The sequence below is a fragment of the Equus asinus genome, chromosome 16, assembly GCF_041296235.1.
Source record: "Equus asinus isolate D_3611 breed Donkey chromosome 16, EquAss-T2T_v2, whole genome shotgun sequence".
NCBI lineage: Eukaryota > Metazoa > Chordata > Mammalia > Perissodactyla > Equidae > Equus > Equus asinus.
The window spans coordinates 32,902,712-33,428,166 of NC_091805.1; the positions used below are offsets into that span (position 1 = coordinate 32,902,712).

General features: G+C 36.8%; 1 protein-coding gene and 1 pseudogene across 1 annotated transcript; both read left to right on the forward strand.

Annotated features, from left to right (window-relative positions):
* Positions 1 to 2,239: 2,239 nt before the first annotated feature.
* LOC123277643 (uncharacterized) lies at positions 2,240 to 285,450 on the forward strand. Its single transcript, XM_070486368.1, has 8 exons — positions 2,240 to 2,409; positions 3,238 to 3,297; positions 7,252 to 8,325; positions 63,835 to 63,933; positions 119,469 to 119,574; positions 277,281 to 277,453; positions 280,117 to 280,188; positions 285,027 to 285,450. Exons 1-3 carry the CDS (start codon positions 2,240 to 2,242, stop codon positions 7,910 to 7,912), a joined length of 891 nt encoding a protein of 296 aa, XP_070342469.1. The 3' UTR covers positions 7,913 to 8,325; positions 63,835 to 63,933; positions 119,469 to 119,574; positions 277,281 to 277,453; positions 280,117 to 280,188; positions 285,027 to 285,450.
* On the forward strand, positions 31,420 to 31,971 carry LOC106828096 (NFU1 iron-sulfur cluster scaffold homolog, mitochondrial pseudogene; annotated as a pseudogene).
* Positions 285,451 to 525,455: the final 240,005 nt, after the last annotated feature.

A 525,455-nucleotide genomic window follows, 5' to 3' on the forward strand; every position in this document is an offset into this window, starting at 1 on the left:
ACCCGTCACCGAAGAGAGTCAGAGGACCAAGCTGCTGCTACTGCTGCTACTGCTGCCGCTGCTACTGCCGCCGCCGCCACCAGAACTCTTGCTGCTGAGCCCGCCCCTGGCTGGGGCTGGGCTGAGCTTGACCGGGACCATAAATCCATAACTCGATTTCCCTAAAGAAGGATCCAAAGCTGTGCTCGGCTGCTTCCTGCCCAAATCCAACTGGCTGCTCTATTTCCAATTCTGAAAGACAAATCACAAAACCAAGCACTTTTAACACAGAGGAAGAGTGCTTTCTTCCCAGTGAGGAAGGAGGACGTGGCAAGGCTCTTTGGGCACAGGGTGGGCGTGACAAGTAACCTTTAGTTTACCTGGTGCTCTCCCAGTGCCTTCCTCTGTACTTGCTCTGCTTCATACCCCCTCTGGTCTCCGCCAGTCCACTCTAGGTGCTTTGATTGAGTGTCGTGGCAAGAGAGAGCCCTGTAAAAGACATGCATAGTTAAGCACACAAATATTACAAATGTATTTGCCTAGACAGCTCTAAGAAGAAGTGAGGCTCAAATAAAGATAGGGTCATGCATGGGTGAAATTTTCAGCAGTGTGTTTTGGAAATACATTTTCTCAAACCCAAGATTACAAAAAATAAACACTCATTCAATTTACTACTTGAAATCAAATACTTATAGATCTACAAAAATAGGCATCTCTCCTTTGAAGGCCTTCGAGCTATACAACAGTGATTTTTAAGAAAAAAAGCTTCAAAGCACAAAATAATTAAACTCATTTTCCATAGTATCAGAACTCACTGAGTTGACAAGCTGGTAGAGTTTCCATGATTTAGGCATTGTTTTGTAGCACCACAATGTGTAATTCCACAGCCCACCTTTTTAATATACAGTACGAATGCAATGCTGTGCAGTTGTTGTGAACATCTCTACAGAAAAACCCTTGAAACTGTCTTCATAAAAATTATTTTATAAAAAACAACAAAAACTCATTTGCAAAGTGACTGTAATTTTGGCTTTCAGAGAGAGAATCTCTGCGATTCTTTGATGATCAATATGGCTCTTACTAGAAAAGCTTTGTCTTAAGACCCTGCAGTGAATATTCTGATAATAAGGGTTTATTGTTCACTAAATAAAATGGACAAGTGCAACGTCACTACTCAAGCCATGTTGTAGCTCCATTAGAAAGTTCTCAATTTGTTTTTCCTTTACTCTCAAATACATGGAAGTACATCCATATGAGTGGAATAGGGAGTAGATATGGAAACATAGCAATAGACATTATGATTCCTCAAATTATGTAAGTGCAAATAGCTCTTCATCAAGGAGTAATTATATAACAGAATCTCTCCCACTACCACAACTCATTTCTAACTGACCTGGTTGCAATTTAAGGCACTTAGGTTGTGCTTGCTATTAATATTATTTTTTTAGTATATCACTTCTCCAGACACACCAACTCATAATTTTCCTGACATGTTACTTACAAATAGAAAAAATCAACATGAATTCTAGGTTTTATGAGCAGTTGTTTAATGTATACTGCCTGATGCCTAAAATAACTCAAAGAAAAGCAACATTACCCAATTACTAGCCTATTTTACAGTATTTTCAGATGACTCTTAAGTACACTTTTCACAAAAAGACAGATGCTAATTAAACAAATTAATAAACACTATTTTCTGCCATTACCTAACACAGCTATAAAGTGGAGCTTTTCTCTGGTGGTGCTACAACCACACACACACACACACACACACACACACACAGAAAGCTGACAGGTTCTCTTCAGCTTGAACTCCTAGAAACAAAAGCCCTTAGGGAAAGTAATGCAATAGTCTATGAGCAAAGTGTACATTTGCTCCTGAACTCTTTCATTTAAATCTCAACTAACATTAAAAGGAAAACAAGAAACATATTATACAGACAGATTTTGACTTACTAAATTGACCCTTCTTTTTGAATTAAAAAGAATTATCAAGGCATATATACACACACACACAAACACACACACACACATACATACACAACAATACATGGCATATCAGAATCACAGCATAAATACCCACACAGCTCTTCATTGCTTTCTGAGTAATCTCCTTTAGTTTTGCTTCCTCAGAATTGAAATAAAATACACACACACACTGACTCACAGATTTACACGCTTTAAGAAACTAGAACAACGCAGTTGATACGCTATCTTTTTATCCAAGTAGTCACTGCCAGCCCTTTTCCTACCTACCCAAATGTTCCACCAGCTTCAGCACCTGGACGAGTGGACAGCTCAGCCTGGGCCGACTGCCGACAGCACTCGCAGCAGAACTGACGCTCTGAGCTCTAACCAAAGCTCTCTCGTGCTTCAGCGGGGCAGCCTGACTTACGAGAACACCATTTCCTACGAGACCACTGCCGCTGGGTGCATATTCAATTCAAACCTCCTTAAGCTGTCGGATTTCCCCCACCCATCCACCCTCCCCCCTTCTCCACCCTCCACACAAAAACAGAAAAGGGAAAAAGCCCAATACCATCAAGGCGTTTGTTGATCAACTTACACTTGGCTTTTGAATATTTAGATACTGCTAGCGGAGCAATACCAGCGGAGGCTTAGGTCCGCATTAAGTACCTTTGTTCATCGACTCCTGCAAGCCATGTTTATTAGAATCTACATTTCTCTCGCGCCCCAATAACTAGAGGTGTGTTTTGCGGGCAGGGGGCTTTCAGCACCTTTTGATCTCTCAAGGCCACTGCGACTGATTGCCAGTCCCCACTACTTTCCCACCCTGTCCCCCACACTCCAACACCCATCCCAATCAAACGCTTGGTAATTTGCAACCAAATATACATAAAGGAAGGCGACAAAGCAATCGGTTTGAGGAAATAAGCCAATTAAGCTAAAGCAGAAATGCTTCTCTTCGCCCCCCCCCCCCTTCTCTCTCTCCTTTGCCTCCCTCCCTCTCCCTCTCTCCTTCCCTCTCAAGTAGAAAGGGGGAAACACCAAGGAGAGGGAAAAAATCGGGAGGAGGGTGATAGTCGACTCTTAACAATCAATGGAAAAACACTATACACATCTTTACTGAATAATACTCTCGTTCTCAGACAAAAAGAAACACATTTATCAATGTAAACATAGTCTCCCTCTTCCACACATCCTACATCCTTTACGTTTGCTGAGATTTGTCTTGCGGTATAGCAAAGTAACTGTCACAAATCTATCTCGATTGAAGTGCTTACCCTCTAAATCCAGGTTTCAAGCGGAACTCCAAGTGTATGTAGAAGCCAGGGAGTCATCTGATGAGCGGTTGAGGTAGGTTCTGGGCAGTGGGAGCTGCTTCCCTCGGAGTGCCGGGTTACAGTGTTAACAAGCCCTGGGAAGGGACCTCCGTGCCTCTCGCTGGCTGTGCCCCAGTGCCTTCGCGTGGTGGCGGCTTGCTCACGCTTCCGAGGAGTCCCAGGCGATAGCCTTCAGCTGATGCGAGCTTCCAGAAAGGAGTGAGGAAGGGAAAAAAATCATCTAATGCAATCAAATCGATCTGATCTACACCATCTGTCGCCTGCCACTATACACAAACGTTAAAATAGGAAAACGGAAAACACTGACAGCCCGAGAGGGTTGGTCTGCAAAGAGTTCATTTTTAGCAGAGCATAATTGGGTATGGTCGGCGTACAGTTACAAAAGCTGCTGTTAACCATCCAGTAGTGGATCCCAAACATGCTAATGGTGGATTAATTGAGGAAGATCTGACGTGCAAGCTTCATAGTCTCTTATTCATGACTTCCCAATGGGAAAGGACCAATGCCTTGTGGGACTATGGTAACATACAGTCAAAAAGCTGCTAAGAAAATGGCTGTGTGTTCACAGCACCTCTCTCTGATAACAAACATATGTCGACTAAAACGGTTTAGTAGAATGGGAGGGGGGTGTTGGAGAATAAAATTTTCTTTCCTGGTATAAGCACTCCCCATCTTCTTTCCTGAAAGAAAAGCAAAAATAGATACCATATCTTTACCATAGTGGAGGAAAAAGGATGTTCTAAAAGGTTTTTATCAAGATTAAACTCTGCCATATAAAAGAAACAGAAGAGTCCTGTGCAGCAATTAAAAACAAACAAACAAACAAAACTAATATGCTTTTCTTTCTTACTGTGATCAAAGTAGAGCCACAGCATGGTCAGTATATAGAAACTCAGCCCAGTTAATCCCACCAGGATTGAGTTGAGGTTGTTTAATGCCTGGTACCCTTTTGACTTCTTGAAATCAGGATGCCTCTTGGGCAAGACATTTTGCATCATTGAAAACTGACATAATGAATGTTCACTGTGATTCCACTGAGGAGATGGGGAGAGTTTTCTTTTTTAATTCTACAGTTATTCCCTCCAGCCAAAACCCCCTTTGGTCTGTTTCCAGTCTTTCCTGATCAGCTGATGGGGGAGGTATTGGGATTGAGGAGGGAGTAGAGATAGGGGGGAGGAGGGGAGGGAGAGTGTAGATTATCAAGAGCCAATAAGTTCTATTTCATCTGTAATAAAAAAAAACTATGGCAATAAAAGAAATCACTTACTAATCTTTTTAAAAAATTGCAAATAAAATGCTAACTATTGGAACCATTACCATTTTAACTTTAATTTTAAAATTAATCTTTTATATGTGAAAAGAAAATACATTGCAAACAGTGGATTGTCCCCTTCCACTTGTAATTTTAGGGTTTAAAAAAGAAATATAGAGTTTATTATTTAGGTATGTGGCATTCTTTTATTATCTATATCTAATATTCCACATTCCTCTGATTTTGTCATGCATTTGAACATTGAAAATTGTGTTCATTTGTATTTTGCTGCCTATTTTGAGAATATATATTACATATATTCATTGGAGACAAGTAGTATTTAGGATAATTCTTGAGATAGCTGACTATGTCTCCTGGAATTTTGATAATCGCTTTAAGGAAAAAAAAAACCCCTAACAGTTATGAATTAGATTAGTTTAAAAATATAGCTTGAAGACAAATCAAACAATTTACCTGATCTTTTGTTTCAATATACATTAATTAAGGACTCTTTCCAACCTACACAACATTCCAGGGTCATAGTCAGAAACGCAAGTCTAATAGCTCAGCAGCCTTTGTTGTTATTCGTGTCAAGCTATTGCCCCCTGCAGGTTAGGCTGTAAGTGCAAGCACAGTTTGGCCAAGTCCTCAGGAAATTCATGGTGGTCATGTTATTCCTTCTTTCCCAATATTTAAGTAGAGTCGACTTCTTAACTTTAAGTTTGTTTACATTATAGTTTATTTATTTAGAGATAGTAAATTCAGAAAAAAGTGAGATTTAAAGGTAAGTGATTTCAGTTTTCCTTCTGAGAATTTTGCTGGGTGGAGCAGACCATCCACCTTATTCTCACACAGGAAGTACTTTGATACACTTAATATAGTTTATCTTCTCTTATTTTTTTCCTACACGATCCAGCAAAACTCAAAAATGAATGCAACAGAATGGAATTATGATTTCTCAATGATAAAGAAATAATCCTGGGCAATTTACTACTCGATGTCAGTATGCTCTCTGTAGACTCAATGAAGTGCATTCAAATTAAACTCTTTCAGAGTCTTCCTACTGAGGATGTGATGGGGACAATTATACTGTTTTCCTTGATTATAAAATGAAACATTATTTCAACCTTCATTCTCCTGCCATCCTATCCTCCTTTCCTACAACTTTTCCAAACAAGGCACCTTGCCAAGATGAAATAAACTTACTGTTGGCAGAATAGAAATTAAATTACATCAACTCTTCCAGAGTATTAGAAAGTGGAGCAGGTTTATGGGAATAATTTCAGAAGGTTTATGGAAAGATTTTAAAAAATATTTTGGAAGTCATGATATAGCTGCTCACACTGAGTTGTAAAGAAGCCTGCAATGGTATTTTTCTATTATTTAAATACATATCTCATTGAGCAGTGGGATATTATTATGCAAAACATCATCAGTTCTAATGCCAAATTAGCAATCAATAAGAATTTTACCTAGTCAAACGTTAGACGTATTATTTACACATTGTGTTGAAGTAGTTAGAAACATGAAATGCATTCTACTATCTTAGAGTTATTCTGAAATGCTCACAAAAGACTTAAATAAAGGATAGCGGCTTTCTTGGAAGATTTTTTACCCTAACCACTGATGGCTTTTTCCAGATCCTCCAGGATAGAAACATGGGATAGGAACTGGGGGTGACTGTATTATGTCTTAAACAAATCCCAAAACCAAACCAACCAACCAACCAAAACCTAAATGCCTATCCTTGTTTTATTATATTTTTAAAGCTTGTTAAATTTCAAAAGGATACTATATCTATAAATTAAGACCTTCGCCGCTGCAGTTATTAACTCTGGCTCCAAGCAAAGACAGGCTTTCGATTATGCTGTTGGACTATTCATTGCCTAACTTTATAGCCAGAATAGCGGCTAGTTGCCTGCAACTGACATTTCTAGTTGTTTTTGAGTGGACATTTTTAAAGAAAAGAAAATTCACCTGTCTTTGAAAATTATATATCATATATATGATATGTTTACACATGATTTTATATATACAGAAGCACATTGTTATTAAGAGAGAAGATTTCAACTCTTCTGATTCAAATACCTATTGAGAGAGTTGCTTTTAATTAGCATCCAGAAAAGAGAGATGGTGTCATTTGACCTGTGGGTGTGAATCAAGAGTAACGTTTTTTAATTCTCCCCGTACAAGACGCAGCAGATTGCTGCAAGTGCCCTGAAAGACACAATTCTCTTCCTCTTACTGTCACGACTATTGTTCTAATTGTTTCTAAAGGATCCGAACAGGGTTCTAGAAACCTTGTAATGTTCTGTTACTGTTGGAATCCTGGGTTATTAGACATTCTTATCTTTAGAAGCAAAAGACCCAGGCAATCTTATTCATATGCATCCTATGACTCAACTCAGTTTCCACTTGGCGGGCCCGTGTGTGTGTGTGTGTGTGTGTGTGTGTGTGTGTGTGTGCGTGCGTGTGTGTGTGTGTGTGTGTTTGTAGGTTCATCCTTAAAGCGTTTGTTTCCAGAGGTTTTCAAATGCAAATTGAGTGGGAGTGGTGGGAGCGGTGGTGGAGTGCGGTGTGTGGGTGTGGGGGATTCGGGGAGAGGATGTCGCGGGCAGTAACTTTATACAAATTCAAGGCCATCACTACTACTGCAGATCAAAACAACTTAGGTCTGAGCGACCCCTTAGAAAGATAAATCATCTCCCAATCTAGGCCGAGGCCGGCTGAAGGCGAGTCCCAGGGCTCGCGCTGTTTTGAGGGAGGGTCCTGCCGACCGCCAGGGGCCATCCTCGCGGGCAGGTCTCGGGGTCCCCGCTCGTTTGGCGAAGTGAAGCACGCCGGTCGCCAGGCCCAGTGCGCCATCGCGGACGGAGGCCAGCCGCCCGGGCCCCCGAGCTCGGCTCACTTTCCTCGACGCCCCGGGACGGGGCAAGGGCACCGCTTTGGCCACAGAGACTCTAGTTTCAGCAGGTGCAGCCCGCCAGCGCTGGCTCGGACCCGGGCCTCCGCAGGGAGAGTAAGGCAGCAAAATCTCAACTTCCACTCTGGATCTCAGATCGAGGACAGGAAGCGAAAGCAAAGGTGTGGTGACACAGAACAACGACCCACAAACCGTTGCCTCTCTTGGCTAAGTCGGCCTCGCTTTGCAGCCCCAGAAGCGCAAGGTGCGGTCGGCGCGGGGCGAGGACGCGGGGACTGGCCGCGCTATCTCTCGGGTCCCCTCGCATCCCGGCCAGTGCCCGCGGCTAGCCCCCTAACGCCCTCGCGAGGAAGGCTGCCCGGGGCCAAAGGCGACCCGGGCCGGAGGCCAGAGAGAGACGGCGCTGGGGGCCTCGGCGCTGGAGGCAAGCGGAGGCTCGGACCCTGTTCCTGAAAACGCCGGACTCCTCCAGGATGGCTCAAGTATAAAGCAGCTCCAGGAAGGCTCGGCGAGCTTTCGGGGACATCCAGCGTGGCTCACCCCTGCTGGTCTCTCTCCAGCCCTCGCCTTCCTCCCGTCTCCAGATCCCCCGCCCTCCCGGGGTCCCGGGCCGCGCGGGCTGAGTCCGCCGAGCGGGGAGCAGCGCGGCTTTAGGCAGAGCGAAGGAGCCCCCTGCTGGCCAGGCCCGGCAGGCGCGGCGACCTGCTCCCAGGTCCCTCCGCCCCGCGGGGAGGCGGCCCTCCCTTGGCCCGACTCGACCTTCCCGCGCCCCCGGCGCTGGGGGCGTGTTGAAAGAAACAGAAAACAAAACAAACCAAAACAAACAAAGCGCCACAATCCTCTCTCACCTCGTCTACCGCTCAAAGGTAAGTGTGAGTCCAGCCTCTCCCTTGCCCTTCTCTGACCCTTCTCTGGTCCTCAGGGCTGAGGTCTGGGGAGACAGGGGCCACCCCGCAAAAAAAAAAAAATCATGGCTGCTTTTGAAAGCACGTTTTGCAAGCATCAAGATTAAACATACGCGCGCGCACGCACACACACACACACACACACACACACCACTCAACCAAACCCACACTTACCAGTCCGGAAGAGGGCTACTGATGTGCATGTTTCTGGAAGCATTACATTAACTGTTGGAGGAAATGTTTACTAATATTTCAGGTTCTAGGCAACAGCAATAATTCTGTGGATTGGAAGGGGGAAGAAAGAGGAAGAAAAATCCCGCTTAGTTTAATCCTCCCTCACATACCTGAACGGGAGTCTCGGGGTCTCAAGTCTTAGCATGGGCAGAAAAGTTTTCACCCTCCTACAGAGAGGGAAGAGAGAAATTCAGCCATTTCTAAGGGGTTTCCTGTATCCTGCTCCCGTTCCTGACAGTAGAACTGGGGAAGGGATTGTTTTCTTTATCTAGACAATTCGTGACTTAGTTCTGTATAGCGTTTTGAAATTAGTTTAACCTTGAGATAGGCTATACGCTTTGAGTGGCAGATTTTTCTACGCTTAGGTAAAGGTTATTAGAAATCACGTTTTCTCCTATTCAGGCAACGTTGAGGTAGAGATGGGCATAATATCTTATTATCGTGACTTTCAGTAATGTCTGTTGCCTCCGGATGTTTGCTGTCTTTGGAGAAGGAGCATAGTTAAAGAAATATTTTTTATGAGTTTAGGCAAATAATAAGTGTAGGTTCAGTAAAGGATCAGTACTATTTGTCTCTCCTTTCTTCCTACACTCTTCTGGGGAAAGAAACTAAAGGATTTTGACTGTCCTGAGACTAGTTTATAGTAGGCAAGATCTGGGAGTGTATCTTTTAAAATGGTGTCTGTTTTCTTATTTGGTATTTTCAGATGGATGGCAGAATGGAATGAGGCTGATATGGAGTGGGATCTGATCTGTCTCTTTTATGTCTACCAATCCAGGAGATCTGAGCAGACCATAGAGAGTTAGAACTTCTCCGGAAACTAACAATAATAACTATAATAATAAAAGCTAGCATGTCGTGAGTGTTTACTCACTGTCATGTGCTGTGCTGCAGGCTTTCCTGTCATTATCTCATTTAATTCTCACTGCAGGCCCTTGGATAAGGTGCTATTATAGTTTCTCATTTGACAGAACAGGAAAGGCTTGCCGAGGTTTGTTTATTTGACCAAGGTGACAACAGGTGGTGATCAGAAGAGCAAGGAGCTGAAAGCAGTCAGTAGAGGAGACACCTTGAGAAATCATACTTATTGTATTGAATTCAGGCTGGTAGTAAACATTTTAGGTCTGAGTTTTGGCTGTTCCAAGAAAAAAGAAAAGATATCTTTTCTGGAAAGAAAACATTTGATAAAATGGAAGTATTTGTTCTGAAAAATGCTTGTGATCAATGCCTTACCCCCATTTCACAGATGAGAAAACTGAGAGAATGAATCGACTTAGCCACCATAGTTAAGTGCGTAGCCAGGCCTTAAAACCAGATTTTCTGATTCCAGCTCCTCTATCCATTCCACTTAACCACACTGTCCGAACAGAGATGCTTGGTTTTTCTCGAAATGCTGAACAGTCACTCATTAACCATTCAGAGCCCATCTTGCTCAGCAGGGAAGCTTTCTTTCGTCTTAATTGTGAGTACCTTTTTCTACTGAAAGGATGCAAATATGGAAATAGTGCTATTCTCAGTGGTGAATTAAATGACATAAAAATGGCAAAAGACTAAAATAACTACATCAGCTTTACTTGAAAAGCAGTTAAAGCAGTTGAAAAGATCTCTGAAAGGCCTGTCTCAGTACAATTTTAGTTTTCTCCACCCCCCAAGACCCATCCTACCTTACCCCAGGAAAGTCATTCCACATCACATTTCTGCTAGCTTTTGTTCACAAAGGAGTTTAACACTCACAAGGGTTTGGTGCTTTTCATCCCCATTCATATATTTCTTCTTTGTTCTGTGAATGGTTTCAGTAAAAATGTTGAAACAAATCTTTGGAGTGACCACTTGAATGGCAAAAAATTGACAATATTAATTAGCAGGAGGTTTTTGACTAGCCTCCACGTTTTAACACGTACTTACAGTGCACTGAAGCATATTGTGTAGAACTGATTTACTCGGGGTTGTAAGCTTAGCTCAGGTGCAGAATGTGCTTCATAAAATGGTCTTAGGGTTCCTCCATTTTCCGTAGGCCTCAAAGCATCAGAAAAAGCCAGATGAACTGCCTTGAGTCACTGACTGAACTGCAGCCCATATGTCTCCGTTTTCCCAGGCATTTGTGTGCAAATTATTTGGCCACATGGCCTCCTGTCATGTTGGGGATCTGTGATTTTTCCAAAGGTTTAATTTAGTTGAATATGATTGTTACCGTCAAGTTGGGAATTTTCTCCCTCTCACCTCTCATTAAAGCCCTTAGTATCAATATCAGTTTAGAACTATTATGTTATATAATAAAGCTTGCTTGTCTGTGTAAATTTGTACTATAAGCACTTTCACTGATGTTTAGACTTGAAGGGCTTTTTGAAATTATCTAGTCTAATCCTTTATTTTACTGATGAATAAATTGAAGTCCTAAGGGGTAATTCAGAATTCTGAAGGTCACCCATTTAGTTAAGGGGAGATTGGGGACTGGAACCCAGATTTCTGTATTCAAGCTCTAAGGCCAGTGCATTCCCATAGCATCATGTTCCTTCTTTATTTGATTGTCAGAAATTCAATCACTCATTCAACAACTAGTTATTGCCATAAACTTGACAGCTGTCCTAGGCATTAGAAATTCAACAAAGGGAAAAATAAAACAATCCAGAAAAAGATATTAATTTGTCTAAACCTAGTGGTGGAGGAGATCAAATGCCAGTCTTAATCGTGGTTATAATGACATTTTATAAAGACATTTTTCTTAAAAAATACCTTTAATGTGTTATACTGTGCAAGGCAGACAAAAGCATGCTAATCTTCTTCTGCATTTCCTGTTAAAGAAATTTGTGGGAATCCTTAATACCAAATAATGAAATCATTGACAGAAATTAGTAAATGGATATAGCAAATCTTAACCAGGTAAGTAGGGCCCTCTCAGGTGATCCATTCTTACATCAAGGATAATCTTTTATCAGGAGTCTTTCTGTGATTTGGAATTAAATGCCTGTGAGAAAACATAGACTTGGACAGGAGCCGGGATAAAGAAAAAATAAAGAGATCAAAGAGGAAATTATTCAACAAGATGTTTTTAAGAATGAGACATTTTCCAATGTATATTAGATTGTCCTAGCAGATGAACCAAAGGGCCAGGAAAGCACTAGCTTGAGAGTTTAAGGCAGAAGCCTCAGGGTCTATTATAATTGGTTTTTGTGATTAACTCAGCTTTCCCCTTTAGAATATGATATACTGATATACTGTAGCCCCCTCCTTCCGTCCCCTGCCCGCATGGTATAATTAGGGAGGGAAAGGTATAAAAAGTTCAATCTGTAAAATTCAGAGTTTCATTACTGTGAGATTCATCAAAAACAATATTTTTCAGAACACAGAATTGGTCGTCACAAACAGAACATACACTGGACATTGAAATGAAAAACTACCAAATAATTAGGACACAGCAACTTCCTAAAATGCCTGCCCTGCTGCTTCCCCCACAAGAGTTTCAGCTTGTCAGTTTGACAGTGAGGACCAACGGTCAGTTGTCTTATATCCACACTTACTGCTAGTGAGGGACAAGTTTTTGTAGGGTTTTACTGTTATTTGACTTAGTAATGAAATGAAGTTCCCTCTTAGCTAATATACAGAGTGGAGAAGTCACTTCATTGGAGGGGCAGGGTAGGAGGACTGAGGAGGAGAATTTTGTCTGATAAGCAAGGGGAAGAGGTACAGCTACCCACTGAAGTGTCTTTTGTGCTCTTTCCTGACAATTTAATTTGTATTTTGTTCTGAGTTCCCAAAAAGCAATAATACATAAGGTGTATTAGTTATACTATAATATGTGAGTTAATAATAGAATATAATAGTTTGGCTATTTCACATTTCCATCTTCTATATGTTAGTCACGTGATAGGCAGGACAGGCTGAAATAAACTATTGGATGTCTGTTCCATTGTGAGGGCCACCCAAATCCAATTCACTGTAATGTGAACTTTCGAGGAACTCTTACAGGATTTCTCTTTCGTGTCGCCTGGATGTCATGTGTTGGCATCAACCAAGGAAATGATGAAGTTAGATCCTCAAGAGAGTCACTGATCTATTTCTTGCCTCCAAGTGCAACTGAAACCAAACTATGACTACCTGAAGTGTTGAATTGCAGAAAAATGGTTGAATTGTTATCTCTACTACCTGTATTTCTGAGATTAGAAATTATAGGGGGAAAAGTCTGAATCTCCTTTAACTTTTTCTGCCTGCAGGCCAGCTGAAGAAGCAATAGCATCTCCCCCCTCCATGATCACTGAAAAAAGTAGCAAATCGTCAATAAAGGAAAACACGAGACCTGAGATCTTTTGGGTCTGCTTTAAGATCCTAGCGAACGTGTGGAACAATGATGTTGGAGCTCCCACGTGATGTGACTAATGTTATCTTTCTGGAGGAGTGAAAAGTTCTTTGTGAACCACATGGCTTTTGGAGCCTATCCTCTGTAGAAAGAAAGAAAGACAGATGGAAGGAGGGAGGAAGGAAATAAAGAAGGAAGGAATGAAGGAAGGAGAAAAGGAAGATAGGGAGAAAGGAAAAAAAAATCTCATCTGAGGTGGAGGTTAAGTGACAAGAGAAACTTTTCGCCTTGAAGTTTATTGTCTCTGCACTAGGTATATAGTAATATGGTTTTTCTATCTTTAAATCCATACTTAGCTAGGCATTAAACTCTAGGAATAATCTGTTTATAGAAAATAAAGCCATTTTTATTTGAAAACAAATGGAAAAAATAATTATTTTTCCCCAAATGTGTACCCTTTTAATTGATCAAATGCATCCAAGAAATTCTGCCGGCAATTTGAACACTCTGTAGGTGTTGTTGCTGCTCTAAATTTGTCTGCAAGAGGAATTGTAAATGGTATTTACCTTTTAATTAAACAAAGCATCTTGCAAATTAAACACATGCTCTTGCACATCAAAATTTAGTTAACATCTTTTTCATTGTTCATCCTGCTGACACTCTGACAGCATCATGAGTCCACACACAATATAGAATCACGCTGCTCCCCCCTCCTCTGCACTTTGCATTCTTCAGAGTAGATGATATCACGTGCGAGAGTACACTCTGTAACTGTATTCTAATAACTGAACAGCTTTTCCCATTTAATGTACTTAATATTGTGTAAAATATGGGACTGCCTCGGTGTGTCCAGAACCTGGAAAGCTTTGGACACTGATCTGACATATGTCTTATAATCTTACAGTGGAAATTTGACAGTGAATGACAGAACACCTTAGAGGAATATAAGAAGCTGATAAAGGCAGAAGCACTGCACATGAATGCAGAGTCTGGTTTCTAATAGCTACATACTTTTTTACATGCATACCAGTAATTTGACATTTATAATTCACTGTGGAGCTGAATTTCTGTCATTTTCTTACTGTCAAGTCCTCCACATTTTGAAATAAATGTCCCTTCTAATTATTATATGAATTTGATCTTCAACATTCAATTTTTTCCCCTGTCCCTTATAATGGAGTACTACATTTGGCTGAAGTCTGATTTGCAAGACCATTTAGGAAATGTGATCATTTCACATGTATTCCCACAAACTATGCATAGGAACCCCTTTCTTGACTGTACTCTGCCTTCCTTGTGAAAGTACGATTTAAAACTCATCCATCAGTACTATATCCAAGAAAATAAGGTTATTAATGGCAGAATGAAACTGAGATAATTAGTTTATAGTCTTCATGGAACAAAAGTCAGAGAGAGGTTTTTCAATAAAGCAAAATTGTAGTTAACGACTGTCACTCAATTGTACTGGTGCTCATTAATCTCTTTTATTTCTGTTTATTTATGGTTTATATAATTGAAATAAAGTCATTTGCTTAGAATGTTGCCAAAGGAGAAATGCTTTCTGCTTTGAAAAGAGGCATCTCAGGATAAGGTTGAATAAAATCCAGGGTGAGGTGAGGTCTTCCCCTAACATTATGGCACCCCCAAGATTTTTCTTCTTTAAAGTTGAGGGGTTATTTTTACCGTGAGTAGTTAGTTTTGAGGTTCAGGTAAATAACATGTTGAAGAGATGCTACTCATGTAATAAATTGCTTTGAGGCGCAGAAATGATTGGTGTGGATATGAGTGGAGGAGAGGGCGAGCAGTCCCTTGGTGTCATCATAAAAAGCTTTAGCTCAAAGGAATGAACTACCATCTTGCTTTGTCTTAACCAAGCTTTAAAAAACTAAAGTAAAGCATAAAAGTACAACTTGCAGATATAGAATTTTGTGTTTTAAATAGATGTTTATAAAAAATATTGGTGGCATGATGCTTGTTTGTTGATTAAAATAAGCCTTCACACATAAAAATAAAATGTACTTTCTTGATTTCAAGGAAATGGATAGAATGAGAATGCTGAGTACAATCAAATAGGACTTAAAATAACCAAATTCACTTTCCTAAACTGAGATAAGACCAAAGAGTAGGGACTTTGGCTAGTGACACACTTTTAAAATATTATTTGCTTTTATACCAGCCCAACTTCTGTCCCCTTGTTTAAACATTTCACAATTTGACTGGATACAGTTTTCCAGCTATAAAGAAAATCTATGCCAGCCAACAAGTTTCAGAAGTATTGATTGGAACTTTCACTGGTGTGTAAAATCATCATGTGTGCCTGATCTATAGACGTAGATTTTCCATCTGAAAAAAAATTTTTTTAAGTTTCATATTGATCCTTGTGCCATTTGGTTTTTGCTAGGCTTATGAAAGATAAAGCATTGATTTAACTCTTTATGGAACCATCCAATGTGTAATAATTTTTACAAGTAATAATATATAAGGCTTCCTTTTTCTAGATTACTTTCTACAATATATTCAATAGTACACTCCTATTTTATATATCAATTTCCAAAAAGATAACTGAGAATTTTTAAAAAAATCTGCAGTGCCTTCATGAATGCTGACAAAATGGTCGATGTTTCCTTAGTTCTTGCTAAGTGCCAGGTATTGTGCTGGAGACGTCACACATCCCATGGCATCTTACAACGACTCCTTATGGAGGTCTTATGAGGTGACTGAGACTTATGGAGACTGAATGCCTTGTTCAAAGTCACTCACCTAGAAAAAGTGGAACCTGGTTTCAAACCAAGTTCTGATTTAGGAGGGATGGCTCTTATATACAATGTTGTGTGGCTGCTCACAAGTCTTATCTACTGAATACTTATCATGTACCAAACACTGTACTTTAGAAATTTACAGGCTGTAAAATGTATCTTCTTTAGCAACAAATCTAACTCATAGATCTGAGAAAAGAATTTTACTAAAAAGGCTATTCTGGGTTTAAGCTAAGTGTGGAAGTGGAAGGGTATCTAGATGGGGTCAACTTAGACTGAAACTGCAAAGTGGGCCAAGTGTGTCTTCAGTGCCTTTTTCTTTCTTCTTTCATACTCTTCCCCAAGTCTGCTTCCTATGGCTGTAGAACAAACTCTCAGAAGAAGGTACTCCTCCCCAAATTTGAATTTGACTAGGGACATCTAGAAGACCGAATAGAAGTCAAGCTGTAAAGAAATAGATTCATTTGTGCATTCATTGACTCATTCATTCATTCATTTTAAAGTGTGAAAGGGATGTGAAGACTAGAGACTGTTCTAGAAGTCATATAGCTCAAGGGTAAGAAACTGGTGGCCCTCCAAATAGGGCCCACAATGTGGATTTTCCCCAATATATTTTGTAAAATGGAATTTGAATGCCTTCAGGCGGGACGTATTGTCCAGTATACCACAGCCCCTCACCACCATTACCATATCTCATCCTTGTTCTGCATATTCTGTACTTAGTCCCTCAAATCGTTTCAAGTTTGTGACTGCAGATAGTCAAATATAGAAAGTTTTTGAGAAGGCCGAGTCCAAGTAAGTTAGATTCTCTGCCCAAGGTCGATGTCATCTTTTTCTTTTCAACACCTAGTGCTTGGCATATAGGAAGCTCAAAAAATATTTATTGAATGAATTAATTAATGTGACAGGATTGAGACTAGAACCCAAGTGTCTCTGGTTCCAATCCAGTGTTTGTTAAACCTTATCACTTAATCTTCAGGAGGAAGGGGGCGACATCTCTACTTTTGCATGCAGGAAATTTGGCTCTATCTTTCAGTACATGGTTTTTCTTTTTCTGCCCAAATCAAATGAGGCCTAAACTAAAAGCAATTCAGCCAGAGGAGATTCATTCAAAGGTTGGTTTCAAATTGAAATCATGTAAACACAGCAACTAAATGCACAATACTTTCCAGAAGACCCAGAAAATCACATTTACTTCCAATAAAGTCATGATTATTGATGTAGTGCACTATCTTCATCCCTGTGAGTGAAAGGGACAGAGAAGCAAGAGAGAAAGTGACTGACTTTGCCAGGCTTATCAAGAATGTTTTAGGAACCTGGAAGAACCTTTGGACTGAGCTGATTTTATATCCAAACATTCAGAAATAAAAATCCATTTACCTAACTCTGATTCCTCTATGCTATACAAACATCTGGCTATTTAGAAAGCAATTGATTCCCTTAGTCAGCATTCACTTGTATATTTAGTGTATTACAGCTTTGGGCTGATTCTTCTATCATTGTTATAGCATGTCAGCCATATGGATGCTCTGGAGAACCTTGGGGTGGCCATTAGGGATAATTGTATAAAGTAGGAGAAGAGTTACGACTTTTGATCAGGAATGAGTTTTTAAGGCAGTAACCATGTTTCCACAGATATGAGAGATACCCTAGTTGAGCGTATCAAGTGTACAAAGTCAAGGCAGGGTATTACATCTAATGTTGAACTGAGACCAGAGCCTCATCTGCCATATAACCATCTGCGTGACCATCACATTATCATCACATGCTGCTTCAAAGCCTTCAACACTCCTTCTTATTTTCTAAGGACAAATTTCAAAATCCTGAGCCTGTCAGTCAAGGCTCACCATGCTGGGTGCTCAATAGTATTTTTTCAGAGAGCTCATGGATATTTGCTTCCATACATTCACCCAAGAGTTCTCAAAGGCCTGTGAGCCTTGTTTTATGTGTTTTTTCCCCTGACTATAAGACATTTCCCATAGTACCCTGAGAAAGCCCTTCTCTCACTTTGTGCATGTCCTCAACCTTATCTCTTCTATGAAACTATTTGTCACTGTTCTTGAGCATCCTCTGAAAAATTTGTAGCAATCACTCTCTGCTCTCTGTTATGTTGCACTGTACTTTCTCTGCTGCTGTTACGGCTATATCACACCACCTATTGTATAGCTATTATGTACTTGCTTGTATTACCTATGTTATAGTTCTCAGGTACGTTCCTATGTTACCTATATTATAACTGATAGGTGCATACTTGTCCCCTAAAAAATGTAAACTGTATGAAGAACAGACCATCTAATTTTTAATCGTTGCTTTCCATGGCAGAGTTTCAATAAATATTAGGTCAATCAATCAATCAGCTAAACACATTGAAGTACTTGTATAGCAAACAACAACAGAAAAAGCGGAGAGGAAGTCATGATATCTTTGGAGATATATCCAGTAGCCCTACTGTTTTTTTTTTGCTTTTTTGAGTGTGACTATAAAATAGTAAATTTTCTCTTTTCTTTTTTCCTAACTTTTTTGTTCTTTCTTTTCCTTTAAAAAATTTTAAAAACAAACTATGATATTTACACAGCAAATATCATTTCGTCTTTCAAGATGATTGTATTTATTCTGTTCATGTCGACATTGTTAAAACATTTTCTTAGATCATCTCCTCTGGAATTGTTTTAGAAGTCAGTCTCATTTCTTTCTTGTTTCATTTGATTTGTTAAAAAAATTCAACTAGTGTTCAAAATTTGAAGATTTGCAGCAATTGAAACAAATCCTAAATGCCAAATAAGAGTTATTGATTAAAAAAAAGATATAACAATCCTCGCAAAGAATATTATACAACCATTAAAATAGTGATATTATGTAGGAAATTATTTACACAAAAATTGTTCATTATCTTTTTCTTTTTGCTTACTAGTGATGATTTTTCTCTTTTTATTAAAAAATGAAGTCTAGAGAATTTGAAAGAACAATTCAGTGGATACCCATATAACTTTATCCTTAGTTCAGCAATTATTAACACTTTGTGAACATTTTTTTCATGTGCTTATCTGTTTCCTTTTCTATTTATATTGATAAAGACAGGTGGGGTGTGTGTGTGTGTGGGTGTGTGTGTGTGTATTTTGCAGGCCCAGAGGATTTTTCTTCACTGTTACGGTCTAAAATCTAAAAAATACTGTTAGTAGCAACTGTCTAGGTCAGTTTTCCCAGATACACAATGGGTCCTTTGAATGTGGGAGTAAGGTCATTTTTTATTTCCAGAATTTTTTTCTTTGATAGTAATTTTATATATTAATTATATTTCATTGTTTTGTTTTTATTTTGGGGGAGATCAAATTGTTTCTATGTTAGATGTTTTATGTCTATTTTCTATATCGACCATATTATCTATGATTTGTTCTGCCTTATTTTGTTTTCATGGCCATAGCTCTATGCTTGCATTTCTTTAATATATTATAGTCACAATCTATTTTTGTTGTTGTTGAATCTGTTTTCCCCTTAGCATCTTGTAATTTAGTCTTTACTTCTAAGATGATTTTTGTCTTTAAAAAAATAACATTTATTTCTGAGTTTGTCAATTCTCACTTCATATCTTTATAATTTTTTTGCCCATTTATGTTTTAAAGTTTATAAATTATGATTTAAGTTTTAAAAAAATGTAAGTTCTTGCTTAAGGATCTTTCAGTGAATTTCCTTCTGCTTCATTTTAGTTTCATTAAGAGGAATATAAGTAGAAATATTTTGATTTGTGGTTTCTATTTTCCTTGGACAATAGTTTTGTATAAATGTTGTTTGGCACTATCTTTTTAAAAAATTTTAAACATGTTTGATTTTCTTAGACTAGAAATAAGTCTTACGCAGACCAAGAAGATAGCTTTAAGTGGCTTGTTAGGTTTCTTACTTCAAGAATACATCCTTCTTTTAATATGGTGATATTAGTTTTCTTTAATTGATTGCATTTTTTTTCTCTTGGGGAGGTGGAAGATAGTGTATTTTGGTTTTGTGACTCTTTTGCTTGTACAGGCCCTTGAACTTCCATCTTTTGCTTTCTTCTTTTTCTCTCACCCGCAAGCCTCCAAGGGGACTCTTTGCAAGCTGGCCTTTTTCTTCCAGAGGTGGTGCTTTCCCAAGAGTGCTACCTCTGGTCTTGGGCACTTTCTCACTGCTTTGTTTCCCAGTATGTGGTACTTTGATGTACCACGTCTCACACTTGTTCTTGGAGTCCTTCATCTGAAGGTTGGACATTCTCTTTCCAGGGTTATTTTATCTGTGTTCCACACCTATAAGCTATGCTCCTTTCTATGTCTTCATGGATACAGTCTCTGCTTGAAGTCGGCTCAGGAGCTGGCTCTGTTAGGTTTGGGTATTTATTCTGTGTAAGTGTGGAAATATGTGTTCCTTGTATCCTAGTTATTCTGTAGGCCTGGCTTCTGAGTGGTTTGAGTTATTCTCTATGTTGATCTATATGGTCCTTTGGACAGCAGCGTGAAGACATTATGATTTTCATGGCTGCATAGCCTACAGGAATGAGAATACCTCTTACGCTCTTGTGCCACCTATGTTCTTTTTTTTGGGAATGCTTCAGTGGTCATTACTGGAAATTTTTTCTTGAAGAGGGGATGAAAATAAATAACACTGGCTAGCTAGAGCAAAACTCGTCACAAATCCTCTTGACTGATCTCATTCCCCTCAATTACGCATGTGATATATTTTTAAATTGTAAAAGAAAATAACAAAACAGTATGAATAGCAAAACACTATGTTTATTAAAAAATATATATTTTCATAGAAAATTGTCTAGAAGCCTGTGTACATTATTTACTGTAGTTGTAACTGGGCAGTGTGATTATAAGCGGTTTTCTTATTCTTACTTTAACAAACAATAGATTAACCTCAAAAAAAAATAGAGAAAGGCATTTCCACTTTAGAAAAAAAAAAGTTGTTGCGATTCAATTAAACAAAAGTTTTAAATTTCCACCGTAGCGAAAAAAATACTGATACTGCATCGTATTCTAAATTTATTTAGAATATGTTAATTAAGTGAATTATAACTCATGAATTATACATGCATAAATGTACACATTTGTATACACATTCATGAATATTTGTGTAAAAAGGTAGTCATATCACAGTTGAGGAGATGAGCAAAAAGCAGTTGTAGGAGGCACAGAAAGTGAGTCCCAGCCAATGGCAGCTGGACCGGGAGCCACCTATGGGACTGTACTACCTGGCAGAGCGTGACAGCCAGGTCTGGTGCAGCAGGCCCTGGTTGAGCAATGAAGAGTGTACTTCACAAACATTCCCAAGTAGTCAGAGACCCTCTTCTTTTCCTAAGCAGTTCTGATCAAAGGAAAGGAATGGAATATGGAAGGAAGAGAATAAAAGTGCATTGAAGGTGGATAGTCATGTATTGCAAAATATTTGTGCAACAATATTAACAAATGCATTTAAAATATTTGGGTAATTAATCATCACAAGCCTGTCACAAGTGTTATGACATTGTTCTCCTGAAAAAGAGCATAATAGATACAGATTGAAAGTAAATAAGAAAGGCAGTCTTATCCAGGTAATATCAACCTTTATTTGCTGGGGTTTTAGAGTTCTGAAGTTTCAGAGTTCTAGAAGAAAGAGTTAAAATGAAGTAAAATTAGCTAATTCACAATTGAATTAAAATATCGACCATTACAGAATTTGATAATGTAAGATTGGAGATTTGTGTTATTGAGAATTTTTATTCATCCCATTTCATTACTTAAATGGAAAAACCTAGTGTTTTATTCTGTGTGAACTTTTTGATGACGCGATCAGAATCACTCTCCCTCCCTCCCCTGTCCTTTCTCCCTCCCTCCCTCCTGCTCTCTCTCCGTTATTTAAACTTATCAATGCTGTTCACCAAACATTTTCTGTTCTCCTTCAGAGCACTGGAGTTAGTTGTGGCCATGTTACCTGTGTTGGTCAAGGAAGTGTGAGCCAAAGTGCTGTGTGTCCTTCTCCATGGAAGTGTTAAGAGGCATTGTGCAGTGCATCACAATTTTTGCCTGGGAAACTTCTCTGCCTGGGTCCTGGTATGAGGAAGATGAAGAGCAAGGCCCTCAGCTCTTCCCACTACCACCCCCCACACACCCAGAAGACATGTAGCATGAGTGAGAAATTAACTCTGAGATTCTTTTTGGTTTTCAACTGCAATATCATCTAGCCTGAGCTATAAGCATATAGACAAAGAAGGAAAATTACATTTGTCATGCAAGCGTGGAGTTTAGCATTTTGGAGTTGGGAGAAATTTTACACCATAGGTCAATTTTATTCTAACATGCATTTCATATGATATGTATATGTAATTGTATATACATACATAGCCATATATGTTGTTATAATTTAATAACATAACACTTGATTTCTTCAAACACTCCAGGCTAACTCATTCTTGCTTGAGGATACTCACAAGGTCAGTTCTCTTCCTGAGGAAAGGCTTTTCCTCCCATATTTGTGTGGCTGGCTACTACTCATCCTTCAGGTCTCGGTTTAGATGATGTCTCCCCTGAGAACTTTCCCTGCCCCCCCATCTATGTAGATCCTGACCCGTTACCTTTGACGGCAGCACTTTACATTGTCTTAACTTGGGAGGACATGTTTATTTGCCTCTTACATGTTTGTTATTTGTCTCATCCTCCAGCCTTTCAGATCCATGTGTCTACGTCTATCTTCTTCACTGTTGTACAGGGCAAAACAATTGGTTGAAAGGAGGCAGTCAATACCTATTCGACGATTAAACAAATGACAAAATTATTGTAATAAATGCACAAGATACAGATGCAACTCTAGTTATACAATATTTTATATAATGTCATGGATTACAGCATTTTTTTCCTAATACGTCATGGCCTAAGTATGGATATAGAGGAAGTTCAGAGGTGTTTTTTATTCAAAAGGAGTTGATAATAATTATTATTGTTATTATTGTTTTTTTACTTTTGTGAGGGCCTATCAATTTCCAACAGGGAAATATGGCCATGTATTTCTCATTTTAAAATACCAATTGAGTATATTGTCAACATCATTTACATGTTAATTAAGAAGCCTGCCCGTGGTTGTGCTAGGAAATGTGCATTTTCAGTTCAGATTGACACCATAAATGATCTAGACATAATAAATGCCTCTTTAATAATCATAAACTTTATTGCAAAAACCCTGTGCACATATAATATCTAAATATACGGTTTGGAAGATTTCTGGATTATTTTGTTTTTAGGAAAAAACAAAAACATTTTTTAATTGAAATAACTATTACAGTATTACGTTAAAAAATAAAAATTATTTACAGTGTTCAATTGATTTGGCTCCACTGGAGCCAGTGCCAGCTACAACCTTCAGAGTTTACAATTTGTATTAATGTTTTTTGTTAAGGACCATAAAAGCATTTAATTACATGTTTTTGGAGTGTAGTTAGTGTTGTGAATATAAATGTTTTATGTAACAGCATTTTCAGAGAAGTTAGCACTTCAATGATTTCATATTATCAAAATCGTGATATAGGACTAGAATATGGTTAATAAAGAATAATTTCAGAAATAACTAGAACATTAAATTTGGAATTGAAATACTTAGGGAGAATAAGCCTTTTGTATGTAATCAAAATTGTAGTAGTTGCCAAGGATTTACAGATTCGACTCAGAAATTGTTTTAAGACATCTTTAATCTAAGAATTCAGAAATAGTGTACATGCACTCACACACACGTGCGCACACACACACCATTTTAGCTAGTTTAAGCACAAAATACTTTACTAGAGAATATATGTAGATGACAGAATTTTTGGAGGGCTGAAAAAACAGCCTCTAGGCTAAGCTCTCAGAAGTGACTCCAAACCACAGCAGAACCCAGAGAACTGCTGTGTCTGCCACGATCAGGAAACTGCAAAACTAGGAAGCTCTCCTCATGACTGCTGGCTCTAGCGTCTTGCTCTGTTACCCTGATCCACACCCGTACCCTGGATGGTGCCTTGTACCCTGCCTCTCTCCTTCTCTCTCTGCGTAGCTCTCTTTCAACTGAAAGAGGAATCCAAGTCACATCTGGGGCCTCAGCTACAAGGGGATATAGAATAGATCGTTTTTAGCTTTTGAACCTATGCTGCTGAAGGGAGTTGAAGCAGGTGTTAAGTGAGCCTGTACAACCTTTATAACATCAAACAAAATTAGAATTATACTATCTAGACAGCTTTATGTCTTGAATTTTTCAATTTAAATCATATCACACTCATTTCTCACATCATTAAATATGTTACGAAATCTCATTTTTGGATGGCATGATTCAATTTATTGAAATAATACTTTAATCATTTTGATTAATTAATAAGTCTAATTTTATAAATTGTTAGAACTACATATTACTTAGCACGTAGGAAGCACTCAATATATATTTGTTGAATGAATGAATGGCATTTGAGAATACAGGTTGACAACAATGATACCATCCTAAATGCATGATATCTGAGATCATCATTCCTATCCATAGGATGCAGGGAAGAACCTGGAGGGGTGTTTTGGGGAGCTGTACAGGCCAGACTTAGAAGTAGCTTAACCTACAGATAGCAGTAACTCCTGCTCACATTCTGTTGCAGATGAAAAGTCATGAAATCACATCTGGAGTCGAAGGAGAAGGGAGCTAGAAATAGCGTGTAGCCGGACCTAGCTCCAATTCTGTAACTGGGGTAGAAATTTTGCAAAGTGACCTCCACCACAGCATGAGAAGGAATTAAAGCCTGTTTTCCTACCTGTCTCTAAGGCCCTTTGCACTTGGATTATTCATTGGTTAGTATTATTTTTGAAACTGCTAATTGTTTACAATGGATACTATTATTTTCTAATTTAACCTTAACATATTTTCTCTGGAAGGAATGAATAAACATTAAGTGGAAACAGGATGCATTTGAAATCTTTTCGTTAGAGCAGTTGACTATACAGCACACGCAAACAGAATCCTTTTCAACCATCGTGATACGTGGTTTCTAACCAATGCACAACTCTGTTGAGACAACTGAAATAAGATTAGTTCTGTAAGCACCCAGATCTTCCCCGTTCTCTTTGATATAGTAAACTAGAGTAGAAATTTTCTTTCTAAATTTCCTGTAAGGAGGCTCCTAAAATACAAGTGACTGGTTTATGGTCCTCTCATCTCACTGACCTTTCAATCTGATCTAGATTGTGTCACCAACTGCTAGCAGTGCACCCTATCCACAGGATCACTTTTTCCTTTTCTTCATAAGACATAGGCAATACTCTTTCCCCCTTGTTTTCACAGCCTGTCTCTTCTATCATTAGGAAGATTGTGAGTCCTATTTAGTACATCACTAACTACATTATTGCTTAGCAAATTACTTCTATTTCTATGCCTCTGAAATACACACAGAAAATAAGACAAGGTAGGTCAGCTTGACAAATGTTGACTTTGACTAGAGAGAATTTATGTCGCCTGCATTGGCTGAGATAAATTAGACTTAATCACACTTACCATCGTCATTAATTTTCTCCCTAAATTTCTAAATGATAACAAATCATTTTGTGTATCTACTCTACAGTAAGTAACTTAGCCTTGGGGTTTTTATACAGCAGAAGGGATAGACTCTTCAAATTTTTTTTCACTCAAATTTTTTCAAAATTATTTTTGTGAATAAAGAGCAAGTCTTAAAAAGATAAAAATATGTATGAAATCTGCAAAGTAGGTAAATATGAGACTCATTGGCAAGTTATCATCTGATTTGGATAATTGGCTGTAGTTGTTCGGTTTAATAAACTAAATTGGTTGACCAAATAATTTAATGGAGTAATTTTTGGCCAATCTGCCATAGATTATAGTCTTTTGGAAGATTAGGGTAGTATTTATGTTTAAATCTTTTTTTAGTGGTGGATCTAACCAAAATTAAGTTCTTTTTCCTAAAGAAGATAATGCAGATCTTCATTATTCTCATTACCAGCAGCTTCAGGATGACCCTATTTTTAGACAATTTGAGAAGAAAATGAATATAATGAAGAAGTATAGTAGTAATAACAATCTTTATTGTGTGATTATTATGTTCCAGGTAAATCTTTATGCATTCAACAAATATTTTCTGAGTGTTTGACAGCCACTGAGGACACAGCAGTGAAGAAAGAGATACAGGCCTTCAGAGTTTACATCCTAGTGGGTAGAAACAGACACAAAGTATGATAAAGAAGTAAATTATATAGCATGTTCCAAAAGGATAAGTCCTATGAAGAAAACAGAGAGAGTAAAGGGGAACAGGAATGCTGGAATGGGGCTGAATTCTTTCTGTGTGTCTGAGGAAGATTTGCCCTGAGTTAACATCCTTGCCAATCCTCCTTTTTTATTTTATTCTTTTGCTTGAGGAAGACTAGCTCTGAGCTAACATCTGTGCCAATTGTCCTCTACTTTGTATGTGGATGCCTCCACAACATGGCTGATGAGTGAAGTAGGTCCTCACCTGGGATCTGAACCCCCAAACCCCAGGCTGCCAAAGTGGAGTGTGCAAAACATGAACCACTTGGCCACGGGGCCAGCCCCCTGACATTTTTAAGTTGGATGGTCAGGGTAGTGTTGAACACGTAGGTAGATGAGGACAATCACCCGTTTACAGACTCTCTCTATCTTTCCTGAGTTTTCCCTTCCCTTACTGGCCAAGTTTCCACATCACTGGCCTGCCCTTACTGTTTGCTCTCACCCTCACCATCTACCTTCTAGTTTGCCTCTGAGCCTGTTCCTCTGTCTCAGGATGAGCAAGGCCTTTCCATCTGGGCTACAGTATTACCTTTTCACCTCAGACTGTAGTCACTCTTCTCAAGGCCAACCGAGTCCTAGCTCCACCATAGTCTGTCCAGAGAAATTCTCTTCCAGTTTTTTCTCTTTTCAGAGCTCATAACTAAAAAGGTCAAACTCATCTGAAACTCTTAGCTTCTCTTTAGCTCTCTCTTTACTCCCCAAAGTCTATACAACTTAAAAATGAAGGGTGGGGACTAAGGTTATTGACAAATATTATGTCATAAAGTATTATGGCTGCTTTATATTATATTTATATGATATCATCTGTGTATATTAATATATAGTTAAGGGAAATGGGAGTCAGTGAGAGGTTGATTTGGGGCTCAAATCCAGGACAGAATTTTTTTTTAAAAAAGAAAAGAGTTGCTTTTCCTTGATTCCTTCAGCCAATCTCATCACCTGATTCTCCAGACACCCATTTTCTCTCTGTCACTTTTTGAGAGAATACAGTAATCAGAATTTTGTAGAGTCTGTATTATTTGAAATGGTTCATTTCAGAATTAGATTTGACTTTTGTAAGAAAATACACCTGAATGTAGAATTGTAATTTTAAAAGAATGTGAAAGTATGTTCATCCTACTGGCATTTTCAGATTTTACCTTCTCAGCAACACTATCATGTTGGTATCCTTACTGTCTCCATTTTACATGAAAGCAAAGTGAGGTTTGGAAAGGTTACATAAAATGCCCAGAGTGACGTGTCTAGAAGTGAAGGTGCTTAAGTAGATCATGAAAACGAGTAATAGTTCAACTAATTTCTTTTAAAAAATTATTAACCAAAACATGTCCTCAAATTGACTATGGAGAAAAATGTTACTACCTAGATTTTGATAAAGTATAATGATTAAGATTGAAGAAGAAAATTTGCACAAAACTCAAAACTCAAATGGGAAATCCATATATGACTATCATTTTTATTTTAGAAATTTGGAAAACTAATATGTTTTTACTGTTTCAAATGAAACGGAATTTTAAACAGTTAACAATCTTGCAATCATGTGTTAACATGCCCCTAATATTCCATGTTTTTTCCCTTTACACTTAAATATTATTTTGGCAAATATACACATACAGACACACATACAACAAAAGAGAAACAGCTTTTAATTTACAATAAACTCAAAATATAAAATCTGCCCTTATATAACGAAAAATGAAGTCATGTTTTAAAACTCTTAATATTTAAAAAATGCAAAGTCTGAGCACGAATGTTGCTTTAAGAAAGGTACTCATATTATTACAAAAATAGAACTTGTGCCTGTGATGTTGCAGTTGCCATGGTTACTACAAATTTGTTACTTAATAGCAGAGCAAATAGATTCATAAACATGCTAATTATATCTGATACATTTTTTCAAACTGTTTTATATGAATATGCATATACTTTGCATAAAAATGAATGTCCCTATCCAATAATTTTGCAAGTTTGGTAAGGTTTTGCTGTGTTCTCCATGATGTAGTGTAGGACCATCTTGACACAAGAAAAAAGAGAAGAGAAAATTTTCAGGCAAATGATTTTATGATTCACAGAGTAGACAACTGTTGTTTTTAATGTAAATAGTGTAACAATTTCCAAATGCTAAATACTTTACTATCCAGTTAGTCCTTAGAAACATTAAAGTTTTGGATTTATAATAAAGCTCTTTTTCTTCTGTAATTGCATTTAAAGAAATATTATGAAAGAAGCAGATATGACAAAGGAATGAGTTTTTGACATGAATCAGCATGCTGTAAAATTTACGCATGAAGATGAACAAAGATTTTACAACTACAGTGTTTTGCTTTCTATAGCTTACGTATTTGATAACACTGAGTGCACACTGCACATTGCAAAAACTCAAGGGCCCTGCCCTATCTTTCTCTAAAAAGCAAAGCCACTAACATAATGAGAAGGGAGGAAAAGTCCTCTGCAGTTACAAAACCACAAGGAAGGGAAAAAGTTGGCCCAGATTACCCATTGAGCGAGCACATGATATAACTCAAAATAGACGCAGGAAAGAGGCTGTGACCCTTCCTGAGAAAGAGGATTTGCTTGGGAGATTTGTGACTTCAGTCAGGGCCTTGTATAGCTCTCTGATGAAAGAGTGGGAATATATGTGTCTCCAGAGAGTTCCACCAGGAGGGGTCTTTGCCCTAATCTTGTGATCGACGTTGTTACCACTCTTACGTCTCCATTTAAAACAATGTTCCACTTTCTCTTTTATTGACACTGACTTTCCTCTCCTTTGATGAGGTTCTAGGTAAAAATACTAGCCAGGCGCTCAGAAACCAAGTGGATTCACCAACATGTATGATATTAACAATCAGCCACTTGTTTGTTTGTACTACATTTTTCACTTTCACAACCAAAGCACATCGAAGTTGGTTGCTGTATTTCAGATATTTGAGCATGTCAGAGATATTGACTGAGAAATCTCCTCTGCAGCTCACTGTCACCTAGTGATTGATATCAGCTGTAACAAGATAAAATGTTATGGCATCATAATTCTGTTTGATGCAAGGTAATCTTTGATCTTTTACTATCAACACAAGATTATAATATATACTTAGTGTGATAAATAATACCTTTTCACTGATGTCAGAGAAAGAGCAAGTTAAAATGGTAATGGTTCCAATAGTTAGCATTTTATTTGCAATTTTTTAAAAAGATTAAACACCTTGTAAACAGAAACATTAGATTCTGAAAGTATATTATTGTTAAATTATTATGGCTTCTATTTGTTAACTAATCATTAGTTATTCTCTTTTGCATTGATCTAAAGTGTGCATTTTAAAAACTGCTAAATGCATGGCGTTGAGGTAAATTTTCATTGGAGAGCATCACAGTACCAAGGCACAATTTAGAGGCAGTAATTTGCAAAAGATTATGTAAATAAAACAAATCAAGAATTGAGTAGTTAGTATGTGAAATACTCTAAAAAGTATGAAAAACTATCTTCCCTTTCCTTTAAAGTATATAGTCTAAACTCCTTCCTTGCCACCTAACAAATGTATGATAGATGTTAGCTCTCAAAATTATTATTTTTATCATTATTAATTGCAGTTTATAGCATATGCTGTGATCTTTATGATTTACTTCAAAGGTCACTTGTCTGCCTAGAAAAATTCTTCTCATCTTTCAAGATTCAGCTCAAAGGCCACTCCCTTTGAGAGGTTGTTCCAGTGCGTCTTTCTCTCCGTCTCAGAAAAGACAGTTAGTTGTTTTTCTTTGCTCCTTTACCATCTTCGCCATGTTTTCATTATTCTTGTTTTTCATTCCCTTCGGATGACTTGCTGTTTGTATGACATTCTGTTTGAATGTGAGCTCTTCGGACCGGGGACCAGATCTTGACCATCTCTGTCCTCCATGTTCACTAGGTGCTCAGTAAATGTTTGTTGGTTGAGTTACTGAACACTTGAGTGAGAAGCCCACATGGTACAAAAAGTAAAAGGGCAGAAAAATGAAAATGGGAAAAAAAATCAATTAACAGAAGAAAATGGTCATAAAAAAGAAAACACAAAGTTTACTTCTGGCATTAATTATTTTTATCCCAAACCTTACAGGTTTATGAACATGAAACAGACTTTCAGGCATTGCATTGGTTTGAGAATTGTCTTGGCCCCTCACTTTTCCTTTCCTCTGGATTTTGGCAGTAGAGATTTGTAAAAAACTTTCCACTGAATCCTCTGATTTGATCCTCACAATATCCTTGTGAAATAGTCAGGTCAGGTATCATCATCACTTTTTTATAGAGCACGATACTGCAGCTCAGAGAAGTTAATGGTTTGTACAGGGTCACACAGCTAAGAGACAGATTGTAGCCTCAACTGGATATCCGACCCCAGATAAAGGGTACTTTCACTGATGCCATAAGCCTTTCCTGAAGCTAATTGCAAATGTTTGGTCTATTTGAGGAATGTTTACATTCAAAACACTTGATTAACATTTAGCCAGCTTTAAAATAAGTATATTCAATGATGTCTACAGTTGAACTGAATTTTGGATAATACACAATATGTCATTTTTGGTTCTTGCTACCTAAAATGACATGAGAACATTAGGAAGTGGGAACTCTGAAAACTTGATGCAGCATTTTCAGTCAAATATTTGTGTTTCCACATGTTCCTCCAGTTAGGGTTTATTGCCATGGCTAAGGAGTTTTTGAAATAATTTTGCTCTAAAATCAGGAAGAGTTTAAAAGCTTCTGTAAGTTCATCTTTAGTGTTAGGTTTATACACACAGGCCAGTACAACTCACCTGATCATATTGTATTTATTCAGCTGGTAAAAAGAAACTGTCTCTCAAAATAGCAGCTTCCCTTAGACTTTTTGCAGAATCATTGTTCTCAGAGAGATAACAGATGTCATCTTCCTTTAGCAGGTGAAATTCTGGGCTTTCTAGACAGTAATAGGTGGTATTCTGAAACCAAAGCTTCAATTAATTTGGATCTACAATGGCTGTCAGCTATAGTAACTTAGAAGCATCAACTTTATAGCTGAGGTGACTTAAAATACTGTCCAATGAAATCTGTTTGCACAAGAAAAAATTGTGACCTGAAGAGGTTGAGAGGTTCATTCAGTTCCACATGGCTAATCTATGATGCGACCAGGACTTGAACACAGATTACCTTCTTTCTTTTCAATATTCTTCTCCGCAGTGTGCTGACTCCCTCTTGGTGGATGTATCAGTTGTCTGTTGCAGTGTAACACATCACGCCAGGGATAGTGGCTCGGGGAAGCTGTGGCCGCTGCTGCGGGGCTGTGCTGGTGATTCTCCCGCAATGATAAATTTGCATACGATTAAGAAACAACTTCTTTTATCAATATGTATAAAGGCGACTTTTCCAACGATCTGCCTGGTCACTAAGTCACCAAATGATATACGTATAGAACAATGATATAAGTAAAAAGTAGGGTTGTTTAGTTTCAATATCTATTTCACCAAGGAAATGATTCAACATCAGTTAGCTGGAACTGCATATGAAATATGTCTATTCAAACATAAAATATCCCTGATTTTGGCAGTTTGAAGTTTATCAGAAGAAAACCAATTTTTGAGACGAGGACCATGGGTTTACCCACATCAGCTGTGGCATTTGCTCCCTTCTGGTAAAGCGGGTATTTAGGACTTAAGGAGTCAAAAGTATCTTCTTTAACTCAAATTTCATTGCTTTCACAAATAGAAGTGAAGATGTAGACTGGAATTTAGTCAAGCCAGATATTTATGCAACCGTTTTGGACTTCTTCGCATCTTGTTTTTGAAGAAGTGTCTTCAGTAGAAGTAGGATCTGGAAAAAACAAACATGAAGTTATGGCAACAAGGAACTGTTAAAAACGCAAATGTGGCCAACTCTATGAGAAGAAGGAGATATGATCTCCAGAGGATCCGAGGAGGGTGTTGTATATCTGGAATGCCAGTGTTCTTTACTAGCTACCCTGGGCCAATCATTCCTCTGAAAAATGGAATTCAAAACATGCTCCAGCAGAAGTAGAGGGTGTAGAGCAAATTATGGCCGATACATCAGAAGAAAAGAAGTGAACACATTTTGCTATAGCTTGCTTTGTTTGGGCCCGAAAGTTGCAATTTTTAATAATATATATCAAACTTTTATTATTAATCTTTTGAATAACTTTGTTGGGAGTTAATAAAACATACCAACTTTTTCAGAAAAGAGAAAAAAACCTTAGTGGAGTAAGGTGAGCATTTTATTTGCTCTTGATTCACTTGATAAGAAATTTCAGCTGGGCTCAGCTTGGTGGCTTTTCAGTAGGTCTCACTTGAGGTCACTCAGTGAAAGCAGTAATGTGAAGGCTTAATGGCCTAATTGACGAAAGATGGCCTCACTCATATCTAGCCCGCCCCCCTCTCTCTTTGTAGCCTTTAATTGTCAAGAAGGCTAGCTCAGGCTTCTTTACAGGGTAATTGGTTTCCAAAGAGGTGACAGTGGAAGCTGCAAGCCTTCTTGAAGCATAGACTTGGAGCTCCCATAACATAATCCCCATCACATTTTATTGGTCAAAATGAGTCACAAGGCCCACTGAAGTATAAGCAGGTAGAGAAATTGACTCTACCTCCTGCTGGAAGGATCAGCAAAGTCACATTGCAAAGAGGCATGTGCACAGAGACAAGAGATATTTATGCCCCACCTACCCAGGTTTTTGCAGTCTATAATAGTGGATATGCCAAATGTTCTTACCATTCTCTTGTATCTCTATTTTCCATGAAATAATACTTTCAGGTGCAGAGAATCTAATTTCTGTTTTACTGCAAGTAACTCCTGTGGTTACACACCATAGAGACAACTCTTTACTGACTCAAAATAATGGCAATATTGATATTTTAAAGTTTTTTTTTCTCCTACTACAAGTCAACGGGATAGGTTGGAAATTTTATAAATAGAATATTTCTTATTTCTCTCAGGAAGAGGTTGAGGGCAAAATTGGTTCTCTAGTGAGTGTCCGTGTTTTGGTTTCTGTTAAACGATGATCTATAATTGATTTGTGTGCCAACTAGAACTGCCTCAGACTGTTTTCAGCTATTTTGTACTCAATTCAATATGTAGCATTATTCACAAAGAGCGTTACCGGCCCTTTCCCAGATAATCAATCGTAAACTAAAGAGAAAAAGACTGTTTTTAACGGAATATTGAGAAAAGAGGAAGTGACTAAATAACATAGCAGGAGGAGGATGGGGGTAGTAATCTTAGTAACCATAGAGCCGTTTTGTATCAGGTCCAACTTTCTAAGCATTCCCTTGTTATTTAACCTTACACTGTTAGAGATGCCAGGGCAGAAAGCAGTGTAAGTGGTTAGGGAAAAGCATTCAAGCCTAATGTGTTTAGGTGCTTAATAGAGTAAAATGTTATTTAACTCTTCAATAATTCTATTAAATAATACTATTATACCCATTTTGCAAATTAGAAAACTGAGGATTGAGAAGGTTAGTAATTTATCCAAATTCACACAAACACAAACCAACAGAGGTAGGATAACAATACAGAAAAGGTTGCCTCCAAATCCTTATTCTTTTTTTCTACTATATGCAGTCTTCTGATTTGTGGATCATAACATCCTTATCCCTAATTTTTCTGCAGTGTCATAAATAAAAGGTCATAAATAAACAGGCACAATAAGCTGCAATTGTTATATAAACACAAAGAAGACAAGACATACTGTAATTGGTAATTGTTCTACTAGAAACATTTATCCATAAGTATTGTCTACAGAAGGCATGAAAATATCTTACCCCTCCTTTCAGGGTGAATACAATTTGGCCAATTTATTTTGCTGTTTTAGAGTCACTTCTGGCAGGATTGTGGGTTGGCAATGAACATTAATGGACTGTAATTTTGTTACAGTAAATCTTTAATCTGGTCTTAGAAATATTAATTTAGAAAGCCCAGGTTGCATAGTGAGAAGGAACAAACTAACTCAATAAGAATCAAACCCAAGATGTATATTTTTTTCACATTACATCTCTGAAATTAGAATTTGTCTCACAATGAGTAAGGAAGCATTTTGTCATATTTTAACTGTTTGATGGTCCTTGATTCAAAATAATAAAGATGACAATAAGCTTAAGCAGGTTTTATCAATATTTTCTCTCTTTTATAGATGAAGCACAAAAATTTGAGTCACTTTTCTAATGCCACACAGGTAAAAAGTGGCAGACCCAGGATTTGAACCAAGGAAGTTTGAATAGCAAGAAAGTCTGAGCAGCACGAATGTCTGAGATAGCAAAACTAAGCCTTACTTTGGAGTAGAGAGTGTAAGAAGTGTAGAAATTTGGAGCATGGGAAACTCATTATGATTGGTGTGTCATTGAACAAAATTTTCCATACCCTATTCTTTATCCCAGCTTTTATCTTTCCAGCTAGTTCAGTCAATGACATCTTTAGCCCTCTCTTTTCTTCTTCTCCACTATTCCTTCCTCTGATTTTCAGTGTCTACCCCCTACCATTCAGCTTATTTTCCGTAGTCCAAAGCTTCAGCCAGACTTTAATCAAACCTTCTACTTCCTTCCCCTATTATAGTTTGTTTTCATCTGACTAGCAAGCCCAACAATGGATGAACCCATCTGTGCACTTTCTCAAACACAGAGAAAACCACATAACTAGGCAGATTCATGATCACCAACCTGAATTGGACCCTCAACATTTTTGAGAAATATACTCTTTTCCTTTTTCATCTCTCTCTTCCATTGTTCACTCCAACTCTTTTAAATATCCTCCAACTGCTTCAAGTCTTTCTTCTCATTTTTTCCATCCTTCACATTTACTCTAATATTCCTAATTTCATCTTGTTATAATTCATCCAGAAAGTTAAAACATCCTTCTAATAATAAGGCTGAAACCTTTAACATTCATTTATTTTAGTGGAATCAAGAATGAAAATTAGAGGCAGTGTAACATAGCTAATTGCAGAGAAGCCAGGCTTAGAACAAAAGTTTCCTGATGGCCAACAATGATTCCCGTTTCCATATTATCTCAAAAAGTAGTGCACACACATACACTCACGCACACAAATACACATAAGCACTTATGTATTTGGTACTTTGTTAGTTTTTGTGAATAGGTAATACTTTCCCATAGTTATAAATCATGACTCCTTCCTCAACCGCCCCACTCCCAGCTACCCACTCTGGGTGGGCTCTCTTCCAGTGTTTCTTTATGCAAATATATGTGAATCAAAACAAATATTTTTATTTCTCCTTTTCTCATACAAAAGGTAACATTATACGTATGTATGTATACATATATGCTTGTGTATATGTGTGTGTGTGTGTGTATACGTATACCTATATATAATGTTTTTGGAGAGAAAGACGGTTCTCTTGAGAGATACATATGTATATACATATACGTGTGTGTTCTGCGCATTGAGTTTTTCACTTAAAGTATGTTTCGGAGTTCTTTCCATGTCTGTATACAGAGACAGTCATCCTTTTTGTTTGTTTGGTTGCTTTTTTAGTAGTTGCATAGCATGCTGTGTATGTCTGTATCATCATTTAACAGCTCTCTATTGAAGGACTCTTGGTATGTATCCAACTTTTTGCTACTACAAGCGATGCTGCAGTGATACCCTAGTATACTTGCCGTTTTGTTCATGTGAAAGGGTATCTGAGTCAGTTCCAGAAGTGGATAAATGAGTAAAGCATTAGTAATTTTGATGGATTTGGCAACTTACCCTCCAGAGGGCATATCCCACTTTATATTCTCACCAGCAGTTTATGCAGGTGCTTATCTTCCCATAGCTTTGACAACAGAGTATATTATCACACCTCAGCATTTTTGTCAGTATGTAGGTGAGAAATGAAAATTAAGACATTGTCATGTGTTTAAGAACTGTTTGTGTTCCTCTTACTGAGATCTGTCTTCTCATCTCCTTTGCCTAATTTCTTTTCATACTGCTGGTTCTTTTCTTCTCTATGTCTTGAAGCTATTTATTTGTTAAGGGTATCAGCCCTTTGTTTCTGACATCAGTTGACATTTTTGTTCCGACTTTGTCCTTTGTTTTTGCGTTTATTTCTGGTGTGTTTTTTTTAATGCAGTATAATTTATTCATTTTTTCTTGGTTTCTGCATTTTTGAGTAAGAATTAGAGAGAACTTATTCCTCCAAGCTTATAAAGAAATTTGTCTATATTTTCTTCTAATAATTTTATGGTTTTACTTTTATATTTTTTATCTTTGATCCATTTAGAATTTATGTGACAAGGGTTAAAATGTGTCTTTTGAATCTTATCCATTTGTTGTAGTACCATTTATTAAAAATTTCATCCTCATCTCACTGATTTGAGATGCCACCTCGTAATATAATAAATTGACATTTGTATTGGATCTATTTTTGTACTTGTTGTTTTTGTTGTTTCACTCATCTGTCTGTTGATTCGTGTGCCAATACTTTCCTGTTTAGTTCTGTTAGAGCTCGGCTATCCAATAAGGTGGCTGCTAACCACATGTGGCTGTTGAGCACTTGGAATGTGGCTAGTGGTAAATGAGATGTGCTGTAATTGAAAAATATATGCTGGATTTTCGAGAGTTAGTTTAAACAAAGAATTTAAAATATACCCTTGATAATATTTGTATTTATTACATGTTGAAATGGTAATATTTTGGATATATTGGTTTAAATAAAATATATTTTAAAGTGGACTTTACTTGCTTCTTTTTCCTTTTTAAATTGCGGGTACTAAATGTTTTTAAGTTTTACGCATGGCTTTCATTCTATTTCTGTTAGACAGCACAGCTTTTGAGTCTGTTTAGGCATGTTGAGTTTAATGTTGCAAGAAGACAGTTAAATGGAGTCTTAAAGAACACTGAAAGGTTTCAATTTGTGTAAGTAATCTGCTTTGCTCATGGAGAATTAGGAATTATCCTGTCATGCTCTCACTTCCCTTCAAATCTTTTGCATGTTGCTTCTGCTTTCTGGAATGACCTTACATATACATTATATATTACATGTTATATAATCATATTGGTGGTCTAGTTGTTAAGATTCAGCGTTCTCACTGCCACCGCCTGGGTCGTGGGAACCACACCACCCATCTGTTGGTTGTCTCACTGTGGTGGCTGCGTGTTGCCGTGATGCTGAAAGCTATGCCACAGGTATTTCAAATACCAGCAGGTTCACCCATGATATGGACAGGTTTCAGCAGAGCTTCCAGACTAAGACAGACTAAGAAGAAGGACCTGGCCACCTACTTCCAAAAGATTGGCCATGAAAATCCTATGAATAGCAGCGGAGCATTGTCTCATGTTGCACCAGAAGGTGAGAGGATGGCGCAAAAAGATGCTGCAGGGTTCTGCTCTGCTGTACACAAGGTCACTAAGAGTCTGATTCGACTTGATGGCACTAACAAAAATAATCACATATCATATATTACATGTATGTATGTGTATGTATGCATATTTTTAAACATCTGGCCGCCTCCTACTCAGTTGTGACTCAGATATCCTCTTAGCTTCTCTACTGGGCTCACTGTCCTTGTTATACCTCAATAACTGCTTTTTTGTCTTTTCCCCAACTCAGTTCTAAGCTCCTTGAGGACAAGAATATTGCCTTAGTCAAACTTGTGAACTCAGTGCCTAGAACACCACATGCATAGATTAAACACAGTAATGTTTGTAGACTGAATCAGGATGAGAAGCAATGAGAGTGGATGAGTTCTCCACGATGGGAAATGCTAAAGGAGAAAGACTGAATTTTAGGAGGCTTCTGCAAGTAGATAAAGGTAGAAGGAAGAGCAATGAAAGTAACCTTAAATGAGGACTCCAAAAGGCAGGACGACAGCCAGGAGCATTGTTGTTATAAAAGAAAGTGAAGCATGGTCGAAGAGATGAGCAAACGATGTTCAGTTTGGATGGGAGCTCAGTGATAAGAAGCCTTGAGAATTGTTACATTTTCCAAAGAAACAAGTAAAGAAGAGAAGCGGTGTGGTAGGCTACTACACTCCTTAATGAATATGAAAATTCCACTACCTTGCCCAGTGTTAAATACGTTAATGAAAAAGTGCAATGCTGCTTAATCTTACTAGCTGTCTTCATCCAGAATAAAATGCAAATGATTCATGTGAAAATTTGTGAGAAGGAATATATTAATGGATCAAAAGAGTTAGAAAGGTCAAGTGAAATGATTTTTCCTTTCTAAATGAGGAAGACTCATGCATATTTGGAGACACAAGAGAAGCCCATGGAGAAGGAGAGATGGAAGGTGTAAGAGAAAGAGGGGGTGAATGTGCTCTCGAGATCCCTCAGCAGGTGAGAAGGGAAAGTATTGTGAGCCCAGGTAGAAAGGATGGCTTTTGAGATATGGGAAAAACATCATTTTCTCTAGGATCTCATTTACCCTGGATGTTGCATGAAGCAGTGGTGCTCAGGTAGTCTTTACCATAGTTATTAATTAAGCCCTTTCTACATTTTATCTACTCTTTTCCTGTTATTTGAGACAGAATAAGGAAGATAGTCAGGTTTGATGGTATTTGACCATAATCAATTTTTCTCTAGGGTTTCTGTTTGTTGCATGTATGTCTCTTTCAAAAACTAAGTTCTGGGAAAGTAGCAATATACTCAGTTTTATCAGATTCGTTTTGGAACATATAAGTGTACTGATTTCAAACTTGTTTAAATATTTGAATTTTTGATTCTCTACCAGAGATTAATAACTCTAAAAAAATTTGCTGATTGGATTAAAAGTCTCTGTGGCTTATCCCTATATTTCTTAGAGTACAGAGTAAGATAGCACATTTGCCTGACAAATATATATTTATGTCAGATAATATCAGTTTTGTTATCACCATCTGCACTCTGCTATATTTTAACAACAATATGAACAGAGATATACACATAAAATTGTGGATTTACAACAGATATCATCATTAATTTCCACATAACTAGGTGTTTTTTGTTAGTTTAGAAAACTTTAGAGTATTAAGTTAAATAGCAACTGGAGCTCTGTTTTATGTTTTTGGAAATATTATATTTTTTTAGAGGAATCGATTAAAGGATGAAGAAAATGATTGCCAAATTAAAGATAGTTTAAATGATAACGTGAAGGCAAAAAAATCTGTCTTTGATATGAAAGGAAATTATTACATAATATTGTGGTTATTCATTGAGGATTTTTATAGTGCATGACCTACAATTTATTTTAAGGTTGTTAATTGTCAAGTAACCCCAAGCCAATATCTACTGCACATTTTCTATAACAATGTATGAAATAAAATGGTATGGTTATGTTTGCATATTATTAATGATTTCAACATTAATTTTTTTCTTCAAAAATTAAAGGCTATCATAAGATTATTATTATTCATTATTCATAAGAATATGGTACCCTAATATAAATATATTTATACCAGACTTAAAACAGGGATTTTGCTGTTTTCTTAATATATGTCTAGAAGTTATGCAGACAAATTTATAATCACCGAAATCAAATAGAAAGGAGAAATTCACTCACAGTCCTTCTAGCCACAAAAGTAACTATTTTAGTATCTTAATCATTTGTAATCATAATCTAGATGCAAACTTTAACAGTATATCAGAAGAATTTCCCATGTTGCCACTTGGTCTTTATGATGCTCATTTTAATGCATCCATAATAGTCAATCAAATTAATATTTAATTTATTTACTTACTTTATTAAACACTCCCTAAGTATAGGAGAAATTAGATCGTTAACAATTGTCTCACCATAGATATTGTTGAAATGCACTTCTTGGTAACTATCATTTTTTCTCTCTTTTAGCTTTGGATTCACTGGGCCTAGGTTTAACTCAGTCACTCCCACTTATTAACAGTGGTTTTTGGCAAATTATTTAACTTTGCTATGTTTTAATGTCCTCATCTGTAGAATGGAGTCATTATTCATTATTTGGCAAGGTTGTGTGGGAATTGAATTCCAAAGATATTGCATTCATTCCACACATATTTAGTGGACACATATTCTGTGGCAAGTACTGTTCCAGATTCTATGTATACTATGTTGGAGAAAAAATCTCCTGCTAGCCTATTATATTGCTTACATAAGAGAAACATACAATAAGATGAATATGTATAGTAATGATGTATACTAAGGAGACAAATGAAGTAGTATAAAGGAGTTAGAGACTGCTGGAGTTGGGAGTAACTGTTTCTATAGAGTGGTCTAGAGTCTCAGAGAAGATAGTATTTGGGTAGAGAATTGCAGAAAGTAACGGAGGAAACCATCTGACCATCTGGGTGGATAGAGTAGAGGGTGAAGGACAATAATGAAGGCAGAGAAAACAGCAAGTGAGAAGGTCCTGAGGTTGCCTTTGTGGAACAGAAAAAAGGCCAGTGAGGCAGAAGCAAAGTAAGAAGGAGCAGAAAATATGGTCAGAGATTAATGAGGATGGGAGGTTACCCAAAGGCCATTGAAAGGATTTGGCTTCTGCTCTGAGTGAGATGGGAATTATCACAGAGATTTGAGCAGAGAAGAGACACAACTTGATTGAAGTTTTAAAAGATTCGTTTTGGCTGCTGTGCTGACAGTGTATTCTAGATTGACAGTAGTGGGAGCAGGAAGACCAGTCAAGAGGCTACTGTAAAAACCAAGCCAGAAATGGTCATAGCTTAAAGTAAGGTCATACAAAGAAGTGAAGAGGTGTGGTTGCATTCTGGATTTATTTAAAAAAATAGGGCCAACAGAATTTGATGACAGATAGTTTGTAGGATATTTGAGAGAGAAAGGAGTTGAAGATGATCTCCATAGTTTTTCCCTAAGCAATTGAATGGATGGCACTGTGACTTCATGATATATGGAAAGTTTGGGTGTGGAAGAAAAATCAGAAATTAGTTTTGGATACATTATATTTGAAATATATGTTAGATACTGTTCTGAGGTATTCAGTAGACTGTTGAATAGATTAACCTGAAATTTAGGAGGAACGTCCTATCCTAGCTGGATTATTAAACTTGAAAGTTGTCAATGTATAGATGGTTTTCCAATTCATAAGCCTCAGTGCTCATCTCGGGATTGGTGAAGTTAAGGAAGAAAATAATTCCAAAGGCTGTGCCACGGAGCATGCCAACATTTAGAGATTGGGCCATAGAAAGAAATTAGCAAAGGAGGGAGAGAATCATTAAACAGTGACTGAGGAGGACAACCAAGAGAGAATTATCTTCTGGAAGCCTAGTGAAGAAATTTTTTCAATAAGGATGGTGTGACTTATAATAAGAGCAATGAAAAATAAAACTACTATTTCTCATCTATTGTACTGGATGGCAACTTGGTAATATCTACAAAAGTTACAAATGCATTTGTCTTTCAACCCAGTACTCCCATTTCTAGGAACTTATATATATATATATATGGAATTACTGTGACTAACTAATATGGAATTATGTGTGAATAATTATGTATGAATGTTGAATATTCAATGAAACATTTTATGTATGGAAGTAATAATATAATCCACAGTTGTTACATATGCATAAAGAAACATTGGAAATAGACACAAGAAAATGGTAAAAGTGTTTACTGTGTAGTGGACAGATATGGAATGAGATGGATAGGAATAGGGGTGGGAATAAATGTTTTAAATAAATACATTAAAAAAATCATTTTGAGATTTAAATCACATTCTTTTAAAAAGGGAGGAGAAAGTAGAGAGAGATGAACTGTTTCAAATGCTGCTAATAAGTTGCTAAGATGAGCTCTGAAATAGACAGTCAGATTTGGTAAAGGAGACATTTCGTTAAAGACAATACCTTCTAGAAGTTGCATTGAAAAAGGGAGGAAAGAGATGGAATGGTAGCTAGAAGGGGATGTGAGGAAAGAATGCTGTTAGGTTTGTATAATGATGAGAATAACAAATTAGAAGGAAAATATTGATGATGCAGAGAGAGAGAGGTGCTGATGCGGGTAAAAGACCTAGCAGTGATGGAATGCCTTTTGAATTCCCATTTTCATGCTTAAGACTAATGTCAAGCTACACTCAACAGAAGTGTTTAACTGCTTCCTTCGTTCCGTTACATCTCTGCCCCTTTAAACTATTCAAAAAATAATTTCTTTATTTTGAGACTGCAGAAGAATAGATTGGATTAGAATTTTTAGACATCTAAGCCAATTGCTTTATGTGAATATCTGGTTTAATCCTCAAAAGCCATCCTGTGAAGTTCATATTAGTATTCTCATTTTGCAGATAAGGAAACTGATCTTCAGATTAACTTGCCCATGGTTTTACAATGGATTATAACACAATCTAGATTCAAATGTCAGCTTTTTTTTGAATCTAGAGTATTTATTTATTTTTTCCATGTTGTAATGACTTCATGGGTATTCTGAAAAGTCTTCAAAGAACCAGCATGTTACTTCAAGCAATAATAAATTTTCTTCTATTTGTTCATTCAGCAAATATTTATTGAGCTCTTCTCTTGCATTAGACACTAATCTGGAAATAGAGAGATGACGGAGATGAATATGACTTCTGACCTCATGATGCCTATAGTCTTTTGAAAGAGAGAGATTCAACAAATCATTAGGATTACAAGGGATGTTGACAATAGACAAAGTGCTGTCTACGAGTAGAAACAAGGTTCTATACTGAGGGAATGAACTATAATAAAAAATGCTGTGAGCTGTAAATAAAATAGAATAAACTATTCCATTTTTGTTCACATAAATTACTTGGTTAAAATAATTATAAATGATAAAAAATTAGTATTGAAAAGAATCTTTCAAGAATCACAGAATAAAATATCCTTTAAGTACCTTATATATTAGGGCTAAAAAATCAATATTTCATGATACTAAGTATGTAATAAAAACATAGTTTACCTTTTTCTTAGTTTAACTCAACATCCTTAAATAAACTCAATCACAGTTTTAGAAAACTTGAAAATAAAACTCAACCATCTGTAAGTTTTTCTTTGGTGATCTCTTAAGAATTTCATGAAAGAATTATAAATATTATCTTTAATCTTTTAAATCACATTCTTTGACCCTCTAGAGGAAACTGTGAGGGAAAAAACAGCAAATTTGTAAACACAGGATAGAATTTAATCTTAACTTTCTTGATAAGAATTGACATAAACAAAATAGCAAAGTACAAATCACAGTACCAGAATGTTGTAGGTGTGGGGAGAGACACGAGACCAAAGGAGACACAAGAAAAAAGAAAAGTACTTAACATAACTCCCTCAAATTTTTATAGCAGATTGTCATCACATAGAGAAGGTTGTTAGCATTTTTATATTTCTGATTCTGTACTTTGTTTCAGAGTCATGAGAATTAAAATGAATAACCACAGTGTTTACCTGTTAAGAATTTATCCTCCTAAAGATATGATGCAGAATTACCTAATTTTTTTCTTTTACATTTTAGTCAGAAACTGGAAGAATGTTCTCTGAGTTAGACTTGCGGTACATGCTGCTGTGCAGTTTCACTAAAATGCACGGATACTCTGACATCATGGGCACATCTGTTAGTTCAGAAAGAGCACGAGAAAGACCTGGATGTTGTCCGTGCATGCAAAGTAGTCAGAACTTCCTTCCTTCACGTTCTGCCTCCTTCCAATCTGACATCTGGTAGCTTGAAAGTTCTCTGGTGGTTCCCTTTCATTTACTGGACGGAGGATCTGACCAGGAGGGTGTACAACGCAGATCATGTCTTCTGATCCATCTCCCAGACTTACCTCCTGTACTCATTCCTTCCTATTTCTCTCCCATTCCCAGAAAATCCATGCTGTTTCTCGCTGTCCCCCATTCACGCAGTGCCTAAAATGCCATCCTGCCTGCTCTTTGCCTGATGAGCCCTTCCTTACTTGTCAAGACTCAGATCAATTTGTCACCTCTTCTGGAATGGCTTCCCTGACCTCTCCAAGTGGAGTTAATCACCTCTGCTCCTATCCTGTGTTTCTTTGGTCTCTGTTAGTGATTTACTTGTGTAAATATCCAGCCCCGTTCCTAGACTGGTAGTCCTGGGAAGGCATCTTAGTGTCACTGCCCAGAGCCTGGTCTGTACTTGTTTAAAAAATATGTGTTTAATAAGTCTTTTTTGGGTACAGTCTGGTGGCGTGAACATCAGAAAATAAAAAGTGGGCTATTAGGGCTGCTAGCTTTGAACCTCTCGCATGGGGATTTGTGGCTACTGGTGAAGGGGGAAGAGGCAGATCGTACAAATGAGCTGCAGACAAAAGGGCAACCAGAGTTGGACAAATTTCGAAAGAACTGCATCTTGTATATTTCCAGCATTTCTTTCTAAAGGGCACGGCTTCAAGAGTGTTTCATTGGAGTGTGGTTTTAATAAAGTCTAGAGCCATTTGCTTGTGCTCAAGATGTTCCTTGTAACTCTAAGGCTATATCTAAATTAAAGCTAATGACCAAACAGAGATTTTTTTTTTTCTCTGTTAATGTCTAACAGGAAAGAACCATTAGCAAATTCATGAATTAGAGTCTGTTTATAAGTTATTGAGAAGAATCATCATGTATTCCCTTAAGCAATTCCCTCTGTCTTAAAAAAGTAAGTGTAACTGATATAACTGATATGTTCAATGAGCAAGACTCGTGGGATGTAATCAAAAGCAACTTTATTTTGTCTCCCACTATTCTAATAAAATTTATTCAGTGGGGAGAACTTCCTCCTCTGACCCCGGATAAAAACTCTTGCCGTCCAACGATTTTCTATTCGCTCTTAGGTCATAAAAAGTCCTGCAGCCACTTTAAGTTCCAAACACAGTCTATATTGGATAATTAGAAATGCCTAGGGCCCCATGTAATAATCAAACCTTCCAGCTTCATTCAGTTAGGAGAACTCCTTGCCCTCACCAGGGGCTGGTTGCGGACCAGCACTTGAACTTCTCTCTTTCTTACCTTCTCCTCCCTTGATGATTGTTATATTTGATGCTGCCAGAGTCAAAGTCCTGGCAAAGAGGGTAGGGAAGAGGCCACGAAGGTCTTATTTGGCTGACACTGCTGTAAGGGGGCATTGGGGGTTTCAATCTGGTTCTTCCTCTCACGGGCTCTTTGTTAGGTTGTTTAGACTTCCTCTCACTGCACTTCCTAAGGTTGGGGTAATTGGGGATTTAGATGGTGCATTCTCCTCTGCCTGGCTGTTCCCTCATCAGCCCCTCATGAGACTACCCCATTTGGGGTTACTTTGCCCCTCCAGACAGTCCTCTCCAGCCACGTTGTCATGGGCTCCAGGCAGGCTCTCAGCCACAGTTATGAATCCTTGCTCTCATAAACGGTAGAATGGAGCCAAACCAGCGTAGACCATGTTGCTCTCTTTTGCAGCTTGCCACCTCAGACTGATAGCAGAGCCTCTTTCCTTCAGATTCCTCGGGTGTGTGTCAGATAACCATCCACTGTGGCTCTCAAACTCCAGGTGACACATATCAGAGCATACATTTTAGCCTACTTCTTCAAGCTCGAACTGATGAGAATATATCTCCTCGCCCACCCACCCACAGCGCACTGATGGCCGTCTCCAAACAATGACCCTCCTCAGAAACCCTCTCTCAGTCTTCAAAAATTTGACCTTTTTGTGTCCTTGGTGGGAGTAATGGTTTGCAAGAGACCTGTAGACACTTTTCAACCATTTCTTTTTAAATTTTGCACACGACCTGGCAGCTCCTTTGGAATGCATCCTTCATAGTATCTTGGTGTCTAAGGTGAAACTTCCAAATTAAAGTCCTGTTACTCAACTAAATATTCATAAAACAGTAGTAAGTGGAAATCTGAGTGCATTATCCTTCACTAATAGGCATTATTGATTCTTATATGTGAATTTAGGGTTAACGATATGTAGACAGGCCCCTAAGTAATGAATGAATTAATTGTTTTTTATGCCCTTGATGGAGATCTTGTCTTGATACGCTCACAGGCCTAGTGAGTGAAGAGGTGAATGAGTGAATCTTATTAATTATTCTTAAAAAGTTCCCTAGTCAATAAATGGATTAGATTCCAGAATATATCAAATGTGCTGTTTGGCCTGGGAAGACATTTTCTCGTAGAAAGTACATGGTAAGTATTTCACAATAGGTGTCTGATGAATGAATTAAACAATGATCAGCTATCTAGGCTAGCCCTAGAGGACGAATTACGTCTCTAGAAGTAGTCTGTAATCTGAATGCTAAGAACAGAGGGACATATGGTATTGGAAGGAGAAGAAGGGAAGTTTTTTTTCTCTTTCTTTCTTAGACTAAGTTGGACAAAGTGTTTAAATAGCAGTTTCTCTTTGGTATCCTTTTGCCCCCCTTTTTTTGTACATTTTTCCCCATTTCCTTGTGTTCAGACACCTGTTCACCCTGTATTCTAATATTTCTCTAAGTCCCAAGCCCAGCCTTTCTTTCAGAGTTTTCTGTGTTCCTAATTCACTTCACCTTTTTGTAACCACAGTTAATATCAGTACCACTCATTGATCTAAGCTGGAGATAGCAGAAAGTATTCTGATTGAATTAATTCACACCAATGTTTAAATGGCTGAAAACTAGTTTATCCCTGCCAGAGAGCCAATATTTGCATCTTTAAAAAAGATTAAATTAATTTAATCTGTGAAGGAAGGAGAGCACCCTGTATAGGCCTTGGCATATGTTAAGAGCTCAATATTGTTTGCTGAATGAAAGAATGAATGTTAGGCTTTCAGGCACTGTGAAAAATGAAGTGAACACTTTGTGCAATCTAGGGAAGATACTTTTAGACAAGGAGAGCACCTTTTAGACATATTGGCTCTACCTTCAGGGTCAGCTCCTTGGACTATTTTGCCTTTCAAGGTTCTGAAGATGGAACCCAGAGAATATTTAAAAATCTAAACATTTTCACAACTCACACCTAGAAATAGAAAAAACGGCTGTGGGAGATTGGGGAGGTGGGATTGGGTCAGGAAATGTCATGGCTGGGGCACTTGTTAGTCCAAATTTGTAAACTGAGGGGCTCTGAACTGAAATACAATATGAGTAGAGTGGAAAAATTGGATTTTATCTCAAGTTTATTTAGATTTTTGGTCTGAATTATCTAGATCCTTCTGTCAAGTCCATATAATATGAACTCCTTGGTTTCTTTCACAACTATGTTGCTTCTCTAGATAAACCAAATCATGCCAAAGGCTGGACCCAATGAGAGAAGGAAAAAAAAAAGGCATTTGCTTTGTGCTTACCAGCAGCATGGTCAATATCTGAAGAAGAGGCTGATGAACTTGCTTGAGCTACATCCTAGGTTGTGAGTCAGGGCTGGTGCCTTTGAACTCCTCTTCCCAGCCCAGGCACCAGGTAATTTGGCCTGGAAAACAATGAGAAAGGAAATATTGAATAATTCATACTAATAAAGTACCTGAAATTACTGTATATTCAATGCTAGGTAAAACAACACTTCACTACCATAAGGAGCAAATGGGCATAGCTAAACTGGAGCCTTTTCTAAATAAATACTAATGTGAAACATCAGGAGAAAAATGGCCTGACAAACTCAACATGTTTCATGCTAGTAAAATAAAGCTATAGGGTTAAAGAAAAAGGAGGGGAGGAGAGAAAAAGAAAATTACCGATATGCAAATAATCAGAGGCTAATTGGACTTCCCAAAGGAGTAGAGTTGGGAACCCATTGGTTGTTTAACGGCAATGAATTCTGAGCCTTTACAAGTGCACACTGAAGAAAATCAGAATTCTCCATGCACTGAAAGAGGTCATGGTGCCTTTTAATGCAACTGCAGGAATACTGCTAACAACACTGTACAGATCGTAATCTTCAAGCCTCAGAGAGAAGCCAGAGTCAGCTTTGCAATGCTGCCTGCAGAAAGAAAGATCTCATTTGTGAAAATAACCACTCTGTTTTCATATTGCCAGACATCTGCTCTTGGCTAAGAACAACATGAAAGGGAATTTGTTTTCTGGTAGGGTTCTGTCCTTCTGCAAAGGAAGATCTTCTTTGAAATAATTGACCATCTCGACAGAATGGCCTACATTCATATTTGCAAATTAATCTAATTAGAGCCTCCTTCTTGGGTTAAAATTGCCACTTAACTCTTGTGGATGCCTAATGGCATTCTTGTCCTTCCACTTTACATCAGGATCAGCAACTACAAACACAGGGTGCAAGGTATTTGGGGATACAAAAATACAACGTGATAGAACAAAGTAAGGAAATTCTCATTCAGTGGGCACCTATGGTTTGCATTTATCAGGCAGGGCACTCTCCTATATCTACCTTTGCAACTGCTTTTTAAACGTGAGCCTGAGCACAGAGAGGTTAAATAACTTGCCCAATATGCTTGTGAAGTGGAAAATTTTGGATTTAAACCTAGAGCTATCAAACTCTAAAACCCAGGATCTTCCCTCTGGATTACACTGGCTCCCTTAAGGGACTTCCGGATTGCAAGAAAGGCAAGATTTATTAACAAAAACTACTTTGAAATACTAAGCACCTATTGTGGGGCAGGAGGTCCAGGGATAAAGCAGCGTTCTAGACATTTCATCAGGTGGATCCTCCCTTGAGCGATTCTGCTGAGTACACTCTGTCTTTCAATGTTTTCCCCTCAGTGACACTGCAATTTCTTTCAGACCAGGACTTTTAACCTTAATCTGTTTCCCCATATAGGGCCTAGGAAGGTATTGCTAACAAAGGGAAGGATTGTCTTAACATGTGCTGTCCTATTTTGAATGGAGCAAAGAGGTCCAAATAGAATTCTGCTTTGTCATAAAGGTGAGCTATTTACTATATTTCACAGGCATTACATTTCGGTGTTTTAAAACTTGCAAGCATGTCATGATGTCCTTTTGATTATGAATTGTAGGTATTCCGACAAACCAGATATTTATCTAAGAAGTCCCCCTCTAAATTTAAGTAGCAAAGGGCCAGAAAGCTGTTTTCTTTGGAATTATTTGATACGGTCCGGTCAATGTTGGAATGCTACAGTTGCCTCATAAATAGCAGGTCATACTAATCTGTCCCCAAGGGTCCATTGTGATTTTCATCCCCACCCATCAAACAACCTGTTGACACTCTGGCTCTCGAAAAGGTAAATACAGTTAAGGTTGGGCTGTGAAATAAGTCTAAGTATTCATTTGGGGATGCTAATCAGATTTGGAGACCAACCTCAAAGTATTCTCAATGTTGTGTTTTTCATTTAAAAAATATATAGAATTTTGTTAAAAGCGAAAAAAATGGAAACTCCCAAATAAACATGAAGGGGATATGAAGTGGCCTGTTTACTGATTCTCAGTGAAATTTAACACAGAAGAAATGAGCTAGTGCAAAATCAGCGTTGTGTCCAGTTTCCTTCCTCTTTGACGAGCACCAAACATGGTTTAGATCCAAGGCAAAACTGAAACATAACTACCAAATCTATTTGTATAAACTTGATTTGGATGGGCTAGAAGAGAAGCAATGGGCTGACTGCAAGTCGTGAAGCAGGCTCCAGGCCTGGCTCAGTCAGGGTCTGTGCAGGAGGCCGCTCAGCCTTTTGTTGTTTCAATGATCTTATTGGGAAAATGGAGGAAATAATACCTCCCTCTGCTTACTTGGGGATGTTGCGAATATCAAACAAGATAATCCATGTATACTAGTAGTGGGAAGCATATCTTAGCACTATAAAATATGTATTATTATTATTATTATCCAGAGATAAAGCTGGAAAATGAAGATCTGATTTGATGTATCTAAAAGAGCTAAGCAATAAAATACCTTCTCAGTCAGATCAAGGCAGTGTCTTTTATTGATGAGAGCAAAATAGACAGGCATAAATTGGCTTTACTACCAACTGTTCCCTACTGTTTCCCAAGGAACATTCCCTTTCACCCCCTAAGAAAAATTAAGCTGTAGAAATCTGTTATTGTGACATTTAACCATCAGACACTTACTTTACCATTTCACTACTTTCCTTTTTATTGTCCCTGGTGGTAAATTCACTGGAGATGGAAGCACTGGTAACATGCAGGTTGGGCCTTTGCATTTCCAGCAGCAATAATTGCCTAACTGCTTGAATGTCAGTGGTTGGTGCTCAAAAGGACTCCACTAACTGAGATCTACAGGTTGCCCCCTTTGATATTCCATTAAGAATGTTGTTAAGGAAAGTGTGCTTTGAAAAACTGTTAGGAAAAACCGTGAGTTAGGTTTCTAGAGCTCTACCACATATGGCTCTAGGCTCAACAAGGCAGCTAGGTGCAGGGAAATGAGTGGGAGCTCTGACAATGAAGACCAGTGTTCAAATCTTAGCTCTGCCACTTACTTGTTGAAATGACTTTCTTTTAAGCGATTCACTGAATTATTCAGGGCCTCAAATTCCTCATCTAGAGGAAACCTTGTAGGTGCATTCATTTATTTAACTTCGGTGTATTGAGTGCTTGCTATGTGACAGATATGTGCTGGGTTCGGAGGGGCTAGTGAGGAGGAAGACATACTCATGTAGTGTTTACATATAGTAGGGAAGACAGACAATGAAGAGATAACAAGCCCCTCCTCACAGTTTAGTGAGAAATCCAAGTGGAAGGGCTATAGACTGTGAGAAGTATTAAGTAATTATGAGATTAAAATAATAAAATGAAGATAAGCAGAAAAGAGAGTTGAAGGAAAATGTTTAGAGGACTATTCCTGATAACAATGATAGCCGCCAGGGCATTCAATAATGATAAAACTTACCATTATTGAATGATTACTATGTGCTACATACCATGAAAGTCATTTACATATGTTACATACATTTTATTCACTTCACACACCAATGGGTTAATTACTACTGTCTCTTTTTATAGAGAGAAAAATAGAGGCTCCCAGACGTTAAGTGACTTTCTCAAGTCTGACAGCTAGTGAGGGATGGAGTTAGAAAACTGACCCCAGGCTTTTTTTTAACGCTAAACATTCCTGTTCTTAACCATGATGCTATACAACCATAACAACAAAAACAATCTAAGTTTTATGGAAATGTGACCTAAATATCTGTTCCCCTCCCTGTTCACCCCTACCACATGTATAAAGATGCTTCTACAGTTAAGGAATTGTGACTCATGAAGGCATTCATATTGCAATTTAAATGTCTGATTTTCTTTTGGGGTTTCCAACTTCCACGGCAGAAAGTTCTTAACTAATATATTTCCCTGACAAATAAAATAAAGCCAGTGTGTTGTTCGACCTGGAAATCTTTAAATTATCTCTTTAGACTTTCAGCACACAATTTACAAGTGACAGGCAACATATTTCATTATCTTTATGTTTGAAATAACTTTCAGAGAGTGGAGAGGGGTGTTTGACATTATTGTAATCAATTCTGTCAGAAATATTATTAGATTTACTTGATTTTGTGAGCACAATCATTTTTCATTGTTATTCTGAATTTTCTCAGATGTTTTACAGGAGGCTAACATAAATAGTAAAATATGCTTCAGCAAGACATCTGTTGAAAAAATAATGAGGAGGTGCTCTTCTGAGTAAAGGTACTGTGTAAGTTGTGATGGCCTCTTTTTATAGCAAGAAGGCAAATTCCTGTGTCCTCTGGCTAATATAAACTCCATTCTCCTCAGTCAGAAGGGCAACATGGCCTCCCATAGCCTGAATAACAGTTGGATTTGGTTGGGTTTAGGAGGAAAGCACAGTCTAGAGAGGCACTCTGAAGATTTAACCTACACAGCCTGTGAGGAGACCCAAGCCATGACAAGTTTATGAATCAGTCTATATTGGCATTGATCTAAACAGACTTGCCCAAATTGGGTACTTTATTGGGCTGAAAACCTTTGTGCGAAGGTTCACTTTTCTGCCTGGTTACCATTTATATATTAGGTCTTTCTCATTAAGTGTTAAAGCTGAAGAACGCATAGGGCAGCCATCCACATGGCTAGAAGCCCTGGATGACCCGTGTCCAACAGTCTTGGAATATTATCAGAAAAACTCTCCTTGTGTCTTCTTTTGTGTAGATGAGGGCAAACTCCTCTTAACCCTGGGCACAATTTAAGAATGAAGCAGAAATAGGCATTTTAAGTGAAAAACGTAAAATTTAAAAATAATGATCATACGTCTTTAGTTGACTCTTAACTGCTTGTAACTCTTGTTGTCTTATTTAGTTTCCTAAATAGAGATTCATTGGTCTCGTATGCAGAATCTGAGAGAGTATCTGGCAGAGGCCTTTGACATAAATCAGAGAAGGCATTATTGTCCTCGTTTTAAATGTGAAGGATCCAGATATCTGAGAACCTAGTGAAATTATCTAACGACTTGTAGCTATTAAGTGGCAAAGCAAAGAGTGCTTAATATCGAGATACTTCTCCTGCAATGCCAAAATCTTGCATTTGGAGACATTTTTTGGCACAGATCCGTAGTAGAGACGAGAGCTTTGGTTTTGCTTGTTCTAACTCTTCTACCCCCATGAGCTCATTTCTAAGTCCTTTGGTTTGTAGTACTCTGTGTGACTTGTGTGGATGTCTGATGTGATTGCATATTTGTTTAATTCTGGGAAATATCCTCAAAAGGCTTTCGGGGAGATCTTAAATGAAATTTAACTTCACTAAACATGGAAAAAAGCTAGATTAGTTATTTCTTTTCCTCAACTAATTTTTGTGGTTTTTTTTGTTATTAAAATAATATTTGGATATTGTCAAACATATTCTTTTGAGAGTATCAGAGTAAGGCAATGAAAAATAGGGCAATGTCTTTCCTATTTTCGTATCCCAAGGCCCTAGCAAAGCCTCAATAAAAGACTACTGAATGTTTAAAAGTTTGAATCATAGAATTTTTCTGAAGAAGAGCAGTTTGATTCTTTTCAAATATACCTAGCTACCCAAATTTAACTAGCATAAGCTAAAATTACCCGGGAAAGTTTCTAAAAAGATCTATTTTGATGAATAGCTGAGCATTCAGCTTTAGAGATAGCATATCAGGTATCAGGATGTAAATGAGTACTTCCAAACCACTTGAAAAGCATTTGTTCTATAACTTGTACTCTAAGATTAGCCACAGAGTCGTAATGTACAGAATTTTATACTGTTCCATGTTAGGAATGTTGTAAGAGCAAAGCAGCCTGATCCTGCCCTCAAGGGGCTGGTAAGCTGACTGAAGAAAGTAAGATTTAAAATACTCAAACCACCTAGAGACTTGGTAGTGATGAGGAATAATGTCCAGTGCCCAATAAGTCTTCAGGCAATGAAAGGTCAAAACAAAAGCAACCTAAGAATACAGGAAACGAACAATGTGAAGGTGGAGTAAGGAAGGCTTCCTGGAAGAGGTGGAATTTGAACTAGACCTTTAAAGATTTGAATTAACAAAGACAGGCGAGGTTAGACCTCACTGCACAGAGAGCTAGAAGAAAAGGACCAAGTGTGCACAAGCACGAGGCCTTCCAGGGGATACCAAGGAGCAGTCACGGGGACCAGTGTGATTGAAAAATGGTTTTCCCAGCAAAGATAATTCAGCCTTGGTTTTGCAGTCTGATCTTCCAAAAATTTGCATCCAGATTGATGAAGTTCCAATGTATGTGGTCTCTAGCCTGTTGTAAATTTCCATCTCTGTGTTTATCAGGCATCTTTCTCTCATGAGCTCCCTTAGAAATCAAGGGAAATAATACACTGTGCAGAGGAGAGAGAATCTGGTCCCTTGTGCATACCTGTTGTGGAGCAGCATGGTCTGATGACCAACGGCACAGGATCCTATTTCTAGGATTAGTCAGAAAGGATTGAGCACATGTCTGTAGACTTTTGCCTCAATATTATATTTTAGATGGTTCAGTCAGAGCTGTTACATTTGGCAGCATTCCTTGTTAGCATTTGATAAACAATTATTGCCAAATGTTAGCAAGGAAACCTGCCAAATGTTACAGCTCAGATTTAACTGCTGAAAAAAAATGCAATTCGAAAAAGCCTTTTGCTACAGAGCCGTCGCCTGGTGTGCCAGTTCTGAAGCTGCAGGGGACCCTGGTTGGGACAAATTGTGAGTCTAAAGGTACAGGGCCTTTTGCCAGCAGTCCTGGGTTCCCCTCTGAAGATATGAATTAGTTGACACCTGTTGGTTTTCAAAGCAATATTTTGGGGCATATTATTTCTGGTGACCATTTTGCACCAGGGCTTCTAGTCACACTTGCATATTTGACACATCCTCTTTCGTGGCATTTTATGCCAATAGGAAGAGTGATAGATCATCAGATCACATAATCTCTTCTTGCTTATGTGTTGGTGGACTGTCCAATTTCTTTCAGAGTTCAGTGCTATTTAGTAGCTACTGTGGGATTATGCCTATTTTCCATTTCCCCCAGGAAACATCTCCTCATCTTTCGTATACTATAAAGAAAAAATATCACTAGAAAATTATCCCTCCCTCCACCCCCCTCCATTTTTTGGATAGTTCTACTATCCTGGTAAATCAAGAGAGTATTGTCAGCAAGGTGCACCTGGATTGTAGTTGTCGGATACGATGTCAGAGTATCTGGTTAGGAGTAAGAGAAAATGGCTGGCTGGCTAATACATAGTTAGACATCTTTACAGCCCATTGAACAGCTTTCTCAGTGGGAATTGATTAAGATTAACTTCAAACTTGAGGGTCTTTATCTTTATTTAACAAAACTTTATTCTTGTCCTTACCCTGTACAATTTCGCCAGAGGCTTGTGTTAGGATAAGAAACTCTATTTAATGTGTAGGTAGTTTAAAGCTTGAGGGGATAACTAAAATGTTGGGACATATTCAAGGTACATAAAGATAAAAAGGGCAAAATCGAGGGTAAAAAACTGACAAATTTACTTAATAGGAATTGATAGAGAAATTTGCCTCTGTGTTCAAAAATCCATGGTGCAAGTAAAAGTCACATTTGTAGTTTCTCTCCAGGATCTAATCCCCCTTCCAACGTTGAATTAGTTTTCCTCCAAGCAGAAGTTCAAAATGCCAAATACTTTGCTTCCTAGGGCAATGTTCCCAAGAAGCTTCAAACTTGGTATATGACCTTGTCTTGGCCAATCAGATGTGCTAATCTAGGATTTTGAATCTAAAGTTGGTGGTTTGGGAAGGAAAGATAGTGAAGAATTCACCGTGTAGAAGGTGGTGGTATCTGGGACAAGGAGCATCAGTGGTTTCCTTAGGTCCATTCAGTGCTGGTGGCAGTGACAGGATATGCTTCTTGTAATGTGTAATGATATTAATTACCATGCTGAGTTTATCTGCTAATTATTTATCGAACCTTTGCAACTTCCCTCTCGCTTTGACAATTTTCTAGTTTATGTCTTTATAATCTCCTCCCTGAACTCGTACAGAGCCCTCTTAACTGTCACCTTATATCCTCAGATCTATTCTCCACTTAACCTATAACCTATTGAGTGATCCATATAAAATGGAAAAAAATCACCAGAATTTCTCTGTTTAGAAGAGACAGAAGATATAATTGGAAGGTGTTAATTAGTCTTCTAAGATCCATATTGACATGAGAGGGGATTAACAGCATAATTTAAAACAAAAACCTTGGTCAAAATGCAAAAAGATTAAGATGAAGGTGCGTGTAAATAATTTTGAAAGTTGAGGAAAGAACACGAGGACTGCTATATGCCCTCCCATGGTTTCTAGGCCTTTTGATATCCAGATTGTGAAGGCTTAGGGACTGAGATATAGACTGGCATTTCTTGATCAGACACCACCCTCCATCTCCATTCTTATCTTGCAGTACCCATGTTTCTTTTACCCTGCACTCTAGATCCATCTGTCATCTCAATCTCTGAATGCCATTCACCCTGCCTGGAATGACCCCATTTTCATTCTTTTCTTGGTGAAACCTTATTCATCACTCAATACCCAGCTCAAATATTCACCATTCTTGTTCCTCAAAGCAGCTTTGTCTATATCTCCTCTGTGCTTGCAGCACTTTTTTTACACTTACATTATAGCAGTTACATTTGTCATTCCTGCTAGAACAAATTTCTAAAGGTCAGTGATCTTATTCGTCTTTATATTCCCACTGCCTAGTGTAATTCTTCACGTAGGATCCAATAAATATTTTTTAAAATGCATATTTCTTTTTTTTTAAGTGTGGTGCCCCAAATTGGGCACAATACTTCAGCTGTAGAGTAGGTGGAAATATCACATCACTTGACCTGAACACTGCAACAATGTCTACTGAGGTGCTTATTTATTTGTTTTCCTGTTTGTTTGTGTGGCAGTTCCACTTTACTCATTTGTGCTCATACACAACTGCATTCCTTGTTCTTTTTCACTAGACTTTGCTGTGAAGCCAGATCTCCTCTATTCTCAGTTCCTAGCAACAGAAACTGACTCTGGCTAATTTAGTCAGAAAATAAAAGTAGTTGTTGAAAGGTGTTGTGTAGCTCACAGATGCAACTGGAAATCTGGAATTTAGAAAACAGGCAGGAGCAGGGAGAGGCCAGGCAGCTAGAAGCACAGCCAAAACCCTGGGGAACATCGACATTTAAATGGCAGATGGAAGAAAAGAGCCCAGGAAGGAAAACTGAGAAGGCGCCATCAGAGGGGTATTAAAAGAACCACAGCAATTTTCAACCATAGGCACTAGGAGAGTAGAGAAGAGAATTCCAAGAAGAGGAGGCTGAACAGTGGCAAATGCAGCAGAGATTTAATAAAACAGTGATTGTAAATGCCCATCGCATTGGGCAGATAGGCAGTCATCGGTGAGCTTAGTAAGAGTGTTTTCAGTTATACAGTGAAGATGGAAGGTAACTTCCAGTGAGAAGTTAAGACAATAGGCAGCATAGGCTAAACTTTTGAGTATTTTGGGTGAAAATCAGTGAAGACAGGAGTATGTGACACCAAGGGAGAGCTTTTGTAGATGAGAATCTTGAGCATTTTTGTAAACTGTGGGAAAATGCTGGTAAAGAGGTTGGAGTAGAGAAGAGAGAAAGGATAATTGGTTTAAGATGTGTTTCTGAGGGGGTGGGAGGGGCCCGGAGAAGTCAGAACTGTAGTCATGACTGGGAGGGACGCCTCATCCTCTGAAGTGGAAGGAAGAGATAAGGGTGTGTGAACCTAATGAGTTTGTTCGTGCGGGGATGGAAAGCTGATGGAAAACATCTATGATGGTCTCGATTCTTTCATGAAGTGGAAGAGAAAGTGATCTAATGAAGATGGAGTAGGACTCTTGATGAGTTCCTTTTTTCAATGTTTTTTTGTTGTTGGCTCTTCTTCCATTAGTCACTCTTTAATCTGTGGTATTTGGCATAGTTCACATTCTCTCTAAATAACCTAACCTAGTGCTGCTTGCAGTAGCCTGCATTATAGCACATATCATATCTTACTGTGATTATGTATACGAGCATCCACCTTCACCAATATACAGGGTACTTAAAGAAAGTACCCATGTCTGATTTGCATCCTTGGTCTATAGGTGGTTCTTAATCCGCATTTGCTGGGTGAACAAAGGATTTTCGTTTTTGTTTTTGTCTGCTGAGGAAGATTCACACTGAGCTAACATCTGTGCCAATCTTCCTCTATTTTGTCTGTGGGTTGCTGCCACAGCGTAGCTGCCAATGAGTGGTGTAGGTCCACACCTGGGAATTGAACCCGGGCCTGAAGCAGAACACACCAAACTTAATGAGTGGCCCCGGGGTCAGCCCCAAGTGTTTTTAATATTTAATCTTTTTACTCTGGTTTACGTTTGGGAGTTTTATAATTGACATATTCACAGCACAAGGAAAGTAGAGGTGGGAAAATCAAGTGCACTGTATAAAACATCACTCTGGAATTTTTACCTGAACTCAATGGTACGTCCCTTTGGTTCTTAGTATTTCAGCAACAGGCCTCTGTGCTCTGGTGTGGACGTCTTGTACTGCATATGCTGATGTGTCCATCCAGTGAGGTGGGTAATTGAAAGTTGGATGAAATCTATTGTGACAAAGACCTAGAGCTTAATTCTTCCGCCTGTGGTCAGCAACTAGGCCTGTGTGAATCTGCCCGGAGAAGTGAGGCAAGAAGCCTAACACCCCCACACCTCCTCAACGTGGTGGAGGAGGGCCCAATTCTCTAAATGGCCGCTCTATTCCTGTGACTCACCGGAGCAGCAGAGGGCAGGACACTGCTCTCGCTTTTGCTCAAGCAGAGGTGATGACCCCTAGCTCCCTGCTTTACCATTTCCACTCTCATTTATCAAAGGAATGTGTGGTCGGCAGGCCTGTGTGGGCTGTCCACTGTGACTCAGCGGTTCTGGGATAGAACTGGACGTAATTTATGGGCACACAGATCTGGAGAGGAGAGATGCTGGCTTGGCTGTGTGGCTGTGTCAGGCAATTAGCACGCCCTGTGGGGATAGAAAGGGGGCTATAGGACAGAATGTATTCTGTTCCCTTAGAGTCCTTATTTTAGGTCCTCACAAAAAGGAGCTTCACATCTGCTTAGAAAGGAGTGGAAGAATACTGGGAGTGGCAACTGACTTTTCATTGACTCTGATTCCTGGGTTTTGTATTCCTTGCCAGCTTTGTCTTCTACCTTAATTTGGAAGGCCCCAGGACTGCATCTCTAAAAACAGCATCACTGTTCAGTAGGTATGCTCCAGGAGGGCTACCTCAAGCTTGGCACCTCTTCTGATTTCTTGGTGCCTGGATGCTGTATATTAAAAATAGTAGTCCTGAACCAAAAGAATCTGTTGGAGAAGGACGCTTGACCTCACTCTCCTTAAAATATTAATAACGGTTATCATTTAAAGAGCAGCTATTATGTGCCAGGCACTGTGCTAGGTGTTTTATACATATTTGATTTTTGCAATCCCTCTGAGAAATAGATATCATTATCCTTATTTAGCCAATACATACTGCTCAGAATGCTTCAGTGAAATGCCTAAAGTCACAATTTTAGTAAGTAACAATGATTCAAATCAGGGTTGTTGGATTCTAAAGGCCACTCCCTATCTGCTTACTGAGCTCCACGAATAGCTTTGGAGAGGAAAAGTGGCACTAATAAGCTCCAGAGATCCTGAAGGTTATGTAGATGGATGAAAACAGGCTGTTTGCTTTGTAACTGTCTCCCTTCTCAACCTTTGCTTTGGTGAATATTTGGGGCAGGGCGGAGACAAGGGGAGGAGCATAGGCTGATACACAGGTGAATTTCTCATGGGCTCCTTGAGCAAGCTGGGGTGGGGGCTGTCTCTCATTCACTCTCCACTTGTTCGCCAGTCATTTTGAGGACCCCTAAAATTTTGACCAAGGATAGGTCTAATGTCTCTATGCCTTTGGAATTTTTCTACCGAAAGTGTAAAGTTATACAACGTGAGTATGGGAAAGGAATAAGAGAGGCAGTAAAAAAGATTGAAGTGGAAAAGGAACAAAAGGCGTTTCACCTCAGCCAATTTTTTTTTTCTTTATGGAATTGTCCATTAGCTGCCAAGTCTCTTCTGAATGTAACAGCTGTGTTCTTCTTGAATATATGCAGAGAAATTTAGGAAGCCTTTTCTGTTTAAACTGAATGAGTTGCTTATAAAAATGCTGATGCAGTGAAGGGTCTGGGGTTTTATTTAAGTTAATACACTTAAAAGCTGATGGGGATCAGGAGATCTGGTTTTCATTCTAAAACCATATGCCTTGTGGCTATTGTTGCTCGCTTTCCCATTAATTAGGGTGTTAGGCATGTGACTAGGACACTTAGGGTGATAAAGCCACGGTTAGGAGCCACACTGGTTGGGTTCAATTTCCATATCTACCTCTCACTAGTTAAGGGATCTTGGGCGAGTTCCTGGAACTCACTATTGCTTGGTTTCATCATCTGCAAAATGTTCATAAAATAATGTTTTAAATGAATTGACATATACAGTGTATGTATAACAGTGCTTGACATGTAAGTAGCCCTAGGTAAAGATTATTATTTTTATTACACAAAATGGAATGGCACTCTGTAGAAATGTACCTTGCTTAACCAAAATACAACTCAGACTCCCCTCTCTTTCACACACAGGAGAGTTCTGGAAGGAGAATCTCCAAATGGGAAGGAGTTGTTTGGTCCATGGATCTAACATTTTACTTTGAGATTCACCTTCCCATAGGGGTTTCTCCCTGATTGAATATCAACATCATCCCACTGACCTCAGGGGACTCTGCTTTCTCAGTAATACTATTCCAAACCCAGTGAGGGGGTTGGGTGAGCGTGCTGTTACCTTATGACCCAAGCTGAGATGAGGCTGCTCTCACCACTAGATCTTACTAGAGGCTGTTGAAAAGAAGAGGTAAGTTAGCATGTATTATCTATTTCAGTGCTATCCAATATGGTAGCCGCTAGCCACATGGGGCTATTGAGCATTTGAAATGTGTTAGTCTGAATTAAGATGTGATGTAAGTGTAAGGCATACTGAATTTCAAAGACATAGTATAAAAAGAATGTAAAATATCTCATTAATATTTTTGCATTGATTAGATGTGGAAATGATACTATTTTGCATTTATTGGGCTAAATAAAATGTATTACTGAAATTAATTTAATCTTTATTTTTTTTAAATCTGGCTACTAAAACACTTGAAATTACTTATGTGGCTCACATTTATGACTCACATTACATTTCTGTTGGACAGCACCAATATAGATAACCTGGTTTAGAAAAATATAGCTTGCTTTTCGGTTTTTCTGACATCTTTCTTTTTCTGTGACTTCTTTCCTTCTAAGCTGTCATCTCCTTCCATATCATGGCCAGCAGAAAACCCACTGCCCAGACTGCTATTACTTGACAGCTAGTTGCCTCAAAGTCAAGACCAAGAGTGTCAGAATTCACTCTCTGTCCTATAGGAGATGAGCACCAAAAGCAAACTTAGCGTTAAGGTTAGGCCCTGTTCATTGTCGGCCAGATTGCATCCTCACTCTTGGAATCCTCTCTAAAATTTCCACATTGTAATACAGCAGAAATAACTCTGATTTTGTGGAACAAAAAAAGATCATAAAAGGCACACCTATGATAATCATCTTTCCATTTGTCCTGTTAAAGAATTGCATGCTTTAGCATGTTAGACACACACAAATTCCTTCATATAGTTTATACTATATGATATTAATGAAAATATCGTAAAGTAGATAATGTTTACAAGTGAGCAAACTGAGATTTGGAACTATTAAATACTACTCCTAAAGCCACATAACTAGTCTTTGTTGAAGTTGGTTTAAATGAAAGTGTATGTGCCTTAAAGCCCATTCTGTGTTGGATGAAGCACTGTGTATCTCTTAATCTCTCTGAAAAGCTCAAAAATTTCAGCACAGATCTTGGGCTTCACCACCTAGATTTTGCTTTTCTATGTCAAATCTTCCTCCCCATTATCCAAGTCAGAGTACCCATGCTTTCCCCTCAAATGCCTCTAGAAAGATGCCATGAGGGATTGTTTGTTTTCAGATTTATGAGACTAGAGAATAGCTTCTCCAAAGAACCAAGAATTCTGGTAACTTGGAACAAGGTCAAATATAATGTCATAATGATAAAAGTTTTCGTTCCATTTGAGTATGAAGGGAAATCTTACAAGTAGGAAAACAGAAGTGCATAGCAGCCTTTTCCTGATGTAAATCTTCATTCTGAAAAACTGGAGGAAATGCTATTTCCTTGGATTGTTTGTGTGGACATGGTTGTGTGCAATGGCTCTGGAGCCAGCCTATCTTAGGAAACCAGACTCTGATGCTCATAGGCATTGGGATCCTGGTCAGGCTACTTGACTACCATGAGTTGTAGGTTCTACTTCTGGCAAATGGTATTAATAACAGTGTCTATTCATAGGGTTATAGGATTAGATCAGATGAGGCACATAGAACACTCAGCCCAGTGTGGGGCATAGTGGGTATTTAATAAATGTTAGCTTTTATTTCCATCATTCTCCATGTGTTAACATAGGCTGTGACCACACTAAAAGAAGACTTTGCTATTATTTCTCAATCTTTGCTAATGTGTTCTATGATTTATTTTTCTGTGCAGTAAAACTGTCTCAGATTTTCATGGGAAAATTATTCAAGTGTCCGTGATCCCCAGAAGGGAGGGAAGGCACACTGTGCCAAGCCCCTCTGTCTGTGCATCACAATGAGCATGCAGAGACCCAGCACACTCCTGGGTGTTCTCTCCAAGCATCACGGCAAATTGTTAGCTCCAGCAGCCATTTAGATGGCTAACTTGGGGAAAGAGTTCCTCTTCTTCTCTCATTTGGGCAGACTGCATTTTTCCCTTTTTCTTTCTGGCATTCCTGATTCTTTGATGGACAGAAATTGCAAGGGATTTGGAGCTCCAAATGGATGTGTAGTAATTCTCTTTATAAGGCTGTGATTGATTATTTCATTGCACAATTTCACTTTAATTTGTTCATTTAGTGTACCTGGCTGATATAAATACATGTTGTGGTATATAATGTATCCCCAATGTATATAAAATCAGAGCTATTATTCCATTCTGAGTTCTGGTGCTAATAAACAATCTATTCAGCTTTGCTCAGGTAGTTTACAGCATTGCTGGAATGCCTTGATGGAATTACAACATTATCCATATACAGTTGGGGGCATATGATTCCTTTTATGTAGTATAATACCCTATAATATAATGAGTATCATTAATAAAGTGACAAAATAAAACTTGAATTACCACTTCAGGATGTGCTTTATTCAGCCAGTAATACACTTTTTGGTCCTTTGTAGTTTCTTTCCTTTGAATTCATGGCTTACTGCATTCAAACTGTGATATTAACACACCAACCAAGCATACCCTGTTGTGTCATAAAGCCATGGTACAAGGTGTCAAAGGGAAAGAAACAAACATTATTCTAAAACAGAAACTAGGGAATGTTACTGTGATGCTTTGAAAGATGGTATGGCTCTCATGAATAAGCAAATTTATTTACTAACCAAAAGAAACATTTCTACTTTTATTTTGGGGAAGGCAAAGTGTTCTTTACTCAGAAAACATTTTTATATGAATTCTGTATTTCAAAAATGGAACTAAATGATAAAGTCATAAGTTAGTATTAGCCAAGTTTAGATAATAAAGTACTGAACAGATTTCTCTGAGAGTGGTGAACAATGTGGTAGCATTAAAAGAAAACTTTGATTCTCTTTTCTTTACTTCCACTTGATAGTACTAGTTGGTTAGTCCAAGGTAATTCTTGTAAAGACAGCATCTGGGGTTTTCTCTGGATAGCTCAGTCATCCCCAAAGCATAAAGGATTTAGACACATGATTGTGATGTCAAAAATATCAGTTACAAAGTGGTTTTCCTGCAGGTACAGTTAAGCTTAGCACAAATTTCCACAAAGCACAGTGACATATTCAGAAGATGCTCAGAATCTTAGAAATTTGTTTCTAATTCTAGATAGTAGGAAGCCTACATGTTCATGTGAGGTAGATGATGAAAAGATTTGAGATTCTTGATATCCAGCAGCAGGAAGAATTACATAAGTAAGAGTCTAAGAATACTAGATTTAAGAAGAGGTTCCCTGCAGAAGGACTGGAGATGAGTCATCAGCCTGGAAAGTTATAGAAAGTCTATAATCCCTGTGTCCAGAATTGTGTTTTCCTGACCATTCTGGTTGATACATCAAATGCGAGAATACGGCCTCAGCCTTCCTAATTACTTCTGGCTTTCTTTCAAGCCCAGTACAGAATAGTTTGCAAGAACTATATGAGTAAGTATGGCTCAGAGCAAAAATATGAATGAGATAATTCAAGAGTCAAGAAATAAATTATGACAATTCATCTGAGAAACTAAGATTAACATTAGGTCAAAATTAGTGACAGTTTCTTCTTTCCAAATTTTCTGGCATTAATTTCGCATGATTAGAGATTTTTTTTTAGTCTATAATGTTGTCAGACTTAACTATTAATTTTCAAGAAATATGCAAAATGTAATATTGGAAACAAGTTATAAACTGTGATTCATTTCATCTTTGGGATTCTGATACTTATTCATTGAGAAAACGATCTAGTGTGAATTTGGTGGTGTCACTATCAATTATGGAACTTGGAATTCAAGAAGTAGAAATCTTCAAGTGTTTAAATCCACATAATAATATTATTCTGATACCTGCAGGCCAAAGTAATCAGTAAACTTCTGGAGGAAACAAAAGAGAATACTGAAATTAGAAGATGACCTGTGGAATGGCTGACTTCTGTCCTCTTCTCCACCCAGGTAGCAGTATTCTCACACATAAATTCCTCTGTGGTCACATATCTTTAAATTGACTGACTGGGATTGTCATACTGCTCTGGAATATGCCTTTTCCCTGAATTACATCAACTGGCCCAAGTGAGAAATCAAACCTCATATTTGTTCTCATTAACACCATATGCCAACTATCCCAAAATAAATCTTGTGTTTACTGCTATGTAATTCACATGCTAGTAGGTCTGGAGGTCTCAGCACTAAATTGCATTATATTTTTTATTGTTACATTAGTGCACATTCTGAATATTTACTCGGTATTTTTCCCTCTTAAAAATATGCATATGATTAAAGTTATAAGGCTGTTCAGTTGACCACAGTCCTGTGAGTTTCAGAATACATAATAAACAGATCAGATGTGAGTGAATGCACATTGTACAAATCTCCCTTACACTGAGTTCAAGTTCTAACTCCGATATTTTACCAGTTGATGAACCTTGGCCAATGCATTGAGCCTCACTTGTGCTCAGTTTTCTCATCTGCAAAATGGTTTCAAAACATCCCACTAACGCACTGGATGGCTATGGTCATCAAATAGAAAAATTAGGAATATTTCAATGCACAGAGAGTTAGGTATAAGCTATCACTGTCATTATCTCAATAGAGCAGAGAAGGAAGGAGATGATGTCTCCTGTTTAGGAAACATGAACTTTTTCTCCTGCTCTAAGCTATCACTTATCTCTGGCTTGACAGAAATTCATAGGTTATAAAATAGTTCATTAGTTCTCATGAACAAAATCTGAAAGTGCAAAGTTGAGCACAAATTTGCCACAGTTTATCTCTGTGTCATGTGGCATGACTGAATGAAAAGGCCCACACTTAGTTATATCAAGCTATTCCTGACTTAATTCCCTGGGACTTCAGGTTGAAAACAAACTTCCAGAAATGTTAGAAAATATCCCTATGTTTCTAAAAACTAATGTCCCTTTTGGCTGGAGAACAATCATTAGTTCAAAGTTTACTTGTAGATAAGGCAAATTCCAACGTGAGTTATAACCGAAGGTGGTCCTGAAAACTGGCTTAGCCTCTGAAAGTTTTCTGGGATTCTTAGACTGCTGTGGAACTGAGGAGTGCTCATGGAGACGTTGTCAATCTGGAGGGTACTCTGCAGATTTACCCTGATTCTGACTTGCTCCAATTTAAGCTAAATTGGGTAACGCTGAAGAGGCCAGAACTAGACTGAGGCAGAGGAAATAGGATGGGCTCCCTCAATTAATGCTATACCCCAAAGTCTGCAGAAAACCCTCAACCCCTGCAGCTGGTTTATTTTATTTTATTTTATTTTTTTATTTACTGCAGTAAATAGGACACCAAATCTCCAAAAAGTTAATTGGTAAAATGCAAAGAAATTGTTTTGGTCTTTTATTCTAAAATGAAGGGAATCACTTTGTTTTTTAATTTTTTTTTTAGCGGGAATGAATGCACACACACTCAAAAAGTATATTTAGTTGAGCTGACCAAAAGAAGCCTTTATTGTAACAATATTCATATAGAATAGAATTACAAGATAGTAATTTTTCTCTTTACAAAGCTTATGTTCAGTGACTTTTTTTTTCCTGGCACATCCAGATATGCAGAGATAAAGGACATATTGACTGAAATAACAATCCTATGACTGAAGCTGTATGTCTAGAGGGTCATTCATATCCTGTATTGGTTACTTAAATATATAAAGCTTTATTTTTAAAATAGGAAAAAGCATAGCTCCTAGCTTATCTTTAGTTGCTGAATTTTGCACAAGACTATGGATGTTGCCTGAGATTGCTGAAATCTCTTATTTCTTGCAAAGTTCAAGCTTTGTCGTGAATATAATCTGCACTACCACCACCAAAAACAGCTGGTAAACTGAATTGGTTTCTCATGTGTACATGAAAGGATGGTGTAGGTTTTTCTAAATGTGGTCTATATTATGCAGGTTAAACAAATAGATTTGAATATTTTTCACCTTGCAATTAAGCGTTCAGTGCTGTTTCTTCTGAAATGCTTCTTTGCAAAGACCTTGCAGAGTGAATATAAAGATAGGAAACTATTTGATTATTTCAATTAGTAATTCTATTTGTCTGTGGAGAGCAGAAGTCTCAGTTAAAAAAATATATATTTTTGGTACAACTGTAACACTCTTCTGAAAATGCAGCCAATCTCTCTTTCTTTAGGCTATCATATAAAATATTATAGAGATGGTAATAAGATGATATACAAATGTCCAGATGATTAAAAATCTTGCTTTTCAGAATGTCTTTAAAGTTAACATACTTGCCAGTTGGTCTTGTCTCTCCTGGGACCACTAAGTGCCATCTATAGGAATCCCGATGGACTGAAAACTGCTGAGTATTTGTTCAGCCAGGAGAACCACGTTGGGGGGGCTCGGGGTCTTGGGGAGAAGAGAGGAATGGTGCGGTAGCAGCATCAGCGGGGCAACTGTCCAGGGTTCTGAACCATCTGCCTGCTTTAAGGCAATGTTTTCTTTCTCCTGAACTTGAGATCCTGGTGACACCTGTCCAGTTTTTCTCAGGCTCTATGTTATTTTTATTTTTTATATTGGTAAGATACATTTTAATTTCTAAAAAATTTATACAGAATAAACAGAGGTGGAATTTGTGTTTCCCCATTGATGTGTTCATTTTATTCTCTTTACAAAATTATATACCATGCTTGAAATTTTTGCATATCCTCCCTCTCACCAGAAGTGGGAAGGTGGAGAAGGCTGCATGCTAGTTTAATACCACACTTATGAACAGTAAAGTTTTTGAAATATAAAGAAAAGTTCAAAGCTGATTCTGACAGCTGTAACGGCTGTACTATGTTTATAACTGTATCCTCCCAAGGATTTGCTTCATATTCAATCTCTTTGAGATATGCTGATGATAATGCTACAATTGATTATCCTTCCTGAAGTTGTTTCACAGATACAAATACAAATTCATCTGAGCAGAACTTAGTGTATGTTACTTAGTGGTGATTTGATTACAGTGATTTTGGGGTTTCTTGCTCCAGGAACCACAATTTGGAAGATATATCAACCTAATCCAAAGAATAACTCTAATGATGCTGAGAATCCAAAAAGACAGTCCCTCTTGGGCGGAGCCATCCATAAGAGATGACTCCAGGGGATGCCATTAATCCTATGCTAAAGGAATCTGGCAGAATTTGACTCTCTCCACAATCTGTAATGAAATATTATCATCCCAGTCATGTTCTATGACCTTCCTGGGCTTCAGCTATCCTATCTTTAAATGAGAAGTTTGTATTTGGTGATATTAATGGTACCTTCAAATTCCAAGATTCCATATTTTGTCCTCTAGGCAGATGAGTTACCATAAATACGATTCAATATTCCAACTATGACACCACTCTTTGTATTACACTGGAGAGCTCATGAGTATCTAAAGGTATAAGTAATAACTACTTTTTGCTTTCCTGTGTGGTGAAACATACAAGAAGGCAGCACTTCATTTGTTCAAAGGACAAGACGTCAAACTCTTAATAAACTTGTGTGTGTGAATGTGTGTTGTGTGTATGTGTGAATTTAAGAGAAAAAGAGACAGACAGAGAGAAACAGAGATTGCTCAGTGATATTGGGAAGGAATTAATTGGTTTAGGTGAAAATAAGTAAGGAATGATAGAAGAAGGAAACATTAGCTGAATATGAGGAACCATTTCTATGGAGTTTCATAATGTACCAAATTCAGGCCCCTTCCTTCCCAAGTCCATAGATTTTATGCTAGACCTTCTCTCTAAACAGTTATAAGAATTTTGCTTTATCTGTAGAATGACTAATTCCCAATGTATTTTGGAGTTGCAATGATGGAATCTTCATTGCATTTTTTGTCTTTATGCTTGTGCTTATAGCATTACTGTTATATTAATATCAGTGACTGCAGGCATTTATAATCCTTTAAAAATTCTAGAATTCCTCATGCAACTTGAAAGAAACTGTTTTTTCGTTAGAAAATATCATGTTGGTTAAGAAACTAAGTCAATTTTTGCTTGTGAGTCTGTTGTTATGGTAATATAAATGTACTTGTAACATAAGGACAGATGTAGAAAATTAAAGAATGGAAGAAATTGTAACATTCTGTGATAGAAAGTTAGATTTCATGAAAAAATTAAGCCAGTGAAATCTAAACAACACTGTAAATTCATAGCTGTAGAGTCAGCCACCGTTGGCCAGGCTCTACAGGATCAGCTTCACACTGGGCATGTGTAGATAGTTGATCTCTGCATTTTATGGACACCCTGACCATGTGGAAGGAGGATGAAATTACTGTGGGCATTCTTGCAGTTTTGCCAACTCTTTTAAGGTCATAAATGTCTGTTATTCACATTTGCATAATAAATTAAATACCTCCAGGAGAGAGGTAAATTAGATGTTTGTGTTTCTCTTCTTTCCAACTCTGTTCATCATCTCTTTCAGTTCATGTGCCCCTGAAACTCCACGTGTCTCTTTGTCCTCCATTCCTGTGAGAACACATCTCCTTTGGAATCCATGTCTCTGAAAGAAGAAGTACAACAATTTAGGACATGATTTGGGGCATCTGTAAGGTTCATAGGAAAAAATGATTGAGTTTTCCCTAAGATGTTGATTACGGGGAAAAAAATCAGCACAAATTCTTCCTTTGATATTTTATGTCAATATTTCCTTAGAAATTTCTCCACAGACTTCAATTATTGGGGAAAATAAGTAGTCTTTTGTTGTTATTTTTGTTCTAGTGCATGATATGCTGGAAAGCCTAACAGCTGAAAAGTCAGTAGCCATTTATTAGAAGCCTATCAAGTGCACAGAGTTATGGTAAATCACAGCATGTGGTGGGAAGTACTCTTGGTGGTAGGGATATAGACGGGGATCCATGTGACGCTGGAAGGAACGTGAACTATCTCTGCTTGGGAGAGTTAGCGAGGCTTTCCAGGGGAGGTAGCCCTGGAGCTGCGCTTTAAAGAAAGAAAAAGCTTGTGCCACTTTGGCAGCGTTTGCTTTTAGTAATATGGATATGTATATATAGTTCTTAGCACGTGTAGGCAATCAATAGATCATCATTGGCTAAATGAGTGGATAAACAAACACGTGGGCAAGGCTGTATGCATGCTAATTTTCTACCTTAACTATTTTCAGTATTTGAACTAAATTTTTTTAATAACATTTCTTATCTTCCTTTTTTTCCTTATTCTTCCCTACAAAGCTTTCAAAACTGGAAATTTTCTGTAGGCTGTGATCAAACTTGAAATTTTATTTTCAAGAGAGCATTTTACTATACAGATAACATGTTGAGATGGATATGTTCTCCTCTCTTGGTTCGCATAATCCACTATTGAAAGCACTGTAAAAACAAACAAAAAACCAAACCAAACCCAAAAAGCAATAATACCTAGTACACAGAGGCTAAGTATGCATTTATAGCCTCAGCTTTGGGGTTTCTTTAAGTTTTAGCATGTCTATCATATCTCTGTCTCAGTGTTGCACAGTGAGAAATTTTAAACCTAGTTTTCAATATGCACATGTAAAATATACAAATTATATGCCCATTCATTTCCTAAATAGAAAATTAAATTTTACTGATTTTTTTTTAATGTTACTTCTCTTGCTTCTATTTCCACATCTCAAGTCAATCTCACATTTTGACCAAGACAGTAAGATTTACTAATTCTGCTCCTATCCTTGGCATCCATGGAATCCTTGTAGAACTTTAATAACTATGTTCCTTTGTAAGGAGTCAACATATAGAGATCTTTTGTTAAATCCATTCTGCTGTAATTTTAGCAGGATTCATTGCGTATGCAGGTGGAAGTATATTACCATTTAGATGTCTTTTGGTTGTTTTTTATTTGTTTTGTCATGATAATAGAACCTTAAGGAGAGGATGAATCAGGCCGTATTTGTCTTTCCCTTCTTGTAAGCTGTTATCTTATCTTATGGCCTCATTTACAGCTGGTATGATCTTTTAAGGAATTTCCTCTCCCTGAAAAACTTTCATTTTAGTTAAGTACTCTTGAAAATGAGAAGCCTTCAGAATCAAAAGAAGGAATTTTATAATGATGGATTTCAGATAGTGTGACTGACTGATGGTGAGTGTGTAAAGTTGAAAATTAATCATGGGGAAAACTATAGGGAATGAAAGCTGCAGATTAATTAAAGAGAAATCATCTGAAGAAGAGGGTAGAAATGATGCCATGATTGTTGGTAAAGAGACAGAGTGGATGATAGGAGGAAAAAGGAGAGGAAAAGAGGGCAGTTACAAGTACAGGAAAAAATTTCAGTTAACTGAAGCTGCCAGGGGTTAATACAACTACCTAAAGATTCTTGAAGGTGACTGGTATATAGGAAAAACATTTTTGAATAGAAGGGCAGTTTTGCATCCTATGGGTCATATCTGTAAACTATATTTATATACATATGTATATATTCATATGCATACCATATATATTTATATATATGAACTAAATGGTTAAACTGTAAAACTTTGAAGTAACTGCCACCAGGGTTGATGTTTCCGTGCTACTACACAAGTAACATTAGAGAGTCTCTACTTTTTTCCCGATGTAAAAGTCATGTTTTAGTTTAGACCCCAATCAGGAACAGATCAAATAAGAGAATCAGGTAATACATGTGGCTAAACATAGTGGCCAGTAGCCAGAGGCAGGAATACTCAGACTGAAGAGCTTCAGGGCCAGAAAAACACAATGAGAAGTCATTCAAGGGTTAGTAAGTGGGAAACAATTAAAGAATACATTGAGGGAGTCAGTCTCACAAAGTGTAGTTGTAGAAAGAGGGGTGTTTATCCTGGTAAAGATAAGCATCCAGGGGGGCAGCCATCAAATACTTAAAGAATCATGTAGTAGAAAATAAATTACGTTAATTTTACTGTATTTTTGAGAAGGGTATGGAATCTAGCGAAGAAGCGGGGCTGAGTGTTCTAGGATTTTCATTTCCAACACATACAACTTGGTCACTACCTGATAGAATAGAAGTAGAATTAATGGGAAGAAACAATAGGTAAGAGGTTTCTGCTTAATAAAGCAGGAACTTTCCAAGAGTTCCTGCTACCCAAAGATGGCATATGCTAGTTTGAGAACTTGGGGGTTCCTCCTCAGGAGAGAGGTCAGCTCTAGGTTGAATGATTATAGTTGGAAGATGTTGTAAAGTGATGTAAGCCTTCCTCTTGCTCAGAACCTGGCTACTTAACCATTTGATTTCTCATTGTCCTCATCTGCCAAATGAGATAGTGCTAGCACTAACCAAAATACAGTTTGAGGCGGAGTTGGGATTTGAACCAAGGCCATCCCACACCTGAGCAGAGCGCTTAACTATTATGTGATACTACTTCTATAAGTTCTTAGAAAAATGTCTTAAAATAGTTCCAGACATGTACAAAGTGTTAAAAATTTTAGCTAATAATAATTATCATTATGTACTTAAACAATATTTAGAATGTAGTGAGTACAGTCAGGTTTACTGGCTAAGAGTGAAGGTGCTGGACTCAGAGTTTTAAATCTTGGCTCTATCATTTACTAACTGTATGAATATAACTTCAGTGCCTCAGTGTCTCCAGCACTAGAATGGGACAAAAATAGTACTTACCTCAAGAGTTGGTTGTAAATATTCAGTTAAATAATAATATAGTCTTTAGAACAATAGCTGGTATGTAATAAGTACTCAATAAGTGTCACCCCATTATGATACTAGCTATGTACAAAAGACCATGTTAGTAGAGGCAGAGCAGAAGCAAAATATCAAAGATGAATATGACACAGACAAGTCCTCAAAGTTGCTTACCATTTCATGAGGAAGATATGCACAAATAATGTAGAGAATTAATCTATGTAGTTATGCTCTGTTTGAAGGGGATTCTCCAAATCGATGTCAAGTACTTGGTGAACGTGAGAATGCCCATGTTCAAGGTTCCAAATTGGAATGCTGGTGTTAAGATCAGGAAAAGCTGTGTTCCAGAGACCCACTGTGTCTTAGGGAGCATGAGGAGAGGAGAGCAGGCCAGATGGAGAGAGTGTCTCTGAAATCTGCTCCAAAAATATGATTGATGGTCAAACCTCCTGGATATAAAACATTCTATTTTTGTCTTTGCTTTAGGTTCTCATTTGTGAACACATACACTCCTCCCTGCAAAAAACCAATTCAATGATATCAATAGTCTCTTACCACACATTTTGATTATGGAAGACTCAGTGAGAAGTTTCATAAGATACTAACCTCAAAGACTGGGAGGTGATCAATATGTGAAACAATTAATATCCAATATTCAGCAAAAGATGCATAATTTCACTAGTGGGAAATGTTAGACATAAATAGTCAGTAGACTCTTGCCAGAAAAGTGCTCCTTGGCATGTGAAATAATCAAGTAAAATTCTTGAAAGATGAATTACTTTCTTGATTTGCATAACTTGGATTCAATACATTTATACAATATTTGCATTGGAAACATATCTAAAGCCAACCAATGGAAAGAATACATGATTTTACCAACATGCTTATACATTAATAACATTACTTGGCAATCTGATGTTTCAAGACCCAGGGTGAATTACTTATTAAAAACCCATATACAGCTATCTGTCTTTATCTTTCTTTCTGTATGAGCCATAATGGCTCTGATTGTTTTCAAAATTATATTTGGACAGGATATGACTGTTACATGAGACCTCTCAAACCAATATCATTTCCCTCACTCATAAAATACATTATACTGCTGTGTGCATTGAGCCAAATCATTAATGAAGGAAGCATAACCTAACCTTTATGCCTCTGATTTGACCACCAGTTACACTGTAGCAAGCTAACATCTTGGAAATTGTTTAAAAAGTGAAGCTAACATGATTATGAATATTTATGGTAGATTCACTTATTTCTTGAAAATTCATCCTGCCATCTGAACCATTTCATTATTCTTAACTATTTTCTAAGAGGCTTAACTTTGAGATAGAAAAACTGAATCTTACATTATTTGTAAAATCCAATAACTATATTCCTGGAGTACATCCCTCCTTTGTATTTATTTAAACATGCAATAGCCACAATAACTAGTTAAAATCTGTGAAATGTGCAAATTCGGAAGTACAGTAACACAATCCTCACCCTTTTCAGCTTTTAAGAAATATTTGGAAGGCAACCATTGATTTGCCATTACTCTCTTAAAGGACTGCTAAAGTTTCTGTTTAGCAGTTGAAACCAACACTTAACGGCAGACTGCTTTATCTGTAGTATTATTTGCATTTTCTGGACAAGGTAAATCTAGACATCTGAATTTATCAATGACCAGGACTTTTGCAGACACATAATGAAGGAGTTCATATTTGAGATTAAAAACAATAAATGACCCTGTGTTATGGATCAGCTATAAATAGTTCTATTTAATTACCATTTTTACCATTTTCTCAAAACAATCTTACAAAAATAGGAATATAATATGAATTCTTGCTCACAGGTATGAATGGATGAGTAGAACCTGTCTTTTAGGGAGTGTCTTTAGTTCAGAAGAAGGAAATATGAATGAATTTAATTTAGAAGTTGCAAACAAGTATGGCAGGGCTTGGCACAGAGCCTCTGATTACGATATAGGAAGGCACTAAGTAGGCAAGCAGCAGCCCTGAGATGTGGCCTGCATATGTCTTTATTTGGGCTTATACAGTCTTTTTGTGAAAAACCGCACCCTGAAAGGGTAGGAGTGGATGGGACTCCATCTCAGTTAACGGAGTGTCTTCCTCTCCTTATTGTTTCCACTCACTTATGATACCTGTTTAGCTGCCATTTGACTTAGCTGTCCTTGATTTAAATAGTGATGAGAGAAAAAAGGGGAATCCGCCTTCAAGAAAGCTGATCTCAAAGCATTCCAAGATAGATGATTGTAGATCCTCTGTTCAGAAAACAAGGGCATCAATGCCACAGATGCTTTGATGGTGAGAAAATTACCCTGGTTCACTAAGGTATATTTCATAGAAATCTCTGCAATGCTATTCTAGAAGATTCACTATTTCAGATAGCTAATGTAATCTTGAATGATTTAAGCCTTAGTTGTTTGTCGTTTTGCTAGTTATCACTTTATCCTACATATGTCATCCTTTGTAATTGAAATTGCTTTAAAGTATACAAATGTGTGCTTAGTAACACAATAGTCATTTGCAGGGTCCTTACCAATGTTTTCAAATTGGATCCTGATTTTCAGGGCCTACTCACAAGACACTCAAGCATCCATCATACCAAATTATGGAATTTAGACTCTATCGAAGGTGATTCACTCATGGGCAAATAACACATGAGTGCAGTCCTCTCTTCTGCTGGATGAATTCCTGCAATTCTAAAGCCAGGATTCATTAGGAGTAAGAAAACAGACCTGCACTAAACAGTGATTCAGTCATGAGAGATGTCTGTGTAATGGTTCCAGCTGTGACCCTTATCTTTGGAGGAGACACAAGCATCACTATCCCTTAACTATTTTTGGAAGGAAGCTGCTTCCTCCTGGCTGGGAAGGAAAAAAAGGAAGAATAGAGAGACTGATTTCCCTTTTGCCATCTTCTCCAGTGTTCCTTTTTGCTAAAGAGTATTCCCCATTCATTTAAGCAGGATGTCCTGACTGAACAGAGAATGAGATTGTGTCTGAATGATCCTCTGGACTGGTGCCACTCACTCAGGTGCATTGATATGCATGGGGTCAATAAGAATGTTCAAAGAATTGTTTTGTGCAGAAGCTTTGGGGGGTTAAAGTCCAGAGAAATGTACAAGGCAGAGTGGTTTTCTCCCTCTTCTGGACCCAGGATTTGGAGCTGAGCTCTTGTCTGTCAGTTAACTGTGAGGCATCTCTTGGCGCCATCGGAATGAGGAATGAAGATAACTGAGTGTTGTTTAGTACCATTAGAGTATTGCGGGGTGTTTTTTTTTTTTTTTTTAAGTGTTTGGAAGCACTTGGTAAAACTATTGCAGAAAAGCAGTTTCTCACAGAGAATATCAGAAACTTCATCCTTGGTAAGGTGACTCCTTAGGGCAAGAGTGGCCATAGATAAGGAACAAAAAGAGGATTGATGCCATTAGCATTCGCGACCTATCCCAGACCCATAGAAATAACTGTGATGGTGGCTAAGTTTGGGATTATGAACCAATCCATTTGGCACTGTTAATGTAATCTCCTGTGGATCCACCAGAGGTAGGTGAAGTCTCAGAATGTTTGAGTTATGCTTGTGGCTAATAATAATGCAAAAGTTCCGTTATTCACTTTGTTTGGCTGTGACATGAAATCACATGACATTGCATAATGATAAAGTAAACTGCAAAAAGTGCATTCAAATGATGCTGAGAGTCTGCCTTAAATTGCAAAAATGTTGAGTGGAAAGCTGAAAACCTGCCAATGCCCATCTATGGTTTATAGTAGATAAGCCATTAGTCTTGGCTAGGTATATCACTTCCTACATTATCGTGCATGCAAAATGTGAACTCCCAAGACCTGTGGGGTGTTTATCATCCACCAGAGATATGCCTTTAAGAAAGAGTCTGGATAAGGTCACTGTCTCAGAAACAGATATGGTTTTGGAAGGCTGCTAATCACTTGAGAAACAATGGATTGGAGGCATAGAACCTTATTGGATTAGTTAATTAAAAGCCAATTAGTTCCCTCCCCCATATAAACTAGCAAATAATCTACAACTAACCTACTAAATTCTTTTGCAAATGATTGTTATTCTAAAAGCTTGGAATGGAGAATTCTCATAGCTAAGATTGTTTCAGTAGAAATTTAATCATGTCACACAAAGATATCCACTGACATGGAAACTGACATGGAAAACAAGCTTCTATACAAAATTGGAAAATGGACTAACTATATTGATTATTTCAGGGAAAATAGAGAAAGAAAAGCTTTAAATCAAATCAAGGAAAGCCTGTCTTATGTCAAGATTAAACCAGAAACTGAAAACTCTGATATAAATTAAACCAATGTTCCTTGAGCCCTTAGAAAAAAAGAACACTAAGATCCAGCTTGAGGTTTTAAAGAACAATTCGGCTAAACCATTTCCTCTCTTTTTGTAAAGGATTATTAAAATAATAAATTTGGACATCACCTACATTGACTTCAGTCAAACATCTGATAATTTTTTATGGTATCATTGCAGATAAGATGCAGAACTACATATGTGTACAGTTTTATGAATTTGTAATTGGTTGAACAGTATCCCCAAAGACTGTGAATCAAACAACAATGTTAATGTAGAGGGAGATCATAGTAATGTGTCATCAAACTCTCTCCCCAAGGTACCAAGACAGGGCACTGTCTAAGGAATATACCAGTTACCATGGTGATAGGAGAATTTACTGATCACACTTCATCAGGGCTCATTGACCAGTGCAGCTCACTGATTGTCTGGTCCACAGGGGCATGAGGAAGCAACTCTGTCTATTAATCCACAAGAAATGGGAACAGTGTTGCCTGAAGAAAATAACTCAAGTGGTAGCCAACATAGCCAACACAGGTATTTTTTATTTTTTAAAAAAACAAACAATAAAACAAAAAAAAAGAAGTCGTTAGAGGGAAATGATGAATCAATTTCAGATAGCCAAGAAAACTTTTGAGATTCTAAAACAGAAAGACACATATAACCTTAACCATTTCAGAAATAAGGACACCTAAGTGTCAAATTGCAGGTCAAAAAATTCATTCAGTAATTGGAAACAGCTTGAGAAAGCCCGTGATGACAAATATTTTCACCAGGAATCTTCCAGGGAATTAGAAATGTCACAATTGAAAATAGCTGATCTGGGAATGATAAAGGTGCCTCCACTAATTTTTGTCATTTTGGGAACTAATTAAAGGAATGGAGCTTTGGACAAAGAAACTTCGAAGGTGGACATTAAAGAGAAGATATGAGCCTTGTAAGGACTTGAAAATCAGAAGTGCTTGTACAGAATTTTTTTTTCAATTTCTCGGGAAAGCAGGACTATTTTAGTTACCACTCATCAAAGGAAATACACTCAAGTGATAGAAATTTTCCAAGAGTGGGACTTCGTTTGGTTAGGTTCCATTTTAAGTTAATAGGTTGCATAAACTAGCCAAGTTTTATTTATGTTTGCATAAAGCAGGTATTGATTTGTTTTTTTTTCTAAGTAGGTTTAAAGCTTCTGACCCTTTTGAGCTTTCTAGGGAAATGCCGCTGTAGGAACACAGACAATTCATCAGTGGGCAGCTTCTGAAAATGGCTAAGGGTCATTGAGGATATTGCTCAGAGTCCAAGACCTGGAGTGCTCCAGAGAAGCAGATCGGAACCACAAAGTCTTTACCTTAGAAAAGGTAAACAGCTAGAGACAGCTGGAGAAAAATTAGACTTCATTTATGAGAGTAGGAACTGATTGATTGTCTTGTTCTCCAATGTATTCTCATCACCTAGCAGAATGCCCGGCAAATAAATAGGCATTCAATAAAGGCCAGTGTTCAATAAATTCAATAAATGTCAAATTTCAATAGGAGAGAGAGAGGGATTGAGAGAGAGGGAAAGAGAGACGGGGATAGATATTTTGGTCTGGTAGAAAAAATGCAGAGGAGGGTAACTAGCAGCATTTTGTATCGATGTACCAGCTACTACACTATGCTACTTGTTTTACACATATTATGTTTTTTTTTAAATCATCTTGGTGAACGTCGGTCTGTTGTTATTCTCACTTTATAGGGCATGCTAAGGCTTAGAGAAATTACAAATTATCCCAAGGTCACACGGCTAGTAAGTAGTGGTGTTATGATTTTAAACCGTATGTTTTGGGCTCCAAGGGTACATACTCTTGCCCCTACACCAAATTGTTAGAAGAGCTCAGTGATTGCAAAAGAGTTCAGTTTTCCTCACAAAGTTGCTAGCTCTCTGTCTCTAGAAGTTATAGTATCTTTAGTGTTGGAAGGGACCGTAGAGATGGAATTCTCCAACTCCTTCATGATATGGATAAAGAATTGAAGCCAAGAGAAGTAAGGAGCCATGCTCAAATGCACAGGGAGAATGAGGCCATGTAGAGCTGTGTACCTCCTTTTGCAAAACCTCCAACACACTTCCGATTGTTTACCAAATATCTATCTTTCACACTGAATAATAAGCTCTATCCATGAAGTCAGGGGCCTTGACTATCTTATTTATTTCATATCCTGGTTCTAGTATCCATAACAGAATTTCAATAAATGTTAAATGAAAGAATGAATGAATGAATGGAACCAGGACTTGAACCCAGCTGAAGTGTTTAAACAGAGAGTTTGTGATAATTTGTCAGTGATGTTCTGTGTTAGAAATGAGTTGTACCAGATAGTCACTATGGTCCCTTGCAGTCCTACCATCTATACAACTAAATCAGCTCAGGAGGTCCTGATCTTTTGCCGACTGCGTCCTATCTAGCTTTCTATTTTAGCATTTGCCATGTTGCACTGAAAGAAAATGTTTACATCCTTGTCTTTCCCACCAGCTTAAAACTGTGTGAGTATTTGGGCTGTGCCCTTATAATAGTTTCCAGCACTTAACCTGGTCCTTATACTTCACAGGTACTCAACAAATGTTGGTTGACCCGAATTGCAATAAATTCAAATAGGATTCTTAGAATGTATTTCAATATCTATCATGTTGCTTTCCATGTTAGGTACTTCTGGTTGAAGATTTCTCTGTGGGAAGGTGTTTGTTGAATTGATTGGCTTTCCAACTTGGTTTTTATTTGAACAGAGTTAGGTAGAAAGTGAGATCGGGCATTAAAAAGAAATCTGTGATCCCCTTGTCCTGCTTGACACAAGGCTCTTCACAGACCCAGGTTTCCCTTTGAATTCAGTGTGAATGCTACATCTATAGAAAGATCTAGTGCTCAGGATAAGCTTCATTAGGCACTTGGACTTTAACAGAGGCAGCAGGTGATCAGGAAGGACTCTTTTAGGAATGGGCACAGAAAGACATAGTGTGCATAGATGAATTCTCCTTTAAATAAAAACTGAGTCAGATTTTAGAATGAAATTCTGTAGTGCTGTCAAACTGTTTGAAACTGGAGTTGGCAGTTGTCCTTTCAAACTGTTATTTCAGAGCACGTGTCCCAGAAGGGACAGCTAAGAATGTTTGTCATATTTGAACTCTTTCCAGAGCCATTCAGCAGGATACTGGCAGTCCACTTTCCGTGTTAATTATTTCTGCCCTGATTGCCTGGCAACACATAACATGGGAAGTATTATGCTTTGCTATTTGTGAATGCTTCCAGCTGAATGTAGGAAGAAAATGGAATACAAAGTCAGCTGGAGATGCAACTTAATAAGTTAGGTGTTTTTTGATTGAAAATTTGTTATGGATGAAGTGGTTTGTAATCCCACGATTGTATGTGTTAATCACAGCTTCAGAGGGTTTGAGGGTATCACAGTGAGGCTTGGTAGGAAGAAAACACTGATCAATCTTAACGGCCACCAGACTAGAATCTATGAACGTGAGTGGTCTCCTTCATGGAACTAGTGGATTTTCCATAAGCCTACATTATTTCATCCTTCAAGGATTTCCTTGTTTTTTTTTTGACATTGTTGGAGTCTAGAAATTTGAGTTCAGATATAGGAAGCTAAGAATCAAGTGGAATGGGCAAAGATGTCATCACTAAAAAATAGCAACAATAGGAAAGGTTGCTGTAAATTGGAAAGTAATGAGGGTTTTGATTGGTGACTCAGGGACAATAGGAACTTCTCACCACACCACTAGGAGAAAACTCTGCCTGTGCCTGGGGTTCTGTTAAAAACTGCGATGCAGAACTGAAAACAATCTATCTGCTCACACAACTGGAAAACAATGAACTGTTTCTGAATTATTTCCACAACTTCGATAATTTTTTTAAGTGATTCTCTGAAACTTTTCTTTTTGCTGTGTTCATGAAGGTCCCCCACGAGTGACAGCTTCAAAGATGGCAGTGGTGCATTCTCTGATGCTCGGTAACGTGAGATGATGATCTAATGGAAATCAATTCCAAAATGAATTGTAAAATGCAATTATTAATGCATTTAGAGATACATTTTTTAATTGATGAAGTAAGTACTGAGTTGTAAGTGCTCAGTTACCAACCTATACTTTAAAAAATTTTTATGCGAAGATTAAGATCAATCTTGAAAATAGTTCTTTTCTGTAATAATTCAGATTTCAAACATTTATTCAGATTATTAGATTGTTACTTTCTCAATTAAACTAAGTTAAAAAAAACCCCAAAACAATAAAAAGCGCAAACATATTCTTGGAGCAGTTACACTCAGTTCCAAACATAAAAATCCCTGCAAAAGTTATACCAAATAGCAGGAAGGACAAAAAACATGAGGGAGGATGCATTCCCTTCAGAGCTGCTGCCATTTCCATTTCCATTAGGCCTACTTTCTATGAGAATTAGCTTAGCGCCAACAGGAGGAATAAGAACACTGTTCTCCCATGATTATTATAAAGATTAAATTAAGTGAAAAATCCCAAGTTTCCTTAGGCAAGCTTGGTTAAAAATGGGATAATTTTGACAGCCATATTTCGTTGCTTCTTTCTTCTCTTTTAGTGCCCTCACTGCCAATACCCAGGGCCCCCCTCTTTCCTCACCTTCCAGGAAAGTCCTGCTCTTTCGGGAGTCCTCATATGTGCTTAATGCCAGCACAGCCATTTCCTTCATGTGCTGCCTCTCTGTCATTTATGGCTGTATCTTTGTCATTTAGGACTGTAAGCAGGATTTTTCCTTTCACTTGTCCTTTCCTATACTGCCGCCTCCTCTTTGTTCAGCACCCTACCCACTGTGGGCTGCTTGTCTCCTGGGCCACAGCAACACCACAGCTATTCTAGAGGCCTTAAAGTGACAAAGCCTAGGGGTATTTGGTGGCAAGTGGAGGTGAATGCTGTTCTCACATTGTTGTGTAATGCTCCTAGGCAGTGGAGCAATGCTGCTTCCACTTTGATGTCTTATAGAATTCTTAGAGGGGGGACAAAGTGCTTCTGAACATTTAAATTTAAACTCTTCCTGAGAATTCAGACACAAGTTCGTAGAGCTTGACCCATGAGGCAAAACTGTGTAAATACGTATCAATGAATATGTTGAACTCAATTCTCCCTCCACCCTTAGACGAAGCTTGTGTGTCCAACTGTTTTTTCTTTACCTTGGGAGAAATTTCCCCTGACAAGCCATCTTAATACTTCATGCAAATAAACTTCTGGAAGGATAGCCTCATTCCATTTGACACGCCAATTTAAAAATGTCTTAATCTCACCAGTAGATACAACATAGAAAAGAGCTGGAGGTCAAATCTCTCCTAATGCTTGTGTTTGTATGGCCTGCCAGCTAATTGGTTTTTAGCTTATTAAATGGTTGGGGAAAAAAAAATCAAAATAAGAATACTTTTTGATGTGAGAAATTCCAATTCAGTGTCCATAAATAAGGTTTTATTCAAACAACCACCCTCATTTGTTTACAATTAGTTTGTTGTTGCTTTCACATGATGATGACAGAGTTGGGTAGTTGGGCCAACGCATGGCCTGCCAACCTAAATTATTTACCATCTGGTACTTTGGGGAAAAAGTTTACCTACTTCTGACGTAAGGACAGAACAGCTGCTTTGGCGAAAGTCTATATGGCAGCACTTATCTTTTAGAAAGTGCTCGACAAGCATTAGCTTTAGGCATCCATACCTAATGTATTATGGGGCCGTAATTTGTGCTCTTTTTCCTCTCCCTCCCTCCCTCCTCCTCCCTCCCTCCCTCTCTTCTTCCTTGCCTTCTTTCTTTCTTTCCTTCCTTCCTTCTTCCTTTCCTTCCTTCCTTCTTTCCTTCTTTCCTTCTTTCACCTGCAACAGCTCTTACCATTCCTTATGAACGTTTAAATCACCCCTTAATTTTTTCAATGTTTGACAGAGAAGTGGTTTTAAAATATTTTGTTAGATCAGTATCTTTTAGAGACTCCATTATAAAGTGCATTCAATACACGCTAACAGTCAAAATGTACGAAGACATTTTGATTTTTTCCTCAATTAAATGTCAAGCATGGTTAGTTCATTTACTTTCGATAGACTGTGCTAGGAAAAGCATGACTTATGGACAAATATATTTTAAAATATTGATTTGAGGACCAAAAGCATATTAAAATGTAGGTGGCAATTTAACTGTGTATTTATAATATTAAACATAAGCTGTGGTTGTTTTTATGAGCCCATGTTTTCTGTTCTTGCGTTTTGTGTTTAGGCAATTTCGTTACTTTATGTAATATTTTATATAAATTTAAAAGTTTTATATAAACAAACATTTTATATAATATTTATATGATTTACTTTTTTGTTAAATAATAGTGAAATGAGAGAGGTTTCCTGTTTATGAACACTTTAACAAATATAGCAATTTATGTTTGTGTATAATCTGTCCTTATAAAGGAAAAGGCAAAATGAGTGTTCACCATTACTTTTTCACCTTTTAATTTTGGTTTTAAAGTAATAGACATATCTTGATATTATAAAATTATTTTGTTTAGATGAATGAGCTTCATTGACCATGAACGTCTTGAAGGTGAGGATGTATTATCTTCATTTTCACATTTCAGGGACTAGCAAAATAAGTCCTTTTGGCATGAATTGATTAAGGGATGGATAGATGAGATGATTATCTCTAACTTTATATGCCATGAACATAATCCCCCAGCCTAAACATCTTCATCATCTCATCCTTGAGATGTCTTACCTTTCCGTCCCCACTCAGCACATAGCTTCCAGGCCCTTTGAGTGCTTACTTTTCCTGGAGGAAGATATTGCTTCTTCTGTATTAAAATCATATCTCCTGATAGTAGATGCTGCCACCATCCTGAAGCAGGGAAAATATGCTCCATCCATTTGTTTTAAAGGACAGCATGAGGTTACAAGGCAAAATAAGCTTGTACTATTTGTTTTCTAATGATCTAACGTGCAGTGGTCTTCAAACTTTTTTTTTTTTTGGTGAGGAAGATTGGCCCTGAGCTAACATCTGTTGTTGACCTTTCCTCTTTTTTCTCTTTTTTGTTCTCTCCAAAGCCCCAGTACATAGTTGTATATCCTAGTTGTAAGTCATTCTAGCTCTTCTGTGTGGGATGCCACCACAGCTCGGCCTGATGAGCAGTGCTAGGTCCGTGCTCATGATCCAAACTGGTAAACCCTGGGCCAATGAAGTGGAGTGTGTGAACTTAACCACTTGGCCATGGGGCTGGCCTCTTTTCTTCAAACATTTTGAGTGTGTACCTCATTCATGCACTTTTTAGAACACTCCTTCATAGCTAGGTAGATAGATAGATAGATGGATGGATAGATTGATGAGGATAGAGGGATAAGAATAAATAAATTTAGATAAGAGTATACATAATTTTTAATTGTGATAATTCTTTTAAATACATTGCTTCAAGATAACTAATGTACATAAATATAGTAGAAAAGATTTTCACATACACTCCCCGTCTTATTTCAAATAATTGTGCACATCCATTATAGAAGACAATATAACCCAGAAATCACTTTAAAATGTAGAAAATCACAATGTGCTAAAAATTAACACATGTTGGGCTACTTGGCATAGTGTATGTGATATGAGACTGATCACATGTGGCCCTAGTGTGGGTATCAGTATCCAGATGTGTAATAAAAATTATTAAAAATAGTCTTTCTTACATTTTATATAAAAAGTATAAAGAGAAATTCTAATATACTTTTCTATATTCCAGCGGATTGTCTTGCATATTCCCGTGGTAAGAGAAGCTCGTTTTTGGCAATTATTATTTTGCTATGCCTCTAGAGGTGTGGCTTTTCCAGTTCATTACATTTCTTTCTTCTCCTGATCTAATAGTTCCTAAAGATTTGTGCCAGAAGACAAATAAGAATGAACTCTAGTGTGCTCCTTTTAAAATTCTCCATCATCTGTGTCATCTGACACTAATCCTGGATACTTTGACCCTCCTTCCAAAATAATATACTTCCTCATTTAGACCGAGGCTTGGAAGGCTAAGGAATGGCAGTCACTCCTCAACAACGCAGCAGCCCAGATGTGAGTTTCAGTGGGTGTTTTCTCTGTTTCCCTTTGAGGTATAAGACCTTCCTGCAGTTAAGACACATTTAATCCCACTCCGTCTACCCACTCAAACATTGCTGGTGTTCTCATCAGTTTTGAGAGTTGGAGCTTATTCTAGGACCCTAAATAAACTAGTAATCTTACTGGAGTCTCATCCTTGGAGGGTTGAAACCAATTAGCAGGTAGGAAATAGGGGGTAGATAGATAGTATGTAAGGTTTGTCCCACATGCTAGTTTCAGCTATTTTGAGAATGTTTAGTTATAAATGGGCAATCTGGAAAGAGTTGGGAAATGGTGGGTCAAACTTCTGAGGGGCTGCTTTGATTCCAAGGTTGATATTAAATTCTCCATTCAAATACTACCCTGTATAAAGGTGGAAATAACTAAAAAGGGTCTTACAAACTTAATCTGCCCAAAATGCTTAAATTTCCATCAGTAGGATCATTCTCTTGGGCTAAGGTATTCATTACCCAGAGTTAGGATAGAAAGATTAACTTTAGAAGAAAAGCTTGTTCATTCATTCATTTATCCAAAAATATTTCTTTGGTATCTATTTATGTACTACGCACTCACTGGTTGGCCCTGGATATAAAAGAAGGGCAATGCCAAAGAAGCAAATCACAGAACTTCTCAGTTCACAAATTAATTATTGAGTATCCACTGTGCATTTAGAACTATGCTTAGGTGTTCTGCAGAAACAAGACATGAAAGGAGGTCACAAGACCTATTCTGTTTAGTTGAGTAGGTCCTGATAGAAAAATTCACTTCCCTCCAGAGATCTTGCTATCCTTTGTATACTTTGGGGCATCACTGTGAATATTTGGAGTAATAGCTTCATTACCAGTGTTATGATTTAGTTCATATACGCTGATAAGATCTTTAAGTCAGAGGCCTTCTCGGGTAAGGGGGACCACTCAAGTGTCATAAGTAGAGAATATAATTGCATTCATGTGCATATATTGAATAAATTCTACCTGGTAAACATTAACTGAGTCTCATTAAGACAAAGTAATAAGATTCTGTGCTAACAAATACCATTTTCTCAAGTGTGCATTTGCTTTTACAAGATCAAAATCCTCCTTCTGAGAAGAGTGCCAGTGACATGTTTAAAAGACCCATTTTAACAGGAAAAGTTACAAAGCCAAGTAAGTTTAATTGCATGTCACCTCTTGGTTTTGACAAAATATAATGGCACAAGTTGCTAGTAAACTTAATTATGTAGATTTATTTTAGCTGAACAAAATATATGCTATATAGAGTAAGTAGTTAGTTGTGAGCCAAGTTTGAACTTGATATTCTTTTTTTTACAGTGAAAATGCTCATGAAAGAATGATTTAAATTAATGAACTTTACCAGTGTAATTGTTGTCAAAAGCAGTTTTATACTGGAAAAATACCTCTTCCTGTGGTTCAAGGAAAAGTAGAAGGACCTCTTTTCAACATGTGAACAGAAATTTGCTAAAGATATTATAACTCTTTGCTTGAACTTGCGCCTCTGCCAAGACTCCTCAGAATTTCTGTAATTACCTCCTAAGTAGTACAGCTCAATTTTTTCCAAGCCACTTCTTAGAATGATGTATTGTATAGGGTGAGAGATTGTGAGCTAAATGAAGATTCATGATCTTTTGATGATACCCCACCCTACCCTGCCTCCCCACGCTATTTTTTCCCCATTTCCTCCGTTTCATTACTCTTCTAAGAAACAAACAAACAAACAAACTTGGAAGCATATTTGGCTCTTTCTTCTCTGTCAGCACCTGCCAGTCACCAGATCTTACATATGCTTTCTTAAATATTTTTCTGATGTCACTGCTTCCTGTTCATTCTCTTTTCTGTCACGCTAGTCCAGGCCTTTATATCTAGACAAAGGCAATTACCTTTTCATCTATTTCCTGGTCTTCCTTCTCTTCAACCAACCCATTCCATATGACTAATATTACTAAGATGGAGATTTTTGTCACTGCCCTGCTCAGTGTTTCTGTACAGCCGAGGAAAAAGTTCAGACCCTTAGCGTGGCCTTCAACTTCTTCTGTGGTATAACTTTTCTCTGTCAATCCACCTTCATTTTCATTCTAGCACAGCTTGTCACCATCTCCTGATGGTGGCATCTTTAGCTTTGATTTCCAGTTTTTGTTCATAGTGTTCCCATTTCCAGTTATTTCTGCTCCCTAATCAAATCTTCCCTGACTTTCATGACTCAGCTGAAATCCTAACTTCTTTACAGAGCGTCTTCAAGTTTCCCAGCGCCAACTGATCAATTTTTCAAGCTGAAAGGAATTCCAGAAACTATGTAAATGCACTTCTGCATTGTACAGAAGAAGAAATTGAGTCCCAGAAAGGTTAACTAATTAGAGGCAAAACTATGATTTGAGCCCCTTCACTTTTGTTCCTGGTATATCTTGTTGTCTTTCTAGCCTGCTCAAAAAAATGATAATATTTAAGAGTTATATACTTCTCTATTTGGTGATTAAGGATATACTGCCTTGCATTATTGCTGAACTATTTCATCTGGATGTTTGTTCTTTCTCTTTATTCTATAAGCTCTCAGAAATAAGGATTTGTGTATCACATGCAGTTCAGTGCTAAGCATATTTAAGCAATTTTAAATATTACTGTTTGAAAGGCTTGAATGTACCCTTTAAAATTAGATCTAAAATTCTAATGAGATCCCTTTTTTTTGCTAATGTGTTCAAGTTGAACATTAAATCGTATTTTATTCTTAAAGAGTAACAAACTTTTAGATATTTAGCATTTAGCTAAGTAATGTAGCAAAGAGAATGGAGTTTGAAATAGAGTTAGAATGTAGAATTCAGATTTGTAGATTAAGAAATAAGGCCCAATACTTTCCTTCAGTTTACTAATTAAAAGATAATTCCTGAAATAAAATTAAGATGAAATTTTTTTCCAAATTATTGGATTTTCTTCAAAGTCATTATTTATATATTTGATTAAAGATTGTTGGATTAAGGGGAAATATGGCATATGCATAGCTGTGTCACTATTCCTTTGGTAAATAAGAGACATTTGCTTTTTTTTTCTTTCCATAAGTTTAGTTTGCAGTCCATAGCACTTGGGGAATCACCAGCGTTTAACTACCTAGGCAAGCTTTTGAACTGTAGTGAGATATACTGAAATCTAGCTTCTCCTGAAATGAAAGAAATTCTTCCTGATCTATTAAATACCAACTCCTCATATTGCCTCCTATTTAAGGGTAAGCTAAAAATTATCTATAACATTAGCAAATTCTAAATATAATAACACAGCAAACATTTTGAATTTAGGGCAGGAAAAATATATTTCCTCTTGTGAAGTCCCACCTTGTCCTTAAGCAACAGCGATGACCTATAAGGGTTAATGCAAACTCAATGGAACAAAAGTTAAGTTTTTAAAATGTCATTTGCCATCCTGAAAAAGTCTGCGTGCAACATTACATTTCTCACTTTCTGTAAGTCGTCTTGGAAAGACATGATATTTTCCTGGTTTCGTCAGCAGTGAAAATGCCTTCACACAGGCCTGTAGCTGATGACATTGTAGTGAAAGCTCTCCAAACACTAATTGGAAGTTTAAAAAAAAGTCTTGACAACACCTCACTACATCATAGTTATGTTTCATCACCTTAGACATTCATTATCACTCACCACACACACATATGTTAATGGGGAAAATTATTTAGAATTGCCTTACACTGCAGAGTCAAGGTATTTCTCTCTTTCTTAATCTTGTTGAATTATCTTTGGACGACTAATAACTTGTGATGTCAAATTGTAATTTTATACATATATTATTGTGCAAAACAATAGGGAAGCCCCCACTTGTTTAAGGAAGACTTCAAGAAATGTTCTTCCACAGAAAAAAATGAAATGTGTAGGTTTCCTCACAACATTAAGAGAAAAAAATTCTGCACTGTCCTCAGATTTGTATAATTTATTAGATCAACACTATCCATGTGACTTTAAATTTCTTACTATTTGAAACTGGAAATATTAATGGACATTTTAGTGGTCATGTGATGATTAATGAAAACTATTGAAAGAGATGCATAGAGTGCATTTTAATATTTGAGTACAAAGAATAAGGACAAGAAAAAAATAGTGCTTGGTTGGTATAAGGGGCTGTAAGGAATTTAGAGTGTGATAAAGATTTAGTAAACTCCCCTCTGCCTAGTCCTCCCTGTTGTAACCCTTAAAGGGTTATATGAGGTCTTCCTGCAAAAGGGTAAACAAAAAAGATAAAGAGAGCCTCAATTTGTAGGTGATTCGTAGAATGAAGTTTACAGCAAATATTAAATACTAAATATATTCAATAATACAGTTAAATATTAAATGCATACAATATATTGTACATATTAATACAGACAATACCTTTGGCCACACTATCTGCTCTGTAGCTTTAGCTTGGGTTCTGGCTTCACAGAATCATTTGCTTTGGACGAGTTTAGAATGACCATGTGTGTATGGAGATGATTCAAAGAAAATCACTTTTATAAAGTGCATGTAGAGGATATCACATAAATATATGATATGACACGTCCTAATCCATAGCACTATTTACCCAGGCCAATATTCCATCTCTTTCCTGTCCATTCATTTGCAGGGTCAAGCACTTCTGCATGAAAACAGTAGCTATATCAGTGTATAAGATTACTGTCTTTATTAGAATAATGGAAAAGGCTGTAAGTCAGGCTCCTAAATTCTTCACAGTCTACCTATGTAATTAGAAATTTGTGACCTGGAAATAAAAATGAGCTAAAGATGTATTATCCCCAACTATTGATTGTTAACCAAATCAAGTTAAAATTCCCACATAGTGGTAGCTAATGTTCACTGGGTGCTTACGAGGTGCACGGCATCTAAGTTAAAAAGAAATAACACACCTCAGGATTGTAGGAAAAAAACTGACAATTTAATCATGGTAACAAGTAAATACTAGACTTGGTTTTAAACTTGTTTAATCAATAAATTGTAATTTTTTCGTTTAATACACATCTGAAAACCAACGAATTAGTGACAGTGTCTTGCCTTTAAAGTTAGCCAATCAGTGGCAGACTTACTTGAGTGACTCCGCTTTTAAACCTGCCACTGATATTAACCCACTCCTGCAACACAAATCACGCTTCCAAGGCTGAAGTTAATGACTCCTGCTTCTGTAACTAAGACTTCCTCCAATCAGGCATTTCTCAAGTGTCCTTAAAAGGTTCAGCAGAGTGCTCTACTCAATGAGACTATGCCTGACCAACATAGACCTTTCTTATTTCAGGACAGAATATGTTACTAAGCTTTTCCATTTCTGATATCGAGTGGTGTTCTCTTCCTGTGACAAAATTCTCCTATCAGCTCTGTGAAGTAGATACCGTTATTATCTCCATTTTAGAGAGTAAAGAACTGAGATACAGGCAGTTAAGGAATTGTCTCAAGGTTCCAACTATTCAAGTGTCACGTAGCTGGTAAGAGTCTGAGCAACCTGACTCGAAGCCTAGACTCCTAACAACTTTGCTCTCCTGCCTCTTACACGCTGTAAAAAGGCCATGGAAGCTCCCAGAGACTCCCACAGACCAAGAAAAGAAGCCAAGGTTTAGAAAAACGACTGCTGTGTTTTCTCCCTTCACCTGTAGCAGTTTGAAGCCAGAGTGATTTATGAGGATGTGGATAAAAAGTGAAGCATTTTAAAGTATTACTTGGGGGCTTGTAAAATATGAAATCATCAAAATATGGATTGCGTGTGGCTGAAGAGCTACTTGGTAAATAATCTTCCACTCCATTTGTGAATCTTTCTATAAGAAAAAAAAATCTTCTCTGATTGCTACTGCCAGACACAAACCATAATTCGACTCTGCTTTTCTTTTTAGGGCTGTTTGACTGAAAGTATGCAGTATCCCAGTACCGGTTCAACCAAACTTATATAGGCTAAACAGTATTTCTTGAGTAGAAAAGTGAAAAATGATTAAAAGAGGCCAGAGAGTTTGTTTGGTGCTTCATGATTGGGTGATGAGCAATGCAATTATTATTAGTATGTACAAAAATTTTATTAAAAGTGGTAGGTGTACCATATTAAGCAGTTAATAATGCAAAAAACAACATATAATTAGAGAATAGATAGCTATGATTACTGTGAGTTCCTCCAGTAGGCACCAAAACATTATTAAAATTAAAACAGCTTGGGGGCTGGCCCAGTGGCATATTGGTTAAGTTCGTGTGCTCTGCTTTGGTGGCCCAGGGTTTGCTGGTTCGGATCCTGGGCATGGACTTACACACCACTCATCAAGCCATGCTGTGGCGGCATCCCACATAGAAGAACTAGAAGGACTTACAACTAGGATATACAAATATCAACTGGGGCTTTGGGGTGAAAAAAATTAAACCAGCAATTATTACAAAGAACTCTTAAAACTCAACAATATAAAAGCAAACAACCCAATTAAAAAATGGGCAAAGATCTAAACAGACACTCCACACAAAAAAAGGTAAAGATGGCAAAAAAGCATATGAAAAGATGCCCATACTCGGGGCTGGCCCCATGGCCGAGTGGTTAAGTTCGCGCGCTCCGCTGCAGGCGGCCCAGTGTTTCGTTGGTTCGAATCCTGGGCGCGGACATGGCACTGCTCATCGAACCACGCTGAGGCAGCGTCCCACATGCCACAACTAGAAGGACCCACAATGAAGAATAGACAACTATGCACTGGGGGGCTTTGGGGAGAAAAAGGAAAAAAAAATAAAATCTTTGGAAAAAAAAAAAAAAAAAGATGCCCATACTCATTAGGGAATTGCAAGAACTATTCAGGGTCTTGCAGTCAAGTAAAATCTGATTGGTTTAATTGCTTCATTTGTTTCTGAATGGTATCATCCTCTTACTCAACTCCCAACTGGATTTTAAGTTCCCCAAGGGATAAGATTATTGCACTTTTTTTTGAAATATAAATTCATTATAGAGTACTACATACATCATAGGAGTGTGATACATGTTAATTTAAAGTATATCTCTTGTAGAAAAAAAGTCTTGTAGACTTTTTATCCAGTCTCAAAATCTTTGACTTTAGTTGAATTGTTTAGTTCATTTACATTTAATGTAATTATTATTATGATTGAGTTTAAATCTACCATCTTTGCTCATTGTCTCTTCTGTTTTTTCTTTCCCTACTTTTTCATATAAATTGAATATTTTTTGTATTCTATCTTCTTTTTTTGCCAATGGCTGCTCTAAGCATTAAAATATGCATTCTTAATTTACTACAGTGTGCTTAGAATGAATATTATACCAGTTACTATAAAATATAAATACCTAACAATAATATATGCCATTTACTCTCATTGATTATGTTACAGCAGTCATGTATTTTATTTCCACATAGGTTATAAACCCCACAATAAAATGTTATTGTTTTTGCTTTAAAAAGTAACTTGTCCTTTTCAAACAAAGAAATTTTTTTATATTTACCTACATGTTTATCATTTCATGTTATTCATTTTTTTCTCATAGTTTTCCATATTGCATCATTTCCTTTTTTTACTCCACTATTTCTTATAGCATAAATCTCCTGGAAACAAATACTCTAAGCTTTTGTTTATCTGAAAATGGCTTTATTTCTCCTACATATTTGAAGAATATTTTTAGATATAGAAATCTGATTTGTGCAATAATTTAAAGATATCACTTTATTATCTTTTGGGCTCCATTATTTCTAATGAGAAGTTGCCTATTAGAGTTATCATTATTGTTATACATACTATATCCTTCTTCTCTAGCTTCTTTTATGATTTTCTCTTCATCTTTGGTTTTCATCAGTTACAGTGATGCATCTAGGTGTGGTTTTCTTTGAATTTATGCAGCTTTGGGTTCACTGATTTGTATTGTCCCACAGGTTACTAAACTCTGTTTATTTTGTTTTTCATGTTTCTCTGTTGTGATTTTCAGATCAGGTAATTTCTTTTAATTTATCTTAAAAATCTGTAATCATTTCTGCAATGTCCAACATGCTGTTAAGCCTGTCTAGTAATTTTACTTTTCATTTCAGATATTGTACTTTCAATTCTAGAATTTCTATTAATTCTTTTCCATAGTTTCTATTTCTCTATTTCTATTTCTCTGAGCTGTTTACTTATATGTCTATCTTTTCTTTTAAGAGATTGGACATATTTATAAAAGTAGTTTTAAAGTCCTTGTTTATGAATTTTAACATCTGGGTCTGTTTTTATTGACCATGCTTTTCCCCTTGATTTGGAGGACATTTTCCCTCTTCTTTCATGTCTAGCAAGTTTTAAATGTATGTTTGTCATTGTTAAGGATACTTTGGAGGGAGACTGAATGATGTTATCTTCCTTCAAGTGCTGTTTAATTTTGTCCTGGCAAGGAGGTAAATTACCAGTGGATATTCTTGATCTTGTCAGGCTAGCTTTAGGATGGTTTTATTTTTTTCTTAGTCGTAGGGCATGGCCCTCATTCTAGGGTACAGCTTTTCATCCTAATGCATAGTCTTATGATGTCTCCTCTGAATGTCATAAGTGCTGGTGAGATTTCATCACTCTGGATGGTCCTAAACTATATTTTTTTCCATCCTTGCATAATTTCAGTGTCTCCATTTAGCTCTTAGTTTCATAGCAGCCACTGTGTAAGTCTTGCATAGTCTTGTGCTAGATCTCAGCTAAGAACCCACCCACTCCTCAGTCACTGACATTTGGAAAACTCTTATTCAGGCTTCTCAGACTCCTCTTTACATAGCTTCTGCTTCTTTGATATCCAGTCCTGCAAATTCTAGGCATTTCAGTAACCCTGAAGTACAATTTCTGCCTGCTCAGCTCAGCAAAACCCCTGTCTTCATGTGGGCTCCACCTTCTTGCACTGTATATTGAAAAGTCCTCCCAGGGGAAAAGTCTGATTACTCACATGGGTGGGTAAACCTTAAAAGTGCATTTTAAGTGAGACTATACCTTAATGGTGAAAGGCCAATGAAATGCAACCTCTGATAAAAATGCCACCACCAGTCATGTTTAATGATCTCTCAAATGGGATCTTAAGTCACAAGTAGATAAAATTCAAGACAGGTAATAAAGTCCTGTGCCTTTGGTAAGGTAAACTTAAGGGAAAATTTTTTAAAAAGTTAAGTGGGAGCCAAAAAAATGGAGACCCAAGGAAATGTAAAAAAAGTTAGAGATATTAGAAATAATAATAATAATGCTTGCATATAATTTCCTGCCAAGCTATTCAGCTTAGCGCCTGGTGAGCTGAGATCTTCCTGGTACCTAAGTGAAAGTTAAATGAAAACTAAAACATACTAATACTTAAGTTTTAAAAATGCTTTTACCATCTTAGAGTGATCAGAAATACTATGGAGATTTCTGTAGGTTTTACATAGAGGTTGGAAAAGAACTATTTCCGTAGAATGAGTTTGAGATGGAAATATTGGGAGACAAAAAAAATTTATTTGTAATTGCACCCCAAGGGTTGTGCTTCCTCAGTATAAAATTAACATAAGAAATCAATAGATGGGTGCTAAAATGTAGTTTTATTAGAGATATTAGCAGTAGTGGTCATAGTTTAGTAATGGTAGTAGCATTCCATGAGCCTGGTTGATATTCCCAAGGAGGAGATTATAGAATGAACTTCAGATTCTAAAAGCAATAAAATAGATGTGTTTTTCCAATAAAGTGATGTTTTCCTTAGTTTCTTTTTCATAATAACTCGATGATGTCCTCACTAATTTTAATGTTTTCCCTTGACATTACCATAAGTGTTTGAAACTGACATAGAATGGACAACTTGTCTCACCTTTTTGCGAGACTGTGTATGCATACATTTTTAAATCTTCACCCTGCTTCCCCATTTATCCTTCAACAACTGCATGTAAATTGCTAGTTTCTCCTACTGAGCTGCTTCCTTCTCAAGCCCATAATGAGGTCTGTTATGACCACAATATTTTTTCTAATGGAAACCAATGGCTATTCATAACTGCTAAGTGTTAATGTTCAAATGGAACCTTTTCAATGTAAATGCCCACTGATCATTATAGTTCATGTGTTAATTAGCCAGTTTGCTAGTAAACAAGGAAATGCATACTCTCAAAGTCCTTTGCTTTTAAATAATTGTATATTCATGGATTGGGGAAGTTCCATTCAGTAGAATCAAGGTCTGCCAACTTTAATAATATTTTTTTTTTATCAGGAAAAGATAGCATGAGAAAACTATACATAAAATTTTCACATTAATTTGAAATGTCAATGGAAGTAAATAATCAAGAAATCTCAAGTTAGCTATATTGTCACAAATGGTTAAAAGCATGGAAAAATGCTTTTTATTATCTTTTTCTTTTAAATGATGGAAAGCATTATACCTACAGGGTGTACATTCATTAGGGTTTAAAAGTACAGGAAACTGTAGACATTAGTGCCTTCTTTATTTCTTCTTCCTTCTGGATATTCTTTTCAATTGCTAGTCCCTGTAAAGTACATCAGATAAAAAAACCTAGTAAGAACATGTAAGTATTCATTAGATATCTGGAGGAGTAAATACAAAGAAATAAGTTTTCAATGAATACAAATTAGGAAATGTTACTTTCATTTTCTTTACTTCACTGTCAGAAACCCACATCACTGAACAAATTTTAAATGCTATTTATCTTCGTGTATTAGCTCCAAACTAAAAGTTTATAAAAAAGATCCAATCTGACTGACAGGTATGATCAGTAATAATAGGTTTACTTTGATTTTAACTTCGCATTAAAAGATACATCCTTTACTTGATGCCTTCTGGTACTTTGTACTCCATGTTAAAACAGGAACTATGCAAGCAATTTCAATGGATTCAGAGTGTGCTGTGCTTTTATTGTATTTGGTGTGGTCTCTGCATTCATAACTGAAACCTTTGCTAGCATTTCCATGCATTATGTCATCTAAATTGCTCAGTCTTCTGCCTGTTCTATGTCTCATATTTTGCTGCCTTTTCTAGTTATTTCAGAAGAAAACAACTATAAACTTTGCCTTTGCCTTGGAGGGTTAGGAGCACAACTGTGGAGTCAAATCCCTGATTTACGGCTTGGCCTTGGATTATCTTGTTACATCTCTGAGTCGCAGTTTTCATATCTATAAAATGGTGTATAAGAATTATTGTTTCTGGGGATTGTGTAAAGATGCAACTGATAATGGATATTTATATAAAACATTCAACACGGTGTATAGCACATGATGAGCTTATAAGAAATGGTAGGTACTTTCTTTCTCATAAACATCTGAAAGGTTGTTGAACCTCTTCACTCTTCCACATGTTCTGCATCCACAATAACATTGAGAAATAGGTAGTTTTTATTTACACGAAAAGCATCTCTTAAAATTTCCACTCCAATAATCTTAAACATCCATTTGTCACATAATATAAACTGATGTGGTCATCAATACATAAGAAGGCATCCTTCCAGTTTGTGGTAGAAGCAAGATTTAAATTTTCAACCTGTGATTTAACAATTTAATATTTTGGTTGTTTAAAATATGCATTTACACAGGCTAAAATTGACATTCACTGGGTAGCATTTAATAACACTATTTTGAATAAGATATCCAGGGTATGCAGATCTTTACAAGCCCAAAGAGCCACACTATAACTTCCAAATGGAATTTTTTACTGCTATTGATTTGCATGGTTATAAAGCCAGCAAGAAAAAACTATATTTGCCTCACCAAAGTAAACCAAAATTATGACTGCAAGTATGTTCAGGAATAATTTTTAACTGGATATTATACTTGAATTTCATTTTTTTATGTCATAAATGTAGATAGTGCCAATAATAATTGATCTGCTGGGTTCATTTTATACTATTCTGCTTTAAATATCACAGCAAATTTGGTCTCATTTTGTTTTCTGTTTAATAAATTTAAAATATTTATTTCTATTTAGCAAACAATATTATTCATAAGCTTTTCAACAAATCATTTTTCTAAGTGTTATTACAGGTATACAGATGGAGTATGATTGGTCCCTACCTGCGAAGAAGCATGTAAATCCATCAGGAGATAGACATACCCAATCATGTGTAGAAATACAAAATGGGCATGGAGGCAAATCCAGTTCTGTCTCCAAGACAGGTTACTTTCACCATACCAGACGACTCCTTACGTTACTGAGGTCATCTTTATAAAATATAAAGCATTTTGCTGCTTTGGCTCTTATGTTTTCTTCTGCTCCAGTCTTAATGAACAATCAATGTTATTTCAAAATAAGTAGTCTGTTAGAAAATGTGCGTAGTAGATTCCATATACTTATCAAACTAAGTGCATGGATGTAATTTCTCTCAGGTACAATACATTTTGACTTTTTTGCTGCCTTTGCTTTCTTTTCTGGCACATAAGATGCATATTTTAGATAAAATAAATTCATTTTTCTCCAGAAAGAGCTCATATTTAAAACTAAGCTTAAACAAAGCATAATGACCCAGCTCTAAAACTCTATATTCCTTTGCCAGTAGAAACTTCTCTCCCAATGATCAAATCCAAAACAGCCTGTAATAATATCATGAAATTCAGTAAAAGGGACCCAGAGGAACTTAAGTTTTAAAAAAAGAATATTGTTTGTCTTATCATGTATATGACATTTGAAAAAAATACATGTATGCTTGATGGCAAAGACAAGATTCTCTCTCAAAGACCAAGAAATTATGTAGTCATATTCTCTCAATGCAGAAGCTCTTCTCTTGTTTGATTAGGGGCAATGTTACTCATAAATTCTGCAGCTTTAAACCACAGCTTTAAGAGCGTATGATAATAAATTTGAGTTGAGTACTCCATATATCTCCCAAAGAGTTCTTTCATTGCGTTTGACTCCTTAGAACTTGCTTTATTAGACAGGGGTCTTCAACTTCTTTTATGCACAGAAATATATTTTAAAAAATGTAGAATCATGGCAAAACTCATTGACTTGTATCTTGTTCAAGACAGAGGATACTCATTTTTAACACAGATGCTAAAATCATCCATTTTGTATATATGGGAATAGGAAAAAGCAATCAAGAACAACTGCTTTTAGTCCAGATCTTATTACGCAGTAGGGCAAAGCACTATCAGAGGGAGACTTTGTTATTTATATGTACATATTTAATAATATATATTATATATGTAATATGTATGTGTAAATACATATACATTAATATACGTATATATTTACATGTATGTATGTATTTTCCCCCTTTCAGGATCAATTTTAACATGTGATTATTCTCATACCTTGAATCATATATCAGATACAAGTCAGTGAAGTTTATCAATATTATATTATTAAAAATAAGAACACAACTAAAAACAATAATCTGAGCTGCCTTTGTTCAACATCTCCCCTCCAAATTGTTGCTTTAGGTAGGAGCAGGCATATGTAGTATTCTGGATCCTGGCTGAACATCTTTCTATCTCATCATGACCAAGGGTCTGAAAGAAACTTATTAAATCCTGCATTGTTTACCATGTCTCTTCAGCATTTAGCAAAGTACTCTGTCCAGTGAGGCAGTTATAGATGCATTAAAACCTTGTCTCATTAAGAGCTCCATAATGCCTGGTGATAAACACATCTCCTGTTCTCAGAATTCCCATGTGGTGATAATTAGAGGCTTATAAGCATAGATCTAGTCGTCTTAAGAGGTCCTGTGGTGAAAAAATCACAAGTGCAGGACTGGGTTACCCCACAGAGCAGGCTGAACCCTAAGAATATCAGGGTTAGCAAACCCTTTGATTCAAGGTGGGCTGACTTGAGGAGGCAGAGAAAGATCTTGACTTTCAATTCCCAATATGTAATTCTGATGTGGGACCCAAAGTTGCTCTTCCCAGGCATGCCTAAGAGTTTTAAAAGTATCAAGTTACAAAATGGAATCTGGCATATAGAGCTTCTTTCTGTAGGAATTTTAAATTTCTGTAGGATTTTCACAGGGCGTGGACTTCCTTGGGGATAATAGGACAGCACTGCTCACACATATTCACACCTGTGGAAAGCACTTGGGGAGCTTGGAGCAGTGGAAGGCCTTTTAGGTCAGCTCAGTTGAGGTTCACGTTCCTTCTTGCTCTGTCTCCTGTTATTTCTTACTCTGTATCTCCACCTGTGAAATGGTGTGAGTGTGTCTCACAAAACTGTTGTGAGAATCAGCAGAGAGAAGTTCACAATGGTCTACAGTGCAGAAGGAATAAGGATAATGCTAATTATGCATTCTGACCATGAGGCATATTTGAAAAGAACATACACAGAGTAGGAAATCTCACTCAAATTTTTTTTCTCAATGGATAAAAAAAGAAAAAAAGCCCACGTCTTTGTCTGGAAATTATCTTAAAAGCCATATCCTTTTCTTTTGCTGTCAGTGGAAATGGAAAATAGGTGGCCTAATGTGACATTCTGTCACTAAAATCATATAGAAAGCATAAGGCTTGCTCTACTGCAGAAATTTAAGGAAATTAAGCTGCCATCTTCTTACTTGTGATACTTGTGTATGAGAGTATTATTCTTGAGCAATTGTTTTCCAAATATAGTCCTTTGAAACCTGCCTCAGAATCATCTGGGATGCTTGTTAAAAGTGTAGATTCAGGACCTAATCCCAAACTGACTGAACTGAAACAGGGCATTTCAATTCATAGCTCCCCAAGAGAGATGCAAGGTAAACATGTCCCCCAGGTGGCACATATGTACCCTAAAGCTGAATACTCACTACCTAGAGCAGGAGTCTTCGAGTGTAGGGGAGGAAGACATTTCCTCTCCCCAAATGTGGGTTCGTCTGGCTGGAGAACGAATTAAATTCACATGAGACAGAATAGCAAGAGAAAATTAAGCAAAGCTTTATGAGGAACCATGGTCCGGGGCCTCTCTTCCCGAAGGAAGAAAGGCCACGAAGAAGTGGGGTGCACAGAGTGGTTATATACCCCCAAACAGGGTGTTTCACATGTGATTGAAATGTCCCTCCCACAATAGTCACAAGATTGCCCTGTCGGCACAGTGCTTGATGGACACAGCAGGTAATGGTGTGCTATCTCGGTGGGCGTAGCAGGAGGCAAGTTGATTGTCTGGAGCTGGGCCGTCACAGGTGAGCGCAGCAATCAGTTCCTTCCCTAAGGAAAGATGCTTAATCCTTAAAGAAATGCCAACGTTGGGAGGGGGAGGGAAGTCAGTTACAGGAGGTTACCAGAGAAGCACAATAAAATGCAGATTTAAGTCCTTGCCTTTGGTATTAAGAGTTTCTAGAGAGAATGTCATCTCCTTTCTTCTTCCTGGTACAGAGAGGGAGGCACATTTTACAGATAGAGATTTACCTTACAAATGTAAAGGTGTCCTAACAAAGGGCAAGTTCCATTCCTCAGAGCCTCCTTCCCTGTTCCAGTTTATCAAAAGCAATCAGCCTCAAATAATCCTGATGCCAAAGAGACATATCTTGGGGTGGACAATTCCAGGTCCCCACACCAGCCATCCTGTTTGTAAACTTAACGACATCCCCCCACATCTGTGGAATATGTTCTATTCATTATGGATTATGGACACTGTCAAACGAACACAAGATTTGAAAAAATATTAAAGGTTAAAAATATGAAGATGATTGGAAACTAAATACCTTCTTTCTTTATATTGGTCTTATAAACTGCCTGGGATGCAAGAATTATACTTTGTACCTCTGACCCAAAGGTTAAATCGACTTCGAATATGGATGATAGCAAGCATTAGAGATGGGATGTACAAATTCACCTCCCTGTGTTGTTTCTTTGAGAAATATCTATTGTAAAATATAATGACCCCTACCTCTCATCCAAATTTAACAAATCTTAACATTTTGCCAAATTTACTTCAGATTTTTTAAATAATGAAAAAACTACAGAAATATTTAAAATGCTCTGTGTATCCCTCCCTGTCTCTCGTCTCTTCATTTTAACTCCAGAGTATCGATTATTCTGAAATGTAAGTATATGAGTCTCATTCGTGATTTCCTGTTATATCTACATAGATACTTATCCACAAACAGTTCTCTTTCTCCCTTCCTCTCTCTCCAAGAGAATTGTTACATGTGATTTAATGGTTCTATACAGGCTTGCATACTTAGCTCACTAATGTGGTCTTAAGATTTATCCATATTGATATATTTAAGACTAGTTTATCTGTTTTAACTACTATAATATTTCATTGTATGAATATATGTATCATTGTGCATATGTGAAAAAGTTTTTCTTGAGTCATACACAAAACTGGAATTTCTGGCTTGTACATTTAGCAGATCTACAATTTCATATTTTCAGATATCTTGTTATGTCAGTTATAAAGATGTAAAAATTGTGTCTTGCTTCAAATTGTATTTAAATCATGAAGAGTGGGATAACCATATTTTCACGTTCGTGACTATTTGTTTTCTGTTTCTGTGAATTGCCTATTCGTTTCTTTCATTCATTGTTTTTCTGTTGGGTTCTTTGGCTTTTCCTTATTGATTTGTAGATGTTTTTATGTTTTGGATATGAAATTTTTATTTGTTTGTAGATATGCAAATACCTTCTCTCAATGAGTCACTTGCCTTTTTCTTTTGCTGCACAAGTGTTTTGAATTTTTATGCAATTAAATTTACAATTTTTTCTTTCATGGCTTAGAATTTTTGAATGATCAAAATGATGATGTTAAAAAGATATTGTTCTTTGCTTTCTTCTTCTGAAAGTTTAGTGTTGATTTTATTTTACTTTTTTGGTTTTTTGAGGAAGATTAGCCCTAAGCTAACATCTGCCGCCAATCCTCCTCTTTTTGATGAGGAAGATTGGCTCTGAGCTTACATCCATGCCCATCTTCCTCTACTTTATATGTAGGATGCCAGCCACAGCATGGCTTGCCAAGTGGTGCCATGTCCGCACCCAGGATCTGAACCAGCGAACCCCGGGCCGCTGAAGCAGAACATGTGATCTTAACCACTGCGCCACTGGGCCAGCCCCGGTGTTGATTTTAAAATGTAGGTCTTTGGTTCATCTGCAATTTCTATAAAATCTATTTTTTAATTTACATGAAGTAAAATTGTAGTTTTTTCTGAACAGTTTTGAGAGCTTTCACAGATACATACTACCACAGTACTTGTGGAACCACCACCACAGTTCCATCACTCCAAGAATTCTCTGGTGTTGCCCCTATGTAGTCAAATTCTCCACTCACTCCTGCACCTTGGCAACCACTGATCTGTTCCTTCTTCCCGTAGTTTTTCTTTTCCCAGAAAGTCATAGAAATGGAATAATAAAATATGTAAATTTTGAGTCTGATTTCTTTCACTGATTTATTTCAGCCATTTTGTTGCATGTATCAATAAGCTGTTCTTTTTATTGCTGAATAGCATTCTATTGTATGGATGTACCACACTTTGTTTATCCATTAACGAGGTGAAAGATGGTTAGGTTATTTCCAGTTTGGGGTGATTATGAATTTGCTGCTATAAACATTCTCGAACAGGTTTTTATGTGAACATCTGTATTCCTTTCTCTAGGGCAAATATCAAATATCTTCTTTATAAGAATTTGCCAAAGTGTTTTCCAGAGTGGCTGCTTTCATTCTGCAGTGTATGAGAATTCCAGTTCCTCTGCATCCTTGTCAGCACTGGATATTGTCTTTTAAATTTTTTTTTTTCCTGAGAAAGATTCGCCTTCAGCTAACATCTGTGCCAATTTCCTCTATTTTGTATGTGGGTCACCACCACAGCATGGTCATGGACAAGTGGTGTAGGTCTGTGCCTGGGAACCAAAGCCTGGGCCACCAAAGCAGATCATGCCAAACTTCACCACTAGGCCATGGGGCTGGACCCTAATTTTTTCTTATTTTAGCCATTCCAATTGGACTGTAGTGGTGTCTCATTCTGGTCTTAATTTTCATTTTCTCAATGATTAATGATTTTGAGCTTCTTTTCATGTGCTTGTTTGCCATACATGTATCTTCTTTGGGGAAATGTGTGTTCAACTAGTTGCCTATTTTTGGGCAGGGGGAGCTATTTGTTTTCTTATTGTTGAGATTCAAAAGTTCTTTATATATTCTATGTATAACTCACTTGTTAGATATGTGGTTTGTAAATATTCTCTCCCAATCTATAGCTTGTTACTTTTGAAGAATCATGGCCAGTTATTTTGTAAACTGACTTTCATTTCATTTCAGATTTTTCTGATGTTTTTATGATTAAAGTCAGGTTATGCATTTGGAGCAAGAATACCATAGAAGTGATCTTGTGCTCATCTCTGTGTATTGTATCAGGTGATATATGATGTAGGTATGTCTCATTTTTGTGATGATCTTTTTTTTAATCTGCTTGACTTATCAGACTCTTAGTACATTAAAGTCTATCATTTATAAGTGTGTTCTTGTCAATTTTTTCTTGTTATTCTGTCAGTTTTTGAAGTAGACATTTTGAGGCTAGATTTTCATGACATGATAATTAGATCTTCTGAGTGGATTCCTTTTTTCTTGTGTGTTATATCTATTTTTATTGCTAAGGTGGGTTTTGGCTTTAAATTATATTTTGTTGTATATTAATATTGCTAATAATAATTAACATTTAATTTTTTGCTACTCACCCCTTTTTGACTTTCTAAGTGGTTTTTTGCTCAGTTTTGTTCTGCAATTATTTTAGTCCTTCTCTTTTAAAAAATGCATTCTTATTTATTGTGAGTATTAACATGTTTAGACATTTCTACCATCTCGTTTTGTAATTCCTTCTTGGTATTATTTTCTTTCCCTTCTTTTTCTTTCTTTTTTTTGTATTGATAAATTTTAAAATTCCTTTATATTTCCTCTGCTGGTTTGCAGGATTTGTAGTCAATTCCTATTTTAGGAGAAGTCTTCTGTAATTGTTTTCACATGCATGATTATATATAAATATTTCTAACAAAGCCTAAATTTCTCTAGTATTTCTCCCTTCCTCTCATACAGATCACAAAGATTGTAGCACACTTTCACTTCCCTTTGAACATCTCACCCAATGCCACTTGCACACATACATATATCCATATTGCTATTGTTATCCAGAGCAATGGTTTTACAGTTTTGAAAAACATACTTAATAAAATATTTCATTTTAAAATCAATAGTTAATTACTTTTTGAAACACATATTTATTAATTTATCCTTTCACTGTTGTTTTCAGTATCTCATCTTTTCTTTTCTTCGGGACATAATTTTCTTTGATTATGTATAAATTTGATAGTTCCAAACCAGTATGCCTCAGCACGCTGGGTGGTACTGATCTCAGTCCTCGAGGTGGCCTGATCTGAGGTGGCCAGGTCTTCCCCGCTGAGTGTAGCCTTGTTTGTTTACCCCCATGTGACATACAAATATTATGATGTTCCAAGCATACTATCATGTGAAAAAGTTTAGGAAATGCCACTCCAACAGCTCTTTTAGTGTGAGTCTGTACCTTCAACTCTTGTTGTCTTTGAATGTCAGAAAAGATGTTCACACTCTAGCTTTAAAATTTGTTTGATAATTATTTTTTCATCACTTTAGCAATATTACTTTATCATCTATTGTTTCTCATGAGACATATTCCATCAGATTAATCCTCATTTTTTTGTTTATAATCTGTTTTTTACTGTCTGATAGGTTTTTTTTTTTCAAATGTGGACTCTTCCATAGCTTATTTTAAAATTTATTTATTTATTTATTTTGAGGAAGATTAGCCCTGAGCTAAAATCTGCCACCAATTCTCCTCTTTTCACTGAGGAAGACTGGCCCTGAGCTAACATCTGTCCCCATCTTCCTTCATTTTATATGTGGGGAGCCTGCCACTGCATGGCTTGACAAGCAGTGTGTAGGTCCACACCCAGGATCAGAACCAGCGAACCCCAGGCTGCCACAGTGGAACATGTGAACCCAACCCCTGCACAACCAGGCTGGCCCCCCATAGCTTTTTTTTTTTTAAAGATTGGCACCGGAGCCAACATCTGTTGCCAATCTTCTCTTTTTTTCCTTCGTCTTCTTCTCATTTAAATAGGAAATTCTCTCTCTCTTTACTCCTTCTATTTTCTTTCTCTCCGTCTCTCTCCTCCATGCCTATTGCTTTCATCTGCCTCCCATGGGACCACCAGTTCAGAAGGAGGACTTGTATCACTAGTCCTTAAGCCACAAGGCATATTATTTTAAATTCTGTCATAAGGACATTTCTGGCTGTCCTCTGACCTCCGTAGGCAACATATCCGTGGAATATCTAACCCAGGAAGCAGAATTTTTTAAGATTTCTTGGTAGAACAAGGGAACTCCATCTTGGCTCCTGATTTTAAGCAGTTAGCCTGGTATCTCTCTTAATGTGAGGTACTTTTGGGGCTCATTGCCCAACAAAAACTTCCAGCTCCGGATCTTTTTCTGAATCAAAAGCTCTTCTGGCTTGCAGCTTCAACTCTGCTTACCCCTTTATCCCATTCTAGAATTGCAGGTGCATTTATCTTATTTTGGAGCCAAGTTATGTTTTTTCTCTTTTAATTACAAATATTTATTGTTGCCATCTATTTATAGAGGGAAGGCACAAAGTGTAAACTTATAATTCTTAATTATTTTGCTGAAAAAACTACAAAAAGGCTCATAACCATATTTTATCAGACATATAACTGTTATCCCGTGGATGCAATATTCACACCAACTTTTACATGTTAATATGTACTCACATACCTTTTTTTAGATACTTATCACATTTTCTGGGTATTGTCTGTTCCTTTTTTACATGAGAATAGCCGTGCATCCTTAGCATCTGTTTTATACAATGAATCCTCTTCATTGGCCAGAGTTGCTGGGATTAGTGGGTGGTATCTAGGTAACCTGGGTAAATCAGAGATGCTTCCCTGAGAATTTGAAATTGAGATGGAGAGAGGAAGACAGAGAAAGAAAAGTCAGTTGCTTTTCATGTAGCTCACCTGTATGAGGCAAAGTCAGGTCAAGTTTACCGCCACATGAAAGAAGTAGAAGAAGCTCTTTTGCAGGAGGACTGAAGATACACAGAGAGAAATAGAGTTTAGAGATGGTCAGAGGGCTTTTCAGTTCCTGATTTCCAACCTTTCCTACTTTTGCGTTTCAAGAAATACCTATATATCCTTTACAAGAAATGTATCTGTTTGGGAATACATTATTGAGTTTCTGTTACTTACAAGTGAAATGACTGTTAACTAACTGTTGAAGTGTCATCCTATTGTTCATTTGGTTAAGCTGGACCTACGTTTCCCAGATTCTCCTCCCCCTGTGGTTCTGGGTTAAAGTTGGCTAAAAGTAGTACTTGGATGAGTTTTGGGTGGTATAAGGAAAACAGTATCCAGTGCTCTCTGAAGATTGAGATGGTTAGTTGTGGTGACACACTGAGTGAGGACAAGCTGGTTGATTCCACCTTGTCATTTCCCTGCTCCAGATCCAGCTCTTTTGCCAACTGCTGACCTTACTGACCCATAGGGGCCTTAGACCTGTCACCAAGTATTTTCCAGAGACTTCTCCATCATCTTCCCCTACTCATTTCCACTTAGATGTCTGGACATGCTTGGTTTCTCAAAATGATTGGTTTGTGACTTGTCTGATTTCTTAATTCTCTCTTTCAGACATTCATTTCCCGACTCCTCCCACAATTATAGAAAGTCTAATTCCTATAATAAATCTTTTGTCCCATAGTTCATAGTCATTTTGCTTCTCTTATTAAACTCTGACTGATATACTAATGTAACTGATGTCAAAATGCTGCTTCAGAAGAATGATTTCTAGCCAATTTCCTCAACACACTTCCTCACTAAAGGACTCATGCCTTCTGTATTGCTCCTTTGGAAAGTTTTCTGTTCCAATAAAGAAATTTTCCGTTATAAATATTATTGAGTACAATGTAACATGTTTGAAATGAAAATATATAAGTTTTTACATAATATTTATTGAGAACTTACTGTGTACTAGGCAAAGCTCTAGTACTGGGGGGATGCAATAGTAATCAAAATAAAAATGTCCCTGATTATATAGGTTTTTACATTCTAGTTGGAAGTGAATGGACACAAGACACAAATAAATGAATAAGATGATTGCAAATAGTGGTTGTACTATGAAGTGGTTGTACTATGAAGGAAGATCTGAGATTGAATAACTAGCAATGGCAGTTTCTTTAGTCTGAGTGGTCAAAGAAAGCCACTCTGCAAAGTCTTCCAAACAGAGACCAAATGAGATGGAAGACTAACTATATGGAGACCTTGGGAGAGAACATTTCAGGCAGATGGAAACAGCAAGTACAAAGGCCTAAGTGGAGAAAGAATTCAACAAGTTCCAGGAAAAGAGGAGAGAAGTGATAGAAGATGAGATCAGAGAGATAGGTAGGGGTGAAATAATGTATGGTCTTATAGACCACAGAAAAGAGTTTGAACTTTATTCTAAGTGCAATGAAATGCCAGTGCAGAATTAAAATTTGTTGTGATATGTTTTCTGTTTTAAATCTTACTCTGGTAACTGGGTGGAGGATGGATGGTAAGGGGACAAGACTGGAAGCAGAGAGACTGCTGTAACTGTGTTCAAGAATCAGGACTCAAGGTGTGTAATCATGTAGCACCTTTCTTATTTTCTCTCCCTATCCCTTTGTTACTTATTTCAGTAAGGGAAGTTTTCCTCCTGGCCTTCACTGAAAATTTGACTCATTCAGTGTCTTTTCTAATTACTTGTAGATAACAAATTTCAGAGTCACTTTAAGTTACTTCAGAAATTAGAATGTGCATTCCCATGGAATAATCAACACCAGTTTTATTCAAAGCTCAAGCCTGCTGCAGGTGGGGAGCCTACGTTCTGGGCAGGGATTGTGGCTGGCTTCTTTCTCACCTCCAATTCTGTGGTTTCTGTGTCCTGGGAAGGGAGTTGAAGGGAGGAATGAAAGATAAGAGGATCTGGGACGGGAAAGTTCTGACTTGCCTGGCACCTGCACTCTCTCTGTGTCTGGCTAACATTTAGAGCTTACGCTTTCTCTTCTGGAGTACTTTTGTGGGTGAATCAGAGACCTCACCTCCACCCCCAGCTCTGTGGCCCATTCACTTGCAATCTCATTGATGAGTGATGCTCTCTCTGCCTCTTCATTCATCTACTTCTGGGGTCCCTTTGAGTGATCCTATGGGACATGCTATAAGTCAACTTGACATCAGCTCTCTTAGAGCATGTGGACATCATTTGATACACAAGAAAGATTTAGACATAACTGCCCTGAAAAAACTCTAGGAGAACATTCTGATCAATTTAACCACCTCTCCTTTACTCCTTTCTCTCTCCTTTTGGTTTCCATGCAGGAGTGAGACACCAGTTTTGTTTGCTCTTCACTGATACAAACCAGTCTTCTTCCCAAAGTCCTAACTATACTCAGTTTTATGGCTCACGTCATCAAATATTCCACCTGCTACCACCCCTTTTTCAGTCTAACACAACAAGAGCCATTCCTCACTTGTTCCATGAAGTATAGCAGAGCAGTTAAGAATATAATTAGGGATCTGGACAGCTTGGGCTCAAATATGAATTCAACTTATTAGCTGTGTGACTTTCAGTGAATTACTTAAGTTGTTTGCACTTAAATTTTTTAGTTTCAAAAATGATGATAATAATAGTAGCTTATAGAGTTGTGTGAGTCTTAAAAGAGTCAATATTAGTATAATTAGTGTTTGGCTCATTGTAAACACTCAATAGCTGTTGCCTATTATTCCCTGAAGATTTCGGTTCCTAGATCATTGTTTCTCTTTCTACTTCTCTCTCCAATACTTCTGTGTTCTTAGTTCTTGATCTCAGAGAATCTGAATATATTATTTGAATATATTAATTGAATACCTTGGCTTCTCTCTTCCTAAATAACCTCCTCTTCAATGTAATTTCCTCCACTCTACTTCAGGAATTCTCTCACTTATATCCTACACTTGTCGTTAAATCAGATGTAATCCCTGCATAATCTCCATTTATCTCACTATCTAATTTCAACCTCCTGTTTTCCCTCTGGTATCTCAACTGCAATAATCCTTCAGCCCTATCCAGAACCTATAATCCATTGCTCTTACCATATTTGTGCTATCTCTCAGCCTCTTCTTCTCAAATTACCTCTTAAATATTCTAGAGCTTACTATTTCCCTATGTATTCTAAGTTGCGTAATGGATGTGTAGACTCAATCCTTTGTCCATAATTCTTATCTTTCATGATCCTCTTGCTTTATTGTACACTCTTGGCAATACCCAGTCATGGATAAATGCATCTCCTTCACTACTCAACTTCTGCATAGGTAGCTGACTACAGCTAGACAAGTATCCTATCATTCTGACTGGTCTCACACCAAATTCATGACCACTAACCTCAAATAGGCCTAAAAGGTGTTCCTCAAATCTCATGAATCATACTTATCAGCATAAAATATGTTCTACCTCCCAGTTAATTGAAAAGAGTATTTCCTTGACCCTAAAATTCCCTCCAGCTAATGCTCTCTAGCAAAACTCCTTGACAGATTTTTATAGTTGCTGTCTCTAATTATTCTTCACCAGTTGCTCTTGATCCACAACAACTAGCTATTGCCTCACCCTTAATATCATCTAGACTCATGGCTTTAATTCCCAACTATACATTGGCAACTTCCAAATTAAATGTCCCACATGTTCATTTAGATATTGACCAGATACATCATAAAATTAGCATTTTCCCAGCCACCACACCCCACCATTCAATTCCCCTCCACTGTTCTCTTCAGTCTTTCCCAATTGACTAACACTGTCCTTCCAGTTACTCAGGCCAATACCCTTGGGGTCATGATTGCCTTCTTTCTTTCTAATGTATATCCAGTTAGTGAAACCTATCAGCTCTGCCTTATAAATGTATCTCAAATCCAAGTACATTTGAAGACCCCCATTGTTTTCATCTTGGTCTGTGCTACCATCATCTTTGATCTGGAATTTGGCAATGGCTTCCTATTTCAACCCTGACTACTTCTCCCCAGATGTCTTACAGTCAATTCTCAACATAATAGTGGGAGTGATCCTGGTAAACTCTATGGCATGATGACTAATTTGGGGGGAATTTAAAAACAAAATAGAACTAAAATACTAGACATCAATAACATGGAATAGATGAGAAGTGATAGGAATTAAAGCATTCTAAGTTTCTTCTATTAGATAACAACTAGTTAAATCCATGGTTTGCATTTGGGGAGTTTTTGGGGGAGGGGTTTTCTATGCCATGAAGCAACATTCAGTCTAATTCCCCAGTATAAGTTTTCAATAAATCTGATGAAAGTGCTATATGCTAATTAGTCTTAAAATGGAAAGAGAATTTTTAAACTTAATTAACACCATGTTGTTTTCTGTGGCCTGTTGACAGAGACCAAGTTGTGTGGGAAACTTCCTTTAAGAATAGTATGGTTACTATCTATGTTAAGCGTGGTCTTTCACATTGTGAACCCATATTTTCCACTGGAAGGGCTTATTATAAATAGGATTTTCTTCTGCTAAGAAAATTTTGTTAGTGAGGAAAGAAGGAAAGTCAAATTTGGATTGGCTAGGCTCAGAGGAAAAAAGGAGGTATTCTTTTAATATAAGTACATGAGGAATCCTTTAGTAAAGTTATAATTGTCAGTCTTCTTGGTCACTTGGTAAGTACTTATTGATATCCATTTTATCTATGTTGGAGATACAAAAATCACATAAGATATGTGAAAGTAACCTGAAAAAATGTTTAACCACGGTAGTTATTACCTATGAAGAGGAATGTTTCTATTCTATCACTGGTGGGGTGATTGAGATCTCCTGCATACTTCGCCTCACTTTCATGTTCTACAGCTCAAAGGTTCTATTAATCCCATTCCCACTTTGTGCATTTGAACTTCAGGAAGGAGGCAGACAGAGTATGAAACTAATGTAGGCACCAGTCCCATTACCGAAGAGAAACGACTCAGGTGATTCCTATCTCTTCTGAGTCTCCTTAGTTTCTCTGCTCCTCCCCTGGTGTGAGCTTCAGTAACTTAGGCAGAGCTTCATAATATGAAGGATTCTTAAATAGAAAGGTCAAGAGTCTTGACTTCTCTCAACTGTAATATGGGTCATCTTCGTATTTTCAGTCAAGTTCTTCAGCGCTGAATCACTTGTATGGTTCACGTGGGGCTTTTGTTTGGCCAGTCATTCCTTAGCTCTTACACTAGTCAGTGCTTACACAGAGTTACAGGGTTTTTAGTTTTACTTTTTAGCCATGTGACTATAAGGGAATAAGAATGAGTTTGTAAGTCACATGCTCACAGGAATCTTATCCTTTTATGGCATACCTTAAGTGGAAGTTCCTATGAATGGAATGCTCCCAACCCGGAATCCTCTATCAAGAAAGGATCTTCTTTTTCTTTTCTTTTCAGTTTTCAGTTATTTAAAATGTTATAACAATAAATTCCCCCAAAGAACTTTCACTTTGGTCTAAATGCTTGATCTTGCTAAGTTTTTACAGGTTGCAAATTGTTTACTTCAGATTCTTCAATTCCTCATTAGTTGAACTGACATAAGAGCAAGAGCCAGATCCTCTTCTCTTTGCTGACGTGGTCACATGGATGATGAAGAGTAATATGCACTCTATCTGTTAAACTCCAGTAATAATACATTAGTTTACAATATAATAATAAATAATACAAAATAATGTATTAGTTTACAATTTCACAAGCAGACCAGCTCAACGGTTCCTTTGCTTACTACTACACTAACAACATGAAAGAGTAAACTGAGTAAAAGCTACACTGACAACACAAAAGAGTAAATTGAGTAAAAGCATTGGCACTTTGAAAAGCCAACAATATCTCAAAATGGTTATTGGAATGTATACAGACTCTGTGGAACAGATGAGAGATTATGCCCACATGCTAATATTTACTCATGCATCGTATTTTTACTGGGAATATGTGATTGTTGCTTTCAATCATTAAGAAAGTGCAGAGGTTAGGGAATGGCATTCACACAACTTTCCTTTGGCCAATTTTTAGTGAAGAGGCATGTAAATATTTTGTTTTCTTGAGGAATGACAGAAGATTTCCAATTTGCACAATCTCAATTACTTTATCTACTACACTGAAATATTTCTATATTTTTGCATGATTTGCTACATAGATTAAAGTGAAATCAGTAGGCGAGGCACAGTATATATTGTAACAGAGTGAACAAATATAGCCGTGAACACTGGGCAAGGACTCTTGGCAGCTCTTCCCTGAAAGCTGTGGAGGACCTGCTGTGCGGAGCCCTAAGGCATTCTGACAGTGAAAAAGCACACTGATAAATAATGTTTTAAAACATTTAATTAATAACTAAGGCCACAGTATGTATCCCTTCTAGCTCAGACAAGAGACTTTTTTTTTTCTTTACTCTGCAGTATTAGCAACTTTCCCAAGAGGTAATATACAAAAGATATTGGGAAATGCCAGTGTCTTTTTAATTAGTGTTTTTGCGTAGAAATCCGTTATAAACTTTCCACAATGAATTATGGGGAGATAAAATGGCAACTCACCTAACAATAATGATAATAATTATAATAACAATATGATACTACTGCGTAGGAAGACAATAGAATGTTTAAAAGCTCAGACTCATGAGTCATAGAGATCTGGGGTCAAATATAACCCTGCCAACACATGAGTGAGAAAACTATGTTAACCCCCATGCTTCTCTGTAAAGTAGGGGAAGTAATAGGACCTATGAACAGTGTTGTTAGGGTTAAAATAGATAACATATGTAAACTACTTAGTACCTGGCACAAATTAAACACTCTGTATATCTTAGCTATTAATTATTATGAGTATTGGTATTTTATACAGTTCTCCATCTTGAGGAAAAGAGTGGCAGAGTATGCTCTGCACCGGTGCAAGAACTGTTTCGGATTCTGATCCATTAGGTAGTCTCCGGGGCAGAAAAGGAAGAGAACACTGTAGATCTGGCATCTATAAAAGAACTTAGAGGAGACTCCTGGTCCTCATATCACTTCATAGTTTCCTTACTAATCCTTTTGGGATTAAGAGACAGAGAGACAGGCAGAGGGAGAGGGAAAGACAGAGAGACAGGGAAAGGGAGAGGGAGGGAAAGAGAGAGACAGACAGATAGACACTCCTTACAAATACCACCTCAAAGTAGGAAACCAGATTTTCTTAAGTCCTGCTGATATGCAAACATGCCATGAATTCCTCGCTGGGGGCTGTCCTCCTTGATCTTTCAGATGGTGATTTCTTTTCACTTGTTCACTCATTCTTTCCTAGATAGGCTAATGGGGACTTTTAAATCTAGTCACTTTCCTCAAGAAAGCCTTTCTGACCACCAAAGTCTAGGCTTGTGTCCTTCCTGTGTGCTCCCAAAGCACCCTATACTTTTCCTGTCTCAGCACCAAACTGTGTGATATTTGCCCCGTTTTCGTGTCTTGCTTCCCCTCCCAGTCTGTATGCTCTGAAAAGGTGGGCAGCATTGTTTGCCCAACGCCTCACACAATACCAGGCACATTGTGGTTACTCAGTACTTTTCATGTTGCTGTGAATGAGCTGGCTAGCTGTGCAAGTAGCCATATTCCAGTGTTGTGTTTTTAAGAACATATGTTCTCCTTTGATAGAAATACAGGCATAAGGGATATGAAGTGAAGGGTTACATGTGGTAGCGATAGTAAAATAAATAAATTGGATGAGGTACACAACCTGTCCATTATTGCCCCTTTTCCATTTGCACAAAGACAAAATCTTGCTATTTGTTCAGGAGACACAGGAAGGTATGAAAATATGAGCCTTATCCACATACCTTCTTTGACTCACAAATTTGTTTAATTGTGTTGTGCACTTGCAAAATGATTGTTATCCCATTAGCATAAGGTAGTATAGTTATAAAAGGATTATGATGTTCATTGTATAGTAAAATAAGTATAAGTAAAATCTGTACATGGTTTTATATTTTACAGAGAACTTTCATATCTGTTTCATAATAACTAAAGTCTTAATATTCATTCCATCTGAATCTTCCCTTGGGTTGTCAGTTCCTTAGCCCAATGAATTTTAATAAACGACTTCTATATCCAGAGATCTACCTAACCTTCCCTTGCAACCTTGAATCTAAGGACTTGATTGAAATTCTTTTGTTTCTACCCAAAGAACAGCTCAAAGCTCTGTGATATTTTGTGCCCATTTGACCCCAGCTATTTTCCAACCAGTGGCAACAAGTTTTGTTTTTGTAAATTCAGTGTTCAGTCACATATCTGAACATACCCTCACTTCTTTCTATCTTATTAATTATCAGTCTTCAAATGATTTTCTATTCCTCTTTAATCCTCCACTAATTTGGCAAGAACCGCCTGATACCATCTAGGTTTCTCACCCTATTTCAATATCTTTGCATTGTGATTGGAAGGCTAATTTGCTCAAGACTTGTACAATGATGAGCTTTTCTCAAAACAGAAGCAGCAAGCTGCTTCACACCAACGTATACTTGGCCCCTCTCCTGTCAATCCATATGTAGCAGATGCAGATAGAATCTGTTGGTTGGCACAAGAAGCTCTACGCACATGGCTCCTATTTTTAAGCCTCTGTTGGTATCCATGTGCAGAGAATGCGGCTTGTTACTGATGGACTCTGAATCACTCCAAAAGGAGCCAGACTCAGAAATCCATGCAAGCAACCTAAAAATGAAGAACTTCCTAATGTGTGTGTGTGTGTGTGTGTGTGTGTGTGTGCGCGCGCATGCATGTGTATGTGCATTGACCAAGAAAACATGAATAATTCAACCCTCTTATACCCAGCCCCTGAGCTCTCAGTACTCTGAATAGAATTGCAATGATTCCATATAAATCATATCAGTCTGGAAAGGTCCAATGATTATATTGACAAATTTTCTCTCACTCTCCACCTTTTGAACAACACTCTTATAGAGGCACAGATATATGAATTAATGGCTCTTTGATTTTAAATAATTGATGCAAAAGGCCATAAGGGCAGCTTGCAGTAATATGTCATTGTGTGGAGAATGAAGACCCCCAAAGATAATTTCAAAAACATGTTGTGTCCTGTCATTAATGATAAAAGTGCATTAATTGATTTGGCTGTCATCAAAACAAGAGATGTTAGATATGAGATTTTCAAAGTGGTTACTAGAAAGTGAGAACCAAGTGATTACTTGATTTTTTTGGGTCAGTGATTATAGTAATTCTTTATTATAAATTTTTTTTTTTCACAAGATACCTTTCAAAATATACTAGAATTCCTAACAAGAATTTTTAGTGGAGAAAGGGATTGTTATTCAAAAAATGTTTCCTTTTTTAAACTTTCCCTTCCCATATCTGAGCTGACACTTTGCACGTTTTATCTTTATCCCATTCTTGTCCATTCTAACAGTACCTACCCTTCACATTTTATGCTTCCTACTATCCTATAATGTCTGGAATAGATTAAGGAAGACCCAAGGTATTTCAGAACTAGGAAGGGATGTGATGCAACAGAAAGATATTTTTGGGATAAGGGACTCAGAAAGTCTAGAGAGAGGCAAACATGATACAGGAGGGTTTTTAAAAATGATGCTCCCTATCCAAGAAGATGCATCCTAGAGGGCCTGATACCTGTTATATTATCCTTAATCTCAGACTTTGATTTACAATTTTGTATCTCAGTTTAGGAAGATACTGCCCAATACCCTTGACTTCTGCATCCATCTGTCAGCCACCAGTCTTTCCCTAAGATGATGCCCAGATGGAATTTATCATCTGGGTAGTAAAGCAATATTTTCAAATTATGAGTGGCTAATAATATCATTAGTGGATTTTGACCAGTACTTTTAATAAAATAGAAAACATCAGCTTGTATATACAAAATAAGGAATAGTATTAGTTGTGTGAAACATTTGTTTTGGTTATAGTATGTCTGTGTGTTTACTGAGTCATGATCCAAATATATTTATTACTATGGTCAGTGGTCAAAAAAGTTTAAAAGACACTGTATTGACCTCTTATATTCATCAAGTCAACAATGCTAGTCCACCCGTCAAGCTACTTAAGAATTGGCTAATAACAACCAGCTTAATCCTCCCGTCTAGAACCTTGCTTCTGCCTTGACTTCCCAGTACCACCCACACCCTGAGCGTGGATCAATGACTGTTTAATTAGAGTCTTTTGAGATCACCTCCACTGCACCAAGGAGGATAAAAAAGAATGTTCCTACCTCAGGACATCTGAGAGGAAGAGAGATGATGAGGGCATGCTCTCTTCTCAGTCCATGCATAGCTCTGCACAGTAAGGGAAAAAAGAGCATTCCTCCTCCCAGAACCTCCTTCCAGAACCACCTGTTGAAAGTAACCTAAAATCAATCCTGTCTCCCTGTAATTCTAACCTCACCCCTTTCATGTGCAGTTGAGGATAGAAGTTCAGGCACAAGCACCCATATTCTAAATCAGGAACACAATGGAGTATGCTACAGTGTTTGACTAAGTAACCATGGTAAAAACATGGCTCTGTGTCACCCTAGAGAGGGGATCCTATAAATCCACCTCCCATATCCACATCACAGAGGATAAGGAATATACAAAACCCCTTTAGCTCTCCTGACTCAATTTTTTTCCAGATCACCTCCAGTTCACCTTTGCTACATAATTGTTACTCCCTTCCATTGTCTCAGGCTGTGTGACTCACCTTGGCTCTGGTCTTTGGCTTCTTGTTCTTTTGTCAGATCTCATCGTTAAACACCTTATTTGGACATGTTTCTCTGACCTCACTCTCAGCCCTCTCTTTAGGATAGAACTTTATATGTAATTTTTGTCTCCCTGTACTTTCCACCTTTGCACTGTGTCACCCAGGTCAGTTGGATTACTCCATACAGCTGATCTAGAAGGGGAAACGGAATTAGACATAACTCTTTGCTTTTCCCAAGTTGAAATATATATTCTCTTTTCTACTCTGCTCCCTCCTGTCATTTTTCTCTCAAGATAATTTCAAACTAAGGCTGTCTGATGTCGGGTTCTTCTTGAAGCCGAACCTGGGCCAAGGGTTGAGGTGAAAGTCATTTTATTTCTCCAGAGAACCATTTAGGAAATGGGACCAGCAGGATAGAGAAGGGAAGAAGCCAAGTCAGGTGCAGTTTATGCAGCCCAGTTCTAGAGTATACACTACACCTCAGAGTTTGGGAGTTTGGCCCTACCTGGCAAAGGAGCAGAACTTACATACTTTCACATCAGTCCTTCTATCATGAAGTATACTGGGAAGAGAAGAGCCTGGAATCACTAGTGCTGATCTCCAGGCACTTCTGCTTCTCCTCAATGCTGGGGGTGGGGGCGGGTGGTGGGAGGGGTGGGGAGAGTGGGGGGCAGTCCTCTGAAGTAAAGCTGGTGTTGGGGGAGGGGCACAGGGAACTTGTAAAAGGGATCCTAGGGGATGTGGGCAAGGCACCATGAGTGTGCAGTACAAAGATTACACCTTTAGTCTGAAAAGTTGAAGCCATTTTCTAAAATCACATAAGAATTTTGACTAGAGCTCCCTTTCCAGCCAAAAGGAGCCATGCTTTCCCATTGCTGGTGTCAGGATGAATCAGAACCGTGTTGCCTAGACGCTGATATACTCAGCCGGGGTGGGATGAAGTGACCTAAAATTATCTAATGCTACTGAATGCTCATTATGGCCTAGGCACCATTTTAAGCCTGGAAGATATATTACTTCTTTTAACCTCATTTAATTCTCTCATCAACCCAGTGCAGTACATGTTGGTATGTGGTTGAGCCAGGCAGTCTGACGCTGGAGCCTGTGCTTCTGTTCAAAAAGAAGCTAATATAGGCTCTTCCACATTAGAAAGAAGAAACTCCTGACTCTCAGGCCCAATTTCTGCAAATAACACCTCAATCTCCACACCCCAAAAAAAGTAAAGAAAAAAGATTCCCAACTTAATGGAATGAGAGTCCCAAGTCTGACCTTATTAAGCTTGATTCTTGCTAATGTGTGTAATCCATGACCACACACACAGTGTTTCTGCGTTGGGATCAGAGGATGATCTCGTGTTCTGGGATGCTTTTCCCTCCAAAGGGAAAATCTTGTTGTCTGACTAGGCTTCAAGAGCCAAGATAGATCCTAAGCTTTATAGCTTATGACACATTTTCAAAGTGAAATTCAAACAATAAAAACTATACCAAACTATAAATAAATACAATGAGGCCTCATAATTCTCAGAGTCTATACATGATAATTACTTCTTTCCTTGTTTAAAATATATCCAGTTCTTTCAGAAATTTATTTTCTCTCTTTTTTTTTCGGCCGGGGATTGGGGGGAGGGTGTTTCAGCTCTCTTGATGTCTTAAGTACCAGTAGCTTCTGACTTTGGAGTAATCAGCTCTATCATCCTGTTTTCTCTTCTCTCCACCCCACACTTTAATGTACACGCGCCCCCCCCCCCCAACTTTACACACACATGCACACCAAAATTAGTCAGCTTTTTCAATGTTAGTTCATGGTGCTCATTAATCTCACATATAAGAAATAATATTTTCCCTTAGGAATAATGGAATTTATCTCTTAGGAATAAGATTTGAAGGACAGAATTTTTTCGTTTGCCCAGCTGCCATCCTTTACAAACAGTAGGAGGCAGGCTCTTTTTCCCCTTACTGTGCAGTGATTCTGTTCTTTGGATGATGCTCTTTGGTATCGCTACAATTTCTGCTACAAACTGAATTTTCCCCCTGTTACTGCTGGTTTATATTGTTCTCCCCTGCAGAGTTCCTTACCTGGTTTACTTCCATCAGCAGCAGTTTGTGAGTCTCAGATGCTTTGCTGTTTATATTAAACTGAGTTTGTGTCAAAGAAGCTGTGAATTCATTACCAGAAGGCTGTGATTCCGTCCTGAAATTTTATCTTAGTTACCTGGTTTGTCCTCCGTTATTAGTCAGTTTCTTTTCACTTAGAATTGTATTATATTAACTATTTTATAGTTAATATAGAAAACTGGGCTGTCTTCTTAAGCGCCATTTTAAACAAAATGCAATATAGTTCTTTAACAAAAATATATGTTTCGATATAATTATCTTTCTACTTTAAAAATTGTTTTTCCAAATGTGGAGTATATATTCTCTCCAGATCTTCGTTTTAGGTGTGCTTGTCTCTGAATTAATGAATTCCCCAGGTTTTAGATAACTATTGATAATATTTTGATATCAGCTCTCTTTACTAACATATCAAATTAATTTTGAATCAATGCCATCTAGTAATATTATAATGGAAAATGAGATTGCATTTGCTCTCTGAGAATTCTCTTCTAGCATTCACTTTGTGCTCCATGAGGAGCAAATCTATTAAAGTCACACCATCTTTGTCTTTCTAAGCCTTAGTTTCCCCAAGTGCTCAGTGAGAAATAACATAAAAGGCACCCTAGTGCTGTGTAGACTAATGACAAAAATTATTGGATTAATGTTTGGAAAGTGTTTCAGAATTCTCTCAAGAAAGCTATTATGTAAGTAGCAAGTACTATTATTATTTTGCTATTTCAGCTTCCTTACTTTTCATCTCTCAAAGTCATTTGGGTCATTTACTATGGAATTTTCTGATTCCTTGACAATTTTTAATGGCTCTTTGGAGAGCCTTTTGAGGGCTGTTTAATCCCCTTGTTGATGATCCATCTGCTTGCGGAATTCATGTGTTTTTCGCAACACATTAATATTCAGGATTTAAAAAAATAGTTGTAGCGATTTTGTACCTAGATGAAATTGCTTATCTTTTGGAGGAGAAATTTACGGTCTTGCTTTTCAAATTGGATTTTTTATTTTTTGTAGACTTTTTGATTGTGTGTGGGGAGGTGGAAATGGAGCTCAGGAATGCCAATTATTGATGATATTATTTGGAAGAAATATAACTGAGGCATGGTCCCCAAATCATTCTGAAACCACACAAATGCCTTCTTCCTAGTAGTATGTCTGTAGTATGGCAATCTTTATGCTCTCTAGATTAGAGTCACCAATATACAATGCCAATTCTTTGAGTATGGAGCATGTGCTGTGAATTCCCATCCATATATTATAAAAATTTACATTCTCTCACAATTCCCACAGTTGAGGAGAAGAAAAGGACAGCATATTTATTGGATTCCTTATCCTCTAAGCTTCTGTGAACAGGAGGTGGAACCAGAGGCTGATTTCTTCCATAGAAGCATGTAATTATAAAAGTTCTAGAGTGGGAGAGAATGATAAAACTGGTGATTAGGATGATACTGCTGGTTAGTCACAAAATTATATCTATAAGATGGTTTAGGGTTTTATTCAGCATTTATTTCCACGTTACTCCTCTAAATCTAGTCCCAAGTGAGTTTAACAGATGTAAGTTTTACCTTTAGCAGTGTTAACATAGAAAGGGAAAACAGTCAGGCTCAAGTTTCCTTGTTTAGATAGTGTTCTGAAAATAATTTTTTCTACCTGGGCAATATTAACTGACTCTGTTTTTAAAAAATGAGTAGTACTTTTTATTCTGATAATCAGCAATTGAAAGGAAATAATTGAACATTATCCTACCTTTACTATAGTAACTATATTTTAGGGTAAGCAAATAGCTCCAGCTGATGAGAATTATTCTTTTCTTTTTTTCTGCAGAAGAATGCCAGCTAATAAATGTGGAAAGAATTAGAAAATCATATGCTTGTAATCCCCAGTGAAATAATTGTTTGAGACCGTGATCTTCAATGGAATATACAATTAGGTGAGAGGTTGTTGGGGAACTTGACAGTGAGAGTTCAGCTGTCACCACCTGAAACGACGGATCAGCTAAGTGTCACTCATATGGGAGGACCAGCCAGTGTGTCTCCTGAGGAACAGCACCACTGATGGAGTGTCCTTGCCACAAGATAAGTTGACTTCACATTTAATCAAGCCTCTGGAGCTAACTCCCATTTATGAGAAAAATGGAAAATAAGAATATAAACATCATCACAAAAAATACAGATAAATCCAAAATGTGAGCCATTCTATAGGAGAAATAAGCATGTTTCTGTAATAAAGCAATGGTGTGGGGAAAGCAGGTATGAGAGACAAGGGACTGCTTCATTTTATTTTATTTTTTTCAGGGAAAGATTTGCCCTGAGCTAACATCTGTTACCACTCTGCCTCTTCTTTTATTTTTTTTTTCCCTCCCCGAAGCCCCAGTGTGTGGTTGTACATCCTAGTTGTAAGTCCTTCTGTGTGAGCCGCCACCACAGCATGGCTACTGACAGATGGGTGGTGTGGTTCTGTGACCAGGAAATGAACTCGGGCCACCAAAGTGGTGAGAGCGCTGAACTTTAACCACTATGCAATCAGGGCTGCCTCGAGACTACTTTATTTTAAAACAACCAAATGTAATGAGCACATCTTGTTTGAATCCTGCTGCAGAGAAAGGGATGGTTAGAAGGACATTTTTTTGAGACATTCAGGGAAATTTAATTATGGAGTGCACCTTGGATGATGACAGTGAATTATCATTAATTTGTAGATGTGACAATGGCATCATAATTGTTAAGAAAAACATTATATGTTTAAAAAGTTATACACTGAAATATATGAGTGAAATGAAAGGGGGTCTAGGATTTAGAATACTTCCACAAAGATTTAAAAAACCAAGCTGCATCAAATGAAGTGAAATCTTGAAGGTTGCATGGATAATCATTATACTTTCTTCTTTTGTATATGTTTGAAAAGTGTCAGGATAAGATAATTTTTAAGTGAGTAAAAGGGTATGTGCTTGAGAAAGCACTTCATATTTCCTATTTTTTCACTGGTGTAACAACATCATTGAATTCTTAAGCATTGTCACTGCTAATTAGTTCCATGAAAAACTGATGGGTTGGGGTAATCTTTTTTATTCCTTGGGACCATCAGAACCACAGAACATGATTTTTATTACTTATTTGTTTATACTTATTTATTTTTACCTTAGAGTCACATTAAAACTTTTAATGAATATAAAGCATCATGCACTTGATTTTTGAAATAAGAAACTGACAAACACTCACTTCCTTCATGCTGTTAAAGGTTTGATCTTGTACCTCTTCTCCTATAGTTCTAAATTCCAGTCTTCCTCATCTGTTCTGGGATGGGCCAGGCAGCCTCTCCCTTCTGTACTTGATACGTGTTAGTCCCTTTAGCTAAAATGCAATCTCATTTCTTAAGTACTAAGCAAATTTCTCATCATATTTAAAGTCTTAGTACAGGTACTCTACCATCTATGAAAGTCAACTTGACTCCTTCAGTCTATTTCTTCAGTGTTCCTTAGAACAATTGCTTTTTCTTACTTTTTTGTGTACTAGTCTCCTAACTGAAGGATAAGATCTTTGAGCACAGGGCAGGTACCCTATCCTTCATCTTTGTGTCTTCACTTAGCACAGGGCCTCATATCTATTAGAAACTCTAAATGTTTGTTGAATGAGTAAGTGAAGGAGAGTCTGTTAGTGTAAACTAGCTGCACATTGGGAAATCTTACAACTGAGATGTCCTTATTGCAAGAAATGTTTTTCAGTTTCTCTCCTTGTAGTCCCTGGGGACTGCGATTTTGGCATCTTAGGCAGGAGCAGTAGAATTTGGTCAGCTCAGATGTCTGGGGACTGGCTTTGGGTGCTTTTAAATTCATGGCTGTTTTTCTTTTAAAAGTCAACAACTTTGCCTTAGGAAGGGGGGCATATTTCCACTGTTTTCATGCTGCCAGCCACCTTCTTTTCCTTCTTCCAGTTTTTACCACCAACCACAGCATCCCTTCCTGACAGCCTTCCTTCCCCGCGGGCTTTCCAAAACTCATTTCTGTTTGTTGTTGCATTATGTTAGTGTGGAATGGAGGGTGAACTTTGTATTATTTCTCTCACCATGCCATGTAATATACATATCAAAGGCAACTTTCCCTGAAGCTGCGTCTGGTATCTGGGGACCATGCTTTGTAGAAGCTCTCTTTGCAGAGTCAAAGATCTGAGCCCAATGCCTATTCACAGACTATTTCCATTGCTGCTGAATTCCTGCAGGGAAAACAATGGAGAAATATTGAAACCTATGGGAAAGTTCTTAAAGCTGTCAGTTTCCCAATCCTCTTGGCTTGTTTCTGTTTCCCCAAAATGTACCATATATCTTTCCGAAATGCAAGCAGGAGGCTCAGTCTCCTTTTGAGTAGGAGCCGGAATTTTTGTGACGTTTCTCTCCCCTTAAATTAACAAATGTCCTCAATTTACCTGAGAAGCTCAATTCCCTTCACACAGGCTAACTAAAAACTCATAAAGTCCGTAAACTTGGAGAAGTTTGCTAATGGTTCCTTACCTCAATTGATATTTCAAATAATTCCACAATTCTGAGGTGTTTTTTTCCCTTCGTAGGTCAAAAGAGCAGCATAAAGGTTACTCAGGGGAGGATTCAGAGCCTAAGAATTTGAGTAAAAAAACATAGAAATTATTTAAGGAATTACCAGGAAGTGGTTCATGCCTCATTTTCAAGGTCTTTCAAAACAACTTAGGGTTATATTCAATTACAAATTGAGAAAGATGTTTTCAGGATTAGTTAAAAAAGATGACAGGGTGTACTAAGGAAATAAAATCAGGCTCCAGACAGCATAAAAGTAAGTAGAGGTTGTGAGATGGGGAAAAGAATTGTGTCCAATAGCCTCTATAGTAGCGAGGCCAAATGGGGCAGCACCACTTGGTCCCCAGTACCAATGCTAGGATGTGAGTCCAATAAGTTAAGCACTTGTTACTCAGCTTTTGGAAATGTTGCCAACTCACTTTAAAACTAAAACTTGGAGAGCCAGTCCTGATGGTCTAGTGGCTAAAGTTCTGCACTCTAACTGCTTCGGCCACCCAGGTTCGTTTCCTAGTTGTGAAACCACACCACCCGTCTGTCAGTAGCCATGCTGTGGTGGCAGCTCACATAGAAGATCTAGAAGGACTTATAGCTAGGATATACAACCACGTACTAGCACTTTGGGGAGAAAAAAAAAAAGAGGCAGAGTGGCAACAGCTGTTAGCTCTAGGCAAATCTTTGCCCGCCAAAAAAAAAAAAAAGAAACACCCAAAAAACAAAACTAAAACTTGGATTACTGCAGATGACCGTGGAAACACTTAGAGCAGCAAATGTTATTTTCTCAAAACAATTTAGTTTTAGAATTCACAAGAACAAAGAAATAACGTCAGGAACAAAAAGCAACAGTCATGGCATAAAGACAAAGGAGAGAAAAAATATGGAAGACACACTCCCGGCACTCTTCCAGTGACTAACAGGGGCCTTTGTTGCATCATCTAACCATTTTTGGAGCTATGCTGAAATATTTCCTACTATGAAATTACAGTAAAATTCTAATTAGTTTGGTATCCCCTTATGTGTGAAGTATCAAGTTCATCTTTGTTGGAGAGAAAGAAGAAATACCTTGAGTTATGCACATTAAGTTGCCTCAGAGCATAGTCAGGAATGGTGGAAAAGATGCTGCCCAAGAGGTTGCCTACTGTGTTTCTTTTTAATACACATGCCAACACGATCCACCAAGGAATGTCTCCATGTTTATAGTTACAATGATATCTTTGAAGATTTTCTACAATTGCTTTTTTGCTGCAGTAATCTGACTATCAGAGATCTCACCAATTGCTTTGTCAGTGCTGTGGGAGATCCTTACTTCTAATGAGAAAAGGAGAAATTAATGCTTTTGTAAGCAACAGTGAGTAGAAGACAGTGTAACATAAAATATAATCTTAAAAAAGAAAATTTAAATTATGGACAGATGGTTGATAAAGGGCCTGGAAGCACCCAGGAATTTTAGATTGGTGTATTGATGAATGAGTCACTGTGACCCTTGAGATAGATGATTCTCAGTAGGAAGAATAGAGTAGTAGTTACAATAGTGCCTGGATTAAAATTTTGGTGGTACCACTTACTAGCTCTGTGACGTTGGGCACATTTTCTAACCTTCTATACATCAGTTTCCATATACGTAAAATATGCTTTTCTCCCAGGGTAGTTATGAGGATTAAATGAGTTAATACTTGAAAAGCATTGAGAATGGTGCTTGACACATAGTAAATATGATACATAGGTTTGTTCATCAAATAATACCTAAAGTTAAGTAAAAGTGGTCCCTGATCATGAATATGTAGAGAAAATAATGTTTCAATTTATATGAAAGTTTTATTTCCTTCTTTGAAAAGTCATATTTTGTATTTGTTTAAAATGTGTTTTTTAAAGATAACACATTAATCTATGTATATAATTATAAATTGTAGGAGGTGTTTGTGAAATTATTTTTTGTGCTGGATCACAATTTCACAACTACTGTTCCAGATTAAGAATCTATCTGTAAAACTGAGACAGACATTGGATAGGAATATTTTATGACAGCGTCACGGTTTTTTCAACATGATTAGTATTCTAGAGATATTAGTTTGTTTCACATCCATTTCTAGGAGTATGTTCTAGAGAATCTGTACGTCACCGAGCCTCTGTAAGGGGAAAGCTGATGTACTGTGTGATTCCTGTCAGTTACCTCTGATTGGTTAATAACAGAGTTGGACACTTGACCAGCAACAGATCAGATTCTCTTTCATGAGATGTGGAGCTAAGAGATAGAAACTCCTGTCAGTCATTGGTTAGATCCTTAGTTCAAGGGTGATATAACTTTGGGACTAGTGTCAATATCACAACTATGTAAAATCATGTGCAAGTTAAAGTTGGAGAGGAGCAAATATTAAATATTAGAGGTTTTTTTAGTTACGACAATTGTGTTCTTTGATTTCCCCAAGGTAACTTTCATGCTGTCTATTCTTTACAACCTAATATTTCCAGGTTTGAATATTTACTATGGATTGAATGTTGCAAAGAAAAATATTAATAAAAATAACTAAGACTAGGGATTAATAAAGGAGCAATTATACCATTGAGGTAGTGGGAAAACTGCACAAACAAATTATTATGGTTTGTGTATCTTTGAATTAGAATTATACATTGTAGTTACATATTAATACCACCTTTTGTTGAAGTTAGATATCTCCAGGTCTTTTCCTCAAACTTAGTGAATGGGGTATAATCTTTTCAATTATTTTTGGATAATATCAGAAGACCAATAAAATTCTATAACCATTTGCTAAGAAGCTATTTTTTACTAAGTGGAATTTTCAAAATTCACATGTATTCTACTCAAACACAAAGAGAGAAGATTTATGGGGCTTCAGAAAGATTTCCACAAAATTGGGCAGATGCTCACATCTATTTGTGTACATTTTTAAATGAATGCACCTTGTTGTACTCCATCTGTTTGGTACTTTAAACTCTTTCGGGAAATGACATCTCAAAGACTTGAGGAGCCTTATAGGCACACATACACAATAAAACTTCAGACTTGTTTCACAGTGAAATAAAAGCATAGTTGCCTAGGCAGTAGAGCTTAAAATGTTTCTTTTATTAAAATTAAAACATTTTATAGAATAACACCATAATGTATTTAGGATCATTTCTCTTGTTTACTTGTGTTGCTCTGTCTTTCTCAATGTCTGTGGATATAAAAATGTCCTATTATGTTTTAAATATTACAGGCATCAGAGGGGAAAACAGCAATGATTTGTGCTTATTACTGCACAAAGTCCAGTAAAGGTTAATGAACTTCTGCTGCTAAAAGAATTAAATATTAAATTTAAACTCAGACCAGGTGAAGAATATAGTGATTCTTCTAAAATCTGCTATAGTTATACCTAGGCTTTTCAACCTTGGTCTTATTGTTCTTTGTGCCCAAATAGAACATACAAGATAAAGAAGGTGGTCTTGTTTGAACTACAGTCATTTAGTATCTATCTAGTAAATTTCAGTCATCATCATTTTCAGAGAATGTACAGATTAGGATTTTGTACACCATAAAGAAGAGCAAATAGCTTTGTGTGGCTGTTGGATGGAGACTACAAGATCGCTAAAAATAAAATAATTTTTTAGTTCTGAAACTGAGATGTGAAGTAAAGGATTTGACTTCTGTGGTATGTAATATACTAGAACTTAAACTGTCAGACTAAGAATTTGAAAAATAACACTGTCTCATCAAAATTACACTTTTCTTTACTAAATCATGCAACACAAAACTCAATTTGTAAGAAATTCTTTTATTAAGTAAAAAAAATTTACCTACTTAAAAAATAGGCATATATTGGGTTAGCATTTTAAATGGGATTCTAAAATAGGATGTCTCAGTTAAAGTTCTCTAGATTAGGGTAAGATTGATAGCCTTATTTTGCATAAAAACTGTCAGTTTTGTATTTCCTTGGAAAAATCTCCCATGTTGAATTTCCTGTATAGAAAGCATGGACATCTGGAGAGAAAAGGATGCTCCCTGGGGAAAAATTCACAGATAATTCTTCATAATTCTATTTTAAATAGAATAGACATCAAATCAGCACATTTATTCATTGATTTATTCATTGAATAAATATTTATTTGCTAAATATCTCCCATGTGTCAGACACGTCAAGAATCTTGTCATACAGCTGTGAGTAAAGCAGATACTTGCCCTCCTGGAGCTTACATTCTCACGGAAAGCATAGAGAATGGACTTGTAATGTCAGCATAGTTATGAATAGAGCCCCTTTCAGGCTCAGTGTTCTGGGGGGTGATAACTTATAAGGTCCCCCTCTATATACATCAAGTGATGATAAGTACTATTGAAAATAATAACTAGGGTAAAGAAAAAAAGCGTGGGGGAGGGAAGGCTGTTACTGTTAATATAGAATTTCAGGGAAAGTCTTTTAATGAGAAATGAGGAAGCAAGGCCTGTAGAAACCATAGGGAAGAGTGATCCAGGCAAATGCAATAGCAAGTGCAAAGGCTCTGAGGCAGAGGTGCATTTGGACCATTCAAGGACTAGCAAAGAGGCCAGTGAGGGTTGATAAACTGATAAGGGGCAAGAGGGTAAGAGAGAAGTTAGTGGGCCTTTTAAGGACTTGGGCCAATTCCCTGAGTAAATAGAACTCATTACAGAATTTTGAAGAGGAGTGACATGATTGACTTAGGTTTTAAAATGATCATTTATGTTGATTATAAGCTAAAGGAGGGCAGGGGCATAAGTAAGGAGAACAGCTAGAGGGCTGCTTGAATAGTCCAAGCAGAGGGAATGGGGGCTTAGAAGAGGTTGATAGTGGTGTTGTGTGGAAAGAAGTGGTTCAATTTTGAATATATAGGCACATCCTATACAAAATCTCCCTAATAAATACTTTCCCACTAGAACACCTCCTGGTTTTTTAATACCTACATTTCACACTATGCACATATCTCCTAATACATTTTTAAGACCATGCTAATATAGGAAAAATTAATATTTATATTCCCCAAACTCAATGAAACATTTTCAAAAATATAATATGCAGGCGAAATCTCAACTTGAAACTCAAAAACAGTTGCTAGAGCATCAGAATCATGTGTAGATGTTAGAATAACAACCACATTTCAAAAAGAGGATGTGCATCTTAGATGTTGCTGATGCTGGGAGGCATTAGAAAGTCTATAGTTAGAAGCAATGATAAACATTATTCTTAAACATGAGGATGAAAGGATGAGAAGCTTTGCTTTTTTAAAATGGTCTATCCCTTATAGCTCTGTTCAAAAGACATTGGAAGTGTAATACTCTATTTTGCATTATTTATCCAAACATGTCAAATATTTTCCTGAGTCTTAACTCTTCAAAGGTCTCTGCAAATACCCAACTGACAGAGAATCTCTGTCAGTTACTCTGAATCTGATAACTTGCCTGAAATTGCCCATTCATCACCCAAATTGTCAGTACCACCACTTTCCACGGCAAGTGACAAACAAAGACAGCTTTAACCTTTTTCCCTTCTTCCTTCTCAACATTTGCCAAGCTTCAAGTGTCCACTTCACTTGGTAACTAAACGTGCTGTAGGGAATTGTCTGATTTTTATTATAAATTTTTGCCTGCATGTTTTTTATGACCAATGTTATTTACCATGAAATATTATAAAGTATTTTACAACTAAACAACTTTTACTGTGTTATAGGTACACTTTAGAAATTTAGTTGAAGGCTTTTGGTCTTACATAATTCACTATATATATTTTTTCCACTGAAATAATGTGGTTATTTTTTGGATACAGAACATCTAATGCTCAGAAACACTAATGCTAAGAGAAGATACCTGTCTTTTGAAGGTAGGGTCTATAGAGAGGAGATGGGTCAAAGATGATTCCAGAATTTTTAGCCTGAGCTAACTGAAGCATTAAGAGTTACAGTTATATACAATGTATCTGATTACAAGAGGAGCAGGTCTTGGAGTAAATTCAGTTTTTGACATCTTGAGTTTGAGCTTCCTCTTAGATATCCTAGCTGAGATATGAAATAGGTAGTTGAATATATCAATCTGTTGTTCAGGAGAGCGAGCCAAGCTAGAGGTATCATGTTGGGAGTAATCAGTATCAATATGAAGGTTTTTAGTCCTGAGGTTGGGTGTGATCACATAGGAAGTGAGGTTTTTGTTGTTTTTTAATATGGTAGATTGAATACCACGTCTATAATAGTGGAATAAATATGAAAATGGTTGATATAAGAAAATATTGATGATATCCTTGAGTAGATGAGGGATCGGATATAAAGTGCCTGTGTGCGTGCGTGCGTGCATGTGTGTGTGCGTATTGGGGAGGTGGGATTGGCCTTAATAGGAGCGTTAACAATTCATCTTTAGTATAACAGAAGGAAAGGCAGAGCATCTGGGCACAGACGTAGGTAAGTCGGTAGATGCAGCATGGGAGCTTACTGGAAGCCTTTTCCTATTGTTTCAATTTTTCTCAGCGCACAAAGGAAGCACGTTCTTTAGTTGAGTGCTGAAATAGTGGAATGAGTTTGAGGTTATGAAGAAAATGTCTTATCTGTAGGTTGGGAACTATTAGTGACGCCATGTTCCAAGAAAGATGGACGTGACATGAAAACAGGAGTCATTAGGAACAAGGAGTAAAATAAGTGTGAGGCAAAGGTGTTGCAAAAGACATAAAAATAGAAAAGGATGTTTCTGCAGAGACTTGCTATAGACGCAGAAGAGTGCTTTTTTAACCAAGATGCCACAAGCCTTCCAAAGTGGGCTACCAAATGGTTCTCAATGTTTATAATGCTTTTATTTCAGACAAGATGATAAAATGGGACTCTTTCTGTCTCTGTTTTGGTTGAGGTCTCAAAGACTGAGAACAATGCAAAAGGTACCAAGTTACCCTATGTCCTAAATCAAAGAGCTAGTCCACCTAATCAGGACATGCTAAAAGGTTGTGAGATCAGTTCAGACTGCCTTAACCATCTCCTACCTCTAAGCTCTGTGAGTGGATGAGGTTGTAAAAGAGTGAGAACATTGTGGAAAGAGTTTCTGCAGTGCCTTAGAGTTTCACCTCCTCCCTCAAGGGGGCTTCCTCGGGAGGTTGAAATGTGTCCCCCAGAGTTTTGGCCAGGGATGGAAAAGCCAAGACAAGGAAGGCTGCTCTGGGAGCAAGCTACACTTCCATCCCAGCAGCACAAGGGTGCGTGAATTTCCCATAGTGGTCCTTTGGAGAAGGATGACCCCATATAATTTTAAAGGAACCCCCAAAGTCATCCAGCCTAGAGCAAGATAACCTGAACAGAAAAAAAGAAATAAGCAAACGAAAAACTATAGGTGAATTGTAGGATGCACCAATTCGTGAGGAAAGGAGGGGCTGGCAGAATTGTTAGTATGTAGTCATCTAAATCCACAAGCTCTGGACAGGGGTTCCCGGGAGGAGATTCTCTGAAGAAACTGCAAGAGCCTGATCAGGAAAAAAAGAGTTGCATCCAGAGAATCTTGACACCCCTACAACAAGTAGGACTGTATACTTTGCTCCTAATCCCTTCTCCAGCTGGGCTGGAGCCAGAGAGGTCTGCAACTCTAACTGAACAGAGTAAAAGAGGCAATGGAGGAGAAAAAACACCATATTCCCCTCCCCATCAGGAGCTTTCAGGCCTGAGACAGGCCCTAGCTGGGGCGGGAGAGAAGACTTTACTTGGATATAAGTTTCAAATTAGGGTATTGTATGAAAAAGGACTGGCCATTTTAATTCTTGTCCTTAATATGAATAGAGGGTTAGGAAAAACACCTTTCTTTTATGTTTGCTGTCCCAGGATATCACAGACTAAGCTCTCAATAAATGACATGCTGACCTCTCTCACCAATTCATGACCACTAACCTCAAGAAGGCAATCCTAAGACATTGACCTGGCCCATTTACTCTCCCTCTCTCTAGGAGCCATTCATACTCTTTTTCTTTCTCCTTAAATATCTAACAACTCTTTCCCCTTCTTATCTGTTTGTGAATGTTCCCGCAACCTTGGTCACTCCTTCCTGTCATTGGGAAAGGTTGTCAGTGAGTTCCTTCCTTCCTCAGACCCTAAGCTAATGGACTTCAGAGTTTTTTAGCAGTAGAGCCCCATGGTTTTTCCTAATAAAATCTTAAATAGAACGTTAAAGTAGAACTGCTCTAGTTCAAGCATAGAGTTGAGCTGGAATGTGTTGATGTCTCAGAGCTCTAAATGCTCAGCCATACCCTCCTTGATACCCTCTGTCACCCGCCCCAGTGGCTGCTAGACCAGGAGGTATTTCTAAAGAGAGCTCTCCCTTCCTGATACTCTATTCTTCCTGCCATCCTAGCCAATCTATTATCCGTGTATTGATAAATATAAAACACTTAGGCTCATGCCTAGAACTTAATAAGTGCTTGGTAAGTGTTAGCCATCATTAGTATCTTAAAGCCTGGAGTGCCCATTTCTTTTCCTTCTTTCTCCTTATCACAGACTTTCCATAAGATTTCTGGTCTTGGGCCCTTTATTTTTTATTGCACACGTCTGCCCCAATAATGTCATCATCTGGTCTGCTGCCACCTATCACTTCTTTGCAGACAATTCCCAGTTCTACACCTCTAGTCTGTCTCTTAGGTTATTGATCAACCTCTCCTTCCTCCAGAGGGTCATTGGCACATACACTAACCTAAATTTCTTCTCATGTCCAGTTCCTCTTCACCGTTTCTGTTTATGGTCACGTCATCCTTTTCCGAGGCTTAAGACATCATAGTCGTCTTCGAATTATTCATCTTCCTGATGCCAATCAGTTGTCGCATCATACAGATTCTGCCTCTGAAACTTAGCTAACATATCTCCCCTCCTTTCCTTTCCCAATGCCTTTGTAGCTCAAAAGCAGCCATAGACAATACATAGGGAATACGCATGGCTGTGTTTTAATAAAATTGTGTTTACAAAAAGAAGTGGCAGGCCAGACTTGGCCTGCCAAACATAGTTTGCCAATAACTGCTCTAATTTATCAGTATATACTTGTTAGCTTCCAGCACAGTGGCATTTATATAGAAGTCATTCAATAATATGAAATTATTATTCAACAATTGTTATGTCATATGTATTATGTCTTAGGACATATTGGGTCATATATTATGTCATATATATCAAGTGAGATAGATAGTAGAGACACAAATATAGTAAATCAATTATAATAAAATAGTGGAAATAACCATAATTTGTTGAGCACCTTGTGATGCTGCAAGTTATCTCACTTGATTTTGTTAATAGCCCTAAGAAATGGGTGTATGAAGCTCTAGGAAGTTAGGTAGTTTCTCCAGGGTCACCAAGAGGGAATAACAATCATAGCAACAATAGCAGCCAGCATTTATTGAATGTGTATTAGGTATTGGGCTGTGAACTTTATATTCATCTAAAATTTTGGTCACCAGTTCCATTGTGTGTGTATTGGGGGGGGGAGGTTCACACACATTGAAGCAATTCTTGGATACCAGCTGGGTGTCCTACAATTCAACTCAATTCTGGCACATGTCTGCTCAGAGATAGCATCAGATTCCACAGGTTAAGAGTTCATTCCTGGGGCCGGCCTGGTGGTGCAGTGGTTAAGTGCACAGGTCCCGCTTTGTCGGCCCAGGGTCTGCTGGTTTGGATCCCGGGTGTGGACACAGCACCGATTGGCACGCCATGCTGTGGTAGGCGTCCCACATATAAAGTAGAGGAAGATGGGCATGGATGTTGGCTCAGAGCCAGTCTTCCTCAGCAAAAAGAGGAGGATTGGCAGCAGTTAGCTCAGGGCTAATCTTCGTCAAAAAAAAAAAAAGAGTTCATTCCTATAAGACTGTCCCCCCACCACCACTTCAGATGCCGGTCGCAAGCCCAGGTTATCACCTGTACTTCTGACCAACCAGTTATAGATTGGAGGTTCCAAGGACTGCCTCTCCTTGACTTTGATTAATTTGCCAGAGTGGCTAACAGAACTCAGAGAAATTTACTAGATCACCAGTTTATTATAAAAGGATATAACTCAGGAACAGCCAGATGGAATGCTCGGGAAAAGGTCCTGGAGCTTCCGTGCTCTCTCCAAGCTCAACATTCTCCTCAAATCTGCATGGGTACACCAACCTGGAAGCTCTCTGAACCCCCTCTTTTTAATTTTTTATGGAGGCCTCATTACAGAGGCATGATTCATTAAAGCATTGGCCATTGGTGATTGATTCGACCTCCAGCCTGGTCTCCCCTCTCTGGAAATTGGGGGGTGGGGGTAGGGGTGGGGTGGGATTGAAAGTTCTAACCATCTATTCTCGGTTGGTTCCTCTGACAACCAGCCCCATCCTTCTGTTACCTAGGGACTTTCCAAAAGTCACCTTATTAACATTACAAAAGACACCTTTATTGCTCTCACCACTTAGGAAATTCCAATGGTTTTAGGAGCTCTGTGCCAGAAATGGGAGGAAGATCAAATATGTATTTCTTATTATAAATCACAATATCACAGCATCATATAATTTAATTTGATTTTTATAACATGCTTTGAAACAGGTAATACAATCACCATTTTATAAGGAAAATGAGATTCAGCAAGTTTAAGTAATTTGTCTGATATCACATAACTTGTAAGTAGTAAAAAAATAGAGCAAGATCTGCCTGACTCCAAACTCTAGCAGAGTGATTACTCTATTCCACTCTGAAGCATTTATACTAGGGGCACCTCTAACGATAGAGTCTCATGGTGGAAGAATGTAATATTAATGCTGGGAGATCGAGATTTATTGAATAAAATTTAAAATAAGTCAATATTACGAGTCCTTTATATTCTGGCCTCCTATCTATCAGCCTGTCTGCCACGGTGTCCTTCAAAGCCTCCCAGGTCACCCCAGCTGGATGGGAACTCATGATCTTTTGAGCAGGCCATATCTATTTCTTTTCCTTTGCTTTTACTTTTCCAACTCCACCCCCTCCCCTTTGGATCCAATCCCCTAGAATCCTCTAACCTCTCTTTTCCACTTATTCGATGCTTGATTTGCTCATATATCACTATGTCCATGAATTCTTGTTTTCATTGGTTCACAATGAAGTCTATATTTTATACAATGCTGATGGAAGAGTCATTTTGGTGCTTTTTTGCACAGTGCTTGATAATGTCTTGTTTTCTTCTCACTGAAATTTTAAGGACCAAATTCTGTCATGTCTTCTGTTTCTCCATCATAAGAACAAAATAATGACCCATAGTAGGTTCTAAAAAAATGCATATTGAACCAAATTGAAGATACCAACAATAAATAATGCTTTAAAATACATGATTAGTTTTTTTTAAAACAGTGCTTGGTAAATTAATCATTTTTGTGATCTCCTAGAAGCATAAATTTAACAAAAAAGACTAAGAAAATACAATGGAACAGAAATGCTTTTATACAAGGGTCAACTGAGTTTGGAAAAAAATGATCTCATGGTCAGGATTCATTTTCTGCTTTTTTGTATCTTAAATGAAAAAGTTCAGTACTAAAATAAGTAACTGAGTTATATTACTGCTTTAGAGATCCAAATAGTGATGTACAAAACATGTCCTCATTGTTCACTCATAAAACTGTTATTTAGCAGTCATCCCAGCCAGAACTGAACATCAGTTAATATTAAGATCTCATTGTGCATATAGCACTGTGCTAGGGATTTAGAAGGGGGTTGGAGGTACTTATTTTTATTTAATCTCTACTCTTACAAAGCTTACAGTTAAAATAAATGCATTGAAAGAGGCACACATATCCATACATGTATTAAAGAGCAGTCTAAATGATAGGATACAGAATGTGGGGGAAGAGAAGTACAAAACATTTGGAAGTGTTCTATTGGTATTCTGTATTTTAATTCCCCTTTGAATTGACTTGTAGAAAGGAGAGAAGATGAGTGGGATAGGAGATGTGGAAAAGAGGACAATAGAATGTAAATGTACTTAGTGGGAGGGCTCAGATCTTGAACTGCTTTTGTATTCTCTTGCATCACTAGCATCTAACTGGGTTGATCAATAGGTGCTTCATAATCCTTTGGTAATTTTCCTTAAAATAAACCCACTAATCGTACTTCACTGACCTTGTCACCTCTTCAGACTTGCTTTTCTTTCCCTTTTCTCTCTTCTTCTGGAGAGATTAATCTTCTGTGTGTTTCTTTATTTCTCCTTCTATGAACACTCAGATGACCGCTCTAAATTGTTGAGATTTCATGCTCTTCCTGGCTCTTTTTGGCCTCTGAAAGCCCAGTTGCATTTTTTCAACCTATAAAGAGGTACATGAAATCCAACTAGGAGTTGACAAGCCCAGATTCCCAATCTATCTTCCTGGCTGACATAGGCTGATTTCCCCAGAATGTTAGGGCACTGCTTATGATCTACAGGATCTGGCACAAACGGTGAAGATTTCCAAACCCACACAGGGAAATCGATTCTGTTGGGAATTCTGCATGGAGACACAAAAGATTTCTTTCTTCAAAATATGAAATACTGCTGCATTTACTTAGGCTTGAAGGCAAGAAAGTTAAGTAACAGCTACAGAGTTGCTGATTGAATCTAAATAGTTACTGTCAAGAAGTAGAAAACTAAATGCTTTGATGAAGCAACCTTGGGGATTCTACCGAGAGGTGAAAAGCCAAAGTTCAAGGACAAGCTGCTTGATTGAATATCTTCAATATTGGTTCTGTGCTATAAATTAAATCCTCTTATATTTAAATTCTTCTTCTTTCTCACTCTTCATGTCCCAGGAATAACAAAACCTCTTACTTCTATCTCAGAAATATCTACAAAATTAACATCCTCTCATCCACATTGACACTATCTTGGTTTGCCTTGCTTTACTCTTCATTTAATAAATGCCCACCCAAACTGAATTTTCCAGGATCTACCACCTCATTTAAATCCATGGTCCACAGCCCTGCAGGAGTTACTGTCATGCACTTCATTGTGTCTCTCCCCAGCTCTCAGTTGAATCAATACCTTAAGGCCCTAATTCCCAAGATGATGGTATTTGGAGATGGGATCTTTGGGAGGTAATTAAATTTAGACTTGGTCAGGCAGGTGGGCCTTTATGGTGGGATTAGTGCCATTAAAAAAAGAGACACCAGGAAGTTCTCTCTCTCTGTGGCCCTCTGAAAGCCAGGAAGAGAGCCCTGACCATGCTGGCACCCTGATTTCAGACTTCTAGCCTCCAAAACTGTAAGAAATAAATTTCTGTTGTTTGAGCCACTCAGTCTTTGATATTTTTTATGGCAGCCTGAACAGACTGAGTTACCTTCCTGAAAAACCTATTTTATTGTGTTGCTTCCTTGCTTATAAACTTTTGCTTTGTCAGGATATGGTTCATGTTCCTAGATGTGGAAAACAAAGCTCGTGACAATTCAATCCCTTTGTATCTTATGGGTATCAACTGTGGCATTGCACCTATATACTCAGTGCTCCCTTCACGCAAATTTTGTACCACTCCTCAAACAACTCTTGCCCTGTTGCTACTCCAGGTATTTGCGTGTACTCTACTGTTACCTTTGCCTTTTCTTGCATTTTATGTGAAAAACTTAAGAAAGATCAGGTACTATCTTCTTGATGAAATATAATAGGTGATCATTGAATCCCCACAGTGTTTTGTTTACACCTCAATCAGAGTAGTTGTTAGGCTGCAGGGACTGCATCATTAGTGTCTGTGGTCATAACTATCTGCCCCATTGGACTGTGAGAGCTGGAAAGCCAACTATTCATCTTTATATTCGCAACTCCAAGAAAATTCCTGGTACATATTAGGTATTCAATAAACATTTATAGATGGTTGGATGGAAGGAAGAAAGAAAGAAAGAAGAAAGGAGAGATAGAAGCAAGGAAGGAGGGGGTAGGAGGGAAGGCATAAGGGAGGAGGGAAAGATTTGGGGTTGGCTGCTCAAGTCAATGTGCTATGTTAGTTGATTTGGCCCTTTCTATCCCGGGAAGGCCCAACCAATGTTACTTTCTAAGTCAAAAGAAGAAAACCCTTTATTACCTCAGTAACTAATTAAGATATATATCCCCACCCATTTGTCATCCTCAGTCCCACTCTCCTAGTTCCATAATTTTGGATAGCTGTTGACAAAATGATTTCTCGCTCCTACTGTTCTTTACACACTGAGAAAGTGCATAGGAAAGTTTATTTTTGGGTGGAAATGAGTCTAGTGAACAGTTATTAGAGGAAAGAGATACTAAATGCATAGTAACCATCCACTCACCCTGACTTTTTTGGGCAATCTAGTCAAAACAAAACTCGGATATTGTTATGAACGAAAAAGCCCAGAGTCTACATGTCATAAAAGGATGAAGGAGGGATCAAGTGGCATTTTTCTTCGTCTATATTTTGACAACCACTTCTTCCCAAATCATGTATATGTGGCTGCCTATATGATTTTTCTGTTTAGTTTCATAAAATGTAAGAGGAAGGAAAGATGGTATTTAAAATTTAAACCACCTGTAGCTGTGTCTGCCCTCTAATAGAGATGGTGTAGTTTGTACCAGCGGGGGGGTAGAGCATTTATCCCCTCAGCAGACACTAGTGAAGGAAGTAGGAGCGATAAGATCCCTAGTACGTGACTCATTTAAGTTTACCAGAGGATTCAGTCTTTAGAAATGCAAACAAAGGCCCAGCGCTAGAGATAGAGCTAAAGAAGGCAGAATTTGTTGGTATAAAAAAGGAGGCTTTTGTTTTTGTTTGTTTGTGTATTTGTGTGTGTGTGTGTGTATGAAAAGCAGTGAAGAGAAAAAGAACCTAAGTGAATGGCTAGGTGGGGGAGGCTGAAGCCCAATCTGGTGGAAATATCTAACAGAACATTTTAAGAACAGAAAATTACGTATAAAATGACAAATTGAGCGTGTGGGTCTGCCATCCCTCTGCCCCAAGTTCCAATAGAATGAGAGAAAGTATATATATACATATGATTGCTATCATACAAGTGCTGGAAAGTGAAAAAGAAAGTGGGCAAATCTTCTAACGAAATCTTAGAAGACTGAAAGGAGAATGATGAAGAAACATAAGAACAGTGATCCATTTGCTAAAAACAGCAGAATAAGATGTGTCTTACCAGAAGGAGCCCCAAAGAAGCTCTAAGCTTCTTCTTTGGTTTAGAGTCAAAACAGAAAGAGCCAGAATAGGGGCAGTCAGAGAAGCGGGGCCCAGATGGCACCATCATCTCCCTCTCCCAGACATTCACAGATCATTCTAATTTTTTTCTGATAATTTTTTTTCTGCAGAAAGTGCCACCAGGTGGAGGGGCTTCTGTGTAGATATAGTAAAAGAGAAGTTAAGATTGAAGTAACGCTGCATCCTGAGTAAAAATGAAGTGAAATATGAAAGAAAGATAGTTCTTCCCAGGAGACAATGATACTAAAATTCTCCACTGCCAGACAGCCCTCAGCCTTCCTGGCTACTTTGTACTCACATACCCGAAACCTACACAGAGCTTTCTATCTGCCTTTTCATTTAAGGAAGAAGTCTGTTGGGGTAGAAGACCTGTTAGCAGCTACACTGATCAACCCATAACCATAGTCTAATAACCAAGCTTTCCTTGTGTGGAGCAAAACCAACAATAGGAAAGAGACAAAGATAAGAAATGGGATAACTGATGCCAGAAGAAACACAGATAATTCAAGACACAGAAGAGGATTCTGTGGAAGCCAATGGAAAAGTATTGGAAGACATTAGGGAGGAAGTTGGTCAATGTGATTGGGGCATCCGTGTTTGCTAATTGGTACTTATGGAGGTTAGGTTCCTACCCTCCCTTAGAGATGGGGAGATGGGGGCACTTTGATGATTACATTTCAAAGGGATGGCTCCCAGCGCTTTGAGAAAGAGATTTTTCAGTTGTAAAACTGGTAAGAGGCTGGGAAAAGATTTACATCTCATAGAAGCAGAGAAATAATTTACAATTGCAAGTTCATTAAAGTAAATACTCTAGGAAAAGGGAGGTCTAAAGAAACCTGTCTAAAGCAGCTAAGGGCAGTTAAGGCCATGTTGGTCACCACCACGCATAGAAAGTGGCCATTGGGTAAATGTTTCTTGATGGAATGTAAGCTGCCTCTCTTTAAATTGCCATAAAACATCTGTATGAATGTCCTATTGCTGCTGCAACAAATTTCCACAAACTTATCTTAGATTCTGAAGATCAGATGTCTCACTGGTGGGAAATCAAGATGTCAGCAGGGCTGGTTCTTTCTGGAGGCTCCAGTGGAGAATCACTTCTTTGCGTTGTCCTGATTCTAGAGGCTACGTACGTTCCTTGGTTTGTGACTTATTTTTGTTTCCAAACCCAGCAATTTAGGTCCTCTCTGACCTCTGCTTCCATTGTCACATCTCATTCTCTGACTCTGACCCTCCTGTCTCCCTCTTTAGGGACCTATTTATTGGGTCCACTCAGATAATCCAGAATAACCTCCCCGTCTCAAGATGCTTAAGTATACCTGCAAAGTCTTTTTTGCCATCTCGAGTAACATACGATATTCACAGGTTTGGGGGATTGGGATGTGAACATCTTTAGAGGGCTGTTATTCCTCCTCTCACCACCTTGTAGGATGTTACTTGTTTGCTGTTGTCAATTCAAGACCATTGATCTCAAGGTTTGTGTCTTTCTCACACTATCCATAGGTCTGGGAAATAGAATTTACACATGTATGTGCACATGAGCACATACTGCAGAATCACTAACAGCCCCTTTCACCTGAACTGACAGTTCTCTTACACTGTACACCCGAGTCGGTGTCTGCAGCCCCAGGGAGCATGCCCTCCCTTAGGCGAGGGACTCCTGGCCTCTCTTCTTCTCCCTGGATGGGCCCAGTATATCTAACAGTCCTACCTATCCAGATGCGTTCCTGATGATGATGCCGGCTTCACTTGCAAATTCCCATGTAATGCTGAGCCCTCTGCTTTGGGGATTTTAATTTCACTGGATAATGATCTTGGTGATTTTAAACATTTCCTGTTGCTTGTTAAGCTGCCTGCCCGATTCAGCTCCAAATAACAGCTTAAGTATACAAGTGAAAATTTAGCTCCTAGTATTTAACAACTACTATAATTTTAAAATCTACTTTCAATTAAGTAACCTTGTAATTCTAAAAAGTGGTTGTGTTCCAAAGAAGTGCTGAAATGCCAACTGAACACAAGTCCACTTTATGTCTGGCAGAAACTGTATGGTTGTCATGTGGCTTAGCATTGAAAAGCTCATTCAATAGTGCTCCTGACATGACTGGTATAGCGTGGCATTTAATGTTTGTCTTTATACATCTCCCCATGGTGTCAGAACAATCTCCAGTAATCAAAAGAAATGAAAGAGCTAGAATAAAGTATTTGTTAAATCTAAATATATACAATTGACATTTTCAAGAGAATGTGCATAAGGGATATATTGATTTAGGAAATGAAGATCATTTATGATTCTGGAAGCAGGGTAGCTTTGGAGAATATGACAGTAATCTCTTTTATGTTGCCAAAACTCTATATGAATGGAGTCAGTCTTCCAAAGAGAAGGATAATCTTTAAGGCAGCACCCCTTTTAGAGATATAGTCTAATAGGACTCAGTCATTAAAGAATCAAGCGCAAGCTTCATAGCAAATTTCATTTATATTTAAAAATTAAATTTAAGTTGAAATTAGTGCAGATATTTGATCTGAAAAGTGAGATGAAGAACTTATATAGAGTACTTGGAGATGCTATTTATTGCATAATAAGTTTGAAATCCATCAGTTGATCACTTATGGGACATTGGCTGGCCTCAGATGTTTGCGGGCATAAGAAAAGGCAGCATTGCTTTAAAAAGAATAGAATATGGCATAGTTTAATATATTTGGTAAGACCATGTCTATGTTTTAAAATGAAATAAAGAGCAAGTTTGTAGTGAATACTATAGCTTTTGTTCCCCTTGCAATGTTAATCCCCTAATTGGGACTGTCTTTTCTTTTTTAAAAAAATAAACATCATTGAAAACATTTTATCAAAACTTCATATTTTTGTTTGTTTTTTGGTAAGAAATTATGTTCCAACAGATGTAGGTCAAAAATGTGCACAAAACACGTTTGTTTTTTTCTCTTCGTTCTGTTCTCTTAGTTTTTTTCAGAGCATCGCTCAGCCTTGGAGAATTGTTTTGATTAGAGAGAGGTCTTTGAGAGGGTTTGCAGTGCTTCGTGGCTTCTGCAGGCGAGCAGGCAGTTTTCTTTTTGTCTTTTTATCTGGCCAAGGACATCTACATATTATGTCAATAGGCACACAGAAATTTATAGACTAGAGTTGAGCACAAGTTTCTTTCTCTCCATGTAAACAGAACTAAAAATATCAAATTGAACACATTTATACTTGAGAGGGCTCAGGATTTGTCGTTGGCCTGCATTGTGCACATTCTTCTTTTTAATATGTATTTTTAAAAATGTCAGGGGAAATTTAAACACTGTTTGTTAAAGCAGCAATGCATTGGTTTTTCTTTCCATCCCTCGAGTTCTGCAGTGGACAGAGCTGTGGTTCAGGGCTAGTCCTTGAAGCCTGATTTACCTACCAGTCCTTCCATTGGCTATCTGCTGGTTTGATTTCTCATCAGTGATATGGTTCTATTGCCCCCATTAAAGATACATGGTTAATCAAACTTTTAAAGAGGCTGTGAAAACATATATTTAAATACATTTATCACATATTACAAGGAACTATTTGAGATAGTCAAAAAAGCTTTCAAGAGAAAGAAAAAAGGCCTTTTTTTTCGTTTGACTGTTTCCAGTGATGCTCGATGACATTGCTTTGATGTAAAATTGTGTGATAAAGGCTGTTAACTGACTATCTTGGGTCTACCAATTTGAATTTATTTGCTGAATAATTAGCTCAATACCAAGCAAAAGCAATTCTCCGATTTCCAACATAAAGTTGTAATACCAAGCCGGGTGGGGGCGGGGCATTCGATCAAACTCATCCTGGCAGATGGGTTTCTGAGTGTGGCTTTTCCTTCCATGAAGAGAATGGACTGATTAGTTTCCCAAATGGTAAACACTTTTTGGTTCCTGAAACTGATTTCTCTGTTGTCTCTATTACTCACAGATCAGCTTGCTATATTCAGTAACAAAGGTAGGAGCTAACCTCATCTTAGTTGTTGTCCACAATTTATGAAGAGATAATCCAGTTCATAGAAAATGAGGTACTTCAACTATTCGACGAATAGAAAGTATTTCTCTGTCAGCATGGATTCAGCTTCACATATGTCTCATACTGATCTCTGGACTACTGCTGTATGCCACGTTGATCCAGGCAGGAATAATTGTAAAGAGTTTCCAGGATTTCTTTTACTATCAGAAAAAACACCCTGGAATCACTTTGTTCCTGGTTTATAGTGAAAAATATCCGTCTGAGCATTTTGAGCTTATAGTGGTGGATAAGGTGTGTAATTTGTTTGGCGCTGAGTTCTGTGACATGAGAAGTAAATTACTATCGGGAGGGGTAGTGGGGAGAGGGATCTTATTATAAAAAAAGATTTTTTTTCAGCAGCAAGAATTTTTAAGGTTTAAATTAGTCTTTTCAAATTTTCTGGCTTGAATCTACTCATCAGCCCCTCTTTGCCATCCCATGAGAGATTTTAAACTGGTGGTTTTTAAACTGATGAAACAGGTGAACACAGGTTATGCCTTTTCCTCTGTCAATGTTATGAAAATATCCTGGTCTGCTAGAAGAATTGCCGACAGATTAAAATAAATAGAATGGCATAATTTTTATTCAAATTGACTAGCAAATACATGTAAAACATTCCTAAAATTGTGCATACCCTTTGACCCAGAGAAGTCACTTTTAAGAAGATGGAAATAATCATTCGTCTGAGCCAAGATTTTGCTGCATAATCACAGTGGATTAAAACAGGTAAAATTAGGAACAACTTGAATGTCCAGTTTTGGTCTGAATAAACTTATTGAGGTATAACCTAGCAAAGATTTAAGTAAGTTATACTCACACTTCACAGCAATGATAAATTGTCATAGTCATTAAAAATGTTTCCATTACCTACTATATGTCAGACCCTACCCTAGGTACTGAGCATAAAGGAGTAAGGAAGACAAACAAGTTGTAATCTAACTGAATTTTCACTATGTATAGAAGAATTGATAGTGATAGAAAGGATGTTTAACATATATTTTAAAGGAAAAATGAGGTGTTTTCATTTGAGATTCCCAGGAAGCAAATCCAACAGCAGATGGCTTATGTACTCTTATTTTACTTGGGAGTGCAACCCCAGAATGCAGAAGTGAAGACAGGGAGGGCAAGGCAAGGAAGAAGGGAAAGTCAACTGGAGGAGAAGGCATTACTGACCTGGTCACTGCTAAGTGACACCAATGACTGGATGAGTGAGACTGAGCCCTCCTCAAAAAGCCATATAAACTACATATCTGGACTCAGCGGAGTGGGAGTTGGGAGTAGTAAGGGGGAAGAATGTATCTACCGGCTTCTGTCTCCCATTGGTTAGTTCTTCCCTGTGGGAAGTTAATTTCTGCACACTTCCAAGTTACTCATTAGTGAGGGTAGGCACTGAGTAGGTTCACCTGTGAGCATCCCCAAGTGCTATGTGAAGTAGGTCAGAGCCCAGTCAGGAGAAGCCTGAGCATCTGGTACATATAGGACATTAATTGAGTAGGTTACAGAGTAGTATGAAGACTATGATCCTATGTTTGGCATAGAAATTATTACAATATTAACAATGACTATAGTTGGGTTTTGGGAATATGGTTTGTACTTATTTGCTTCTTTTTGTTTATCTCTTTTTCTGTTCTTCCTGTAGTGAACATGATTGCTTTTGTAATAAGAAAAAATTAAAAGGTTATTTTTAAAATGGAATTTTAGTATTCTCCATATTTAGCAAATTCTCATTTTCTCCAATAGTTGGTTATTTACTTATGTTTGGCCTAATTTATCCATATTTATCTTGCAATATAAATAAGGCAAAAAAGGATTATCAACTCCAGCAAGTGATGAAGCTGCCAAATCAATTAACAATTCCCTGTAATCTATATACATAAAAATAATGGTAATGACCTCATTGTCATACGATATGTCCCAGAACACTAGGAGCTTACAAGTAATAAGGAAGATAGGAAATAAATGTAAATAAATATATAAAATATTTAGCATGTTAGATGGTAAAGAAACATTTTCTATGGAGCTAACTGAAGCATGGAGTGGAGCTGGGGAATATGGGGGTTGGAGTGCAGTTTTAGATAGGGTGGTCAAAGAGTGTCTGCTGAGGGGTTAACGTTGGAGAAAGAAGTAAGGGAAGTGAGGGAGTGATCCTAGAGATAATTTAGGGGAAGAACGTTCCTAGAGAGGAAACAACAGATGAAAAGACCTGAGATGGGAGTGTGCCTGGCATATTCAAGGAACCGCAAGGAGGTGGAGTGGTGAAGCTGAGTGAGAAGAGTAGTAGAACTACAGAGCTTTATATAGTAGGTGCCCAATAAATATCAACTGAATTGCAGTACATCCAGCTTTGAAATGGTGAGGTCCACAGTCTATGCGTTATGTGTCTTCTTAGTTCTAAGTCTTAGTATAATGTCTGGCAGAGAGTAGATTTGCAGAATTAATTCTGTCATCCTTGCATTCTCCAAGATGCTAATTTATATTTTATAATTTCACAGTTTTATATATAGGTACTTGCTGTGCTTTATTTGACTTCTTGTTAGACGACAAGTTTTGTGAGGGCAGGACGACGTATATTTTATTCATTAGTATAGTCCTAGCTTAGCACGTCCATCTTTTGAAAGAATACCTTGCCAACTTTCTAATGGAAATTTCAGGAACAAATAAGTTCCAGGTATATATAAGGTATTAGCTAGAAATTAAATTCACTTTTAAAAAATTAGCCTAATCATTGGTCTTGTAAGCAGAAATATTCTGAGATAAATTGGGTTGGGGGAGAGAAAACCATGTCAGAACTGGCAAAATAACAGCATGATGAAAAGCCCCCAGGTCAGTTTCACAGATGCACTAAGCTGGTGACAGTGGCCAATTTTTAGGCAAGTGAATGATGCTCTTTCTTCATAGCTTCCTTCACTCTGGTGTATTTTACTCAAATATGTAGAATGAAAATAAACACGTTTTTAAAGGAACACGGAGTGCCAGGCTGATCTTCTTCCCTATTCATACTTTGTGCCTCAAGGCTTTCAAATGAATTGTTCCTTCTACTCTGAATGTTTTCCTCACCACTTCTCCTTTGCCACCTAGCCTACTCAGTTTTCAGTCTTCAGAACAAATGCGATTTCTTCTGAGAAGACTTCCCTATCTCCTATGCTAGTTCGGATCTGCCTTTTTATATTATCTCTTAGCATCATGATTTCTCAAGAATACCTTTCAACTGTCCTGTAATCAAATAACAACTAGAAAATAGAAAATTAGCTGTTCAGGCTCTGTCTTCCCCATAGAAATTTAAGGTCTACAGGACGGAAGCTATGTCTGTCTTAGTCATCTCCTTGTTTCCAATGCTTGGCATGCCTTTGAAACATAGAATGCACTAGAGTTTATAGAGATTAAAATTATTATTTAGATAAGCATAATTTTAACTAAGGTCACAGAAGAGATCAGCCCCAGCTACTTTTATAAAGAGTCTTAATTTAGGGATATAAACTGAATGAGGTAATCCAGAAATAAAGTGTCAGTAAATGGGAAGAAAATAAGTTAAATCTCCGGCCGCTGGAGATACTTCAAGTTACACTAAAAATATCACCTCGTATCTTATTAATACCTTGTCGTGCAGATATAATCGAGTTAACCTACCTCACAGAAATAATGAAAATCTGTCACATATCAGCTTCTGCTTCAAGTTATACTCTCATGCCAACTATGTGTCTCTTTTTAAAGATTGTACTTCTTTATTTTTTATATTGGTTCAGCACAAAGTTATAGCAAACAAGAGAATTCTGCTACAATTACCAAACACTGCATAATTTCTGTCTAATTATACAGAACTAATGTGCAACCTCTCTGTATTAATAATAGAGCAATTAACCTAAAATACCGAATTGGTGTGAGTTCCTTGACTATTTTCTCACTACCAGTCTGTTCCTGGTTTTGAACAATTGTACATTGTACTTTGTAAATGTTAGCTCTAGATAAAGTTTATTTTTACATCTATCACAATAGCCTCAACACTCATCACCTCCAATTTTCTCATCTTTCCCCTTCCCCAAATTTCTGTGTATTAAAGGTGATGTCTGTAACAGGAGTTCATTATAAATCAGATGAATTTAGGGACAATTATGGATGTTAAGGGACATAATATTATATTATCACAGACCTCTGCATTTACTTTTCCTCTGTTTTTTAATACTGGTAGATCTCGTAGGAGACACTTTCATTGCACCTGACACTTCTGATGTTATGGTGTCAATGGAAGTATGTGTGAAAACCATTACCTTGTCAATTCTGTGATGTCAATGGCAACTTGACGTCAATGAAAATGTATAAGGTTCTTTCATTATCATTGTAACAGCTTCCCTAGTCTTTTCAATATATCAAAAGACACTACTCTGTAAGAAAGACTAACTACCTGAAATTGCTGCCTGCGTTTCTTGAAATTAAAGCTGGGATATTGCATTATGATTTCTCTTTACAGCTAGCATTAGCAAAACTATATAGAATCACAAATAAATAAAATAATAAGCAGTTATTTTGCGGCTAAGAACGTAAAACGACTTTTTAGAATCCAAATGGCTGGTGCACATAAGAGGGAAAATTCTTGTTTATAAGTGGAAATAATGAAGAGAACCTCAGTTGTAGACAATGTTATGTTGAAAATACATGAATATATGAAACACTCACAAAAGAGAAAAGGTCATTGGAAGCAATTACTTTACCTAAAATTATGCCCATCAAAAGCAGCAATGTCCCTGATGTGATATTGAGCTGTTTCATTTAATGATTTCCTAGCAAGAGTGTAATCATGGTATATCGCTAATCTTAGATGAATAACACTTAGGTCCTAGTATAATAAAATAAGTGTGGATTGCATTGTACTTTCACACCATTCATGTTTCTTTCCCATATGTACGATGTGGTTTAACAAGGCTCACTCACTTTTTTTTATGACTCTTTTTTTTTTTTAAAGATTGGCACCTGAGCTAACAACTGTTGCCAATCTTTTTTTTTTTCTGCTTTTTCTCCCCAAATCCCCCCAATACATAGTTGTATATTTTAGTTGTGGGTCCTTCTAGTTGTGTATGACTCTTTAAGCATAAATTTTGCCCTAGTTTGCTTTGGCACATGTTTAGTACTTGTAAAAATATTTGGGTGGGTACTTTTGCCATGCAAAACACACACACACACATATGCACACATACGCTCAAATAGTGGCATCATTTGCTTTAGGTTCTAATCATTGGAGGTGATAGAATTTGTGAACTTACTTATAAAGTATTATGAATTTGAATAATTATTTTCAGCAGTTTGCCTTTTAGATCTTTGGCACATGGAATTCTCAGAATGAGAAGAAATTTGTAAAATTTTAGGAATATATATATAGTGTGTGTATGTGTGTGTGTTTTATATACGCCTATCGTCAAAAACCTGACATTGTGAAGGGGGACAGTAATAAGTATATGGGTAGATTACAATTCCAAGAGATGTGTTTTTATTTATTTTTTTAACAAGTTCTATATCCTGAAGTCTTTGGAGACGTCACAGAAGAGAGCTTTGCCATCTGAGCTGTCTTAAAGGAAGTGTAGAATTTTCTAAGTAAAGACCGTATGGTATGCTATTACTGGCAGAAGAAACTAATTGATACATAATAAAAAAGCTATCAATACATGTGACTGTGTAAATGTAAGCGCATTTTTGTGTGTATGTGTATAATCACGTAACTGTGTTATGATTTGATTCATAGCCATAAGATATACATCGCATTTTTAATTTGGGGTCAAAATATGCTACGTCTATATTATTTGGGTCTAAATTTAGCATTTTCCCCTAATCCTTAGCTGATTTTTGAGGGGGCATTTCAGTGTTTGCAAAAAGGACAAAATAAAGTTTTCAGACTTCAAATGAATTCGTTTGCTACTTGTCAGCAATTGTGATGAAAATTTGAAAAGAAAGTTGAACCGATTAGATCAGATAAGATTTTAAAAACTTATCTATGTATTTCAATGAATTGTGTGTACTCCCTAATTTCCTGTTTGCAGAATAACCAAGAGTTGACTACATTTTAAAGCAGATTCCTCTGGGGGTATGTGTGTATGTGTGTGTACGCATATTGGAGGTTATAAAAACTTTTCTGAAAATGCTATTTTCTATCTTAAGCCATGAACCAAAAGAAGACACCATTAAAAAGAAAATCATCAAGCTTAATAGTCCCTTTCAAAGATAGAATCCCTGAAGATTAATTCTGATGGATATATAATGTACTTCTTTATTTTCACCCATACACAGGATTGGGAGGTGGGAAGAGATAGGCTGAGAGCAAGAGTGAGAGAGAAAGAGAGAGAGGATGAAAATGAATCTATCATCTATCTATTTATCTATCTATCTCTATATGGTATGGATATATATCTTATTTATCTTATAGATACACGTATAGAGATCTCATATCTGTCTATCATCTATCTATCTATATCTGTATGATATGGACATATATGTCTTATAGATACAGATATATAGAGATCTACATATCTATCTATCTGTCTCTCTATGTATCTATCTATCTCTGTGATCTATTTATCTAGAGATGAGGGAGAAATTTAAAAAACTATTAACAGGAGGGAAAGAGGAAAGCAAGAAACTGTTGTTACTTGGAGGAAATAAAATTAAATATTAGGCTGAAAAGCTCTGCCGTCAACCATGGGATTTGGCATCTCTCCAACTGGAGAAGACCCTCTTAGAAAACATGCTCTCCTCATCACAGTTTTCTATTTTCCCATTCGTGAGAGTGAAAAGAGAAAGCACCACTAAGCAAGATGTTCCCAAACTTACTTAACAATTTTCCAGTTCGGAATCAGGTACATCTTTACACAGCTTGAATCACATGCTGGCAACATATCTTCATACCCCAGTCTAAAACATTGCAGGAAATTCAGATGGTATTTTCATTGTAAAGACAATAGTGACATTGAAAAGAAACTAGAGCTGCTCACCTCAAAATGTGAATCAAACTGTGCAGGGGGGTGGCAGTTAAAAATATCCCCAAAGCCTGGCTTTATTTTCCTTAGGAAGGGAGGTTGTCATTCTTTCCCTAGCGTGAACAGTTTGGGTAAAGCCGGGTGCCTTTTCTTGCATTAACTCATCGTATGCTTTCCTAATCTTTCTGTTTTATTGTTGTCAAAAGGCAGAGATGCTGAAAGACAACACATTCCAAACTAAAAGCTGGCTTCCTCAGCTAAGGCAAGTGTTATCCCCGAGGTCAAGGACTGTCTGAATCAATAGCATACCATTCTATACAGTCGAATTTAAATGGTGAGTCAGTTCGCATAATCCAAATTCATGTCAGCTGCAAAAGAACTCTTTAAAAATACCTTGCTGTCATCCATTTCTTAAAACTGATTAGCAGCAAATTACCAGAGACCATTCTATCAATGCATCAATATATCTTGATGCACTAGTGATTTGGGAGGAGGTATTTTTCTTCATATTTAGCTGCTTATCAAGTACTTTTTGATACATACATATTTATTTTCAAGCACCATTTAGAAAATATTAACTAGAGTTGCTGCATCCACAGAAATTTTAAGCCACTTATTTTGTTTCCAATTAACAAATGTATTTCAAAGGCGGTGAAAGCTGATTAAAAAATCTGCCACACAGCCACTTTATAATACAAAATAATTTATCTCAAATGAAATTCAAAATTTAAAAATAGACTCTCTTTGCCAAGCATATAACAGTTAATAACACCTTGGTTTTTTTCTTTTTTATGAAAGCATTTGCTTAAACTTTGACATATTTAGCACACTAAATTCCAACTTAAAAATAATTTTGTACAATGTTGAGTAATTTCATTGAGCTGAGTGTATCTAATCACTATTTCCCAACATTCATTTAGAACTTTATAGTATGCCAGGGACTATTCTATGTTGTTTTATTCAGGCTTCACAAAAATCCTATGAAGTAGAAGCTATTATTTCCATTTTATGGATGAGAAGACTGACATGAAATTGAATAACTTGTCCTAAGATTAGTCTGGTTATTAAAAGCCATAATTGGAATTCACACCCAGTTCTGTATAATTACACAGCCAGTGTGTGTTCAACCATGCTATTCTTTCTTAAAATTAGAAAAATTTTAGAATCTAAGAAATACTCCTTAAGTATTTTTGTAGTCCATATAAGTCTGATTGATGCTGGGTTGAATTCTGTTTTTTCATTTTTAATGTAAGCAGAGTAGTAAAACTGTAGGAATCTAGGAGATGTGGAAAAGAGAGGTAGAGAAGCAGATTAGATAATGGCACCTGTGAAGTTACGTTTACGGGTGTAGATGATACCTGGTTACTCAAAGTATGGTCCAGGACCCAGTAGCTTGTTAGAAATGCAAACATCCCCACCCCAGACTTATCCAATTAGAATCTGCATTTTAACCAGATCACCAGGTGATTCATGAGCAAATTTTCAGAAGCACTAGTCTAGGTGACTGACGTAACCGAATAGCAGCTGAGTTGGTATTTTTTCTCTCTTTGGAGAGCTTGAGTTGACCCGCCATACTGTCTGTAAACCTGGGGTTCAGTACTCTAATGAAGAGGGAGATTGCTCAGGAGGGGTTGCCGTGGGATTTAGAATGGCTAAGGCACCGGCAATTTCTCTAGCCAGACTCAAGGGAAATCACATCAAAATAGTAGAGACTTGGCAAGCTGCCAGCATTATCACACTAGCTTCTTTTTCTCTGTTTTTCTCTTTCTGTCCAGACCTGTGTCTTATGCCCATAGATGCTTTCACATCAGCTCTAGTCCGGGCATGAAGGGAACACAGTTGGATGATGTCAAAAGAGCAAATGCAGAAAGATAAATAACTGGTGAGGGGAATTTTTAAAAATAAGCACCCTTAGTGAAGGAGCGAACAAGTATTTCAGAGAGGGAGAGAGAAGGAGAGAGAGAGAGGAGAACATGGTGCACGGTAGGCGAAAATTTAAGAGAATTACCCAAGACCGCTCAGAATTAATATGTTTGGAATCTAAATTTAATATCTAGTTTGTCACTCAAGCCATGGGGTTATTTTTTATCTGAGCATATAATTTTCATGCCATCAAGAGAAAGAAAATCTTGGCTAGATGTAAACCTTTACTAGTAAATGATTGCTAATGTATTAATAACCTTTATTGAATTAAAAGGGTGTGACATTAAATTATAACCTTAACTGTCACAATAATGTGGCATAATAGCATAATTATGATTAAATTGTTATCACTATTACATCTGTCACAGATGAATCTCCTAGATAGATGAAAAAAATCTAACTTGTTCATTATTTTACCTTCCCAGCAAGTGTCCTACAGTCATGTCACAAATTCATGTAATGTCCTTGAGAGCTAGATTTTCTATTAGAAATTCAGAGTTACACTGAAGTATGTGAAAACTCACAGATGGCAGAGTGGAATTCCTGCTGAATATACATTTGATGAGATTATGTGTCTCATTTATTCCAGCCACAAATGAAATATTTTGCACTTATGAACTGTGCCACAGTTAAACTTGTTTTGGTGGTAGTATGTGAATAATGATGAACTGGGTTGAAAACTTTAAAGCTCAGGGAAGCCTTGCCCTTTTTCACTCTGTGAACGTAGACATTCTACTGCCTCTCAAAGCACACTGCTTTTATGAGGTGCCATCTCTTTTCCTTTTTCCTTTTAAGTTTAGAGAATACATGTTATGATCAAATACATGCCAAGGTTATCATTAATGATTTAAAGAAAGGAAAGAAAAGAAAGCCGACATTTATATAGCATAAACACAGAGCAAAAATTACTTCTATATGTACTACCTTTCATATAAGCTTTATAATAATTTTTTGAACTATGTATTATTATTACGATTTATAGGTGAAGAAGTCAAACTTAGAGTGATTAAATGGTTTGCTCAAGGTCACATAGCTGGTAAGTGGCAGAGCTAAGTAAGACATCACCTAGATCTTAGGTGTTTAGTCTATTTTTAATTAATTAATTCATTCTTAAATGTTTATTGAGCAACTCTTATGTTTCAAGTATTGCACTACATACTGGTGTACAATGGTGAGCAAAGAGAGACAATATTTGTCATTTCTTGAAGCTTACTGTCTCATGACAGGGGAGGGATGGATGTAGGGGCAGGCACTCAGTTAAGCATGGAAAACTGAATAAGTGCTGTAAAGGAGAACTCAGGCCAGGGCATCTCGATGTAATGAGGTTCATGAATATCTCCACCCAAACTAAGTCCTTGAGCTGGGGTTTGAAAGAAAAGAAGGAGATACCTTCATGAAACAGAAGGTGTGTGTGTAAAAGCAATGTGGGAACTGGGGTGAAGGCAATGTTTTGAAACAATAGGAGCGGCATATATCAAAGCCCCGTGCAGCAAGGAGTTTGACCTTTTCAAAGAAGTAAAACATGGTCAGTGTGGCTGAAGCCTAGAAGGCAAGGGGAAGAATGGAGCAATAAGAGGTAGAAGGAGGTAAGAACTTGACTATGGCCTTCAAGACCCTGTGAAAGATTTGAGTATAAGGCAATGGGAAACCCCTGAAGAACTCCGTATGGGTTTTAGGAGTCTGGTGAAAATGGCAGGATTTACACTTTGAAAACTCACTGGAGTTGACATGTGGTGAGTGGATTGAAAGGTAGATAGGCAGTGGTGGAGATCAAGAAAAGTGAGATTTGAGACAAAGCTGGATTATGACTTCCAGATGCCCACGCTCTTTTTATTTTTTAAAAATTTTACTGCTATATTTATAAATAATATTCATATTCCACTATTTCTTGATTTACCAATTTAAGGCACTCACTTCACTTCCTGCCATGTTTTCTGAACATTTTATACTTCCAATTTTATTTTCCACTATTTGCCCATTTTAATAATATTATAATATTAGTTAAGTCAATGGTCACATTATTACATTATTATGACCATGTAAACATTATTCCCTGATGATTCATGTAATGAATTATGATTATATTTTTTGTGTCATGCAACTTTTTGTTTTCCTGAGATCAATTATTGTCTTCATTTTTCACTTTCTTGGATTTCAATGGATCTACTTTCATAGTTTTCCCAATATTTTTATAGTTTGCCAAATGTTTCAGTGCATATCTTTAATTTTTTCCAAATTCACAAGTACATCAAATGACCATTAATGCCATTCTTCTCCCAGAAACCTCCCTTTGACATACCTGCATCCTCCCTTCCCCCCTGTACTTGTTGTTCTCCAGGCCAGCTGCTTAGCTCTTGACCTGGAGTCTTCCTTTACTGTCGTCATAGAATTATTTTCTGTCCTGTCCTCTGAGCAGTCCCATGCCATTCTGACTTCTCCATTTCATATGTACTAATTTTCTCCCTCTCTTTGGAATCTTTTAGTAATTCATCTGATCTCTGATATTTTGAAACTCTATGATTGTGGGCACTAAAAGTATTATTATATATTGTTTTGAATAAGTTGTGAATGCTTTCAATATGTAGGTTCAAATTTGCCTAATATTATTTTTTTTAATAACACCTCCTTCCCTTTGGTCTCTGCTTTGAGACTCCTATTAGCTGGATGTTGGTCCTCATAGGCTCAACACTAAGCCTTCATTTTTCTTATTGAAGTCTCTCATTTTCTTACCTTTTCACTTCTATTTTCCATAGATTTTAACTTTTGTACTTCCTGTGAGAGTTCTTGATTTTTTTCAATTCCATCCTTTGTATTGATTTAATTACTATGTTCTTGATTTCAAGAATCTTTTTCTTATTCTCTATTTTCTTTGATTTATGCAGCCTACTATTTTATTTGGACAGAATATCTCTTTATCTCTTTATGTCTCAGAGAAAATAAGTCATAGAGCTTTAATTAAAGAAGTTTGTTTTTCTGAACGATCCTCACTTTTGATTATTTTTACCTTTATATTTAATGCAAGAAGCTTTCTTCAAATATCTTCTCATCTGTGGACATCCATTCACATTTCAATGGTTTGCTACCTGTAATGGCAGCATATGTGATTTGGAACAACCCTCATATTGAAAACAGCTATAAGGAGGGACACTTCAAAATAATAAAAATTTCAACTGCAAGAAATTAGAGTAACTCTGAACTTATGTTCACATAATTATATTGCCTAAAAATACATGAAAAAAATTAAAATAATTATAGGGAAAATAGATTAGTCCACAATCATAGTGAAAGAATTTCTCACCTGTTTCAGTAATTGATACAAAATGTACACAAAAAAATCAGAAATATTGAATTTGGAAGATTACAGACTTTTTAGAAGTATGTAGAATAGGATTTTGATAACGTGATTAAAAACAGACTCTATTTATTAACATTAAAATAATGAATATATTTTATATGAATTATATTCATGTGTATATAATTTTACCCAACAGCTGCAAAATACATTTCTTCTTAAATACACATAGAATATTTACAGGAACTAATGACAAACTGGGCCATAATTATGTTCTCAACAAAGTTGAAATCAGATACAGAGTATATAATCTTAGTGTAATGAAATTAAGCTAGAAATAAATAATGGGAAAATAACTAGAAAAATCCCCATTATTAACAGATTGAGAAAATTAAAAAATAAAAACAATTTGAATTAAACTATAATGAAAATACTAAATATCAAAACTTAGAGAATCCAAGGAGCTGGCCCAGTGGTATAGTGGTTAAGTTCATGTGCTCTGCTTTGGTGGCCCAGGGTTCACAAGTTTGAATCCCAGGCACAGACCTACCCACTATTTATCAAGCCATGGTGTCATGGCATCCCATATACAAAATAGAGGAATTTCGGCACAGATATTAGCTCAGGGACAATCTTCCTCAAGCAAAAAGAGAAAGATTGGCAACAGATGTTAGCTCAGAGCTGATCTTCCTCACCAGAAAATAAAAACTTAGAGAATGCAGCTAAAGTCATGGTTAAATAAATGTGTACAACCTGAAATCCATAATATAGAAGAGAAGAAAGAGTGAAACAAGTGATCCAAGGATCAAGTTCAAGAAGGTGGCAAGAGAACAGCAAATTAAACATAAAGAAAATTTATAAAAGAAAGAAAAAAGAACAGAGATTACAAAAACAGAAAAAAATATGAAAAGACTGTCAATAAGCCTAAAAGTTAGGTTGTTTTTGTGGTTTTTTTTTTAGCAGATCACCAAAATTAATAAATTACTTGAAGACTGATGAAGAAAAAATTCAGAGAGAACATAAAATGTTGGGATCAAGAATGACAAAGGGACATCACCACATGTCACATAGACACTAAAATGATCCTTAGGTGGTATTATAATTAATTTTATAACAGTAAATATAAAACGTTAAATAAAGTGGACAGACATCTGTTTCTCAAAAAGTCAGAATTTATTCTCTCACCTTACGCAACTAGGAAGCCAGAAAGAAAATCAATAAAATAACAGTTTTCAGACATTGGAAAATGGAGCATGCCAGACCATGATCCCTGAGAGAAGAGAAATGCATGAATTGATCCATATACAAGCACCAGATCACTTCCTGTAAGCAGTTTCCAAGTTTCAGCGCAAGGAGAGCGAATTCAAAGGTGTCACTGAACTGGGACAGCAGAAATTGAATTTGGAGAGGTCAAGGTGGCTTGAATTTGTGAGACTGAGTACAATGAGTGGGAATCTGCAGAGATAGAGAGATCAAGAGAAATGCAAATGGGTTCTCTCAAGTCTTTGGCTGATTGGCACATGTGTGAGAGGAAACTATCTGAGGCTGGAAAAAGATCAGTCAGAGAGGAGGAGGAGAATAATTTCTTGAGTTCTGGATTGAGAATCATTCATGTTCCCACACACTAAAGAGGAAAGAACTCATAAACACAAGTACATAGATATTTGGATAAATATTCAGAAGTGTTTTGCCTTAATAATAGGGCTAAACTAATTCTAACAACTAGCTGCACTGACTTTGAAAGAATCCAACTGGTTTTAAGTAACCAATGGGATGCTGAGAAGAAATTTGATATGATTTAAAGAAAATCTAGAAATTAAAAAGGTAAAATTGCCAATATTTGGGATCCAGTACAAAATTATCTGGCATGCAAAAAAGCCAGACAATATGACCCATAACCAAGATAAGAAACAACCAATAGAAATAGACCCAGAGATTACAGAGATGATGGTACTAGTAGAAAGAACATCAATATAGACATTATAAATATGCCCCATTTTTAAAGAGGTAGAGAAAAATATGAGCATAATATAACGAGAAATAGAGGATTTAAAAAAGACTCAAATGTCTAGAACTGAAAAATACACTGGATGGTATCAAAATATATTAGACACTGAAGAAGAAAAGGTCAGTAAATATGAAGATATAGTAGTAGAAACTAACCAAGATGAAGTACAGAGAGAAAAAAAGAAGTAAACAGAACATCAGTGACTTCTGGAATAATATCAAGTGATCTGACATACATTTAATTAGCATCCTAAGAGAAATGAGAGTCAGAGATAAAAAATATTTGAAAAAGTAATGTCTCCAAGTTTTCTAAATTTGAGGAAAATTATAAACCACATAAATTAGTTTCCTATTGCTTCTGTAACAAATTACCACAAATTCAGTGGCTTCAGATAACAAAAATGTGTTATCTTACAGTTCTGGAGGTTGGAAGTGTGAAATGGGTGTCACTGGACTAAAATCAAGGTGCAGGTAGGGCTGTTTTCCATCCTGAAGAACCTAGAGGAGAATCCATTTTCTTGTCTTTTCCAGATTCTGCAAGTTTCCTATATTGCAATAACTGGCTGAGTCTTTCTCTCAACATGGCGTCACTGCCCCTGACTCTTGCTGCTCTCTTTCACTTACAAGGACCTTTGTGATTACATCTAGGGGACCACTATTCTGCCTACAAAATGACATATCCAAGAAGTTTAATGAACTAACAGCAGAATAAACACAAAGAAAACCATATCGATGCATATCACAAGACAATAATTGAACATTAGCTGCGAAGAAAAAAATTGCTAAGAAAAAACTAGAGAAAAAAGACATTACATGCAGAAGAACAAAGATGTGAATGAAGGCACACCTTTTTCAGAAATTATGCAAGTAAGAAGATGACAGAAAGACATCTTTAAGAAAATGAAAGAAAGACTGTCAAGTTAAAATTCTATACCCAGCAAAAATATCTTTCAAAATGAAGGCAAAATAAATGTTCTTTCAGAAAAATGAAACCTCACAGAATTTTTCAGTAGCATATCTGTACTACAAAAAAATGTTAAAGGAAGACAAAACTTTTCAAGGAGAAGGAAAATGATGCAAGGTAGAAATTTGAATCTATACACAAAAGAATAACTAGCATCATAAACTGCCAATGTAAAATATATTATCTTCATTTTAAAGAGCTTTTTAAACAATAACTGACTTATTAGACAAAAATAATAATGTATTTTCAGTTTGATAGCATAAATAAAGTAAAATGCACAATGATAAGAGAACTAAGGAAAGAAGTCAGGAAATGGAAGTAAATGGTAAGATTTTCATGCCATATATGAACTGCTACAAGTATGATTTAAAGGTAAACTGCAATAAATTAAAGGTGTATTTTGTGGACTTTAGAGGAACCACAAAAACAAAAGAGAGGAAGAGAAAATAAGACAGTAATGGCAATAAACTGAAATTATAAAAAATAGTTAAAGCAGAAAAGGAGGCTAAAAGAAAAATGAAAAAGCACATGAGACAAATAGAAAACAAACAAGATGGTAGATTTGATCACGACCAATTGAAAGGCAGAGTTTGTCAATTCAGGTAAAAAAGCAAAAAACAACTCATTTCTGTGTACAACAACCTCATTATACAAATAAAGACATAAATAGGTTAAAAACAAAAGAATGGAAGGAGGTATATCCTGACACACTAATCACAAAAGCTGGCATGGCTATGTTAATATCAGAGAATGTATACTTCAGAACAAAGAATATTATCAGACCTTTCATCCTGATGAAGAGGTGAATTCACCAAGAAGACATAAAAGTTATAAATGTGTATTTACATAATAACAGAGTTTTAAAATACATGAAGCAAAAGCTGATCAAACTCAAAGGAGAAATAATAAGTACAGATCATAATTTCAAAAGATTTCAGTACTCCTCTTTTAATATTAAAAGAACAAGTAGATGGAAAATCAATAAAGAAATAGAATATCTAAGCAGCACTATTAACCAACTTGACCTAATTGACATTTATAGAGCACCCTTTCCAACTATAGCAGAATACAGGTGCATTTCACGTGCACAGAGAACATTCAAGACAGAACACACATTAGGCCAAAAAACAAGTCTTAGTAATTTTAAGAGGATTGAAATCATACAAATTATGTTTTCTGATCATAGCAGAATGAGAGTGGAAATGAAAAACAGAAAAATATCTGCAAGGTCCCAATATTTATAAATTAAACAATACATTTCCAAATAACCCAGAGATCAAAGAAAAAAATTGCAAGGGAAACTAGAAAATATTTTAAATTCAATGAAAGTATACACATAATGTAGCAAAATTTCTGGGATATAGTTAAAGCAGTGCTGAAGAGAATGTTCTAGAATTACACTCTTCTGTTAGAAAAGTAGGAGAGTCTCAAATAAAAAAACCTTAGCTTCAACCTTAAGAAATTAGAAAAAGAAGAGCAGCTTAAAATAAGTAGATGAAATGGACAAATACTTTAAAAACTGGGGGAAGAAGAAATAATAAATCATAACAGTCTTATCATGTTTAGAGACACTGACTTTGCAATTTTAAACCTTCTCACAAAGAAACTCCAGTGAAAGATGGCTTCACAAGTGAATCCTACTATATATTTTCATAACTTTTTCTAGAGAAGCAAAAAAGAATGAACATTTCCCAACTTATTTTACAACGCAAGTTTAACTTTGAAATGAAAACCTGACAAGAGCATTAAAGACAGGAAAAATACAGGTTAATCTCACTCATTAATATTGATGCAAAATAGCAAAAACAATTATTAAAATATATGTAGCAGTGGGTACATTGGGTAATACATACAACCAATTTGATTTTTTCCAAAAACGAGAAGTTATCTTAACATTTAAATATTAATATATAATCAACACATTAACAGAATAATGGAGAAAATTTAATGATTATCTGAATAGATGCAGAAGGGATTTCATAAAATTTAATGCCCATGTATGCAAAAAAATAGAATTGGAAAACTAAGATTAGAAGAAACAATTCTTAATCTGATAAATCTAGGAAATAATCTGAAACTAGCATCGTTATGCAAAAATATTGAAATCTTTTCAACTGAGGTCATGAATATGCATAAAGATGTAAACTTTCATAACTTCAACATTTTGTTAACAGTGCTAGCCTGTGCAGTAAGCCAAGGAGAAAAAAGATAAAGGTATTTAGGATTTTGAAGGAAAAAACTAAAATGGTCATTATTTGTGGATGACGTGATCATATATGCTGAAAATCTAAAAGAATTATAGATAAATTATTAGCATCAAATAAATGAGTTCAGCAAGACTTCTTAATACTGATTTAATATCCAAAAATTAATTGTATTTCTTTACACTATGAATAAACAATTTTAAAATAAAATATGAAAAAGATAGCATTTAGAATATACCAAATATTCAATACCTCAGAATAAGTCCAAGGAAAAGACAAAAGACCTATATGGAGAAAACTATAAAATACTATTGAGAGAAACTAAAGAAGACCTACAGAAAGTGATATATAGTATTCATGCATGGGGAGATTCTGTACTGAAGAAATTGTAGTTGTTTACCATATTGATCAATAAACTTAATTCATTCTCAAACAATATCTCACTTAAGAGAAATTTAATAGAATCAATACCCCATTTAATAGACAATAATTTTAAAATTTATATGGAAATGCAAAACACCAAGAATAGCCAAGTCGGTCTTAAATAAAAATAACAAGATAGAAGGACTTAATCTATTGGTTATCAAAAATTTCATAACTCTGTGATAATTAAAACTATGTGATTTGAGCTCAAGATTATAAAATAGACCAATGGACATAATTTTGAAGATCTAGAAATAGACTTGCACTGTATCAAACTCTTGATGGATAAAAAAGCTAGCTTTTCAGAGCAATGTCGAACGGAAGGTGTTTTTAAGAAACGGTTCAGTGTCAATTGGATATCCATGTGGTATAAAGAGAAACTTGGCCCTTTCATTGTAGCATACGTAGAATTATGTCCAGGTGGATTATAGCTCTAACTAGGAATAGTAAAATAATAAAGCTACCAGGTTGTGTTAATTTTGTAGTGTCCTTCAATAGAACCCCACTTCAATATAATTGTTTTCTTTTTAATGCTATATATTCTATTTTATTTTATTTTATTTAAAAACTAGTTTTAGTGATGCTCATAGATTTCTGCATACTCTCAAAGGGATCCTTGGAACAAAACGTTTAAGAACTTCTGTAAGTCAATATAAGAATATGTTCATGATATTGGAGATAGGGTACAATTTCATAAATAGGGCACAAAAAAGCAGAAACCATGAAGGAAAAACTAGTTAATGGACTATATTAAAATTAAAAATTCTTCTTTATCAAAAGGCACCATTAAGAGAGTGAAAATGCAAGCCACAGAGTGGCAGATATAACTGCAAAGAGCTCTTAGTCAGTATATATTATGTATTCCTTTAAATCACTAAGAAAAAGAAAGATAACCCAATAGAAAATTTGGCAAGAATTTGAACATATATTTTATATAGGATCCAAATTCATTAGCAATCATGGAAGTGCAAATTAAAACAAAAATGAGGCACTACAACATATATGCCAGAATTGCTAAAACTAAAAGAGTCATGATACCCAGTGTTGGCTATGCTGTTAAGTAATGGAAACCATGAAACATTACTGATGATAGTCTAAATTAGTACAACTAGCTTTGAAAATGGCTCGACATTGTCTTTAAAATTCAACATATGTATACCTTCAGCCCAGCACACGTGCACCAAAAGACCTGTGTAAGGATGTTTATAATAACAGTATTCATAAGAACAGTATTCATAAAAATTCATAAGAATTTAAGAACAGAATTCATAAGATTCATAAGAATTCAAATCTGAATATCTACCAATGATCCAACAGATGAATAAAGTGAATGAAATTTGAATGTGAATAAAGGAACTACTATTATACACAGCTGCATTGGCCAAATCTCACAAACTTATTGAGAGAAAGGAATCTATAATTTATAATTCCATTTACAAAAATTATCTATGGAATTAATTACAGGTAAAACTTATCTATGGAATTTGTAGTGAGGACAACATTACCTCTGAGGAGGAGGAGGGGATAGTTATGAGAGGGATACAAGCAGGGCTTGTGGAATGCTGGTAATGATTCATTTATTATTTTGGGCATGTTTATAAAAACTTGCTCACTGTGGCATAATTCAATGATCTTTACATTTAAGTCTGTGTGCTTTCTGTATGTGCGTCGTAGTTTAATAAAACGTCTTACAAAGTGCTAAGAAGCTGATCTGAAAACTGTGTATAAAGATAGGACTTGTCAACCAGTAAGCTTCATTGCAGGTGACTAGACCATAGGTGGCTGTTTCTCATTGTGGAAATCCCAAATGTCAATAACTGAAAGGGCCTGTTTTAGAAGGGAATGAATGGAAAAGAGTTTGGCACTACTGCCAAAAGCCACAGGTATATCAGGCAGTTGTGGTGGGCTCCAGAATTTGCATGCTGGAACATATATGGGAGAGAGGAGGCTTAGCCAATAAAAACATCCACCTTGCTCCACCTGAGTGTAGGTCGGGACATAGAAAAAGAGACCCAAAAGGGAGGTAGAAAATGTGGTCCCACCTGTAAGGACTGCCCTAGAGAAACTGGGGAGATGTGAAGAAATATATTAAATGAGTCTAAAACAAAAATGCTCATGGATTATTTTAAAAATTACAATCATTATAAAAGGTGTATTAATGTACCCCAATCCATCCCTAACTGAGATAAGTACATTAAACGGTAAAATTTTTAAACAAATAGAAAAAACATTGTTTTTACTAAAAATATATTTCATATATTTTTTCCATATATATATATACATAGATAAATGCTTTTTTGATGGTGTATAATTTTGAACTGTATCAAGGCATTTTAATTCACTTAAATGATCTATTATAAAATATTTAATTCATTCATTCACTCATTTCTCCATTCATTTATTGAAAGACACTCCTTCAACTTATGAATAGATCTTAGAGATTGGAAAAATTTGTGAATAAACACTATCATTTTACATATGTATGCAGCTATTGTAAGATAGGCCATTTTTAGGAAGGTTAAAAATGGGAAAGCAAGCTATGGCTTAAAACTAAGAAAAATGTTTTATTTGAAAAAGAAGATATACCAGAGACCCACTCTATGAGTGAAACTCGTGAGAAGTATCTACAGTGATAAAATTTCCCCCACTGTAGTGTGGTGGGCATGTGAGAAGTTGCAGCCATGGCAGTAAAGGAAGTCTGGCCTTTTCCACCTTTACCGTTTCACACACACTTGAGAACTGTCAGCATCATTTCTGCAAGGGATCTCCTGCCCCCATTCCAAATTAAAAGCACAAAATAAAGGAACACTACATGCCTTAAGATCTGTAATATGATCAAATGTGTTCATCTTTCTGTATGGTCTCTTTTTCATCTTTCTGGATCCCTAGAAATAACCGTTTCCCTGAATTTTATGTTTATTATTCCCTCGTCTTTAAAAAACATTTTTTATCACACATACATATTTCCTTAAGTAATATATTGTTAAGATTATTTTGCTTTTGAACTTTATGAAAATGATATGAAATGATATTGTATTGGATGTGGTTTTCTGTGACTTGGTTTGTTAATATAATTTTTTTCTGAGATTCATCCATGTTGTCACATGTAGCTATAGTTCATTATTGCATAATGTCACATTGTGTGCATATGTCATAATTTGATTTGATTTTTGAATGTTTGAATTCTCTCCATTATTTTTGTATAATACACACTACTGCTATGAACATATTTATACATATATCTTGATGCACATGCGCAAGAGTTTCTCTAAGGCGTGTACCTATGGCTATGGCAGGTGGTTGCCAGAAGCGAAATGAGCTGTTGGTCACAAATCTGTGAGCAGGAAGGAAGTTCACAAAATAAAAAGATAGAACTGTTTGGTGAAATCTTCAAGGACAAAATGAATATTTTACATTCTCTTAAAGATATAAGAACACAGTGACACTTGAAGGGGCAAAAATCTAATATGATAAATTGCACTACTGTGGAAACTAGTATGACGAATTCCTGAAAAATTAAACAGAGGATTACTGTATGATCTAGCAGTTCTGTTACTGAGCATATACTCTGAAGAATTAAAAGCAGGACCTCAAACAAATATTTGTACACAAATGTTCATAGCAGCATTATTCACAAAAGCCAAAAGATGGAAACAACCAAAGTGTCCATCAATGGATGAATAGATAACCAAATGTGGTATATATATATATGATGGAATATTATTCAGCTTTAAAAAAGGAAGGAAATTCTGACACATGCTACAGCATGAATGAACCTTGAAGACATTATTCTAAGTGAAATACACACAGCCAGACACAAAAGGACAAATAATATATGATTCCTCTTACGTGAGGTAATTGGAGTAGTGAAATTCATGCAGACAGAGAATAGAATGGTGGGTTCCGGGTCCTGAGGAGAGGGGAAATGGGGAGTTATTGTTTAATGGGTGCAGAATTTCAGTTTGGGAAGATGAAAAAGTTCTGGAGATTGTTCGTGGTGATGGTAGCACAACAATGTGAATGTTCTTAGTGTCACTGAATTGTATACCTAAAAATGGCTAAAATGGTAAATTTTATGTTGTATATATTTTGCCACAATGAAAAATACGAGTTACATAGCATTAAAATATCTCTAATTTATAGCCATAAATATAAAGTAGGCAGTAGTCTTTATTTGTTTTTGTTATATTATTCTTCACCATTGTTTGAATGTAATTGAGTATGAGAATACAGTATGTAAAAAAGTGTAACCAAGCATATAGTCTCAACACACGCTAGAGTTCCTTATAAGGAACTATGAATATAATAGACAATTATGCTTCTAGTTAAATTTGCATTTTGCACGTGCTTGTTTGCACACATATATAATCAAACTCAAAAACATAATCTGAAGATCAGTTCAGTAAAAAAAAAAAAGTCAAATTTATTCTAACTTATTACTTATTGATTAAGCAGGCAGGCCTAAAATGATAGTGCCATGGCTAAAAATTTTTTTGTCCATATCAGATAATATAACTTGAATCAAAGAGAGTAGAACCTACTGTTTCCTTTGTAAGTATATTGCAAAGTTTATATCACGAAGGCCAGAAACTCTTTTCCTTATGTCTGTATTGAGCACTTTTGTTTTCAGTTAGGCATCCTTAATACTAAGCATTAATTTTTATCAAGTGGAAAACAATTTGGGGTGCTTTTGTCAATAGTTCACCACCCTCTGCATTTCATTAGGTAATTTCTTTGTCATCAGTTGTGTTTGTAACACTGCCCAGTCAGCCTCATCAATGAGTTTCATTAGGAACTTGTTTGCTACTCTTTCCAAATCATTAGTAAAGTTGTTGTATAAAACCAAGCTGAACAAAGAACTCCTTGGCAGTCTGTGTAACACCGAACCTGAGCTGAAACATTTATCATTTCTCTACTCACAGACTTTCATCCAGTATTCAATCCATTTAATGGTATTTACATGTAGGGCAATTGGAATTAATTTTATTAGTTGCATTTCACGATGTTTTAGGCTCCCATCTCATTTAATGCAATGATTTTCTCAGAGTAGGGCTCTGGAAAGTCGTGGTGCAGGAGGAGAGGAAATGATCCATTTTAGAAAGTCTACCATGTTTCAATGCTAACTAAATTCATTATAGATAGAAGAAACTTTGAAGGAGTAGAGACATTGAGATATCATACACAGACACGACTTTCTCAGGCCGAAAATCACGGTGAATAACTTGATATAAAAATGAGGATATTATAGAGGTAGGAATAGGGAAAGAGGTAATAGTTGAGGAAGAGTATCATTATTTTAAGTGGGTACTTTTAGATGGGAAGTTATTGGCTATAGATCAGTGCTGACCAACAGAACTTTTTGCCATGATGGAAAAATTCTATAATCTGCACAGCCCAATAGAGTAGACACTACCTGTGGCTTTCGAGCACTTAACATGGGTCTAGTGCAACTGAAGAAGTAAATTTTTAATTTTATTTAACTTTAATTTAAATTTAGATAGCCACCTATGTCTAGTGGTTGCCATATTGGACTGCACAATTCTAGAGCTATAAGGCAGCCACATTGGAACCCACGAGGAGAAAGCAGGAGCTTTCTGTTCAAGGATAGCTCACATTTAGACCTTAGAACAAGGGCAGCCAGACAAAGAGTTCTTTAGTTTTCTTGCTTGGTGCAACCACAGTCATCAAATGAAATGAAAGCAAGCATTCACTTTGTGTGCAGTGCAATTGAGTGCAACTTCTATTGTATCAAACCCATCAGAAACTAGAACACAGTAAATGGATCAAAAGAGAATGAGGGTTTCTCTTCAAGTAATATTTTAAAATAACTCAAGGGTTCATCACCATGTTTTGCATGCATGTACTAATATTTTAATTATGTCTGGAAAAACAATTTGCCCACTATTCCATTCTTCTAGATTGCATTCAATTATTCATGAGTATTTATTGAAAAATGGTTATATAGTGGACGTGATTATTACCTTTAAGTGCTCGTTTTTATCATTTAAGGGTATTTTCTCCTTATTTTCTAATAATTTAAATTAGATTTTTGTTTCCTTTCTTTGGCACAATTCCTTTCTTGATCAACATGTCCCTATGGTGCTCAATGTTCTCAGTATTTTTATTTCTAGCTAGAAAAACAGGACTTACAGGACATTCGTTAAGTGACAATGAGCAGTAAGTTGGGTTTATATCTGATCATTTCTGCTATGTAGAGTTTATGACTTTATGATTCTATAAACATGTACATGAAGGTTTATGTATGTTCCTAAGTTGTCTTTTCTTTTGGATAAATAGATAAGAGTGGAGTTGTTGGGTCATATGGTAAGCATATGTTTAAATTTATAAGAAACTGCCAAACTGTTTTCCAAAATAGCTGTATCATTTTGCATTCTGGTGTGCAATGTATGAGAGTTCCAGTTGTTCTGTATCCTTGGCAGTACTTGGGGTTGTCAGCTTTTTATTTTAGCTAATAAATATATTGCGATAACTCACTGTGGATTTAATTTGCATTTCCATATGACTAATGATACTGAGCATCTTTCATGTGGTTATATGCCATCAGCATATCTTCAGTGAAGTGTCTGTTCAAATCTTTTGCCAACTTTTTAATAGGGTTGTTTGTTTTCTTATTATTAAGTTATGAGAGTTCTTCATGTATTATGGATACTAGTTATTTTTCAAATATGTGTTTTGCAAATATTTTCTCCTAATTTGTGGTTTGCCTTTTCATTTTCTTAATAGTGTCTTCTGAAGAGCAGAAATTTTAACTTTGAAGATGTCCAATTTTTCATATTTTTATAGATTGTGGTTTTTCTATCCTATCTAAAATATTTTTGCCTAATCCAAAATCACAAAGATTTTCTCCTGTGTTTTCTTTTAAAAGTTTTGGCATTTAGATCAAGATTTATGATCCATTTTAGGTTAATTTGTAAGTATGATGTGAGGATCTAGATTCTTTTATTTTTTAAATGCATGTCCAATTGTTTCAGCATCATTTTTTGAAAAGACTATTCTTCATCCTTTGAATTACCTGTCAACTTTGTTCAGAAATCAATGGCTTATATATGTATGAGTTGATTTCTATACTCTTTATTCTGTTTTCTTGTTCTGTATGCCAGTACTTTACCGTTTTATAGTAAATCTAGAAATCTAGAAATAAAGGAATTCATCTTCATTCTTTTTCAAAATTGCTTCTGTTATTCTAGGATTCTTCATTTTTCCATCCAAGTTTTAGAAACAGCTTGTTGATTTCTACAAAAAAAAAGAGCTTGTTTGGAATTTTGATTAGAATTGCATTGACTCTACAGACCAAATCAGAGAAAAATGAAATCTGAAGAATACTGAGTTCTCTGATCCATGAGTATGGTATATCTCTGTGTCTATTTAGGTCTTTGATTTCTCTAGTAAATATTTTGCAGTTTTAAGTGTACAAATCTTGAACTACTTTTGTCAGATTTATCCTCAGATTATCCCATTAAATGCCTAGGTATTTAATATTTTTGATGCTATTATATTTATGGTATTTATATAAATATACACAAAATGTATTATTTTATATAATAGGTTATAAAAATATTGTGTAAGTATATATATTTATTTTATATTGTATAAATTAGATAAATATAATAATAATATACATTCTTATGTAAATATATATGTATATTGTATATTGACTTTTACCCTGTGACGTTTAGGAATGGTTTGTCTTCTTGGTGAATTTACCTGTTTATCATTATATAATATCCCTCTTTATCTCCATTAATTCAGAACCTTGTTCTGAAGTTTATTTTGTCTGATATTAATGTAACCAGTCCAGCTTTTTTGGATTACTGTTTGCAATGTTTTTTAATTTTTTTACTTTTAACTTGTCCTTGCCTTAATAAATTGAATTTCTTGTAGACAACATATAGTCAGGTTTTTCCTTATTATCCAGTTTTGAAAATCTCTGCCTTTTAATTGTGGATGAATAGACATTTTACATAATTATCAATATCATTGCATAAGTTTACTACCTCACTTAGCTGTTTTCTATTTGCTCTATCTGTTCTTTGTTTCTTTTTCTATCTTTTTAAAAACTGAGTATGTTTAAAAATAATTCCACTTGTCTCCACTATTAGCTAATAAGTTATACTAAGTTTTTCCTTTTTAGTGATTGTCCCCAATATAATATGGGCATCTTTATAACATGCATCTTTACCTTATCACAGACTACTTTCGAATAAAAATGTATTAGTTCATAAGTAGCATCATAACCTTACAACAATATACTTCCCAATCCTCTCTCCCATCCTTTGTGATATTGTTGTCTCATATGTTAATATTATGTACAGTTTAAATTCATTAATGCATTGTTACAATTTTTGCTTTAAACAGTCACATGCCTTTTAAAGTGATTGAAAATAAGAAAAATGTCTTTTACATTTATCTTTATTTGTATAATTACCAGAGATTTTCATTTCTTTGTGAAGACCCAATTTCATTGTGGTATCATAGTTAATCTGCCTGAAGACTTCTGTAACATTTCTTGCAAGGCAATTCTGCTGGAAATGAACTCTTTCTAGTTTTGTTTGACTGGAAGAAAAGTGTTTATAATGCCTTCACTTTTGCAAAGTATTATTCCTTGGTACAGAATTCTGGGTTGAAAATCTGTTTTTTTTCCTTTCAATATTTTAAACATGTCACTGCATTGACCTCTAACTTTCATGGTAGAGATATACATAGAGATATACATCCTGCTTGTGTTTCTCTGGGATTTTACATCAATATTTGCCTATGGTTCTTGAATTATTTTTCTCTCTCTTTCTCTGAATTTTTTGTGTTTGTTTTGTTTTTTCTTTTTTCTTTTGGTAAGTAAGATTGGCTTTGAGCCAGCATCTGTTGCCAATCTTCCTCTTTTTGCTTGAGGAAGATTGTTCCTGACCTAACATCTGTGGCAATCTTCCTCTATTTTCTATGTGGGTTGCTGCCACAGCATGGCTTGATGAGTGGTTTAGGTCTGCACCTGGGATCCGAACTGTGAACCCTGGGCCACCAAGGCAGAGCACGCAAACTTTACCACTACACCATTGGGCCAGCCCCTCTCTCTGAGTTTTCTGATCCACAAATATGGCATATCTCCCTATTTATTTAGGTTTTTGATTTCTTTAATCAATATTTTGTAGTTTTCATATCTTACACCTCATTTATCAAATTTATCCCTGTATTATCCCATTAAATATCTAGGTATTTAATATTTTTGATGCTATTATATAATATATGTACTTTCTCTTCCTCCCCTCCTCTCATTCTCTCTTTCTCACTTCCCTCTTTTTCTTCTTTAATTTTGGGTAATTTCTATTGACCTATCTTCAAGTTTACTGATTTATTCCATTCCTCAGCTTTGTTTGATCAATAGATGAGCCCATTCAAGGAATATTTCATCTCTGATATTGTGTTTTTTATATGAGCGTTTCCATTTGATCTTTCACGTATTCCTACTTTTATGCCGAAATTCTCCCATCTAGTCATTCATATTGTCCTCCTTTTCACTAAATCCTTCAACTTATTAATCACTATTATTTCAAAGTCTCTGTTTTGCAATTTCGACATCTGGGTCATCTCTGAGTCTGGTTCTCTTGATTACTTTATATCTTGACAATGATTTTACTTTTCTTTGTGTCTCATAATTTTTTTTATGGAATTCCAGACATCATGTGTGTAACAGAAGATGCAGAAGGAAACAGTATTTTTCGTAGGAAATGGGTACATCTTTTCTGTCAAGCCTTTAATTTAGGGGTTTGAATCAGTCTAGGCAGGAGCTGGACTGGGTTTGGGTTATGTTTGTGCTATCATTACATTCAGTGCCCCACAGTCTCCAATCTTTTAGCAGTGGGCTATAACTGCTTTGTACTTCGAGTGAGGGCTGTAGTGGCAGGGGGTGTTTCTCAGTGTTTGTGCTCCACCTTCAGCTTTCAGCCATTCCTGCATATCTGTACCACAAAGGGATATATGTTCTTTCTCCTCCCCAACCAAATTGTTGCTGCTTGTCATTCAGTGTTAGGCTCATGGTAGGCGTAGAAGGGTTCTCCGTTGTGGTCCACCCTCAGGCTTAGGAAGGCATTTTGCACCTGGGCATTGGGGGTGGCTGGCTCAGCATTCCTGACTCTTAACCCACTCCATGGTGGCCAAACTTTGCCTTGTGTCTGTGATTGTCTTAGACAGAAGTTTCTCATTCTCTAGAACCAGATTTCTGCTTTATAGGGAGCTTAGAACCAAGATCATTTCTTGATTTTCCCCAGATAGAAAGCATTGTTATTCTTGCCCCTGGTTGTTCCATATGAGGTGTTAACCCAAACTTAACTTTTAACAATTTCTTAAAGTTAGATGATTTATTGGTTCCCATTTATAGGGTGGCTGCTTCTTCCTCCTGTTCTCTATCAATGGTGAGACAGTTCTTTTGCTGTTTCTCTACTTGAAGAGGCTTATCTTTCTTTGGAATCCAGTTCTCTAGTTACCTGGGAGCCTCAACTCTCTAATGGCATCAAAACCAGTTAGGATTTTGTAGTTTTTTTTGTATGTTTTCTTGTTTTTAGTGTGGGGGTGATATTCTTTGCAGATTTCTACACTCTAAACAGAAGTTGATTCTCTATGATTTTAAATAGCTGAGTTTTGAGTTACAATTGTTCAAGGCACATGAGAAAAGGGATTTTGTGAAAATAATGACCACAGCAGAAATGAAGATAATCAGAATAATAATATTGATAAAGACTGCAAACATATCCTAGCCATATACCTCAAGTATTTAAAAATGTTCTATTCTTCATCTATAACTGGAAATTTACTTAGCAAATCTGTTCCTGTTTCCACTTTATACAGGGAATTTTAGTCCTAATCATAAATATAACTCAGTCTTTATTAGTTTAAAACTTTTTCCTTTTAAGGAAATGGTGACTCAGTGAAATCAAATTTTTTACTCTTCACTCCCCCCTGGAGTGGTATCTATGCCTGTGTACACGGCATTATGGAGGAGGGTATGTCTGGCTCATGACCACCGTCTGGTGTTTCCAGTGATTGATTGTGGCATATTGGGTTTCAACTGGTCTTTATCATCTTATGCTGACATGTGCTGATGTTCAGTCCCACCATGGCCATAAGCTATCAGATCTAAGTACCCTGACTCCTTTTTCTCCATATCCCAGGCCTCTGCACATCTGCCAGTTTTCCCTTAGTGTTATCATGTTTCCCTACCCACTATTTTCCCTGCAGGAGACTGAGGTGAGGCTCAGGCCCATTGGGCAAGGCCTCTTATTCAGCTATTGCTACTCTTGCTCTGGCATCATGGAGGAGGTGGAGCTTTGGTAAAATAATTAGTGTGTCTTTCTGGTTATTGTATAGGAAGCAAATTCCATGTTCTCTTTGCTCTCAGGTTACAAAACCAAACTGAGATTTCAATTTCCCTCTGTCTACCTTGTCATAACCAACGATAAGAAGGTCAGCATTTGAGATCCTCCAAAGACATCTCCTATGTTTCATGGAATTCTTCTCCTCTATTAATTCTCTTCTTTTCCCACACATTCTGTTGATTATGTGCTTTCTTTTGAAAAGAAAAGTAGCTTTTACATGATCATGTATTCTTACTACTGTGTATGTGTTTGTGTGATTTTATGCTTTGCCTTTTGATACTTCAGGTAAACTTTTGGACTTCAAAATAACTCAAGTACCTTGTCTTCAAGCCTGTATGTTTAAACAACATCCAGCCGCTCAATAGACTTGTTCAGGCTGTATCTGCTTTCTCCCTGAGAAGACTGTTACTTTTAAGAAGCTCCTTAAATGAAGAGAGGGAAATAGTCATGGATACATGGCAGCACAGGGAATGCAGCTGCAGGGAGACATTAGTTAATATCCCAAAATATTTAGTATCAATATTGCTAATAATTTCTAAGTATCAAACACTTATGTTTTGTAGAGATTATTTCATTTTTGTTTTATAAAAAACTCATTAAGCAATTTATGTTATTTTAGAAACAGAATTAAGTAGCTTACCTAAGGGAGAAGTACACCAACATTTTCATTTTATAGATGACAACACTGAGATTTTGGGTATGAGATTAATTTGAATAATAATATGCTGTTTGTCAATGGCAGAATGATGACTAGAACCTAAGATTACCAGATGATTGCTTTGCTCTTTATTGATCAGCTAGTTCAGTGTCAGGTAGATCTACTTTAATTTGAATGAAGCTGCTAGTCACTTTGGAGATAGACATATAATTCCAGGTGATTTTTACACATTAGCTATGTGATCCCTGAAAGATAGAAATAAATATCAGGTACTAAATAATGTGATAAAAATAAATTATACATATGGGAAATAAATTTCTAGGCATTATTGCTTTGACTGTGTGCATGAAATGAATCAGCAAGGGTACTCCAAACAACTCACTTGGTTCTGGGTTATATTAACAGTAAAATAGCAAGAAATGTTTAGAAAGTAATCCTCCCAAAATGCTCAACACATACTTGAACAAAACTTCTATTTTTTATGGATTATACTATAAGGAGAATGATAATAGAATGAGGTTGGTTCAGTGAAGAGCAGAAAAAATGAAAGGGTTACTGAGGGAGATGGAATTGATTGATTTTGACTGGAGAAAATGATGTAAGAGCAAACTTAATCGGTCCTCTGAAGTTGAGTATTATTTCAAAATGAGGACAGTAGCTTTTAACAAGTTTTATTTTATAATATTTGAAATATACAAAAGAATGCATGTAAAAACAGATGTAGGTTATGATGCAGAATATTAGCATGAAATATATGAGCACTACTTAAACATTAGAACAGTACATTGTTTAGTTTTGCTTGTTTTGAGCTTTATAAAAATCGTATCATATTGTATGTGACCTTATGAGATTTGCTCAATATTTTCTTTGATTCATCCACATTATCACATGTAGCTAATAGTTCACAATTTTTTATGATTGTATAATATTCCAGTGTAAGAAAATAGCACATTTTCTCATCCCTTGTGTGGATGAACATTTGACTTGTTCCCAGTTTCATGAACATGAACATTTTTGTGTACATATCCAAGTGCACACGTGCAAAACCTTCCTGGGACTAGACTTGGGGGATTGTAAGTTACGAGGATGTTGAGCTTTGTGACGTGCCAAATTGTCTTGTAGTGAACGCATTGACTTAGATCCCACTATAAGAAGACTCCTTTGTCCACATCCTTTCTTTATGAAGGCTTTGGTGAATCAATTTATTTTTTACTCCTCAAATTTATTAATATTCTCCCCATTTAATGCTTTTTGCATCTTGTTTAAATATTTCATCTTTCATATTTAAGTTTTTAACCCATTGTGAATTGATTTTTATGTATAATGTGAAGCAGCAATTCTATTTGCATTCTTTTACATGGATATCCTATTATTGAGGTTCATTTACTTCCCTGTAATGTGCCCTGCCAACTTTCTTATATATCAAGTTTGCTTGTGTGTGTGGGTCTGTTTCTGGACTCTACAAGCTGAACCAAAAGTGAAATTTCTATTACTGCATCAGTAATACTAGATAGTTCCAATTATCATGGCCTTATAATAAGTCTTTATATATGAAAAGTCGAGTCCCTCTCCATTCTGTTCTTCTTCCTCAGGACCCTGCTCATTATCCTTTGACTTTTCCCTTTCTATATAAATTTTAGTATCAGTTTGCCTAGGTCCTTGAAAAATTCTATTTAGTTGTGATTAAATTTGACCTAAAGTCATATTATTTGGGAAAACCTGACATCTTAAAATATTGAATAATTCTATTCATGTATCTGGCATCTCTTTAGGCATTCTGTAGTGGTTTTTCATAAATTTCATATTTTTTTCTGAATAGTTTTATACAATTTTTGCTATTCATTTGCACTTATTCCTACATACTTATAAGTATCTAAATGTGTGCTTGGTGTATATAAACATATTTTTATATGTTGATCTTATATCCAGACAACTTACTAAACTCTCAAATTATTTCTTGATAAATGCTCCATGTGTCCTTGAAAAGAACATGTATTCTTCCATTATTGGGCAGAGTCTTCTATAAATATCAGTTAGGTCAAGTTGATTGATAGCCTTGTTCAAATCTTGTGTATCCTTACTGGTTTTCTGTCCACTTTTTCCATCAGATTTTGGGAGAAGAGTATTGCGATCTTTGACTTTAACTGGATTTATCTTCTTCTCCTCGTAGTTGCATCTGTTGTTACTTCAGGTTTTATGAAGCTCTGTTATGAGGTGCATCAACTTTTAGGGCTGTTATGTTCTCTTGATGAATTGACTCGTTCTTCATTATGAAATGATCCCTTTTTTATCCCTATTAATATCTTTTGCTTTGTTTGATATTAACGTAGTCACTCCAGTTTTCTTTGGATTAGTGTTGCCAAAGTATATCTTTTCCATCCTTTTACTTTTAATCTGTTTCTTTACCCTTAAAGTGGTTTTCTTGTAGGCAGCACAAAGTTGAGTGTTTCTTTCAAGGCGGTCTGACAAATTTTTTTTTATTTATTTATTTATTTTTAAAGATTTTATTTTTTCCTTTTTCTCCCCGCAGCCCCCCGGTACATAGTTGTGTATTCTTCGTTGTGGGTTCTTCTAGTTGTGGCATGTGGGACGCTGCCTCAGCGTGGTCTGATGAGCAGTGCCATGTCCGCGCCCAGGATTCGAACTAACGAAACACTGGGCCGCCCGCAGCGGAGCGCGCGAACTTAACCACTCGGCCACGGGGCCAGCCCCTTATTTATTTATTTTTTGTGAGGAAGATTGGCTCTGAGCTAACATCTGTTGCCAATGCTCTTCTTTATGCTTGAGTAAGATTGTTGCTGAGCTAACATCTGTGCCAAACTTCCTCTATATTTTATGTGGGATGCCAGTACAGTGTAGCTTGATGAGCGGTGCTAAGTCCTAGCCTGTGAGCCGAACCCACGAACCACAGATGGCTGAAGAGAAGTGTGTGAACTTGGTCACTATGCCACCAGGCTGGCCCCCACAAATTTTTATTTTAATTAGGATGTTTTCGCCATTTATATTTAATGTTTTTATTAATATCATTGGGTTTAAATCTGACATCTTGCTAATTGTTTTCTGTTTGTCACATTTATTCTTTGCTCCTCTTTTCTCTTTTTCTGCTTTCTTTGGGATGAACCCTTCCACAGAGTGAGATCTATACATATTATATGGCAATTCATAGTAAATTCAAAACAGAAATTTGGTTTTATTAATTTATTAATATTAATAATATTTATTTACTCAAACTTAATTATTTCTGATTCTTTTATCATTGTCCAAAAGCTGTGTTTTCTAATTCTAATTATCTGAACAAGTCTCTATGCCCTTCATGCTGGCCTATAGTTGTGAAGCTCAAGAATGAAAAAACATATTGAGATAATTCATGGAATTAGTCTATTATTGTCTGACCCATATTAACTAGACATTTTAATAGTTTGATTATCGTAAAAATGGATGCTGAGTATTTCCTAGATCCAAACTCCTTGAAGGCAGGGATCAGCTCTATCTTATTCTTTCCTATTTCTGGTACTAAGCAGAGAGGCACATAGAGGAGCTAGATACGCAATCAATGCTGAATAAACAAATGAGTGAATAAATGAAATAATGACTTATCAACTTTAAAATGGATAATTAGTATGCTTATATATGCTGTTTTCAGCTATATATACATCAAATGATGCTTTATTCAGTATTTCTAAAAGCTGTATTGTTACTAATGTGGCCTACATGAATGCTTAAATGCTTAGATATTAAAATTCACACCATACATGCATGTGGTGGGTGAAAGGAATTTTAGGGAGTCCTGTCAGCTCATTTTGACACATCTCCTTATACTTTACATGGTAAGGACTATAGTTTCCAAAAATCTCATCTCTATTTTCATAGCTACACAGATATGATGTGGACAGTGTCAACCTCATTAACTGCTGCTTTTTGAACGTAAGTAATTCTTTTCTCGGATTTAGTTCAAAAGGAATTTTAACACAATAGAAAACTACTGATTTGAGTTTACTTTTTGATTTAAATTAAAACTACTCCAAATCAGACTTCTGTTCTGGGTTTGATTCAACTCTCAGCTCAAGGATAAGTATTAATTTTAGTTAGTATTTTTGACTTGAATCTCAGATAGAAAGCAATTTCAAAGTACTTGTCTGAGGATTTCTTATATGAATGTGCTTCTCCCTTCTTTTTCCAATAGGCATAAGTGAAAATTCTATATAATCTCCAACATGTCTGGGTATTTCTGTGACTTTTCTTCGTCTTAGAATATGTATTGATTTCATTGGAATACAATTCTCAGCTTTTGTGTGAGCAATAAAGGAGATTCAACATTATATTTAATAAAGGATATTTTGGCTGGTAGAAGGCCATATATTGAAGATATGTTCTTGCACTGTGATCTGGAGGGAAGTGAAAATACAGCCTTTGTAGATGTTCCTCTTTACAAAGCACTATCTCTGAAATTTCTAAAAAATATTTTATAGAAATGGAATAAAATGGCAATTTGCATTTGTGAACAATTTCTATAGTTCTCTAATAGATTGTTCCTGAGAAATTTTATAGAACATTTTGTTACTTATTCTGTGGCTGTGTCATTTTATTTTAATTTAGTTCTGTCATTTGAATGGTAAGCAGTCAAGGCTGAAAATTTCCTGCTTTGCAATTCTCTGAATGTTAATAATTATACTAATTAGCTATTCACAACAAACAGGTCTCAGTCACATTGAATCATTTCTGCCACATTCGCCACAATTTTAACATCATGAGTAAATTTCAAGCTACTGTTGCTGTCTTAGAAATGCTTTTCCATGAACAAAACTCCTCCCTGAATCCATTCAGGTCTAAAAGAAAGCACAGAACGCTGAGGATGTAAACACAAACAAAAAATTACCTTCTTTTTAAGGAATGCATTTCTATCCTCAATTTATATCCTTTAAATATGGATCAAATGAGTTAGGCCTCTCATCTTCAATTGTAATGTAGATAATTCAGCAATTTGACTCAGTATGAAATAACTTTGCCTGAAAAATTCAATAGCATATATCATTTTGGGGAGACAATTCCCATGTGGCTGGAAAGACTGAATGGCCAAGTAAGTTAGGCTTTATAATCGATGGCTAAAATTGTAGACAGCTGGGACAGATGCTCTTCCCTTGTTTGCATATCTGGGTAACTCCTACTGTCCTATGCAGCATAGTAACTATCACCACTTTTTGAAAAAACTGTCAGTTACCCCCGGTAGACTTAGCTAACTGCCCGGGTTTTCTTCCCATTCCCAACTCACAGAGGAAGTTATAGTTATAGCTGTTTCAGTACTTACATGACTGCCTTTGTAAATCTTGGTTTTCCTTCTCCTTTTAGTACTGTGAGTTCTTTGAGATCTACCTGTGTATTCCCAGCATGCAGCAAAACTCCCCGTACATAGTAGGTGCTCAATGGATATTGCTCAAAGGATAACAAGACCTTCTGTTAATTCATTCATTGTCATTCATTGTATAAATATTTGCATACCTACTGTGTGCCAGGAGGATAATTGTGCAATAAGGAGATTACAGCATGAATGGCAGTTTTTGTTAACTGAAGTGATATGTGAATCTAGAATGAGTCAATATTTCCACTTCTGATCTTTCGCCTTCAATATAATGCCCACCTTCAGCCCCAACACGCATACTTTAGTCTAAATCGTTTTTAAATGGCCAGAGTGGAACTGATTACAAGTATTTAAGCAGGGCTTCAGTGTTAACTAAAAGTAACAATGTGGCACCTCCCATCCTGACCTCCCCAGACCATGGACACTATTTACTTCATCGAACAATTCAATTGGCAGACTGTTGTTCTGTGCCCACCGTGGGTCAGGCCTTCTTGTGCTTAGTGCTTGGGATAGAGCCGAGAACAAAGCAGGCACTATTACTGATCTTATGAAAGTCATAGTCTAGTAGAAGAGGCAAGTGTTTTACAAATAATTTTTAATTACTATTTTAAATAATGTTACAAAAGAGAATAGAACACAATGAGAACATAAAATGTGGATCTGGTCTTCCAAAGGAGGTCAGGGCGTTTGTTCTGTTTCCTGCACCTGGAAAGCTCTTCCCACTATCATTTGTCTAGCTTGATTTTCAGGACTCAAACTAACTGCCACTTTTCAGAAGTCTTCCTTAACCTCCTCCCCTACCTCACTCCAGGCTCATCTAAATTAGATCCTCTTTATTTTTCTCTCTCACAGAATTCTGTTGTGTACCTTCAATCTAGTTGCCATAATTATATGTGTTTATGTAATTATTCCTTTTTTATCTTCTTCATTGGAATATAAGCTCCAGCAGAGTGAAGGCCTCATCCCTTTGGTTCACATACTCAAGGTTTAACACAGTGCCTGAACTTAGCATGTGTTCAATAAGCACCTACTGCTTGAATGAATGAATAAATGAAAGAGTGAATCTCTGAATGAATGAACTGGTATTTAAACTAAGTTCTGAACAAAATTGAGTTGGAAGTAGCCAGGTAGAGAATGGGGCAAGAATGTCTTCCGGATAGACAGAAGAACATGTTTGAAAGTTCCATGCCAGATATGCCAGAAAGAGGACTGGCCATTTTTTAAGTGATTCATGAAGACTTGTTGGCTGGAAGGTAAGGGGGAAAGACGAAAGGAGCACAAGATGAGACTGGAGGAGTTGGAACATGCCACATCTTCCAGGGCCTTTTAAACCCTGGCAACGTGTTCAGATTATGTATAATATATGTGATGTATGATTATACGTATAAATATAAATACATCCATATATAGGGTACTTAATTTATAATATATTGCAGTACCACAGAGAAGAAAAACTTCATATTTCTATACCCGAAAATAGTCAAGATGTATCCTTCTTAATTCAACTCTTTGGAGCAGTGTTTTAAAAAGCAGATCGCTACTGGAGAGTATAGAATAGGCAAATGATTTTGTAAAGAGAAAAACATGGTATACAGCCCATTCAGATTCAGTGAGACCTCTGAGTGCCTGAAAAGCCTGGTGGGAAACAGCTATATAATGAGAGGCTGGCTGCTCCTGCACTTCCTCAAGTTTGCTGGCAACTGTGGCTTAGTGGTTTTTGTGTGTGTGTGTTCCCCTATGATTATCCAAAATCAGAAATGCTGTTAACCAATAGTAATGATATACTGGAAATAGAATTCCCACCTAAGGCTTCACCTAACCAGTTAGCCTCTTTTACAGAAGACTTGAACCTACAGTCACTTGCATAGTCTATACAATTACTTTCAAATACAAATGAGATTTGAGATTACATTTTATTGTGTCTAGACCCTGATGTTCAAACTCAAAAAATTATACTTTGGAGTCTAAGTAACTCAGTGATTCAATGATGTTTACAAACACAAACACATTTGGAGTTTGGCCTTAGGCAGGGAATATGCTGCGTTTACACTATCAGCTGTAACTGTGAATGGAGAAATAAACAAAGAAAGGTGATATAAACAAAAGGAATGGTATTTCAGATTTTCTTTTTTGTAAAAGTCAGTTTGAGTTCTGATAGGTCATTTTGTTAAGCTGTGAACTTTGTGTTTTCTCCTTTTTAAATCAGTAAGAGAACAGGAAGCTTTCTGTTTGGTGACCCCTTGCAAAGAAGCAAACGCCTGGCTATCGGAAGCATCTCTCATTACATTAGATACGGGCAGACAGAGGTATGTGTGCGCTCCGTGACCTCTCTATCAGAGTAGTGCCTCCTGGCGTGGTGCTGAGGTGTATTCCTTTCTGAGTTGGGGTCTTGCAGACGACAGGCTCTCAACCCACTCACGGCATTACCTTTTTGGTCATAAATAGATAATACCCTCGAGGAAGGGTATAAGCTGTTCTTAGTCCCTGAAACGCTCCCAATTTGTGGTATAATAATAGCTAAAACCAGCTAACATTCACAAAAGTCTTGTTTTGTACTGAATAATTTTAATATACTAAATCATTTATTTCTTAGAACTAACCTGGAAAGTAAATAAAGATGAGGAAACCGAGGCACAGAGAGGTCACCCAAAGTCACACAGCTATGATTCATGGAGCAGCTGGAATTTGAACACAGGCAGTGTGACTCTAGTGTTCTCCCTTTTAGAGACTATGCTGTATTGCTACTGATGGGGGGTGATATGACTTTTTAGGTGACATGCTGATGGCATTTTTCATTTTAATACTTGTGTTTATTTTAATGTATTAGAAAAATGCAATTTGCACATCAAAGTCATGATTTCATGAAAATTATTGCTCAGAACAGAGTTAAGTTTAAAAAAAGTCAATTTAGACTGATTTAAATAAAAGTATTTTTTAAAGTAGAGTGCAAGTAACACATAGATTTTTAAAAATCTGTGGCAAAATAAATGACTAAAAATTATGTAATATGGCCCAAATCTGCTGAAGTACAGAGACTCAAAGGATCTGTTTGATTGGGAACAGTACATACCACATGGAAAAATCCATGCCTTTCTACAATTTCAGGTCCTGTTATTTAACATACCCTTGTCATTAGGCTTTGTGCTCTGTTATTCCTTAACATAACGGCACTACAGAGGCAGGTGTGTGCTTTACTAAATGCAGGAAAGGTAGAAGGCTTCTTCAGGGGATATAGCTTTCTAGTTTTCCATGAGAAGACCATTCATTGTTAGGCTTTTAATGTTTCCGGCAATTAATTGCAATCTGATGAACAACTTACAAATTACATTGTAGATTGTGATGACTGAATACTCCTTTGAGGCAGGGCTTGTAGCTTATAAATTTTTGCACCCCACACTTCACAAAATTCCTGTGGTTGAATTGAATACATGACTTCCTTTTTAAAATCTGGCAGTACATAGAATGATTTCTTCCTAACTCAGATAACACCCTCCACTTGAGATATTAACTTCCCTCAAATCCCTATTCCTCCTTTCTTTGTTGTTTTCTTCCAAGTTTCTATCAAAGTGTTCCTAATGATGGCAACTCTTTCCCTAAGTATAAAGCTGATGCCAACTAGTAAAATAATAGTTGTTATGTAATGAATAAATTAAAGGACAAAAAAGTTACAAAAATTTAGATTGCTGCACTTACAAAAAAGCAAGATGATCTCATATGGCTGAAAGAACCAAGTGTGATTTTGAGTCTGCAATATTTCCTGTCTGAAAAAGGCCTCCAACTGTACCACCTGCTTCCACTTGGCCAACTCATGTCTCTCTCACACTTCTAAAGCATTGCTTCAAATTGCCTTCTTCATGAAGCTTAAACATTGGATGAGACTAGTGACCCAGATTGGGCTATAAAAAAGATCTTTGGAGAGGTTCTTCGAAGCTCCTTCCAAACTTTCTTCCCAAGTGATGGTCAAGGAGTCAGACATTCTCTATTAGAGATTTGTTTCTCCACTTTAAGCAATTGTGTTTTCAGAAATTCCCTGCCAAAATAAAAGTAATGCAAGTAGCTATACAACTATACAAACCACACAACATTTGGCTATTAAGAACTTGATATTTGTGTTGGCTGACTAGTGTAAGCTTCTAATGAAGGTGCAAATTCTTTAAAAAAATTATTTTTTTCTTTACAAATTCGTTTTAGAAAGCTAAAACTACTACCAAACAAACAGAAGGATATCCTTCATAATTCTATCATTTCTAATAATCTTTAATATTTAATTTAAATCTTTCTAAACTTGCATGTAATTTATTTATATATCATTTGGTCATTTTTCTTAACCATTCAGTGTATTTGGAACATTTTCCATGACACTTGATATTCTTCTACAGCATATTATGTTACATTATTTTGTTTCTTGAGTATACCATTGTACAACCAACTTCTCTTTTTGAAAATTAAGTTGTGTCCATATTTTTGCTATTGTAAACAACATTTCATGGAAATTCCTATTAACTATGAATATTTATGATAATTTCTTTAGAATAAATTAGAACTAACTATCCACCACCCTACCTCTCCTCCCCCCCGAAAAGTTAAGAGATGCTAGGTACAGTAATTTTTGAGGAGTGGCAGGCCGAGGTGGAACTTCAGACTGAATGGAGGGACGGTCATTGGCAGGGATGCATGAAATGATGCAAGTGATAAACTGCCTCTTTGACAGTTTTATCAAAGAATTCCTCATCCTTTACGGAGTGGTGTACAGAGTTGAAAGTTGCTTGCTCTGCTAGACAGTGCTTTCTCTTTAGTGCTCTTTCAACTGCTCCAGAGTCATTTGTCCACTCTCTTCCTTTGGACTGTAAACAACCTGATGGCCAGGGGCTATTACCAAATTAAAGATTTGATATTTTCAGAAAGGAATCTTTAAGTCAAGATATTACCTTTAGTAATACTCTCAATCAGCAGCTATTCTTTAAACTGAGGTTGCTTTATTTCAAGAAATCTAATTATTTTTGTTTGCTATCGACTATGCACTTAGCACAGTGCTAATTTTGAATAATCATTACTATCTTAAAAGAAAGGCTAATGTACTGTGATAAAAAAATCCACGCAGAAATAAGTAATGCGACACATGCTAAAAAGGGCTTTTGCTTCAATAAATATTTTCATGAAGAGTTGTCATTAGGATATAAAATATTTTTGCAAAAATGATGTAAAATCACCAAGGGACTCAAATTAGTAAATTTGCAAGTAGTTCTTTCTAGTACATTAACACTGATGCAATAGAAACCTCTGGCCATGGTGCTGACCCATTCTCTGAAATCAAATTAATAAAATGCTCTGTGCACAATGGGCTTTTAAACACCGTTGAAGAGTTCATGACATCTACACCAATGGGTTAGTCTCAGTTTAAGGGGTATGAAGTTTCTTGGAGAATTGTGAACCTTAAAGGATTCTAAGACAGTGGCTAAAAAGCTGCACATGCATGCCATATTCTTTAATGCAACTTGTTGGCATTGTCTATCTCTATTTTTGAGAGAAAGGAAATGCTAGGAAGCAATGTGTTTGCAACATAGTCCCAAGGCACAGGTTCAGTTCAATAATTCAAATCTATGAACGAAAAGCAGAGCTCTTTCTTGGTATGTTAATTATACTTTCACTAGACTTTAAAATGGAGGAGTTATGTAGACTTCTCTCCTTAATTCAACAATTTTCCAAGAGGTCACTGAGAGCTTTGTCTTTCCTACAGTATTTTTGAGGGAAAATGTGTTTTAATAAGTAAAATTATTTCTCAAGAGCTTGAGGACTTGACACTGATAGACCAGAGCTGAAGATGCTCAGTGCTGCCGGAACCTTTTGCATTAGTTCATATCCTCAGGAGTTTTGGACTGTCAGGCCTGAAGGGTTTGAAATTGGGAAATATATTACTCAAGTTTGCCCATTAAAATATTGGAGGAAAAAAAGTACCGAAGTTGCAGCCAGCATGACATGCAGTATGTGACACTGGAAAAATGCTATGAATTTAAGGGGTTGTCTGAGCGTAGAATCATGTGATGTGACAAGGGCAGGCAATACCTTTTTTTTTTTTTTTTGGTGAACAACTGATTTAACAGGAAGAGAAAACTCCATGGAAAAGCATCAGTGCATAAATTGTTCCTGTCCTAAACTCTATGCTATTAATTCTTTGATGCCAAGAGCCAAATTTTGTCAGAAATGGAATACGCTCTGACATTCTCTGCCAAATGGATAGACACCAAAAAAATGACTTTAAATGATATTCATGTTTTGACCAACTTACTAAAACAAGCCTATTCAGAATTATCCCTGGCATGAGGCTTTCCTGTTTAAAGTTCAGCAAACTTTATTGACACAGGCACATATTTTGCTATTTTGAATATTCACCATCATTTACATTGAACAAATCATTATAACACACTCTCTTTCTGATATTATAAGAAAGAAAAAAGCTAAGCTTCCAGAGAAGACAATGATAATAATGGTGATTTCACTTCCAAATGGATGTAGAATTAGTGAGAATAATAATCCTGTTCAAACAGGTTCAGTGGTTTTTTAATGTACTCAATATATAAATTAATTTTAAAATAATACAAAGCAGTTTATTTATTGCCAGGAATCTTGAAATGTTTCATGAACACCAGGCTCAATTTCCTCTTATATATCAAAAAGGGTAAAGAGCTACCCTTTGCCTCTCTTATTGTCTTTAATATCCAATTGCTCTTGGGCTCTATGAAAAAATCACTAACAGACCAACACCCAGCAAGAAGCCTATACAATTGAGTGTGTGTTCAAATTTCTTTAAATACTTCCTAAAATATAAAGCAAAAAGTGACACAAGAGTTCTGAGAACAGGAAATTTTATCCATAAGAGCATTCCCCATGGAGATTTTCTTGTTGCACTCTCATTTACAGTCAAGATAGATGTCTCCACCTTCTGGGATATCTCCCTAGAAGAATATCCTTGTTTAATTAGGAATCCCTATGTTTGCAAAGTTCTATAACATTTATAAAGAATTTTCATGTACATTACCTCATTTGATCTACCCAACAATCAGTTAATTTAGGTAGAGCAAATAATATTATCCCACCTAGAACCCACTGCTTCTGATCCCCAGGACAGGACTTCCCGTCTCACCTCCAAACTTGAGGACAGAGAATGGGGAAGGTTGTTTCAAACGTTATGGTAGTGCCTCAGTGGTGATACTCATCAGACAGTATAATTCAAGTTATGTGCTATCCAGCTGCTGTCAAAAGCCTGGATGAGATGGAGAGAGAATAAATTTCTGGAAATCAATTTGGCAGTATGTGGTAAAAGGTTTAAAAATGCTCCAACACTTTGACATAGCAATTCTACTTCTAATAATTTGTCATAAATGCTTGCAAAGATACATGTGCAACGACAGTAAGTATCTTACTATTTATAATAGGGAAAAATTTTAAACCTAAAATTAGGAAGTTGGTTAAAACACTGTGATATATATCCATATGGTGGAATATGAGAATGAAATTAAAAATCATGTTGTATGATGTTATTAATTGATTAGGGATAGTGTTCCTGATACATTTGTAAATGAAAAATCAGACATAAAAACAGCATATACAGTACAATAGCATGTTTGGAAAGAAAAATATGCATTTTATGAATGAAAAATTACTGGCTAGATACATGCAACAACGTGTGAACACTTATCTCTGGGTGGTAGGATTAGAGGTGATTTATTTCCCTTTTTGTTTTATCTGTTTCTGTGTGCGTGTGTGTATGTGTGTGCTCCCACTGGGCATGTATTACTTTTGTAACTAAGGTTCAAATGTCTATGCAAAAAGAAAGGCTGGCTGAGAGAAGAGATGCCCACAGAAGATGACAAGGGAAACATGCTATCCAGCCATTTCTTGAATCATTCAAAGTTCTAACTTCATGTTAAATTAGAGCACATAAATTATTTTTAAAATTTAATTATGGAAAAGAGTTTGTCTTTCAAATTGGGAATGTTTCTATCTAGGATACAAAATATAGAGGGATATTATACAAACCCATTTGGATTCCTTCTCCCCCTCCAGGTACCCAGATGTATACAACGTTTAAAAATAAATCTCAGTAACTCTATAACCCTTGTGGTTAGCATATTTTATTTGTCCTCTTCATCATATCCATTTTGGTTTTTTATTTCAATTTGTACAGCATTATTAGATTTATACCTTCTATTGTAATCCCTCTCACTGTTTTTGAAAAAAAAAAAGGTGTAAATTATGAAATAAATATCCCCCAAAGTGGGTTTAAGGACTATCCTTCTTACCGTTCATCTAAAAAGTTGAAAAATAATGCCTAGTTATGTGGCTATTGTAATACAGTGGACATTTTAGAGGATAAGGTCTAAAACCTTTTATTTAAAACCATTGGGATACTGGATGTTAACTCTAGGGCACTGAACAAGTCACAGTTTCTCTGGGTCTGTGACCCTATCTGGGAAATTTTTATAATGAGAACTAAAGTAGAAGCTGCTGTTGTCTCACCCTTAAGAGCTATTCCTAATCCCTTTTATCCTTGTCCTGCTCCCACTAGACAGACTGTAAAAAGTGAAGTGCTCACCCTCCCAGTCTCCTTTGTGGCTGGGTGTGGCCACAGGACTGGCATGTCTCTTGGGAAGACTTTTTTTCTCCTTTATAAAAGAAGTAAATTTCTGTTTGCTTCCTTCCTATGCCAGCATCTGCTCCGACTACCTGCTCCTGCCATGTTTTGCAGGGAGCTGTAGGAAACATTTTGCAAACACAAGATGACAAGTTTAAGAGTGAAAAATCAACATGCCTGGAATGGTGGAGGGAAAAGATAGAAGGAGCCTGGGTTCTTGATGACATCATTGAGCTACTGATGCAATGCCAGCAAGCAACTGTGTCTGGACTTACTCCTATGTGCAAGGAATAAACTCCTATATGACTAAGTAACTGCCATCAAGGATCTCTGTTACTAGCAGCTGAATGATATTAACTGGCAGTTGATGTCATAGAGTTGTTGTGAGAATTAAATTAAATGAAATAATGTATGTGCAACTGCTTCATAAGCTGTAAATAACTCTACATATTTCTTAGTTTTCGGAGAGGCAATACAGAGCAGTGGAAAAGACGTTGGGCTTGGACTCAGACAGATTTAGGTTTGAATTGTAGCCAGTCACCTTATTGTGTCTTCTTGTCATTGTTAATGCTGGTTGAGTCGATTCTGACTCCCAGCAACCCTGTGTACCCCAGAGGGGAACCCTGCCTGGTCTTTTTGTGCCATCCTGTCACCTTCCAGTGCTATATCAGACAATGCTTTGCTGCTATTCATGGCCAATTTTTTCAGAAATGGGTGACCAAATCCTTCTTCCTAATCTGTCTTAGTCTGGAAGCTCTGCTGAAACCTGTCCACCATGGAGGGCTATGCTGGTATTTGAAATACCAGTGGCATAGCTTTCAGCATCACAGCAATACACAGACACCACAGTGTGACAATCGACAGATGAGTGGTGTGGTTCCCTGACTGGGAAACAAACCACGGCTGCCGTGGGAGCACCAAATCTTAACCACTAGACGACCAGGGCTGGCTATTAGACCTCGTTCATAGGAAAATAACCTAACTTCTCTGTGTGTCCATTGTATCATCTGTAAAATTAAGATAATGTGTATTTCAGAAGCTTGTGGTGAATGTTAATGGAGATAAGATAGAGAGCTTGATACATCTTGCTCAATAAATAAATGTTGGTTTGATAGAAAAAATTAGCAAGTAGCAGTGATGTGTGGTCTGTTCTGAGTGAAGGGACTTCCTTTTTCTGAGTCAATTACACTGTCCCTTCAACATTTATATCACTATGCAAAGTTTAGAACCCCAAAAGACACTTTAGGATGCCCTATTAATAGAGCAGTAGAATTTTATTAGCTTACTAAGTGTTATAGAGCCAGGCACCATTCTAAGAACTTCACATATATTGACTAATTTAATCTTCACAGACGTTCTATGTGTTATCTTTCATCATTATCTAGATGAAGAAAATGCAGTACAGGGAGGTTAAGAAATTCACCCCAGATTAAACACCTAATAAATGGAGTAAGCGGGACTTGAACTCGGGCAGTCTGGCTCTAGAAACTGTGCTCTTCACCTCCACATGATGTTAAGTCTTCTGATGAAACTGTTACGCACATTGCACTGAGTCCTCTATTGTGAACAGGGAAGATGGAATCTAAACATCCCTGCTTACAGGCCAGGATTGTATACAAAAAAGACAGTGTAGACCTATTTCCCATAGTTGAGCTTTGGGAAACAGTTGGGGGCCAGTACATCCAGGAAATAGAGGGTGTTGCAGTTTCAGGTGAATTGAAATGGGAGATGGCTCAAAATCCCCCTGGGGCTTCATCACATTAGGCCTTGCTGGGCAAAAGTCCAAACCCAGGCTTTCTTATTAGGCTTTTAAATCAAAGGACAAACCACTCCCTAAATAGATAAAGAAGCACTAGAGGGAGCCCAAAGAAAAAGGCTTGGAATTTGCCTAGGCTGTTCCTTCTTTCTTCATATAAAACTTGCAGATACATTTATGGAGAAGACTTGCCGGCATTTTGGCATACTCTCTTAGGAAAGTAATGATATTTATTAATGCCCTTTATTCCTATAAAATGAAAACTCCTTAATGGAGATATGAATGATATGAGACTTAAGTTCCCATTAGAATATCCAGAAAATTCCCCAGAGTAAGCAGACTTCTTAGCTGGGTGTAAATCTACGTAAAGTTGTAAGAGTGAGCGTAATTATGGCCTTTCTTGAAATGGATATGGTGGTTTCGCTCTCCTAGTTTGTCTTCCTGTATTGCAGAAGCTAGAAAATTAAAATATGTCATTTCCAGAGTTTATTACCACTAATGTTCTAGATGTGAATTAGAGTCTGTCAATTAGATGCACTCACATGCTATTGAGAACATGGAAATAAGGAAGGGGAAACTTTCTTACCATTTGACTCTTTCTACTGGCTGGTGTGACCGTGTGTACCAGGGAAGCCGGCAGTGAGACACATGGGTCCCAAACGCAAGTTCTGGGCTTTTGCTCTGGGAAGAGATGGCCTGGCAGGTTGCCTGGGGACCAACTTGAAGGATAGCTAGATTAAAGTAAACTTTGCAGGCAGTATGATTAGGCAGAAGGAGAGCCAGATTTAGTCTTCAGTTCTTGTACAGACTGAACAAAACTCAGATGTTTCTACAGGAAAATGTAGGTGTAATTGAAAGCTTGTGGTCTTTCCCTTATTTTGTGCAGAGGAACGTGACAGGTAATTTAGCTACTAGGATCTAAGATGAGGAGTTTCAGTAAGGAGATACATGGAGGCCATGACAGATGTTCCAAGTAGTCTACAGAGCCTTCAAGAACCAGGTACCATATCAAGAGGGAATACAACTAAATCCTAGCAAACTGAGAGAGAACAAAAAAATGGCTACAGATATAACCTCTGCAGACTGTAGCATCAGAAGTCGACAGAAGTCCTGAGATGTTGCTAGTTCATCTCAGCAGGCAACTGGTTTATGGGGCAACCTAGAATGGCTTATCTCGGGCTGAGATCAGCAAGGTTACAAAGCACCCTGAGAGGCACCCAGCTCCAGACCACTTCTCTTGCTGTCACTATATGCTGTGCCTGTTGCCCGTATCCCAGAAGAGCAGAGGAAGGCACTGGAAAACTAGAAGACTGGACATTTTAACCTAAAATGTTTGAGTATTGTCTAAAAGGAATACTTAAATTATTGCATGAAAGTTTACTAGGTACGATGAAAATTCAGATCTCCCTCCGCATCCATTTCCCAGTAGGTGAATCGTGAGAACAATCAGAACAGGTAAAGGACATAAAGCATCTACCATTTTTTTTTCCCAGTGAAGAAAATATAAGTATCTTTCTGATTCTATGACATTGACTCTACCTAGTTTACTCTGACTACCTATAGCCCTAATTACCTGCCCCCAATCCAGGAAATATGCAGTCCACAAAATGATAGTTTTCCATAGGTTAAATATGATGCTTTCTTATCAGTGTGGAGGAGGAAGGGTTCTGAGCAGGGAAAGCACAACAATATTTCAGCTTTCCCTGTTATGATATAATGACACGATTTAATTATTTTGTTTTAAGTTTGCAGAATATTCAGAACTTCAGAATAAGCCATATACTCAAATTTATATATGAAGACGATAAGCCTAAATCTACATGGATTTCTAAATAAATCTATGATGACTTACATGGTCAACATGAGTAATCAACAGCTCATTGTATGTTTCTTGAATGTCTGCTTCCCTCCCCCACCCCACCCCACTCTCACCATAATTGCTGCAGGTGAAGGATTGCTGTAAGAGGCCATCTGTGGTTCACAGACTTGCCTGGAGTGGGTAAACACTAAATGCACACTTTGTCAGCTAACATAATGCTCATTCCCTCAGTTTAGCTTCCTTCCCAGCCTTCCAGATTGGCACAGTGCAATCCCTCTTTTCTCCTTATTTGTTTTTTAAGATTTCCGATAATGCACATAGATATATTCTTTTCTTAAGGTAACAATTGTTTTCCAAACCAAAAAATGGCTTGCCTACTGAGTACAGTAAAACTCACTAATCCTTTTGCTGCATAAATGTGTTTTTAAATGTATATCTTTGTCTTACTTTTAGCATTTCTGCCCTTATTCAGTTTAATGCCCTTATAAAAGTGACTCCTGTTTTTCCTTTTGAGATGCAAATAGTGTGGATTACTTTCTCTTGGCTTCTGTTAGTGGACCCCATAAGAGAATCATCATGCAAAGTCACCTGTGCCACATTCAGGGACATTCAGCAATTTGTCAATTAGCCCAGAGTATTGCTGAGCATTTGTCATAGAGGAAGTGTGTGTAGTCAGAGCTGGTGAGCATGTTTAATCCCTGACCTAACCTGAAACCCACTTGCCTGGAAATCCCTGTTCTCAATGAGTATTGCGGGAAATATAATCTTTTGCGAAAGAGTTATTTAAACACAAATAAACATTCAAACGATCATTACTGAAGAAAAATGTCAGTGTTCAGGATTTACTTCCCTATAGTCCCAGTAACAGTGGGATTTTGTTCAACTTAGAAATTTCAGGAAAATGCTGGTACCTATACCACATCCTGTTTGGTTAGGTGGGTCCTACCACTGCTAATGTGTTGTGAGTCCTGGGCACTCTGTACTTGCTCAGTGATTGATTAAATGACTCCCACATTCATTCATTCAGCTAGTTAGTTTACTAACAATGATGACCTCTTGGGTTCCGTCCAGATAACGTTCTCAGTACTCAGGGACTGGAGGTACAACAGTGAATCATGTATAGCTTTAGCTCTCAAAGGCTCCACAGTCTAATGGAAAAAGAAAACACACTAGGGGTCTCCAAAGTGGGCTGTGCGTACTCATAGGTTGTACTAAACTATCTGTTGGGAAAAAATAATTTCTACTTATACTTCCATCTAAAATTCAGATAAATATTAATTTACTGATTGTCAACACGTGGATTGTCATTAGTGCTGTAACTTAGCTTTTTGGTGAGATGGTCACATGTCAGTAAGGTACAAATTTTTCTTAAGGAAGGGTGGGACTTCTGCAATATGGAAGAGTTGAAGGTTGCATTCTCACTTGTTTGTTCACACTCAATTTAGTCCATTAGTTTGGAGTTTAAGTGTGCCAGGCTTAATGGATTTGTGGGTTATATTATCTTAAAGGAAGGATTTTTTTTATAATAACTCATAATCAGACACACAGTAACCATGAAGTCTTTTATATCACAGAGAAGTTCACTGATTATCTTGGGACAAAATATTCGGAAAGGCTACTGACTTTTATCACCATCAATTAGTTTTGCCTGTTCTTAAATTTCATTAAAGGAAACCTTAGAGGATGCTAGAAATGTTTTATATCTTGATCTGGTTATGGTTACATGGCTGTCTACATATATAAGAACTCATACAGCTGTATAGTTAAATACACTATACTGTATGCAATTTAGGCACACTATTGTAGGCATATTATACAGTAATAAAATTAATTCAAAGTAAAAATAAATCAATAGAACTGTCAAATTTAAAGAAAAAGTATAGGGGCAGACATGTGGTATAGTGGTTAAGTCACATGCTCTGCTTCAGTGGCCTGGGGTTTGCATGAACCTACACACTGCTCATCAAGCCATGCTGTAGTGGCATGCCATGTACAAGATAGAGGAAGATTGGCACAGATGTTAGCTCAGGGACTATCTTCCTCAAGCAAAAAGAGGAAGATTGGCAACAGATGTTAACTCAGGGACAATCTTCCTCACCAAAAATAAAGAAAAAAGAAAAAAAAGAAAAGCTATTTAATTTTCTTTTACAAAAGAGCATATATTCCAATTTACTGAATTCTTCTATATGACTGGTTGCCATGCTCATGTGCTACATAGCATATATCACACACACACACACAATTTTTCCTTTCTATTTAAGGTTGAACTTTTAACAATAAGCAAAAAGGTAACTAGTTTGCCTCATAAATTTAGGCAACAGAGAGAGCATTTTGAAAATAGATGTTTAGAACTGTTTCTGCCATTATGATATTTTGCTGAAAAAAAAAAGACTAGTACCTGTAAAACCTCTCACATTGGCATACTTAGAAAATTTTGTAGTAGAATTTCCTACCGTGTTAACAAATATCTCAAATGAAGACTTTCTGTGAGTTTTGAGGTCATTAGAAAATACTTTAAACTGCAACGTATTCCTACTGGTTTACAATAAAAATTAGTTCATATCAAGGATGAAAAAATTCCTTGATAAATTTAAAAAAATACTTTGCATAAGTGGAGAATAGGATGACCATGCTTATCCACAGTTCCAGAAATTCCACTTCTGGTATTTATCCCCTCAAATTTGTTATAGAGGCTTTTAATGAGATATATTCTACAGTGTTCATTGCACTGTTAATTGTGGCTATGGGAAGTTAGAGACAAAATGATGTCCATCACTGGGAAAGTGGAAGGATAAAAATGTTTTTGGATATTATGCAGCACTTAGAAGAAAAAAATTAAATGTACATATGGCAACATGAATGGATTTTAAAAATATAATTCTCAATGGGAGGCATGAGAAACAAAATGAGATATGTAAACCAGGAGCATTCATATAAATTAAAAATACATGCACACAAAACAATAACTCACTTCTGTAAAAGCATAAATACACCAAAAGATAAACATTGATATATTATTTTGGGAGCGTTGGTAGGAGAATGAGATGAAGGTTTGGTGACGAAAGAGAATAGATCATTAAAATAAGAGTGTATTGAGATTGAGGGCATGTTATGAATGGAAAAGCATGATTCTTAGGCTTCTACACCTGCGATGCCATGTCTGCACCACCCTTTTCAAAAAAAAAACTACAAACAAACAAAAAAGAAAAATATAAGTGAGTATCAGGAGTTTTGAATTGGAGTAAATTAACAAACTATCCATTTCAGCTATGAGAATCATTAAAACCTGGTATCAGAATAAACTGAATTTATCACTTCAAGATGGCAGTGAAGGAAGATCCTGAATTCACCTCCTCCCACGGACACAACAAATCTACAAATGCATACGGAATAATTTCCTCTGAAAAAGACCTGAAAACAGGATGAACAGAGCCTTCACAACCAAGGCTAAAGGGGTAGCATCGAGATGGGCAGAAAAAGCAGAGACATGATCTTGCCAAAAAAACTGATCCCAAGTGTGGCAATCCACTACTGGGAAGGATCTCAAAAATACAGAACTTTTCCCTGAGAAACAAGGGAATTGTGCTCCACATAAAGTACCTCGAACTTTAGATCCTTTAAAGGAGATTTAAGTCCCCAAAACACTGGCTTTGAAAACCAGTGGGGATTACATTCAGGAAAACCATAGAACTGTAGGGAATGGAGAATCTGCTCTTAAAGGTTCAGATACAGACTCACTCGCCCCAAGACCCAGCACAAAAGCACTGGTTTGAAAAGCACTTAGACCATAGGTGAAGGAGACCCACTTGCTAATTTTAAAGCGGCTGCCAGAGACACAGGAAACTGTTGGGACTCTTTTCTGGGATGGAGATACTGGGAGGAGCCATTTTGGTGATCTCATGCTGCCTTCCCAATGCCTATGCTAATGGGTGCCAATTTGAAATTCTCCCTCTAACCTGATGGAGCTGGTGGGAGTGCCTTGCTGAGAGCCCTGCTCATCCCTGTGCCACAGCCACAGTCCTGTCACAGCTGGTAAATGTGTGCAGCCCACTCAGGGCACACCTCTTTAGCACTTAGCTCTGGTGGCCAGAGGGCATTTTGCTCTGGGCCTCATGTGATATCTCCTACAAAGGCTACTCCTTCAAGACTGATTTGCCTTATACATAAAAATAAACACAGAGAGGCAGGCAAAATGAGGAGACAAAGGAATAGATTCCAAACAAAACAACAAGACAAAACTGCAGAAAAAGACCTTAACAGCAATGAGAGAAGCAATCAACCTGATAAAGAGTTCATAGCAAATGTTATAAAGATGTTTACCAAACTTGGGAAAAAAAATGGATGAACACAGTGAGATCTTCAACAAAGAGAGATAAAAATATAAGAATGCTCCAAATAGAAGTCACAAAGATGAAGAATCGAATAACTGAAGTGTGAAAAATACTCTAGGGGGTTCAACAGCAGACTGGATGAAGAAGAAGAATGGATCAGTGAGCTGGAAGAGAAAGCAGCGGAGCTCACCTAGACAGAGCAGAAAAAAAAGGAATTTAAAAAAGTGGAGTTATCTTAAGGGACAGTTGGGACAACATCAGTCGCAATAACATTTGCATTTTATGGATCCCAGAATGAGAAGAGAGAGAGAAAAGGCCAGAAAACTTATTTGAAGAAATGATGGCTAGAAACTTCCCTAACCTGGGGAAGGAAACAGACATCTAGGTCCAGGAAGCCTAGACACTTACAAAAAGATGAACCCAAAGAAATCCACATCAAGATATATTATAATTAAGATGGTAAAAGTTTTACAGCAGAAACTTTGTAGGCCAGAAGAGACTGGCATGACATATTCAAAGTGCTAAAAGGAAAAAGCTTCCAACCAAGAATTCTCTACTTGGCAAGGTTATCATTCAAAATTGAAGGAGAGATTAGTTTTCCAGATAAGAAAAGCTAAAGGAGTTCATCACCACTAAATTGGCCTTACAAGAAATGGTAAAAGGACTTCTTTAAGCTGGAAAAAAGTGGCGCTAATTAATAAGAAAATATACAAAAATAAAAATCTCCCTGGAAAAGGTAACTATATGGTAAAGATAGTGGATCAATCACCTATAAAGCAAGTATGAAGCTCAAAAGACAAAAATAGTAAAATCAACTAAAACTATAATAATTAGTTAAAGGATGCATAAAATAAAAAGTTGCAAAATGTGACATCAAAAATAAAAAACATGGAGGGGGAGTAAAAAGTAAGGTTTTGGAATGTGTTCGAATTTAAGTTGCTATAAACTTAAAACAGACCCATAGATACACAGGATATTGTATGTGAACCTCATGATAACCACAAAGCAAAAACTTATTAGTAAATATGCAAAAGAAAATGGGAGAAAAAATCTAAATATAAGACTAAAGAAATCCATCAAACCACAAGGGAAGAGAGAAGAATGGAATAGAGAGGAATTAGGAAAACAGAAGGAAAACAATTAATAAAATGGCAACATGTACATACCTATCAATAATTACTTTAGGTGTAAATGGACTAAATTCTCCAATCAAAAGACATAGAGTGTCCGAATGGACTAAAGAAACAAGAGCTATCTATATGCTGCCTACAAGAAAGTCACTTCATAAATAAGAACACAGACAGACTGAAAGTGAAGGAATGGAGAAAGATATTCCATGCAAGAAAATGTAAAGAAAGCTGATATTGCTATACTCATATCAAAAATAACCTTTAAAACAAAGTCTGTAGTAAAAGCCAGAGAAGGGCATTACAAAATGATAAAACAGTCAATCCAGCAAGAAGATACAACATTTATAAATGTATATGCACCCAACATAGGAACACCAAAATATATAAAGCAAATATTAACAGACCTAAAGGGATAAATTCACAGCAATACAATAATAATAGGGGACTTTAATATCCCACTTACATTGATGGAGAGATCATCAAGACAGAAAATGAATAAATGAATAAAGAAACATTGGCCTTAAACTATACATTAGACCAGATAGAGTTAATAGAAATATACAGAACATTCCATTCAAAAACAGCAGAATACACATTCTTCTCAAGTTCACATGGAACATTCTCTACTACGGATAACACGTTAGGCCACAAAACCAGTCTTAATAAATCCAAGAAGATCAAAATCATATCAAGCATGTTTTCCAACCACAATAGTATAAAACTAGAAATCAATTACAAGAAAACTGGTAAAACCACAAAAATGTGGAGATAAATAGCATGCTACTGAGCAGTCAATAAGTCACTGAAGAAATCACAGGAGAAATAAAAAAGACCTAGAGACAGGTGAAAACAGAAATATGACACACCAAAATCTATGGGATGTAACAAAAGTGATTCTAAGAGGGAAATTCATAGCAATACAAGACTATCTCAAGAAACAAGAAAAATCTTAAAGAAACAATCTAACTTTACACCTGAAGGAACTGGAAAAAGAAGAAAAAACTGAAGCCCTAAGTTAGTAGAAGGAAGGAAACAAAGATCAGAGTGGACATAAATGAAATGGAGATAAAAAGATAATAGAAAAGATAAATGAAACTAAGAAAAAAGAGAGTGAGCGCTAATAAACAAAATTAGAAAGGAAAGAAGAGAAGTTACAAGTGATAACTCAGAAATACAAAGGATCATAAGAGACTGCTACAAACAATTATATGCCAACAAATTGAACAACCTAGAAGAAATGGGTAAATTCCTAGAAAAATCCAATCTTCCAAGACTGATTCATGAAGAAATGGAGAATCTGAATAGACCGATTACTAGCAAGGAGATTGAATCAGTAATCAAAAACCTCCCAACAAACAAAAGTCTAGGATCAGACAGCTTCACTGGAGAATTCTATAAAAAAATTCAAAGAAAATTTAGTACCTCTCCTTTGCACACTCTTCCAAAAAGCTGAAGAGAAAGGAACACTTCCAGACTCATTTTATGAGGCCAGTATTCCCCTGATACCAAAACTAGACAAGAATACTATAAAAAAAGAGAAAATTACAGGCCAATATCATTGATGAACATAGATTAAAAAATCCTCAAAAATATTAGGAAACTGAATTCAACAACTAAAAAGATTTGCATTGAAAGAATCATTACCTATGGTTAAGTGGAATGTCTTCCAGAGATGCAAGTATAGTTCAACATCCACAAATAAATCAATGTAATATACCACATTAACAAAATGAAGGATAAAAATCATATGATCATTTCAATAGATGCAGAAAAAGTATTTGACAAATTTCAACATCTATTCATAATAAAAACTCTCAACAAAGTGAGTATAGAGGGAAGTATCTCAACATAATAAAGGCCATATATGACAAACCCACAGCTAACATCATACTCAATGGTGAAAGCCGAAAGCTTTTCTTCTAAGATCAAGAACAAGACAAGGATGCCCAAGCTCACTGCTTTTATTCAACACAGTATTAGAAATTCTAACCATAGCAATTAGGCAAGAACAAGTAATAAAAAGCATCCAAATTGGAAAGGAAGAAGTAAAACTGTTACTATTTGCAGATAACATACTGTATATAGAAAACCTGAAAAAATTCATCACAAAACTGTTAGAACTAATAAGTGAAGTCAGTAAAATTGCAGGTTACAAAATAAATATACAGATATCTGTGGCATTTCTATACACTAATAATGAACTATCAGAAAGAGAAGAAAACAATTCCACTTACAATTGCAATGGAAAGAGTAAAACACCTAGGAATAAATTTAACCAAGGAGGTGAAAGACGTATACACTGAAAACTATAAGACACTGATGAAACAAATGGAAGAAGACATAAATAAATGGAAAGATATTTCGTGTTCATGGATTGGAAGAATTCATATTGTTAAAATATCCATGCTACCCAAAGTACTCTATAGATTCAATGCAGTGCCTATCAAAATTCCAATGGCATTTTTCACAGAACTAGAACAAATAATTCTAAAATTTGTATGGAACCATGAAAGATCTCGAATAGCCAAAGCAATCTTGAAAAAGAAGAACAAAGCTGGAGGTATTATTCTTCCTGGTTTCAAGCTATCCTACAAAGATAAAGTAATCAAAACAGTATGATATTGGCATAAAAACAGACACACAGATCAATGGAACAGAACTGAGAGACCAGAAACAAACCAACACGTATATGGTCAATTAATTTATGATAAAAGAGCCAAGAACATACAATGGAGAAAGGACTGTCTCTTCAATAAATGGTGTTGGGAAAACTGGACAGCCACATGCAAAAGAATGAAACGAGACCACTATTTTACACCATGCACAAAAATTAACTCAAAATGGATTAAAGACTTAAATCTAAGAACTGAAACCATAAAATTCCTTGGAGAAGACATAGACAGTAAGCTCACTGACATGCGTTTTAGTGATATTTTTGTAGATCTGACTCCAAAGATAAGAGAAATAAAAGCAAAAATAAACAAATGAGACTACATCAAACTAAAAAGCTTCTGCACAGAAAAGGAAACCATCATCAAAATGAAAAGGCAACCTCCTGAATAGGAGAAGGTATTTGCAAATCATATATCCAGCAAGGGGTTAATATCAAACTCATACAAAGAACTCATACAACCCAACAACCAAAAACAAACAACTCAGCTAAAAAATGGGCAGAGGATCTGAACAGACATTTTTCCAAAGAAGATATACAGATGGCCAACAGGCACATGGAAAGATGTTCAAGATCATTAATTATTAGGGAAATGAAAATGGAAACCACAATGAAGTATCACATCAGACCCATTAGAAGGACTATTATCAAAAAGAAGAAATAATAAGTGTTGGAGAGGATGTGGAGAAAAGGGAACACTCATACACTGTTGGTGGTAATGTAAATTGGTGCAGCCACTATGGAAAACAGTATGAAGATTCCTCAAAAAGTTAAGAACAGAGTTATCATATGATTCAGCTATTCCACTTCTGGGTATTTATCTGAAGAATATGAAAACACTAATTCAAAAAGATATATGCACCTCTATATTCATTGCAGCATTATTTAAAATGGCCAAGATATGTAAACAACCTAAGTGATCAATGATGAATGGATAAAGAAGACACACACACACACACACACACACACACACACACACACACAATGGAATACTACTCAGTCATAAAAAAGAATGAAATCCTACATTTGTGACAACATATATGGACCTAGAGGGTATTGTTCTAAGTGAAATAAGTCAGACAGAGAAAGACAAATATGATTTCGCTGTTATGTGGGATCTAGAAAAACAAAACAAGTGAACAAACAAAACAAAACAGTGCTCATAGATGAGAGAATAGATTGGTGGTTATTAGAGGAGAGGGGGGTTGGGGAGTGGGTGAAATAGGTGAAAGCGGTCATATTGTATAGTGATGGATGGTAACTAGACTGTTGGTGGTCATCGCTTTGTAGTGTACACAGATGTTGAACTATACGTTGTACACCTGAAACTTATATAATGTTATATACCAATTTTACCTCAATCAAAACTAAAAAAAAATTCAGAACATCTTTGAATCTTTGTATCCCAAGGATTTAAAGCAAGATTTTTAAAAATGAAGTATATTTTATCACATTGTGATCACAGAGATATTACAAAATTGTAATGACATTTAGTGAAATTGAAATTGAGGTCTTTATAACATTAAAAATAATATAAATTATGGGGCTCGCCCGATAGCGTTGTGGTTGGGTGTGTGACCCACTTTGACGGCCAGGGATTTGTAGGTTCTGAATCCCGGGTGTGAACCTACACACCACTCATCAAGCCGTGCTGTGGTGGTGTTCCATACACAAAATGGAGGAAGATCGGCATGTGTGTTAGCTCAAGGACAATCCTCCTCAAGCAAAAGAAAAAAAAAGGTGAAAAAAATAATATAGAGTAAAATACTTTATAATAATGTTTACTTTAATCTTTATCTCATTCTTTTAGCTTCTATTATTTTGTATATGCATATAATGTGCATAAATATTAGTACAGTAGACATTTGTATGTTAGTTATAATTATACAAATTCACATATATATTGAATATGCAAGCAACATTTTTTTTTTACTGATAGAGACATGTAATAAAAAACTTTAGAAATGACTGATGTCAGTATCTAGAACAATATAATAAGTGCTACAGTAGAGAAGTATAAACAAAACTTGATGAGAGCCCGGTGGTGGACCAGACTCTGCCCTGAATCTTAGGAACGGTCACAGAAGAAGATCTTTGATCTAAGTCTTAAATGATGACTAGGAGTTAAACAGACATGCACAAAGATGAGAGAGAGGAATAGCACATTTAAGTTTTGCTTTCTAAGTGTAATGTGTATTTCTAAAGGTAATATAATATATACTATATTTACTAGTAATGTTATATATAATACAATATAATATTATACTAATAATATAGTGTATATTATAATATACAATATAATGTGTACATATAGTTAACATAATGATACCTTCTTTAGACATATAATTAATCACATGTGAATTTTTATTTTGTAACTTTTATACTTTGAACCTATTTCAGGTGACAATTTTTCAGTCATGAAAAAATATCATACATCATAGGCCTATAATGCCAAATGGATACAAAAGCCTGTAGGTAGAGAGCAAATCATAAAGTGACTTGCACCATAGGGACTTATGCTGATGATTTTAAGGAGCCATCTAAGAAATTTCAATAATGGAGAAACATTTTCAAGTCTGTGTTCAGAAGTTTGTCTGACGGCACGGGAGCTGGTGTATTGGCATACTGGAATAAGATAACCCACGAGGAAGCTACTGGAGTCTGGTTTCCTTAAATTTGTTTACTTGTTTCTGCTTGCTTTCTCCACTAGACTGCAAACTCCATGTAGGCAGGGACAAACTACATTCATCTTGCCTTTACTGTATCCTAGTACCTAACACAGTGTCTGGCACCAGGAAGGGGCTCAATCAACATTTGGAGAATAAATGGATGAGGCGAGAAGGGGGGGTATTTGAGAGACATTTAGAAAGTCTAAACTTGTAGACTGTACGTGATGTCTTCAAGACATTTCTGCTCCTATTCTCCCAGTCAAGACCATCAGTCATAAGGTAAAGAACAGGCATTTCCTATTTCTGTGTCCTGCTTGAGAAGGAAGAGACATTTCCTGATATTTCCATGTAAATTTGCATCGTATGTGCGTGTGTGTGTGCGCATGTGATGAGCAGTACGATGATCGAAGACTGAAGCACAGAGGCTTGGATACGTTTTGTGACCTTGAGCATGTTTCTTACTGTCTCAATTTCATCACCAGCAAAGTGACTATAGCAATCATTGCCTCAGTGAGGTAATGAAGAAGAAGAAGGTAATGAAATAGACTAAATGAAATCTCGTTTGTAAAGATTCTAGCAGCTTGTAGGACATAATCATTAGTTTCAGCTCACCACTATTCTCTCCAGAACACTAAATATTGTTATAAGTAGAGTGCGCAGATAAATATATTGCCCAAAGTGACACTTTGGAGAACACAAACTGCTACACTGGAAAGGACACTGAGACCAGAAGCGTAACTGGGACTGTGTGGTCCAGAATATACGGTTGGATATCCTATGGATAAGGGATAATCAGTTCAAAAGAACTTCTGCTTGTCTGAATTAAAAATACTACGAGTCATCATGTTGATTAAAGAGAAAATGACAAACATCTTTTTATGGGTGTATCTTATTGAAAATATAATCTAAATGTGCCAAATAAATGTGAAACAAAGGGATTTGCAGAGTTATTAATGCTGCAAAAAGAATAATATTCTTGACACTCATTTTGAATTGCTTTTGTACAGTTTTTGCTCTTATGAGCCGAAAGCACCATGAAGAGCGGCCATGTCCATGTTTTTCATACTGCTAAAATATGTCTACCACAAGTCCTGGTTCATGGTAACACAGCCAAAATAAAAATATAAAGTAAGTGAATACAAAGATTCACTGTAAGGCTTTTTCAGTGATTCTGCTATCTATTGACTTGGAGATTCTGGAAAGCTCCTTAAACTTTCTGAGCCTCATTTCTCTCATCTGCAAAATGGGGATAAATGGCCCACTATGCTTTTGTAAAGATTAAATAAAAAAATGTTTAAAACGTTTATTCTAGTGCAGCCACATAGTACATGTTTGATAAATGTTACCTATCAATAGGGCCTGTTTGAGTAAGTCCAATGGAAACCAGGGGGAAGAGATTTATAAAATATTTCTATTAGCAGGGACATTTTAGGAACTTACAGACAACACTTGAGAGTTGCCTCACTTAGAGATTGGATTCTGACCTGCCACTTTGGTACTAGTGACTTTTTGGTGGGCTGTTCATCAGAAATAAATTACCTCTGATTTTAGTTGGACAGAGTAGGGGGCTCTACAGTGGCGGGGATCAATAGATGGGGGTGGCCGGAGGCTTTAGTGCCGGCCGATTTAATGGGTCTTGGAAAGCATTGTATTAAAAGCTTTTAGGGGAAAGCTCCCTGTTGCTGCTTTTTGTACTCTGTGTAGTACCTTAATGAATGCTGCTATAAAGAGTGTTTTATCTCTGCATTATGAGCCCAGGTTTGACTGTTTGTGCTCTCAGAAGGATTTTAGCTGTCTCAGGATAAGATTTTATGAAGGGAAGAAAAACTCATATGGAGATATGATTTTTATGATGAATACTAATCTGAAGAAATTAACAGCAATCACTGGTATTAAATCCCCAAATCAGAGATTTTGGATTGATTAAAAATACACACCATTCAGACAACAGAATTTCAAACCAGATTCTGATACCATAATTGTCTCTATATTATTGTAACATTTTGGGCTGAAGTATGGATTTGTTCTCTAGGATACTAAAAAGAGCTTTGGGATAACTTAACATAAAATCCTAGCAAAGTTCTGTGTCTTCTTCAAGGTCACTCACACCTTTTAAATCCCAAACTTACTCTTTACAATTACCTAAGTGTTATATTGCTGAATATTGATTTTATTTTTAAAATATGAGGGCAATATTGTACCAAGCATACATCAGCATAACTTGCATGACTTCTAGAATGGGATGACATTCAAAATAGCAGAGCAGAAGGCACTTCCTTTACGTGTATCAAAATCCTCCATTGTCACATATGCAGTACATAATTTGCTTCTTAAGGATTTTTCTGTCTTGTTTTAGATTTTTTTTCTGGGTTGTTTTTATGACTGTATTTATATATGGATCCAGCTCTTTAGCAGAGATCATTTAGAGTCCCTTTTGATACCCACTTACGATGGCGCTTAGTAAGGCTGGGAAAGGAAGTGTGGTATTGAATGCATTGAAAATGTTCCCATTCTATCCTCTCCTATGAGTTGTTTCAAAAAGCACAAACTGAAGAGCCATTAGCAGAAGCAATGCAGCTAAATTCTTTGGTTGAAATGGATTATAGGGGGATGGCTTATGAGGATATTTCTGATAAATTGAAATTCTTCTTATACGCAGAAATTTTATTTCTATTTGATTTTATTAATAGCTTATACAATTCTAAACCTTATGCATACAGTTAATCAGTGCCTTTAAAAATATTATTTATTTAAAAAGATCAGTTCTGAAGTAGTTGATCTTTTTAGAATATTTCTGTAGCAGTGCATTTTAATACAGTAATTTATTTCACTTTGCTTTTTAAATTATCAGTATCCTACGGAAAGATGACGATAATGTCATCACTTTTAAAATTTGTTTACTCATTAATTTTATTTATTTGTTGACTCGATTACATATACTTTTATTCGGTATTTATTCTGAGTTTTGATTAAGACCATAAAAATGAATAAAACAATGGCTGCTTTTGATAACTCACAGTCCGGCCAGCGAGGGGAGGGTCGTTGAAATAAAGACAGTCTTACCAGAGACAGGTAAGAAGTTTGTGGAGTTTCAAACTAGTTCACTGGACTGACTGGATATGTGCTTTAAAAAATAGCATTTTTCATTTCTGTTTTCTGATTATAAACTTGCATATCCATTTAGGAAATTCACATTCTCAGTATTTTTGTGTATAAACTTCATCTTTTATTCACATAAAGTTATACCTCTAAATGTTTTACATGTTTGGTACATATTGCTAAGGGTCTGCTTCTTTTTCATTTAACACTCTACCATAAATATTTTCTCATGTCAATATTTATTTTGCTATAATTTTATTTTTTAGTAACTGCTCATTTCTCCATTATTTAGATGTGCCATGATTTATTTATCTGGCCAGGTCTTCACCAATGGTTATTTAAGGATTTTTTAATGCCATCATAAATAATATTCAAATAAAAATTTTATAGATTAATCTGATTACTTCCATAAGAAAAAATACTAGAAATAGAAATACTGAAAGAGTTGGTTATAAGTAAATTTATATTTCAAGCATCCTATATATCATCAAATGTTCTTTAGAAATTGTGCAGTATATAAAGGTGCCCAGGTTTTTTACCCTTTACCATTCTTTTTAGTTTCTTCTATTTCTTTTTTTTTTTTTTTGAGGAAGATTAGCCCTGAGCTAATATCCACTGCCAATCCTCTGTTTTGCTGAAGAAGATTGACCCTGAGCTAACATCCATGCCCATCTTCCTCTACTTTATATGTGTGATGTCTGCCACAGCATGGCTTGATAAGCAGTGAGTAGGTCTGAGCCCAGGATCTGAGCCAGCTAGCCCCGGGTCACCAAAGCGGAGGGTGTGGACCTAACTGCTACATACCAGGCCGGCCTCACAAACAAATGCAGTTTTGAAAAGGTACCAAATACAAATTCTAAGAATAGAAAAACATATAATTGAAATTTAAAACTTAGTGGATAGTTGAAAAAGCAGGATAGACATCTCCAAAGTGTGAGAGAGTAAGTGAACTGGAAGAGAAATGTAGGGGGAAAAACCACACTGCAGCCCAGAAAGACCAAGAGATAGGGAGTATGAAAGAGTGCTTTCAATGTGTTAATCAGATCTCCAGAGGAACTGAAAATAATGGCCCAGAATTTTCCAGAATTGATAAAAATCATATCTTTCCAAGCCTAAGATTCACAATTTCCGGGAATAATAATAATAATAAAATGGTAGATCATACCTAGATATCACAATAAAGTGAACAATACTGAAGAAAGACAATTTTTGGTAACAATTAGAAAAATGTAAATTAATTAGAAAGACGCAACAATTAGACTAAAAACAGACCTTCAGGGGCCAGCCTGGTGGCGTACTAGTTAAGTTTGCATGGCCTGTTTCAGCAGCCCGGGGTTCATACGTTCAGATCTTGGCCACAGACCTAGCACCACTCATCAGGCCACACTGTGGCAGCGTCCCACATAAAATAGAGGAAGATTGGCACAGATGTTAGCTCAGTGACAATCTTCCTCAAGCAAAAAGAGGAAGATTGGCAACAGCTGTTAGCTCAGGGCCCATCTTCTTCACACACAAAAAATAGATCTTCAACCTCAACTGTAGAAGCTGGAAAATAGGGGGGTTACAACTTTAAACTGCTGAAGTTCAAAAAGATGTCAAAATAAAAGGCTAAAATTAAGTAATCTATCCTTCAAGAATAAAATCAAAATGACATTTTTAGGGAAACAAAGACAAATTGTCACTCAGAGGACTTATTAGAAGGATTATAAAGTACATTCTTCATTAAGAAAGAACTTGAACCCAGAAGGAAGGAGAAGGAATCAAGAGACAATGTTGAGCAAAGAACTGATAAACATGTAGATAAATCTAAATTGATATTGACTATATAAATAATGATGATAATAATTGGTTTGGGTGGTTAAAAACAAGGAAGATCTAAATTACAAATAATAATGACATGAAAGATGGCAGTGAAGAAGACTTGTTATAGGGAGTGGGTAATGGATTAATTTATCTTTAGCAATATCAAATACATATGGTAAAAATTTAAGACTAATGACTGAAAAAAATAGAAGTAGAATGCAGAACTTTCATACCAGTAAAATGGAGGGGAGGGATTAAAGAAATGTCATTCATCCAAAAAATTGCAGGAAAAGAAACAAAAAAGAAGCATAGGAAAAGAATTGTAAGTGAAATCACAGCATAATATGATAAGCATATATCCAACTATCAGCATTCACATTAATATAAGTAGAAGAAGCTTACCAGTTAAAATATTGAGACAGACGTTATATATGTAAATACATATATCCAAGTATTTTCTGTTAACAAGAGATACAGTTAGAAAAACAATGACTGGAAAGGTTGAAATGAAAGTAAAAGAACAGAAAAAGATATATATGGGAAGCATTAACTAAAACAAAGCAGGTGTGACTATACAAACAAAACAAAAAGAATATGAGCCTGACTCTTTAATAGGAATAAAGAAGGGGGTGACTGAAATATGGATCAATTCATCAGAAAGATGCAACAGTACTGAGCCTATAGGCATCTCATCAGTACAGCCTCAAACATAGAGCATTATTTAAATGTTCCAAGGATGTTCATACATATCTGTTAGATTAGGTTTGTTAACTGTGAAGAAAGGAAGGGAGAAAGGAAGAGGAAACCAAGCTACCATTGGAAGTAATGTCTGGTTACATAGCATCCTTCTCTTCCTTCAGTTCCTGTCCATACATATGTTTATTTTTTTTGTCTTGGTTAGTCTCAAACACTTTTCTCCTAGCAACTCTAAAGTCATTTTGTTAAATTCCAAATCAAACATTGAGATTGTGACTGGAATTGCATCGAATTTGTAACTTAATTTTGGGGAAGAACTGACATTTTTCCATGAGTAACTGGATTTTCCATTAAGTAACATATTATATTTCAGCATTTATTTAAGTTTTATTTATGACTCATAGTATTTTTCTCATTAGTTCTACAAGTTTCCCTAAATCTTAATATTTTCCTTAAATATTTTAAATTTTTGTTGTTCCATTAATTTTCTATTCTTTCTTATGATTTATTGTAGCATAAAAAAAGCTATTGTTTTGTATATTTACTCTGTATCTGGCCATTGCATTGCATTCTCTAACATATAGTCATTTTTCAGGTTACACTCTTGGTTCCTCTAGTTAGGCCATAGGATCATTATGAAATAGAATGATTTTATTTGATTCTTTCCTACTATTCCACTTCATTTATATTTCTCTTTATTAGTGCAGCGCTGAGAAATTTAGAATGATAGTAAATATTTGTAGCGATAGTGGTCATCCTTCTTGTATTACTAACTTCTTTTTACATTGACGTCAGCTATTGGTCTGAAATATGTATCATTACTATATTGAGAAATTAATATTCGTTAATAGTTTATGAATACGTTTCTGATCAGGCAGAAACAAATCAATTAAAGTTTCTAAAAGTCACTTGCATTTTCTGGTTTTGATTTTTAAGATATGGACAATCAGCCTACTCTGCCCTACTCCCCAAATCCCAACCTTAAATAGAAATGTTTTCTTTTCTTTATTCTTTAACAAATCATATATTATATATGTGTGTGCCTTCTCAATGCCAAAACAGTTTAAGTTCATTAACTTGAGGAGAAATATTTGGTTTGTTATTGATAAACATTCACACTGACTAACTCATTTGATTGTTGGGTACAAAAAATAATACATCATGTACTTAAAGGAAAATATTAATGGTTTTGGGAAATCATTGTTTTAACAACTTTTTATTAATATTTACTATGTGTTATACACTATACTAGGCACTATAAGGAGCACACACATAAAACATTAAATTGTGAAACGGTAATGAAATATCTCAGGCTTACTTTGTTTGGAATAATAATAAAAAAAAAAAATAGGAGAAAAAAACCCCAGCAGATGAATAGCACTGAATTAGACTGAAAATCCACTTAGTTTTCCTAAAAAACGTGTTTCCTTTACATACTACACTTTGGTTATAAAGGTCTTGTTCCTTATGCACAGAAGAAACGGCAGAGATAATAATTCCAAAGATGATATTGTCTACTATTTTCTAGAACAAAAAGAGTAATACATGAAAATTTTATACAGTGAATTATCTTTCTTCTGCTATCAAGTCAGTTTCCTGATCTGTAAACGTGTCGTTGCTGCTTTTCTGTATAAGGCCTGCCTGACTTTTCTTTGCTTGATTGGTTGATTCATTGTTAAAATAGTCCAAGAGGACTGAGCTGTGGTAGACAGTCTGGGGAGTCTGGTCACTCTCAATGTAACGTCATCCAATAGTTTGACTGGGATAGCTCCTCTCTCTCACACACTTACACGAACTATTCCTTATGAAAGAATGCATTTCTAAGTAAGATAGTGAATTGGAATAATAACATTGTAGAATTATAAGCCATAATAATGGTCATCATATCCAACGCCTTGATTTTGAAGATGCGGAAACTGAGGTTCAAGGAGGCTACGCAATATCCCCAGGGTGATATGCATACACGGAAGCGTCCCTGGAACTGAGATATTTCAGTGCCCCTGAACTGCCTGCTCGGGCCTTTTTCCACCACACCACACTGCAGAATTGTGGAGGCAGGCTGTCAGCTCTTAAACTTTCAATTATGATTCAGAAAAGAAGGAAATAAGTTTCTTTATTTTTTTAGTTTTATAAGTCTCCTTACCTAACATATTCCATTCTAATGAAAGCTATATACCAAAGAAAGTGTCCAAGCCACTCAAGCTTTGTGAAGCGAGAATTTATTTCAGACTCAAATCTACTGAATTTGACAGATGCTTTAAATTTATATTGAAAGTTTGGAGAGAGAGAGAGAGAGACAGACAGAGGAAAGAGGGGAGAACGAAGGAAGGAATGGAGGGAGGAAAGAAAAGGAAACAAATCTAGCATTAGAAGGATTATCAGGAAGTGGACATTAGATATAATATTTTACTTCAGAAAGTACTAGAAATTTATCTAATTCATGAGGGGGCCCTGTCGAACTATATTTACCTTATAATCCATATTTTAATAATTTTGAATTATTTTTAATTTTTATTTATAATTTACTTTAGTGTGTTCCCTTTTGTTAGAAGGCTGCTAATCTACCTTCATTCTCCTAATAGTCATTTAAATACTTTCCCACATTCGATTTGTAATTGAGTGCGGGTGATTTTTTTCCTGTTAATAATTATTCCTTTTTATTTTGAATAAATTGTGTTTGTCCTGATTTTGGCCACTTACTTTAAAAGCATAAAGGCGTTATTGAAATATTCTGTAATTTTAAAGAAACCTATCAGAATTTATTTATGTAAATGGATCTTGGGTGTCCAGGCACAGATTTTTTTAAATAGCTTCAAAGGTGAAAATATTCATTTCTATTTTTTTATCATGAATTTTATAACAGACACTGCTAGATTTCCTTCTATATTTTCTTTCCTTTTTTCTTATAGAATCTTAGCTGGAGAAGGGTCAGATGGAAGTTTCTGGGACTTTCCTTAGGTAGGGTAAATCTGTAAAGGACACTTCATGAGGACAGATATTTTTATCTGTTTTCTGTAATGTTGTATCACCTGAACCTGGAATAAGGTCTAAAACATAGTAGGTGCTTGAGAAATACTTGGTGAATTAATGAAAGAGAACACTTGCAGGTATGTTTGCCCCTTCTTGGCTCCTTTCTCCATCCTAATTCTTGGAACATGGATATGCTGAAGTCCCGCCTGAGCCATGGATACTTGGGCCACAGAGTGGAAAGTTGGGAGAAGCATGAATCTCAGAGCCTCAAAATAGCTCTTCATGGCCTCCTTCTGCCTTTGGATGAGAAAGAAATATAATTCTCTCTTTTTAAGAGATTAAGAAGGTCAATATTATTCGGACATTTCTGTTAGTCACAGATGAACTTCATTCAAATCAATGAAGCTTTGTTTTTAAAAGAAAAACAGTAGAAAGTAAGCAGGTAAATTTGATAGAAAAGTCTTATGAATCTGAGGTAATATAGTTTTTTGACAAACACTTGATGAACCTTTTCAATTTTGTATTTTCTAAGTCATAGTGGTGGATGGAAATCCTAATCAAGACATAATCTTTTACCAACAATGAGGAACTATTTATTGAAACTGGAGTAACTTTGGGAAGAATGAAGCAGAATGAAGGCAACATGCAGTGCTAAGCACCATATCCTTATATTTAATAAATATGTACACACACACTTATTAAACCTAAAAAATCCTTCATATTCAAGTAGAATATATTGCATTCTATTTGTATATGTTTTATATATTTGTACTAAAATAGATATATATTATGCCTCTATTTGAAAGAATTAAGAAAGGAATATTCATAATATTTAAGTAACAAGCTTGAAGCTATTCAGGTGGTAAAAGGCAAACTCAAATCCTGACCTATGGCTCTGAGGCCATGCTCTTCCCTCTCGTTCTCACTAAGGGTGTATGAAACCAGTGGAAGAAAGACATCTAGCTCATTGAAGCCCTGTCTCCACCTTGAAATCATAACATACTCAGATTAGATTACAGTTAACAATCTTCTGGGTATAAAAATTATATGATTCTAATTCAATACATTTCACTGACAAAATATGGGGATATATTAGTTTAATGAGGAAATATTTCATATAAAGAGGAAAGCCAATCACCTCATTAGACCTAAACCTGTTTTATAAATGGCCAGCCAATTCCAGAATAAGTAAATAAATAAATAAACAAACAACGTTTCAGCAAGTAGTTCACTGAGAACCAGCATGGCTTAGCTAAAGAACTGAAAACAACCCGTGTTAGACTCAAGAAATTTCTGTTGGCTAGGATGATTAAATCTGTAAATAGAAAAATTCTGTAGACCCAGGGAATCCGGATTTCAGCAAGTCACTGGTCAAGCTTATGGAATAGAATGAATGATAACAGCGGAATAGTAGTATAGAATGGATGGGTTCTAAGGTGGTAAGCGGACTATATCCAAAATATTGATTAGCAGATTGATATAAATCAGAACCAATATCACTGCTTTGTATTTACATTCCATATATACTTCCATGTTGCTCTAATTAGTACAAAATAAAGAAATTATCTTAGACAAGTGATGCTGCGACATTTATGTGAGTCCAACTTTGAGGTAGAGAGAATTTTGCTCTCTAAAACATTTTATATTTTCAATCTTAGAATGATGAATAAATAATCCTTTACAGCAAGTGTCTTCTGAAACAGCAACTTGTATTAAGAGGAAATGATAACAATTTCCTAAAAAATATTAGATGGCAAAATTGTCGGAAGGATTGGAATTCTTCCCTTGTTGCAGATTTCATTATTTTGAAAGGTGCATAGTGTGATCTCTGACACCGAACACAGTGATCTGATCCTATGCACACAATTTGCCTCTTGAATGTCTAGCTAAGGAAACACGTGGAGCAGGTGCATAGGTTGGAAATCACACAAGCTTTTCCTAATTGCTAAAGCTGGTGAAGAGCATGTTTCTATAGGTGTTGAAAGAGGGTTGGGCCGTTACAGACTGATCAATCTTGCTCAGTCTGTTTTGTTTTCGCGACAATCAGAGTAACACCAGAGACCTTGGATGTTGCCAGCATTGTATAGCACAAGGCAGACAATTGTCATAATATTTCCAGCTGTCACTGAGAGACTAAGCCAGATTTAGGGATAAATGATCATAATCATTATAGTCTTTATATTTATTCCAGCCCCTTCATTATTAGTTCTGGATATGGCATGTTTATCTCTTAAATTAAGAATGATTTGTTCCCATGTAGTGCCTATCACTTGAGAATTTCAACGTGCTTTATGAGCACTGGGCTGAGTTTATGTCTAGCCCGGAACTTCTGCCAGTGCTCTTCTAAATCCCTCTGGAGTTCTACTGAGTGTGCTACTATTTCCTTAATGGCACTTCTCACTCAGATCATCTCTGTTGGGATGACAAAGAATTCTGCTGAGGTTTGGAGGAAAATGTGACTTTGAATTTGGAGCACTATTTCTTTAATCCTTTCAGCCCTCTTTGAAGCAGAGAAGCGATGAGAATTATTGCATCCATTTTCTTGACTAGATTTCAGCGTGTTGCCATTGAAACTATCTCTGCAGAGGTGACTCGCAGGCCTTCGGCTGTCCTCCACCATATGCTGCCTCCCTGATATAAATTGAAGTGGGAGGGGAACAGGGAGAGTTGGATCCCAGAGCTTGTTTCCATAAAATTAAGTAACGTTTGATTTTTAGGCATCTAAAATGGATGGCTTAGTTTCTTTGTAACGTATGAGTACCAAATGAAACATTTTAAAAGTAATTGTTTGAACTCTATCCATTTAATCTGTTACTGTAGGTCTGGTTTTTTAAAATATCTTTCGTTTGACTTTCTTATTTTTTACTTTTGAGTGAATTTGTATGTCTTACCTCTACTTTATATGCAGATTATTATTAAATTATTATTTCACAGCCATCTATTCCTCAACAAACATTATTGGCACAACTGCATGTGACATACTGCACTACGGCCTGTATCAGGAGAGAAAGGGGAGGCAAAGGTGATTAATTTACTTATTTTGGAAGCCAGTGTATACTTTAAAATAATGTTTTATATATCATCTCAAAATTGCATCATAAATAAGTTGAGGTTTATATTTCACACAATTTTTCGTCTTTGAAAAGGTTTCAAGTATATCTTCCCAACACAAACACATACACACACACACACGCACAAAGTTAAAGAAAAAAAAATTCTTGGAACTCTAGACATAATCAGCACCAAAATTCTGACATTTTTTCCCACTCTTTTCTTGTGTTAAAAACATACCACTTCTGTCAGTTATTGCTATTTTTTCAAATGCAAGACTTTTCCTTCTACCAAAATGGAAATGCCATTAAAAAAAACTTGAAAGTAGTTTTTCAAAAATCAACGTGATAGATTTTTAGATGTTTGTTCATCAATAATACCCCATCCCTGGGACTGCACTGAAAAAGCATAAAATTCTACTTGTTTGGAACTTCCGGATGCTATGATGGCCTGACAGCTAATTGTTCTATAAAACCAGAGGCAATATTCCTTACTCGGAATGCAGAATTTGATTAATTGATGCTGGATGGTTGGCTATCATAAGGCATGACATTTAGGCCAGACAAATGAAAACTGCTTGAAAAAAATTGTGTACAAATGCATTGAAAAATAAGAACTGGGAGGGTCAAGGGGCAATAGGAAAAAAGCTATTTGACAGTTAGCTCATATTTACCTTATAAATTTTTTAATAATGGTTGATGCATTTTAATCTCTGACTGTCTTACACTACAAAGTGTAAGTCAATGGATAAGCTAATTGCAGCAAGCAAAAGTGGTATTTAATGCACTGGACACTTTCGCTATCAAAGTATTGTATCTCTAATTAGTGTTTGTAACTGATGTGACAGCAGTTTATAGAGCACCAAAATAGTTCCTAATTTGTCAAGTGGGTCTGAAGCTTATGGCAGCTTTCTGATCATCTCCCTTGCCGCAGGACCTGAAAGCACCTTCAAAAAGCTTTCTCTCATTGATCTTTAGTCAGATGCTGACCGAAAAGCAGACAGCCCTGCCAGAAAGAAGATAGATAGGTGCTGCGCTAGGATGAAAAACACCGCACCCTTAATGAAAAAGGTTCCTGCTTATAACTCATGTGTGTGTACAAACACATCCACACAGGGGGTTTCGACGGGACTAGCAGTCCCTGGAAATTAAGGAGGAATGCATCTGCTATTTATTTTTTCATTCTTCTCACATACAATTGCCCACCATGAATGTCTGGAATATACTAAGCAGGCCATTTGTTAGCTCCAGCATAGTCTCTTTTTTTTGTCTCTTGCTAAGGAGGAATGCTTTAATGATTAGCTTATAATTTGCAGAAAGTCAGTGAGCTAATGCAAGCACATAAGATAAATACCAAGTTGTGGGGTTGTTCTCAGGATGAACAAAGGATTATCTGATAGAAATTTTGAACTTGTTATAAGAAAATGTAGGCTACAGATTAAAATCTCATCAATGTTTTGTGACAATCCCCGAGCTACACTTCTGATGCAAAGGGATGCCATTGACCATAATATATCAATAATATATTTGTATTTTAAAATAGTTTATATAACTTGAAAAATATCCAAGAAAAGTTACTAGCAGTATGCATTTGTCAACTGCTTTTTATTTGTCAGGTTAACAGAATGTATTACTAAAGATAACATAATGATTATCCCACCCACATCATATCTCAGCATCAGATTCCAGGGAATTACACCGGGGAAACTGTTTAGCAATTTGAAAGGGCACACTCTCAGCAGTTATGGCGACCAGTTCATTGAAAAACGCAATCACCCCATCAATAAGGACGGAATGTGTTATGGTTAGCAGGTCCAACCACTAAATTTTGCCACTTACTAGCCTCAGTGCTCCAATATTTTTATCACTTATAAATAGATCTTCAGAATTGCAAGTTGCTTTGCTCTATCTGTTAAGTCAAGATCATTTCCAAGTGAATTATAGTTTGAGATAAATTAAGGGGGAAAACTGCACACAATTTAGCTGACTATAACAGAGGAAATTCAAATTCAACATGAGAAGAAATCATAACCTCGCTCCTCATTTCCCATTCTTATTATCTTCCAGTGTGTCATAGACTGGGAGATGATCCATTCTCTTACAAAGATCAGAAACCTAGGAGTATTCCTTGCCATGGTGCCTTCCTCACCTATGCTCCCCTTATCAGTCCATACCCAATCCTTCCCCGGCTCTTAGATTTATCAGTTAGTAGTTCTCCGATCTGTTTACCACTCTCAATCTCCACTGACAACAGCCTAATTTACTATCATCTGTAAACTGGATACTGCAAGGGCCTCTTAATGAGTATCCCTTAATCCTACTCTGTCTCCCCCAAACTATTCTTTTTTTTTTTTAAATATTTTATTTTTTTCTCCCCAAAGCCCCCCAGTACCTAGTCGTATATTCTTCGTTGTGGGTCCTTCTAGTTGTGGCATGTGGGATGCTGCCTCAGCGTGGTTTGATGAGCAGTGCCATGTCCGCGCCCAGGATTCGAACCAACGAAACGCTGGGCCGCCTGCAGCAGAGCGCACGAACTTAACCACTCAGCCACGGGGCCAGACCCTCTGTCTCCCCAAAACTATTCTTAATGAATAAATCCAATCATGATACCCTCTGGCGCAAAAAGTTTGACACAGTGGTTCTTAAGATGTTGTGGCTCAAGAGATCTCCCTCATATTCTTGAAATTATTTAGTCCCAAAAACTTTCTGTTCACGTGGGTACATCTATTGATATTTACCATATTAGAAATTAAGAATATTTATTTATTAGTTTATTTAAAAATAACAATAATAAGCACATTTTATATGAAAAATAACTCTTTTCCAAAACAAGAAATGACAAGAGCAGCATTGCTTTACACTTTTGCACATCTCTTTAAGGGCTAGATTCATAGGAGGTAGCTGGATTCTCTTATCTGTTTCTGCACTTAATCTATTGCAATATGTTGTTTGAGTTGAAGCATATGAAGAAACTCCAGCTTCTGAGAGAAAAGCAGTTTGAAAAGGGGGAAGTATTTCAATAGTCTTTTCAGGTAGTCTTTTTTGAACCTATACTAAAACTTTTCTTCAAGAAGTTTTACTTGTTTAAGGAAGAAAAGGTACTTTTCAAAACTTTTACTACATCAAAATGTTCCTTGCAGGTTAGTGACATTGCGGAATCTGAAACCTATCAATGAACTTTTTGTACTCTGTTACGTTAAAATTCATTGGTCTGTCTAGCCTTGTGAATGGATCTTTTACCCATGAGTGATTTTAAACATCATGCATTCATTTGGAAAATATTAGTTCACTGAGTTATATAGATCTTCCAAATGTTGACACATTTCATTATACAATATCAAGATATCACATTTGTTACTATCATTACTATATGTATCAGAAGTCTTTAAGTATTAGGAAGCTGTCAAGCTCATGGTGGTGGATATGAGTTTCCCAAAATTCACTTGACACCCCTAACTTTATCATTTATAACAATCAGTACTTTGCTTGAAATGACAGGCTCGCTTAGTTTGTTTTTGATAAAATGATTCCCACATACCAAGTCTGAATAACCATAGTTTGTCCACCAATCTTTCTTTCAAGTAAAAATGGTGTTCTGTGAAAAGATCAGCTAGTTCGGCTTGCAACTCAAATAATTGCACAAATGCTTTTCCTCAAGACAGCTCCCATGCTTAGGTGTGCATCAAGAAATGCTTTGCTTCTCAGTTTGCATACAGAATATTTAAAAGATGTGTTCTCAAAGGTTGATATTGAATAGAAACGATCATTTTTACTACTTCGCCAGGATATTCTTAAGTGAAACTGGTTTTGCTCCTTCCCCTGCTGGGAACACACTAGAGAATTCAATGACTGTGGCACAGTTTAGAGCCACAGCCTTGATTCATGCTAAGGTACTAGCAGTTTTTCTCACAGTTGCTTTTGCATAATCAATGTCACTGGCAATGTGGCTTGTTCCAGAATAAACAATAACATTCAAAAAAGGTATTCAACTCTTTGAATATATCAGTACCATTGTGTTTTGGCCAAGAATTCACATAAAGTAAATTTCCTTCGATGATTAGTTAGTTGGTGCTGAAACCAGACACAACCACTTACTAAAATTGCGCAGAGCAGATATAAACTCAGTCTTCATGTTTGTAGTTAAGTTTTTAATTCAACAAACAACTGTATAGTTGGAAATTGACAGGTATTCAGCAGTGTCAACTCTACAAGGCTTTGTTAGGCTTTCAAGTATCGTGTGCATGTCTCTGTTCAACGCAAAATATAACTTAACCTGTAAAGTGCTTTATTGCTTTAGTGATGTTTTCATTTCTGGTCTGCGAAGTAGTGAACCATTTTTGTCATTAAAAGTTCACTTTTCCAGGGGCTGGCCCAGTGGCATAGGGGTTAAGTTCACGTGCTCCACTTCTGCAGCCCGGGGTTCATGGATTTGGATCCCAGGCGGACACCTACACAACACTCATCAAGTCACGCTGTGGTGGTGGCCCACATACAAAATAGAGGAATATTGGCACAGATGTTAGCTCAGGGACAATCTTCCTCACCACACACACACACAAAAATAATTTTTTCTATGTATAAAATATTCAGTTCCTTTTCCTTTAAACTCTGAATGATTGGTCTGAAAATGATGCCACAGCTTTACTGGCACCATAATACTATTGCAAAAGTTCTGTTTTATAAGACACCATAAGGTAAATTTTTAACATCTATAAAGCTGAGGGAAAGGTAGCTTTTTCATATTTTCAATTCTTATTAACAATTTTGCTTAGTTTCTTGGAGTAGATGCCTCTCTTCCATGAGTCAGAGAACTCTCTGATATGTCAGTTTAATCTTCTTCAGCATCTTTAGACCTAGATGTGCAGCTGTGGGTTCTAATTTCTCTTTTAAAGTCAAAGATCCATCCTAAAACATAATAAAAATATATTACAATGAAGCTTATTTTATTTTAGAATAAAATATTATTTAACTATAAAATAGAGACATTTTTGGAAAAAATCAACAATTTTAGAAAATTTTTTCAAATTAAAAAATGTATTGTAAGGCAAGACATCAAAGTATTCTTAGTTCTTTATGTGTTTCTGCGCAGGTGCAAGGAAAACTTTAAGATTTCAAAATAGTAATTTGTTGAAAGATAATGAGGTTACAAAATTATAGCAAGGATAGTCAAAAATAGCTAGTAAGAGCACAGTAGAAATACTAATAACAGAGTTAATCTCTGAAGATGCACATATTTATGCCTTAAGAAAACACAAGAATACATATAGCCGCCAGAGAAATGAGATGAGCAGTTTACGTAGCCTCTGGAAATCTCCACTATACACTGTTTGAGAAAGGACGTGTAAAAGGCAAACTGCTTTTTAGTATTATTATGAAAATGGTTTTGACCCCTGGGACCCCCTGAAAGAACTTCGAGGCCCTTCAGGAGTCTTCAGAGCACATTTCGTGCATTGCTGATTTAATGGATGTTTACTAAATGCTCCTAGGATTAAAACAAAAATCTTTAACATGCTTGAAAAAGCTCTCCAAGATTTTACCTCTCTGTATAGCTCTACCCTCACCTCAAACCGGGCTGCCAGGAGGCCGCATTGAATTCTCTCTTACCCTGGACCTTACCACCAGGCTCGCTCTGCCTGACATACTCCCTGGGTACCCAAATTGCCCCACCCCATCAGATTGACTTCTTAGCTTCCTTTGGCTACTCTGGGCTTTTTGATTCACAGCCATAAGGTCCAAAAGGGACTTTGTTTGTGCTCACAGTTATGCCTAGTTTATTCTTTTCGGATACTATCTGTGCTTTTCTTGTCACGAGTATGATGATTTAGCTCCTACACACTCCAACTCCACTCACTTCTCTAGAGTTTGTACTCTAACAATTTTTAGTTAAAACAATAACGTTTACATTATTTTGACTATGGAAAATATTGCTCACTGTGGAGGAAAGTAACGTATTAAGAATATATTTCATATTTTTTACAATTTTTCCCCGAGTTAACTAAAAGCCTTATTTTTTCACATGTGTACCATGCTATAAATATATATTTGAACATTTTAAATTTCTTTTATCAGATCTATCATACACATAGCACTGTTAGTTTTTCCAAATGTCAAAACACGTCAAAAATATATCAGTCTCCTTTTTTCCCTTTTAAAAAAATGCTTTATTTTTATTCAGATCTGTACTGGTTAATTTTTAGGCCTGCCACACAGCTGTTATCCAGGCTTCCCTTCACTTTTATCCTACGTTGAATCAACTGCTTCCTGGATCCCATATTTCATTTTCTTAGTGAAAGAGAAATTTTGCTGGTGCATACACTCTAGCAGCTTTCTAAGAAAGGGTATACGGGAGGTAAATATGCTGAGTCCTTGCATCTCAGAAAATATCTTTATTCTAGTCTGATACTTGATGGATAGATTGTTGTGTTTCTGGAAGTGGTAGAGAGAATGATACTAAGAATGTCTCCTACTGTTATGCAGACTTTCATTCGATCCTTTTGTCAGCCTAAAATGTCACCTCTATGCCCACTACCTCTAGTATCTCTAAGTCCTGAACGTCTTTGGTTCAATTTCTCTAGAGAATACACATCCTTCTGTGAGTGTGTTGGTGGATGGGAAGGGTGCTCATTTTAGCTACATGGCATGGGGAAGGCAGCTTGCTATCTCACTGTCAGTATATAAACTTTCAGTACTTTCCCCATTTGGAGCCCTGCACCCTAATCCTACCCTGCTTTAACTGGTGTCTCCAGGTCTTGATGCTTTCACGGGTTCATAGCTTACATTCCTTGGTGTACTACCCTGCTGGCACTACCTCGTAGCTTCCTCAACTCTGTTAAAGCAGGAATTATTTCTCCCTCTACTTTCTGTCTTCTAAAACACTTCTGAAATATTTTTTCCTGCCTTTGGTGATTTTCTTTATCCCTGTGTGACGGTGCCTTTTTAAAAATTTAAAAAGAAAATTCTTCATCTCACTTTGGGTTTTGGGAGAAAGAAAAGATCAATTCATCTGGCTAATCTGGCATCTTTTCTAAAAAATTATTGACCCTGAAAAAATAATTTTGGAGATATAAACCTAATCTGTAGGTCAAATATAGGTGACCAATTGTCCTGGCTTGCCCGGGACTAAGACATTCCCTGAGATGCAGGACTGTCAGTTCTAAAACTGGTAAAGTCTAAGGTAAACCGGAACTATCAGTCACCTTAGAAATGAACTTCCTTTTATGGCATACTTAGAAATACTCCATCCTTCTAAATGGGAAGCACTTCTGTTATTAAAGTGTTTCCCATGGGTCCCCATATCACCCACAAATATTTATTGGGTACCTAATATGCATAATGCGTTATGCCAGGCACTTCAGAAGAAACATGTGAGATATCAATCTTATGAACTGTTTTGATTTTGTCTTTGTCTTTTTTTTTTGTATCAGTTGAGTAAAGGCACACATCCTGGAAAAAGATCTTTCCATCTATCCCACTGTGGCAGATTCTGTCCTTAAAAGTTTTCTTCTCTCTCGATACAGATGTAGATATAGATATAGATACAGATATAGACGTAGACATATAGATGCTAAATTCGTCCATTTTTTTCCTTTATTTAATTAAACTCTTCTAATTCTCACCTTAGATTGTCACAGATTCTGAATTTTGCTGTCACATCATAAGAGGATGGGACATTAAAATGCAACCAGCAGACATTGTCATATTCTACAGAGACAATGTCTCATATTCTACAGAGAAACAAGCCAGGTGCTAACGGCATAAGAAACAAGATTGAAACCTCTGAGGTTGGAGTTTGAGTTTGTCAGGGCCTCAGAAAAGGAGTAAGAGTACTGAATAAGCTCCAGTTCTTTGGGGGGAAAAGAGTGATAAATGGGAAACTCTGTCACAAAAATAGCTAAATGGACCAAGCCAATATGGGAGGGGGTGCCATGGGTCATTACTATGGAAAGACCACGATTTACTGAGCAATTTGGTGTGGAGGGCTCAGAAGACCACGGGATTAGGGAGGTATGGCTAATTCTCAATCCCATGATCCAGGCAGGGATAAAACATTAAAGTATTCACTGTCTTGAGCAGCGTGGTCACTAATAATAATAATGCAAACACTTATTCCCTACCAGCTTCTGGACACTGTTTTTAGTGTGTCATGTATATTACCTAATTTAATCCTTACGATAACTCTATGAAGTTGCTCCTATCATCACTATTTTTCAAATGAGATGATTGAGACTCATCTAAGAGCCTTGATGAAGGCGTCACAGATAAGAAGTGGGAGAGCAGGCTTTTAAACCCAGGCAGACTGGCTTTGGAGTCCACACTCAGAACTGCTGCCCTCCTAGGAAATGAAAGTAGCTGAATAGTCCTGGGGAAGGCAGGGGCCAGAATGGCTAAGAACAGACACATTGTCTTCAGGAAAAGAGGCAAGCCATGATCTGTCACCTCTTGCCTCCTCCTCACTCATTTTGGGCTCTTTCACTTCAGTATATAAATGTACTCAAGCTTAGCACATTAAAATCCTCCACCTGTGACTCTGTATTCCTATTCATCCACCATCCTACCTCTATTTTACCTTAAGAGATACATTTTTACCCTTGAGACCTCTACTTGCTTCTTTCTCGTTCTTTCTAAAACCAACTTCACTGTCATATTTACCTCCAGCACTCCCCAGAAAATTCTCTTCTGTTGATGTTACCGATGCTTAATAGCTGCAAATTCCTTGAACACTTTAAACAATTTTTTATTGTGGGAAATCTTAAAAACATTCAAAAATGAAGAGAATGATATGATGCCCTCCTGTTATCAACGTATAATCCTGTTTCCTCTATGACTTCATCCACTACCCGAAACAAGTTATTGTACAGCAAAATTCTGGACACCATAAAATTTTGTCCGTAGATAAATACTGTTGTGTGAATCCCTAAAAGATAAGCACTTTTTTATAACCATGATATCATTGTCACACCTAAAAAAATTAACAATAACTCAATACTATCAAATATCCATTCAATTGATGAACACATCTTTCACTTGATGTTCTTATCTTTTAACCCTTATTTTCACCAGACATCTTTGTAACAATTTACATTAATATCGTGAAACCTCTTTCTATTTTTCTGTTAAAAATTTCATATGTTTCATCCTGCTTGTTTTATCTAGTACTAACCCTAGATCAGGCTATGTGGGGCATCTTGCCTTTGTTTTTGTGCATTAGAAACCACTCTTGTCTCTCTTTGGATGTGTTCTTCTCAAGAGGGTGAGGAGTCTCAGGACCAAAGGGGTGCACCCACCTGGAGCTTATTCCCTACCCACATACCACGCTTTAGGTACTTGGGCCACCACATTTCTTTGCCCATATGGCTCTGAGCCTGCTTCTAAGACCAAACTGGTCTTCTTCTCTGTGTCTGTCCTCCCTGCGAGACTGTCCTGCCAGAATGCACACTCCCTGGGCCCACAGGGTGGCAAAACAAAAGAATGGCGTTGTAGGGGAGGAGGTTTTGATGGGATTTGGATTTGCAAGTGGAGGAGTCCGCTATCCACACACATGCACAAACAGCAGATAGAGCCAGGGCTTGGAAGAGAAAGGGGTCGGGTCTTCTACAGACTGATTTTCTACTCTTGTCCTGCAAATGTTAGAGGCAGGTAAGCTCTTGCCATTACTTGCCATTAGCAGCCTCCTTTTCTGTAAGAAACACGTATCTGTCTGTTCCTCAGGACTGTGTAGATGGCTCTTTCTCACTAATAAGTTCTCTCAGGATTTTCTTATCTACTCCTTCTATACCTACATATCGATAATTCCAAGAGCTATATCTGTACCAGATTAGATTTGTTTCCCAGGTTTACAGAGATTTAGATCTCTTTGGGGCCCCTTTGGTACCTCAAGATTAACTTACTCAGAATGGAATGTGCTTCTACCACCTCCAAATCTGCTTTGATCTCTCTGTTCTCTACCTTGCTAACCAGAAACCTAAAATGCTCATGAATGTCTCTCCATCTCCCCATTTTCTTTTATAAATATCCACTTAGTATCCTAATTCCATGCATTGTAACTTTTTAATATCTGTCAACTGTGTCCACTTTCCTAACCCCATGGGCTTTACCTTCATTGCCACTTACTAAATTCAGGAGTGAATCATTTAATCAGGTGGCTTCTGTAGGCTCTTAGCTGATGTTATTTCCAGCTCTCTCCCTTGAAAACTATTCTCCATACTGCCATGACTGATTAAAATCCATCAGTACTTCATCATCATTTCCTTCCAAATAAAATCTAAACTTATCATGATTCTATAAAATACTCTTTAGGATTGACCCTAGCCTGACTTTCCAAGTCATTTTCCCAGCTTGTACACCTGCTACTTTTCTTATACAGAACTGTTTGCAAGCACCATGATCTGGAAGGCCTCATGACTCCACCCTCCTTTTTCTTGTTTCTTTCCTCCCTGCTAACATCTTCTGAAGCTTTGAACACAGCTGGTACATCCTCCATCCCTCCTGTCTGAGTTATGTTCTCCTCCCATGGTGCTTCCCTCTTTCATAGCCCACACCACACTATGGTGGAAATGGTTCTGCTGAATATCTCCCCTTCTAGGCTGTTATCTCCTGAAGGGCAGGGGTTCTATCCTGCTCTTCTTTATATTCTCATAACCTAGTATAGTTCCTGTAATTGAATAGTACTCTATAATTGAGTAAGCAAAAGAATGAATGACAAACTTACAGTCTGGTGGTAAATTAAAACTTTAAATTGGGTAGACTTCCATTAGAATAAAAACCATGGCATTTTTATCTCTGTGACTTGAAGCAAATTCCTTAACTTATTAGAGACTCAGTTTCTTTATTGCTAAAAACAGTTGATATGAAAATTATGTGAGTTAGTAAGGCTTAACTGATAGGTATGCCTTTCCCATTGATATGGATAAAAGGCAGAGAAAGTTAAAATTACTTCAGTGCTTTTGGATCTGTGAAATGGAATGGAATGTTGCTAATTCTATGAGAGCTGGGAACTCAGCAACTCAATTTTGATAATTTTCAAAATTACTCCAAAAACTTTATAAAGAGCTTTGTTCAGTGGTATCCTTGAAGTTGGTATATTTAAAGCAATTCTCTAACTTATTTACACTTAAACCTCTGATTTAGTTAGGTTTAAAATTATGGATGTCAAAAATAAGAGAGTTGAATACTAATAGTGATAATGCCACTAAAAATAAGATTAAGGTAACATCTCTAATAAAAATGTTTTAAAATCACTTTGGGACACATTGAAAACTTATTTCCAATCATGTAGTAACTTTGCGCAGTTGCAAATAGCAGCATTAGACAGATTTACTTGGTGGTGAGTAATAGAAGGGAAAGGTAGTTCATACTGCTAGCAAAAGTTCCCTTCAGTGATAACTGCAAATACAGTTATCATTTTTCGTGTTTGAAAAGGGTTACCTAGCACATTTAGATGATTCTAGTTTCCCAGCAGAGACATAGCAATCACTGTCAGTAGCATTTTCTTCAAATACAAAGGACAGCGATGTCTGTAATCATGTTTCTAAAAATTTCAGGTCCTGCTTGGATTTATTTGACTGCACACACTCAAAGGGAACTTCCTTTGATGTTTCTGTTCACCTCAAAGAAACATCTACTTAAATAAACCCTTTTCTAACAGTTCAGTTCTTGTGACTAATCTTGACCTTTGGCATGTAATCACAAAATCAAAGAACTTTGGAAATGAGGAAGAACCTCGTTGGGAACTTAGTGCTTATATGGATGAGGAAATTGAAGCCTAAGAATTTTATAGAACTTGCCTTAGGTTGCACAGTTGCTATAGCGTCAGGATCAAAACCCAGTTCTTTCGACTTTCAATTTGATATAACTGGGCTGACTCCGACTCTAAAATGTTTTGGAAGTTCTAAGTAAGTGGATGGAGAAAGTTGATATTTGTTTCAGTAGGAACTTAAAAAATACTCTGAACAGATGGATAAACCTTTCTAGGGACCAACAGTCCAGGTCAACAGGTTCAAGGCCAGTAGTAAACTTTAAAAAATTCTGGGCTAGAGGTGTTCTTCAATAGAGGCCAACCTGAGGAGAAAGGACAGGCACAATAGTTGGGCTTTTGATGGGTGGCAGATTTCAGCAGCACATTGGCTCCTGAATAGCTGCAAGGACACCAAAAGCAAATACCAGACTGAGAAAAGGAGCTAGGGCTGGGCTCCTATTCTAGTATGTATTGGCTTGATTTCCAGAAGCTAGAGGCCCAGCAGAAGATATTAGATGGATCAAAAAGATGTGATGGGTATTAACTTGGTGATCGCAGCCAAATAATCTAAGGTCGTCAAAGCTCTGTCCTGCTCTAGGCACGAAAGACGTGGGGGAAGCTGGGCAATTTCCTAATCCTGTAACAATGACTTTTGGAAGGAGCTCCCAATCTACTATTGGGCAGGATCTCCACAATATAGGAGCTGAGCAGAGCTAAACTCCAGGCCCTATCCCTGGCCAGACTGTGTAGGGAAAGACTAGGCAGCGGTGATAACATCCCAAATTCCTTCCTTTCTTCCAGACTGCCTCCATCCATGAAAAGTATGCATACTGCTGTTGGTTTTCATCTTCTTTCGTATGTAAACACATGACACTCTTCTAAATTACATGGCGCCTTTTTCAGAGAAAGGGATGGTATTTGGAGGTGGAGGCACACAATTCCCTCTGAGTTAAATCCCATACACAGTAGCTTGGGCTGTAGATTTCATTTTAAACAATTCATTTTAGCACCTAATGATGTTCATTATTCACTATTATAGTTTTTAGAAAGAAGTTGACCACCTTTGACGATGACTTGATTCCCCCAAACTGGAATACTATGAACCTTGAATCCCCTTATGCGTACCCTCCACCAATTAACATGGACTCAGAGTTGAGAATCTCTCTGGGGAATAAAGTCTACGCTGTGTTATTTGCTTGTGAACTCTAGAACCAAATATAATGTAACTTTCACAATCTAGTTACTTGGCCTAGTGGCTTTGAGTGAAAGTTTATTACGCCATCACGGACATGTTTATGATCAGTTTTAGCCAGTGCGGGCTATAAAGGTTCCCTTGACCTAGTCAGTTAATTTTAAAACGCCTTGGGCCAAAGCTTTCTGTGGGAAACAAGCTTCTAGAATCTCTAGGTAAAGTCTTTGTTTATGTCTCTTTTGTATTGTGCTATTTCACTCCATAAACAACAAATGTGGCCGACTTTTTCATAGAGATAGCTCTATGTCCTGATTTTCAAAGAATGTGGCACCTTGGATAAAAAGGAATCAAAAGGTGTTCCTTAACCTTTTGTTTGGCATCAACATGAACTTACTTTTTATTTGACAACCCTCTTAAAAAGTATCCTCCTCAGAGGTCATTTCATCATGACCATTTTTCTAAGTCACAGAAACAAAGAACCAGATCTTTAGAATTACTTACCATCTGGTGACTAGTTTCTCCTGAAATGCCTTCCACCCATCCATATTTTAATGTCTTTCTTTCAATCATGTGTAGTACCTCAGCCAAATATATTGGTTTATCAGTTATTTTCCCAGCTTCTCTAGGCAGCATTTGTTGTATGAATATTCATTCCCTTTCCTTCTAGATCTCCCTCTCTTGCTGATGACAGCTCGGCAGTTGCTGAATTACTAGGTCTATATTTTATAGGCAGCACAAAAGGTTCCTGGACTTAATGTACCCAGAGATGTAAGACCCTCCCTGTGTGAGAATCTGAAAGCTCATTTTATTGCTGTTGCTATAAACTGGCAAAACACCAGACACAGACACCAACCTGGCTTTAGAAACCAAATCGACAGCTGTAAACTAATGAGAAAAAACGTGTAAAACCCTTTTCTTAGTTAAAAACAAAAACCGGAAAACATATATATATATATATATGTAGCAAAGTTTGCACATACTCATGCTTATAAATACATAAACTACACACACTGCAACTGTGAATTTAAGCCCCAGAAATACCTTTGCACATCCCATGTGCACAATCACTGCCTCATATTTTTAGGCACAGGATCAATGCACAATTGTAAAGATAATTTCACCATTGGTTTTAGCTAACAGTCACCTGCTACCATTTCAGAGCTGAGTGATGAGCCTGTGCTGTGGCCAATTGTGGCCGTGGGGTTACATGGCAGGTTGTGGTGCTTTGGGTGTGTGATAAAATATGAGCGGACGGCTCAGTGTTCTAGTTCACCCCAGAGCTGCCAGTCACTCCTCAATCCCTCAGGTCTCATTTTTAGGACAAGTGGATAAATACAAGGAATTTAAAAAGGTGTTTTCTTTAAATAAAATAGAGTTGCTAACACAGATAAGTGAATTGGCAACACATTGGACTTGGCATCAAGCTAAACATTTCATTACAAGGTTTACACCTGACAAAGCTTTCATTTTGATTTTTGAGTTTCATGTCTTTAAAAGGAAAACAATCTGTATATTTCCACTTTTAAAAATGTAATATATATATTGGTTCTCTTCTCCTTTTCTTTTATTCTAAAAATATTTATTGAACTCCTACCGTATAGTCACCATTCCATCAGAAATAAATGGAAATACATTTAGAACATCCTTTAAGATCTAGAGCTTATCAAATGTGAATGAGGCCTCTGATCCAACTGTCGTTTTACTTTCTGTTTAAGGGAAAAGCAAGGCGATTTCAGCTATTTCACCTCAGTGTCATTTTTAGTTGCCATGACCTTTTCTTTCTACTATTCTAAATCGGTGGCTTTTTGAAATATTAAAAGTATAATATTAAGATTGGCAATGTTTCTAGTAAAGTGTTTCTAAATTCAGCTGTACAAATGTGATTCACCAGAAAGAGGAAAAATGCCAGTTACCAAACAGAAGTTGTTGCTCATGTTCAAACCACACGCCTGAATGTTTGTGTTTATTAAACAGAAATCCAAACATCTAATTTTAGTTTCCAGAGAAAAATAAAAGAAGAACTTAACTTAAAAGTGGGTCAAACTTTCTAAATTAATTTTTTGAAAAATAACTCCACAAGAAATGCTTTTAAAATTCAGGAGGAATTAAAACAAAAGAGGCAGAGGCAATATCTAAATTTACAAATTACCAGATTTGAATTAAAAAGAAATATATCCTTGAAAGAAAATATTTCCTTTTTTCTATTTTCTCCTCACATATATTGCTCTGCATTACACTGGAATTTTAAGATAAATTCAATGTTGGTGAAAGATCTGGAATAGAAACCCTAGATCTAAAGAAACAGAAATCTATCAACTACTCCATCACTTGGGAAAGTAAAGAGAGAGACTGGATGGGTCTACCAGTATCGAGGTCCCGTCTGCCCTCAGCCAATGTACTGAAATTGCAGCTTTCTCTAGCTCGCAACACCCTCTGAGGGAGGCAAAACTATAAATTAACGTCTCCACCTCAGTTCCAAAACGTTCACCCTGGAAACAGCTTTGCCTGGGCTTTTCCCCATCTTGCTGCCAACTCCTCTCCCATTCTACTGGATCAAATGCAATAAAGGGTTTATGTCCTTTAACATAAATATGACTCAGAACCTCCTTTGCCTCTTTCAGATTGCGACTACTGCTTTAGCAAATTTATTCTAAGGAAAAATTCTGAGCCTCCCGGAATACTATACAATTTTACATCTGTTTCTACTGTGATAGAAATTGCCATTTGCCCAAGTACTTTTTATATAAATGCCCTCAAATTTCTAAGATGGTACAGTATGTTCCACCCACTTTTGTGACAGATGGAAGAGACATTTGGAGTTGTAAAATGTCTGTATGAAGAGCAGAGTCTTCTAATGTTGTCATTTTACCTCAAAATAATGTAGTTTTCTCTACCCCAGTAAGGTGCTGAAGAATAAATCAATTTTTATTGAGCTATCCATTGCTTATAGCGCTTGTCCTTTTTTTACTTAGAAGCTCCTGTTCTGTTTCAATGTACTTTTGTCCTAAGGTACTTTCAGTTGTCTACTAATAATGTCTTTCTAGATTCTGCTTTAGCTAGGATCTCACTTCATGTCAACTCTATCTTCAATCTTGTTATTCTTTTAACATAGCCCACATTTCTTGCTATTTGAAGATGTTTGCATTTGAGTATCACAGATTTACCCCAATCAGAACATGTCAAAGCACATTCACCATCTTCCTGACTATTCATAGTTAAATAAATCTTTGCTACTTTTGACCCTTTATCATACTAGTATATGTATGTATATTTGTATATACACTAACATGCTATATATATATATATGAATTTGAATTTCCCTTTCTTCTGACTTCCAATATCTAATTAATACCAAATCCTGTAGATGTATTCCTTGCATTTTATCTGCTCTTTTCCCCATGTTTACAACTACGACTCTTATTGAGGCCCTAACTGTTTCAGACCTGGACAATTGCAAAATCTCCAAAGTAGTCTTCATGATCCTTCCATGCCCAGAACACCACCTTCAGAATAATCTTTCTAACATAAAATTTTCCTCACGTTACTATGGTGCTCTAAAATATTCAATGGTTCTCCATTACTTAAAGAAGAAAATTCAAACTCTTTCTGCTGAAGAAATGGCTACCTCTTCTCGCACCATTCTTCATGTCCAACTAAACTGAAAGTCATGTAGGGAAGGGGAAGAAACATTAGAGTGGGAGTTAGGAGAACTGGATTATATTATTTACTCGGTTTCTACCTGGCATATAATCATGGTCAAATAATGTAATCTCTCTGATTCTCAGACTCATTTACAATATGAAGGGATAGGACCAAAAGTAATGATCACAGTACATGAAATTTCTCCTCAGTCTTAAATTCTAAGATCGTAAGATTTGGGTTCTACTCACTATTCTTAGAGTATCTTATTTAACCTACTTTTCCAGTGTAGAATCCATGCTCTGCATACCTGGTACATCACCACTTCTTTCACCTGGAATGTCTTTCCTTTGTCTTATTTCTTATTTGAATAATGCTCTTCTTTTAGCGTCTGTCTTAAGTTCCAGTATACCCATATGAAAGCTTTCCAGATTATCACAATGAACTCACCAGACAGCTTTCCAGATTATCACAATGAACTCACCATTTCCTGAACTTCACCATATTCTATAGCACTTATTTTTCTTATCATTGATTTTCAACCCCTATTATCAACCATAACACATATGACAGATAATATTTAACATGTTTCCCACTGTACATAATTTATAGTTGCTAATATCCTGGCCACTCCTTAGTACATCCCGACCATTACATTTCAGTATTTCAATACTGTTTATTATTCCCATTATCTGTATAGAATCCAAATGATTATTTCATAAATCTGTTGGTCACTAAGCATACTTGTTTTCATTTCCAACAAATTTGACCATGTTTTTTGGCCTCAGTCATACTCTTCTATCCAGTTGCACTGCTTTTGTTCTCTTCTTTTTGAGATGGGCTTAAATTCTCAATAGTCGACATGTATCACATCAGTAGTGACTGCTGGAGCTTTGTGTTAGGAAGCATTCTGGAGTTACCTCTGGGCTCAGCAGGAAAGAGTACCACAATGGATCAGCAGTTGTTCCTCTGGTGTGGAGGTGGGAAGTGGCACCATCATTGCCATCCTTGTACTAAGCCATGGCCTTCAGTGTTCTACTGCCCTAATATATGGCACTGTCTAGAAGGCAGTGGGATAAGGTAAAAAGGGCTTTGGAATTGCCATCATAAGAGTCTGGCTTAGTTAGAATATCGGCTCTACCATGACCATTGCATGACTTTGGCAACTAACGATCTCTGTGATCTTCAGTTTCCTGATTGTAAAATGGGGATTTCATATACAGTTTTAGCCATGCAATAGGATTACTGAGTATCATTTAAAATAATATTTGTGAAACTATTCTGTAAACTGATGACATAAAAATATCAGACATTTCTATTTTTGCCTTCTATTGTCACCGAAAGTTTAGAAAACAAGGGATAATAGCATAATCTTATGTCTCAATAAAGCAATACTCGCATGTTGATACGTTTTCTTTCCCTTGCTTTCCCATATATCTTTTTACAACAGATAGCTATGGTTAAAATCATATTAAATATATTTTATCCTAGTTTTAATTTAACATTATATCATAAGTGGTTTCTCTATTTCCACATGATTTTTTACAAAAACCATCATTTTAATGATTGCATGATGTAATCATTTAGTGGATGTGACATAAATCTCTGAAACAGTCTTGCTGCTCCTATTAAAATTGTAAATATATCTCTTCTCTATTTTTTTCTTGCTTGTGAAATTAAGCTGGTTATTTGGTACAAATACATTCAGTCCAGGAATACCACCTTCATTTGTGGATTTCGCATCCATTTATTGACCACTTACTACCAGGTACGGAGTTAGATTTTAGGGATATAGCGATAGACAGAAAAGTTATGGCTTCTGTCCTTATAAAAATGTATACTCTTATGGGGGAAGGCAGGATAGATATTCTAAAAGAGGATACAAATAATTATATAATTACAAACTATAAATAAATGAAAAAAAACATAGTGTTATGAGAAGAAACATTAAGAGAATTGAAGGGGGGTATCCATTTTATTTATTTATTTATTTATTTATTTATTTATTTATTTATTTAGGTTAGGAAGATTGGCCCTGAGCTAACATCCATGCCCATCTTCCTCTATTTTGTATGTGGGATGCCTGCCACAGCATGGCCTGATGAGTGGTGCTTAGGTCTGTGCCCAGGATCTGAATCTGTGAACCCCGGGCTGCCAAAGTAGAGTGCATGAACCCAACTGCTATGCCACCAGGCTGGTCCTGGGAGTATCCATTTTAAATTATGTGTTCAAGGAACACTTTTCTGAGAATGTGTCATTTCTGAAGACAGAACAATGAAAGAAGATAGAATAATGAAAACCTGAGAGAATATAATTCCAGACAAAGAGAACTGTATGTGCCAAGGCCTGAAGTGGGAACACAATTAGAGGGTTTAAGGAAAGTGGTCAGAGATGACACTGAGGTGAGATCATGAATCGTGTTGGGCATCGTGCTATCATGGAATGTGGATTTTATTTTCTGTGTAATAAGAAGATTTGATAGGTTTTAAAGAGGGCAGAGGGATGCCCAGCTTTGTCTAGCTGCTTTTCAGAGAAAGGCTGGAGATGTGCAAGAGTAAATGAAGGCAGAACAATTGAACTGATTGCAGGAGTCCAGTTGAGAGAAAACGGTGGCTTGTTCTAGAAAGTGGAAATAGAGATGGAAAGGAAAAGATGAATTAAAAATATCCTTTGGAGGTAGAATTGATAGAAATTGATAGAACTTATGTTAGAGTGGATGTAGGGGTAGAGAAAAGGGGGATTGCAAGAATGACTCGTATACAAGCTGTGGTGGCTTTATAGTGTATCAACTCGGCTAGGCCAAATTCAGTTCCCAGAATTCCCTTTGGTACGTGTTTCTGGTTAGGGTAGATTCTTGTGAGATTTGGAAAGCAGAAGGGAAGCAGCAGCCATTTTATAGCTCACACACGTTATGCTAATCTGCTGACTCACCTCCCTGTCATGAGGCAGGGGCTGGGCCTGCAAATGCTCAACTTTCCTCTGGATCCTTCTTCGGCTTCTGCAACTCTTGGGCCAAGTCGATAGTAACATGATGAAGGGCCCTGGCTTCTGCTCGTCACCTGTACCAACAAAGTCAAAGGTAACAACAAATCATGAGTTTCACTCTGTTTTTGAGGGTTTCCAGCTTATGCCTGTGGCTTCCAGCTTACGCTTGATATCCCATGTTGCATCCATCTTCCCTTCATGACTGCCTGCACTATGGACTTCAAGCCCTAATATCAGACACAAAGACAGCAGCCTTACAGAGACAGCTTAACCGGCTCTCACAATTGCATAAGGTTAAATCCCTTTATACGTAAACGTGTGTGAGATACACATATGTATACGGTTCTGCTTCTCGAATTGAACCCTGACTGAATCACGTAAGAAAATCCTTTTTTCATTTTTAAGCAAATTGCTTTGCTTCTGAAAAATTCCTGGGTGTTGAGGGGAACAAATGCACTTTTATTTGTAGAAAAAATTTCCTATGATAGTAATGCTTTAAAGATTTTAAGAACAAAGTGGGCTCCTACTAGAAGTGCCGGAAGAATAAGGTCAAGTTCATGAGCTTGTTGTACTCCTAGAAGTGCAGAAAATTTTATAACACTGGTATGTTAGCCAAACCTGTGCAAAATGATAAGAATAAAAGTAAAAGAAAAGAGAGAGGGGGTGGAAGGAAGGAAGGAGGGAAGGAGGAAAGAAGGAAGGCCTGGTGGCACAGCAATTAAGTGCACATGTTCCGCTTCGGGGGCCTGGGGTTCGCCAGTTCGGAATCCAGGTGCCGACATGGTACCACTTGGCAAGCCATGCTGTGGTAGGTGTCCCATGTATAAAGTAGAGGAAGATGGGCATGGCTGTGAGCTCAGGGCCAGTCTTTCTCAGCAAAAACAGGAGTATTGGCAGATGTTAGCTCAGGGCTAATCTTCCTAAAAAAAAAATGATTAAAATAAAAAGGCAGCAATGATGAAAAAATCCTCAGATTTTAGTCAGATGATCTTACCAACCTATGACAATTTCAGGCAATGGATGTTGGCAAAATGAATGGAGCACAGGTTAGAAGCAGACCAAAGTTACTCTCAATTCCATTGTTACTTTAGCAAATACATGCATGCACCACATCTGTGCTTAGATCGGATGGCAAAGCATTCATATTTTACAATCACAGGAGGACAGAAAGCATGCCCACCCATACTAATTGCAATGTCTGAGATTGATAATAATAAAAGTAAAGTCTTTTCATAGTCAAAAGGGCCAAAGAAATTGCTCCTTCATTCTAAAGTAGTTACAGCATCTAATATTTTAACGTCTTAATAGTGCATCAGCATAATGATATTTTAGCATCTTTGCGGTACATAGAACTGAAAGATTAAACATGAATCAGAAAATAGTATATACTGCTAACTTTAGTTCATCCATACAAACATCTATTGAGAACCTAAGTAGGCCAGGTACTGCACTGGAGACTAAGAGTTCAAACCTGAAGAAATTTGCTCCTGGTCCTCAAGTAGCTTACAGATTAGTGTTAGCTAACTGAGCTATTCACTGAGTAATCCTAAATTATCTATTCTTCTGCCTAAGTCTCATTAACCTGTCTTCAATTTCTCACTAGAATTTTGAAAAATAAATATGACTTGAAATTGGTTGTCAAGGCTCCCAGGGAAACTACAGCAGTCGTTGTAGATGCAGAGCAGGTCGCAGTCCCTGCTCACCTTAGAGATAGGAGTGGAGCTGGCTTGAGCCGGCTCTGACCAGCGCAAACTTGGTGAGCCAGCAGTTGAAAATAGCCATAATTAACAACTAAATTATATAAACTAAGAAATTAAAACAAGGAAAATAAATACTCAGAAAGCATCACTTCCTAATTCTTTCACTACTTTTTACTATAGTTCTTGAGGGTATTCCTGTCTATTGTCCTTATGTGGTGAAAATACTATATGATGGTCTGTATGTTCCTAACTCCATGCTCATCATGTTGGTAACTTGAAATCAGTCACGCTGGGAGTATTTACACTCAGATATGTGCCAATACTACAGATCAGTGGTTCTTTTCCTCAAAGGTCTGATTGATGAACATTTTCTAGAACATCCCTGAATGGGAATGTTGTGTGTCATTTCCAGAAAGAATCGTCGTGGCCAGTGTGCTTTCTTTTCCCTGCTGAGGCGATCATGCAAGTGAGTGTTGAGATGGAGCTTCTACCAGCCTGGATCTCTGAGTCACTAGGATGAGCGGAGCCTGCACCCTCCAACCCCAATCCACAGACCCACACTTGACTTGTGGCATGAAAAAGAAACAACTTCTTTTGCTTTTTTGTTACCATAGCTTGTTTTGATTGAAAAAAAAGTAAAATATTTCCAAAATTTTGCAGAAATGTGGTACCATTATGATAGTCTAACAGTCACTGCTCTGCCCATAATCAGCTTGTGCTCCATATGACTTATCTTCATTTTTGTTGACATTTGTCACGTACAAGGAGAAAACATTCGTCAAATAGTAACTCTTTCTGAAAGCTCTGTGTTTCTTTAAGTTTAACTCACTGGGTTGTTCCTTCAAGTGGTCTCCTTTTATCTATTGATCTGACTGCAAACGACTTATTTCTTAAGTAGAGCAAATAGAGTTTAAGCGTACTTATTTTCTTACTTCTTGGTTACACTTACATAAAAATCTTTCTCTTCATTATAAGGCTACAGATTAAGATAGACATGATCACCATGAGAAAAAATTTCAAAATTCTGACATGATCATAGCCCTCATACCTTATGTTGAAATTCGAGCACCAAAAAATTAAGACAGTCAGAAATACAGATGAAATAGAGAGGGGGAGAGAGAGAGGGGGAAAAAGAGAGAAATGCGCTTTTAAAGAAGTTGAGAGTAATAGTAACTCAGAGTTGCATCAGAGACAAGGTATATAAAGGTTTTCCAATTAGAGAGATTTTCAAGGAAGAAAAATGTTTTGTTTTTGGCTTGAATACAGAATTAAGCCATTTTAGTCAATATTCTTCAACCAAGAGACTTTCAAGATCTGGAAGCTATCAATTAATATCATTACACAGATGGTGAAAATACAAGGATCCCAAAAGCATGAGTTCAAGGAGCCAGAACTGAAGCTGGTTGGCTGGGTAAGTGTCCCTTACACACTGGTGTAGAAAAAGGCTGGGCCTGACTGAAAGGGTGGAGAAAATGGGAATGCTGCCTACAGTGTAATTCACTATTGGAACAGGTCTGCCATTCTCTCTCATAATCAACTGGGGTATGAAGACAATTATCTAATTTATTCAGGGAAAATTATTCCAAAATTACCTAGATAACTAAAATTATTATTATATAAATAAGTAAAAGTCAAAAATCGAATTATTTGAACTATTTAAAGTAAGAAAATGGAGCCTGACTTGGCACCGATTAAGCTGAGTCTCCTAAAGATGATCTTGATGAGCTTTCTGCATTGTTCAAACACATTGTTTTGTTATTGAATTCTACTTCTCTTTCTGTGGGTAAATGGTCTCTCTGCTCACTGGCTCCTTCACTTCTACATTCTGCCTCCAACGCTCAAATCTCCTCCAACCCAAGTAAATCTATTGGCACTGAGTCCTACAAAGAAATATTGTCTTCTTTGGCTGAGGTTTCATGTTTTGCCAAGAGGAATTGGACTCTTCTGGTATTTTCCAATTCTAACTGGATTCAAGTAGTTAGTCATTAAGCTCTTGAACAGATTGACAGAATAGTCTGGAGTTGCGATTCCCAAAGTGCAATAACTAACAAGTTATTGCAAGCGGTCTGGTCAACCACTGGACATCAAACGATATCCGCATATTGACAAAATGACCTCTAATACATATATATTGTGTTTCACATGTATGCTGATCCTCTTTGATAAAAAAATTAGAAATTTATTTTAAAATATTCCTGAATTTGCACTAATTTTTTGAACATTTAGTCACTCCAAAATAAAAATGTGACTTCCATTATACAGAACTGCTTAATTTTAAAATAGTGCCTGTTTCTTCTAATACAATTTTTATTTTTTAGTTAACAATATATGTTATTATATAATTATTAGAAAATTTGGTAATAAATAAGATATATCTATATATACACATACATATATAGTGTTTATTTAAAATATTCAAAAATGTTTAGAGACTCCTAGTGCTAGGCTATGATTTTTTCTGCTCCTGATTCATCAATAATTACTTTTCAAAACACTTCTATTTTCCAGAATTTGGTGAAATTCTGTCATCCACTGATGCTTTTTTTTTTCTCCGTGAGGTATTATGGATTTATATCTTTGTATCCTTTACAACAACTTTAGATAGACTTTTGTTAGGAAAAATAAATAAACAAATGTTCTCAAGCTACCCAGAAGTCTCTTTTTAAAAATTTTAATGTCAAGAAGGGGTTCTCATGCTTGGAAACATTGGAAACTACTGGGGAAGAAGAAAAGAGCCCTAAGGGAGAATCAGGAGATCTACGTTCTCCCCCGGCCTCTGCCACATCCAGCAGGATGACTGTGAACCAGCTGCCTGAACTTCCGGTGCCCCAGTGCACCTCTGTGACGTGAACACTCCTGCTGGATGGGGTGCAGGTCTCCTATTCGGTGGTACTGTGCTCTGCTCGATGAATAGAATAAAGATGAGCAGGCCTCCTATCTACATAAGATATCATTAAATTGGGAACAGGAGGAGAGGAAAGACTGGGTGCTAAGGCACTAAGGCCTAAGTTGAATGGAGAGAGAGAAAACAAGGTGCCAGAAGAAGAAAAGAGCCTTGAAGGTGACAGAGTCCTAAGTTGGAGCATAAATATTAGAGAAGCTTGTGTCAAGATCCGAGGAATACATCGACATGGTCTCTACGTGAAAGGAAAATTGACTTGGCAGGAAAGACAAGAAGGAGAAAAGATGGGAAACAAAGGCCAAGAAGTAGATGGTCGTGGTAATTAGAACAGGAAATAACTGAAGCCTGGCTGTGTACCCTGGCAGGGGAAGAGCTAAGAGGGATTGTGTTTCACTTAGAGCGATAGGCATCAATACAGCCATAACCCGTCATTATTTTTCTCTAAAATATACTGGCATGTTTCTAATAAAGAGAAATTATAAAAGAGTCCAGTCAGAGATAAGGCAAGGGGGTTGAAAAATATGAGTTCTGAATGAATGCAGATGAATCTGAAAAATAAAAAACAAAAAAGAAAACTGTGAAAAGGCCAAGGAAAAGAAATAAGATTTCAACTGCCTGGCTTTCTTCCTCGCATTTGTGCGTCTAGATAAGGAGCTTTGTGGTGGTGGGAAGGCAATGAAGCTTTAATTGCCTATTAACTGGCTCCTTCTGTTTATATCTTTTCTCTACTCTGTCGCCTATCCCCTGACTTGGCCACTGCCGCCTATGCTAAATGGGTTCTGATCAGCTAAAAATCACGCAGTAATTTAAGCTGGAAATTTTAGTTAAATCCAGTCAATTCCTCAACATCTTTTCAAAAGGATGAAGGTTTTAATCAGTACAATACAAGCCATGGGGAATATGAGAGAGATCAGGTCAGAATGTGGGTCAGAAAAACTATAGAGGAAGTGCTAATGGGATAAGGACGCCTGAGCTTTTTATCTTATTAGCGCTTCCCATGTCAAATTAGCAAAATGGTTCAGGCACTAAAGTGTTGAGATAAAATGTTCATATGGTGTGTGTTCCCCAGAAGGATTCTCTATGAGCCTCTTCTAAGGAGATTTAACTTTTCTTCTCTTTTCTTTTTTATCTTCAGAAGTAAACGTGATTATGTAAGCCAGACACATCTACTTTGTATCCCAATGACCTCTGTGGAAATAAAGCTTAATCAGCGCGGCCACTGCGATACAAAATTCCAGGGGGCACCGTTCACAAAGAATATGATGTGACTGGTGCCCCCTGGAGTTGTGCAAAGTGGTGGGTCTTTATCCAGACAGGTTTTTTGGTTGTGACTACGAAGTAAAAAAAATCGATTCCGGAAGCTGCACTTTGAAAATTGACTCATCACTTAGAGCAGTGGTATTTATTTAGATAGCAGGGGTGCGTATCAGTGTCATCTGAGTATCTTTTTCAATATTCACACGCCAGGGCCCTTTCCAATCCTATATTTTGCATCACATGGATGAGTAATTAGAATTCTACAGGATGTAGACAGCTATTTTTAAAATCCATTTGTTCAATAAATATATTTTAAGGACTTTTCATGTGCCAGCCACACTAGTCTTCTCTCAGTTAAATGATGTAACAGAAGTAAAGTACTTAGAACAGTGATAGCTATGAATATTACTATTACTATTTCTCAAACATACCAAGCTCCCTCTTGCCCCAAGACCTTTTTTTTTTTACCCACTGTTTCCCTCTGTTTTAGGATGTTTCTCTCCCTTTCCACACCCTTTCCCCCACAGCTAAATTCTTCTTACCCTTCAGGGCTCAGCTTAGAAACCACTCTCTATTCTACCTAAAGTAATTTCTCTCCCCCTCTCTATTTTTATCTGTCTTAGCCCCACATTGATTTCCTACGTAGCGCTTATCACCATTTGTCAGGATCTTATTGATTTGTTTACTTATTTATTGTCTGTTTCTCCCAGTGATGGGTGATCTACAAGGTGGAGAAAGTGTGTGCACATTGTAGGGCCTCAAACAATCTTTGTTAAAAGAATACATGAATAACTTATTGACCATAGCACCTTAATTTTCCCAAGAAAAATTCAGTATTCAGTTCACCTGGAATTCTACTCATTTTATTTCTGTGTTTTTGAGTCAAATTATGAAACTAATTTTGATGAGATACAAACATTAATACGTTTACTGATTTCCTTTCAAAGTTGGGAGAGGTTTGAATTCAAGAGAAATGTATTGGTATATCAGTGGCAATTTCCTAATTTGTCGTGGGAGTAGCCTCATAAGACTGAGTGGCAAGCTCTTCACAGCAAACACCCTGAAGTCTAAAGTCAAGATATGGAACGTTCAATTATTGTCTGTTCACATATTCTGGGTTCAATCACACAAGTACAGTTTTTACAAACTACAATATAAATATACGTGTGTTCTAAGTTTTTAGGAAGAAATGGTTTCTAGGGTGTTTCATCTACCAAATTTCATTGAACTAGACAATATCAAATGCAACAAATAAAGACTATTACGCCCTGTGTAATATATAAAATGTATACAGCATTGCTTTGCTGCCACAAAAATCAATGCCATCTATACTGCTTTGAAATTTTACCACTGATTGATATTTAGACCACCTGGACCATCAAGGAAGTCAGCTAATGACAACTAAGCAATGCACTGATGATGTCTGGTACGTGCTGCAATTGTTTTTTTCATGTTAGTTACCGGAATTCTGTAACTGTGTTGTGTCAATAGTTGATATAGTTCTCCACAAGTAATATACTTCCATTGAAAATGTGAATTAACCATTGTTAGGAATGACACAATAAGATTATACAGTTTAATCAAGGCTCTTTAGTGGCAGGGAAGAGAAATTCCCCCAAGTTAGCTCAAAGAAATAATTTACTAGAAAGGCATAGTATTCTCAGAGAAATAAATTGTAACCAAACCTTTTGGGAACTAGAGCCATCAGGGACTAAGGCAACTACTCTCTCCATTTCCCTTCATCTCTTTCGTAGCCTATGTGGTCTATGTTCTCTCCTGCACCAGCTCCACTGTGTTGACTTCTCTCTAGAGAATGACATTGGTGCACCATTGCTGATAATGGCTGCCCCATATCTCACTTGACATGAGCTTTCATTTGGTGCTGTCCCCCTACCCCCATTATTTTCTGAATATGCAATTTATTGAAAGCAACTAATTAGTTGCTGGCAGATGAATAGATTGGTTTCCCTCGGTCAGAAGTTTGACTCTGACTCAATCTGTAGTGGCCATGATGGCACTGTCACATGATGGACCTAGGGTTGTCTAATCCAGCCCCTTTGCAGAGAAATGGAGAGAGGAACTGATTGCAAGAGAAAGTTGCATGGGCAATCATATACCTTAAAATCAATCTTGTACATTTACCAGCACAAAAAAATGTCTGTGGAAATGACAATAAGAGCATAAAATTTGAAGTAGCTTCTACAAAAATATAAAATAATGATTTTGGGAAAATGCATCTTGCTTCCTGCATATTTTTTATTTAAATTCACACTATCTAGCTATATATAAGACTACTTTCATTATGTAACATGGCATTCTTTGAATTTATGTAGAGTAACAATTTTATTCTAAATAATCTTCCTCATTTTAATTTTTGCTCCCATGTACACACGGGTATGCATTTCTGGGGTAATATGAGGAACGTTCTTTCAATTCTGCTCTCTCTTTTCCAGCTTTCACAGGGTCTAAGTCTCCTCAGGCATAGTTTCCTCGACTTAAGTTTCACTGGATAGCTAAGAGCCATTCCCTCCTTGATTATCCTTGGTCCACAGTAAATACCTTTCTTTCTCTCTTTTTTCTTTTCCACCTTTTCCTTTTATCTTCCAAAAACCCATTATTATTTTCTCTAAACAACAATTCTCAGTTTCTTTTGTAGTTACACAACTGTTGTGAATATTAATGGTATCCTTCAAGGGGTATTATTTATAGCAGGAAATAAGGGTCTTTGATCAGTATTTTTTCTTAAATAAAAACCTCAGCATTGTGGGTAGATTGTATTTCTCTTATCTTATGTTGGGCATTTCATTGCTCATTTCCATCTTTCCTTATATTACAGAGTTGGAGGCCGTTGGAGACTTTTAAGTTGTTCTCTTTAAAAAGCCTTTTTCCTCTTTATTATGTGATCTCTCTAATGCTGGCCCTGTGTATGGTGATGTCTGCCCTGGTTGGAAATCCTTTCGCTACACTCCCTAAAGGCAGCAAGTGATTCAGGGGGTAGTGTGTAATTTGTTTTGTACCATGGAATTCCTGCCATGCCTATATGTATTTAGACCACAGGCAAACCAATAAAGTTGTCATAGAAACAAAGCATTTCATGAATAAATCAATCCATAACAAACTTGTAAACTTCAAACAACCCACTGTGCCTTAACAACACATCCGTTACATACACAAAATAATCATGTTTGTAATGAGCAATGCACAATATTATTCTTTCCCATACATGTGGTAGTGTTTGCCATCTGATAAATATTCCTTAATGTCTTTTTATGCAGCTTGTGGATTCCTACTGAGCTGGAATGAAATAAGTAACTCTAGCTGGCATGATGATACTAGAAAAGCAGACTTTTAAAAATGTAGCTCGTGGTGAACCCCAGTTCAAACAGTACACTTGGAATAGCTAATTGGATAACCAGAGGGTATTGAAACGATAGCTAAGCAGTTTCCTCATTTTGATCTGCTCTAGTCTTCTTTTTCACTTTTCAATTTTCTAGTTTGGCTCTTGGTACCCTGTTCTGCATATAATGGGTGTCTTCCGGGAATGTTGTTGACTGGCAGGGTGAGCAGGTTGAGGAGGGGAGCTATTTGAAAAGTGACGCTGAGTATTTTAAAAGAGGACAAATAGTCTCTATCAGAATTTATCATGACTGGGTTGGAGAAAGAGCTTTGAGGAGGAAAGGAGAATGTTACTGTGTGAAACATAAATTCCTTTGCAGATGGCAAAAAGACAAGGAAAAGGCAGACAGAGAGAAGGAGGTCAGTGTCATACAAGTCCTCTGGGGCTTGCTTTTTCTTCCTGAACATGAGAACTTTTATTTTCATTCTGAGTGAAATTCTCTCTGGGGCTACTCTTAGGTCCTGCCTAACAGACATGGTAGAGATCACCTTGTTGAGGTATGTTCCTCTATTCCCATGGGTTCAGTTAAGGCTTTTGGCCATGCCTTCATTGTGATATCTCAGCCTAATTAGACATCTCCTGAATGCCTGTAATCAGGAACCCTCTATCCATATTTTGGAGTATAGATGTGAATTTTATTTTCCAATAACTGTCTTCCACTGTACTATTTTAAATCTCACCTTTTTCCCCCTCATGACATCTGGAAAGATTTCATAACTTTTTAGCCATTATCAGTTATTAAAACTTAGTTCAATCTAGTTTATAACCATAATCCCATATTTAATTCAAAACTCTCCCCTCAACCATTTAAGTGAGGAGAGTGGCTTTAGTCAACTCTCTTTTCCTCTCCTACTCCAAGAGTTTATGTTGACTCCTGGGACATCTCTTTCCCTAAGGTCTACAGGGTCTGGGCAGGAAGATGGACAGGGAAGGCTGAGATTTTCTTGAACTCCTGGGCAGACTCTTGCTCATTCTGGTCTCTGTGCTTCCGGTGGCCTCTATCAAGTGGTAGTCTTGCATAGGTAGTGTGCGTGGTTTCTGCGAGTCTTCAAACCCATCAACCACTTATGAAACCCTCATAAATGGGATGCAGGGGTTATAATGGATGGAATAGTGCCCCCCTCCCCCAACTCATGTCCACCAGAACCTCTGAGTGTGACCTTGTCTGGAAGCAGGGTCTTTGCAGATGTAACCAAGTTAAGATGAAGTCATACTGGATTAGGGTGGGCCCTAACCCAGTGACTGGTAACTTAGTAAGAAGAGGGAAATTTGGCCATGAAGACCTAGGAGAGAAGAATGCCATGTGAAGATGGAGGCAGAGATTGGAGTGATACATCTACAAGCCCAGGAATGCCAAGGATTTTTGGCAACCACTCCCAGCTAGGAAGAGGCAAGGAAGGATTTTGCCCTAGAGCCTTCAGAGGGGAGCATGGCCTGCCAACACACTGATTTTGGACTTCTAGCCTCAAGAACCGTGAGAAAATAAATTTCTGTTGTTTTAAGCCACCGAGTTTGTTGTACCTTGTTGTTGCAGGCCTGGCAAATGAATAATGGGGTGCACACCTCAAATTCCCTTTTTAGATGGAAAAAAAGAAGCAAGTGCCATTCAACATCCTTACAAACCTCCTGTTCAGTATGTTACAGACTGACGTCATTCCCTTTCTCTAAATCCACTCTTCCATGTCTATCTCTATCTCAGGCCCTGGCATCTCCACCCTCTATGACTCCAGCCTCACCCTTGAAAGTCATCTTCTACTCTTCTCCTTCCTTTAGTCATCTCCCTCCCCACATTGTTAATTCTTCATTTCCTTCAGAGTGAACTCCAGGTTCTTGGGATTTATTGTGCCTTCATGGTTTGCCCTCTGTCTACCTCACTAGCCTCACCTGCAACCACCTCTGCACATGATACCTTGCTTCTTGTGTCAAACTCCCCATAGTTCTTCACCCACCCCAGCTACGGGAACGATCTCCCTGCTTCTTCCCTGGGCCCCGATAGCACCGTGTGTAAGGTAATCCCTAACGTTTTCTGCTCTGTCTCACTAAACATTGAGGTCACTGGGGCAGGCACTTTGCCTCATTTGTCTCTGTTCCCCTTCATCCTGAACAGGCAGCCTGCTCTGTTTGGAGAAATGAAAGGAGAAATTCACAGTATGAGTGGAAGTAGAGCCAAGGGGATAAAGCTCAAGAAAAAGAAGATAAAACTCAAGAAAGACAGAGTAGCCTGTCATAACGGGTCACTTCAACCCTCCTGGAATTTCCATTTTCCAGAAATGTTAAAGGGATTCATAGGAGGTATGCCATAAACACATGATAAATGACAGAACAAATGATAACATACAGAGATGGCTTACTGTCAGACCTACGCTAAGCACTTAACCTGCATCTCTTACTTAATCAGCACGACAGCCTCATGAGAAATATGTTTCCCTTTTAGTAACGAAGCAAATGGGGCTTTGAGACATTAAGTAAATTTTCCAGGGTCACACACTTAGTAAGTGGTAGGAATGGGATCTGAATCCAGGTGTATCTGAATCTGAAGATCATGATTTTAACCGCTAAGACTTGTCTCGTGTTGCACAGGTTCTGATCATCAAGGAATATTCTCCTTCAGCTGAGCAAGTGCGGCTGCTGAGTACAGTTTTCCCCTTATTGGCACAAGATCAAACTAAAATTGGTAAGGAATATCTTCATTAAGGAATATTCTGCCCAAGTTTCATACCTCAGCAATTTATTTAAACTTTGCATCATGGAGAAGTGTGGTAAACATTTTTAGGATATTAAGGAGAAACTTTTAAACATCTATGATGTGTATTTCTTTAAGTGTAAAACACAGTTATTATTGAAGGTTGCCATGAGGATTTAATGAAATAATGGAAAATGTTAATTTCTTAGGCTTTTCTCCATCTTCCTCTTGAAATAAAAAGTTCGAGAAATTTTAACTATGGCTTGCATATAGTGCCTTATAATTTATAAAAAGGCTTTCATATATACTTAATCTCACGTGAATAAAAAATTCATATTAAGATATATTTTATGTAAGATATTAGTAGTAATTCATCTGACCAGCATATGTGGAGTGCTGAAAAGATACAGCTTCTGAGGCTGGACCATTAGGTTGGGCTAGATATCCCTGGACAGTGGGTGCCGATTCCCCGATTCTGATCAGATACTGTGCTATGGCATCCGCAGCCCCCCAGGGAGTGCTCAGCAGCTAGCTGTGGACCACTGGACACATCAGGGTCAACCCCAATCCTCAGGGAAGCCTCATGGGCTGAGGATAGTATTAAAAATCTTTCTCTGATTTATAGTTGTCTTGGATTTAGGTTTCAAAGAGACTAACTTAGAGGTTAAACTCTAACAATTCACTGGGTCAAAAGCAAGATTGATATAGAATTCTTAACCTAAGTACATATGTGCATTTTTTTCTGAGTAGAATATCCATGAGTCAACAAATTTTCAAGGTGATTTATAATGGTTAGATTCTTATCAATTCCTGGGGCCCAAGGAGTCTGGTCCAGTAAGATTCTCTCCTCCCTAGAAGCATTACGAAGCTCAGTTAACTCTGAAAACTTTTCAAAGCGTTTTTAGGCTTTGTACAATTGTCTTTATTGTACATTACTCTAGATTCATTTTGGGATGATAATTGTGGCTTTCGACTCCAGAATGAGGCTGCAGGTTTTGGCCAATGCAAAGCAGGCATTTAAGAATATGGAAATTCAGGCTGCTTTGAGGGTCTGTTCATAGAGACTCTTCCATCTTGAAATTGCCATACAGTCATCTTTCCCACTTGAATTTCTGTAAACATTAAGTTACAAAAAAAGTTTACCTATTGACGAAGGGGGGTAAATCTTTATTCACTTATTATTCATCTGTTTTAGGGGAGGAAACGGTCCATTTGATGCATCTAAGACACAATCTTAGTTCGATCTTTGTAGCCCAAGAGACTCAAGTTCACAATTTGTGTCTTCTACATACCAGCTGTTTGAATTGGGAGATAATGATAGTGGAGATAATAGTATCTAATTCTTAGAATTGCAGTGATGATTAAAAAACTACTTGGGTAATATTTAGCGCACAACTTTTTGGCTCCAAGCATTGTACTAAGAGCTTTATGTAAAATATCTTAAACTAATCCTTGGAATAACCCATGTTAAAGGTGAGGAAATTAAGTCTCAGGTGAAGTAATGGCTTAAGGCCCCAAACATGGTAAGTAACAGAGCTGAAATAGGCATCGCCTAGTGTATTACCTTGCAGACAGCGCATTCTTAAAAAAATTAGCCCTCATCCTCTCATCAGTGATAAATAGGTGAAAAGCAATAGGATATATTGGAGCATATGAGGACGCCATTTGGTGTAAAACTAATTTGGCCTGACCTTGTTTTTCCAAAAGAGTCTGACATGGCCTGTTAAGCATGCATTGTACATCTGCTTTAAACATTTACAATGTCCCAAAGACAAGAATGATGCCTTTAAAGAGGGATGTAGCTTCCCCCATATCGGCATTTCCTTAAGGATTAGTATCTCTTCCTGGAAACTAAGGATTAATCACAGACCTGCTGTGCATACCTTGTGACTGCTGACCTGCTGACCACTGACATGCTGTGTCGGCTAAGCATCTCGTGACAGCAGTACAAAAGGTAATGCTGTCATATGTGATGTATGCTCTTTGTTCCAAGATGGTATATTACCACTCTGTACACCCCACTTCTTTGGTGCCCGTCCTTCCTTGGGGAAGGAAAGCGCCAGGCTATAGTCCTCAGACCTGGCTCATAATAAACTCACCCCAACTTTGATCTGTAGATTGATTATGGATTATTTGCGTCGACATCAGTTTCTAGGTGAAATAGAAGCCCTGTGGTACAAAGTTTGATTCTTGTTTCTCTTGGCTCCACCCAACCAGCAGCTAAGCTGATGCTTGGGGCCTCACCCCACTGCTTCCCCTCTTTCCAGCTCTCTATCAGAAAGGTGGATAACTTACTGAAAGGCAAATGCAGACATTATCTGGTAATTAGGCTCATTAATTTTATAGGAAATTCTTTAATTTTCTATGGGCCCATGTTCTTGAAATGCATTATCTCCCTTTTATGACTTCACTTGCCTTAGTGTCAGTAGAGATTAAAGGTAACATGCCCTGCTGGGAACAAACACAATTTTCCAGCAGCTGCATTTTGTTTTCCTTAATAATTAACAATTGCTGCTGACTAACCCTTGCAGCATAAAATGCCCACCTTCTCACAAAAGAGTGGGCATTGGTTTGAGGAACTCACAAGGGATATCAGAAAAAGAAGTGTGATTAAAGCATTAAAGATTTAAAGGTTGACATTAGGATGAAGGTGGAATTACAGTAAATATAACGCTGTTTAACATTAAATGGAATGTGTTGTACTTGAAACAGTTGTTCATTTCAACATTAATTATTAAGGGAACCTGACAACTCATTTTTAATTCGCAACTAAAGACACAATTTCTTAAGATATAAATACAACAAAGGAGCTCAGAGGGTTAGAGCTTCTTTATCTTTAATGATTCTGCGTTTTTTTCATGATGTAATCTATTAAAAAATTACAATGGAATGTGCCTAAATTGTATAAACCAGGCATAGTTTGTGGTGAGCTGATATTACGCCACTGGACTGAGAGATTAAGAAATAAGTTAGGTCCTATTGGAAATTGTTTCACGTATTCCTCTTTATTTTGATTTGAGGGTTTTCTTGGAGATACACAATTTAAAAGGCATTTGAAGCAAACTTTATACTTTATGTTTCAAATCAATTTTCTTCATGGGGAGGGCATGCATGTTCATCCTTTGCCTTTTAATGAGAGACAAAGAACAGATAATAGTGCGATCAAATATGCATTGCCCAGATTTCTATGTGAAATTGATAGCTATTCAAATTGGATTTTAAATCTACTGTCCATTAGAATCCGCATACTGTTTGGTGAGTAAAGCTTTGGAGGAACTTCTTGATGGCCAAGTGACATTGTACAAATGTACTTGCAAAGAGAGAGGAAAGATGGCTCACTGAGGGAATTTATGGTGGGGGTGAAATTCAAAAGGGGAATTTCAGTTACTCTTTCTGGTTAAATGCAAGAAAAGTGCGCCAGTGTGTGATTGAGATTTATTTTCCACCTTAAAGAATGTCTATGGATTGGTATTAGAATTCTCAGTTTAGAAGGGTTTGGATACCTTTATTCTATGACTGGAAGCTGTAAAATATTTGGATTATCATTAAAAATCTTTGAATTTTATCTATTTAAAAATAACTGAAGAATGAAAAGAACTAACAATAAATTATTGACAAGTATGTCATTTCCTCAGTGCATGTTTCTTTTCTTTCTTCTTGATTGGCTCTCTTCCTTATAGTTCATTCTCTCCATCTGTACTGGAAAGGAAACATCACTGATGTATGATAGCTCAGTGTATTTAGCATATCATCACACACTGTGTCAGTAAGCTTAGGCCAAGTTACACTTCAGTAACAAAAGACCTCAAAATGTAGAGGCTCACATTAATGAAGGTGCAGTTCTCAGCTGTGTTAAATCTTCACTGAGTTTGGCTTCAGCTCTTCACTCTGGGACTCAGGCTCCAGGAGTATCTCCAATCTGGGATAGTATCAGTATCAAGCCAGAGGGCAAAGGAAGAGGGCAGAATCAGCTAATGGTTCTTAAAGCTTCTGTTCAAAAGTGTCATGTGTCACTTCTGCTCAAATTTCATTGGTCCATCAGTCACAAGGCCAATTCTGATGTTATTGGAGTAGAGAGGAATAATCTACTGCAGAAAAGGAACCTGATTTTGGAAACAGTAATAAAAATGTTTCCTCTCCACATACACATATCCTGAAATTTTTCTATAATTATATCACTTGAGATATGTTAACGAACATTTCTGAGGGGATTTAGGTTGGCAGCTTGCATCCATCCTCCCTCTTAGAATCTTAAAAAGAGAATGATCATGCTGATTTTATAGTATAAAAGTATTCAATAAGAATGATTTTTTATTTAGAAAAATCAAGCCTCACTCAGTGTGCTAGGGTTTCTGAGAAAACAGAATTCTGTCAACTGACCCAGCCCTCAGGGATATGGATCAGAAAAATTGCATAGGTCCTATCAATTGTAGGATGTGTTTATACTACCACCCTGAAATGCACATCTAGAATTAAACATGCCCTGTGGCTATTAGGTTGGCTGTATTTCCCAGTGTGAGAGTAAGATGAAACAGTTACTGCAAAATATAAGGTCATTACCCTATATGGATAAAGAGGTAACTGCCCCTGAAATGAGTTATAAAACCTTCATTCTACAAAATAGGAAAATAAAGCATATTTATGATGACAGAGAATAATTTTTAGAATATCTCTTGAATAGTGTTGTAGAGTTTGCAAAGTGCTTTTACAGAAATCATCATTTGAAGTATGCAGGATATGTATTATTAGGCTCATTTTCTGTGCAAGAAAACTCAGGTTCAGTGAGGTTAAGTAACTTGCCTAAGGAAATGACAGACCTGGGATTCAAACTCAGACTTACTACTCTAAGTCCAATATTCTCTCTACCAACATCAACTGCCTCCCAATACACAATGCCATATCCTACTCACTTTCTTTGTGGGGGGAAGAATGAGGACAAAATTGGAAAATATGTTACAATGGAAAGGAATATGGACTTGACCTTAGTCCTGGTTGTACTACTTAAGTAGATGTTACATTTTTAGAAAAGTCACTTCAGCTTTCTATGCCTCAGTTTCTTCACCTGAAAAATCAGGGAGTTGGATTATATTTTTCCTCAAGATCTTGTCTTAATAGGACTCTTTTATAAATTTAAAAACTTACAGTGTCTTGTCATTCACACTGCCCCTCAGCACCCAGATACCTACCAAATTAGGTAAAAGAATATATTTTCTCTAGCACACTACCTAAAAACCACCTGACACTGTAGTGACTGGCTTTGTTTTTATTGTCAGCATCAGAAACTTAAACTAGTTAAGTAGAAAAAAAGGATGCATTGAATCATATAACTGGGAAGTCTGAGTTCACCCGTGTTTCAGACATGACCAAAAGCAAAGATTCAGAAAATCTTGTCAGCTCTTGCTCTCCTCTGCTCTCTCTCTTTCTCTCTTTCTTACTCTCTCGTGTTCTGCTCTTTTGTCCCTCTCATCTCTATTTGTCTCTCAACACCTTTAGTCTTTCGCATGGTTAGCTATCTTTTTTTCATTTGTTGATATATGGGGAATGTGGTCACTGGTAGCTCCACAGATATCTTTCCAGCTTCTAGAACATAACATGGAAGACCTCTTTTCCTTGGGTCCAAATCAAAAGAGCTTTGGGAAAAACTCTGATTGGCTTGGCTTGGACTACATGCTCTCCACTAGACTAATTCCTGGCAAAATGAACATAAACTGTGATTTACCAAGCCTTTGTCACTTGCCCAGCTCCATGGTTGGGAATTTGGCATGCCCACTAGAATCACACAAAGATGAGGAAAGGCAGTTCCCCAAAGAAAGTAGATGCTGTTATCAGAAGAATGGGTGAAGGGCATGGTTAGAAAAGCACAATAAATGTTCACTGCACATTGTAAACATATATCTGAGATGTCTCACTCACAATTGGATTCCCAAATGAATGGAAAAGAACTCGATAATGAGGCACCAGATTTTAAGCTCCAAGATACAAGAGTAGAAACATTATCATGCATTAGATCCATCATCACACTACCCAATCCCTCCAACATACTAAAGAACATATGGAAATAATCCATTCTTGACAGCATTCTTAAATTTAGGAATTTATCACAACATACTCAAATTTCCCCTAGGAACCTATAAGAAAGACCTCAAATATACACGTACTCATAAGAGTGTTTCCCAAAGCATGTCTTGGAGTTGTTATGAGAAAAGGAGTTCTGTGGCTAACTTCTGTTGGCAAATGATCCTTAATATCTCCATCCGTGGAGAATCACGACGTATTTTAGCATTTTTAAAGTCACAGTAAAGAGATTTTGTTTAAACCAGCATTTCCCAAACACATTTGATTGCAGAATACCCCAACCACACAGATACAACAAACAAAGAATGGAAGAAAGAGAAGAAATAGAACACCTAATGAAATCTTGTGGAAGTTCTTTGGATTGAATTTTGGAAAACAGTGACCTAAATCATTATTGAAGATACATATATTTGTCTTCCATTCCCTGTTGTGACAGGCAATTCTTCTAGGTCTTCCCTGCTGTTTAGAGTTAACACTTCTTTCAGATTTCATGAGGAGCAAGCCAGCTTTAAGCTACTTCTGCACAACAAATATGTCAGAATTTACCAAATCCACAACCTTTTTGATATCATAAATACAGAGCTTGGGATTTAGAGGCAAGCACAAAAACATAAATTCATTAGTTTGTTAAAAACTTGGTTATTGCAAACTTATTGCAAAGGAATTATTTGTGTGCAAGAGAACATCTTGAGCATTTGGAATCTAAAGGTGAACAAGACAGATACAGCCTCCTTTGGATTATATAAACATTAGCATGTCTTTTTATTTTTCTGAGCTTCGCTTTCCTCACATGTAAAATTTAAATAATATTACTCTCCTCTCAGAGCTGTTGTGAAAAGTACATGATAAAGTGGTCATGAACACTGAACTTAATAGCTATTAAATATGTTTAAATTAACTTCTTTCCTTAGAATTCTTTTTTCCCAGGCTGAATTTCTAATTCATAAGATTTATTGAAGAAGAGGACAGTGTCAAGATGGCACTGTAAGTGGACTCTGAGCTCACCTCCTCCCATGGACACAACCAATTTACAACTACTCTTGGAACAATTACCCCTGAGAGAGAACTGAAAACTGGATAAAAAGAACCCCACAACAAGGGACAGTGCTGATTGAGGTGGAAGAGGCAGAAATTCCTTTCTGGAGAGAAAAAAACCACTTTTGCAAGTTGTGGTGTCTCACAGCTGGCTAGGAGCAATCCTAAGGTATGCAGCCTGCCCTGGAAGAGCAGGGTATCTGAATGGGGGAGCGTTACCTCTACAAGCAGCTTTTGGACTCAGCACAACTGAGATGAGTGTCAAAATATCTTGCTATGCTGGCTACCAACAACAATGGAGAATACCCCCAGAAAAGCTATTGGACATAAGGGAAAAAAAGCTGGCTCTTAAAGGGCCTATGCACAAATTCATCCATTTTGGAAAGCAATCTAAATCACCATAAAGAAAGGTATACAGTCCTTTGGGGAAAGGAGACTCACTTGATAGGCTCTGGGTGCATCTGGGGTGGGGTGAAGCCTCTCCAGGGACTGAGACATTGGCGGCAGCCACTATTGTGACCTAGTATAGGAGTGCTGACACAGATGCTGGCAGATGCCATTGGAGGTCCTCCCCTGGCCTGTTAGCCCAGGGTCTGCCATACTCAGTAGAGCACTGATTTAATCCAGCTCAGACAGGGAAGGCAGCCCACCCTAGGGACTGGCCCCACCCAAGAGCAAGCCCTCAGGTAACTTGTGGACCTGCATAGGTGTGGTGCCTAGAACCTCTGCAGCCAGGTGAGGGGGTCTACCCTCTGCAGGGCAGGGTGTGTGTGAGGAGTGGGTAGAGTGTGTGGGGTGTTGGTGGAGTGTGTGAGGCCTCTGTAGTAGGGCAACTGGGTCCACTTCAGTGGGCCAGGGCACACTCATGGGGCAGGACTGTGTTGACAGGGTGTGTGGCCTTCTGGGTAGAGGGGCTTATCAGCTGCAGTAGACTTGTACTTCTCAAACAGCCACATAGGGTGTCAGCTCCACCTTCCAAAGCCTGAAACAATTGGGCACTCCCATGCCTGGGGCCAGCCCCACTCAGCTGCAGTCCTAAGAGAGCTGACAATGACCTTGCAGGCTGGAGGCCTACAGCAACTATAAGCTCCTGAATCTACCAACCAGCCACACTGGGGGCCTACTCATTAACAGAAAAACTGCAACAGGAATGTGGCATTAGACCTTGCAGCCAACTGTGCTGGGGCTCCCCATCCTCCATAAAGTGACTGAAGGGTCAATAGCAGCCACACTCCAGCTGAGCATTACAACCAGCTGGCTGGGAGAAAGGCCTAGCCTCCCTGGGCACCTATAGCAAGAGCAACCCTGCTACAACAGGGAGAAGCATATACCCACAGAGGGGACACTCCTGGAACATGTGGAACTGGTGACAAGAAGGAAGCACACTCCTAGGCCTCATAAAGCATCTCTTACGTAAGGCCACCTCTCCCAGATCAGGAGATGTAGCTGACCTACCTAACACATAGATATAAGCACAGAGAAAGAGTCAAAATGAAGAGATAAAGGAACATGTTCCAAGTAAGTGAACAAGACAAAACCCCAGAAAAAGAACTAAACAAAACAGAAATAAACAATCTACTGACAAAGCGTTCAAACAAAAAGTCATAAGGATGCTCTCTGATCTTGGGAGAAGAATGGATGAACTCAGTGAGAGCATCAACAAAGAATTGGAAAATATATAAAAGAATGAATCAGGAATGAAGAATACAATACTGGAAATGAAAAATTCACTAGAGGGACTCAATAGCAGAGTCGATAATACAGAAGAATGGATAAGTGAGCTGGATGAAACACTAAAGGAAATCACCCAAGCTGAATAGATAAAAGAAAAAAGAATTAAAAAGAATGAGGACAGTCTAAGGGAGCTCTGGGACAATATCAAGTGCACTAACATCCATACTGTAGGTGTCCCAGAAGGAGAAGAGAGAGTCAATGGGGCAGAGAATCTATTTGAAGAAATAATAGCTGAAAGCATTCCTACCCTAAGGAAGGAAACAGACATCCAGGTACAGGAAGCAGAGAGCACCAAACAAGATAAACCCAATGAGGCTCACATTGACATACATTATAATTAAAATATCAAGAATTAAAGATAAAAAGAGAATCCTGAAAACCACAAGAGAAAGGCAACAAGTGACATACAAAGGAAACCCATAGGGCTATCAGCTGATTTCTCAGCAGAAACCTTATAGGCTGGAAGGGAGTGGCATGATATATTTTAAGTGCTGAAAGGAGAAAACCTGCAACTAAGAATACTCTACCCAGCAAGGTTATCCTTCAGAATGGAAGGAGAGAGAAAGAGTTTCCTAGACAAGCAACAACTGAGGGAGACTATCACCAAGAAACCAGCACTACAAGAAATGCTAAAGAGAATTATTTAAGTGGGAAAGAGAAGACCACAAAGAGGGATAAGAAAATTATCAAAAAAAAACCCACAATAAAATCACTGATTAAGGCAAACATACAGTAAAGGTAGCAGATCAACCACCTATGAAGATAATATGAAGGTCAAAAGACAAAAATACTAAAATTATCTATTTCTATGATAACAGGGTAACAGATGCACAAAAAAAGAGGTGAGATATGATATCAAAAAATGGGAGGAGGGAAGTAAAAGCGTAGAGCTTTTAGCAAGAGTTCAAACTAACGAGATCTTCAACATAATATAGATTGCTATATACGTAGGTTATTATATATGAACCTCATGATAATCACAAAGCAGAAACCTATAATAAACACACAAAAAATTAAGAGGAAGGAACTCAAACATAATACTAAAGAAAGCCATCAAACCACAGGGGAAGAGAGTAAGAGAAGAAAGGAACAGAGAACTACTAAAACACCCATGAAAATTAACAAAATGGTAATAAGTACATACTTATCAATAGCTACTTTAAATTTGAATGGACTAAGTGCTCCAATCAAAAGGCATAGGGTGGGTGTTTGGGTAAAAAACAAGACCCATATATATGCTACATACAAGAGACACACTTCAGACTAAAGACACTCACAAACTGAAAGTGAAGGGATGGGAAAAGATACTCCATGCAAATGCCAATGAAAAGAAAGCTGGGGTATCAAAACTTGCATCAGACAATATAGACTTTAAAACAATGCCTATAACAAGAGACAAAGAAGGGCACTACATAATGAAAAAGGGACCAATCCAACAAGATGATATAACACTTGTGAATATCTATGCCCTTAACATAGGAGCACCGAAATATATAAAGCAATTGTTAGCAGACATAAAAGGAGATATAGACAGTAACACAATAGTAGGGGATTTTAACACTACACTTACACCAATGGATGGATCATCCAAACAGAAGATCAATAAAGAAACATTGGCCTTAAATGACACATTAGACCAGATGGACTTAGTAGATATATACAGAACATTCCATCCAAAGACTGCAGAATACACATTCTTTTCAAATGCACATGGAACATTCTCCAGGATAGATCACATATTAGGCCACAAAACAAGTCTCAATAAATTTAAGAAGATTGAAATAATATCAAGCATGTTTTCTGACCACAATGGTATGAAACTGGAAATGAACTATAGGAAGAAAATCAAAAAAGCCACAAATATGTGGAAATTAAACAAAATGGTCTTGAACAATGATTAGATAAATGAAGAAATCAAAGGAGAAATCAAAGGAGAAATCAAAAAATACCTGGAGACAAATGAAAATGAAAATGAAAATACAACATGCCAAAATTTGTGAGATACAGCACAAGTGGTTCTCAGAGGGAAGTTTATGGCATTACAGGCCTACCTCAACAAACAAGAAAAATCTCAGATAAATAACCTAACAGTGCACCTAAAGGAACTGGAAAAAGAAGAATAAACCAAGTTCAAAGTCAGTAGAAGGAAGGAAATAATAAAAATCAGAGCTGAAATAAATGAAAGAGACTAAAAAAAAATAGAAAAAAAATCAGTGAAATCAAGAGCTGGTTCTTTGAAAAGATAAGCAAAATTGACAAACCTTTAGGTAGACTCACCAAGAAAAAAATAGAGACAGCTCTAATAAATAAAATCAGAAATGAAAGAGCAGAAATTAAAATGGACACCACAGAAATACAAAAAAGTTGTAAGATAATACTACAAAAAGCTATACACCAAAAAATTGGATAATCTAGAAGAAATGGATAAATTCTTAGAATCATACAACCTTCCAAAACTGAACCAAGAAGAAATAGAGAATTTGAATAGACCAATCGCCAGTAAGAAGGTCAAAACAGTAATCAAAAACCTCCCCCAAAATAAGAGTCCAAGACCAGACTGCTTCCCTGGTGAATTCTACCAAACATTCAAAGAAGACTTAAAACCTATCCTCAAACTTTTCCAAAAAATTGAAAAGGAGGGGAAACTTCCTAACTCATTGTATGAAGCCAACAATATCCTGATACCAAAACCAAACAAGGACAGCCCAAAAAAAGAAAATTATAGGCCAATATCACTGATGAACATCACTGCAAAAATCCTCAACAAAACACTAGCAAATTGAATGCAACAATACATTAAAAAGATCGTACACTATTATTGAGTGGGATTTATTCCAGGGATACAGGAATGGTTCAACATCCACAAATCAATCAACGTGATACACCACATTAACAAAATGAAGAATAAAAATCACGTGATCGTCTCAATAGATGCAGAGAAAGCATTTGACAAGATACAGCATCCATTTATGATAAAAACTGAATAAAATGGGTATAGAAGGAAAGTACCTCAACATAATAAAGGTCACTTATGACAAACCCACCCCAATATCATTCTCAGTGGAGAAAAAAATGAAAGTTATCCCTCTAAGAACAGGAACCAGACGAGGATGCCCACTTTCACCATTCTTATTTAACATAGTATTGGAAGTCCTAGCCAGAGAAATCAGGCAAGAAAAAGAAATAAAAGGGCTCCAAATTGGAAATGAAGAAGTGAAACTGTCACTATTTGCAGATGACATGATTTTGTAAATAGAAATCCCTAAAATATCCACCAAAAAACTTTTAGAAATAATAAATGAATACAGTCAAGTTGCAGGATACAAAATCAATATATGAAAATCAGTTTCTTTCTATACATTAACAATGAAGTAGCAAAAAGAGAAATTAAGAATACAATCCCATTTACAATTGCAACAAAAAGAATAAAATACCTAGGAATAAACTTGACCAAAGAGGTGAAAGATCTGTACATTGAACACTGTAAAACATTGTTGAAAGAAATTAAAGAAGACACAAAGAAATGGAAAGATATTCCATGCTCTTGGATCAGAAGAATTAATGTAGTTAAAATGTCCACACTTCCTAAAGCAATCTATAGATTCAATGCAATCTCTATCAAAGTTCCAACAACATTTTTCACAGAATAGAACAAAGAATCCTAAAATTTATATGGAACAACAAAAGACCTCAAATAGCCAAAAGAATCCTGAGAAACAAAGAACAAAACTGGAAGTATCACACTCCCTGATTTCAAAATATACTACAAAGCTACGGGAAGCAAAACAGCATGGTACTGGCACAAAAACAGACACATAGATCAATGGAATAGAATCAAGATCCTAGAAATAAACCCATATGTCTACAGACAGCTAATTTTTGACAAGGGAGCCAAGAACATAGACTGGAGAAAAGAAAATCTCTTTCATTTGGTGTTGGGAAAACTGGACAGCCACATGTCAAAGAATGAAAGTAGATCATTATCTTACACTATACACAAAAACTAACTCAAAATTGATTAAAGACTTGAATGTAAAACCTGAAACCATGAAACTTGTAGAAGAAAACATAGGCAGTATGCTCTTCGACATTGGTCTTAGCAGCATATTTTCAAGTACCATGTTTGACTGGGCAAGAGAAATGATAGAAAGAATAAACAAATGGGACTATATCAAACTAAAATCATCTTCACAGCAATGGAAACCACTAACAAAATGAAAAGACAACCTAAAAATTGGGAGAAGATATTTCAAACCATATATCTCATAAGTGGTTAATATCCAAAATATATAAAGAGCTCATACATTTCAACAACAAAGAAACTAGCAACCCAGTTGAAAAATGGGCAAGAGATCTGAACAGACATTTCTCCAAAGAAGATATACAGAGGGCCTAAAGGTACATGAGAGATATTCAACTAACTATCAGGGAAATGCGAATCAAAACTACAATGAGATATCACCTCACTCTCATCAGAATGGCTATAATTAAGACAGGAAATAACAAGTGTTGGAGAGGATGTGGAGAAAAGTGAACTCTCATACACTGCTGGCAGGAGTGCAAACCACTGCAGACACTATGGAAAACAGTGAGGAGATTCCTTAAAAAATTAAGAATAGAACTACCGTATGATCCAGCTATTCCACTGCTGGGTATTTCTCCAAAGAACATGAAAATGTGAATGTGTAAAGAGGCATGCACCTCTATGTTCACTGCAGCATTATTCACAATAGCCAAGACTTGGAAGGAACATAGGTGCCCATCAAGGGACCAATGGATAAAGAAGATGTGGTATATACACACAATGGAATACTAATCAGCCATAAAATTGATGAAATCTGGCCATTTTTGACAACCTGGATGGATCTTGAGAGTATTATGCTGAAGAAATAAGTCAGAGGGAGAAAGTCAAATACTGTACAGTGTCACTCATAGGTAGTAGATAAAAACAACAATAAACAGTCACGTAGAGATAGAGATTAGGTTGGTGGTTACCAGAGGGGAATAGGGAGGGAGGAGGTGAAAGGGGTAATTAGGCACACGTGTATGGTGATGGATTGTAATTAGTCTTTGGGTGGTGAACATGATGTAATCTACACAGAAATTGAAATGTAATGATGTACACCTGAAATTTATATAATGTTATAAACTGATGTTACCACAATAAAAAGAAAAACAGATTTATTTAGCAGTTATTGAATGCAAGACAGTATTCTAGGTGCTGGGGGTGAAGGAATTAACCAAAACAATAAAAAGAATAAGTGACTGTCTTGAGTAGATGAGTGCTTACAAAAATCTTAGACAAGAAAATAACCATTTATATAAAGATAAACAGTAAAAGGTAGCAAATGGCAAACGCCAAATGGGGGCCCCAGACATTAACTACTTGAGAAGCTCAGAAGGGGAGGGACCACTGCAGGGATGGTGAGTTCAAATAAGGCTTTACGGAGTTGTTGCACCTTTGAAGGAAGCAAAGAGTAGGAGGAAGAACAGATTAGGAGAGGAAGATGGCAGAAGCAAAGGCATGGAGGTGGGAGCAATTGGGTATTTTCAAGGGACAGTGAGCAAATGAATATGATCGTGGTGGCTGAATTTGGGCAGCACAAGGTAGAGTAGAAAGCTGTGTGTGTAGATTAAGGCCAGGGAGTGAAATTCTTTGAAGGCCAGACTGAGACCTGTGTCCTTTATCTCATTAAGCAACAGAAGACATTACAGATTTTTAGGGCAGGAAAGTGGCATAACAAAGCTAGTATTTCCAGTTCAACAACGGGGCAGTTGTGTGCGAGGACTTAGGCTCAGAAGGGAAATTTTAACATTTCAAACCTTCTGGCTAATATAGTCCTAAGAGCGTTCTAGGGAACACATATCTACCAGAAATTTCGATTGTCCCTGGACATTCAACATTGTCCCCATACAGTGCCTAAAAGGTGCTTGTCAGCCCTGATCTTGTCAATGAGAGCGGCAACTTCCCTCACCTAAGAGGTGAGTGGAGCCCCACTGATTTCCCTTTCTGCCTTCTGCACGAAAGCTCAGGATCTTTGCACGGGTGCTCTGACGTTCCCCAGACTCCTCTCTTCCTTCCCCTGATAGCATGAGGTGCCCTTTCTGTAATAAAAGGGACATACTGTTTGACATCGTCAGAGAAAATTCTTCAGTTTACTTAATGAAACCATCTACCCTTTGAGACATTGTTCATTTTGAAGTACAGACCACCAAATGTTGCTCCTAGGATCTAATTCCTAAAGTTGCAGAAGACGAGTGTCATGTCCTCCTTTCACCTCATGTTATCCCTCCCGGTAGAAGAGATTCTCATTGCATTGCCAAGATTTGGAAATAGTGTAATGACTCCCTGGTAGCCAGACATCATCAGAGGTTGTGAGACTTTTGCTAAGCTTATGAGGTTGCAATAAGGAAAATAATTAGATTTAAAATAAAAAAGACATCTACTAGCCTTCTTTTCCAAATTCCAGAAATGGCTAAGAGCCTTGAAAAAACACCCCATTGCATTCTAGGCCAGTCCCAGCAGTGTCCTGATGATGGCTATTTTTGAACTAGTGATGCGTGTAAGGAAAAATCTGCTTTGAATGTGGATGAGTAAACAACTCAGTATACAGAAATTTGAATTACTAAAGAAACAATTTCTACATATTTCACCTTTCTTCCCATATTCTCACCCCAAACCACATGGTTAAGAAAACAATCTGAATCTGAATACAGATAAGCTAAATATTCTAAACACATACCAAAAAGAAAGAAAGAAAAGAGATACTTTAACTAAAAAGTCTTTCTCCAAATTAGGCAATTTCATAAGATTTGTTGCTTTTCTGTTTTTGTTTCTGTTCGTTTGTTTTCTTCATGTACCACAAGCTCTCTGTTTGGAGGAAAACTGTTAAATGGTAGCACCAAGTGCCGACCCCATCCTCCTTTTTGACATAATTTGAAGCAACCATCCCATCACATAAAGGAAAGCAAATAACCTTGTCTTCTCAAGTTCTCTGGGACGAGACAGGTAATGGGAAGCCCTGGTCCATTCTTGAGAGATCTGATCTGTTCAGAGGGAGACCATGGGACCACTTTCTCACATCTGATGGAAAGCATAGTACAGGGGAAAGACACAGGCTTTGTATCCAGATAAACTGAAATTTAAATCCTGGCTCTGATTCTTATTAGCTATGCGAGCTTAGAAAAGTTACCTAATTTCCCTGAACATCAGTTTGACCATGTGCAAAAATGTGACTGACATGTAATTATGAAGATTAAAGATTATATATATCAAATATGCATAGCTCAGATCTTGACACACTACATGTCCAACAAATGGTTTGTATTTCTTTTTTGAATTATTTTTGGTTTTGTCAATTAAGAGCATCTGTCTGTCTGTCTGTCTGTCTGTCCTTCCGTCCATCCATCCACTGATGGATCCATCCATTCATCTATCCATCCAGGAAATAGGAGAGACATATAATATTAATACTGAATCTTTGCCCTGTTCCATGTCCCCTAATTAGTATGTTTTCTACATATGGATAATTGAAATTAAGCATGTTATTTTTTCCTTCTGTAATAAAAATAAAGTATAGGCTTTTTAAAGCTTAGCTATAAGCCTTAAGACCTTCACTGAAATTGACTTGAGTTTTTGAGGCATGTTGATAAATAAAAGAAAAAAATATGCACATACACTCTAGGTAAAATGTGCTTAAAATTGAATTTGTCAAACTTGTAATTCCCATTGTTTCTTTCTTGTACTGCCATATATGCAGATTTTACATAGGATTATTTGTCTACACAATATGTCCTTATTAAATTTAATTGACAACTGAGAAAAAGAAATGTGGGTACTAATTTGAGGGAATGAGCACTTAAGTAAATAAGACTCAAATGAAACAACCCCCCCCCAAAAAAAATTTCCAAAAAACCCACAGTCAAAACAAGATTATTAAAGTACAAAATGTACTTTGGTTATTTACTTTGACCAGCATTGTTTGGGTTTAATTATTTATGATAATAGTATACTTACAAATGTACTGTAGGCTATTTTGTAGAGTAATGAAGTTTTAGTAATATGAGCAGGCGATGCATTCTCTGCTTGCAAATCTTTTCTGAGAAGCTAGATGTAATATCTAACTTTTTAAATTGATAATTGTGTTTGAAACTTAGTAAAGTTTGAGTGTACACTAGTTTGCCATTTTCATATCTCAATATGCTGTATTTATTTTATGCTAGCACGTTTGTGCATGTGAGTTACGATTAACTAAACAGAAGGAAATCTATCTCAAGGTGTACAGACTCTTGTGATAAAAGGCCCTACTAGTCCACAGATTCATGTTTGTGCTCTTGTTTTCTGTTACTGAATAGCATAGTTTATTGTTTCTATGATCACTCTGTATCTGGGGAGAAGGTGGGGGAAATGGACGACTATGATTACTCTTTCTCTCAGGCTCCATTAGTACCCCGTCATACTTGGATAAAGTGCTGGGTATCCGTGGGTATGCGTTAAATAATATTCATAATATCTTTAGGGAAACAACTTAATCTTGATAATGTAATAGTTTTTATCATTAAATTATCATTAGAGAATGTTTACTAATGTTACTATTACCTATATTCCATTGATTCCTCATGAACAAAAGGTATACTAAGGCTTCATAGGTTTTCCTCCTTCTAGTGGAGTTCTCACTTCACACATCTCACCAATCCATCAGTGCAGATTCCAGTTCTGAGATCTTTTTTGTTTCTATCAAGTTTAATATTCACCATTCTCTAGGTATGGTAGGAGGGGCTTGAAGCTTTCCCGGGAAACGTGTATGCCAAAGGGATAAGGGAAGCAGGTGAGCAGAAGCCATATTGCTGACCTTTTTCCACCACTGGGAGATAATGCCATAAAGAAAAAATAAATAAGCTAGGGAGTTCTAGTGTGTAACTTTATTGAGGAATTCCATGATTTACTGTTCAATATAGTAGGGCTTATCGCGTAACTTAGCTGTGGAACTCCCTGATTTACTGTGAAGCACAGTGGTGCTTATCATGTAACTGTTATATGAGAGTCTTGGCAAAGACATGGTTAGGGTTTTGCGGAGACCATTAAGAATGACTGACGTGCTTTTCTCAAATGGACCACAGCAGACTGACTAGCAAACACAATTTTTATTCTCAGCATGTGAAATTTCAGGATTTCAAATTTATTCAGTACAGATGTTAAGGGTAACTTACTTGCCTACTTTATCTTTCCCTCATCATTTTATATCTAAGCTTCTGTTTTATAGTAAATTGCTATATGAAGTTTACTGTTTTATGATTCTGGTATCCATTTTGCAGAATTTCAACTCTTTTTAAAAGAAACATTATAGCTAATGAAGTAGTGTATTAAAACACATAAAGCATGGGACATTTCCATCTCATGTCAGCCCCATGTCTAAGTCATCCTCTTGCCATTAGGATGAGATCAAAGCCCTATAGCCAGCGTCGCTGGGCCCTGAAAGGTATGTCCCTATCTCCTTCTTGTGATGGGAAGACCACTAAGTGGAAATGGGAATATCCTCCAAACAAGCACCACATCCCCAAATATTATAATGTACTGATTTTAGCTATTCGTGAGAAGCTAGAATTAAACAGGGACAATTGAAAAGGTCTTAAGCGGTTTATGTCAAAAGATACCATGCCCATTCAGAGAGTTATCTATGACTTGATTGTAAATTTCTTGAGGATGGGGACTGTGTCTTATTCTTTTTGGAATCCCCCGTGTTTAGTACAGTGTATGGCACCTAGTGAGTGCTCGGTAATTCTGAAACATAAATAAGGTTGAACTACTTGGACTTTTTTCCAATTCACTGTACTCATTTATGCCTCCATTTCTTTGCTTACACCATTGTCTCTGCCTGTAGTTTATGTTCCTTTCTTCATCAACTGGCTGACTCCCATCCCCATTCTAAGACTGGGATTGGAACAATTTGTTCCTCCCCCTCCTTTCTTTGCTCCCACAGGATCCAGTGCAGATCTTTATCACTTATCAAACTAAATTCTAATCAGTTTTACAAGCCTAGCAACTTTTTTCACTCTTTTGACTGACTAAACCTAGTACCTAATTTAATTTCTGCCACAAATTGGATAGTCAGTTTTTTTTTAATTGAATGAGTGAGTGGAGTTAATGAATCATGGTCAATGGCCCGATCTGTTGTGGCAATGAATGACAAAAATACTAGAACTCTTTTAAGAAAATCTTTGCTTTAATCAACAGAAGGTCATAGAATAGCATAAAAAATGGACTACAAATGAAATAATGAAAAAACCCGAGCATAATGATGTATGAGAGGCATCATAGCATGATGGATCAAAACAGGGATTTGGAAGCAAGATTGCCTGGGTCCAAATCCTGATTTCTAACTAGCTGTGAGATCTTAGACAGGTTTCTAAACCTCTTTGCTCCTGAATTCCGTCATCTGTAAAATGCAGATTATAATCATACTTGCTTTGTGAAATTATCATGAAGATTATATTAAATAGATCTGAAGTGCTAAGCAAAGTGCCTAATATAGAAAATATTATGTAAGTACCAAGTATAATAATAATATGTACTCTTAACAATAGAAAAGTTTCTAATACATAGAAAGCATTATGAACTACTTACTGTAATGATATTATTATTATTATTATTATTACGTACTCTTCCCAATCTCTTTTTAGAAATTTGTTTAGTCATTATGAGTGTCCTCATTTATGATTTAATTTCCACACTATTTTCCACACGGACATTATTGACTTAAAGTCCCACTCATTAGAGATATAGAGGAAACTAGACATATGTGATATTTAGGAAGGGAAGATGGAATCTGATAAGCTGAATAGTTAATCGAATTCTTTAAGCTTGAAGATTTTAGCCTGGAATTCATTACATTTTACAGACAGTGATTTTATTCTTATTTCTCTGCCTGGAAAATCTGTTTTCCTTCTATTCTTTTCTTGATCCAGATTATAGCATCATAGAAAATGACTTTACTGTAGCTTCTGCCTTGAGGCAATTTGCCAGTTTTATAGTGGGAAGCTAGTGTTGGGACACGGCCTGTTACTCTATATGGGAATGAATCAATGGTGAGTCCATTGAAAATCGCAATTTATGAGAACTCCGAATTCCTTCAATGAAATGGAGTCCAAGAAAATAAGTATCTATAATGGATTGTATGTATTCTAGCACTTACAAGTTTGCTAAAATAATGCATATAATTTATTAACTTTTCTTAACTACAACTGTTCTGAGTACCTTTTCCAAGGTTGGGTCTATCATCATGATGCTGGCAACCTTAGTTGACTCTAAGTCCACTTTTCCAGATATGCAGAATGAGATAAGACACATATCTCCTCTTCTGCTCTAATCTATTAACATCAGTGGGCTCCACTGCGTAGCCCTGGGACCTCCTTCTTCAACACTCAGTCTCTTGGTGATCTCATCCAATCGTATGGATGTAAATACCTTCTATAGCTTGGAAATTCCCAGATGTAATCTCCAGTTGTTCTTCCTTGAACTTCAGATTTGTATATCAAATTGTTAGCCTACATCTTCACTTTGATGATTAATTAGCATCTCAACTTAATAGATGTTGAGTTCAAAGTAGAACTTTTTATATCCCCCCTCAAACCTGATTGAACCAGCTTTCCCCTATCCCTCAATGGCAACACTATCTTTCAGTTGCTATGACCAAAACTCCTATTCATTTTGATTCTTCTATTTCCTTCATGCCCACATCTAAACTCTCAGCAAATTGTTCTGGCTCTGCTTTTAAAGTGCACCCAGAATCCAACCACATCTCGCCACAACCTATGCTTGCAACCTGATCTACGTTACCTTTATTGCCTGCCTGAATTATTTTAATAGCCTCCTAACTGGTCTACAGGCTTCCACCTTTTCTTGCTTTGCTGTATTTTCAACTTGGTAGCCAGAGTGATTCGGTTAAAATGTACGGCAGAACTTGCCACTTTCCTGCTCAAAACCTTAAAATGAACCTTTTACTCTAGAGTCAAGCCCAGGCCCCTATATAGGTATAAGACCTTATGATCCACCCTCCCTCCATTCATAAACTTATCTCTTATAAGTCTGCTTCTTATTTACTCTGCCACACAAGACCTCTTTGCTTCTTGTACATACCAGCGCCATTACCTGACACACTCTTGCCTGGATAGCTCATGGCTCTCTTCCTAATCACCTTCAGATCTATTCAAATAGCACCTTTTCAATAATCTTACCTGACCATCCCATTGAAATCACTTCCCACATTGTCTCTCCCTTTTCCCTCCACTTTATTTTTCTTCATGGCATTTATCTCTTTTAATTATACTGTAGAACTTAGCATAGATTTTGCTTAGTTTCTGACCTAACTTTACTAAGATACAAGCTTCATGAGGGATGTGACTTTTGTCTATTTTATTCATTACTTTATCTCCAATACCTAGAATAGTGTCTAGTCATATCATAAGCATACGATAAACAAACCTGTGGTTTAATCAATCAATAAAAATAAATCAAACAATAGCATAACATTATAGATAAAATTGCATATTTATCATATTCTTTTGGTGTTAATATTTAAACAATATTGTAGATAACCAACTGTCCACCAGAATCTCTGTTTTCCTGTCCATGATATAGAATCTATGCTATAAACTCTACACTGTAAAGTTGTTGCTGAAAAGCAGCTACCCAACCAGGGACTATAATTTCCAGCCCCCCTTGGATCAAGGTATGGCCAAGTGATGAGTTCTTATCAATGGAATTTATACGAGTCTCTTCTAGTCAGGGATTTTAAGAGGCAGGTGTGCCTTCTCATTCCCTTTCCTCTTTTTCCTCCTTCCTACATAGGACCACTGCATAGAGTAAGAAATACACTTTTAAAGTAGTGTTAGATTATTTTCAGTTTCAGTTCACTACAATTTATGTAGCTGGGGATGGCTATGTATAATGTGAGAAGGTTTTAGTTTGAAGCTTAGGGGCATTTATCTTGTTTTTGAAGGGGTAATGGAAAAGAAATAGGCAAAGAAGAGAAATTTTAGGACCAATGATGAGATAATGGGAGGTATGGTATATGGCTGCCCAAAGCAGCACCTCTTTCCTAGTTATGAGTTTTTACTCATCTCATGTCTGTCTTGAAGACATACAAAAAAAGAAGAGAGATAACAAGTGTATGATCTGAAAATTGGTGTCTCTGTGTTAGGCAACCATTGCTGAGAGATAAAACCAAGAAAACCAATTAGATCTCTAAGCTTTAGAGAAAAAGGTCTTGTCCAAAGATTTAATATTTCTAACTTTAGCCCCTAGTGCCTTCCTTTTCTTATTGATCTCTGATAGTCCCTGACTCACTTTCTTTAACAGTCACCCTAGCAACCCTATATCCCCACAGATCTAAGAATTCTCTTTATGTTTTACACATAACTTAGTTGGGCAAAACAAGGCAGCTGGGATTCCTAACATGAAGAGATTTTCTTTTATAAGGGCTAGTTCCACTCCTTAGAACAAAGATATTGGACTCAGGATGGAGGTCAATAAAAATTGTAACCTACTTGTAAAATCGCTATTCCTCTTTGGTGTTTCCAAACAGCTTGCTGTACTCCTAGGTATTATGAGGTGCACTGGTGAAAATGTTTCTGCCATCTTCATCAGATTTTGTCCATTGTATAAGCCATGAAATTTGTCAAGTTATTCTCAGTTTTAAGAAATGAGAAAAGGGAAAATCGCGAGTTGGAGTAAGGAAGTGGGAGGAAGGATTTCAACTAAGTCTGTAAGTCATTTTTAGTAATTTCAAAATAATATCCAGGAGACTTTAAGCAGAAATTGATGAGGCAGTTGAAATACTCTGGGTAATATAATATTTTGTAACAGCAAATAACGGAATGAAGTGAAATATTATTCCATAGAGCTTAATTTATGAGGTGAAAACTTAAAATACAAGTGAAATGTCTGAAAATATGAAAGCTCAGATGAGACTAGAAAAAAAGTATACATACTATGTACATTCTCTATAATTACAATCCCAAGATGATTTATTATTGTTTTGTTTCTGAGAATTGATAAATTGTGTAAAGCTGGTGCAGCCTGAGCCGTTTCTACTTAATTGATACCCTGTCCTATTTGCTTCTCAATTAGTTGTTTAGTAATTGTGAGGATACAATTTTATGTCTAAATTAACTATGGAGTTCTTTGTATCCTCCATTCGTTCTTTGTGTCATTTCCGTAGTAAATCCCAGTAGGATTTGAGTTAGAAAAAATCAGGACCTGAACATTTTATTTCTTAGCTAGTCAAGTTATGCCCCTCAAATTTAATTTGTATTATTTTTTTTGGGGGGGGTGCCTTTGGAACTATAGAGTCTGGCATATGTAGATGGAAAAAGTTGGAAAAAAAGGAAATGGGGAAAAAAATAGAAAAGTAGAGAAGAGGAGAGGAAAGGTTTCATTGAAAGTCTCTGATTCCAGATAAACCTGGACTCAAATCCAGTTAATGAGCTGATTGATCTTGGTAAGTTACTTGTCATATGTAAGCCATAATTTGTCATAATGAACTGGATCATAATATACTGTGAATATAAAATTAGATAATGTATGTTAAGTGCTTGTTATAGGGCTTTACAATCAATTTAAATTATTGCTATTTCCACTATTATTGTAGTGAAAAGTAAAATAGAGAAAAATATTTTGCACCATTCATATATAGATGCATGGTACCAGATTTAAAAAGACAAGAAGCAGAATGTTCTTTCTCCACGCTCTTCTTTCTCCTATATTCTCTACATTGCACACTCTCCTTCTTTTTTTACTCAAAATCCCAAACACTGTGAAAACACAGCTCTAAAGGTCATTGCAGTTCACTCCTGCTTTTTGAACTACATATACATCCATTAAATTGCCAAAATTATATTTCATCTTTTTAATATACACCTTCTTCTCAACTTTCGAATCCTTAACAAATTCCCAGATTATTGCATCTTCTTGATGCTATCTTGATTTTACTCAGTTTAAAATGTTGTGGTTGGAATTGCCCTGAGTTCCCTGCAGATATATCATTTCTTTATTCAAAATTATCCAGTGATCCATCATGTAAAGTCAAAACTTCTCATGAGGACACTAAGACTCTCAAGACGTATGTTTGGTTTTAGTTTTTTCTTCCTTCTTTCAAGGTCATCGTGGTTAATTAGTTTATTTAGCTTGCTTCCATGGGTGGAGAACCTTAGGTTGTTGTTCTTCTTTCTTCCCTTAACTACTTCATTTTCCTCTACCACTTTACATCAACCTTCTGTAATAACCATGACCTTTGCGTCCCTTCTCCAGACTAGACAGAATCTCTTTTTAATGTTGAAACTTCATAATACTCCTCTTGTGAAATCATGCTCAAGTTCTTTTTTAAAAAAAATTCTATCAAAGTTTTCCATCTGGTCAATCTTGTATTCTACAGACCTGAGTAATATAGTGTAGCAGATACAGTAGTACTTACTAAATATTGCACGTGCTCCCTACTTTTCCCAGCATCCCTTGTAATTAGGTTGAAGTTGGATGATGAATTCTGGGTAGGAGTGGAAATGATGTAGATCTGAGGTACTTGGAGGCAAGCCCTGGAAGCCACTTGTTGGGGTAGCAGCATCACAAGATAGAGCATCAATGTCATCTTCGGTCCCTTAGCAGCCCTAGCCCACCCAACCACAACCAGAGCTGTACATAGAGTGAGAAATATCTGATTTTTGAGAAAAGTGGCTGAGATATCTGAGTAAATATACTTCCCCAGCATATTCCAGGGTACCTTGACTAATGTCCCTGGCTAATTAGATCCAGTAGTAATTAACTTAATAGGATTAAGCCAGCAATACAGGTGATAGCATGGATTAACTGATTATAGGTCTCCATTTCTCACACAGTACAATTGTTTCCAGAAATGGTGACTTTCCTTATCAGCAGGATCAGAAGAAATATTAATAAAAGTGATGATAATTGTATAGAAATTTCTGGCATTTTATCACCATGCACAGCACATTGTTTCCAATAATAAAATAGTGCCATTGATGGCTTTTGAACATTTGCAATTTTAAAGTAAACAACATATGCGTTGGCTAGTGTCAGTCCCAGCTACTTGTTAATACATTAATATATTTTGTATTAGGTTTTTTTTTTCATGCCATACTTTAGAATTTTTCACATTTGACCTAAGTTCTAAATAAAAATGTGTGATTTGCAGATGCTACAGTACCATTTTTATCTTTTAGTGTGCTGTCTACTTTTTACTTTGGAAAAAAAATGAAATCAACTCTCTTTTCTTTGATTCTTCAAGCTTAATTGGAATAGAGCACTCATGCTCAAATTAAGGGGCTTTCACTTAACTATTCTTCCTCATTTAAGGAAAAAAAGCCTTGTTAGCTAAGCTAAGACATGGTATTTGTGAATCCATAACTAGGAAAGCGTCCATCACACAGCTGCAAAGCACAATAGGTATTTTGGTAAAGTTATGTCTGTCTTAAGGATCTGCAGTATGAGAAAAGAAGATGCGAAAATAGGACTCACTAAATAAAAACCAGCCTTTGGCTAGCTAACTACACCTTTCCTTTGTTTCTTACCTTTCACAAGTACTAATGAGCTATTAGAACTTTGGTCAATGTGAAAAACATCACAAAATATTAAAAACTATAGCCGTGTTAAGTAATTCTGTCCACCAGATCCACAAAATATATCTGGTTCTCATAGAAATATTTAATTATCCTAGGAAGGGATATATCTGAAACTCAGAGTAATTGTATGATTTTGATGAGGTGTCTAATTATATCTCAGGGCAATTTTGTATTGCTTTCTATCCGGTAACACATATTTTGGAAAATTCAGAAAGGAAATGCTCTGGTTATGATTTTAAAAGCTAGGCATTTATTGCAAACATGAAGGAGACAAAGGATCTGCTGTAACCCTGGTCAAGTCGCTTACTGGATTATCTGTCTCTAAGTGAAACTGTTCCGAAGCAGAAATGCTTATGGTTATCTTGCAATGGAAAGAGTTTGGACTTGTAAATAGACACACCAGCTTCTTGACTCTTGGATAGTCACCCTGTCCTGATACCTAAGTGCCATCCTTGACACCTTGGTCTCCTTTATACCTCATATATAATCCATTCTATCTCTTACGTATTTTAAAAATTTATGCACATCTTTCTACGACAGTCACCTGCTTGTCTGACTGGATGCTGGCAATAGTTCCTTGGCTGATAAAAAGTATCCATTCTGACTTTCCTCTGATCCCCTCTTTAAATTGTAGTCAAAACAAGTATCATTGCATCACAACACACTTTAAAACTCCTCAACGGCTTTTGATTTCTTTTAGAATAAAGTAAAAATACCTTAATGAGCCTAAAAGGAGAATCTGGCCCCCCTGCCTATGTCTAGCCTTGCCTCTACTCAGGCTTCCTCTCATTCTCTTCACTCCAGCCATATTGGCCATTTTAAAGGATCTTCTATTCTCCCCATACTTCCTTATACCACAAGACCTTTGTACATGCTGTTACTTCTGTCTGGAATTCTATCCTCTCCTGCTATTCCTATGATTCCAACCAACCACATTACATTTCTTCTAATCAAGTCTCACTCATGCCTCAGAACCCAGTTTAGTCATCGCTTCTACATCACACATATTGCACACTATATCTATCTTGCATGCCATTAATCACAGTTGCAATTTCTTATTTCTTCTTATGGACAATTGACTAATGTATGTCTTCTAATTAAACCCTATACTACATGAGGGTAATTCCTGCCTGCTTTTTCACTTATATTGGCACATAGTAGGTAGTAAATAAATATATATTGAATGAATGAATGAATCTTTAGAAATAAATCTCAGCTTGCTTACCTGTAAACCTTTCAAGTCTATTGTAAGGACAAAATGAAATATTGTTCATAAAGTGCCTAACATGGTGCCTGGGATACCATACGATCTTTATAAATTATAGCTATGACAACATAAAAATAAGATGACCATATGTAACTTCCTCTTCTCTTAAGTAGCGGCAAAGAGCCAGTAATAGAGAGAAAATGATTGAGCTCTTTCCTTTCTGTTGATTTTTAGTGAGCTAATAGATCGACTCTCTTTTATCCAATAAAGGTTCTAAGGTAGAGAGAAGGGAGGGCAAGTGGAAATAAAATGATCAGCTTTTCTAATGATAAAACAGATACAGGAGAATGCAGGTTAATTTCAAGACCTCCCAAGAGTCCACCTCAGGATGAGCTGACATTCCCACTTGTCAGAGTCAGCACCAGACAACCGCAGGCCTTCCAGCGTCTTCAGGAGCAGGGCCTCTATCACCATGTTTACTGCATGGCACCGAGCAGACAAGAGAACATACTTTCTGCAGATTGGCAGACCACAAAAAACGTGGGGCTGTGGCTGAGCCGCTTGTGCTCAGTTCCTTCATCCAAATTTACCTGTCAGATAAAGCGTGCCTCTTTCCGTGGAGATGAGTAAGTGAGAAACTTGGGAGAAAGGCAAAAACTATGACTCTAATGGAAACCCTGCCACATGAAAAGAGACATCAGGAGAAATGGAGACTAAGTATTAGATTTCTTGCTTCAATTATTTTATATTAGATACAAATGTTGTGCAGCTTCTTGGAATCTCTCAACTGTCTCTTTCTTTCCCTATCTTTTTTTATTGCTACGTCTACACCAAGTTGTCTCTCAACTTTCAAGGGGCCAGATGACACAACTCAGAATCTCAGGAGAATTAGCTCCCAGTGGGTTAAACCTTGACTATTGGAAAGTGAATAATGGGCAGGGAACAGGCAAATAATATTTCTTTCCTTTCTCGCATTGAGGATGGCTCTGAGATGCAATTTCTCCTTGTCAGTTCTTTGCAGAAATGCCTCATAATGAAAAACTAATGCATGTTGAGCAATAATGGTGCATCAATTCACATTGCTTTGATGTTTTCCTTGTCTCATTTCCCCATTTTTTCTTCACCTTCAACACTCTTAGTTACTACCTTCCAATCCAAGCATCAGCCCTTTAATCCTTGCCCTGGGCTTTACTTCTTGCAAGACCCTTTCTAAAACAGGTATGTTATTTGAAATGAAATTTTATAGTACAGTTCTTTTTAAAAATCTTTATATATGAACAAGAGACAGCTAGTTGTTTCCCCACTATCTGTTCTCCCTTCTTCCATGCTAGTAAGACTTTAGCTGAGTGCAATTGTCAAACTCCTTTTAAATTAACAGTAGCCATGTGACAAAGTTCTGGCTAATGGAATGTGAACAGAAATGATGATTATAACTGTTGATTCCTATACTTAAAAAGAAAAAAAGAGGTCTGTCATCCCCCTTTTTTTCCTCTCCCCATTTGCTGGAATTTGAAGATGATGAACGAGTTGGATCAGTTCTCTTAGATCAGAAGGTGGAAGCCCTGTGTTCAGGGTGGTAGAGCAAGACAGAAGAGATCTGGTCTCAACTCCATGGAGTGAGCCATCGATTGGACCCGGACTGTTAAAATTCAGACTGCTAAGTGAAAGAAGTAAACTTTTATTTTTGCTTAAATCATAGTTATTTTGGTCACATTGAAGCAGCCTGACCTGTAGCCAATCTTAGACGTACACATTATATTTCTTTTTAAACTGCTTATTAAGGCAAGCAATTAGAGATAAAAAAAACATGCTTCATTTTCTTTTTTTAAAGAATTCTGATCCATGGAGATGAGTAGGAGCATTCAGAAGAGGTTCAAGCAATGTTACGTTATTTCTTGGGACGAATTTGGAGAAATTGCTCAAAGTTCTTGCTCAAGAAACATTTCCAAGCCAGTTTGACATGCTGCAGATAGAAGATTGAGCACATGGACCGGGTCCTATGAGACTGGGACTGTGTAAACTTGGGACTGTAATTTTTCAGGGCTTCATAATTAACACCGCAGTAAGTCCATAAGCTGTGAAAATGTGGTGCTGTTTTCACCGTGGAGAAAAGCATTTGTCATGGTTTCAGTGGTATGGGTACAATTGAGAAGGCATGAAGAGCAAATCAAGGAAGAGGAAAATCTCATCCTTTGGGATGAAACAATATGCTCATGTGCTAAATGCTGAAAGCAGTATTCATAGGGAGTAGTCAGAAAATGATCTTTAATTTTCTATATCAGGAACCCTTTAGACGTCCTCAGTGTGGTTTGTCCTCATCTTGCCACAAGGTAGAAACTTGGGCAATCTCATAAGTTTTCCAGTCACATCCGGGTAATAAAAAGCCCTACCGTCCCTTTAAATATATTCTCAATTCAGTAATTGCAAAGTGTCTAGTCATATATTAATAAACACTTCAATCCCAATCCCCTTCTCCCCAACCCGGGCCTGGCTAATTGGGCTGCAGACCTTCCGGGAAGAGGGTATGGTTGTCCTCCTCCCTTCTTCTTGCTCTCCTGGGCCCTTCTCACGAGCTGCTCTCTTCCCAAATATGGTTTTGAAGAGAGGATCAGGAAAATACTTTGTGTTTGAGAGGCACTATCCTAGGATGACTTCACAGTCTCTGGGCTCGGCTGATGTCTAATCCTAACTCTTTCTCTTATGGAAGCTTTTGTGGTTTCACTGGAGGCTGCTCTAGTGCCCTCCCCAGTTGTGACTCTAGAGATCGCCACTGCTTCTCCTATGGAAGGCTGTCCCCAGTCCGCCTTTAGCAACTGTCTCTGATGATACATATGACAGCTTCTTGCTCCTGGGGCTACCTTGTCCTGGAAAGCCACTTACTAAAGCAGGGGCCCTTTTAGTGCAACCACAGAGGGTTAGTCTCCAGGATTTACCCTAATATAGTAAGGAATGCTTCTTCACCCTTATCTTACTCTAGGATCAAATGTTTTAAAAGAATATAATAAATTCAATAGCTCTTTATTGAATGAATGAATGAATAAATAAAAAGCTTGTTCTTCTAAATTACAATCTTCCTGAACTCTGACCTTCTATAATACAATTTCTTTTTTCATCCATAAGTCTATTAGCCTTTCTCCTAGTCTGTTCCTAGGACCAATAAACCATCAACGAAGCTTCAAGGATATGATCAGCATGTGCTTTTTTGGTATCAACTTTCTAGATGTTTTGAAAAATACAAAAGATGCCTATGTAGTGGTTTACTAGCATAATTAATCTACAATTTAACTTTGCAGCCAAGATTAACCAGAAAAGATAATTTAAGAAGAACGCTATGTATAAAATATGTAGAACTCACTGTATACACAATAACCTTCACAAGACACAAGTGAGGGGGCTGCTGTTTCTTCCCAAGAATGCTAATTTTATCTTTTGTCAGTTGCCTTGCTCCCTTATTCGTACCCCAACTTTATACTTATTTGTTAATTATACTACATTCAGGTAGGGAAGGAGAATCAAAGAGGAAGAAAAAGAAGAAAGAGGAGAAGAAGAAGAAGGAAGAGAGGGAGAGGGAGGGGAAGAAGGAGGAGGAGGAGGAGGAGGAGAAGGAGGAGGAGGGGAGGAGGGGAGGAGGGGAGGAGGGGGAGGAGGGGGAGGAGGAGGGGGAGGAGGAGGGGGAGGAGGAGGGGGAGGAGGAGGGGGAGAAGTGGTCACATGCCACTGCTCATTTAAAAGGAGTTTGGGAAATGTGCTCAGCTGAAGCCTCCTTAGCAGAGAGGAAGCAGAGAACAAGAAAGGAGAGGAGGAAATGAGGAATGCATGACAGAGGACTATTTATCGCTATTTACTGCTTATCAGAACCAGGCATAGTGTGTGTGTGTATGTGTGTGTGTGTGTGTGCAAATTAAAATTTCCAAAATAAGAATACAGTGCTGTTCCTTTTCTGCTTCCACCATCTGTAAACATGGAGTGAGATTCATTTTTAAGAACTTTCAAATGAAAATGGTTGAGTGAGAGAGTAATTAATGCCCAAAATGCATTCCCTGATCACAATTACGAGAAGAACATCATGGAAAATGTTTTGCTTGTGTAATTTTCCTTTTTTTTTCCCCTTTGAAATAGTAATCATTGTTGCGAACTGTGGCTCCTGTAAGTACAATGTGCTTTTGTCTCACAGGGCAGCCAGTCCCCCATTAACACAGTGGCTTGTTTCCTACCACTAGCTGGGGGCAGAAAAAAGGTGATTAGGCAGTGGCCACCTCTCTGTCCATGCTCAGTGACCTTTTTCTTCCCGATTCCTTACACCTTCTACTACAACTCATGTAGTTAAAGTTTAGGGCTCCCTGGAGTTTGGGTATTCATAACACCTCCAAACATATTTAGAAAGTTAGTAAGGAACATGGTGGAGAAACTACTCAAAATTTCCCTTTAAGAAAAATGTAATTTATGTTTACCCATTTGTCCTTGTCCGTTTAAGGTCATTGTTATTGAATTATTACATTCAGCCTGTAACCATAATACAACTGCATGCTCCATGTGAAAGAATTCAGAATGGCACTAAAATAACTTAGATGTCAAACTAACATGAGGATGCATTTAGAGATTAGAAGTGCAAGGGGTGGCCTATTGCTCTTTCTTCCTTGATACTACAGAAGGCTTTGAAATGTGGCTTAGTGCACAATTTTGCCAACATTGTCTAAGGAATTTCCTGAAGGAACAGTATTTATTATATGTTTCTACAAACAATATCAAGGTGATTTCATAAGCTGTTCTCCTAACGCTAACTGAGCAGAGAGTTGTTTGATTTTTACATAAATATTTTCATGGTTAGCTCCTCTCCTCCTCCCGTTTTCCACTCTGTATCAAAGATGGGCAAGAGTTTTCCCAGGATTCGCTGAATTGCAATTCAATGCCACATTAGGGAACTTTCATTTATGTTTAATATTTTCACTCCCATTTGCTAGAAGTAGTGAGTCACTCAGAGTTACACAGCAATTAGTGGTAAAGTTAAAAGGAGTCTAGAGGTCCAAAATATTTTCCCTCCTTTAGCAATTTCTTCTTCCAGAAACAAAAAGTCATTTAAAGTAGAAGACTTCTCTAATCAAACTGTTAGGGAAGAAGAGATGGAGAAAGCAACTGGAAGAAAGTGCTTAGGTTTGGAATTCATTTTCTTTTGCGTTTTGGGCTTGGGGCTTTGAAGAGTCAGGTTGGCCTGCAAAGGTGGAGGTTTGATGAAAACACCCCCTCCAGGAGATCCCCAACTCTCCAACACCAGGGAGATGTTTGGAAGACAGGCGTAAGTAGGGAGGGTATTGAAATGTGGGTGAATGTGGATAAAGCAGTAACTAGTAAAGAGATTTGACTTTCCTTGGCCTGAGTGGCGGCAGGAAGTGACTACTTTATTGCAAGTTACTTCAAAAGAAATTGCGGTCGAGTTGATTCCTACTCTTAGTGACCCTGTGTACAGCAGAGTGGAACCCAGCCTGGTCTTTTTGCTCCATCCTCTCACCTTCTGGAGCTATACCAGACAATGTTCCACTGCTATTCACAGGGTTTTTACGGCAAATTGTTTTGAAAGTGGGTGACCAGGTCCTTCTTCTTAGTCTGGAAGCTCCACTGAAACCTGTCCCCCATCGGTGACCCTAATGGTATTTGAAATACCGGTGGCCTAGCTTTCAGCATCACGCAACACACAGCCACCACAGTATGACACCTGACAGATATGTGATGTGGTTCCCTGATGTGGAAATGAACCAGGCCTGGCAGTGAGAGTGCCGAATCTTCACCACTAGACCACCACAGCTGGTTCAAGGTACAACTGTATGCCATAGTATGAACCAAGAGCATGCTGCTAACAGCTTCTGCCGGTGTTTCAACAAAGAGGAAGAGGCATATATATAGTAGAGAGCATCTCCCATGAATTATTTCCTTTTAATTTGCTAGGGAAGCATACACATTTATAGGGGTAGCTAGCCTCCTGAGTAGAGAATAGCATGAAAAAATTTTTCACCTTCCTATGCTAGTTTCTCCAAGTGCCAGATGAAAGCGTCACAGTACCCATTTTTTTCTTCATCATATACACATACACATAGATACACATGAACACACACACACGCACACAATTTCCCTTACAGTAAGGTAGATACTTCTCAGCAGTTTCTGACCCCTAACTTGGATCTGCCAGTTGGTGTCCTTGGTTGTAGCAGGAGAAACTGATTCTGGCTACCTTAAGCAAAAGTGAATATTCTTGACGGATACCAGAAGCTCACAGGATCTATAGAAAGGCTAGAAACTAGACCTGGGAGTGTATGAGCGAGGCAGTGTTTTCAGCAGCTGTGAAGCTGAGATTGTGGGAATGGTCTCAGAGCAAAACTGTACAACCAAGGTCTGTTGCTGGAATGCTGGAATGAATGGACTCCACTATCTTTCCATTCATGTGTCATGTACTCATGCTTCGCATTCTAAGCCAGAACTGTTTAATTGACCTAGTTTGGGTCAAGTGGCTGACTCTGGGTTAAGGCTGGACTGGACAGGACACCTGATTTCAGCCGCACTAGAATCTGTCCACTGGAGGGAGGTTATTCCCCAGCAAAGAAATGAAAGTGCTGATAAGAAGGGGAAAGGGAAGCCGGGGAACTGAACATCAGTGATGTTCCACTACACTGGGCAAAGGAGGAAAAGCAGGAGCGAGGGAGCAGGGCCCGAATCACCATCAGGGACACCATGTCTCCAATGCTGCCATCCCTGCTTCCAGGGTGGGTGGCTTTCCCAGTGGAGTGCTTGTGACTTGTAGAGACATCTTTTATTTGGGAGCCTTGGGAACTGTTAAGCTTCTCATTCCATTGCTCTAAGCCTTTCAGCCCTGCAGTCTGCATGTTCTTTGGAGACTTCCTCAGCAATCACCTCACAGGGGAGGGCCATAGAGTGTGGATGAGGCAGGAGAACCTGATTGTATGATGGCTTCTTTCTTTCTAAACCTTTTCTGAAGCAGAGGAAGACAAATGGACTCCTCACTGCTGAAATAGTCTGAGATCCTAGTGTTAAAAATTGTAAGTAATGGCAAGATGCTATGAAGATTTCATTAAGATCTGTTTAGAAGAAAGAGTAATGTGCTATTCGTGAGAAAGCACGGCCGTTTGAAGAAGGAAAAGGAACATAACTGGCAAGGCTTTAAAACCAAAATGGAGACTCTTTCAGCAACATTTGTTGTATAATTTATGTTGCAGACATTTTGAGCTACCTAATTGAACCATTTCAAAATGTCATGTAATCAATGATATCTGAGCGGTGTGGAGATACAGAACACGTGCACACATTTGGCAAAACTTGTCAAAGTCCTAACCTATATTTCTGGAGGAAAAATAGGATTTCTATACTGGAAGTTTGAACTTTACTCCACGTCCCACTTTGTGAAATTTACTTTCTGATGAGGAGGATTATAGATTAATGTTTTCAATCCCTGTCTCACTTAAGACTTTGGAACTATATGTCTCTCTCTTTGTGGTGATTGTTGTGGCAATCTTCTCCTCCTCTTCATCTTCTCTTTAAGTCACAATGTACTTCTTCCAAGCCGGCCCAAAATTGCCTTTGTATTTGAGCCTCTATCTTCCCGCTCTTTCTGTTTCCCCATCCCCAGAATCTATCTGAAGTTGACTTCTGAAGTGGAATTCTTCAGTGATGGTTTAGAAGCAGCTTATCCCAGAAACTGTGTGAGTGATATACACTTTCTTACTGAGGCCCTCCACTTGAACTCCCAGAGGCTAGAAACGCCATAAAATGCTAACAGTCTGACAGAGGGGAAGGAGTTAATTATTGGGCAGGGTTGGGCCTAGCCACATCTCATTAAAATGTCTGGTAATACAGTCAGGGCATCAAGGAAGAAATGAAAAGAAAACATCAGAAGGCTAAAGATGAAAGGAGAGCAATACAATAATAACAGAGGGCTTCTAATTTCTGAACTGTAATAATTTTTTTCTTTAAATAACCCACCTCTCTTCTGTTTTTAAGGTTGCTTTGTTGAAGAGCTATTAGTGTGCTGAACCACAAGTCACTCACTGACAACAGTAATCAGAGCGGAATCAAGAAACACGATGCCAGATTGGGTCTCAGTCACACTGGTGCCTTATTTCCCAAGCATTGGACAAAGAAGTGATATTACTTCAAAGTGGATAAAGAGAAAGGTGCGAACTAGTTGGAATACATGTACAAACACACGTATAAATACATTCACATACACAGTTAAAAAATGAGCAGAGTAGACACAACCTGTAGGTTTTGGTGTTTTTTAACAACTGATCTGTCTAAGTTTCTACTAATTCTATGAATAGACAATCTGTTGACAAGCAGAGTGGGGATAGGAAGCATATCATAATAAGGGAAGAACATGCAGAAACCCATAAAGATGAAAGGCAGGCGAATATTCAGGGAAGAGCAAACTGTCCAGGCAAATTGCAACACAGGAGAATCGCAGGGAGCACGGCAGAAAGTGAAAGATAATGCGCAGAAGAAAAGTGAAATCTGTAAAAGAAAATAATCAGGGAATATCAGGGGGAAATTTTTATTAACCTACTTCATGGTGCTGTTGTAAAGATTTATATATACACGCAATTAGAACATCACTATATATATTCACATGAAGCTCTTTAAAAAATGAGACACACTCTGGGGCTGGCCCCGTGGCCGAGTGGTTGAGTTCACGTGCTCCGCTGCAGGCAGCCCAGTGTTTCGTTGGTTCGGGTCCTGGGTGCGGACATGGCACTGCTCATTGGGCCACGCTGGGGCAGTGTCCCACATGCCACAACTAGAGGGACCCACAATGAAGAATATACAACTATGTAATGGGGGGCTTTGGGGAGAAAAAGGAAAAAAATAAAATCTTCAACAAAAAAAATGAGACACTCTATAAATATTAGGTAGTATTAGAATTACTAAGTAGGGAGGCAATAGTGATCCATTAGAAGTTTTTTTAAAATAGGAAATGTTATAATGAAAGGGGACGGGTGCAATAATAAGAATTTTAATAAAAAGAGGTGGATGCAATAAGGAGTAGATTACTGTAGAAGATTACTACAGAGTTTTAATCCAGATCAGGCAAAACTATAGTCCATGGGTCAAATCCACCCACTGCCTATTTTTGTAAATAACTCTTTATTGGAACATGCCAATGCCCATTTGTTTAGGGATTATCTATGGCTGCTTTTGCACTACAATGGAAGAGTCAAGTAGTTGCAACAGAGAATATATGGCCTGCAAAGTCTAAAATATTTACGGTCTTGCCTGTTACAAAAAAGTCTGCTGATCTCTGTTCTAGAGATCAGAATAATAAAATAGCTAACACTTATGAAACACTTACCATACGTCAGGCATCGTTCTAACCTGTTACATGGTTTAAGTCCTTGAACAGCCCTGTTAGAAAGATCTTGTTAGGAAGATCCTGTTATTATACCCATTTAACAGAAGGACTAAGTAACTTGTCAAGATGTTAGTGGCAGAATCTGAGATTACCAAATTTAGCAAATGAAAATGTAGGTCACCTGGTTTAATTTGAATTTCAGATAAACAATATATAATTTCTTAGTATGAGTACATCCCATACAATATTTGGATATACTTAAAGTTTCTTATTGTTTATCTAAAATTCAAATTTAACTGGGCATCCCATGTTTTATCCAGAACTCCAGTCCAATCCAACTGGCTACAGAGTCCATCCTTAGCAAATACTGTACTGCTTCTCTCTTAAAAGTATGATGGGCTTATTTTAACAGGAATGGGGTGTCTCACAGGACACAGGATATGTTTTCTAGCTAGTGAGGGACAGAGTTAGTCTGTAATTTGAGAGGCAGAATTGGCTTTTTTCCCAGGAACATCTTAAAGATGTAGTTTGACTTTGGAAAGAGAAGATTAAATCAGATCTGGATGACTTTTTTTAGGATATTGTCCAGATTTAGGTTCTAGTGCTCAGAGAGTAATTAGGAGTGGACATTTAGATTGGGTCCCCTGAATGCAAATGGTAGTGGAAACTGGAAATAAATGCCATCCCTGAGAAGTTCAGAGGCGAGTATTGGCTTAAATCAGACCCGAAAGATCCTTCCAGATCTTCTCCTAACAGTGCTAAGCTGCTAGTACTTAACAGAGCTTTCAAAATCCATTTCATTTCCATAGTGAAGGCCCAGCCAAAATTGCACCATCATTTCTCATCAGTACTTAAGAAAAAACTAATAGAAAAGAGAAACTCAATGCTTTCTCACAGACTCAAGAGTCCTGAAATTGTAGGCCTGACTATGCTGAAAAATAACATTTCTGACTAGGAAAGCAGGGCCTGCATATCCTTTCTGTTCTTAGAGACATGGCCACAGATGTGGGAAGCAGGATACTGAAAAGTGCCGTCCATCAGGAGCAATAAAATTCAGCATGGACAACAACTCACAATGGAGTTAGGGGTGTGGTGTGTTACTGTTGGATCCGTAAGACTGCTCTAATGGATTATTTTGCACAAAGGAGCCTGGACAAGGCAAATGTTAGGTATCGTTATTAAAGTTGTTACAGGCAATAGTCCATGAGTCCAATTATACACAGGCAATGTCTCAGTCACTGATTTTGCTAATTGCTGTCCCTCAGACTTGGAATTCACTTTTATCCCAGTTGCGTATTTTTTCAATGAAAAGATGAGATTTCTATGGAAGAGACTGAAATGCTGGCTGCTTCATGACATAATTGGTTACATTTTGAGCAAGTTATTGACTTTGAGGATATAGCAAATATAAAAGAAAAAGTGTAACAGCTATATGAAATTACAGATTCATGCTTTATAACCTGCCTCTGTAACCTGTACTCTGTGTTTCAGGTAACAATCAATGATTTCTGACAATTTAGCAAAGATTTATTGAGTACCTACTGTGTGCCAGGCGTGTGCTAGGTAAGACTCATTTCTAATCACCAGGCATTCACAGTCTAAAACCAGAGACAGAAATTTACGCAAAAGTCATTGGATGTGATCCATCCTATAATGGAGCCACAGCGGGAGCCCAAAGGACAGAATGGCCAACGCTTCTTGAGGAGGTCGAGACATTTCATAAAGAAGGTGCTGATCAAGCTGACTCTTCCTATTTATGACGGAATTTATCAGATGAAAAAGGAAGGGAGAATGAGGACAGAAACTCATTGTAGCATTAGGGAAACACATTGAAGGGAGAAAGAAAAATGAGGACAAAGAATTAGAAAGAGAATAGACTAGAGCAGAAGTGGACAAACTATAGTTTGCAAGCCAAATCTAGCCCACTGCCTGTTTTTGTACGTAAAGTTTTATTGGCACACAGCCAAGCTCATCCGTTTAGGTCCTGTCTATGATGACTTTTACACTACAATGGCAGAGTTGAGTAGTTGCAGTAGACACCGTATGGCTCACAAATGCTAAAATATTTATAATCTGGCCTTCTACAGAAAAATGTTCCTGACCTCTGGACTATAGCATCAGCCCATATACAAAAAAAAAAAATTACTTTGAGGATAAAGCTAAAATTTTGATGTGTTCAGTAAGTCAATCAAATTCATTGTGTGTCTCCTAAGTGCTAAGCAAAACGTTACCACGAATATGAATAAATGACTTAATCCCAAACCTTGAGTAACACCAGGGTAGAAGGAGAGAAAGACATTGAATAAGTGGTGCATAATGGCTATGAGCAGGGACAGTACACAAAAGACAAACTGATTATCTCTTCCTAGGACCTCTGCTTTAGAAAACGGGCCAGGGTCAACAAGTGGGGCCTTGAAGGATGAGCAGGAGTTTTTAACACAGGCAAACAGGATTCGCTCTATTTCTAAAATATAACTTCAAGTGAAACGTTCTGATTTTTTTTTTTTACATTAGCACTTATCTCACTCTTTTAAAATATCATTTGCATTATCTTGAAAGCCCTGAAACATGTGGTACAGAATCGGCTTATGTAGTTCTTTTGGCTGTGGCCTTTCTCCAACATATATTATTTGGCTCAAAGTTGTATACTTCGCTCACAGAGAAGTCAACAGTATGACTTCAGAGGTTTGAGTGTTGCTAATTGCCCACAAAGGAGGCCTTTTGCTCCCACTGCTCCCAGTCATAAAAAGACATAATAATCTGACACATCTGGAACAGTTGGCAGGGTATACTTGATCTTTAAGTCTTAGAAACTTCTTTGTGTGATGGCAAGAATTCGTTGTGCTGGTTTCAACAAGAATCTTGTCACAGAACTCTCCTGGTGCAACTCCTGGAATTTACTTAGCAAAAAGATCCTCCAAAGGCAGGCACTAAGGACAGAGGCGCAGAGGCAGTTGTCCGAGGCCGCATGAAAAGGCGTGGCAGAGACTGAAACAATATGTAGGATTCTTAGTTGTGAATCAGTTTCCTTAAGCACTAGTCCATGATCTGAATCTCCACAATAAGGAAGAGTATTTCTTCACCGTGTATTAAATTTGGTCCCAATTACCCTAACAAACTAATGCAGCCTCATAGAGATGTATCTAAAATGTACCACGTTAGACACCCCAGAAGCTAAAGAGTCTCTCATAAATACATACACACACTGCAGAAAAAAGAGTTTCAATAAAGCACAAATACTTTAGTGACATATATATCCTTATTTCTATTGGTTTATTGGGTATTATATTATTCTATGTAACTTTAAAAAGCAAATATTTCAGGGGGCTGGCCCCGTGGCCAAGTGGTTGAGTTTGCGTGCTCCACTACAGCGGCCCAGGGTTTCGCTGGTTCGAATCCTGGGCGCAGAATGGCACTGCTCATCAGGCCAAGCTGAGGCAGCATCCCACATGCCACAACTGGAAGGAGCCACAACTAGAAAAATACACAACTATGTACTGGGAGGCTTTGGGGAGAAAAAGGAAAAATTTAAAAAAAAATTTTAAAAAAGCAAATATTTCAAATGCTCATGATCAGGCTCATACATATATACATTTTAAGAATGACGTTATACTGTTCAATTCATACATACATTGTTTTTTCAGTGAAATAAATATCCAGATCACCTGGGCTGAGAACTTACTGTGGGATCTTTAAATAATGACCTGGGTTACTGAATTACTTCTAATTCCTTTCACAAATATTGTACTTCGCTGTTTTTGCTTTTTCAGTAATACTTTAAAAATCACTTACAGAATTCAAAAATAAGGTGTGATCTTGCTATTTAGATTTTTCTTCTTATCCACGGTATGCTCAGTGAAATCATAGGATACAGCTATTATGTTGCCATGCCTTAGAAATTAATGGGGCATGCCCATTTAGTAATAGCAGGAGGTAACACATAGGAAGAGGCTAAGAACTCACTTGATCCACATTCTTGGGAAAATGATAGTTTATCCTGACTCTGACCTCTATCTTACCTCTTAGGATAGGCTTCATTAGACTGCTTTTATGTCAGCTGGGCAAAACCCCACCAGAGTTACCTTGGTGCAGACCATGTGGCTGGCACCATTGCTAAGTCAACCTTGGGAAGACTCATGGCCAACTGATCTTGAGAGTGCTTTTAATAATTAATTCCTTCAACAATATTTTTTGACTGCCTAATCTGTGACAGACGCTGTCCTAGAAACTGGAGAAATAGTGGGGATACTGAGGAACTGGGACAGAAGTCTCTCCCCTCGTAAAGTATAGATTCTTGTTTTCTTTTTAGTTATTTATTTTTAAATTTTATTTATTTTTTGAGGAAGATTAGCCCTGAGCTAAAATCTGCTGCCAATCCTCCTCTTTTTGCTGAGGAAGACTGGCCCTGAGCTAACATCCGTGCCCATCTTCCTTTACTTTATATGTGGGACACCTACAACAGCATGGCTTGCCAAGTGGTGCCATGTCAGCACCCAGGATCCAAACCAGCGAACCCCGGGTCGCTGAAACAGAATGTGTGCACTTAACCGCGGCACCACCGGGCCGGCCCCATAGATTCTTGTTAAGTCTAAATTGCAATCTTTGTTTCTATTTAATCATAATGGAAATGTTGAGAGTGTGAAATACAAAATGAAGAAATGAGGAAAGGATAGTAATCAATCATGAGAATTTATTTGGAAAGTGGAAAATGAAAAACCATAATTTCTAACATTCATTCCAGAATAGCAACCAAACCAGAAAACGTGAACTATAAAAAACTGAACTATAAAAGAACTATACTAAACCTTCTTTTAGTAAACCAAGTTTGGCTTAAATGTCACACAATATCAGCAAATAAATAAAACCTGAGCCTCTTTAAAGAAAAGGTACAGGAGGGGCTGGCCCCGTGGCCGAGCGGTGATGTTGGGCGGGCTCCACAGCAGGCGGCCCAGTGTTTCGTTGGTTCGAATCCTGGGCGTGGACGTGACACTGCTCATCAAACCACGCTGAGGCAGCGTCCCACATGCCACAACTAGAAGGACCCACAACGAAGAATATACAACTATGTACCGGGGGGCTTTGGGGAGAAAAAGGAAAAAATAAAACCTTAAAAAAAAAAAAAAAAAGAAAAGGTACAGGACTGTTTATAAAACAGTATACAAAAGAAATGTAAACATTTACATATGGAGCTGATTTTAAGAAATATATGTAAATGAAAAAATAAATTTAGTAATATATAGGTAATAATTATAGTTTATATTATGACATTTATTTGGTTATGAATAAAATGTGTAGTACATCATATATTTTTACCTCATAGATTCAGTGTCGGAAGAATTCACTCATGGCAAAGCTTAGACATGAGGAATACAAGGCAATCAAAAGAATAAGGTCACTTGAAATAGAATGACACTGTACGAGTATTATTCCCTTCCTGTAGACTCCCCGGTCTCCTTAGCACCATTGTTGTTGTCATAGTTGTCCTTTCATTTTGTGTTCAAAACAAGTTCCCCCAGAGTGGCCCTCAAAGAAGAGCTCCCCCGTAGGGTTCCTTTGTGTTAACTTGCGTATTAGAAAGTGGATATTTCTACTCAAAGGGCCAAGCCGCTTTCCACTTTCTCAGTATAAAGCTCCAAGTGCGCTTTCATTTCTTTCAAACTCTCATCCCCCAAATCAGCCCTCTTGCTTCAGCCAAATGTCCCACACCCCAGCAGGGAGCACCAGGCACCCGTGGTGGGTGTTTGGGTACTTCCCAGATTCTCGTTGCCATCTTTTCCTTCTGTAAGATGAACACTTTTGCTGAATTGAATTTGGAAAAATAGCATATTTTCACTTTCAATTTATGGTTTGATTTCACTGCCTTTAGCCAAGACAAACACTTCCAAAGCTATCTTAACTTTTGAAGGAGGGTCTTTTTTGTTTTTCCATAGGTTTAACCAAGTAAAATATATATGGTTATAATAGTTTAAAGAAACTGGAGTTCTGTCGGACAAAGCCTGAGTTTTCTGAACTCTGAAATCAGGGCCATTGTGTCTGGGGTCCTCTGGCCTGAAGATAACAATAGAGAAAGACAATCCTGGTGAGAATTTACTTCCTCAGTCCTGAGCCAGAATGGGGCATTTAGGGAGCAGAGAGCAGCTTTTGTCACACAGTACGCCTCATCAGAATCACCTCAGGAAACTTCTTTACAGAACTCCAATATTTGTCATTGGTATAGTTCCCAGAGATTTTGGTATATTGATATTAGGTGCTTTAGGTGGATTTGTGGAAATATTTTTGTAATGTCCAGGTATCATGATTTGAAAAAAATTCATTTGAATGCAATCATCTTAAGACCACTGTGTTTGCAAGCAGAACCCCTATTTCAATAGAATAATTTTTCTTTCTTTATTCCCTTAAAGGTTTGCAGAAATGGAAAAACCATGTGAGATGTCTTGATGCAATTTCTTCAAATATTGAAGTCTCAAATTTAGGAGACAATATAAAAGGAAGAAAAGGTGGAATATATTGTGCTGATTAGGTAACAAATTGAAAAACCATGGGGCATTTCTGCTTTGGAGAATGAAGCTGTAGCCGTGGGAAATAAAACCCTATGTAAATCACCGATGAAATTAATACATTTTAAAGGTTATCAGAGCAAAACTGCTGAATTCTGTAGTTTGTCATCAGTAAACTAAATGCGAAATCACTAATTTAATGTGTATGAATTACCAGTTGACTTCTAATGTATGGAATAATAAGAACTAATGCTGCTTTAGGAGCTGGAAATGAGATTTTTTATTTTCAAAAGAGAAAAAGCCAAGAAATAAAGTTGATTCAGAACCCAAACAACCTTTTAGTCATAGTAATTTGTTGACTTGTAACAAAAGCATTCTTTCTGGGTTTTATTTACAATATTTTTGTTCAAATCTAACTCAGGTGAAATGTAGGGAGGCAGCTGACTTCCTCTCAAACCAGTCTGGTTCCGACCCAAGAGCAGAGGATTCCAAGCCAGGGCAATGTGGGCACGCTGCAGTTTGCCCAAGAGGACCACTTGCACTCTAGTTTCTCATCCTTAAACTCGATTGAGAGGAATGAAAGGTTGTCTTGTTTTTCCATGTTTTTCACTCAGCATGAAATTCTGAGTGGTATGAAACTCACTTAACAAAAGAGACTTCTGTGGCCATATCTGGGACAGCAGAATAAATTCAAATTCTAGAGCCTTAGCAAAAATCAGAATTATAGAATGTTAGAACCACAAGGAGCTTAAGAGATTGTTTTCGTCCAACTACTCATTTTGAAAACAGAGTCTCAGAGAGATGAGACATCGGAGGCTGTGTAGCTAGTTAGGAGCAGAGCCTGAACTGAAGGCTGTGGTTTGAAGCCAGGCCTCCTGACTTTTAATTATTTGCAAAATTAAGAGATCTCCATTGGAAAGAGATCCTTTTCTTCATGCACTTAATATTTCCTTACATATACACACACTCATTCCTACTTCTGGGGGTTGGTTGGGTAGTATTTACAATGATGATCTCCTACCAAGGGTGACGGGGAAGAAACATCCTGTGTAACAAAGGCTGCTTTCTCCTGGAGTCATAGTTTTCCCCAAATGCATCCCTTGAGATAAGATGTGTTCCATATCTTCTTTCACTGGGGGGCTTCACCCTCAGAGAAATGAACTACAAAGTACCTTGCCGCTGCAAGATATAGCTGAACAGCTCAGGAAAGTAACCTTATTCATCTCACTGGTAAAAGAAGGAAGGGATAAAAATCCAAGAGGGCTGAACAAGGATGAATAGTAATTGTATAAACTATTTCCATAATAAACTGGTTTAAAAAGTGATGGTGAATTCATTTACAATAGATTGATCCAAGGGTCATTTGGGTTCCTAGCAGGCGGTGGGAAGCCCTGGACTTACCTGGTCACTTCTCTGCTGCGTGGCTCTTTTTTCTTTTCACCCTTTGCCAATTGATTCTTGGCTGCCAGAAACATACAGTGATTTCCTTTCCTATTGAGCTTATATAAGCGCAGTTCGACACGTGACAGAGTTAGCGAAATATGAGTCAGAAAGGACCATAGTGAACTCAGAATTAAACTGTCCCCTTTTCATAGGTGCGGAAACTGAGGCTCAGTGACCAAGGTAAGGTTCCCTAGCTTGATAAAAACAAGCAGGGATTAGAACCCAGGTTTCCTGATGCCTCTATTTCCTTGTGCTTTAAACCCATCTGGCTGCAGGAATGGTATGTTGAGTGGCATGCAGGTTCTGGGGCCTGGGGGTCTACGATGAAATCCCAGCTCTGACTCTTATAAATATTATCCTGGTAAAGTTACTTACTTTCTCTGTGCTACAGTTTCATCATTTGTATCACAGGAATAAAATAGTCTCTATCATATTGGGCTGTTGTGAAGATTAATAGATTTAGCTCAGTGCCTGTCTCAGCATAGTAAGAGTGCAATTAATGTTAGGTCTTAGGAAGAGGAAATTCTGGACCAACAGTAGAGAATGTTGGAAAGGAAACCTCTAGTCAAGAGTCATCCACCCATAAAAGAATCTTTCCTAGACTTCTATCATATTTCTAATATGATAATAATAATAACAACAATGTATTAAGTAACTTGATTTCTCTAACATTAAAATTCATTATCTTAAACAGAAGTATACATTGCTACTACCCAGATCATTTATTCAGTCAACAAACATTCACTAAACATCTTCTATATGCCAGTCTACATTGAGCACCAGAGAATCAAAGGTGCATAATCTATGGTATCTCTGTTCTCAAAATTATTCACAATCTTTTAGGAAAATAAGTCCCAAAGGAAAAAAATATCCTAATAGTGTGTGTGGCAAGTGCAATGTTAGGATGTAATGAGAAAAGCCAGTAAGGGCACTGAGTCCCTCCTGCGGGAAGAGAGTTGGGTGAGGTTATGTTCTCAGAAAGGATGGTCCAAGTCTTGCAGCATGAGTAGGCATAAATCAGGAGAAGAAGTTGGGGGAGGGGGACATTCCAAGCAGCGGACAGAGCATGTCCAGAGGAAGAATGGCATAAAGTCATACCGCACATTGGGGGAAGCACAGGCAGCTCAATGTGGCTCAAATTCAAGGTTTGAAAGGAGGAAAGGAGCGACGTACAACAAATGAAAGTCAAGTCCAGATCATGAAGGGCCTTGAGTGTGAAGCTAGGGATTTCTAATCTTATTCTGAAGGCATTGGCAAGTCACTGAAGGATTTGTATACACAAGGATGACTCGATCAGATACTTATTTAAGAAAGATAATTCTGGATGTTGAGTGAAGCATTGCTTGGAAAGAGTGATGACTGAAAGAATGGAGAAAAGCTAAGAGAAAAGAAAAAGTAAACGAAGGCAGGAACGGTAAGAATGGAAGAGGGGTTAGTCAGGTGACCTCAAGATGTCAAAATGGGCTGGTGGTGAGGCAGAGAGAGGAGGAGTCAAGGATGACTATTAGTTTTCTGATTTGAGGTTCTTAGGTTAATGAAAGTACCACCCACACACACACACAAAATGAAATCCCATAGGAGAAGAAGGTTTTGGGAATAGAAGGGTGGGAAAGATGTTGAATGTAACGTTGCACGTGTTGAATTTAAAGACCCTATGAGCCATTTGCATTAAAATATCCTATAGAGGGGCTGGCTCCGTAGCCAAGTGGTTAAGTTCGAGCGCTCTGCTGCGGTGGCCCAGGGTTCGGATCCTGGGCGCCGACATGGCACTGCTCGTCAGGCCACGTTGAGGCGGTGTCCCACATCCCACAACTAGAAGGGCCTGCAGCTAAGATATACAACTATGTACGGGGGGGGGGGGGGGGTTGGGGGAGATAAAGCAGAAAAAAAATAAAAATAAAAAATAAAATATCCTATAGATACTATGGAACCCACAAGAGGGGCTGAATGGTAAACATAAATTTGGGAGTTGTCAGGATTTGGATAGAGAGCCAGTCACATTCTGTGTACCTCTGTGGATCAGTAAGTCTATGGTTCTCTGTTCAGGCCTTCTGATGGTCCTCCCAGGAAAATCATGTAGCACCAACTGCTGCAGGGAGAGGTTTCCATCAACTTCATAGAGATTATTAAATTCTGCATTATTATTATGAAGACCATTTCATCATGGCGATGAGCGCATTGTGCCAGATCAAACAGCTGGGTCCACTAGGGTGGCTGCTCCTCATTCCTCGTGTCTCTCACAGGCAGGACTGATACTGCCTCACCTCATGCAGTGCACTTCTGCTCTCCTACTCAGGTTCCTACTTTACCTCTGAAGAGCAAGACATCATAGGATGGCATGGCTCCCACACAGGCACAGGTTCTCCTACCCTGACCCCTGGGTTGTGGGCTACAGATCAACAGAGAAAGACTACTCCCAGTTCATACCCAGGCCCTGTGCTTCCTAATGTGGAGGCTGCCTCTCAATCTTGGCATCTGGCTTTCCTGGTTTGATAAGCAGAATAATGTCCCCTCCCCAAAGAGGTCCGTGTTCCAATCCCCAGGACTGTGAATATGTCACCTTATATGGCAAAGGGGAATTAAGGTTGCCAATTATCTTGGATTCTCTGGGTGAGCCCAAGGTAATCGGAGGAGGGGACCACATGAGCCAAGGAATGTGGGCAGCTTCTAGGAGCTGGAAAGGCAAGAAAATGGATTCTCCCCAAGAGACTCCAGAAATGAACACAGCCCTGATGACAGACTGATTTTGAACCAGTGAGAGCTGTGTTAGACTTCTAACTTACACAACCGTTAGATAATAAATTTGTATTTTTTAGGTCACTGTTTGTAATAATTTGTCAGAGCAGTCATAGAAAACTAACACAACAGACAACACTCAAAAGGGCTGGGTGGCACAACTCAGTGTGGAGCTGTTGATGCCCCATGGGGCAGACTTTGGCCAATGTGGGAAGGGAGCCAGTGGATAAATTCTTTTCTTTGCCCTTCACAGCCTGTTCTCACAAGGATTTTATAAGGTCTTTTTGAAGCAAATGATGAGATGGAGAAATCAGGCATGTTTTACACAAAGCTACAGGCAGCTATACTGTTGTATTTGTTCTTACTCTTTACTCACTTCCCGTTTTGCTCACCATGATTCTCTGAGATTGTGCTTTCTAAGAAAGTGGTAATGTGTAAGGATTTGTCTCACTCAGGCTGTTTTCTAAGGAACCTGGGAGGGTAGTGTCTACTACCATGCAATTGAGTGAGTCCAGCCAGAAAGCACGTGCAGAGTGATCAGGAGAAGGATCAAGGGATGGATTCTGGGGGAACCAACATTTAAGAAGCAGATGGCACATGAGGAGCCTGAAGGAAGACAAGTTCAGGGCAGATAGAGAGAAGCAGAATTAGGAACGGTCAGGGTTTTAAACCCAAGGGAAGAGAAAGCCTGAGCTAAGAGGAGCGGCCAATGGAATTAGAGGTGCACCGGTGGTTGGTGAGCTCAAAGAAGAACTGAGTTCTAGAATTAACACCTGGGAGGTGAATGCTGACCATGGCCAAAGGGAGAGACAAGCTGGGTTACTGGGGATTAAGAAATGAATCAGAAGAGGTGAAATACAAGCAGCAGGTGTAGACAGATCTGTAAGTGCATCCGTTATAAAAGAAGAGAGCACTGTAGCTAGAAAACGATATTGGGTGGAAGGCAGGATTTTTAATTTCGATTGCCTTTTGTTTTTGTCTTAGGATTGGAGAGACCTGAGCATGTTTATATCCTAAAGGAAATGAGGCAGCAGAGAGGGCAGCTCAAAGATTCACACAATAGACAGGGAAGCTGCAGACTAACAGAGCGAGGCATTTTTCTGTTATTTCCCTTGAATGCTGTCACAAATGCAGAAATGTGTTTCCCTCCCCAAAATCCAGCATCAGAAATTTGGCCATCGTGTCTGTTTGAAGAGGCTGGCAGCTCTGTTTCTAAGTGAGTCAGACAGGACAGCAATATGAGTTGGGCCCCTGCGGGCTATTCTGGAGCAGAATGCAGTCGGTGGACTTGCTCCTTTAGCCTCCTGGATTCAAACAAAGTCAGACCTCAGCACCCAGTGCAGTGAGTTAAAACCAGCAGAAGTCAAGGTGCACCTCTGCTTCAGGAATGGAAAGGATTCTTGTTTGTGAACTCTTCCGAATTCTCCTGTGGGTTCTCCCCGAGAAACGTAGTCACAATGTGTGATGAATACTAGGCTAAGGCAACTGAGGAACTTTCTTTCCATTAATGCTCTCCAAAACTTACACACACACATCCACACACACACACACACACACACGTCCTGAGCAAAAATCAAATGAATAGAAAGATTGTACAATTCTCACTTTTTAAGAATCACAGATTTTTAGTGCTTGGAGGACATTTTTAGAATGACAGTACAATACTCTCATTTTACAGTTGAAATTGAGGCATAATAAAAACTTATAAAAATAACAGCATACAGATAAGAAATTCTAGTTATAATGCGCTCTCACATAAATTAACTCATCTGATCCTCAGAGAGACTTTGGAAGAAAGGGAACAAAACAAAACCCAAACAGAAAGATTGAAATTGTACCTTCAATACATTTTGTTTTCTAAGCCTCACACTTCTGTCAAATAGGAGTATTTATCTCCCTCTTCCTCGTGTTACAGGTTGAATATGTTGTTTCCATTTTACAGGTAAGGAAATGAGGTGAAAATATGCAAAAGGATATACTTGATACCAGACAAATATCCTGGTTCTAAAACTCACGTCAGAATCTACAATAGACCTCAAGGTGCTTCGATTCCAGAGACTTTTCTCATTTTATATTTTTATAACATTTTATGCCTATCAAGGTAGTTTCACTTACATGATTTAATTAATCATTATGACAGCTTTGTATGATGGATGAAACCACAAAGAGACTGAAAGATGAAGGACTTGTTGAAAGTCTCAAAAGTAGTTCACGATACGCTAGTCCTAAAGCAACAGCTGTGCTCTGAAGTTTCTTTCCCCACGCCAGTTGTCCTCAATCCTGCCTGCAACGTGGAATGGTCTGAGGAGATTTTTAAAAAGTCTAAGTGCCTGGGCCCCGCCCTAGACGAATTGAATCAGCATCTTTGGTGGAATGGGCCCTGAGTGTGTGTATTTTTTAAATCTTTCCAGGTGACTCTTACAGCCTATGCTGAGAATCGCTGCCATATATCATACATTTAAAGTTCCTAATTTCTGTTCCACATAGCCTGATTTCCTCTTCTGCGATAATAGCTGACATTTTGGCAGCATTCTGGAGGGGATGTGAGATTCGTTGCATTTTAGCTCTCCACTGAACAGAAACAGCGCTACTGTGTTTACAAGCATCTCGTAATACGGGTTACCAAAGTCCTATTGAATTGCCCACTCTAACAGCAAAAACAAATAAATAAATAAAATATCTTCAACCCTATGCTACTCTAAGGCAGTCAAACACTCTCTATTCGCACTGGGTGACAAACATCACATTGCATGGGTAAAATAGAGAGGAATAAATACTAGAAACATAATACCTTTGTTTTAATTGCTGACGGTGGCTACAGCGTGAGCAGAAACTCCATTCCAGGAAGAGACTCAGAACGCAGATGAGCACAGAGCTTGCTGTCTCTTATGCCGGAGCCCCCCGTGTATTATTGCTGGTATCCATGTGTAACAGATAGTATTGTGCACTGAGCTGGAAGATAATAAATAGATGTGAGATGATGATTTACAGAAGGGTGCTTAGAACTCCTTGAACCAGCAGGAGAAGAAAACAGTGCTGCTACAAGGTTGTACTGTCAAACTCAAAATCTTTTTTTCCCTTTCTCTCCAGAGGGCAATTTCTCCAAGACATAACTTGCTTTCTGCCTTATCATCTGGAAATTCGGTGGTTAATTACTAAAATGCCTGATCCACAAATCTCTAACTGTCATATTTTTTTCTTCCTTTTGGTTGACTTTCTTAAAAGAATTTCTCATTTTTAATGAAATAGCTCTCATTAAAACTGCCTGTACTTTAGGAGTTTCTGTACAACTCTTTCTACTTCCTTGTAAAATCTTCCCTTATTGAAGCTCCTGTGGCTTAATGAAATTGTATGTCTAACTGAAATCTGTATGATTTGAGATCTTAACAATAACAACAAAAAAACACCTGAATGGAAACTGAAATTGCCAGTGAATTCTTTGCGTGATTTCGTATGACACCATTGTTTTATTTCATATGTTTCTCCTTGACAAAGAAAGAAACAATTCCAGAGAAAGTGATGGTGATAGATATATTAAAGTGATTAATGACATTGTTAGCTTGATGGCTCATCTGTATCAAATGAAAAATAGATTATTTATCTAAGACTATGCTCTTTTTTATCACTCTAATATTAATTATTATCACAAGATGAAAGTACTAACTATCATTGCCAAAAAATGGAAAGTGATTTATTTAAGGGCTCATCTTATACCAGATGTTCTGTGGAAAAATGAGTTGCTGTTGGAGGTGAGTTTTACATATAGGCCAGGTAAACTAGCCCTCGCCTCAACCTCATGGGCCCATCAGTTTAACATAGTGATTAAGCACACTGCCTTTGTAATCACACTAGTGAGGACAAACCCCAGCTCCACCACTTGCTGGCTGTGTGACCTTGGGCAAGTTACAAAACTCCATCATGCCTCAGTTTCCTCCTTTGCAAACATGAAAACAAAAACAGTACATTTTTCACAGTGTTGTCATGTAGCTTCAAGTGACTAGCACTCCATACATGCTCCATAAATGTAAGCCATTATTATGATCGTCAATCTGGCTTGTGCCCTTGTCAGTTATTTTGTGTTCAGAAGGCTTTTCATGAGATACATACCTTCATGGGAAAACACGAGCATGATCTACTGGTTCATTTCTCTGATAATTCAATCAGTTCACCACCCAGGAGAGTGGATAGCAGGGTAGAGAAAAAGTGAGTCAAGCTGTGTTAAAGCAAGAATATCAGTCACTTTCTGCAAGGGCTTTGCTATATAGAAAGCAGTATGGTACAAGAGAGAGCATGGGTGTCACACCACTATGCATCTGAGAATAAGCTCTGCCTCTTACAGTGAGATCATCAACAAATTGCTTAACCTAATACTCAGTTCACTCTAAAGTATAAAGTTCTAAAGATTTACATGTGACCGAGAATGTAACATACGTTGCCACACATTAGTGCTCACTTATTATTATTGCTATTATTACTGTTTTTAATCTTGAGAGAGAAGATAGAGTAGGAACACTGGGCTGCTGGGGTAAGGAAAGATCAGGAGCTATAGCATGAGGACAGGGGACAGATTTGGGACAGTTTGCAAAAAGGGAGGTAGTCAAGGTCTTCAAAGACCAGCTGCGTGGGCCCTTCCTGCTCTCTGTCCCTCCCAATGAACTGCCAGTGGCCATATTCATTCAGTTAGTCAACAAGTATTATTGAGCCCCTGCTATGGGCTGGGCAGTTTTTGAGGTGCCAACTTTAAAGAAGTGAACATGACAGGCGATGATCCTACCCTTAGGGAGCTTATATTCTGTGGGGATCTTACAATAAACAGGTAAACAAGTCAGGCAAATACTCCGAGATAGTGAAAAAACAATAGATTAGATAGAGAATGCATGGGAGAGGACACCTTAGCTAGAGGCTAAAAAAGGCCGCTAAAGAGGTGAAAGTTTACTGGGAGGGAAGGGAGAGGAGCCAGCCACACAAAGATCTGGGGAAAGAGCATTCCACTCAGAGGGTCCTGCACATAAAAGCCCTTGAAGTGGAAGTGATCTTGGCCTATTCTCAGGCGAGGGCGACTGTTGCACATATTAGATTGTTCTAGAGAGACCGGCAGAGCTCAGGTCTTGGAGAGACTTGTAGGCCATGCAAGGAGCCTGGATGCCAAGTGCTCCATGAAGCAATGGGAGGCTTCCATGGGAAACAGAGGAATGAGGTGCTGAATTTACCACACAAAAAAATCATCAACATGAAGTCATGTGGCGTTTACAAGATTCATCGTCATTCATTTGTTCGTGACAACAGACAAGTAACATGATTGAAGTTAGAGATTTTACTCTCCCAATTTTAGAAATAAGAAAACTAGGGTTCAGAGACCCCAAGTTCTTCCAACCAGATGCCTCATCAGGGCAGAGTAAAATCAGTTAGAGGCAGAGCCATAGGGTCTGGACTGGGTTTTGGAATTCCAACTCCGAGCTCTCTCTTACAAGGAATTCAGATCATATTTGGCTTGGCAATCAGATTTATTCTATCAAATTTATTTTTTTAAGGTTTGATTATTTTTATCCTGTTTGTTTTTCACACCTTGTGATTTCCATTTGATTTCCCATTAGGTCCTGCCAACTAAGGGTAAACTCCTTGGATGTATGTGTTAGGCTTCTGTGAGTGGTAATAAACACAGTGCTACAAGAATCACTCAACGCATAAATATGACATGACTCCCTTCTCACCATTTCCTTTGTGGCAGTGCAGCCGGAGCGTAACGAGAAGCCTAGTGAGGAATTCAGATGGGTTGTGTAGACAGAACCATTTCATCAACATCTACGAAGCTTTCACAGGCCCTTCCAGACTGTTCTCACAAGCTGTGCCTCTTGTTAAAATCGTATGCACAATAATTTGTATTATATGATAATTCCAGCATTTGTGATTCAATGTCTGAAGTGTTTACAGTTTTCCACATTACTAGACAAAAAATGCACATGGCCTAGAATGACAGCAGTCAAAGACAGATTTATATATGTGCTTTGACCAGGGAATGAAAGGAATTTCTTGGAATTTAATGAGAGGCAGAAAGAAACACTGGTTTCCCTCAAAGCTTTAGGATCGACAACACTAGCGATGACCTTGCAGTGATTCAGCATCCGAAGGTAGATATACTTGGCATAATGGTAAAGAGTTAGGAAAATTGAGCTGTACTAATCAGAGTAAAGAAAATTTTCATTAACTGCATAGTTTGTAAGCACCACAATTTTTTACTGTTTGTTAGGAAGATGGAGGCATGCCCTGGAAACACTAATTCTAATTATTACTGTAAGTGGGAGTTTTTGGCACAAGGTCAAGAAATAATAGGAGAATGTGTGAATCTCACTATTGAGCTGCAGTAAGCCTAATTATTTGAATAAAGCCAGTTGTTTTTTCTTGGACCGTCTCTGGGCTGTTCAATGTTCTGGATGAGTCTAACACAATCAGGCTGTTCTCTGGTGTATAACCACTTCCTGCTGACTCAGGGCAACTTGCTTCCTCTGCCGTTTATTAAAATGAAACATTCATATTAAAACCCCATTTTTTAGTGATGACCAAATATACATTAGCAATGACATTATTAAAACTATTTTGTTTAAAATGAACTTTCACACTAGCGTGTTGCAAAGCGGCACAAACAAATCTATCTAATTTCGCTGGAGATGGTTTTAAAAAGCTTGCAGATCTTTCTGGCACCATTACAGAAGGGGATTTGATGTGTGTTTCAGGAGACAATCTAAGTTTTTATGGCCATAAAAAATGAATACTGTTTCCACTACTCCACACAGCAAATAATGTATAATTCATGATTTTTCATTAACATGCAAATGTGAAATAGTGTCTTCTATGTTTGCATCTACTAATAATCTATTAAATATTTAGAAGCATAGTAAAGAATACTAAAAATATTTGGTCTGGGTACTATTTAAGTAGTTTTTCCCCTCATTTTTTATTTGTCCATATATTTTACACATGTAAAAATGTAGGAGAAACAGACAAGCAAATAATCGATTCAGTGTCTAGGATTTGTAAAATAAGTCAATAACCATAATGTTTATATAGTTCTTGGTACTTTTAATAGCATTTTCACAGAGTGTCTTGGCCAACCATGGCAACAACCACATGAGGCTGACATTATCCCCTACTCACGGATCAAAAAACCAAGGCAGTGATTTACTGGCTTTTTTTGATAAATATTTGGCCACCCAGCCCTGACAAATTCCCAAATTTATAATTCATTGCACCTCAGGAACACAATAGGATCTCAAATATAAGATCATAAAGTTCCAAGTGTTTGATAAATATATTTGGCTAAGACCATTACATATAGCTTGCACTGGCTGAAGGATTTGAAATTTTCAGTACTCTTTCTAGGGTGCCAAGATTCTTCATTGGTTCATTTCATTGAGCAACGCAGTGTGCTCCTATTTGCTTGGTGTTCTTCCAGGGTCCTGATGGGACCTAGAGATGAATCAGATACAGACATGCCATCAAGGGTAGAATTGCAGAGTCCAGAAGACAAGCTATGAAAGGAAATTGTAGTAATTAAAGTAATATTGTATCAAACGCTATAAGAGGAGTACAGAAAATGTTTAAAGGAGAGAAAGAATGCATCTCCCTGGGCAGACATCATGTAGGGGTTATGGATCTAGGATGCAGTGGTTAAAGGAAGCCATCAAAGGTCTAAAGCCCAATGGAGTGGTATTTTAAATTTAACCTTGGAAGCCACATGAGGAACTAGGGAAAAAAGGATGAATAGATGGCCATTAAAGTTTTTCAGAACAAGACAATAAATTCTCAAACAAAAGAGTAATGGAAATAAATATAAAAGAACAGAAAAACTTCAACATTCTCGGAAGATTCTTAGAATCAAACGCTGGCTGTTCTCAATAAGGCATCGATGAGGTGTCAATAGTCAGAATTCAGTCAAGATACAGCAGACTATTCATTCCCTTCTCTTTCCTTAGTGTGTCCTGGGTTCTAAAATTTCTCTACAGTCACAATTTTATTATTATTGTCTTCAGTGTCTATTTTATGGAATGCGTCTAGTTGCATTAAGACATTTGGAAGGCATAAATCTTCATTACTTAAAAACAAAATTATCCTTATAGTTCATATTAATGACTTGATACAGTCCATGCCCTTAAGGAATTTATCTTTAGTCACTGTCCTAGGGAGGAGAGAGACTAAGGACTGAGCTGTCTTCTGGCAGTATTACTCCTCTACACACAAACCTGGCCCATCACTCCTTCAGCCAAGCCAGGAGACTGACTTCTGTTACAAATTTTAAGCATATTAGAAACAATCTATCGAATTGAAGATTTAGTAAAGGAATAGACAAATAACGACAAAGATTATACAAACAAAAATAATCACAATGGATTAAAGTCCTCCCAGATTGTATTAGGAATATGCTTCAAAGACCAAGTACTTGGGTACGGTCCAAGTCACCGGCCATGTAGTCCTTGCCAGCCAGATGGTTTTGCCGTTCCAGCAGGCCCAAAGCCCTGTCTCCTGTTGTTGGCATCCTCTCTAATAGAACCCTGGCTCTAAGGATGTCATTTTCCCTTTGCTGGTGAATAATTTTGTGACCCCAGTATATTTTTGCTGAGTACATTTTTAATATTCTCATATCCCGGTCTCAGGGAAGCTTCCATGCTGCATTCCTCCTCCCAGAAGTCGTATCACATCCACAGGCACCTGTGGAAGCTTAGGAATTTCTCCTGAGTCTGGCATGTTCTGCCCAGTGGCCTAAGTATAGAAAGGTGATTCTTGGTATCTGTATAAAAGTAGACCTTTTCCTCTCCTGCTGGGGTCATTTTCTGTACAGTCACCGTGACTGACTCCTTTTGTGTATTACTGGGGTCTCTCCCTGTTGAAGTGAGCTCTCAATCTCAACAGGATTTGCTAGGGGACCACACCCTATTTATCTGGGGTCAGACAACAGACCTGTTACAATGAAGGTTTTATTGTAGGAATTTATTTTCATGCCTTATAAAAAAGGATTTTTATACTTTGCTAATTTGATAATATCAAGAGCTTCCACACATTTCATTCTAATACTCCAATTATTTTTACTTTGGGATTTACTTGTGTCACTAATTCTCAAGTATACCTGACAATGGCTATACCATTCAGTGTTCAACCAGGGGAGCGGAAGACCTATAGGGTGCGTGGTATAGAGTGAGCTCCTGGCAAATAATCATTCACAATAAATAAATGGTTCTCTGATTCTTAGAAAACAAAATGGATTGCTAATTTCCGTGGCCAAAGAAATAGTAGGAAAATCACCACAAAATGAATTTATGGGTATAATTACCATCTGATATATCCATGTCAAACTTATCAAATCTCCTTTCGCGACACAGTAAAGTCCTGCAAAATGAACAGGAAGCACAATGATAGCTACTTTGATTTTACCAAAGGACTGACATCTTGTCCTGCACGATTTCTTTCTCTTTCAAACAGAATAAGTACAGTTTAAACAGTGGTTCTCAAATGCAAATCAGCAAACTAGGGATGGGCTGGCTAAAGAGAGAATCTGTTTAAAAAGATTTTTAAACACCAATAATGTTCTGATCTGAGAACCGTTTCCCTTACCACTGCCAGAAGATTCTAATTCAGAAGGTATGCAGTGGGATATGGGAATTATGAGAATCAGCATTTTAATACGGTTTGCCTGATAATTCTGTCACATAACCAGGCTTAGAAACTGGGGGCCTTCAGCATATACAGCTGGCATCAGGATCCCTCAGCAGTGGATCCTGGGGATCTGGGAAGGGACGGCCTGGGGAATCCATGGGACAGATCAAATCCAGAAGGGACTATTTTTGTGTGTTGTAAATAAAAATTGGGCAGAAGAAACTACTGCGATTATAGCCATGTTAACAAAACACTGTTTTCACAGACCCACTTAGAGTTCAGGAAAAAAAGCTTTTGATATGAGAAAAGCTGACTTGTCAGCCCAGGACACATAGAGAGATCTCACAGAGGAACTCATGGGGTCTCAGGAGCATTAAGACAAGCAGAAGAACCTGCTCCATGGCAAGGAGGGTCGGCAAATGTTTTTAAATAACATTTTTAACCCTGATTATGATAACATTTTAGACAATCTTAAGTATGGAAGCACAAGAGATGTGACAACTCATCCTTCCAAGGATAGCTAAGAGAAATGTACCAATGGTATAAAAGAGGAAAGTGATAACTCAACAGTGACTGGTTATTAAAGTAGATTCTACAATAAGATACAATAATACTAGAGAAATAGAGATCTGCTAATTTTTTTAAGAGACTCCTCAGAGGCCAAAAATGATTCCCTGCTTGGCCAAAACAAAACCATCACAGAGGTGAGCTTTTGGCATAGAGAAGGGAATTCTAGGCAGGAGTTCACCGTTCCTCCTGTGAAGTCTCTAGTGTGTGCAGGATCCATGTAGTAAAGAGAAGGCACAGCTAAGGCTAGTCCAACACATCTTCAAGGTCCCGGAAAGCTGGGAAATCTGGAATATTTAGTCCAGGATGACTCACCTCAGAGCAGTGTGATAAAGAGTACGAATACGAGAGAACAGGATATTGAAGAGTCTCAGGAAAGAGTCTCAAAGCCAGGTCATTTCTCTCATGTGTAGACACTGTCTGTGCAGTGAAGGATATTTTAGCCATAGGCAGTCAGGTACATGCAACGGGTCAAGACAGTACCGTGCCTAACAGCTTTGACCTAACTTATTGTTGTGATATATTGTTTTCTGTATTTAATTTCATTATATACCACTGTGCTAAGTGTACTTCCAAGAGGGTGGAAAAAGAACATGGCAAGGTTCTGCGTGTAGCTCTTGCTAGTTAAACATAAAGAGGGGTGATGCCCATAAGAATCACAATCTTAGCCCTTTATGGCAGTGAAATGATCACAGTGATTGTGCAAGAATTACTAATGACCGTTAAGACATGGGGATACCAGATGCCAAAAACAATTTCATTGAAAGACTTTCTCAGATGAGGCGAACTACCTCGTAGGTAAGTTGAAAAAATATTTCCATTCTTTCTCTAGACTTTCTCGACCTGCATCTCTGTGATGACCTACCTAATAGCCACGAATGCCAATAGTACAGCATGGACCCCTGGAGTCATGATGTTGTTTAAACTCTTACATTCAAAGAGTATAATTTCTTCCAGGCCTGACCTGATTTTTCTTTTAGGTCTCAGCCCATGAGCTTGTGCCAATTTACATATCTCTACTAGCTGAATCACGTCTGTTCCTTAGGTCCAATTTTCAAGTTCCGAGCATTAGCAGTGTGACCACAAAGATCTATGGTCTGATGTTTATTTGATTTCTGTGTGTTTGTTTTGATGGAAGAGTAGAAAGGGAGGGAAGAAGGGAGGGGAATATTTGATTTGCTGTCTAGCCAACACAGTTCTAAAAAGCATTAAGCTGAAACTGCTACAAGTGTTTATTTTCTAACGCTTTCTTATATAATGGGAGCAGTCAAGATCTGAACATGAGTCGATATAAAGTTTGTGGTTTTATGATAAGCATATCAGCCAGTGGATAGAATAAACCCTAGTGACAGCTGTGATGGTTCTTGGAATCAGACATCCTTCAATAACATGTTCCCCCATAGCTTATAGACACTATTGTAGATTACGGTCAAGGCTTATGGCAGATGTTGAATATCTCTGAGCTATGTGAAATTTCTCTCTGTGGATCTGTGCCTAACAACCATTACATCAAACCACAGGTACAACGAAGCCTATTTCCCTCTTTGACATGATACTGTTGTTACTCTAGAGGCAAAGCCTTATGCTATTGCTAGCTGAAAAGGAGACCTCTCTAAAAGCTGTGAGTACAGACACAGAATTGGGAACTGGGCTAGTCCAACCATCCGAATATAAAGCAATGATTTTATCCAGCACAAACCACATAGCTCATTACAGTACGGTGTCTTGGAATGAGGATGCCTTGAAATAACAATGGCAATACCAAAAAAATTTTGTGGAAATTTCTATAATGTTAGCATGCTTCACAAATGTGATTCTATCCAACTCTGATCTTTGTTATAATAAATACTATTGTTTTCATTGATTGAGTTAGTGAACGAAATCTTATCATTGAGCATTCAGGCCAGGTTTACTATACGAATCTGATAAAATAAAGTTAGAAGCCTGTAAACAGCATGGGTCAGATGGCTTCTGAATACCAGTGAATTTCCATAACACTTGTTGAACTACTTACAATTCACCAAGAAATGCTGGATGAATAGAAATTCTCTAGGTACTGTGGAGAAAGTTAAAGGAAGAAAAAGTAAAATTTCTATACTCACCAGGCATTCTTGGAGAAACTAAATATATTTTAAGAATAGTGGCAGGAAAAATGTAAGCAAACACTAAGAAACAAAAGTTACAGAGGTGATCCGAATTACAAATAATTTTAATACGTGAAGCCAGCACCTTAACAGTTTACAAAGAATACTACACTTTAACTCATTTGCTAGTCAAAATAATAGGGTGACTTTCTTAGAGTCAACAACATTACTGCTGGCAGATCCTAGACTACAATTGTATCTTCTCCCACCCTCCCACCTCCCCCTAAGGACTGAGGACTCTTCTGTTCACACTTTGCTGTTAGTGAACTACAAAGTGAATTTAGAAAAGTTCTGTAGAAAAATGCACTTGAAATTTGGTGACAGGTTGTAAATGCCTTTGACCCTGAGTATCAGATATTCTTCACTCTCCCACAGTCGTACACTTCTGGGTGGGAAACACTCTGCTAAGCCTTGTGAAGAAAATTACTTTGGAGAATTTGAGATTATTGTCCAGGGTCCCATGGAAAGAGTATAAGACACCTGGTTGCTTGATTTAAAGGACTATTTCAAGGAGGAAGAAGAGCTTTCCTGAAAAACTACCTAGAGGCCCCTGATCCACAGAAGACCCTTTATAGGTCAGCCTCCTTGTCTCCTGCGTGAAAGGAATCCTCATCCTGTGTTCTCACACTGCCATTTTATCCCTTTGCAAGAAGTATCACAGCAGATACCCAGAGAAAAGAAATGGAGATCCACAGAGTTGCCAGAGAATAGATCTCTCGAAAATGCAAGAAAGTACTTTGCATGATGTATTTCTGTTTTACTTTTTCTTGATGCTATGGTTTTGTTTTTGGTTCTGCAGATACACAAAACACACACATGCCTGTGTCTATTCTCACTGGCCAGAAGCATTTTTTTAAAAATCCAGTTCTTTCTGATCAGAAAGGAATTTTTCATTTTCTTTATCAATGTGTGATATGTTATTTCTCGCACAAAAAATGTTGATATCATAGTTTACTTTTTTATTTTCTTTGTACCTCATTTTTCTAAGCATCTGTCATTCTGGGTATCGGAATGAATCATTACAGTGTGCTACATTTAAATAGTTTAGGAACATTAACCAGTTATCTCAAAATATTTTTATAAATAGAACTTTTATGTGACCATTTATAAAAGAACTATGCATTTAAAGCTATTTACATGACGAACTCTACTTAGGTCTGCTATGTTCACATTAGCAAAATTTGCTAATTCTAAAAATGAATAGACTTAGGAATTAGCCTAAAATTTTACTCCCTTTTAAAAAACATGATATTATGTATATAAAATTTTTATCATAGATCATCTGATTGACTCAATAGAACGTTTTAATATTTATTTGTCGTTTTATGACTTATAACATGATAATTTGGCATGGAACAAATCAGTCTGTTTTAAATTCAATTGTTTCCTTGTTCTTGCTTTGTTTTATTTTTTCCCAGTATTATAACAAGACTCCTTTCATCTGAGGCTTATTTTATATCTTCCTACCAGTGGTGATATTTCTGGAAAAATGTCTCACCATTTAGACAATGAATACACAAAACAGTGAAGTGGAAGTTCAACATACATCTAATTAATTTGATCTATGTAAACGTGCTAAATAGTGAACTCAATCTGAAATATCTACACAATTTCCGTGTATTTCATGTTTCTTAAAGAAAAATAAATATGAAGTACAATGCCAGATAAAGTTGCTTACTTCCTCTGCTCCAGGAATTAAATTATTTGGGTTGGTTATCTACATTGATCTAATTAATGGTCAGACTGCCAAATCCCCACTTCACTTTGTGTTGCATCGTCCTGCTCTTTGTTATGTGCCCCTGGGAATTATAGTTGAAAATGAAAGCAATTAAGAGTTTCTGGGAATTATTTTATTATTAGGAATTGCATGCTCATCTGCCCGAAAGAGAAATGATGGTAGAAGTCTAAATAGTGGTAGTTATAAGCATAGAGGTGGAAATGAGGATAAAATGGATGGGAGAGAAGTGTAAGATACATTATCAATTAAACACATCTATTTCCATTTATTCATTCAACAAACACATATTGCATGCCTACCAGGGTCGGACACCACGCTAGGCACTGGCAATACAGAAATGAAGAAGTTAAATTCTCTATGACCATGGTGCTCATGTTAATAGAGGGTTTCAGAAAACCTATGATTATAACAGAGTGTTATGAGAAATGGAAAAGAGGTATGCACAAAATACGTACTATGGGAAAAATCATAGAGAAGAGTCTCTAAATGGCATGAAGAGGCTTAGGAAATGCTTCCAAGAAAGTAATGCTTGCTCTGCTCATGAAAGGCAGTGTCATTAGCTGGTTGCCTCTGACTAAAGAGAACTCTGGGCAGAGGAAATAAATAGTGTTTACAGGAAGGAAGATATGTGCTAGGACCTGGCATATTTAGTGAAACACTAATAAGGGTGCCTATAATGTAGTCTTAATACAGGAAACTGCTAAGTCAAGCGGTAGATCACAAAGGAACGTATATGCCAAAGTTTGAACCTATGCTCAAGGCAATAGGAGGCCTTAAAATGATGTTAAGATGCAGAGTGACATGGTTAGGTTCTGAATTGCAGTCTAGTGCATACACAGAACTCCTTGTGTAGTGAGACTACCTTAGTGCTGCTGATGGGATTTTGGTTTTAGAGACTGACTAAATGATCTTTAAGGTCTCTTTGGCTTGAAATTTCTGTGCTCTCTTTCTTCATTTTGAAGCCTACCACTTCACAAATACAGCTAATGAGAGACTTCTCTTGCTCCATCTCAATACTGATGAGAGAGAGAGAGAGTCACATGACTCAAATGAGCCAATCACCAAGTTAGATTTGACGATATCTGCTTAATGAGGCATTCTTTGAGCAGAATTCTGGTTATAAAATCCCACAATGTGCTAATTTGTGACAGAAGCCACGAGACGATGGTACACATGGAAGGAAAATAATTAATTTCCACACCTCCTACTTAAGCAGGAGTCCAGCTATGTAGAATAAGAATAAAAGTGAAATATTATAAGTCCATCTGTAGATTTTGTTTTTGTACTGAAGTGGGCCAATAAATTTTAGCATCACTGCCAACTCAACTTTTACTTTAAAAGATTCAAGTAAAACATTCACAATTCCAGCTTTGCGGTGGTTTCAGTTAAAAAAAGACAGAGGAGGGCTGGGGGAGTAGAGGACGGTTTCAGCCTCTGTGAGGGTGAGGTTCATTTAAATAGAATTGACAGTTTATCTCATTTGAAATTAAGACGCAACACTGCAATGATAATGCACAGTCATGTCAATTCTGTGTTCACAGGAGTATCTAGGGCGCTGGTAACTGTGGTTTGGCACTCTGACAGGGAGCCTTTTGAGGCTTCTACACCAGGAGATAGCCATTTCACCTTAATTGTAAAAGGCTTTCTGGAAAGTTAGGATCTTTGGTTTTTAAAGGATAATTTCAAAAGAGTTATGTACCGCACTTAAACTATGAAGTGGTCTCTTAAATTCAAATGGAAGCAGGGCTATTGTCCACAGAAGGGGCTAACATTTTAAAAGCCAAATAAAGTAAAATAAAATGTGTTTGAATAGATATCTAAGTTAGGACTAAGGAGAACTTTCAAATGCGAGGAGTGCATCAAATGAGTTACTCACAGATACCCACACAAGTGGCAAAAAGTGAGCTAGTATAGAGGAGGATGGATCAGTTAACAAACTACCTCATCCTATTCAGTCTAGAATGCTGTTATAGATATTAAAGTTAAATGCAAATGATGATGTATATGTCTATGTTCTTCAGCTCATAAAGGTCGATATAGTGACATTGGTCAAAATTAATTAGACTATTTGTTCATATTAAAATGACTGACAGAATTCGAAACTATCAAATAGCTATAAAAAATTTTGAGATGACCTCAGACTAAATAAGATCCGCCTTATTTCAGGCTTTTAGATAATTCACATACAGTAATATATTCCAGTCTGAATCCTCATCTCAGGGACCCATCAGTTTAGAGATGTATCTTGGCCATAGTGTGGTCAAAGGAATCAGCACAGTCTTTCTTATACCATGTTGCTTATAACAAAGTGACTGATAATTCCAAGTCCTGCTACTAAGAAGATGGGCTCTAGGTTCTCATTTGCTTCTATCAAAATAATTCTGGGAAGTTCTGGTACCAAAAAATGTGGACTAAATTCTAATTGAAGTTTGTAAATAAAAACCAGTTCCATTTCATTACATGATATTCCAATTCTCTCTCACACACACACACAGACACACACACACTAACACACACAATTAGCATTGAAAACTATGGAGGATATATATATTTAAATACAGTATTAGAATATACTGTCAGAATTCTGGTATAATAATCTTTTTTTAGCACACTAAAGATCCATAGCTATGAGGATAACAAAGGAGTTGACTCTTTGTGTACCTGAATCTGTGATCCATTCATTTATTTCAGCATATTTCATTAAGTGCCTTCTATGTGCCAGACACTATTCTATCCCTTGGATCTATTATAATATTAGATTGCATGCTTTTGTCACCACAAAGAGTCCAATAATAAGACCGTACGATGTACCAGAATAATCCATGTAAAATATTTTCTAAATAGTCAGTAAAAAACTAAGTTAAAGCTATTATCTCATCAACCTTAACTTGCTCTCTCAAAGGCCAATCTGTGCCCTGATGTTATTCACATGTTTGTCATTTATCAAACAATTACTTAGTGCCTATTCTTTGCTAGATATTGTTTTAGCCATGGGGTGGATGGGGTACAACTGTGAACAAATCCATCAAAATCCCTTCCTCCACAGAGTTTATGTTCTAGTGGAAGAGAGACAGTCAATTTTACAGTTATGGATGGTGGCAGTGCTGTGGGGGAAATTAGAGCAGGCTGAAAACGAGATGCAGGGAATCGCTGTAGGGGGCAATTTAGAATAAGGGGTCAGGGTAGACTTTATTGAGTTGCTATTTGAGCAGCAACAATATTACTAATTCACTTTCATTCCACTTATACTTGGTTAAGTAGTTAAAATATTCAATATTGAACAGTTGGCTAGATAATATTAGTGGTAGCCTTCCAAAGATCTCCACATCCTAATCCCCAGAACCTCTGAATGTTACCTCATAGGGTAAAGACACTTCGCAGATGGGATTAAATTAAAGATGTGAAGAAAAGTCAATTATCCTGGATTATCAAGGTGGGCCTTATAGAATCACAAGGGCCCTTTAAGAGAGACCTAGGAGGATCAGAGTCAGAAGAAGGCCATGTGATGACAGAAGCAGAGAGAAGCAGAGTCATAGAAAATACTACCCACTGGTTTTGGAAGACGAAAGAAGGGGCCACAAGCCAAGGAACATACTGGTCCTCTAGATGTTAGAAAAGACAAAGGAAGGGATTCTCTCCTGGAGATTCCAAAAGGAACTGGCCTTGCCAACCACTTGATTTTAGTCCAATAAGCTTCATTCCAGACTTTCGATCTCTAGAAGTGTAAGAAAATGTTTTTTTCTTTTGTTTTTGGTGAGGAAGCTTGGCCCTGAGCTAACATCTGTTGCCAATCTTCCTGTTCTTTTTGCTTGAGGAAGCTTCACCCTGAGCTAACATCTGTGCCAATCTTCCTTTATTTTGTATGTAGGATGCCTCCACAGCATGACTTGATGAGTGGCGTGTAAGTCGGCTCCTGGGATCAGAATTGGTGAGCCCTTGGCCACCTAAGCAGAGCGCACGAACTTAACCACTATGCCACCAGAACGGCCCCAAGTTTGTCTTGTTTTAAGTCACTAATTTGAGGTAATTTGTTATAGCAACAATAGGAAATGAATACACTAATTATGATTATTCAAATGCAAGAGTCTCACAGAGGGGTTGTGTCATAAATACAGCACAATGTATTGGTTAAGAACAAGGACTCTAGAGCCCTAATACTCAGGTTTGAATCCGAGCTGTGCTGACGGCTATCTGTGAGACTTGTGCAGCTATTTAACCTCTCTGTACCTCAGATTGCTCACCTATAAAATGATGGTGACAGTAGTACTCGTGACACAGGGGCTTTATAAAGAGCTAGTATTTGTAAAACGTAATCGGAGTTTTTCATAGATAGCAAGTATTAAATAACCTGGGTTAAGAGGCAAACATTAATGTTAACATTACAGTTATGCCATTTTATAGCTCAGTAAATGAGGAAAAATCATATAACTTCTCCCAGACTTTGTTTTATCATATGGCAATAATACTTATACTACCTTGCAAGGCTGTTCTGAGCATCAAAAAAGAAAATGTATGAAAAAGTCCCATTGGGTTCATTCATTCAAAAATATTTATTGAGCATTTACTATGTGTCAGTCACTCTTATGAGTCCTGAAAGGTAGTGAAGAGCATCACAGACATATTCTTTTTCTTTAGAGTAGTTTTATTCTAGTTAAGGAGACAGAAAATAAGTAAGTAACTGAATAAAGTGATTTCAACATTGATGAGTGAGTTATGAAGATTTGAAAAAGGGACTTTGGATAATCTGAATATTGAAATGAAGCTAATCACACCAATATATGAGCAGGTGGTTTCACACAGAAAGAACAGCAAGTAAATGACTGTGGTGTCAATTTCAATGTTTGAAAAAGCAAAAGGCTATTTTGGCTAAAGTGTAGTGAGTAAGAGAGAGAATGGTAAAAGATGAAATCAGAGAGTTAGGCATGGTCCCAAACCTTGGATTTTATTCTACTTGTAATAGGAAGCTATGGGAGTGTTTTAATCATAAGAAGATATGATTCGATTTATATTTTTAGAGTTATACTGGCTGTGGCATGGAGGTTCTTTTGAGCAAAGATGTGTTCTTTGTTTTTAATAGAAGCCTACACTCCTCTATCATTCTCAGAGTGTATTTAGATACCACCCCAGAAATAGGTAGATATGTTGTTTATGGAGAGAAAAAGATTTATATGAATATCTATGTATCTATTTTTTTCTCTCTCTCTCTCTCATCTATCTAGCTACCTACTCTCTATCTATATATACCTTTCTATCTAGAACAGGTGTAGACAAATTATAGCCCACAGGTCAAATCCACCCAGTTCCTCTTTTTGTAAATAAAGTTTTATAGGAACACAGCTATGCCCATTTGTTTATATCTATGGCTGGCAGAGTTGGGTAGTTATGACAGAGATCATATAACTTTCAAAGCTCAAAATATTTACTATCTAGCCTTTTCAGAAAAAAATTTGCCATCCCTTGATCATATGCTTTCCTCATTTGTATTTAGATTCTGATTTCCGACAACACATGTCATCATTTCTCTTGTCCTGGGCTTTGAATTAGGTCTCCTGGCCTATCTTCTCCTCGTTGCTCATTTACCAACAAACATGACTTCAGTGTACCCTCATCTTTCTTGCCAGTGGCTCCATTTTAGTTTCCGTACCTTGACCTTTTTTGTGGTTAATAGCCTAGCTTTGCCTGATGAGTCTTCTGACAAATTCTAATTCACAGTCTATCCAGGAACAATGCACATTGAATTACATATGCAAACACAGTGGGATTCCATTCTGCCATTTAACTTCATGGACTTTCAATATTTGAGTAGATTCAAAATGCAAATAAATTATTTCCTTTTTTCCCCCCTTCATTTTTCACTGCATGTAAGTCCAACATTCACACTGAAGATAAGGAAATCACAGAGCTGGCAGGCATGCTGTAGCTTCAAGCAGAGATCTCTTTTTATTGGCAACAGTAGCATAATATAGTCTCAGAAGGAATAACTGTTTGCTGGTCCCTTCACTGATATTTTCCACATCTCCTCACATCCCTAATTTTAAATAATTGACATCATGGTATCCCTTTGTTCTGCTACTCATCATTCCGCTGCATGGTATGGAACAAAAAACGTGTGAGTTAATTTCTTTGGACCTTAGTTTCCTCTGTCACAAAATGAAGAGTAAAATCAAACTGTCTCTAAAATTTCTTTGGACTCACACATTCTCTAATATATTTCTAAGTCCTTTTAAAATTATGCCTTTTACAAAAAAAAAGATCCTTGAGCACATACATAGTGAATTTTAAATTAGCTTACTTCTTTTCCAAGCTCCCGGGCAAGATAAAACGTCTGCACGGCCCTCTCATGTGGGTGACACGAAGCTGCTGTTTCCAGTGGTCGTTGTTGAATGTAGATTCAGTGTCTTGATCTCTTCGGCATAGTTCCGTTAAGCACACACGCTCAGAACTGGCTGGAATCACATCTCGTATTTGTGATTCTTTCAGAAATGAAAAATGTTCGCACCCTGAAACAGCTCCTTTTTCTTCCTGACAGAACAGCTAGGTCTCTGTAAATTCAAGAAGTTATTGAGTGTGCCTGCCAAGAAGTAGGGGATTTTGAAAACATTTTAAGTCAGATAATATTTTCTCACAAATATGGAAAATAAAACCCTTAGTTTACAATACGTTGTCTAGAATGGTAAAGGAAAAATATATCCAAATGAAAAAGTGGCCTTAAGAAACAAAACAACACCAAAGAGTCTTTAAAAAGCACTGTATTCACCTTTCTACTTTGCCATATATTTCTTTAATCAGATGAATGTAACAAGTTGATTAGGCTTTACAAGCTTTAAGAAAAGTCAGAACCACTTATACCAAAAAATAGGACTCAGGATGTAAATTATTCACAGTTCATTAGACTAAGACAAGCATTTCTCAAACATTTCTCTACGCTTGAGAAAAGTGACATATTGAACTCTATTTTACTGTGAGGCTCAAAATGGCAATTAACAGTCTTAAGCTGCATATAAAACCCAATATGAACCGCATTTACAAGAAAATTGTGTGAGAATCAAATTATGTTATCTTTGGTTTGAAGAACTAAGAAATAATTGCCAATAAGTATTCATGTATAGGACCAATTTTTTTTGAAACAAGTTATTTTAATTACTACTAGTGTCAGGAGTACGTGAGGGTGATTTTATTAGATTTAATGTGTTTAGTGGAGCTGCCTGACTGTAGCTGCTACTCTTGACAAGACATTAGAATTTATTTTATTCTTGCATTGTTCATCACAGACCAATGCTATAATAAAACTATATTATAAGTGAATCTCTCACTTTGCAGTAGTTTTAAAAACTTCTGCTAAAAAAATAGAGCTGAATGATGAATTGAATTGCATAGTATGATTTTTTAAAACTGCAGAATAGCTACTGATACCAGTAAGAGGCAAATACATGGATTTAAAGGGTATGAACTCTCCTTTATATTTGTATTAGGTGATACCTGCTCGTGTTAGATCACCTCATGAAGCGTCTCCCAGTTGTTTCTGTCCATATTCTTTGCTTTGACACAGCTTCCAGTCATTGAAACTTCCTGATCCTTTAAGCACACTTCTCCCCCTTACAGGCCCTACCCCCTACATGGCAAACAAACAAACGAAAAACGTTTTCAGAAAAATGAAACAAAAATCAAAGTGTACATCAAGCTACTGAAAGCAAACAAAACAAACTGGAAACTCTCTTTCACCATATGTTGTGACAAGTTCTCTGACAATTCACCGAGGAAGAGACCATCTTTCTTTGTGGCGAGCAGATTGAAAATTCTGTCTATCTGAGGTTGACATTTGTGGACTTCCTTTCACCCCATCTAAAAGTTAACTGCTTTTTCACTCAGAGTTATTTCTCTTTTCAGTCCTTATAAATTTTCTTCACTCTCAACACCTAACGGCTTGGCAAACATATATCTAGATTAAAATATTTACATGCAGCTGTGAATAGAGCAAAACTCAGAGGAGAATATATCTCAATGTTTATATTAACATCATGTGATATAAATTAGCACTTTGCAGGGTTTCCATTGACTATTAATTTGCAGTTATTCTGCAATGAAAGAGCTTTCACATGGTCTGGGGAAAAAGTCAGACCCTGAAATAGAAGTGAACCGCAGTTATAAAAATAAATCTCTAGAAAGAAGAGAAGGGAAAGAAGAGGAATGTTCTAATCTTACCTTCATCATAATCTTATTAGCATTTCTAGTGAGTAGTTCAAGTATCAGTCTATAGTCTTATGACTCTGTCTCATAAATATGTCAAGAGCAAAGTATAGTTATTTTAATAGTCTGTGTTGCTGGACCATCATGGATTTAATTAAGAGACAACTAGTGTATGAAATATGACACAAAAGCACAAGACTTAATAGAGAAATGTTTTACTGCAGATTTAAATCAGGGCCACAGACTTAATGATGATCCAGGCTCAGAAATCCTACTTAAATTTAATTAATGCAGACTAGTGCAGACCTGTTCATATAGGAGAAAAAAACACAGACATAAAAAAATCAGTGATTTAAGACTCTCAAAGTACACTGCCTTATTTATAAGGTTATGTGAACATGGGTTATTAATAGCTTATTGTTTTGAATTTTATTATATGAGATATTTAGAATGTAAGCTGTATAAAAGTCTTTTAAAACATTATTTCTAGCCTCTTCATTTTCTGTGGTAAAGCGCCACCTCCTTCACTTCCTAGCAAAAAACACAGAATGCACTGTTAACCATTTTGATCAGATAAGCCTGAGGGAAATGTGATTTGATTCTATGTCCTTCCAAAAGAAGAAGTGTTCTTTCTCTAGCTTAGCCTCACGTATGGACATGAACAGAGGATGGACAAAATAGTGGCTGATCTTCATATTTCACTAAATATTCTCTGTTTTCTTCGTTAGAACCACGGAGTTAGAAAATCTGGCATCTGTTCTATTAAAACTGTACTATTATCAGAGAGAGAAATCATCACCAAGAACTTTATAAATCTATTGAAAAGATACAATCCTCATTATTTTTAAGAAGGTAAACAACTCATGAGGGCTAGCCTCATAACACTTACTTTTCTTAACAGACTTGCAGTGAGCCATACCCAGGATCACTTGTCTCACTTCTTGTGTTAGGTTCATATTTTCTGTTCTGTTTATGCTTTTTAATTCTCAAACTTGTCTTGTTCTTAACGACATCTTAAGAATAATTTTAAGGGACTAAATGAAGATGATTGTCAGTTCTTTTTGGAGTCTTCATAATATGCAGCATCCAGTTTTAGAAATTTGTGCATGTTTAAGTTGTTTCAACATTTCCTTAACATTTCTTTTGTCAATGACTTTTTTTTTGAAGAATCTATATATTTCTCAGTGAACCGAATTATCTTTCTTAATTCAGAACATTAACCATTTAAGAGTATTTATTTTTTTCACATCCCTGTTTATTCATTAGTGGTATATATTTCACCTTTTGCTAATCTCATCATTTCCCTTGATATAGCAGAAAAAAAGCTTTCATTTGCTTTATTTTTGTACAATTAATCTATTGTGCTTTATGTCTTTGCTTATTTTATTTGTATACTTTGCTTGAAACAACATATACTTCCTTAGAATGTGCTTTACAATTTGCATGTATGGGCATTCTGTTTTATTTTTAAAAATAAAAAGATGGTCTTACATGGCTTTATAAATAATATCCATATTCAAGCCTTTAGCGTTTATTTGTTCGATCTTGAGCTCTTCTAAGATCCAAATGCCACTAGATATGTCAAGTTTTCACTGTTGATTTGAGCAGCTTTTTGAGATTTTGATTAGAATAACCTTTAAGAGTTTGGTTGTTTTAAAAGGCAGTTAAACAAAATAATCATAGTTTGTATTAACCCTTCATTACTTTAAAAAATACTCATGGCAGTGGGACTTTAATAATTACAGATCATGTTTTTAGCAGAACTCATCTTCCTGCCGTGAAACAACCAGAAACCAATTATTCTGCATCATCGTATATCTAATCAAAGCTATAAACTAACACGAAGTGAGTTTGGATGAATATTTTTAAGTAATATAAACACTTATAAGACAAATATCAAATAGCTGCAATTCAGATTTTTTAAAAATATATAAGAAGTTTTAAAGTATGTTTTAAAATGAATTGATCAAAAGTACAGTGTTTCCTCTAACATAACCTTCTTTTTGAAAATAGTCAAGCCATGCTTTTTAACATGTTCATTTGAGAACTATTTTTATCTGTCATTTGCATAAAGTGTCTAAAAGTTCATTATATATTTACTTCATTTCTTCATTTTTCTTTTTACATATCATTAGAGTGAATCCTAAAGTCACTTAAAATGACTAAAATCTATTCCATATGAAAATGTTTAACTAAATATATATCAGTACAACGTTTTTTATAGTGTACAAATAATACTTAATGGGATGAGTTTAAGAATGAATACCAAGGATGGTAAGACTCTCCATTATTTGGAGAAGAATTCTGGTTCCCACAATGTAGTAGCCTAAAACTTGCATACTACGAAACACTCAAAGATGCTAGATAAAATTTAAGACATCTTTTTAAATGAACACATGAAGTTGTAAGAAATTAAGTGAAATCATTTTTAGCCGGGAGGGAAAATTCCTGGAGGTTAACCAGAGCTGAAGCAACTGAATACCCACCGGATCCGCAGTCTGATAGTCATTCTCTTGCTATTCAACGCTGGTTCTCAAGCTGGCAGTATTGGCATCACCCGAGTGTTGTCAGAAGCACAGAATCTTGGGCTCCACCATAGACCTGTTTACTGAGAATTTGTCTTTTAAGGAGATACCCAAGTGATTTGATTTGTGTACATACTAAATTTGAGAAGTAAAGTTTGTGAAGTCTAAACCACAATGTTAACTACCGTTTATGGCAAGGTGGCAAAAGACAAAGCTTTGGACTTTCACAGTGTTGGGAGTTGTATCAGAGACCTCTCCCACTAATAAAGCCAGGACTCAGGAAAGGCTGTACCTCAGAAGAGGATAGACTGTGGTAGTGAAGGAGCATTTCTCCTTGGAGGTAGACATCAAGAGACTTTGTCTCAGCTTTGGTTCAGAGAAGAAAAGGGAAAAAAGTATCTCCTTGATAAATCATAGCCTTTAGAAGGTCCGTTTGTGGTTTAAAAGCTTGAATCCTTTTTGATTTTTGCATAATCACAGTTGAGAATAATCACAGTTGAGACTTTTCATTAAAGTTAACAAAAGTTGGGAGTGCCTCAAGGTATCTGGCAAAAGTGAACAGAAATAATATGTTTAAGGACATAAAGAATGAATCAAAAATATGAGTAAGCTATAAGAGACTATCACAATAACCGGGTAAATTTGAGGGGAAAAAAATCAAACACAACTTCTAAAAATGGAAAATACCATAATTAAAATTAAAAACTCAAAGGAAGGATTAAAGAACAGATTGGACATTATGAAAGGGTAAATTAGTGAATTGGAAGGTAGATATGAAGAAAAGACACAAAACTGTGGCTCAAGAGACGAAAGAACGGGTAAGATGAAACCAAGCATGAGAGACGTGAAGGAAAGTACGAGGCATCAGACTTGCAGAGGAGATAATAGAGCAGATAAGAGACAGATGTAGCTGGAAAAAAAATCTAGAACTGATTAATTACAGCGATCTTCAAATTTAGAAAGCAAATAAATCCCAAGAAATAACAACAAAAAGTGTATATACATTAGATCAAAATGTAGATTAACAAAGAAAACATATGTAAAGAAAAAAATTATGTAAAAAGGAACAATAATAATACTAATGGTTGGTAGAAATAGAAGAAAATAGTGGAATAATATCTTCCAAATGCTAGGAGAAAATAATATTCAACTTACAACGGTATACTCAGAGTGAAATAAAAATACTTTCAGATAGGTTTTCTCGTCTTAATCAAAAATCTGCTGCTAAAGAACTTACAAAAAATCTCCTTCAATAAGAAGAAAAATGATCCCAGAAAGAAGGTCAGAGTTACAAAGACAAGTTGACTAAACAAACAATAAATATGTGGATATATATAAATAAAAATTGAGTATACAAATATTAAAAACAAAGTTTAATTTGTGGGGTTTGAATGCACACACAGACCCACACTCTCACACAAAACATAGGCCTAAAATACTAACAAGAAGCAGACGCTGTCCAAAATAATAGTTAAGGGCGTGAGTTCTGGCCCTCAACTGTCTAAGCTCAAATCGCATCTTGAACATTTTCTAATCGTATGTCATTGGTCAATTTAATCGCCATGGACCTTATTTTCCTCATCTGTGAAATAAAATTAATAATAGCATTTATTTCATAGGTTTGTACGAGGATTGAATGAGAAAATTAGAACAGTGCTTGACATGCAGTGGCTAAGAGGAATGTAAGCATTCTCCATGTGTTATAACTAGATCTGAGTTAACTCATTCTGGGAGTAAATATACCAGTCGAATTTAGACTCATAGAGTAACCAATAAAGAACAAATTTAGAGTATATAACTTCTGTAATTTTCATAAGAGGGGATAAAATAGAATGAAGGAATCCTCAAACAATCTTTTTAAAAGCCAGTAAATGAGGAAACAAATAAAATATGGAACAAGCAGAAAACACAAAGAAAATTATGGAAATGAACCCATATATATTAGTGATTAAAATACAGACTCAATCCTCCATTTGAAAGGCAAGGTTTAAAAAACAGTTCAGCCAATTGGAGGTTACAAGATTCAGATTCACACTTAAAACATAAGGAAAAAGAACAGTTTAAATTTAAAAAAAAGATACTAGGAAAACAAATGTTTTAAAAAATGATATAGTTATTGTTAAGAGTACACATTCTTCTGTAGGGTACAAAGCATTTCTAGATAAACTGAATAATAAAATTTCAATTTACCAGGTGCATATAATAATTCTAATCACATGTGCCTATTAGCATTATTTTTAAATCTACAAAGCAAAAATTGACAAAACTAGGAGGAATTGATAAATTCACAAAAAAACTGTGAAAACCTAGAAGATGTGAGCAACACAATTAGCAAAATTAATCTAAAATTTTTTCATTCAACAAATATTCATTGGACTCTTGTTAAGGGCTAGACATAGTTTAACATACATGCAGGATACATGCATAAAGCAGAAAAAGAAAATCCCAGCCTTTACAGAAATTACTTATAGAAAGATATTAGACACTGAACTCAACAAATGTAGGAAATACATTCTTTCAAAAATATGGAACATTTACAAAAATTGAGCATGTATTACACAACAAATAAGTCTCCAAAATTTCAAAGAATTGGTATCATACAAATCAATTTTTTTAACCAAAATGCAATTAAGTTAGGAATCAACAACAAAGAGAAAACTAACAACACGATACATTTGGAACTGAAAAACATAAGTTCAAAAATGTTATAATGAAACATGACAGAACAAAACAAAACTGCTTTAAAAAATAAAGATTATTAATGAAAAAAGAATAAAGTAGCAATCCCTAGAAGAAAACTATAACCTTAAATACTTTCATTGGAAAAGAAAAAAGCTGGAAATTCATAAGCTAAGCACCTACTTTGAAAGTTAGAAAAATAAAGAAAAAGCACCGGTATTAGAAGAAAGAAATTCATAAGTAGCAGAAATTGATGTGATAGAAAACAAAGATATAACAGAGATGATCAACAATGCGAATTTGACAGTGTATCTAAAGACTAATGAAGCAGAAATTTCTAGCAAGATTGGTCAAAAACAAACAAGGCAGAAATAAGCAATAATAAAAAGAAAAAGGTACATAATAGAGTTGCATAAAATGAGATAAAATATTAGGAAGAAAACTTTGATTTAACAAACAACTTTAAGAGACAAAAAATAAGAATTCCTGGAAAAATGCCATTTGTTAAAGCTGACTCAAGAAGAAATTAAAAATCTGTTTATTCCTGTAACCATGAAAAAAAATAACACTGAATTGATAATTTAGATTTAAAAATAAATACCAGATCCCAAAGAATTTACATATGAGTTTTGCCAAAGATTTAAAAGAACGTCTTTTCAATCCTATATAAATCATTCTAGAGAATGGGGGGGAGACAGGGGTACCTTCTAACTCATTCTGTAAGCCTGGTATAAATGTATATATTGTTGGTGGAATTATATACCGGATTCTTTATAAATTTGTGATGTTATACCTTGTTCACCAAAACATTTCATAATCTAGAACCTAGCAATTTCCACTGCTAGTTACATTCCACAAGAAACTTTTACAAATGTGTATCAGGAAACACATCTGAAATAGCATGGCGTCTTTATAATAACAAAACAAAAAGAAAAAAAAAACAAATGGAAGCAAAAAGTGCCCTTTGACAGAAGAATGGAAAAATAAATTGTGGCATATATGGCGTGTGGCACACATGCTATGTTTTACCACAGACAAAATGAATGAGCCATTCTGAGGGAAGAATCCAGAGTTTTCATAGGTTTCCCAAAGTGGCACTTGACATCCTCAAACAAAAATAAGTTTAGAACTCCCACCCCAGATATCAAGCTGAAGTGTTCTTCTCTTTTGCAGAGAACTTCAAAGCTATCTCGTGACGCATTAGAAGATGGAGCTCGACACCATGCCAATCCCTTATTTAGAATCCTGGCTCTACCACTTGCTAGCTATGTAGCCTTGGGCAAATTGAAAATCTTCTTTGCCTCTGTTTTTTCCTCGGCAGAGTGGAAAAATAACAGCACTTGCTTCACTGATGGATAGTCACTCAACAGATTATAGGAACTATTTCAATTACAGTGATAATTTCAACATACATTATATGGAACTTTCTAGATTTCAAGGGGTGTCCACTACATGATCTTATTTCAGCTGCACAAGAAGCCTCAGGATATGCTTATATATTTGTTTATAAGATTTTGTTTGGATGAGCATTTTGCTTATCCATTACTTCAAGGGTTATGTTTACCTAATATAATAATGATAATTTTTACAACTTATTGGAGGCTTACTATGTGCCAGGTACTAAGATAATCATTTTACTTTCTTTATGTCACTTAATCTTCACCATAACTCAGGGTCAGCCCCGACAACAAAGGAAGAGTAGTGCTTGGTAAAGCACTTTCAAAGATGATAGAATCAGGAAATAATGTTGAATCTTCCACCAGAGGTGGGAGAGCCATCCTTTTGGTTTGTCATGAAGGGCTGAGAAATTAATAGTTCCATCCAACAAAGAGAACACAAGAAGCATTTTGCAATAAAATAAATCTGAACAAATAAGAAACTTATAATAAATAATTCAGCTTTCTGGTAATCAAGTTAAAACATTAATTAAAATTATTTTCACCATTGAAGTGACCAAATTTTTAAAAGTAATAATTTCTAGTGTTGATGAGGGTCCTAGAAACAGATATTTTTGTCACTGCTTGGGTCATGTAATTGTAAAGCATTTTAGATGGCAAGCTTGCAAAAGACTTGAAAATATTTATATTTTGAACCAGCAATTCTACTTCTAGAAATGCATACTAAGGGAATAACAAAAAAAAATGTGAGCAAAGATTTAAATATGATAATTTTCCCCAACATGGTTTATAATACTAAACCATTGAAAATCGCCTAAAATTCCAAAAATATGCAAATGACTAAAGTTATAATATATACATTCATTTCAATGTTATATGACTAAAGTGCAGTTTTAAAGAAAATTAATAGTACAAAAATTATTAATCATTTAAAATTAAGCTCAAAAGGGGGCTACAAAATGTTTTATACATTATAATGCTTCTTTATAAATGTATATAGATAACTATAAAATAAGCTGAAAGGAGGCATATGAATATGTCATCTATTGTGGAATAATGAGAGAAATTTATTAACTTACTGCTTATCTAAAATTTTCAATAATAAACACATATGTTTTTTAGAATGAGAAAAAGAAAATCACAAGAGTTAGAAAAAAGATCGAGTAGAGATAGCCCAATTTATTTTAAGGAAGGTTAAAGCCCTGTCAAATGAATTGTTTTAACAGTCAACGAAAATAGTTACAGGTCGAAATAAATCAGGAGACCTTTCACAGGGCAAAGATCCAAACCACTGCATCCTTTTTCAGGATTTCATTGGGGAACAAAAAGGGACACTGTTTAGAATCAGTGTGCAAATTCAAAACACAAACAACAACATACTTGAATTTATGGAAATTATGACCATGACCAATTAAGATGAATATTTTCAAATTATAGTCAATTGTTTGTTCCAAAGCACACTGGATTTAGCTCTGTAAAGCTACATTAGATTCTCACTGTGAATCAAGCACTGTGCTCACTACCAAAAACCCCATGAGGTCCCTTCCCTTCGAGAAGCTCCCTGGTAGAGTTGGTGTGAGAGGGAAGTGTTTTATCTAAAAGCGTGGTCCACTCTCAACTTCATCAGAATCACCTGGGGTGATGCTTCTTAAAAATGCTAGGCCTCACGCCAGAGGTTTACTGTTTGAGACAGGGACCTGCCTTCATGAAAATTTCTTTAGATGTTTCTTATGCATACTGATGTTTGAGAACTACTAGTGTGTAGGAAAAACTATGAGCTTTCCAAATCAGACAGATGCAGGTTTGAATCTTGACTACTTCTTTATACACTGCCTTTTTATAATACAATTGAGATTCTGCCACCAAGACCAGTCTGAAACTACACAATGATAGTTATTGCTCTTAGCTATCATTTTTTCTTTTTAGCCTTAATTTTCTTGACTATCTTTTCCTTCTTGGAATTTTCTTTTCTTTTGACTTCTGAGACCAAACACTGTTCATGGTTCTCCTCTTGTCTCTCTGATCATACCTTCTCTGTTCTTATTAACTAACTTACGGTGGGTAAATTAACTAACTCACTGAGACTCAGTATCTTCACTTGTTAAACAAACAAAATAACACCCACCGACAACAAAATCATCTCATAGATTTGTGAAGGTTAAATGAGATAATGTATGTCAAGAGCTGTGCCTGTCACACAGCTGGGACTCAATGAATGTTAACTCTTGCTATCATAAGAGCTATAATAGAGATAAATACAAGATACTATTGGAACTCTTGGGAGAACTGGGAGTAAAATAATAAGAGGGTCAAGTTCACGAGCTCTTGAATGATGTCACCATTTAGTTGGTTGAGTCTTAATGAATAGGCAAAAATCAGGCAAAGTAAGGATTTCCATAAAACAATCTGGATTAATATTTTTACTAAATTGACCAGCCAATTTCATCAAATAACTGATTGATTTGCAGAAACAATTAGTTGACCCAATTGTCATTTAATTGATTTATTCCATATTTTTTCATGTAAAAATACTAGATTTGTTTTCTCTTGACTTAAAGTTTTAGATTTAGATTCATAGAGTCACTTTCCCTTGAAAAGAAAATGATATGAACTGTAGTATTACATTTAACTGAATATAAAAATAGCTGTTTTAAACAACTGACTGCATTAAATTGCTCTACAAAGAACATTTTACCTTTAACCATTAGCAGCTACTGGAATGTTTCTTGCACTGCATTTTAAATAATAATCATACAAAGAATTGCAATAAAATGTTTATACAGTGTTCTGTACTTCTTTCCACATATAGCAGAGCAAAATATCTCTATTACTTCAGAAAATTCTGGAGAAATAGTTTCCTCCTTGATTTTCCTTTACAGCTGTACACACTGATCTCCCGGTGATGTATTAGCTTCTCTCCGTGGGTTCATTCCATCACTTGACAGCCACAGGCTAGGGGTCACTTTCTTATTATTACTTGGGACTATGTAGGATATTTGAGATGTGTTTAGAAGCACAAAGTACTTCAAATGAAGTTTAGCTTCTGTCAGTTATATAACCAATCCAGACAATTTGGGGAAGGCCTACCATTTCGATTTTAACCTAACATGAGATTTGTATCGTGCTTTGATTAAGACTCCTAAAGTTGCAAGTAACGTAAAACCCATCCCAAACAGGCTCAAACAAAACAGGGAATTTGTTACTTCTCATAAGTACAACGTATCGAAATAACTCCTTTCAAGTGGGGCTTGATCTAGCAGTTTGATTACTTTAACTTTATGCTTTATTAAGAATGGAAAAAAAGCTGAAAGATAAAGCTTTATGTATTTTAATTTTCCAAATGATCCATAATAAACACTTATGTAGACTGTGTAGGGGAAAAAAGTTTCCCCTTTTCCCTTCTAGGTTCTTTGGTTGGTCTAATAATTAAAGTGATGTAAGACAGATTAACAGGAGAAAAAACAAATTTAATTTCATATGTACAGGAACCCCAAATATATGAAACTCAAAGCAAGTTGGGTAATTGAGGCTTATATGCCATCGTGAGCTAATGGGTGAGGGCCCGGGGTTTCAAAGGGGAGGAGTGTAATTCACAGGCTGATAAGAAGAGCAGATGTTTGGTAATTAGATGTTTTCCTTGCCGTGCAGACAGGTCATTCAGACAAAAAGTTATCCCTGGTAATAGCTCTTTTTCTGAGCCATGCCCACTATTTAAATTCTTTTAGGTAGTTCAGGCAGAGGTGGCAGTTTTTCTTGAGTCTGCTGGATCTTGATTGCCTTCAGATCAAAATAAGCCATATGTCAAAGTGGCATATTTTAGAGTCACATATTCTGCTTCCCCTCAACCGTTTCTAGGAACAATCACAAAATGGGGCCAGTAATGCCTCTAATCCTACTATGTCATTTTTTTTTACTTCTAATTGGAAGAGAAGATACTAATATTACAATCCCTGTTTTGGCTGGAATCTTTCGTATATGTCTACAAGTGTTCCTTGAGCAGAACAAACAGGCCCTTATCAGAATCCAGTCCAATTGCAAAAAGATTCTTACATAAAACATCTACTTTTTGTTGTTGTTACTGTTCAATTCTAATAGAATATGGTAACTGATTAAGGTTTAAGGATATTAAGACCAAGGATTTTTTGCAAATAGATTTTTGCCATCCATTTGCAGTAAGAAAGTTTATAGAAAAAAAAATCAGGAATTCTCCCATTAGCTGAAGCAATTGTTTGGAAATTTATTGAAGAACCTTGGCTATAGATATAAGTCACTCATTCTATATCTGTGCTCATGACGGTTTAGGGCTATGAACCCCTTGGAAAGTGGAAGGGTCTTATCTATGAGTAGAGAGCTGAAAGTGCTATAAGTAATAGCCTAATATTATTTGAATAATGTATTTATTAGGGAGTGAAAAGAATGTGAACATTTTTTACATATTTCTATTTTTTTCTATTTTGAGAAGACAATGATGGCATTTCCATTTTTGAAAATCCAATTTAAGCTGGTTTTAGTGGAAGACTCAACAAACTCATTCTAAAATAAATATGGAAGAGTAGGAATCTACAGATACTCAGGTTAACTTTCGAAAAGGCCTGGACACTCATTCTATTAGATGTTATACCATGAGAGAAAGACATAGTAATATGAACGGAATTCTTCTGATACAATTAGACTGTAGTAGTAACAATTAGTAACAAACAGATCATATTCAGTGACATGCCATTATTTCTGCTATATATTCTTTAGAAGTCCAGCCCACACTCAAGAAGAGGAGAATTAAGCAACACCTCTTGAGAGGAGGAGTATATAATAATTTTTGGAGATACTTTTTAAACTACCGAAAGGGAAACACAAAGAAAATGAACAGGCAGTACACAAAATGGGAAGTCCACATGACTAAGAGGTATATGAAGCGGTCAAACTTACTAGTCATTTGAAGAGTGCAAATTAAAACAACAAAGAAATATCACTTTATATGCATCAGAATGGAAAAAATTAGTAACTCAAATAATGCCAAGTGCTGACAAGGAAGAGGGGCAAAAAATTCTCATAAACAGCTAATGTGATTGTAAACTATTTCAGCCATTCTGGAAAGCAAAACATCAGTATTTAGCAACACTTATGGAGGAACACGTATGCTCTTTATCCCAGAGAGCCCAATCCTGGTTATATATTTCAGAGAAATTCTTACCATGTATGGAAATGGACACATATGAGGATGTTCAACCCAATGTTGTTTGTGCTGGAAGAGAGTGGCAAGTAGAATAGTTTTCAGTGTGGTGTATACTAGGTAGCAGTGAGAAGAAGCAAATTATATGTACATACATAATATGTACATATTTAGCAGAATGCACAATCCTCAGAAAAGAAAAAGTCTCTGGGTTAAAAATGTTGGAAAATCTAAAGCATTATACCATCTATTAGAAAGTTAGAAAGATACGTAAAATATTTCATATTTTAAAAGGATACTGACATGTTTCAGGATCTATATCAAACACATTATAATTGGCGCCTATAGGTGATAAGAATGGTAGTGTAGATCTTGGAAGATGGGAAAAATAAAAGTTAGACAGAGGACTTGCAAGTACTGATGCTAAAAATGTGCAAAAAATTGAGGAGCACAGTTAAATGGAACTCTGGCCATCTGATATCCAGTGAAGGATGCACATACATGAGCTCCTACACACACACACACACACACTGTTACATACATACACAAACACAAAACAATTTAAGTAGCCACTAACAGGATGGCATACTGAATTAAAGAACATCCTCATGATGAATATTATCCATCCATTAGAATGATGTTTATGAATAATTCCTCATGATTTTTATGATGGTGAGTGAAAAAATTAGGAAATTAAATAGGTTTAGAGGGAAAATGCAAATAAAATATGTATATGCATAAATACTGAAATTTCTTCACAGTGGAAATTACTAAGGAGTCTAATTTTTGTTAACTATTTTTATCTTTAATCTTGTTTGTTTTCTAACCTTTTTTGTAATGAGCATACCAGACTCATAATCATGAAAACATAGATTCCTTTTCCTTTGAGGTCAAGCGTCCCTTTTAAAAATCTCACACTTCCATGAGCTTTACTTCCAGGCAGCATAGCAGGTTCTCATAATGAAGATCTGAGAAAGGATCCCCTTACCGCTCTATCTGGGGGAGCGGAAGAGTAATCCTTGTGAAATATGCCTAGAACCTTCTAGAACCATAACAAAGGCTTACTTTCTAAGGGGAGGGAGTTTAGCGGACCCTTATCCCAGAGACATGGGTAAGGGCATTCCTCTCACTTCAAATCCCTGGTGCCTTCCTGCCTCCTGTCAGGGGTTGAAGAGATCTACAAGTAGAAACACTGTGAAGGTCACAGCCCACAAATACAAGCTTACTGAAAGACTGAGATTTAGTCAATCAAAATATTATAGATTGCTCCCCTCCCCCATACCTTACCATGACATCAAAAGAGTTCCAGTATAACAATAGAGGATTACTCTGGAAAGAGACCCAAGACAAAGACTCTCTCTCAAAAGGTGTGTTTAGAGAAACCAAAAGCCAAAAGGGGAGACAAAAGCAAAGACAACAGAGGAATTTGAAGGTTCTGGCACCAATAGCTATAGCAGTCATTAAATGAGGCCCAACTTCTAGCCGGATTAACATAAATCCTCACACTAGAGACCTATTTACCCCAGTTCATGTTACTCAATACAACATATCCAACTCACAACAAAAAAATTACAAGTCATGCTAACAGACAAAAAAAAAAAAAAAACAGTCTGAAGGGGCAATCAAACATTTCAACCAGATTCACATACGACACAGATTTTGGAATTTTCAGACAGGGAATTTTAAATAACTCTGAGAAATATGGCAAAGGCTCTAAAGGAAAAAGTAGACAACATGCAAGAACAAATGGGTAATGCAAGGATAACGGTGGATAATCTAAGAAGGAATCAAAAGGAAATACTAGAAATCAAAAACGCTATAATAGAAATGAAAAATGCCTTTGATAGGCTCATCAGTGGACTCATCAGAGCTCAGGAAAGAATCAGTGCACTTAAAGACAGGTCAATAGAAACTTCCCAAACTGAAATGCAAAGTGGAAAAAAGAATGCAAACAAAACATTCACAAATCATGGAAAATCAAAAGGTGTAAGACATGTGTAATTGGAATATTAGAAGGAGAAGAAAGAGAAGATGCAGCATAAGAAATACTTGAATTAATAATGAGCTTTCAAAATTAAGGACAGATGCCAAACCATAGATCCAGGAAACTCAGAGAGTACCAAGCACAAAAAATACCAAAAAAGAAAAAAAAATTAATCAAGGCATATCACAATCAAACTACAGAAAACAAAAGACAAATAGCACATCTTATAAGAGGACAGAAAAAAGAAATCCAAAGATGAGCGCTGATAAGAATTGTAGGAGACCAGGGCTGGCCCCATGGTCTAGTGGTTAAGTTTGGTGTGCTCTGTTTCAGTGGCCCAGGTTTGGTTCCTGGGCACAGATCTACACCTCTTGTCAGTGGCCATGCTGTGGCCGCGACCCACATACAAAATAGAGGAAGACTGGCACAGGTGTTAGCTCAGGGTGAATATTCCTCAGCGAAAAACAAAAAGAATTGTAGAAGACCTATTGTCAGAAACTATACATACAAGAAGAGAATAGACTAAAGTATTTAAAGTGTTGAAAGGAAAAAACCCAGCAACCTAGAATTCAACATCCAGCAAAATTATCCTTGAAAAGTGAAACAGAAATAAAAACTTTCTTGGAAAAATAAAGCCTGACAGAGTTCTTTTCCAGTAGAATTTCTCTGCAACAAATGTTAAAGATTTTTTTCAGGCAGAAGGGAAATTATATGTCAGAAATGTGGACTTATATTAAAAAAAGGAAAAGTGTAAGAAAGGGAATAAATGAAGATAAAATACAATTGTTTTTCTTATTCTTAACTGATTTAAAAGATAACTGTTTAACAATAGTAACAATGTGTTGGGTGACTTTAAGATATAGATAAGTTAAATGAATGACAGCAATGTCACAAGGGATAGAGGGACAAATTGTGAACATGCTGTTAAAAGACACCTGCACTAAAGGACCTATATAGTGAAAATTACAAGGCCTTTCTGAGAGAATTGGATGACGACATAAGGAGATGGAAAGACATTCCATGTACCTGGATTGGAAGAATAAACACAGTTAAAATGTCCTTTCTACCTAAAGCAATCTACAGATCCAACGCTATCCCAATCAGAATCCCAATGACATTCTTTGCAGAATTAGAACAAAGAATCCTAAAATTCATATGGGGCAACAAAAGACCCTGAATTGCTAAAGCAATCCTGAGAAAAAAGAACAAAACGGGAGGCATCACAATCCCTGACTCCAAAACATACTACAAAGATACAGTAATCAAAACAGCATGGTACTGGTACAAAAACAGGTGCACAGATCAATGGAACAGAATTGAAAGCCCAGAAATAAAACCACACATCTATGGACAACTTATCTTCGACAAAGGAGCTGAGGGCATACAATGGAGAAAAGAAAGCCTTTTCAACAAATGGTGCTGGGAAAACTGGAAAGCCATATGTAAAAGAATGAAAATTGACCATTCTTTTTCACCATTCACCAAAATAAACTCAAAATGGATCAAAGACCTAAAAGTGAGACCTGAAACCATAAGGCTTCTAGAAGAAAATGTAGGCAGTACACTCTTTGACATCAGTATTAAAAGGATCTTTTCGGACATCATGTCTTCTCAGAGAAGGGAAACAATAGAAAGAATAAACAAATGGGACTTCATCAGACTAAAGAGCTTCTTCAAGGCAAATGAAAACAGGATTGAAACAAAAAAACAACCCACTAACTGGGAAAAAATATTTGCAAGTCATATATCTGACAAAGGCTTAATATCCGTAATATATAAAGAACTCTCACAACTCAACAACAAAAAATCAAACAACCCGATCAAAAAATGCACTGGAGACATGAACAGACATTTCTCCAAAGAAGATATACAGATGGCCAATAGGCAGATGAAAAGATGCTCATCATCGCTGATCATCAGGGAAATGCAAATCAAAACTACACTAAGATATCACCTTACACCCATTAGAATGACAAAAATATCTAAAACTAATAGTAATAAATGTTGGAGAGGTTGTGGAGAAAAATGAACCCTCAGACACTGCTGGTGGGAACGCAAACTGGTGCAGCCACTATGGAAAACAGTATGGAGATTCCTCAAAAAATTAAAAATAGAACTACCATACTATCCAGCCATTCCACTACTGGGTATCTATCCAAAGAGCTTGAAGTCAGCAATTCCAAAAGTCCTATGTACCCCAATGTTCATTGCAGTATTCTTTACAATAGCCAAGACGTGGAAGCAACCTAAGTGCCCATCAACAGATGAATGGATAAAGAAGATGTGGTACATATATACAATAGAATACTACTCAGCTGCAAAGCGGAACAAAATCATTCCATTTGCGATAACATGGAGGACCTTGACGTTAAGTGAAATAAGCCAGCTAGAGAAGGATAATCTGTGTATGACTCCACTCATATGAGGAATTTAAAAATGTAGACTAAGAGAACGGATTAGTGGCTACCAGGGGAAAGGTGGGGTGGGGGGTGGGCACAAAGGGTGAAGTGGTGCACCTACAACACGACTGACAAACATTAATGTACAACTGAAATTTCACAAGATTGTAACCTGTCATTAACTCAATAAAAAAAAAAGACACCTGCACTACACGTGAAGTGGAAGAGTACTATTTGAATGTGGATGTTCCATGTGGTGATGGATTAGAGTTGTTAGACATCAGTGTGAACTTACATTTAGCTTACTATAGCTACAGATAGTTACATACAGAAATATTTGTAGATATGTGTATCTACAGGGTTTAGTATACACAAATCTATCTCCTTCCTTTGTCTGTAGAAAGGGCATAGAAGCAATGACATCCGAGTAGCCATAAACACACCTAATACCTAAATGTTGATTACTAATACCATTTCCCAAGAAAAGGAACCAGGGTTTCTTAGAGAAATGGCTGATTCTAGGGCTAGAGCAGGAAACATGCAAAATTTATTTGGAGACTCTTGTGGTGCCAGAAAGTAAGAAAGTACTCGAAAGAAACGAGCAAACTAACATCACAATGAGAGTGTATCAAAGCAATAAAGGAGCCAACTGAAAGGGTTCTCAGTGGCCAAAGCAGGAAAACTTTGAGCAAGAAAACAATTAGGGAAAGATCCAAGATGGCGTCGTGAGTAGTCCTCTTTGTCTCTCGCCCTTCGAGTCTACAATTATTTGGACACTTATCGCTTGACAAAGGATATCCAGACAGCATCTCAGGACGTCTGAGACACCTACGCGACTATACATCGGAAGGCGGATGGACTTTCCTCCGGGAGGATGTGGAAATAGGTGAAAACTCTCCGACCCTGACGGGCAGCCTAGTACCCGCAAGCGGCTTTCTTCCAACGGACGCCCCCAGAGGATCCACACACATCTAGGGCAGGAGCGAGAACACAACAGAGGAGCGACGGTGGAAACAGGTGACCAGAACCCTACCTAAACCCCCCGCAATTACTCCTAAACGCAGAGGGAAACTTTGGAGTTGCACACCTGAGCCCACGGGGAGACCCAGCCTGGTGCTCGGGGCGCCCGGAGGGTCCCAGAGAGAGACACGGAGGGCACGGAGGTCTCCCAGCTGCCGTTGCCCACCCCGTGGGACTAGGGATTGCCGGAGATCTCGGAGAGGACTGGGGCTGGAGAGGGTTCCAGAGACCCAGCTTAGTAGCCTAGGGGGAAACCCTACAGGCTCACAGCAGCCTTAGGGAAAGCCTCTGCACAGCACCAGTAGAAGGCACCCAGCCGCCAGCCACAAGGCTGGAAGACCCCAGGGCAAAAGCAGCATAGCTAGGTGTACTAACCACAGACTGTAGAAGATGCCAATAGCTCTCCTGCGACCCATAGAGGACAAGTGAGATTTGGTGGGTGCCGACAGCAACGGAGCGACAAATATAAGTGATCCCACCCCTGGCCGCTGGAAAAGCCCATAACACCGTTGCAGACCCCAAGGAGAGAGCACATCTAGGTGGCCTGCAACAGTAGGCACCTGCAGCCTGAAGCCCCCCTGTGACAGCCCCCACGGCAGAGGAGGGAATCCAAAGGGCCACTGTGGCTACGAAGAGGGGCCCAGGCCCAGTTAGCAACTACGGACAGGGTTCCTGGTTGGTGAAGTATAAACAGCTGCTCCCCCCACTGCAGCAGCTGAAACAAGTGAAAGGAGCAACTAAACTCTATCTCCATGCGGAGGCACAAATCAACAACATCAAGCAATATGAAAAAATACATTAAATCTCCAGAACAGAAAGAAAGTAACAAATACACAGAAAACAATCCCAAAGAAAATGAGATATATAACCTAAATGATGATGACTTCAAAACAGCCATCATTAAGATTCTCAATGAGTTAAGAGAGAATTCTGACCGACAACTCAACGAGTTCAGGAGCTATGTCACAAAAGAGTTTGATACGATAAAGAAGAACCAAACAGAAATATTGGAAATGAAGAACACAATAGAGGAGATTAAGAAAAATCTAGATGCTCTGAACAGTAGGGCCGATAATATGGAGGAAAGAATTAGCAATTTGGAAGATGGCAATATAGAATTGTTGCAGGCAGAGGAGGAGAGAGAAGCAAGACTTAAAAGAAATGAAGAAACTCTCCGAGAATTATCAGACACAATTAGGAGATGCAACGTAAGGATTATAGGTATACCAGAGGGAGAAGAGAAGGAGAAAGGGGCATAAAACCTATTCAAAGAAATAATGGCTGAGAACTTCCCAAATCTGGTGAGGGAGATGGATCTTCAGGTGACAGAAGCCAATAGATCTCCAAACTTTATCAATGCAAGAAGACCAACTCCACGGCATATAGTAGTGAAGCTAGCAAAAGTCAACGACAAGGAGAAAATATTAAGGACAGCCAGGCAAAAGAAACTAACCTACAAAGGAACCCCCATCAGGCTATCAGCAGATTTCTCAACAGAAACTTTACAGGCTAGAAGAGAGTGGAATGATATATTCAAAAATCTGAAGGACAAAAATCTACAGCCGAGAATTCTCTACCCAGCGAAAATATCCTTCAAATACGATGGAGAAATAAAAACTTTCCCAGATAAACAAAAATTAAGGGAGTTCATTGCCACAAAACCTCCTCTTCAGGAAATCCTCAGGAAAACCCTTATTCCTGAAAAATCCAAAAAAGGAAAGGGGCTACAAAACCAAGAGCAGAGGAGATAAGTAGAAGGACAACAACAGAGAGTAGCAGCTCTACATCAGAACAGATTAAACCATGGGACGAGAAACAAAGGAAACTGAAGAAAACCAGAAAACAAGACACAAAATGGGAGTGGTAGGCCCCCACGTCTCAATAATCACTCTAAATGTAAATGGATTGAACTCCCCAATCAAAAGACACAGAGTGGCAGGATGGATCAAAGAACAAGATCCAACAATATGCTGCCTCCAGGAAACACACCTCAGCCCCAAAGACAAACACAGACTCAGAGTGAAGGGATGGAGAACAATACTCCAAGCTAATAATGAACAAAAGAAAGCAGGTGTCGCTATACTAATATCAGACAAGGTAGATTTCAAAGCAAAACAGATAAAGAAAGATAAAGAGGGACAGTATATAATGATAAAAGGGACTCTCCACCAAGAAGACATAACACTTATAAATATATACGCACCCAAAACAGGAGCACCAAAATTTGTAAAGCAACTCTTAATAGAACTAAAAGAAGACATCAACAACAATACAATAATAGTAGGGGACCTCAACACACCATTAAAACCAATGGACAGAACATCCAGACAGAAAATCAACAAGGAAATAATAGAATTAAATGAAAAATTAGACCAGATGGACTTAATAGATATATATAGAACACTTCATCCAAAAACAGCAGGTTACACATTCTTCTCAAGTGCACATGGAACATTCTCAAGGATTGACCATATTTTGGGAACCAAATCAAACATCAATAAATACAAGAGAGTTGAAATAATATCAAGCATCTTTTCTGATCATAACGCTATTAAACTAGAAATCAACTACAAGAAAAAAGCAGAGAAAGGTGCAAAAATGTGGAGACTAAACAACACGCTTCTCAACAAACAATGGATCATTGAAGAAATTAAAGAAGAAATCAAATATTATCTGGAGACAAATGAAAATGAGAACACGACATACCAAATCATTTGGGATGCAGCAAAAGCAGTCCTAAGAGGGAAATTCATTGCAATACAGGCTCACCTCACTAAACAAGAAAAAGCTCACGTAAGCAACCTCAAACGACACCTAACAGAACTAGAAAAAGAAGAACAAACAAAGCCCAGAGTCAGTAGAAGGAGGGAAATAATAAAAATAAGAGCAGAAATAAATGATATTGAAACAAAAAAGACAATAGAAAGGATCAATGAAACAAAGAGTTGGTTCTTCAAAAGAATTAACAAAATTGACAAACCCCTAGCCAGACTCACCAAGAAAAGAAGAGAGAAATCGCAAATTAATAAAATCAGGAATGACAGAGGAGAAATCACAACAGATACCAATGAAATACAAGAGATCATAAGAGAATACTATGAAAAACTATATGCCAACAAATTGAACAACCTGGAAGAAATGGACAAATTCCTAGACTCCTACAATCTCCCCAAACTGAATCAGGAAGAAATGGAGAATCTGAATAGACCAATCACAAGAAAGGAAATAGAAACGGTAATCAAAAACCTCCCCAAAAACAAGAGTCCAGGACCAGACGGCTTCTCTGGAGAATTCTACCAAACATTCAAAGAAGACTTAATACCTATTCTCCTCAAACTGTTCCAGAAAATTGAGAAAGATGGAGAACTCCCTAACACATTCTATGAGGCCAACATCACTCTGATCCCCAAACCTGACAAGGACAACACAAAGAAGGAGAACTACAGGCCGATATCACTGATGAACATAGATGCAAAAATCCTCAACAAAATTTTGGCAAACCGATTACAGCAATACATCAAAAAGATTATACACCATGATCAAGTGGGATTTATACCAGGGACACAGGGATGGTTCAACATCCGCAAGTCAATCAACGTGATACACTACATCAACAAAATGAAAAACAAAAACCACATGATCATCTCAATAGATGCAGAGAAAGCATTCGACAAGATCCAACACCCATTTATGATAAAAACCCTCAGTAAAATGGGTATAGAAGGAAAGTACCTCAACATAATAAAGGCCATATATGATAGACCCACAGCCAACATCATACTCAATGGACAAAAGCTGAAAGCCATCCCTCTGAGGACAGGAACAAGACAAGGGTGCCCACTTTCACCACTCCTATTCAACATAGTACTGGAGGTGCTGGCCAGAGCAATTCGGCAGGAAAAAGAAATAAAAGGAATCCAAATAGGTAACGAAGAAGTAAAACTCTCGCTGTTTGCAGACGACATGATCCTATACATAGAAAACCCCAAAGAATCCACAGAAAAACTATTAGAAATAATCAACAACTACAGCAAAGTAGCAGGGTATAAAATTAACGTGCATAAATCAGTAGCATTTCTATACACTAACAATAAACTAACAGAAAAAGAACTCAAGAACTCTATCCCATTCACAATCGCAACGAAAAGAATAAAATACCTTGGGATAAACTTAACCAAGGAAGTGAAGGATCTATACAATGAAAACTACAAGGCTTTCTTGAAAGAAATAGGCGATGACATAAAGAGATGGAAAAACATTCCTTGCACATGGATTGGAAGAATAAACATAGTTAAAATGTCCATACTACCTAAAGCAATATACAGATTCAATGCTATCCCAATCAGAATCCCAAGAACATTCTTCACAGAAATTGAACAAACAATCCTAAAATTCATATGGGGGAACAAAAGACCGCGAATTGCTAAAGCAATCCTGAGCAAGAAAAACAAAGCCGGCGGAATCACAATCCCCGATTTCAAAACATACTACAAAGCTACAGTGATCAAAACAGCATGGTACTGGTACAAAAACAGGTCCACAGATCAATGGAACAGAATTGAAAGCCCAGAGATAAAACCACACATCTATGGACAGCTAATCTTCGACAAAGGAGCAGAGGGCCTACAATGGAGAAAAGAAAGTCTCTTCAACAAATGGTGCTGGGAAAACTGGACAGCCACATGCAAAAGATTGAAAATTGACCATTCTTTTTCACCACACACCAAAATAAACTCAAAATGGATCAAAGACCTAAAGATTAGGCCTGAGACAATAAGTCTTTTGGAAGAGAATATAGGCAGTACACTCTTTGACATCAGTTTCAAAAGAATCTTTTCGGACACTGTAACTCCTCAGTTGAGGGAAACAATAGAAAGAATAAACAAATGGGACTTCATCAGACTAAAGAGCTTCTTCAAGCCAAGGGAAAACAGAATTGAAACAAAAAAACAGCTCACTAATTGGGAAAAAATATTTACAAGCCACTTATCCGACAAAGGGTTAATCTCCATAATATACAAAGAACTCACACTGCTTAACAACAAAAAAACAAACAACCCGATCAAAAAATGGGCAGAGGACATGAACAGACATTTCTCAAAAGAAGATATGAATATGGCCAATAGACACATGAAAAGATGTTCATCATCGCTAATCATCAGGGAAATGCAAATCAAAACTATACTAAGATATCACCTTACCCCCGTTAGATTGGCAAAAACATCCAAAACCAAGAACGACAAATGTTGGAGAGGTTGTGGAGAAAGAGGAACCCTCATACACTGTTGGTGGGAATGCAAACTGGTACAGCCACTATGGAAAACAGTATGGAGATTTCTCAAAAAGTTAAAAATAGAAATACCCTATGACCCAGCCATCCCATTACTGGGTATCTATCCTAAGAACCTGATATCAGATATCTCAAGAGTCCGTTGCACCCCTATGTTCATCGCAGCATTATTTACAATAGCCAAGACGTGGAACCAGCCTACATGCCCAGAAACTGATGATTGGATAAAGAAGATGTGGTATATATACACAATGGAATACTACTCAGCCAAAAAAAAAGACGAAATTGGCCCATTCACAACAACGTGGATGGACCTCGAGGGCATTATGTTAAGCGAAATAAGTCAGTCAGAGAAAGACGAACTCTATATGACTCCACTCATAGGTGGAAATTAGTATATTGAGAAGGAGATCTGATCGGTGGTTACCAGGGAAAAAGGGGGGTGGGGGGAGGGTACGGAGGGGGAAGTGATGTACCCACAACATGACTAACAAAAATGTACAACTGAAATCTCACAAGGTTGTAATCTATCATAACATTAATAAAAAAAAAAAAAGAAAACAATTAGTATTGGAATACATCCCCAAGTATAAAATAAATATCCATGAGTCAATAATAAATAAATAGCCAAATCTCCCATGTAGAGGAATCTCAAATAATTTATGTAGATACTCTGCCCTTAAAGAAGGTAGAATGTAACTCCCGCTCCTTAAGTGTGAGTTTCACGTAGGCACTTGCTTCCAAAGAGATGAGTATGGGAAGTAATCAAAATAGGCACGTGGCAGTGCAGAAACCTGACAAACACTACCTTAAGCCAAGTGATCAAGGTTAATATCAACAGTGATAAGTCAAATTGATATAAGGTACCTTTGATATGATGTGAGGAGAATGGCGCTTCACTTCTGTGGTCTCTCTCCCCAAAACACATTACCCATTCTAATCACAGGAAAAATATCAGACAAAATTCCAGTTGAGGAACATTCTACAAAATACCTAACTGGTAATCTCAAAACTGTCAAGGTCATTGAAAACAAGGAAAGTCTGAGAAACTGTCACAACCAAGAATTGCATAAGGAGACATAACTGATAAATGTAATGTAGTATCCTAGCTGGGATTCTGGGACAGAAAAAAGACTTTAGAGAAAAACTGGAGAAATTGAATAAAATATTGCCTTTAGTTAATAATAATGTATGAATATTGGTTCATGAATTGTGATAAATGGACCATACAAATTTAAGGGTGTTGGGTATGTGGCAGTTGTCCATACTCTTTTTGCAATAATTCTTTAAATCTAAAACTTCTAAAGCTAAAAGTTTGATTTAAAAATTACCCAACATTTCTGGAATTTTTAAATCATTATTTTTGAAACCTAGAATGATCAAAATACTGAAAAATGGAAATTTTTAATAGTTTGTGTTTTATTACAGGAGGTTAAAGGGATATTGTTCCAGAACTTGTGGTCTGCATGTAAGAAAAGTTCAACAGCAGGTAGCAGAGGTTTCCTAGGTATTCACAGTGTGGCATATGGAAGGGAGGGAAGAGTGGCTGCAGGACGAGATGAAGCGTGGGAAGAGAAGGTGAGAGTATCAAGCTACACTTTAAGAAATGAGAAATAGTATAAGGAAAACGTTATTGAGTGGAGTGTGGAATTTGTGATCTGGATATAACAAAGATTACATCTATGACTTTGCACAATAGATGTGGTTTCATGGGCCTGAGATTTCTTGGCACCACAATCTCTATGTCAAAGGACTCATGCATGAGTCAAATAAAATACTACTAATAAAGCACTGAAGTGAACGGTAATGATTTTAATAACGTTAGCAGTAACAGCTACTGTTACATAAATACATATTGTTTTTCTTTTTCTTTTTTTATTGAGGTAACACTGGTTTATTGAGGTAACATGCATTACATGAATTTCAGGTGTACATAATACATATTACATGCTGGCACTTTATGTGTATTTCTTCCTTTTAGTCCCATATGTTTCCTTTTTTGCACTTGTTTGCACTCTGTTAAGTGATTTGATGCTGACGGACTCCAGAGATCCTGAAAACATCCCTACATCCCTGATGTGGGAAGTTTCTTTGTGAGAATGGTAGGTATTATTGTTCACTTTTTTTATGGGGAAACTGACATGTAGAAAACACCAGTCACATAATTAGCTAATGTAAAGCCAAAGGAGATCTGGCTTCCAAATCCTAGCACTTTTCACGACAGTAAAAAGTCCACGAAAAAATAAAGTATTATGGCCCCAGACAGGAGTCAGATACATGATGTAAGTTTTCATGGAATGATAGTATCGATAATTCCATCTGGTGGATCACCTACCATACACTTCCACTTGACTATGGTAGTGCAGTGTTTTTAGGGTATCCATATTTGTGACATATTTATCTAATTTACATTTTGCATAGATAAATGTTAAATTTTGTGTGCATATTTTGAACATTCACAGCTAATGGTGCCAAATTGGAGAAGGCAACCCAGAAGGGTACTCACTTGCTTACAGGGTAAAGATTTATACTTTATCATTTATTTATTTGCAAGTGGATAATTGAGAGGCTCTCAGTGTTAAATTGTTTGCATTCTGTTAAATGATTTGATGCTGATGGGCCCCAGATGTCCTGAAAATGTTCCTACACCCTTGATGTCTCTCTCCATACACTCATTACTGCTTTAGCATGGCTGAACATATTTACAAATTCTAGGTCACCATCTGCAAAGATGTTATGTTGTGTCGATTTCAAATAAAATGTGTACTCATATATTACGAGTAATATGATGCCCTTTGAAAAATAAGATAATCTTGGACTATAAAGATCGTCAATGTATCTTTTTGGTTAGAAGTCCCGGCATAAGTGTCAGACACATCTGTTGATGATCTGAGCTTTTCTACTTAGTTGTAGACTTGGACCAAATCATGTAGCTACTCTGAGCCTCAGTTTTATCATCTGAAAAATAGGAAGAATAATACCTCTCCAGGTTGTTATAAGAATTAGACGAGACAAGAATTATGTGAAGGGGCCAGTGCTGAGCACATAGTAAATGATTAATAAATGATTGGTTGTGTTAGGAAATGAGAATGGTAATTTTGCAAGTGTTAAACAAACGTATTTTAATTTCTCTACAAAGCATATTTTCCTTAAACTGCTCACCTCTGAAATCACATTTTCCCCAAGAAAAACTGCGTGTGAAAGTCAGAAATTATATAGAAGTGATTTCTTGCTAAATTTATTCAGCTCCCATTTAACATAACATGCTTAGCTCTCCAGGTTGTTGAATTTAGCAGATACGAGACCCAGATATGAAGAAAAAGTTAGAGACACTCTGCTCGTTTGTGGCCTGGGAGATGATGGGGAGAGGAAGTGATGAGAGTATGGATGGGGGGAGGTTTTCTTTCATTCCCAGTAGGGACTCTGTGAGAAGGCTCAACTCACCGGGTGTACAGACACACTTGAACAAACCTGTATACAGAGCAGTTAGCCTGAGGAAGAACTTCCAGCTCAACTTATTTAGATGGACCTGGATTCCATGGTGTGGATGAAAGACTCAGAAGTCCTTATTGCCTCTTCCGAGTTTAAAGTCTGTGGGCACACCATGGGAAGAGGCCAGGTGACCCTGAAGCAGAGGCTGGAGTTATTGTGCCTGGTGAGGGGGCTGAGCAGAAGAGGAGACAGAAAAGATTCAAGTGGTCCAAGAGCTGCAGAGGGGCCGAGTTAGTGCCCCCAGCTGAGTCAAGAGGTATGACAGAATCAGAAATGACAGACTTCTGTCACTAGAACCCACAGGATAATTAGCAACCAGGTAGATAAGGGACAACCTGCCAGAGACCCAAAGAGCCAGTGAGACCACACTTGAGGTCTCTTGTTCTTCCTTTGCCACGTGTTGCCTAAGCCTCAACGCTCCCGCTTGGTACCTGGATGCCTTCTGGAAGAGGAGCTGGGAGAAGGGCAGAGAACAGAATTATGTGGAGCAAAGGCTTTTTCCCTAAGTCAGACTAAGCATTATCTAAAGTAACAGCTTAATTTTCCAGATGAGACTAAGTTTTAAAACAGATAAAACCAAAGGTTAATTTTTCCTCTTCACTATCCCGTGTGTCAGGGCTCAGGAGGTGCTTCAAATTAGCAAGACACAAAACAAAGGTGCACTTTTCTCTACGCTGCCAGGTTGTAGTGTAAGTAAATATGCAGTCCCATTCCATTATTGTTATTGCTCTAACTACAGTTACCAACATTCCCAACATCTTTAACCAGACTACCCCAAAGTACAACATTCCAAGACGTAGTGATGGTTTGCACTGAGAACTCTCCCCGTCACTACTCACTCTAGTGTCCATTAAGTGCTTGGAATTTGGCCATTCATAGCCTTGGCAATAGAATAGAGTGTTTAATTGCAACAATCTCAACAAAGCTTTCTAGTTCAAAATGGATCAAAGCTACATACTTGGTCTCCTTAGCACCAGGTACTAACCAACCAAACTAACCATAACTGTAGGGAGAGACAAATACCTAACCAATCCATGCAGACTTTAAAATATTATTATTGATATTTCTGACCACTCACCTCTGTCAGGGTGTTGAAAATGCCTTCCTTTTTGTGTATTTTTTTCTAGATTTCCAAAGAGTAAGTGAACAGTCTTGAAACAAACAAACATAAAGGGCTTCCACACATGTGCAATGAATTTTGAGCATAGCATGAGAAATCTCACTCATAGCTATCACACCGAATGGGAACGCCAAGGCATGTAAAAAGTGAGAGAGCAACCAACCAACATGAAAAGTCCATCTAAGCGGATTCTTCATTAAAGGAAGTGGGCATAGTTAAAAGCCCAGATTTTCACATGCCAGCTGGGCTGCTACAAGTACAATTATGTAATTTGCACATTAAGGTGCCCAACACCTTCTGTGCTTCCTTCATTCAAGTTTTGCAGGTGTGTCAGTGAAGTAGTCTGAATTTGACATCAAGAGTGTCACAGTACGGGCTTATCTAATGTCTAAAGATTTTGGAAATCATTTGACCAATAAGAGATATTTCAGCCTGTCAAATTTGCATTGGTTCTGTTAAAATCAAAAACAGAGACCAAACTTGAAAATTCCTTGAGCAGACAAAACCAATTTAGCCATACAAACAAATTTTAATCTAACTTATTTTGCAAGGCTAACTTGACCTGGGTCATTTCTTGCTTATGCCTCTGGAAATCATAAACAAAACTGTTTCCCAAGGTTGATGATATGAGGTAACCACTGAAAATTCTAACATTATAACCAATCACTGTGAAGAATAAACAGTCACTGCTTTCTTACTATGTAAGCTGCTTTATGACAATATACCCAGAGCCTTATTCCACGTTTTGATTTGAGTGCTCCTGGTTTGCAAAGTGTCTTTTTGATGTGTGCACAATAAACTTTTACCAATTAATACTTCAATGATTCATCACTTTTACTTTGGCTGTTTCTGAACCTTTGACAGTTACACCTAAATGGATCAGTGCTCTGCTTAATTCAGTGATGGAAGCTAACAAAATGCAAACACTGACTTTAAATCACTTCTGCATATTAATATAATAATATATATAATAAACTATGTAATGCATAATATATTCTATAACATATATATTATACATATATAATATTATATATTAAATAATATCATCATCATCATAATGGCTACTCTGTTTAAGACACAAGACTCTGTGTGATAAACAAAGCATAGCCACTGCCCTTGAGGACTCTGTTGGAGAACAGGTTACCCAATGGAAGTTGGAACCAAGGCAGGCCTGTCATTTAGGAGCTGAAGTCACAAAGGACTTCACAGGCCACAGGCAGTGTGGGAGCTGGAGAAGACATGTCCTAGCACTCACAGCTAAGCTTCTGTTCTCTTATTGAACATCAACAATCTTACAGAGTACCAAAATCAGACCATTCTGTGATTGTGATAAATCAAGCCAAAAACAAGACAACTGCGCAATCGTGTGTACATAGACAAACAAAATATTGTCCCCACTACAAAAATAGACCAAATATCCTCCTATCCTGGCTAATATGAGTGTCTGCTGCTTCACTATCAATCAAAACTTTAGCTCACTCCATTCTTCTCCCTTCCAGGTAAGAAGTATTAAGATAGCTAATCATAGAATCACCTCGCTTCTGCTTAGAATCTGATGCAGAGTAAAGCCCCATTTCCTTAAAGCCTCTCCCAAACATATCCTAAAACAAGTCATTTCTGACACCTTGTCAAGATGCCCTATGAGTCAATAATGTAACAAGTCAATAAACCCTACTCAGGTCAAATATAAGTGTGTTCCTGGTGGTCTCTGGCTGAAAGGAAATGATACGATTTTGCCTCTTTCTTTTTGAAATTCATAGAATTTTAGACTCTCAGACCTATAAATACTTGAGACCATGTAGTCTGCATGCAACTATGTGCATAAAAATTTTACAACGTTCTTGATATATTATTACGCATCCTTTAATAAACACCTCTGGTATTAAAAACATATTTACCCAATAAGGGATCCCATTTCTTCATTGTTAGATAAATAACTATAATTATCAGGAAATTATGACCTATATTGAGCCAAAATCTACCCTTCATTAACTTCATCAAGGCTCTGCTCTCTTAACTCGTGCACAGTGAGACAAATCTCTTTTTTCTGTGACATAGATTCAAATCTTTTGAGACAGCTGGTGCAGTCCTCATGTTTTCTCATTTCCAGATTCAGTATCAGTAAATCAACAGTTCTTTTGACTATTGAACATTTTCATGGATTACACACTTTACACAAACTCAATCCTTCTCTAAACATACTCTTGTTTGTCACTGTTTCTCTTAAGGAGTGTCGGTCGTAATTGAGAACAGTATTTCGGACAAGGACTAATCATGGCACAGCCTCTACCTTGCTTTGGATCTGTACTGTTCATTTATTGTCTCAACCCAAAAGCACATTAAGCACATTGTCGAATCCAAAAGATAAATAAAATAGATTCCAGAGCCAGACTATTATCTTGTAATCCAGGCTCTATGGTTTATCAGCTCTGTGACATTGGGAACTTATTTAAAATTTCCATGCCTCAGTTTTTCCATTAGTAATTGGAGATAAAAATGATACCTGCATCATAGGGTGGCTTTGATGAATAAATATAAATAAAATAGTTACAAAAGTATTTTTCACAAAGTAAGTGATATATAAGCATTTTCTCTTACTATTTACTGTTGTCTTTGAAACACATCTTTGTATCTATAATTTTGTCTATTCTGAGTTTGTGCCTTTAAACGCTAAGTGTTTAAGTTTATAATTATTCTTATTAGATTTTATTTTTTAGGTTTGACTCATAATTCTACCATTTTGAGGACATTCTTAACTTTGAGCCTCTAAACTACTTTATTCAATGTCCATCTCAGTTTTATGTCACCCCAAAATGAGATAAGCTCTTTACTGAAGATAATGAACATACATTTGAGTTGGAAAGATATGAGGGCAGACGCCTGAACATGTCCTTAGGCATCTCCCTCCAGATTAATGGATTTGTTAGTAACGCCCTTTGTAAATGGTCGTTATAGAAATCATGAATCTATCAATAGTACAATCATCCAACCCAATTTCTTCATTTTTTAAAAGTATATTATAAGAAATTCTGCCAAATGAGTTTCTGAAATCTTGACATAGTCTTTAACATAACTCTGAACCAATATGTAGGAATACTATTAAAAATAATGTATTCATCTGGCATAACTTAATCACAAAACTTCATGCTGTCACTTCTTTAAATTTTCAAAGATATATCATTTTATATTTTCTGTCACAACATCAAGCTCACTGGCTCATAGGTGTAGCTAACTTTATACTGTTTTTGAAAATCGGGACAATATATGCTAATCTTTATCATTCCCTATAGATGCTATTTGACATAGCTTTTCATACATCACCCACATTAGTTTATCAATTTCATCTGAACTCAATTAGAAATTGATATGCATTTCACTGAACTCTATGAACAACAGTTTTAACAGAAAAAGTTTGAAAACAGAACGTTTTGACATCACCAGACCACAAACTCTTTGGGGTATGGGCCTTACATATCTAAATTCCACCAATCAAGTGTTCCAATTAACTAGGTTTCAGGTCAGTGACTTTCAAACTTTTTGACAGTGCATCACACACACTAAGAAATACACTTTACACTGACCTCTCTTTCACTCTCTTTTACACACACACATAGAGAACATGCTTGATCTTACTATATGATATTTTCCATCCTGTTCTAGAAAAAGCTGCTCCCTAAACTCACCAAAGTGATTTTATAGTCCACTAATAAACAAGCCACAATCCATGGTTAGAAAAACACTGCTCCGAAACATTAATGTTGCATCTTTTTCTGACCAAACCTAATATAACACTAACTATCCCAGTAACACTGGCTCAAATTTCTCTCAATCAAGAGTGGCTAGACTATGCTGCAGAAACGACTTCAAAATCTCACTGGCTTAAAACTACAATGTTTTATTTCGCAATCTTCACATACGTGGCAAGCTTCTAAGCCATCCTCATATGAGGAACCAAGCTGAGGGAGGTTCCATTTCTGTGTTACCATTATTGCCAAGTAAGAAAAAGAAATAGGGCAAATCATCAGTCAGTTCTCTAAGTTTCCACTTAGAATTGACACTGTGATTCACGTACACTCCTAGTTTATTTGCCAAAACAAATCTTGTGGACACCTTCAGAGCAAAGAGATCAAAAATATTTTAATTTACCATATGTCCAAATGGAAGAGATTAGAATAATTACGAACAGTCCTACTGACTACCCACAATCCTTGTGATCACTACTGAGTACAAATACTCAGTTCAACATACATCTCCCAGGCAATCAAGGCAACAAGCTCAAAGGCCAGGACGCCCCACTGATGCTCACTCAATGTTCTCTGTGGCCTTGACCTCTGACTCCTGCTGTTTTACCTTCTCCATTATCCGTCTTGTGTTGAAGATTATACTTTGGATGTTAGAAAGTCAGTGGTAATCATATATCAAATTCTCTCTTAATATAGGCTGATAGTCTTTTTGATAGTATGAATTTCTCAGAAAAATTTACTCCTTATGTATTTATTACAGTCAGATGTATATGCAAATTATCATATCCATTGTTTGGTTTTTAACATAATTTTCATGATTTCTATATATTTTTTGCTTTCTTCATGTTCCCCCACCATACGTCTTATTCTCTTGAAGTAAATAGTGACTTTTAATTTCTTTTCTCTAATCAATGTTCTTTCTCCAGTTAAAAGCATTTACTGGTTGCCAGCATTGTAATTGGGTCTTTGCTCTGAGATTAACTCAATTCATGGATTTGAGTATGAAAACCATATCCTTAATTTGATTCTCCTTACAAGGTTTAACCTTTGTTGCTCAAAAGCTTTCTCAGTTTTATCTTTTACCGTTAGGGTTGAAAAGCACTTATCTTTCTAACCCTATGAAAACTCTGAAGTCTAGACTCTCTCTAACCCCTTTCATTGCTGCTCACAAACCAGCCAATGCTTTGTTGTGCTCCTCTCATTTTTGTAACGTCTTGTCAAAAGCAACCAGGATTAACCCAAGCACGTAGTGGCATTCTGTTTTCCAATCTCTTCTCCTAGAACTCCAGGTTCAATAGGTATTTGTTTTTCTTCCAAATTATTGCAGGCAACAGGTTTAACATGTATTTTGTGATTTTATAACATAGGTCGCAGCTTTTCAGCCTGCGGTAATAGTTTCTTTACTGACTGTCAACTGACAGTAAGCAAATGATATGTATTTGAGTGCAATTTAGGTGCGTGTTGTGGCAGAACTCGAATGCTGACAACCAATTTCCAAACCATTCAGTAAAGGCTACGTCCTAAAATATTTCTCAATAGAAGTTTATTTTTCATTCATGTAATAAAACAGGTTTTTGTTCCTGTTTATCAAATGGCTGTCCTTTAGCCGTTGATTTAGCAGTCAAACTTCCATATACTGTGGCCCCAGAGGACTTGGTGTCATCTGAGTTCTGTGGTAGAAGGCACAGGGCTTAAAATCACAATAGTCTATTTTTCACTCATGCTACGTGTCTAGTGCAGGTCAGCTGGGGACCAGCTCTGGTTGTCCTCTTGTAAGTACCAAGCCAGGGGGAATCCATCTCTGTGTTTCACAATTGCTGAGGTAGCAAAAAGGGGACATGAGAATTGCATACTGGCTCTTAAAAATTTTGCCTAGGTAGCATGACAGTTCCTAATGTCAAAGGGGGTGGGGAAATGAAATCATACTATATGCCCAGAAGGAGGATATAAAATATTCGTGACTAGACTCAATGACTACGCCTTTATTTTTGCGTGTGTTTTCGGCTAGATACTGTGCTAAACACTGCATATATCTTCTCAAAATAATTATGTAAATTGAAAATCATTATCTATTTTTTTTTTATCACATGGAAACTGAGACTTGGCAAAGGGAAAAGGTATATACAAAGCCAAACATTGACACTGGGTGTGTTTGTCTCCAATGCTGGTCCTCTTAGTCACTTAGAGGAAAGGAAGCAAAATTAGTGTAAGCCCATCAGACCCTGGCTCTCCTCTTTGGAGATACTTACTGCTTAATTCCTCCAGGTGTTCGATGCTCTTAAGTGATTCTCTTCATTCTTTTCCAAATACCTTCCCAAATACTCACTAATCCCTCTCCCAATATAGTATTAATGAGATTACACTAAAGAGCTGTAACAAATAGACTCTAAAATATTTCTCAATATAATAGAAGTTTCTCATTCATGTAATAAAACAGGTATTTGTTCCTGTTTATCAAATGGCTATCCTCTAGATGTTGATTTAGCAGTCAAACTTCTACATATTGTGGCTCTGGAGGACTTGGTGTCATCCGAGTTCTGTGGTAGAAGCCTCAGCCAAGAGTTGTACATCTCAATTCTGCTCATATTCGATTGGCAAATATTAATTATGGCCATATCCAGCTCTACGAGAAGCTAAAAAATGTAGTCCTCAGCTGGGAAGCTACTTCCTAGCTATGACTACAGCTATAGATGAGGATAATGGATTTTGTTGACAGCTAACCCTAACACTTGCATATACACAGAAACACACACACAAATGCAAATACACACACACATATATGCATACGTGATGCCCCATCAAAATCTGCTTCCAGGGAAGGTCTGATATTAATCATTTATACCTTACTGTATATTTCATTCAGTTCCTCTTCTGAAAGGTTTTCCCTGGGAAATTCTTATATTCCCATCTTAGATATATTTTACAAAACCTATGTTAAACGGGGCTCCATGGTCAAGAAATTTGGAAAGTGCTGGTTTAAAGAAAGGAAAACTGGTTTTTTTCTCAGAGAGTTTTTCACAGCTGTTGAATGTCTTAATACAAATTATAAATCTTTAAGAAATGAATATTACATGCAGCTTTTCCCCAAAATAATTGACCAGAAAACTTTTTTGAAGAACCTTTTTTGTCATTTAGAATTACTAGGGTGCCTGGGGCACCCAGTTTTGGAAACAGATTTTGAGGAATTTAAAACTCTGGTGAGCTTGAAAAAGTCAAGATGTGGGTTAGTTCCCAGCCCTAAAATGATAATATAGAGAGATATTTTTCCACATAGGTGTAAAACTATTCTCCTACAAACTTGTGCCTGCTGTTTTGCAGTAGATCACTCCAAAAAGAGGTGCCCCAGAGCCCTGACTCTGAACTGCAGAATACCTTCTGCTCTGACAGATGGGGGCCTGACAAGCTGTTGTTGCCATCAATACAATGCAAATGTGAATTCTCTTTACAGCTTTGAACAGGGCTCTTTTATCACAGCAGAGGACTGGTCTGAGGCCCTCAGGAGCACTACCAAAGGAGAGGACGCCTTCATTTCTGTGAAGTCTCCACCCCATTCTGTGCTCCCTGTCTGAAGCCAGATAATAAAAATAATCCCCAAAACAAACAAAAGATTTTATTTGCTGGCCAAATTTCAGATCAATAGAGCAGTTGGGAAGGAGCCAAGATTCAGAAGCTTGCATGGTGAGAGAGGCTACAGATCATTAAAGAGGAACAGAGCCATAAAACACCAACACAATTGGCACAACCGACTGCAGTGCTTTTGGCAGGCTCTGCACAGAGGCCACGGATTGAATGTTCCTGGAAACTAGCACAACCCTCTCCACCAACAATGTGGGTGAGGCCCTCTTAGGTCACCTGAAAGGTACGCCAGGGGCCCATGTGGGAAGGTCGCTTTAACCCTCCGGATGATTGAGGCTCTGTGTTGCATAGCGCTTGGGAGCAGTGTGCTCGTCAGAAACAATCTATTTACATAGCAGCATTTAAACACAGAGGCCCAGGGTCCTTTTCACACTTATCATGCCTGGAAAGGTTGGCAAATAGCAGTTCAATATCTTGAAGTAACTGTTAGAAATCATAGCATATAGCCTATACCAATCTTTAACACATGTTATTTTCAATTTTCTGGAAAATGGCAGCCTCCAGGTGGGGGTATGCTAGTTCTCATTTGTCAAAATAAATGTATGAATGAATATATAAATGAATGAGGTAAATCTACTCTGAAGCCAAACTTTAAGAGGGATAGATTGAAAATCCATGCTCGTTAGGGCTCAACTAGACTTGTCTGGTTGGTATCCCTAACTTTAAGCAAACATTAAATTTCAAAATTAATTATTAACATACAGAAAAAGGTGGAAGTTGCTTACAAACTGGTTGTTTTCTTTACAAGAGGATTTACCGTAAGATTACTTTTGAAAAATTAAGGTACAATTTACATAGAGCAAAACACACAGATGTTAGGTGAGCAATTTGGTGAGTTTTGACAAATGTATATATCCATGCAGGTGACACACAAATCAAGCTATAGGCCATTTCCCTCATCCCAGATAATTTCCTCACACTCTTTTTATAGTCGCTTCACCCTCACCCAACCATAGGCAATTACTGCTCTGTTTTCTATCCCTGATATTAGTTTTGTCTGTTCTGACCTTCATGTACTGAAATCATACAGTATGTACTCTTTCATATCTGACTTCTTTAGTTCTTTAGTCTTGTGAGATTCACTAATATTATTGAGTGTTACCAATATTTCATTCTTTTTATTGTTGTGTAGTATTCCACCATTGCTAGCCCTGGTGATCTAGTGGTTAAGATTCCATGCTCTCATCACCTGGGTTCATTTCCCGGTCAGAGAACCACAACACCCCTCTGTCATCGCCATGCTGTGGTGACTCTGTGTTGCTGTGATGCTGAAAGCTATGCCACCAGTATTTCAAATACCAGCAGGGTCACCCATGGCAGACAGGTTTCAGTGGAGCTCCCAGACTAAGACAGACTAGGGAGAAGGATCTGGCCACTCACTTCTGAAAAAACCAACCATGAAAACTCTATGAACAGCAGCAGGGCGTTGTCTGATACAGTGCTGGAAGGTGAGAGGATGGCGCAAAAGGACCAGGCAGGGTTCACTCTGCTGTACATAGGGTTGCTAGGAGTTGGAATCCCCTTGAAGGCACTAACAACAAATTCCGCTGTATGAATATATCTCCTATTCATGGACATTGGAATTGCTTCCTGGTTTGGTTTATTATAAATAAAGTATTTAAAACATTCTTTTATTTATTTTTTAAATAAGATATAATTGACATATAATATTGTATTAATTTTAGGTGTACAATGTCATGATTTGATATATGTCTATACTGTGAACCGATTATCACAAGAATTTAGTTAACATCCATCACCACACATAGTTACAAAATTTTTACTTCTTGTGATGGGAACTTTTAAAAACATTCTTGTGCAAATCTTCTTTTGATGTATGTTTTTATTTCTCTTAGGTCAAAACCTTGGGGAGGAATTCCTGCCTCAGAGGGCAGGTATGTGTTTAACATTCAGAGAAACTGCCAAATAGTTTTCCAAAGTGGTTGGATATGTGAGAGTTCATCTTGATCCATAATCTCATCACTATTTCCAGTACTCAATTCTAGCAATTCCAGCAAGTGTAAAGGATATCTCATTATGGTTTTAATATGCATTTTTCTGACAATTAGTGATGTTGAATATCTTTTTATGTTCTTATGGACCGTTTATATATCTTCTTTTTACTATAGAGTTATTTTTTAATAATTATATAAAAATATATATTAAATCATTTTAGTATCTCTAGCATATAGTAGGTATTCAACAAATGTTCACTGAATTAATTAGAAAGCTCTTCTAGCATTTTCAAAACATGATATGATTTTGAAAATGTATTTGTATAAATATTTATCAATATATAAATTTAGACATGTTATGAGTGAGTTTAGCACTAAGTATGATCTCTACCATTCATACCCCATCAAAATGGACCCACTCAGTTTCTTGATTGGCCCAAGTAATACATGGCACAAGTAAATTCACATGTATGACTCATAGCAAAACCCCTGAGCGGGACAATGGATGACTCAGTGTTAGATATTCAACACAGAATAGAGAATGAACTTCTCTATGAAAGATCTAAATCCCAGCCCAAGATCTACAATTTACTAGCTGTATAAATCACTTAACCTCTCCGAGTCCCAGCTAATCGTCTGTATGATGGGTATGAAAATATCATCTCTCTCAGAGATCTACTGATGAGAAATCAATTGCATAAATCGAAGAAACGCAATCCTGGGCTTGCTTAGGGGGAAGGTTGTCCTGAGACAAAGTCTGCAAAGAATGCTCGTGCTCATCTGACTACATGTTCCTGGAAAGCAAAAAGCCTGAAGGACTCCAAAATTACCTAGAGTGCCTCATATGGTGTCTTACTTTTCAAAACAGACCCCAAATGAAGATGATTTGTTAGCAAGAATAAGATTATATTAGGTCTTAGGTACAGGTTTTTTGGGGTGAATGAAACAGGGCTATTTAATTAAAAATAAACATTTATAAAACAAACAAAGCCGATAGAAAGCATGTAGTCATTAGTACACAAAACCTGTATATGATGAAGCCCATTCAAACAAACTTAATAATACAGAAACACACCTAGTGCAATTATAGTCCCTGATTTAAATCTTTTTTTTTGCATGAATAGTTACCTCCTTGTGAATCAACACTTAAAAGCCAAAAAAAAAATTTTTTCTTGAAAGTGACACAAACTTGCTTCACAAGCTGGAAAAAGATGTTGCTTCTAATTAATTTTTGTTGCAAAGCATAAATCCATATTTCGCTATCATTTTAAAATAAAGTACCTTCTTATAATTCCTGTCCAAGGACTTCTCCTATATTTATATAACAAAATGAGAATACAATAATGAGAAGGTAAATTATTTAAATTTATTTACTGAAGGCAAATTTGTATCAATCACAACCTTGATTTAACATTTTGGTCATTTTAATATTACCACAAATGTTCTTCTTCAGATTATGAACATTTCTTCTTTTAATAAATGCATTATGATGCAGCTCTGAACTAAGTACTGTTTTTTTCCTGCAGGTAAGATTTGTTTTTCAGATTTTTTTTTGTTTACAAAAAGCATAACAAAAGTGCTTTAATGTATTATAACCAGATCAGAATTTAAATATTTATATATACAATCACAGATATATATAAAGTTAAAATTAACTCTATCTTAAATTCTATTTGTTTACGATGCGTGACTCTAGGTGTTTCTATTTGTTTTTATTTTATTTCTACTGCAAAAGATAATCTAGCCAAATCTTAACACAAACAAAACAAGAAAAAATTCTTGTTGTGTGTGTTTGTGCGCATTTTTCACCTATTATAAAGAACTACGAGACAACTAGAGAGAAAAAAATCAAGTAATTGCCTCTGTTCTGCAGGTAGATTAACAGAGCATATCTAGAAAGTTGATATAATTTAATGGTAAGTTTGAATTTTCATTGTATATCTGATATTCAAGGAGTTCTGTCCGTGGTTTATACAAGGTTTTAGGTGGATTATGTTCTTTACACAATTGTTGTATTGCTGAAAAGATATATATTGATTTCTGGAAATAAAAACCATATTTTACATTCATTTAGGTGGTTTACTGTTTTGAAGAACTCTGATGAATTTTGTCCTAAACCTCATCAATCTTTTGTAATCCAAATTATTTCTCCCTAATTTATCTGAAGTTTGGAAACCTGAATTCTTATAAAATTCTTATAATGTGAGTGCTAACTCTAGATCTTTCTTCCTCCATGTTGTCCGACAAGCTATGATTTGTATTATTGTAGTATGCAATACTGTGTGATTTTCTATATACCCAAGTAATAAACAATATCCATGAGCTGTTGTATACATTTGTCCCTCTTCCTCCAAAATTGGATTTGTTTCTTGTATTTCAGGGAGGAAGGACCAGAGTAGTATAATTGGCATAGTTTGGGGGAGAAATTGTATTTATTTAAGCCATGTTTAATCTTGTTGACATGTTTTAAAATATGTAGGAAAGATAATTTGAAAATTTAGTCAGATTGGATTGTCAACTTCCAGATGTAGTCCAGAATTAGAGAATTAGGATTAGAAGGCAGAAGGAGGCCTCCATAAATTTTACTGGATCCTCTTTAATAGGAATATTGTCAGTTACTCAAGGGGAAAGAGAAGAAGGTAATTTACATGAATGGCTTGGGAGATAATGGGGAAAATATTGCAATTAAGAATTTCAAATATCAGGAGATAGCTTAGGCTGGGTTAATCTATTCACTTGAAGGCATTTGCTAACCCAACTCAGGAACAGAAATATTTAAAAGGAGTAATTAACACTTGCATATTAATTAACAGGTGTGTATACAGACTGAAGGAGATGGAAGCAATGCAGAGGATCTGAGACAGTAGCCCGAGGTAAGAAGAAAGAGAATCAAGTCAGTGTTTCTTAGAAGACAGATCCATTGGGGAAGATGCTTACCAAGGTTGTCAGTAAGAATTCACAGAAGCAAATATAGATAAAAAACAATAGATGTAAGGAATCTTGAGCTATTCCAATTAGATAGATAGCTTGGCACAAGAGTGGAGGTGGTATCAGAAGCAGACAATAGGTAGATGTCCAAGTAGGCTGACTGGTTGGTCTTTGGGCTAAAGCCATGAAGAATAGGATTTGGGGCCTGAAATATACCAATTAGAATACGAGTTGGCTATGTCCGACCTTACTCACAGGCTGTTTTCCTAGACATACGAACCCTACCTTCACCTCAAAATTCCTGTGAAAAGCTGCTCATATTTATCCAAGAGTATTTCTCTGGCTCTGCCATTTTGTCTCTGCCCCAACTTTCCATACACCCACTCTGTGCTACCAGAACTTGGCTTTGTCTCTTGATTTTGCTCCTTTGCCTTAATTTAGAATTGGTTACTCAGCTCCAGCTTGTCTATTTAATGACTGACTCAGAATTCCTAGATGGTGCTTTCTCTGGTCCCTAGACTTTGTGCCAAGAGACTGTAGCTAAGGATTACACAGTGCTCAGATCTAGCACTGGATACCACTAGCCCACCCAGCTTTTTATTTAAGAAAAAAAATTGATGATGGATTTGCTAACTTGGTTAGAACTGGCTCACTTAAGATTGAATCTAAAGGGTAAATACATCAGCTAAATACTAAGCAAAACTTCAAAAGGCAGGGATGAGAATTTTTGTGGTACAAAAAGTTTACGCGCATTGTTTCATTTAATCCTTACAACACTACCACAGGAATTATTGTGTCTATTTTGCAGGTGTGTGAATTTAAGTTCAGAGAGAGTCAGTAGTTGAAGGTAGGTGGTGAAGCTGCTAAGTTACAAAGCTGGGTATGAAACCCAGGTTTATTTGATATAATCAAATAATCATGTTATTTCTACTTCACTGTGGAAATAAGATTCCCTTCATCAGGCCCTTTGCTTTGGATTCTGATAAATAATGAAATAAATTCTCCTAGACAGGACAGAGGGCTGATCTGACAGGCCCTAATCCTTTATCATGTCTCCTCTTTTCTCTACCATCCAGCAAGTGGGAAGTTCGAGCAGAATGAAGAACTCAGAGGTCTCAAAACCAGCACTCCCACTTCTGGGTATACATCCAAAGGAAGAAAAATCAGCATCTTGAAGAGATACCTGTGCTCCCATGTTCATCGCAACATTATCCACAACAGCCAAGATGTGGAAACAGCCTAAGTGTCTGTTGATGGATGAATGGAAAAAGAATATATGTATGGAATATTATTCAGCTATAAAAGAGGGAATTCCTGCCATTTGTAACAACAAGGATGGACTTAGAGGACATTATCCTAAGGAAATAAGCCAGATACAGAAAGGCAAATATGGCATAATCTCACTTATATGTGGAATCTAAAAAAGTCAAACTTATAGAAGGAGAGAGTAGAATGGTGATTACTAGGGGCTGAGGAGGTGGGGTAGGGGAAACGGAGAGATGTCGATCAAAAGGTATATAGTTTCAATTATAAGATGAATACATTCTGGGGATCTGATGTACAACATGGTCACTATGGTTAATTGTATACAAGAAAGTTGCTGAGAGTGTAGATCTTAAGTGTTCTCACCACATACACAAAAAAGGTGACTATGTGAGGTGATGGAAGTGTGAATTAGCTTGATTGTGGTAATCATTTCACAGATTATATATATATAATCATCACATTGTATACCTTAAGTATATATACATTTTTTTGTCAATTACATCTCAATAAAGCTTGAAACAAAACTGTATATAAAGAAAGTAGTGTTCTCATGCTGAGTCCTATTCTACAGTATACCTGAAGAGGAAGCCAGGAAAAGGGGAATAAAATCCATGGTTACTGAGTTTAGCTAGTTAGTTCAGGGACTTGAGGATGTGTATCAAGATGATTAAGAACAGGCATTACCATCCAAGTCATTTGGTTTATAAAAAAGGACCTGAATTTACCAGTTTAGGGCAGGAGATACAAACTATATATATCTGATTTGACCAGCAGATGGGTTTTGTTTGGCCCACAGTGAGTTATTTTGTTTTTTCTTAAAATGTCTTTAGGTAGGGTATACATTCTCTAATTTAACACAGTTTCTATAATTTTCTGTTGTCTTACCCTCACTACTTAACTCAGTTATAGTACCCATGGACCTGGTCTTAAGGCATTTGAGATTGCGCCTCTGGAATGGAGACTGGGTGGGGAAATTAACATAGGATCAATAAAGAGAAGGGGAGAAGAAAGAGGCTCACTTGTACTTCTCTGCTCATTTAATCTCCTCAGTAAATTTGCGTGGGAGTAACTACCACCATTTCACGGAGGAGAAAACTGAGGATCAGAGAAGTAAAATCATTGTTCTTAAGCACACGGGCCAGAGGGAATTAGACAGGAGTCCAGCTCAAGTCTGCTTCATCCAAAATCAATATTCTTGGCAATACACTGAGCTGCCTGTTGGCCTCCAGTCCTACCTGATCACCTGGGCACAGCTCTTCAAAATGAAAGCATATGGTCTCTGGGGGATGCAATAGTTGGGTTTTTTTTTTCTCTCCACAACTCTTGCCCAGCAATTTTCAAACAATTTTTAGCAGTGGTTCTCAAATTATACGCTGCATAAATATCACCTGGGAAACTTGTGAAAAATGCAGATTCACCACCTGACCACTCTTGGAGAAACTGCAATATAGAAGTTGAAGCATATAGTAGAGAGAAGCATCATCATAGGCATGAGGAAGGAGTGAGAAAACCTACTGTGCATATTAATGCCAGGCCCTTTTGTATGTGGATCATTAACATTTCCAAACTTCTAATGAGATATATAAACTGTGTTGAGTTCAGTGAACCTAGAATTCTCTCCTCAGCATTATGAGATTTTAGAACTTTCCCTATCAGCTGAATTCTTTTGTTAGTATATATAATTGCAAATTAAGTCAGTGAGAGTCATGCCCAAATGCTTCAGAACTGATATAAATACAATCACCAGAAGAGTTAAAGACTTGAGCCAAATATTGCCTTTAACTGATTTCAATGAGAGTATATGCAGTCATATCAAGTTAGCATATATTGTTATAAAATCTAGTTTATAATAAATTTATGAAAACATGTCCCACTGAGTACTACTCACCAAAGTATTCTCTAGGTTAATGCCTGACATGCAGGGGAATCTCTACACATTTCTATTGAATGAATACATAAAAGTACTGAATCAAAAAAGGCCATGCACTTTAATATTTTTAAACAACAAACATTTGAGGTTCCCTTTTTAGAATGTATTTTTGTGCCAGTTAATAAGTCTACTCTAGAAAACATCGTTTTATACCAAAGGATTGTCTACGAGCTCGCCTTTTTCATCATATATTCAAAATAACTTTTCTCAATTCCAAACATCATACCTGCATTTAAACAAGAAAATTTAGATGTGTGTGCATGCATGTGTGTATTGTGTGTATGTGAGTGTGTGGTAAATCTACAGTCTCTGAGGGTGAACTTAAGAGAGGGACATTCCTAAAACATTTTAAGCAACCGAGCCATCAAAATTGTAATAATTTTATAACATTTCACAACAACAATTTTGAAAAAAATAATACTCATTTTTATGTACAAGTTCTGATTCTTTCTTTCTTCCTTCTTTCCTTCCTTCCTTCCTTTCTTCCTTCTGGTTTCAGAGGCTCACGTGATCCTATTCAAGGCTCGTCATTCTTCATGCGTTTTTATCTCTGCTAGGATCTTGTTTCTTCAGCATTTTGTTTCTGGCTACCTGTGCATGGACTCCCTCTTTATTGCCCTTTTCCCCATCTTAGCCAAGATTCTTGATAAAAGGGTATATAGGCACTCTGTACACTTTCTCGCCTCCCAGTCACACTTCAAGCAGCCATCGTCAGAGTTTATTTATACCATCTACTGACGATGCCAGTGGGCTTTCGCACTCCTCATCCTACTAGACTGCCCTCTTGCATTTGACCCTTCTGACAGTTCCTGTTTTCTTTAACATTTCCCTCCCTTGGTTTCAGTGACACTGCTTACGCCTGCTCTCCTCCCACCTCTTTGATCTCTCTTTTCTGTTTCCTTCTTGCTCCCTTTACTCTCATCTCCACTAAACCATGGTATTTCCTCAGGTGATGTCCTTGACTTTTTCTCTTTCCACTCTATACACTTTCCCTGGGTTATTTCATCCTAGCGACTCTCAAATCTATATCTTAAGACTCAGCTTCACTCTTGAGCTTTCTGAACATGTACAGTGGACACTGGCTATGTCTACATGGATGTACAATGGGCACCTCAGAACAGCTTATTCAAAATGGACTCTGTCTTCTTTTGCTTAACAATCTGCTTTAGCTTACATAATCTTTTATCTCAGGGAACAGTATTACCAATCACCAAGCAATATAAATCCAGGGGAGGATAGATAATGCCCACCTAAGAAACTTCTTTGATGCCTTCCTGCTCATACATTAGTGTGATTGTGTATGTAATCATACATTAATGTATGGAATGTAATCATACATTAATCTGAATTTGTGTTGCCTTTGTGTCCTTGATGTGTCCCATATCAAAACTCTCTTCTCTATCTCCCCTAACACTGCTAGGAGGTGGAAAATAATGAGACTTTAAAGTCAAGCAGTGGCAGACCTTTCCTCCCCGCCCCCACCCACCCCCAGCAGTCTGCAATTTTCTTCTCTCCGTCATGAAATCTCTTCAGATTCCCAGCTCCCTACAACTCCTCTGGTAGAATTGATAGTCCTCTGCTTTGTATTTCCCCAAACTCTTTACAAACCCCTGTCTGTGTAGCTCTTGTTTACATATCTGTTTTCCTTTGTTAGATTATCATCTTCTTGAGTAAAGGGGTTATATTTTATTCTTCTCTCTATGCCTACCACAGAACATTTTATATAGTTCCTATAGGACACAATACATTTTAAATAAGTGAACGTAAAAACTAATTTTTTGAGGATTAAACACTAGAATTTGAATAAGTTATAAAAGTATAATCAGTGATAAAACAGGCACTCATTCTATTTGATGACATTTATTGAATACTCAGTGTGTGCCTTGAGTACTGTACATAGGAGCTAGGCTGCCTAATGAATCATTGCATCTATGCAACCAGAATTTCCCCCCAAATAACCTGGGAACAAATGCCAAGTCAAAAATAAAATACAGCTACAGAGAAGAGATGTTCCGGTGAATTCTATAACTAAAACATACTCCTTGGAAATGAAAGATCATTTGTTTCAGTAAAATAAAAACCAAAAATTTCCCCCAGAAACCAATTTCCTTGATGCTTATGTTCACTTCAGTGGATAGCTCTCCCTTCATTTTATATTCTGATAGATGCAATAAGGACTTCATGTTTTCTTCAAAAAGATTCACATCATATGAAGTTCATTTGAATATCAGTCAAGGAAAATATTTTTAATAAAGTGATAAAGCTCAATACTTTGAACAATTTATTTGTGTAAGGAGTATTTAGGTATCAATTACAGGAATAAGCAATTCAATTGAATACAATTTTTTTAAAAATCCAGAAAGACGTCTGGTTCCAGAGAAGATGGGATAAACCCATTTCACCCTATTCCTTCTTAAACATAACACTCTACACAAAATGCAAATAGTAGCTATCAGAAGGCTCCAAAGTGGAAAGAAGGTAGGGTGGCTAGGGCCTGGAGGTGAGTTTCCTGGGTTTGTTCTGTTTTATTTTGTTTGACCCCTGTATATCCTGACCTGGATTCCAGAGAAGCCCTAAATCCCCTAAGGCCAAAGGTCACAGACAAAAAAAGCCCCCAAGAAAAGTAGTCTCTCTCTAGCTAAATCACCAGAAAACAGGGAGCCCTGAAGGAGAGAACCATTTTGACTAACCTTGCCCTACTCCAGGTGGAAACCATGAAATAGCTGCCTGTGCTATTTTCCCTCCCCCTTGGACACTGCAGTCACGGAAACTGTGCACAAAGCTTGTTGATCATTCCCACTTTGCACCAGCAAGGTGGTGCTTCTACCTTTCCCCACCAGATGCTGCGGCCAAAGAGAGTGTACGATGTTTCCCTGTTGACCATCCATAATTACGTCAAATATAAATGGTCTAAGTACTTACTTGAAAGACAGATATTGACAGAATGGATATAAAAACATGACCCAGTTATATGTTGTCTACATGAAAATCACTTGAAATATTATAGGTAGGTTAAAAGTAAGAAGATGGTAAAAGATATGCCATGCAAACACTAATCAAAAGAAAACCGGAGTGGCTATGGTAATATCAGATAACAGAGACTTCAGAGCAAAGAAAACTACCAGGGACAAAAAGAGTCATTACATAATTATAAAATGCTCACTTCACCAAGAAGCTGTAACAATCCTAAGTGTGAATGCACCAACAACAATTTCAAAATACAAAAGCAAAACTAACAAGATTGAAAGGAGATACAGATAAATCCACAATTACAGTTAGGGAATTGAACACCCTTTCTCAGTAATTGATAAAACCACTAGACATAAAATCAGCAAGTAAATAGAAGGACTGAACAACACCATCAACCAATGAGATCTAATAGGTATATAGTGAATATATCACTCTACAAAAGCAAAATGTACCTTCTTTTCAAGCAAACTTAGAACATTCATCAAGATAGACAATATCATGGGTCATAAAACAAACCTTAACAAACTTTACAAAATTAAAGTCATATAAAATATGTTCTCTGACCATAACGGAATAAAACTAAATATCAAAAACAAAAAAAAATACTAGGAGAATTTCCATCCACTTGGAAATTAGACAACACACTTCAAAATAATCCATGGTCAAAGAGGAAGTCTCAAGGGAAAATTAAAAATATATTGAGATAAGCATATAAAAAGATGCTCAATACCATATGTCATTAGGGAATTGCAAATTAAAACAATAATGAAATACCACTACATACCTATTAGCATGACAAAAATACAAAACCAAATGCTGTTGAGGATGTGGAAAAACAGGAACTCTAATTCTTTGGTGATGGTACAACCACCTTGGAAGACTGTTTGGCAGTTTCTTACAAAACTAAACATACTCTAACCGTAAGATCTAACAATCACTGGTAGGCAATACTCCTTGGTATTTACCAAAGGAGTTGAAAATTTATGTGCACACAAAAACCTGCACACAAATATTTATAGTAGCTTTGTTCATAACCAACTAACAAGCTAACAAGATGTCCTGCAACAGGTGAATGGATAAACTGTGGAGGGAGGGAAGGATAAATAAGCTGAGCACAGAAGATTTTTAGATCTCTGAAACTATTCTGTATGATACTCCAAAGGTGGATATATATCAGTATACCTTTTTCAAACCCATAGAATGTACAAAACCAAGAATGAAGCTTCGTGCAAACTATGTACTTTGGGTGATGATAATGTGCCAGTGTAGGTTCATGATTGTAACAAATATACCACTCTGGTGCAGGATGTTGACAGCGGGGGAGACTGTGCATATATGGGGCCTATATGAGGAATCTCTGTACTTTCTGCTCAATTTTGCTACAAATTAAAGCTACTCTAAAAATTTAAGCCTATCTTTTAAAAAATAAAAAATAAACAAAATAACTTGGTATTTAAAGATAATCTCCATATCAGGGAAATGCAAATCAAAACTACAATGAGGTATCACCTCGCTCTGGTCAGAATGGCTATAATTAACAAGACAGGAAACAACAAATGTTGGAGAGGATGTGGAGAGAAGGGAACACTTGTACACTGCTGCTGGGAGTGCAAACTGGTGCAGCCACTATGGAAAGCAGTATGGAGGATCCTCAGAAAATTAAGGACAGATCTACCATATGATCCAGGTATCCCACTGCTGGGTATTTATCCAAAGAAGTTGAAAACATAAAGGCATAAAGATACTTGCACCTCTATGTTCACTGCAGCATTATACAAAATAGCCAAGACTTGGAAGCAACCTAGGTGCCCATCAAGGGACAAATGGATAAAGAAGATGTGGTATTTACACATGATGGACTACTACTCAGCCGTAAGAAATGATGAAATCCAGCCATTTGAGACATCATGGATGGAACTTGAAGGTATTATGCTGAATGAAATAAGTCAGAGGAAGAAAGTAAAATACCATATGATCTCACTCATAAGTAGAAGATAAAAACCATGACAAACAAACACATAGCACTGGAGATTGGATTGGTGGTTAACAAAGGGAAGATTAGGCTGACGTGTGAGGGGATGGACTATAATTAGTTTTTGGGTGGTGAACATGATGTAATCTACACAGAATTCGAAATATATTATGATGTACATCTGAAAACAAATAAAAAAAAACAAAAACAAACAGATAAAGGTAATCTCCTGGGGCCAGCTCCATGGCTGATGGTTAAGTTTCTGTGTTCTGCTTCAGTGGCCTGGGGTTCACCGGTTCAGATCCTGGGTGTGGACCTACACATTGCTCATTAAGCCACACTGTGGTGGCATCCCACATAGAAGAACTAGAGTGACTTACAACTAGGATATACAACTATGTAATGGGGCTTTGGGGAGAAAATAAAAAAGAAGATTGGCAACAGACATTAGCTCAGGGCCAATCTTCCTCACCAAAAAAAGCATACCTTAACAACAAAAAAATTTTTTTAAAGAAGTTCACTTTCAAAAAATACATAAATAAATAAATAAATAAATAAATAAATGTAATTTCCTAAGAAATTAGAAAAAGAATCAAATTAATCAACCCCAAATTAAATTTATTGTCCATTTAACTACTTTTCATGTCAATTATCCTTTATTATCATTTGCTCAGTTTTCTATTGGGTTGTGTCTTCTTTTTAAAAAATGTTTTTCTTTCAAAATTAGATTTAGAGAGGGTAGAGAAAAAAATTTCTCATCTCATTCTTAGGTGGTAGGGATACGAAATCCTTTCTCTAACCCCAAGTTAAAAAATGTACTCCTTTTAAATAACCACCATTTCAAACAATTTCCATGAATAAAAATATGACAACTGTCCTCAAAATTTTATTAGATTATTTATATTGTTACATAAACTGGAATGGTCCAGATCAATGTTACCCAAAATGTGACATGTAAATGCGCAGCATCAGCATCACATGGAGCTTGGTGGAAATGCACAAACTCAGGCCCAACCCCTGCTGAAATATGGTCTCCATCTTAAAAAGGGCTTCGCTGATTTATATGTAGGTTGAGAAATATTAGTATAGATAATGCATTAGGATGAAGAAGCACTCTATATCTGCTAATACATATTAGCCCTTTCTATGTCATACGGGTAGCAAATGTTTTCCTAGTCTATAATCTGGGTGCATTATTAAAAGTCATGGTATCTTTATCATACATTTAAAAACTGTTATGTATTCAAGAACATTTATCCTGTTCTTTATGTATTCTGAAAGTCTGGGCTCCCTTAGAAGCAGCTCACCCAACTCAAAATCATACAAATATTTTGCTATATTTTCATTAAGGGAAAATACTACTTCTACACTTGATTAACTTGTGTGTGTGTGTGTGTGTGTGTGTGTGTGTGAGAGGAAGATTGGCCCTGAGCTAACATCTATTGCCAATCTTCATCATTTTTTCCCTTGAGGAAGATTGCCACTGAGCTAAGATCTGCAGTAATCTTCCTCTATTTTGTATGTGGGTCGCCTCCACAGCATGCCTTATGAGCAGTGTGTAGGTCGACTCCCAGGATCTGGGAACCTGCGAATCCCAGGCCACCAAAGCAGAGTGTGTGAACTTAACCACTATGCAACTGGGCAGGCCTGAGATTAACTTCTTTTATAAGAAGGAAAACATAATAAATTTTAAGAGATCTAAATGTGGAGTTAATTTATTATGCACGATATGCTGCCTTATAATGAGGTAACTTCTTTATACCTCACATTGACCAGACTATCAGAGAATATTTTTCCAGCTGTTTTCAAGGCAATTCCAGCCAAGAGTCTGAAGCCTTCTGGAGAATAACTGTTAGAATGAAGCATAATATTTTAAATTAACAGATCAAGGAACTAAATGTAGCATGATATTAGCAGGATGGACTCTGTCCTTTTTTTGGAATTAGGGTTAAGGTAAATGTAGGAATTTTACAGGCTTTCCAATAGCAACTAAAAGAATATTGCAGAATCATGATTTGTATGTTCCAGACATAGTTGCATGATTCATGCTGTTGAGTCATTCTCAAGCCACTTAAGGAGAGTGTTCTCAGGCCTGATAATTTGTGTACTATAAAGATCAGCAAATCTTCAAAGGCAATATATTGAAATATTTTAGAGCTCAGCTTCTGGCCTCCAGTGCCTGGGTTCAAACCTCAGCTCCACCATTGAATAAAACAGTGTGAGTGGACAGTTAGGAAAGTCCTCTGGTTTGCTTTCTTTGTCTGCAAAATGAGGATAATAATTGCACCTATACCACAGCATGGTTAGACGGATAAAATCAGTTAATATACATAAAGTGTTTAGTTCAGTAACTGGCATTATTTTGTCTAAAATTTGTCTAAAAGGCTATTATTTTGTCTAAATAGAAATGCAAACCATATGGAAACAAAAAATATTTAATATGAAGAAGAGGGACACTATTCTGGAAATTTCCTGTATTGGAAATTAATAAACAGATAACAGTTTTTTTCCCTTGTGGCAAATTCATAAAGAAATAAAAAGAAGTGAGAAATTTCTTGAAGTATCCATTATCGGTTTCTTTATCCCTCTGCCCAATACACATGCCATTTCTGTTAGGTCTTTTCTTCCTCCGGCCAATGTCCCTTCTTATGAAAAACAGGGACATGTAGAAACGTAACCTCCAATTAAATCTCCTGAACTTTGTTTGTTACATAACAAATAGGTTTGGGTATTCAGAGCATATTCACTTATTATATTGTACAGTCACCAATATAGCTTCAATAATAAAAACAAATGAGGGTTTTACTGTTAAAGTGAACATTACTTTTTATAATGAGGAGACATAGTCTTCCTTTGACTTTAACATTTCGTCTTGTTAACATCTCTGTTTCCCCTCCTTCCACTCCATCATAATAAAGCTTTTACTGGAAAGGGGGAAAAAATAACAGCAAGAAAGAATCACTGCTCTTAAGGGAAGGAGGAGACAACGACTGCTAAGGATATCAAACTGGATAGCGTGTTTTATGTCCTGCTCTTTCCTGCTGCATTTTATTGTTGCTGAAATAAATATTGGCTACTGAAGCCTTATGAAAGTATATAAGTAGCCACATAAATCTGGCTATGACTATGTAATCCATCTCTTTATAGAGAAAAACGAATAGTCCTCTAAGAGTTGGACAAATATTCTGCCTTTATTATCTTCGGTTTTTTGTGGAATACTTTAGCAACAAATTTGAAAATAGTTTCGTGGCTATATTTAAAGTTTGAAATTGCACCCACTTTTGTTTCATTTCACAGTAGTTACCGTGCAGATTGTTCCATTATTTCTCAAGTTATAAAGTAATTTTACTGAAAAATTTCAAAACACTTCAATGGCGCAAGCTCAAACTGCATTTTGCTTACAACCAAACGAAGCAAACTTTTTGCCATCAAAACCCATTATTACTTTCTTTCCTAAAACTGTGAAAGAAATCAGAATATATATTTTTCTGCTTTCGATATGAACCTTTTCCCTTAGGTATACGTCTAATGCTTGTGTCTGATTTTTCAAGCAGAACACTTCACTTGCCGTCCTCAAACCACGTGGTGAGATCGATTATGTAATTTCTTACCTCTACTGGCATGAGGACCACGCACCAAACACAAGCAGAAAATAACAAGATGAAAATATTGTGTGTGTGGCTCATTCAGTGAATAGAAAATTCATCTTCTAGGACTCTATATGTTTTCATGGAAATAAAATTGAAAAGGAAGACTAGATTTCTCACAATATTACTAATATGGAAATACTCCATTGACAAAGTTGGAGAGAAAAATGTCATTGTTTCCAATACCTCAAATTTACTAGCTGTTTGTTATGAGTTTTTTACACTATGAGGGCAAAAGATTTAGCAAAATACATTAAAAAAATAAGTTTGTTTAAATGGTTTTACACTGTGAACCCTGGAGATTCTTCTAGATATAGACAGCATCTCTAAGAACAACGGTTTTACAGAACCTCATGTTTTCCTTTTTTTTTTTCTTTTTCTTTGTCTGGGTTATTTATTTTTTTAACTATTTCCTTTTTTTATGATTAGCTTATAGCTCTGTAGTTCCAGCTGTTTCATTCTGTAACTCTAAAACCCTATCGCTGGGGAGTTCTGTGTAATTGCCCATAATATGTACCACATTATCCATTTCAGGAACTGTGCTGAAAGACAGCAGCAATAAGGGGGTTTCTAAAGGCAGTCTGGTTTACACTAATGGACCTAACAGGAAGGAAATGCAATTTGAAAGAAGCTGATGCATATGTTCTATTGCTGAATATAATGTTTGATTTAATTATTAACTGTCAGTGATGGAGAGGCAGATCCTGTTCAGCCCTACTTAGAGTGCAATGCTTTGCATTCAAAGAAAAATAAATGACAAAAGTTTTGTCTTTCAATCTGTGACTTAACAAAAGAGTATGATATTTCTTTCCACCAACAAATCATAGTTTTCAAAATTACCTTACTTTAGGTATAAATTGGGCAATGAAAATTTCTGGCTAGCCCTTTCCTTTTTCTCCTTTCTTGTTTTTTCTTTTGGACAAGTGTCATACACAAAAACTTCGTCTGCTAAGTGGTTTTGAATTAAAGACAGGGTGTTGGACTCAGTAACTTCCTAAATCTCTTCTCGTGGAGGATTCTCTCGTGTGTTGGCTAGCAGAAGACATTTCAGTGGAGAGGGCTGAAATACATAGCTCCCTTTGTCTTCCTCTTTTTCCCAGAATGAGTGATTTGGCACTCAGCTTCTGTCCATTTCTTTTAATTGGCATTTTGTGACTTTCACTAAGGCTCTCCCTTGCTTTAAAAGCCCATAATTGTGTGTGAAAGGCAGAGAGCAAGATGTAAAGAACAGATTCTTTAGAGAGCAAACACATTCATGCCTCTTCTTAGTTACTTTATTCCTACACTGGTACAACATGACCTAATATATACAAAGAAATGGACATCAGCCCACTGAATTTGCAAGGGAACTCAGTGGACAAAACGCTCTGTTGGAAAGAGTGGTTTAGTACTATGTGTAAACAGAATAATGGAGCTATGTAATTTTAGCTGTGCATTTTATATCTATCTGGTGAGATTATTATCTTTGACACTAGCCTAGGCAGATGCATAACTGGGGCTGAAATTAAACAATAGTGATGATATTTGGAACTCATCCAAAATGCTCTCTATTGTTGATATAAGTGGTTCCAACATCATTATTTGATCCATAATTTCTCATTTTTTATTACACATATGCTCTTGCATATAACAGCACACAACATCAACTCAGTGGGAGGCATTTTTCTTTATGATTTCAAAAGGAATTGTTTATTTTTGTCATGAGGATAATAGAAAGCAATGAAGCTTCCTGGAAATACAATACCACAATTCAAATGTCTAATTGATTTAGACAGATTAAGTACAAAATATGGGGCCAATCTATATTTTTGTTCTAACAGCCCAAATGTCTTATTTGAGTGTTTCCATTCTTATTCTGGGCTGAAGGATTCACTATTTTAGTTATGAATGACTAAAATCTGGCTCATGTAGAATTATTACTAAACTGATAGAGTTTAATTCTAATGTTCTCAATTCTAAGGAATTTAGAAGAATATAATTTATCCATGCAAGTGCCTATGAAAGTAGTGCTTGATGAACTTGAGAAGATTTGAAGGCTCGGTTCCTAGAAGCATATCAATCATAAATCCTGAATTATGCTACTCAAAGTCTAACATTTACATCCAGCTACAAGATACCTATGCTTTCATTTTTTCCCAAACTGTAGAGTTACATAGGTTTGATAGATTCTCAAAGATGATTTTAATAGGACTTTAACTCTTCACACTTTACTCTTGTAGAAAATAATTTTCCAGGAGGCAATATTGTCCTTAAACAGCTACCTAACCTATCTACATAAGATACATCATATTTGCACTTATAAATTTATATACGATGCTTAAAAATAAAATCATTCTGAATAATAATAAAAAAGTAAAGTATAATTGTCATTTATTGTGTTTTGAATAGTCATTTGTTGTAATTTTAAATAATTACACATTTTTTACTTTGCTCTTAGAGATAGTTATTTCATATTCATAGTGTAGGCTTAAACAATTTTCAAATGATAAATGTTTTAAATACTTTTAAATATTCACAGAAAGGCATACACAGGAACTGCGGCCTGCCTGCCCTTTCAACATTCAGAAATGTTATGTATGGTATTTGTCTTATCCTGTTTCCCAAGTGGGATATTTGTGCCTGGATTTGGATAGTCACCCCTTGAATGTGTCCGTGTGCATGCACATGCATGCTCACACACGTGCGCAAGCACACACACACACACACACAGGCACAAGTGCTGAGTAATCCCTGTGCAAAGCATAACATTTCACACCTGCTTACAAATGCGGTTTTTAAAAAATGGCCATGAGAATCTACAAAATGGGACTGAGGTCACGTCAGAGAGTACAGACACACAGCTTTGAACTGATGAGAAGCTATTCACCCCAACACTAAGAGCTCTGTTTATAAATATAATGCAAGTATTCGACTGTGCAGGTGTATCTTCATTTCGAAGATGATTCCTCCAGGCAGCAAAACAGGTGTTCTGGCTGTATGCTAATCACGAAAAAGAACGTCTGAAATATGCATCTGCACACTGACATCTGGGCAGAGATTGTCCGAACACATTCTCAAGTGCAGAGTCTTAGAAAATGGGCCTCTATTGCTTTAGTTACACTGTGGGGCGTATTTTGCATATGGAAAAACTCACATTCAACAGCCGTTAGGGACTGCAACTGTGTTCAGCCGATGAGGCAGCCAGAATGCAGACGCGGACTAACAAGCTGGCAGAGTTTAAGACAACTCAGTAAAAGTTTCTAGGCTTTCTGGAAGAGTAAAGTGGTCCCTGAAGACAGGATTGGACCTCCAGGAAGGCAGAGGTCAGGGTTGTTGGAAGGAAAGCTGAGAGATGGGTGATGTTTATGCAGAAGTTTCCTATTTTGGTTCCTTCATTTAGTTCTACTCACTTTTTACATTTTAATTCCTCCCTTTTTCCTCCTCAGGGACACCTCTGCTCTTTTCCTTCTTCTTAAAATGAGAACTGAATTTCAGTTGATGGGATTTTCAGAATACAAAAATATGGTGAGTTGGATTAATTAGAATATTTCACAGAAAGCTCACTGCTTTCAGTTATCCTCTTGACAAAGATAAATGCAAATTCTCACAGGACTCATAAACTCAAGTCACATTTTCTAGATACATTCCTATAGGTGCTAGACAACTAAAGTAGCATAACAAAGAGGGAAACAGCTTTAAAAAATGAACAAATACAAGATATGCTGTAAATGTATTCACAGCTCCTGAAATTTGTTCAGTTCTGAATTTTTATTCACTTCATCTGCCCTTCCACATAGGAACAGCATAATTTGTCTCAAATATATGCATTCCTATATTTAAATACTTAACATCAAAGTGAATTACCTTGGATTACCAGGCTTTGAGTGGGTATTTTGTACCTACTTAAGTTTCAAATTAAAATTACCCAGAGAAAGAAATACATGCACCCTTTAGTCCATAAAAATAAACTACAAATTTTTGACCATATATTAAATATTCTGACTTTTATTCATTTACAAAAGAGGAAGCTCTGTGGGAAACAGCTACAACCACTGCAGTCTCTTCTTTACCAGAGGCCACAACTGCTCACCTCGTTCCCCAAGTCGCTCCAACTGGCCTTCTGTTAGATTCGTCTTCTATCACTTTGGTGGCTGAGAGAGATTCAGTGGACAGTAAAGTCTGCATTTTAACAACATTTGTTAGATTTATCCAGATCCATCACCGATTTTTTTTAGTCTAATTAATGTGTGCTCTATCTAAAGTCAATGTTTCCTCTATAATAAACTTCCATTTTTTAATTATCAGAGGAGAACATAAGATCTTCAAGAAACATCTCTCAAGATTTTATAGTTTTCTAAAAGTCCACTATAACAGCAGCAGCAGCAAGAAATTTTAGACATTATAATGATGTAAGGTTTGACATAGGGTAAGAAGGAGTTTCTCATCATGAGCTCTCCCAATACTCCTATGTCCGAATGACATTCCTGCACCAGTGTCCTTTGACATCTACTCCTACTGCAAGACCCAATTCAAATGACACCAATTCTATAATTCTTCTTGTCATAACCCTAACTGGAAATCAAATCAACTCACCCTTATTTAAAAACTAATAGTATTTAATTCATATTCCAAGAGAGAGAGGGAGAGATTGATTGAGAGAGAACAAGAGTCACTGCTTAAGTGACCCCAGAACATTTGAGAGCTTAAATGTAAGGATAAAAGAAATGAAGAACTTGGCATATAGTAAATTGAAATTACAATTAAGCTCATTCAATTGCTTCAAATCTTTTTAGAAGAAGGTGAATAAAAAATAACGAAAAGTTTTATTTTACTAACTTCATCCTGGAAATGTCCTATTCTCATTATTTGGTTAAAATTTGTAATGAGACTTGAAATGAATGGACTTTAAGTAGGGGGTGCAGGCAAACCCCTCCTACAGAAGGTTTCGGGTGACTTTCTATCTTGAGTTCTTTCTATACAACTTCCAGATTGCTTCGCAGATGACCAAATACCATGGGCGTGACCTATGTAAATATCTCTAGATAGGTTGTGACAAGGAATTCCTTTCCTATGTCATTATCTTGTAAGGAACACAGTCACCTGTATTATTTGCTAGCAGATGGAATTGGCATATACTAAGAGAAGTTATTATCTGCAAGTGGAGTAATATTGATTGGGGCTATTTTTGCTGGTAAATAAAGGTAAAAGACACAACTGGCACGATTGGAGCTTGGAGTCAATAAAAGACGGTTTTCAGCTTCTGTATGAGGGGCTGAAGTTACTGTGGTAAAGCAATATTAAGTTCATTTGGGATTTGTTGTAAGCTTCCTGAAATACATTTTATAAGTATATTTTATCAATGTGTTTATAAAAATACTCTGCAAGCTCTGAAAAAGAAAACATCGCAAGTATACATATGCCTACTTATTTTAGCCATGCCTCCTCACATAAATTAATTTGTGTAGAGAGAAATGGAAATCAAATAATCATTTTCTTTAAAATAGCCAATTAGTTTTTGGCTGAATAACTTAACTCCCCCTTTCCCCCAACTGCTTTGCCTACTTTCCATCAGCCAATTTAAGTTTAAAGAAAGAGTAAAGTGTAAGAAAAAGAGAAAAACAATAATCATTCCAGAAATCCTGTGAGTCTACGTGGTATAAGAAAATTCGTGTTGTTTGGAGCTTCAAAGAAGAAAGAGAGAATAAATTAAGAGTCTCAGAGAAAGGGAAAAAGCTCTCTGAGCAGTCCTGAATGCTTCTTGCCGAGGGCAGGGCTTATCGAGCAAGTGACCTTTATGAGATTATTGTTTATGATCACTCGGTGTGTGTCAAGAGTAACAGGAAAGAATATTCCAATTTATTTCAAAGGTTACGTATCAAAGTTGAATATGCAGTACAACTGCATTATCATATAGTATAAGTTTACATAAGAAATCGGAGTTGAATCACACCATTATTTCTTGTCAACCCAGTGTGTTTTGATTTCTGATCTGCAAGACATGTTCCTTCTAAATCCTAAAATAGAATATACTGCAGTCATGCAAACAAAGGGAAAAACGTTGTTTTTGTTGTTGTTTTGTTTCTCCAACTGAGAAACTTGCTTCAAGTGGGAAAGATCTATGGAATTATTTCCTCAATGTAGTCCATCCAAAAGTAATAGAATTTAATTCCAATTGTCATTTTCAGTTTTTTCAACTTGTAATCACTGTCATCTAGCCAAGTGCTTACGGTAGTTGAAATAATATAAAAATTCACAAGGAGTACAGCAAGAAAGAATTCTGCTTCTAAGAGGGAAGGGAAATTGACCAACAGGGACATATTTCTTTTTCCCCTGCCCATAAAAGGCTTTCAAGGAGAGGCAAGTGTACATTTGGCTTTCTTCAATTTTCCTGTACATGCAACTTAATGTTTTAGCTCAATAAGTCTGCTCATCCTGAACTTTATCACTTTGCACAGAGTGAAACACAAACCAGGAGAGCCTGCTCTCCTCTTCCTTTCTTCTCAGTTGTCAAACTCAGTTGTCAGAGAAACTTCAGGATGGGGTTGCCCACAGCTAACCTCATTTCTTTCTCTAAATTTGTAACTTGGAAAAAGAAGATCACTGCCTCACAGGGTGAAGAAGCAATTCTTTAACTCAGCAGCTCAATCTACAAATATTTGCTTAATGTCTACTAGACCCTTCGGCACACTTGGTGTCAGAGGTCAACGCTGAGGCAATGACTTCATCCTAGGAGCAAGAAAAATAAACAGAGCAAACATCTCAGTTTCCTTTTGTCTCCTGCTTCCCGAATCCTCCCAGGAATTTCAGACAAGGTAGAACAGCACAGTATCTGGCTCCTCAGGAAGGACTGCTATATACGAGCCCTAGAACAGAAAACATTTTTCCCTCTGAAACTGGGAATTTTAAATCAGGACTCTCTATGATTAAACTACAAATACATTTCAAACTGGTAGCACAGAAGACTCCAACACACCATCTTCGAGCATCAGAGCCCCTTTAAATAAGAGAATCTGAATAGCTCCTGCAGCTTTTGAAATGCCCTCTGATCTCCACCGTCTCTAATGCCTGCTTTCACGTGTACTTCCGTGGGTTCCCGCGGTAACTGACAACGCGGCTTCCTAGGACTTCAAAGCCAAACTTTTCGCTTTGTCTGTGAAAGAGAATTTAAAGAATGACAACAATGAAGCAGACATAATGCCTGAAACTAGAACCTGAGGTAAACAAACCTGAAAGACTTTACTCAGAAATAGAAAGTTGCATCATCACAGGAGAAAGCCAACACGGCCACTGAAACTACATGGCGCCTCCTACATGCCACTTTTAAGTTTCACAGGCCAGTCATTCAACTTGCAGAGTGACACTGTAATCTTGTAAGAGATACCTTGTTAGAATGTTTTCTCATTCCACAGTTGAAAAGCAAAAATGAGTGATTCCACTCTTCCCAGACAACAGTTGGTATGCTGTCATTGCAAAATCCATCAATTTATTTTTTTCTTCATTCATTTACCTGTTCAGTAAATGTTCGTCAAGGACCTACCTCATCTGTGCCAGGTACAATGCTAAGGGCTTTCATGCACTTTGTCTCATTTAAAAGTATTTTATTCCCATTTGCAGATTAAGAAATTGAGGCTCAAAGAAATTAAGTTACTTGTCCCAAATCACAACTAATAGGTGAGGGCTAATTGTGAAACCAGGACTTTGGACCCCAAAGCCCACTGCAAGTACCCCAAGTGAAAACAAATATAGTGACAGACTGCTGTGGAAGCAGAGTGATGGGAGAAATTAAAGGGGAAGAGGGTAGGGCAGTCTGAGAAGAATCTGTAGGTAGTCAGCTGAAATAAGGTTGGAAGGATGGGTAGAGCATCAACGGTTCTGTATTTACCCAAAATGAAAGGGCAATTTACATTGGTGGGTGGGAAGGTATTGAAATAGAAGAAGGTGGATTGAGTTCTGAGAGCAGTGAGAAATATGATGTGTTCAGAGTGAGGGCAATGTAGTGAGATGAAGGACTGCATGTGCGAATTGGGTTCAGAAAATGAAGAACCTTGAGAATCACACAGAAAGCTTGGCATGTGTGATATCAGCACAGGGCACAATGTTTCTGGGCATAGGCTGGTGAGGTCAGATTGTGCTTTAGGATGATTTTCCAGCACCAGTTTGAAGCTGGAGAAAGGAAGACATGAGAGGCAAAGACTACTGTGCTTAGAATGCCACTGAAATATTTCAGGCTGGAAGTAAAGAAAGCCCAACCTAGAGTGAGGAGTGTGGAAGGAAGGCGCACACCAGGGATCTGCCACAGGGGTGCTGTCCTTCTCTGAAAACAGTCCTGTCTGCATAGAATGATAAAGGTCAGTGTAGATAAAATAGCTAAAATGTAGGATATGCAGCAACTGGGTTAGAGAGACTCCCTGGCCAGTTTCAACATCTGCAAAATGGGACCAATGCTGCCTTCCTCCCCACACAGTGCCCTTGGAGGAACGGCTGCCGTTCCTGCAGAGACTGTGTGTTCTAGCCAGCTCCTTTTTGGCTTACACACACACATCAATAACTCTGCTTCCCAGCATTGCTCAGAGAGGCCCTGTTGCTGTTTTCTCTTCTGCGCTCCCCACTTCTCTTGCTCTACTCCTTCTCACTAGTCTGCAGATGCCTAGACATACCTACTAACTTCCCTGCTCAGCTCCCTGCAGCTTCTTTCAGCACGTGCAGTCTCCAGAAAGCGCTAGCGTATATCCTTAGTTGGCTCTAATAGCACCACCTCAGTCCAAGCGAAAAAGTAAATTGGAACTGACACCATCCACTTAGAGTTTTAGGTATTTGTTTCTGAACTCTCTCAGGGCATTTACTGGGTAGCAGCGAATAAAATATATTGTTTTTTCAGTCTTCTCTATGGCCTTTCTTCAAAGGATCTTTTAGAGTCTTAGCAACAACCACTGATTAATCTTCCCAGCATTTCCATGATGAGGGAGCAACATGGTAACTATTAATGACCCCCTTTTACAGAAAAGACTCTTAAAGCAAAAGAGGTTTAGTGACTTGCACAGAGTCACATTGTGAATCACTCCTTAGGGGGAATCATTACAAGCATTTCTGTGGCCCACAAGAAATGACATTGCTTTGCATGAGACGCCAATGGAAAACCTAATTTAAAAATGAGATTTGAACCCTGGGTGTCCTGTCACTTCTTAGAATTTCTATTTTTGAAGTCAGTGATTTTCAAATTGTTGCTCAAGGAAACTTAGCGGTCCACAATGGTGTTTCAGAGTTTTGGGCAAGTAATAAAATATTTGCTGCTGAAAAGTGAAGATTTAAACTGCCAGGGAACCCTGACTTTTACCTCGTTAATATATTTCAGTTCTGTGTATGAATTCATTTTTTAAAAGTTTGAAACCAGTGTATCAGGTCATGCTGTTACCCAAAGTAGGATAGAGTATGATATAAATAAGCTCTTCCATAATGTTATATACATAAAAATCAGAAGAACTAAAAGGTCCAAGCTACTTCTATAACAAGGACACAATTTCTCATCAAGAGAAGTGCAACCCACTATATTCTGAAATAATTTGAGGTTTAAGGTTTTTTTTTTAACCATCTACCCTTTACTTATATTGACCAAATGGGCATGAAAAGAAAGAGTTTCAATCTATAGCACTTATTAATATTTTGTCTAAGAATTTATCACTTTATGATTTCAGATCATACCACAAAAGTAACACTATTTCCAAGTATCAGTCTCACCTTGGATCTGGCTGAAAGTGCTCAAGCAGTCTCCTAACATCTCAAGTGCTTCTGCTGGTATTTACAAGAGGTTTTATTCGGTTCCCAGATTCTGAGCCTCCTTTGACTCTAAGTTCCTTCCCTATCAGCTCATGGCCGTGAAAAGCATACCCAGGGAATTTCCTAAACAATTAGACAAAGTCTACATTTCCCAATCTTTGTAGAAACCCTCCTGTCAGACACTCTTCAAACACCATTCCTCCTTTGGAGGGACCCAGTTCATCCAGCTGATGCAGTCCTACTCAGCCTTCACGCCCAGCTCAAATGTCACCTGCCACCTACCTGCCTTGGCTATTTTTTGTTTGCCCTGCCATATTGACTCATAGTTGTTCTCCCCTCTGCTCTGTGGCCCAGGAAGCTGACCTGTATTGACTTCCTCAATGGACTCCCTGCCCTTTGCCTTCTGTTTGAGTTCAGTCAATGTTAGCACTGGCAGAAGATCAGAAGAAAGGAGAGCGAGGTGAGAGTTTTTATCTCCCCAGCTCTCTCCCTGGGGTTGCATGAGCTAGCTGCATCCCTGAACTGAAGACCATAGCTCCTGTTAAGTTTTTCCAAACAGCTCCTTCTGTTTCTCTTCAGTTGTCCACCTTTTGGTAAAGAGTCACTTTAAAAGCCTTTTCTATAATTACCCAATTTGAGGGTGCCTGTGTTTCTTGTTAGGACCCTAACAGGAACAATTTCCTGCTGCCGCTCTCTCAATGAGAGTGGATCTCTGCTTCTGTCGTACTTCCACTACAACGCGTGGATGGGTGCGGCTTATACTGCTACAATGTTTGAAGATGCTCTTGAATCCTTGCAATGTTTGGCATATTATAGAGACTCAGTCACCAAACCTGTGAAGACGTTTTCAGCCACTGCTTATTTTATGAGCCTACTAACATGCTAGCGAGGCTTTGAAGGAGCAGAACTTCCTAACATAATGATGTCTAAATGCACATGTCATTTCCATTCTAAGGATCCGAGAAAAGAACATGTTAATAGACTTAACAGTACCTGTATCCCTCATTCCTAATTATGAATTCTTCCAGGACAGAATTTGTCTCCACAGTGCTTATCCGACACAGAGTACATGCTGAATAAATGTTTGTTGAATAAAGGAATGGGTCTGTAGTGTCTTTCTATGTGAAATCCAAATTGTCAGAAAGAAACAAAATAAATATGATATGCTCTTCTGTTTTCTCATTTTTAGTAATTGATATTATTCTTTACACTTTATTTCTGGGAATGAGAGTGCGTGGGTACTGTTGATTCCCAAATCCTCAAAAGTTAGATAAAAGAAATCCAGCAAAGATAGTCAAAGTAGAGATTCATTGTCTACGTAAGATATGCATTTCTTCTTTTTGATAAAGTCAAAAGCTTTTTTTATTAAGGTATAGGACTCACTACATTTTTTTTCATAGTTCCTGAGAACTTGGAGATAGGAATGAATCTTAGAGAGCATCTCTTCCAGTCTTTCATAAGTTAAAAATAGTTATTGTACCCGACTATGTACCCGGCACATTTTTAAGTACAGGAAATACGCTGATGAAGAACATAAACTAAAATTTCTGTCCTCGTGGAGTTTACACATTAATGAGAAAAAGTGACCATAAACCAAACAAGCAAGTAAAGTATATAGTAGGTTAATAAGAGATAATTATTAAGGGAAAGACTAGGAAATGTCAACAGTTTGCTTCTTTTGGATGAGAAATTCCACCACCATACCCTTAACAGAGTGATACCGGCTCTACCATTCTAAGGACGGTATTAGAACATTCTAATGCTGGGAATGCTCCACCTCAGAAGGTAGGTACTTGCCTGGGTGAATTCCTCTAGTTGGCTGAAGATTTTTTTCTTACAATAAACCAAATCTTAATTGTCCATGTCAAACAAGAAAATGTCAACATAATGGCAGTGCTTTGGATTAGAAAATAAACTACTGAGTTTCACTACTCATGATTTCTAAGGGTATCTCAAAGATTAGTTTCTGACTTTGTCTTTTAAAATAGTTCATCCTGGATATATGCAAAGCTATGAAAACGAAAGTCATATCCTATAGTTGTTACTGCTTTACCCTTAAAAAACATGTTCACGTACTTTATATTGCCTCTTAATCCTCAGAGTAACTTCAGAAGAATAACATCTCCATTCTCCAACTGAGGCAACCAAGCCTCAGATGTTGAGTGAGAGGTTTGGCAGATGTCTGAATTATATAACAAGCAGACACGAAAAATCTGGGTATATACCAATGTGTTTGCTCTGAAAAATCAGGCTTTGTGGGCTGAGTAAGGAACATGTAGCTGTATCTATTTTCCTGATGGTTTGGCCCTTATGATCAACATTTGACCTTGTCTTTCTATGATGCTATTTTAATAAGAGCAATTTATAGTCCTATACATCTTCTGCTGACAATTGAGAAAAAGCTTCCTAATCATTTCCTTCCTGTTCAAATTAAGCCATCCTATTACCAAGAAATTAGCAATATGTGTATGAAAGAGAAAGAAAAAGCTTTAGTTTCCAAAATGTTTTAATTTTTAAAAAAGCACATCACCCACATGGTTTGGTGACAAAGACCCCTAGATGATCATCTCTCTGTATATAAGTAGGATTGCTTGCTCATTTGGGCATTTGTGTTGCTTCAAAATCTTCAGCATTTTGCTGAAAATAAAGAATTTCTGCTACATGTAAAATTGAATTCTCTGACTGCAAAGGTCATGGAATAATGTCAGTCTGGACAAAGAGATGGAAGAATCCATTTAATGTTCTAAGGTATAATTGGGCCCTAGAAAAGTCCCTCTCTAAACACAGGGCATTCTTTCTTAACCAAAGGCAAAGCCATGGAACCCAGTCCTATAGAGTGCTTTATCTAATAGAGAAGGTAGCTAAAAGCCTGAATTTACAATGGATCAACTATAGCTAAACCCCTTCTATGTCCTGTGCGACATCTCATCCTGGGTTCAGCAGCTCAGAAATCCTGTCACTTGTAGTAAATTATAATTTTTAAGTCGTAAGGAAACCTAATCAGAAAGTCATAGGCTCCTAGGACCAGATCCACATCTTTTAGGATTTCCTAACTATCCTTGTCATTTTAAGTACCCAACATTTGCTGTGTCTTGTGGCCTTCTAGACAGGGTGATAAGTGAAAATTTTAATCAGAAAAATAAGTGATTTACATAGATGGTAGGTAATGTCAGAAGGAAAGAATACTGCAGGATGAATGGAAAAATGTTAGCAGAGGCTACAGGCTGGAGGCAGGGAGATGAATGACCAAAGATATTTGGTTGGAGAAAGAAATAAAAAAAATTAAAGGTAGTAAATATCAATGAACTTTTATCTCTCTTGCAATGTTAGTGAACAATGGATGGAGAATAAGTGATGAGTCCTTCACGCCGCTGGTGGAGTTATCACCAGGGGATTCTCACATAGATCTCTCATAAGAAGAAGGATATGGCAGGGCACCACTATTAGAGCTTCAGAAGTGGAGGAAGTCAATGAAAGTACTCATCACATCTCCAGGCCTGTAAGCTAAGCTAGTGAACACATTCAAGATCCAAAATTAGGCACCAAAATATATGTGTGATGGAAGGGGAGAAGGGTATGTCTAGTCTTATAAACAATCACTGAATTCATGTTGCTGTTTTCTAAATGTGTTACAGTAATTCAATGGTAAGAGATTAAGATTGCATATTTTGGACATGTTCATGCATGCTAGAAAAGGGGAAATGCCAAGCCAGGTATATCTCAAATCTCAGAGGGGACATTGCACTATTATTGGGACTAAGTTTTTTGTATCTATGCATTTAATTGAATGTCTGAGTCTTATTGATATATATATCTGCCGAAACATGCATTCATTTTCCATCACACATCATCACCCACCTAACAAATAGCTCACAATTAGCAATATATAGTGATGGGTGCTACAATGTTTTCTAAATATTTCTGGGAAATCCATCCCTTATTTTCATTTTTACACATATTAAATCTCTTCATGGGGTGAAGATTAGAGAGGTGGCTTTCCACTTGTGAAAATTAATAAACAGGAATCTCATTTAAAATGGAGTCAAGAGGCCAGGAGGGGAAGCTATTATACCCTATCACTCCAGGTCAGTTGCAGACCCAATGGGAAGAAGGCTGCTTTGCTACCCCAGCAGGAGGAAGGAAGATTTTCTCCTTGTCTGGCAATAGCCTAGCCAATGAGAGAATGTCACAACTCAGCCAATGAAAAGCCACTACATTTCAAACTCTCAGTTTCCTCCAATGAGCTCTTTGTTTATAACAGCCTCTCCCAACTTCCCCTTCTCCTCTGTGAAAGAGCATTCCTTTTCTTTGTTCTTGGACTTACCTGTGGTTCACCACAGATTGCATGTCACAAGCTGCAATTCTTTGCTGTTCCCAAATAAACCCATTTTTGATGGTACAACAACTGACTTTCATTTTTAAGGTCAACACACTGCTGTGGTAAAAGTGGTAGAGTGGTAGGCCTTTACTATCTCATTTGGAACTAAGAAGGGATAGTTTTCTGTAAATGTCTTGTATTCCTATAGAATACAAGTTCTGTAATCTATAGATCAGCTACATTTTGAATTAAATAAGCTTTTGATAAAAAAATTTGAATAACTACCCAGCATCACAAACATTATTTCTAGAGGAAAATACTTTATGAGTGCTCCAACAAAATTTCCAAACACCACATTTACCAGTGTGCGATTGCGAGAATGTGGAAATTGGAGTCTTGTTTGCTCACCTCTAAAGTGGTGGGAGAGAGAGGTGGCCTAATGTCAGTGGAAAGTGCTTTGGAAATTTAACAGGCTTCAGCATGTGGGAGCCAAGAGTCCCTTGGACTTCATACTTGAAATCTATAAGCCTCAGTTTCCTCCACTAGAAAAAACAGATGCTAATAAAAACTCTTCATAGGGGTTTTGCGAGAATTAAATGAGAAAGTGTATAGAAAGTGCCTAGCATCCAACGTTCACTCAAGAAATGGTAATTCCCCCTTGTCATAATATTATTCCTTTTTCATTCTCAGTTTTGCTTGTAACACCGTTTCCAGATTTCCTTCTCTCCAGCTTGATGATACTTTCTAGTTTCTTCTACTCCTGTCTTTACACCCTTGCTTTCTGTCTAAACCTGAAATGACATCACTTTATGGTCCACTGTTGAACTGGATTCTTTCCTAATGCCCCCCTCACCTGAAGGTACTTTTGTTTAGGTCAGTATTTTCTGCACACCTACTGTCTGTCGAAAACTTGCCATGTACTTCAAAAATATTATGATTTCATTTAATCTTCATAATAACCTATGCAGAATTAGGTAGTGGGAAATCAAAGGCTCAGTGAGATTATATAATAGGCCCAGAGTGGAAGAGCCAGCATATAAAAGTCCTTCTATATATAATATTATTTTTTTCAGTTAAGGTTAGAGAGAATAGTTTTTCTTTTGGTGTAAGCAGAGGAAAAAAAAAAAAGAAAAGAAAAGAAAGCACAGACTCTGAGAAATGAAAAAAGAGAAGGAAAGGGAAATTAATTACACATGAGGTTCACTTGATCCAAATTCCCACCATTCACCTATTAAGAGGATGTTCAGATGTTTAAGCATGATGGCCATGTCTTTGAAAACAAATTTTAGCATGTGGTTCTCTTTTCCATACTTTGTCATAGATATAACGGCAGAATCTGATAGTTTTGTTTGTGAATCTTGTTGACAAAACATAGTCCAGTGAGAACTCAGCACTAGAGGTGTGGAGCCCATTCTGATGGGGTGCAGCTATTACAGTGGAGAGGGCTTCTCACAGAAGTGCAGGGCGTCTCACACTCTGCCTTCCCAGCTCTGGCATGCCTAGCTTAAAAAAAGAAAAAAAAACAAGCTGACATATCTGTCACTTCCCTCTGAGACATGCCACATGCCGTAAAACACCTCTATCGCCACTCACACTTTGAGTAATTTCCTCTTAGGCCTGACTCCTCCTCTGAGATTTTTCAGGTAAACAGCATGAAATCAGTGTATGTGATGGATAGGAGGGAGCATGAATGCTTTTACTTCTCTTTGCTTGTTAAATTGAAGCCACAGCAAATGAGCTTAATGTAACAGTGATTTTGAGCATCAATATAAGAATGAGTTATTATGAAGGAATCCTCATATCAGGGGAAATCTCAATAATCTACACGATGTCTCCAGATAGGCGGATTTTACAGAAAAATCCCTAGGGCCAAGAATTTGTATACAATGCTGGGTAGTCAGTTTCCTTCAATGGCTCTATCTATACAAGTGCAGGGTGATTGTGTTTGTTTCCCTTTGTTTTTTCTCAGGCTGAAGTTTCCTAGCTTGGCAACAATGTGGCACAGAGGCTGTAAGCTTAAAACAATTGATTCATCCCCTGATTTTGGAACTGAGCTCAAATGGCTCCCAATCCAGAATCAAGGAGAGAAGAAAACGAGAATTGAAAAGACAGGAGGGGAGGGAGAATAAGGACACAGGGAAGGGAGAGAGAGAGAAAAAAAGATTACTGACAAAATGCTGCTTGAAAACCAACATTATCAGTACAATCATTGTCACTAGATTTCAAATGGCACAATTTAAAATTCATAATGAAGTCTATTTTAACTGTGAAATATGCAGATCTTGAAAGAGTTTTCTATTGTAAAAATATGAATGCTGTGAAATAGATATGTTCTTTTTCCTACATTTTAACCTTTGAGGGTAACCTTACTCTAAATTATATGAAGTTGTAGTTATGAGCCATATCCAATTAAAAATGCTAAGCCAGTTTCATCTGGAAAGAGAGACACTGACACTATCTAAATATATATATGATAAATTAGTTATTGTCAAAGCGATGGCCTCTCATTATTGTGCTTATGCAACAGTGTCATCTAGTGGACACTGGTCAGGCAAGTGGTAGCCAAGATTCCCGAAGCAGCTTCTTTAAAATGAGCTAGCATTAAATGAAAATATGCTTTGTCTTTTTCAATTTCCTGAAACTAAAGCAATTTAAATAATTATTTCTAATCCAGGCCATGATTTCAATTAGTTTTTTTTCCAGAGTAGTAAAGGAATTGAGAACTTTTTATGCCTACAGAAGGAGAAATAATTTTAAGATAATTTTTTCTTTTTTAAGATAGCAAAGAAGAACAAAAGAAAATAACTAAATTACAATAAAAGGTAGATGTCAGTATGTGTATAGCAATTAGGAGGAGGAAGTTGAGGCTACAAGATTATTGAACAGGATTCCAGTCTTTAAACTAAATGAATAGTGGCTACATCAAGAACAATGACACAACAAAGGCAATATACGGGGGTCCTGTTGTCTTATTTCCAAAGCTGTGTCATTTTTCTAGTACTTTTATTGTACATTTGTATAGAAAATCTCTCCTTTTAGAACAGAATTTTTCAAAAGCCCATCATATTTTTAAAAAGCATAAAATGCTATTCATTTTGAGTATTAAATTTCTGTTTTATCAAAGCCACTTAGCTTTAATTTTTCTCCGAATAATCAAATCCAGGAGACACATAATGGACACTGCAATATGTTCCATAATTTTGCTGATTCTCTGTATTTTTTGTTGAAAAGTATGGAAAAACTGCGTTTGATAAAAATGATACAAAAGTTAGGCCCTTCAGCATTTCATCAGAATAAATACAGACAGTAATTTTTAAACCACAGTACACTATCATGTGACTTTTTTATTATTTAAGCGGCTATTAGCACCTACGTGCCCACACCCCTGCCCTTGTGTTTTGAAACTACTAAAAGGTAGGATGCTGTTTTAAAGCTTTTTTGTTGCAGAGAAAGAAAAAAAAAGGCATGTTCAGGCTGTTGATAAGTATAAAGTTTCTATTTTTCAAGTATCTAATTCCAGTTTCCTATTTCAGTTCCTCTAAGTGAAAGTTTTATGCCAATTTGACATCTTTGATAGGATTGTATTATTTGGTTTGAAAATGTTAAAGCAGTACTATAAAAACAGATGCTACTGAATTTATCACCCTTTGATTGGACACAATGTATTTTTTCCTCTCTATTTAAGATGTTTAAAGTACTGCTGGGATGAAATAGCTAACGTGGTACAGTATGGAGGATGACTTACAGAGCCATGGCACAATGCTACGTTGATATGTTATATGGAAAGTTCTTGCCTGAATGGTCCTCCACATTATCAAGAAAATATTTAATTGTTAAGGTAATTTGCCAATTGAATGTAATGTAAAGGTTTAGTAAATTTGGCCATTTATTTGAAACAAACTATTTTTTCTTCAGTAAATAGAAAAAGCTCAGCCCTCCCCTAATACTGTGTGATTTTGCCTTTACCTTTTACCTGTGCAATACAAGCAAATTAAGTAAAAATTCCATCTACTGTCTGGATGTAATGTTTACTGAACGTTAATTCAAATTAAGAGGTTATCGCTGTTTCAAGATATATTCACAATTATTGTTTCATAGTCGTATATAAAACTCACTAATTCTCTGGAGTGTAAAACCTGTCATAAGCAGAAATGTCGTCTTTTAAAATATATTTGTAGGGTGTTTTTATTTGAAATGTTGAGTTTTTATATTACAATACTTGTAAATTAATTTGGTATTAGTGTGCAAATTATTTGGGCCTTTCAAAGAGAAAGAAAATCTAGAGTTTTGACATCACTAGGAGAAGATAGATTCTTTCTAACTATGCCATTTTGCAGAATAAGTGAGTACTTTGTATTCACTTAAAATTAAATTTGCAAGTCATAGAATTGAACTGGCAGCTGATAGGCAAGGCCCAGGTCTGGTATTTTCAGCTGAATCTTATCCCATCCATCAATATGTATTGAGTACATACCGAAGACTAGGAAAGGCACCGTGGGTGGGATAGAAAAAGGATACATGTTCTGTGACCTTCCCAAACCTTACAATTCAGTCAAAGAGATAAAACATACATAAGTGAGAAATTAAATGGAAATGCAAGATTTAAATAACAGTTCAATTCGATAATAGACATGTCACAGAGAAGTTCATGCTCATTTATCATATGAATGGTCCGGAATTGAGTCCCCTGCCTACAGCAGAAGAGTGTTTTGTGATAAATCCCAAAGAACAAATTCCTAATAAAGGTCCTTGTGGGGCAGATGTATGATTGAGAGAAAGTAAATTGTACCTGTGACGTCACTGTCTGTTTTCCCTTTTGCTTTTACTCTCAATATCTGTCCCTCTAGTAAATACTACTCAGCAGGTAAGTAGCACAATCTGTTGGTTTGCACGCAAAAGAGGCAAAATATGTTCCTGACCCCTTAACAGGACGCTGGCTATTGAGGAAGTGGAAATCTAATGAACTTCAAAGCAGTCATCCTGACCAACTTTTGAGTCATACATTCCTTGGAAAATCAGATCAGTACCACGAACACTTTATTAAAAAAAAAATGGCATCCTCATAAAATATTGTTATGCTCCTGAGATTACTTCTTCCTGGTGTTGTTTTATTCCTGAAATATTAATATATAACTGGTAATGTATCTTCTGCTACAGGGAAATGGATAAATAAATTTTAAAAAATGAACAACTCTATGTATCATCCTATGTCAATTACATAATATCATGGAGATTTTTATATTATTTCTAGTAATTCATCTGTTCTCTTCTATTCCTTGATAATCTCGTAATTGAATTATCTACATGAAAAACTAATATAATATTTTATTAAAAAGTAGGCTAATTTTTATATCATTACCCCATTGGTTCTTGGTTCAAAGTATATGATATCATTTCCTTTTCCATCTATACTGACATATGGCTATTTTGAGTCCATTAGATAGACTGATTTGATTGTAGAAATAAATTTTTCCAAGTGTAGTTTCTGTCATCTAATCTATACTTTCAATCAAATAGTCCACATTTTCCTACAGCAAGAGTTACTCCATACTTTACCAGACACTTCTGTTCTAGGTAGATGCCACAGAATTTAAAAATAGATAATGTGTATTTCTGAGAAGGAATAAAGAAATTTAAAAAATCCTCACGTTGACTCTGTTCCTACTTTTCTAAAGTAAATTTTGAATTTAAAATGGTGGTAACTGAAATTGTTATAGGACAGATTGTAGAACATTTAGAAAACCTCCAAATTGGTCGTTGGGAAATTCAGTCATTCATACATGCTTTCAACTCATTCATTCCTTCAATCATTCATTCAGTGAATGTGTATTGCTTAACACTAGGTTCTTTACTAGGCTACATGTTTATCTTAAAGAGGTCAAAGACCAACAGGAAGCACACGTAAGTCAATATGTGGACTATGTAAACTCCATGTGTTATACTTTGTACAGCAGCTGTGGGGGCGCAGAGCAAGGAGTCTCTCATCTCGCCCTACCCCTCTGGGAACACCTCAATCTTGACAGACCTATTTTAATAATGTTGCTATGAGCCCAGAGGGGTCTGCACCACTGATCATTTCCTAGAGTTCAAATAAGAATCTCTATTAATTCATTGGTTCACTTTTAAAAATAACAGTTTTGATTTCAGTTCTGGTTGTAGAAGTAATATTACTTGATGTATAAAATTAGAACATTATAGATGAGTTAAGAACAAAATTCCTCGTGATACATTCTAACACCCAGAAAGCATAATCACTAGAGACGTATTATTTTATTTATTTTCTCTGCACTATATATGTGTGTGTGTATACATATGTATGTATTTCTTTGTTTAGAACTACATAAATGTATGGTTTTTGTTTTGTTGTTTCCATAACTGAGACCATACTGTGAAGTAAGTTTCTTTTCAACACATCCCTCAAATGAATCGAAGAACTAGTGTTTATATGGTTTGGGACTTGGAGAAAGCAGTCTTCCCTAAGGCAAATCCTGGGACAGATTGTCCAAAATGGCACAGAGAAAACACTTTTTTATGTGCTGAGGGAACATCCATTTCCAAGACTCAAGGGAGAAGAGGCTTGCTCGCTTTGTGCCATCATGTTAATGTCATCATATTATGTTACTTGATTGATTGAGCTCAACTGCATTTGGCTCTTTCCTTATTGTGCTCTAGGGAGGCTCATCCTAAAACACACCATCCCCATCCTGACCAGATCTCTCCTTCACCGTGACTCTGGGAACATGAGGCCTTTGGAGTTTAGGTGTGATTCAGATTGTTGCTTTTTTGAAACCAAAGTGCACAGATATAGCCAAATTCTACTCTTCTTGGAACATCATTCAATAATAGCATAACCTCTGAGCATTCAATTTTTTGTGAGGGAACAATTTTTCTCCAAAACTCATTGGCATTCGTTGAGAAGAGAATTTTTTGATGGGGAATTGTTTTGGTGATGGTGGGAGGTAAGATAAATAAACCATTTCCTGGGCTGACAGCAGAGTGAGGTCAGAAATTGCCAACTATAGAAGCAAGTGGCCTGTAATAGAAAGCATTGCCTAATGAGACCTAGCCTGAAATACAAGGCTCTGGGTGATGAGACCCAGTGGTTCAGGAGATTAAGCTGATTCTAGGGCAGACAACTATTTAATAGAGTGAGGACCACTCGGCTTCCAAGAAAGACAATTTGACAAAGGGCATTACTTTTTCATCAGAGCATAAAGAAGACATTTCTGAAAAATAGTGTATCATACTCTGCAGCTCATACTCCTAGTCCCCAGTGGCTATTTAGCCTCTCAATGACAACTGCTGACCCACCCTGCCTGTCTCAGCAGCCTGGAAGCCTGTTTACTTGGAAGCTCAACCCCAGGCAATCTGTAACCTACAGAAAATTGATCCTTGGAAAAACTCTCATTTCTAGCTTTGTGTGACTTCTCATCCATATGCAAGAGTAGCTTTAAAACTAGGCCCTCTGACCCACTTTTCTGGCCACCAATTCCCTTTGTAGTTAATTAATAGTCCTTCTTTCAAAGAGTAACCCAAAAGTGGTGAAATAGGTATTTTGCCATCATGACCACTACCTAACTTTTCTCCTTTAATTTATCTCTAATATGATGTAAGAGGCTTCCATCAGAGAGAAGATTATGAAGATCTGCATCTATTCATGATATAAATTTATCACAATAATGGAGATCTAAATAGCTTTGTTTCTGCCAACCAGAAAGTAATCTATTATTAAAATCATACCTTTTTTGGAGCATCAAGAGTGATTCCACACTTTGTATGAAGCCAGATGAGAGCTTCCCTTTGTAAGACTCTGCTATCACTCAGAACCCATTCACTATATACTATCATGCATCCATAGGTATTTGGTTATGTGTTACCTCTTCTATCAGATAAGCTTCTGAAATGTCAAGATTATGTCTTCTCCATCTCTGTAACTTTGCAGAGCTAAGAATACATTTTTTTAATGTAGTCATAATGTATGCATTATGTAAGCCATAAGTACTTTAAATATGGTAAATATTTTAACTGCTAAAACAGGCAGAAACTAATCTATGCCTATAGAAGTCTGGTAAGACTTGCAAGACTTGCCAGAGGGTTATGGACAGGGGAGGAAATACAGTCATGTGCTGCTTAACGACGGGAATACATTCTGAGAAATGCATCGTTAGGTGATTTCGTAGTTGTGCAAACATCATAGACTGTACTCACAGACACCTAGATGGTGCAGTCTACCACACACCTAGGCAATATGGTGCTAATCTTACAGGGTGACCATCATATATGCCATCCATCATTTACTGACACATCATTATGCAGTGCACGACTATAAGGGGCTTCGGGGAACTGGTGCTAATGTTGTATTTTTGACTTGGGAGCTAGTTATACAGGTGTGTGAAGGTGACTTGTACGTTTATGTGCACTTTTCTTCATTATGTTTCAACAAAGTGAAAAAATATATTCCAGGTACTACATAGAAGACTTACAATTGTTTCCTTGCCTTTAATTCTTTAATGCTAAACTTTTTCAAAAGAACATCTTAACTTTGGTGGGTGGCTGGATAGAAGGTATATTTGGTAAATTTTGTAGTGAAATTAAATTTTACCTGGATGCTCTCCAGAGTGTCTAATTTAGTATCCCAGATGAAGAATATGTTCAACTAATTATAGATATAGATATACAGATGTGGGTGTATACATATATACACACATATAACTTCAGAATGTTATCACAATTTTAATCAATTGACTTAATAATTACATATATAAACTAGCTATTTTGAGTGAAATGCCTTTTAAGATTACGTAATTAGTCAATAGATCAGGAAAATTTTAATAAAACATTTTAGTCTGCCTCTCTTTTGAGGATGTATTCATTCACTTATTCAACAAATATTTATTACACGATGCTGGGAGATGGAGATACAAAGATAAGTAAAACATGGGCACTTTCCCAAGAATTCATTGCCAACTAGGGAAGACAGGCATGTAAATACATAATTTCAATGAGGTGTAATAAGTCTAATAAATGAAGCCTATACAACATATTTGTAGCATAAAGGAAGAAATTATTTCCTTTCTCTAAAGGGCAATAGAAAAGTCTAGTGGAAAATGAACCAGGTGTTGAAACGTAAGAGAAAATCAGAGGAATTGAAGCTTTGCAGAGAAAGAAGTCATTCCAGGCACAGATAAAAGCAAGAGCTAAGAAAAAATCTTGTAGTCCATTTTATCAGAGGCTACTGGATGAATGGCTAGAAAGGGCCAAGCCTTTGAGCAATGCTTAAAGGTTTGAGGAGCTAGGACCTCACACCTCTTATAAAGTCTCTCCCTCCTTCCCTACTTCTCTCTCACCCTTACTCCCTCCCTCCCTTACTCCCCTAGCTGTCTACTCCATTTTATTTCCTCTATATCTCCATAACTCCCCAATTGGAATCTTCTTTGAACATAAATTGTGCCTGCTTATCTGCAAATGTTTGCATATCGCACCCACACCTGGGTATCTCAACAACACACATCCTCTCCAGGTTTAGGTAAATCAAAATTGTTTTGCAATAAATCATACCTCTGAAAAACTCAGTAGTAGTGGCAACTTCAATTCATATTCCAGATCTCTTCTTTAGCTATTCAAGTAGATCCATAGAATATCACAGAAGCAGATAGAAAGTAGTAAATACTCTGCTCCTACTTGAATGATGGCCTTTATGTCCTTACCTATTACTAATCTGCATCTCAAATGCTTTTTGGTGTCCTTACAGCAAAAATGACAACTTCAAAAGCCTATAAGGGCCAGGAAAGTAACATATATAAATAGGCATAAGAAAAACCAAGACACAAGCTTTATAATAAATGATAATTGTCCCTGAACTTCAGTGTGGGGGAAAGAGCAGGGGTGGGGAATCTGGACAACTAGAGAATACATACCACGACTACAGTGGAAACTTTCTATTGGCTCCAGCCAATTGTTGCCAAAAGGGAATAGGAACTTTGTGTTCACAGATATTCAGATAAAGAGAAGATTCAGATTTTGTGTGAAATCTCTCAATTTTTAAATGTGATCATTGAATAATGTTCAAAATCACATCAAGTGGGTCAAATTAAACATGTCTGAGGGCCTTATCAGTCATCAGGCTGCTAATTTACAATCTCTGACCTAAAGATAAATATACCATGTTTGCTCCTAAATAGGTGAATCCCTACTTTATTCATTGACTGTGTTCTCCCAGTAAACTGATTAATTCTTCTGGGGCAGGAACTGGTGTCTTAGAAGTCTTTTTATGCTTAGAGCATGTGGTAAGAGCGCAGTAAATGATTGTTGTGAATTAAAATCACAAAATAGATGCTTTTTAAGGCATGAGATTTTCTGACACATCACCTCCCTAGTCTCACCTGATTGGTTGTATTTTGTAGCTTGGAAAAGATGACTTCACAGTAATGTGAAAAATACAATTTTTCCTACTTATTAGTAAATTGCTTAGGATTCCCCCTCCCAGATCAAATTTTGGCACAGTTAGTTCTATTTAATAACACATTGATTAAGATTTTGGTTCTGGGTTCAGCTTCTAGACTTCCTTCTTTCTAGATGATTGACCTTAGCCCAGGTACGTTTTCTCTCTGTCTCCCTTTCTTCATGTGTAAAATGGAATTGATAATAGTATTTACTTTATAGGGCTGTTAGTGAAAAGTGTAATGATATTAATCAGGAAAAAAATGCTTAACACAACTCCTGGAGTGAGATTCTAATTGAGGTTGTTGTTAAAAGCAGTTGGATTGATTATAACCTCTGAAAGGAAGGTCAATCTGAAAAGAAATGACATTAGATGAATTAATAAATCTCCCTTCTCTATCAGAGATATTCAAATCTAGGAGTCCTTCCCTTTCAATGTCTAGATTTAAATGATATTTTAATACATCAAACTTCTGTTAAAAATAAAACAAAACAATACAACCACCAAAACCACCACCACAACCACCAACACAACAAAACAGATCTTTGTTCTTTCAGGAGCCAAGCCCTTATCATCTTTTAGTTTAGTCTAAGAATCCTTCTTTTAATTTTGCTCATAATCCTGGCGTTGCCAATTTTCCACTTAAGCCCAAAGGAAATACACCCCAGGGTTTCAACGACATCTCAGAATGACTCCTCTTCAGCCAGCCCTCTGACTACATTAGAGGGGCATTACAATATGACGACATGTTCTCTCTTTCGGAGAAAGAAAGATGGGAAAGTTCCATGTTAGTGGCTTCACCTTTGTCTTTACAGCCACCATACCTTTTCATATGATTCTTTTTAGAATGTAATGTCATAGCAAAGCCAACGGAGGAAAGTTCCAATGAATGGAATTGCCATAGCAACACCCTACATTTCTTATCAAGTTTGGCTTTGTGTGGATCATCACAGGAAAGTGTGTGTTTCAGCTTGGTGAAAGCCATGACTGTAATCTTCAATGTGAAAGTCTCTTCGGCCCATCCAGAATTTAAAAATAGAAGAGAATAATTTGAATTATTTCATGAACATAAAAATCTGGAATTGCAGCTCCTCCACAAATGGAATTAACTTGTAGAACACTGGCAATTGGGACCACTTAAATTTCCCCCTATGGTTTCAAATTGGATTCAGTACTTGTCATTGACTTACTATTTGTTGAGTGCTGACCAAGTACTCAGTTCCTCAATTCTGAGCAAAACAAAGGATACAGTACTCATCTCCTTCAAGGGGACAAGGTACAGAAACATAACAGTGAACAAGAATCTAGCCAGAGCCTATGTGTGTGTGTGTGTGTGCACGTGCTCATGTGATTTAGTTGTTTTTGATAGTTAGAAAACTAGTCTATGTTAGGTCTTCCCAGCCAATAAAGCATTATATTTAAAAAGCTTTGCATTTGAGAGTTTTGATTTGTGGTGAATTAACAGTAAAAAAAAAAAAAACAGAAAAAGAATTCCCAGAAAAGTAACAATATACAGCACAAATGGTTTTTAAAAATGTTTTTCCAGGGTTGCCAACCAGACTGTTTTGAAGCCTAATTTTTTACTTCAAGTATGCCTAATGAAAAGCAGGACTTCTGAAATGCAGGGAATATGAATATTGAAGACCCTTTTTCAACGTGTACTCTGCAGTAGTAATCATAAATATCAGATGTATTCTTAGTGCAAATGAATCACATATTCTTCGTTTACCCCAATAAGTTGTCTATTGTGTGAACATTTTGCATGTTGCAATTTAAGGTTATACATGGTTATTAGTCACAAAAAAACCTAAAAGTGTAAATAAATAATATTGAAAATATGCCTTGCCATTTTTCCTAGCAACAGGATATGATAAATTCATCATCATTATCAAGGAATATAAGCTTGAACTGCAAATGTTAATTCAAGAACTAATTAAATACTCTATGGTTATAGAATCATTATCTAGCATTTACAGGATTAGTGAGAAAAAAGATGAACCTGTAGATATGCAACATTAGATTGGTTGACATAACTTTTTTTTTTTTTTTGGAGGAAGATTAGCCCTCAGCCAACTACTGCCAGTCCTCCTCTTTTTGCTGAGGAAGCCTGGCCCTGAGCTAACATCCGTGCCCATCCTCCTCCAGTTTATACGTGGGACGCCTACCACAGCATGGCTGCCAAGCAGTGCCATGTCCGCACCCGGGATCCGAACCAGCGAACCCCGGGCCGCCGAGAAGCGGAACGTGCGAACTCAACCGCTGCGCCACCGGGCCGGCCCCAACATAACTTTTTTATTTAAAGATTGGCACCTGAGCTAACATTGGTTGCCAATCTCCTTTTTTTTTCTTCTTCTTCTTCTTCTTCTCCCCAAAGCCGCCCAGTACCTAGTTGTATACTCTAGTTGCAGGTCCTTCTGGTTGTGCTATGTGGGACACTGCCTCAGCATGGCTTAATGAGTGGTGCTAGGTCTGTGCCGAGGATCCAAACGGGTGAAACCCTGGGCTGCCAAAGCAGAGGGTGCGAACTTAACCACTCGGCCACCGGGCTGGCCCTGACATAGTTTTTAAATAAAAAGATTGAAAAATTACTTACCAGTTAGTACTTAAAAATATATATTATTAAAGTTGATCATTTTCAAAAACAGATATCCATGGAATTCATTTATTGTTAGCAAGACTTTGGAGTAAGGACTTTGGTTTGTTTTATACAAGAAAACAGAGCAATTATTATTAAATTTTAAATGTTCCTTCTCTGGCACTGAAACATACATCATCATGCAATTGACATATTTTCACAGCCTTTAGCAATGAAGTTTTATTCATGGATATTAATTCTCTTCTTTAAATCACTAGCCTATTCCTTTAACTAGACTATTGCTTCACATTGGTGTTTATTTCACTGCCACAAGCAGTGATGCATGAAAATTAAACTGTGGATATTCATTATTTTCCTACTTTTGCCTCAATGCACAAAATTTTCAGCTGTACGTTATTAAGAGGTAAAAATTTCATCACAGGGTTACCATCATGTGATCTCAACCTTGTGGTGATTGAATGTTATGAGGGTTTGGCATAAAGATATCAACCAGCAAGGACGAGCTACAGTAACCGCTGACAGGGGAGATGGCTATGTAACTATGACAGCTGTGAAATAACCTATGATCTTAAGGAAAAGTCAGCATTATACACTATAACCCTAACCATCACTTTGAAAGCTAAGGTTCTGCAAAGAAAAGACCAGAAATTCAATTGTTTTCAAATGACATATTGGGTTACAATATTTTTGTCAGCAATTACTTTGTCACAAAATCGTTTCTTCTTTTTTTTTTCCCCTGTGGAGTTAGTGATGGGGATGCTGGCTTTTCCCAAAATAACCTTTAATTATAGTTTTTGATCTTGACATTCTTGAAAAATGCCCTACTGGCTAGTCTTCTGTAAGTACCATCTGTAAGTTTTGATCATAAACTAACTGATTCTAGAATCTGCCTGGCAAAAAGCATTACGAGTCATTTTGGAAAAAGTCAGGCAGAGTCAATTTTCACAGTCTTGAAACTTGAAATGATTTCCTCCAGCTTGGAGGAGAAAAAAATATTTCCTGGCATGAAATTCTGTGTTAGAATTTTCAAACAAAAATAGAGGGGAAAGCTAGAATATAGCAAAAAACAACAAAAAAAGATACAGTAGAAATCTGAATATATTAGAAACTGCCTTTGTCAAGAAAATAAGAATTTGCAACTTTATTTTCAGAGTTAGACCTAATTATTGACAGCTAAAATATGATGAATTTATATTTCTGGAGTACGCATCTAAGAATGGAAGGAAAAGAAAGAAAATATCTAATATTATATCAGTAATTATGAAGGAAGTACTTCATGGCATCCTTGAATCAATCAGAACCTTAATAAATAGCTAAGAGATGGTTCAACTAAGGAGAAAAACAAAGGAAGGTGAAGAATACCATATTCATGCTTTAACAGATAAATGCTAGGTGATACTAACCTGCCATAACCTGGCCATTGCTTAGTGTTGTTAGAAATAATAGGACTGCACATTCACCTTAGAGGTGAAACGTTTAAGACATGTACTTCTTTGAACAATCTCAGTGACTAAGATTATGAGAGCCAGCCCTGATGGCCTAGTGGTTAAAGTTTGGCCTTTACCACTTTAGCGGTCTGGGGTGCGTTTCCCGGTTATGGAACCACACCACCCATTTGCCAATTGCCATGCTGTGGTGGCGGCTCACATAGAAGAACTAGAACGATTTACAACTAGGATATACAACCAAGCACTGGGGGGCTTTGGGGAGGCAAAAACAAAAACGATTTTGAGAAAAAGTACTGCTTGGAGAGATGTGATGGTCTCTGTTGAAAGCAGTTTTGATAAGTAAACTGCTGCTCATGTTAAACTGTTTCCTTTATTTTATTGTTCACTCTGTTAACTGTAGATTCCTTCAAGTATGGGGTCTGATCAAAATGTTCTTTAAATAGCAGAATTTTCCTTTATGTCAGTGTTTTATAGAAACACATCCCCCAAAGAATCCTGAGTTTTCAAATGTATGCCAATCCAGAGAGCAAGCCACATTTATCTCTTCTAGAGGGTCAAGAGTTCTGGTGGGAGATTTACCTGTAGTGTGATGACCTGTAGTGTCATCGAATTAGCATGGTGTGATTTTTGGTAATAGTCCAAACTTGTATTTCTCAGAAAATTCATGTCAATGTTGATTATAAGTGAATAAAGCCATTTTAGGAGAAGTAGTTTATGGGTCACATTATCTTCTGATCTGTTTCCTAATGACTCCAATATATCTTTCTGGAAATGGACAGAGTGCTGTGATTATGGCCCCTGTTTCTAATGCAAGTTTTATTTCTAGTACCATTAAGTTTTCTAATTTAAAGATACGGGAAAACACATCTTTGTTCACTGATACTCATACTCACTTTTTATCTTTTCCTTTGTATGAACGTATGTCAGCATAAAAACTTTTGCTTAGTCTTTAAATAATACTATTCTATACTAATGCTAATAATTATTGTGCTGGTGTGTGGTTATAACGTGAGGGCCTACAACTTGTCAGCTGCTGGGCTACACATGTTCATCATCATCATCATCATCATCACCATCATCATCATCACAGGTATTGTTTATTGAATGTTTATCTGGGAATGTACTCTACATATGCTATCTATTTAAAAATCCCCCAAACAGAAATTCAAAAAGACCCATAACTGTTAATAAGTAGAGTCTAGATTCAAAACCAGATCTGTCTACTGCAGGATAGCAGCCTCCAAATAATAAGGCAAAATGAGTTTTAAAATTTAATACATTTCCGAATCTTCCCAAATAGTCCATTTTCAAAACTGAACATACAACCTACATATTGTGTACTTATTATCTCATGGCTGTGTCTATTTGAACCAAGATTCTCTGGCTATAGGAGTCTAACTCTTTCGTCAAGAAAAAAAATCCTCATATCTCACATTTCATAATTTTTAAAATTCTTATTAATGATTAGAGATGCAAAAAAGAGCTCTTATCACACAATGGTACTGTGTGTAGCCGTACCACACAATGGCCTATTTCATCTGCTCTAGCTCCTTTTCCTTCCCTCTTCCTTGTTCTTAGCTCTTTCCTATGACAACAAAAATTTTCAACCCTTATCTGGATGAGTAACGCTCTACACATCAGGGAATCTCCTTAGAGGCTGAATTTTGGAGACTGTACCCACTCCCAGGTGGGCTTATGAAAGAGTTTCTTCATAACAAATTCAGTGTTCTTCCTGGAAGAAATTGTGGCGAACATAATTTTCTCTATATCTCATGTGTAATTCACTCGGAATTATTCAAAAAGTAATAGCATTTTAGTTTCTGGGAATATGAGTAGAACATTTTCCTCAGAAACCATATATTTTTAGCTATGGTCACTAAGAAGTTTTGTCTACATATTCTCATTGAAGGCCGGACATACACACAACTTTCCCATAATGGGTAGGAGAGGAAAGAAGGAGGACCATAGGATCAAGGAGACGGTGTTTACGCAAGGTGAACTGTGCATTGAAAAGGGCTTCTGCTGTAGGGTGTGGAAATGTATCACATGGTCAGGTAGAGCATAAGAAATAAGTTGATCATTCACTGTTTCTACCCCTTGGTTTTGGTGTAGATGTATGATGAAGAATTTGGGAAGCAATCTTCTCAAATGATTCCACAAGTTTCTTAGAATTTAAGAGGCAGGATTCCATAGAGTCTGGGGTGAGACTAAGGAGCGGGAGATGAAAAGAATGTCTTGAAATTTGGGTCCAGTTTCTAGTTGGCCTTGAAGCTGTTTTCTAACAGTATATTTGGAAGTAGAAATGAAAAGGAAAAAGTTTCAATTAGTATAGGATTAAACCAATCTGAGCTAGAGTGGAAAGGGTAGAAAGAAAGCTAAAAGCATCCCATTTCTCAGAGTTTGAATAGCCCTGACGAGTGTACTCAATTTTGGCCAGACATGGAATTGAGGACATTTCCTTTTCCATTGTTGTGAATGTCTTAAGGTTACCTAATCAAAGGGTCAAAGAACATAGCAAAGTCATACCAGTGAGCAGAGGCTGAAAAATCTACCTCAGGTTTGGGAAAGCAGCGCGATGTTCTCAGGGGAAATTCATCATGATTAGATTTGAACATTGCTCATGATCACCATATCAAAGACAAGGCATTCAGTAAAAATTTATAAATCCCATGAAAAGCTTGTTGCAAGTGGGTTCCTTGTGAAAACAAGAGAAGGCACAGATCTGCGTCAGAGTATCAGAGGCAGAACAGAGCTAGACCAGGTGAACAGAGGGTAGGTGTAAATTTGGTTGCCTACATTATTGACAAAAGTTCTGCTTTGGCAAAATTGAGGAGCTCCCTGGAACCTTTTCCCTAGACACTTCCCTTGGGCAAATTCAACTTATTCTCCAGGTCTCACTTTATTTCTCATGTCTTTTATGAGGCTTTGCCTGACCGTCTAATCTAAATGAGTCATGCTATCCATTTCGCCCAACAGATTTACCAAAGTCCATTTATTTATTTACTAATTCATGGTTATTTGTCAGCTGTTTGTCTCTTTCACTAGTTGGTAAGCTCCAGGAAGGGAAGAATTGTATTAGTTTTGTCCACTTCTGAACAGAAGTGTCTGGTCCATTGTAGGTACTTAAGGACATGCTTGTTGAACGAAAAAATCTATTTTGATAAGATGTGCTCAATGACAAAAATGAGAACTAGATTCTGACTGTGATAAACTATTAAATGCATTGTCTATAGTACTTATTATCTATAACACATTGTCTTATATTTAACAATATTTCATCATTTCTGCTTATTTTGTTAATATTTTCTCCCACGTTACAGGTAATTTCCTGAAATAGCAAAAATCGAGGTAGGTGTGATTACTATTCCCATCTTACAGATGAGAAATCCAAAGTTCACAAGGGTAACTACACAGCTAGTAAGTGGCTGTGTCAGGTAGATCCAAGAGGTCTAACTCTGAATGCTAAAATTACACTTTGTGTAATTTATTTCTCGGTCATCGTTTAATTAAAAACAAAGTTATACACTTACATTTATTTCCAGCCACTTCCATATCTACAAGTTTCATGACCGGATTTCCACATTTGAAGTGCACTTTGATGATTGTGGAGAAATGCTGTGTTAGAAGTGTGGGGAACCACCAATCTAATCCATGAATCTAGGTGTGTGTTTGTTGTTGTTCTTGTTTCTATCTTCCGCTCCTGAATGAAATCATATAGTATTTGACTTTCTCCATCCGACTTATGTCTCTGAGCATAATAGCCTCGAGGCAAGGGAGGAGAGGGAGGGCAAAAGGGGTGAAAGGGTACATGTGTACCTTGATGGACGGCAATCAGACTTTGGGTGGTAAACCTGATATAATCTTCACAGAAATCAAAATATAATGATTTACACCTGAAATTTATATAAGGTTGTAAAGCAATGTTATCTCAATTTAAAAAAAAGTGTGGCGAAGAAGACCTCTGAAAGAAAGACTCAGAGAAAGTTCTTTAGGGCCTTCCACCCCCAGAGCCTCAGCTTTCTAAAAAATGGAATATCTATCACTTCTTCCTATTTCATAGATGGCTTTTGAGAAACAATGAAAGTATTGGAGTAAAAGATCCATAATTTCTCAGAAAATAAAAGTGCTTTATAAGTGTGTCAATATTAATATCACCTAGTAAGGCAACCACATAGTAATTACTGATAGAATATTTACTCGATAATTTATACTTCTACTAGATTCAAAGACACTCTAAGCATTTTTGCTATGTAAAAAAGTATATCTATTTTGTTTAAATAAGCACAATAACATCAGATTCTTTAAAGAAAACCCTTCTCAAAAATTCATTAATTTAATTTTGTTAATTTAATTTAACCAGCTGTAGAACAGAGCTTGAGAAATAATTAGATAAAGCTGAACAAAATGGCATTTGGCCTTCTCTATTAAAAAAAAAATGAGTTCAAAATCCAATAATGCCTCCAGCCTATTTGAATTCTATGTTGTCTCAATGAATGCATAATCCATTAAATGTAGAAAATGGCTTTCTAGAGAAAACAGTAACTTTTATTTACCTGATGTGGCAACAGTCTGAACTGTCTGAGAAAATGTGATAGGCCAGGTGACTTGGCATGTTTCAGAAGAGACCAAGAGACAGTTGACTGACTGTAAACAAATGTAAGAAATATGTTAATATATTTCATATTTAACGGTAGCTCCCACCCTTGTTTCTCCTTCCTTTGGCCACTGAGGGAAATGTAATAACTCTGCTGGTAATGAAAGTCTTACCCATGGTGAGAAGCCTTATCTTTACTATACTTCAGGGACTAGTTTTTATATTGATTCGATAACTCTAAACCTTTAAACTGTTCTTTCTAGGGCAAATTCTGCCCTCCAAAACTTAATTGGGCAGCATCCTATGTTGACTCAGAGGGAATAAAATGCTCTCAGAGTAAACCACTCACCCATTAATTTTTCCAAGGCATCCAGGTATCATTTAGTACCTGGAAGGAGGTAATTTACCACATGGTACCTCGTAGGAGCTACTGACTGAGGAGTTTACTCCTAAGGAGCTGCAACTCACCCTGGGTCACTATAGAAACGGCCTCCTATTATGATAAGGATTATTATCCTCCACTTACTCCCCTTTTCAGCCTGAGTCTCTCAGTAACAGCTGGGGGCCTCATTTATTAACAACCTGTACTGTAAAATGCCCATGATGCTCACAGTATGAAAACATAGGAACACGGTTTATCCTTGGGCATATTATTATTATTTTATATGCATTTGGTGGATTTTCTCCAGGGAGCTAAGGTATTTCATGAACTTTAAATAACCAGTGGGTATAAATCTATGCCACAGTCTGTAAGTTATAGTTACTTTAATAACAATGAGAACAATTTTGGGGGTGGAGAATTGGTATTATTTATTTATAATTAACACATGAGAAGAAAAGGACATTTCAGTAATCATAGAAACATGCTAATGTGTTTCCTTCTTTATTTTTTACTATGAAATTAACTAAGTTTGTGAGTTCAAGACATTCATTGCATACAGTACAACAGTCTGTTTGGAATGGCTACTTAGTAAATGTTATTGACTGATTACTGTAATTATATATATATATTTTGTGTGTGTGTGTGCCTGTGTGAGGAAGATTGGCCTTGAGCTAACATCTGTACCAATCTTCCTCTGTTTTATGTGGGATGCCGCCACGGCATGGCTTTACGAGCAGTGCTAGGTCTGCGCCCGGGATCCGAACCTGCAAACCCCAGCCGTCCAAGGGGAGCACGTGAACTTAACCACTATGACACCGGGCTGGCCCCTGAAATTATAGTTTAATGGTACAAAATTGTGTAAAATGTGTTTATCCCGGATTTCTACAGCCTAGCTATTTCTAGTTTTCTAGGCTTAGGAGAACAATCTTTTCTTGAATATTTTGGTAGATTTGCTGAACCCCTCATCTTACTAGTAGAAATGCATACCCACCCACTGTACCCATAGATAGCTCCTAAATTCATAAAGGGCTTACATTCTTCAGGTTTCACCTTTCTCCAATGTCTTGCTTTTGGTGGCTTTCCAGTTTCCACTAGGTCTTAGTTCTTAGGCTTCATGAATTATTTTCATGTTGCTTTGGCTTTACCCCTCACTGCAGACAGCTCCCATGACTTCACTCCCTCCCTCCCATCCTCCAAAACTATAACCAAAGAACATCCCAGATTTTACAAAGGTCTGGGCATGCTAGATATGGGTAGAGATGACAGCACAACAGAGTTCAGGTGAAATTTAAAATCCACATCAGCTATAACTAGCCCTCTACTGTAAAGTCCCTTCTGACTCGATCCTATTTTTCAGGTGTTAAATTACTGCTATTTTCTCAAGTATCTCTTTCCATCAAAGGGCTCTGCTTTTCTCCACTTTTTGGCCAACTTACATTCACCAAATTTCTGTTTATTTCTTAAGTAGAACAATTTAATTCTTACTTGTGTAAACTCTCTTAGCTAAGTTGGGCCCAAGTAAATATCCATTTCATAAACAAATATATACATTAAGATAAAGGTTTTCTTCATCTCCTCTCCACCCTCCAATCAAAGAAAAATTCTCATCTTAAACAGAATTCAACTTCTTCTCTAAGATGTGTCCCAGATGGTATGAGATAGTCCTGCTTCATGCCTGTTGTGCTGGAGTAACTATGAGTAGTACCTTTTTCTCTCTCAAAAGTCCTCCAAGTTTTGATAATTATGTTTTACCCACTCATTTGGCAAATATTTTCTTATAATCTTTTAAGAGAAAAGTCTTAAAACATACGTAATAACATATATCTTTGTATATTAACTCACACACATGTAATGAGGTAACAAATTTGTCTACAATGGAGAATACGTATAGTACCTTAAACTTAGCCTCATCTGATAACATAAAATGTTCCTTTGATTACATATTACTTGGTATTTCTTATGAAGCAGGGTACCTGAGGGTTAGTGTAAATATTCGATAAGATTACCTTTCACCTTGTTATGAAAAGAAGTTAATCTTATCAATTTGCTGTTTTCCTCTTTAACCTGAGGGGTAACTTAAGGGTCATAAGGATTTATGGGCTTGATTTACAGAAGAAAGAGAATGCCTTCGAAGATCACCAGGTAATCAGCCTCTAGCTGCCACTGACACCAGAAGTCAGATTGCCCAGGGCATAACTGGGAGTGAAAGAAAGACAGATTACTCCTTTGTTTCTCCAAAACTCCTTTTGCTACACCCCTTAGCCTTATAAAACCCCCTGCCTTCTTCTCTTGTTAAGGTGGATTTGAGAGAATCCATGCTCCTTCCTTCTCTTTTGGCCAACTCGAATAAACCTTTCTTCATCTCCAAGCACCATGTCTCAGTGTTTGGCTTATGCACGTCAGCAGGCAAACTTGAGAATTAAGAGGTTCGGTAGCACTTACCTCTAAAACTCTCTACCCCTAACCCGAGAGTTCTTCTCCGAGATGATGTTTGGGTGTTTGCAATCTCATGATAGAGGTGAAGAGATTCTTGGATAGGATGTTTGCAGGCTCCTGTAGTCTCACACAGGTGTCCCTCCCCACGTGTGCAGGGCTCACCAGCCAGCACTGGTGTCTGTGATTACTGCCTGGAGCAATCTAAGGTTAAGTCTCTCTCAGCTTGGTTGAAGCCAGTGTTCTTCACTGGCTAGCTTGGCCTAATCTTAGCTCATCTCAGGTACTCTGTGGGCTGACTGCACAATTCTGCCCCTGCCTAGACTGAGTGCCCTGTAGTCTCTCTGAAGAGCCACTTCATCTCTTTTACGTGTCCCCTCTGGCAAGCACCCGAGGTAGCCTCTCTCATACTTCTGGGTTGCTTCAATACACACAGGAATCAAGGGCATCTTATGAAAGCTAAAAATCATATTCATATCAGGTCGACTTCAAGTTGGCCACTTCCCAGAGTCCCAAACGAGGAGTCAGGACAGGAGTTCCCACTCCCCTACTCCACTGAGTTATCATCACCTTTTGTTCTTCTCCTCCCAACTCCACACACACACAATCACTCTGAGCAGAAGTCCTTGAAGGAATTAAGAATTACACATCTGACTACTCCCTTCTCTTATCATCATTTACTTTTGCCATAAAGTGGGATGTCCCTTAGCCTTGCTGCTCTAGATGGCATTGGCATTGGTATCTTTTCTATATACATCGAGAGACACTCTCCAGTCTTAAACTGTGATTAAAGAAGAAGTTTAGAAAATATTCCCTCAGGGTAGTAGGCTGGCTTGAAGAACATTGACTTCTCATGTGGCATATTTTGACTGTTAGAGGGTGAATTCTTTCCTTCTCTTTGCATTCTTAAGTAGCATTTCTAGTTTCCACACACTCCACCACCCCACCTCCATCCTCACTTCCACCTTCATTGCAGAGAGATGAGCCTTTTGGAAACAATAGCCTGTATGTTGAAGCTGAAGTATTAATCAGATAATCTTAGTCTTAAATTCTCATCCAATTTTCTCCTAGACTTGAGAAAATGAAAGGCACAGGGCATCTTGACCTGAATTGCCGTGAAAGCTTCTTGTGTGTTGCTTCCATAATTTTAGAAACACTTATGAGCAAACTGCTGATAAAATGTGGCTGTTTTCTAGACCCAGCAGCCAATCACAGAATTTTCTACCATTAAGGACAATATCAGGTCCCAAAACCATAGCAGTGATGATGTCTAATTGCCCAGAGAAAGAGCAAAAAAGTTAATATTTTGTTTTCTGCCAGGTCAGCAATTGTTCATGATATAAAAGTTCATGATAGTGAATGGTTCTTGTTCTTCTTTAACTATAGAATTACTACTCTATTACTATTATAAAAATTTGCTGTAGAGTTTTATACCAAATTTTACATATCTACCATTATTATTTTTTTGCTATAAAATTAGATTCAAAAAGCATTCTTCAGCTGATTAGAACAAATTCTCATAAGTCTTCCGATTCCACTTGTGACTTTCACAAATGAAAAGGCCAAAAAAGACAATGTCTGCTCTACTCAAAATTCTCTGGCACATCCCTTCAGTACCCTGAGGAAGATGGATGTGATCCTTCTGCGGCAGATGAACAATAATTAGAAGCAAATGGTAGTGTATTTCAGAGGACACATTTCAGGAAATATTTGAAATAAGCAGTAGGGCAAAGAGGGACTTCAAAACAAGTCTTTTTAAAAAAGATCTAGAAGGCAAACCTGCAGTCCAGGATAGTAAATTTCATACAGGAAAAATAAATGGGGCCATTAGATTTTCAAAAACATACAAGAGGAGATATTAAGGAATAGGAATAACCTGTATGATAGATTTCTTGTGCTAGTGGATTGAGAGTATCTGCAGTTGACCAAAAAAAAGCAATTGAGATAAATAAATATTAATTAAAGATATAAAACAATACCATGACAAATTGTAGTAGGAAATGTTAAAATTCAGAAACCTGTGAGATGACCCTGTACAGGTGTCTGACTTCTTTCAAGTTCAGATCAAAATCGACAACCTTCATTAAATTAATGCTCTATTTTTCTTTTGTTATCTACAGTGCCTACCACAAGAATAAGCCTAAATTGGGTCCTTAAGCCATGCATACTATTTAATTAAAGTAGGAGAATCTGAAATAAATTTTAAATTACAGTTACAGAGGCTGTCTTGTTTATTACTATTATTTTGTTCACTGATGCTCACTGCAATCAAATGCAAACTCCATATTAATATTAATAAAGTATGTTGAAAGTAGTTACGCCCACTTCTTTTCTCACCCACTCATTTGCTCATTTATCCAAAACTGTATCTGTTCTCATTTAGAGAATATAGTAATGATATCTTTTCACCTGTGATACTCTTGATGGCACCTAAAATCTGAGATTTAGGCATGCACAGGGGAAATTCCCTTCAGAATCAAAGATCAGGCTCTAAATAGAATGCATCTTCACTCATTCACTGCATCAAGAACCCACCATAGGTCAGACTTCATTCTAGGCAATGGAGATACAATGACAAGCAACGAGACAGTCCCTGCTATCAAAGGGCTTGATCTTGGAAGGCCAGGGATGACTTTTCAAGTGTGGCAACAGCCAAGCTCACCAATTATAGAAAGCGTATTATTAAATAGTGCATTGTAACAACAACACGGTGCAATAGTGGAAACATTTTGCAAGATGGAGCCAGGGCTGTTCACGGGTGGAGTGCGATTTCCATTCAAGGCTTAAAAGTTCAGCCTTTATCTGAATGACTCTAAAAGACTCTTCGAAGTTTTAGGCAAAGAAGAAAAATGATCGTAAATGTACTGCTTTCAGGAAAGCAGGTTAATCAAGTGGCGGAACAAAAGACATGACAAGGGGATGAGCAAGTAAAGGCTGAATGTGTAGAACAGTTTTGTAAATTTGGTGTGGAAAGATTATAGAGATTTTAAGGCATAATGGACTTGATAGGAAGGCTTTTTCCCCCCCTACTATGGATGTTACCTAAGCACATATGTTGGGTAGACCAGAAAGTCAGCGGAAATAAAGAAATTGAGCTGGGGCCAGCCTAGTTGCGCGGTGGTCGTGTTCGCATGGTCTGCTTCTCGGCCGCCTGGAGTTCGTCGGTTCGGATCCTGGGTGCAGACATGGCACGGCTTGGCACACCATGCTGTGGTAGGCGTCCCACATATAAAGTAGAGGAAGATGGGCATGGATGTTAGCTCAGGGCCAGGCTTCCTCAGAAAAGAGAGGAGGACTGGCAGTAGTTAGCTCAGGGCTGATCTTCCTCAAAGAAAAAAAATGAAATTGAGCAAATATAAAAGGATAATTGATGAGACATATTCCACAAGGCAATAAGATAACTATTAAATGAAGAACATTGGTGGCAGAATTTATGTTGGGAAGGAATAATTCTTTTTCCTGAGTTGGAAAGGATGGTGTTGAGTGAAGAAACAGTGAAACACTCCAGTGGCATATAATTTCTCACTTTTCTTGCACATGCCATGCTTTTCATGCCTCGATGCATTTACACAAGATATTTCCTCTGCTTAGAATTTTCTTCACTGTCTCCTCCACTAAGCTTATGAAAGTCTTCACTGAACTTCATCTCTGCTTCGGTCCCAGGCAGGTTTTTTTCACTACTTCAGTGCTCCGACATACTTTTTATGTGCTAAAATTACAGCCAGCATTTGTTCACTCAAATATGCAAAAACAATTTTAAATGCCTACTATATAATAGGAATTGTTTTAGTCTGTGGAATCACAAGGATTTACAGGATATGCATAGCCCCTGCTTTCATTAAGCTTACATCCTGATGGGGGAGACACTAAAGCAGGAAAAGCAGACAAATAAATGAAATGCTTTCAGTTTTAATAAGTGCTTGAAGGAAAAAAGCAAAGGGAAGAGATAGAAAATATAAAGGGTCAGAGAGCAAGGAGATTTCTACTTTAGATGGGAAGGTAGGAAGAGGAAGAGGGTGCCTTAAAGCCACACTCTAAAGGAAGAGAAATAAGTACTATGTGAACAGTTTTATAAGAGTGCTAGAGTGAAGAGAAGCCATTCCAGGCAGAGAAAGCAGCATGTGCAAAGGTCCTGAGAAGGAACACAACTTGCTTTGTCAAAAGAACTCAAAGAACTAATAAAACACCAGAGTGGCAAGAGATGCGCTATCCAATATAATAGCAATTCACATGTGTATTTAAATTTAAATCTAGATTTAAATTAACATTAAATTTAAAATTCAGTTTTCAGCATCACTAGCCATGCTTCAAGTGCTCAATAGCAGCTGAGGCTAGTGTGTATTGTATTGGACAGTGCAAAAAGAAAACATTGTCATCATCTCAGAAAGTTCCATCAGACAGTACATGGATAGCACATGGACTAGGACATAGTGAGTAAAGAGGAGAAAAACAAGAGCTGTGGATGTAGAGAAAAAGACACCAGACCAACTATGCAGGGCCTTGACTACAGTTATCACAGAATATGACCGTTCTGTCAGTCTCTTAATGGCAGGGATAACCTGTGTTGTTCTAGACAAAGAAACATCAAAACATTTTTGATAAATGAGCTAATATACAAATGAGAGAAAGCTGAGGTCATTACACCAAATTGGCTTAATCCTTTCTATTCATTTAGAGAATGATTCAAATAAGCCTGACACTGGAAAAATTAAGAAAGTGGAAAAGGAATGTATTTGAAGGAGCTCATTTGGATCTTAGCAAATTAGAAGTCATCTGCTGAAAGTAAGAATAACAGGAATGATTTCTGGGAACAAATACTATAAGAAATATAAGAGACAACAAGTGATTTGAAAAAGAAAACTGAGTTACCTGGCTGAGATTAGATGGCATAAATTTATTCTACTCTCAATCATCATGGTTTCTCCACCTTCTCTGTGAAAGAAATCAGGAAAGAACATTCATTCATTCGTCATTCATTCATTTAACAAATATTTATTGACTACATACTTTATGCCAGGAAGTATTCTAGACACTAGCGATTCCGTGTCAAATAGGATAAGCAGATACAAAAACAAGACTAATTTTAGACTTTGACTTATGACATAGTAAAGAGTAATTGGGGGCAGGATGGATAGATTAGATATGTTGACGAGCATGGAGATTGGCAGCAAAATCAATCTGTTAGAACATTCTAGAGTGTAACATGACCTTTCGACCATACAGGCCAATTTTAGGTAGGGAGACAAGTGGCAGGTATGCAAGGAAAGTAAGGAGAAATCTAGAGTCTGGAATTTGAAATTAAAACAAAGGTTCGGTAACATAAAAAATAGTACCATTAGGAGGTAAGATGGATGTGGTCAAATGGAAACTTGAAACTGAGATAATGAAATTGGGCAACACTAAATGATAGCGAGGTGTAATATTTTTCCAACTTTTTATTCAGATTTTAGCCTAATCGTGCTTTCACAGGGACCCCTCCCCTAACCTCTCTAACTAGGTCAATTCCTTTCTTATATGCAATCGTAGCAGAATACATTCATCTCTTATAGTAGAGTTGTAATGTTAAGTGGCTTTGTTGATACTTTGATAGGAAGTTGATGATATGGTCTTTGGAATTGAACAAAGAGGAACGTAAATAAGTTAAATTAAAGAAGTTGGAGGTTTGCAAGGAACTGTGGAATCGTGGTATCAGAGGAAATGACAAAAACATTGATGTGAAAAAGGGTGATGCCAGTATGTGAGCTGGACAGGAAAACTGAATGAGGTGCTAAAGGCAAGAAAGGTCTGAAGTGCATCATCTAGGAATATCATCACAAAGTCATGCTTATTGGGAAATTTATTCACAATAAAAGGATCCATTTTAGGGAATCATTTCAGGCATAGTGGAAAGGACTAACAACGAGAGCACAGTAGAAGAGAGCATGAGAAGAAGTAATTTGCAGTGAGTTGTATTAGGGAAATTGCCCAGAGATGTTTGGAAAGAGGTGATCCAGTGGACAGATTTGTTTCTTTGAAAAGGTTAAGAATTGACTTGCCCCAGAGTTCCAGTGGAGGCAATGGTTACACAGGGGAGAATAAGATCCAAAATTAGGCAAAGCCTCAAGATTGAGTCTGGACTCAGCATATTATGGATTGACCTGTATTTGTGCCATGCTTTAAAATTAGCAAAACAAATTTTAAATGGAGGGACATAGAAATCAAATGGTTTGCCCATTTTTATACAGCTGGTGAATGGCTGTTTGGGCTCAGACACCAATTATATTTATTTTATATTATATCACAGGGCCACAGGTGGACAGATGGTCAGCAGTATGCAAGCCTAAGAATAGACCATAGCAAATGCAATAATGATAGTGATAATGGCCGCAATAGTTACTATTTACTGGGCATCCACTTTCTTACAAGAACCATAACAGAGCTTCTTATGAGGTGGTAGTCATTTGTACTGGTTGCAAATATTTATTTCTCTTTCTCTTTCTGTGTATGTGATAGGATTGCACTTTCCTACCTTGTTCAACTCAACATGGCCATGTCACTTTCTTTAGCTAAGGACTTGTGAGTGGAAGTGATATATGTGTCTTCTGGGCTGAACATTTACTTGCCCATACACAATCCTCTGGAGCTCTTTTCCCTCTGCCCCATGCTTGGTGATATTTCAGATATCGCTCTTCTGGATAGTGAGAACAATGATGATGTCAGCAGAGCCCCCGGCCACCTCTTGATCAGGCTTGTCCTAGAACAAGAGACACATCTTTGTTGACAGGCTTCTCATGAAAAACAAATGAGAAAATGTGTGTGCAGCATTGTGGACAGTCTAGACTGTGCTACAGTAACAAATGACCCAAAATCTTAGTGGCAGGTGGAAACCGGAAGGGCCGTAAGGAGCAGTGAACTCTTGAGAGACAGTGAAAAATTGTGATTGGAGGCTGAAGAAAAGAAGATCTTTTTTATTCAGTGCTAAAAATTCAGTAGCATCATGAATGGAAAATATGTCTAAGAACTTGTGGATTTGAGTAAAGAGATTTTCTGGCATATATTTAAAGTGCCAACCAGTTTCTTTTAGCCATGGGTAGATATAAAGTGATGAACTAAAAAGAGTCTTATTCGGTTTTTTAACAAACTTTATGGGAAATATAAAGCACTTAGAACTTGCTGGGTTAAAAAATAAAATTGGGGGGCTGGCCCCATGGCTGAGTGGTTAAGTTCACGTGCTCCACTTCAGCAGCTTGGGGTTTTGCTGGTTTGGATCCTGGTTGTGGACATGGTACTGCTCATTTGGCCATGCTGAGGTGGCATCCCACATGCCACAACTAGAAGGACTCACAACTGAAATATATAACTATGTACTGGGGGGATTTGGGGAGAAAAAGCAGGAAAAAAAAAAAAAGATTGGCAACAGTTGTTAGCTCAGATGCCAATCCTTAAAAAAACAAAAAAATAAAATAAAATTGTTTTTCATGCTATCTTTACAACCAGCGAAAGATTCTCAAAGTAAGAAATGACTTAGGGCATATATCAAATCCAGGCATTGTGGTAAATTGTAGCTGCAGGGTAAGTTCAGGCTGCAAACTCCTTTAGGACACATCAAAAAAAAGATTTAAGGTATGCCTTAAAAGAATCTTAAGGGCATTGTCCCTCATTATAATGATTCTCAGCTAAAGGTAGAAAATAAACTACTTCAAAGAGATTTGTGAGTGAAGCTTTCTTTTTTTTTGCTAGACTGAACCCCAATAAGATTCATAGAAAATTCACAAAATTTTAAGAAAATTGTATTGGAAGAAGCACCACCAGCTTGGACTGAAGGGAAAGACAATTCAAAATGAAAAGAGCCATTAAGGCTCCAGCCTTTTACTGGCAGAAGCAGTCTAACAAAGTCATTTAGCGGCAAACACAGGCCGTTTATAATAAAGGGTGACTCCTCGTGAAGAGTGGAGAATCACTCCCAGGAAGCATGACTGGGCCCTAACCAAGGAATTGATTACACGTGCTTGCCTGGATTTCAGAATTACTGTGAAGCAGTGATGTATACTTCTGCCTCCCACCCCGTTTTTGAATGCAAGTGTCTGTTGTGGGTATCTTACGCTTGTCATCATTTTATGTCAGACATAAACAAAACATAGGTTATTAGTGCGGGAGACAGATAATTTGTGTCATTAGTTCACAGGGCTTAAGATCAAACAGAATGATACTGGACCTGGACCTAACTTCAATGATAAGCTCCTCAACTTCAAGTTTGAACCAATGTGCTAATCGGATGAGAACTTGCAGGTCTTGGGCTGGGAATGAGAAGATTTTTCATGTGTAAAGGGTGTGGATCACTGGGGACCAAAGTGCAGGGAGTGGTAGTTAGTTTACAAAAACAGTCTGAAAAGGAGCCACACCTCTCCAGATCCATGACCCTATTCAGTCCCTTCCACTTGAATCTGGGTTGGCTCAGAATTTTGACCAATAGAATGTAAAAGAAATAATTCTGTGTTATTTCCGAAGCTGGGTCTTAAGAAGTCTTGTAGCCACACCTGGGCCTCTTAGAATACTGACTCTTGGATACTCTTACTTGGAATCTAGCTGCCAGACTGTGAGGGGCTCAAGACACACGGAAAGGGCTTGTGTAGGCATTCTTATTGATAGCTCCAGCTGAGCTCCCTGACACCAGTCAGAATCAATTGCGAGCTGTGTGGGTGATGTATCTTGGAAAGCTAATCCACTAGAACCTTCAAATATCTCCAGCCCAGCCGATAGCAGATTGTAAAGATATCAGAGATCCTAAGTCAAAGCCAATCCCTGTTCATAAACATCACTGCCAGAGAGAATAATAAATTTTGTTTTAAGTTACTAAAAGTCTCTAAGTTTTAGTGTGATATGTTTCACATGGAGCTATAATCAGAACAGACATTTAACTTTTCTATATGCATTTCTTAATTTCCCTTGTGGATCATAAGCACCTTGTGAATATGATCTGTATCTGATTCATTTTTATATCTACCCAAGTGCATAGTATTTTTTGCATATGTATTCAGTACATATTTATTAAGTGAATGAACAGATACTTCTTACACTGCTGGTATCCCATAGAAACTTTAATCTTTAAAGAAAGCACAACAAAATAAATAAAAATAAATTAGTAAAAACATACTGGTTATGTTATAGTGTCTTTGTCTCACTCTGTTTTCTAATTTGTGTGAGATTAACTTTTTTTTTCCTATTTTAGATTGTCGACAAAAATAATCCATAACCAATCTATAAATGAAAATTTGGGTGAGTTTATTCTGAGCTTAAATTTTAGGATTATAACCCGGGAGAGACTTTCCACAAAGGAACAGAGCACTCCAAAGAAGTGGGGGTATAAGGGTGGTTATATACCCTCAAAGAGGGTGTTTCACATATGATTGAAATGTCCCTCCCACAATAGTCACAAGATTGCCCTGTGCACAGCACTTGATGGACACAGCAGGTAGTGGGTCTGCTATCTTGGTGGGTGTAGCAGGAGGCAAGTCTGTTGTCTTCAGCTGGGCGGTCACAGGTGCACGCAGCAATCAGCTTCTAGCCTAAGGAAAGATACTTAATCCTTAAGGAGACGCCAACATTGGGAGGGGGAGGGAAGTTGCACCTTTATCTCAAGGGCCTTTTGCTCTTGCCATAGGGAATCTCTAAAGCAGATATACAATGCATGCTCAATGGCCTCGGTCAGGCCCTTTTGGAAAGACAAGGTCAGGCCGAATTAGTTATGGCATACCAAATGGCTTCCTCATATGTTCCAATATATCCTATTACTTGCCATTTTTATTTGTCAAGATCTGGACCACTGCTTCTCAGTAAATAAACATCATCACATAGAGAATAAGATTTTGGAATCAGAAAGATTTTGGTTATGTTCTGGAGTGAACTTCTCATTGTCTAACCTTCAGTAAGGCATTTACTAGACTTTAGTAACACATTGAACTACAGAAACTTCATCACTTGTAAAAGAGAAGAATCTATCTAGTTCATAAGATTGTTCTAAAGATTATACAAAACTACATCTTAAAGGATAGTGCCTGGCATACATCAAAGATTAAAAACATAGATACTATTTTTAGCTCTTTTTTTAAAATTCGTATACAGTAAAATTGACTTTTTTGGTGAATAGTTCTATGAATGTTAACACGTGCAGATTTACGTAACCACCACCGCAATTGGGATATAAAACAGATCCATTACCCTCCCCCAAAACTCCCTGGTGCTATCCTTGTATAGTGACGCTCTGCTCCCATGCCTACCCCTTGCCATCGCTGGTCCGTTTTCCATCACTATAGTTTTGCCTGTCCTAGAATGTCATATAAATGGAATTACACAGTATGTAATCTTTTGAAAATAGCTCCATTCACCCAGAAATCTGTCTTTCTAACTGGTGTGTGATGCAGGGTCGGTGAGCCGAGGAGTCGAAAGAAAGATTTCTTAGACTCTCAAGATCTGGCAGGAGTGCTCTTTTATTTAGAGAATAGTGTGGAATAGCATGGGGACAGGACCCATGGGCAGTCAGAGCTCCTGCTGCTGCCCTGAGTTGAGGGTTAGGGCTAAATTTAAGGCATAGGTATGTGAGTCATCTCTTTACGAAGACAAAGGAAAGAACATGAAAAAAAGTTAAAATGGTATCAGTGCAGGTGGGGTCTGGTCGTTGGGTGATCCCATGACTTTTAGACAAGAATCAAATAGGATTAAGTAAAGGTCAGAAGCCACCACCCTAAATCAGTTACATGAGATTGCCAGACAGCAACCAACTTAAGTTCTTGCCTTCCCCATTAAGAGTTTCTAGGGACAAGGTCATCTCTCCTCTTCTTCCTGGTACAGAGAGGGAGGCACCTTTTACAGATAGAGATTTACCTTACAAATGTAAATGTGTCCCAACAAGGGTAAGTTCCATTCCCCAGAGCCTCCTTCCCTGTCCCAGTTTATCAAAACCAATCAGCCCAAAAAAATCCCGATGCCAAAGAGTCATATCTTGGGGTGGCCAATTTCAGGTCCCTACAAGCTCATGCCCCCCATTCCTTCACAAATGCAAATGTCTCTCAAAAGGGCAAGCAAAATTCCAGTCCTCGGAGCCTGCTTCTCATCTGTAGTTTTAAAAATAACCAGCCTAAAATCCTCATCATAAACCGTTTTAAAATTAAGCAGCCTAAAAATACTCATCAGTGTGTTTAAACCATTTACACATAATGTAATTACTGATATGTGCTTTGATATGTTAGAATTTAAGTATGCCATTTTAGTACTTGTTTTCTGTTTTTTTTATTTTCCTTTCTCTATTTTCCTTTTCCTGTTTTCTTTTGCATTATTTGACTTTTTTACTATTACATTTTTTACATTTATTGAGTTTTTTACTATATGTCTTTGTAGACATTTGATTTCCCTAGGAATTACAATATGCATACACTCTTTTTGCACTCTACTTATAATTAATATTTATCACTTCAAGTAAAATATAGAAACCTTACCATCATATAGGAAACTTTCACTTTCCCCTTTTATGTTGTAGTTCTCATGTATATTACATCTACTATACAGAAAACCTTACCTGACCATGTTATAATTTTTACTTTCAACCATTATATATATTTCAAAGAATTTAAGAAAAGTAGTATAATATACTTACCCAGATATTTACCATTTCTATTTATCTATTCCTGATGTTTCAAGTTTCCCTCTGGTATCATTTCCCTTCCTGCCAGAAGCAAATTTTTTTTGTTTTCCTTCATCTGAGAATGTCTTTATTTCACCTTCATTCCTATAGGATATTTTCACTGGATGTAGAATTCTAGGGTGAAAATTCTTCACTTTCAGCACTTTAAAGATGTTCCACTTTCTTCTGGTCTGCGTAGTAGCTGATGAGAAATCCATACTCACTAGAATCATCATGTACCTATATGTTATACGTCATCTTTCTCTGGCTCTTTTGAAGGTATTTTTCTTGGTCTTTAGCCTCAGCAGTTTCTTTATTCTGTCTGGGCAGGGATTTCCTTGAGCTTATCCTCTTTGGAATTTGCTGACTTTTTCAAGTTTGTAAATTTAAGCGTTTCAACAAAATTGGGCAATTTTCAGCCCTTCAAATATTTTTACTCCATCACATTCTTTCTCCTCTCCTGCTTTGACTCCATTGAGACAAATGCTAGACGTTTTGGTGTTGTCTCAGCTCTCCCTGAGGCTCTGTTTATTTTTTTCAATCTTTTTACCATCTGTTGCTCAGATTGCATAACTTCTAGTGATCTATCTTCAAGGTCAGTGACTCTCCTTTGTCATTTTTACTTTGGTTATTGTATTTTTCCCTTCTAAAATTTCCCATTAGTGTTCATTATATCCTATATTTCTTTGCTGAGACTTTCCATCTTCCCATTTTTCAAGTGTTCATCCTTGCCTCTTGGGGCAGAATTATTAGCTACTTTAAGGTCTTTGTCTGATAATTCCAAGATGAGTGTCCTCTCCACATTGGCATATGTTGTCTTTTCCCTTGTGAGCTAATATTTTCCTGGTTCTTCAAATGTCTGGCTCTTCATTTGGCTTATATCCTGAACATTTTGAATATTAGACTATAAGACTGTAGATCTTGTTTAAATCCTGTGATTTTTTGGTTTAGTTTTGCTTCACTAGGCAATCAATTTACTTAGTTTCAGGCTACAATTTACCTTCCACCTTCTGTGGTCTGTGGTCTCTGGTCCAGTGAAAATCTTTTGCACGACTCAGTGGCCGGTCTGGGACCTGGGATGTTATCTAGACCGCAGTCTCAGAGCCTTTGGTATGCTGCTTTGGGCCAAATCAACACATGTGCAGCATGAAGATGTGAGCCCAGTAGTTCATTCAGCAGTTTATGCAATAGCTCTCTGGAGTTCCCTTCTTGCTGTAATCTGCTTAATACTTTCTGGTTCTCTGGGTCCCCATTTCATGGTCCTCTAGTCAGAAAGCCAGGCCTTTAGTTTCTCTCTTTTCCCACTTTCTGCAATTGATACTGTATCTGGGACCAATCAGTAAGAGGACAGAGAGGGAATAAAAAGCAAAGTAAATTCATCCCTTGCTCTTTGAATCACAGCTCCTTTGGTCATGAAGAAAGGTCCCCTCTTTTAGTATTTTAGGTGCTTCTCCAGCCTCTGTGCTTCTGAGGCATTGTCTGGGGACTGAGACAGGAGAGAAAAGAAGAAAAGAAAAGAAAATAGGAGATTTATCCCTATTCTTTTGGGCCTCAGGAGTCTTCTTTCCAGCTTCTCAGTACAGAAAATGAGATCTCTGTGCCCGCTGGCTGGCACTTTTGGGTTTCAGGTTGCCTTTGAGTCCATGGCAGGTAATGTCAGAGGGGAGAAAAGGGATATTCATGTCTGGTTTGGTGGTACATCAAATTCTGGACTCCTTCCTCAATCTGCCTGCCACCATTTAAGTCCTCAGATAGCTATGTCTCTGTGCCTCTGTTCAAGGTTTATATTGGAATTCATTTGGACCAACAGGGTAGAGTATGCTTAGCTCTTCTTGCCCAGAACTGCCTCCACTATAGAAATTACTTGAGCAAATATTTACATAATACAGAAATAACTTTTCATATGCTTTAGCCAAGGTCTAAAAATAATTCTTACTATTAAATGAGCATATCAAATATTCTGAATATATTTGACAGAACATGGAATCATTCATAAAAGTACTGTATAATAATGTAGTCATTTTGAAAGATAAGGTCTTTATATATTTAAGTAATCATATTTGGAATTAAACCAATCATTTTCCCGTAATAGATTTCAATTTTATAAGTGTTGCAGGTATTTGTTTGATAAATGTCAGATTCATATTCCCCAAAAGATAAATAAAAATATTTGATAAGTTTATGGAGAAAGAGAACTGGAAAAAAGAAATAAGAAAAAATAATCACAGGGAAAAAATAGTGAAAGAGTAATAGGGACTAAAGTGTTAAAAAATTTGGCCATTCAACGTACTTGGATATGGCAATCTCTTAAACATATTGCTATTTGTTTTCCTCAATAACTCAGATTCGTGACTGAAAGCTTCATTTGTCATTGTGTTGTAGGCATTGTTCTATTCTTTCAACTAGAAAAACGAGCTCACGTATCAGAAAACAAATTAAAATTTAAGGAAAAATAGCCCCAACTGTACACTCTGGTGAAGGCCAACAAAGAAAAAGAAATATAAGGAAATGTAAATCAGTCTGTCTTGTTAAGCAAATCTAAAGCACTCCTTAAAGACGGTATAAGGGAAATGCAACCTTCATGCCAGCTGTGGTTTCTGCCTATTGTTGAGTCTAATGAATGGTTATTTTCTTTCTGATGATTATTCTCGAATAACAATAAAGGTCATTGATCTCAAATTCTAGGTTGTTTTTGTCAATCATCCACCTACAGTTTTATATTGCTTTTTACATAACGTTTTAAAATTTTCTCCATATCTGCAAACAACAATTTTTTTTTAAAGAAAGATTTTTTAGGTTCTAAAGTAATCGTTTGTCACTCTCTAACCAAAGCTAAAAATCCAAGGCAGGGCATTTTCTTAGATTTTCTTCTGACATTGTGTTAGGGACTTTTTTGTTGTTTTATTTTTAAGTCATATGCTAACAACCTGTTTTTCTCTGCTAAGTTTCAGAACATCTTTAGGGAGAAATAAAGCATCTCTTTGGAAATAACATATTTTGTTAAAAAATGGAAGAAAGTGTTCTTTGACAATGATAGGTTGAAACCTAGTTCAGAAGGCTCATAGCAAAAAGCTGATTTTTGTTCTCTATTTTTCATCTGAATGCAAAAATATGATATTTCTCATAAGTCTTAAAATACTTTCATTGGATTTGAAGGAAAAGCAGATAGATTAATCTGGGCCCAACATTCTTATCACCACAAGCTTCAGTAAAACAGAAGCTTCAGATCGGTAATCTAAGGAGAGAGTAAGAAGCTTTGGAAAAGGGTCACATTGCTCATCCTGGCTCTGAATAAGAAACTGATATCCATATACCCATATTCTGTGCTTTATCAGCAAATGATCCAAAATATCCCTATCTTAAACTTTTCCTATCATCTCGTTCTTGGTCTTGCCTTATCTTTGGCCCCACATCAATAAGAGCATTCTAACATTCTGGAACAGAACTTGTAAGCATCTTTGAACATCTACGTCAAAAATTTTATGTCATCAATTTAAAGATTACATTAATCTTAAAGCAAGCTGGTGAATCAAGAGAGTTTGATTCCAATGTGGATGGTATCAAGCTTGTTTAAAAAATTTCACCAACATTTTCTGCCTGAAAAATACATATACATATAGACGCAGATATATCAATAATAATTTTTATTAATTAAACAAATATATTTTGAGTACCCACTAAATGCCAGGCAGCATTCCAGGTAATTGGAACAAAACAATGAATAAATCAGATGAAAACCTCTATCAAAAAAACTTACATTCTACTTGAAGAAGACATTAACATAATAAACAAATTATAAATATGCTGTAAAGTATTAAGTACTATAGAAAACAATAAGCCAGGATAAGAGGAATGGAGCAATTCAGGGTTGTGGTTGCAATATTAAGTAGTGTGGTCAAGGTAGACATCAATGAGAAAGTGTCATTTGGACAAAGACTTGATAGAAACTTTGATAGAGTACTTGATAGAAATGATTCTTTTGGTTATTTGGTAGAAGAGCATTCCAGACAGAGGAAACAGCCAAGACAAATGCCCTCAAGGCAGAGTGTGCCCAGACTGTTGAAGAAACAGCCAGGATATTAATGCAAACTGAGGAGGAAAGCAGCAGCAGATAAAATTAGAGAAGAAGGGCCTGAAGGAATACGGCCTTGTGGGCCATTGAACAGGCTTTGACTCTTTATTCTGACAGGGCAAGTCATTAGTAGGTTCTGAGCAGAGGAGACACTTCAGTATGGTTACTTTTCCAAAAGATTACCCCTAGCTGCTCTATTGAGTATAAATGAAGAAAAGGGAGGGAGGAAAGGAATGAAGCAGGGAAGTCAGAGAGAAGCCTATTGTAATAATCTAGGTAAAGGATGATGGTGATGGTTTGGACTAGGATACTGACAATGGAAGAAGTGAAAAATGGGTAGGATTTTAGATATATTTACAAAGTAGAAGCCACAGAGTTTACTGACAAACTGAATGTTATATCTGTAGAGAGAGAGAGGAGTCATAGATGACTCTACAATTTTTGGACATAGAACCTGAAAGAATGAAATGCCCATTAACTGAGATATGGAAGACTAAGGGAGAATAAGGTTTATTTGGGGAGAAGATGAGAAGTTCAAGAGACTGTTTTAGATATGTTAAATTTACTTTATCTATTAAAAATCTAAGTTAAGATGTCAAGAAAATACTTGGAAATATAAATTTATAGATAAGTTGAGAGGTCTGGGCTAGATATACGCATTTGGGCATTTTCAATATGTAGATGGTATTTAATGCATTTAAACTAGTTATCGTCATCAAGGGAACGAATGCAGAGAGATCAGAGAAAAATGTTCTGAAAGAGTTATCTGTACTCATTGAAACTGCTTCTAATCTTCTTATTCTCTCTTGAACCCAGTCCAGTCTGAATTTTGCCCCAGAATCCCAGCAAATAAATTCTTACTAAGAACACAATGACCACCACGTAGATAAACAAAATGGTCAAAACTCAGTCTTCATCTTACCTGACCTCTCAGTAGCATTTGACACAGCTCATCATGCTCCTCCTTGAAATATTTTCTTTGCTTGGATTTCAGGATATCACATATTCTCCTAGCTTTCCTCTTACCTTATTGACTGGTCCCCCTTAGCTTCCTTTGTTATATTTCATCATCTTGTAAACTCTGAATAGTGGAGTGTCCCAGCTCTCAGTCCTCATACATCTTCTTTATGTACACTCATTCTCCAGGAGTTCTCATCCAGGCTCAGGGCTTTAAATTCCATTAATATGCTAACAGCTCCAAAATTTCTATTTCTAGACCTCTTTTGTAAACTCTAGATTTGTCTATCCAGTTGTTTACTAGACATTTCCACTGGAATGTTGTCTTAGCCTGAGGTGGGAATCTTGAGTTCCATTAATTTACTATGGATTACTATCTTAGGGAGGAAGAAAGTGAAGCAGGAAATTAGGGAGAGTCAAAACAAGGATCCATCATGGAGCTGACTACTTCCAAGTTTGACTAATTATTCCATCCTTTGGGACATCTCTGCATTTCATGCAGAAAGGGTGAAGAATATATTCACCAGTTCCTGCCTCTCATTGGTTAAGGATTCAAATCAAGAGCCATCATTCCCCATTCCCACTTCCACATATCATGTGTGTGGGAAATACATAAGATCTTCAACATCCTACACCATGTTCTCTAGAAAGAAGCCCCAGGGAAGAAGGCAAAATATTTGAGGCATGGCCAGCACATGACACCCTGATGGGGTATGGCAGCTGATAAATTGAAAGCCCTGAAAAGTCTGCTGCTAGGATTCTGTGGTCTGTAATGTTGTCATTGGCAATGGTGACCTGGCTCTAAGATTATAGGAATAGTTCAAGGCATTGCTTGGTGTACTACCATCAAAAGATAGATATGTTGAGCTGTGTTGATCTAAATGGTTCAGAACTCGATTGAAACAGATATCTATAAGAACTTAAATTTAATAAGCTCCAAATGACTTCTAACTGTCTACTTCCAAATCTGTTTTTTCCAGTTAATTTCTGTTCCCTCTTTGTAGATGCTTAGTCCAAAATGCGGACTCTTCCTTGACTCTTTTTCTCTCACACTGACTTCTAATCTGTCAGGAAATCAGTTATAGGCAACACACTTCTTTCTCTATGTCATCTTTCTTTTAGGTTACAGCAAAGTCCCCCAGGAAGTCTTTCTGCTTTTATCTTTGTCTCCCTACAGTCACTCAGCTCATCTGACAGATAATTCCTTTAAAATGTAAGTCAGATCATGCACCCTTTCTGCTGAGCTTTACAATGGCATCCAAATGCACTCACAGGAAAGTCCTCAAAACTTTCATGGTGCTCTGTGATAGACTCCCACCCTGATACTTTCTCTGACTACTCTCCTCCACATCCGTTCTGCACCAGGCACACACCAGTCATACAGATTTCCTTTCTGCTCTTCAAACAGGCCAACCATAGTTCCCAGGGTCTTTGCACTTGCAGTTTCTCCAGCTGGAATGTTATTCTTTAAAATAGTCCTCATCCCTCCCTCCCTCTCTTTTTTCAGATCTCAGCTCATCTGTCACTACCTGGGAGAAGGCTTCTCTAACCACCCTATGTCATAGCAACTGTGTGCCCTCTCCCCATCCCTGCACTGAAGCACTCGCTCTCCTCCGTTCCCTTCCATGGACTCATTAACACATATCCTCATGTGAGATATATATTTTTTTATTTCTTTATTGTTTGTTTCTCTCATTAGAATGTAACTTTCTTAAAAGCAGAGAATTTTCCTATTGTATTTACTACTGAATCCCTGATATCTACATTTGCTACTTAGAAGGTGCTTAATGAAAATACATTTAATAAAAATGGCATGGCTGGCATTCTTTGCACTATGTGAATCATGTTTTGTTTTTTATTTTTCCTCATTATCTCATTAACAAAATAGAACATTAGCATCTCTCTACAGAAAATGAAGCCTGACTTCATCCATAATCCTTCAAAAGACAAAAAAAACAAATAAAAAAATAAGGCATCAAAATATATTCAATTTCCTGTCAATACCTATTGTCTAGTTTGCCTTAAATTCTCTCTGACTTCTTTGAAGCTCTTTAAATGGTGGACAAAAACACAATCATCATTTTCTTAGTAAGCTGGTAGATAAAATGTAAAGAAAAATTAAATATACTGAAGTAATTTCTCCAAATAATCACTATCTTGTTATTATGCCAAATGGAAGACAGTAGGCTATTATTACTGCTTGTAAGACTTTGAATTAGTCTAAATACTTCTTTTAAGGGATACGTAAAAGAAATTCTTTACAGCATTCTGCAACTACCCAGAAATGAAACTGTGCTTTGCACTGTTGTAAGACCAATTTCACTTTAGAGAACATTAATTCTTTGCATAGCATAGTCAGTGCACATATTCAGAACATCAAATTGTTATGTCTGGATTTTCATTTTTCATCCATGTCAGCCATCTGAACAAGTCAAATCATGAACATTCTTACTCAACTTAGCTAGAGCTCTTGGGCTCAAAGAGATTGTTAAACAATCTGTACCAGTTATTATTATCACAATGATACCACAACAGCTACAATTTATTCATGGTTTAAAACATAAGTCATACAACATTTCTCTCCTGCTTAATAAATTCCAAAAGCTTTAAATTGCACACATTTGTTTCATCTCCTCACCAACACTTGATATTTTAGCCTTTGTAAATGGATAGTAATATCTCATTATGCTTTCAATTTCAATTTCACTTCCCTGATAAAGTTGAGTATTTTTTCATGTTTTTATTTGCCATCCATATAACTTTTTCTTTTTGAGGAAGTTTAGTTTTGAGCTAACATCCACTGCCAATCCTCCCCTCTTTTTCTTTTTTTTTCCTGAGGAAGATTGGCCCTGGGCTAACATCCATGCCCATCTTCCTCTATTTTATATGTAGGAAGCCTGCTACAGCATGGCTTGATAAGTGGTATGTACGTCCACACCTGGGATGCAAACCAGCAAACCCCAGGCTGCTGAAGCAGAGCACACGAACTTAACCACTGCGCTACTGGGCTGGCCCTCTTATAACTTTTTTGATGAAGTGTCTGTTCAAATCATTAGCACAAAATATGTCAATCTTAATAAATCTTGTGTATGGACTTAAAAAAATGTGTATTCTGCTGTTGTTGGATGGAGTGTGCAATAAATATCTATATCAAATTGATTTTGTGTCCACTTATTCTATCAACTATTGAGAGATGTGTGTTGAAGTCTTTCAATGTAATTATAAAATTTTCTGTTTCTTCCAGCACTTCTCCATGTGCTTTGCCTTGTGTATTTTTCTTCACTGATTTTTAAGTAAAGCATTTAAGATGGTTATATCCCATTGATGAACTGACTCTTTTATTATTATGAAATGACTATCTTTATCAGATAGTATTCTTTGCTCTTAAATCTACTTTTTCTGATATTAATATGGCCAGTCCAGATTTCTTTTGACTAATGCTGGCTGTCTCCGTCCCCCTACCCTTAAACTACTTATGTATTTGTATTTAAAGTGCGTTTCTTCTTTGTTGCATATCATTGGCTCTTTCTTTTTTTTTCCAATCTAATCCACCAGTCTCTGCATTTTAATTAGAGTGTTTGCACCCTACACATTAAGGTGCTTTTGAATATGGCTGAGTTTGAAACTACCATCTTGCTACATGTTTTCTAGTTGATTCATCTGTTCTTTATTCTATTTTATCTCCTTTCCTGCCTTCTTTGGATTAATCATGTATTTTTTGATGCTTTCATTTTATCTCATTTGTTTCTAATTAGCTATAATTATTTTTTTTTCAGTTGTTGTTGAGGGTATCTAGTATACAAATTTAATTTATTGTAGTCTTCTTTCAAGCAACATTCTGTCATTTCACCTACAAGAGTCTTACAACAGCATTTTCCTTTTCTCCTTGTTTCTCAGATTTTGTGCTATTGTTGTCATATGTTTTAAAGATTATAGACTCCATAATACATGGTTATTGTTTTTGCTTTAAGCAGCTATCTTTTAAAGATATTGCAAAACGTAATCAAATATGTATTTTATATTTATCCACATACTTTCCATTTGCAGTGGTCTTCGTTTTTTTTTAAAATAGGCCTAGGTTCCCCCTCAGTAACTGCCTGAAGAATTTCTTTTAACATCTTATAATGATAATTCATGGTAATGAACTCTCTTAACATTTTTAAGTCTGATAAGGTGAGTATTTCATCTTTTTTTTTTTGAAAGAAATATTTGCTGTATGTAGAATCCTAGGTTGACAGTGTTTTCCTAACAGTTTGTTAAAATTGTTGGTCCACTATTCTCTGACTTGCATTATTTCTGACAAGAAGTCTGTTGTCATTCAGTCCTTCTGGCCTCTAGTCACTAGATGCCAGTAGTACACTCATTCCTTCAGAATTGACAACCAGAAACGTGTCTGGATATTGTCCAGTGTACTAGGGAGGGCAAAATAGTTCCATGTAGAACAACTGATTTATATTTATCATGTATTTTGTTCTCTAGATGTTTTGCTCTTTATAACTTGTTGCAAGCAATTTGATCATGAAGTGACTTGCAGTAGTTTTCTTTATGTTTCTTGTGCTTGATACCTTCTTTGAGATTCTTGGAAGTTTTTAAGTTTATAATTTTCATTAATTTAAAACTATTAAGCAATGATTTTTAAAAATACCTTTCTACCCTCTTTCTCTTCTCCATCAGGAGCTCCAATCACAAGTACATTAGACTGCTTGAATCTGTTCCATACCTCACACATGTCCTGTTAATTTTTCAGTCTTTTTTTCTTTCCATGTTTTATTATGAATGCTTTCTGTTGCTATGTCTTCAAGTTCACTAATCTTTTATGCCACAGTTTCTAATCTGTTGTTAATTCCATCATTTTTTTTTCTCTTTAGAAATTATATTTTTCATCTTTGGGAGGTTCATTTTGGATCTGTTCTATATCTTCCACGTATCTACTTAATGTAATCAATCTTCCTCTACTTTTTTTTAACATGTGGGCTGCAGTTATAATAATTGTTTTAAATTTCTTGTCTACTAATTCCATCATCTGTTTCATTTCAGTATTAGTTTCTATTAATTGATTTTTTTCTCTCCATTATGATCTTTGTTTTTGTTTCTTTGAATATCTAGCAATTTTTCATTCAATGTCAGCATTGCAAATTTTACTTTGTAAAGTACTGGATATTTTTGTTTTTCTATAAATGTCCTGGAGCTTTGTTCTGGTGTGCAGATGCTTGGAAACAATTTTATCTTTTCCAGGTTGCATTTAAGTTTTATAATGTGGGTCCAGAGAAGCTTTTAGGCTAGGGCTAATTTTGCCTCACTCCTGAAACTATATCCTTCAGCCCCCTTCTCAAGTTCCCTTGAGCGATGAAGTTTACCTCTCTGGCTGGTGGAAGCACAAATAATTCTCAGCCTATGACAGCCCTGGGGATTGTTCCTTCTCACTCTTTTTGAGTAATTTTGGTTGATTTTTTTACCCATCCATGGACGATTTCTTCACACACCTTTGCTGGTCAGTATTCAGTTGAGTCCTGCAGGTCTCTGGGAGCTTTCTGTGCCCTCTCCCACCCTGTACTCTGTCTAGAGAACTCTAACTCCCTTTGCTGACCCCAGGCTCCTGTCTTGTTTCTTTGACTCAGGGAGTCTGCTGGTCTCTGCTTAGCTTCCATGTTCATGTGGTGCTGCTGGGAAGTTCTCTCTAGGCAGTTAGTTGGGCCATTATTGAGTTTACTTCTTTTGATTTTCCTCTCTCAGATAGAAAATCATTATTTCTTATATTTTAATCTGTTTTTCAGTTGTTTCAGGTTTAAGAGTAAATCCAGTCCCTGTTAAATCCAAAAGCAGAAATCCACATAAATATTCCTGAAATATAGAAGACTGATATCTGTTCCATGCCTGAGAAAGCTAACACTAGCTTTGCCTGCTAAAGTATCTAAAGGATTGGAGAAATTAAAAATAACTGTGTTGGTGGCAGGAGAATGGTACCAATGGATTGAAATCTACCTACCCTCATAGAGTTTTTGGAAGTAGGGAATGCTGTGATCCAGTCACAGAGAACATATGAGAGCACCACAGGCTGTCATCTTGGTGTATGCTCTCAGCAGAATGAGGTCTGGCGGACTGCACGATGCTTAGTTGCTGGGAAAGGAGAATCAGAAATCACAAGGAAAAGATGTGTATCCTCCTGGGTAAAGAATATTCCATAATTGAATGCAGGGAAAATCTCTTTGAACAGCCTATAAAAATGCTCCTAAAGACAGTCAATTTTAATCTTCTAGATATCCACTCAAGTATGCCAACTTTAGGTATCTGACAAGTTCAGAGAGCATGAACCCAATAGCCAGATAAGAATTCTCTTATCCTCTTTACCTCTCCTCCGTCTCCCAGCTTCAATCAAGATAGCAAATAATGAGTAAGAGGTAAACAAAGAGAGAGAAGATAGCAGAAACACTATGCCTCCCTTCTCCACTACCAGCTTACAGCCAATTGCACAAAATAGGGAAGAGAAGATTTAATTCTAGCTTAAGCAAAGAGTTTCGATCATTGCATAGTGCTACACATTCTAAGTATTTAATTGTGAGTATGTTGTAACAGAAATTGACCCAAAAGAGGTTAATTGCCTCTTTAAGACATACAGCTAGTAAGTGACAAAGCTGGAACATAAAACACAGGTCAATTTAACTCTGATTCACATACCACCTAATAAGTGAATGATCCAAAACTCTGTATTTCACATAAACAGCCACAACTTAATAAGATTTCTAGGGCAAGGGATATAACCTCTTAGCTTTCCAACTGACATATAGGATTAATAACAACTGTTGCTTCAGTGGTCTAATAATCTCATTCACTCAAACAAAATTCATTGGTATGTTTAGAGACCATATATAATCTCAATATTTCAAGACAATTCTGTGTAATATATTCTTATAATGAAGTCAAATTATTAAATATAATTTAACATATATACTTTACAATATTTTATGTAAGAAAACTAAGAAATCAAGAAAATAATCCTTTCTCAGATAATCTATCACATTTTTAAATTCATTCATTGATACGTATAACAAATAGGTACCCGAATCCTCCCATGAGCCTGGCGCTGGGCTAGGTGCTAGAAGTATAGCAGTGATCAACACAGACAGGAGTCTAGCATAATGAATTTTATAATTTAGCAAGGAAAATGGATAGGAACAAGAAACTGAAAGTGTAAATTTTATTATAACATATAAAGGCGACATGTTCATGACAGAGAAGCCTAATCTGCTTAGGAGTATTAGGGATGGTTTTCCTAGCGAACGGATGTGGAGTCCAAGGAAGGAGAATAGGAACAAAGTAAACAAAGATGGGATTGCAGATGGAGTAGGGGATTTAGTTTTGGCCACTAAATATTCATATATCACATATCAATCAATATAGGCCAGCGGGCAGGTTGTGTGTTAGTGCTGTTGGAATTTTACTTTTTTTATGATTACGAAATGATTTTGCTTTTATTTAAAATGCAAATAGCACAAAAGAAAGATACAAAATATAAAGTACAATCTCTCTACAATCTCTATGACTGATGCTAACTGTGGGGTATGTTGTACAGAATTTTTTCTGTATATCAAATATTATGGGCACACATAAATGTCTCAGATAGAGTCATACAATAATAATGTTCTACATGTATCATAAAACTCCTAATGGACTTCTTTTTATATCAATAAATACAAATATAAACACACTTTATGTTTATGGAGTCTCAAAATTGATTAAGTAAACATATAACATTGTTTCCATTTTTAAAAATATTACTAACAATGCTAGAGTACATATCCTGTGTATACATTTTATCCATTTTTCTAATTACTTCCAGAATAAATTACAGGAGGTGGAATTTCTAGGTCTAACAAAATATGATGTTTAGAGAAAGCAGTTCATAAATAATCTAAATGCTGTAGTCAATATGCTCACTTTTTAAATAATAGAATACTGTCTTTTTTTTTACCGGGAAATATATTAAAATATATCTTAATGTCCTTCGGCTGTACTGCATATTTATTCAGAATATCGGCTCATTAGGGCAGATAAATATGAGGTCAACGGGCCAAAATGAAACAAAAATGTCTAAATGTAAGCAGGCAACTTTCACTTACTTCACTGGAATATGGTAGGCTGAAATAATGACGTTAAATGGGAGGTTTTTTTTTTTTTGAGAGAGATAATTACTAACAAATACTAAAACATGAACTTACTGCTTTGTTTTTTTTTCTTCTTCTTCTCCCCAAAGTCCCCCAGTACGTAGTTGCATATTCTAGTTGTGAGGACCTGTGGTTGTGCTATGTGGGCCGCTGCCTCAGCATGGCCTGATCAGCGGTGCCATGTTCGTGCTCAGGATTCCAACTTGTGAAACACCGGGCGCCTGAAGGAGAATGTGCAAACTTAGCCATTCCTCGATGGGGCCAGCTGGTAAATTAGTGTTTCAATTTTAATTTTTCTTTTTTGCTTGTAGTTTGATGTCTCTGGTAGTTTGATTTTTGCAGTCTAACTTTGGATAACATTGATAAATTTTGACCCATTTTTGCCTACTAAAATACAAACTAACTGAGAATCACCTTGATTTGAGCTGAGCTGCCAAAATACTATAAAGATATGGACAATAAGTGTTGAAAGGGCTGTCTTGCAATGTGGAGTGTGCCACTCAAACCTTTGTTATTACCCTACACAGAGCTACATTTTAAATTTGCTAAGTGATGGTACTGTTTGCAGATAATGGACAGTAATATACAAAAAGGAATGTAGTTCAATTTCCTTTTCCATATTGCTGTGATCTAAATGTTCATATTCCCCCCAAATTCAAACGTCAAAATCCTAACCCCCAAAGATGACAGTATTAGGAGGTAGGCCTCTGGGAGCTGCTTAGGTCACGAGGGTGGAGCCCTCATGAATGGAATTAATGCCTTATAAAAGAGGCTCCAGAGGGACCCCTAGCCCCTTCCACCATGTAAGGACACTAAGAGAAGTCACCAGCTATGAACCAGGAAGAACACAACTATGCAGGAGTCTTGATCTTGAACTTCTAGCATCCAGAACTGAGAGAAATAAATTTCTGTTGCATATAATCCACTAGGTCTGTGGTATTTTGTTACAGCAGTTCAAAGAGACTAAGATACATGTTAACATCCACTTTAAAGTGTCATCTTAAAAATGGAATTTCACTTGCTTTTATTTAAATAAGATTTTCATCTTGAACCAGAATCTCTGGCCCATGCTAGCTAGAACATTCCAATCAAGTACCTAAACACTATGCTCTCATTTCAATAATGAAAATCTCTTATTCATGACCTACAATCCATCCTTTGTCTCTCATAGTACCTGTGAAGTTGAAGTTATTTTATCAGCAAGGATACCCAGATAAAAATGATAATTTTGATTGATTCCAGACTCATTGGTCCAGTTTGAGGGAAATTTTGATGATCACATAGCTTTTAGTGGACTGTGAAGGAAAACCTACAAATCTACCTCTCACAACTGCCTTTATAATCTGGCCACTGTCATGCACTGATATTCTTTCTTTGGACACGTTAATGGCTTCAGTTAGTTGAGGTCAAATAAAGAGAGTCTGCTTATTCCCCAAAGATATTTATTTAATTGATTTAATTTTCAGAGTAAAATTTTACTTAGCTTAATTTCCAAGTGCTGGACATCTCTCCATTCTTTCTACTCACAGCACTTGCTGGCTTTTTACCATACTAAACTTTCACAAAGTGTTAGATAGGTTCATGGAAATGTGTGTTCTTGGCTATGGCTGTTAGGATCTCACAGGCCAGAAAGTGGAAGATGGTTTCTCACCATCTTGTTTCAATAAAATGTAACAGGTATGCCTCAAGAGTGCAAAAATTCCAGATGGCATGGTTCATTTAATTTCAGAGCTATTTTTTTCTCATTAGAAAAGTAATATTTAATCATTGTCAAAACTTTTCAATATAAAGAACTATACAGAGAAATAAATAAAAATCACCCATGCATCCAACACATCCAAAAATAATCCCTCTTAACAGCTTGGTGTATTTCCTAATAGTCTTTGTCTATGCAAATATGTTATTTTTTTATAGCTGTGATGATGCTGTAAATTGTTTTATGTGCCACCTAAACATTTCCTCTTGTCACTAAAACTTTCTCATGATAATTTTTCTGCAGCACTTATACATTTATTGAAAATGTGGTGGGTGTTCAATGGATGTTAAAAAGATGTTACCACCCAGGCCTTCTTTAACTGCTAATTATGTGCTGTATCTCTTCCTCCTTAATTGTAACTCCTCATTGCAGCCCTTAGCATTGTTATTTACCCTCTTCCCCCTACCAATAGTTTATCTTGAAAAGCTTTCAAACCTATTATTTTGAGCAGTAACAGTACAATTAGCATTCATGTACACTTCACCTATGTTCACTCATTATTACCTTCTGCCACATTTGTTCTTTCTTTTTTTTTTTCTATCTATACACACTTTTTACTCTGAACCATTTGTAAGCAAGTTAGAGAGTCCATGAAATTTTGCTCTTAAATACTTCAGTGCTTATCTCCAAAGAATAAGAGCATTTCCTACATAACTGCAAACCTTTTTACACCTAAGAAATGTAGTATGTATACTATAATGGTATCTAATATGGATAGAGTTTATATCTACATTTTCCCCACTGTGCAAACTATATCCTATATAGCTATTTTTGTTGCTTTTCTTTCTGTTGTTGCAAGATTCAATCAAACATCTCTCATTGCATTTAGTTCCATGCTTTTCCTCAACATTTTGGTTGCTGTGTAAAATATCAGGTAGTGCTACAATTTAACCATTTCCTCACTGTTGAATAATTGTACTGTCATAAATAAAATTGTAAATTCAAACACTTTTACCATGAAATTAGTATATGTTCATAACAGAATAGATAAATCAGATAAACAGATAAATCAAAAATAGATAATTTGTCTGTATTTAGACAAAAACTAAAGAATAGCTCTGCCTACATATTGATGTATATTCTTTCTGCTATGCTATGTGTATGGGTAGAGATTTATAAAAAAAAGGTTTACAAAAACATGATCATAATAAATATATGTATTATATATGTGTATAATAAACACATGTATGTATGTGTGTGTGGATATCTTGTTAGGGTTAACATTATATAGGGAAGCATTTCTGCATCAATAAATAGTCCTTGATTATATCATTGTAATGGCTGCTTAGAAACTTCTTTACTTATTTCATAATTAATCTCGCATTTTTGTATAATTAAGATTTCAGTATTTTAAGAAAGCGACAACTAGTATTATTTTAATTAAATTATTTTAGCACATTAATCATTATTTCTTTAAGATCTATTGCTCATCTTGAAACTGATGAATTAGAGTCATATTTTTAAGGCTTTTGTTCTGTATGATCAGATTGCTCCAGAGAAACTGTTACCAATTTCTACTCCTGTCAGAAATTTGTAGAGTGTTTGAAAGAATATAACTTCGTTTTCAAAAGGCTGAACCACTAAACTGTTGAATCAATAAACTGTCCAGTCAAACTTCCTCTGCTGTGTGATTTGAAATGCTTAATTTAGCACAGCAATTCTCAAACATTTTGGTCTCAGAACTCCTTTAAACTCTTAAGTATTATTGAGGACCCATAGACCTGTGTACGGAATGTAAATCACAAAAACAGGCTACATCCTTCAATATTTACGATGTTAGAAATGAAAACTCAGAAATTTGTGTAATTTATTTACTTAAAAACAGTAACAGACCCATTATATGTTAATATAAATAACATTTTATTAAAAATAATATTTGCAAAAGAGAAACATTGAGTGAGATGAATGGCTTTGCCTTGTGTTTTTGCAAGTATCTCTAATGTCTAGCTTAATAGAAGGCAGCTGGGTTCTAAGTGTCTACATTGAATATGTTGCAATGGCACATGCCACATAGCCTCTGGAAAACTCTCCTGTATGCGTGTAAGAGAATGAGAGTACAAAGGGCAAAAGGTATTTAAGCATTGCTATAAAAATACCTGGAACTTCATGGACTTTGGAAGAGTCTCAGGAACCCAAGGGGTCCCTAACGCACACTTTGAGAACTGTGCTTTAGCCTATGATAAAAGCGTTTAATGCAGTGTTTAAGACGGTGGACTCTGGGAGCCAGACTGCCTAGATACAAACTGAATCTCCCCAACCCAGCTGGGTGCTTCAGGCAAAGTATTTACATTCTACCAAGCTTCATTTGTAAAAAGGAAGTAATAACAGTGCCTACCCCATAGAGGTACGGGGAGAAGGAGAGGAATTAATGTTGTAATAGGCTTAAAAACATTTTGGTACAAGGTTAATACTGTATGTCTGCGCAAGCTGTATTTTTGAGTATGATTTGGGATTTTCCATTGATCTAGTTCTGTACCAGTCCCACGCTGTTTTAATACTTACAACATTAAGATATGTTTTTATTATCTGGTAGGGCACAGCATCCTTCATTAATCTTCATTTTCAAAATATCTTTGCTGTTATAGCATCTTTACTCTTACCAGATCATTTTACCAACTTCTAATAATATTGAGAATTGATCAGAATTACATAATTAAAATTAATTGGGTTGGAGTTGACATCGTTACAATACTAAGCTTTTAAAATCTGAATAGGGTATTTATTTCTGTTTATTTGAGTGGACACTTTGAAATCTCAGTAACTCATAAATAACTCAAGCACTAAAGTTGCTAGATAGTCATGGAAGAGTCTTTATCATGAAAAGTTTTCCAGTTTTAAAACAGAGGAAAACAATTTCAGTTTAGAAAAGGTTTAATTTGAATAAAGCCTCTAATAAAAATGGGTTTTTTAAACATTAAAATAAAAAGTGCTTAATGACTTTGTTGAGGCTGGATGCCTACCTCCATGATCAGCAGCATTTTAATTTGAGTAGATAACTTTTCTTTGTGAAATAATCCACAAGTAAACACATCTGTATGATCAAATTTTTCTTATTCTTATGAGCAAAATAAACAGATTTTCCTTTACACTAATATTTTTTTATTTCAGCAGATAATCATAATAATTTTACATATAAATCCTCTATATCTATAGACTTACCTGATTATAAGACCAGCGAGGAATGACTTAACCTTAGTTGCATAGGTGGTCAGCAGAAGTTGAAAAATTTTTCACCACTCTAGAAAACAGCCCAGAATCACCTGAGCTAAAATAAAACTGTCAGAATATGTAAGGCAAAGTTCAACTTATAGCATGTAGAAATACTATTTTCAATGGATATTTACATGTAAATACTGCTTATTTTAAGTACATATTTATTGAATGCCTCCCATGTTTCCAGTAAATATCACCGGCCATTGCATTTGATACATAGTCTCCCCCTTGAGCTCTGAATGGTTAAGTCATTTGCTGGAGGTAAAGCAGACATTTATGAAGTAACAGAGCCCAGGTTTGAACCCAAATCTGTTTGACTTCAAAAGGCTGTGCCTGTCATAGTTATGTGCATTCTTTCTCCTGGGGAATATGGAGGCTCTGTGACACTGCAAAAATCTCCTGAGAATTAGGAGAGGTTATTCACAAACGGTGACACATATGTGAACCTCTAAAATCCCTTTATTTTTTGGGTTTCTCTAAGTCCTGTAAACACTCCTTCATGCCAGCCTTAAAATACTCCCCCTTGTTGCCAGTAGAGTGGCTGCGGCCAGGATGGTAGTCAAATTTCCCTTCTTATTACCTCTCAAAACACATTTTCCATCAGTCCTCATGGCTTCTCCCTGTCTACAACCCTTGCCTCTTTGTTCTCTCCCAATATTCATTCTTTCGTTTGTGTATTTATTCTGTCACACACAAGTATTTATTGAGTGCCTACCTTAGCGCACAGATCTGAGTGCTGTTATCTTTGCCAGCTCCTCTCTTTTATCCTTTTTTTGTCTTCTCTTAGTAAAGTCGCCTCGTTTATTCTAAGGCTACGTGGTTTACAGGTGATCTGAATTAATCATCTTAAGGGAAGCAGGGGTAAAAATCTTGCCTGGCAAAGCGCCATGAGGGCCAAACATAAAGGCGTCCTTTTAATTATTCTGTTAGTGACCTTGGTAAAAACTTCTCTTCTCTGATTTCACTGCCTTTTTTTTAAAATTCTTGTGAGTATATTTAACTGTTTGCTAAGGCTGGATATTGATTAACTTCAGCACTGTTGGATCACCTCCCAGTCCTGCAGCCTCCACAGGGGCGGGCTCATTCGAATTGGATTAAATTGCACGCTACCTCAGAAAGACTCCCTTTACAAGACAAATAGTGACACAACATAGTTATCCAGAGTTTATACTTTCACTCTACCAGGAAAATTTGAATCATTTGTTCCACTATTAAATGGTACTCTTTAAATAGTAATCTCCTTGTAGAAGAGGAATAAAGATGCATTTCACAATTAATTTTTCCAGGAAAAAAATAAAGCTGACCTTTTATAACTCAAAGTAGTGCAGATTAGAACCAAACCCTTTACATACAATCCATTCTCCGACATAAATACCTGCTTCCAATTCACTATTAAGTTACGTATGCCATAAGGCATTAATTATAAATTAGATATCACATTTACTGCCAATTTTTAAAATGTCAGAGACCCTGGTCCCATAGCAGTAGCAGCAAATTATTGAACTGAGAAAAATCAATCTTCTAAAGAAAGATCATGTTAGGTACCCAATGTTCCTGGGCTGCAAATACACATTTGACTTTATGAACATAATGCAGGGGGCATTTCTATACACTGAAAAGAAATGTAAGCATGAGAGGATATTCCCAAGAGGCTGATTCAATCATACATCTAACTTTATTATGCCACTAAACTTGAATAAAGCTCATGGGCTTAATTTTTTTAAAGAATATAAATTATCGTACTTTTCTTTCTGATCACCATTGTAGGGTGTTTGCTGGAAAATAGCGGAGAAGACTTTTCGTGTGTTAAAAAATCTTTTCAGAGGTGCAAAAATTAAGACAGCAAATGACAAATATCAAACCAAGTGTTTGTTATGTTATAATATTTAATAGGAAGTTTTCTTGGCCCTCTGACAAATCCTAGCATATTTTGCTGAACATCTAACTGTTAAAATGCAGAGCTCTTTGAAGTCTGCAACATCAACTTTTTTTCTGCATGCCGGCGTATAGAAATAATATCAAGGCCATGACACTTGAGCATATGAACTACGTCTGAGAAGGTCATCCTCTGGTAGAAGAATTTGCAGAGGCTGCTGCACAAACACTGACAGATAGTAATAGAGCAATACCCCATAAGTACGAGGAGAGCCACTAACCCATCCAACGTGAAGCAGGGGCTACTAGGTTCAAATAAGATCTCTCGTCAGCCCTCCTTCAGCCAGGTTAATACTTTTACTTACTCTCACGAGCGGGTTCTAGCCTGTCCACAGCCTGGGATTGACTGACTTACTGACCAACATTTATTTAAAATTTTTCATTAGCAGTGAGTGTATATGAACTTCTTATTTAGTACAGAAAATGGCCTCACCTGCATTTTTCCTCAACATTAACTCAAAGCCCCTCATGCTTCCCATGGACATCCCTGCGTGTCAGCCTTGACCTCTGGTCAATGCTTGTCCTTTCAGTCTTTGTCTTGTTTGCCTTCATTCCTGAACCATGCATCATTCCAATTCCCAGTGTCCACCCACCTGCCACTGGTAAGCTCTTGCCCTTTTAGTTCACTTATTCTCAGATCCATTCCCTACCGTCTCAATTGCTTCTAGATTCCTCTAATAACTTTAGTCTCTGGGTACTCTGGGATGTCTGGTAACATTCCCACCATGTATTCTCAGTCTTGGTAGCCTACCTGTTTCTAGGCCCTGCCAAAGCTCACAGGAGTGGTCCAGCAGGATGATTGTCTCAGAGTTTGTTTCCGCATTATAGGTACCGCTGACTACTTGTATTTAAAACTAAAAACAGTATCGGGAGCTTAAAACGGATGAAGCAATGAGTAGCATACATGTAGATAGATACATCAGAAAGTGGCTGGTTGGTTGGTTGGTTTGCTTATAGCAAAGGCCTACCTAGCCACCACTCTTCCCACTGCCCCCACCGCCCCCCGCCCCTGGCCTCCGACCCTTCCTAGGACTTAGCAACCTGAATTTGTTCTTGTTTTGGAGTGATGTGTTAAGATTAGGAGAAAATCCACCATTCCTAACACCAAAGTGTTCAATAGTAAGTGTTCAATAAATATCTGTTATTGCTATTAATGATTGTCACTTTGGATATTTCAGGAATCAAATGATCTCATTGAGAGTAAATGCAATCACATTTAAAACGTTTTTAAAAAATTAGAAAAAGGAAGTCACCTGGTGTCCTATGTACCTTTGCTCTTTCCCCATGGAGAAAGAAGAAAGAAATAACAGAATCGCCTTAAATCAATTATAGGATTTTTATGAACTTTCAAGTATAGTAGCCTTTAAAATGGTACTGTCATGCTCTGATTTTGGATAAGTTACATAATGTCTCTAACCCTCAGTTTCTTCTTCTGTAAAGTGTGGGAAATGGACAGCAGGATTATAAAGAACACTTTTCCTCCTAAATCCCACAGATTTTAAACACATACGTACGTTGAATATATTGCAATGTGTTGCAGTTACAACCACGCTCTATCAAATATATTATTGAAGGATTCATTGTTTTTTATGTAACAATAAGTTCAGTTTTTAAAAAATTAAACATCGAACCTGACATTTATGTCATTAATATTGAACAGATACAGTTTTGAAATTGATAGAAATCCAAATTATAAAGTGCCTTTGATGAAGTTAAAGAATTTAGGACGACTTTTGATATTGATAGGGAAGTTAAATTCAAGCACAAATTACCTACATTAGGAAAAAAATATATATTGCCTGTTTTATATAGTGCCAAAGATCATAAATAAATACGTAAATTTTTAAAATGTGTTCGAGCTGAAAGTTGAAAACCTAGTTAACTTGTAAAGTTGAAAATCTTTTTTCTTTGCTTTCTGTGGAAGATCAGCCCTGAGCTAACATGTGTGCCAATCTTCCTCCTCTTTCTATGGGGGTCACCTGTCACAGTATGGCTGACGAGTGGTGAAGGTTGAAGCCTGGGATCTGAACCCCAAACCTGGATCACCAAGGTGGAGTGCTTGGAACTTAACCACTATGCCACGGGCCGGCCCTGAAAATCTTTTAATAAATTCATAAAATTTAAATAACACTTATGTTTATAAGAATCACTTGAACTTTTATTCTTTTAGTTGAGATATTTTCTCTAACTATATTACTTTTCAAGCTTGAAATAAAAATCCAAGATGAATGTAAACATATCTTGTTATTTTGGCAATTCTTGAGTGAGAGGAGAAAGTTATCACAGAAAATTATCTTAATCCGTAGGTTCTGGTTCTGATTAAAACCTTCCCTTAACACTAAACATAATTCAATAATGTCTTACAAGAAAAAGTACAAAACAAGGAGTTCCATTGCAACATCCAGCTCTCCCATTAACTTCACGTGTGTCTTTTGTATATCAATTTCCTTCTGTGGACCGAAATTTTTACTATAAAATAAAGGTGTTGCCTTAGATCAATGTATCCTAAGCTGTGATTCTGAAACAGTAAGTTTTCTTCTAGCAAGTTTAGGTTGTGTAAGACAATAAAAGTATCTATTTTAATTTTTATGTTTAAAAACATCAATAAAGTAACCATTCAAACCTGTCCCTTTAAAATAAAACTGGTCCCTTATAGAGCTCGTGTAGTTGTACACTGGCAGAACTTCTTCACATGAATGTTTTCCCAGTAAAAACCCTTCTTGCTTTCAATGCCTGAACTTCCCATAATGTAAATATCCTTCAATACATTTTTTCATCAAATGTTTATATATGGAAATTTTTCGTTGACGTCAGAACTCAATATTATTAAAAAAAGTTTTGTGGGAAAAGTCTTGAATTACAATTCAGTTATAATTAGTAGTAAATATAGGTTATTTGAAACATGTCAACAAAACATCAATAAAGTGATTATGCATCTCTGATGTCGCTGGTGTTAAGGTAGCCTGTGGCTCTACATATGCAAAGATGCTGATTTTTTTTTCACAAACATGTTAATTATTTAATGGTTTCAAAGTGATGGCTTCCATATTCCTAATGTAATCATTTGTTATTATATGTAAGCATTTTTTTTTCTTGTTTTAGCTTTGATTAAAGGTCTGGAGTTGACCAGAAATACTATAATCTTCCCTTTTGAAGTTATGGGAAATGGCTCCAGCCCATTTTAACAAGGGGTATGGTGTAAGCTTGAAATAGGATAACAATGCCTGTCAGTGATGAAGGGAGAAAAGCATGCAGGAAGGGGAAAACCTCATATTTACTGAATTCCAACTGTGAGCCATTCAGTCTGCTGGACACATTGTGCTTCCTTATACATCTTTATCAAACGTTAGCAGATAATTAGCAGTATTTTCATCTTACAACTTAGAAAGCAGCCTTAGGGAGCTTATGTAATTTACTCAGAGTTGTGTGGCTATTATGATGTAGAATCCAGATTTGAACCCAATATACCAGTCTTAAACGTTCATTTGTGTTCCTGCACAAACAATGCTGCCTCTAAGAGAGCAAATTCAGAGGTAGGAATTAGAATAAGTATTATCCTAGTTAACTTGTACTGAGTGTTTATTTGCTACATGCTGAATGTTAAGCACTTTTCTTACATTTTTAAAAAATTGCTTCAAGTAAGAATTCAGATTTGTATTCAGTACTGTATGTTATCTCAAGCAAGAGATAAGAAATAAGAAGTCCGCTGGGATCGTGTTTAAACCACACTATTGCAATGTGCTCCTTCCCGAAGTGTCCTGTACTGCATTATTCCTTCATTTTTACCCATATTTCTCATCACCTAGCAAGAGTTATTTATTTTGTTTATTTTCTATCTCCCATTTCTAAAATCTAAGCTTCATGAAGGCAGGGAAATTTATTTATTTTCATATTTGTTTAGTTTCTAGTTAATCTAACTCAAGACCGGGGTGTATGCCTTGCATGTAGCATGTGCTCAATAAATCTGTGTTAAATAAATTGAGGAGTGACGTTAAAATGGAAAAACACAATGAGGAATATAAAAATAATAACTTTGGAACTTCGAAATGTTCTCCAATATATTTATAAATTGTCTATATTTAAAATTCATATATGGCTCAGAAATATGGCTCTCATGTTATTAATAATCAATATTAAGAGAAAATAATGATAGTTATAACCAGTTTTGCTATCTCCTAAAATTGTACAAATGTATATCATCTCTATTTTTATTTTTATTTTTATTTTTTTTCCTTTTTCTCCCCAAAGCCCCCCAGTACATAGTTGTATATTCTTCATTGTGGGTCCTTCTAGTTGTGGCATGTGGGACGCTGCCTCAGCGTGGTCTGACGAGCAGTGCCATGTCCACGCCCAGGATTCGAACAGACGAAACACTGGGCCGCTTGCAGCAGAGCGCGCGAACTTAACCACTCGGCCACGGGGCCAGCCCCGTCATCTCTATTTTTAGTTAAAGTATCATACACACAGATTTTTTAAAAAATGAAAATAGTTCAACAGGCTTATGACAAAAAAAGTAGAACCCTGCCCTGCTTCTCCTGACTATTCATTTCTGCGACATTGATAAACCATTTTCAACTGGTTTAGCTATTTCTCCTGGTATTTATGTTCATTTAGAAAAATATACTATTGTCTTGGTTTTTGTCAATTTTATCTTTTATCTATTGATTTGCTGTTATAGTTGATAAGAAGTTAACTCTCTTATCTCACCTTTCACTTCCTCATTCTCTAATAGAGTCAGTTTACTACACATTCCCTGAGGATTAGGTAAATAGTGTTCACTACAGAGCCACAAAGGGGACTATAATTAGACTTCTTTTGTTGCATAACTCTTTCTTTAGATTTTCTTAATTTTCATATACTGCCTCATTTTCCTTTTTTATATAGAACACAATATTCCTGATCATGATTTTTCGATCGAAGCTGTCATAGTTTTGATTTGGTTCTTAATGCTCAAGCATATTGATAAACTCACGATTGTATCATTTTCCTGAAGACTGCCTTTTTTGAGCCCTCAGACCGCCTCAATCACAATGAGAATCAGTGCTCTTGAGGCTCGGGCGCTTTCCTGTGCTAGATCTTCAATTTTCTGGATTTACTGTCTTCCTTTTCTTGGTTTACTTTCAAAATTTCCAGAAGCTTCCTATAAAACATTCCATGGAAGTTAATTTTATAAAAACAAGCTTTTCATTTTAGAGTAGGTTTATTTTTAGAGAAAAGTTGGAAAGACCATACAGAGGATTCCCACATACCCCACATCCAGTCTCCCCTGGTATTAAGAGAGTACATGACTATGGTTAATTGTTACAACTAATGAATGAATATTGATACCTTATTAGTAAATAACTGCATACTTTATTTGGATTTTATGAATTTTTTCCCTAATGTTTCATTTCTATAACAGACCCCCATCTGAGATACCAAATTATATTTAGCGGTCATGTCTCCTTACACTGCTCCTGGCTGTAGCAATTTCAGTCTTTTCTTGTTCTTGATGGCCTTGACAGTTTTGAAGAGTACTGGTCAGGTATTTTCCAGAAGGTCCCTCAATTTGGATTTGTCTGATGTTTTTCTCATGGTTAGACTGGCGTAATGTGTTTTTGGGAGGAGGACACAGAGGTACAGTGCCATTTTCATTACATCATATCAAAGGCACATGCTATCAACATAACATCGCTGATGACGTTAAACTTGATCATCTGGTTCAGGCAGTTTGCTCAGTTTCTCTCTTGTAAAGTTACTTTTTCTCCGTTTCCATACAGTACTCATTAGAAACCATCAATTAGGGCTGAAAGTCACTCAACGGGTAGAGAATTAAGCTCCCCCTCCCCGAGGGAAGAGTAACTACAGAAGTCATTTGGAATTCTTCTGTGCGGAAGATTTGCCTCTTCTCCCAATAGGAAGTAAATTTTTAAGTCTTTGCACATCTGAAAATATCTTTATTCTTCTTGTCCTCAATTGTTTTCCTTGCCATAGAAACCTGAGCTGAAATAATTGTCCCTCACTTTTAAAAATATCATTTTTAGGTAAAAAGTCTAATGCCATTCTTATTCTCATGCCTTATATATGTTCACTCTGGAAGCTATTGGGATCTCCTCTTTAATTTTGGTGTTCTGAGCTTTTATGATGCTGCACCTTCTGGGGAGAGTGGGGTTTGACATTCAATGATATATTTCAATCTGGTGACTTCTGATCTTCACCTCTGGAGAATTTTCCTCCATTATTCATTTGATAGTCCCCACTCCTCATCTTCTCCTGTCTAGCTTTCTGAAGCCCCTCTTGGTCAGAGGTTTGACAGACTAGATTAACCATTCAGGACTGGGCTTTTTTAATCCTTTTTTCCTTTTCTTTGTCGTTTTCTTTGCTTTCTGAGAAATAAATAAGCTTTATTTTCCACTCTTCTTTTAAAAATTTGGTTTGTCTATCTCTCTGATGTTTTCTATTTTTTCGTGGCATCGTCTGCTTCTCTGCTTCTCTGATGGAAACATTTTATTTATCTGATAGGTGCATTGCAATATTTGTTTTAAATTTTTAGTGTTTCCTGTTTCATCTCTATTTTCTCCTAATTCCATTTATTTGTATATTTTTTAGCCTCCCTCGTTCACTTGAAGGTTTTCCTCAAATATCTGACAATCTCTGGTTGTTCATTCATACTCTAAATTGTAGCTCTTAAAGGCTAATTAGGTCAAGGCTGGTGGACATCCTGTTGGCATGACCAGGGAGGCAGCAACCTGACCATTTAATTCCGTGCTAGTGCCATTATCACGTTTTGCTAGAATTTGGAGATCCTTTCTCTTAGACCTTTTATTTTCTCCAAAGAGGAGATATACCCATACATTTGTTTTCCAGAAATTGTTGTCATTCATTATGCAGATATTTCACATAGTCCCTGAATGTTATCCCATTGCTCTGGAATGCTTAAGATCCTGTAATCCAGGCATCTTCTGTTTCAATTATATTAAGAATATACCTCCAGTCCTGAAAGATTTGAAATTTGACTGGCTGTAGAAGGAGGAGAAGGCACCAGAGGTACCACTGCACTTACCGATTCTTAAACAACCTCTCTATTTTCAGCAATATATCTCACTCACGTATCTGCTGGACCAGGAAATTACAAGCGTCCATCCTCTCAGGGGTTCTTTATGGCAAGTCATTTTACTCCTCTTCCTAATCAGCTCAGGAGGAACACAAGATTGGGGCTCCCTCTGTTCAGCTCATTCAGGCACCATTCTCCTGCCTTAGCCCGTAAACTTTTGTTAAAATCACTAGTCCAGTAAAGCACCCTTGTTTATACTTTGTCTTCAGTAGTTTACAGTTTTTCTTCTTTTATTCACCTTTTGGTGGGAAAGGATGAGGAGAAGGAGGAAAATGTGTATAATCAACTCACTTTTTTTAACCAGAAACCCCCCAATATCTAATTTTTTGAGATGTACTTACACATGGCTGCCTGAAAAGAACTTCTCCTTTTTCTTATTATTTAGAAAAGAAATACAAATGCTAAAAAAAATCTTATTTTTGCAAGATTAAAAAATACAAGAATTTCAAACATCCAGGACATGAATACTATTTCTGTGTCTCTTGATACTACAGCAAATGGTTAAATTACAAATCCATTTACAATGATAAAAATAAAATTAATTTAATGTTATTTTGAAATGCATGTTTATCTTATATACTTTTCGTTGTAATTATTTTAAAGTAAGCAAGGTGGGAAATTTTTCCCATAGACCAAATTCGATTTCCTTTATATATTTATATATAAACTATCAAGTTTGCATTAAAACTAATGTTTTAAAAATGTTTAATAATAAATTGGTCTAAATGCATTTTACTTCAAATAACTTCATCATATACTATGCAACAAGTTTTTAAAAAGATTTAAAGTTTTTAGAGCATCACATAATAAGTTTTACTATGAAAAGGATTTGTGACTCAATCAATTTTATAAAGTGCTGAGCGAGATGCCCTGCAGCCCTTTCTAACGTTGGTGAAACTCTAATAGTTCTATTATTTTTTAATTACATTGTAACGTTCACATATTTCTTAAAGTGAATTCTGAATGTGAGACATCTTTAAATTATTTGATTTAACAAGGATTTGATAAACAGTAATTATATGTCAGGAACTCTTCTAGGCACAGGGATAACAGCGAAGAAGGCAGGTAAGGTCTTTCGCGAAGCTAATATTCTTGGAGTGGGAGGTGGAGATAACAGTAGTCAAGCAAACAGAAATAGATTGGATAATTGTGATAAAAACACATGAAAGAAGAAAATAAAGGGATACGATAGAGAATATCTGGCTCATGGAGTGGGAAGCATTACTTTGCACGTAGGCAACATTTAAACAATTCTTCAGGTGTTTTTGGAAGAATGTTGGACCCACTGTTGTTTCATCCTTTCTTTCAAATTACTGAAATTCCACAGACAAGGCATAGTGGCTCAACAACTCTAGCGTGATGGGGATGGTCAGGGTGGTCAGTTCTTGACAGAAGGCTGAACACAGGTAGTCCGCTCAATTCACAATGATCTCCTGTAATTCCCCTCCTTCTACCCCCACGGTTTGGCCCCCATAGTCATATTTGTAAAACAAGACCCTGCTTCCTGGGCATAGGTGACTAGACCAGGCCAAGACGAGACCAAAGTCATGAGATATTCTCTCAATGTGTTTGGAAATGGAATAGGAGCTATGGGCAGCCATCTTTGACCTACTTTGTGGAAGCCAATTTAACAAAAAAGGAAAATGAAGCAGATGTGCTGAGAGAAGCATCAATAGGGAAGAAAGGTTTTACTCAGTTACTGGGGTCCCCAGTGCCCTCAGGTGCTCAAATTCAGGCCTTCTCAGGGACTGCAGCCACATTCTAACCCCAAATCCTCATCAGAAGAGAACATTTTTAAAAATTAAGTCTGGTTTTCACTGGTTTCTATTATCAAGAGAGACTATGTCTGAGAAAAATATATTAATGACAATGTATATTTCATCTGAATATTGAATATCAAAAAAACAACTAATTTTAACATGGGCCTCCAACAGATTGTAAACCAGGGACACTTACCTCATTCACCGCTTAAACCTAAAGAAATGTTTATACTCCTTACAAAATGGTTCTACTGCAAATGATTAACCTTGCATTGTTGGATTTTATTTTTATCCACATGAACAAGCCCAATCCATTTCTAAGTTTGACTCTGATGCCTGGTGCAATAATTCCTGATGAATTCCTAAACTGATCTTTAATTAATCCATCTTCAAAGGGAATGTATGCACAGAGAAAATCGTGAACCAATATATAGTATTAAAATCTTAAATTTTTTATCTCCTATAAAGTTATTGTGTGTGTGGTAAAGTACACACCACATAAAATTTACCATCATAACCATTTTTTGTGTGTGTGAGGATGATTGGCCCTGAGCTAACATCTGTGCCAATCTCCCTCTACTTTATGTGATATGCTGCCACAGAGTGGCTTGACGAGTGGTGCTGCATCTGCACTGGGGATCCGAACTTGTGAACCCAGGGCCACCAAAGCAGAGCACGGAAACTTAACCACTACAGTGTTGGGCCAGCCTCATCCATTGTAACCATTTTTAAGCATAATAGTTCAGTGAGTTAAGTACACTCACGTTGTTAGTTCTGCTAAAACTCACATACGCACACTCATATCACATGTACATGGATTAGAATTAGTATTATTACTTTCATTGAATATTTAAAAATTTAAATAAGAATGTTATTCATCTGTAAGAGATAAGCAGAACTTTTATTAATTCATTCATCAAACGCTTGCTTATTTTGTATCTGTCACTGGGCTAGAAACTAGAGATTTGAAGATCAATAACACCTTGTCTCTGCCTACAAAGAGTTTGCAATCAATCAGGGTGTTTGATATTTGCACAAATACTTACACTAGGGTTTAATAAGTGACAGTTTATACAAGGTAAATAGGAGGAGATAAGCAAAGACCTCACATCAGAGGAGATACAGAAGCTAAGTTAAGTGGAAAAGGCTGGGGAAGTTTCCAAGCTGAGGTACCAGCACAGCAAAGGCATAGAAGTCTGAAATAGCAAAGTATACTTGCAGAAAGGCAAACAGTTTGGCTTGGTGGGGATCACAGTTATGTTTTCCAGACTCAATGATTTGCATCTTAAGATCTGAATTTTGCCATATCTATGAAACAAGTAGAATGCTTGCATAAGTTTTTTCTCCCATATCTGTATACCATCTATATTAATTCCTTAGTATTATTACTGATTCACTTCTTAACTGAAATAAAGTTACTTTAAGGAAGTTCGATGTCACTGCTCTAAAAACAAAGACAACACTATCACTTTTTGAAAGTAGAAGGCAATACAATAAAGGTAAAACAAAGAAATTAGCTAATTCTAGATACATAGCATTGGTTGTTAAAAGGTCTTAACAGAGATTGACTAGCTTTTGGTTTAAAGGAGATTAATGTTAAAAACTGTTAAAAACATACAAAATTTAGCCTTTCCTCTTGAATTCATCAGAATATATGAAAGAAAATTGAAAAAAGAAGGTTTTCTCACTATGTGACTCCATTTTATTAAGACTGCATTTATGAATCTCCCCAATTCATTTTAAGTACTACCACTACAACACATCTCACACTTTAGAAAACCTGGCCTGCGGGATTTTAGTAGTGGAGACAGCCGATGGAGAGGAAAGAAGATTTTAGATATTTAAGGGCCAATGGGGTCCAGCCCACAAATTGTTAATATGCAGTATAGATTACTCACACTACTCAAGAGTTAGGAAATGAGTCAGGCCTTAAAGGAGAAACAGGGTTATTAAGGCAGGGAGGAAAGCAGCTAATGCCAGGGAAACTGCTTTGGCAAAAGTTTACTGTAGATTCTCATAAAAGGTTTGTCTCCTGGTCCACGGAGACACGAGTCAAGAAGAGCACCAAGTGTTGGACAGTGAGGAGAGAGTATTTGGAAGAAGTAAGAAATGCATTTCATTAGGGAGGGTGTGCGTTAACATTGACTAGACTGAATTCAGCATTATTTCCCTCTAAAATCTGTTCCTTCCCTCTTCCTCCTTCCAGGAATAGCAGCTACTTCCTGGATGTGAACTTTTCTGGTTGCAGGACCAGAAATGATTATGAGTTTCTGCAGCGGTGCATTTGCTGCTGCCTTCCAGGCAGCTGCCTGGATCTTGTGACTGATCGTGTTCCCCTTATTGAATAACCTGCTAAACATCTTTGTGCTAAATTGATTTGTGACACACCGTTAGCAAGTTTATAGGCCTTCATTAAATCCACTCTTGTACTCATGTCACTTCTGGTTTTATCTTATTTTGTTATAGTACCATACTTTTCTATTTGCTTCTTCGTTTCTTTTTCTTTCAATCTTTTAAAAAATTTTGCTATTGATATTTAATCTTTTTAATTATAATTCCTTTTAAGCCACCTCAAACATTTTTGAAAAATTTTGTGTTGGTATACAAGATGAAGAAATAAACAAACTTCAAATTCCACTCAATTATCCAAATCAGAATCTGTAGTCACTTTTGATATCAGCTTTTTACTATATCCCCATATTTAATCAATCAATAAATGTTACCTATTCTATTTTCTCAACTTCTTTCCATTCTGTCTTTTTACGTCAATCCACAGTTGCTGATTTCATTATGCATTCAGTTTTCTTAAAGAAATTGGTAAAGGAATTTCCTAACTGGTCAGTTTGGCCTCTAGTTTCTCCTGCTCTAATCTTTTCTTCATAGAGCTTCTAGAATGAACTTTCATAAAATAATGAAAACAACAATTTGTTAATGTGTTACTCTCCTGCTCAATGTCACTCAATGGCTTTCCGCTTTTAGAATCAAGTCCAAACTCTACACCACAGCATATAAGACACCTAACAATATGCCTTCGGCCTCTTGCTGACCCATCCTTCAAACTTCTCCAGCCTCGTCTCTCATACTGAGCCCCTTAAATGCTACATGTTGGACCCACTGAGCTATTTGTGATTTTCCGCTATACCATGCACTCTTAGCTTTCTCCAGCTCTACCATTCTTCCTAAGTTGTGCAGAGCCAGAGCAAATTGTCCTTGAATTAATAAAGTGTCCAAAGGCTTTTTTTAAAATTAATGAATATTGGCCAGTAGCCCAGATCTATGAGCAAGGCCATCATAGAAGGTAAGTGTCAAAATGAATGGATGAGCTACACTTTGTCCAGGGAGCTAGAAAGAACTGAGAGAGAACAGACAAGTCTCAATTCCACCTGGCCTAAGGCAAGAGAGCTGTGGAAAATCCATAAAAGAATACCTTCTTCTATCACCATCTACCTCTGTATGTCTTAGATTATTGGCAGATGGCCTAGTGGTTTTGTGATCAACAATGTTAAGTGATTGGAACTTCTCATCAAATGGGTACCATGATTCCCTCACTCTCAGGATGCTTTTATTCTTTTTTATAAAAGTACAATAAGAAATCTTCATTTCTGACAGCCTCTGCAATCTATAAGTTCTTGAAAGAATCTGCAAAAAGTGAAAAAAGTAATGGTCCTATCTACTCCAATCTGAAGAAATATACCCACCTGATCTCAAAAGTTATAAAGTATGTTTATAAAATAGAATAAAACTCAAAATGCTATTTTTTAAAATTCAATGTTATAACTTTTGTAACAACTTATCAATTATTAACATCCAATTGCCTCTTTGCTTTCTGGCATGGAGGACCAACTTTAAATTTCCTTGAGAGAATATATAGATTCCTAAACACAGCGTTATCAGTGGCAAAAAGGAGAACAGTAATTACTTGGAAACAAGAAACTCCTCCTTCAACAAAGGAGCGGATGTTGGATTTAAGCGATGGACTCCATTTGAGAAAAGTGTACCCATTAAAAAATCAATACTCCTAGCTCTAAGGGGTCACAGTAAATGTTTTTAGATCCTGCCAAAAAAATTAAGGACTTGGGAGCATTTCACCTGGCAAACATTTTAGGCTTAAGATTTGTCAGACTTTCAAACTTAAGAAGTTGTAAAAAATACCCTCTAAGTATTGTTTGACAGAGGATTTACAGAAAGAAAATATCATAAAAATGGCAACTATATAAACAAGCTACACAGTCATATCTATGGTAGAATTGCCTAACTCAGAAAGGAGGATGCATATTGTTTACTAATGTATTTTTTCTTTATATACTAAAAGCTAAGCAAGAAAATAAATGAATTTAGTTTTCCGAATAATACAGGTTGAACGACTTCTTAACACTGATTGACACCGATTTTCTGTTTTCAGGTTTTTTGAGGGGGTTGGAGAAATTGTAAAGTATTCCCATTTTTGAGGGTAACAAACTGCTAGAGGTTTATCTATCATCCCAGTAGCATATTTGATAATTCACTTCAAAATCAATGACAGTTGCCCATTCCCCCCCAGGGCTTCATTGTTTCTATTTGAAATCTACAGAAAGCTGAGCCAAATACAAACAACAAATTTTATTTTGGATCCCCAGCTGGGATAATTCTGCGGTAAGCAAAAGAATGAAAAGTCTGATTCTTCTAAGGCTCGATCGCAATATCTGACTTCAGAACCTGAGAATCATCAATGAAAAGAACACATTAGGAAGCAGTTAAATGTGCCCATTTTTTTTCTCTAGGGCACCATATATCAACAGATCTACCCCCTACAATAAAATAGAAGGAAACCTTCCACATTCTCCCACTCCATTGTTTCATGAGTTATAGGAAATAAAACCAAACAGGACGCAAATGTGAACTATGCTTAGAAACTTGAGTCACAGTGGCAAGGTAGTATGAGGGAATTACATGGAATTTCCCCTAGGGTGCAAGATTATTCTATTCTGATTGGAAACCTACACACTATATTTGTTCATGGAATATGAAAAGGATTACTAGCAAGCCTAATGATATCTTTTGCCTGTAAGTTAAAAAAATAACTGAAAGTAACTCTGATGTCTTTATTATATGAAACAATTAGATTGACTAAGGGGAACAAAGGAAAGCTCTGGGAAGGTGTGGCTGTTTCAGTTGCGTGTAAAAAGGCTCCTTCAATCTATGCATTTAATTTCTCCTCTAAAATAGCCTGAGAGATTCAAGGCTTTCTTTTCTCTTTTATTCTTCCATATCCCTTTCTAAATGATTATAGACATCTCACAAATTTACATCTTTTCAAAGATTGTTTTCTTCTTGCAGGGGAATTTTTTTCTAAGCAACTAGTAAATATTAGCTCAAATCCTAACATCAATTTGATTCCTGATTTGGGTCAATTTTATAAGTCACCTTTGTATTTCTCATTGACTTTGCTTATCTTTCCTTGAGCTTCTCTCTCTAAATCACTCTTTCTTGGATTGCTTTCCAATAAACAGAGCTTGGTATCATTCTGTTGATATAAAGGACTGCATTTGGAAGACGGCAAAATGGCAGTTAGATATTGATTTGTTGATACACTGGAACTTTACTACGACACATCCCACTAATCTCAGACTTCTGGGCCATGATGGATTCCAAGTTTGTTGATACTGTTGTTTTGAACTATTCGAAAAGTAGCACCAACAAGAGGCAAAGAATCATACAGGGTAAATGCACAGATGGGACCTCAGATGTCATCCACTCCAATCCCCCAGTCTGCAGATGAAGAAATGAACCAAGAGCCATTAAGTTATGTACCTAAGGATGCACATTTACTAAGTAGAAGTGACAGCACTTGAAACTAGGCCTAATGATTTCCTCTCCAGGGAGGAATACCACAGATGACTTTCCCTAAGCTAAATATGCTTCCTTTATAAGGGTTAATCACTCGTTTGTTTTAAATAAGTAGTTCTCTTATTAAAAGTAAAACCAATATAAGAGAGTATACAAAGAATTAAATATTTGTATTTTCATTAGCATCTAGAACCAAGTTGTATTGAAATCTAAGAACTATCTCAATTTAAAAATTATAGTAGTTTTATATTTTGCATAGTGTTTTATGCTTGTTCTCATTTAGATCGCAGAACTACCTTATGAGGCAAGTATAAATATTATCCTTATATTACATATGAGCAAACTTGGATTTAGAAAGTTAACTAACTTCCCCAAGACCACACAACTGATACGATTTTAGAATCACTTAGAGGAGGCAGAAATTAGGTTGCTCTGCATAATAGGCAATTTCCACGGCCCTTAGTTTTGGGGCCATATTCAGGGGGAATTATTTAGAGGAATCACAGTAATTCTATCTCTGGGAGAATGTCTTTCACTAAACTGCTTCCAGTGTTATGGCCTTGGCTTACGTATCTCAGGGATTCTGTGTATAGCTGGGCAGTGTAAGTCCTGCATAATGTCGGTGAAAGCCATTGACAGAGAAGACATTGCAAATGATGCCTCCTAGAGTCATGAATTGCAGAAGCTCCACACAGAGGCATGGAAGTAGCAAGTGCTGTGTAATAGCATTACTACATTTATTATAGGGAAGTGGTTGGGTACTTCCTTTACACAACGAAATGCCCTCTTTATGAAAAATGTTTTTGGGACAAATAGTTTCCTGAATACTAGGAAAAGTTCTTTTTCTAAGAATAAGTTCATGTTTCCCTCATGGAAAATTTACATTAGTGTTCACTATTTGTGTTTTGACTGCCATACAGTTCAACTTCAAGATCACGCTAGAACATCGACAGACTTAACTATTTATTAATCTTATTTTTTTTAATTCTATCTGTGTATTTCCTGGCTTTTCTTGTATTTCTTTTTACATACCTTGCCACTAACCTGAATATGTATATTTCACGTACCCACAGTAGAAGATAGGAAGTATAAGGCCAAGGTTTGTCTACAAATGGAATATATAAAACGGGCCATAGTTTTCAACAATTATGCTGTATAAATCTCATGCCAATTGGTAACAGGGACCCTTTTTTCCTCTGAGTCTCAACAATATAAAAAATGACCCGAAAAACCTATTTGAAAGTCACAATTATAAAATTACAACTTAAAAAAGAAATCACAAGGAAATGAGTTTAAAAAAGAAATTATAATGGAAATGAAAAAATACTTTAAATTGCACTTTAAATGATGAAAGTATTATATATCAAAATTTATGAGATGCAGCTAAACATCACTTAGAAGAAGTAGTACTACATGCATTCATTACAAAAAAGAAATTTAAAAAATGAGCTAAGTGATCCATTTAGCAAACTAGGGGAAAAAATGTAAAACTACAGACAATAGAAATAACGAAATAGTGAATTCAAAATCGCAAAATAGCAAAATAGAAACAATAGAAAACATTTCTATTTTATAAAGTAGAAAAATTCATGAAATAAGATGACTCTCAAAATATCTTTTAAAATAAGGAACAGAGAGAATCTGATTTTTAAAAAAAGAAAGTACAAATAAACAGGAGAGTAGTAAAATGAAATGTTTACAAACACAGAAAACAGAGCCTTCAAGGCCTAGGACCAGGGCAAAACTAAGACTCACACTAAACAAGAAACAGAGAACTTTCTTTCTGACCCTAATTAGACTACCAAACACAGAGAAACAAAAACCAGTAATCTACCCCTGGGGAGAGGCAAGACTGTGGAAAGACACCCCTCTCCAGCTCTGTGATGCAGGTGCATAAGGATGCCTGAAAATCAAGGGTAGAGCACAAACATTGAGTAAAATTCCCCAGCACTCCAGCCTACAGTCTAAGTATGAGACATCTTTAGAGTAATGTAAAGTCTGGTGCATTGAAGATAACCATAACAACAAAATCAAAGTCAACCCATTTCGTGAGACGTTTACTCATTCCCCCACACTTATAGCCTGACAGAAGGAGAAGAGTGCCCATTTATAATCATAAATGTTGTTTACTTCTGTTCTCTACTGCTCTATCTATGATATCTAGAGTAAATTTTAAAGAGTTATGAGATACACTGAAAATAAAGATAAAACAACCCATTGTCAAGAGACAAAGAAATCAACAGAACCAGACTGAGAGAAAAGCCAGGTGGTAGCACTATCAGACAGTGACTTCACAGTATTGTCTAACGTGTTAAAAAATTTTGTAAAAAATATGGCCAACATGTGTAAACAGGTGTGGGGCGTCAGCACCAAAATAGAAACTGAAAAAAAAAACAGTAAAAAAATGCTAGAAATTAAAAACATAGTATTAGAGGTAAAGTACTCCTTTGACAGATTCTTAAACAGACTGAAAACAGTTGAGGAAAGAATAGTGAATTTAATAAAGGTCAGTAGAAAGTAGTAAAACTGAAAAGAAAAAGAAAATGTATGAAATACAAATAGAAAAAAGCATTCAAGAACTATGAGATGACATCAAATGGTCTAACATACTTGTAACTTGAGCCCAGAAAAATAAGAGAGAGAAGACGGGGGGGCAGACTAAATATGTAAAGAGATAATAGCCAAGACTTCCTGAAATAAAAAACATGAAAAACAACACATCCAAGAATCTCAGAGAAACTCAAGCAGTGTAAAGAATTTTTTAAAAATCCCCAAGACACATCATATTCAAATTCTTTTAAAAAACCAAAGATAATGAGAAAATTTGAAGATTGACGGAGAAAAAAACGCATTACATATAGAACGAAAATCAAAATTATGACAGAGCTTGTTAGAAACTACATAAGCCACACAACAATGTTATCTTTAAAGTACTAAAAGAAAGAATAGAGAAAGGAAAGAAAACCCTGTAAACTCTGAATTGTATACCCAGTTAAACATGGGCAAAATAAAGATCTTTTTATATAAAAAAGAGATAGAACTCATTACCAGTATTCATGCACTTTACGAAATATTTAATGGAGTGCTTTAGACAGAAACTTGGAATTATATAAAGAAATGAAGAGCCCTAGAAATAGTAGATATTAAGGTAAATATAAAAGAATATTTTTAAATGGTCTAAATGAATTACCTAAATAAAATGTAATTTTTGGGGGCCAACCCAGTGGCACAGCTGTTAAGTTCACACATTCCACTTCAGCACCCTAGGGTTCACCAGTTTGGATCCCAGGGTCGGACCTACCTACTGTTTATCAAGCCATGCTGTGGTAGGCATCCCACATATAAAATAGAGGAGATTGGGCATGGGTGTTAGCTCAGGGCTCATCTTCCTCAGCACAAAAGAGGAGGACTGGTGGCAGATGTTACCTCAGGGCTAATCTTCCTAAAAAAAAAGTAATATTTTTGAATTTGAGACATAGGTAAAATACAACGTGTGACAATAATAGCACAATGGAAGGGAGAAAGGAATTGAAAGTATACTGTTATATGTTTCTTACAGGATACACAAAGTGGTATTATAATATTTGAAGCTAGATTGCAAAAAATTAAGAAAGCATACTGTAAACTCTAGGGCAGCTACCAAGAAAAAAATTTAGAGAAAACAGTGTAACTAATAAGACAATTGTGAACATAAAACATAATCATACAAAATATTCAACTAATCAAAAAACAAACTGAAAAAGAAGATAAAAGAAACAAATAACAGATAGGGAAAAAAAAAAAGAAACTACCAGAGTGTCAGATTTAAATATAACAATAGCAATAATTACATTAAATGTAAGTGGTTAAACACTCCAACTAAAAGGAAGAAATTGTAAAATTAGATTTTTTAAAAAAACAGTAGGTAACTGCTGTGCTATCTTTAGGACTCCAATTTTAAACATAAAAACATAGATATGTTAAGAATAAAAGAATGGAGAAAAGAAATATTACATAAAATTTAATCAAAAGAAAATTGTTTATATTAATATCAAAGTAAATTTCAAAAAAAGATTATTACCAAAAATAAAGAGATGTTACATAATGTTAATGATTATTGTTACTAACAATCAAGAGTTAATTTATTATGAAGGTATAATAATGCCAAATGTATGTACATCTAACAACAGAGCTTCAAAATACATGAAGCAAAACCGATTGAACTGAAAGTAGAAATGGACAAATCCGCAATTATAGTTGGGGACTTCAAACATTTCTTACAGTAATTGACAGAACATATATACTGAAAATCAAGAAGGATAGAAGAATTGAAAAACACTATCAAGCAGCTTGACCTAACTGACATACAAAGAACACTATTCCATACAGCAGAGTACATATCCTTTTCAAATGCATGGAAGCATTTACCAAGATAGAACATATTGGACTGTAAAACAAACTGCAACAAAAATTTAAAATAATTCAAACCATACAAGTTATATTATCTGATCACAATGAAATTTAACTAGAAATCAATAGTTAAAAGAAAATGGAAAATACCTAAATACTGGAAATTAAACAACATGCTTCTAAATAATTGCTGGATCAACAAGAAAACACAATAGAAATTAGAAAATATTTTTAGTTGAATTAAAATGAAAACACACCACATCAAAAATTTTGACGGCATTGAAAGAAATCCTTAGAGGAAAATTTATAGCATTTATAGATTAGGAAAGGAAAAGATATCAAAATCAATGATCTGAAGTTTTACCTTAGGAAACCAGATAGAAAAGAATAAACTAAACCAGAAGCAAGAAGGAGGGAAACAATAAAGACAAAAGCAGAAATCAACAAAAGTGAAACACAACAGAGGAAATTGATGTACCTAAAAGTTGTTTCTTTGAGAAATTGATAAAATTGGCAGATCTATAGCCATATGTATCCTTAAAAAAGAGAAGACACAAATTACAAATGTCAGGGATGAAAGATTAGCATCACCACAGGTCCTACAGACAACAAAAATATGGAAATATTATGAAGGACTTTTTCCAATAAATTCCACACTAATGAAATTGACAAAGTCATTGAAAGATATAAGCTATAAAAACTCACTCAAGATAAAATAAATAAGTTGAATAGTCATATATATATTAAAGAAATTGAATCCACAGCTAAAAATAGTTTGTAGATTTCTAATGAAGGTAAAGATCATATGACTCAGCAATACTCAAAATATGTATTAATCCAAGAGCAAATAATATATTTCCACATCAAAACTTATATGAGCATGTTTATGAGGGCTTTATTCACAATCATCAAAAACTTGCAACAATCTAAATGTTCACCAACTGGGGAGTAGATAAAAACATGTAAATCCAAACAATGGAAGCAGACTGAGTAATAAAAAGGAAGAAACTATTGACACATGCAACAAGATGGATAAATCTCAAATGCATTATGATCTGTGAAAACATCTATACTCAAAGGTCTGTATATTTTGTTATTCCATTTATATGACATCCTGGAAAAGAAGTCTAAAGTGATAGAACACAGGTCAGTCATTGTCAGTGGCTAAAAAGGGGTCTGGGATTGACAACAAAAGGAGCACAATTGAACTTCTGGGGTAATGTAAATGTTCTATTGCTTTATTTTAATTGTAGTAGTTACATGACTGTAGTATTTGTCAATATGCATAGAATTGTACACCTAACAAGGGTAAGTTTTATTATGTGTAAGTTCAGTCTCAATAAATCTTACTATTGAAAAAGGATCTTTAGTCTCTAAAATGAGATTTAAGACAAAAATACATCAACATAATTCAGTACATTAACATTATCATTTCATTAAATTCAGAAAGAGTATTTAATAGTATTGAAAACTTTTATTTCATAGAAAGATACATAATATAAATACAGATATTTACTAGTGTCTTAGTTTGGGTTCCCTCTGAAGGACCCTGAGAAAAAGATTCAAGTACAATTCTTTTGTTTAGTAGATGATTTCACAAAACACCAGTAGAGAAGAGGGGAAGTATGACAGAGAGGGAAGTAAGGCAATATATTATGTATTATCAAAAAATGTACTACTGTAGACAACTTGAACTGAATTTAACCAAGAAACTTTGGGAGGCATTATAGAACATACATCTCAAAGTCAGTCCATTTAAGGGGCAAGAGATCTAGATATTTATCTACCAACTCTTATCAGTCATTGGTAGAAAGTTGCTTCCAGGTGTTGTCAATGTCCAGTGCCTCTGACCTGTTGTAAACACTGGAAAAAGAGAGAAAGTCCTTGGTATATGCTCTATATGCTGGGAGCTGGAAGTATTGCTGATGTGACTAGTAATTGTAAGACCCAAGGATATAGACAGGACACTAATAATGTCTGCTACACCTAAAAAACTAGGAGAAGAGAGCATTTCCATAACTTGAAAAACATACAGCCAATATCATTCTTATTGGTGAAATATTAGAAGCAGTTCCCTTAAAATCAGAAATAAGACAAAAATACCTACTATAGCTAGTGCAAGTCAATATTATATAGGCAGCCCTAGCTGATGCAATAAAAACTGGATAAAGAGATAAATGAATAAGGATTGGGAAGGAAAAGATGAGGTCATCATTATTTGCAGCTGATATATATATTTCTATATAGTAAATACTAATAAAGCCATAGACAAATCATGGAATAATATTAAGAGAGTTCATCACAATTTTTGGATATAAGATCCATATATAAAATCATACCACTCCTATATAACAAAAATAACCAAATAGAAAAAGCAATAGAAACAAAGATCATGTACTCAGTAGCAATAAGAACTATGAACTAACTAGGAAAAAATGATAAAAACATAAAGAAAGTTATACAACTTTACCAAGGAATGTAAAAGAAGATCTGAGTAACTTAAGAGAAATTTTTTATGAATAGTAAGATTCAATTCTGTAAAGATGTCAGTTCACTCAAATTAATTCATAAATTCAATGTCATTCCAATAAAAAGTCAAAGAATAATTCTGGAGGAGCTTGACAAAATTATTCTAAAAGTCACACAAAATAGGAAAGTTCTGAAAAGAACATGGAAAAGGAACTTACCATCTGACAAGATATGTTACAAAATTAGAGCATTAAAATAGTGTCTTTTTGGTATAGGAGTAAATGGATAAATCAATGGAAGTGAGTAGAAAACCCAGAAACAGGTACAACCATTTTGAAAACCTGGCATAAGATAGATGGAATATTTCAAATTAACTAAAAATAGACTATATTCCACTAAAAGCACTGGCACAAGTGGCTTTTTTACGGAAGAGTTAATGAGATCATGGCATTACCTTATATTATAGCTAAAATAATTTCCAGTTGGGTTAAAAATCTAAACATAAAAAAACAAATCTTAAAATAATTAGAAAAAATATGAGGTTAATTTTACACATCTGAAATAGGAAGCCTTCCATAACCAAGGCAGTGAAAACTAAATTAAAAAAGAAAAAATGGCTAAATTTGACACAAAAGGTTTTTTTTTTTTTTTGTGGAACAAAAAAGCCACTACAATATTTTATAAGAAAAGGAAAGGGGAAATGTGCAAACTCATTTAATAAAAAGTAATTCAGATAGAGGATGCACAGATTAGATAGACAGATAATAACAGATAGCTGGATAGCTAGCTAATTTCTTTAAGAATTCCTAGTAGAAGTCAGTTAACCACTCTTTCCACATCTTGTCTATATCTGGCAGACATAAATACATACGCCATCCAAAACAAAACTGCTTCTCAAATTGTGCACTTAGGCCCAAGAAACATAATCCAGGTGTTCACTATTACTTTGCTTGTATTAACTTTTACATTGAACACATAGGACTGGCTCTTCTATGCATCAGGTGAGATTCAGGGCAGGTCTCAAGACTCCTCAGGGCACTCTCAAATAGCAAAATGTCCTCTGGTTCTCAAGCAGTCACCTAACAATGTTATTTTGTTTTCATTTCTAAAAATTCTGCAGTTCAATATTCTCAAGCAACTTCTACTTTCAGCCAAGATGGAGTAACAGGGACCAGATTTCCCCCCATCTGAAATAAACAAAAAAACAGACAATACTTATGAAACAAGAGTTTTTAGCACACCACCAAGGCTAGTGACCTCTGAGAGATGGGAAACAAAGAGATAAGCCCTACAATTACTACAGCTTATTGCTTTGAGTTTCTGGGATGTAGTACAAGAAGAGGAAACTGAGGCAGAACTCACTTGACTCTCTGAACTGAGGAGACAGAGCTGAAAGCCTGGGGAGACTAAGGCAACTGGAGCTAGTAAGTCAGAATGACAAAAAGGAGAGACCTGCACAGATAAAGAACATTGGGGATCTACAGGAGGTCCCATTGAGAATTCTGTAGCATATGGATCAATGTGCACATGTGAGGAAACTACTCAAGGCTAAGGAAAGAATTATCTGAAAGGAATAGAGGGAACGTTGCCCAGTTCTCACACAGGGCTGGGAATGGTGCCTATTACTGCAAGCCAGACTGAAAAACATCATAATTAAAGGGAATAATTAGCACTACACTAAATGCTTCTCCGGTTCCTTCTAAAAAAATTTAAAAGCAAGACTCTAAAGAATCAAACCATCTCCAAGTAACCTAACTGCATCTAAAAACAAAGTCCAAGAATAATTATAGGAATACAAAATATTCAACACAGACCAAGGTAAGAATTACAATCTCTGCATTCAATCAAAGATTAGCCAGCATGCAAAGAAACAGGAAAACATCATCCATAATGATAATAAAACTGACCAACCCAGAACCTACAAAGATGGTAGAATTAACACAGTAAAATCATTCTTATAACTATATTTCATATATTCAAAAAGTTCAGTTGATACATGGAAGATTAAAAAAAAATTCTAAAATTGAAATTCTAGATACAGAAGCTACAATGTCTGAGATGAAAAATATACTGGATGGGACTAACAGCAGGTCCAATATTGCAGAAGGAAAGATTAGTGAACTTGAAGACATAGCAATAGATACTATCCCAAACAAGGCACAGAGAGAATAGGAGAAGAGAAAACACCAGTGAGCTGAGGGAAAAACTTCAAGCAGCCCAAGATATGTGAAATTTGAGTCCTCAAAGAAGAGGAGTAAGAGAGTAGGACAGAAAAGCTATTTGGAGAAATAATGGCTCAAAATTTGCTACATTTGATAACAGCTATGAGCCACTTATCCAAGAAGCTCAATAAACCCCAAGAACAAGAAATACGAAGAAAATTACACTAAGTCATCTTGTAACCAATTTTCTCAAAACCAATCATAATGGAAAATCTTTACAGTAGTCAGAGAAAAAAGACACCTTGTATAAACTAAAGATAAGAATGACAGCAGATGTTTTATCAGAAACAATGCAACTATTAGGGTCAACATCTTCAAAGTACTGAAAGAAAAAAAACCTGTCAACCTGGAATTTTATATCCAGAGAAAATGCCTTTCAAAAACAAAGGCAAAATAAAGGCGTTTTCAGACAAACAAAAGCTGAAAAAATTTACCAGCTGCAGACCCAAATTACGAGAAGTCTTAAAGAAAATCTTTCAGCAGGAAAGAAAATGATACCAGATGGAATTCCAGATCTACACAAAGAAATGACGACCACCAAAAATGGTAAATACAAGGGTAAATATATAAAATTATTTTCTTATTATTTAAATCTCTTTTGAAAATAATTGACTGTTTAGACAAATATAATAACAATGTATTGTGGGGCTTATAATACATGTACAAGTAAAAATATATGAAAATATAGCTGGAAGGGGAGAAATAGATGTATACTATTTAAGGTTATTATAAAATATGTGTAGGGTATATGATCACTTGAAAAAAGATTGTAGTAAATTAAAGATGTGTGTTATAAACCCTAAAGCATCCACTAAAATAACAAAGAAAAGTGTTACAGATAATAAGCCAATGAAGGAGATAAAATGATGTCATAAAAAACAATTCAAAAGAAAGCAGAAAAAAAAGAGGAAACAGGGAACAAAGAACAGACAAAGGAAATAACAAGAAGGTAAATTTAAATGTAAGCATATCAATAATAATGTTATACAAAAATCGTTTAAATACTCCAATCAAAAGGCAGAGACAGTAGTCCCCTCTAGAGGTAAGGAGGAGTATGGCATTAGAAAGGTCCTAGTAATGTTCCATTACTTAACCTTGGTGGTGAGTACTTGCATGTTACCTTTGTTATGATCCTTTGATCTACATGTATGTTTTACATGCTTCAGTAATACATGCTGTATTTCACAATAAGTCACTTGTAAAAAGTGGCAACAGAGAGAGAGTATGGAGAGTGGGAAGAGAGGATAAGGAGAAGCCCAGTCTAGAGGACTGTTGGGGTGGTTTATTGTAAAGAATAAAAAAATGGTATAATAGCTGAAGGGGATACAGGTTAAGGGAGGATTTATTTCTTTTAAACTGGGAGATACTACAGTATGGATACTTGATGATGGAAAAGATCTGGTAGGCAAAGAAAATTTGCTGATGCAAGATTGAGAAGCTACAACATCAGGAGTCAAGTCCTTTGCTGGGCAAAAGGGTTTGGGATCCAGTGTACTCATCAAAGAAATGACTTTAAGACAGTAAAGTCCCACTGTAACAGAAGGAAATGTAGACTGTATTAGTACAGATGCAATGAAATGATAGATTTGATTGGGAGAGGCTGGGTTGTGAAAGCACAAGGATAAAGATACCACAACGTTATGGGTAAATATAAACCAAATTTGGAGGAATAAAAATGACTAAAAATAAAAAGAAATAAATTGACATTAAAACTTTTAAACAAAATCAGAAATTAGAAACTGAAAGGAGAAATAAAAACAAAATGAGGATTAAAGAATAAAATTATTAAGATAAACCTAGGATCTCAACATTTTAAAATGCATAATTAGGGTAATCCTAAAACATCAAATACAGGCATACTTCATTTTATTCCACTTTGCTTTATTGCGCTTTGCAGAGAAGATTGTGCTAGAAAAGAAATAATCATAATATGCTCCTTGGCTCCACAGTGAATAATATCCATATCCACATGAAGTAGGCAATGAATATTGATTCAACCAAATGTTGAGATAAAGCTATTTTTAGAAGGATGGGAGGGGGGCAATCAGTGGGGGATAGGGGAACTGATATAAAATGAAGTTAATAGTGTATTAAAAAGATTAAGTCAAGTAATAGCAACATAAGTACATTATTTACGAACATCAGAGAAAAAGGTGAAAGAGTTGAAAAAAGATTGACTATTCCTGGGTAGAAGGACTTGAGGGCTGAGGCACGGAGAGGCCACTATGTTTCATTATCAGCCTTTTAACTAACCCCTTTGTTTTTACCTTGATAAAAATAAAAATTTATTTTAAAATATACATGTAAACATTTTTATTGTAAGCTACTTCAAATTCTTTTGGGAATCAAATGAGTGGAAATTACCAATCAATCAATCAATCAGTAAGGCTCCGTGTGCATTCCTTCATCCACTGTCAGTCATTGATTTACTAGATAATTGTCCTTGAGCCAAAATGTATGAAAATGTACTTCGATGAAATTCGTTGTTTCTTCAGCGAATTTATCAAAGCTTATTGTTTATCTGACTCAGCATCAAAAATTTGATGACAGATGCCGTCCAAACTGTGAAAGTTTTCAGACCTGTCTCTGCTGTAGCTTCCCATTTTTAATCAAAATGGTTTTAGTCATCCTTATGAGACTTGGATATATGTTTTCTCTCTAACAAACAAAAGATAGGTGTTCTCCTTCATACTGATGGCATGGATTATTTCTATTAAATGAAACATTTTTAGAAATTGTTGTAGGTGTTGGCTAAGCGTGCAGCCCATTCTCTTTTGTACCCAAATTCTGCTCTGGCTTGTCAAAAGTTCTGCTAGTTATGGTCACTGTCTGCCCGGGGGTGCTGCTGATGAGCTGGTGTACAAAGAGGGCCATCGCTGCTGCTGATTGTCTCCTCCTGGCCAACTTGGCCCCATCAGAAACAACTTGATACTCCATGTTTGGATAGGGTATTAAAACATGCCTCATTTCTAGAAATTTTATGGTACCATGCTGGCATGTAGGATCTTGATGACTTTAATTAAAGACAAACCAAAAGTTGAAAAGTGGTGTATTTTCAAGATACTAGGAAGCCAATAGGTCTCTGTTCAAATGCCCAACTACCCTCTGAGGTTTTCTGATCTTGAAATCAGCGTGTAACATGACCTAACACATAGAACGTGTGTTTAATCCTCTTTCTTTAATGCTTACTGACTCCCCTGTCTCTATGGGCTGTCTAGCCCTCCTCCTGGGCTCTGGGCCACTCTGTGCAAGGCCTGTCAGATGCCTCCATTTGAATGCACCCAAGATGATTCAGTTGCAGCTTCTTCAGTCTGAAACTTGTCTTCTTCCCCTTCATTAATTCCTAATCTTAGTAAAAGTGCCATAATTTACCTGATCCTCATTCTATTTCCAAAGTATCTCCCAGAGCTTCTCTACACTGGCTGACGGAATCATCCATGAAAGCTTATAAATGTGGATGCTTAGCTCCCACCCAGGTCTGTTGAATCTAGGATGAGGTTTAGCATGTGTAATTTTTAAAAGCACCATAGTGATTATGCCAGGGAATTAAGTTTGAGAACCACTATATGTCTGTCTCCTCTCCCATTCCCTCACTCACTGTCTACATTTGGACTCTCCTCACTTCTTGCCTACATCATTGCTATAGTTTCCAACTGTATTTCATGTATCCCATTTCAACTCCTTTAATCTACTCTCATTTTTTTTTTTTTAACAAATATTGATTGAAGGCCTTGCCTGGCAATGAGTTTTCCTCCACCATGTCGCTAGGATCATTTTTTCTAAAACACAGGTCCTATCATGACATTCTGTTGCTTAAAATCCTGTAATAGTTCTTCCTCTATCCTCAGGATAAATTCCAGACTCATTAACACAGCATTGATCTTGCTCCATTTTTTCCACCAACTCAGATCCATTCAACGCCTTGGCTATGGTATTTGCTCTTTCTAAATAGGCTAACAATCTGATGGGATCATATAATATAATGTTTAAGAGCTCCTGCATGGAATTACTTAGATCTGATTTCAAAACACTACTTGGTACTTACTATCTATGCGTCCATAGCAAGATGTTTAATTTTTTTGTCTTAAAAAATAGATGCAATAACGACTAGCTCATGTGGATATTAGGATGAGTAAATTTAATAATTTATGTAAAGTGCATAGCACAACGTAAGTACTCAGCTTTGGTGACTATTAATGGTGGCTATTTTTATTTGTACATGCTATTTTCCCTTTAGAATGTTATTCCTTTACTCATTTTCACCTGAATTATCTGTACTCAGTATGTAAACCTCAGCTCATCATATTCTTCTCCAGGAAGACTTCCCTTACAACTGCTCCTCACAGAAATCCAGATCTTTCTTCTAACTTGAGGGTCACCAAACTATAGATTACAGACCAATCTGTCCTACCACCTATTTTCGTATAGCCTATGAGTTAAGAATGTTTTCCACATTTTTAAATAATGAAAAAAGAAATCAAAAGAAGATACATGGAAATCATATAAAATTTAAATCTCAGTGTCCATAAATAAAGTGTTATTGGAACACAGCCAAGCCCACTTGTTGACATCTTGCCTGTGGCTGCCTTAGCGCTGTAGCAGAATGGAATACTCATAAGAGGAACTGTATGACCCAGAAGCAAAAAGTAGTATCCAACCCTTTTCAGAAAAAGCTTGCTGACCCCTGCTCTATCTTATCAGAGCAGCTATCATCCTGTTTAGTGTCTCTTCATTTGTCTTCTCACAATCATGACCTTCTATAGGTCAGAAACAGTTTTTACCCTTTCTCCAACATTTAGTGCATTGCCTGAAAGACAGTAAGCTCTCACTATATCTTTACTGAGTGAATAAAAAAATTATCTTCCTAAAGGTGGTCATTTTTCTTTGTCAAATATGGCAACAGTGTAAAACTAGACATTCTATACAAATTCAGAGTAATAATGAGTTCTTAATGTTAATTAGGTGTTACCTATGTGCCAGTTAATTTTACAACACTTAATGTAAATTATCTCATAAAGCACAGCCCTATGAAATAAATTGTATCACTATTCCCTTTTTATATATAAGAAACCAGAGGTACAAATAGCTCAAGTAACTTGATCAAGGTCCCAGGATTAGAAAGTGATAAAGCCAGGCAGTCTGACTCAGAGCCCTCTCAGTTACCTATGTTATAAAGCTTTTTATAGTGAAAATGAAGAGAGAACTGAAATAGACAAGGTTTTCATGTTAAAAAGCATTATTTTAAACAACTTTTTAAAATAAGTTCAAAATAAAAAGTAAAAATTTAGGTTAGCTTATTCTGGACAATCCTTTGCTGCAAAATACAAGAGAGTACATGCTAGATAATAGTGTGTGCTTGAATCTTAATCATCTGTTCTTATTGTCACTTTTGTCACACACATCCTGAAAAACATTCAAAGACTCTTATTCTCTACTACAAAATGTTTCTTAAAACCTAGAGTACTGATTATATGCTTAAAATTAAAAGTGAATAGCAAGAATACATGACAAATGCGACTCTTTAGAAATACGATTCTGTTAGCCCCCAGAACATACCCCACATCTTAGATGAAATATAAAGAACACTACTAAATAGGAGCCTTCAAGAGGCATGTAAAAATTAATAAATAATAATTGAAGTGCTATAGTAGAGAAAAATTTCATTACATTCAAGTACATTGAAAGCATTTGCTTAGACATTGACAGGTATGACAAAAATAAATAAGATCTTTAAACACAGACTAATTGAGATTACAGCTGATATAATCTCAGTCCTTGATATTATATCTCAAGTTGCTTTAAGTTTACTAGATAATTCCACTGTCAATGTTTTAGCTGGAATTCTCACTGTTTAAACTTATTTTTCATAGCAATCACCATCATTAGTACTATTTTTGTGTACACACAAAAACTGTTTGCACTATTTTTAACTCTTTACCACTAATGGTGAAGATAAAATAAGACCTGTGGTGATACTTCAGGTATTTACAGCAATAAAAAGTTTCCCAGGAGAGTTAAACCTTTCTGCATATTAAGTAGAAATCATTGAACAGAGACAATAAGTTTAATTTTCTATTAGAAAATAATGGGCAAAGTTGGTTGATCTTTAGATGTGCAGAAAATATAATGATTTCTACATGCTTAAACAAATATTCAAATGACCTGTCTCATACAAACCGGATGAAAATATATTAAGCTCAGCTTTTTGGATGCGTCTGACAGCCACCCTTGAGTATGTGCCAGATAAGATATAATCTCTGAAGGAAGTTACCCAAATGTAGTAGAGAAATGTTCATTTCCCCCTAGAAGAATAGGAATCAAGAAACTAAAGTTAAAAAAAAATTTTTTCGAAGAGATAGAAAGGTAAGATTTACCCCTTTACCTCTCTCTCTCTCTTTTTTTCCCAATATCAGAGCTTATAGATTGAACTCCTTTTTTTTTTTTGATGAGGAAGATTGTCCCTGAGCTAACATCTGTGCCAATTTTCCTCTATTTTTTATGTGGGATGCCACCACAGCATGGCTTGAGGAGCAGTGTGTAGTCCATGCCTGGGATCCAAACCCGCATACCATGGGAAGCTGAAGCAGAGTGGATAAAAGCTAACCATTATGCCACTGGGCCCACCCCTGAACTCATTTTTTTTTAAAAAAATATGAATTATTAAAAAGGAACCATAAGTTCAATTTTCCATCAGAAAAACAGGGAGTTCTATACACACTCTCATGTCATTTGTGAATGAAGACATTTTTCTATCTTCCTTTACAATCTGTATGCCTCTTTTTTGTTTTCTTGTATAGGGTCTGAGTAAGAATTCCAGTCAAACAGCTGTGGTGCAAGGAGACATTCTTGCTTTTGTTCTCAATGTTGGGTGGAAATCATTCCTTTTTTCCTTATCCCTAACTGTTAAATATGATGTTAGGGATAAAGTTTTTTCTTTAATTTCAAAGATGACTGATACATTAAAACAATAATAGTAACAATGTATTTTGGGATTTAGTATGACAAAATTAACACAAAGGACTAGAAGCAAATATGGAAGTACACACTTACAAGATTCTTACATTGTATATGAAGTAGCATTATGTTATTTGAAGGTAGATTGTGAGAAATTAAAGAAGCATATTATAAAACCTATAGAAAAGAAGGTTGACAAAACATATATAAAAGAAGTAAAAACCTCATAATAATGTTGTAGTTATAAACCCAAACATAACAAAAATGGCATTAAATGAAAATGGCCTAAGCACTGAACATAAAAGACAGATTATCAGACTGGATTAGGGAAAAAAAAGGAAAGACCAAACTCCAACCTGTCTCAAAGCAACTCATTTAAATATGAAGACACAGATAGGATAAAAGTGAAAGGATAGGAAAGGATACATCATGCTAGTGCTAAGCATAGGGAATCTCCAGTGGCTTTATTAATGCCAGACAAAGTAAGTTTCAGAACAAGAAATATTACCGGAGAAAAGGATACTCATTTTGTTATGATAAAAGGATCAATTTACCAAAAATACATACAATCTTAAATGTTTATATACCTAATTACAGAGCCTCAGAATAAATGAAGCAAAAGTTGACAACTCATGAGAGAAATAAACAAATCAGCAATTACAGTTTGAGTTCAACTATCTTCTCTCAGTAATTGATAAAACAGGTAGATAGAACAGCAATAAAGTTTATAATGCTGTCAACCTACTGGAACTTATATATAAAATTATATTATTGCATAATATATTATATAACATAACAAAATATAATATTATATAATTATGTGTTATATAATTATAGATATATGTAATCCACCCAACAACAGCTAATTATAAACTATTGTCATGTGTACATGGAACATTCACCAAGATAAATTATATTCATGCTCACTTATAAAACATCTCAGCAATTTTAAAAAGAACAAAATCATAAAGAATTTTTTTGACTGTAATAAATTTAGTTAAAACTCAGTAATGGAAAGCTTCCTAGAAAACCACAAATATTTTGAGATTAAACAACACATTTCTAAATAATTTGTTGATCAAATGAGAAATCAAAAAGGATATTAGAATATATTTTGAAATGAATTAACTAAATGAAAATGATAATACAGAACGAACATTTGTGAGATGCACTTAAAGCAGTTATTAGAGAGCAATTTAAAACTATAAATGTTGACATTATAAAAAAGAAAGATCCAAAATGAATTATCTAAGATTCCACCTTATGAAACTAAAAAAATAAAAAGCTAAAAGCAAAATAGAAAAGAAATAAAGAATAAAAAATAGCAAAACTGCATATTGGTTTTTTGAAAATATAAATAAAATTGTTAAACTCTTAGTAGATTGATGAAGAAAAAAGAGAGAATGCAAATTACCAATTGAGGCACAAAAGAAGAGTTATTACTACAGATCATACAGACATTAGGAGAACAATAAAGGAAAACCATGAACAGCTTTATTCTAATAAATTCAACAACTTGGAATAAAAAATTTCCTTTAAAGACAAAATTGCCAAAACCACCACAAAAATAAATTTAAAATCTGAATAGGCTCATCTCTGTTATAGAAATGGAGTTGTGATATAAAAGCTTGCTACAAAAACCTCTCATTCCAGATGGTTTCACTGGTGAATAATAAATCTTTAAGGAAGAAAGATTAATCCCAATTCTTTCAGAAAATAGAGGAGGTATTGTCCTGATACCAAAAGCAAAAATAACAAGAAAGAGAGAAAGAACAGGAGAGTAAAATATTGCATGAACCAAAAAATTTTTAAAATATTAGCAATCACATTCAGCAATATTTATAAAGTATTATAAATCTTGACCAAGTGAAGTTTATCCCAGAAGTGGTGTTTATCCCAAGGTTGGTTTAGCATTTAAACATCAATCATAATTCCTCATTTTAACAGAATAAGGAGAAAACACATGGAATCATCTCATTAGATGTAGAAAATCATTTAACAAAATTTGACATCCATTGAGGATCAGCTCTTGAAAAACAAGAAAAAGGAATAAGAGTAGCCTCTTCAAAAGGATATAGGGTTTTATGTAAAACCTTTCTCTAACCTCATAATTAATAGCAAAACACTGGATGCGTTCCCCCTAATATTGGAAACAAGGGAGCCTTATTTAGTGTAATATTCAAAAAAAGAGGCATAATGTATTGGAAAGGAAGGTATAGAAATCTCTTTATTCTTTATTCAGATGATGTAAGAATAAACACAGAAACCAATAAGGAATCTGTAAAAAATCTAGTAGAACTAAAAAGTGAGCTTGTAAGGTCAGAGGATACTAGGACTAATATACAAAATGTAATTGCATTTCTGTATTAGTAATAAAAACTGGAAATTGAAATTTTAAAAAATATCATTTACAACATCATTAGAAAACATGATTATCTTCTGAATAACAATGTATGCAAGATCTGCACAATGACAACTATAAAACATGGCTGAGAAAAAACTGAAATAAATGAAGAAATACATCATATTCATAGATTGGAAGACTCAGTATTTTTGAAATGTCAAGTCTCCCCAAATTGATCAAGAGATTTAACACAATCTTGTTCAAATTCCCAGCAAGCTTTTTAACAGAAATTGGCAAGCTGATTCTCAAATTTGTATTGGAATTGAAAAAAACTAGATAGATAAAATAATTTTGAAAAAGCAGAAAATTTTTGGAGGAGTTACACCACCTTATTTCAAGATTCACTATATAGTTACGACAATCAAGACAGTATGATGTTGATGTAAAAACAGACATATATGAATCTATGGAATTGAATCGAGAGTTAAGAAAGTAGATCCACAAATGTATGGTGAATTAATTTTGTAAAAAGTTGAAAAGGTAATTGTATGGGTAATGGATAATGTTGTCAACGAATGGGCCTGGAAAAATTGCATATCCATATGTAAGAAAATAAACCTGATCTTGATGAATCTCCCCCTGCCACATGCAAAAAAAAAATTGGAAAATATTCACAGAAGTGAACATAAAAGTCCAAACTATAAAACACCTAGAAGAAAACAGAAGAAAATCTTCAAGATTTTTAGACATGCTAAGATTTCTCAGCTAAAACAAATAAATGTCACTTAAAAAATGATAAATTGGTCTTAAAATGAAAAACTTCTGCTCTTCAAAAGACGTGGTTAAGAAAATGAGAAGGCAAGCTATGAACTGTAGCTTGTATTTTCATTTATACGTATGCATTCATGTAGCTTGTACTTGCTTGTATAGCATTTATCTGACCAAAGACTAGTATTCAGACTATATAGATAGGTAGATGATAGATAGATAGATAGATAGATAGACAGATGATAGCTAGCTAGATAGATAATAGATATAGACACAGACATAAATTCCTACAACTCTGTAATAAACCAACAACTAAATTTGTTTAAAAGAGCAAAATATTGAATGGAAATTCAGAAAAGAAGATATAGGAATGGTCAATGAGCATATGCAAAGATATTCAACACTCTTCATCATCAGAAAAATGCAAATTAAAAGTGTAATAACATTGCATTACACACTCAATAGAATGACAAAAATGTAAACAACTGACAATACCAAGGGTTAGCAAGAACATAGAGCAACTGCAACTCTCTATGTTAGTGACTGGAATGTAAAATTGTAAGACCATTTTGCTCCATTTGGTAATCTCTTATAAAGTTCGACCCAGAAATTCCACTTTTAGATATTTACCCCAAAGAATGGAAAACATATGTACACATAAAAATTGTACACAAATGTTTATAGCAATTTTATTCAAATGTCAAAAAATAAAAATAACTTAAATATCCATCAATAAGTATACTGATAAATGAATTGTATTTTTTACCATGGAATATTACTCAGTAATAAAAAAGAATAAACTACTGATACACACAGAAACATGATGACATCTGGGCACAAAGGAGTACATATTGTCCAATTCTGTTTTTGTGAAACTTGACAAATGATATTTCTAACATAGTAACAGAAAGTAGACCAGTGGCCTCCAGGTACCAAGGATGGTTATGGGAATGACTTGAGCGAGGCTCCAGGGAACATTTAGGGTGATAAAAATGTTTTTTATCTTTATTGTAGAGGTAGTTACACAGGTGTACAAATTTCTTAAAACATATTGAAGTGTACACTTAAAATGGGTGTGTTTTGTCATATATAAATTATATCTTAACAAAGTTGATTTTAAAATATTACAGTAGATACAAATTGTCATTCATTAGTATGAAAAATAAAAAATTTTGACAAGAGGCTGTGGAAAAATAGATATTTTCAAACATATTGCCATCTGAAATGTGTAGGTAGCTTTAAGCCAAGGAAATTTTGCAATATTTTTCAAAAATTAAAAAATGTGTGTATATATATATGTATATCTTCTAACTCAGTACTTCCACAACAAAGACTGTCTACCAGAGTTATACACTTCCATGTTCAACATGATGTATGTACAAGATTTTCATTCCATAACTGTTTGTAATAGTAATAAAAGAAAAAGAAATAACCTAAATATCTGTCAATAGAAGATTGGTTGCTAAAACAAATGAGGATATATTCATTCAACGGAATACCATCCAGCTACAAAAAACAATGAGAATATGTTTTATATATTGAAGTGGAATAATCTGTAAGATATACTACCTAAAAAAGCAATGTGCAGATCAATTTTTAGAGTGTACTACCTTTTTGGCTTATAATCTATTTGTTTGCATGTGCTTAAAATTCTCAGGGAGGATATACAGAAAATCTATCAAACTGAGTCTTCTGAATGGGAAACACTGTGATTGGGAGTCAGGAGTTGGAGAGCAGAATTTTTAATGTATACTGTTCTAAACTTTCTGACTTTGAATCATTCAAAATATAAATAGAATTAAAAAGCAATATAAATTTTTTTAAGTGAGGATACCATTAGTACAGGAATAGACAAAATAGACAAAAAAATGAATTAGCGTTAAGGAAAAGACTCCAAAATTTTTACAAATTGATGTCAGAGTAGAGGAGACGTTCAAATCATGAAGATAGAATTGGTTGTTTCATACACAGCATTAGTTGAAAAAAATTAGACCTGAATTACGTGAGTAACATTTCCAAATTAAGTATCAAAAAAGTAAACTCAAACTGACTTAAGAGAATTTATTGGCTTACCCAACAAATGTTTAGGGGAGTACCGATTTCATGTGTGTCCTGACACCACAATTCATACAACAATTACCAGGATCTGACTTTCTTCATCTCATAGTTTTGTTTTCCTTTTCTCCTGTGTGTTGGCTTCATTCTCAGTCAAGGTCTTCGCCCGAGCTACAGCAGCTCTAGACATCATCTCTCTCCCTCTTCACATCCAGTGAATAGTCTTATGATTATAAAATAAATTGAATTTCATCTATCAACTATGTTTCGCAACATTAATAGACTAAAGAGAAAAAACTTTTCACAATTGAGGCTAGAAAGGCATTTGACAAAAGGTAAGTTCTATTTTTCACAAAAGGTGTTAGCAGTTAGGAATGGAAGAGGACTATCTTTAACTTGGTAAAAGATATATACCAAAACCTACAGCAAAACTTGTACTTAATGGAAAAACTTTTAATGCATTCCCTTTAAGAACAGGAACAAGGCAAAAAGGTCTACTAACACTGCTACTGTTTAACATGCTATTGGGAGTTCTGGCAAAGACAATAAAGAAAGAATAAGAAATAAATAATATGAGCATTAGAAAGTAAGACACAAAACTGCCATAATTTTCAGATAATGTGAACTTCTACTTAAGAGAGATTTGGTTCCCTACACCAACAATAGTCAAATAGAAATTAACTTTAAGAGGGTAACATTTGCAATAGCAATAGATCAATAAATTGCCTAGGAACGCCTTTAAAAAATACACAAGATCTCCATGGACAAACTTCAAAGCTCTAAATAGCATAGAAGATGATCTGAGTAAAGAGAGAGACATTCCATGCTCTTGGATGATATACCTCAGTATTATAAAAAGTGGCTCCTCTCTAAATCGACCTAAATATTCAAGGAAACCACAACAAAATTTGTTGTATTTTTTGAGGAGTGATTAATTTACTTTGAAATGTATTTTAAAAAAAGAAATGATCCACAAATAGTTGTCAAACTTTAAAAATAAAAGAGAACTTGTTCTACCAGATATACTAAGATATTCTAGAAAACATACTAATAAATGTAATATGCTATTAGTACAATAACAGATTAATGAACCAATGTCTATTCCAATGAGTCCAGACACATCCATATATGTATGAGAACTTGATATACAATAAAAGAAGCACCTTAAATCAACGAAGCAATTTGTTAAGACCAAATGTTGCAGAGGATTTGGTTCAATGGGAATTCTTATACCAGAGGGAATGTAAGTTGCTACAATCCCTTTGGCATGCAATTTGGAATGAATATTTTCATGCACTATGATACAACAATTTTTGCACAGGTGCCCTGAGAGTCTCGCATAACTATGTTCATAGTAGCACTCTTCATAACAGAAAGAATACAGAAGCAATCCAAATGCCCATCAATGGGAGAACGAATAAAAAAATTATGTTGACTCAAGTTGCATACACAAGACAGTATACATAGTAGCAAAATTAATGAACTACAGCTATACATACAAACACAGATGAATTTTGGAAACGTTGTAGAATGGAAAAAACAAGTCCTGGAAAACTACATAATTTATGATATCACATTTATGATACCATAAAACTAAACAATATATTGCCTAGAGGTATGTGTGTGTGTGTGTTACACAATATTAAAAAATATTAAAAAAGAACAAAAATCGGGGCTGGCCCCGTGGCCGAGTGGTTAAGTTCGTGCGCTCCCCTGCAGGCGGCCCAGTGTTTCATTGGTTCGAATCCTGGGCGCGGACATGTCACTGCTCATCAGACCACGCTGAGGCAGCGTCCCACATGCCACAACTAGAAGAACCCACAACGAAGAATACACAACTATGTACCAGGGGACTTGGGGAGGAAAATAAAAAAAATTAAAAATATATATATAAAACAAAAAGATAAGTTTTTTAAAAAAAAAAACCTGTTAATTGCGTAGTCTGTTTACTGCAGAGTACAAATATAAAAATGCTTTATTTTTTCTTCAATAATTGCTCTGTTTACATTTCCTTTTTGGTCTCTTAAGACAGCTTGGGCAGAATATATAGCCATGCATTCTTTTTTAGATATTAAAAATCCAGTTGATTCCATCCCATAGATAATTCAGTGCTCACCTTCTCCTCACTGCCAGTGCCTATGAGATATCAAGTGGAAGGGAGATGCTGCGTGATGGACGTTTTCATTCCACTTGACCCACAATTCCCCTCCTTCTTTTCCCACTATTTCCAGGGTTGGGAAAGGAGAAGAGGCATTAGAGAGACTTTCTGGCAAAAGTCTTTCTAAGTCAGAGCTATATGTTACAGAAAGGGATAAAGTCTTGCTAGCTATTGTAGTCCACTCTTGGTTGATCATATCCTCGGCACAAATGGTTGCCCACTTGCTTCTCTCTGTCCTTTGGGAAGCCCCATGAGAGGAGTCAAATTGCCACTGCTCAGTTCCCTCAGGTGGAAGATGCACTCTTATCTGCAGCCCCCCTGTGCTCCCAGGGCCTTTGGTATATTCCATAGCCTCTGGCTGCTGGGATCCTTTCATCTGGCCACATTCTTGAGAGGGGTCCCAGTTTGGGGTGCCAGTAAGAACAGTGGAAACTCAGATATCTGCCATGTCCGTTTTACTCATGGGATGCCCACTTTAGCATATTGGCCTGTATTGTCTTATTTAATTCTCACAACAATCCCATGAAGTACGTACTCTTCCTAATTTCATTTTACAAATGAGAAAAGTGGAGATCAAAGATATTGAAAAGCCTGCACCTAACTACTCAATGCTGGGGCTGGACAGAACCAAAGCACTTTGACTCCAGAGCCTGAAGCCAAATGATAATCAATAGGATGCTTGGAGGAAATGAAAACAGACAAATGGAGGTAATTTCATGCAGGCTATGTTTAGATATCATGAATCACTCCTGTTTACAACAGAAATCTTATTCATTTTCCTTAAGGTTCAGTGTCCATCTTCCCTGAAATGTGCTGGTTGTTTAACTATTAATATAGAAATGTCAACACTTAGCCCTTTTAGCTTATCTTTTCTAAATTCCATATCTATTTACATTTTTCTTAAATATGTTTAAAAACATCAGTTAGGCTACAGTTTTATGATTAGAATTTTGTATGTATTTTACTTGTGTATGTCTGTGTGTGTGTGTGAGAGGAAGATTGGCCCTGAGCTAACATCTGTGCCACTCTTCCTCTATTTTGTATGTGGGACACCACCACAGCATGGCTTGATGAGTGGTGTGAATGTCCGTGCCTGGGATCTGAACCCACCAACCCCAGGCCGCAGAAGCAGAGCACGTGAACTTAACCACTACACCACCAGACAAGACCTACTTGTTGTTTTTTAAAAGAGATTAATTTTGTATCTCCAAAATGTAAATTATTTGGAATACATAGTACTCTTTCTTACCTTTTTAACTATACAAACAATTCCAATATCCAAACGTATGATTATGTGTGTAGAAAAACCAAAAAAGTCTACATAACAGCTTCTAGAACTAATAAACATTTTTTAGAATGGTCTCAGGATACAAGATCAATATACAAAAGTCAATCACATTCCTAATAACCAGCAAAATTGGAAATCTAAATTATAAAAATACTTTTTACAAGCATTCTAAAATATGAAATCATTAGGAATGAAGCTAACAAAATTTGTACAAAATTTATATGCTGAAAAATAAAAATTTATGGATGGAAGAAATCAAAGAAAATCTAAATAAATGGAGAAATACACTATGTTTATGGATTGAAGACATAATACTAAGATGTAAATTCTCCTCAGTTTAATCTACAGACTCAATGCAATTCTAACCAAAACCCCAAGGATTTAAAAAAATGTATATTTGCAAGTTGTTTCTAAAATATAAATAGAAAGACAAAGGAACAGAATAGTTAAAAACCATTCTGAAAAAGATCAAAATAGAAGACTCATACTATCTGATTTCAAGACTACATATAAGCTACAGTAACGAAGGAAAGAAAGAACATGTGGCTTTGCTGAAAGAACAGACACACAGATAAATGGAACAGCGTGGAGAGCCCAGAAATACACCCACACAATATAGTGAACTGATTTTTGACATAGGTACAAAGGCAATTCAATAGAGAAAGTGTAGTCTTTCAACAAAAGGTGCTGGAACAATTGGATGGCCATGTGCAAAAAAGTGCACCTGATGTAAATGTCACATCTAACACAAAAATTAACTCAAAATGGAATTATAAATATAACTGTAAAATGTAAAACTACAAAATTTCTAGAAAAAGTCTATATGATTTTGGGTTTTGCAAAGAGATTTTAGATATGACACTAAAGAAAAAATCCATAAAAATAATACATTAAACTTAACTAAAATCAGAAACAATTTGACAGTTTCTTATAAAGTTAAACATAAACTTACCATACAAACCCAGCAATCCTGCTGCTAGATATTTATTCAAATGAGTTGAAATCTTTTGTTCACACAAAAATCTGTATGAGAATGTTTATAGCAACTGCATTCATAATCACCAAAAACTGAAAACATCCAGTTGTGCTTCAATGGGTGAGTGGTTAAACAAACTGAGTTATACCCATACAATTAAATACTACTGAGCAATCAAAGTTAATGAACAAGTGATTCATGTAACGACATGGATAAATTTTAAATGAATTTTGCTAAGTGAAAGAAGTCGGCTAAATGGTCTACATGTTGTGGGATTTTGTTTATATGACCTTCTGCGAAAAGCAAAACTATAAAGACAGCAGATAGATCAGTGATTTCCAAGGATGGAGATCAAGGGAAGAGCTGATTATAAAAGAGCACACAAAAAAATTTTGAGGGTGATAGAAATATTCTGTGTGGTAGATACAGGATTACACATTTGTCAAAACCAAAGGAACTGTCCACCAAAAAGAGTGATGTTTACTGTATGCAATTAAAAAAATAATCAGCCAGGATGTTGAAGAGAACCCAAGAGGGAATGCAGATTGTGATATATGAACCTAACTGTATCACAAATGTAGGACAGAACCACACTGATGGGAATGGGAAAGAAAGGAGCCTAACTGTGTAATTTCATACAAGATATTGTACCTTGATGTTGCAAGGCTAAAGACAAAAAGAATGTACACAGACGTTTTAGTTGGTAAAATTGTTTCTCACAGGGTATGGGTTACTAAATCTGAAACTACATTACATGTATAATAGGGCTGAATAAATAAGTAACTATACTGTAGATAATGAAAGCCAGGTTTCTCACTGTCAAAGAAGTAACAAATGAGCAAGGTGGCAGGCTATAGGGAACCTTGCAATGCTACATTAGAGTCTTTAGAGATATCAGTACGAACTGATGTTAATTTTAAGATAGACAGACAGATTAGATAGATGATAGAGATAGGCAGATGATAGAAAGACAGATGAGAGAGAGAGAGAATATATGTGTGTGCATGCACTAGATGGGTTAGTTGACATACAGACATTTCTTAGCTCTGCCTGCTGAGAGAGCCCAGAAACAGTGATACTCCAATAACAATGACCACACCTGACACCCAGATTTTGACTTCTAAGTACCATTCTCCAATAAAAGGAACTAGGGTTCCTGGCATGTAGGCCTAGAATTGGGAAAAAAACAAGGTAAGCCTGGAGCATCATGTGGTGTCAAAAAGGAAAGAAATATTCAAAAATGAAAAAAACAAAAAAGAGAAAAGAAAGGAAGGAGAGAAGGGAGGGAGGGAAGAAGGGAGAGGAATTCCAGTTAATAAATGTGGAAGATATGAGGGAAATGGTTACAGTTATAATTGCTACAGGCAAGTTCCATGGATGAGTGCTAAAAGCAGTGGGTAAAACTTTAAGGAGATATCTGAGTAACCTCAAAATATCTACCCCCAAATATTTCCTACATACTGTGGTATTTTTAACACATCCACAATTCTCTGATATTCCCCCCTCCACTGGTGGAGCCTACTTGCCCTCCCTTTAAGCACGGGTTGAAGTAGGGACACGTTTCTAACAGTGCACAGGAAGGGAAATGCAGAAACTTACAGGGGACAAATCTGGCAACGTCATCTCAGCCAAGTGTTCAAGGTTAACGTTACTCATAAGGAGGTTAATATCATGTACCCCCTAATATGATGCCGTGATAAAGGCACATTATATTTGTGACACTCCTCTCCAGAATTCCTAACTTCGGTCTAATCGTGAGAAAACAGCAAATAAATCCAAAGTGAGGAACACTGTATAAAATATCTTAAGAGTACTGTTTCTTTTTAATTATTTCTTTACAGCTTTATTAAGATATATTACACAAAATAAACTGCATCTATTTTTATATTTTAATGTGATTGTAAATGGCCTTTAAAATTTTTAATTTTTGATCGTTCCTTGCTAGTATATACATGATACACTGATTTTTATATATTGACCTGTTATCCTGCAGTCTTGCTAAACTGATGTACTAGTTCTAGTTAATTTTTTTTTAGATCACAGAATCTTCTGTATATATGATGTCATCTGTGGATAAAGACAGATTTACTTCTTTCATTATAATCTGGATGCCATTTATTTATTTTTTTGCCTCTTTCACAGACCAAAACCCCCAGAACAATGCCTAGTAGGAACAATGAGAGCAGAAATCCTTGTCTCCTCTCAGGTCCTAGTGGAAAATAACTCAGTCTTTAATCATTAAGTATGATGTTACCTGCAGGTTTTTTGAAGATAGTGTCTTCGTCTGCTCGGGCTGTCATGACAAAATACCATAGACTGAGTGGCTTAAACAACAGAAATTTATTTTCTCACAGCTCTGGAGGCTGGAAGTCCAAGATCAATGGGTCAGCATGGTAGAGGTCTGGGGACAGCTCTGTTCTTGCTGTGTAGACAGCTGCCTTCTTGCTCTGGCTCACATGGCCTTTCTTTGGTGTGTGGGCTGGAGAGAGAGAGAGAGCGGAGAGAGAGAGAGGGACATCTCTTTCTTCCTCTTCTTATAAGGCTACCAATCAGATCTCATTTAAGTTGTTGATTTGATTAGCATAAAGGCTTTCATAAAAATTTCGTAATAATCCTTTTTTCTTTTAAAGATTGGCACCTGAGCTAACAACTGTTGCCAATCTTTTTTTTTTTTTTTTTTCTGCTTTATCTCCCCAAATCCCCCCTGGTACATAGCTGTATATCTTAGTTGCAGGTCTTTCTAGTTGTGGCATGTGGGACACCACCTCAACATGGCTTGATGAGCAGTGCCATGTCCACGTCCAAGATCCAAATCGGCGAAACCATGGGCTGCTGAAGCGGAGCGTGCAAACTTAACCACTCAGCCACAGGGGCAGCCCCCTATAATCCTTTTAATATTTGGAGGAACTGTGGTTGTCATTTCCCTTATGCCTGATCTTGGTAACTTGTGTCTTCTCTAATTTTTTCTTGATTGGTCTGAGTAGATGTTTATCAATTTTATCGATCTTCTCAAATAATGAAAATTTGGGTCTGATTTATATTTCATTGATTTTCCCTATGACCTTTATTATTTCTTTTCTTCTGCTTAATTTGGGTTTCTTTTTTTTTTCCTCCTCTTTTCCTAGTTTGGTAAGGTGGAAGCTGAAGTAATTGATTTAGAATATTCATTCATTTCTGGTATAAATGTTTTGTGGCATAATTTTTCCCCTAAGCACTGCTTTCGCTTCCTCCCTCAAATTTTAGCATATTGAGTTTTAATTTTCATTCAGATAAAAAAAATTCTAATTTTCCTTTTCATTTCTACTTTGGCCAACAGGTAATTTAGAGGCCTGTTATTTACTTTCTGTGGTTAATTTTATATGTCAACTTGGCTAGACTATGGTGACCCGTTGTTCGGGCAAACACTAGTCTAGATGTTGTTGTAAAGGTATTTTTTTAGATGTAGTTAACATTTATAGTCAGTTGACTTGAAATAAAGCAGATTATCCTTCATAATGTGGGTGGACCTTGTCTCATTAGCTGAAGGTCTTAAGGGTAAAGACTGAGGTATCCCGAAGAAGAAGAAATTCTGCCTCCAGATTGCAACATAGAAATTCTGTCTGAATTTCCAGCCTTCAGACTCAAGAGTGCAACATCAGCTCTTACCTGAATCTCTAGGCTTACGGCTTGACTTACAGATTTCAGATTTGCTGGCCCCCACAATCACATGAGCCAATGAAGCAATTCCTTAAAATCTTCCTTGTGCTCTCTCTCTCTCTCTAGCCAATTGGTTCTGTTTCTCTAGAGAATTTTAACTAGAACAATTTCTAAATATTTGGGGATTTTCCAGAGAACTTTCCATTTTTCATTTCTAATGAATTCCACTGTAGTCAAACAACATACTTTATATGATTTAAATCCATTTAAATTTAGTGAGAATTGTTTTATTGCCCCAAATATGGCAATCTTGGCAAATATTATTTGTGCCTTTAAAAATAATGTGTGTTCTGCTGCTGTTGGGTTGAATGTTCCAGAAATGTCTATTAGGTCAAGTTAGTTGATACTGTTGTTCTACTTTCTATGCGTTTACTGATTTAGTATTCCATTATACTGAATGCTTATTTATCCATTTTTAAGAGGGAAGCTGAAATTGTGAATTTTTCTAGTTCTCCTTACAGCTATGTCAGCTTTGGCTTCAGTATTTTCAAATTCTGTTAATAGGTTCATAAATGTTTAGGAATGTTATGTCCTATCTTTGAATTGACATCTTTATCATTATGAAATGACTTTCTTTACATATGATCATATTTTTATTGATCTGAAATCTCCCTTTTCTGATACTAGTATAGCCACTCCGGCTTCCTTTTGATTAGCAGTAGCATTTGCTTTCTATTTCTTCCATCTGTTCTGTTTTCCTTCTTGCTAGTTTCCTATTTGTCCATCTGCTTTTTGTCTCTTGTGCCTTCTTTTGGATTGAGTATTTTTTATTATTTCATGTCATCTTTGTTGGCTTAATAGTTGTAACACCGTGTTTTGTTATTTTAGTGGTTGATTCGACATTTATGGAAGACATCTGTAACTCACAAAGTCTGTCTCTAAGTAATATTATTCCACTTTACCTTGAGCATAAGTTCCTTACAACAACATGCTTTCATTTCTCCCTTCTGGCCTTTGTGTTGTTGCCCAATATTTACTTCTACACATATTTTAAATCCCAATTCACAAAGAAGAACTGTTGCCCTCAGACGCTGTTGTTTGTCCTGAAGCTGACTTACATAGAAGGACACAGCCCACGACTGGGGAGACTGTCCCCTTTCCCTATAGACCAAGAAGGATGGATGCTCCCTGTTTGTGACTGGAGACATTCAGGTAGAAGAGCACATGCTAAGGTCTCTTAATGCCCCCTGCAAATCATATTCTTTTTTAAAATAATTATTTTTAACTTTAGGTGTGTTTTGCCAAACTTCAGCTGAGGTTGTTTTCTTTTGATGGTGCTCAGAAATAATTGCACTAGAATCTAGCGATCTTGTGTGGGGAAAAAACAAATCACATATAAATGATTTATAGAATGTAAATCAATTTATATGCTAACTTTGATAACTAGGTGATCATGTTTAAGAGCACATATAAACATGATCTTTATAATTCAATATTCAAATTTCTACGCTGTGTAACATTTAACATGTCAACTATTTTGCATCTTAATATAATCCATAAAATGTTTGTAAGAGTTGCAGGCACATCAGAATTTCTTGGTTCAGGTACTTGATAAATTGGCTTCTGGTTTCTGAAAAAATGGATATAGTCACAGACAAGTACGTGGCAACTTCTCAAGCAATGATTCATTGGGCTCAGTAATTATTATAAGAGAAGATAATGAAATATATGACTAAGTGAATAAATCATTTCAATATTTTAGTGATTAGACAGATCTAATTGAATGGTATGTGTTGTCCCGTGTATAGCTATTTTGACAAGAACAGTACAAGTTATCAAAGAAAATTATAAAATTTTATTGAAAGACATACAATATAATCTGAATAAGTGGAGAAACATTCTTTGTTTCAGTATTTGATCTAATAGCCCTCAAATATCAATCCTTTCCTAATTTATGTGTCTGTCTATATATGTATATTTAAAGCAATTAAATTACATTTGATGTAATCTCTAACAAGTTTTTTTGAAATGGACAAAATCATTCTAAAATTCATAGGAAAGAATAGAGGAGTGTGAGAATTTTCAAGGAAATTGCCTTATCAGAAAATAAATCTTATTAAAAAGCAATAGCAATCAAAAAACACTAGTGAACAAAAATGCACACAAATATCAGTGAAAGAGAATAGAAATCCTACTAATGGATTCAAGAATAGGTAAAAAAATCATATATGAAAAGAGCAAAGAAAGCATTGCTAAATAATTTTTTTTGGTGAGGAAGATTCACCCTGAGCTAACATACATTGCCAATCTTCCTTTTTTTTTTGTTTGAGGAAGTTTAGCCCAGAGCTAACATCTGCACCAATCTTCCTCTATTTTGTATGTGGGACGCCTCCACAGCATGGATGATGAGTGAAGTCCACGCCTGGGATCGGAACCTGCAAACCTGGACCGCTGAAGTGGAGTGCATAGAACTTTAACCACTCAGCCATGGGTCTGACCTGGTTAAATAGTTCTTTTAGGACAACTGTCTCTTAATTTAGAAGAAAATAAATATATAATTCTATTTTATGCTACACGTAAAAATTAATTCCAAACTTAATACAAGATAAAAAAGATAAACAATAAAGTAACAATGTATGAAAAATAATATGGGCAAGTATATTTATAACCTGGAGTGGAGAAGATCATCCTGAGCATTAGAGGAAAGAAGGAGCCATAAAGAAAAAGAATATCTGATTTGAATACATAAAAATGAAAATTTCTGTATGTCAAGAGATCGTGACTGAAATTTAAAATAAAACAGGAAAAAGGAGTAACAAAAAAGGGATCAAGAATTAATTCCTAAATTAATTTTAAAGCAATAGAACAAAAATGAGGAAAGATTATAAAAAGGCATTTGATGAAAAGAAAATATAAATGGCCAATCAACATGAAAAATACTCTATCAGTTAGGGTTCAGAGAAGGAAAATAGAAATCACTGGAGGCATTTGTAAAAGGAAAGGCTTTATTGCAGGAAATTAAGGACTTACCCATTCTCTGAAATAGCTGGAGGAGAAAGTCAGGAGGGGGTACTCCGGCTCTGAGTTTCACCAGTAGGCTTCAGAGAAACAGAACGTTGCTACTGTTGCCAAGGCCAGGAACTGTGGTAATCTGTCCCCTGGCAGTCACAGCTGCCACAGGCAAAGGTGAGAGATTTGCAGAGGTTGCTGCAAAACCTTCCTTTGACTAAAGCTCGCGCATTTGCCTACTGCTGGCAGAGGAAGAGCAACTTCTGCTTACTTTCCACCTTCCAAATATCGCATGAGGATTCTAACGGGCAGAATTTTAACTGGAATGCTTCTGGTAAGGGTTTCTGAAAAAGATAATTCTCAGAGTTCCAGTCCAGCGTTACAGGCAAGAAAATAGAATGAGGAGGAATGGTACTAAGTGCCAAGGTTCATTTCATTTGAAGCTAAACCTTATGAATGCAAAATAAAACAAACCAGATACTATTTTTTATCATATTGGAAAACATTTAAAAGGTTGAATACATCTAGTACTAGTGTATAATCTCAAACATAATTCATGGAAGAGCAAATTTGAAAAATTGTTTTGTAAAACAATGTGGAAACAAATACTTGCAAAAAATTTAACATATTTAATCCAGCAATTCCACTCTGAGGAATTCTCCCGTCAGAAACTATAGAAATGATACATAAAGATGCATGAGTGTTTATTGCAACATTATGCATAATATAAAAAATGTATGCAATTTAACTAAGTGGAAATTAATACATATATTATGGAACATTCATTCTATGGAATACTGTTCAGCTATTAAAAAGAATTAAGCAGATCTACACATAACAACTTACAAAGACAAATATGACATATTTAGTTAAGCTCTTTATACCTATATTTATACATATACCTATATATATGTATACATATATATAATTTTCATATAAAAGTGTATACATATTTCTCATATAAAATGTGCATGTATTTGTATTTGGATATGTCTGTATATATTAGAGAAAACTTGGAAAGGTTATAGACCAAATTATTACCAGTAGTTACATATGCATGATAAATCTGTCTGGCAAAATGGATGAGATATTTCAATTATTACTTCGCAAATTATTTTTAAAAGCTTATTGAGATTGCAATGACTTGGTTGCTTTTTGTGTGTAATGTGCCGCTGTTCATATACTCCAGGCCCAGACTGATGGCATAATCAAAGAAACAGCAAGCAGAAAAAACTTTCAAAGCAACTCTTTCCTTGTTTACCATTCTTGAACTGGGAAGGGCACAAATAGATCAGTCACACTCCTGAAACTCTTTATGCTCCACTTCCTCAAACTCAGATGATTCCAGGCTTCTTTCTTTTAAACTCCCCCCAAACAAGCCCATGGGCCAAGCCCTTGAGACCTTTTTACTCACACAGCCACACTACACCACAATTCTGTATAACCAAACCCCAAAATATCAATCTTGCTAGTGGTGGCTTTACCAAGTGTAGCATACTTGACTATATTTTCAAAATGTTTGTTCTCTACCCAAACAATTAAATGGGAGGTGTCTATTTCTCTGATACATTGAAGTTGTGCTTGGCCATGTGACCTGCTTTGGCCAAGAGACTATGTGACGTATCTCGGTCTTAAGAGGCATCCCCATATTTCCACTCCTCCTTCTGAGCACTTCCATTCTTGACCATAATAAGCACTTGCTTGTGACAACTGCTGTCCCTCAATCTGGGTCTCAATTGACTCACAGATCTGCTATGTTGCAGGTATTGTCCTCATTGCTTTACACGAGTTGAGCAAATTCTATCTCATAACAACCTTTTGAGGTAGATAAGGCTATTGCCCCTATTTTACAGGACAGGAGGCTGAAGCAAAAAGAACTTTCGTAAATTCCCCATGTTTATAGCAAGAGATGAGATTTAAATATACTCTAGCTTCAAATACTGCTCTTTGACCACATGGCATATTTATTTTAACAATGCTTTCCTTTTGCAAAATGTTACAAGAAGATAATTCTATATTTTATTCCAAAAAGTTTTAAAAGTTTTGTCTTGCAATTTTTAATCTGTCAGCCATCTAAGAAAACTTTGTTTTCATATGGTGTGATGTAGAATTCTCTTTTAGCATGGGCTGCTAATCACAATTCCCTCATTCCCTGGTACTTACCTTTTCTATAGAAGACAATTAAATGAATCTCTGTAGAATTAAAATAATTTGTCTTTTGGTGTTCAGGTTTTCCTTCTTTTAGGACCATCATCTATAATTCAAATCAAAACACATTGGCAGCTGTCTACTCCTGATTCTCCAGGGCACTATTGTCCCTAAATGTATCCATGTAAGAAAATAAATAGACAATATTTATAACATAGAAGTAGAAACATATCCATACTTGATGTAGAAAAATTTGTTTCAGTTTTACGCTTAAAAGCTACTCAGTAATCTCCATCCTCGAATTCATCATGTATATTAGACCACAGAAATTTTTTCTCCTTATGGCTAAAAGAATTTCAACAAGAGAGGCCAATGAATAAATACATCCATAAGTTATGATTGAAGATCATTAAGAACTGGGAACGAAGCAGAAGAGGTAAAAAGAGAGGAACTGAAATTGCTGACATAACCAGTGTGCTTTATAAAACCCACTTACTAAAAGTGTATACTTACTTATTTCACTTTTGGATAACAATATAAAAGATAGAAAAGTATGATATATAATAGATCAGAGTGAGTTCATCTGTCACTAAGTCTTAAAAATACATTAAACTAAAACTAGACTATAACATGAGAAAAAATAACTTATCTTTTGCACTTGTCACCACTTTTTGAAAATGAACAGGTAACCTAAAAATAATTTAGGCAATTTTTAAAAATCTTGTTTTATGAAGTGCTTTATGTACCACAGATCAGTGGTTTTTATTGTGTCTGCTATATATAAAAGATTAATGGAATTGTTCACGGAATATTCAAGGTTTGAGGGAACATAGCTTTTAATGGAAGTATAAACCCAATACTCTTTATGGATTATTTATTGTTTTTGGGTTCTCATAACGTTTATATAAAGTTATATTTTTAAGGTACTGTGCAATTATGTCTAAATTTGGCTCATCGCTTGGCAATGATCCTGTTCAATATTTTCATCCCTATCTAATTGGAGGGAAATGTGAAGTTCGGGATTAAATGAAGAACTTCAGCTTTTCACACAAAATTAGGAGATGTGATAAGTTTATTATTTTTAGGTTTCTTAGACTAAGTTAAGAACCTCCTTCACTGAATTATAATTTACTGAAGTATTTTGTGCTCTTTCTACAAAACTCTGCGTGATTCTAACATTGGCACAGCATGTTCTCAGATAGAAAAAGAAAAAACTCATCCAGTAAGGACAAGTTAATAAATGAAGGTCAAATTATGCCTCCAAGTTTTTATATATTTGTGTGTGTGTGTATTCATCAACCACCCATCTCCCAAGGATATGAAGAGTCTTCCTCTTGTTGCCTCAACAATAGCACTTTTCCCAACATGACTACATATTCCAGAATGTAATGCAGAACATCATGAACAATCCATCATCTACTACTTCTAGCATTTGCTTTCTGGAAATTGTAATCTCCAAATGGATGTACAACTAGAGTAGACGCTGCTGCAGTAAGGGAGGAAAGGGAAGGGAAGAGATTAGATGTTGGTGCAGCAAAGGAATAAAGGCTGGGGAAGGACACTGACATTTATGCATAAAGTTTCACCTGATGTTCTGATCAGAATGACCTCTGCAACCAAATGTTAGATGCTATCTTTGAAGTCATTCAAAGTCTTTTATATCTTCTTTCAGCCTATAATAGTTTTCTGGTTCAGAATGTAGAGTATACATATTACTAGTTTATTCTTACTTAAAAAAAAAAAAAAAAAACAATGAAAATGCTGCTGGTAAGAAATTTCCAAGGAAGGTCTATTTTTACTCTTCCTTTTGGAGCACACATGCAGAGTATCGTTTGTGTGTGTGTGTGTGTGTGTGTGTGTGTGTGTGTCCTTAAGGACATTCCTCTGGAAAGTCAAGGAAAGTCTTGCAGGTCTCCAAGTCAGCTGCTCAAATAATCCCTGTCCCCTACCTTTTTGACATTGGAAATTTAGCTAAGGACTGACTGTGTACAAATACCAGCCTAATTTCTAGGTCTCAATCTAAGAAGGTGATTTATGTCAGCGAACAAGCAGAATGTAAGGGGCTATAAGCAAATTGCCTCTGCCTTATCTGACAACACCTATAAGACCTGCATAGATCTCTTCAACTTGAAAACGAGTAATGAGGAGACAACAGAAACAACAATTATGATATGGAGCCTTTGAAAAACACTTTGCTGCTGAGAGAGAGGACTCACTGAAGAGAAAACAGTAACTTTGAAAATGTTTTAACATAGGAAACAGAAGAAATTTCATAAATATGCTTCATATCCTCTGTAAACTCAAATAGGCATCTCCGCAATGTGCCATAATCAAGGAACGGTTAGGCAGAAATGAAAAGGAATGTGACTGAAAGAGAAATTAATGAAAGGAAATGTGAATGAGTTAACAGAACTCGGTCTGCACTTAAAAAGGAAAAGCATAGATACTCTATCAAAGTAAATAACTGATATCGGGGGAGGTGAGAAAGACTGAGATAATTGAGAAAATGCACGGAAGCACCATCTTCACCAGAAACAAGCTGGCAGAATTGGAGGGTGGAGGCAAAACCATGTGTGGCAAAATGGCTCTCACTGCCTACCCTTCCCTTCTTAAGAGAAACAAAAGCTCAAGACCAAATTGCTTCATATAAAAACAAACTGTTATAGCAGATTTACCCGTGAGCTAGAGCTCCATCCACAGCAAATAGAGAGGAAAAATGCTTCCTTTCGTTATTTCCAAACCCAGCTTAACACAACAAATGTAAAGACCAATAGCACCATTGGCTATCAATGAAAAAAAAATTCTAGATAAAATATTAGCAAATAGAATTAGGATATATTTGCCATGATAAACTAGGCTCTTGCTAGAAGTAAAAGGATGATTTAATATAAAGCAATCCCTTCTCATGATCCACCATTTAGTATGTTCAAGTGGGAGGGAAATGATTATCTTCATAGACTAAAAGATATTAGATAAAACTCAAAACATTCATATAAAAGATTCTCATTAAAATAGAGAGAGAGAAATACCTTATTATGATGAATAAATATACATAGGTATTTGCATATATAATCTAAAGCATTATGGTTGTGTGTTTGTGTATATATATAAGACCAAAAGCTAACATCAGCTTGAATGTTTCAACAATAGAAACATTGATATTAAAACTAGAAAGAAGAAAAATACTCATTATTGCTACCATCATTAATTAGTCTGGCATATATAGCCAAGGTAAATAGCAAGAGAAAGAAATATGAGGCATAAACATTTAAAAGAAGAATGCAATATTTTCATTAATGCAGGTAACTATTACTGTGTACCTAAAAAATTCAAGAGAATAATTTGTCCAGTTGTTAGACACAAAGAAAGAATTCAGTGAACGTGCTGGATATATGTAGAAATATATTGCATTGCTATATGTAAAAAGCAGCCTGTTAGAAAATCTAATGGAAAGAAAAGTCAAATTTTAAAGAAACCTTTTATAAAAAACTTAATGAGAGAGACTGGCCCGGTGTCATAGTGGTTAAGTTTCTCCGCTCCACTTCGGCAGCCTGGGGTTCACAGGTTCAGATCCTGGGCGTGGACTTAGCATGGCTCTCAAGCCACGCTATGCCAGCATCCCACATAAAATAGAGGAAGATTAGCACAGATGTTAGCTCAGGGCCAATCTTTCTCACACGTACAAAAAAATACTTAACAAGAAAGGTAGTATATTTATATAATGAAAAATTTAAATGCTACTAAGGGACATTAAAAAGGATTTGAATAAATGACAAGATTTATCATATTCTTGGATAAAAGGAGTCAATATTGTAAAGATGACAGTTCTCTAAATTTTGAAACTAGGCAAGCGAATTCTAAAGTTTATATGGAAAAAACAAGCTAATGAGAATAGCCAGCTAATTTTGAAAAAGGAAATAAGGGAAGACTAATACTATCAGATATTATAAAGTCACAGCAATGAAAACTCTATTGATACAAAAATATATATGATAAAGGTGGAAAAAAGATGGATGGATTAAAATAACCACTGCCACATTCTTTTTGTGAAATTAATTTTGAAATATCAATAATTTAATAAAACCATAAAAGTTCTAAAATGAAATATGGGAATATTTTTCCCCAATAATCTTAGAATTAGGAATGTTTTATAAGACATAAAGACTCAAAACCATAGAGGAAATATTGGTGATTTTGTTCATATGAAAATTAAAATATCTGCATAAGGGGTCAGCCCAGTGGAGCAGCGGTTAAGTTTGCACGTTCCGCTTCTCAGCAGCCTGGAGTTCACCAGTTCAGATCCCGGGTGTGGACATGGCACCGCTTGGCAAAAGCCATGCTGTGGTAGGCGTCCCATGTATAAAGTAGAGGAAGATGGGCATGGATGTTAGCTCAGGACCAGTCTTCATAAAAAAAATACATATACCTGCATAAAAGCATTAAGTCACAAAACAAAAAGTTGGAAAAACTGCAACACATCTGACAAATGGCTAATTTCTTTCATCTTTGTGGAGGTATTTCAAATCAATAAGAAAAACATGGAAATAAAAAATAGGCAGAGGACAATTTTCAGAAAATGCAAAATGTTGAGTGTTTAAATATTTTTTAAAAGTTGCTTTATCTTACTTGTAAAGATATGCTAAATAAAAATGAGAATATCTCTTCTTAACCTATGATTTTAAGAAATGAAAAAATATTTGATAACACACTATTGGAGAGGGTACGGGAAAAAAGACATCCTCAGACATAACCACTAGGGTGTAACTGCATAAACTTTTTGGAGATCAATTTGGCAATGTCTATCAAAATTGGAAATGTATACAAGTTTTTGCCTAGTAGTTCAACTTTGAGTAATACATAGAGGTATACTGGCAAAACTACCAAATGACATATGTGCAAGTTTATTTACTGAAGCATTAGTTTTACTAGCAAAAGACTGGATTATTTAAATATCCATCATGGTTTCTTAGTTGGTTCAGGCTGCTATAACCAGAATACCACAGAGTGGGTGGCTTAAGCAATAGAACTTTCTCTCTCACTGTTCCAGAGGCTGGGAAATCTGAGCTGAGAGTGCCAGTGTGATCAGGTTCTGATGAGGGCCCTCCTCCTGGTCTCCTCACGTGGCAAAAAAAGAGCTAGAGGGGCCAGCCCCATGGCCTAATGGATACATTTGGCATGCTCTTAGGTTTGGCGTGCTCCTCTCTGGCAGCCTGGGTTTGGTTCCTGGGCATGAACTTACATCACTCATTGGTGGCCATGCTGTGGTGGTGACCCACATATAAAATAGAGGAAGATTAGCACAGATGTTAGCTCAGGGCAAATCTTCCTCAAAAAAGGAAAAAGGAGAGCTAGAGTTCAGGTCTCTTGAACCCCTTATAAGGGCACCAATCCCATCATGAGAGCTCTACCTCCACTTCCATGATGTCATCCAAACTTCATTACCTCCCAAAGGTTCCACCTCCAAATACTAGCACACTGGAGATTAAGGTTACAACATATGAATTGGTTGGGGGGATGCAAAACATCCAATCCATAGCAATAGTTAAGTAAATTATGCTTCACCTATACAATGACATGGTTTGCAGTAATGAAAAAATTTATTTTAACATTTTTATGTAGCATTTTCCCTGGCCTACATGATTCACTTTAGTATCAGTTTTGTGTGAATCTATGAGAAAAGAATTCTCTCAGTGTTTGTTCAGAAATATCTTAACTTTCATTTTTGAAAAATAGTTTCATTGGTTAGAAGTGGTTTTCTTTCAGTACTTTAATACTCTGCTTCTGGTTTTGGCTTATAACAGTTGTCTTTGAAAGAAGCTAAAGCTCGTATTTTTCTATTTTATAGTGATGTGTCTGTTTCCTTTTAACAATTTATGATATTCCCTTTGTCTGCTGTGCCTTGATGTAGTTTCCTTTGTATTTTTCCTGCTTGGGTTTTGTAGCAATTTTTGAATCAGTCAGTGATGACTCCAATTTTCCATTTGTAAAATTCTTAGCCACTTTCTCTTCCGATATTGCCTCTTTCTCATTCTCTTCTCTACACTGAGACTTTATTTACAAATATTCTAGGTCTTTTTATTATTTCCATATGTCTTTTAGGCTCTTTTCTGAATTTACCATTTTATTTGTCCTTTCCATGCTGTCTTCAGCTGTCTTTAATCTGCTATTAAATCAATCTATTAGCTTCTTAATTTTAATTATTTTATTTGTGCATTCTAGGATATATGTTTTGCCCTTTTTATGGATTTCAGTTATCTACTAAAAGTATCTATTTTGTCATCTATTTAAAAAATATATTAATCAAAGTTATTTTAAAGTCGAGACCTAGAACTTCAATATACGTATCACCTGTGGGCCTGTTTATACTGCTTATTTTTCTCTTGCTTTCAAGTATTTCATACTGTATCCTATCTGATAGGAATTTTGGGTTGTTTTGTTTTTAATGCCAGACAATGTATGCACACATTGAGGCTAATATGAGCCTCTGTATGATATCCTCTTCCCGCAGAGAAGATTTACGTTTGTTTCTAGCTGTCAGTCTGATATGGGGATGGATGACTAAAATCCGGGGTGAATTGAGTGGTTGAAATACTGTTTCAATCTTTGTGAGGGATCGTCTATATTCTGTTTATCCTTTTTCCTAGGATGTGACCTTTCAGGAATCCCAATGTAACTTCTACAGGCCTCATTGTTAGCAGGTTCTGAACCGAATTTTGTCTTCCTCACACCATGAGAATACTAAAAATTCTGCTAGACTTTTCAACTTTTTAGTTGCTGTTTTTAGCTTGATGTCTCAGACTCTTAGCTACAACTTACAAACAACAAACATTTAAGGAGAATAGTGACACCAATTGTTAGACCAAGATCAATGCATTTTTCTTCTCTCAGGGTTCCTGGTCTCTCAGGTACTGAATGCCTTAACTAGTCCCTAATGTTTGGAGCCATTTTTTTATTTTTTATCTATAAAGCTTTTTCGGTTGTTCATTGTGAGAATATTGATCTGATACAAGTTGACTTTTAATAGCCAAATGTGGAAGTGTGAATTAGGTATTTCTGAGGTGGTGGGATTTTGAATAATTTTTTATTACTATTGTAATTACCAAAAAGCAATAAATTCAGTTTTTTTCATATATGTCTACTGTAGAAAATGCCTTTAGATGTTAGATACAGGAGGAATATATCTGCAGATGACTAAAAAGGAACAGATAGTGGGACAGAAATAAAACCAAGAGAATGTGGAATAGTGAAAGTCAAGAGAAGATTATTCCAGATGGAGAAGACACTAATTCGTTGACTGATACTGGGAGGTTAAGTAAGATAAAGAAAAAGAGAAATGGGTAAGGATAGCAATGTTGATTCCAGATATTGATATTAACCATTAAGCCACAAATATTACAAGTGTGGCATAGGTGTCAGATTAACAGAATAAAATAAAAAGTCTATAAAACAGACACAAAAACTACACAACTATAAATGTCATTATTTTATCATAAACATGGTGTTTTGAGTCAGTGAAGAAAGAATGATTGGTTAAATCAATAGCATTGCAACCCCTAAGTCCACTTAGTGGAGAAAAAAGTTAGGTCCTTAATTCACATCTTATATCAAAATGAATTCTAGAGCCAGCCTTGATGGCCTACCAGTTAAAGTTTGGAGCACTCTGCTTCGGCACCGTAGGTTCAGTTCCTGGGTGTGGAACCACACCACTCGTCCGTCAGTGGCCATGCTGTGGCGCTGGCTCACATGGAAGAACTAGAGGGACTTACAACCAGAATATGCAACTGTACTGGTGTTTTCAGGAGGAAAAAAAAAGAGAGGAAGTTGGCAACAGATGTTAGCTTTCCTAGCAAATCTTTCCTAGCAAAAAGAAAAAAAAGAAAGAACCAACAATTTCTAGAGAGATTGAAGATAGAAACCATATATAATACCATATAGGGATAGAGATAAATAGGCTTGGATTATTTTCTTATGTAACAAAGAAAAGAATTCATTCAGAAATGCATATTTAGGAAGATATTATTTTTTTAAACTTTAAAAAGATTCTAGGGAAAATAATTTTTAAAAATAAATTGATTAGAACATATATACTAAAACTAGAAATCAGGAAAACATTGGAATTACTAACTCTACGAAACAAATATGCTGAAAAAGATTCAAATAAATAAATTTAATTATAAAAAGTGAGAAAATTAAAAATAATATGAAAATCAAGAAAGTTAACAATAGTCGGTTGTTTTAATTTAATATAATGCTATATACAAATCTAAACTAATTCATCTCAACAAAATAGATTTTGGTTTTTTTGTGAGGAAGATTGGCACTGAGCTAACATCTATTGCCAGTCTTCCTCTTTTTGCTTGAGGAAGATTGTTGCTGAGCTAACGTCTGTGCCAGTCTTCCTCTACTTTATGTGAGATGCCACCACAGCGTGGTGTGATGAATGGTGCTAGGTCCACATCCAGGATGGGAAACTGCGAACCCCAGCCCACCGAAGCAGGGCATGCAAATTTTAACCACTGTGCCACCGGGTGGGCCCCACGAAAAAGATATTTTTGTGGAAATTTTTTAATTGCCGTAATTGACACACGAAGAAATCTACTAACTAAACAGACTATCTAAGAGAACTTTGTGGAGAAGCATTATATAATTATGATTATCATTACTCAAATGGTTCTGGGCCACATAGTTTTGTGGATGCGGGATTTCAATATTTTAAAGAAAGTTATTTCTGATCCTAGCATAATTTATTCCAGGCCAAAAAAAATGATACAGAACTGCCCAATTAATCTGATGGATCTAGGATAATTCTAAACTGAAACCAATAAAGAATGCAGGAAAGAATAACACAGACAATTTTATTTGTAAAAAGATTCACACATCGTAAATAAGTTATTTTTAAAACATATTCAACAATTTTTAAAATTTTCTATAATCTGTAGATTTTACTTAAACAAGTATTCAATACCATTCAATAGCCATTTCTTATTTTTAAAATACTTTTGAGAAGTATGCATTAAAGCATATATTCTTAACATAAGGAAAATTTTACTCTAATGGTAAAATTGTATTTCAGAGTAATTTTAATAGTTTCTACCATTTAATGGGCATTTATTTCAATTAATTGTTTCAAAAACAAGAGAAGGTAAGGTAATGGTCTGATTTGAAAGAAACTTCTACTTTGTACAGATATTAAATGCAGGAACTAAGGCAGGAAACCTCTTAACCATTATAGTGAAACAATAGATGCATTATCACTCATCAGGGGCATAAGAGAGATTTGCTTTATAACCGACAAAAATCTCCCACCAGAGAACACCAAAAGCAAAATGAAAGGTCAACTGCATCCTGGGAAAAATACTTGCAACTCTTCTGATAGAAAATGGGTTAATATTATTAATATAAAGTCAGGAAGTGAGGTTTCTTAATTTAACATATTTTTTAAAAGAGCCATCCGCTCAAATCTTCTTACTTTGGATGTTAGAACTGTTTTCTCCTTGATAATAATTACAGGCTGCTCTCCTTCTTCCTTAAGCTTATTGTTTTCTGAAAAGGGAGAAAGAACAAGCAATCAAGAAAATATTTATAAAAGTTACTCTGTATTTAACTTCTATTAACATGCACCTTCTTTGATGATTCAATCCACTTTGACTTTAGGAATATTCATGGGCTTCATAGTAAGATACAATCACCTTTGTATTTTTTTGACTCTTCAAAACAAGCAATTAAATTTTCTCATTTTCACATATTGATTTCATTCTTAGCCTGAATATGTCTTAACTACTATATATTTCAGGAGACTTTTGTCTTTAGTCATTGAAGAGATTTAATTCTCTTTGATCAGCTAACCGGTTAAACAATTCATCAGGAGATAAAATTTTAATTAAAAAGGAAATACTTTGGAACTAAAAGAAAAAAGTTGCCAAAATATGTTGAATTCAAAATATTATCCATTTTTATTCATTCATGATAAAAATATTAACTGAGCACTTATGAGACGTGAAGCATTTACTACATTCTCATCTTTTTCCAATCTGTCCACTTCTTTTATATAAGTGCTACAAATGGTTGGCCAGAGAATTCAAATGTGCTTAACTTTTCAAGGAGACATTTTAGAAATTATTTTCATTCTCATTTTCATGGGGATTACACGCAAAATCACTAAATAGAGGCAGATCTATCTATCAGGGTTTCATGGGGAAGTAGGTCAATTTAACTTCTCTGCTCTCTCATCTCCTTGGGAGTAGGTAGCCTGTGGTGAGCTGTCAGTCTAATGGTATTGTCCCCTGGGCTCCACCTGCAGCCTCAAACAAACTTGGAGCCTATGAAGAAAAAACATTTTCTCACATTCGATTACAATTTGCTCTCCTGTTTATTTTTCCTGTCCTGGACACTTGACTTTAATGCCAAATCACCATCCAGAAATGTTAGTGAACTGTCTGGAAATTGGTCATAGCTATCTCCTAAGAATTTCATTTTGAGAAGAACACCTCTTATTTGAGATCATGAAGTTTGTGTTTTGAGTTTCTACTGCTACTTCTTTAGCTGTCTGCTTCCTAGATATTTAATGGTAAGCTACAATCTTGTCGACTCTCACAGCATGTCACCACCCATATTATACTGTTTCTGAATGAACCCTCATTTACTCCATTGTTCATCAAGTATTTATTGAGTGTTCACTATATGCCTGACATTACATTAATTACTGGGGTTACGTGCAGAAATAAGGCACAACCTCCTGCCTATATCGCCAGTTTTATTTCTTCCCATTCCTTAGATCATACTTTATGCTCTAATAAAACCACATTTCTCAGGCTATTCATCTCTGCACCTCTCCTCATCTTTCAAGATTAAGTTCAACTCCTATTTAAGCCTCCCTTTCTCATGTCTTTTTATTCCTCCTTTCTGCCAGAGGCTTGACTAATTGTCCCTCTTTGGGGTCTCTTAGTGTCCAAGTAATCATTGTATTTGCTTCACTGTATTGAAAATATCAGGTTGTAAGCCAAGATTATAAGAACAGAATTGTATCATATTTATCACTGACATTTGACTGGTTAGAACACAATAGCCACTCTATAAGCATTCATTGAACTCATATAAACTATACTGAACTGAGTCTAGTGGGTGAGTAACATATCCAAATAGAGACACCATATGACAATAGAGAAATATTAACAAAGTAGGAACAAAGTGTTGCAGAACTAGAATGTAAGGAAGGAAAAAGGAAATAATTCTGTGGTTTTTAGCTATTATCTCTCAGCTCCAAATTCACTCTTCTATACTTTTTCTGTGACTCTGGGACTGGGACTGTGTTTTGTCAAAGGGAAAAATAAAAGGAGATTGGGAAGCAAGAGGAGGAGATGAGGGCCTTCCTCCTTTGTGTTCTGCTTGTTGATCTTGACACTGTTTCTCAGCCATGGGGTGTTGCCAGAGCAGCAGCAGTTGGTTTCAGATTCCAGCTTCTTTCAAAACTCCCAGAACCATCCTTATCTTGGTCCTTCATAGGAGCCATCAGCAGCCAGGCATGGTTCCCTCCTTAGAGGACTCAAGCTCAGCTCCATAGGACTTCACCTTTGAGCTTCTAGGTTCTGATAACCCCAACTTCTTCCCTTTGTTACCCAGCCTTGGCGTGGCTGCTGCTTCCTACAGTTTATTTCTTGGTTACCCATGTCCTGCCTTTCGATTTGTGGGCCCTTTAACATCTATGTAACTAGTTCTTTCTGTTAAATTCCCTTTAAGAAATACCTTAGTTGGGTGATTTAGAGTGGATTTTTTTTTAATCTACTAGCCCCTGTAACTAATACATACAGAAAGTATGGAAAGACCTTACAGAAGAAGTGGTATCGGAGTTAATTTTTAAAGGGTAGGTAAGAAAGGTAGAGAAAGAGTTATGGACATTATAAAGCAAAGATGAGCTAACCAACCCATTTTAATTATGTTACTAATAACTTAGAGTGATCTACTTCTAATTGGAATTTTGTAAGATTTCATTTGAAAGGGGAATTCTTCAGATTAAAAAAAATAAAGTTTGAGAAGGAATACCCTAATCCAAAGACAGGAACCTGATTGGGCACATGTCTGTGACCATTATATTCAATCCTATTAATGATAAAACCCTTTATGTTTCACATATATGATCCGCTTTCATCTTTTCAATAACACTGCAAAATAGCCTGTGTACATATTTTAAATAGGTTTCCCAAAGTCATGTAGTTTGTAAGAGACAGGTTCCACTAGAATCTCTATGTTCTAATGTAAAATCCAATGTATTTTTCACAATATGAAGCGCCCCTTAATTGCAGACAAAAGCTGTTTGGAGGCAGAGAGGGTTTGCAGTCCCGTCAGATCATAGCATGCTCCCAGGAGGCCTTCTAAACAAAGGCAGGACATTGTTTTCCGTAGTAATAACTAATACTCATTTGGTACTTACTATTTGCAAGACATTTTACTAAGTGTTTCTCATGGGTTATTTCATTCAGTTCTCCCAACTATTATCATCTCCCTTTAGAGATGAGAAAACTAGGACTTGGAGGTGTTAAGTAATTATCACATGGTTGGTAAGGGACAAAGGCAGAATTTTACAGCGGGCATTCTGAATCTACTGCCCACATGCTTAATCACTATACTCCAATGTCTCCTCTAAGGGGGTATTTTTAAACAATATTGTGGGGAAGGGGATTTTCATCCTAAATGTCCAAATGAATAAAAAACATTTTTACATTGTAAGTTAAAATAAACTAAATATGATCATGTGCACATCACTGTAAGTTTGGAACAAAATAAATTTGTTAGAATGTTTTAAAGTCGGAAGAAACAATTGAATTCTAACACTAAACTGAAATTACTTGATTTTTACTGAAGTATTGGCAACACTTACTAACACTAGAAAATTGAAATTACCTGTATATTGATTGCTGAAGTGGGTACATAAACTTTCATAATTATTCTGAATGATAATTTTTCTTTTGTGAACTTAAAATGTGAAACCACGTTCAAAAGTTAATTCTGTTGAAAAGACTAGCATTATTTTTCAAAAGACTTTGGTGTTATTATATGTTTATATGTTAGAGTTTATACCACCCTCATATTCTGCTTTTTTCCATTTACAGATACTAATGAAAGGCAAAAACTACTTGACTTTTTCTCTCACGATCTGTCCACAGTATTTCAATTCCTAAAGTACTAACATCAGTTACTTTTTAAAAGATATTCAATCGTCAACTGAACTACAAATAAAATCAACACAAAATATGAGTCACTGCTTTTGTAGTCTAAATTGATTTTTAAAAACACTGCTAAAGAAAACAGTTATAGAAAATTTCTTTTTGAAATGAATGCCTAGTAATTGCATTGAATAACAATGTAAGTCATGAAAATGTTTTTGATAAAGGTTTTTTAATAGTCACAATGGAAATTGTCATATTGCAATATGTCGATGTGAAAAACTTTAAAAATTGGTCTTATAGGGCATGAGAATAAAATTTGCTCCCTTTATCTGTCCAGTATGTTGACTTTTAGATCAAACCATATCAAGCACTTTTCAGCTACATTTTCTTCTTCTAAGGCCAGTGGCAATGCAACTGCTTAGCCTCATAGTGTTGGCCCTGCAAACCAGCATGGTTTGGAAATTGTCATCACTGTTCTTGATCTAGAGTCTAAAGCTTAAGAACTAAATCAGGCAGTTCCCTAGAAACTCCTACAGGACAACTGGGCTATTTTGCTGGATCCTTTTGCCCAGCCTTCTTAGATGTCTCATTTTGCCATCTCTCCCACGACGGTAGGAGAAGCCCTGCCTCAGCCTCCAGCTATCTGGCTTCATTTTCTGCACGCAAAGTCTTGCTTCTTCTTTCCTTAGTCTTTCATCCTAACGCAATATCTGGAATGACACCCCTAGTCCTGTATCTGACACACTTACAATCTCTATTGAGCATCTGCAAATTTACATTTCCACCAACTCCCCATCACTTCTCTGCAGATCACTTTGTCCCTTTAGTTCCTCAAATACAGTTTCAAACATTTCATGATCACATCCAAACATTTATAAGATTAAATATGAATACATATGCATATACAAATATAGGTTTTTAAAGTCATTGTTTTATAAAATAAATATTTTTGTCTATAGGTATATTTTTACTATAGACATAACAATATTTTGAAAACCCATCCAAGGCAACATGTATGGCTGGCATTTGTTGTTTTACTGGCTGCATGTGAGGTATGAGTATTTCATAATTTATTCACCTTGTCATCTATCACTAGGCATTCAAATCCTTTCCAGTTTTAGCCACTATATACACTGCTACAATTAAAAGTTATTATAGACTAGCTCTCTTATTTTTAAGGAATAAAAGTCAGTTTTTAAATTGTAATAGATATTTTAATATATATGGTTTATATTTTAATATATATCAGGAGATTGCTTTCCCAAAGCGGTGCAATAATTTACCCATCAGTACCTAGGAGGGAAGTTTCTACCTGCATCCACAACAGCAGTTGGTCTGACTGGTTTTCAGCCTTCTTCTGGGTAGAGGTAGAGGCACCCAGCTCCAGAGTATGAGGAAGAGGATCTGCATATCTAACTCTTCCTCAGCCCACACATTTACAGGCAAAGGCACCTGGGGCCTCCGACTCCTGAAGGTATACGAAGTAGAAATTAGGTTACTTTCCCCACAACTCCTGAAGACTTGCTTCCTTTGGTATGTTAGGTCAGGTACTGCTCGCCCATCTCAGATTCAGTGTCATCTGGCTTCCTGTCTGAAGTTTCATTATCTGTTCATCCATTCTCTGCCCTCTCAGGTTTATGCCTTTTTTTTCATTCCTTTACTCCCGTTTTCTTGGCGTTTCAGGAGGGAGCAGAGTAAAAGAGTGTTTTTCTCCTGTGGACTTTTCCGCCAGTAACTATTTAGTCAACTTTCAGATTGTATCGTCTGCTCTAGTTTTTCATTTCTTTTTAGTTTTCTTTGGCATTCTCTTCTAAACATTGGTCATTTATATTTTGCCAGGAATTATCCACTTTCTGCAGTTTTTCAAATATGTGGCTATAAAATTTATGCAGCATCCTTTTAGAATTATTTTAATCTCCTTTGTATTTATGGTTATGATTCCTTTTCCTTCTTCATCTTGCATATTTCAGTTCTCTTTTCTCTTTTATCATTCTGATGAGGAATTTATCTATTTTATAGATCTTTTACAAAAATAGTCTTTGTATTTACTTTGAGTTTATCCTACTTTTTTGCTTGTAACTAGTTCAGATTTTATTATATAATTTCTTCTTTCTATTATCTTTTTATTACCTATCTAATTTCTTAATATGTATTTAGCTGTTTTGCTCTGTTCTTTTGTTCGTTTCTTTTCTTTAGTGATCAAGGTAAACAAAGCCAAACGTTTCCTTATGGCTACAGATTTCCCTGGGTCTGTAGGCTTTGGTGTGATGCCGTCTTCTTTCATTGTTGTCTGAGTCAGTTTGAGCTGCTCTAACAAATATACCACAGACTGGATGGCTTAAACAGCAAACACTTACCCTCACAGTTCTGGATGCTGGGAAGTCTAAGATCAAGGTACCAGGAGATTCAGTGTCTGGCGAGGGCCCTCTTCCTGATTTGCAGAACACTCTTCCCAGTCAACTGCCTGGAGCCAACTTCCCAGATGCCAGCCAAGGGCCACCCTTTACAATCAGGCCTTTCTAATGATAACAGTCTCAGGCCTTCTAAGTTGTCTCTGCTACACATTCCCTCTCATGAATAAAATGTCTACCTTAGAGCTCGCTGTTTGTGAGCCGGGCTGTAAATATTCACATCATGATGAGTAGGTTGGGATTGGGCCTTCAGGCCAGGGAAAGTGGATACACATGCTAGACAGGGAAGGGGTGCAGTAGCCTAGAGCACTGGCATTCACCTTAGCACCCATATTTGTTCCCAGCATTGCTTTATATTTTTGGAAAAGAGACCTCAATTGTTTTGCCTATGGTTAATTGCTGGGCTTCCAGGCTCATTCCACAAAGATGTGAGGAAGGGAATAGAGGAAGAAAAAGGAATTGTGGGGAACCAACTAGTATAGATAGTCCTTTGGATGGACTTTCAATTATGTTTTCCTTCTAGCATCTTCTTGCATGCAAATGTGTACATTAAGTCAAACATCTTGAACCAGAAATTATGGCAAAATTTTTGAACATTTTGGTTAAAATCATCAACATATACAAAATTTCCATGTTATTAAAAGTCCTGTGACATCTCCACACTGCCTGTAGTATAGAGTCAAAACTCCTGAGAATGGAGGCATACCAGGCCCTTGACAATCTTACCGTAGCTACTTCCCCAACTCTTTGCGTTGTGCGTGAACACTGTGCCAGACCCACAGCTCTCTGAAGAGGCTTGGCACTTTCAAACCTCTGTGTTCATGAGCTTTTTGTCTCTGCCTGGATGTCATAGCTCTCCCTTCTCCACTTAGAAAATTTCCTTATGTTTCCAAAACTAGCTGATACTTCCACTAGAACTTTCTCCAATACCACCAGGCAGGACTATTTTTATTAAAGCATTCGAAAAACATCTCTTGAGTGCCAGGTACTGTGCTAGGAGATGAGGATATCAGCAATGTTCCTGCCTCGAAAGAACTCATAAATGCTATGATTTTATTACTATATCACATGTTTACATCATACTATAAATCCATATGTCTTTCTCAGTAAATAGTGATTTCTATGAGGTTCTACAATTTATTTATTGTTATGTCTGTCCTAGCATAGAATGCATTCACACAATAGATAATAAATGAAAGGCATTTTGTTAAAAGCAAGTACCAGCTAATTAGCTTTAATAAGCATCTCAGAACATTTAGAATATTCCAATCTGGTTTGTATATATTTGGGTATATGTATTAACTCTGAAATTGAAAAAGAAAAGAGAATGACACACCAAAAGAGCATGACTAGAGTGGATGGCAGTGTATTCACATCTTGGTGTATATTATATTAGCTCTAAAACTTAAGAGAAAATAAAAATTCTGCCCAGCACTCATAAAAACCTTTTTCTAGCTCTGACATCAAAATGTATCCTAGTTCTGTTTCATTTTCTGGGATGAAATGTTTCTGATGTTTTATCTTTAAATGAAAGACGTCCGGCCATCTTTGTAAGTACAATCTAAACCAAATTTGTTTTGTCTGGGATTGCAATTATGGTTTCTTTGTTGTTTCCCCTATCATTCTGATAATACTTCTAGGCAAAATCAGAATTTAAAAACCTGAGAACCTGAAACTGCTCAAATATGTCTCCTCAGTGAACATATTGAGCAGAAAAGTTCAAGAGACTCAAATTTTTCTCAAAAGAGGGGAATTTGGAGGTCCTCAATTTATTTTACCATCAGAGTATCTGACTTTTACATTTATTTTTAGACTTTTATTATAAAGTTAGTTTATCTAAAAGACATTCAAATTTGCCTTAAAACGGCTTAGCACAGTTTTATTAACTTATCCAAAATAATCAGGATGTTTCTGCTTTTACAGAAGCAAAGATATAGACATAGAATAAATTTTTCTTTACAAAACTAAAATATTTGTTATTCTACTGATTCCTATATTAAATATTGAATAATTTCAGCACAGTGATTAGTTATCCTCATAGTACATATCTGTGCTTGAAAATTGTAAACCTTTTAAAATTATTATCTCTGAGCTCAGTGGTTGCTCTTTCTCACTTTCTTTTGCTGGTCCCCTTTCATCTCTGCAAACTCTAAATATTGGAGTACCATAGGCTCAATCTTCGGATTCCTTCTCTATCCTTTACACATTATGTGAGCTCATTAAATCTCATAACTTTAAATACCATCTATATACTAATGACTCTCAGATTTTTTATCTCCTGCCTAGACTTTCCCTGAAATTCCAGTCACGATATCCAAGTGCCGACTCAACATCCCCACCTGGATATCTAATAGGCCTCCCAAATTTAACAAACTCAGATTTGAACTCCTGATTTCCACCCTTCTCCAGTCCTACCCATTATGTAATTTTTCTCATCTCAGTACATAGCAATGCCATTCTTCTAATTGCTCCCGTCAAAAATCTTGAAGTCATCCTTGGCTCATTGTCTCTTAAAAACTAAATTAAAGGAGATTAGCCTTTCTTATGGCAATGCTATTTTTTCCTATATCCACCTTTGCCTTGGGCATGAATTCCTGGCCCAATCAATCCGGCCTGAGAAACAGGACCACATGACCCAAGCCTTAACATCTAATTGGATGGGAAATCATTTGGTTCAATCTTCAGGACTTATCCAAGCAGTTCATCACTTCTTCCCGTTTGAGCCACCATCACCTGTTGTCTGGATTACTGCAATAGCCTCCTTACTGGTGTCCCAGTTTCTACCTTTGCCCTCCTAAAGTCTGCTCTCCATACAAGAGCCAGAATGATTCCTCAAAAATGTAAAAGAGATTCTTCTGCTCAGATGGGTCTCCCAATGTTTTTCCATCCTTCTTAGATTAAAAGCCAAATCCTTACAATCACATGCAAAGGCCTAGGTGATCTGATTCCTGGCCACTTCTCTGACCTCATATTTATCATCCTTCCGTTTACTCCCTTCCATGACCTTACCAAGAATTATAATGCCACAGGATCTTTGCACTTACCATTCCTTCCATTTGAAATGCTATTCTCCAAGTGTATCACTTCCTCCTTTTTTTGAGGTCTCTGCTCAAATATTACCTTATCAGAAAGGCCTTCCCTGACCATTCTATAAAGTAGCAAATTCCCCCACTCTAACTTCCTTATCCAGCTTCATTTGTCTTCTTAGACATATAACCACTTGATATACTCTATATTTATTCTTTTTAATTGTCTGATTCCATCCATTAAAACGGAAGTTGCATAAAGGCAGGGAATTTATGCCTTTGTCTTTTTCTGCTGTAGTGACCCCAGCACTAAAAGTTCAGTCTGTCAAGTACTGAATACTCAATAAATATTTATTGAAATGGAATTAATTTAAAAGTAAGTAATGGTGATTTTATTTTTAATATACGCTAATATAGTGAATATTACCAGTGATTAAATTTTCAATACTTGTATACACTAATTTTAATATTAGCAAGAAATTATTCTTATGCTTAGTATGAAATATTTCATGAATCATAAGTACGTGCCACACCGGGAGTTTTCTTCTGAAGAAAACAGCCACAAGCCATTCTTTCCAAACAAAGTGTCAAGCCTCAGGTCATATGATCTTGTTTTTCAGGCTATAACTGGTAGGGCCAGGGATTCCACCCAAGGTAAACAGTGGAAATAAGGAAGAATAGGCTTGACGCAAAGAAGGTCATCCTGCTTTGATTCACTTATCAAGCGACTATGTCTCAATATTAGAAAGTGGCAAATTGCCCCAGATACATCTTATCTTTCGGAAACTCTGAAACTGAGATCCCCCTTGAGTAAGCAACAGGTAACAAATATGCATACTTTAAAGAGTCCAGAAGGTAGTGATCAGAGCTATTGAGTTAATAAAACTCCTGTTATCTCTGAATGATTATGAACCCTTGATACAGCTCTCCCTGAGGCTGGCTCTGGTTTATGTCCTGGGAGCACTGGGACCTGACTGCTGAGATCGTTTGCTTTGCTCCCTCACTGCACCCCGGCCCAAGTACATTTTTAACAGCAATGTTTCCTAAAGTAAGTGTGTTAACAAGCATTACAAATAAACTGTTTAGTGACTAAATGTGTTGGGGAAAATTCTAAGTTTAATGTAATAAAATACCTTTCTTTACTGCCAAATGAGAAAAAGGATAGCACATTTGTTAAAAGCATGGATTTCGGATCCATCCTGCCCTGGAATGACATCCTGACTCTTCTGCTTACTAGCTAGGTGGTCTCGGGCAGTATTTAACCTTCATGCTCCTCAATTTCCTCATCTGTAACGTGAAGATAATATTATTACCTACCTCTTAGAACTGTTGCTAGAACTAAACGAGTTAATATGCATGAAGTTCTCAGAGAAGTAACTGGCTCCTAATCTGTGTTCCATAACTGTGGAACACAGTACTGTGGTATGGTATCTCAGTCAATTCCCACGTCTCCATGAAGTCAGTTGTTTTGTGCCACATTTGGGTACGAGAAAAATGAAACTTAGAGACCACAAACAATATGTCTGTGACTGAGCCAGGATTGCAACCCAAGCTTTCTGCCTCTGAAGCCCATGTGGCTGACCACTCCGCAGTCCCAAGATGCATTTGGCTGTGTGTTTCTTTCCCTGGAGACCTTGGAAGAAATTAGTGCTCTGCGGAACATACTAGACAATAATGACTTAAGGTAAAGAGTGGATGTAACAAATGCCATTGTGGTCCCAGAGTTTTGGGGGCCTTCCTCAGAATAATTTTAATGTGGTTCATACTTTAAAGTTAACAATTTGGCATATTGTTTGACTCACTGTATTTCATGGCCATCAAACTAATTAAGCAAGAACTGTTAAGTTTCATCTACAGCGAGAACTATTACACTTTTCTGTTGAGAGCTAATAAATCCCCTTTGTTGTTTATCACTATTCATTGGGTTTTGTGTTACTTTCAACTGAAAACATACTTAGTGCTACCATGGAGATATTTTGAAATGTTCTCTCCCCTTGATATCAACTTGAACAAAGCCTAAAATAGCATTTCTAGGTCTTAAATTTGCCTTCCTACCAAGGAAAAATCAATGTCCAAATAACTTTCCAAATTTTAATTTGATAAATTTTTGACATTAGAACACTAGAATTAAGTTAATTATTGGTAATTAAATTAAGCAGTTCTAACATCTGTCATAAGTGCACATAAAAACAGATTAAGGATAGGCAAAGATCTAAAGCTTTTAGCTGTTTAACTCAAGATTTGGAATTCGAACCTTGAATAGAAATTGCTTTTGATTCACTACTAGAAAGACAATATAATAAAATTCCTTTAAACAATGAACTACACGCATTTATTCATTCGCTAATTCAACAAATATCCATTGAACACTTCCTATTTGTGGGGCATTCTACTAGGTGTTGGATATACAGCGGCAAGTCAAGGAGATGTGATCTCCTTCCTCATGGACTCCCCCTCTCTAAATTCAGTAGTGAGAAACAGACAATAAATAAGTAAACAAATACTTAACTAAATAATTGTATAGTAGTGGGAAATGCTATGTAGAAAACATATGCAGTAAAGTGATAGAGGAAAATGGGTGGAGGAATGATGAACTCAGATAAGCTGTTCAGGATAGCTTCCACTTAGAAAACAATATTTTAGGTTTATGATTGGGCTTGTTGATTGTTAGAAACTGAAAGAAGACCACTGTCCCTGAGGACAGCGAGCAAGGGAGAAAATCGAACAACGTTAAATTGGCAAGGTTGCTAGGGACCGTATCATTCAGGAATTTGTAGGCATTGACAAACGGTTTAGATTTCATTACACATGTCTAGCCCCTAACCATGTCACCATTATATCTTCCCTGGGCTTTCTTCCTTACTTGAGTCTCTCCTTCACTGTTTTGATCCTCCAATCTATTCTCATCATAGCTTTCAGAGTAATTTGAAATTTCGTTAGTATAAATTTGATTATGTTATTCCCTTGTTAAAAACACAAAACACAATGAAACCTTATCAAGACACATGAAGTATGGCACAGGTTTTTATTTGTTCTTTAGCCAGCTTTCCATTTCTATTCTCATACAGACAAGTGAAAATCATATAGATTGCTGAGAGACAGTCCATCTCTGAGAGAATTGTTTCCTTTCCTTTTATTTTGTCCCATCATCCTACCAGACTGCCCCCAGGACCCATTTCACACACAATCCCTCAATCTGGACTCCACTGTAGGAGTGTTTGTAAAGAAGGAAACAAGGCCCAGAACCATGTCCTAAAGAACTAACAATAAAATATTTCATGGTCAAATTGAGGCGATGAAGAGTGTGAAAGAGAATGAGAAGTGAAGAAAGAGATAGATGAGAAGACCAGCCAAGTATGGTGTTGGTTCAGTTAGCATGCTTTCAGTTAATAGGGAAAACCTTCAAACAATGAGATTTATTGGCTCTATTGAGTAAAAAGTCAAGAAATAGAGAAAGCTTCTGGCATGGTTTTCTCAGGACTCTGGCCCTGTTTCTCTGAATTCTTTTATCATTATCTTTTTCCATGTGGTAATTTTTCCACAGGATTGTGTCACCTTTACGGTAAATGGATTTCAGCAGCACACAGGACTACATGCTTCTTCATTCATTTCTAAGGGAGACAGAAGATCACTCCCAGGGATCATTGAAAAAAGAAACAGACCCACCGTGTGACCTTGTGAATGCCACGAGCTGACTGGGATAGATCTCAGATCCATACCCAGGATCTAACCAATCACTGTGGCAAGAGTAAGGAGACCAATACACACTCACCCCTAAAACTGGGCTGGGTTCAAACCTATTTAAACTTCACGTCTGCTATATGATGGGGGAGGGATGGTGTGAATACTGTACAACCAGAATGTCTTTTGCAGATGTCATGGGTGTCAAGGTAGGTAACTATATCAAGAATGAAGGAGTTATCAACTATATTTAATTTATGGAATTGAATGAACAAAAGCCGCACTGGAGAGGGCAGAACTGTGAATGTGTGGTAAGAAAATGGGGACAGCATGTAGAGGTGATTGGACTAATGAGGCCTGGATGGGAGCAGCAGTAGTTGCGCTAGGATGTAGGACCAAAAGGTGATTTTTTAGATTAGGAGCCCTCACAGCATGTTTTATACTTTGGGGAATGATCTAGTGGTGAGAGAAAAAGAAAGAAAACTTGATAAGGCAGAAGGAAAAGGCCATAGCTGATTGCAATGGGCTGAATTCATATGTTGAAATCCTAACTCCTCAGTACCTCAGAATGTAACCATATTTGGAGATAAGATCTTTAAAGAGGTAATTAAGTTATAATGAGCTCTTTAGGGTGGACCCTAATCCAATATGACAGATGTCCTTATAAAAAGAGTAGATTAGGGCACAGAAGGCACTGTGGAAAGACCATGTGAAGACAAAGGGAGAAGATGGCCATCCACAAGGCAAGGAAAGAAGCCTCAGGATGAAATCAACCCTGCTTAAACCTTGATCTCTGACTTCTAGCCTCCAGAACTATGAGAAAAATAAACTTCTATTGTTTAAGACATCCAGTCTTGTAGTATTTGTTATGGCAGACCTCGCAACTAATATAATGATAAATCAAAGCCAGGGAGACAATGAGAAGGCTTGGGGGCAGCAGCATGTGAGGAGGGACTGGCCTTTTATAAGAGGAAGACCATTTCACCACAAGGGAAGAAGATTGGCATCAACTCATCTGCTAGTGGAAGATGGTTAAGTTCTCATCAGATAGTTTCAATTTTTTCAATGAAATATGATACCAATTACTATTTTTTCTATTCAAGGGAAAGGATAGATTGTTGGAGTTGGAGATTCAAGAAGAAAAGTCATGAAATAATTGCTTTGGTGAGTGGGAAAGCGAGAAGGGCCATCATCTGACACTTAATTTAGCTTTAATACTTATTTTCTGAAAATAAAAATGTCTCACTAGTTCTTACTTAATATATAACTTTTTGAAGTTTAAATTTAAACAGGGGAAAAGAAGAAAACAAATCTGCCATAAGTAGCCACATTTTATCACGTGTTGGTACCTAGAGAAATATATTGTCAAGATTGAAAAGAACATTTTTTAAAGAACTTGGAAATTCTTTTTCTTTTTAAAAAAAAAGATTTTATTTATTTTTCCTTTTTTCTCCCCAAAGCCCCCTGTGGTACATAGTTATATATTCTTAGTTGTGGGTCCTTCTAGTTGTGGCATGTGGGACGCTGCCTCAGCATGGTTTGATGAGCAGTGCCAGTGTCCGCGCACAGGATATCAACCAACAAAACACTGGGCCGCCTGCAGCAGAGCACGCAAATTTAACCACTCGGCCACTGGGCCAGCCCTGGAAATTCTTAAAAATTAAAAAAATTTAATTTCTTAGAAATAAGAAAAACAGATTGTCCTTTAAGAATTGAACTGCCAGTTTCACAATTCCTGGTCAATTGAAAGTATCAGAAATGTCCTCCATGCCAGCAATGTTATACGTTGGTCAGAAGAGATGGGTCAGATATATTAAAAAAAAATACAAGTGAGAGAAGCAAGCACTGGCTCTGATCATCCAAGCACCTTCCAGGGAATAGAGAGTCTCCCACTGAGCTTCAAGTGTTTTAAATTTCAATGTGACCTAACCCTGTTGTTGAGACAGACGTGTGAGATTACAGCCAATGGCTTCAAATCTTTCAGTTGCATCAGAACGACCACCCTATTATAAGCTGGATAGATCAGTTTCTTACTTAGCCTTATATCATTAAACAAATTATTCCTCTAACATCCTTTAATCCAATTTCAATTTAACAAATCACTTTCAGATAACCATGTTGGTCTGCCAACATGGATAGACTGCACACTGAATAGTTTTCCAGCCGTATGAGAGGGATGTCTTATAGCAAATCAACACAGTTGCATCTTATTATGATTTAGATTTTCTGTCGCTTTGCTGCAGGGAGAGAATGTGCTGACCATGCTAAAATGTGTGTTTTTGGACAGTCTCCAAATATATTTAAGGGTAGAATCAATTGAATCTTTTGATATATTAGATGGCAGGTATGGGAAGGGTGAGGGAACATTTGCATTTAGATTTCTAACCTGGGTAATTAGTTTGATGGTTATGCCATTTGCTGTGATAGCGAAACAGGAGGAAAATTACAGTTGCATAGAGAAATAATGAATTAAACTTTAAGCAACAGAAACCACAGGAAATTATTCTAAGACACAGAATTTACTTCTGAGCAGATTTCTCAGAAGGTAAAGAAAAACCATTTATAAACTCTTATTAAGAGCAGAACAATAATCTAAGAAAAGTTTGTCATTTTTAACAGAGAAAAAAATCAAATTCCAGTTTTCTGTCAGTATAATAATTGATACTAAAGTTTCTGTTAAAAACTTTTAAATAAGCCCATCAAATCTTAGCCAGGTTTGACCAGGAGAAACAAAATTCCTTTTCCATAAACCTTCTACATTTTTCCATATCCATTTAGATTTTGTCCTACGCTTTCTTATTTCTCATTCTGGAACAACCAGTCATTTTACTTTAAGGTAAAATTACTCTTCTTTTTCCTTAACAGAAACACAACCTACCTAACTTGCAAAATTAATTTAGCACAAATCTAGGGTTTAAAGTTACCAAACTACCTTGGAAACTATCTTCAAGCTGACATACTACATATAAAACATAGTTACTGGTGAAATAAAATTTTGTCAGAATAAGTTCACTTTCATTAATTTCTGGGAATATTAGGAATATTCAAGGTCTAAGGTGGTAAAAAGGAGAAATGAGAAACTAGAATGATGGGAAGGGAGAGATCTTAGATAGTCAACTTGAGGAGTTCCCAAGTTCCCCAAAGAGCAAATGAAGTTCTAAATTGCCCTTCATAATATTTGGTATTTCTGAAGATATTAAACTGAGTCAGTGCCATAATGGCAAAGCACGTAATCACATGTTGTCAACAGAGAGTAAGATGACAGAAGGCACCTTACAGAATGAGAGTTATTCATGGGATTAACAGATAGTTAAGCCAAGGTCAAAGAGTTGAGGGAACCCCCATATACAATCTCCAGGGTTCTGGAAGCTGAGGAAATTCCCATGTGCAATCTCATGTTAGCGAATCCTAGGAGAAACAGAAGAGGTCCTACAAAAGGGGCAAAAAAAACCCTCTTTGCCAGAAAGAATAAAAGTAACTCTTTGCTACCTTACTACAACAGGCAAATGTCTTCAGCACTGGATTAGATTAGGAGTTGTGATTTACCACCATAGATGCTGATTTCTCCAACCAGGAAACACACAGAGGTCTGAGAAGCCAGCATGAATACCTGGGTGAAGACAGCGGGGCCTGAGAGGCAGTCAGCACTCCATTTGAAGCACAGCACCATTAACTGTCAAATAAAAAACAAATCTGGTTTTAGTAAGGGGAGATTTTATTCAAAAGGATTATTGCAAGGAGGAAGGAAGGGACTATTGCAATAAAGAGAGGGGGACATTTGCAATAGAGACAATGCTTTGACCAGCAATCTGCAAGTATCTCTGAATTCAACTTTAGAGATGTTGTTTGAGGATTCTGAAAGGGGAGGTGTGTTGGAGGAGGTCATTAAGAGGACATGACCACTGGTTGACCCAAGATCTGGACCTGGGCAACCAGAGGCTCCTTCCTCATTTTGCGAATGTATGTTCTGTCCATCGTTTCTACAGCGGGAGCTGTTTTCAAGGATGCAGCCTTGAGGGAGCAATGTGTTGTTGAGACCATTGGGACAGTATATGCAATTGAACTCAGTTAAAGTCTCTATATATGCAAACTGTGCAGCCACTATGGAAAACATAAGGAGATTTCTCAAAAAATTTAAAATAGAAATACCATATGATCAGCAATTCCACTTCTGGGTATCTATCCAAAGAACATGAAAATACTAATTTGAAAAGATACATTCACCCCTATGTTTATTGCAGCAATATTCACAATAGCCAAGACTTGGAAGCAACCTAAGTGCCCATCAGTGGAGCACTGGATATGTGTATACCACATCTTCTTTATCCACTTATATATATATATATATATATATATATATATGTGTGTGCGTGTGTGTGTGTGTGTGTGTGTGTGTGTGTATGCAAAAGAATACTACTCAACCACAAAAAAGATGAAATTGTGCTTTTTGCGACAACATTGATGGACCTTGAGTGTACTGTGCTAAGTAAAATAAGTCAGATGGAAAAAGACAATTGCTGTATGATTCCACTCATATGAAGAAGATAAACAAACAAACACATAGATACACAGAACAGACTGGTGATTACCAGAAGGGAAGGTGGTGGGGGGAGGATGAAAGGGATAAAGGGGCACATATCTATGGTGATGGATGGAAGTTAGACTTTCGGTGGTGAACACAATGCAGCCTATACGGAAGCTAGAATATAATTACGTACACCTGAAATTTACATAATGTTATAAACCAACATGACCTCAATAAAATAAATTTGTTTTTAGAAAGGCCTCTATATAAACTTTTAACATTCAGGAGGGTGGGTGTGGAGAATTACTCATTTTGCCTACAATAAGCCTCATGTGTAAGTTCCCTTGCTTATTAAACCTGCCACCTGTCATTCTGGAGTGTTTTGCCTCTTTCTTCAGTCTGTCCTTGCCCTCTGTGTACAGGGGCCAGTTTCGGATTTCACCTGGGAAGCTCCCGAGGTTTCAAATCAACAGTGTCCTACAGGCATATAGATTTATTAATCTGAAGCTTAAAAGAAAGAAGTCTGAAAGTATAGGTTGAACATTTTCTGGCATATAGAAGCAATCGAAGCACTTTGAGTAGATAACGTGACCTAGGAAGAGTGTGTAAAGAGGGAAAAGGGTAAGAGATAACACTCTGAGTAGCACTGACATTTAAGAACAGGCTGAGGAAGAAGAGCCTTACAGTGAGTACAAAGGGGCACCCAGAGAGCTAAAGGGAAGATCAGGAGCAGAGTCCACAGCATCCAAGCAAATAGGACCTTTCATGAAGGAAATTGAGATGGTGGCTTGTGGGATAAGAAGGTGGGATAAAACTGCAATATAAATCCCAAATACTAAGGAAATGAACCAAACATTTTTTAAAGCAAAGTAAGCAAACAAAACATTGTGATGGTCAAGAAATACAACCAAAGGAGAGAATAACTGTAGAGAACAGTCTGGTCCTGTCCCATGATCCTACCTACCAGCCACGATCCTACCATCCATTCAGTAAATGCTTATTGGATTAATGAATGAGTTGCCCCCATTCCCATCGCTCGTTACCCTAGTTGCTGTTTTAGGTCCCCTTCACTACCTTCAAAATGTGGCACATGATGTATCCGACACTCTTTACCAGGAATTTGGAACTTGAGTGGAGTACGGAATCCATCTTTTTGGTTAAATTGCTTGTTATGGGTGATTATTCCTTACCATCCAGTAATACAACTTATCGTGGGGTGAGTTTGCTATGATACCCCATAGTCTATGCCAAAGAGTGACCCCAAATACCAAGGAGTAATCATGAGGAAGGTCTACTCTATCCCTACTTTGGGTACCATCTTTCCCATGTTTTCCTAAAACTAACATTTATGCAGGGTTCTCTGAAGAAGTTTCAACCATTGTTTACTCAAGAGTTCATGTGGTGAATACGGTGAACACTACTAGCTGTTTATTCAATATCTTACCAAGCAATCCAGATTTTTCATAATCAAAAATCTCAAATTGCCATACTCCTTTGCAACTAGGGAGGGGCTTGTGACACAGGTCTAGCTAATGAGATGGAAGTCGATTCCAAAAACATTATATCTTTTCTTGATTTTAAAAAGAAAAGACAGACCGATGACATTCACATTTTACCCTTTAGCTTTCCCACTTCTTCCTAACCAGAATGCAGACTCAATACATAGAGCTAAAGATGCCAAAACAAAACCATGAAAACAGAACCTACATGCTAAGGATGACCAAGCAGGTAGCCAGAAGAATCATCTGACCTTGACCAGCTACCTAAGATTTGGAATGCCTCTCTGGACTTAATATTGTCTAAAAATATTATTAATAATAACTCTTTACTTCTTAAAGCTACTCTAGACACTATGCCATATATAATATGCACCCAAACACAATTTAACAGACCCAATGTATCCAAACACACATTCATGGGAGTGGTATCTGTTGTCATAACCCTGACTTGACTAACTTGCCTTTCTAGCCTCTTCTCTCATCATCTCCTCCCCCACAAATTTCTGGAGAAGGCTGCTCTTTATTTCTATGCCTTCACACATTCAATTTCCTCTTCCTAGAACTCACACCTCACCTCTGCTCATCACGTACCTTCTGTAAATACTCTCCATTTTCTCTATAAGTTTCAGTTTAGATGCTACTTCTTCCAAGACGGAACCAACATATCTGGGTTGGGTGCCCCCACGTGTTCCTTGAGTACCCTCTACCAACTCTACACAATCCTGATCACACTATATTGTCATTGTCTGTATACTTTTCTGCAACGCTGTCTAGACTGCAAGCTCCTCAAGTACAGGGTTCCTATCTGTTTTGTTCACCATTGTATATCCCAAACCAAGTGTATTGTATGGCTCAGGGTATATACTGAACACATACGGAATGAATGAATGCAAACATATAAATATACATAGGTACATACACACATGCACACATACAAACACCTAACAGTGACTTGGGCAGAGTTTCTATCTTTGAAGAACTTATTGTCTTTTTTATTTCCAATAGTAGAAGGAAAACATTTTGCAATTAAAGCTGGATTCACATTTCAGTCTTACCAATTACTAACCCTGTGACTTGGAGGAATTTACCTCTCCCCTGTGAGCCTCTATTTATCAATCAGTATAATGATTAAAAACTATCTATCTTGTAGGTTATTTGTGAGTACAAAATGGGATAATATATGTAGCTGTCTATCATAGGAGCTCTCAATAATGTTAGTCTTCTTCTTCTCCTAACATGCAGCTTCTCTTCCAGTTAACACAATCACCTGCTCACTCTTTCATTTAAAGGACTCAGCTTTATCAGTGGATTCAATATGCTCCACCATACACAAGCCCTATTCATTCTCTCACTTAAATAATCACAAAATTACTACAATTTTTAAAGTACATAGAAGAGAAGTGGGTAAAAAGCAAAAATGTTTGCTTAAAATTATTCGCACATATAATAAACTTAAAGAACATGTGCATCTGAAGAATATACTATGATTTTAAGTCAAATTTGTGAATTCAAGTTTTATATATGACCAATGGCTATTAAAAAATGATTTTGACTAATGGTAATATTCTATATCATAATTTTAAATGTGGCTACACAATTTTGGTTGTGGTAATATAGTTGTCAAAACTCATCAAATTGTAATTTAAATTTGATTAAAGTCATTGAACGTAAATTATACCTCAGTAAAGCTGATAAATTTTAAAAGCTATGGTAGCATCTGTTTCCAGTAATGATATTTCAGATCAACCTATCAGAAAAAAAAAAAAATACTACATTAAGCATACAAAACATATGAAGGGTGCTTTTGTCTTGAAGGCATTTGGCACTCCAGAAAAGTAGAATGTTAGCCCTGCAGCCTCATAGGAATAGACAAAAAAGCCCACGTCCTGTATAATATGGGGGTCTACCAGGAGCACCCATCTCACTTTCCACAATAAACGGGGTTCCCAAAGGACTGCCCATCAAGGAGAGTATACTGGGAGTGGAATCCCCATGTAGCCATGTTCACGTCTCCTTGAACTTAGCATTTTTTCACAATGTAGAGGGCTTTGGGATGTAGAAAACAAGAAAAAAAGGATGAATCAAATATCTTAAACAATAAAGACATTTATTGTTTCAATCTGCACGCAAAACCATGGAATCTCTGATAAAGACACTTCCAAATTTGCCTGATAAAATACTTAATACTATTATTGAGGATCCAAGTATATTTCCATGTCTGTCTGCTCACTTCATAGTGTTGATTGTTTTCAGGATAAATCCTCCTGCAGTCCTATAATGAGCTCAACATTTCCAGATGTCATATCTAGAATCGAGAACTTCCAGGTCTTCAGAAGTGGGACACAGAGGGACTACAGAGGGAAGGAGGACTGACGTAGGCACAAGTGAGTGGGTCTGCATGTTTGACAACTGGAAGCTTCTATTTTCTCACTAAAATCGGAAATAAAGTCAGCTGCTGAGAGTAAGGAGGGAGGCTATGCAAACAAGGTTCAGCGTCTTCTCTGAACTTTTGCGTTATATCTGACTTTTGAAATAGTCATTGCAGGGAGTTAGAATGAGAGTTGAACAAAGAAACATAGTAGGAGAGCTGACCCTCAGTGAGGACGCAGTTGAGGTGGGTGATTATGGAGTTATACAAAGAACAATTAGTCATGTTTAGTAACTCTCTCCCAGGAGCACTCAGCTCCTCAGGTGTGAATATTGAGACAATTAATGGTTGTAATCATTCAAGTGGAGGGCATTAGAGGCACATGCAAAAGAAGAAAAGAGGAACAAGAGGCTTCAGTATTAGAATGACTGAAATGAAGGACCAGGAAATCTGAGCTGAATGGTGAAGTATTAGAGAGAAGTAAAGGGAGCGATAACCTGAGGGCCCAGTGAGACACAAGAATGGTCATAGAGGGAATCGTTGAAAGAATAAACTAGAATAACAGAAGATCGTGCTCAGGAAACACTGTGCTTGAATTAGGGCTTTTGGTGGCAGAGGAACTTTATAAAAATTAGTTCTTTATAAAGCACAGAAACATGAACACATTCTCCTCTAAACTTTAGAGGAAAAGCCAAAGTTCTTTGATGCATTTGAGTAAAATCTAAAGTTGCTTTTGGCTACTCACATCTTCTCTCCCTCTCTACAAAGGTAAACCTTGATAATAGTTTGATGTCTATTTCAGGTACAAACACACGCATAGAGAATATCTATTATTGGTTTGTGTGCACTTATATAGATATATGGCTATATATTTGCTGTTTCTACATATCATTCTGCTTCTTGTTTTTTTTCATTTAATAATGTTTCATTTAACCATGATATCTGACTTTGTTGATACATGGAGCTCCTATTTATTCCTTTAATTAACATAGATCATTTCATTATAAGAATATATCATACTTAATTTAGTCATTTCCTTATTGGAGGTGCATTATTAAATTTCAGTACAGGACACAACCAGCTGTGTGTATATGAAGCAGGTAGAGATAACATATGGGGAACTGGGGCTTACAAAATCATTGGAAAAGCTAAAAAGAGGGGGTTCTTAGTGAGACTTCAGCATTCCTTCCAAAACAATAGGGAATTGTCCAACTAAGGTAGCTACTACCTTTGAGACCATGGCTGAAGCTGTACCAACATTGAGATGCCAACACTGCTTCTATTGCTTCCACCATAACTTCCTCTCAACACGCAGGAAGCTGGGAAATGGATCTTGCAATGCTTCTGCTGCAGGAACAGTCAATCAAGCAACAATAGCAACAGCAAAATCCTTGCACATTTCCACCACCTAGTTTATCTTTAGAAATTACCAAGTGAAAGCAGGAAGAAGGTATCCATCTCACTTCTAAATTCCACATGAAGGCATCTAAGTAATTGACCCAATTTGTAGCCAGAGCCCTAACTGCAGCAATGTCTGGAAAATGAAGTCTTTAGCTGACTTCAAAGTATAGGAGGTAAGAGGAAATTTGAGTGACCTGATTCACAACATCCAACACAGAAGAAGGGCATTTTGAATTATTTCCAATTCTTGGCAATTACAAAACTGCTGTAATGAGCATCCTCATATGTGTCTCCATGTTTTTATCTAGAGAAAAGATCTATAACTGGAATTTCTGGGTCAAAAGGTATTGTGTTTAGTCATCTCAGGTTGCCGTAACAAAATACCACAGACAAGTCACTTAAACGACAAAAATTTATTTTTTCACAGTTCTGGAGGCCAGAAGTCCGAGATTCTGGTGCTGTCAGGGTTGGTTTCTTGTGAGACATCTCTTCCTGACTTGTAAACAGCCGGCTTCTCTTTGTATCCTAACCTGGCCCTTCCTCTGTGCACATGTGGAGACAGAATGCTCTGGGGTCTCTTCCTCTTATTCTAAAGACACCAGTCTTGTGGGATTAGGGCTCCACGCTGGTGACCCCATTTAACCTTTATTACATCTTGATAGACCCTATCTCCAAATACAGTTAATTGCGGGTTAGGGCTTCCATGTGTGGATTTTGGAGGGGTACAATTCAGCCCATAATGGGGATGTACAATTTTTATTTGACAAATATTACCAAATTGCTCTCCAAAGAAGTTTTGTCAAATTCTACCAAGTTTATCAAATTTTACAAGCAACAAAATTTGAAAAAGTTAACGTTAAGATCTTGGAAAATCATACAGATGACAAATTGGAATTTATTGCAAATTTTACCTATATTCTTTATCCTTGTGTTTGAGCATTTTTATATGCTTAAAATATTTTTATGTGTATTTTTTATGACAGTAGAAAAGAGTGACTGAATTGAAATAGTCAAGAAAAGCTTTAGAGTTGAAGAAGATGAGGAACTTAGAGGTCATTATGATGAAAAGATTCACTCAGGATGACTGTAGGATTTTGCGTGTAAAGAAGCACTGTGGACCTGACACCAAAATTGTTATATATTAAGGGGAGCAATAGACAAATAAGTAGAGGGCATTACCAAGAATGGGAAGAGTATGCTGTACCCAAATGGCAAATGCCTCAACGGAGTTTGACATACAAGCTCATACAGCTAATAAATACTCTTTAGACTCCTGCAAAAGGTGGTATGCCAAGCTCTTTACCTTCAGAGAGCGTATGGTCAGCAGATTCACAAGTATTGTCACTACTAAATCATTCTTTTGATACAGCCATTCAAAAGGGAGAAAAATACTTTTATCTGAGACTTCTATGTATAACATTCTTGTCATCTTTTTAAAAAACAAAACAAAACAAAAAGTGCTGCCTTATAGGATCAAACTTTTACATAACATGTTTGGAACAATGTTCAGTCTCATAAAAATAACTGCAATTTTTTCAAAGAGATAAGGTCAAGGTTAAAATTGGTGTTTAATACTTAACATTCAACACTGTTGCCTCTGTTCTCAAAGTATATTAATAATTCACATCAAGTTTTCTATTTTTCCTGAAGACACTAAATGTTGGAGTTTTAATACACTTATCTCTTTTTTTATGTATTATTTCTCATCATCATTATTTATAACCCAGTAGGAATTTGAAAGAGTTGATTTTTCTAAACAAGAACACTTAAATTTTCTTAAACTGTATCTACTGTAGATCAATTAAGATATTTCTTCAGGCCAAAGTGTTGATACTAAGTTCTGAAACTAAGGAAACTGCTTGGCAAGTACCTTTCTGAAACAAAAATGCAATTTTAATTAAGAAAAATCAAAGAAATAAGTTATCCCTGGGATCATGTCATATTACAAAAATTGCATCTTCCAAACTCTGCATCATAAAGAAAAGGGGTGAAAATCACTCTTGCTCTGAGCAATTTTCTAGACTTTTTGTTATTCATCGAAAGTAAGCATTAGAGACAACTTCCAGAATGGCTGCATGAAGGGCTCCACAGATCTGCTCCCCAGCGAAACAACCAGAAATGGTACAAATTTGAAAAACAGCCAACATTTAAAGTCTCTGGAAATTGATCTAAGGGCATGTGCAAATGGAGAAACGTTCACTAAATCTCTGTAAGAACAGCGAGGGCCTGTTGCACTGGAGCCACATCTGCTCCTTCTCTTCTCTCCCTCCCAACTCAAGGCGATGGCAACTCCACTCTAGGTGAGTGTACGTAAGAAGACAAGGAGTCCTCTCCCCCAGCACAGTCAAGGGCTATAGTATCTCCCTGTGAGGGACAGGTCCCCAGCATTTCTATTCCCTGCTCCCTTTCCCCATGTTGCAGATGTTAAATCCCATGCAGTGCAATCAATACGTGGGGGCCCTTTCCTCCATCCAGCCCCCACACATAGGGTGGAGGCTCTACCCTAGGCATGTAGGCCAAGAATATTGGAGTTCTGATAGTCCTCACGTGGCTCCGTCATAGGGCGGAAGCTCTATCCCATGAAGACAAAAACCCCATGATCCTCTCAATCCACAGGAAAAAGCACTTGAGAAAACCCAAAACCCTATTCATGACAAACGAGGAATAAAGGGGGATTGTCTCAATCCGATAAAGGACATCTATGAGGACCACTCAGCTAACATCAAACCTAATGGTGAAAAATTGAATTCCTTCTCTCCAAAATCAGAAATAAGGCAAAGATGTCTTTTCTCTCACTTCTAGTCAATGCTACTGGAGTTTCTAGACAGGGCAATTAGGCAAATATGATGGTTAATTTTATTTGTCAACTTGCCTGGGCCATGGGGTACCAAGATATTTGATCAAACATTAGTCTGTGTGTGTCTGTCAGGCTCTTTCTGGATGAGACTAACACTCAAATTGGTAGATTGAGTAAATTGCCTTCACTAGTGTGGGTGGGCCTCGTCTAATCAGTTGAAGGCTTCAATAGAACAAAAAGACTAAGTAAGAGGGACATCCTCCCAGTGGGCAGAATTTCAAGCAGTGCACTTGGTTGCTCACTTTGCTTGGAAGGAGAAATGACCAGAGATGTGATTATATACCAATTCATGGACTCTGGTCACTGGTTTAGCTAAATGGTTAGTGACCTGGAAGGAATTTGGTTGGGAAATAGGTGACAAGGAAATTTAGGGAAGAGATACATGGAGAGACCTCTCTGAATGGGCAAAAAAGGTGAAGATATTTGTGTCCCATATAAATGCTCACCATAGGACAACCTTAGCAGAGGATTTCAGCAATCAAGTGGATAGGATGACCAGTTCTCTGAATACCAGTCAGGTGCTTTTCTCAGCCACCACTGTCATTGTCCATGGGCTCATGAACAAAGTGGCCATCCACGGTGGCAGTGATGGAAGTTATGCATGGGATCAGCAATGTGAGCTTCCACTCACCAAGGTCAACCTGGTTCTGGCCACTGCTGAGTGCTCAATCTGCCAGCAGCAGAGACCAACACTGCATCCAGATATGGCACTATTCTCCAGGGTGATTAGCCAGCAACCTGGTGGCAAGTTGATTACATTGCACCCCTTCTATCATGAAAGAGGAGCATTTTGCTCTTACTGGAATAGACACTTATTCTGGATGCAGATTTACCTTCCCTGCAATCTGTGCTCCTGCCAAAACTACCACCCACGGACTTAGAGAATGCCTTATCCACAGTCATAGTATTCCACATAGCATTGCTTCTGATCAAGGAACTCATTTCACAACAAATGAAGTGTGGCATCAGGCCCATGTTCACGGAATTCAGTGGTCTTATCATATTCCCTACCATCTTGAAACAGCTAACTTGATAGAACAGCGGAATGCCTTTTGAAAACTCAGTGCCAGCTAGGTGACAATACCTTGCAAGACTGGGGCAAAGTTCTCTAGAAGGCTGTATGTGCTCTAAACCAGTGTCTAATATATGGTGCTGTTTCTCCTACCATCAGGATGTGTGGGTCCAAGAATCAAGGGCTGGAAATGGGAGTGGTATTCCCAGTAACCACTAGCAAAAATTTTGCTTCCTGTTCCCATGACTTTATGCTCTGTTGGCCTAGAGCTCTTAATTCCAAAGGGAGGAATGCTTCCACCATTGTGTCCAGTAGACACAACAATGGTTCCACTGGACTGGAAGTAAAGACTGCCGCCTGATCACTCTGAGCTCTTCATGCATGCCTCTGAATCAACAGGCAAAGGAGGGAGTTACTGTGCAGGCTGGGCTGACTGATCCTAACTACCAAGGAGAAATTGGACTACTCTACAATGGAGGTAAGGGAGGGTATATCTGGAATACAGATGATCCCTTAGGGCGTCTCTTAGCATTGTCATGCCCTGTGATTAAGATCAAGAGAAAACTACAACAATTCAAACTAGGCAGGACTACTCATGGCCCAAATCTTTCGAGAATGAAGGTTTGGGTTGCTCCACCAGGTAAAGAAGCATGACCAGCCAGGATGCTTACTGATGACAAGGGGAATACAGGATGGTAGAAAGAAGCAGTAGAAGGAGGTAGTTACAAATATCGGCTGTGACCATGTGACCAGTTACTGAAATGAGGACTCTGTCATGAATATTTCCTTCTCATTTCTTATTTTGTTATGAATATGTCTGTATATGGATGTGTATGCGTGTGCATGTATAACATACATATTAAAGAAACAAAGATGTTTGCCATTTCTTTCCTCTCTTATTCTCTTATCATGTAACAAAAGAGGTGCTGACTTTATATCATAGTATTCAAGTATTATTAATTTTACACCATGGTATTTAGGTTATGGGATATCAAGGAGAAGAGTAAACATCACTCAAGGACTACCTCCTCTTCTGGGGGAGGGGCGTTTTCAGTTGTAGGCAGGATTGTTGTATCATGCTAGGTGGAATTATAACCTCGTTATTTTCTTTATTTGGACATGAAGTATGATTTAAGGAGATGTAAATGGATGCCACGTTGACAAGGAGCAGACTTGCAATGGTTAATTTTATGTGTCGACCTGACTGGGCCACAGCGTATCCAGATGTTTGGTTAAACATTATTCTAGGTGTGTCTGTGAGGATGTTTCTAGATGAGAGTGACATCCAAATCACTAGACTGAATAAAGCGGATTACCCTCCCTGATGTAAGCGGGCCTCACTCAATCAGTTCAAGGCCTGCATAGAACCAAAGGACTGAGTAAGAGGGAACTCCTGCCTGACTACCTTCGAGCTGGTACATTGTTTTTTTCCTGCTTTTGGACTTGAACTGATACGTCGGCTCTTCCTGGGTCTTGAGCCTGTTGGTCTTCAGACTACAACTACAGAATTGGCTCTCCTGGGACTCCAGCTTGCTGACTGTAGACCTTGGGACTTGTCAGTCTCCATAAAAGCATGAGTCAATTTCTCACTTTATATATATTTTTACTATTGGTTCTGTTTATAAATATCATTTTATATATTGGTTCTGTTTTTCTGGAGAACGCTGACTAATACAGCCAGGAAATGAAAAAAGGCAACTATGTTGCAAAGAAAGATGTGACACTATGTCTATTTGAAGATCAAACTATCTCTTGATCTTGTATATTGAAAATCCTGAATAATCCACTAAAAAAAAGACCTATAAGTTAATCAAGGTTACAAGGTCCAAGATCAAAATAAAAATATCAATCATAATTCATAATTTCATTAGCAATGAAAAACTTGTAAATAAAATTAAGAATGCAGTTCCCTTTATGGTTGTATAACAAAGAATAAAATATATATGAGTAAATTTAACAAAAGAAATGTAAAACTTATATGCTAAAAACTGTTAAACGTTGTTAAAAAAATTAACGAAAACTTGCACAACCAGAGGCACTCAAACGGGAATGTACAACTATATGCTGAGGAGCTTTGGGGAGAAGAATAAAAAAAAAAAAGATTGGGGGCCGGCCCGGTGGCGCAGCGGTTAAGTTCACACATTCCGCTTCTCAGCGGCCTGGGGTTCGCTGGTTCGGATCCCGGGTGTGGACATGGCACTGTTTGGCACGCCATGCTGTGGTAGGCATACTATGTGTAAAGTAGAGGAAGATGGGCACGGATGTTAGCTCAGGGCCAGCCTTCCTCAGCAAAAGGAGGAGGACTGGCAGTAGTTAGCTCAGGGCTAATCTTCCTCAAAAAAAAAAAAAAAAGATTGGCAACAGTTGTTAGCTCAGGTGCCAATCTTAAAAAAAAATTAAAGAAAACTGAAATAAATGGAAAGACATTCCATGTTCATGGATAGAAGATTTAATACTACTGAATAATTTCGCTTAGAGGAAATGTGTGGAGGAGGCAAATCTATAGAAACAAAGAATAGATTACTAGTTGCCATGAGCTGGGGGGCTGAGGGCTAAATGGTATGACTGCTAATGGGTATAGAGGCTTCTTTTTGGGGGTGACAGAAATGTTCTATAATTGGTTTTGGTGATGGTTGCACAACTCTGTGAATATATAAAAACCATTGACTTGTACACTTTAAATGGGTCAATTGTGTGGTATGTGAATTATATATCAATAAAGCTATTAATTTTTTAAAAGAGAAAGAAAATAACCATTAGAATCTGACTTTCAAGACATGGTTCCTCTATGTGCCATAACCAAATACATATGACTTGTTGGAAAATTTTTTCTAAAGTTTCCTTAAAGCAAATATCTTCAAACGAACTTCTGATCTAGAATTAAAATCAACTGGAGATAAATTCCCATTACAGTGGGCACGACTTAAATGAAATTCCATGATAGCAATGATCTGTCCAGTGGGTCTGTCCATAGAAAAGGAGTATGGTCGATCTAAGAAACTGAACATTTGTTTGCAGTTAAAAGCATCAACATTTTAAAAACAGATTTGGCAAATAATAAGCTGTTTTTACATTAGTTCATTCATCCAATTAATTAAGTAACATTTATTGAACAATTATCTTACAATGCCTGGAGTTCACCCTACCTTTGTATTTCTAGTTATCTTAGATAATAAATTTGCCTGTTGTATTCAATGAAGATCTTTCCTAGCTTCCTGTCTTTGATAGTGGGATCATTGCATTTCATTTAACAGAAAAGCAGGCCATCATTGGTCATGGAATTACACGCAGAGTCCATATTCCTGGGTTTTGCTAAGTTAAAGATGCTTAAAATCATGTTGCCATATTATTCTGACACATTTATTGATTCATTTGTCACAATAAATGACAGAGGACTTGAAATTGCCTGTGCCTTTTAATAGTAAGGGAAATCTTAAAAAAAAAAAACCCACATATTCTAGTCAAACCTGCAAAGCATTATGCTACATAACATTAACTAACCCAAATATTAGTGCTTGGGAATCTAAATGAAGCTATGAGGAAAATATGGCAATCATATGTTGTTACTTAAATTAATAATATTGATAGTAATAAAACAACTAAGATTTGTATATATCTTTAGTTCATAAATTATTTCATGTTAGTTTCTTTGTTAGTTTCTTTGATACTCATAGCCTTTGAAATACATATTATTAATTACCCACACTTTGTAGATGAGAAAATTGAAGCTAATAATTTAAAATATTTACCTGAGTTGTTTAAGCCAGTGAGGAATTCCATTTAAAGAACTACACTTTCAGAATAATTGGGTAGTAATTACAGGCTTGGGGGGCCTCTCCATCAGCTTGTCTTTGCCTCATGTTAATCACCTAGAGCTAACCACGTATAGGTTGTGATTGTCATTTGTGCTATTCATCAATTATTTTTGACCCTCTGCCTACTGAAAACATGATATAATTGTACTTTATGATCCCTTGAGGTTTGGTGGAGCCATTTGACCAGTTCAGGTCAATGAGTTGCAAGCAAGAGACATAATTCACTTTTGGGTTAGAAGAGATGGAATGGAAAGCAAAATTCTGCAAGTGGGTTATTAGGCGTAACAGTGATAGGAGTCACTCCCATTTCCACTTCTTGATTTCTGGGCCCATGTTTTCTACCTATGGAGTCACCATCATATAATAGACTCTGATGCAAAGTATATATTGTATCCTTTAAGAACCTCCTTATTTCCAGATGCTGTTTCATAAATGGCACCATAACTGAGTTTTCAGCAAGCCAGTCTATCTTTCAGTTAAGCCAGCCACTTGCAGGTTATGGGGTATATGGTAAGAACAGTTGATTCCATATGCATGAGCCCATGATGACTTCCTTTGCTGTGAAATGAGTTCTTTGATCAGATGGAATGCTGTATGGAATGTCATGATGGTGAATAAGACACTCCGTAAATTCATGATTGGTGGTGTTGGCAGAAACATTAATGGCAGGGAAGGTAACTTCATATTCAGAATGTGTCTGTTTCAGTGAAGATGAATCTTTACACTCCATGAAGGCATATATCCCATGTAATCAACCTATCACCAGATGGCCGGCTTGTCCTCCCATATTCCAAGAATGGTGCCATATTAAGGATTCAGTGTTGGTTTGTGCTGTTGGCAGATTAGATATGCAGGTCAGCTTTGGTAAAGGGATGCCTAGGTTACTGAGCCCATATACAGATTCCATCTCTGCCACCATACCCACTTAGTTCACAGCTCCATTAAGCAAGGAATGTGATGGCTAGGGAGAAAGGATGACTTTTCCCAGGGTGTTATAATCCAGAGGGTGTATAATTTTGTCCACTTGATCACTAAGAACCTCTTCCACAGTAGTTGTCCTTTGGTGCATATTTCTTATTCACTGATATCTTCATAGTCTGTGCACATTCTGAAAAGTCCATCCACATACTTCTTCCCTAAGCTCCTTTTTCATATTGTTCCTTCTAAGCTCTTGACCATCCAACCAAACCATTTGCTATTACCCATTTATTAATAGAGACCTGTATTTCTGGACATTTCTCACTCCAGACATAGTGGATGACCAAGTGCCATACTTGAAGTTCTGACCACTAGGAGAATTTTCCTTCACCACTGGCCTTCAGGTTTACCCTTGAGTGTGGCTATAGTGCTGCAGCTGCTTACTTTCAGGTAGTACTAGCATATCATGATGACCCATCTACAGACCAGGCTCAAGATTTGTCTCCCTCAGTCCACTGGTTGTAAGGAGATTCCCAGAATGCTATTCTTGCAGGCCTTTTCTGGGACCATTCCTGGGACCAATTCTGTATTGTTCAAGGTCCAGTCAGGACATAGGACTGAATAGTCATTTGAACAGGGAAAGTTTAATAGAAAGCTTTATTAACAGGGGATTGGAATGAGGAGGAATTGGCTAGTGAGAGTTAAAAAGAATTTTAAAGAATATAGGAACAGCAGACACAAGATGTGATCACTACCTGTGGGGCTGAGATAAGTAGCGAGGGAGAAGTCCACCTTGCTAGGGCTGATACCAAGATGTCTTTGGAAAGAGTACCACCTTGGCTTTCTGAATGGTAGAGATGTCAATGAAGTATCTCATTGGTGGGACTTGCTGGAGATCTACCCTCTGGAAGCTGCTGAGCCTCAGAACTTGTTAGGTGCCAGGAGAAGCTGCTGGATGCTGTTGGAACCAGGAGCTTGAGAGGTCCCCCTCTTCAGGAATCTTCCTTGCCCAGCTCAGACTGGATCAGCTCTGGGCTGGCTGTATAGGACTCTGTCAGAAGTGAGTCAAAGAGAGAGATTTTGTGTTTGCTTGAGCCAAAGACCCCAGGTGTATATCACTAACCCAGAAACACCTGTAATTTTTTGAATTGTGACTTCCTGAACAATGGTCGGGATTTTGAGGGGGAGTTATTTTTCCCACTTGGAGACCAGGCTGATGCAGAAGAGTTTTGCTGTTGAGTGAATATTTTACAAATTTTCACTTCTTCTTTCATGACAATTCAAATTCAAACTTTTAGATTACTGAGGCCAATCCTACCACTCCACCCTGGGGCAGGCAGAGTATCAGCTCAAATGTTTAGTCTCATCCTCTCACTTAAGGTTATTTTGTTTCCTGTCCCTGGTAGTCAGTTACTTCCTTGTAAGCTCAACCATGCATTTAAAAGATTCTTGTTATAGTTTGTCAGGATTTTTAGTGGGAGGATTGTATATTCTGCTAAATTCCAAGAACCGAGAATCTCCAAATATCCTTATAAATCTTCTTTTCTATTTTTTAAGGCAATATATACAACACTTCCTTTCAGTGAGCAGTAAATTACTTACAACTTACTACTCACATTGGGGAAGCTACCAAACCTCTCTGTTCGTCAATTTCCTCATTTATAAAATGGGCATGGTACAGTAGCACCTATATCATAAGGTGTTAGTGAGATTTAAGTGCATGAACATACAAAATATACTTATAACAGCGTCTGACTCGAAGTAGGTACCAATTAGCTATTACTATTACTATTATTGATGAACCTGTGGAAATAAGGATGTTCTCTTATTGGGACCTGTGATAAGTTCTGAAAGAGAATCAAAAACACTAAAGTTGTAAAGTAACACATACTCTCTTTTCTTCATTTAAGAAAGCAGCCCTTGGCTTGCTGTGGGGTTTTGGCAAAGACTGAATACCTGAGCATGTGACCTGAGCAGCTCACCATAAAACAGGTGCTCTAGTATCAAAAAAAATCTTAAAATTGGATAAGCCTTCAGCAAACCATGCTTGTGTGGAAATGGTATATATGAAAATGGTCCTAAAAGCATTCACTGCACGAACATTTGGCTCTTGCTCCCAATAGGCATATTCTTACAATCTCATAGAGAGTTCCATCTGAATAGCTAACTAGGGGGTTAAACATTCAAATCTCAGGGGCCAGCCAGGTGGTGTAGTGATCAAGTTTGCACACTCTGCTTTGGTGGCCTGAGATTTGCCAGTTTGGATCCCGGGTGCGGACCTATGCACTGCTCATCAAGTCATGCTGTAGCAGGTGTCCCACATATAAAGTAGAGGAAGATGGGCACGGATGTTAGCTCAGGGCCAGTCTTCCTCAGCAAACAGAGGCTGATTGGCAGCGGATGTTAGCTCAGGGCTAATCTTCCTAAAAAAAAAATTCAAATCTGGTTTACAGATGGTTTTATATCACATGCTGGAATCATGTAGAAGTGTACTGCTAATGGAAAAGGGCAGTGGAAGAGAGAAATACTCCCCATGGTACATATCAATGTCCACTATGCTTCAAAAGAGAGGGGGAGGATGAAGATTCTATATTTTAAGGATATGGGCTAAAGGTTTGATGGGATGGGACTTAGAAGGACAAGGTAGGATCTAGGGGTCAAGGTGTGGGAAAATGTAGGATGGGCCTCTTGCAATAGTCCCAGAATAAAAGCATATTTGTAGCCCATAGTAGTACTTTCCAAAAAGTCCCATTTCATGAATTTTTATGATCAAACAGTAAGTTTGACAAGAATTCTTGTTCTGTATATGCTAATCCTACTGCTTTCCCAGGCACTCCTGGGCTTGTTCCATGGCCTTACATACCAAGTGGCCGTGTTGGTAAGGATTTATGCTATGTATCAGTTCAACGAATTTCCCTCTCACTAAAGGAGAACTGGCTACTTCCATGGCTAACTGCTCAGCTTCCCACAGCAGCAACTACTCTTGGTCCTCTCCCTGCCACACAATCTGGAGGCTGCCATGATTTGTTCTTAGTGGAAAAGATACATTGGGTTTACGTTTCTTGCTCAGCAAGTTTCTCCTAACACAATCATCTGTGAACTTACTGACTAGTTCATTTCACATCAGATTTCACACATAACATTTTTTTCTAACCAATTAAATTATCCTCCAGCAAAAGAAGTAAAGTCAGGGGCTGGCCTGATGGTGAAGCAGTTAAGTTCGCATGTTCTGCTTCAGGGGCCTGGGGTTAGCCGGTTCGGATCCCGTGTGTGGACCCATGCACTGCATGTAAAGCCATGCTGTAGCAGGCGTCCCACATAAAATAGAGGAAGATGGGCATGGATGTTAGCTCAGGGCCAGTCTTCCTCAGCAAAACGAGGAGAATTGGTGGCAGATCTTAGCTCAGGGCTAATCTTCTTCGGAAAAAAAAAAGAAGTCATTGGGTAACACCCATGGTATGACTTGTCTTATCATGAATCCCATTACCAGAAACAGCTGGCTTTACGGATGACTCAGTTATGGTCTCAGGAGAGTCCACCTGGAAAGGAAGCTTTTGACAAGATATATTTTCTCACAAACAAAAATTAACGTATTGTACTATTTCTCCTATAATCAGAATAAGAGTCCAGGAACCAAGGGACAGGACAGGGTAGGGTTCCTCTTAATATTATACCTGTTCTTAAAGTTTTGGACCATGCTGGTTTAGAAGCTTTAGTACCCAAATAAGAACTCTTCCATTCAAGAACCCAGCAATAATGCCATTTAATGGAAAGCTGAGACTGTTATATGGCAACTGAGGATTTTTCATGCCACTGAATAAACAGGCAATGCATGTTGGTAATTAAATTCAAAAATTTAGTCCATAAGTTGCAAAATATCAATAGGATTGCAGCAGAATGGCAGGAGGAATAGACATACCAGACTTGGAGCTGCACCAATTATTAGTAGCTTTGGGTTTTCTTCCTCTGGGGAGCTGGGGACTATATTCCCAGGTGCTTGAGACATAGCTAAACTATATTCAGCAGGAATGGGGGAAAAAAAGAAAATATGTCAAGAAACGTGCTATTAATGTCGGGCAGCCAAAGCAGTAAATTATAGTAGGGATTTCCTTTTTTTGGCTGACCAGCATCAATATGGCCTTTCTATGTTTAGAAAATTCTTTGCCTTAAAAATCTCTGTGGGACTTCGCCAGGGGGGCCAAGCAGATCTACCCTTCAGCGTTTTGAAACCAGAACTATTAACATTGAGAAACAGGACTGTGGGGCGTTTATGTGGCAGTAATAGCAGAGGCAGTTCTCAGAGGCAGCTGCGGTAATGATGTTAGTGACAGCACCTAGAGTCCAGTGGCATCAGTGCCAATGGCAGCAGTGGAGGTGGCGCGGCATCCATCTGTCAGCAACTGTGGCAGGAATGTCTGCACCATTAGTTCTGTGGCATGGTTTTGGCGTGATCCAAGGTGTGTAGTCTTGGTTTGTTCTGCCCATTTTCTGAACCTATTGTCTGTGCTTTCTGGCAATTCTGTGAGTCATAATATTCTTAAGAATTTCCTGGTTCAGACTGTAATTAGAAAACTTTGAATGTTCCTTACTAGCCAAAATGAGCTTGGAGGAGAAAAAAACAGTCTTTTAATAACTTGTGTTCCCTATAGACCTTAGCAGAGAGCCTTTTTAAGTGAGTACGTCTGATGCTGTAGTTTATTAATAAATAATGGGATCCCTAACCCTAAAACGTTATAGTTTACAAGGAATGTAAGGCATTTACACGAAATAAATACAATCTATAAGAGAGAATAAAATTAAGTGCTAAATTGTGAAGAGACTATGCCATTTGAAAAGTCTTTCTGAAAGAGATGGGACTATAGTTATTTCCTGAAGTATGGGCAGGAGCTGGCATTTTGGGTACAGGAAGCATAAAGCATAGGAAGGAGACAGTATATTCACAGGGCAGCGAGACCAGCCCGACTGAAGACGTGCGTATATGAACTGAAACCAATGAGAGGTACATTTGAATGGTTAAGAGGGAGTATACTATTAAGGCCTTGTCCTCTAATCAGAATAGAGAAATTCTTTATTTCCCTAAATATCTTACATACATCTTTTATGTTTTGTAAGTTAAAAAATTTTAAACATTGGGCTAAACACGTCGCCAGGAGAGGTTTTAGAAATCAAGTCTGAACTAGCCTCCTCCGGGGCTATGTGCAAACTTCTCAGGCATTCTTTCCAACGCCGATGGAAGAAAACAGCTGGGGCTGAGGGAAGTAAA

Bases quoted from the DNA above. Each gene is read 5' to 3' on its own strand.
- LOC123277643 (XM_070486368.1), top strand. From the start codon at position 2,240: ATGTTCCACCAGCTTCAGCACCTGGACGAGTGGACAGCTCAGCCTGGG. The intron at 2,410-3,237 runs GTGCATATTCAA...CTCTAAATCCAG, and splicing joins TACGAGACCACTGCCGCTGG to GTTTCAAGCGGAACTCCAAG. The intron at 3,298-7,251 runs GTAGGTTCTGGG...CTCCCAATCTAG, and splicing joins TCATCTGATGAGCGGTTGAG to GCCGAGGCCGGCTGAAGGCG.